The following is a 469,801-nucleotide window of genomic DNA, read 5'->3' on the forward strand; positions in this document are numbered from 1 at the left end:
GTGAAAAGGGGTACAGTGACTATTTTCCAAAATGTTGAAATTCAAAAAAGGATGGTGTAGAAAAAGGCAAAATATAATGATAGTATCATATGCCATTATACTCATCTTACGTTTCTCTGATACCTTTGGTATTGCTCAACAGGCACTGGTGAGGCATTTGTGCCACTGGAAAAATAGCTTCACAATGCTACCTTGCTTGGCACTTCCTTTTGAGGAGTAATTCTCATTATCTTCTAGGACTGGGAATTGTGAAACCTATAAGCCACAAAGTCCATTTTTGTGGCTCTTAAAATTCTCCTGAAAAAAATAAAAGCTGTCAAAAACCAAGAATCATACTTTTGGAATTTTTCAAGGAATGTAAGTTTCCAGGATGGATCTAGACCAGGCATGGGCAAATTTCAGCCCTCCAGGTGTTTTGAACTCCAGCTCCCACAATTCCTAACGGCCTACTGGGAAATGAAGGGGTGTAGTTTGTCCATGCCTGTGTTATATGTCCCATATTTGTACTAGGATCAATTTAGATGCAGACTTTGAGGAAGACAAACCTGAAAAGGCACAGCCTTCGTCAAAAGACATTCTCAGTTGTCCCCAACTGCCTTTTTGGAAACGTAACAAACTCTGTGCATCTTCTGCAAGTATTCCATGATCATAGTTCTCAAATGTGCTTCCAGATTTCAAATAATGCTAACAATGTTGGTATTTGTAATATTGTAGCAGAAATAATCGGATTTTATGTGCTTTCAGATCATACTACTAAATATAGCATTGTCAAGATACCACAAGCCAAAGAAGAATATAGTATTTTTTTCATACTGTATCTGCATATTCCATTCTGCTGATATCTAAATTCTTGTTGATCGAAGCTGTCATTTCATTTAAAGAAAGCTGGCTCAACACCTGAATCTTGATTCAATACAAATGTGATTGTGGAAAATGACAACATAAACAGTTCAAATTTTAAGCAATTTATTTCAGTAGGAAAATTCTATTTTTAAGTCTGTAGTTTAAGCCATGTTGAAATAGCTTATGCAAACACACAATTCAAACACGCACACATGGTAAAGTATTAAAAATTAGAAGGTGAAAAGAATGACAAAAAAACAGCAAACTGCACATCACTCATAGAGGTCATAGTGCATTCATCTCTTATCAAAATGGTGCATCGGGTCAACAGAGAAGAAATACATTAAAAATGGCTTGTGTTCAGCATAATGTAGACTTTGTATGCATGGAAACTGAAATATTTGAATGGCTGTATGGACGTTTTTTTAAACTATTAAACAGTAAAAAAGACAGTACGCGAAATCCTCTTTACACCTTCCACCGAACAAGCTGTAGTAGGCTTATGAGTAGCTCTGAGTAAGCAAACTTTTAATTTCAGAGCCAAAACAAGATAAATGTTTTGCTTCTAAGTTTTTCAATAATGCTTAAATAAACTCTTTGATGAAGCACTAGAAAGAAAATGATTCTGATTTTCTCATGAATGTTACTTAGCAATTGCCCTTCACAGAAAGCTAAAGAATGCAAATGTGGTAATATGGATTTTTTTTACTCTATAGGTATTACACTTCAGATTTCAGACATGACTTGAACCTTTTTTAAAGTGTTAGGTCACTAAAATAACAAGTGGCATTTTAAACTTTGAGTTTTATTAGAAGAAGTTCATAGTATCGATTTCTATGAACCAATTAATTCTACATAAACTGTATTTTTGCTAGTCTGAAAATCCAGATTGCCAAGAAAAAGTATACTTACAAATTATTTTTGTAGGTATTTTTAATGAACACGGTGGCTTCCTCAAGACATTTACTGTAGACATTCATGCAGGTCCCATGTGACATTTTCTATGTAGTGAAATATGAGCACAACCTTGACGCACAGCATATACACTGACTTAACTGTTAAGAGTAAAATTCTGAACTGGACTTTATATCAACTGTAAATAATTGCTTTAAAAAATAAAGAGTGGAATGAATTGGAACTTCCAGGTAAACCAGAAAATCTCTAGAACCACTTTTTAAAAGCAATTGTGACTTTCAAACCAAAAGGGAGGAGAAGACTGAGCTGCTCTGCTGGTTATAAAAAATCCATACATATAACTGAGGATTTGCATGAATGGGGAAATGCATAGAAACAGTACTTAGTGGATTGCCCCTTTGGTCTTCAGGCAGGCAATTAAGGCACTGACAAAATCTTATACAGATATAACGTCCATAACCCTTTTAAAGACAGGCAAGGATATTCACCTTTGGAGGATCTTATCATGCTTGTTTATATTTTAATAGCAGTGTTTTAAACTTAGACACAAACCATTTTTAATGGGGCAAAAAAGGAACTTGAAATACACGATCTCTAGAATGTCTGACTCTTCAGGGAAAAGAAAACTGGTCATTTAGTGTCAGTTATGGTATTTTCAAGCTTTCATAGCACACTAAGGAGATCAAGATTCATGACGTTTAGGAATAAAAAGGCAATATACTCCCCCCAAAATGAGAAAAAAAAAGATGCAATTGGAAGAGTCATAGGAAGAAAACTTATTTGGAAAAAAGATGTGTTGTATGAGTAATTTACACACACATACAGGAATGTGCTTTGAAATTAGGAAGTAAACTACAAGTTACACTAAATTAGACAGCATTCTTTCATATTGCTCTTTCTATCCAGAAGTGACGTGTTTGTAGGAACGCAACAGGAATATATGTTTTGAGTGAAATCCATACCAAATTTTCTCAGGGATGTGGTTCCTGATAATTTCCACCTAGTAAAATATGTACAAATCAAAACACATTTCTCTATGCCTGAAGTATACCTCGTATAAGAAAAAAATGTGTTTGTTACTTGCAGCTTCATTTCTTCTTGTCTACTACTTGGCTGGGTGAAGATATAAAAACTGTCTGATGGTATTAATGAACCCTACATCCTATTGGCTAGTTAAAAATCAACAGGATAAGAACAAAGAATAGAGGGGAAAAGTTATATATACTGAGCAAAATACATGCTCTCTGGAATATATAATATGAGAAATGAAGAAAACTGATACATGAATTTTGTGAAAACAGCCCAAAAATGAAGCATGTAACAAAAATTCAGCAATCCAAATATGTATGGTGAAAAGGCAGGACATGAATATGTAAGGAGGAAATTGGTGCAAGAGGAAGGCATTCTTCATTTCTTTCTACTTGAGTGTGATTTTTTGTGTGAATAGAGTTTGCTACTGGATTAAGCATTACGATAATCACAGAGTATTTCAAATAATATTCTTCATGTGCTGACTGAAAATGTACTATGGCTCAAAATTCATACTGAATCACAACACACAAGCAGAATTACCATATTCTGCTTTGTTTTGTAATCAGAGAATTCAGGCACGCAACTCGGTTTGTGAACTCCAACTGTGTGGATCACTGGATTAAAACAGGTCATTGGTATTAAAGATGCTGTTTTACTGGGTTTAGATGGAATCGGATAACAGATCATTAGACAAATATATCTATGTACTGAATAAATAGTTTTCGGATACAATAAACATTGGAACTCATATTCTCAGTTCATCAGTATCCAATGAATTTAAATTACAATTCCTGTAGGAATGAAGACTCACCCAGCTATCTCAGTAATTCTAAAAAAATATTAGTGCCAGTAATCTCAGAAGCTCATTTAGACTTAGACTGGTCTACTAATTTAAATATGTGGATCTGGTTCTGAAGTCATCCTTTCAAAATAAAGAATGTGTCTTCACACGATGTATAAAAAAGATCTTATAAGCAGGCATGAGATAACCTTATTTGTGGGGGTCACATTGGGAGCCAGGGCAGAACAGACGGGTCGGGATGGAGGGGAGCAGGAAGGAGGCTGAGGGCAGTTGCTGCGGGGGGGGGGGGGGGAGGCGGGGTGATTGATGGTTGGCGCAGGGGCGGTTGGCATGGGGGGAGGCCGGGGTGTGGTTGGTGCGGGGGGAGGTGGGAAGTCTGTGTAGTGGCCCGCTGCATCTCTAGGCTGAGAGGAGACATGCGGCTGGCGAGACTTTCAGAGGGCACTTGCTCGGCTCTCCTCTCAGCTTGGGGATGCAGCTTGAGAGAAGAAGGACTGAGAGAAGAAGGAAACACGTGGCTGGTGAGAGCTTCCCGAGAACTCTCGGCAGCTATATGTCGGCCTCAGTCCTCCTCTCAGCCTGGTGATGTGGCAGACCACCACATCGGCATACTGAGAGGAGGGCAGAGGCAAATGGGGACACAAGAAAGAGCTCAAAAGTCTGCATCTAACCCGTGGGCCTGGGTTTGCCCATGCATGTTATAAACTATGCCTTAATCTTGGATGGGGAAGTGAAATTTGGTGTAAGATTTAAGAGTTTTAACCTTGAAAGATGAACCACCATCAAAAAATAGAATGATTTAATATTGGAGTGATTGCCTCAGTTAGCCTAAATTAATGTGGAATAAACTATAAAATGAACATGATAGCTCACTCAATCTGCTTTTGAAATTTACCCAAATGACATACGGAAAGTACAGGGAAAAAAATAAGCTAGCCATCCACTTAGGCATTGAGTTAATCCACTGGAATACTCTGTGAGGTCTTCACTGAAACAGTGATATTCTTCTCTAAAGTGAGATGTAGTGAACAAATCTATGCTATGAAAGATTGTGTAGACTGAAGCAAATAATAGAATACAGTTAAACTGGATGGAGGAGGATGTGGATAGAGTATTCAAAAATTCACCACGTCCCATAGAACTTGTCAAAACCTAATGCAATTTCCACATGAAAAAATCTTGTGTAAATTATCATTAGCAAAACCAGCATCATATGCCTCCCAGTTGCATCTTTCTTGAAATAAAAAAACCATAACAAATAAATTCAACAAGCCTGTATCTAACACTAGTGTTTTTTCTCTCTTTTTATAATATATATATATATTTTAAAAAATCAAAATTCCACAGGGTTACTAACCACAAAACTAAAAAAAGGAAGGAGAAGGAAGGAGCACACACACGTATAGTGTTTTTTTTCTTTTAAAAAACGTACTTTGAAAAGAAACACACAGTAATTTTAAAAATTGGAAAAAAGTTGTGCAAACTCTGTACAGTAATACTGATGGCTATAAAGAGGTTTCCATGAAACACCCGATGGGTTACTGTGGAAGAAGCATACTAGAAGTGACTCAGAACAAGCAAGTTTCCCTTTTTGAAGCAAGCTTCTGCAAGATCAGAATTGAGCATTCATTCCCCAATAATAAAGAATCGAACAAATTACAGCTGTTTAATATCTTTTTCACAGGGGAAAAGGATCCAATTTAAACTTCTTTGAGGGCAATTTTTATGCTGCTTAAAACACAACAAAGTTTTCAAAAGGAAGTAACTCACGGAAGAGCTTGGGAAGAGAAATACACATCATGCTGATTGAAGAGTGTGCATCAGTTTAAATATATGGAGGAAGAAAGGCTCAGTTTTGATCCGCAGACATTTCCCAAAGCTGGCTTTACAAAATCATGAAAATCGTTTTCATCAGACAACAAAATGGAGAGTGTGATACTTAAATATCAAGCTGTTGTGCCACTTGCAAGAAACAAAAGCAATGTAGTGCTTTGTGAAAAGAAAAAGTAACTTGCATATAATACAGTTCTTACATCCTAATCTTAAACAAACTGAACTGCATCCCCAATTATCTGAACTTAACAAAAGTTGATGCAGACTGGAAGGATGCAGGTACCATTTGCACATTCTCTTAAGAACACACATGCTACATCCTCACAAACTTGCCCTCGACACAATCCCTTTTCTACAACAAGAAAAACTGCAAAGAAATATGGGCTTTAAATTAAAAGTTAACACAAATGCAAACTAGTTATAAACTATTTAACCTAAGCACAGCACCGCCAGAGGATTCACACACACATACTATTTGGTGTTTCATGTTGGTTTTCCTTTCATTCTTTAAGGCAGTGGTTTCCACAGGTCAGTTAAGAGAATTTTAAGTAGCAGTTCATGGCAGTTCATGTTACATTTTACACTTTCATCCCCTGAATTCTCAGTGCTTTTGTTGCTGTTGTTGTTCATCAGTACTCTAGAAACATGAAACTCTGATTGCAATCTTCATTCTGGCCCAGAAGTATAGCTGGTATGCGTTCACCAGGATTTTCCTCATCAAATTCATCTTGATTCAGGCTCTGTAGAGGCTTGTCACTCAAAGGTCATCAAGTTGGCAGGGACCTAAAAACGTAGGCAATGATTTTGCAGGATAAGTGAGTTCTTCAGCTTATATGGCGTGAGTTTAATCTGGTTTTATGCTATGTGAAAAATATACTCATGAGAAGCTTTGGACTTAAATGCTGTCAGATTCAAATCTGTGAAACTGTGGCTAGTTTCAAAGATGATTCAGAACAACCTGGTTCCAGAGCCCAGTTTAGTTATAGCCTGTCCTCCCTAAGCATGGCTTAAAGGGGTTAGGGAGGATACACAAACTTATTTATTTAGGGCTTTTATATCCCGTCTTTTCTCAACCTCCGCAGAGGGACTCAGGATGGCTAACAAAGTGGCACCCCATGGCGCCCACATCAAAACATAAATATACAATTAACAGCAATGCAGTAACAATATAAAATAGTATAAACAGTATTAAACAGTATTAAACCGTATAAACAATATAAAAACAATATATAAACAGACAACAAATAGTCATTGGTAACCAATTTAAATCATTATCAAAGGGCAGTCCATCAGTAGTCTTCTAGGTCCTTAGAAGCCTTTTGAATTTGAAATTAGAAACTTTTCATTTTTTGAAATTAATAAGTACATCATTGCTACATTTTTACAAAATAATGTACATTTGTAAGTACAGGAAATCCCCAAGTTATGAACAAGATAGGTTCTGCAGGTTTGTCCTTAAGTTGAATTTGTATGTAAGTTGGACCAGGTACATATTTTGAGTGTAACTCCAGCCAAAAAAATATATTTTTGAAGCTTTGGATAGCATAGGGAAGGGTTAACATCCCTGCAGTATTTGTTTTGCTGTCTGTATCCCTGATCAAAATATTTCACCTCACTTTGGCTTTTTGTGGAAACAAGGATTGGTGGTAAAGCTTCAGCAGAAACACTTTCCGCCATGCTAACTCTTTCAGGAGTGAATTTCCCTTCTTAGAGGTAGATTTCTCTCACTTCCTGTTGTCTCACCGCTGTTTGTAAGCTGGATGTTTGTAACTCGGAGACTGCCTGTATATCTAACTGAAGTTGGCCTTATTTGATTACAGCTAAATTAATGTGGTATTCCAACAAAAAAAGGTTCCATACCCCTGGTTTAAACTTATAAGAGTTACCAGAAAGAATATATGAAGAGATGGAAAGAAAATATTGGAAGAACGATAAGAAGAGAAGAATTAGAAGAAATTTGGATCAAAAAATTGAAATATTCATACACATCTGACTTAAAAGAAAATTGGATAAAGATATCACATAGATGGTATATGACCCCCTATAAATTAGTCAAGTGTTATAAAAATACCAACACAGAGTGTTGGAAGTGTAGAAAAAAGGAGGGCACATATTTCCACATGTGGTGGACATGCGAAAAAGCGAAGGTGTATTGGAAGAATATACAAGAAACAATACAAACAATGCTGGGGACAAATATTCATTTAAAACCAGAAATATTTCTGCTAGGAATTACGGAACAAAAATGGAATTTTTAAAGATAAAATCCTGTTTCTTCTAACCACTGCAGCCAGAATATGTTATGCAAGACTATGGAAAAAACAGGAGATACTGAGTATAGAAGATTGGCTAGAAAAAGTTATAGAAATTAGAAATATGGACAGACTTACATATTTGATATCAAAAAACAAAGGTAAACCGATAAAAGAGACAAATTGGATGAAAGTTACAGAATATCTAAAAGAAAAGAAATATAAGATGTTAATATAGAAATTAAAAATCAACCTCAAATGAATGAAAGGGAGATGGAACGACGAAGGAAGAAAAAAAGAGAAAAAGTAAGGAAGAAGGAAAAGGAGGACACCTCACAGAAGACACTCTGGAAGTCAAGAAGAAAATATACTTTTTTCTTTCTTTTAATTTAAGTTATATTTAACTAGTTATTTTTCTTCTTTTTTCTTTTATCTCTTCTTTTTCTTTTCTTTTCTTTACTTTTCTGAATTTTTTAAAATCATGTTTTAGAAAAATCGCAATAAAGATATATTTAAAAAAAAAGAGTTACCAGAAAGTTTTAAGAACAGAAGCAGATAGTTTTGGTATCCTTCATTTGGTGTGCAAAAGAAGAAAAGCAGAGGAACATATAAAGCTGAGGCTTCCAAGATCATAAAGTTGAAAACATAGTTCCATGCTAGTATCTCCATTTGGAAAAAAAATGAATACATTGTGGCCTTGGTATCTGCTGAGGTTTGGTTATAGGACCACCCAGGGATACCAAAATCCATAAATGCTCAAGTTCCTTTATACACTATCTAACAGTTAAATCACATCCCTTACATAAAATGGCAAAACCAAACATTTTGTTGGAATTGGTGACAGAGCTGGGGATATTTTAAAACTGGAAATGGTTAAATCTGAGGATTTACAGATGAGTGTGTGGTTGCTGATCAACTGTATTGCCCCTGGATGAAACTTGCTTTCTAAATCTGTTTCCATCTAGTTTTAGGCTGGGTTTAATCACCCTGTGGGGAACCTTTTCATGATGAGCTTTGGAAGTAAAGAGGTAAGGAGGAAGGAAGGGAGAGACAGAGACAAAGCAATATAGTTGGTCCTCTTGGCCTTCTTACTGCTTTTGATATTATGAAACATGGCACACTGGATTTGCTGTCAAAGTTAGATGTGCCATTTTACACTATTTCCATCCTGATTCAGTTGACCATTTCTAGAAGGCAGAACTGAGCAGCTCTTCAGAACAATTTAACATCTATGTAAAGCTATTGGGAAGGCATTATCAGGTAAAATTCAAGTGGGAGCAAGTCTAGGCAAAACATTCATGAATATGTAATCCAGTATCTGTTGTCTCTTTAAGACTGTCAATTTTTGGAACTCCTGCTAAATGCAGAATTACTAATCCTTAGGTATTTAATTCAGTTTCATAAAAAATAAATATTTAATGCTACACAGAAAGCATTTAAATTTCATATTAGGGCACAAAGTCAGGTGTTCTATTATGATATCTTCAGTTACAACCCACCCTTTTAGCATCAAAATATGTACAAGAAAGAATGAGCGCGGAGAGAAGTTATCCTAGCAAAAAATTAGATCTCATATTTATGGAAAAGTATATCCTACAACCTTTGGTCCTCCAGGTGTTTTAGACTTCAGTTCCCATAATTTTCTAACAGCTGGTATGATGGCTGGGATTTCTGGGAGTTGAAATCCAAAACAACTGGAGGACCACTATAACATTTTTGCATGGTAGATAGATCATCTTTGTTCAAATTAGTGGAGCATACATGGAGGGGATAAAAGGTCAAAAAGTGTATCTAAATATGAATGCAATTCCTAGAATTGTACAAAACCAAACAGAATTTTATTCAGTAACTAGCCGTCCCCTGCTGCATGCTGCTGTGGCCCAGTCTGTGTATATGTGTTTTGTGTGTGCATATATATATGTATATATGTGGTTTTGTGCATGTGTTGTAATGTATTTTTAATTTTTTTTTGCTTTTTAAGTCTCTTCTGCTGTGTTTTTCTGAGTAATGGTCACTTGTTGGCCTGATAGGTGTATTGTGTCCAAATTTGGTATCAATTCGCCCATTCATTTTTGAGTTATGTTAATCCCACAAACAAACATTACATTTTTATTTATATAGATATGAGATTACAAATATCAGAGGAGGGGGGAGGGGACAGTTCACAGAAACAATCGTCTGAAAAACTGGCTACATTGTGTCATGTAAGATATACGCAATGTTTGATTACAATTTACAAATTACAATTAAAATTATAGTATCTTATGTAATTCTCCTTGGAGAGTACTAATGTGTTGGTGGAATCCTTACATTCTTTTTCACAACTCTGTTGAAAGCTACAGACCAGACTGTTTTTCAAATACCCCCAATGAAGATTATTGTAACAGGTTATTTCATGGCTTACACATAAAAATCACTTTCTTGTTATTTTGATAATGTGCATTATAGGAATACTGTATAAAGATGGCACATTTTTGCATATACTAACAAATACCAAATACTATAAACTTAGAAAACGATTAAGAATTCTATCCTCTCGAGGACTTCCGGTGGGAATGGCGACGGGGAAGCCTTGCTGAGAGAAAGCTCTCTCAGGGAGGACCTGTTTTGAGTGGCGAGGTCGAGCTATAGCTCCCCACCTTTGACCGGATCGAAGGCGAAGGTGATCGTAAATCCCCTGGGTGCTTTGAAGACCCCAAGGCCCCCTTATTAAGGGGGAATTGAAGGATCTGAGAGCACCAAAAGAGGAGCGGGCTGCTCTACAGGATCAGGCTCGGCTGAGCTTGTCCAACTGCCTCCATCCCATTTTAAAGATAAGAATTCTAAAGAAGAACAAACCCCCACGTTAGGGGGCTAAAGGGACTGTGTTCCTGAAAGAAGAAATTTCATCTTCAAGGTAATATAAGAGGGGGAGGGACCTTCCCCTCGGAATCTAGGCAAAGAGGGATTAAATCAAGTACTTTTATAAGGAGAAAAGAAGAAGATAGTAAAGGAGAGAATCTATAATAAGAAAAGTGTTTTTATAAGTTGATTTTAAAATTGGATGAACTTTAAAGTCTAAAGGACTTGGTAGAAGTATTTTTAAAAGTATCAAAGAAAATAGAACTTTATAAATATCGGGACCCTTGTACTCTCCTTTAAACATTGGGCTACACCCCTGCACTGCTATCTAAATTAGAGACTTTAATGGGCACTACAAGAAATTGAATTAGCTTACAGTGTGAGGAGAAACGACCTTGGCTCCATTGTTGTTTGGTCTACGCTGGCCTTCTTTATAAACAATTGAAGAAAAGCAAGATAGGAACTGACGAAACGGAAGGCTGCTGTGGAACAACACAGGAAGAAGAGAGCAGTGCAGGCTGGGAGTGGTAGTCCAAAGGTCCAAAAAGGTTTTAAAGGGCAGAGAAGAGCATGAGAGCACAAGGACAGAAGTGAAGAAGATAGCAAAGCAAAGAAGGGCAGAAGAGGCAAACAGAGGCAGGAAGAGGTCTAATAATTAAGACACAGATCATTCTCTGAAGGCAATAAAGGAGGAATTTAAAGAATAAAGACGAGGAAGAGAAGCAGACGGGCGACAGACGAGGAGGAGAAGTAGACGATCGACGGACGAGGAGGAGAAGCAGACGGGCAGCAGACGAGGACGAGAAGCAGACGCAAAATAAGACCAGGCCGAGAAGCAGACGATAATAAAATTAATAAAATTAATTAGAGGCATTTAAAATCTTTAAAAGTATACTCAGATCTTACCCCAAAGTTGATTGATGAATTAATTGAAGGAAAATTAAGGAATAATTGATTAATTGATTAATGGATGGGAGGAAAAAAATTAAATTGTTCTCAAATTAATTGATTAATTTTAAATTAATTGATCAACTGAATAATTGACTAAATATATATTAATTTTGAATGAACTGGAATTTAATTAAGAATAAAATAAAAATTTATTCATATAGAAATTGCAACAGTAAGCGAAACAAGTTATAAGCAATTACAAGCAGTTAAAGAAAGTGAATTGGCTTTTAAATGTCAACAAAGGGGAAAGCAGAGAAAGAAAAGGATAAGGAATTACAGACACAGACACAGCTGAGAAGAGGATCTTTAGATAGAGGGGTGAATATGGAGAATATTCTAAAGGAGATTAAGAAGCTTTCTGAAAAACAAGATGCCATGAAGAAGGATATGACAGACAAACAAGAAGAATACTACAAAAAACAAGAAGAACATTACAAGAAATTAGATAAGGATCTTAAAGATATGAAAAAAGAAATGAAGGAAGAGTTTGGAGGGTTGAAGAAAGAACTAAATAATCTGGCAGGTGAGGTGGAAGTTTTAAAAGCGGGAAAAATCGAAACAGATGAGACACAGGCAAAAATTATGAAGAAAATTAAGTCACTGGAGAAACAAAAAGAAAGAATGGAATTAGAACAAGAAAAATTACTACAAAAACAAATGGATTATCAATTAAGGCTAAGAAATATGCAAGAAGATTCAAAGGAAGACATAAGGTCAACAGTGTTAAATCTCCTGGCCAGGGTCCTGGAGGTGGAGGAGGATGAGCTTGAGCAAGAGGTGGATCAAATATATCGAGTCTCCTCATTCTACTCTAGGAAACACAAAACACCAAGAGACGTGATAGTCCAATTCACAAAGAAGAAATTACGGGATGAGATATTGTGGAAGACAAATAAAGATCCATTACAATACAAAGGAGTGAAAATTCCAGTTCTTAAAGAATATCCACAAATGACACTTAATAGAAGGAAGAAATACTACTTTCTAACAGACGAATTGAAGAAGAGAGGAATCAGATATAGATGGGAGAGACACGAGGGTATAATGGTGACATATAAGGAGGAGCGTTACTGGTTAACAACGGAAGAGAAAGCAAAAGTCTTCTACGATAAACTGATGAGAGAAGAGGAGGAAGGAGGCAATGGAGAAAAAAGTGAGAAGGGGGAGAAAGGAGAGAAGAAACAATCGTCACCGAGAAATGGAAATGGAAATAGAAGTAAGAAGGCAAGATATGTTTCACCAGAAGAATATAAATTACTGTCGTCTAGAGAAAGAAAATTTGCGGCAATTAGTGCATCGGAAAGAGATTTAGCTGGAATTGAAGCAACGGCAACAGCGATTTCGGAAATGGATCTTGGCGTAGGCGGTTTGGACTTAGATAATAATGAGTAGCATGATGGAGCGGCAAATAAAATGTTTTTCGAACAACATTAATGGTTTGAACTCACCCCAGAAAAGGAAGAAAATCTTTAACAAGTTGAAAAGGCAGAAATATGACATAATAGCTCTCCAGGAAACACATATATGTCATAAGCATATATCCCATCTCGCTGAGAAAAAATTAGGGAAAATGTATCACTCTTCATTTGAAAAGAAAAAACGAGGAGTAGTATTATATATAAAAGATAATTTGGTATCAGAATTACTATTCAAGGATCAAGAAGGTAGATGCCTCGCAGTTAAAATTCTTATTGGAAACACAAAATTATTGATATGTAATATATATGCACCAAATGGACCTAAGTCATCCTTTGTTGAATTTTTGAAAAACAACCTGGAACAGGCTGAGTATGATGAACTTTTATTGCTTGGAGACTTTAATGGAGTGTTGCAACCTCAATTGGATAAGACTAAAGTAAAGAAAAAGGGGGGAGTAGAAACAAGCACTCTACCCCAAAAATTTTTGGACTTAAAAAAAGAGCTGGACTTGGAAGATATTTGGAGGATAAGAAATGAGGAAAAGAAGGATTATACATTTTATTCTCACAGGCATCAGTCTTGGTCGAGAATCGACATGATATGGATTACAAAAAAATTAATGACAAAAGTGCAGGATGCTCTCATCCTCCCTAGAGATCTATCGGACCATTGCCCAATGGAGTTAATTATATTTCAAAGAGAGGGAGTTAGAAGATGGAGACTGAATGAAAACTTGATAAAAACAGAAGTGGATAGATCTAATTACAGAAGAATAATTCAAAATTACTTGGAAATTAATGATACGAAGCTGACAAATGCACAAATAACATGGGATGCAATGAAAGCAGTCCTGAGAGGACATTTTATTCAACATAACTCCAAAAAGAATAGGGAAAGGAATAAAGAAATTAAAGACTTAACAAATGATATAATGAATATGGAGAAGGAATTAAAAAAGAAGCCTGAGAAGGCACAATTGGAAAAGAAACTGAAGATATTAAAACAAAAGAAGAATCATTTGGAATTGGAATCTCAAGCTAATCAAATTAAATTTTTGAAACAACAAACGTTTGAAAATGCAAATAAACCTGGAAAATGGCTAGCCAGACAAGTGCGAAAAAAACAACAATCTAGACAAATCATGAAGATTAAAGTGGAAAATAAAATCATCTCAACAGATAAAGAAATAATGGAGGAGTTCAGGAAATATTACAAACAATTATACTCAAAAGATTGTATAGATAAAGAAGAAATAATGGCCTATATAAATAAATTTAAGTTTCAGAAAGTGGATGAGGAAACAAGGGATCAATTGAATAAAGAGATATCAGAGGAGGAAATTGAGAAGGCAATTCAAAAGATGGACCCAGACAAAGCTCCGGGTCCAGATGGATATACAGCTGGATTTTATAGAACATTTAAACAAGAATTGATACCTTTATTAAAAAAGGTATTAAATGAAGTGATGACTGAACAGAAAATTCCAGAAACTTGGACGAAGGCAGAAATAGTACTGATTCATAAAGAAGGAACCTGTGAGACGGAGATTAAAAATTACAGACCAATTTCTTTATTAAATACGGATTATAAGATTTTGGCGAACATATTGGCAGAGAGAGTAAAAAATTTCTTAAGAAACTGGATTGAAGAAGACCAAACAGGATTTCTACCAAATAGATTTATGAAGGATAACATAAGGCTAGTATTGGATCTAATAGAATATTATGAACAGAATCATCAAAAAGAATTTGCCATACTAGCCTTGGACGCAGAGAAGGCTTTTGATAACCTAAATTGGGATTTCTTTAAGATATTAATACAAGAACTGGACATGGGAGATAAATTTACTAACGCAATAAAAGCGATATATGATTTACAAAAGGCTAAACTAAGAATAAATGGTCAAACGACAGAAGAGTTTGATATTCTGAAGGGAACTAGACAGGGATGTCCCCTGTCCCCACTTATATTTATAATGGCATTAGAACCATTAATGAAGGCAATAAGAGAAGACCAAATGATACAGGGATCCAAAGTTGGTAAATATGAATTCAAAATAAGAGCCTTTGCGGACGATGTACTTGGGATAATGGAAGAACCAAGTAAAAATATATTAAGATGGATGCAGAAGATAAAAGAGTTTGGGTCAGTTGCAGGATTTAAAATCAATATGTCAAAAACAAAGTTATTAACGAAAAATGTAGAAAAGAGAAAACAAGATATGATTAAAGAGCAAACAGGTCTGGAAATAGTCAAGAAATTTAAATATTTAGGAGTATGGATCACGACAAAAAATGGACAATTACTAAAGAATAACTATGAAGAAGTCTGGAAAAAAATACAAAAGGACTTACAAAAGTGGATACATCTGAAGTTGTCACTTTTAGGCCGTATATCTTTGATTAAGATGAATGTATTACCGAAATTGATGTTCCTTTTTCAAAACCTCCCGATAATTAGAAGCCAAACACTTTTTATAAAATGGAAAAAAGAAATATTGAAATTTATATGGGCCGGAGGAAGACCAAGAATAAAGTATGATAATTTGATTGATAAGAAGAATAGAGGGGGTCTGGGCCTCCCAGATTTTAAAGCATACCATGACGCATGTGCGTTGATATGGATAAAGGATTGGATATTGTTGAACAAAGAAGACTTCTTAAATATAGAAGGAAATGACTTAAGAGTAGGATGGCATGCTTATTTATGGTACGAAAGGGAAAAGAAAGAAAAGAGTTTTGGTAACCACTTTGTGAGAGCATCCCTATTAAGAGTATGGCAAAAATATAAAAGACATCTTTATTCTAAAACACCTTTATGGGTCTCTCCTATGGAGGCAAATCAGCGAAGACTTTTAGGATGGAGAAAATGGCCAACCTACAAAGATTTGTTAAATAAAGATACAAACACTGTTAAGACTTATGAGGAATTAAAACAAAAATTTTCTAATATTACTTGGTTACATTATATGCAAATTAAAGAATATTACAATCAAGATACAAAAATTGGCTTTTCTTGGGAAGAAACAGCATGGGATAAAATTTTAAAATTAGAAAAGAAAGTGATATCGAATATTTATAACATATTACTTACCTGGCTGACTGAAAAAGAACAGGTTAAAAACTGTATGATAAAGTGGGCTCAAAATTTAAGAAGACCAATTCAAATGAGGGAGTGGGAACAGATGTGGAACAAAAAATTAAAATATACATACGCAATGGATTTAAAAGAAAATTGGATAAAAATGTTCCACAGATGGTACACCACACCGAAACAATTGGCTAAAATGTACAAAACAGTTTCTGATAAGTGTTGGAAATGCCTGGAACAGGTTGGCTCCTTCTACCATATGTGGTGGACTTGCAAAGAAGCAGTAAAGTTTTGGAGGGTAATTCATGAAGAGACACAAAAGATTTTAAAAAGAACATTTATAAGAAAACCGGAGTATTATTTGTTAGGTTTTACAGATTTAAATCTACAACTGACGGAACAAGAGGATAAACTTTTTACATATATGACGACTGCCGCTAGAATTGTTTTTGCTAGAGAATGGAAGAAAGACTCAGCACCACCCGTACAGGAATGGGTGGAAAAAATCAGAGAAATAAAGGACATGGATGAATTGACTTTTTTGTTGAAGAAAAATACAGGTATGATACCAAGAAGAACGAATTGGGATAATCTCCATGAATATCTGGACAATTTGGGAAAATAAGAAACAAGAGAGACAATTTCTTTTTGAACTTATTTTATATTTTTGAATAATAAGAAGATATGATCCAAGAAGATGGAATGGAAGTCAGTTTTTTCTTCTTCTTTTTTTGTGTGTTTTTGGTGTAATATTGTAGATTTTTCTATTTTTTCCCCTTTTTATTTTTTTTATTTTTTTTTATTTTTTTTTAGGGGTTGTTTGGGATTTTAGTATATATTTTTTGTTTCTTCTTTTTTCTCCTTTTTTCTTTATTTCCTCACTTTCCTATACTTTATTGTTCTCACTCTTTCGTTGTAATCTATATAAAAATTAATAAAATTCTAATTAAAAAAAAAAAAAAAAAAGAATTCTATCCTCTCCTAGTAATGTCATCAACCTTTAGAGACTTTTAGAAGAACAGAACAATATTCAATGTAAACCTGGTTTCCATTGAGAGGACTTGCTTAATACTCTGTTCTCACAGTTAATTGCCAAAATAACTTACCTGTTGTCTGTTGCTTTGGCAGGCAGCGCTCAGATGCTTGAACCACAGCATTGCATTCATTCTATTACCAGCTTGAAATTTGTATGAGTTTCCTAAATAGCAGCAGAAGAAAGAACTGTCCACTATGAATGATGATAAAGCATGTATTCTGCAAGTCACACAAGGTTTATGGATCCTATCTATGGTATTACACAATGTTCACATAGTAATATAAGCCCAGCCAGTATAAAACCACTTTTTTTTGCTTGAATGCAATACATATTTTATGTTAAGAAAATCATAAACACAGGTCGAACACAGTGAAAACACACTTCTCCTCTAAGTTTGCCATTGCGAAATCATCACTAAGCTTGCCATTAAGAACTCACCAAAAACCAAACAAACAAACAAAAAAAACCCCCAAACAAACAGCTCCTCAATGTAATTTTGTAGTTAACTCAGGCTGTTAAACAACATGCTGTTTTGCAACTCCAAAACTATATTTAGGCCCTAAGCAAGCTGCTAAATTTTAGCAGTGCTGAGGCAGTGAAGTACAGCTACAAGGAGACGTGGGTAAGAAATAATAATAATAATAATAATAATAATAATAATAATAATAATAATAATTATATACACAACAAGATTGGTGCACAGCAAACAAGATAACTATGCTGGCTTTTGTATTTGATCACACATCAGACACTTCCCAAGTGTCTAGGACCGTGTGATGTATTGGTGAATAATGTGTGCAGATCCAAACAGGGTGGACTTTTGCAGCTGACATATGGTAGTTTTGTCAGCACCAATTGTTTTTAAGTGCAGGCCAAGGTCTTTAGGCACTGCACCCAGTGTACCGATCACCACTGGGACCACCTTTACTGGCTTGTGCCAGAGTCTTTGCAGTTCAAACTTTAAATCCTCATATCATGTAAGCTTTTCCAGTTGCTTCTTGTCCATTCTGCTATTATTATTATTATTATTATTATTATTATTATTATTATTATTATTATGTGCACAACCCACAGCAGATTCATTGGAGATAAAATGACCCTTGACTCAGAGAGGTTGTCCACTATGAGCTTTATAAACAATTGTTACTCGGAGCTGAAACATTCTCCCTCTATTAAATAAGAAAGTGTTTAGAATCTTGTGCAATATTGCATCTTTTACAAATTAATCTCTGAAAATATTAGGTCTTCATTCACAAAAAGCAAAAACAGATTATTGTTTTGAAAGAAGGGAATTCCGTGAAATGTTCTAGTGGCTTCTCAATATAGAAAAAAGATGAATTCGTTTTTACAGTTAGGGTTGAAATTGTCTTCAGATACACTGCTATCATAAAAGAAATGCTTCAAGTAAAACACTTTAAAATGTAATTTAAAAATAGAAACTCCAAAGGGAGCTCAAAAATAGAATGGGAGTCACACAAGTATCAGAGAACAGCTCTGTTTTGATTTGTTTCATGTATGTTTTGGATTTTACAATATTTTATTGCATGCTTTTGCCATTTGTATGCCTAATAAAAAGCACACACAGAATCCCTGTGAAATAAAAGATTAGGTATATTTTTTATAAATAAAAGGCCATAACCATTTTCCTCTAAGTATCTGCACAATATTTCAATAGTGTCAATATTATTCAATTACTGCTAGAACAATTCTCCCGAAACCACCAGAGTTGCTGTCACTGACCTTTCTCAGAATCTGTGAGCAGGAAGAGATCTGGATGGTCTGGATCATCAGCCATCATGACCATCCATCCCACCACTGACACATTCTTACTGGGTGTAGATTTGAACTGGAAAAATAACCAAGAAAACTTCAATATCACAGAATTAAAGGAGTGTAAAAGAGTTCAGCAGGAATGCATTAAACACTACCCCCCCTTGAAAAAAGTATACTTTGTTTGACACTGTGTTGCTACAATGTAAACAAATGGAGGGGAAAGTATTTGCCATTCCTTATTCAGCGACAGCTTTGGTTCAGATTCAGCTTCCACTGACAAGATTATCCATGTCCACAGATTTTATAAGCGTGAGATATGAAGCCTTGTAGATCGACTCCTTATTATGGACTTTCTAATTTTAATGTTATGATTTTTTAGTCTTAATGTTAATGCTTTTAAAAAAACCCTCAGTTTTTAATGTTTTTTGGGTTTTGTTTTTATTTTTTTTTATTACGCACTAGTTGTCCCCTGCCACACGTTGCTGTGGCCCAATCTGTGTATATGTTTTTTGTATGTGTAACTATGTGTATGTGTGTATATGAGATTTTGCACATGTGTTGTAATGTATTTTTTAATTCTGCTGTCTTTTCCAGTGTTTTTATGAGTGATGGTCACTCGTTGGCCTGATAGGTGTATCGTGTCCAAATTTGGTTTCAATTCGTCCAGTGGTTTTTGAGTTATGCTAATCCCACAAACGAACATTACATTTTTATTTATATAGACTAGCTGTACCCACCACGCATTGCTGTGGCCAACCTCCCCTCCCTCTTTCTCTCCTTTCCCTCCTTCCTTTGCTCCCTCTTTCCTTCCCTTTTCTTCTTTCCTTCTCCTTACTTTCTTCTCTACCTCTTTCCTTCCTTGCCCCCTTTCTTTTCCTTCCTTTTTCTCTCCTTTCTTCCTTCTCTACCTCTTTCCTTCCTTCGCTTTTTGTTTCCATCCTTCTCTCTTTCCCTCTCTCCCTCCCTCCTTTCCTTTGCTCCCTCTTTCCTTCCTTCCCCTTTTCTTTCCTTTTCTCCTTCTCTACCTCTTTCCTTCCTTCCTCCTTTTTCTTTTCTTTTCTTTTCTTTCTTTCTTTCCTTCTTTCACTCTTTGTTTCCATGCTTCCTTTCCCCCTTCTTTCTTTTCCTCCCTCCTTTCTTAATTTCTCTCTCTCTCTCTTCCCTTCCTTACCTTTTTTTTCTGTATCATCATTTAGCTTTTCATCATTCCGCTTTTTGGTTTTTTTTAGTCCTTTCTGCTATTTTTGGGGGGGTTTATGAGTGATGGTCACTCGTTGGTCTGTTAGGGGTATAGTGTCCAAATTTCCTGTCAATTCGTCCAGTGGTTGTTGAGTTATGTTAATCTCAGAAACGAACATTACATTTTTATTTATATAGATTTAATGTTTTAAAGTTTTACACTTCCGGTTCATTCTTTCAGTATATATTAGAACAAATTGATTTCTACTCTTGCTTTGGCTATTTGCATATGCATTCCTAGTATTTCTATTGTGACTGCAGCATAATTTCAGTTTTAGTGCCAACTACAGCAGATGGCTCTTCTAGGCTGGCCAAAATCTTTCGTGATGTCAATATGACATTCCTCCCATCCAGGTATATTTCTTGTGATTTTCCACTATGACTTGCAACTTTTAAAAATGTATTGCAAAGTGTAGAATTTTGTTTTCTGCTCTGGAAGTTTCAAGTACAGGTCAAGATAAAAGTCATTTGTATCTCATACCTTGGTGTTTACTGTTATATTTTCATGCAGTTCTCCAATGATATTTTAGAGCATGAGTATGACCTGACCTCCTTGAATTACATATCTGGTTACCGATTTACACTTCTTCTGCTTTCTTTTTTTTACCCTTATAGTGCTAAAGTGGTGTCATGTTTGCTGATACAAATAAGTTATATCAAAGAGACTTTTATCTCCCTTATTAAATCCTTAAAATAATATGAGGTACCACACATTTCTGAGATATAGTTATCTATTCTAGAACACTTTAAACGATGGGTCCAGACCTCAAATGGGATCCTCTTAGCTCAACGGTGGGGTGGTGAAAAAATTGGCCACCATTAAAGATTTCTGGACAACACCTATTTACACAAATCTGATAGCAACAATGTGCAGTGTTCCCAGTGGAAACAAAAAAGGAAATCAGCCTGTTTAGCATGCTTTGAAAATGCTGATTTATTATCAGTAAATGTTTGATATTTATACCTATTTTATATGCCTATAAACCTGGGATCACCTAAAATTTCTCAGTTGGAAAGAAGTCCCGGGAGGAAAAAGTCTAAGAAGCCCTAATCTTGTGAGAGACATTTAGTATACTGCAACCATTATGTGGAATACATTTCCATGATATTAGAAATTTCCCGGCAATTCTTATTTTATGAGCAAGGTCAAGTTTTTAATTTTTAATTTTAGGGACTGCATTATATTGTTGCCTAATTATTGTACATCTCTTTGAAATCTCCACATATAATTACTTTATACATCTAAAAGAAGTTTCAAATCTGCTTCCCCCCACCCCCTCCATCCATTTTGGACCAGGGCAGTTCTACTTTTTCCTATGAACTGGAAATTGTAAATATAACCAATTGCAAATATGACAAATGTTTGTGCTAGTCCATGGTGCTTGTGGAGTCCACCCATACCTGATTCAACTAGAGATGCTAGTGACTGAATCTAAGATCTTTTGGACACCAAGTAATCTATCTCTGAACCATGAATCCATTTCTTGGCAATGTAAAAAGCCACTGAATCTCGTGTGAACTAGCAAACATCAAGCAAGCAAAGGGAAACCTAATATTACACATGCATCTCTGTGGAAATATACTAATATAAAATGTCATATGAAGCTTTAACTACATATTTAGCCTGTGCAAGCATGAATTAATATGTGGTTTTGTTCACTGTAGTCTAAGCACGGAAAGCACTTCCATTATAGCACTTTCTTTAGATGCTAATTAGAAGCAGAACTTAAAAGTGACCCATACTTTACACAGCGGATATGATTTCCACAGTGAGATAAAATATTAAACAGAAATGCATAATTTATACCCTGTTGTGTGTTTCATATATATTTTGATAGAAAGGAAGTTGACTCTGAACCCCAAATGCTAAATATCATTCTGGATTTGGAAAAGCATTATAGTTGAATGACTATGGCTATAACATATTCAATGAGTGAATGAATGAGTGAAAACAGATGGCAAAAAGCATTTTTACATCTACTAATAATACTTGGTGGTACAAATTTGCTTCTCAGTTAATTTAAAACCATTTGAAAAAAATCTTTATTATTAGTCATGGTGACTCAAGGTTCTGCTTCAAATAAAAGTAATTAACCTCTGAAAGTCAGAAGAAACTAATATACTCAATTTATGGAGATCAGTTTCTACTTAAATTTTCATAAACCAGCTTTGTGTTTATGCTTTAAAGCTCAGAAAGTTCCAAACTGCTAATGCAATGTAGTTCTGCGGAGTAAAGCCTGGAGGGTCTACCAAGGCCACTTTTGTTCTGTTTAATAGCTACATTGTACTTTGGTGTGCACTTTTTGTTCACAAAACTGAACTCATGAGGCTACTTACATGACTGTTTAAATTTGGATTTTACAGTAGGAAGATTTTTTTTTGTCGTGTCAGGAGCGACTTGAGAAACTGCAAGTCGCTTCTGGTGTGAGAGAATTGGCCGTCTGCAAGTACGTTGCCTAGGGGATGCCTTGATGATTTGATGTTTTTATAATCCTTGTGGGAGGCTTCTCTCATGTCCCCACATGAGGAGCTGGAGCTGATAGAGGGAGCTCATCCTCCTCTCCCCGGATTCGAACCTGTGACCTGTCGGTCTTCAGTCCTGCCGGCTCAGGGGTTTAACCCACTGCGCCACCGGGGGCTCCAGTAGGAAGATTATAGGTTCAAAAATTGCTGTCAAGACTATTAGTGAGCAGCTGAAAAGCAGAAAATCAAAAAGGTCGGGCTAAGTTAGCAAAGACGAAAAAAAGAAGCAAAATATTCAGGAAATAACAGCAGCAAAAAAGTTGATTTTAGAACACACAGCACTCTTGATGAAAGGTGAGGTGTGAAAATGTGAAAAGGAGTGAAAATGTTCATACTGCTGCCAGAGGGAAAAAGGCAGAGTGCTGCCTGGAAAGAAGTAAGCAAGCCAAACAGTAAGGGGAGAAGAAGAAAAGGAAATTAGGACTCAAAAGACATCCTATGTATTTATTTCCAGAAAACCTGTTTTTGTTGGACTGTACCTGCGGACTAAGACTAAGCATGCTATTAAAAGATTATAATATACCATAAAATACAATACAATACATACATGCTTTCTCTCTGTTGCCTTCAAAGACTTTGCAGCATAGTAGAAAAGCTGGGTTCCACATAGTGCTGCCCAGTATTTTGTCCATGATGCTACCTGTAAAACAACCATCATATTAATACCTCTAAGGTCCCATTCCTGCCACCTAATTACTTTAAATGTTCAGCTCTACCTCCATCTCAAATTATCTGAGGAATGGGTTAGATAATTATAGCCAGCCCTCAATTTCACTGGGGTTAAGGGCACAAGACTGCCACAAAAGAGAAAAATCCACAAATAAAATACTACTTTTTAAAAATACCTGCGATAACGTATTACTAGGAATTTCTAAGTTCTCCAATGTGACTGCATGGTCAACTGCCATTGGAAGCTGACTACCACAGAGTTATTGTGAAGGACCTACAGATTTCTATACAGCTATTCCTTCTAGGAGTCTTTAGGTCCTCGAACATAACACTACCATCAATTTCAAGTGGAAATTCACCACAGTCACCCTGGAGCACCTACAGATTCCTAAAGAGACCATATTTACCAAATCTTCATAAGCAAAACCCGTAAATGTCCTCAGGTCTCTCACACTCTGGGCCATGGATTCCTTTATTGAGTTTACCCATATTTAATAGGGTATTTCTCTTTCTTTTCTACCTCTCCAAGCATTATTTTCTTTTTTAGAGTTTGAAACAGCGCTATTAGTACATCATTGGATTTTGGTGATCTAATTATTCCAAATGCCTTCAGGGCAGTTTCCACTTCATTTTTAAGGGATCTTATGGATGAGGTTTCTTTTTCATGCTTTTTGTTGTCATTTTCTATTTCTCTGCATTCATTATTATAATAGTTCTCTTTGGACCTCATCACACTAGAGCATGGATCCACTTTAAATCCATTTGCTGCCTCCTGCAGAATTCTGGGGCTTGCAGGGTTTTTTTTTGGGGGGGGGGGGCTTTAAACTGCTCGGCCAGGCAGGTCCTGGGCCTCACTTAACTACAAACCCCAGAATTCTGCAGGAGGCAGCAACCGGATTTAAAGTGGATCCATGCTCTTTCCGTATGATTTTCCAAATTAAATAAAATGGCTTAGTTTATCTAGGTACTCAACATCCAAATTTAGAGCAAATTTATCCAAATTTAGAGCAAATTTAGTGTGATGAGGTCCTTTGTCTCTGCATATAATTGCTCTTGCATTTTGGGAGCAATTATATGCTCCCAGAATGCAAGTCCACCCCCTTTGACTTTTGCTCCTCACCTGTTCTTAACTGTTTGAAGTTTCATCTGTCATCTCTTTCTTTCTGGCTAAAGATAGAGCCATTTGATATTTTAACCTCACAATGTCACTGGCTTCAGTCCAGAATTCTTCTGGTTCCCATTTAGGATGAGTAGTGCAAATCTATTTTTATATTATCTTTATATTCTACAAGGATGTTCTTCAGGTTGTATTTTGGCGCCACGGTTATATAATGTTCTTCTCTAGCTTTACTCTTATTTTTTAATATCAGCAGTTCATAGTTTGTTTCACAATCTACTACAGGTTTTAGTGTGTGAAGAAAGAATGAAACTTCGCCATAGTCTGCTTCTATTTATATAGTCTATTGGATTTCTATATTGATCATCAGATGATACACATGTATACATTCATCTCTTTATGTGGCTGAAAAATATGTGATGTACATGGATTGCTTTACAAATTCCACCAATCACTCCCCTTGCTTGCTTCATTTGTTGATTGAGGCCAAATTCTCCTGCAATGTTTGGTTCTGCTCTATTTAATTTTTTTGTTTTCTTATTCCCTATGATTACCAACATCTCTTGTTTTGGTGTGTGATTAATTTACTCCTGCATTCCAGCAAAAAAACCCCAACCTTTCACATTATTTTCTCTTTTGCCGATATAGTTGAATAATATATTTAGATTATACTTAAATTGATAAATGTTTCCTGAAGTCTAACCAATATTATTTGGTCAGACCTGACTGTTTGTGCCACATCTTACTATTAACACCATTCCATTTCTTCTTAGATTTTTATTTTTTGAGCAAAACACTGTAATCATTTGACTTCCAACCTGGGGGTCAAATCATTTTATTTATTTAGGATGATCTCAGCATAGTTTTTTTTCAAGGTAACAGACTTCAAGTGGGATTTACCATTGCCTTCTTCTGTGCAGTACTAGTAAACATTTGCTATAGTGCTACTGCCATTGTCCTGCACTACTACTGCTGTCCAGTAGCTGATAGCTCATTTAGTTTGGTTTCTCAGCAAAAGCTCGAATGACATGGGAGACCCTACCAGCAACACTGCTTATGTCAGCATTATTTAATTATTTATTTATCACATTTGTACCCCGCCCTTCACATCCCAAAGGGGATTCAGAGCGGCCTTACAAAAGGCAACTATTCGATCCCACACAGAGATATGTATAAAAAAATAAATAAAATCCAAGCAATGAAAAACATAGCCTCCTGCCTCACAAAAGCAGCAATCCCACCACCATGGAGACATAGTGTCATACTAGGTGCCTGCTTAATGGTCACACATTTCTTTTGCCTTGAGAACAGACAAATCACACACAAAAAAGTGCAAAAGGCACCAGATCCACAAAAAAGAAGAAAGCTTTCTCAAAAGAAGGGCTGTTTTTACTCCACCACCTTTGCACTAAAACCTCCACTTGGGAATATATGTACAAGCCGACATGTCCAGCTACTGTAGCCTTTAATTTAATTGTCCATCACCTTCTAACGCAGGGATGGAGATCATGTGGCTTTACCTTCCAGATACTGCTGAATTATCCCTCACCCATAAATTCACTCGTTAGGGCTGGTAGAACCTGCACTCTAGCAACATCTAGATAGCAACACAATCTCCTGCTCTAAACACATCAAATTGGCTTGGGCAAATATTATATCTGCATTCCTTCTGATAAGTCTGGACCTCATTAGTGACACTTGTCTCCCAATCTGTGAACCGCAAGAACAATCAGGTGTTTCTGTATGATTTTCCAAATTAAATAAAATGGCTTAGTTTATCTAGGTACTCAACATCCAAATTTAGAGCAAATTTAGATATACATTTTTAGTCCTTTCTTGGGTCACCTCTATTGTTGAAACTGCTATCTGAAGTGCAAACATTTTTGTATTTCATCAACAAAATGACAATAGTTTCAGTTTTCTCAGATGAGAGTAGATTCACTGGAGGCTGCTAAACATTCTTCTCCATGGTGGTCATTTCTTACATGACATGTAACATGTAATAGTCATTGCACAACTGGCTTGATTCAGAAAAAAAAATCTTCTGGACAGGTATCCTCATAATCCCTGACCACTGGCCATGTGGACTGGGGATAATGGGAGTTATGGTCCAAGGCATTAGTCCCTTTGGGGGAAGGGTGGGCTAGAAACAAACAAACAAACAAACAAACAAACCTGAAGATTCCGTCACTCATTGCTAGAAAATGCAACACTGGCAAGGAGAGTCTTATCATAAAACTATTATCATGCTATGACTTGGGTATAAGTATTATTGTCATCATTTATATCCTGATTGCATAACACCTTTTCAAAATGGGCTTTTAAAATAAACTTCATTCCTGCTTAAAGAGTAATGCTGCTCCATTTTTAAAAAGCCCCAGGGTACCTGTTGAAAAATGTAATTACTCAAATAATGAACACACAATTTACTAATTCTCTTACAGTAGGTTTTTTCCCTTCTTTCAGTAAAGTCTTCCGTCTGAGAACACCTTGAATAGTAACAGCTCCTGGATATAAATGAACGGCTAGATCTTCAGACTCTGCAGAACTATAAAAAAGGATAAATAAAGAATGGGAAAATAAAATAAATATCCCAGCAGCTATTAACATCTATGTTTCAGCTTGTGAAATACTGCCACACTCAAACATATGAATTCTAAATAATTATGATATTTTTAAAATCTAGTTCAAAGACTGGATTTGTTGAAATCATTTGAGTTACTGCAACAGAAAAAGCAGGTGTTCAATACATGCATATTACCATAACAAGATATGTTGAAAAAAAGCAACAGAAGCAGCAGGAAAGCAGAAAGCTTGACCTAGAGCAGTAAACTGAAGTTGTTTTAATGCAGCATGTGTTCTAACAAGTGAGAAGCTGAGCAGCTTTTAACAGGAAATATTTGACTGACGCAACTGTTATGTCACTGTATGCCAAGCAGCTTATGTAGACAGAGACATCAACACTTCAGAGACAGTCTGAAGGAGTAAGATTTTGGAAATGTCTTGGAAAAATGATTCCATTTCCAAGGAATTAAATAAATAACTCAATTTCGGATTATACTTTTTTTTTTTTTTTTACAGTTGGTCAAACTAGGTTTCCTGGGAGAAAACATTACAGAATGAGGTTGCTGTGTATGGAAGCTTCCAAGCAGTTCTGCATAAAATGCCAATAATTCATAAGCTCTTTCCATTTATATGGCTTCGAATAAGAAAAAAAAAGCACAATTCTTAATAAAGAAATTATGTTGAATACAGGTGGTTCAGATCCCAACACCATTTACACTATCATAATTACTCCTGTCATCATGTGTTACACTATGTTTTAGAAAGCACACTTATGCTTCTCTGGGTGACAGTGCACGATTTTAAGAAATTTGATTTGCAGAATAGAAGCCAGCCACAGTCCAAAAGATATGATTACGTCCCAAGAGAGGGAAGGCCTATTTTTCCAAGGAAAAGTTCACCAACATGATTTGGCAAAGCAATTAGAAACACCAGGTGTGTCAGATTATATCCACTTCAACCGCAAGCCAGTTACCAACACCAGAGGAAAAGGCTGACCCCCAACATGAGGGGTGAGTACCTGCTGCCCTTCATGTGGCCTCGATAGCCATTTCGTGCCATTCTTGTCACCGGACCAAGAGAATGGTATAATCTGGTCCTGTTGGATTCCATTGTAAATTGTATGCATTACAAATTTTGAATTCATAGCCATCATAACTTGTAAGAACACTGTAATACACTTCCTTTTTTCCATACTGTAGCTACCTCTCTTTCTGTGGGCAACAGCATATTTCATTAAGAAAATCTTTTTCTTATTTGGACACATGTTCCTATTGTGAGAAGACACAGCACAGGAATATTTTTCTTGGCGCCCCAGTGACTGGCTCAAGAAGAGGGGGAAAATTAGTTTAATCTGAAAGCGAACATTTCATTGCTAAATCTACTGTGTTAGGCTGCTGCTACTTTTTCCAAAAAACAATATAAGGAATAGAAGCTCCTGTATTTTAAGTACTCTTTCAAGGAAACAATGTTTACACTGGATAAATTTTTGAAGCAATAATAGCTATGATTTTATGATCATATAATGTTTAAAACACTGTTTCTTTGATTGAAGGATGTATTATTTTTCATACATAGCAAAATGAGATGGTCTGAAAATTATATCTTTTCAGTTTTCAATTTTTTTAAATGTTTGCAAAGAAAAGCACAATTTACAATGAGGTGCTGCTGAACATAAACCAAATACAGGCAGTCCCCAAGTTAAAAACATCTGATTTACAAATGACTCATAGTTAAGAATTGGGGCGAGACAACTGGAAGTGAGCAATCTACCCCTAGGAAAGAAAATTCACTTCTGGAAGAGTTATCAGAGGAAAAGAGTTTCCACTGAAGCTTTCTCAGTCATCCTTGTTTCCACAACAAATAAGCCAAATTTTTCAAAATCCAATTATCACAGGGACAGAAAGTGAGAGAAAATCTTCTGAACAGGGGCACAGGCAGCAAAACAAACACCACAGGGTGTGAATGTGAAATTCACTAGAGATTGTTGAGTAAGGTCATTTAAGAATACAAGAAAGTAGAGTGCATCTAATTGAAAATTTGCCCTGGCTCTATAGTCTACAAGATGGACAAGTAAGTGCACAATTCTTTAGTCTGATAAACCATATCATGTCTTCTTTTGAGATTAAGTGCCCCTGCAGCTGGATATTGTAATGTTGCATAAATATGGGTGGCTGTAGCCATGTAGTCCTATGCTGAAGAAGTTACTGACTTCATAGACTATACCCATAAGCAGCCATGGCCAAGTTCTTTGACCAACATCTTAAGATAGTACCACATTGACTCTGTCTCTAAGAGTATCCATTCTACTGACTCCCATGTGGGAGTCCAGTGTTGCCACTTGCTGGCTCCGACTTTGATGTCTTGGATTGACATTGAAATCTAGGTGTTGAAGAAAAGATATGGCTTAACATCTGCCTCTCTGGAAGTATGACACCAAAGGTCAATGGTCCAAGTATGGGTAAATCTGTATCCCTTGAAACCTGAGGAAGAAGATCCATTGCTATAAATCTGGCAAATACCAAAGGAGCCATAAAGAGCCCAAAAGGAAGCACCTTGTACTAAGAAAATGCTACAATGATGTACACAACTTTTTTTTGCTCCAACTTAGTTTTATAGAGATAATCTAGAGCAGAGGTTCCCAAATGTATTTGGCCTATCACCCCCTTTTCAGAAAAAAAACCTGCCCTAAATCCAACCCTAACCCTGGAAATCTATCTTTTTAAAGCAAACAAACAAAAAGATGTAGGTGATAAATTTATATTCTTTGATCTATCTATCTATCTATCTATCTATCTATCTATCTATCTATCTACCTACATCTTATTACATGGTAAAGAACAATATTGTTGCAGGAAAGACACTGCGAAGCTTGAAAATATAAAATTACTGATTAAGATCAACCACTGTAACATTATTATATACATGAAATTAAGATAATGAAGGGTAGTATTAAAATAAAAATTATGCGAGGAAAGAAAAAAACATTGATTTGGGAGGCCAAAAAAAAAGGTGCACCTATTATATGATGGTGACTATTATGCAGTGAAATATGCTATTTGAGCCTTGTCAGTCTTGGCATTAAATAAGCCTTCCCCTTTGGACTTCTGGACAATCCAAATATGAGAAATGAGGAGGGGAAAAGAATAATGTAACAATCTTTTTTTCTTCATACTTCCTAATCCACGTTATTTGCTGAATATTAAGTAAGTATGCAGAAAATGACAACGAAAATCAATAGCTTGAAAGCAACCAATGAATGACTGGGAAGAAGTCTCGATCTACACCTCAACAGTAGATCAACTCATTCAAAGGAATCATGAGAGTCTCATAGTAGCCTACTGGCTTCTTACATTACCTGCTCTCTGATGTGCTAACCATCTGCAAAAGTGGCACTCATATCTGGCTGAGATCAGGCTACAAATTCCCTTCACTTACAAACTGCTATTGTGGTATCAAAAGTGGTTTCCAGTTTAAAGACCTTCTTGGCCTTAGATGTTCCAAATGTTAGAATCCTGACCTTGAAGCATCAGCTTCACTGTCTTTCTTAAACCGAGGCCTGAGCTACGTTGGCAACAAAATAAAATTTAAAAACCTGGTTGTAGAAGAGGAAAAGCACATCTATGGAAATACAAAGAAGACTCAACATTGTTTTGTATTGGCAAAATCTCTCAGGGTAGATAATGTTCTTGGGGATGGGCCTGAAGCTCAGGCTATGAAAGAACGGGAGCTGCATTTCTTTATCACTGATTAGTGCAATAAGCCGATGATAGCTAGCATTCATATATGAGATAACTGAGACAAAGCAACAGATGTCATACAACTGAAATATGATGCCTTGAAGAAACTCCAATACATTATTTTGCTTGTTCTTTGGTCTTCCGGGTGTTTTGGACTTCAACTCCCAGAAATTTTAGCCATGTTACCAGCTTTTAGGAAAAGCTGGAGCTAAAGTCTAAAACACCTGGAAGACCAAAGGTTGGGAACCATTGGACTCTAATAGGCAGGTGACTTTTTTAAAAAGCAGGAAATGAACAACTACTGGTTATTCTCTTTACATTCAAGTGCAAAATAGTTAGAACAGTTTCACTTTTTTCCTAGCATATTTTCCCTGTGCTAGTGAAGAGCGACATGCCAACTTCCCTTTCAAAAAGCAATGACTCTGGGATGCATATGTCCATTGATTTTTTGCATGTTTTGTACATTTACTCCCTACATGGACATATAAAGCTATCATATGTGAAACAGCCCTCAAATATGAACAAAATGAAACTAGAGTGGAGCTTATCTTACCTTTCAAATGCTGGCCACGAAGTCTCTTCACTAAGCTCAGAGCCATCACTGCTACCTAAAAAATAGCAATTTGAATTAAAGAACTTTCTCATTCTATGACTTTTTGTCAATTATGATAGCTGTTGTTGTGGTGGTGTACCTTCAAGGTGTTTCCAAATTACAGCGACCCCAAGGCAAACCTGAGTTTTCTTGTCCAGATTTATTCAGAAGTCTTTGCCAAGATTCATTAAGTGGCTGTGACTTGCTCAATAGTAGGTTTCCATGGCTGAGCGGGGATTTGAACCCTAGTTTCAAGAGTCATAGTCTAATGCTCAAACCACTACACCAGCTTCACTCTCAATTATGACAGAATGTTTCTCCAAATCCACACTTGAGCACATTTCCTTTTACAAAACTGCAAATTAGAATTTATCCAAAGTTAAATGGCACAAAACCTCAAGATATAATCAAATTAAGTCCAAGGATCCAAACATTGAAAAAAAGAAACACAACGGTTTTGCAGTTGACTCAGTATCATATGACTAATATCGCACTGCTACAATTACTACTCTTTAAGGAATCATAGAAGCACAGAACTGGAGGAGACACAAGGCACATCTAATCAACCCCCGCCCCACCCCGACAGCTATGGCATGCTTGAGAGGTGGCCACCCAACCTGTTTTAAAAGACTTCCATCCATTCCAAGATGGCTATAATTAAATCTCTCAGTCTTTCTAAGACGTTTCTCATAAGCCGAAGTGACTTGCAGTTTCTCAAGTCGCTCCTGACATGATAAAAAAAAGAAGATCTTGAACTATGGTGCTCAGAACCGGACAGTCTTCCAGGTGGCATGTGACCATAGCTTGATTCTATTATTTCCCTGGAAATGAGCATTAGTTTTATGTTAATACAGCCTAGAACTACATTGACTATTTGGGTGACTGAATCACACTTTTTAGCTTGTTATCTAATCTTTTTTTTTTTTTTTTTAGCATTCTGCATTGGACTTTTCTGCCTATATAGAGTATAGGCAAAAATTCATCTTGTTAGTTTTAGTTCAGCTCTCCAATCTATTAAGGTCATTTTGAACCTTGGTTCTATCCTCTGGGGCATTGGCTGCCCCTTTTAATTCAGAGTCATCTGCAAATTTAATAAACATGCTTCTATAGACATTCTGTCAGACTCACACACCACCACCCATTTCCTTCAGGAGCAAACTGCCTACTACCACATGCCTCTTCTTTCTCTAGCAGCTAGCAGACTTTCCATCCATACAACCCTTCAAGACCACCTCCGTGTTCTCTGATGACTGAGACTGTTGTCCCTGTGCCACATCATTTCTGATTGAAGGGAGAGCTTGGAATCAGTTATGTAGCCCCATATGGTTTCAGACAGTTCTGCTCCTCTGTGTCACTTTCTTCCAAACAAGATATTATTCTGGTTTTTTTCAACAATCGCAGACAAGACACCTGTTTTCCTCTTCCTATTTCTCAAGCTCTTTTCCAACTTAAGAGAATTTAGAAAACTATAATGTTGGTCCCTGGACAGATTAACTCTCAGCTTGAAATCAGCAACAGACAGAAAACATGATCTCAGAGGACTAATGTATCTTATCGTATTCAAGAGGAGAAAAATGAATTCTCATAAATCTGGTGCTTCCTCCAAATGAATCATTTTTAAATAGTGGCCCACTGTCAATTTTACACAGGCTCTGGAATTTAAATGTTAGAGGAATGTCTCTACAATGTTTAAAAGATTAAAATGTAGGAATGAATTAACAAAAAATTAAGCTTTGAAACCTTGGATGTGAAGTAATGTATAGACCAGGATTTTTCTGAAATCCAGTAACAGCTATAAGCTAACTCGGTACATTATGGAGGGGAAATGATAGTGGGATACTTAGCAGTGATGACAAGCAAAAGGAGAAAAAAAAATAGTCACTATCCCCACTGGAAGAGAGAGTTTTCAGTTTATGAGCACTCTACAATGACAAGCTTCTAGGTAGGTCCTAAAGTCTAGGAAGTCTTGTTTTGCATATCCAAGCCATCTTCCTAATATGCTTCCGACTGATCATACTGGCTTCAAAGAGAACACTGGTACACACATATATAATGTCTTACAGAAGAATTCAACCATTCCCCATTGACCTTTCCCCATACATAAAATAAAACATCTGTAAACTGTTATGCCACTATACTACTACTTTTAATAACAACATTATGTTCAAGACTATTTTTGATTAACAATCAGCTTCTGAATTTGCCTACAAATGCAAGATTGTGTCATGCTTGATACTGTGAAGTGTTAACAATCCAGATCTGAAAGGCATTCTTACCACTTAATGTACAAGAAAGGTTTTATACCAATTCTTGTTAGTTACTCAGAACCATATACTGGACATTAGACTGCTGGTGTGTATGGCAAGAATATTGGTATTTTAAAATCTATGTAATAATCCTCAAATTTTCAAATTACTTAATTTCTTCAGAAATCAACATTTTAAAAGGTTTGTTTGTTGATGAAATGATTAAGATAGTGCTCTGTTAGATCTTTAGCATTTCCTACTGGAATATAGTATGACCTATTGGGGATTATGACTTGTTAGGATTATAACTTATTGGATAGCAGAGTTTCGGAAGTGTTCCTTTAGTTTATTGGGTAATGGATGATCACTGGGCATATAATTATCTTGCTTCTATTCAATGCTCTCAGCAGACAAAAAGTAAAAGTTTGATTTACTCACAACTTCATATATTTAATATATGGGCACATTTCTTGTCAGGTAATGTTTCTGTTTGTATCTTTAACTTATAGACTTTATCAATCTCTTCAAAACTATATTGCTCTGTACAGTTCTCTTTCATAACCGTCTACTTCCTAGGGACTCAAGCCTCAACAGTTTTCTAATTTCCTACGCTGACTTCTGTACACAAACTGACTCATTCCTCAACTGTCATCCTTTTAAACTGTATTCTAAACAGTGGGAGGGTCTGCAGCCCCTCCCACTGCCTCAAGTACATAGAGCTAAGAATACTGCAAAACAAAGAAGATATACACTTCAGGAAATAAATGACAAAACATTACATAGTGGAGGCTTGAGAAGGTTGCGATCTCCAACATTTCCATTACAGATGAAGGGTGCTATGAATATGGCTTAATAATTTGTGTACCTATTTATGCTTTTCGTTATTTAATTTTAAAATCTTGCAATCAAGTCAAGACAGATACGATTATATTATCTAAGACTTTATAAAGCTTAAAACAACACAATATTCCAGAAATATAACATACGCTGAATATTTTTGATATCTTGAAGCACTTTGTAATATTTGCCAAAATCTCTACATTTCTTATTTTAGTTCTAGAGTCTGAAAAAAATAACCCAAAGATATGAACATATTAATATATACTAAGAGGGAGTAACGTTGTTTTCTGCTGCCCTGGAGACTAGAATTCAAATTACAGGAAAGGAAATTCCACCTGAACATTAGGAAAAACTTCCTGACCATAAGACCTGTTCAAAAGTGGAACTCTCTACCTGGAGTATAGCGGAGTATAGCTGGAGTATTCAGTCTTTGGAGGTTTTTACACAGAGGCTAGGTGGCCACCTGTCTGGGATACTTTGATTATGCTTTTCCTGCATGGCAGGGGGTTGGACTAGATGGCCAATGCGGTCTCTTTCAACTCTATGATCCTACAACAGTTATGAATTTTATTATGATGCAGTTTTATGATCCATGACATGTTATAGAGCAACAAACAAAAGATAGGTTACTAAGCTCTTTCCTATCTAAAGTTTTATAAAATGAGAAGAAAATGTTAAGAAGATGGAGAGAAGAGTAACAGATGGAAAATATGGTTTCATGACAGCTGTATTTGTTCAAGCTTTATTTCAGCATAGGGTGGGAACTAGAGCTTTAAGCAAAAGGCATTGGCAAAATAGTGAAACAGAGAAGGTTTTGATTGGAAGGAAGGCATCAGCAGCAGCAATATCCTGCCTTTCTCCCAGCATGGGACTCAGGGTGACTTAAAACATATATATATAAAACATAAGGGAGTAAAAATTGTATTATTTAAGAGAGCGGGCAACCTTTGGAGAACTGAAAGTGAATAAAATAGATACATGGAAGTCATATGTATATTGGATTATGGCAGAGAAATATGTACGGCAGAATGTGCTCTCTCTCTTTCTTGAGAGAGAGAAATGTGGTACTAGATACAGGAATGCAAATGAAGTAAATGTGGTCTGAACAACAAGAGGAGTAAATTATTTTGAAATCTATTCCAGACCTATACGGGACAATGAAGTCCCTTTCCCTAAATCTTTTGAAAATATTTAATTCAGTACAAGTCAGCAGAAAGAGAACCTTCATTTTTGCATGCAATTTCTATGATGTATTTTAAAGGAAAGCTTTGCATGTAAAATCAGAGGCAAATAAAATCTGACACAACATTAATGTAGGCTGTGAACTGGAGGCATCCTGCTGAAGCCAAAAAGGTTTAAACATGGTTAATGATGGAATGAAAGACTGTCTAACTTAATATACTATTCTCCCTGCCCACAAGAGAGGAACCTTTTGCACTGATCAGTATTCTCTGGAAGAAAGGGAGCATGTACCATATACACTCATGTTTAAGTTGATTTCATGTAAAAGTCGAGGGCAGCGTTTGGGGCCCAAATTATGGATTTTTATATGATCAATGAATAACTTGAGGGTCATCCTGTGATTAGGACATCCAGCTGCCAGTGGCTGCCCCCTGCTATTTCCTCACCCAGACATTCAAAAGTTTCATGGTGAAGAGAGTAGAGTGGGAGGGTTTTTTTAGTTTCTTCCAGGAGTTCATGATTTTCACTATTCTATTCAGAGCTAACTCTTTTTTTTTTTTGTTGAAAGAGTTAATGTACAATACTCAAATCAACCCAAGGATAAGTCAGCTCAGTTTTTAAAGGAGGTTTTCAAACTAAAATTGCTAGACTTATACATGACTATATAAGGGATATACTGTACATCACTATCACTATGATTTTAAATTTACATATCCTTGTGGGTTTCCCTTTTTAATAAGAGAACTGTAAAGATTGACACAAAAAACCAGAAATACAGATTTTTAGATATATATCTAGAAACTTTTTTCCCTGGTTCAGTAAACTTGAAATCTCACCTATTGAAATCCCACTAGAAAGAGTAGAGCTTTCAGCCTGCCCCCGTGATGGGGCGTGTGGTTCCATGACACTGTCATCCAGTAAGTGTCTTGGTCCTGCATTTGGGAATGTTGCACTTTTAAATTCCACTGTGTTCATTTTATGAATAAAGCTAGAAAAAAGAACAAAGATGCAAAGACTAATCACATTATTTTATGGCATCAAAATATAATAATAATGCACCACTTTCTAGCACCTAGTTATTATATCTCCACAACCGGTTTGGAAAAGATTGTTGACGGGTGGATTCACACTGTTCATTTTGAACTTGGGAACAAGAACTTAGCTTTAACTGACTGCATACATGTGTGCTATCCCTTCAGCAGTGAGTATCTTACATACATAAATGGATCAAATTTTCCCACAACTAACAGTATCTGCAGACGCTAGTTGGTACATGTATCAATATCAACATTCAAGGTTGAATGTATATTTTACATGAATTAATTTTAGCACATTTAAGATTCAGGAACAAGCTCAAAAATAATGAGTTGGTTTCCTCTGTCCTCATAAAATATGCCCATCTTTTCTTTACAAGTTTTTGTGTGATTATTTATGTAAACCTAAATCAAAACTTCATTTGGATTATACTAATTAATGAGACATTAAAGATACCAAATAGTAGCAACCTTAAGAGATTGGAACCCACAAGAACAAATGAAATCATGACAAATACTTGACAGACACTGCTTTCATAGCCTTGAAGGGATAGCAAGAACATAAGACTTATTGAACCTCTATAGTCTTCCACATATGGGTGGTGGTGAGAGTTATATTTAGTTTAGTGAGAAAGACTAGTGGAGGTCAGCTACAGAGAAATCATTTTCTATGCAATTTCAGTTTAGAAGATTCAAGCTATCTCATGTTTTATCAAAGTAGTAAGATTTTCCTCTGACACATATTGACATTAGTTTATTTGGTACAAAAATGCTTTATCTAATTTTTAAAATTACAACTGTGCCAGGAAACACTTAAGCAACCTTATATTAATTCATTACTAAATTCAAATGGAAGGAAAATATAAAAAAGGTTACTACTGTGAGGTCTCGTGAAATGAAAATACAAGGTCTGAATGCTAATGCGCTGTGTCCAAAATAAATGAAAGACTGACTCGTATCCTAAACTGTGACATTTTCTATGCCCATGTGGCATGAGGTTCCGAGGTGATGGAGGAGTAGGTGGTAATAAGGCTCCTTCAGCTGCAGCATTTTTTCGTATACTTTGAGGAGAAACTCCAACTTCTGGTCCTGCAAAGGAAAAAGGAAAACACAGGTTCTAGCTGAGCACAACACATATGTATGACATTTATGACAACTTCGACTGGACTCATTCCTACTAGTCCCAGCTGACTAAAACAATAAGAAGTAAAGCTGAGCGTAACTGATATAGTGATGGCACCTAATCTCAAAACCTCTAATAACTTCCCCTGGCGGCTTCAACTAGATATGAAACAGCAAAAGACAGAGGATGAAACTGTGCTCTACCCAGTTTATTAGCCGCCATGCTGAACAAAAACCTTCAATTCCTCTCTCTGAAACTGATCCTGTAGACTGTAATGCAGGAATCCTAATCCCATTTGCCAGAGCTTTTCCAGTTACGATACCACAATCAATGTGTCAAAAACAAGTGAGACATCTAGGAAGATCAATTCTTATTTTTCTGGGTCTGATAGCAAGAAGCCCCTTACCATGTAGAAAAACTCTATTAGGCAGCATGTTGAGGTCTTGATATTGGAGGCAAAGGATTATTGTTGCTATATAATATGCAGACTGAAAGTTTTATTGTTGCTTGGTGAATTTAACTGATCTATTATTACTAAGTCTAGACCTAATGTAGCCTTCACAGATATCTACAGAATTAATTATATCAAAATAAAGGGACTTGGGAAGATTAAAAATGAATGTAAGATGACTTCTGTAAATCACATTTGCCTCCTTAACTCTAAATGTGACAACAGATGTGATTCTAGTTCCTTTTTTACAACATAGCAGAACTCTAGAATATTCATTGCTCTCAAAGGGCATCCAAATACTCCAAAATGACAAGAACTTCCATCGCAAAATAGTCAAAAACATAAGCAGTACCTGAACTATATTATTGTCAGTGCATTATTTTTAGTGACTGCAAAATGTTTTACTTTGTATTACATTAGTTGAGATTCTGCATCATTAAGCTTAGCTACAATGACATAGTTCCACTATCACTGCTACATGTTTAAATTTCCATCTTTATTCTTATCAAGAAAACAGTCAACTGGAAATCTTCCAAATCTAGTCCATTTTTTCTCTAGGCAAATACAGCTGAATCAACACAATCATGTTGGCAATGTTAAATTCTTATTTTATTTTATCTGATTTATTGGATTTATACCCTAACATTTCTCCCAAAATGGGGTGCATTCAGTTAAAAAAAGATAAATACAGGTATGAATGCCACAGAACATTCACATATAAGTTGTGGGTTGTGTTTTAGTTGCGAGGGGTTGCAATATTGTAAAAGCCCCACCATATATATACATATTTTTTTAAAGGAAGAAAAAAGAAAGAAAGAAAGAAAGAAAAGACAAAGAAACATTAAGACTAACTGGCATTTCTGCATGAGACTTCATGGATATAAACCCACTTCTTCGAATTCAGTACAGAGTGATAATAAACCATATCTATGCAGTTGTGAGAGTAGGATGGAATATCATAAGATCCAGAAAGTTGTAAACTATGTCCCTTGTCCTAAATTTTCAAAGATCTGTTTAATGTGATACAAGTCTTCAGATTTTTACAGTGGTTAGTTAGTAGAGGCTGAGCATCATTCCTTATTCAGAATTTCAAAACACAAAACAGCCCAAAATTGCCCACATGGGTGGCTGAAATACTGACTTCTGTATTCTGGTGGTTCAAAGTACACAAACTTTGTTTCATGCACAAAATTATTACAAACTAGCCATCCTCTGCCATACGTTGCTGTGGCCCAGTCTGTGTATATCTGTTTTTTGTTTACTGTAATGTTATTTTGTTATTGTATTCATATGTTTTTTCCATGTAATTTTGATGATGTTGCTTGTTGTTTATGTTTTGGTTTTATTTTAATGTAATATTTTGTTTGGGCTTGGCCCCATGTAAGCCGCTCCGAGTCCCCATCAGGGAGATGGTGGCAGGGTATAAATAATAATAATAATAATAATAATAATTATTATTATTATTATTTTGTGTATGTATATATGTGTGTATATATTTGTGTATATGTATATCTCTGTGTTTGTGTGTATATATATGTGGTTTTGCGCATGCGTTGTAATGTATTTTGTTTTTTTGGCTTTTACAGTCTCTTCCGCTGTGTTTTCCATTGTTTTTATGAGTGATGGTCACTTGTTGGACTGATAGCTGTATTGTGTCCAAATTTGGTGTCAATTCATCCAGTGGTTTTTGAGTTATGTTGATTCCACAAACGAACATTACGTTTTTATTTATATAGATATATGCGAACCATATATGAATGTTGTGTTTAGACTTGGGTCCCATCCCTACGATATCTCATACATCTATTCCACCCCCACCCCCCCAAATAAGTCAAAATAAAACAAACATCCAAAATGAAATCCAACCTGTATTCTTGTATAAAAACTACCATGCACTTACAAAAAATCAGTTTCCCTGTTCAAGGAAAGTACAAAGGAGGACTAGAAAACGCTAACTTGAATTATTTTCACCAATTCCAGTCCCTTACCAAGGATATGAAGAAAGACAATGGCTCCACAACACACTACATATATTTTAACACAAGAGTCCCCACTCCTGCATATATAACAAAAGGAATCTTCCCAGAGTTTTGGAATTTTCCTGAAACATTGCAATCCTCCTTCTTAAGTTTAAACAGCCTTCAAAACTATCTATAAATGTTCTGTTAAGGTGTTAAAAAGCGTTTAAATGTTCAAACATCATTATTCCTTAAAAGCATTTACCTACTAAGTCCTCACGAGATACAGCAGAACGGGGTGTAGTGGTCCCAGGTTCTATCTTTAGTGAAAGCCTGCATTTAGAAGAAAAAACAATCAAACAACAAGCTTGCTAAGGTTAAGGTAAATAGAAAATGTATTTTTGAGAAAGCTTTAGTATAAATTTATTATTCATTTTGGACTTTGAACAGAAGTACAACTGTATATCAAATGACTTTTGCCCTTAAATACTCAAACTGAGTTAACAATATTTCCAAATGTTCACTGATAATATCTGTAACAAAAGTATCAGGTTGTGATGTAGAAGTCAGGTCCAGTTTTTGAAAAATGAAACTTTGATCAGAGCTCTACTAAAAATCTCTCCACTTCATATTAAATTAGCAATACGTGGATTAGAAACCAAATGAATTTTATTCATGTTTTCTGTAAATGTGAGCAAAATGACATTGCCGAAGAGGATATTTTTGTCTCTTAGCTCTTGTACTCTGGACCTAAAAATTTGTGCCTGAACTCAAATTTCACCTTAGTAGCAGAACTGTAGCAGACCAGATATGATTTTTTTTACTTTGAAAAAGAAATCTTACTAGTTGCACATGAAGTTCTGAATTAGTATATTTACAGATTTCACAGTGCTTCTGTGACACTTTGAGAATTGGGAATGCACCACTTTAACTGCCATGGCTCAATGCTATGGAATCACAGGAATCATAGTTTTACAAAATCTTTTGTCTTCTCTGCCAAAGAGGGCTTCATAGCAATAAGCCATGGAAACTACAGTGGTGTCACACTGCATTAATCCTACAGTATAAATGCATCCTATGTTGATTTTAAAGGGAGAACATGCAATGGCAGCTATCATATCATTCTCAGAAGCAATAGCTGTATACTGCAGTAACTCCCAGTTACAGCCTAATAAGAGACAGTTCTCATGTGTAAAGTCAACGTGGCACAGTGGTTTGAGTGTTGGACTAGGTCTCACATAGATCAGAAGATAAATACTGGCTCAGAAATGCACTGAATGACCCTGGGAAAGCCACACCTTCTCAGCTTTAGATGAAGGCAATGGAAATTGCCAAGAAAGTTATAACAGAGTCACCATATGTCTCGTGAAGGTATATAACAATAACAGCAACACAACAACTAGTCAGTACTGGTGAGTATTACAATGAAAGCAGCCATTACAGAGGAACAACAGTTAACACTATGGAAAAAAGAAGCTAGAGTTCTACAAGCAACTAAGAACTGACTAATATCTCTACGGAAAAGCAAGGCTTTAATTACTACTGACTTATAACACTATGTAACAAAATCCCTGGTTTAAAAGTGTTATTTCCTGTTTAATTGTGTGGTACTTCCTTTGAAAGTAGTTGTTATACTCCAGAAACGTAGCTTTTGTGGCTGTCACGAACTATGTTGAATTGGTTGAAACTCTATGATATATTCATTGAAAAACTATAGCAAAATGTGTTGCAGGATGTCCAGGAAAAACCAAGTTTTTGCTGTTTAATAAACGTTTCCCATGTTTTTGATAGAACCAATTAGGAAATAACCCCGGAACAAAAATCATGTTACATAGTGTAATTCAATATAAACAAGAAAACAAAAATTCAGGGAGTTCCTAAAAATTCCAAGCAGTCACAAAACAAAAGGAGGCTTTAACTTCATTTATCTCCTCTATGAAATACCAATCAGGTTTACAAACAATTTACCATTAAGTGAACCAGTGTTCTTTATTTTCTGCTAGATTTTCTGCTTGAGAACCAGCATGGTATATTGGTTTGAGCACTGGGCTACGACTCTGGAGATCCTGGTTCGAATCTCTAAATGGTCATAGAAAGTCACTGGATGACTTTGGACAAGTCATACTTTCTCAGCCCCAAAGGAAGGAAATGGTATCATCCCCCCCCCCCCCCGCCCAAATCGTGGTAAGAAAACCCTGTGATAGATTTGTTTTAGAGTCTCAATAAGTTAGAAATGACTTGAAGGCACACAAAACCAACAGATCTTATACTTACTTGTAATTGTCATCTTCTACAAACTTTTGAAGCTCTTCTATATACTGAACAGAATTCAGGTATTTTTGAACATGAGGCAACACAGGAATGTCTAAGATAACAAGAAACACATCATATTGTATAGTTTATTGGCGTTCTGCTCCATCTTTAACATATCATTAATCAAAAAACAAGATACTATATTCTCATTTTGTTATTTTCATAGATTATAGTTATAAACTATTGTTGAGGAATACTAATGAGACAATGTGTGCACACACAACACGCCTGTGCATAAAAAAATATAAAACCATCCCACGAAACTAGAAAATAGTCACACTTCTCTCTTACAAACTACACAGATATGGTGTAGTAACCAGAAAACAACTGCCATTCTGCTCCCCAAAAGTTTACATCACCTTCCAAAAGGTTAAAATATGCAGCCAAGCAGAAACAATTGTAGATTAATGCAGAAATACACATTGTAGATATAGCAGAACAATATTCATTATAATAGACTTGGAATCCAGCTTGTTAAAGCAAATAAATATACAACAAAATCCCATCCTTGTCTACACAGGTGTTAGTTCCTTTAGATTCACTGGGAGTTATTTATAGCTGCACATATGTTTACACATGGAAATCTAAATGGGGTGAGAGGGCAGAACTGTTACTATAGTTTTATAACTGCTAGAATTCTTAGATCCTCAATTGCCGCAACTACACAGATGTCTTGATGGTTCTGATCCTTGTTGCCCAATAATGGGAGATGCGGGCTGTCTGCTGAGCTCTTCCCTCAAATTATCAGGCACCAAGGATAAGGCTCAACAAGGCTCCTGTATAGTTGAGCCCACTGAAGAACTACCAATCAGAAGTGTCCTACTTTATAACCATCTCTCAATTCGCTTAACAGGCTATTTCATTCAATATGTCTCCTCTTTTTTTGATATTTTCTTTACTGCATATGCCTGATACAATTTTATAATACTTCATTTTTTCTTTTGTTATTGTCTGCACATTAATCACATTTCAACTGTTTTAATTACTGGTCTGCTTTGCCTTCCTCTTCCTCTGCACTAAATTCTGTATATTGACAGTTCAGTAAAAGCAAACAAGGAAGTAGGAAACGATCACAATAACTTCACTGTCAGTCAAGAGATGCCTCCCCTAACTAAAAAAATAGCTCTGGCTTTCCTGTGGATGGTACTGCAGTCTAATACATTTATTCTATTACACTGCAGACTCTGGTACGGCTGGTTTGAGATGGTTTTAACAATTTGATTTTAAAGTGGACACAATTGATCTTAATGTTTGTGTATATTTATAGTTTGTTTAATGCCGGCACTGAATATTTGCCGTATATATGTTGTGCTCCGCCCTGAATCCCCTTTGGGGTGAGAAGGACAGAATATAAATGCTTTAAATAAACAAACAAACAAACAGGACTTCTAAAACGTTTCCACTCAGGATTTTTACGTATATAGGTATATAAAATAAGTATAAAATCAAATATTTACTAAAAATACTATACTAAATATTCATACTAAAAATGGCATAGGGCAACTAAAGTATGATTTAAATGGATTCAGTGCAATGCGTTTAGTGACAAACGCAAAAAGAAGAGATGACCATAAAATGTATCAATTATGCTTACATAATTACAGCTCAGACTAATTTGAAAAAAATTATAAGAAATTGTATTATTTAGCAGGAACTACTTATTTAGGTTGTTACTTTCTGAAAGGGATTAATTAACTAATTTGCATATAACTTTACATGTAAGTGATGGCAAGGCGCTGAACAGACTGTGCTCTGGTACCACGAGATGCAGAGCCAACCTTAGGAAATGGGGCTACAAAGTGGAATCCACGACATGCCAGTGTGGAGAAGAGCAAACTACAGACCACCTTCTGCAATGCAACTTGAGCCCTGCTACATGCACAATGGAGGACCTTTTTATAGTAACACCAGAGGCCAGCAAAGGTCAAAGGACATCTAATCAACTACCAAGCTTGCAAACTTTGTGGTTTGTTTGTTTGTTTAAAAATGCAATACAACTGTTTGGTTTGCTCCTGATACGATAAATAAATAAATAGTGATGGTAACTATCACAGTGGCACTTTCAGATAAGCCCATGATCAGTTGGTGGGATTTATTATTTCATAATCTAAAAAAGAGTATGATTGCATCCTTGTATCTCAAAACATTTTCAAAAACCATTCACTTAAAAAAAACCTAGCTTGCAATGTAATAGATGGGTTGAGGACCCAAAGCTCCCCAATTTGTGTGGAGATTTCTTTATTTGTTCTTTATTTTGGTACCTCAACCTAACCCTCTTTTTTAATCAAAGAGACAATCTGTATTACAAAATATTTATGTTAAATAAAAAACATAATTCAGTTGTTGAACAATCCTACACTTAACCTATGTAAAGTAACTTACCATATTCACAAGACTGTTGTAAATCTGATATTATTCTAAGTATGTTATTCATTAGGTTTGATCTCTGCTCATTTTCCAGAATACTTCCTGTTGATGGGTATGCTGAGTCAATGTATGTTAAGTCTGAGAGGTAAATACCTGAATGATATAAGATCACAGAGATATTTATTCATTTGGAGAATAAAATAAAAAAGCCTTCAACAATACAAAATAAAGAAAATTGAAAAAGTATGACCATGAAGTTGGAAGGGTCCCATACGTCATTGAATCCAACCTCCCACTCAATGCAGGAACTTCAATGAGAGCATCCAAAATATAAAATAGAATAACTTTGTTATTGTACATCGTACAACGAAATTATATGCCATCCCCAATCACATTATATATGTAGAATTACAAAACAAATTACTCATCCTTCCACATTCTAATTATGATTGCATAACCCTTAACACCACCTCAGTGTGAAACCATAGAGTTCAATATAGACATAGCTTTAGGATAAAACACCTTTCAAGGTTTGTTTATCCCAGAGAAGGCCTTTACATCAGTAAAATTTACATCAGTAAAATACTGTTGTAATTCAAAAATTACAACAGCAAAACAATAGAGAGTAAACAATCAGGCACATCAAATCACCTCTCAACAAAAGATTCCCCCAGGCACTTCCAAGCCATTAAATGCTAATCAAGGTGGTCAGTTGACACATTCACACCTAGCTCCAGCAGACAAAAGTCCTTTGTCCCACCCTGGTCATTCCACAGATATATAAACCCATTTTCCTACTTCCAACAGACCTCACTACCTCTGAGGATGCTTGCCATAGATGCAGGCAAAACGTCACTATGGCTAGATAGCCCGAAAAAACCTACAACAACCCAGTAAAATTTTAAATTCACAAAAGCCATAGCTCTGAGTTTGCAAGTTCCAAACATGACTGTTCAGGGTTTCTTAGATATTTCTCATTCAAAGAATCACCATACATCAAAGCCACCGTGATGGAAAAAAATTAACAGCAAAAATATAGAACTGATTTATACTTATCTTTATAAATATTGGAAATAAAATGAACTTTTTCCAGGTAAATCAGCAAACAGCAGAGATGGCATGTTTTATTCTTTTAAAATGGCTTAAGTTGTTAAAGTATTTTTTTCTGTAAGGTTAAAGAAAAGTCTCCTTTCCAACTCACAAACTTCTATCTCTTTGTTACACAAAGAGTTAACACTGACTTAGTACTTCTACAAAGTTTCTTTATGATTGTTTCAGTAAGAACTGTTTTTCATTAAGCATACCTGAAAGAACTGAATGTGACATTTAGTCTGCATTCTTCACCACTATAAATGGTTCATGTTACATGTGTGTATACATGTATTCATGCAGTCTCTTTAGTTCACTCTTGGTCATAAAAACTGAATATATCAGCTTGAAAAAAACTTTCCTCTACAAAGCTTACTACCGCACTATCATAAAAGGCATCTTAAAGTAGCACACAACAATGTTGTTCAATTGCCTGAACTCTTCTTATTAATTATTTCCCCATCTGCTGCCTTCCTTTAAACCAGCAAACAATCTCTCCTTGTTCTGGCACTCCTCCTTTCTCATAATTCCGTCCTTTCTCCCAAAGTTGTGGATAGGAAATCCTTCACACCCACACCCCCCAACTCTTCAGTGACATCATATGTAGGCTGACTATTTTAGGTCTGGGCATGCGTTTGTTTAAGAAACACTCCCAAGTGTGCTGTATAAGAAAGCAAGGTCAACTGTTGCTGGTTAGTGCATTTCAGTATGCAAGTGCAAAACAAAGACAGAGCAGCTTTAAAACATCTTCGTCTTTTCTGCAGTAGAAGAAAACGATTTTGGTAAATAGCTCTCTTATCAAATTAAATGGGGTGATACATACTTGGATCTAAAATATGGCACAACGAAACAGCAATACTCTCTAGAACTACACAAATGACCAGCTAAGGGTTTGAGTCAAGAATATACACAGAAGAAGCCTTTGGATTTTTAATCTACTTCAGAAGAAAACGGCATTGCAAGGTTAGTGTGTAATGTTTATAAATTTCCTTTGTTGTCAATCTGCAAACCATTTTTCTGTAGTTGTAATTTATGTTACATCCTGAGAGTTTTCTAAACATACATACATACATATGTGTGTGTGTGTCTTTTATATTTTTTATATTTCTGCACCCGTCATTTTTACAATCTTTTTTACAATCCCTTTTTACAAAAGGATCATGCCTACTAAAGTCTTCTTTCCCCACTTTCAATTTGATTTAGTAGGACAAAAATGATGCTCTCAGAATGATCTTAGAAGGCAATGATAAATGCTATAGCTTCCAGAGATTAAAAAAAGATTTTCAGAGTTTCTTAGAGCTAAAGTTACAAGTTAAACGTAAAAAAGAAAATAAAGGATTGCATCAGTATCTCTGAACTTCCATCACAGGCTTCTTCTTAATAATGTATTGCAAGAAAAATCTTCAGTTAAAGCATTCACTTGACTTTTCTTTATGTGAAATTAAACCATTTTTATCATATAACCAAGTAGTTTTTATACTCACTCACTAAACCTGATGCTTCACACACACAGTCTTAAATTTTCCACTGAAATTTAACACTTTTATTGTATGTGGAACAGTTCTGGCTTACGGCACATTTGCCCTAAGGAATGTTGTTTGTTGCCTGAAGAACTCAAATACTGTGAAAATAGATTCATGGGAGGAGGATCAGTTCAGAACAACTTGTTATTGAACCTGGGCTACAAGTATTCACTTTGAATGTTTTCAGCCCCAAATCACTCATATGTCCTCACTGTATGCCATAAAGAGTGATGTCTGACTATAAACACTGGTTTTCTTTGAAAACTGTAACTGGCACAGAAACAGCAACAACTAAATTTCATGTTACAGTGAAGTAGACACTTACATAATACTGTTTACACATGAAACAGTTTGGATGAAATAGCTGGCTCCCGAAACTGTCCTTGGCACTGTGCTACAGAAAGTATCAGAAGACGCAAGACTAATGCATGCAGTGGACAGTAGCCCACATTTTTATCAAAAATGTTTGCACAGCAAAATGTAATACAGTTCCTAAGCTCTGGGTTTATGCTCACTGATATTTATCTAGTACTAAGTAACAGCAAGAAATTAAGATAACAGCATTTCCATAAGAAGCAATCAAGAAAATTTTGAATGGCTGTACATTAAGATGTTCTAAAACGGATTCAAATCCAAACATTAATAATTAAAGGGAGTTAAAAGAATGTCTCTTTTAACTGTGCCAATGAGTCTATCAAATAATTCTTGGCATTTCGGAAAAATAAACTTTTAGCATAATTTTTATAGTTTCCTCCAGCTTTCACACTAGCTGTTCAATTTAGGTAATGACTTCACTGAAATCTGTGAAAGGCAAAAGATACAAAAGCAGGATATTTCATAGCTGATAATGGAAGATCTGTATTTGCACTTATGGTACTAAATTGTTGGATAGCTGCCATTGTGTTGGAAAAAAGCCCACTTTGTTTCAGCAGAATGTACTGTTAACAGAATAACCACAACAAAGAAGATAATCAGTGCAGGAATTGTCATTTTAGCAGCTTGCCTTTTTAAACATTTCTTAAATGTTAACTTTAATCCAACTATGAAGAGCTTTTTTTAAATTCAAGGGTTCTCCACAGCAGATGTTGAGGAGCTATGTGTCTAAATATAGAAGGATATAGCTATGAATTATGGACAATGGGGTCAAAGTGTTTTATAACATGAAGCACTACTGTGCCAAGTGGCTTAAAATCAATAGAGACAATCCATTAAAAACTGCTACTATATAGATTAAGTTTAATACTACAACATTGGTTTGTCATGCCAAAACAACAGTGTCCAGTTTTTAAAACAAATCTCCCAACCCAATGCATTTTTCAATCGACTATCTCCTTCTCTTTGTTATCAGTTTGTGATACTGCTTGTGGGTATACAAATGTTTCTGAGTGATTTCTTGTGAATAAACAGCACCAAGTAAATAAAAATAAAATTACAGTTCTGAAAATGCTCCTTCAAATGTTACTCCATCGAATGAACAATTTTTCAAATGTTATGAAAACACTCACCAATGGATGAAACTTTTTGATTTGATTAAATTAAGTTCTACTATAAACAGGTCACTATATTAAACAGTACAGGTTCTGTACTTAAACATGTGACAACTATAGATTATTTAGATCAGGACTCCTTAAACATTTCTGCCATTCAGCCCGAGAAATGTATACCTGACCCCAGGTATATAGGTATATAAAATAGGTGTAACAATAACATATTTACTGATAACAAATCAGCATTTGCAAGGCTTGCTACACACTGATTTACCTTTTTATGAAGTACAGCTGAAGCACCTTCTACAGCAGTGTTTATCAACCTTCCTAATGCTGTGACCCCTTAATACAGTTCTTCATGTTGTGATGACCCCCAGCCATAAAATTATTTTTGTTGCTACTTCATAACTGTAATGTTGCTACTGTTATGAATCATAATGTAAATATCTGATATGCATGATGTATTTTCATTCACTGGATCAAATTTGGCACAAATACAATATGCCCAAATTTAAATATTGGTGGGATTGGGGGGGGGGGTTGATTTTATCATTTGTGAGTTGTAATTGTTGGGATTTATAGTTCACTTACAATCAAAGAGCATTCTGAACTCCACCAATGATGGAATTGAATCAAACTTGGCACACAGAACTCCCATGACCAACAGAAAATCCTGGGTTTGATGGGCATTGACCTTGAGTTTGAAGTTGTAGTTCACCTACATCCAGAGAGCACTGAGAACTCAAACAATGATGGATCTGGACCAAAATTGGCACAGATACCACTGTTCTACAAATTTTCTGTTTTTCTCAGTTGCGGAAACGAAATGTGCCATTTCTTAATAAATTTAACATTCTGAATTCAAATATAATAATTAAATGCGTTAATTGGCTCTGGTTTTTATGCAACAGCTATTTCAATTTTCTTCACAATAGGTAATTCGTTAATATTATGATAATGCGCCTAACCTTACTGCATGTATATAAACCGTGAATATTTACTAAATTTTAGTCAAATTATATTGCCACTGGTTTATACATGAGAAATATTTATTTAATTAGTCTATTGTTTATGTTTGTGCAGCAAGAAACTATATAAGTAGGCCTAATGCAGTTGAAAAGTCTGAAAGTTTAAATGTCGCTTTAATCATGACTTTAGTTTATATCATGTTTGCTTCTCTTGACTTTTCTTTTGTATTCAAGGAAAGGATTGTCTCTTACAATGCTCCAGCAGTAGGCTGACAGCATTGACGGAGTCCATTTACCTTGATATCTTTTTTCCATAGTGCTTTATTTACACACGTGCGAGGCATAACTACAGTAAAAAGAACAATGTAAAACGATGTTTAACAATACTGTCTCAGTCTTCAACTGACTGACCCTCACCGTTCAAAAGTCTGGCCTTATATAGGGCTTTCTGGCTTTTGCACATGGCACTAATACTGTGTCATCAAACTTTCTAGAATCTTCCATAGTGTAAGTCGCAACATGCATTTTTTCAACTATACGTGATCACGTGATTGCTTATATCATAAAAACTAGAGCCAATATACATTTTTAAATGTCATTTTCATTTTCAGCACCCCAAAATAATAAAAGAACAACGATTTTCAGGCCTGCAACTTTTTCTCCGTTGAACAGTGTACTCAATATGCCCAAATGTGAACACTGGTGGAGTTTGGGGAAAATAGACATTGACATTTGGGAGTTGTAGTTGCTGGGATTTATAGTTCACCTACAACCAAAGAGCATTCCGAACTCCACCAACGATAGAATTGGGCCAAACTTTCCACACAGAACCCCCATGACCAACAGAAAATACTATGTTTCCTGATGGTTTTTGGCTCCCAACCCCAAATGAGATCCCCCTAGCTGAGTATTGGGATGATGAAATATTTGGCAAGGGTAAAAAAAATCTAAACATTACCTAAGTGGCTGTTTTAGACATTCACATGAATGAGTTGTGCAGTGTTTACAGTAGACTTTGTAGAACATTGTTTCTCAACCTGGGGGTCGGGACCCCCGGAGAGATCGTGAGGGGGTGTCATGATCTCATCCCGAAGGGGACTCGGAGCGGCTTACAAGATCTCTCTCTCTCTCTCTCTCTCTCTCTCTCTCTCTCTATATATATATATATATATATATCCACACACACAAACAATACCTTATACAATTAGCACAGTACAATATCAGCACTATACATCACTATATTGTACTGTGCAATTATATTGTAATATTAGTAATATTACATGTAATATAAAATATATAATTATAATGTCATATTATTATTAGTATTATTATACTGTATTACACTATATTATAAATATTATATGTATATACAATATATTATAGTATATTATATACTAGCATAGCACAGGAGACAAGGTGGAACTGTCCCCTGGCCTCCTCTCTCTTCACTCTGGCTTGAAGCGGCGGTTGTTGCTGGGGGGAGGGGTCTCCAATGATGACATATGCAGGAGACAAGATGAAAACTAAAATTTATGAAATAAAGGTCTTTGTGTGCATATGTTAAAACATTCTAAAATGCTATTGCCCTGAAAAGGTATTTTTCAAGGTACGATTTAAATAAAACATATACTTTCAATTAAACTTGATGCCTTTGTTACTTCGCATCAGTGTAGATAAGCTGGCTTTACTTTTTAAAGAGTTGTTTGTTACTAATTCAATCTTGGCTATAAAAACTTTAGTAGGAAATAGATTAAAAAAAATCAAAATTTATCAAAACAAATTGAAGAATGTGACCAGAAAACAAATGTCATGAGACTTGTTTCATTCACAGTGCCAGTGTATCAGAACACATTTAGAAAATGGATAAATATATTTACTGATTCCTGTGTTTTCACACTGATACTAAAATAAAAGTTAAAAGATATGCTGCAAAGAATAGATTTACCTTAGGTGGTATAAGTATAAAATAGAAAAAGAAATAGTGTATCATTAATTCTTCAAGATATTTGGAAAGGGGAAAACAAACACTATCAAACTATGCCTGAAATGGAAAAGGAAATAAATTTAATAGTGGCAAACTGGGTCTCTATTGAGGGGACCCTTTTCTTCTGGATTAATAGAGGTCTGAGGCCTCAGAAAAGAGCAAGAACATTTATCTCCTAGTATCTTTCCTTGAGGAAAAAACCCTCAAGCACTTTATTTATGTGACTCTGTTAATAATATGTGGAGCAATATGGCAACAAAACCTGTTTAGTAGTATTTATTTGTAAGACATAAGCTAGTTCTTAGCTGTAGTGAAAGCTGATTTATGCTTGAAGCTAGTTCTTTGTCTGGAAAAAGCAAAGCAATTCTTTTCTGTGTACTTAGCAGAAAACATCTCTACTATGGTACCATTCTCACATAAATCTATAAAGTCTTCAAGACAGACTAAGCTGAAAGTATTAACTAAATGGCATGCCAAAAAACTGATAACATTTGGATCCCTCCCTTCTAGATAGGAGCTAAAGATGGTATGTGAATTTTAGGGGTTTTTTTTTTTGCTAAACCAAGTACTGGAAGAAAAACTATATGTAGGAGTAAATGTAAATAGAATGGCAGGAAACCCAATTTATAATGAGGACATGATTTACCCTTTTGAAATGTTATCTCACACTTCACCCATTTACATACAAACCAAGGATGCTAGATTTAGACTTCATATTCAAATTTGGTTCTTGCAAAGGTTCCATAGCTCTACCACTTTAAACATCATGGAAGGCATTGGATGAATGGTGTAGTGCAGTCCCTACTTGTTAGGCTAGGAAAAGCCTAGAAAAGTAGGCCCAAGAAGTTCGGCAGCCATTTTGGAAAGGGTGCCGGGGAAATCCATTTTAGTTACTTGTTTGGCTAGCAGAGATAGCTAGTGAGAAGATTTCTACAGCTATTAGAGAGATAGCTGGTGGAGGAGTGTAGAGATAGATCCAGGGTAGGGACTATTTGTGGAGGAGTCTAGAAATTACTTTCAGAGAAGCAATCCTATTAGTAAATTCTGTGGAGGAGGAGGAGGTGTTCCTGTGTAACTAAGTCTGAACTGCTTAAAGTAACCACATGCTTTTAAGTCAATAGTTTGAAACAGCTAAGCTTTATACCTGAATTGTTCCAGTTCTCTTAAATAAACATCATTGTTTTGTTGTTCTCAACATCTGCCTCATGTATGCCTCTGTGGGTGAAGTTTTAAAAGCAGTTTCTTAAAGCAAACAAGAGTCTATGGTGGAGGCATCTAATTTTAAGAACCATCTTTTAGTGTTTCCACAGAACACAAGCTTGAGGGCTAATCTAACACACACTCTTGCCTAAGATATTTCCAGTAAGACAAGGGCTTATCAGTGCTTCTAAGTTGATGGTGGCCAGAGGGTTCTTTAAAAAGGTTTTCAGCCAGAAGAAAGTTTCAGCTTTCCTTACAGCTTTCAGTTTTGGGCTTTTAATTAGGAGAAGCCACATTCATATCTAAGTGGTGTTCTGCCTTCTTTTTTGGGATTTTTGTTCCCAAATAAAGCTCCATCCTTTATAAATGGACCATAATAGAATTATTGGTGAGGATCCCAACTCCAAAGCATCTGAGGCAGATGAGGCATACAAAGGGTGTGTATGAGGTGTGTATCATTCTTCCTCACACACAAGTATTTGTCAGAGATGAACTAAATCTATGATACAAAAATATGCATTCCCAAAGACCAGTCAACATTCAGTTCAAGGTTCTGCGTGACTTGGAATATTTATGCCTTTTGAACATGGATCAACAGCACTGATAGAATAATATATCTGCATTTCATCGAAAAACTTCATTAAATGCTTCAGAAAGCCCAGAATGAGTACATCATTCCAGAATACAGTAGTTCATTTTGTTCTGCATGTTTTGCAAAGACATGTCAATTAGAGTATGAGTAACAACTTGAAGGTGAAGTTATAATGCCATTCATGTTTATTCCTCAACTGTAGCAAGATGTGTTTGTTATATTAACCTTTAACTTACTAAAAACTTATTTGTGGATTAAAACTATTGCACTTTTTTTTTTAAAAAGTGTAACTCCTCCATATAAAAGTTCGCAGATTGTCACCATAAATTACAATGAAAACCCAATAACCAAACAAAATGTGATATAGTTAAGAGAACAGCAGTAAAGTAAGATGCCCTTCCCCTGGGATCAACCCATACCAATTGTTAACGTCAAGCATTAATAAAGGCTTTTCCAAACATAAAGTCCATTTCCTCTGCCCTTGAACATGAATTTGGAACAGAGGGAGGGTCTCTGGTGTTGATTTTAAGATGGGATTGGTACATATGAGACGTGGTCCTTCAGACATCGTGGTCCTAAACGATTTTAAAAGTTTGAACTGCTTTAAATTGAATCTGGAATCTAATGATAAACCAGTGCAACTGTTTCCAAACCATTTTCAATGAGCCCCATACATACTGTTCTCTATTCCATTCCACAGTATAATGAACACCTTGCCATTTCCATCCTTATTGCAAACAGCACCGAGGTTTCCAGTTTAAAAAAATGCACTGGGATGTGAAGATTTAGTATCCATTTAAACAGCTAAAGACTGATGCCAGTGAATGTGTTCATGTATACATAACATGTAGGTGTTTGGGTTGCTGTGAGTTTTTTGGGCTGCATGGCCATGTTCCAGAAGCATTCTTTCCTGATGTTTCACCCATCTATGGCAGGCATCCTCAGAAGTTTTGAGGTCTGTTGGAAACTAGGCAAGTGAGGTTTATATATCTGTGGAACGTCCAGGATGGAAGAAAGAACTCTTGTCTGTGAGGCAGGTGTGAATGTTGCAATTGGCCACCTTGGTTAGCTTTAAATGGCCTTGCAGCTTCAAAGACTGGCTGCTTCCTGCCTGGGGGAATCCTTTGTTGGGAGATGTTAGCTGGCCTTGATTGTTACATGTATGGAATTTCTCCTGTTTTTTGAGTGTTGCTCTTTATTTACTGTCCTGATTTTTAATATTGGTAGCCAGATTTTGTTCATTTTCATGGTTTCCTTCTTTCTGTTGGAATTGCCCACATGCTTGTGGATTTCAGTGGCTTCTCTGTGTAGTCTGACACGGTGGTTGTTAGAGTGGTCCAGCATTTCTATGTTCTCAAATAATATGCACCTTAATTTACCCAGGAGAAACAAAAAATTATGGCACACAGAAAGGGGTCGGCTCCACAGGGTAAGTGAAGTGACATGAAGGGCTGGCTCTTCCTCCTACCGCGTGCTGCAAGTGTCTGTTTCACCTGGGCAAAGGAAGGAAAGCACTTGGCAAAACAGAAACAGGTGGCACACCTGCTTCCCAAACACCTTCCCTACCCACATCCTCAGGATAGAGCTGTTGTGTGAAATTTCAGGAGACAGGGGTGACAACACAAGCTCATGGATAATTGACGTTTTTATTCCATACATTCTGTCACATAGACATATTTTATGTTTCTTGGCAGCTCTTTACTCTTTAAAGTAAGGGAATCACTTCCCTGCAGTGACATCTCACGCAGGAGAGAAACGAAGCAGAATGGACAGAGTTGATGAGTCTGTCCTATGGAATTATTTCATACATATGGTTAAGCTATACAAACATTTGCCCCTAAATCATACTGAAACAGTTCTCACACTGCAAGGGATGCAGAAAAAGGGGACTCCAACTAAGAAACCTGACATGTGAGACCTTTTCACACTACACAATTATACTGCTATATTTTACTTCAATTGCCATGGCTACATCTTATGAAACCTTGAGAATTATAGTTGGGTGAATCATTAAAGAGGCTCACTGGCTGAGAATACTAAATACATTACAACCCACATATTGGCTAGAGTGGTCAGCTTCATTTACCATGTTCAACAAATATGCCATCTAGGTACTTTCTAATTTGCTATTATCCACAATTTTGTGTATCCACATGAAGTCTGTGAATAGCTCCCCTATCCTTTGTCCTAGTATTCCATGGGACGTTGCCCTGGTTGTTGAAGTAGGATCACAGTACTATGATTGTGGGATATGAAATAGCCAAAGATCTCCTAAAGTGGCTAATAATAATAATAATAATAATAATAATAATAATAAGCCTTTATTTATACCCCGCTAACATCTCCCGAAGGACTTGGTGTGGCTTACAAGAGGCCGAGGCCCAACACATCAATAAAACAACAGCATAACAAATACAACAATAAATAAACTCATAAAACAAAGCAGTAAACTTAAAACAATAGCAATAAACATTAGACAATAACACCATGACGCATTTAAAAACTAAGGCCAAATGTAATGATTAAAATTTTTAAAAATGCTGGCAGGTGAAATGAATAGGTTTTTGGAGATTGGTGCGGTGTGCAGACTATCTTAAATCTCTAGTAAAGTGCATTTGGGACATGATGCTTGGAGTTTCCTATTCTGGGAAGGCACACTGGAACAACCACGTCTTCAAGCTCTTCCTAAAGACTGCCAACATTGGGGCTTGTCTGATGTCCTTGGGGATAGAGTTCCAGAGTCGGGGGGCCACCACAGAGGGGTCCCTCGTCCCCACCAATCGCGCTTGCGACGCAGGTGGGATCATGAGCAGGGCCTCTCCAGATAATCGGAGAGATTGTGCAGGTCCCAAACCGTTTAGGGCTTTGTAGGTAAACACCTGCACCTTGAATTGGGACCGGAAAATGAACGGCAGCGAATGGAGCTCCTTGAACAGGAGGGTTGACCTCTCCCTGTAAGGAGCACCAGTTAACAACCTGGCTAGATAAAATACTATTTACCAACCTGATTTGCATAGCACAAGATCACTGAAATTGCCAGTTTAAATTACACCAGTCTGGATGGACTCTAAATACTTTTGAAACATAATTTTCCAAGTTCACATTAATATTTCTGTCAACCTTTCATCACTTGTTTGACCATGACATGGAGAGAGGGAGGGAGCAAGACATTTTACACTATCAACATCTACACTTTCCAATCATTGTTGATTGCTGAATTTTGATAGTTTTATGTAAGGACAAATTAATTAATTTATTTTTTCTCATATAGATCACTTGAAAATGAAGACATTCCCATGGACTTTGAATTTACTGTTACTATTATTATTATCAAATGGATGCTACACAAAACAGTCTAACTTCAACAAAAGTTCCCCTAGAAGATACCCACGTTCTACAGAAGAAGGAGAGGAAGGGAAAAAGTGTGGCTACACATTTATTGTCCCTGAACAAAAAATAACTGGACCAATTTGTGTCAATACCAGAGGCCCAGAAAACAAAAAAGATGAAATTACTAGAATGGACATTGAGAATCTGAAGGATGTATTGTCCAAACAAAAGCGGGAGATTGATCTCTTACAGCTAGTGGTAGATGTGGATGGGAATATAGTAAATGAAGTAAAACTGCTAAGAAAAGAGAGCCGCAACATGAATTCTCGTGTTACTCAACTATATATGCAGCTCCTCCATGAGATAATCCGCAAACGAGACAACTCACTTGAGCTTTCCCAGCTGGAAAACAAGATACTCAATGTCACAACTGAAATGTTGAAGATGACATCAAGATACAGAGAGCTTGAAGTAAAATATGCAGCACTAACTGATCTTGTAAATAACCAGTCACTCACCATCTCATTGCTGGAAGAACAATGTATACGTATCTTTTCACGGCAGGACACACATGGTTCTCCACCTTTAGTTCCAGTGGTACCCCATCACATTCCTAATAGCCCACACTACACTCCAGGACTTCTGGGAAGTAATGAAATTCAGAGAGATCCAAGCTATCCCAGAGACAGAGATGTGAGACCACCCCCTGATCCAGCTACTACTCCTACAAAGAGTCCTTTCAGAATCCCACCATTAATGTTGATCAATGAAGGTAAGGCTTTTGCTTCATTTCTAGAATTATATCTGAATATTTAAAGACTATCTGAAAACATAGCTGGTGAACATGAAAACAAAATACAGAGTAAAAATAACTTGCTCCTGTCATCACATCCCATTTCCCTACAAAGCTGTCTTTCAATTACAGCTGACCCACCAATATTTCATAAAAGAGGCACTGAGCAACTTATATTGAAATCTGTAAATAGTGTTCTTATCCAAGAGCCTGACATTTTTGTCATGGTATTTGGCACTCTACTACTTTATCTGCTTTGTTTTTCCAGTAGCCCCAATCAATTACTTTTCAATTTTACCGCTTAGACAATGAAAATTAAACTCCAATATTTGAGGGCCCTTCTTCACATCTGTTTGCATTTGCATTACTAATCTGGTTCCTTTGGCTGCAAGCCGTTGTAATAATTCTGAAAAATTTGCTCAGGAAATGCCATATGATCATGATTTCAGAATTTTTTATTTTTAAATAATTGAGACTAAATTTATTAGTAAGAAAGAGTTGCCTAGTCAAACTGTCAGCCATTAGACAACCTAACATTTCTTTATGTTAAAGGTCCTTGTTTAATAATAACAACAACAACAACAACAACAACAACAACAACAAACAACTTTATTTATACCCCGCCACCATCTCCCCAAAGAGGACTCGGGGCAGCTTACATGAGGCCAAACCACCAATACAGTAAACACAATATAACATGAAAAACAACAAAAATCAAGAAATAAAATAACATAAAATACAGTATCAATGAAATAAGTAATTCAACAATAAAAATCAAAACATTAAACACTAAAAATGGTCACAGTGGGCAGGGCAAATTCAAGGATTAAAATTTAAAACACTGGGAGATAGGGCAGTGTAAAATATCGGGAAGGGGATCCGGGGGATGAGGTTTGACTGCACAAACCAGAATATAAGGTGCTTCTGAGGGCATTTTATACAGAGTTTGGTCAGGGATTATCATACATTCAATCATTGAAGGCACATTGGAACAGCCAGGTTTTCAGGCTCCTCCTGAAGACTGCCTGGGTGGGGGCTTGCCTAATATCTCTGGGGAGCGAATTCCAGAGCCAGGGGGCCACCACGGAGAAGGCCTTCTCCCTCGTCCCCACAAGTCGCGCTTAAGATGGAGGCGGGAGCAAGAAAAGGGCCTCCCCGGAAGACAGAAGCGATCGTGTGGGTGCGTAGATGGAAATGCGGTGACGCAGGTAGGCAGGTCCCAGACCGTTCAGGGCTTTATAGGTCAAAACCTGCACCTTGAATTGGGACCGGAAGATAAACGGCAGCCAATGGAGCTCCTTAAACAGGGAAGTTGACCGCTCCCTGTAACTTGCACCAGTTAGTAGTCTGGCTGCTGCTCTTTGGACCAGTTAAGAGTTTCTGGGCCGTCTTCAAGGGCAGCCCCACGTAGAGTGCATTGCAATAGTCCAATCTAGAGGTAACTAAGGCGTGGACCACCATGGCCAAATCAGATCTTGAAGTAAACTTATTTTAAGTCTCTTAAGGGCAGGGTGGGAACTATGTGGCCTTCCAAATGTTGTTGAGCTGCAATTGCCAGCATTCCTTACCATGGACCATATTGGCTATGACTGATTTGAAGGACATCCCTGTTTTCATATGTTGGTGGAATAAGAGTGGAATAAGGCTTGATGGTGAAGAAATAGTTTCTGTATTACTGGGAGCATAGGATAAATAAAAAGCAAGTTATCAATCCTGTTTTACCCAGTACATTTAGATGACAATTCACAAGTAATCATAAAGAATAACCTAAAGATTTCAAGTACCAGCATAATGCGCACCTCAGTTTTCAGTTTTCAAAACTCTGAAACCAAAACAAAAACAAAAACAAAAACAGGATTTGCTAGCAAATGTAATGTGCAGTGGTAAAAAATGCACTCTTTGTAATTTGGCAAAAAAGCTGTACATTACAGTGGCTGCATGCTTAGAATTCCTTCTTTAAAAACAAAAGTATTAGAACACCATAGCTTTCAGCAATGGAAGAAAACTTTAGGATACAGCTATGCTGTAGAATATTTCTGCTTTAACTGCCTTGGCTCAATGCTATGTGGTCAAAGGAGCTGTAGTTTGGGATCATGGGGGCTGCCAAAGAATACAAATCCCAGTATTGCATAGTGCTCAGCCATGACAATTAAATTAGAGATGATGTCTCTCAAATAAGAGCTCCAGGTATTCCTAAAGTAGATTCTCTTTTTTCTTTGGTTCATCACTAAGATTACTATATTACACAAAGTTAATGCACATCCTAATTTTGGGAAGGTGATTTAGCCAAACAATGTGAGCATTAGATTGGAGTAAATACGGTACTTCAGAACATTTCTACAAATGTTACAAAACATAATGCAACTAAAAGAAATTTCAAGTATTTTTTTAAAACACAAACCTACACTTAAACATAAACTAGCATTTTTCTATCTGCAAAGTCAATGCTTCTTCCATGTTATACTCTTGAATAGTGAAAACCTAGGATTATCTTTGTCAACCTGGTTTGTCTTCAAGTGAAACACTGATCAAAATAATAGGTATGAATACAAAGAACTAAATACAGGCTTAGAGAAAGGACAACAACAAAACAAAGTGTTAGATGATAACAAAATGTAATTGCTTTTATTCTATGCAGCACAAGAGGGAAAAACTAATGGGGAAAATATAATAAAGTTTAGACACACAGCAACACTTGTGCAGTATCATCATATTGTGATACCCTTCATAATTTGCAGATTAACCACAGTTAAGTTAATTGAATATGCCTGCTGTGTCAAGTGTGTGAATTAAAGCAACTACAAAAAGCCAAAGAGTCCAGAGTAATAGCACATTATATTTATTTACATTATGTTTGATAAGATTTAAGTTGACATACAGTACATGTGGAAAGAAATGAGGCCGTAATGAAACTACTTCTCCTTCTAGCAAAAGTGTGAATACGAAATCCATTATAAAACATTCTTTTAAGTTTATTGAAGTAAAGGGATGGTATGTGATATTGTTTCAAGATTAGAGACATCACCTTTATATACTTCGGTTAACACACTGTCATACAGCTAGAATAATGTTTCTCACATAGTAACACTAAGCTTTAGCCAGTAGATCAAAATAGCAACAAACCTTGCATTAGCAGCACTGTAGAATTGGGCCCATTTAAATGTAAGACAATGAATCTTTTATGGAACTGCATTTTAATATGTGTGTTTGTTACTCATTATTATTAATGAATCATTACATTAGACCCACTGAACGGTTAGTCAATATTAATGTAAATACCATTGGTTTGATAGGTTCACTCCAGCTATTTATTTATTTATTTTATTTTATTTTATTTTACTTTACTTCTATACCGCTGTTATCAGCCTGAAGGTGACTCACAGCGGTTCACAGCACATAGGAAACAGCAAAATTCAATGCACCAATAAAAAAACAATTAACAACCTAATACACAGTTAGTACACAATTACTATAATAATCATTCACTAACGTCTCATCACTAAAAACACGATCCAGATCCGTCATCCATTGTTCCATTTCTATGTCATTACCAATCATTGCACTAACTACTCGAACGCCTGCACAAACAACCAGGTCTTTACTTTTTTGCGGAATACCACCAGAGATGGTGCTAATCTAATGTCCGAATGGCGTTCCACAGCCGGGGAGCCACCACCGAGAAGGCCCTATCTCTCGTCCCCGCCAGCCGTGCTTGTGAAGCTGGCGGGATCGAGAGCAGGGCCTCCCCGGAAGATCTAAAAGTCCTGGTGGGTACATAGGCCGAGATGCGGTCGGATAGGTAGTTTGGGCCGGAACCGTTTAAGGCTTTAAAGGTCAACACCAGCTAGGTGTTTAAATTAAGATTTAAAATAAGGCTTGTTGTTTATAAATTGTTTATAAATCTGAAAACTCAGGAGCCCACCCACTCATTCCTATTTAAGTAAGAGTTTTCTGTTACATTCGAAATAGGAACATGAAGAATTTGGGGAATACATGATATAGTATTAAAAATTCAAACAATTAAGATAAGGAGGAAAAGAAAAGCATGACACATATGAATGTGGTTCCTATGGCTTACTAAGTCATGAGTATTCCATCCAAACAGTTCCGCTGTTCATTTAAAAACATTGAGAACAAATACAATTATATTGCATCAAAGTATTGTGTAAATTTCCATTAAAATTTAGTAACTCCTTTCTAAAAGCTGTTAGATGATAGTCTTAAGAAACAGGAGTCCATGCATAAATTATGCCGATTTCATATTTATTTTGTTAAATCAAGGTTTCTTAGACAATAGTGTGTAATTCACAGCAAAGAACTGAATTTTACAAGTATTGGGGATATGAACCATATGAATTGCTCCTACCTGTTAAATTCTTAATGATCACAGAAAGGTTTCAATATAACATAATTATTTCAATATACTGAATTGTCAGTTTAAAATAGGTGTTCACATCTATTTTACAAGTAATTCACACAAAATTACACTTTTTCTAAATTCTGCATCTGATCTTAACAAAATTACATGTTCTGTCCACTAGGCACTAAATCTGCTAAATGCCCAAAATAGGATGTTTTTCCAAGTCGATTAGTATTTCAGCTGACACATAAATATGCAGAATTATCAGAATGTTTAGGAAATGGTTGTAAAAACCACATCACTAAATTGATTCTAGAGCTTATCAACCGGTTTTCTCCTCTTTTCAGATTTCTAAGAATGCATCAGAATGAGAGGATGAGTTAAGACCAAACTATCAGAGGCTGGTGCAAAAGATGTACTCAGCCACATTAGTGTGGATTATCAGTATGCAAAGGGATCTTGCACCATCTTAGAGAATAACTGAGTGAATGAAATTGGTAGCATAAGCAAGGAAGTAGATTTAGTCTACAGATGTTTATACTACAAGTGTCTTTTCCCCCCTAAGGTACTACAAGATCCCTGAACAAAATAAAAAGATAATGAAAGAGTGCATTAAGAAACTGAGGTACACTGAGGAACACATAAATAGTGGCAGATTCCTTTACAGAAAGACAATTTGAAGATGAACCCAGAATTTGAGAAATATGGTGAAAAAGGCTCTGAAACCTTTTGGGAGAAATTAATCAAAAGGAACAGATGACATAACAATAGTTCTTTAAAGCTGTAGAAATGGAATGCATTTTAACTCTAACAGAAATCTTGCAACAAATATCAAAGATAAAACAATGGATCAAAAATTAAAAATGTTGAATATATATTCCCATCCCCCAAAAGGCAGCACCAGGGATTGTAGTAACCAGTAAAACATTGTACTGATCTCCCATACAAGCAAAGAGATGCTCCAATGTTACAAAAAAGGCTTTTACAATACATGAAGCACAAATACCACATTATAAAGCTGGATTCAGAAAAGGAAGATGAATGAGAGATCATCTTGTGGACAATGGAATGTGCCAAAAGAATTTCAGAAGACAATCAACCTGAAAAATCACAAACACAAAAACCTCTAACTATGTAGATCAGACTTGCACAACTTGTGGCCTTCCAGATGTATGGGCCTCTAACTCCAAGAAGCCTTAGCTAGCGTGGCCAAACAAAATACCTGGAGGGCCACAGATCGTGCAGGCCTGGTGTAGATAATGGAAAATCATGGTTTCTTCTAAAAGAAATGGACATCTGATTGTCTTGCTATATAACTTGTACTTTGGACAAGAGATCAAAGGATGCAATATGAGAAATATTTTCCCATTGCCAAGAGGTTCAAATAAGGCTACATGTGATTATCCTGCAAGTTTGATTTATATGCAAAACATATCATAAAGAAAGTAGTAGGTAAGCAACAATTTCAGATATGCAGGTGACACCATATTAACCACAGAAAATAGGAAAGCCTCAGAACTAGTACGGAGGAAAGTAACAAAAAAAAAAAGCAAAAGCGGAATACAACTAAATATTGACAAAACAAAAGTAATGACCATAGATTATTTCTATCACTTTAAAGTAGATAACAATGGCAGTGAAATAAAAATGTCTATACCTTGTCTCACTCTTTAATCTAAATGTAGACAGCAGATAAGAATTCAGAAGAAAACTAAGACCTAGAAAGATAGTCATGGAGGATCTAGATCTCAACTGTAAAGATATATAATTGAATACAAATCAGAACAATCCAGGCCACATGACTTCCAATTTCTATGTGAATACTGGTAAGTGAAGAAACCTGACAGGAAGGAAAATCAAGAAATTTGAAATGTGACGATGGAAAAGAGTTTTAATAGAGACCATGGGATGCCAAAAAAAACCCCAGAATCCCCCCCCCCCAAAAAAACCAGATGAATGGGCCCTAGAGCGAATTACGCCTGAACCTTTACTAGAAGCCAGGCTGACTAAACTGAAGGTATTGTGCCTTGGATGTACCATGAAATGAAAGAACTCATCAGAAAGCACAATAATGCTTGGTAGAGCGGAAGGCAATATGAAAGCAGACAGTTCATATTATTGGTGAATTGCGTTAATCAAGGAAACCACAAGTCTGAGTTTATATGATGTTATCAGGGCAGTTGACAATTAGAGGACTCTTAGAGATCTCTCATCCAGAGGGTTGTCACAAGTCAAAGTCAAGTTGATGGTAAACAAGAACAACAATTACTACCACTGTATATGCTAGTTTCTGGCTGACCTGAGTTGATGCGATAACAACTTTTATGATGTGCTTCCACTCCATTTTAGATCCATGAAAGAAATAATTTTCTCCATCCTACTTGTAGTCTGTACCTGAGCAGACCCACCACATAAATGGGATTTACCAATACACCCACAATTGATCTAATCTCAATGAGTCATTACAGGTTAATGTTTTCTTAATAAAAAACATAACAGTTTGGGTAGCTATAAAAAGTATGAGCCTGAACTGCTGAATGTTCAAAAATGAGCTACACTTATATTTTTTTCACAAAATAAAGCACAATGGTAGCTTATACCAGATCAACTTCACAGATGTTAATTAAACAGCATGAAAGAAACAGAAACCATCAATTATCACAAAACTCCCATATGTATGTTTTTAAAATGTCAAATTATTTTCAACAGGCCCATTCAAAGACTGTCAACAAGCCAAACAAGCTGGCTATTCCAGTAGTGGTATTTATATGATTAAACCTGAAAACAGCCATGGACCAATACAGCTATGGTGTGAGAATAGCCTTGATCTGGGTGGATGGACAGTTATTCAAAAAAGAATAGATGGTTCTGTGAACTTCTTCACAAACTGGGACAATTATAAGGTAATCCTTTTTAAAAAAAAATGTGTGGGAAGGACTAATTATAGTATAGTGTATACATTGCATGCACAGTATAAGAGTGAAATGATATGTAAAAATAGTTTAAAGGCTGTCTACAAAAGGTTTTGTGCCTTTTATATTAAAGCCATCAACATTTACAGTGATACTTTACTTTCTTGAAGGTTAAAGTTTGAATTTGATACTGAACATTGTTGCCTTCCTCTTTCATTTCGTTAGTATTTAAGCTGATGAGCCTTAGAGAAGAATCTTATTTTAAGCTTACATTAAGCACTTTACTGTAAATGCTATACAAATAATAGGATTGTCACTGAATAAAGTAGCACAGTACAACTTATTTCTGAGCGCATGTCTTCGTTGCTAAAAAATAATGCTTGACATTTGCACTGAACTATTGATTAATTTTAATATGTAGGTTTATTATTTCAGATAAACTACTGAATGTATGTTGCAGTAAACAAAGGCAACCCCCTTCTCTCACTCTACAAATACAGACTTTAAGCATGCACACATATTTAAAATGTTTTTTCCATCAATTAGAGCACCTTTTCAGCAGTATACTTTGTATACCATTAAGCAAATGTAGGCAGCCCTACAAATAATGATTCTTCTTTCCCTCTGTGTGTTTGTGTGTACACACATACACACATACATTTTAGATAGTATGCCATTTGCAGAACCCACTTATGATTGTTTTACTCGCCATGCACACTGATGAAACTATATAAATTGGTGATGATTATTATGATGGTTATAACAACACAAAACCATAATAATAATAATAATAATAATAATAATAATACTTTATTTGTACCCCGCTACCATCTCCCCAAGGGACTCGGTGCGGCTTACATGAGGCCGAGCCCGAATACAACAATACAAGCAAAACAACAACAGTACAAGCAATTAAAATAAAACATAGACAATAAAATATACAACATTATCAATAAGACAACATGCAATTAAAAACAGTGGGAAGGCCAAATGTAAAGTTAAAATGGAAATAATGCTGGGACATGGATGAAAGGTGATAGTGGCGTTTGTGGAAGGGCATACGAGCAGATCTAAAAAATGTAAAGTGCTTTGGAGGACAAAGTGCTATGGGATCATAATTCTGGGAAGGCACACTGGAACAACCACATCTTCAAGCTCCTCCTAAAGACTGCCAAGGTTGGGACCTGTCTGATGTCTTTAGGGAGTGAGTTCCAGAGTCGAGGGGCCACCTCCGAAAAGGCCCTCTCTCTCGTCCCCACCAACCACGCCTGCGATGCTGGTGGGATTGAGAGCAGGGCCTCCCCGGATGATCGAAGGGATTGCATGGGTTCGTATACAGAGATGCGGTCACGCAGGTAGGCGGGTCCCAAACCGTTCAGGGCTTTGTAGGTAAGAACCTGCACCTTGAATTGGGTCCAGTAGATGAATGGCAGTCAGTGGAGCTCCTTGAACAGGAGGGATGACCGCTCCCTGTAAGGAGCCCCAGTTAGCAACCTGGCTGCCGCCCGTTGGATCATCTGAAATTTCCAGGCTGTTTTCAAGGGCAGCCCCACGTAGAGTGCATTGCAGTAATCCAGTCTAGTAACTACAGTTTAGGAAAAATCTGGAAAGCTAAATTCCCGCTTTCATAGAATAAACTCTGGTTTCTTTGGAGAAACCTGTACTGGTATTGATTTTATAATTGGATTCTCCACATATAGGCAAGAGATTGAAGTGAATTAAATTAAAGGTAAATGCTGTTTGCAGGATGTTTAAAAGTATAAAGACTATTTTAGCAGTATTTTTATAAAGGTTTCTAATTGTCAAATGCAAGGCAATCTAATGAGAACTGTGTGTTTGTTTGTTTGTTTGTTTTTTTTAACAGAAAGGATTTGGAAATGTTGCTGGAGAATACTGGCTAGGATTGGAAAATATTTACTTGATTTCCAATCAGGACAATTACAGACTTTTGATTGAACTAGAAGACTGGAGTAATAAGAAAGTCTATGCAGAATATAGCAGTTTTCGACTGGAGCCAGAAAGTGAATTCTATCGATTGCGTCTAGGAACGTACCAGGGGAATGCTGGTGACTCGATGATATGGCACAATGGGAAGCAATTTACCACACTAGACAGAGACAGAGACATGTACACAGGTATGAAATGTCACAAGTTGTATCCCAGTTGTCTACTTTTAAAAGTAAAAAATGAGTATTCAAGCACTACAAAGTTTAGGGTTTTTTTTTTGGGGGGGGGGGTTCTGTTTCAACACTGCTAAGTTACTTTTGGCAATAACAAAATCATATGTAACATCTATCATATAACATACGAGGCACATACTAAGTCTTAAAGTCTGTTATACAAGATAACCATTCTCAGGACATGAGGGCACTTTCAAACACTGTACCTCATAAAACAATATAACAAATTCTGTGGAGATTTAGTGAATTATTTGGATTTTATAGAAAACTGCACAGGCTTTTGTTATTAAACAGTATACTAAACTATGTACTATTTGCGGCTGCTAGAAGTTTAAATCTTGAAATATAGCGCTATAAAATTATCAAGATTAGGCACACTACCATCAAACATGGACAACTTTAAAATGTTTCCACATACTCAAGACTACAACTGTTAACATATGCATATGGCTCCTTATACAACAATAACAAGCTACTGTGTGCTTCTGGGTTTATCATTCCTTTGCCTTAGAAATGGGATACAAGATTTGGAGAGCTCAAAATGTATATATGAACTGCTATCCTATACTAGATATTCATGTTGGAAAGTATGTGCAAAGTTTTGCCACATAATTTTTAGCTGGCAAATCTATAAATTATTTGTGTTAAAATGACTGTTGTCTGTTCCAATATGAAAGCTATTTATAGCTTTTAAATCCTATTGCCAAAGAAGACATGAACACAGAAATGGAGTATGATTATTTCCTCTTTTCTGTAAAAAGGCCCCCTAATGGCAATTGTCTCCCGAGTTGAGATGTTTTATAGCTTATGGAAATTTGAAAACATGAAGTTTGTCCAAAAAACAAAAACAAAACAAAAACCCTTAAGTCACAACTGAAAAAAGAGGGAAAAGTGGGGAACTGTGTTTTTCCAGAAAGCAAAGTATTCCTCACTAGGAGCCTGTTAGGCAAAATTAATAACACATTTTAAGCGCTCTATTTTATCATTGGACCACAAGAGAATATAAGCACAATGCTGGAAGAGAGATGGGAAGCTAAACATTAGGAAGACCTAAGTGCCATTGTAACCTCCTGCTTCTGTATACCAGCAACAATTTTTATTTATTTTTTATCAAAAACATTGCATAAATTAGTATATAAATTGATACTATGGAGCACATGTGGCTAACTATCTTTTGACCCAAAACGGGCAACAGCAACCGCATACCACTAACAGAGATTCATATAACCATGTACTGTCAAAAGCTTTCACAGCCGGAATCACTGGCATATTGTATGGTTTCTGGGTTGCATGGTCATGTTCTAGCAGCATTTTCTCCTGATGTTTTGCCTGCATCTGTGACTGCCATCCATCTTAGGATCCTCTGCAGATGTCAGCCACAAATGTAGGTGAAACATCAGGAAAAAAAATGCTGCTAAAACATACAACCCAGAAACCACAAACATACAATTTACAAAACAGTTATTTCTGATACTGAGGATATCTTAAAACCATCTTTATTAGCCACTGAACATTTTTTCTCTTTATGTATTTATTTAATCTTCTTTTAAAGCCTCAAGTACTTAGAGAATTAGTGTGCAGTAGGGTAACTAAATATTCATACTAAGAAGCAATGTCCAAAAACAAAATGTGCTTATGGAGGAGAAATAATAAAAGAGGGTTATGACAGCTCTGCTTCTAACCATGAATGCTGCATTTCCTGTTAAATTAACTTTCAAATTGTTCCAGGAACTTTCCACTGATATAATAGGATAAATCTTGTAAAGGTGAAGGAAAAGGCTAAGGTAACTGCCTGCAAGTATACATTATTGTCACATACTAGAAGTAGTGACCTGTAGAAGAATATAATACAGCTCCTTCAAGCACAGGCTATATTGATAGTTGAATACTGTCCATTCTCAAATGGAATAAGCCACTTTGGTGCCTTGAACAGTGTAGGAATGTTTAGTATCTACATTAAGCAGAGTGGAGCAGGGCTTGTGCAATGTGAGCTTCTGGTAGAAACAGGGGAAAGAACTCTAGAAGCTGTGTGGTCAAAGGTTTTCATGGTAGGAATCACTGGGTTGCTGTGAGTTTTTCAGGCTGTATGGTCAACTCTAGAAGCCGTTGTGAAATGAAGATAACACTTTGTTTATTGTCTCATAAATCCATCTTAGGATAGCAAAGGAGACAGACAAAAGAAGCTTGCCTGCTCTTGCCTACAAGAGCTATTATAGGCATGCTCCAATGTGTGGGTGCAAGCTAGCATCCATTGTTGGGGTTGGAGTCTCATAAAAGCTCCTTCCAAAGGAAAAAAAACACTCTTTTTGAGAGAAGGGGAAAATTATATATGTAGGTAAGAAGGAAGCAGCAGGTTTGTATACATAGACCAAAGAGAGGTACAGAGAGGTGAAAAAGAAAGGCGTACATTATCTAGACTCCTTTCTTTTGCCAATTACTTTATACAAGTGTTGATGTTCGTTTGCTTTCAACACCCCTTCTCAGCAATGCTTGTTTAAGTGCACAAGATACACTTTCTCTCTTACGAACTAGAAGTGGTCTCTTGGAAGAGATTTGGTGAGAATGTGGGTGTTTATTTCTTTTTAAGGACAATAATTACCAACCTAGCAGTGCTAAAACGTGCAAACGTGAGTAGATTAATAGGTACTGCTCCGGCAGGAAGGTAACGGCAATCCATTAAGTCATGCTGGCCATATGACCTTGGAGGTGTCTACGGACAATGCTGGCTTTTCGGCTTAGAAATGGAGATGAGCACCAATCCCCAGAGTCGGACACAACTGGATTTAACGTCATGGGAAAACTTTACCCTTAACTTTTTAAAGCTCCTTTTCCTGCAGATCTCTTCATAAATGATGTTTCACATCTATATACCTAGTGCATGAATTGACCATTTCAGTTTGAGAGTTTTGATTACTTTCAAGAGGCTCTATAGGCTTGGTTCGGTTATTCCAAGTTTCTCTTATAGCTATATAAATTCCTTGCATGCTTGAGCAGCTGATGCACATTCTGATTCAGTAGATAAGAATGCTGCAGTGTTTTGTTTCTTGCTTGTCCAGGTAATTGCTCTACCGCCATAGAAATACAAATTCCCACTGGTAGATTTGTGATCTATAGAATCTTCAGCATTTGTGTAAAAAATCGATCTGTTACTGCTGATGGCCTTTGGCTTTACTTTATATGTGCAATGCTTTGTAAGTATCTGCACATTCTTTTTGCTGCATTCCAGCCCTTTTAACTTGATGAGTTGTGTTTTCTACAAAGAATTCCAAGCCCTGAGACAATATTTGGCACCATGCTGGTGGCCAGATATAGCAGATTTCCTATGGTAGTTTTGTACTGATTACTACTTGGTAGAAACTTGCTTTTCTAGAGGTAATCTATGTTCATAGGTGTGGCCTCTGAGTTAGCCTTCTTGCGTCTTAAGTATCCCAATAGCTCATGAATCCTTTTTTTTTTGATGGAAGAGATAAGCTTCCATCTTCCTCTCTATTTGTATGCCAAGATAATAAGTGATGTCCCCCAACCGTTTAATACAATTTCTTTATTTACGTGGCTTTTAATTTCTTCACAATTTCTACTCTTGATAAGCCAAAATCAAACCACCAATCTAAATCTATATGTAAATATATTCATCATGTTTGTATTGTGTGTAAAGGCAAGGAACATCTTTGCTTTGTACCCAAGCACTCTGATATGGACAGTAGTTTTCTATTGTGCAAAAGATCAAATGGAGTTGTACTGGTTGTTTTGCTTGACAGTCTATTCTGTATGTGTGTGGCTATAATCACACCCTTTTTCCAGTACTGGTTGGGTATCCAGATGCATATCACCATTTTAATAGTGATCTATGTTGTGTATAATGTATAACGTCCTGCTTTCCCACGTTTGTTTGGACATGATATATTACCTAGTCACCACCATTGTTGGGGGACATGAGAGAAGACTCCCCACAAGACTACAACACATCTGGGCGTCTTCTGGGCAATGTCTTTGTAGAAGGCTGATTCTCTCACTTCAGAAACGACCAGAAGCGACTTGCAGCATGCAACCAACCAAACAAACCAACCAACTGACCTTTTCAGGACCAATTATGACAATCATCTCAATGAACATCAAAGGCATGTCAGCAGCCAAAGAACAGCTGCTCTATGAACTGTGTCGAGATAAGAAATGTGATGTGCGGTGTGTCCAAGAAACACACAGGGATAAACAACAGAAATGACCAAAAGTTCCAGGAATGATCTTAGTAGTGGAAAGACCACGTGCGCAGTATGGAATTACTGTCTTTGTAAAACCAGGCCTCCAAGTCAGCAGTGCCCATAATAATGAAGAAAACAACATAGAGGTTATAACAGTAGAGCTTAATAACATCATGATTACCTCTATGTACACGTCCCCAAAAGAAGAGTTTTGTTTCTCCTCTCCTTAGAGCTTTGTTAGGCACTAAAGGGCAGTAGTAACTGGTAACTTTCACAGCCATAGCCATGCATGCTCAAGAGGATAAAAATGGAGAGTTTGTCCTTTCCTGGGTTGAACTGCACAAACTATCACTTATTCATGATAATAAGCTCCCACCATCCTAAAACAGTGGGAGATGGCACCGAGGATACAACTCAGACCTCCTATTTGTGAGTGACAGCATTGTGCAGCAATGCACTAAATCAGTGGGACCACCAATACCAAACATACAGCACCGACCAATAGTATGCCAATTGTTCCCAACTATAAGGTCTCAGGAAGCTTGATTTAAATGAAGATTCAACTTCAGAAAAACAGATTGGATTAAATTCTTAGACATGTTAGATGACAAGATCATATCGGTCACCCCAGTCCTTGAAGAATACAAGCGCTTTACTGAAATAGTAAAAACTTGCTCACGGGTTAGGAATTGTGGGAGTTGAAGTCAAAAACACCTGGAGGGCCGAAGTTTGCCCATGGTTGGTTTAGAGCCATACATGGAAATTTTCTGGATGCTATGTGGAAATTAAAACACACCCATTTTTGCTTGTGTGAGCCATTTCTGCTCACTGAAATCTCTGCTGTAAGAGCCCAGGGAGAGAGGGAGATGTACTAGCAAAGTATATCGAGCAGACAATCTGTAGGAATAATTGAGATCTACATTAAGCAAAACTAGTGCAATATGAGCTTCTGGAAGAAACAGGAGAAATGACTCTAGATGGCCTTGTAAGGTGAAAAAAAGGATAATTTGTATTTAGTGTCTCTTGAAATCCTTGGGATTGTAAAAGAGACAGATAAAAGTAGTCAGCCTATGTTTGCTTATATCAGCCTCTAATAAGCTGGTTCTCATGTGTGGATATAAGCTAGCATCCACTGTTAGACCTTCATGGATGCTCTTTCTGTGGTACAGAAAAGCAATGAAGCTTATTGAGATAAAGGGGAAATGACCTCATAAGAAGGAAGCAAAAGTGTTGCGTGCATAGACAAAAGACACAGAGAGGCGAAAAACAAACGGCAGATATTATCTGGCCTCTCCTATCTCACTAATCAGTTTCTACAACTGCTTTTTTTTTTTTTTGGTCGTGTCAGGAGCAACTTGAGAAACTGCAAGTTGCTTCTGGTGTGAGAGAATTGGCTGTCTGCAAGGACGTTGCCCAGGGGATGCCCAGATGTTTTAATGTTTTATCATCCTTGCGGGAGGCTTCTCTCATATCCCTGCATGAGGAGCTGGAGCTGACAGAGGGAGCTCATCCGCGCTCTCCCCGGATTTGAACCTGTGACCTGTTGGTCTTCAGTCCTGCCGACACAAGGGTTTAACCCACTGCGACTGCTGATGCCCTTTTATTTCCAACAGGTGGTAGATAGGCTAGAAAACAATTATAACAGGGACTTTGAATGCTTTGAATTTCATTTAATATAGACTGGATATCCAGCATATATCCAGAATGTGCCATTCTTGTAGGCAAAACGCATATCCCCGTAAATGACCGAGCGGTGATACTTTCATAGGCAGAATTACAACCAGGAAAAGTTCCATTAGCAAAATAAAATTTAGCAAATCAGTATAGTTCCTCATTTTTAATATTTTGTAAATATTATATTTAAGATTTTGTAAGAGATTGAAAAAATGTTCCCCAGACTCTTTGCATAGAATTCCATACACACATCTGCTCTTATTAAAAGTGTATGAAACTTCCATAAGGGGGGGTAAGAAAATGAAAAAGGGCTACAGCATTGCTTAGAAATTATTTGAAATGAAATCTGAAAGAGGGGCATTCCCTAAAGAGATTGAGAACATCTGCAAGAATAGCTAATTTCCTGTGGGTAGAAAGAAAAATATTTTGTTGCAGATTAATATACAATAAGGTTGCATTTCTTGAATAGGAGTACAGAGCAGCAAAATTCTTCCAAGTAACTTTTCATACCATCTGAAAATGTCAGTTCTGCTGAAAGACATTGTCTAAGAGGCTGATGACATCTAAGTGATGTAGTACTTTGAACCGGTGATGATCTGAGCCTAAACCAGTGTAATGACCAAGGGTTCCTCTTTGCAAAAGCAATTGTGATAAATCTGTGTGCTATGAAGTTGCACTTAATTTTTGTTTGCTTGTTTCTTCCTGCAGGAAACTGTGCCCATTTTCATAAAGGAGGCTGGTGGTACAATGCCTGTGCACATTCTAACCTCAATGGAGTATGGTACAGAGGAGGACATTACAGAAGCAAACACCAGGATGGGATTTTTTGGGCTGAGTACAGAGGTGGCTCATATTCACTAAAAGCAGTTCAAATGATGGTCAGACCAATTGATTGAGACACTCAAAACATTTTTTTAAAACCGTCTTTTGAGTTTCATACAAATGTTACATTTCAAGTTGTTTTGCAAATTTCCTTATAACAAGAAATCCCTACAAAGTATTGTTTGAAAGATTTCTTATTGCAGTATTGGATATGTTGCTTATGCAAGTACTATCTGCTCAATAAGTAAGAAGGCAGGTGAGTTTAAAATAAATCTCTGTTGATTCAACTGTTTCTTATTGTAGTGTTGGACATTAATTGAAACAATTAAAACAACCACATTTGATAGAGTACAAAGAAAAGTATCAACAAATAATTGCTAAACTGTAGTAGGAGATTCTGCTGCCATGTGTTTTGTGTAAAAATGACTTGTTTTCAAAGGTTTGAAACTATTTAAATTTTTAATTTCAAAAAATAATTTCCAGTGGAAATCTTATTTTGAGTTACAAATGCACAATGAGTCATGAAAGACAAAGAATTGGAGGAAAGCTCTGGTTTTGCAAGCATATTTTTGAATTAAATAAAAGCATTAATGTTTCAGCATAGTGGATGTTCCCCATGTGTAGTACAGTTTTTGCAGGATACACAAACCCTGCTGATTTAGGGATGAAGGGCATTATTTGTACACTTTTCTTTTAAATCAGAGATGGGCAAAATGTAGTTCTCCAGAGGCTGTTGGACTGTTAACTCCCAGCTTTTATCATCACTGACTATGCTAGATACTAGGTGTGTGACAACACCTAGAGCAAGGGTCCTCAAACTTTTTACACAGAGGGCCAGGTCACTGTTGGAGGGCCGGATTATAATTTGAAAAAAATATGAATGAATTCCTATGCACACTGCACATATCGTATTTGTAGGGTCAAAAAACCCCCACCCCACTTTAAAATAATACAATAATTAAAATGAAGAACAATTTTAACAAATATAAACTTATTAGTATTTTAATAGAAAGTGTGGGCCTGCTTTTGGCTGATGAGATAGGATTGTTGTTGTTGTTGTTGTGTGCTTTCAAGTCATTTCAGACTTAACTTGACCCTGAGTGAGGGCTGGCTAAATGACCTTGGAGGGCCGTATCCGGCCCTCAGGCCTTAGTTTGAGTACCCTTGACCTAGAGTGTCACACTTTGCCTACCCCTGCCCTAAATACAAAAACAAGAACCGTTTTAATAGTATGCATTGTCTCAAAATAATCCATTACAACAACACAGAGATTAGAAAGTTACTTTTCAAAAGGATGGGATAATAATGATACGCCAAAATAATCTGTAATTAGGTTCCAGATTATAATTCTACCACTTTTCAATGATAAAATAACATTGTATTCATTCTTATAAAAACTAAACACACAAGGTAAGGCAGGGCAGTACTATTCTAAAGAGCCCATTGGATAAGTTGATGTACTTAGTCTACATTGCTCTAGGGATTTTTCAATGAATTAGTTCATGTTCTTAACCCATTACACTATGTTAAACATATTTGATGGTAATAAATCATGTTGATTTCAACAGTTTTTCTAACTGGGTAATTAATGTAGGCACTAGGGAAACGGATCTGTGTATTTTACCAATGCACACACTGATGTTGTATGTCTTTTAAAAGTGTAAATATTTAAGACTGCACTCATTATGGATGTGTAATACCTACAAATGAGTACTTTCAATATATGAAGCACTGCAGTTTAATCAAAACCTAAAATGCTCACTTGTGTATAGGTCTCAACCAGTACATTCCACCTACTAAATCTCATTTTATTACCCCATATTCTGGAAAATATTTCAACACAGAGGTGGAAAAACTGAGGAATCAAAATGTCACTTGTAGAGACATTTTGTTGTGAATTGTTTAGTGATGCTATAGGTTAACTTGCACTCACAGCTACGACTGCTGCAGAGAAATATTGTCCAGATATATATTTTACCAGAAACTTAAAAATTGAATATAATACAGTGAAACATCATCTTTTCCTGGTGATTATTTATTAGTCACCAATAATGAAATGAGCATTTTTCTGTTTTGTGGTCTACTGCAGAAAATCACAGATGTAAAGAAAACTTTTAAAAAGTAAATCATAGGTGTATAAAATGTGTGCTGTACTTTGTATGTTAACAATGGTTTATAGTATTAAGAGTTGTGGGGGTCACAACAGTAATAAGAGATATGTAAGAGTGCAGCCACTGAAAGCTACTGCTTGCATCCCACTGAACTGATCTTGAAGGATACTGTGTTGAACGATATGAGAAGTCTCAAACTCAGGCCTGAATTGAGACTAAAATCCATATGGAAAAATTGGCATAATCTAAAAATGGAATTGCAACTTTCTCCAAGAACCCTACTTAGATATGAGTAGTTTCTATAAAAATGGCTGCAACATTCCCATCTTACGAAATGCCTTTCTTCTGTGTAAAAAAGGATTCACCACATTCTAGATACCCATACACTTGGACAGTGTCACCATATTCTCAGTCTGAGCCAAATTAAGTGAGTGGAAAGAAGATATACTCTCACCAGGCCTTCCACGCCCTCAATGCCATTACGCTTCCACAGCCTTGATGCAGCAAAATAAAATAAAATCTTTATGCCTAGCAGTTTGAAGGGCTCTTAAGGAATGCAAACTTTCATTTACTAGCATAGATGTTAATCCTCAAATCACCGAGGATTTCTGATGGACCACTACTTCATAATGGGGACAGATGGGAGACTTTTTCCTGCCATTCTTGTCACATAATAGCTAACTTCACAGTCAGATGTGTGTCATTTATATTCCAACCATCATCTGGCTTATTCCATTGGTTGCAGCTTCCTGGAAGTACCACAAGGCCCAAAAGGACATGTATGTGTGGACAGGTACAGTGAATGTTTTCTCTTTTTTATATACATGCTAAGATTTGTTAACAATTTCTCTGTCTGCCATAAAAATAACCAGATTGTATTGTAAGATTTGTTACTTAGGACTTCATCTCACAAAGGGGGGGGGGGAGTAAGTGGAATAAACTACTTTGTGTGGTGTTTCATGGGGTCCTGTCTCTGAAGAAGACTGAGAATTTATTTACAACCATCACACAGGATCGTCTCCTCCCACTTCTAGTTCAACCATCCGTTTAAATCCCATCACATGGGCAGGCAATGCCTTGTCCCATTTCAAGGAAACCAGCACACTTCTTAAAACAGACATCCCTTTTGAGTCATTACTTTCGATGGGACTGTTTGCCTTCGAGCCCCTGACAGTTAAAGAGACAATGGCACTGTTCATTCTTGAGAAACCACTTTCCACCGGATCATTTGCCTTCATGCCTCTTACACCAAAGGAGACAAGGCACTGTTTGTTCTTGAGACACAACTTTCCATGAAATTGTTTGCCCTCAAGCACCTTACACTAAAGGAGACAAGCCATCCTTTAAAAAATACCTCTTTCAATTGGACCCACACCATCTTTAAACCACTAATGGAAACAGAAGGCGTATTAGCAGACTGTCCAGAAGAACGCCCTCACTTTCACATCACTAAAACGATCTAAAATGGAGAAATCTGATAACGGGAACATAAAATCAGCTTAACAGAAGCCTTAAAATAAGCAACTTTGGCCTTTTCTATGCGAATGAGGAGCTCTGAAATCCATTGCTCCCTGACTACAAAAGCCTCAGTTTCTACACACTTCAGAAACGGAGCCCCATGGGCAACTGATTGGATGTACTCTCACGTTGTATGTTGGGATCCGTGGGACTCCCGTCTTTAAAATCTCTTTAAAGTATTTAGAAATGTGGGAAAGCCAGCGTATGATGAAGTCCTTCATGGTTGCCAACCTTAAACTAAGCTATGGACCCCTTCCAATTGATTCTGTAGTTTTAAGATCAAATCTTCTTAGTAAAGACGGATTTATATCTAAGTAAACTAGTGGTGCCTAAGTATAAGAAAGCATTGATCCTGGAAAGGGTCAATGCTGTATGCCCTCTATGATGAGGGGAGGATATTTTCAAGAAATTGTTAGAGATTTTGTTTATGTGATTAAAGAATTGTTGAGACTATTGCAAGCATTCTTTTGGATCATAATTTCTACAGGGATATAACAGACAATTGTTCTACCCTATTTTGGTATAGTTATTTGGCAGATCTGATGGAGCCCCTTTGCAAGTGTGTTTATGTGGAAATGGCTCTCCTATTTCTATGTAAATTTTGTCAAAATCTTAAATATTGTGATTGATATTACTCTTAAAATGCTGAAAGAACGTTTGTCCTTGGAGAAACTGGATCCTGTAACAAGTGTGTTTTCTTTGTTATGGTTGACAGGTCAATAAACATTTAATGTGACTAGAAAGTGATTCCTACAGATTTACTACCTTCGTGTTAAGGAAACAGTTGCCAGGGCTGCCAATTCCCTCCACAGCAGTGCAGCAGACAACAAGGCGCTGGTGGGAGAGAAGTCTGGGGATCACAGCCTATTAATCTGAAGTTTTGAAGGCTGAATGGTTATAGGTTGCTGAAAAGGCCAAAATGTATCTGAGCTGCATTTTTAAAAGCTTGGGTGTTCTCCACTCATTAAATCTTATTTCCAGAAATCAACAGAATGAGCAAAATCTTTCAAGAAACAGGATGAATGCTGATTTTGTTTCTTTATTATTTTGACAGTGATATATGATATTTTTGGAGGTTTTTACTAGTTCTTTTTTTAAAATTGTCACCAACTACCTCCTCCTTCAATAAGAGATGCTGAAGAGCACTGTGTGACATTCTCTCAGTTATTTTCACTGAGAACTTCAAGTTTGTAATCAAATCTTACCTTCTGAAATATATTAAATTGTCTAAAAATGACAAGAAACACATGTGAGTGACTAACAGGTAGAATTTCCAACACTATCCTTATAAGGCCAGAAAACTCTTCTATTGCAGTCCCAAGGGATTACATATTTTAAAACTTTTTCCAGTCAGACCTCCTGGCCTAAATCCAATTATTAATTCCAACAAATAGCTCCCTGATTATGGTTCAGTTATTCTAAGAGACACCAACATTTCAGCAGAAATATGCCTACAATTGATCTCAGCTAAATATTAGTGAAATATATAGACTCAGAAGGAATATATCAATCAAGTTGCTTTTCTAACTAAAATCCTGTCTTGCTCTCATGTCATATGGGAAGTCTCCACTTGCACTCACATATTTGTTTTTCAGAAGTAGCTATGCAAAAGGATGCGCTCAACATCATATTACACTTTTATAACATAGGTTCCCATGGCTCCCTTTTCTCACTTGTGTAAGAAAGGGGGAAACCCTTGGACTACCAAATCCTAACCCCAATTGCTATGTTGCTCTCCCATGGCCGATTTTTTTAAAATTAGCTTGTGGGGAGTGAAGAGACAGGAATATCTGCTGTGGAGGGGGGAAAATTAAAAGGAACAAGAGTTGGAAAGGAGAATGCTAAAGGCTGCAGGATGGTAAAGAGGAAAAACTAGAACTAGAGACTTTTTGTCTTCATGGAAATTGTTTCTTAACTGTGTGCAATGCACAAACAAGGGATGCAGGCAGAATGCTGACTCTCTAAAGCAGTGGTTCCTAGCCTTTTTTTGATCGGGGATCACTTCACCAGGGACCACTTTGACCAGGGACCACTCTCCAACATTAGTACCAAAAGGGACGGGGCTAGTCAGCTCTGAAGAAAGGAGTGGAAATAAAATAAAATAAAATAAAGAGAAAGAAGGTTTGCGGACTTGATTTCCGTTCTTGCGGCTCACTGCTGGGCCCACAGATTGGGAACCACTGCCCTAAAGAGAGGTGTGGAGACTTCAGACATGTGTGAGAGCCACAGTATTTCTTCTTAAGCATTTTCTTTTACTTCAGTTTATTAAGAAGAGTTGCTCAACAGCAAAAAAATGCACTTAAATATTTTCTACTAGAAATAGTTGGTTACTTAGTTCAAACATTATTTTTGACCCCCTGATATTAAAAGACAAAAAAAATAAATCATGAAACACTGTAGGCCAGATAACTAACTAATCTTTATTAACTAGAATGCAAATCTTAGATGCTGTGATTTTTTTTAAAAAAGCACCCTGCAAAATATTCAAGGTGTGTGTGCGCGTGAGCTTCCTATTGATTTAAATAAGTAGCTCACAATTTACTTGTCTTACTGCAATATATAATTCTTCTGAATAGAAAGGGGCATAAAAGGTATCTTCGCTGCAATTGACAAAATCTTGTAATCAAAGGTACTAGATAAAAATCAATTCTTAAATATTGAAATATATCCAAGAAAGAGTATGATATCACAAATAACATGCATGTTCAAATGACTGATGCACACATCCCAAATTTCAAAAATTTTGTTAAGCGGGAGAAAACCAGTTATGTAATATGCACTCTTTTCTAGAGACACAAATAATGGCTAAGTCAAACTTACAATACTGTAGGCATTTACTGTGGAGGTCAGAATTATCTACAAATTTTGTGTGATGACTAAAATCCCTCTAGAATTCATCTTTTAGTTGCTGCAGCTTCCATTCCATGGTTGTTAGTGGCTAATGGAGAGTGAAAGGCATCAGAGATGTATCTACTGTTGTGTCTATAATCTGTCAAGATCTCTAGAAGATCTTGTGAGGTCTTTGCAAAATAGATTGTTTTGTGCCTGGTTCAGAACCAGAAGCTTCTCTGATGTCTCATGCTCTTCACTAGCCATTAGACAACTTTGGAGTCTGGGATGTGGCAACAAAAAGCCTTGAAAGGGGTGAGAGGGAAGATGTAGTGTAGGTTCCACTCCAGGGAACTTTTATGCTATGTCTCCTGAATGCAAAATCTTATTCCGTATTTAAAAAAAGGAGAGAACATGTGTCTTGGCATGATTCCACGCATTATGACAACTATTTACATATTTTTCAATAAACTTGCATATTTGCAAAAATTGTTTCCACACACATATGGCAAAAATAGTTTTTGTTGTAAATATGCTATATTTTGCACAGCATGAAAGTTTTAGAGCAAACTTTTTTTGTAATAAAGGCCAAAATACCCAAAAAATGATTGAAAAGTATAAATGTGTTCCCATATGTGAGAACAAAAGAAGGGTACAAATCTATTCTGCTCTACTCCTTTTATCTGAAATTTAAATACGCTTTGGAACTATCATTGGGAGAACATAAGACTTTTTTGTTCTATTAACCTTAAAAGCTTACATTCTCTTCCAGCTTCTTTCTTCTGTTTGAAACTGAAAAGTCATTGGTTTAGCATTGTCTTTGGATGAAAACATGTTTTAAAATAAATATTGGAGGGATTTTTTAATGCTAAAACTCATAGTGTAATAAATGTTAAGTCTTAATAACTAGTCAGGAGATTATTTCATGTAATTCGTAAGAAGCTTTTCAAATGAAGGTGACATCTTAAGTTTGTATCTGTGTAAAAGCATTACCAGATACTCAAAATAACAGTACAGAAATTAAGGAAGCAATTGACATTTCAGGCATAAATAAATATCTTCTGTCAATTTAAACATAATGCCATGCCCATTATGTTTAAAATTTGTCTAATATTCCGGACGATGAAACCACAGTGTTTAACAAAATACTCTAGTTAAACACCAAAATATTTTAATAAAAACATCCACTTTTTCAAAAGAAATGTAAGTTGTCCACATATGGTTCATAATAAAAGGTATTTTTATTTACACATCTGAAAAGATAAGTAGTTCATCTTACCTAAATAAGGAATACAAGGAGTCATCTTCAAGCTGCTAATATAATCTCTAAGCCTTTTATAATTATCTTCTTTGCTCATCACATATTCCAACTTTTCAAAGGTAGTTTTGTCCTTTCGGCTCAGTAACTTTTTGGCAGAGAAAGAATAAAGAAATAGTTACTGTGAAAGCTATTTTTTTTTCAATTAACAAAGCATTTTTACTTCAAATAAAATTAAAAAGTTCAGGTCTGTTAAACATTCTGCAATAAACCTATCAGAAAATTACCACAGCATTATTCTTGTATTATCTAATAGAGTAAAACAGTGCATCAGTATATAGTATAATATACGTAATAAATAACAATAAAATTAATACAACAATTACACTATGTTCCTGGGTTATAAATGTCATTTCCTAATTGGTTCTATCATAAAAATATGGAAAAAAGTTTATTAAACTGCAAAAAAAATGTTTTGGTGGGACATCCTGCAGAACATTTCACTATAGTTTTTTTTAATGAATATCTCATAATGTTTCAACCAATTTAACATAATTTGTAAAAAGGTAAAGATAAAGGTTTCCCCTGATATTGTCTAGTCATGTCCGAATCTGGGGGGTGGTGCTCATCTCCATTTCTGAGCTGAAGAGCTGGCATCAACAGACACCTCCAAGGTCATGTGGCCAGCAAGAATGCATGGAGCGCCATTAACATCTTGCAGATGTGGTACGTATTGATCTACTCACATTTGTATGTTTTCAAACTACTAGGCTGGCAGAAGCTGGGCCTAACAGCAGGAATGCACCCTGCTCCCTGGATTCGAACCACCAACCTTTCGGTCAGTAAGTTTAGCAGTTCAGCAGTTTAACCTGCTGCGCCACCAGGGGGCTACAAACATAGTTTGTAGCACCCACAAAAACTAAGTTTCCGGAATATAACAACTACTTTCAATGTAAGAACCATACAGTTAAACAGAAAATAACACTGTTACACCAGGAACAGATTTTTTTTTATTTTGTTACATAGTGTTATTAATAAAATAGTCTTAACTATTTTAATATAAAGCATTTATTTCCCTCACTAGCACTGTAGTTGATTAGATTATCTCTGAGGTCCCCTTTCAACCCTGGGATTCCAAGTACCAATAATACTTCAACAAAAGGCTACTCTCCAATTCAACTGGTTTTTTTTAAAGAGCATGACAGTTTCCAGTCATGCTGAAAGCATAAACTGCTGCAGTAAGATATAGGCTGAGTAGACTCTATATGTGGGTAAGACATAGAAAAACATACACACCTCTTTAGATGATTTCATGTTACAAATGAGACAGTCAGCGAAAGTGAGTTACAGTTTCATTTAGAACTCTAAATGAATAATGTTTATAGAAAGAGGCCAAATTAAAGAATGGTTGAATGATCATGTACAGAAGTACCACTGAATACTAACTGGGAGTCTATTTAACAGAAGAGCAAAGTAGGCAGATATGAAGAAAAATTAACTCCTCAAACTTTTTAAACAGAGGGCCAGTTCACGATCCCGCAGATTATTGGAAGGCTGGACTATAGTTTCTTAAAAAATGAATGCATTCCTATGCACACTGCACATATCTTAATTGCAGTGCAAAAAAACCCATGAAAGAACAATACAATATTTAAAATGAAGATCAATTTTAACCAACATAAACAAACTAGTGCTTCCAGGAGAAGTGTGGCCCTGCTTTTGGCTGACGAGATAGTCATGTTGATTAGGATTTTGTTGTTGTTGTTGTTGTTGTTGTTGTTGTTGTGTGACATCAAATCATTTTGACTTGGGACAACCTTAAGTCTAAAATTTAGGGGGTGGGCAAATGACCTCAGATGGCTGCATCCGCCCCTGGACCTTAGTTTGGGGACACCTTATTTAGAGCATATATTTTCTGACAAAGAATGTATCTATGGTTTCAGATTAGACAAGAGTGAAGATGAATAGTCACCTGCACAGATATATTTTATGTAGAATCTAAATTCTATCAGTTTAAGTCATTTTCCTTCTCTGCAGAGTATTAAAACAAAGCAAGGTTAAAAAGAAATCCTTCAACCATGTGTTATTTTTCATCCTGGGAAGAATTCAAACTGGATGAATGCAGTGTCTTAGATTACCAAAAATACCGAATTCAAAGTTTGATCCTTGTACATAGGTATATTTCATCAAGATATTAGGATAAAAAAGATACTAAAATCACTACTACCAAACTGTTATAATAAACATGATAGCACTTTGTATTGTCGAAGGCCTTCACGGCTGGAATCACTGGGTTGTTGTAGGTTTTTCGGGTTGTATGGCCATGTTCTAGAAGCATTGTCTCCTGACGTTTTGCCTGCATCTGTGGCAAACATCCTCTGAGGATGCTTGCCACAGATGCAGGCAAAAATTCAGGAGACAATGCTTCTAGCACATAGCCATACAACCCGAAAAACCTACAACAACCCAAGCACTTCATTGCACCTTCAGAACACACTGCTACAGAAACTAGAATCTCTTCATAATCTTATGGACTGAACTCAAAATTCTGAGACATATTTTGCAACAAGCTAAATCTTAACAGAAATAGTTTTTGTCCATGCGTATGTGTGCCATGGGTGCCATGTTATTTATTTGAACCACAAAGTGCCACAAATATTGTTGGGCTCAGTTAGCCAAGGATACTGCGAAACCACTAAATCATTGTTTGAGCTATTCTGTTTGATTTTACACTCTTTCTATCACCAAACTTTTAAATGCTGTTTAGCAATGAAACTCTCTGCCCTGGAGTGTGGTGGAAGCTCCTTCCTTGGAAGCTTTTAAATGGAAGCTGGATGGCCATCTGTCGGAGTACTTTGATGGTGTTTTTCCTGCATGGCAGAGGGATGGAGTAGATGGCCCATGTGAGCCCTTCCAACTCTATTATTCTATGCTTCTAAGTAGCTTTCTTGACCTGGCCAAAAGTAAGTAATTTAGGGAAGCCGTGATATTCAGGAATGTTGCTTTTTTGAGAAAAATAAGTTTAAAAACGAGTGGAAAATGAAATAGATTATAAATTATTTATGTTAATAAAATGGTTCAAAAGATTGGGTGTTTTAAATCATACGGTAGCAGGGAAAATCCCACATGTCTATTGTTGAGTTTCTCAGACCTCTGTGAGAAAGGAGTGGGACAATTCAAAATGAATCAACTTATTACTTATTATTAATGTATACATCTGAAAGTCAACTCCAAACCTGTGTTGACTTATTCACAGATCAATGCTGGAAACAGATGCTGATGGTACTCGATGAGCTTCCTGTGATTTTGAGCGCTTGAGGTGGAGCAAACCAACAGGGGCCATTTTTAACAGAGGCTTGCTGTAAAACCTCCACTCTACCTCAAGCTTTATCCTCGACTTATCCATAGGTCCTAACAAAATACATTTTGACTTATATATGAGATCAACTTATAAACAAGTATTTGTAATAAACTAATCTGTTTCAGTATTGTTGTCCTCTTTTTTTTCATGCTTAGTGCTGCCTCCTTGCTTGTTCGCAGCTGTTAATATTAGTTGTGGAAGATAGTAGTAATGCTTCGTTTGCAACATGAACAACCACCCCCAACACTGCTGCCACTTTTGCTACAATTTTCAATACCAATTTGTAGAAATGCAATTGGTTCATTAGTCTGTGCAATTTACTTACCGCCCACGTTTTCGTCAGCCTGAAGATGGGAGCACTTTGTAACCCAGATACCACAGCCATAAGAGCATGTAGATTATTTAACTCATAGAGTTTCTGAGAACAAGAATAAAACAGTTGTCAATACTGAGCAATGTGTTTACCAGAATTTAAATTTTATTCTGTTTTAAGGCTACACTATTTTAAAAAAACAAACATACAGTACCAATTTTAACAAACTATTTAGGCAAATAAAGCTCTTGCAAATCATTAGCAATCCTAAGGAAGGGCAAAGCTTTTTTTTTTTTTGGTGCATTTTGATATTCACCTAAATAGGAGACTGCAGAAAACTGGCTTTTCCATGTTCTTCCACCATCCCTAAGAGCCTATTTAAAACTTTCCCTTGAGAATCACAGACCCTGTTGGGTATAGCACATCATGATAATAAGACTGAATGGGAAAGGAGAGCTTATGCAAAACAGAGAGGCAACTTCTTTAAGTGCAGCAGAAGGACCTCTCCCTAGCTCTACCTTTTCAGCCTCCCACACTACAGCTTACTTCATATACCTTTTAGGCTGTTTTTGAGAAATAGCAGAGACAGAAATAAGTGAGAAATCAGCTCTTATGTGACGTATAAGTAGACATAATTTAATCCTTTGCCCTAGATCAAGATTACACATAAACATACTACTTCTCAATAGCTCAATCACAATTAAGAACAGGATCACATTCTTTTGTTTGCATTCATTTCAATGTTATATTTGGTTAGTTATGTTGAAAATCGAGAACACAGAACGATCTGAGAGTGAGTGAGAAGGCAAGATGGAGAAGCATAAATGCACCACAGAATACAACTTTCATGCTGCACCTAATAAATCCAATGACTGGGCTGTTGTGTATAACTGGGTGGCAATTTTGGGCTGGTGGAAAAACAGAAGAAATAAGCTGGTGCAGAAGGAGTGGTTTGAGACATTGGACTCTATAGGAACAGATTTAAAATTCAGTAGAGTCTTGCTTATCCAACATAAACGGGCCGGCAGAACATTGGATAAGCGAAAATGTTGGAAAATAAGGATGGATTAAGGAAAAGCCTACTAAACGTCAAATTACGTTATGATTTTACAAATTAAGCACTGAAACATCATGTTTTTCAACAAATCGACAGAAAAAGTAGATTAATACATGGTAACATTATGTAGTAATTACTGTATTTATAAATTTAGCACCAAAACATCACAATTTATTGAAACAGCTGTGGATCCAGGCGGGAGGCAGACTGTGTTGGATAATATAGACTGTTGGATGAGTGAAGGTTGGATAAGTGAGACTCCATTGCATTATTTCTTGTTAGTAAGGGAGGTGACAATGTTGACTGGGCAGGAGATGGAGAGGATACAATGGAGCAGAAGTTGGGGAAGGAGTGAGTAACTTGAAAAGTTGGCTTAGGCATCATGTTAGCAGGGACAGGCTACATGCATGTTGGGGGTGAGGGCTTTCTTTTCACATGGGTTTTCTTTTCACATTCACAGGGGTCTTGTGACTCAAATCCCTATGAAAGAGAAGGGTTAACTGTAGTACATTTCTAACTTGGATCTGAACATTAAGTCCCAAAAAGGATCATCTTACCTTCGCAGTTTTGATATAGTGGCTCAGAACTTCAGCTCTTATTTTTAATGTCTGTGCATGAAGGATCTCTCTAACAACCCAAAAACTTACCTAAAAACAAAAAGAATATGTAAAATGACACATAGAAAAGTCCAGGGAATAAAGTTGGGAGATGTTGATGCCATTACCCAATGTTTTCATATTATAAAGATTTTTAAATACTTCTTTTAATATACTGACAACAATGTATTTATTGATAACTAGCTAATGTATCCAGCATTGTCCGGGTATGCATTTTCTAATGCTATATATAAGAAATACCCATTGTTACTTTGATGGTTTTATGAATGGTCCAATGTATACCATGGCAATGCCAGCTACAAAGGTTAGTACATTATATGAAAGGGTTTGTAAGTAATTAGGACATAATTAATATGCTTCATAAAAATAACAGCATAACTTAGCTTCAAACATAGGAAGTCAGAGAGATTTTAAAAGTTGTGTGTCAAAGTTACAACAAGATTTCGCAAAGGAAAGAGATAGAATCTTAAAATCATACAAATCAAATGTTTTTAGGAATACAGTTGGAACAACACATGCAAAATAAAACCTTACATGGTTGAATCTTCTTGTAAAGGCAACTGCGTTTGGTGCAGAACTGTATTTCTCCTTTTTATTCCAACCACAGCTTGAGAGTTCCTAAATCATAAATAAGAAATAATTTTAGATCAATCTAACTGGTGATACAGATTTCAAAACAACATTTTTTTCCCTTTTATCAGTGAAGCAGAGCAGCATGTCAAACATAATTTTTTTTCCCTAGAGGTAAGAAGGAAGTCTGGATTTAATGTTTACAGATCAGATTCTTACTATTCCTTCTGCTTAGATTTTTATAGGCTCGGATTCAAACTTTTAATAGGTAGCTCTTTTGAGAACTGGAGGCAAACAGCAACATGCTGCATAATTCTTTTTGAGTTCTAATCTCTAATACCTTTAATATAGTTATAAAGAAATGATGGTAATAAATTTAACATGAATCCATTTCTTTGCTTCTGCATTTAAGCTTGCTCTTTAGTATTGTTAATATATTTTTTTTAGTTTACAAATTGCAGAAATTATTAGGGTAGTCTATTATGATTAGATATTACATGCTGGAAAGCACATATTGTCATTAGCTTGATTTGAACATAATGGAAAACTACAATCTGGCTATATGAGATTGAATCAGGGACTGAGAGCAGGCCCTCCCCAGTAGATTGTAGATGTCTCCCAGGTTCATAGAAAGAGATGCGGTCCTTCAGATAACCTGGACCGGAGCTATATAGAGCTTTGTAGGTCAAAACCAGCACTCTGAAGTAGCCAGAGGAGCTGTCACAACAGAGGAGTTGTATGCTCCCTGTAGACAGCTCCAATTAGCAGTCTGGTTGCCGCTCTTTGAACCAAATGAAGTTTCTGAGCACTTTTCATATAGACCGCATTGCAGTATTCCAACCAGGATGTAACCAAGGCATGTACCACCATGGCCAGATTGTACTTCTCCAGGAATGGGCGCAGTTGACACACTAGCTTTAACTGTGAAAAGCACTCTTGGTCACTGCTGATACCTGGGCCTCCAGGTTCAGAGCCGAATCCAGGAGTACTCCCAAACTGTGAATCTGTGTTTTCAGGGAGAGTTTAACCCCTTCTAACACAGGTTAACTCCCTATTCCTAGATCTGTCTTATGACTGACTAGGAACACCTCTGTCTTGTCTGGATTAAGCTTCAATTTGTTTGCCCTAATCTAGTCCATTATAGCTGCTACGTACCACTTCAACACAAGAACCACTTCCTTGGAATTTGACGAAAAGAAGTGATAGGGTCGGGTGTCATCTGCATATAGATGGCACTGCACTCCAAAACTTGGGGACTGTCTGCATTTTATTTTTAGTTAGGCCATGTCTATGGTATTAGGTACAGTAATTAAGTTTTCTGTCATTACTTAAGTTTTAACTCCACACAGGTATTATGGATAAATATACAATACTAGCTGTGCCCTGCCACGCGTTGCTGTGGCCTATAGTAAAACTTATCAAAGTTGAGGTAGATATCTGGACTATTATGAAAGAGAGGTACCTACCTATTCCTTCCCCCTTTTCCTCCCCCTTTCTCTCCTTTCTTCCTTCTCTACCTCTTTCTTTCTTTCACTACTTGGTTTCATCCTTCTCTCTTTCCTTCATTCCCTCCCCCTTTCTTCCTTTGCCAATCTTCCCTCTTTCTCTCCTTCTTTCCCTCCTTCCTTCCTTCCTTCCTTCCTTCCTTCCTTCCTTCCTTCCCTCCCATCTTTCCTTCTCCTCTTCTTTCTCTATCTCTTTCCTTCCTTCCCCCTTTTTCTTTCTTTTCTGCTGTCTCTCTTTTCTTTCCTTCCATCTTTCCTTTTCTTTCCTTTTCTTCTTCCTTCTTTCTCTAACTTTCCTTCCTTCCCCCTTTTTATTTACCTCCCTTTCTCTTTCTTCCTTCTTTCCTTCCTTCCTGTCTTTCCTAGATTTTGACAGGGCGGGAAGGGTGGGGTTTGGATGTGGCGTGAAGTAAAAGGAGGTAAGATTGGGGTGGGGGAGTGATGGAGCATGGGGTTGTGTGTGTGTGTGCAGCGGCGGGGGGAGTGATGGAGCGTGGGGTTGCGTGTGTGTGTGCGGCGGCGGGGGGAGTGGGGTTGCGTGTGTGCGTGCGGCGGCGGGGGGAGTGATGGAGCGTGGGGTTGCGTGGGGTTGCGTGTGTGTGTGCGGCGGCAGGGGGAGTGGGGTTGCGTGTGTGCGTGCGGCAGCGGGGGAAGTGATGGAGTGTGGGGTTGCGTGTGTGTGTGCGGTCTCGGGGGGAGTGGGGTTGCGTGTGTGTGTGCGGCGGCGGGGGGAGTGATGGAGTGTGGGGTTGTGTGTGTATGTGCGGCAGGGGTGTGTGTGTGTGCGGGAAGCGGCGCGGCGGGGCTTGGAGTGGGCATGGTTTCCACAGAGGGAACGTTGGCCGGAAGGGCATGTGCGCGCGCCAGGGAACTTGCGGCTGGGCGCCAATGCGCATGCTCAGTTGTTTTGCTGTTTTGTGAGTGTGTTGTTGTGTTGTTTTTCATTTTGAGTAGATACGTTTGTACCTTGTGGGTTGTGTTATGGGCATGGGAATTTTGGTTAAGTTTCGTTGGGGTTTTTTTGAGTTTTGTTTTTTTGCCGTTTTGAGTGTGTTGTTGTGTTGTTTTTCATTTTGAGTAATATGTTTGTACCTTGTGGGTTGTGTTATGAGCATGGGAATTTTGGTTAAGTTTCGTTGGGTTTTTTTAGAGTTTTATCCTTTTGCCGTTTTGTGAGTGTGTTGTTGTGTTGTTTTTCATTTTGAGTAGATATGTTTGTACCTTGTGGGTTGTGTTATGGGCATGGGAATTTTGGTTAAGTTTCATTGGGGGATTTTTGAGTTTTGTTGTTTTGCCGTTTTGTGAGTGTGTTGTTGTGTTGTTTTTCATTTTGAGTAGATATGTTTGTACCTTGTGGGTTGTGTTATGGGCATGGGAATTTTGGTTAAGTTTCGTTGGGGTTTTTTTGAGCTTTGTTTCCTCGTTGGATGCCCCTAACAAATTTATATATATAGATGTTTCCTTTTTTTTTCTTTGTCCCAGTTTTGTATGTTATTTGTTGTGATAAGATGGTGTGAACTAGTTTGTAGGTTTCAAAAGCTAATAAATATAAATCTCAGAATCAAGAAAAATTAGTTGTTCCCATACACCAGTGAAGATGAGCTTTTGTGTTAAAAAAAATCATTTTCTCCACAGTCTCTGACCACAAGTTACATCGGGTGAATTTCATGTGACTCAGATGGAAGGCATTAAGCTACCTACTTCCTTCTCTTTCTTTGTTCTTGGTATTGTAGATTGACATTGTAGAATCTCATAAACAATTCAATAGTAGACAGATAGTCATGTGTGTATGTGTGGAAATTATTCTCTTAAAGACAGTTTTAAAAAAAGTAAACTAGATAAGAAAGAGTGCTCTTATTTAACCTTTTGATTGTAAAAAGAAATGAATGATTACACAACATTAATTGTAAGTTAAGACTATTAAAAAGACTACATTTTTAAGTGGCAGCATTCATTCAGATAAATTAAAAGAACATTTGATATTTTACAAACCATCTCCTTGATAAATTTGCTTTTTCATGGGCTCTTACAATAATTTCCCTGTACTAGCATGAAAGCAGTATTTACGACACAGAGGCACAGTACTACCTTCTATAAGAAATTCCTTTTGGAAGAGATTTGTTTGCTTTGGGAGATTTTTGTGTTGAAAAGGTACACACACAATTAAGCATACCAAAAACATTGCAAATCCTCAGTATGAGGTAAATTAAGGACATATTCAGAGATAATAAATAAGTTCAGTCAAGATTGTGTTAAGCATCTGTTTATGTCACAGCAGTTGAAAGCCATCTTTTAAGGATATTGGCTAGAGAACTGAAATTGCATGATTAAACAGAATATTTATTAATGAAGCAACAGCTTTATCAAAATGAGAACTCCCCAAACCAAAGCTATTCACTTAGACTACTTGGGTATGTTTTTGTTCTTATGCCATAAGTAAAAGAGAACAACTCTAAAATCAAGCACACATGGAGGGAAATAGAATGTTCTCATTCCGTTTATAGAAAATACAAAAAGGAACAACATACTGTACACTTTTAAAAGTCTGACATTTTGGTCTCAATAATGTCTGATCTGAGGACAGTTTACCTTTAGATCCAATGTTTTCTAAGTGCAATACTTCTTCAGTTCTTGTCACCAAAGATTCCTACCATGCACTACCTGCTCTCCTACAGTCTTTCCCCCTACTTCTAAGAAGACTGGCCACTGCTTCCTTGGATGATGATGATAATAATAATAATCTTTATTTATACCCCACCACCATCTCCCAAAAGGGACTTTGGGGCACCTTACAAGGCACTACAAGTGTAGTACATAACATAAACAGTACATGAGTATAAAAACAATATCACATAAAAGTTATAAAAACAACCATTACTAACACATCAAATCAAATCAAATAAAACACACAGTTTAAAATGCAGACAATCTGTAGTTAAAACTAGCTACTAGTTACTACTAGCTAAACTGTTGTTTAACAGAGGCGCTATATACTAGCACAGAAGTACAGATGAGAAATTACAGCAAGCTAGGATCACAAAGGCCTTTGGAACATAGTTTTCGGCTTTGTTTTGTTAGCACAGAATATCTGTACATAACTCATTATTTTTTTCCTCCACAGTTGAACTCCTATGAGAAAAAATATAGCATTCTCTGTCCAGCTGCTAAGAGATTCTCAACAGTAAAAGAAATATTGAATTTCACCATTATTCTTACTGATATAGATGTGTATATGGGCTTTCAAGCCACATCTGGATATACTAATAGTCAACAATATGAATTCATAATAAATCACATTTCAAAAAATTGCCAGAGAACTGGAAACCAAATTCTTTCAATACCAAAATATGTGTATAGACTGGCATCACTAGGACATCTGTCCCTACTTTACATAATAATATAATAAAACTTTATTTATATACCGCTCTATTTCCCTGCGGGGACTCAGAGCGGTTCCCAGGTAAAAATAACAAAACATACAAAGGAAAAACAACATAACCATAAGATTAACAAAACAAAATATGATTTTGCATGTCGCACTTACCTCTGGTTGAATAGCTTTAAATACAGGTATATCCATTAGTGTTATCTGGCCCTTAAAAAAAGTTTTAGAAAAGTTAGAACTGTTTTTCTCTGAATTGTGTGCTTTAAGATTGGACTTTTTACTGTTTAATACTAGATAAAGATATATCAGAACTAGTGTCATAACTAATGCTGGAAGTAAAATTCAATGTCAAGTTTTGCTATTTTACTTTCATAAGAACTTAAGAAAACTTTCTTGTTCAGAAATTTTAATCAAGTAAATTTCATGTTATATTAATCTAAGTAGACTGGTGGGTCACTTGTTGGTGATGAAATGCTTTGTGCTGCCATTTTACTATAGTAAATTTGTTATTACCAGTTAATATACATTTTCCATTTATGAAGGAGTTGATGTCAGAGAGCAGAAAAATAAAGAAGTCAAAGCTTTGCCATACCAACCCCACAGCCCTGATTAGAATGTTGGTAAGTTCCATTTCTCCATGTTCTGGAAACTTGCTAGACTAGGGAAGAAAGCCTTGTCTCTTCGCTAAGAAACCGAAACAAAACTTTCAGCATCTGCTGTGCTCAAAGTGACAGACAATGGAAGATTAGCCGGAAATTGTAAAAAGGGAAGAGATAATCAATATTAATTTACCAAACATATACTTGTTAATAACTTACTGCATATTCCTCAGGTGTAACTTTCAGAATATCAAATACTACTGCATCAAAGCTTTTCTTCAGTTCAGCAGAACCCTTATCACTTAATGACTCTGAGCTGCTACTCTTCTGTGAAAAGGGAGAGAAATCCTTTTAGTACTAAGTTGAAAGATAAATGCACATTTGCCACCAAAAGAACAGGTTCTCTATAGGAACATCTTAATGCTATACAGAAACATGTAGCACTAGCAACCAGTAGATGGTAGTGTCTGATTCAAGGGTGATGAACCAAATATCTCATAGAATAAGTCCACTTCTCTCCCAAGATTTGTATATGTCAGTCTTCTTCAATGAAGGATACTAGACACATTCCTACTTCACATCTTTGCGACATATGGAATAAAGAATCTTTGTCATGAATGCGGGGATATGTCACAGAAATTGTTTTATCTTTGTGAAAAATATGTGATTGCATTAGAGGGTGTATCAACAAATAGCACCCTTAGTTTACAGACTTAGATGATTGCTATGGAAAACACAATCTTCAAAGTAATATTTATTAGATTTATATAAAATTGAAGAATTATGTTATAATTATTTAAATCACAGTCCAAATAACCAGTGAGAAAGTTACTATTTAAATATTTTTAGTAGAAATACATTTATTTGGAGATGTATGCTTCATTATTTATTTATTTCCCATATTTGTACCCCACCCTTCTCATCCCTTAGGGGACTCAGGGCGGACTTACAACAGGCAACATTTTGATGCCAACACATGAAAAATGTTCTTGTTGCTCGTCAAGGCAACTCTGACTTTTATTCAGCAGAGGTTGGCTATTGTCCTTCTTTTAAGTTGCAAGTGTGTAATTTGCCCAAGGTCACCCAGGCAGTTTTTATGACTGAGTTAAGATTTGAGTCCTATTCCAACAGTCAAACCACTATACCATGCTGGTGTTAATAATCAGAAGGTAAGTACACACTGAGCATTTATTTGGAATTGTTTGCAGGTTTATTTGAAGAACATAAAAAAAGAGAACTGACCAGTGGGGCATCACAGGGTTCTGTCATGGGCCAGGGGTTTCCATCATCTTTTATTAATGACTTGGATGATGGAATAGGAGGCAGTCTTATCAAATTCACAAAGGACAATACATCGGGAGAGATAGCTAATACTCTGGTGGACAGGATCAAGTATTGGAGAGGCATTTCCTGGGTCAAAACTAAAAAAATGAATTCCAATAGGGGAAAATGTAAGGTACAGAAAAAATGAAATGCAGATAAAAATGGAAAAAAGCAGAAAAATGAAATGCCCAGAAATAGGATGGGTGGTATCTGGCTGAAAACAGTACATGTGAAAGGGATTTAGAAGACTTTAGTAGATCAGAAGCTGAACATGAATCAAGAGTGTGATGCAGCAGATAAAACTGAACATTAAGAAGAACCTCTTGGTGATAAGAACTGTTCGATAGTGGAGCATGTTACCTTGGAGTGCAGCAGAATTTACTCCTTTTCAGGTTTTTAAACAGAGGTGAGATGGTTATCTGTCAGGAATGCTTTGTGTTTCGGCAGGGCAAGTGATAGACTGGACAGTACTTATGATCTTTTCCTGCCTGCTTTCCGTGGGTCACAGGGACACCCTTTGTAGGTCACATCCAGCAGGCCGTTTATTGTTTAGGCCTGCTGTAAAGGATACAACAAGCTCTGGCATATCTTCTGCCAGGACCTTTTGAAGCACTATGGCCTGTGGCAAGGTTAGAGTTATTTAACTTCTCAACTAGTTTGGTTTTAGCTAGGCTTCCAGCTGTACTGAAGGCTTACGTTACTAAAGGCATTGACAAAAAGCGTGGAAGTATGGGCTCTGATGTAATGCCAGCTTGGTTTGTGCTTCATCATTGACTGGTTGTTCTGGACTCACCACTTAACTAAAATATATAGAATTAAGTACAATGACACTGCATTAGAAGAATGTGACAATTTTCTACCTCTTCAGAGAGCTTTCCTTCTTCATTGTTGCTGACATGAGATGTGACATCAGGTCTTGCTAAGAGTACTATATATTTGTATTGGCAAGGGGAGCAGGAGAGAGTTTGGACTGAGCTCACAGATAAGCAAAGATTGTCAGACCTGTTTCCCTCCATAACTTGATAAGGCCTGGATCTCCTTCTGTGATCCTTTTTGTGTGTCTGCTCTGATTTACTTTCAGAGGGGTCTCATTCCTTTTTTTTCTGTTTTATTTTGAGATGGAAGATATAGTAATAGAGACTAATTCCCATGTTATGCCAGCTCCACTGGCTGCCTCTTTGATACCGGGCACAATTTAAAGTGCTGGCTTTGGCCTATAAAGCCCTAAATGGCCCCAGCCCAATTTACCTGTCCGAACACATCTCCCCCTATAAACCATCACGGAGATTAAGATCCTCCGGGGAGGACTTGCTTTCCATCCCACCATTGTCACAGGCGTGATTGGTGGGGAATATAAATGTTTTAAATAAATAAATAAATTCCATGCCTAGCCCTCAGCACATTCCAATGATTATACCTAGCTACACTGTTGAGCTGAAAGGTCTAGACCAGTGGTTCTCAACCTGTGAGTCCCCAGATGTTTTGGCCTTCAACTCTCAGAAATCCTAACAGCTGGTAAACTGGCTGGGATTTTTGGGAGTTGTAGGCCAAAACGCCACAGGTTGAAAGTCACTGGTCTAGACTCAATGGGATCCTCACTCTCTTTTTAAACTTATTTAATGCTACTCCAGGTTTAACACCAGGTCACTAGTAGCTCTATACTCAGTTCCAATGCCCCCTTGGACTGCTCTAATTTTAAAGTACCTCTGATCAAGTCGTTGCTCCATCACCCATTACACCATGATTTGAAAGGCAGTGTTGTGGAAAATAATCCTATTTTGATTCGTTACTGTTTGTTTACTAATTTTTTAATTATATGTTTATTATCATTTATTTTGTTTATACTGTTAGACTGTTGTAAGCCGCTCTGAGTCCCCTTGGGGAGAAGGGGTAGGATACAAATAAAGTTTTTTTTTATTTATTATATTTATATAGCTGTCTCTGTCCCTCTGTGTCCCTTTGGGCAAGACGGGGGCAATATTTAACAGATTTATGTTAATCTTGCATAAAGAGTTAAGAAGAAATAATAAGGCTGAAAGCAGCTTCCAGTGAACAAATTCATACTAGTGATGCATCTCTATTACTAGATCACTAAGATAGACTTCCATTCTACTGCTTATACATTCTTATCCAGCAACTGTCAAAGTACTTCATCTTCATTTCCAAATAGCCTCTTAAAAGTCTAAAAAGGATAGATTTTTTTCGTTGGTATTACTTGCTGTGGAGATCAGCTTATATTTTGACCAACAGACCTCACAATCTCTGAGGATGCATGCCATAGATGCAGGTGAAACGTCACGAGAGAATGTTTCTGGAACACGGCCATACAACCCAAAAAACTCACAACAACCCAGCAACAATAAAGTTTCCTCTTTGCATCCATCAGAAGGGAAGAATGGTCCTTTAAGAGCTCAGAATCCAAGCAAGTTTTGAAAGTACTGCCTGATTGTGTGGAGAAGATTCTTATTCACTTCAGTGACTTCTTGAATGGTTATTAACTGTGATAATTTTTAAAACGTAGTATTGTATCATTAAATCAACTTCAGCTTTTCTTTCAATATCTTTCTATTGGCCAAGAATAGCTGCAGTGATGCAGGCAAGAAACAACAGGACTTTCAGAAAAAGAAGAGATTCACAGAACAAGCACTTAATACTCACTGTAACATTTTTAGGTAGTATTTTACTTTCAAGCTGCATTGTTCTTTTTTACATCTATATTATGTCCCTGCTTTTTAAAAAGCTAACTAAAGAGACTCTTAACTGACTCCTTACCTCTGAAGCAGTAGCTGCAATATTAACACTGCTGGGATGTCCGTTCATTAGGTCCATACTGCCCACACCATTAGTCTTCTGCCCTACATTTGTAGCAGCTGTCTTTATTCATTCATCTTAAAAGATTCATAATGCCTAAAAAAAATGAAAAATCAGTGTTCCATAAATCATCCAATTCCTCATAACACAGAACAGAATCTTTGGCAATCTTTAGGATTACAAAATAATCTAAAGAAAAACACACTGGCATTGAAATTTCATAGTATGTGAAATGTAACTGTATTATCCCAATGCATTTCAGCTATTTATTCTGAAACAAAGCATCAAGAAAACACGCATAAACAAAGAGGACTCAACAAACCTGAATGCAATATGAAGCTCTATTCACCTTTTGGGTATAAAACTTACTGTTTTAAACTGTGGTTATATGTGTTTATATTTGTATTATGTCATTGCATCGAATGTTGTTGCCGGTTTGTAAGCCGCCCTGAGTCCCCCCTGGGGGTTGAGAAGGGTGGGATAGAAATGTTGGAAATAAGTAAATAAATTTCCTCTTTTCAAAATTAAATTGGACAAAAGAGGGTAACAGGAGAGCAATGTATCAATATATCTGAAATAGTTAAAATAGAAATAAATATTTGCAAGACAAAGTCGAACTTGAGTATTACTAGTTGTATAGTTATCTAGATCCTATTTATATTTGGAACCATTCATGGAAAGACAATGGCTCATGTTAAATACTTTACAGCATGCCTAATTGTTCTGATGTTTAGACACCACTTTACAAGGAGAATTTGATTTCAGATTAAAAAGAAAAGATTTTCATTGCTTTCCAATAGATGTTGCATTAGTGCCCCCTTCTGTTGAGAACAGATTTCTCACAAGTTTCAATTGATCTTATTTCATAATAATGATGGTGGTGATTTCTACATTTACCTTAATTAGGCTATTGATACAGATTATTATATTATTGTATTTTGGCTATTGAGATACTATGCACTGATGCTTTTTGTCCAAGTATATATTCCTTTCTCAGTCCAAAGCAACGAAGGAGAAAACATGCAACCAAAGTATCCCCTCCCCAAATGGAACATTATCAGTTACTATTTCAGAAACAAGTCAGAACAGTAAACCAAAATAAACCTATTATAAATGTCTTCAGATGTTTTGGTCTTCCAACTCATTTCTATCATCCTCAAATATATACATAATTATCCGTCCAATCAAAACCAATATATGGCAAATAGCTAGCAATACCATGTAGTTTGATTTCCAAGGAATAATAATAATAATAATAATAATAATAATAATAATAAACCTTTATTTGTACCCCGCTACCATCTCCGGAAGGACTCGGTGCGGCTTACAAGAGGCCGAGCCCAAATACAACAATAAAAACAGCAGCAGCAGCAACAACACAATAACTAAAAAAAAACAACAACAAAAACAAAGCAATGACAATTAACAACACCCAATGACACAATTAAAAACAATGGCCGGGCCAAATGTAATAATAAAAATTAAAAGTGCTGGGCATGACAAGGTGGGGTGTTTGGAGGGGGATGGGCATGCAGATATCCTGGATCTCTGATAAAGTGTGTTGGAATGCAGTAGGGTAGCCATAAGAAAGCAAAAATCTAAAAAAAAAGGAGCAAGAAGGTCCTGTTCTAAAATACAATCTAATCTTGTAATCATTCATCTGCCAAGTTTTAAAATGTTCTGGTTTATTAAAGATTTTTATTTGGATATCACTTTTTGTTTGATGTGCTTTTAATTTATTTAAATGAGTGATTCAAGCAAAAAAGTAACACCTATAATAACAACAACATATGAGAAAGAAGAACCACTGTTAACTTGAATTGTTTAGTACATCTCTTAATCTGCAGAAAAGGAATAGTGAAAATGAACCAACAAAAAGAATTGGCACAAAGATCGTAACCTATGCTCCATGGGCTCTGAGGAATTCTGCAATTAGTTATAAGAGAATCTTGAACAAAGTTAATTTCCCACCCGCCCACCCTCATTACATTGAGAATGTTGTGTTTAAGTCCATCTTGGTCAGCAAATACATAGCTTTCATCAGATTCTCAAATCTGTGCCTCCTTCCATTAACATTATAAATGTAAATGCTATAAACCTCTCTTAGTACAAACTATGTTTATTCCTTACTTCACTAGTAATTTTTCTACTAATTCTTTTTGATCCCAGAATAACCCTGTTGTAATTATTGGTGTTTTACTAAAGTCCCGTGAGTCTTGAAAGTTTGAGAATGTGGTTATGACTTGAATGTAAACAACAACAAGAACAAAATGAACAAATTGTGCAGTCATGGAAACAAGATGTAAGAACATTTCTGCTTGCTGCTTAATTACAATCTGCTCAAAAATCACCCTAGTTTTTTGGGAGGGACTTTTTTTTTTAATTCTGAAGAAGACAACTTATTTTTCTGAATTTTAATATGCATAAATATATAATGGCCTGATTGAATAGGACATCACACTATGTTTTATCACAGTGGTTCCCAACCTTTGGTCCTCTAGTTGTTTTGAATTTCAGCTCCCAGAAATCCCAGCCATTTTACCAGCTATTAGGAATTGTGGGAGTTGGAGTCCAAAACATCTGGAGCCACTGCTTTATCACTACACAATAGTATGCTTCCCATTCCGTGTTCTCCCCTGACTGCATTCCAACTAACAATTGATTACCATTATGTCCAAATCGGGAACTCTGGTTAGTTGTTACTGTGGCATGTTAGGGGAAGGGGAGAGGTTTCTTAGACTAATCCAGTTAACACTAACTATGGATCCAATTGGCTCAGACATAATGGTAAAATTACAGTGAAGTTGAAAAGAGAAATACCACTTTAACACCAGTTAATTTCCAAAGTTTAAGTGCAACTGCAGTCTATAAAGCATCACATAAAGGAGAAAAAACCCCAGATAAAAACCTCTGCTCCTTCATTCTATCTCATTTTCCTCTGCCCAAGTGAGAGTTCTTCCATACCACTATATAACCCAGAATATCGAGGCAGAAAAATCCACAGTATCAGATAATCCACACTGCCATATAATCCAGTTCAATATGGATTTTATACAGCTGTGTGGAAGGAGCCAGGGTGAGTGAGCAAGGTAATGTGTGAACCCTACCTCCTCCTGCTCCCCCCACCTCGCTTCCTTCCCTCTATTCAAGTGAGTGACAAAATGCATGTGCCTTCCTCTCGCACCCACCCAAGTGAGCAAGTGACTCAGCAGGCAAGCATACAGCTGTATCCAGCCTTCTCAACAGTTTGATTTCTTCCTAGCAACATAAGTGTCATTGAAGTCCCTGTTGAAAATGGGGTGGGGCAGAGACAGAGGAGGCAGCAAATTCAGGAATTCATGAATATTCAAAATCCACAAACAACCCAAAATATAGGACAATTGTAATTATAAATCTGCTTATATAATAATGAGATTGTATGGTAGAAATAGAAAAGCTTTTGAGGTAAGAAGTTAGTGGGATGATGACATTTTCATTGTATGTTTTAAAATAAGGAAGTGGAAAGAAAATTTTTGGCTTTTTCATTTGTTTCCCTCTCTTTTATTATTGAGGTTTTAAGGTGGAAAGTGAGTGGGAGGATTTAATTTAGATGGGGTATACTAGGAACACAATGTTTTAATAAAATCATTGAATTTGTAAGTTGTATAATAAGATTTTATATTGCTGGAATAATATTTTTAAAATTACAAATAAAGAAATAAACTGTTCATGTTCAACATCACTTCCTGAAAAGAAAACGCACAGGTAAATTTTTAAATGCTACTATACCAAGAATGGATAAATAAGTACTGTATGACACCTTTATCCACAGACATGATCTCCACAGACTCCAAAACTATTCACATGTTCCAGAAGTGTTTGTGCACCTCTTTAGACCCTCCAGTGTGATTCTATTGTATGCTACAGAGCCAAATATAGTAAAATATGTGGTTTGCTATTATCCAAGGTTACAGGAATCCATGTGAAGACTTGGATTGCATCACCCAACAGATAGAGGGGTCATACTATATAGCGGTTAGCTTAATTGGAGAATAAAATCTAAGTGTTTTTAATTCTCTAAAGGCAACATCTCTTAATAGATCAATAGCAACATTCAACATTTGTGTATTTCATTGGCATTTTATAAAAGGAAATATGAAATACTAATATTTATAACATTATGAAAGTAGCTTCTCAATTGCTTGTATTTTACAGCCATGTACTCTACTTGTTATATCTTGTGTTCTCCTATTCTAATTAATTTGCAGATAAATGATTAAAAAACTTTTACAAAACATCTATTGTTATAATACAAATATATAAAGGAAAATTTAGATATACATTTCTCTAAGTCAAACTTTTGCAATAGAGACCTGATGAGATCTTGTTATATGCCATTAATCAACACCCGATATCTTTGTAGTAATTTTCATCATCGGAAAGTACAAATTCTCACAAAGATTCAGAGTTGGAAGGAACTATAAGGGCCATCTATTTAATGTCCTTGCTGTGCAGTATTACAACCAAAGCACTGACTACCCAATCTTTGTTGAAAAACCCTCAAAGAAGGGGATTCCACCACCTCCCATGGTTGCCTCTTCCAGTCAAACAGTTCTTATTGTCAAGATGTTCCTCTTAATGTTTAAATGGAATCTTTTTATTGTGATTTGAAACCACAGTATTTTGTTATGGTTTCTGGAGCAGCAGAAAACAAGCTTACTCCACCTTCATTACAACCCTTCAAATATTTAACAATCACTATCATATTACTGAGCCAGTCTGGTGTAATGGTTTGAGCACAGGACTACAATTCTATAGAGCAAGATTTAAATTCCTGTTCAGAAACAGAAACCCACTGGGGCAAGTCACACTCTCTCGGCTCCATAGGGAAGCAAATACAAGCCCTCATCTGAACAAATATTGCCAAGAAAACCTTGTGTTAGGCTTACCTTAGGGTACACTATAAGTCAACAATGACTTAAAGGTACACAGAAATAACATCATATTACTTCTCTACCGTCTCTTCTCTAAGCTACATATATCAAGATCTCTAAGCCATTTCCTTCACAGTGTTTGGTTTCCAGACTTTCAATCATTTTGGTTTTGTCCCCTAGACATGTTCCAGCTTGTCGATACCCTTTGTGAATTGTGGTATCTAGAAATAGACAAAGCATTCCACATGAAGTTGAAGTAGAACAGAGTGGTACAAGTAAGTTCCCTCAAACAGGGTACTATATACCTGTCAGTACCATAGCCAGATGTGGGGGGGGGGGGGACGGGGGGGACGGACACGGACAAAAAAGCAAATCATGAAGAGTAGTTTCATAACAGAAAATAATTAAAATAGTATGGTTTATTCTATATTTTATATAGGCTTAATTAAATCACGTTAATGTTTGCTTCTCATAGACGTAGAATGGGGATTTGGTTAACCAGATTTTTTTTTAACTTGAAAAATTGGGGAGGGGGGGGGTTGAACACCTACCCACCCCCCAGGCTACAGCCCTGATATCTGTAGATGTCATCTTGAACTATACTGCCCTTTTTTGATTGCCACATAACACTATTGATTCATGCAGTCTACAAAGACCTCTAGATCCCATCCTATTTTTGTCCATTTATTTTTCCTGATAAATTTCATTTTATAATCTTGGCTCGTTTCTCAGATTTGTTATGGTCATTTGGAATTCTGAAGATGTCTCCTCAGACAGCAGGTAGCTTACTCCTTCTAATTTGATGCAATTTGCAAATTCCATACATATTCCTCCATTCCTCTTATACAAGTCATTTACAAAGATGTTAAATAACATGGTTCCCAGGACACAGCTCTGTGGCATTTGTTAGTCATTTCTCTTGACTGGTGAGCATTCTGGTGAACAATGCACCAAACAAGCAACACACATGGCCTAAATTTTACTAGCTTGTGTGCAGGAACATCATTGGAGGCCATGTTAAAGGCTTTAAAGAAATCAAGATATACTGTAACAATTTCCTTCATGTAATAAGTTTGTAATTCTGTTTGAAAGAGTTAAACTTAGCCTGGGATGTCTTGTTTTTGAGAAACCAAGGCTGCCTCTTAGTAATCACAGCATTTCTAAATATTACAAATTGTTTAATGATCTGTTTCAGAACCTTTCATAATTCTGATGTTGGCCTGAGAATAGTTGCTCAGGACCTCTTATCCCCCCTTTTTTGAAGATATGGAAATTTGATCTTCTTCAGTGTTTCTAGTTCTTCAAGAATTCTCAAAGATTATTTACAGTGGTTCTGAGATGTGGATCCTGTTCCATGAAGCCAAATCTTGTGGATATTGTGTTTGGTATTTGGTGGCGCCTTCAAAAACCATCCTCCACCAACAGCATAACATAGCTTAAAATCTCTTGATCAGGAAATACCTCCTCACCAACCATTGTAAGGTGCAAATCATCTCTTGTCAAAAGTTTTACTACATGTAACCATAGCCTATGGTTCAGGAAGCCAAATCTTTTTTATGAATTCATTTGCAGTGCCTATTGTTCACTTTAAGTATTTTTCTTCTTCTTCCTGGGTTCTGTCCTTCTATAAGAAGAAGTGATGGAATTAACAACCTATGCTCCAAGGTCCTTTAGCTTCTTGTAGCTTTATGAACTTTTAAAATATGTTGAAGACTATTTTTTTCCAGCATCATTTATTCCCATGTAGGTCAGAGAGAAAGGGTCAACCTCAGGGGGCTTGATGAGTCTTATTAACTTCTCTGTTACATCACAGATCTCTGCCCCAGAGAAACAGAACACCTCTCAAGATATTCTATCAGATTCCAAAACAACTCTCCCTGTTCCTCTCAGCAGTGAAGCATTGATTAACAGCATAGGTCTATTCTTCCTCTGTGAACTGGCAGGGGGGCTTTAATACACAGAAACCCCATGGCTACCTCCATCTTCTCTGAGTACTGAGGTTGTTGCCTCTGTTCTGTGCCTTGTAATTGTCGATTGATTGGAGAGCTTGAAATCAATTATGCAGCTCCAACAACATAACATGATTCTTGATTTTTCAGTGCCTGTTGATCACATTCTTCCATATATTTGCCTCCTGTGTTTAGGAATCATTTGCATCCCTAGAGGCATGTATCACTCCTACAGGAAAATCTGCTTTGCTCTTTCCCAAAAGTGCTGTGTTTCTGTATCACCTACTAAGTGATATAGCCACCTTAGTTACTTAGTTAAATACAGTCTTCTAGTCCGATACCTCCGAATCCTCATTAACAGGACAGCAGTCTCTGGTAACCAGGAAGCAGCTGAATGACATTTCCACCCCCTCCGGTGAGCAATCTCCAGTGTGACAGCCAGAAGCAAAGTTTCTGTCACAATTCACCCTCACACCAGGGTTTGCTAAGGGTGTGTGTGGAAACAGTAGTCAGTGGCTACCTGATCAAAAGAGGAAGAAACAGCTGTTGCTTGCTGCAGCAGCTGTCCAATAAGTGAAGACTGGAGCACCTTTATAATATCTATGTATTCTCTAAACTTGTAAATACTTGGGGATCATGAATATGAACCAGTATAAATGTGCAACTTTATATCTGACTTAGAGAATTCTGTTGTCCATCAATATACCCCACCTTCTCTTCCAGTAGTGTAGCAGTTTTCACCTGATGTAGATAGAGCGCTATCCATACTATCCAGTAGCAAGAAAACTAAAACGGCACAGATGTTAAAAGTCACTGTAATATCTCCCTCACCATCTAGTTTCAGTCATCTTATATAGCCACAGGCATAACATTCCAAATCTCCTCTCAAACTCCCCCACAAAACAGCTGTTTACCTCTTCCTGTTAGTTAAGCTCCAGATACGAAGAAAGCAGCACAGCAGAAGTTCTGCCTCTTTAACCATGCACTTAGAGCATACAGCCCAAAACATGTAAGTAAGCCTACAAACAGTACAGCCAAGCAATCAACCTTAACTCCTAAATCACAATTTTACCTTAAGCAAGGCAGAAGCTATATAATGCTAGTGACTGCTACCTCCACATTAGATTAAGTCAGTGACATACTTATTCTTAGCTAAAGCTATACCCCCACAGATCACATGCTCAGGGCAAGCACACAACCCAAAAAACACAAAAAGCACAAGCAAGCTTCCAAACAGCTCAGCCAATTAACCTTTACTCTCCAAACACAAGTTCATCTTATTCTGTCTCTCTATATACATGCATACATATGACATATGCATTAGAAAGTTACATCCGCTCTCATTACAAGAAAATGTTCAAATCCACCCAGTCACTAAATTTAGACACAACATGCTACATTTTATTATCGCTTATGATTTTTGTAAGCTAGGACAGGAACACTAACAAAATTAATAAAAATACAACGTCTGAAATGCCTGCGATAGATGCAGGCAAAACGTCAGGAGAGAATGTTTCTAGAACATAGTCATATAGCCCGAAACACCTTCAAAAACCCAATAAAATTACTGGCTGACATTTATTGCTGAACACCGTAACATGAGTGTATTTGTGCAGGAACAGCTGTGCCAGGAGCTCCAATTTTGTTTGCTTTGTATTGAATGTTTGTTGTAGTCCTAAGTTTCAGGGTCTCTGCAGATAGGTGGCTGCAATCATAGGGCAAGCCACCTGTCAATTATCGTTAGGTTCCCTGGTCCTGCCCCCCCCTTTTGGGTTTTGGTGGGAATAGGAACCATTTTGGGGGCAGTCCACACAGAGAAGGCTTTCATACAGGACATAAAACCAAGAGCTCCTGTAGAAAGCTTTCTCTTCTACAGCTTGGCTGGGGATATACAGCCCACAGCTTAGCCTGGGATATACAGCTTGGCCGGGGAGAAAGGTCCCATAGCTTGGCTGGGGAGATATACAGCCCTACAGCTTGGCCGGGGAGAAAGGTCCCATAGCTTGGCCGAGGATTATACAGCCTTACAGCTCCTTTGCTGAGGGACTTCAGCCAGCCATCACCGAAACCTGAACTCCTTTTCCCCTGGAAGTCTACAAAGCTCTGCTTGGTAAGGGTCACTCGCAGAAGCCAGAAGCAGTTGGTACTGGGTGCAGAGGCTCCACGCCAACAGAGGCAAAGACAGATTGCCCGGATTAGAAGTTAAGGATTTCCCCATTAGTTACAGTTATGAAGATAGTGCCTGTTCCCTGTGGACAAGATTGAGAGAGAGCCAATAGACTGTTAAGAAAGCCTTAAAGTACCTGTTTGTTTTCGATAATAAAGAACTGGGTTGAACCTTTAAGCAATCTAAAGACTCTGTTTTAAGGAAATCCAAAGGCCTTTAATCTGAGGCAGCCCCGGTGTCCCGTTGGGCACACAGAATTTATGTCCTGTCTACAGTTTTATGCACAGGCCCAGCGTGCGACAGCACAGTATTCTTGTTTTCCTGAACAATGGTATTTCTCTTAAAAAAAAAAAAGAAGCTTTGCTGAAATTCTAGCTCTGATCACAAATACTGTTTTTCCAATATATCAATACTACAGTACTATGCATTCCATATTTAACTATCATACCTCTCTTTACCTTTCTGATGGCAAATATATTTCATTTGCCAAAGTCCATTATAAATTCTCTGTGATAATGATTTCTAACGGAACAAATAGCAAACAAATAATTTACTTGATCCTATTTTTAGAAATCACATTGTATCACTGGACTAGAAAGTGGGTTGACCAGTTTAAAGAACACATTACAGCTTTCTGCCAGAAAAAGGCAGTTTAAAAAAAATAGTGTTAGAAGACATTTGTCATGGGCAGAATACAACAAAAGTCAAGATCCACAAAACAGTGATACTCTTATTGGGCCAACTAAAATGCACAAAATATATCATGCAAGCTTTTGAAGCTCCCCTAGTTTCTTCACCAGGTGAAGATTTTAAAAATCATAATTTAAAAAGTGGTGATGTTACAGAGAGGCCTACATTTTATTTATTTATTGAATCAATCAATCAATCTCATTTTATCTCAGATGTTGTTTGTGGTGTCAGTTAAGATGGTCTGACGGGATTTCAATGCAGGCAGAGGCCATTCCTCCTCTTGGTCATGTGGGGTAAATGGAAGGTTATAAGATTTCTGCTTCATTAGCAACAGAAAAATAACTTCACTTGAAACCAAGCTGTCCCTGTCCAGTGCAAAGTTAGCTGTCCTTTTTAGGGAGACAATAGTAATCTTCCCAAGTCTCTGGATTTCACTGTACAGTATTTCGCTGCATGGCTATAAATGAATATGTTACCACTGGCAGCAATCTTAAATCAGCCATAGTAAAACATTTTAGTCCCAAGAAGTAGCACAAAATTAAAAATATGTTTTCTATTTTTATTTTTGAGTCCCTGCCCTCCTGCAGATATTCAATGGCAAATGTTATAGAAACCCATCTTCCAGACTCAAACAGATCTATCTACTACAGATGTCATGGTGTTGATTTCCCAGCCATAAGGACTCACACAGTGCTTTATCCCTTCTTACTGAAATCCACCTCATCGTACATTTACATACATTAACTATAGCTCTGCATCAAATGTGAATAACTGCAAAACAGAGGTGACACATTAGATTTCTTCAAAATCAGCCTGATACATACAAGAATAATCTGGTCTCACTTCTGGTTGCTTAAATAAGCAGCAAATTCTGTCAAAACAAGACTTCCCAAAAGAAGTCTGCTTAAATACAGATATTCAATACCGGCAACTACAGCATTCAGTTCCCAAAGGAAAGGCCTTCCCATCCTTCTGCTCTTTTCAAGTTTCCTCCAATTTCTCTGCAGAAACAGCCTTTTAAATATCCCAGATTCTTTCTTTACATGCTATAGATTAAATCTAGCATCCCTCACGCCAAAAGACAAACCTTAAGTTCATTCTGCTTTTTTGCAAGTAATATTTCATACTTCATTCACTGAAACCCTAACTCAGACCATGGTTTCATAAAGAAAGTCATGATATGCACTACTCATGTGTAATGAAGACCACAGTAGTTCTGTGGAAGGGAAAAACATATTCCACTACTAATTTCTTTGTAACTTAAAAATCAGAAGTGTTCTGCTTCCAGGGAGAACAGCAAAAAGGTGACCTGCACACAACATCCAGGGATACAGAGATAATTATAAACACAGTGCCAGAATAAGTGAATGCAACACAAAACTCACTTATGATTCTGTTGCTTTAAAATTCATTGGTCGGCTTTAAAGTCCAAACATCAAAGTTTTGTGTGCAGCCTGAGATGAAGTGCATAGGTATCCCTGCAGCTTCTGCTTTTCTATAGCTTCATGATTTTAGCAACTGCTGGATGCAGCCTCCCACTGTATCAACTCTGTCGATACTTCCCCTCAAGATAGGAAAGAGATACTGGTGTAGGAACAGGTAAGGAGTTAGCTACAACAGTATTCTGACCAGTTAACTTTAAAGTTGCATTTAGTATGTTTTTCAGAGAGGTTTTGGAAAAGCATAATTCTGAAATGACTACAAAGTTATTATCTAGGATTTGATAATGAAATATTGTCTCCAAAAGCAACATGAACCCATTCACGACAGAAGTTTTAAAAAATCGTTGAAATCCAACTATTTTGTTTATATCAACACAATAAGACAATATGGACAGACATGATAAATCCAAGACATGTTTTGAAATGCATGCAACTGACAACAAATACCAAGAAGAGTTCAGAAAACCATTTTCAAACATGCTGGTAATATAAATTCCATTCCTTCACAACATGACTGTTCACTGGTAGCAAGTGATCTATAGAATAGACACCAGAACATAACAATTTAATTAGCATATACTGGATTCTTTTAAACTTTGACTCCAATCTATAACACCCTTCAGTCACACTAAGGCCCCTGATACACTGTACTATATTCCAGGATCTGATCCCAGATTATCTGCTTTAAACTGGATTATATGAGTCTCAACTGCCAAATAATCTGGGATCAGATCCTGGGATATAGGCACAGTGCGGAAGGGGCCTAAGTAGCTTCTTGATGCAGCTCCTTATGCTTAGTCTTACCAGTGCAGTGCATGCTAAGGAGCTGTTTTCAGAAATAAAATTTATCCTACCTGTACAGCTTTCTAGTCATTTTTTAAAAATCCTAATCATAGTCAGGAAGAAGATTTTGACAAAACAAGCTACAAAAGTGAAGATGAAATCTGCTCTTAGAGAAGTGAGAGAGAAACAGAACCTGGTTCTACAGCACACTTCAAATTGACTCTGACAAAGAGATCAGAAATGCAGGGGTGGCTGCTAGGCCAGAGGGCAGGGTAGTCTACCACATGTAGAGACTTGTAAGAGGAACAAGAGCCACAAGTATAGCCAGCCATCAAAACAAACAGAATAAATTCAAGAAGCAAATCATTCCAAAATCATGAGTACAATGCAGAAGGTTGAGAGGAGGTCATTTGATTTAAATGTTGGGTTAAAAAATAGCAATGAAGAAATAGGAAGAGATTCATATTAGCAAGGGAAGGAGGGATACAAAGGGGCTAAGGGAAGGGAGGAGCTTGGGTTACTTTGTGGCCACCTGGCTGGCTCTCTGGCAGCAGGGAAGAGGATTGGCTGACTGGTCTCCTCCGGACCTGCAGAGGCCAGGTGGAGTGGACCAGCCCAAGCCAAGCGGTTGGGCCAGGAATGTGTCTGTGTTGGGGGTTCAGGGGTCATGTTGAGTGGCCGGCTACGGGTTCTGAGGAGGCCCCAAGGAGACCGTTGAGATGGAGGCCATTTCCTGTTAATTAGGCCCTCTCTCCTTGGAAACCTATAAATTGTTGAGTCCAATTCATGTATTTTTTTTAATTAGGGGAGGGGTTAGGAGTCTTCGATAACTCCTAGACAAAGGAGATTGGCTGTGTGATTCTTAAAACTTTGGGACTTTACTGGAAAAAATAATCTGTATAACAATATACATAGTTTTTCTGCACATAAAATACATTTTGGAGCAGTAATTTTGTTTCTAACATACACAAAACACACTATTTTTGCACAAAATATACCAATTCCTAAACAACATTATTACTTTTTGTATAGGAATCAGTATATTTCTGCAATTTTCATACAATTCAAGTGATCAAGTACCAGGAGTTCTACAGCCAAAATTGGGGGGAATGACTGGCAAGATGCAATGTGAATTTTGAGGTGAAATTGATAAATCCTGATGATTAGGCATGATTATGTCTTGTGCTTCTCACAGAGGCAATCAGCAGGCACAACCTTTCCTCCACATAATGCATACCACTTAAATCCATGCACACACAGGGAATGTCTACACTGCATTATTGAATAAGAGAAAAAGAAGAACAATGGAAATTTTTAAAAAATCAGAAATTAAGAAATAGAAAATGTTACTTTATACCATTTTTTTCCTGGAAAAAGATTCTTGCACTGCTGCTTTTTGAGAAGAGGGAAGTCAAGAATGGGTTTTGACATGCCCTTAGCATTTATGCTAGAGATCTGGAGTAGGATTTCTGTATTAAAGCCTACAAGGTTTTGTGTAAGCCTTTATATGCAGGTACCAGGTGCATTTCTGTGAATCACAGAGACCAAAAGAAAAAGTGACTTGAACTTTGGGGGGGGGGGGGGGAGAGAATAAAAAGGAGTGCCAGGGTACCACCAATATTGCCCAATAAATCATAATTTGTACATAAAACTATATAAATATGCAACACACACTTTTTGTGTTAGGAGCGACTTGAGAAACTGCAAGTTAGGTTCTTGTGCGAAAGAATTGGCCATCTGCAGAGATGTTGCTCAGGGGATGCCTGGATGTTTTTTGATGTTTTTACCATCCTTGTGGGAGGCTTCTGTCATGTCCCCGCATGGAGCTGGAGCATCCGCGCTCTCCCCAGGTTGGATTCGAACCGGCAACCTACATGTCGGCAACCCAACCGTCAAGTCATCAGGGCTGCCGACACATGGGTTTAACCCACTGCGCCACTGGGAGCTCTTAACACTATCTGGTGACACTATCTCTTCTGCTCATTTGTAGACAGATATTATTATTACTATTATAGTTCAGGTAAGGCAATTTCAGGCATTAAATATATAAGTGTTCCTTTTCCATGTACACTTTTTACATGTAAAGTTAAGATGCTACATGAAAGCCAGGAAAAAAGATAAATTCTGTTCAGATTAAGTCAGTCCACATCAAACATGTTTCAACATGTGCCTTGAATGAATGTGTATAGTATCTTAAGTGTCAAAAGCTTCTCCAAGGCATTTTTAAAATTTATTTTAACTGCAAGTGAATACATGTAATATATGAAGTTTTTGCTACCAATACTGCATTTCAGTCTCATACTGAATTTATGTAAACAAATCAGACTACTAATTTAAATACATTATAATGAACATAGTAGCATCAATTCTTTGTGCACTGCACATGTTTAGAATTATGCAGAATTTTATCTGTAAACATACACTGTTTTCATGTAGCAATGTCTTTAATGTGTGTCTGAAAGATATTCTTCAGACATAAGAACCACATGCTGGGCAGCTCCACAGTATATTAACATTAATTAAGTACACAAAGTCACTACAGAGGCTTCAGGTCAAACAGGATGGGCTATTTAAGCCTTTTTAAAAAACAATTTGTCTATTAAAATATCACAGTGCCCAACTGCTTTGCACGTTTGGTTTTTACTTTCAAATTCAAATCTCCCTTTTGCCATTCGTTTCAATCTTTCATTTTTGCTGGCCAGATGTTTAATGTCCAGGACACAGACTAGACTGGCCAACTTGTGACCCTATGGGTATTCTTGAATTACAACTGCCATCAGCCCTAGCCAGCATAACCAGTAGTGAAAATATATGGAAATTGCAATATAGCAACATGCGGAGGGCCACGTTTCACCATCCCAGGGGCAAACTTTGACAGGGCTCAAGTACATAGAGGGAAGGGGGCTTGTAAAAGAGCCCCCCTTCCCAACACAAGTTGATTCCATCTGTGAAAACTGAGGGTGTCCTGATACAGAAATTTTAACTTTTTACTCTAAAATCACTACTTTTAAACATTTCTGAAGTTACACCATAGGTTACATCGATGCTTTTCTTACAAACTCAAGAATGTTTCCTATGCCTTTCATACTGTCATTTAACAAAACATCTTGCCTGAAGCAGAGTACAGTGGCCCTTGGTATCCACTAGGGTTGGTTCCAGTGGATTCTCTTGTGGATACCAAAATACATGAATGCTAAAAGTCCCAATATATGCAGTGGCATATATAAAATAATATACATTATATAAAATGGTAAAATCAAGGTTTTGAAAAATTACTGCATGTAATTTTCTGGCAAGTTCCATTATATGCAATGGCATATGTAAAATATTATAAATTATATAAAATGGCAAAATCAAGGTTTTGAAAAATTACTGCATCTAATTTTCTGGCAAGTTACATTATATGCAATGGCAAATGTAAAATATTATAAATTATATAAAATGGCAAAATCAAGGTTTTGAAAAATTACTGCATGTAATTTTCTGGCAAGTTCCATTATATGCAATGGCATATGTAAAATATTATAAATTATATAAAATGGCAAAATCGAGGTTTTGAAAAATTACTGCATGTAATTTTCTGGCAAGTTCCATTATATGCAATGGCATATGTAAAATATTATAAATTATATAAAATGGCAAAATCAAGGTTTTGAAAATTACTGCATCTAATTTTCTGGCAAGCTGTGTAACTTCTGTAGAAAAACTGTAGTTTCAAGTCATTACAGGAGGGGGATTCCCAAGTGCCTTGATGCTATGGGGAAAAGCTTATTAATTGTTCTCAACATCTGTTGGGACTCAGTAAACTGAGATTCATCATCACTAGGATTCCATCCAGGTCCAAGTGGGAGGCATGCTATGATGTAAAAATTTCAAGAAAGTACAGGGTGTCCCATATAATTCTGGAGGGAAGTGGACATACCCCTTAACAGGGTGAATTATTCCAATAGTACAAAAATGTTGTGATATTACAAGACAAATGTTAAGTGAGGCTTGCAACTGTGTTTCAACAATGACAGCAGTGCATTGCTGCACAGATAGTCAACAAATTGACTATCGTGCATCAAATTGTAACTTAGAATGGAATTTGTAACTCTGAATAAATCATTGTTATAATACATGTTATTTAATAAGATGTATTTACTTAGCAACTATTAGGATCTATGCATGGGGGAGGGAGGGGGAGAGCCTGTATACACTTTTTCCCAATGCTTACGCACTGCACTTTGATAACACGGCAATAATAATCTCAGTCTCTGCAAAGCCTCTGTAAAAGAAACAGGAGAATCCAATCCAACCCAATTCTCCCAGCTGTGACATAGAAAGGAAACAATCAGTTCTGTTTGTTAGATAAAGGCCTGCATTCCTACTAAGCTTTCCTTTCTGTCAACTATAGCTATAATTCACTAGACTCAAATTGAAATCTATAGTTCTGTGTACTCACTTAAATCATCAATTCAATAAAAAAAATAATGGGAATAAAAGTTAAACATTAAACATTCATCAAAACAGGAGCAGCTAGTTCTGAATTCCTGAATAAGTTACTATATTTTCATATTATGCCAAACATATTAGAACAGTGTCAAAACCAAGAATTTTGTTAGATACACCATCCTTTAAAGATTACACAATTCGGGAACTCCATTGCGGAATGCACTTGCAATCCTTCATAATAAAAGTAATCAACGTTTATTTGAGAAATGTGTTTACCACCAGTGTTCCTGTAATGATCAAACAGTGTTTTAGCATTTAAATAATGGCAGCACACGACTCACCTAACAATCACTACAAGCCTCTACACAAGAGAATCACAACTGCAGCTAAATGATGAAAAACATAGATTTGAATTTTTAAAAAGAAATACTGCTGGTAGTACATAAGTTAAATATAAACATCCTTAAGACAAAAAGTACTCAAAATCTAAACAAAAAGGAAATTCTCCAAATGATAAAACCTATTTTTCTTAAGTTTCACCCACAACTGGAAAATACTCTTGATTTGTTTCTCCCGATGTTTTGGAGATGAGACAAAATTATTATGGAGATCAAATCAGCATTGAAATGCAAAGACTGCTCATTTATCTAAGCACACCACAACTTAGAAACATTCAAGGAACCTCGCCAATTGTTATGGTGGAGATACAGGAGCTCCTGAGAGACAATACAAACACCCCTGGGAGATAACATATGAAATTTGACCTTTCCAAGCTCTCAAGTTCATATGGATAAAATGCCAACAATGCAGTTGTGAAGTATTAATAAGCTGTTCATAGTCTTGAGCTCTGGTATGTTTAGGGCAGAAGTAAGCAACAATATGGTTTTCTTGAAAGTTTGGATGGTTGTCCCACAAATAACTTTGCTAAAAATGCCCTATTGGGAGCCATTTACCACATTTCAGAGCCTTGTTAAAACCAGTAAATAAACTAGAATATGACTGTTGGTTTATTTCTCTGTTAGAAGGTCCAGGGTTTGGATGGAATAATTGCCTCCAACCATGTCTAGAAAAGTGAAGAGGGCATTTTTAGAAAACATTTTAAAAAATCAAGATTGCACTTTCACAAGGGAATAAAAGAAAGAGATCTACTTTATAAAAAGCACAATTATGTACCACTGTTCTGTATCTTTTTCTGAGATGATCACAAGATAGATTATGTGTGATCATGGTTGGACTGCCTGCTAGTTTGGATGGCTTTAAAAAGAAGAGAGGAGACGATATAGAAGAGATCTATTGTTCTGAAAACCAATTGTGATAGATTGAAGGTAAAAATGTTCAGTGATTGTATGCAACTAACAATTCTGTGTGGCATTTGGTAGGATCTCTGGGGAAAAAAGACTATTCAACTCAGAACTGCTAGGAAGCCCTGAGGTAAAATAATCAAAAAGCACTCTGCTCATACACAAAATATCCTCCCTGAATTTGGATCACATGCATACACACACACACACACACAAAAGGAATGAAGAAGCATTACATTAGACCAGTGCTGTCAAACATGTGACCCTCCAGGTATTTTGGTCTTCAGCTCCCAAAATCCTAACGAACTGGCAAGGGCTTCTGGGAGTTGGAGTTTGAAAGATTTGTAGGACCGCAAGTTTGATATTTCTGCATTAGACCCACAATGGGAACACTGTGCATTAAATATGCATGGCCATTTCATTCCCAACCATTTCAATATCACTCCATATAGAACATTATTACTGTATTATGTTTCAATTGTTACACAAGCTCTCTCACACACGCAAATCCTGCTTATTCCCTCTCCCCATTTGCACATCTTTATATTTCAAATCATGAGCTTTCCAACCATTTTGTCACATATCTCTCTGTCTCTATAGGGAATGTTTTGTCACTCACAACCTTCCTAAACTGAAGTGATAAAAGTAATTTTTCTTATATTCCTGGAAATTCCTGGAAAATGCAAATGTAAATATTTGTTAAGAGGTTCCCTGCACCAATATACAACAAAGTTTATGAGATCTTAGGATGGCATACAAATAAAATCAATTCAAACAAATGAAAAGTTAAAAAACCGAAATATAGTTCAAACAGACTAGAACATGGTGATCAATTTAATAAAATAAGGATTATGAGCAAAGGTTATGGATGAATGGTACCATGCAGTTTATGTTTTTAATCTGTTATTATTCTATGTATTTTACTTGCTTGACTGTTTAATTGTTTTAGTTGACGGGATATATTTTATGGTTATATTTAGACGGCATTGAATCTTGCTGGAGTTGTAAGCTGCCTTGAGTCCCCCCTTGGAGATGAGAAAGGCAGGATATAAATGAAGCAAATAAAATAAAAGATATGGTAAATGTCTAAAACCATTTAAAATGGCATACATGGTTTGGAAAAGAAACCAGATCCAAAGACATTAATAAAATGTAATGTATTAAAGTAGATGTCAGAATAAAGTCCTCTTGGCATGTATGACTCTCATTAGTGGGGCTGGGGTGGGGGAGGACCTCCAGCATGCCTTATTTCTCAGGCAAGCATAAACGGCGAGCGGAATTCAAGTATCAACATCCCAAGTCATTTAGGGATTTGAATGTAATCACCAGTATCGTGAGTTCAGACTGGAAGAAGATCCCACTGAGTATAGTGTAACTTACCCTCAAGTTAAATTGGAGATTCTGAATCACTTCAACGACTTGAATTAAATTTGCCTGTGAATCTCGAATGGTTTCATTTTAATTTGGTTGATTAATAAATCTTTTGGCTGTAGAAAGAGGACTGGTCCATCTATGACTATAATGCTCTTGTATAAACTTTCAGATATTCGTTCTTTCCATAATGATAACCTGGCAAAATGTCATTAGCTAGACAACTTAAGAAACTATTTTAAGTAAGAAGCATATTGTGGGTTCTCAAAGCTAAAACCTTTATTATAGGTCATTATGCCATTTTTCTATGGTATTCATAAAAATGCTATTATGACATAAGCATATGCTGAAACAGTCTGAACCCAATGATTGCTTATGCCATAATGTATGTCTTAGTTTTTAGTGTACCATAAGACTGGGCTATTTTCAACAGAATCCGCTGCAAACAGAATAATCTAGTCTTACAGATCTGATAAACATCAAGTATTTTCCCTGTTGTGTTGAGTTGCATAGGTCTGTTAGTTTTCAAACTATATTCATTAACTTACTAAAACCGCTTTGTTTTGATTTGTTTTGATTTAGGGGTAGAAGTAGAGAAACAGATAACAATAATGATAAGTTGTGATAAGTTGAGACATTTTAAATTAGTCAAATTACATCTATGTAACAATGTACAAATGAACAGTATAAAGACCAAGACTTCTACAAATAAACTCTAGCTGTAAGATCAAGTAATGTATTTCCAGCATAACAGTCACCACCACATAATCATCACAACCTGTTTACTGAATCCAAAAATATTTTTTTGGACTCAGAAACTCATTATTGCATAATCTTCACACGGGGGGGGGGGGGCAAGAGAAAGAGGAAAGATGAGGAAAGGTTTTGGGACTATTTGTTTACAGTAAGAGATGTTCAAAGAGAAGGGTGCATAGAGCGCACATCAAAGTGAAACTGGGGGGGGGGGGGGGAGGAATCGAGAGAGTTAGCTATTTGAATAAGCTCAAGCGGCTGCCCAATGAGAGAGAAAGAAGGCCTCCATTTCAGCCAATCCAAAAAAAAGGCAGATTTGTACATGCAGAAGACGAGGGGAGGATTCCTTGGCTTGCATTAGTTGAGGCATTGCACCTGAGTCTGGGAGTGAAGTGGGGTGGAGTTGCAAGTATAAGTACCTTCTAACTACTTCAACACACCAGAACAGTGGTTCTCAACCTGTGGGTCCCCCGATGTTTTGGCCTACAACTCCCAGAAATCCCAGTTTACCAGCTGTTAGGATTTCTGGGAGTTGAAGGCCAAAACATCTAGGGACCCACAAAATGAGAACCTCTACATTAGAGAAGGAATCCACTTTAAATCTGGTTGCTGCCTCCTGAAGAATTCTGGGGTTTGTAGTTGAGGGAAGGATCCTTTAACAGCCTCACTAAACTATAAACTCCAGAATTCTGCAGGAGGCAGAAACCGGATTTAAAGTGAATTTGTTCTTTATTGTGAAGAATCCATCCTCTGCTGTAACTGCATTCCTCAATATGCAGCATCTGCTGGCTGTAAGGCCAGACAGATTAAATAACTCCAAAGGAAACTCAGAAGCAGTAAATTTAAAGAGACATAATGCCTGACAGATTAAATTGCTAAAAGAAGAAAGCAGTAAATGTACAGATACATAGCTCCCTTAGTTACTATTCCTTCCTTCTTTTTAAAAACTGGAATATATGTTGCTTAATGAAAATGAAAAGATGTGAATGGTTTACAGCAGGGGTCCTCAAACTAAGGCCCGGGGGCCGGATGCGGCCCTCCAAGGTCATTTACCCGGCCCTCACTCAGGGTCAACTTAAGTCTGAAATGACTTGAAAGCACACAACAACAATAATCCTATCTCATCAGCCAAAAGCAGGCCCACACTTCCCACTGAAATACTAATAAGTTTATATTTGGTAAAATTGCTTTTCATATTAATTATTGTATTGTTTTAAAGTATTTTTTGCCCTACAAATAAGATATATGCAGTGTGTATAGGAATTCATTCATTTTTTTTCCAAATTATAATCCGGCCCTCCAACAGTTTGAGGGACTGTGACCTGGCCCTTGGTTGAAAAAGTTTGTGGACCCCTGATTTACAGAATACCCTGCCATCACAGCTGTAAAAACCAGCCACATGCAAAACCAAAAAAAGTTGTTTTTTTCAAATACACAAGTAGATGTAATCTATTATTCAAGCTTGCAGGAGCACACAAATTCAAAGTATAAATCCAAAATATTGCCCCGCCTCTCATTCTAGCACTTCCTAGAGACCTGCGTTGAAAAGGATGTACTGTATATGCTCGAGTATAAGCCGACCCGAATATAAGCCGAGACACCTATTTTTACCCCCCAAAACTGGGAAAACCTATTGATTCGAGTATAAGCCAAATGAGAAATGCAGCAGCTACTGGTAAATTTCAAAATAAAAATAGATGCCAATAAAATTACATTAATTCAGCCATCAGTAGGTTAAAAGTTTTTGATATTTACATAAAACTGTCATTTAAAATAAGACTGTCCAACTCTGACCAAACCATTATTCTAACCTTCCTCAATGTAATGTGCTTATGTATCCTTCCAATAATAATACAGAGAGTTAAATAATAAATGTAATAGTAATAATAAAAATAGAGTAAAATAATAAATGTAATAAAAATAATGATCAAGTAAAATAATGTAAATTTCAAAATAATAATAGAGTAAAATAATAAATGTAATAAAAATAATGATCAAGTAAAATAATGTAAATGTCAAAATAATAGAGTATAAGCCGACCCGATAATAATAAATGTAATAAAAATACTACTAGTAAGAGAGTAAAATAATAAATAACCTTGACTTGAGTATAAGCTGAGGGAAGCTTTTTCAGCCTTAAAAGGGGGCTGAAAAACTAGGCTTATACTCGAGTATATACAGTAATTCAATGTGCTCCAGGGCAAAAAAATATCTTAATACTGGGTTAAGAAAATATGGTGTTGAGATAATGGGTCTTGTAAAGTTTTATTCCAGATTTTACTCTCATGGTCAGTTATAAAATGTTTCAGTGTTCCTGCTGATGGTCCTGAATATTAGAGAATGGGCAAATGTTGACAAAAACAACAAAATCAGAAGAACAAATACAAGATCTTAAATATTATTTCTGCTTATTTATTTATTTATTTATTTATTTGCTTTATTTCTATACCGCATTTCTCAACCTATGTTAGGTGACTCAATGCGGTTTACACAATATTAATTACCACAACAATAACAATTAAAACACAGCATACCCAATAGCAAACACACAACCATTCATACAATGCCTCGATCACAAACAAGATCCAGTCTCATATCCTTATGCCGTTCCTATGTTCAGTTTACCGTCATTCTGTATACAATTGCGCTGATTAGCCAAACGCTTGCTCAAAGAGCCAGGTTTTGAGCTTCTTCCTAAATGCCAGCAACGAAGGGGCCTGTCTGATGTCGTTTGGTAGGGCATTCCATAACCGAGGGGCCACCACCGAGAAGGCCCTGTCTCTCGTTCCCGCCAGCCGTGCCTGTGACGCAGGCGGAACCGAGAGCAGGGCCTCCCCGGACGATCTTAATGTCCGTGTCGGTTCATAGGAGGAGATGCGTTCGGAGAGGTAGGTGGGGCCGGAACCGTTTAGGGCTTTGTAGGCTAGTGCCAGCACCTTGAATTGTGCCCGGTAGGGAATTGGCAGCCAGTGGAGCTGGCTCAACAGAGGAGTGGTATGCTCCCTGAGAGCTGCTCCTGTTAGCAACCTGGCTGCCGAGCGCTGGACCATCTGGAGCTTCCGGGCAGTCTTCAAGGGCAGCCCCACGTAGAGCGCGTTGCAGTAATCTATAGTGATCAGATTTATAATATTCTTAATATGCAAACTCTGTGGAAAGCAATAATATTTGACTACATTTAAGATGCCTTTTGATGACTGATTTTATGAAGAAGGAAATAAGTCTTGAAGACTCATTTGTCTTGAGGGTTTGATGAAAGATTAACAATGGAGATGTACCTATACTTGAATTGCCTTTTGTTTCTACCCAAGGAATGTTAGATCGTACTTGCAGAAGATGGATGTGAGCATATGCCGTACATACGTCAATGTGTACTTTGAACAGCATTGATATAGCAACATAACATACAGGAGGCTAGGTTTAATGAATTAACACTGAGAAAGAGATATGTTCATGAACAGTATGACACAACACTAAGAAAAAGCAGTTGAAGCATACCTAGTACAAGTATGTATTAACCCACTCTAATTCTTTAAAAAAACATTCAAGGTTTATATAGTCAAGCTTAAAATGCCTGGGACAAGATTGTGGAGGGGAAAGGGTGAAACTCTCAACTTTAGGTCACCAGTCTTGAGTTCGTGCATCTACGGACTGCATGTGTAATCTCTGGATTAGTTGTATGAGACAGTAGCACATTCTAAGTAATTTCCTGAACAAATCATGATTTAATGTACTCTATATCTTTACTTCCATAAAGTCGGGGGGGGGGGGGACGGGGGGGGGGACCAAAGCTTCTTAAGAAGTGAAACACTGGGACAATTAATAATCTTAAGCAGTGATTCCCAAACTCTTAATACTCCGGTTTACAGAAGTTCCTGGTCCCTTGATCAATGATTGTGGAAGCTGACATATAGAACACCTGGAAGACTAGAGTTTGAGAAATACTGATCTAGAGGAAGACTACAAAATTCAACCTGTGACACGAGGAAACTACGGCCAGTTCCCAAGTTATGAACAAGATATGCTTTGTAGGTTTGTTCTTAAATTGAATTTTTATGTAAATCCAAACAGATACATTTTTTACGTCTAACTCCAGCCACTTTGGATAGCATAGGGAAGGGTTAACAAGACTGTAATATTTGTTTTGCTGCTTGTGCCCCTGTTCAGATGATTTCACCTCACTTTCTGTCCCTGTGAGAATTGGATTTTGAAAAATTTGGCTTGTTGTAGAAGCAAAGATTAGCAATAAAACTTCAGTTGTGATACCCTTTTCCCCATGAAAACCTTTTGGGGGCGAATTTCCTTTCTCACAGGTAGATTTCTCTCACTTCCTATTGTCTCAACCCTGTTCTTTACTAGGAGTTGTTTGAAACTCGGGGACAACCTGTAAACAGCTCTCCAGGAAAACATATATATTGCCTTGCCTATGTTAGGAAACTTATAATGGTAACAAAAACTGAGCTATCACACAGCTCTCTAAATATCAAGCAATCATGAACATTCTCATTTGCAAAGAATTACTTTCTTTCATAACAAATGATTAGTGAATTAACTGATCCTTTAAAAAATCATAATTTTAGCATCAAGTTATGAATCTAATGTTATTACAGGATTTTGAAGTACCTTCACATTTCTGCACATGTGCACCCACCAGAGTACATTCCAGGAGCATGCTATACATAATGTGGTATTCTTTTCAACCCTGTACATCACGGCGTTATGTGTCACGACACATCTCTGAATGGATGTAATTACATGCATTTAGATCAACATGTAGTCTTAGACAGAGACAAGTAAGGAAGCAAAAGAAAAAAAAACACTGGGGGAGGGAGGAAACAGAACTGCATGCTCACTTATCATAGCACGATGCTTACAATAATAAGAAGGATATGATGGAGTCTAGCTGCTTAGTCATGCTGTCTACACAGGTAATGCAAATTAACACTGAATCACTCCCAGTTTTAAATTATTTAATTATTTATTAGAGTCATATTTGTTAGATCAAAACAAGAATTATTCATTTGAGAATTATAAACCTACCACATCTGATTTATTAATTTCAAGTTTTGGTGGCATCAATACTTACAACTGATTAAAAAATTAAAAACTGAATGGGAAAAGGACTCTGACTGACAGTAGCCCATTTCACACAGCTTGTATTGTCATCTCCACAAAAACCACTTTGTTCATTATCATCTTGCACAGTTAAGCTGCAGAACTTTTTCCTCTTTTACAAGCAGGAATAGTATCTTCCACATTTATGAATAAAATGAGTAGAATGACAAATACAGACACAAAATTCTAAAAAAATATATTCAAAAACCTATGTATCAAACTGTTCACAGAGACTTCTAATAGCACCTTATGGCATTTAATGTTTGCCAATTTGTTATAAACCATCCTGAGTCTCTACATGGAGATAGGGCGGTATATAAATAAGGTTGATTATTATTATTATTATTATTATTATTATTATTATTATTTCCATGTGTGTGTGTTAAATAACAAGGGTGATAAAATTCAACCAGGTGGGACCCTGTGGGCTAGTAGCCAAAGAGATGATTGAGAGAGCCTCAGTACAATCTTCAGTGTTTATACCTCTAGACATAATTGGAAATACTGTGAAACAGTGTTCCCTAAGTCACTTCAGCAATGCAGCCCAGAACAATGCCATATCTGATAGCATCAAATGTCATAATAACTAGCAGGGATACACTCTGCACCTAGTGCAGCAAGACAATCCAGGTCATTTCTGTCCCATAACTGTACCTGAACCCAAACTGTAATGTATCTAAAAATAATACGTCTCATCCAAGAGATCCAGCTCTTGTGGGCTAAGGTGTAAGAAACCTTAGCCGCTTGAAATTGCTCCAATGGATGGCTCTTGGTAAATACAATGGTGAAAAAGATAAAAAACGTTATACTGCCTGAACTTTCATGGTACAAGCCTGCAAACAGGCTCTAGCATGTGTTTAGTCGGACACAATCTAAGTTTCTGACAGCATCACTCTAGTCACCATCTTATTCATTTAACTACAACCAGTTTCCTACAAAACTGAGGAGCTTATTTAGAAAGGATCCTCAGGATCACTCCAGCTGTCACCCAGATCTTCAACAGAATCACCCGCCAAAGCAACAGAAAAATCCCCAGAGGCCATCAGGAAATCTATCAGCCTCCTAGGTTACATCATTTTTATTGTTTTTCTAACTCCTGAGGGGCTCCAAGGCTCAGTAACCAAGGAGTGCTCTGTCCATAACAATAGAACTACTGTAAAAAAATCCTTAACATCAAGATTATCATTATTCCTGATAATGCAGAACACAAAGTCTGTAGTATGCCAAGCAGAATAAGTGCAGCCACATGAGAAAGATCCATGTTTATCATGGCAGCTATGAAACCCAAACTATTTCTCAGAAGACAGCTTATGGATGGATGTTGGTCCCCCAGCACTTTCAATCAAGGGGATTCCACCATCAACTGTATAATAAGCTCACTTAACTCAGGAAGAGAAGGGCACCTGGAAAGGAGGGCAGAACCATGACAAGCCACTGTGATTACAGTCCCATCCCCTCAAGTCTTGTTTGCTGCTGCACCGAGTATCCTGGTGGACAAATTCATAGCCTCATACAATGCATGCTTATCCAGGATTATGTCAGGTCACCATACTCATCCAGGAACAAGCTGTTGTTTTGCCAGTTAGTGACTTTGTATTCACCAGAATTTTCAACTTGGAGGGAACTATCAGTAAAGCTATTCAAGACAATTTGAACGGGAGGACAGTTTGGCAACAATCAATATATTTTCACAAAATAATGTAACTGACCTACTTTGTCATATCTTATTTTTCCCTATACCACTGAAATGGCTCCTCTATACGTTTCACTAGTTTTTAAATCACGCGAGCATTAAGAAATACCATCCTTGTAGGCTAAAAACTATTTGAGCAGGTAGGTGTTAAAATGTAGTAAATCCTTCTCCTTTAGAAGAAGCAAGAGAACAGGCTGTCCTCTTCATGTTCCTCCAAAACTGGATCCTACCAAGGGGCAATCCCCACAAATGGTGAGCTCACCTCCACCAGAGTCCACTTCTCTTTCTCAGATTTAAGGAGATAGTATCCAGATGCATGGTAATGGTGGTTTCTGTTGAAACTGAAAACTCAAATTCACAGTCCTATGAAAAGGTAGCAAGTATTTACAGATTGTATTGTCAAAGGCTTTCATGACTGGAATCACTGGGTTGCTGTAGGTTTTTTCGGGCTATATGGCCATGTTCTAGAGGCATTCTCTCCTGATGTTTTGCCTGCATCTATGGCAAGTATCTTCAGACCTCACAACCTCTGAGGATGCTTGCCATAGATGCAGGCGAAATGTCAGGAGAGAATGCCTCTAGAACATGGCCATATAGCCCGAAAAACCTACAACAACCCAGTATTTACAGATTGTTTTGGGAAAGTCGGTGGCATCAAATATTCTCCATTTTATTTCTGTACTAGCTCAGCGATTCAACATATAAGCCAATTCTGTTATACTAAGCTAAAATGTTACTCTAGGAATTGTATCTCATGACACCCTCATATTTTGACATTATTCACACTATCCACAGCCACTCCCAGAGTTTCCACACAAACATTTCTGAGCTACACTGAAATACATATATACAATTTCTCTCTTTTGAGTGGTTGCCAGTACTTTCAGCGAAACTAGAATGCTCTGTACCTAGTATGAATAGATGCTATAGACTTCTACTTCTTGAAGCCTAAGCCAATATGTTTAGTGGTCAAGTATTGTAATTGTACAGCACAACAGGAAGGCCCAAAATTCCCATTGCCTGGAATGTTCTGCCTTTATCTCATTATCTCATATCCCAATTACAAAATCAAGTGCAACCCAACGGAATCTCCAATATTCCCATAAAAATATGCATTGTACTTCCCACTGATTAACTTTCTCCAGTGATAAAATTTCTGTCCATATTTTTATACTTGTTAATATGTCACAATCACTCCAGCCATAGGCCTGCTGCACGAAACTAGTGCACTTCTATTCCTTTTTTTACTCTGTATGAAAACAGTATAGACACAAGCACTTTAAGTAAGAGTGTTACACTATTCTCCATGACTCACAAACACATTCATGAAGTTTGAGAGAGTTAAAGGGTTAAAAGGTACTGAAATAAAACTACACTCCAGTGTTCTGCATTAATATAGAGCAGTCTTAGTAACTGCATTGGGTCACACTGTTTGCAAATTAATCAAACCACAAACATGTCACGCGCTTACACTGTGGACCCTAGCAGCATATTTTAGTGCACCCAAAGTGATGTGATGTCACTTCTGGAAAACACTTCACCATTTTAACACATTTTTATAGTAATAATAAAACTTTATTTCTATACCAATCTCTCTCCCCGAGGGGACTCAGAGCGGTTTACATATAAAAAAAAGGACAACATTCCATGCCCAAACAAATGCAAGAAAACAATACGGTAATGAAACATAATAAAGAATAATAACAATAAACTTAGTGCATAAAGGAACAATAACAACAATAAATGTATTGCATAAAGGAATTAACATCAAAGTAAAAAACAGGCTACAAATAATCATGTAAAACATCTTACACTGTTTGGGGATTTGGAAGAGCAAACTGATGCCTTCTTATGCAGTTTGGTGTGGTTGGAGGCAAAATGCCACCCCAAAATCAGATATTGTGTAGTTCTGTGGTATCAGGTTTCTAGAAACCTCTAGGGTTCCATGTGATGCATGTAGCCCACATTATGCCCACCCTTGATACAGTGATATGCATTTGGTCACTAATCCCCCCCTCCCCCCCCGGCTGACATACTGGGAATATTTTACTGAAATAAAAGCTAACGTTAGAAATCACCACTCTGTACATAAAAATACACTGAGAAGTGAAAAGGAGGAAATTTGGTCTTATCGGTTCAGTGCATTAGTACTGCATGCCTAGGGAGGAGTCTCCCTCTTCTCCTATTCTACTCATTGTGCCAAAGATAAAAGTCTAATGGGCTAATCTTGCGCCTACAGTTACTGTCAAATTATTCAGAATGTCCATTTCCCCATATTCAACTCTACCCCAGCCAGTAGCCAGCCTAGATGGATAAAAGGCCGGGTGATACTTATTTGCCCAGTTTTGAGAGAGGAAGAATTCTCTTGTGTTCGTTTTCATACTACCTAAATGACCAATCAGCCTGCTAATCATAAGCAGACAGCAGAGTAGAGCTTCCTTGTAAAAATGACTCTCCTGTTACTATCTATCTTGTTCCTTTGATTGTTTGTCCATACAGCTAAACTGCTCTGAATAAGCTTTTCCACAGGACAAGGTTTTGTTGTTGAAAAAACATATTGAACAAAGACTTTTTCTTTTTGTGACACTCACCTGCTTAAGTTTAGATTAACTGACCACAAGATGACACTTGTCTCTACAACTCCTTGAAAATCTAAATAGTAAATCTAATGAGTTAAAATTATATGGGACCCTTCCTTGAGCTGAAGAACACTTTAAATTCTGTGCAGCAGATTGTTTTTCATGCTGTTCCTTCCTGTATCTCCCGCAGTCTGCTAAGACACCAGATCAAGATCATGGGAAGCTACTGTAGAGAAAACCCTTAAAATTTTTAATGAAAAAAATGTAGCTCAAAATCTCTTAAACCAACAAAACTTATACAGTAAAACATACACTGAATACATTGTTAATACATTATTAACAGTTTTCTGTTAATGTAATGGAGGTAAAGCTCTGTATTGGATATCAACTATGGGTTTCTTCAGTGCATCCTGCCTCTGGGGGAGGGGTGCCATCTGCCCCCACTACAGCTGCCAAGCTAGTGACAAGAGAAATACTTGGCAGGAGTAGCAACTGAGCGAGGCTAGCCTAACAATCTTTCCAAGTTACATTCCAATGAAACTAACTATTGGTCTGCCTAACACATTTTGAGGGGGGGGGGGGAGCCACTGCTAACCCCAATAGTTATCTTGTAGTTGAATGACATGAAGCTTCATGAAGTTGTAAGTGCTCCTCCTTAAAGCACAGCAGCTGGAATCTTTAATAACAAAAATAGCAAGTCTTTCAGTACTGAGTTTAGTACTAAGGTGAGGATGAAGACACATTTTCAAGTGCAGAACCACCACTTTCACCAGTCTCAAATATGAGACCAACACTTCCAGTTGCTTCAAGTTTGGAAACAACAGGTGACAGTACTCCACCTTCTACATTGTCAAGGAAGAAAGAAAAAGGGGAGTGATCTAATTTGCCAACCTGTTAGGTCACGAAACATGAACAGGACTCCAGGCATGTCTGAATATTCATAAATATAAAACAAAGGGATGCTCTCCACCCAACCCAGAACAAGGCAAGAAGCAGGACAATGTCATAGGTGGAGCCCCATCAGTCTGCACTGACATGTAAAAGAATTCATAAAGGGTCCCCCTGCTTGACGCTGAACCTTGAGGCCAGGTGTCAGTGGCCGGGAGAGTCTTTGAATAATTAAAAAGTGTACATCAGGGGTCCTCAAACTTTTTAAACAGAGGGCCAGGTCACAGTCCCTCAAACTGTTGGAGGGCCGGATTATAATTTGCAAAAAGCATGAATGAATTCCTATGCACACTGCACATATCTTATTTGTAGTGCAAAAAACACTAAAAACAATACAATAATTAAAATGAAATTTTTTAAAAAATATATAAACTTAGTATTTCAATGGAAAGTGTGGGCATGCTTTTGGCTGATGAGATAGGATTGTTGTTGTTGTTTTTGTTGTGCTTTCAAGTCATTTCAGATTTAGGTTGACCCTGAGCGAGGGCCGTATCTGGCCCCAGGTAAATGACCTTGGAGGGCCGTATCTGGCCCCTGGGCCTTAGTTTGAGGAACCCTGGTGTACATCAACTGCACCTGTTCCTTGAGAAGCCAGATCTGGCCACGGTGGTTACATCCCATCCGGATGACTGTAATGTGCTCTACATGGGTCTGCCTCTGAACAGTGCTCAGAAACTTCAGCTGTTCGAAAGAGCTGCAGCCAGGTGGCTCACTGGGTCTAGTTACCCCCCACTTGAAGAGCTCCACTGGCTGTCAATCTGTTTCTAGGCACAATTCAAAGTGTTGGTTATGACCTTTAAAGCCCTAGATCAAGGGTCCTCAAACTAAGGCCCGAGGGCCAGATACGGCCCTCCAAGATCATTTACCCGGCTCAGGGTCAACCTAAGTCTGAAAGCACACAACAACAACAATCCTACCTCATCAGCCAAAAGCAGGCCCACTCTTCCCATTAAAATACTAGTAAGTTTATATTAAAATTGTTCTTCATTTTAATTATTGCATTGTTTTAAGTGTTTTTTGCACTACAAATAAGACATGTGTAGTGCGCATAGGAATTCATTCATGTGTTTTTCAAATTATAATCTGGCCCTCCAACAGTTTGAGGGACTGTGACCTGGTCCTCTGTTTAAAAGGTTTGTGGACTCCTGCCCTTGATTGTTCAGGTCCAGGCTATTTGGCCGACTGCATGCCCTTGTACGAACCTGCCCGAACTCTGAGATCCTCAGGAGAGGCCCTTCTTTCGGTCTCACCTCCATCTTAAGCTCAATTGTTGGGAACAAGAGTGCAGGCCTTCCTTCTCGGTGGCTGCCCCTCCACTCTGGAACTCCCTGCCCAGAGAAGCCATAATGGCTCCCTTCCTGCTCTTCTTCCAGTAGCAGGCTAAAACCTTTTTATTCAGGCAAGCTTTTAAAGAAGAAGATTTTAAAGATTGTCAGAGCATATATGATTATATATGCTTTTAATGATGTTCAATACTGTTTTAATACTTGTATATTTGTATATTTTAAGTTGTATTGCAATACTTTTAGTTGTAAGCCACTTTGAGTCTCCGTATGGAGAGAAAGCAGAATATAAACATAATAATAAACATAATAATAAACATAATAATAAACATAATAATAATAATAATAATAATAATAGGCATTTGTGGCCACAAGCCCACTTTTTCAAACAACTGGCTACCTAAATAGATGGATGGATAACTGCGCGCGCACACTCAAGGTAGGGACTAGACTATGTTTGTTTGGAAAACAAAGCAAGGCCAAAAAGTTGCCCAAGGCGAGAGATAACTGTGGGTGTGACACTAGTCTGTGTGTCCTGAATGAATACAGAACCCACTCTGATTTTCCTTGGACACTTTATCAAACAATAGGCTGCCCAGGTGAGTGGTAGGATAAAAATGCACTCACACTGTAGGGTCATCACATTGAGAGGGGAAAGCATGGGTGACTGTACCTTTAAGGGAGAGAATTGCCCGGTTTGGAGTGGAAATTTAAGAGCTGGCAATATATTCATTTTACATTCATCACAAGGTATGTATTACTTTTTTAAATCAGGAGAAACAACAGAATCCGAAAACCAAGAGATCTCCTACTCTGCCAAAAGCCCCTTACATTAAAGGAGACTAACATCAGTTTAAAACCAATTCTTTCCATGGGATCCTATTGTTCTGCATCAAACTCCATAGGATACAAGAGGAAGTGATCCAGGTTAAAACCATTGCTTTCCATGGGGTCCTAGTGTTCTTCACCAAACCCCATAGGACAAAATAATTGCTTTCTATAGGCTCCTATTGTTCTGCACCAAACCCCATAGGATAAAGAGACGTTGAACCAGGTTAAAACAATTGCTTTCTATGGGATCCTATCATTCTGCACCAACCCCATAGGATAAAGAGCTGGTCATCCAGGTTAAAACCATTGATTTCCATGGGATCCTATTGTTGTGCACCAAATCCCATAAGATACCAGAGATTGCTCAGAGTTGGACAATTAAACAAGATAGGAAACTTTTGATGGTTCCCATCCCACGTGTTTTTCAGTTGTAAAGGTGGGAGTAAAGTGAGATAAGAGATAGGAGTTCTGAACACAATTGCTAGCCCGTGTTCAAAGTTTCCTCCTTTCAGGACATTTCTACCTCTTTTCAAACCTGGAACATGTGATGAGCTCTGGGCCTCTCCATGCTTGAAAAGAGGCTGAAGTGTCTTACCAGGGGGAAATTTCTCAATGTGATGGAGTCAGATTCCCGGAGGGCCCTTCCACACAGCCATATAACCCAGAATATCAAGGCAGAAAATCCCACAATATCTTCTTTGTACTGAGCTATCTGAGTCCACAATGCCATATATTCCAGTTCAAAGCAGAAAATGTGGGATTGCATTTAGATGTGGAAGGAGCCTGTGTAAGCTCTATACCATTTTGTCATTGTTTTCTGTTGCATTTCCTTAATATTGAAAGGTTTTATTTTATTAATTGATTTTATCCAATTGTCAATTTCTCTCTCGGTGCAACTTAGTTCCTCCTTCCAGACTTCTGGCCCTGATTATCTGTCTGAACGTATCTCCCCTATGAGTCAACTAAGACATTAAGATCTGCTGGGGAGGCCCTGCTCTTGGTCCTATCCCCTTCGCAGGTGCAACTAGTGGGGACGAGGGACAGGGTCTTTTCAGTGGTGGTCCCTTGTCTATGGAACTCCCTCCCCAGTGATATTAGATCCTGCTTTTGAGAAAGTTAAAATTTGGGTGTGGAAACAAGTGTTTGTGTTGTTGTACAACCATAGTGCAATATAGAACCACAGAGTCAATATAAACGAATTGGCTTGGACTATGATTGCAGGATGAGGTCCTATGTTTTGAACAATTATCTAATTGTATTTATTTGTTTTATTTTCTGATTTTAATGTTTAACTAGCTGTACCTGCCACGCATTGCTGTGGACAATCTTCCCTCCCTTTTTCTCTCCTTCCTTCCCTCCCTCCCTCCCTCTTTCCTTCCTTCCCCCTCCCTTTTTCTTTCTCTACCTATTCTTGGACTGTAACTCCGAGCAGTCCTCCTGATTGATCTGTCTACCTACTATCTATCTATCTCTATCTAATCTATATATCTTATCTATCTGGAGGATCGCTGTAAGTTGCAGTCCAGGAATAGGAAATATATACAGATTGGGATGTTCTCAAAGAAATCCAAGGAGAAGCAGCTTGGAAGCAGTACATTTGGAGCATCCTCCTCCCCTAAAGGGCCTGGTCTAGGGGATGCTGGGAGCTGTCGTTTTTGCGAATGTGCTGTATCATTTAGCTTTTGGGGTTTTTAAAGTCCTTTTGACTGTTTTTTAGGAGGGGTTTATGAGTGATGGTCACTTGTTGGTCTGTTAGGGATGTAGTGTCCAAATATTGTGTCAATTTGTCCAGTGGTTTTTGAGTTATTTTAATCCCACAAACGAACATTACATTTTTTATTTATATAGATCAGGGGTCCTCAAACTTTGTAAACAGAGGGCCAGGTCACAGTCCCTCAAACTGTTGGAGGGCCAGATTATAATTTGAAAAAAAAAACCCCATAATTTGAACTCCTATGCACACTGCACATATCTTATTTTTAGTGCAAAAAAACACTCAAAAACAATACAATAATTTTTTTTAAAAATTGTCATGTCAGGAGCGACTTAAGAAACTGCAAGTCGCTTCTGGTGTGAGAGAATTGGCCGTCTGCAAGGACATTGCCCAGGGGACGGCTGGATGGTTTGATGTTTTTATCATCCTTGTGGGAGGCTTCTCTCATGTCCCCGCATGAGGAGCTGGAGTTGATAGAGGGAGCTCATCCGCCTCTCCCTGGATCCGAACCTGCGACCTGTCGGTCTTTAGTCCTGCCAGCACAGGGGTTTAACCCACTGTGCCACTGGGGGCTCCAATAATTAAAATGAAGCACAGTTTTTAACAAATATAAACTTATCAGTATTTCATTTTCTAAGATCTACAGAGACAGTCGCTGGAACACCTCAGCAAGCGAGAGCCCAAAAGTGGCAGGCTCAAACCCAGAATCTCGACCAATGGCTGATACCAGATGAGAGACTCCCCCCTGGGCACACAGAGGAATGGGTGACTTGGAAGGCGCTGAACAGACTGCGCTCTGGCACCAGGAGATGTAGAGCCAACCTTCAGAAATGGGGCTACAAAATGGAATGCGAGTGTGGAGAGGAGCAAACCACTCACCACCTGCTGCAATGCAACCTGAGCCCTGCCACATGCACAATGGAGGACCTTCTTGCAGCAACACCAGAAGCACTCCAAGTGGCCAGATACTGGTCAAAGGACATTTCACCAACTACCAAACTCACAAATTGTGTATTCTGTCTGTTTGCTTTGTTCTCTTAGAAATGTAATATAATATGACTGGTTGTCCTGACACGACAAATAAATAAATAAAACAGTATTTCATTCGGAAGTGTGGGCCTGCATTTGGCTGATGAGTTAGGATTGTTGTTGTTGAGTGCTTTCAAGTCTTTCAGACTTAGGTTGACCCTAAGTGAGGGCCGGGTAAATGACCTTGGGGGGCCTTATCCGGCCCCTGGGCCTTAGTTTGAGGACCCCTGATATAGATACATGTGTTGTGTAGTTATATGCTTTTATGTTGCAATGTGGCACTGAATTATTGCCAATTCGAACTGGAAGCTGCTTTGAGTCCCCATTGGGGTGAGATAGAGCGGGGCAAAAATGCAGTAAATCAATCAATAATTGCACTGTATTGTTTTCTCGTGGTTGTTTTGTGTATGAATCCCATGATTCCTTTCTCCTTCTCCACTTCCCATTGTATTATTTTGTCCAGCTTTGTTTCTGGGGTTTCCATTCAGTTAACTTTTTTAGACACCTAGTTTTTGTTGGACACTTTACTCCTGCCCACAGGTATGGTCCTTGGAGGCGGCAGTGAGCTGTCTCAGTGTGAAATGCAGCTGCTGAGGAGCGCAGGCACGCTCCAGGCCCTTGAGGAGGGTCCTCCCTCTGCTCCCCTCCCCTCCCGCGCATGCGCCCCTCGGCCAAAGAAGCGCGAGGCCACTGCGCCGGTTAAGCCGAGAAACCCTCCCGAGGGGCGACCCTATGAGGGCCTGGCGGGGTCGCTCCAAGCGGTGCCTCCGCCTTCCTCACTCACCTGAGGGACGCCAAGCGCTGCCAAGAAACCAACTCCTGCCTCCGCCGCTTTCGTGCCGCTTTCCCTCCGTCGGGAGGGGCAGAGGAGGGGAACGAGGAGGCGCCTCCTTCCTTCCTTCCCTCCCTCCCTCACAAACACACTCACACACAAACGCTTTCGAGATGAGAGGGGGAAGGAGGACGCAGGGCGCATGCGCACACGTCCTCCTTTGGCTTGGAATTCTGCGAGATGGGGAAAAAGAAGAACTGCGCAGGCGCGAAGCGAGGGAATCCCAAACGCCAGTCTGTGGAAGTGAACGGGCGCGAGGCGAGGGCGGGAGAGAGGAAAGGGCGGGAGTGGCACTGCCTCCAATGGGTTCCCCTCACACTGCGCTCTCGCATTCCACTTACACTGACATGCAGGGGCAGCTCAACCCATTACACAAAGTAAGCCTTTGCAGTATAGTTGATTTTGCCCAGGGGCGCTCTTGAGGCGCTCTTGGGGGAAAATAGACCTTGACATATGCGAGTTGTAGTTACTGGGATGTATAGTTCACCTACAATCAAAGAGCATTCTGAACTCCACCAATGATGGAATTGAACCAAATATGGCACACAGAACTCCCACGACGAACAGAATATATATATATCAGTGATTGGTTGGGTGTTGTTGTTCATTCGTTCAGTCGTCTCCGACGCTTCGTGACCTCATGGACCAGTCCACGCCAGAGCTCCCTGTCGGCCGTCACCACCCCCAGCTCCCTCAAGCTCAACCCATTACACAAAGTCACTTCAAGGATGCCATCCATCCATCTTGCCCTTGGTCGGCCCCTCTTCCTTTTGCCTTCCATTTTCCCCAGCATAATTGTCTTCTCTAGGCTTTGCTGTCTCCTCATGATGTGGCCAAAGTACTTCAACTTTGTCTCTAGTATCTTTCCCTCCAATGAGCAGTCGGGCTTTATTTCCTGGAGGATGGACTGGTTGGATCTTCTCGCAGTCCAAGGCACTCTCAGAACTTTCCTCCAACACCACAGCTCAAAAGCATCGATCTTCCTTCGCTCAGCCTTCCCTAAGGTCCAGCTCTCTCATCCGTAGGTTACTACAGGGAATACCATGGCTTTGACTAGGCGGATCTTTGTTGCCAGTCTGATGTCTCTACTCTTCACTATTTTATCGAGACTGGACATTGCTCTCCTCCCAAGAAGTAAGCATCTTCTGATTTCCTGGCTACAGTCTGCATCTGCAGTAATCTTTGCACCTAGAAATACAAAGTCTGTCACGGCCTCCACGGTTTCTCCCTCTATTTCCCAGTTGTCAATCATTCTTGCTGCCATAATCTTGGTTTTTTTGATGTTTAGCTGCAACTCGGCTTTTGCGCTTTCCTCTTTCACCTTGATTAGAAGGCTCCTCAGCTCCTCCTCGCTTTCGGCCATCAGAGTGGTATCATCTGCATATCTGAGGTTGTTAATGTTTCTTCCAGCAATTTTTACCCCAGCTTTGCATTCATCGAGCCCCGCACATCGCATGATGTGTTCTGCATACAAGTTAAAAAGGTTGGGTGAGAGGATGCAGCCTTGCCGTACGCCTTTCCCAATCTTGAACCAGTCTGTTGTTCCGTGGTCAGTTCTGACTGTTGCTAGTTGGTCCTTGTACAGATTCCTCGGGAGAGAGACAAGGTGGCTTGGGATGCCCATCCCACTAAGAACTTGCCACAATTTATTATGATCCACACAGTCAAAGGCTTTAGAATAGTCAATGAAGCAGAAGTAGATGTTTTTCTGAAACTCCCTGCCTTTCTTCATTATCCAGCGGATATTGGCAATCTGGTCTCTCGTTCCTCTGCCTTTTCTAAACCCAGCTTGAACGTCTGGCAACTCTCGCTCCATGTATTGCTGGAGCCTTCCTTGCAGGATCTTGAGCATTACCTTACTGGCATGAGAAATAAGGGCCACTGTACGGAAGTTGGAGCAGTCTTTCGCATTTCCCTTTTTTGGCATGGGGATATAAGTTGATTTTTTCCAGTCTGATGGCCATTCTTGTGTTTTCCATATTTGCTGGCAAATGGCATGCATCACCTTGACAGCATCATCTTTTAAGATTTTAAACAGTTCAGCTGGGATCCCATCGTCTCCTGCTGCCTTGTTGATTGGTTGGGTGGGGGTGCCAAAATACTGTTTGCTTACCGTTGAAAATTACCTAGGGCCGCCTCTGCTGACATGGGAGCATTCTCTGAATGCTATCACTATTATATTTATGTACTAGCCGTCCCCTGCCACGCTTTGCTGTGGCCCACATGGGGGTTCTGTGTAGGAGGTTTGGCCCAATTCTATCGGTGGGGTTCAGAATGCTCTGTGATTGTAGGTGAACTATTAATCCCAGCAACTACAACACCCAAATGTCAAGATTCTATTTTCCTCAAACTCCACCAGTGTTCACATTTGGGCATATTGAGTTTGATCCAGATTCATCATTGTTTGAGTCTACAGTGATCTCTGGATGTAGGTGAACTACAACTCCAAAACCAAAGGACACTGCCCACCAAACCCTTTCAGTATTTTCTGTTGATCATGGGAGTTCTGTGTGCCAAGATTGGTTCAATTCCATCGTTTGTGGGGTTCAGAATGCTCTTTGATTGTAGGTGAACCATAAATCCCAACAACTGCAATTCCCAAATCAGTTTTTTTAAGTGAAGGACATACATTGGGTTGTTAGGTGTCTTGTGTCCAAATTTGGTGTCAATTCGTCCAGTAGTTTTTGAGTTTAGTGAATACCACAAACAAACATTACATTTTTATTTATATAGAGTTCATAAATACAGAGGCGGCCCTAGGTAATTTTCAACGGTAAGCAAACAGTATTTTGGCAACCCCCCCCCCCCCCCAACCAATCACTGATATATATTTTCTGTTCGTCGTGGGAGTTCTGTGTGCCATATTTGGTTCAATTCCATCATTGGTGGAGTTCAGAATGCTCTTTGATTGTAGGTGAACTATACATCCCAGTAACTACAACTCACATATGTCAAGGTCTATTTTCACCCAAGAGCGCCTCAAGAACGCCTCTGGGCAAAATCAACTATACTGCAAAGGCTTCCTTTGCGCAATGGGTTGAGCCACCCCTGCAGAAATATAATAACATTATATTAATGATATCTATAATTTATACATTATTATATTTATTTTTGTATTTGGCCCAGTCTGTTGATCTGGAAAATAAAATAATGATAAAATGTTGGTTTCTAATAAATGTAATGTCTTGATGCTTGTGGGTAAACAGTATTTCTTGCTATTTCTTTGTCAGTGTTGGTGTGGAGAGTGTCTGTTTTGCCTACCCTGGAACATGCAAGATATCATTGTCCTTCTTTAAGGGTCCCTTTCAAATCTATGATATTCTATCTCTGTGTGTATGATTCATATCTATCTATATCTATGGCTGGATGGCTCTTTGTCAGGAAGGCTTTGATTACGTTTTCTTGCCCTGGTGAAGGGAGTTGGACTGGATGGCCTTGAGTATTTTCTGTTGGTCATGGGGGTTCTGTGTGGGAAGTTTGTCCCGATTCTGTTGTTGGTGCGGTTCAGAATGCTCTTTGATTGTAGGTGAACTGTGAATCCCAGTGACTACAACTCCCAAATGTCAAGGTCTATTTCCCCCAAACTCCCTCAGTGTTCATATTTGGGCATATTGAGTGCTTGTGCCAAGTTTGGTCCAGATCCATCATTGTTTGAGTCCATGGTAGTCTCTGGATGTAGGTGAACTACAATTCCCAAACTCAAGGTCAATGCCCACCAAACCCTTTTAGTGTTTTCTGTTGGTCATGAGAGCCCTGTATCCCTGGTTGATTCAATTCTATCATGCTATTTGATTGTAGGTGAACTATAAATCCCAACAACTACAACTCCCTATCTATTTATCTATATCTATTTGCTGGATGGCTCTTTGTCAGGAGGACTTTGATTATGTTTTCATGCCCTGATGAAGGAAGTTGGATTGGATGGCCTTAAGTATTTTCTGTTGGTCATGGGGGTTTTGTGTGGGAAGTTTGCCCTGATTCTGTCGTTCTGGGGTTCAGAATGCTCTTTGATTGTAGGTGAACTGTGAATCCCAGTGACTACAACTTCCAAATGTTAAGGTCTATTTCTCCCCAAACTCCATCTGTGTTCATATTTGGGCGTATTGAGTGCTTATGCCAAGTTTGGTCCAGATCCATCATTGTTTGAGTCCACCAAGGTCAATGCCCACCAAACCCTTCCAATATTTTCTGTTGGTCCTGGGAGTTCTATGTGCCAAGTTTGGTTCAATTCCATCATTGGTGGAGTTCTGAATGCTCTTTGATTGTAGGTGAACTATAAATCCCAGCAACTACAACTCCCAAATGACAAAATAATATATATATTTTTTTGAGTGATGGTCACTCCTTGTGTTGTGAGACGTTTTGTTGCCAAATTTGGTGTGATTTCATTCATTGGTTCTTTTGTTTTTAAGGTACTCATTATGCACGGAGCATTTATATGTATATAGATATTAAGGAGTAGGGCCGTAGTCAGAAAAAAAAATCGGGGAGGGTTGAAACTTTTTTTAGCAAATCATGAAGAGTAGCTCAATAACACAACAACAACATTTTTAATACAGTCTAAAGACCCTTATTGCTCCGTAAAAGGTATAAGATACAAGGTATTCTAGGTTAATAAGGCCAAAAATAGCCAAAACTGATTAAAACACACGATGTGGGTGGAATTAACAGCAGATAAAAGTGATAAAACAAGGATTAAAACTTATAACCAGCATTTAAGATAGCTATGACCTAGGTAAAAGACTACAAAGGGTAACATGCATGTTTCATCATGCCATAACATAAAATACTTTAAATTATATGGTTTCAAGTATATTTTATCTAGACTTCATTAAATCAAATTTCTATTTTAGTTAAAGTTTCAAGTCTTAAAATAACTGAAAATGATTGCTAATCGATAATTTATAGTTACAAAAGAATACCACAACGTTTGTTAGAAACACTTGAAAACTGTGTCAATACACTTTGACAGAAATCATTTTTTTCTCTTTTTGTTTCTTCCCAGGATTCCCCCAAGTAAACACCATTGAAAATCCAATACTTGAAAGCCAGCTCTGCCAGACAGCACAACTTGGTAATTTCTTATTATAATATATATATAAATATATGTGTCTTTGCTTATATATGTACGCAGCTGTCACTTTGGGTGCAGTTTTGAGGGACATACACTATTCAAAAGGGATGACTAAGAAAACAGAAACATCAAGAAATAGTGTTTTTTCTTATTTATCTAACTACTAGCTGTACCCGCCATGGGTTGCTATGGCCAACCTTCCCTTCCTCTTTCTCTCCTTCTTTCTTTCTCTCCTTCCGTTCCCCCCCCCCTTTTTTTCTTCTCCTTCCTTCCTTCCTTCCTGCCTTCTCTTCCTCTTCCCTTCCTTCCCTTTCTTCCCCTTCCCCTTTTTTCCTTCTCTACCTGTTCTTGGACTGCAACTCCCAAAGTCCACCTGATCAGTCTGTCTGTCTATCTATCTATCTATCTATCTATCTATCTATCTATCTATCTATCTATATCTACAAAGATTCTTCAACACTGAGCTATGGCATTCTCCTATATCTATAAGTTTATCAGTTACCTATCTATCTGGAGGATTGCTGGGAGTTGTAGTCCAGAAATAGGAAATTGGAAATATGCAAGGATTGGGATGCTCTCAGACAGGCATGTAGCCAGGGGGGGGGCTCGGGGGGCTTCAGCCCCCCCCCGAAATTTTCATGGTGGTTCGCGAAAAGGCCTTACTGGTGCATTATTTAAACTGTTATGTTTATTCATATCATGATCTGATCACCATACTCAATATATCCCATATGCATGGGGGTATTGGGGTAACGATACAAAAGGTTTGCTAGGCTAGCCCCTCTTTCACTCAGACTCAGCCCCCCCCTGAAACTCAGCCCCCCCCGAAACCCCCCCTGAAAAAAAATTCAGCCCCCCCGAAACGAAATCCTGGCTACGGGCCTGCTCTCAGAGAAATCCAAGGAGAAGAAAGCTTGCATCTTGGAATCAGTGCATTTGGATCATCCTCCTCTCCTAAAGGGCATGGTCTAGGAGGCTGTAGTCCAGAAGAGAGTGTGAATATGCTACTGTGTGTTTTATTTGCCAGGGGGAGTCATTTTTGCACATGCGCTGTAGCGTCTTTTTCCTTTTTTGGCTTCTAAAGTCCCTTCTGTTGTGTTTTTCAGTGTTTTTATGAGTGATGGTCACTCGTTAGCTGATAGGTGTATTGTGTCAAAATTTGGTGTCAATTCATCCGGTGGTTTTTGAGTTATGCTAATCCCACAAACGAACATTATATTTTTATTTATATAGATATGTTGTATTCCCAAAATAATATATGACACATCAGCATATTGGGGGGCGGGGAGGGTGAACTATGGTTTAATATTAATGTCACAAATACTTGATTTCTAATATCTTCAACTAATGGATGTACATGTATGTATCAGCTCCCAGTGAACTCAATAACTGGTCTATCCAGAATATCAAATACATGCCTAAACAACGTTTCACATGGCAGCTATGAATACAGTTCTGTTTAGAAGGCTTGACAGGCAGATTAGCCTTCTGTTATTTCTGTGTGAAGAATGTTCTGCAGATAAAACAACTGAGAGCTGTCAGGCAAATGTGTGTTGTGAAGTGCAGTTATTATATTTTAATGAAGCCTGCAGATATTGCATCTGTAAGGATACGTACCCTGTGGATAAGGGACTACTCTAATCACATATAATCGGATTTATTAAGTATGAAGTAAACTAAGGTCCCCAAGACAACAGCTCTTGCCATTGAGGCACAGTAAGTGCTCATCATTTAAGTAAACAAAGTGACGATTCTGTCTGCCACAAGAATTCTAGTGATTTATCCTCCAAGCTCTCTGATATGAATGCATCTGTCCTTTTGCTGAAATCCCTACCATCTGTTCTTACATACTCCTCCAGTCTCAGGCAGTGATTAACTAGCTATTGTGAAGAAGAAAAAACACCTGTTCCTTTAATTCACAATGAAGTGCATATTAAATTGATAAAAGTTGTACTTTTGAATGCTCAAAATCAGTTTCAAATTCTAAACAATACAACCGGCCCTCCACATTGATGGTATGTAGAAAAAACACCAGTATCTCTGGGCTCCCCAAAATCTTAATTCGGTTGACCATATTTAAAACATGGACATAATCATCAATTTTCTTCAGTAGCCAACAAAACTAAAAAAAAATCATATTTAAATATTGATGACTACACAGTTGATCAAGCATAAGGTTTTAAATCATGAATGACTGTTTCATAATTATTATATTCAGGCAGTTTCTATCTTATGCAGAAAACAGATTTAGAGGTGTCTTTAATGGACCAGTTGAGTGGTTTGATGTATTCAAAGCAGACAGTCCCTGGCAAAAATCTTCACTCCAGTTCTTCAATGTTCCTTGTGTCGTGGTCTTCTTCTTTTTACTTATTTGGTAGATTGTTCCATCTTCGAATTGTCAGTCTTTTTAAATATTTTCCTTCCTAGTAATTTCTTCTATTCTCTCCACTCATTACTTCCTTTCTTCTGGAAATTAATATTTTATTAATTTTAACACTTAATTAGGTTTAGGGAACATAAACACCTTTATTCTTGTGGTCTTGTTCTACAATTGTGTGGGTTTCAAACCATAAAACAAAGTATGCACATATTTGCTAAGAAATCAGGATACTGATTGCAGCAGACCGTGTTGGCATTTTATCACACTTTAGCTCTTAATGTGTGATAAAACTTTCCAGGTGCAAATACTCTGGTAGGAGGAGATTATTCCCATAGCAAGGATATTAGTATGGTCTGAGAGACTGACAAGTAAATAAATGAGCCATTTAAAACAATACTTTTTATTTTGGTTTTGGTAAGCTATTTGTAACAACAAACAGCAATAATTAAATGGACAGTTCCTCTAACAATGACTGTTCTCATCAAATAGTAATTTAGGTTAGAGTCCTCAATAATTTATAATTAATTGAAGAATGTTTGCCATTGGGAAGAGAGAGGAGGCAATCCCATGCGAAACCAACAGTGTTCAACTTTAGCATGTTACGAAACTGATGATGGCATGTTGCAGTTGCACAAATATACTTAACAATACATATAACCGGTTGCAATGTGTCACTTTAGCACAGAGTTCATGCAGTAAAAAGAAATAAAAGCATCTGGATCTTCTAATACTTTTTTAAAAAAATCTGCAAAGTAAACCTTTCATATTTTCTTGTCATGGAAGGTGCACAATCTGTACATATATTCATTTCCTTTGAAATGCCAAGGAAATCTAGCACAACGCCAAGTTTTTAAGTTTCTTCATGGTTTTTATACATTATAACTGAATTCTCCATTTGCATTTGACATGATAAAAATAAACAGTCTAACTTCAGGACATGCATCTTGAAAATTGTTGAAGATATCTCTTCCACTTTTGTGTTCTGTTGGCAAGAGGGTCAAAGAGAGTAACTTTTTGTATCAAACAGTATCTTCTATTATGACCCAAATGAAGTGTAAAACCTGTGCCCAGTCAGTAGTATCAGCTGATTCACCCAAAGCGATTGAATAATACAATATATATTTTCCTTTTCAAGTATTGCATGCAGTTGTTCTGTTAAGCTGAAGGCTAATTCATGCTGCTGATCAGTTCTGGTTCTCCTCAAAATAGGCAGTTGTTTGTCTTTTGAAATGTTATCGGGGTCTAAACATCCTACAACTTCAACAATGCATCCTTTCACGATTTCTACATCTCTGAATTGCTTCCCTTTTATCCTGAGTATTTATGCTACTTTATAAGTTGCTTCAATGGCATTATTTCCAGGTCTTTGTTTTTCATAGAATCATAGAATCAAAGAGTTGGAAGAGACCTCATGGGCCATCCAGTCCAATCGCCTGCCAAGAAGGAGGAATATTGCATTCAAATCACCCCTGACAGATGGCCATCCAGCCTCTGTTTAAAAACTTCCAAAGAAGGAGCCTCCACTCCGGAGCAGAGAGTTCCACTGCTGAACGGCTCTCACAGTCAGGAAGTTCTTCCTCCTGTTCAGATAGAATCTCCTTTCTTGTAGTTTGAAGCCATTGTTTTGCGTCCTAGTCTCCAGGGAAGCAGAAAACAAGTTTGCTCCCTCCTCCCTGTGGCTTCCTCTCACATATTTATACATGGCTATCATATCTCCTCTCAGCCTTCTCTTCTTCAGGCTAAACATGCCCAGCTCTTTAAGTCGCTCCTCATAGGGCTTGTTCTCCAGACCCTTGATCATTTTAGTCGCCCTCCTCTGAACACATTCCAGCTTGTCAATATCTCTCTTGAATTGTGGTGCCCAGAATTGGACACAATATTCCAGGTGTGGTCTAACCAAAGCGGAATAGAGGGGTAGCATGACTTCCCTGGATCTAAGCACTATGCTCCTATTGATGCAGGCCAAAATCCCATTGGCTTTTTTTGCCGCCACATGACATTGTTGGCTCATGTTTAACTTGTTGTCCACGAGGACTCCAAGATCTTTTTCACACGTACTGCTCTCGAGTGAGGCGTCCCCCATCTTTTAATTTCCTCAACATAGACTTTTGTGTCTCTTCTAATTTAAAATACTTGTGGTCCTTATAAGTGTTATAATGTTGATGGGCATTAAATTTCTTTAATGTTGATATTTCCGTATCACAAAGCAAGCAAATTATCTTATCTTTAGAAAAACAAGATAATATTACAATTCCCAATCCTCGTGTATTTTTCCTTCAGCGTTCTCTCGGTCTTCTTTGACACGATGGGCTTTTAAGCAGAATTAAAAAATACTGTTGAGCCATTCAACTGTTCATAAATTCCACTTCAAACATAAACACAGTGATAGCAGATTGGCATAGTTGGCCCCCATAAGCTATTCCCAACCAGCCTCGTGTGATAGTGATGCCAGTCAATTGGGAGGAAGTTAGAACTAAAACATAAGCGTAGTAGCCGTCAATTTAGAACTTATAGGTCACTAATTTTCTAATTGTGCAGTTTGTCTGGGAGGAATATTTCATTAAAACTTATTTTAGACTCTTAAAAATAAAATAATAATATAAAAGACGAACACAAACCTATTAATAAAAATAAAATTATTTGTTCCATAAAATTTGGATTCAATCCAAGGCCACACTTAAGGACCTAGAAGGCCACATCTCTGAGACAGTTATTGAAAGCAGGCCTCCAGTGCTACAACTTGAAAGAAAATGAGACATTTCTAAGCGGAAAGAGAAATTAAGTAAAAGGTACATAAAAGAGAATACATTTCCAGTTTTTTATATTCCCTCCCCAATCTACCCTGTCCTAGCCCAAAGCATACTCACAGTCAAGACTTTGGCTTAATTATGAGTCCCTCTACCATTCTTATTATGCGTTCTTAAAAAAATCCTTATTCCATTTATTTCTCTGGCTTTGTTCTGAATAATCATAGATGTCCTAGCCACAATGAAATAATGTGTTTGAAAGAAAGGGTTCTGCAGCAAATATTTTTGCAATACTGTGCTCTGAAAACATTTGTGTACTTGTGCTTTCGCAGATTATTCTTAAATTGCTTCCAGGCAAACAAAAGGTCCCTGTGTTTGCAGCCCCAGCTTCCTCTGAGCCATTAGTCTTACACCACTGGATTCAAAAAGGCATTCTTCAAGACATCTTCATTCTGAATTAATCTTGTTCCTCCAGTGTTTTCCTTCCCCCTGCTTTCCCTACTCTATTAGGCAATGACTACTCATGATTTGGAATAATGCTGCCCAGTGAGGCATGTGACAAGGAAGCAGAATATACTAGATGCTCAAGAGACTGGGGCTTTTCATGAGCTGAAAGACATCAAATGCTTTAATGTAGGAACATAGTACTGTTTTCATCAGCCAACTGCAACAAAATGCAATCTGAGCAGAGAAAAGCATACATGTAAGCTATGGATTAAAATATTAGTGTGAAATAACAAAGTGAGTGACATGGTAGAATGCCAGCTATATGCTCAGCAGTTCTTAAGAGTGTTTACGGAAACTTCTTTATTTACTTATTTAATGTATACCCCACCTTTCTCTCAAGGTGGGACTTCATCCTTGCTCCTTTACCTTCCATCACCCATGCTTAGTTAGTCCCCTATTTTCCTTTACCCAACGCATAGCTAATTTCCTATCTTTTATCATGGAATATGCACTTCTTGTGGGTCACATAGTACACTGAATAGGCTTTTCGTCTGTTACAGCATGGCTCTTCTTAGGTTTTTCTGTTAAGACTTGCCTTTGGCATATTTTTCTCCCTCAGTCCCTCATTTTCTTGCACAGAAGGGGGATGGATTGCCAAACAACATTGTTATACTTCAGAATAAGCAGTAATAAAGTAAGCCAGAACCGTTAACCCAGAACAATGTTATATAAAATGCCTTTATTTAATTTATTTTTGTTTTGAAATAAAAAACAAAGAACAGAATGTTTTCAGGGACAATTTTACTTAATATTTAGTATAGACTAAAATACAAACTGAACTCTGACCCGTCACCCTTTAACTCTACTTTTCACAATGAGCAATTTTATTAATAGTTTCCTTCCAACCAGAAAATAGCTGATCGCTCTAGTGATGTGGTGAATTTGCCCTGAACTTACTTTCTATAGGGATGAACTTTGTTTCTAAAATATGTTCAGTGGGTTGGATAACTTCTTTAAAGTTTGTACTAAAATCTGAAGAAGAGCCATTATCTCATGGACATCAAATCACCAATTGCGACTGCTGATGACATCAGCAGGATCCAGGGCAAGGTAGAAATCCATGGCACAATGATACTTTCACACCACAAGTTTGTATACAGTATAATGATGAAGTCCATACATCTCCCTTTCCTCCCCTACCCCATATTTTCAAATGAGAAATATATGTTAACATTCTTACAAAAAATATGAAGTCATTTATAATATAACTGATGCTGAATAGTCTACCAATTAGATATTTGGCAAATGATATTTATGGAGAAATATACACTCAGCTTTGCATTTAAAAGAGAAGACATTGGGAGAAGAGTATTTCTACAAAGATTTAAAATATGGCAAATAATTATTTACTAACAGCATTAAATAAAACTTACATAATATTAATTTCTATGAAATTGCATCTCATACCTGGATGGTATCTTTATTCAATAGAATCATAGAATAATATTGAGAACAGATTCTGCAGGTGAGATTTTACATACGATGAATCCCCCCCTCTCTCTATATATACATACACTCAACCATTACTTTTTCAAAATAACAATATCTAGGGATTTGGAGAGCAGTAGTCCAGGAAAAAAAAACCAATTTATCAGGCTCTACCTTAAGGAATATCTCTTTAATAACAGAAGGACTAGTCATACGGCCCTATTTGTGTGCAAGGGCCATGTGTTGTTTTGTTCAGCAGAGGGTTCCAGAGTCTTCAATAAAATGTCATTTGCTTGATTTACTTGATAAACCCAACTTTAACATTCATTTCATTCCAGCAAATTCCTCAAATGGATATTACCACACCTCAGTCATAACCAAAATCTTTTTGTTCTTTACTATTCAACATACTCAACAGGAGAGAGCTCCAGATTCCCAACTCATCTGTTGAACAAACCACTTATGTTTCTATGAGAACTACTTGCCTTAATGTACTCTTTATTCTCTCACCTGCCGTGTTCTGTCCATGTTTCTTGACATTAGTCTTGCTATGTTCTCGATTAGGCCTGGCCAACCTATGGCATTCCAAGTGTTTTGGATTTCAGTTCCCATGATTCCTAACAGCTGGTAAACTGGATAGGATTTCTAGGAGTTGGAGGCCCAAACACCTGAAATACCAGAGGTTGACCAGTCATATTCTAGATGTTCTAAGTCACACGTGTCAAACTCACGGACTGAATTTGGCCTCCATGTCATTTTATGTGGCCCTTCAGAAGCTGGACTACAACTCCTGTATTCCTCATCATCAGACTTCATAACTAGATCTGATGGGAATTGTGATGCAGTAATATCTGGAAGGCTGTGGTTTGTTCTATTTAGTCAGTAGTGTGAGGTTTGGATTTAGAACACAATAGGGCTGTCATGCAGATATGATAAGTTCAGTGAAAAACATACAGGTTTTTTCCCCCATATGTTATTGGAGTCTGGCAGCATCTCTGGATTCTTTTAGGTGATTGAAGTTTCTGTTGACAGGATCTAGGTTTTCCGGACAGCATTGTTTCTCCTTGATCACCTCTCAGTAGATGGGCAGATCGCAAAATCCCTCGAGTGCATACACAAACAGGATATTTGATTTACTCTTTCCTAGATGTACTGGATTTCGTGTATATAAATATGCTTCACCGTTCCAATGCATCTTTGTATTTTTAATTCAAATTTTAATACAAATTTCCCATTTCTAGGAGATTTACATCAATGCACCAGAGGCATATGGAGTGCGGGGGGGGGGGGGGGGGGCAGGAAGGAGGGGAGGTAGCCCAGGAGGCAATCATTCCCTTGGGGCGCTTTTTGGCAGCCCCTGTTCTGGAGTGTACCTTGCGCTTCAGCAGGGTCAGGTATCTACAATGCACTCTGCATTTTGCAGAGCTGATTTGGCGCTGGATCAGGGACATACCAGCATTTGCTGCAACACATTTTTTGACAGAACTCAGACTTTCTCTGGAATTTAAAAAATGTGTGGTATACCGTTAAATGTATGCTGCAGCATGTATTTGTGGTGTGTGTTTTGTGATCACTATGGCCTTGAATTAACTTTGAACTGCATTATTTGGTCAAAAATTAAAAATGTAGAATCAAATTTGGACTTTTAAAAAAATGGTGTGTATTACTTGGGAGTTACTCTCATAGAAGTGATCATAGATTCATCCTATGTGAGAAGGTTTGCATTCCCAGCTTCTTTCTTCTCTGAGTGATACTTTTGCTCTTGAATCATTGCTCCCTTCCCCTCCTTTCCCTTTGTGGAATGAAGCAATCAATCAGACCTTGATTTTTGAGAGATGAGCCCTGGCTACACTTTTTCCTGCACCAAAGAACATAAAGAGGGGACCCCAGTCTGAACCATGGAAGAGTTAGAGCCAGTGTCCTGGTCTAGATCCCAAGGTCTCCTTCCTGCTTACTAATTGCTAATTGATTGCGGTTGGAACCGTTGGACTTCATGGGGTTACAGAGAATAGCAAAGGGTGACCTTTAGGCCATCTTTAGGAACCTTCCCTGGGCAATGCTGGGTCAAAGGCCTGTCCTGTCCTGAGGGCTCTTGAGCAACTCCGTGCAGCTGCTGATATTCTGTTTTGCTTTGGCAGTAGTGCGTCATCAATTGGCTGGTGAAAAATCAATTTTTTTCTATTTTAATTAAACCTAGACGCAGTAGTCAGACAACAAACACCCACAAAAGTGTGTGAAGGAAAGCCCATAATGTGCACCAATGATAATAAAGATTTGGGCTTCAAACTGGTTCCAGGATTTCCTATGTAATCATCTACACAGTAAAACATTTTTTCCAATACTGATTTGAAACTAAATGGTCAGTATAGATGTGCCCTAAAAGGTGATGCAATAGCAATCTTTGAATATGTGAAGGGTTGTAATATAGAAAAGGGATCAAACTGTTTTATGCTTCTACAGAAGGCAGGACTAGAGTAGATGGATTCAAATTACAACAAAGGAGAATCCAAACTACACCTTAGAAAGAACTTATTGAAAATGAGAACTGTTAGATATGACAGTGTAGATGGGGCCTGAGTTTCTTGGCAGATAGAGTGAGCTGACCATTGTTGGAGGTTTTTGAACAGAGTTTGGATGACTATCTTCTGGAATGCTTGCAGTACAATTTTTCTGAATTTGAAGTGGATTTGGATCACTTCCTATTCTATAACTATGATTCTATGAGCTCAGAACATTGGAAATATTGTTCACATAAAGAAGGAAACATGTTCAATACAATAATAATTAATGCTTTGGCTCCATCCAGTGGAATGAGGGGGAAATACTAAACATCTGTAAATATCTTTACAACATATCTTTACAACACTAAGAAAGCAAAACAAAACAAACAAAAAAACACCCCAGCCTTGATTTTAACTAGATCTTTAACTAGATTCAGTTTATAAAAAAAAGAAATACAGACAGTCCCCAAGTTACGAACAAAATAGGTTCAGTAGGTTTAAGTCAGAACAGTTACATTTTAAAAGTGTAACTCAAGATATAGATAGATTGATTGATCGATTGATAGATAGATTGATCCTTGGATCACATAGGGAAGCATTAACATCCCTGTGCTGTTTGTTTTGCTGTCTGTGCCCCTGCTCAGAAATTTTCACCTCACTTTCTGTCCCTGTGATAGGAATTTGAAAGATTTGGCTTTTTGTGGAAACAAGTATTGGTGATAAAGCTTCAGTGGAGACACATTTTCTCCATGATAACTATTTCAGGAGTGAAATTCCCTTCTTAGGGGTAGATTTCTCTCACTTCCTATTGTCTCCCCAACGTTCTTAACTATGAGTCATTTGTAATTTGGATGTTTGTCACTTGGGGGCTGCCTGTACATAAAGAAAACAGTAGGAAAAACACATAAGGATATTATATTCCAAATTGTGGGCCCACTTTATCGTATGAGAATTATCTGTAAAGTAAGATTATAATATGTTTTTTAAATACAAAGAATTAATATATTTTAATAAAACTTACACGGATTGTAGGATAGGTATTACATTATTTTTCCACCTGAACACCAGTCGGTTCAATACATTTTGCCATCCATGCGACGAGTTTTTTGTACCTGTGTCGTAGAAGTTTCCCACCGCGTTTTTCAACCAGTTTATCACTTCGATTTTGACCTCGTTGTCATCAAAAGAGTGTTTTCCACTCAGGTGTTCCTTCACTGGATGCAAGATTTGAGAGGGCTTTGAGAGGGGTAGCTTAAAACATCCCAACCAAATGAAGTCAACAACTCTTGTGTTGCATGAGCGATGTGCGGACACACATTGTCATTAAGGAGACAAACTCCCGCCCACAGCATCCCACAATGTTTGTTTTGGATAGCTCTGTGAAGTTTCTTCATGGTCTCACAATGTATTCCATACCCATTCTGTCACAAGCTGTCTTGACATGTCCTCTCCATAAACCAAAACGATTTTGTGATGAATCGCAGTATCTTTCATACCCTTAGCATTTAGAAAGCGTATTATAGTGCGAACTTTGCCCTTGGAGAGAAACGGAATGAGGAGCTCATTTCTAACCTTCACCACAATGCCAGTTGATGAGCTACTGACGACTGGCACTGCCCGTTCACTTCCACTGGCTTCCCGCTATATGGCAGTGATATCAACTTTCCCCACGAAATTTCCCCACAAGAGCAATGTGCCTTGTAACCTTACTTTCCATATATCTTTTACAGGCTCAACTTCTGGGTCTAGGTCAGTGGTTCTCAACCTGGGGTCCCCAGATGTTTTTGGCCTCCAACTTCCAGAAATCCTAACAGCTGATAAACTGGCTGGGATTTCTGGGAGTTGTAGGCCAAAAACATCTGGGGACCCCAGGTTGAGAACCACTGGTCTAGGTTAAAAAGCCATGTGTATCCTTGTTTAATTACATGGTCATTGCCTTCACACAACTCTAAATTTAAACTCATGTTCTCTAATCTCTGTGGCTGCATTTCTTTTATCTTGATTAAATCAGTCCTGAATCTATTGAGATCTTTGCTTTTTTAAAGAATAATCTCTCTTGATTTACCCTAAACATCAAGCTATCTTGTTAAAAGTGCAGAAGATGCAAAATACACCAATTTCCAACTTTTAATCCATTTTTTTCATTTTAAAAAGGCCCTCAATAGTGAGGTGGCTAATATAATCTAAGAAAAAAAGTCTCTGTTTATACTTATCCCAAATTTTAGGAGATCCTTTGTAATATAATGTCATGTATGTCAATCATATAATGGCCTTCACATTCCAAAAATCTCTAAGCACTATGAATTTCTTCAATCGTTTGAAACAACAGGTCTCATAATGTTGTTGAGCCATGGCACCCCCCTCCTCAAAGATTTATTTATCTGTGTACACTTGTGAATCTTGTTGCGTGTGTATATCCTAACTATCAACAGTTTTACCAGAGGGACAATCCTAAATTTCTGATATCTGTCACTACTTTGTAAATCATTCTCATGTTTTTAACATTCTGAATTTGCCTTGGTCGCCTTAGTGGATGATCTGCGTCGGGAGCTCGACAGGGGGAGTGTGTCCCTGTTGGTGCTGCTGGACCTCTCAGCGGCCTTCGATACCGTCGACCACGGTATCCTTCTGGGACGCCTCGCAGGGATGGGTCTTGGAGGTACTGTTTTGCAGTGGCTCCGGTCATTCCTGGAGGGTCGATCTCAGAAGGTGTTGTTGGGGGACACCTGTTCAACCTCACAACCATTGTCTTGTGGGGTTCCTCAGGGCTCAATATTATCTCCCATGTTGTTTAACATCTACATGAAGCCGCTGGGGGAGATCATCCGGAGTTTCGGGGTACGGTGTCATCTGTACGCGGATGATGTCCAACTCTGTCACTCCTTCCCACCTGCTACTAAGGATGCTGTCCAGGTCCTGAACCGGTGCTTGGCCGCTGTGACGGTCTGGATGAGGGCGAACAAATTGAAATTGAATCCAGACAAGACAGAGGTACTCCTGGTCAGTCGCAAGGCCGAACAGGGCATAGGGTTACAGCCTGTGTTGGATGGGGCCGCACTCCCCCTGAAGACGCAGGTTCGCAGCTTGGGTGTGACCCTGGACTCATCGCTGAGCCTGGAACCCCAGGTTTCGGCGGTGACCAGGGGAGCATTTGCACAGCTAAAGCTTGTGCGCCAGCTGCGCCCGTACCTTGGGAAGTCTGACTTGGCCACGGTAGTCCACGCTCTGGTTACATCCCGTTTAGACTACTGCAACGCTCTCTACGTGGGGTTGCCTTTGAAGACAGCTCGGAAGCTCCAACTAGTCCAACGCTCGGCAGCCATGATTTTAACAGGAGCGGAGCGCAGGGAGCATACAACCCCCCTGTTGCGCCAACTCCACTGGCTACCGATCTGCTACCGGGCTGAATTCAAAGTGCTGGCGTTGGCCTTTAAAGCCCTAAACGGTTCCGGCCTAAACTACCTATCTGACCGCATCTCCGCCTATGAAACCACCAGGACTTTGAGATCTTCCGGGGAGACCCTGCTCTCGATCCCGCCTGCTTCTCAAGCTCGGCTGGCGGGGACGAGAGATAGGGCCTTCTCGGTGGTGGCTCCTCGGCTGTGGAACGCCCTTCCTGCGGACATTAGACTGGCACCATCTCTAATGGTATTCCGCAAAAAGGTGAAGACCTGGATGTTTGTGCAGGCGTTTGAGTAATTTAGTGCGATCTGGTAATGGAACATAGGAATGGAACAATGGACGACGAACCTGGACTACGCTTGGATGATGAGAAGATTGGGTACGGTTGTTTTTTGTAATAATTGTGCATTGTAATTGCTTATCGGTAATTTATGGATAATGTGTTAAGTCAATTGTTATATGTTGTATGGAACCACTGCTGTTTCTACTGTTTTTACTGTTTGTGAACCGCTGTGAGTCGCCTTCGGGCTTGAGATACAGCGGTATATAAGCAAAGTAAATAAATAAATAAATAAATAAATAAATTTTAATAATAATAATAATAATAATTATTATTATTATTTTATTTTATTTTTTACCCACCTCTCCTCTCCTCATACCTGGCTGCTCCAGGAATAATATCCCTCACAATTATATCCCAGCATCCATTAGGGGGCTGAAGAGGACAGATAGTATTGTGGGGGTCGGTGGGTATATGTGGGGGGTGGGTGGGTTGTAAAGCCTCAAAAGCTTCTGGCTACCAGAGACACTTGTTTAATTGTACTGTTTAATTGTGCATAAAAGGACTTAACTTTTCATTTATTTCATGGAAATTAAATTGCTTACGAGTGGATGTATAAAAATCCATCACTGAGTGCAAAATGCCATGAAATGCTGTTTCATTCTCTTCTGCAACAAGATGAATTTCAAGATTTCGTAGGCTTCACTTGATACTGTCAAAGCAATGTCAATCTCTTTCCAACAAATCAACAGGTTTTATTCAAAAGAGGAAGCTTGAGCCCCAGGCCTGCCTGGTTATCTCATTTATTTTTTAATAGAACAGGTGGAGTCTCAGTATTTACCATTTTGGCATTGCTGACTTTGGAGCTGCATACACAGAGTCAATCCAAGAAGCATACAGCTTGCTTTGAATATGTCCCTTGTCTACAGCTCACAGATGTTTGCTCTTGAGATATCCCCCACACACACAACCATGGACTTCCTCACATTATTCCCCCTTTGCTTTCCAGAGTTAAGTTTACCAATGCAAATTGGAACTCCAGAGGCGGTGTTTGCATTTTGCTTTGCCTGTAACATCCTTTGACTATTTTCTATGTAAGAACAAAAATCAATGTGTTTTACTAAACTATTTACACAAGTGACAGGACAGCAGATTAGAACAGGAACCTGTTTTCCATTGCAAATGCAAGGGGGCTTTTTAGTTTATTTTCCATAGGTGAGAGTGGGTGGTCATTTTCCTGTTTGAACTGACAAATAAGTTTGGCTGATATGAATTTGTGCTCAGATGCAGGAGCTAAATATGTAAGCTTTCACAGTCCTCCATATATAGATAACTAGCTGTACCCGCCACGTGTTGCTGTGGCCAACATTCCCTCCCTCTTTCTCTCCTCCCTTCCCTCTTTCCTTCCTTTCCTCTTTTTCTTTCCCTATCTCTCATCTTTCTTCCATCTCTACCTGTTTCTTTCCTCCCTTTCTTTGCTCTTTGGTTACATCCTTCCTTCCCTATCTTTCGTTCCTTCTCTCCTTCCTTGCCTCTCTTTTTCCTTTCACTTTTTTATTTCCTTCTTCCTTGCTTCTCTATCTTTCTTTCTTTCCTTCTTTCCCTCCCTCCTTCTCTCCTTCCTTCCTTTCCTCTTTCCCTCCCTCTCTCGTTATTTCTTGACTGTCCCTTCCATTTAATATTGTATTTATATCTTACATAGAAAGAAGGAAAGGAAGAAGGAAGGAAGGAGGGACAGGAAGGAAGGAAGGAAGGAAGGAAGGAAGGAAGGAAAAAGGGAGGGAGGGAAAGAAGGGAAGGAAGGAAAAGAAAGAAGGAGGGACAGGAAGGGAGGGAGGGAGGAAGGAAGGAGGGAAAGAAAGGAGGGGGATGAAGAAAGGAGGGAGGGAAGGAAATGAAGGGGAAGGAAAGGGAGGGAGGGAGGAAAAGAAGGAAAGGAAAAAGGAAGGAGGGACAGGAAGAAAGGGAAGGAGGGAAAGAAGGAAAGGAAGGAGAAGGAAAGAAGAAAAGGAAAGAAAGGAAAGGGAGGAAAGAAGGGAAGGGAGGTGTGTGTGTGTGTGTGTGGTTGTGCACGTGCAGCTGGCTTTAACGGCAGGCTGTTTCCCCGCAAGGAGGAGGGGGCGTGGCCATGGGTCTAGGTAGACATACAGCTTCTCCTTTGTGGACATGCAGTTTAGAAGTCTTTTCTGCTTTTTGTTTTCATTGTTTATTTGAGCGGAGAACATATATTGGGTTGTTAGGGACATAGTGTCCAAATTTGGTGTCAATTGCCCCAGTGGTTTCTGAGTTCTGTGAATAGCACAAATGAACACTACATTTTTATTTATATAGATTACATCTACCAAAGGACAAGTTTGGAATATATTAGGAAATATTTCTGAGTGCTGAATAAAGCCGCAAACCCTTGGCTCTCAAATGTATGTATTCCAAACAAAGACCCAGCCTTATATGAGGCCACTTCCTCTTGGATTCTTCTCTTCTGCCCTCTTAGATGTCAGAGCAGAGCTTGGAAAATTACTTTTAAAAAAAAAGACATTGTTCCATTCAGTTTTAACAGTCCTTGCTGTTATTCAACTCAATGAATAAATCAAGTAACCTAGGTTATATGTTGAATACCCATTATTTTCCCATGACTTGCTGTTCCGTTTTCAAGAGCAAGAATGATAGGCACCTTTAGGATTGATACAAGAATGGCATAAAACTTGAGAAATCCAGTGAAAATGCTCCTTCAAAGTATTTTTTTAAAAGTAATTATTTCAGTACAGCAACTTTGTTTTTTCACTGTAGCTTTGCTACCTCCATCATTATCTCCAAAATAATAATAATAATAATAATTGTACTCTACTATTATTGGAGGACATGTAAGCATATTTACATTTAAGAAAGTTTAAATAATGGTTTAATCAAAGTTGGACAGTCTTATCTTGAATTACAGTTTTAGGTAAATATTCAAAAACATTTAACCTACTGATGCCTAAATTAATATAATTTTATTGGTATCTATTTTTATTTTGAAATTTACCAGTAGCTGCTGCATTTCCCACCCTCAGCTTATATTCGAGTCAATCCATTTTCCCAGTTTTTTGTGGTAAAATTAGGTGCCTCGGCTTATATTCGGGTCGGCTTATACTTGAGTATATACGGTACTTACAGTTAAGTATTAATTGTGATGTGTTACTTCTAAGTTTGGAGGTTTGAGTTTGGAAATGTAATATTTAACACTTCAATCATGATATATATCGAAATTATGCCCTGAATTCTCTTGCTAGTCCTCCTAAGGTGGACCCATTGAATCAATGGGATTTTGCCCATTGTTGACAGTTCATTTGATAAGTCTGCTCTAGTCTACCGCTGAACAACTGGGGAAGTAAGTAGCAGCAGCCTCAATGGGGGATGGGAGCTGCTCTTCTTCTATGAGAGTTGCAAAGACGGCTAGATTTATAGCTGGATTCCCACTGCAATATATCTCTGGGTTCTCAATTGCAATTGGAGATGAAGTAGGGAAGTTTCCTCATCCCCGACTCATAAGGACGTTGGCAAATTTTGGTACTTAACCAGACTACAAGCTGAATCTTAACCAGCATTTGCACAACCTTTTACTAGCAAGGGATGGTCATTATCAGGATAACTTACACTTTTTAGAAAAAGTGAAAGAAAAGCTCAGCGCAGTTTGTTTGGTGGAATGATAAATATTTTGACTGGAGAACTGAATACACTAAGAACATTGAAAGTTGAGGATATAAAATAGAAGATAATCCTGGTCACGAATGATCGCACTAAAAGTCAGAATAGCATGCTTTGGTTTCTAAACCCTGTGAAAACTTGTCTGTCTCTGTTTCCAATAGGACACCTGTAGCAATGATAGTTATTATTTACATGCTTAAAACACTATACTTCATACTATACTTTTTACATTCCACCCTGACAGTGTCCCTGGCTTTTGTCCAGTCTGAGAAATCACTATATTTCACAAGGGTCCACAGCAAACTTAAACTGTCATAACACGTCATGGTGGATATTATCCTAGAGTAGCAAAGTTAGCTTGGATCTTGCCAAAAATGTGGGTGTATTTGACCTGATTCCAAAAATGGCACCCGTCCCCCTGTATCAGCTCTAGTCTTTGAGATACAGAACAAACATCATCTACCAGTCACCATCTGCTCACCCATGAAAAATCATGGTGGACATATCTAAGAAAATAGAGCTGATGTGGTCTATCCAATACAATATTTTGCATCATTGCCCCAAATAACTCAGGAAGAATCCTAAAAAACAAGACACAAACAGTTTTGTTTTGTGGAGTAGAATGATACATTTGGGGAAAGTACAAGTTGTTATTCACATTGTGTTCCTAATAGACTGGGCACAGTGTAGGACTTCATCATCCATTCAAGAAGTGTCAATGGTGGTGGGATCAGCAGCAAAGGGAGCATGAGGGAAAGAGGAGCAGAGATAGGGAAATAATTAACAAACAAGTGAGTGGATGAGACGCAAGAAATGAACCTGGGATGGGCACAAGTCAAAGAGAACCTGTGGGAGAATGACTTCATTAGTCAAATCCTCCTGGTCTTATTTGAACACGAAGATCAGATCCAGCCTTCCTGTTATCCATCTGACAGAACGAACATTTAGAAGGCACAATGCTGCGTTGGGAGATGCTGGCCACCTTGCTGTTTCTGGCAGGTATGACTGAGGGTGCATCTACACTGTCAAATTAATCCAGTTGGACATCTGCCATGACACAATGCTGTGGGCTCAGATGAGTTGTAGTTTTACAGGCTCTTTGACCTTCTCTGCCAAAGACTGCTGGTGCCTCATCAAACTGCAAAACATAGGATTCCATAGCATTAAACCATAGCAGTTAAAGTGATATCAAACTGCATTAATTTGACAGTACAGATTAGTATTGAATTGGGTCCTTTGGGAAGCAGATTTTCCCTCAAATTGTATTTGTAGAGAGGTTGAATGCAGGACTGTGTGTGTCTTTGGGGGAGGGGTTAGACAAGCTTTAATTAATGCTATCTGTATTAACGTTTGTCTTTTTTTTTGTTGTTGTTTTTATAAATGGTTGCAGCAGAATCCTGTACTTGTCTCCATAGAGGTGGATACCATTGGGCTCAGAGTTCTCCTGTTCATCATTTCACAGACCATTCCTTCACTACCAATGGCTGCCAAACAGCAAATTTGGTGTGGCAGGTGTGATACATTACTCAGGGTAGTGCTGAAAACTCATCATATTACTTATTGCATAGCTAGTGTGACCTCTTGTATCTATCATCCAGTGATGTGGAACAAAAATACTGTCTTCATACTACTTACCTGAAACTATTAGACAGGATTATAAATCAACTCACTTCCTTTTTCTTCCTCCTTTCCTCCTACAAGTATCTGCTGGCTTTGGTGGCAAATACAACTATCTCCAGCATTGTGGCCTTCTAGTTGGCACCAGGTTAAAAAAGAATGGAGTGGACTTGCTGAATCAGAAGAAATGACTCTGATCTGGTATCCTGTTTCTAATAGAGATCAGCCAGATGATTTTGAGAAGCCAAACTAAAGTGAAACTTCTAGGTTTTATGTAAAGTGTGAACATTGCTGATGACACATTTGCAAGGCCTTTCCCCTTTGTGGTCATGTTTAGACAACGTATTCTCCCATTTGTTCACTCTTTCTCCTCACTAGGTATCAGAAGTGGAGCCACGTTTGGACTTGGCGATATCCTTAATGCAGGAAGCGACCTTGCAAATAGTATCTTGGGTGGCAGCTCTGCAAAGCCAGGTATTTGGACCAGTTCCTTTTTCATATGTTAGCCCCATGCTGGAATTCAAATGCATGTGGACAATATAAATCTAATGTAAATCTAGTTTGCTACTGATCCCTTGAGGTGCTCCCTTGTTCATGGAGGAGGAGGAGGAATATAAAACATGAGGAGCAAACATGTTTTATATTATAGTCTGTAATTTTATGCAACAACTAAAGGATTCCTTGTTGCTCTCAATACAGAGCCCATGTATTTGATTCTGAAAGTCGACTTCAGTTCTTCTGGCACAACCGATATTTCTCAGATTCAGCCACTCATCTTGAAAGAGGTAAGATGCCACTGAGGCCATTGCAAACATTGGTTTACAGAAATTTCATTTTTCTATGTTTAGAACTAAGAAATACTAAAGATAACTATAGAATTTCTAAAAAGAGAAACTATAGGATGGTTTTAGAAGAGCCAGAGAAGACCACTGCTGGAATGTTTACCTTAGAATGTTTTGTGCACTGACCATGATGCCTTGGAATATAGTCTCATAGAATAATAGAGTTGGAAGATACAACATGGGTCACCTAGTCCAAGTACCCCGACAGATGACCAACATCTCTTTTGGAAAATGGTTTTCACCCAGGCTTCTTGTCCTGTCTATCAGTTATATTATCCTTGAGCCTATACTATGCAGGAACAGTACCTGTAGTTCAAAGCTTTGATATTTCCTGCTGATTCCATGTCCTAATGGCCTATTTCTGAGCCTTAGAAACTTTAGTGAAGGAAATTACTGAAACAGTTAAGATCATCCAGTTACTTTATTTGACTATTCTAGACTCATTCTGTTCCTTCAAGTTGTTTCTGACTTAATGTGATCCTAATGCTGTACGATCATGGAGTTCTCAGAGGAGGTTTGCCTTTGCCTATCTCTGAGGCTGAGAGAATGTGACTGATGCAACGTCACCAGTGGGCTCCCATGGCTGAGTGAAGATTCTCAGAATCAGTCCCAGCTTCCACCCTTCTTGATAACTGACCTGGCTAGATCTGATGGCAGCCTTTAATTATATTTGAAATAATGATCTAATTAGTAAGAAAAAGTTTTGTGTGAAATAGTTTTGTACATGGAAAAGGGGGGAGCAGGAAATGAAAAAACAAAACAAAACTATATAATTATCTACTTAAAAAAATTCTTTTTGTCTAAACACCATCCTTTGAATGTTGTTCTGAATGTGTCAGGTGACAAAGATGCTGGCCACAGGCTTTCCTTCAGGGTCCTTCCTGCTGAATTGGGTTGCCTATGAACAATAGCAAGAGCAGAGTGGAATGTCCCTAATAGATTCCCCTGATAGTCCACAGTGGTAGCTCTGATGTCACCTGCACAACCTTCCAAGAAGAGAAGAGGGAGAAAACCGGGCGGATGGCCAGAACCTCAAAAATAATCCTTCACTGCTCTTTTCAACGGAAAAGGCCACCCTCACCATCATCCTGGTTGGGAGGGTGGGGGAATATTATGTGTAATGAAATATTGCTCTGTCCCTGATGATCACATTTGTTACACAAGGAATGCACACACAGGTTGTCTTGCTATAACAGGCAGATTCCCACAAGATGTGTAATTTTTCCAGGAACTTCTTTCTCCTCTGAAAATTGCATTTTTGTTTGGCCCCAACTTTGTGTTGTCATTTTAAAAAGTTAATGTATACTGTAACTTTAAAGAAAACAGCTAAAATGGCATTCCTCTGCATTTCCACAAGGTGGCACCCCATTTCTCTGTCATATGCAGGCAGTCCCCAAGTTATGACCAAGATAGGTTCTGTAGGTTTGTTCTCAAGCTGAATTTATATGTAAGTCAGAACAGATACATTTTAAAGTGTAATTCTATCTATTTATCCATCCATCCATCTATCTATCTATCTATCTATCTATCTATCTATCTATCTATCGCTTTCGATAGAGTGGAATTCCCTTCCTAGAGTTAGATTTCTCTCACTTCCTGTGATCTCACCCCCGTTCTTAACTATGAGTTGTTTGTAACCTGCTCTTTGGCTAGTTGAAAACTCCTCTGTATGCCCTTATGTTTCCTCTGTCTGATCAAAAGTCATGGGGATTGGGAGGCTGTTGCTTTCCAGAAGTGTTGATGGGCTCCAGCTCCCATTATTCTGGCCTGGTTGGATAAGGTTGATGGAAAGCAGATGTGCAAAACATTGAAAAGTCACAAGTCTCATACCTCTCAAATACCTAGAATGCAGATAAATTTTCATAATCCTAATCTGGATTTCAGCTTCCACTCAACTCTATTTTCAGAACAGTCACTTAAGTCACGATGTATCCAATATTCTCAACATGGCTACTTTGGTCCTAAGGTTTCATCATCATTGATTTCTGGAATAATAAATTTGAAGGGGAGGGGGGAGTGTGTGTCGGATGCTATGGTTCATTTGTGTACTCTTAAGTCATTTCCGACTAATCACAACTCTTTTGTGGGGTTTTCTTGGCATGATTTCTGCAGAGTGTTTTTTGTCACCTTCCTCTGAGGCTGAGAGTGTGAAAATTGGGTTGTTGTAGTTTTTTTCAGGCTATATGGCCATGTTCTAGAGGCATTCTCTCCTAACGTTTCGCCTGCATCTATGGCAAGCATCCTCAGAGGTAGTGAGGAGAAGCATCCTCACTACCTCTGAGGATGCTTGCCATAGATGCAGGCAAAACGTTAGGAGAGAATGCCTCTAGAACATGGCCATATAGCCCGAAAAAACCTACAACAACCCAGTGATTCCGGCCATGAAAGCCTTCGACAATATAGTGTGAAAATTACCCAAGGTAATTTGACTGAGTGGAGATTCACACCCTGAACCCCAACCCTCTACCCCACATGATCTCTTCTATGTGCAGGATTTGTTTCCTCCATGTTTTTTTTGTTCTCTGTGTCCCACCTGTTCCATTTACACCAGTGGTTCTCAACCTGTGGGTCCCCAGGTGTTTTCACCTACAACTCCCAGAAATCCCAGCCAGTTTACCAGCTGTTAGGATTTCTGGGAGTTGAAGGCCAAAACATCTGAGAACCCACAGGTTGAGAACCACTGATTTACACCAGTAAAGGAGCTTGGCCAACATTGTATTATGGTCTCTTGCCTTATCTGAACTAATGAGTTCAAACAAAACTACCCTGCGTGTTTCACACTGGTTGTGTCAGTATTTTCAAATCACTGTTTTATATTCTTTCAGCAATAATGAACCAGATTTTTCTAGAAGAAAAAAAAACACACTTCACAAAATGATTTCTGATGAATTCTGCATTGATTGATATTTTCTATCTTGCCTTTTGATCTCAGACAGTTCTTTCAAAAATATATTAAGAACCAATGAAAAATTAATAAAACGTACAAGCAAAAGTACCTTGAATTTGCTTTCATGTCAGTACTGGTGGGAGAGTGTTTTATTTGCCCAAACCTTTTAAAGATTTCAGTCCCTTTACATCTATGTTGCAATGCTACCATTTGTAGAGACGAATTGACCTGTTGGTTTGATTGATTGCTCTTGCTGGTACTTGCTTAAGTTGGCTGGTCGGATCTTGACTCCATCCTGTGGGTCATGTAAATGCTAAATATGTGAAATAGGATATATTCTTTTAATAAATGACCGACCACAGGGGAAAAAACCAGCATCATCCCCTTCTTACCTACTTTCCAGGACTCTGGAGAATTGCAAAATCCTTGAACCCAGGTGGTAGGAACGTGAATATGTATAACAATTGGTGGAAGAGATGGATTCAAGGAGTCTGCAGGATGAGCCCATTGCTTAGAAAGGGAAAACTGACACTGCAAGTTTAACATTGGGAGTGCAAAGCAAATTCCAGGAGGACATGTCTGAATAACAATGTAGCATTAGGAGTAAACTAAAATGGCATTCCTTGCCATCATATTTGAGAGCTCTCAGAACATCAGATTGAAAATAAAGTTGTGGAAACTGATACATGAAAATATGGATGCCTTTGGAAATTTAATGTGGGCAGGCAGTTTAATATTGATGTGTTGTTGAAGGCTTTAATGGCCAGAATCACTGGGTTGGTGTGAGTCTTCAGGCTGTATGGCCATTTTCCAGTAGCATTCTCTTCTGGCGTTTTGCTGCATCTGTAGCTGGCATCTTCAGACATCTGGAATCCTACTGGAACATGGCCATACAGACTGAAAAAATCACAGCAACCCAGTCCGCTAATGCTTTGCCTGCATGAATCAACAAGCCATCTCTGCTCCTTGTACCATATACTATTTTTTATGATATTGTAAAGCACTGAGAGATGGTGTATCTATCTTTCAGCACATATCATCCACTAGGAGAAAGCAATTTTATATCCAAAGTCACGCTGAAAATCAAGCTCATATGGAAAAACATGAGTTGATTTTGTTTGGCTGTCATGCCCTAGTTATGAGAGTATCTTAGGCAGGCTTGAGTTGATATTCTGTGCCCAAGGCAGCATCCAATTGGCATACCTTCCCCACATTATGTAAAAAGGGGCAGACTGTACACAGACCTCCTTTATAATTCAAGTCTATTTCCTATTCTGCTGCCTTGAATGATGCCCCAAGCCTACTACTTATCCCAGCTTACTACTTCCCCCTTCCATTACAGCAAGATGGAAGAACAAGATTTCATGAAGTGTGCAGTGTTAAAATAAGCAGGAAATGCAAGCAATTAGTAGATTTGATGATGGATGAGTCTCCCAGGTTAGGAATAGAGAGAATTTATCCTGCTTTGAAGGTTTCTGTGCCAAGGGAAGAATGAAACCAACCAACCAACTGCACTTCATTCCACATCAACATGATACTTATTTCCCACTAGCCATCCCCTGCCCTGTGATGCTGTGGCCCAGTCTGGTGATCTGGAAAATAAAGTAATGAGAAAGTGTTGGTTTCTAATATATGTAATTTCTTTATGCTTGTGGGTAAACAATATTTCTTGCTGTTTCTTTGTTAGTGTTGATGTGGAGATTGTCTGGTTTGCCTACTCTGGAGCAGGCAACATATCATTGTCCTTCTTTAGGGATCCCTTTCAAATCTATGATACAATATATCTCTCTTTGTGAATCATATCTATCTATCTAAATCTATGACCGGATGGCTCTTTGTCAGGAGGGCTTTGATTATGTTTTCTTATCCTTGTGAAGGGAGTTGGACTGGATGGCCTTAAGTATTTTCTGTTGATCATGGGGTTCTGTGTGGGAAGTTTGGCCCAATTCTTTCATTGGTGGGGTTCAGAATTCTCTTTGATTGTAGGTGAACTATAAATCCCAGTAACTACGACTCCCAAATGTCAAGGTCTATTTCCCCCAAACTCCATTTGTGTTCATATATGGGCATATGGAATATTCGTGCCAAGTTAGGTCCAGATCCATATTTCTTGAAGATCCATACTTCAAGAAATAAAGCCTGACTGCTCATTGGATGGAAGAATAGTACAGGTCAAGATGAAGTACTTTGGCCACATCATGAGAAGAAAGGAAGACAAAGATGCTGGGGAAAATGGAAGGAAAAAGGAAGAGGGGCCGACCAAGGGCAAAATGGATGAATGGTATCCTTGAAGTGACTGGATTGACCTTGAAGGAGCTGGAGGTGGTGATGACCGACAGGGAGCTCTGGTGTGGACTGGTCTATGAAGTCACAAAGAGTCGGAAACGACTGAACAAATGAACAACAACAGGTCCAGATCCATCATTGTTTGTCCACAGTGCTCTCTGGATGTAAATGAACTACATCTCCCAAACTCAAGGTCAATGCCCGCCAAACTCTTCTAGTGTTTTCTGTTGGTCATGGGAGTCCTGTGTGCCAAGTTTGGTTCAATTACATCATTGGTGAAGTTCATTATGCTCTTTGATTGTAGGTGAACTATAAATCCCAGCAACTATAACTCCCTAATGACAAAATCAATTTTTTAATGATGGTCACTCATTGGGTTAGTAGTTGTCTTGTGGCCAAATTCGGCAGCAATTCGTCCAGTGGTTTTTGAGTTACGTTAATCCCACAAACTAACATTATATTTTTATTTATATGGATTCTCTCATGATCAAAATGGTAATACAGACTGAACACTATGTAATACAATTACATAATTATAAATGTTATTTTCTAATTGGTTCTTTCATAAAAACATAGAAAAAGTTTATTAAACTGCAAAAACTTTGTTTTTGAGGGACATCCTGCAGCATATTTTGCTTTACTTTTTCAAAGATTATCTCATAGAGTCGAAACCAATTCAACATAGTTTGTGGCAGCCACAAAGACAAAGTTTCTGGAGTATAACAACTACTTTCAAAGTAAGCACCACACAGTTAAACAGGAAATAACACTTTCAAACCAGGAACACAAAATGTTTCAAATTTTGTTACATAGTGTTCTTCATCACGGTCTGTCTCTCCTAGAATGTTGTCTATCTTTAAGATGTTGAAAACAAAGTGTTCACAGTGTGGCCTTGTCAATGAAGCCGTAAAGTGTCCAAGGTGTTGATGGTCTGGGGCTTTATGCCACTATACATCATTCCGGCTACTTCATCACACTAGAGAATGAATCCACTTTAAATTTGGTTTCTGCCTCCTGCAGAATTCTGGGATTTGTAGTTCAGTGAGGCTGTGAAAGGCTCCCCCCTAAACTACAAACACCAGAATTCTGCAGGAGGCAGCAACCAGATTTAAAGTGGATTCATTCTTTAGTGTGATGAGGTCTATAGTAAGAAAGATATGTCTGATCGCATGCACCCCAATCCACACTATTATTTTATTTTGTCTAAATTTTATTAATACAGACAAAAAGCTTGAGTCCAATTTTTTAAAGTAATAGTTTATTTTGTAATTCTTTGTAGGAATATCAATAAAAGACCTCAAATGTATCTATATCTGTACATATACAAGAAACTGTCCAAAAATATTCACAGAACAAAAATAAATCTTCTTTAGAACAAACCCAGACAATGAAATGCAGAAGTGGATCCTGAAGACTCAAAGAGTCCAGTACTACTGGCATAATAATACAGGCAGGAGGAGTATGTAGCAGGGTAAAAAGGTACTGTGTTAAAGGTAAAGCATATTGAAATAAATTATTCAAAGCTAGCAATGCAAAAAAGGCTGGTAAGATAACATTCTTATTAAGGCTCTGGAGACAGCAGATCTATTGTACAGGTAGAACTCTAAGGTCTCAGCACACACACACATATATATCCTTGTTCCGCATCTGCTTTCTCTTGTGGGAGGTTAGCTAAGAAAAGGACAGAAATTCCTCTATACAGAAGTCAAATTCCTCTATACATAAATCAAAGTGATTTTAGGGAGAGATTCGTAGAACGGTGACCAGGATGATCACAGAGCTGCTCACAGCTTTGCACTTATGGAAGCCCACCATGCTTTCTAATGGCTAAAATTGGAAGGAAGCTACAAATTGGCATGAACTTCTAGAGTTCAATCCCCCCTCACTTGGAGATGATGCTTACTGAGATATATAGGTCCCCTTCCCTTTATGGGTGCCACGAGGCTCCCAAAATATTGTACTCTTGAGTAGGAGCTTCAGGAAAATATGGAACGTGAGGAAGAAAGGACAATAACTGTTGTGCTGCCCCTAAGTTGCTGCTGCCACCATACAATGGTGCTTCCCAACAGGAGCTTCCCTTTAAAGTGCAATTGAAGGGTAAGAGTTGCCTCTCCCAAGGAGCAGGCTGTTAGCACCAGGCTGATCAACTGATAAGACAAGATTGAAATATTCAGTTGAAACCAAGGGTGTGGAATGTGCCTCCAGTTGCTGTTGCTGGACCACAACTTGCAACGTCCCTTGCCACCGGCTACATGGCTTAGGATTCTGGGATTCACAGCCTATAAAGATCTGGAGAGCTACCTTCCTCTCAAGTTTAGGCAAGCAAAGTTTTGTACAGCCTATATAAATATGGATAGGAATAAAAGTGAATGAGAATAAATGGGGTCTTACTCCTTGCTAGCAGTGTTGTAAGTCATACTTTCCCCTCTACAGCTAGAAGACTAAAATGGGAAAATTTTGAGATTTATGTATTAAGAAAAGGCTTTTGAGAATCAATGAAAAAAAGATTTTGCAGCGCAAAAGGGCAAAGAATGTTGATATAAACAACCTGAATCTGAATTTAAAGTTGTTGTTACCTTTTAGCCTCCAGAAAATTTGTATGAACTCAAACTATTGGATATGAGAACAGGATCTACAAATAAAGGAGATCAGAGTGGAGTGCCATTTGCAAAGCAGGCCACAACTTATTGTGGCAATCAAAGCAGAAAATACGAGTAGAAGATTCTCTTCCAGCAGAACTAATGAGGCTACAAGAAGTAACAAAAATGTATATTTTTGCCACTGGTAGATGAGGGAAGCATGAAGTAAATCAGGCTTAGTACTTGCCTATTTGGTGACTGAAAAATCACAAGATATTGTTGGAAGGAGATACAAAAGCTTACAAGAAATAATAGGTTGCCAGGCTTATTAAACTTTGAAGTGGGTGAACTAATACATATTATTAGCTGAAATGTGGGCAGGGAATGCTCTAAATCCAAATTCACAGTTACTAAGCACCCTACTTTTATCAGTTTGATGACTTGGGCTTGCTACTGAAAATCAAATTTGGCAAAAAAAGAAACACGAAGAATTAGTAGGGAAATTCTTAACAGCCGTCAAGCTTCTTAGTGTTAAAGAACAGAAAGCGCAACAAGCAGTAACACCACTTGAGGAATGATGCAGGGAGGTAGTAGTAAGCTTACTACTATTTACAAACATACTGAGCTTCTGTACCTATAGTTCTAGGAAACTGGTAGCTCTATTAATTTTTTGTGTGTGTGGAATAAAAACATGTCTGAAGAAAGGGTACATTAACAAATACTGCTTTAAAGCAGATTATTAATAAACTAGAACAACAGAGGGGTTTAGTTCATTTGGGGCATTAAAATTTACATATTACATTGCTAATTCTTTTAAAAATTCAATAAAATAACACACAAAAAGAGAAACAGCAGGAGGCAGATACTATGTAGTGCTAGATGGGAAGGGCTTGCTTTTGCTAATATGAAACAGTTTGAGTGAATGTCTTGGGGTGAGTTTTAAGAAAGATGGCAGGAATTTATGTTGACATCGCCTCCCCTTAGTCACGGAGAGCATACAGCTGTCCTCCCTTTGTGCTCTTCTCAAACACTCACAATGCCGTTCCGGGCCTGCATACTGTAGCGTTCCTTCACTTGCGCTAGGGCTTTCGTTAACCGTGTATTGGATCTATCCAGAGAGAAGATCCGTCGTTCCTGCAAGAAGACACAGACGACAACATTAGAGTAGGCTAGCTTTGCTGCATGGCCTTTGCTGCAACCTCATCAGCTGATCATAAAGGGTCCACCGATTCTCAAAGAGCTCTTTTTCTAGGATGCTCCAGCCTGGCCATGTTCTGCAGCAGGAAGGGATGGACCTGCCTCTTTCTGTTCTCCAGCATGTGTTCTGAGGATACTGCCAATTAACTGCAACTAATTTAGGGAGGAATCATGGAGGAGGTTTATGCTTGGCACACATTATAGGGAACTTCCTAGAAACTTAAGGGTTCGTTTTTGTTCACAGGAAAACAGAAAAAGGCAGCAGAAGCATATGAGATAATGGATTTCTTCTCGCACGAGGGCCGTGTGTACAGGGTAGGACCTCCATGGGAGATGGCTTGCTAGTACACTGAAAGGTATACTAACAAACAGATGCCAGGAGTGCGAGAAGGCAGCAACAACATGAGAGGTGGGGTAGGTTCAGGGTGGGAAGCAGTCAGAAACTGGAAATAAGGAGTTATGAGTGATGGGAGGAAGCAAGAGGAGAGAAATGAGCATTTGTGGGATTGGCGAGGGGGAAAGATGACATTGACGCGACACAAAAACAAACAGGGCACCTGGCTCCTTATACCCATTCCAGCTCATTTACTCCAAGACTACAAAGAATCAAAAAGCCCTTTCTGGTTTTGATTCAGAAACCGTAGCAGGGATTCGTGTTGAAGGAAGAATGAATGGCTAAGCACATGAACAAAAGACATGTAGTAAGCCACTGGCACTGTAAAAGGGAGGAACAAATCAAAGATGCACAATGGTCTGCTTTGGGTCAACCTAAATTTACAACAAAACTGGCAATAGTGTCCAACCAGTGGGATTTTTACCCTCAAATCAGAGCTGTGTGACAGCATTCCCCACTTCAGAAGCAAAGACACAACATGCAATGGCTCTGCATGGCACAGTGCAAATGAGAGAAAAAAGAATGTACAGCAAGCACAAATGTGAAGGAACAAAGTCATTTCCCCCAGAAGGCAAAGACACCGGCTGTTGCTGCACCACCTCTGCTAAAGGGAGTCTTGTCCAAGCGCTAAGGAACTGAAGAAAGCTGTCTAGCACCAGCACCAATGGCATTCCAGGGGCCAAGAAGTGGTCCTTTCAGCTGGCCAGGTGCAGTTTGGCCCATACTTATTCAGAAGCTTCCAGCACCTCACCCCATTGGATCTGTCATATATGATGCAATCAACATTTCTGAAAGTGGAGTGCTTCTCCTTAAGATAGTTGAGAAGCACAGAAAACAAACTTTGGCATAAATATTGATCGCTACTTTGTGCACACAGGCAGCAGCCCACAGCAAAGGTCTTCATGCAGCAGAAGTCTTCAGCAAATAAGTCCTCAGTTGGAGGGTAGCAAATCGGTTTTCTCCATGGCTCCCTCACTGGTTGTGTGGTGTGCTCTGGCACAAAGTTTGAGCGTGAACTGCTTTGGAGAAATACCACCAATGGAAGGAATTCTATTTTGTCTGACTACACTTCTAGCTTTTCCAAAGCTTGGAAAAACATGACAAAAAAGCATTAGCCTCTACAGCAGTGGTTCTCAAGCTGTGGGTCTCCAGGTGTTTTGGCCTACAACTCCCAGAAATCCCAGCCAGCTTACCAGTTGTTAGGATTTCTGGGAGTTGAAGGCCAAAACATCTGGGGACCCACAGGTTGAGAAACACTGCTCTACAGCTTCTTCCCTTGCTATTGCTTCTAGGCATCCAAAGAAGGTCCTGATCACAGATAAACATTTGTTATAATCCATACTTAGATGGCACACATCTGTGAAGAGACTCCTTTGCTACCTTAGGAAAATCTGATTTAAAAAGTGGTGACACTGTGTACGCGCAATTTCTTTACTTTGCTATTTGTCATGTCAAAGGAAGCCAGAAGACCAGTTCTGTTTCTGACTTGAATTCCTCCTCCTTCTCTCTGCCAAAACTGATCAAATTTGGCAGAGAGGAGAAGAACTCTCTCCAAAATATATATCTGCAAAGCAGAAGATTATAGTACCAATGAGAATGACCAGCACTACAAGTTCTGCTAAAATCTAGAATGCAAGAATACAAAGTGGATACGGTGCTGTGTGAGAGATTATAATAAGATCCATTGTATTTTTCTATTGTGATGAAGCCTCGGGATCTCATTTGGAAATAACAGGGAAACAACTGGATTTTGGGCAGTCCTGTGACCATTCACAAATAGCTCATCCAGTTTCTATAGACTATTTTCACATCATATTGAGGAGAACACTCCCAATATGCATTTTCATTACAGATTCAAGAGTACATCTGAAAGCACTGATTGTATGTTTCAGCTGAAAAGCTCTCCCTGATATGAGATACTGCCGCACATTTCCTCTTTATGCTGAACCTGCTTTTGTTGTCATACAAACATGGTTGTGTGCTTTTGCCACAATTCGGTGTGTGACAACAGAAATTTAAAAGTAGAGAAATTAATCCAGAACTTGGGGGTGAAGGGAGTGGGAGCCCTGATGACGCTGTTCAACTCAAAATGCAAGCGCAGAGCAGAGGTTTCAAGCAGCATCTGGACAAGGTTCAGGGAGTGGCAGGAGCTGGAATGTGTAGTGGGAGGCGAGTGTGCCAGGCCAGGGCAGGGTGGTGCTCAGCTAGAGAATTGATTGGGTGTACTTGCCTGCTTGAATTATCTCATCCCCATTTAAGACCTGTAATTTAACACAGTGGTGATGTCACTTGCAATTACAAATGGAAGCTCAGCCTGCACAGTGAAGCTCCGTTAATGTATGGGTTGGGGTGGGGGGACAACAGTGATATCTAGGCTTCCTCCTCCCCCAAAACAAGCAAAGACAGACTAACTGAAGAACAGAGACTGGCAAGGAAAAAACATGGGGAAGAGGCATTCTAATCACAGGATGAGAAAGCAAAGTCTTTGCTGTTCCTTCCAATTCCATCAGAGTTATAGCACCCTGTTCCTGAGCAACTGGATGGGATAAAGCATTGACCACAAGCTCCTTAGAAAGCCAGTGTTGGACCCTTCCAGTTTGCCTCCATCATATCTGCAGGGCCTTCAGACAAGTTTCTGACTGCTTTGCAGCTTTGGTATCACTGTTGCTGCACCTGGAAGATAGCCCATAATTTTCTTTAGTGCTTGCAGGTTGTGATAGAGCCTCAAACCAAGTTGTATGTTTCTATGGCTGACGTGGACTTGGAAGACTTGGCCTCAGTTTAAACACCAGCCTTGGGCACCAGTCCACAGTACTCTGCTGCTGAATTGCTGAGACCAAGCTGTTCTGGGAGATGATAATTCTCACTGTCCTCGAGGTGTTACATCTTTTGTGGAGGGGGGGGGGATAACAAAGCTCTATTTTTGCAGATCACACTTGCCACAGGAAGGTAGATACTCAAAAATCTGAGCTACACCCAGGCACCTATGGTTAGATTTAAACTGGGGAGCATCTGGGAAAAGCAGCTGGTGGTTAAGGTCCACGCTCTGGTCCTTTGTGCCTGGATAAAGCCAAGGAAATGTGGCTGGTGCTGAAAGTCTCTTTGAAAGGTTCTTTTCCAGCAATGAGAAATGCTAAAATAGCAGATAATTCCACGATTTGAGAGCAAGGGGTATTGCCCCACTAACAGTGCCTCATAAGCAGAGCTCATAAGAAAGAGATCAACGTGATTACTTTGTGTACTTCATGTGCATCTTTAATCCTCTTTCCTTTGAGATGAATAAATGAGAGCACTCGAATAGGGAGGCAAAGGAAGCTCAGATAGAGCCTCCAGGCTCAACTCCCAAAAGCAAAAAAAGAAGTGAGCATACTCGTGTCTGCATGCGTTTCTGCTTTCCTCTATGCCAACCAAGGCATGGGCTGACGAAGCACATTTTGCAATGGGTGTCATGGCAAGCTAAAACCGACTAAGGTCACAACACAAAGCCTTGTCTCCGCATCAGGTCACAGGTTACAGCAGCAGCTCAGCATTTAGCTCTGACCCTATAATACTTTGGTTTGTGCAGCAGCTTCGACTCTATTTGCTCCAGACTGTGTAAGGCATCAGCCATCTTGTGCTAAGCCCTGCCATTTCTCCAGTGAGACATTACCTTAATTGTCGCTTAAGTGTTTTAGGCACAGGACACAATGAGGAATTATTGCAGCAATACCTGTAAAGACAAAATCCTTACCTGTGCATCAATTATTCTCTGTTTAATCTCTATCACTGCCTCCATCTCTGCGTGGTCATTCTTCAGCTCCTCTTCTACAGCCATTAACCTGCCAAAGAGGCAGAAGACAAAAGAAAGAAACCCAACAATGTCTTTGGAGGTTTCCAGAAAAACAAAGCAGTCCAGCACTGTATAAAGACAGTTGAAGCCCCCCATTCTGTTCCTTGGCCAACAAGTTCAGCAGGGCAAGCTTCAAGTTATTCTAAGACACATTTACAGTTAAGTTTAAAACCTATACTCTGCAGCAAAGGTTCATTTACAAGAACTGAAGAATGTGAACTGCCATTTGAATTCCAGTCCCCCTATCCTTTTGAGGAGGAGTGTCTAGCTAAAACACACTCCGAATAAAATCACCAAACTCCTTGGCCCATTCTGGTTTCTACTGATTCTGCACCAGCCTCTTCTGAATAAGGCAACATAATTCTCCCTTTAGCAACTATCACTACACTTCATAAGAGAGGTGGTCATGGGTAATGATTTAAAGCCGGGGTATCAAGCTAATTTTCATTGAGTGTCACATCAGCCTTATGGTGGCCTCCAAAGGGCACTTGAATCCATGAATGAAAAATCCATGGACAAAGAGGGCTAACTATCAGTTTTTAAAAACATACTGGTTGATGCTTTTTTTAGCTTCTCCCCCAGCCCCCAAGCCAGCTAAGTGGAGAAAGGGGACTGAGGAGGAGACTTCGAGAACACCTCTTTCCTGGCTACATGTGCCTGCCACCTTAGGAGGAGAAGGAGGAAATCCTGCTGCTTCTCCCCCCCCCCCCCCCAAGTCATCTAAGAGGAGAAAGGGGACTAAGGATGTGACTTTGAGAACACCTGTCTCCTGGCTACATCTGCCTACCACCTTAGGAGGAGGTGGAGGAAATCCTGCTGCTTCTCTCCCCCCAAGTCATCTAAGAGGAGAAAGGGGACTAAGGAGGTGACTTTGAGAACACCTGTCTCCTAGCTACATCTGCCTGCCACCTCAGGAGGAAAGGAGGAAATCCTGCTGCTTCTCCCCCCCCCCCCTCAAGTCATCTAAGAGAAAGGGGACTAAGGAGGTGACTTTGAGAACACCTGTCTCCTAGCTACATCTGCCTACCACCTCAGGAGAAGAAGGAGGAAATCCTGCTGCTTCTCCCCCCCCCCCCCCAAGTCAGCTAAGAGGAAAAAGGAGACTGAGGAGGAGACTTTGAGAACACGTCTCGTGGCTACATCGGCCTGCCACCTCAGGAGGAGAAGGAGGAAATCCTGCTGCTTCTCTCCTCCTCCCCAGGTCAGCTAATAGAAAAAAGGGGACTGAGGAGGAGACTTTAAAAACACGTGTCTCCTGGCTGTTGCTTATTGTTTCTGTTGTGGTTTTATATTGTATTTAATGTTTTTATGTGCATTTTGATATTATGTGTATTGACTTGCTACCTGTAAAACGCCTTGAGTCGCCGAAAGGCCAAAAAAGACGGTATACAAATATAGTAAATAAATAAATAAATACATTTATTTACTGTATTTGTATACCACCTTTCTCAGCCAATTGGCAACTCAAGGCACTTTCCAACAAATCAGTATACATAAAACATAATATGGATAAAAAACATTAAACAGTATAAGACATCAAAAGCAATAAAAACAACATCATCAGCATCTCATTCTCAAGCATTGCCCAATTCTATTGTCAGGTCATTTGATTTCCTATATTACCTTCTCTGTATTTGTAAACGCTTGCTCGAATAGCCACGTTTTAACTTGTCTCTGAAACGTCAAGAGGGAGGGAGCAGATCTGATCTTCCTAGGGAGAGTGTTCCATAGCCGAGGGGCCACCACTGAGAAGGCCTTGTCTCTCGTCCCCGGCAAACGTGCTTCTGACAAAGGCGGGACCGAGAGCAGGGCCTCCCCAGATGATCTTAAAGTCCTCAGTGGTTCGTAGGGGGAGATATGTTCGAACGGGTTCGAACAGAACCGTTTAGGGTTTTATAGGCTAAAGCCAGAACTTTGAATTGGGCCCAGTAGCAAACTGGAAGTCAGTTTTTACCCATCACTTTTGATTATTCACCATGCAGACTGGGGATAATGGGAATTGCAACCCAACAGCACTTATGGCTCTGAGGTTGGGGAAAGGTTAAAGGATATTTTAAATGTCTAATATCCACAATCCTGGTATTTAAATTCAAAGCCCACTCTCCTGCCTAAAGAGAACAAATGGCAGCCTTCCAGATGTTACTGTAACACAATTCCCATCAGTTGTAGTCCTGATGTCTAATGAAAATCAATACAGGACTTGCAGTGCACCATCTGGAGGGCCACATAAAATGGCATGGCCAGTCAGCTTTGGCCCATGTGATTTAAAGTCAAGCTATGAATGCCATTTTCCTGCTTCTTGGTAGGGGCCCACGAGGTCTCTTCCAACTCTGTGATTCTATCCGTTCCTCCCTTATTCCCATGAAGCATCCTCCTCCTTACCTGCTGATGATGCTCTTCATCTGACTATCCTTTTCCTCCTGCTGCTTTCGCAGACGTTCCTCACTGTCTTCCAACCTTGTCTTGTACTCCATCAAGAGCTTTTGCATTTGCTGCTCTTGTACCAGGAGGCGCTGTTCATATTCCTCCAGCCGACGATTTGACACCTTCAGGCGATCCTTGAGCTTTGTTATCTCCTGCTCGTACTAAAGAGAAGAGGAGGAAGGTAACCACATGAAGTAAACCATTTATTTCTTGCCTTTTTTTGAGATCGAGGCAGAATAAAAGAAAAATAACTCCAACAAATAAGTTGCAAGGAACCTGGAGTCCCCTCCCAGAAAAGTACTTGATACAGGGCTATAAGCAACAGCCAGGTCTTGCCTGGATTCAGGTTCCACTATTACTAGTCTTCAACTACCTGACCACAACTTCCAGACACTAAAGGACAGCAAGGTCAGCAGTATCCAGGGGATTAGGATATGTAAACATGACAATGTCTTGAGCATCTCACTTCTAACTTACCTCTACATTTTTGAAATTTTAGAGTAAATGATGGCCATTACCTTTTCTGCATGCTTTATTCCATCTTGGTTCTGCTCACCATCTTCCTCCTCTTCTTCATATTGACCATTGTTTAGGACCCAGGCAGCTGTCCTTTCTACTGGCGACATTGTGGCGGAGTCTACAGGTGACTGATTTTGCAACCAGAGCACAAAAACAATAGAAAAATTCCTTTAGTTTGTCAGAGGGAGAAAAATCCCATCTATTAACACACCCCAACGATCACCATGTCACCAGAAGCACAACAGATTATTGTCGAATGCTTTCATGGCCGGAATCCATGGGTTGTTGTAGGTTTTTCCGGGCTATATGGCCATGTTCTGGAGGCAATTTTTCTCCTGACGTTTTGCCTGCATCTATGGCAAGCATCCTCAGAGGTAATGAGGTCTGTTGGAACTGGGAAAAATGGGTTTATATAGGAGAAAAATTGCCTCCAGAACATGGCCATATAGCCCGGAAAAACCTACAACAACCCACAACAGATTATTCTCCACAGCATGGGAACCTCCCAGTGAGAGGCACAAGAAGGAAGCAAATGGGCAAGGCCTATTAGCATAGGTGCTTCCCATGTGCATATTACTGAGGAATGTGGCAACAATAATACTTTTTTTAAAATTGGTGAATCGATGCATGCAAGATTATCACTTAATTTTTAATATTTCATTTCTGCTGTTTGGGGAGATAATGGGCAGTCCTTGCTAGCAGCTGGATATGTCTTGGAAAAATGCATTGCCCACAAAATGTATTGGTACGACTCGAAACTGGCATGGAATAATTAGAGCACTCATTAACTATTTTATCCAAGCACAGCATCCACCCCCCTCTATGTGTGTATGTGTATGCATATAATCACTAGAGATGGGAAGGCCTGGGGAAAAAAAGCAGAAAAATTGGGTGAAAAAACAGGAAAAAATGGAGGGAGAACAGGGGAAAAAGTTTTTTCCCAGTTTTTCCATTTTTCTCCAGGCCTTCCCATCTCTAGAAAGCACAACTTTAACTGCAAGAATGTAATTTGTTTCTGTCTCCTCACATTTCAGTCTAGCTATGAAAGGCAAAGGCTGGGGGTGAACCACCCCCGTTTTGCCACAGTGAGAATGTATACCTGCACAAGAGACATGGTGGCTTCGAGGCGTGCTTTCCCATAATTGCAGAGGTCATTACAGTAAAAGTTAAATATGGGTTTTCTTTGCTGTACAACACTTGCTACATCCATGAAACACAAATAACTCTTTCACACAAATTACTTTTTCTTATCTTGACGCCCCTTGAATCTGCTTTGGTGATGGCCCTGATCAAGCACCAAAGCATCATAGCAGAACAACACTGTACGTGCTACAACTGTTCTTTAGGCTACATTTGCAATTGCTGTGTCATCAAGTTGGCCTCAACTTGTGGTGACTTTGTAGATTTATGAAGAATGAGAGACCTCCCCCCCCACACCCGTTTGTTACAGCCTTGCTTAGGTTTTGCATATAAATGTATAATTCCAAAAAGGCCACTAAAATACGATTATTTTGTCTGCTGGAACAGAAATGGGAGAGGAATCGGTATTTAGGATCCATATACTTACTGAATTTTTTTGAACTACTTGTGTTCTATCGAATTGCAACTCTTTGGCATACAAAAATCTTCAGGCTTGGCTCTCAAATACATTTTAGTAAGTGATAGCTAACCTATCCTTCTGCAGACAAACAGATATCTTACTTTCATGGAACTATTGGGTAGCAACATTAGCATTAAGACACCGGTAGGTAGCAAAAAGCTCTCAACCAGCACTGTTTGATGGTGTGCTATTATTTATGTATTTATATACTGAAGTACTTATATACTGCACTGTTTCCAAGATCTCAGGGTGACACTACAATAAAATCCATTTAAAATAATGTAAAACTGTTATAGTAAGAAAACATAAAAATATGAAATCATTTATTAACTAGCCGTCTCCCTGCCATGCGTTGCTGTGGCCCAGTCTGGTGATCTGGAAAATGAAGTAATGGTTTCTAATCTATGTAATTTCTTTATGCTTGTGGGTAAACAGTATTTCTTGTTGTTTCTTTGTCAGTGTTGATGTGGAGAGTGTCTGGTTTGCCTACTCTGGAACATGCAACATAGAATTGTCCTTCTTTAGGGGTCCCTTTCAAATCTATGATATTATATCTGTGTGTGTGTGAATCATATATATCTATCTCTATTTATGGCTGGATGGCTGTTTGTCAGGAGGGCTTTGATTACGTTTTCTTGCACTGGTGAAGAGAGTTGGACTGGATGGCCTTAAGTATTTTCTGTTGGTCATGGGGGTTCTCTGTGGGAAATTTGCCCCAATTCTGTCATTTGTGGGGTTCAGAATGCTCTTTGATTGTAGGTGAACTATAAATCCCAGTAACTACAACTCCCAAATGTCAAGGTCTATTTTCCCCAAACTCCATATATGTTCATATTTGGGCATATGGAATATTTGTGCCAAGTTTGGTCCAGATCCATCATTGTTTGAGTCCACAGTGGTCTCTGGATGTAGGTCAACTACAACTTCCAAACTCAAGGTCAATGTCCACCAAACCCTTCTAGTGTTTTCTGATGGTCAAGGGAGTTCTGTGTGTCACCTTTGGTTCAATTCCATCATTGGTGGAATTCAGAATGCTCTTTGATTGTAGGTGAACTATAAATCCCAAGAACTACAACTCCCAAATAAGAACATCGAAAAATGTTGAGTGAACAACATACATTGGGTTGTTAGGTGTATGCTGTCCAAATTTGGTGTCAATTCATCCAGTGGTTTTTGAGTTCTGTTAATCCCACAAATGAACATTACATTTTTATTTATATAGATGAGTAACTACAACTTTACACACCATGCAAACATTAGTTACAGTTAAAGACTGTATTCTCTACTCCTGCAAGGATCGATACATGAAGGTGAAAGAAGTCTTGAACCAAGAGGAACTTAGATGTCCAGAAAACACAAAAATGCTGAAAGTGTAAGGCACTTGAACACGGGGAAAGTCACAACAGTAGTTTCCTGGGTCATGATTTTTAGGCTTCAGGAAGAGTGCCCAACAGGTTCTTTAACAGCAATATCCTTTATTTCTCCTCACTCCCTCTTTCTGTTTATTATCCAGCTTCAAAGGTTCCTATGGAACTTAAACACTTCCTGTTTTATCATTTGTAGCTGGTTCTAATGCTGTTGCTACTCTTCTACATTTGTTCCCCATTGACTTAGTCAACAGAAAAGCAGCACATAAATTGCCCTCTTAAACACCAGACTCCCCTTTGCTCTTTAAAACAGAAGACAATTAACAAGGGACGGAGAGTCTGACAACCCTCAACTCCAACAAAGAAACTTCCTCAAGCATGGTATGTGTGTGGGGGAGGTCTGGGACTTCATTAGCATAATTTGCAATTTAAAATATGTAATGATATTTATGGAAAAACCTATTTTCCATGAGATTGCTGACATCCAGTAGGCTTTGACAGCAAAATGGGGAGCAACAAATGGATTAGATATGGATTACAATCTGCCAATGTTTAAAGTGGAAGCCCAATGAGAAAATAATGACATTCTAATCTTGCATTTATTTGCAAGTCATTCTGTAGGCTTTGGAATATCAGGCCAATTACATTGACTGCAACCATGAGACAGAAATATAAAGGAGCCTCCCAGTAGGAGACAGCACTCCACATCACAGCAGCAACTGGAAGCAAACGCCTGTCATTTTTGAGCAACAGGGATAAGTGTTATGTCAGCTCCACTAGCTGCCGATCCAGTTCCGAGCACAATTCGAAGTGCTGGTTTTGACCTACAAAACCCTATACGGTTCCGGCCCAGTGTATCTGTCCGAACGCATCTCCTTCTATGTCCCGCCTCGGAGTTTAAGATCTTCTGGGAAGGCCCTGCTCTCGGCCCACCTCTATCACAAGTGAGGTTGGTGGGGACGAGGAGCAGGGCCTTCTCGGTGGTGGCCCCTCACCTGTGGAATTCACTCCCCGGGGAAATTAGCTCATCGACATCCCTCCTCTCTTTTAGATGGAAATTAAAAACATGGATTTGGGACCAGGCTTTCGGGTAATCAGGCAGATAGACAAAGGACAAGCGACGACTAGAATTGATGGATTTGACAATGTGGAATTGAATTTACAGACTCTGAGCGGGCAAACGTTGAACACTAGATTAGTTTTATGGATTGTGATGTATACTGGATTGTTTTAATTGTTTTAATTACTGTTTATATATGTTTTATTTTTACCTTGTTGTTGTGCTGGCATCGAATTGTGCCTTTTGTAAGCCGCCCTGCGTCCCCCCTCAGGGGTTGAGAAGGGCGGGTTAGAAGTGCGAGAAATAAATAAATAAATACTACATACATAAAACCTTGCATTTGGATTACCAGGCAGATCACATAAAGGAGAGCTTCTCTGAAGGTACATGGCTCTGCTTTTCACATGTAGATCAGGGAATAATCAGACAGGAAGGAGATACTGCTAAAAGACCCCACCATTCAGCACCAGTAGCCTGACTGCACAGTTCTCTCTGTGGTTCTGCTGGCTTCAGAAAGCACTGGTTTATTTTCCAGCCATTTCCAGGAACTCACCCCAAAGGAGATCAATACAACACCAGTGGCTTACTTCACCACAAAGATGATGTAGAGCAGGCATGGGCAAACTTGGGCTGTCGGAGTGTTTTGGACTTCAACTCCCACAGGCTGTTAGGAATTGTGGGAGCCGAAGTCCAAAACTCCTGGATGGCTCAAGTTTGCCCATGCCTGATGTAAAGGGTGTTACCAGGGGATCCATGCACTAGGATAATAAAAAAAAAAAACACCTTTCGGAGTCCTGGGAACTTGCATTCTTATGTTGTTGTACCTGACACACCAGTTCAAATGGCCAGGAAATTATGCACATGGTTAAAGGTAACATAAAGGGTAAATATGTAGTCAGTGAAGACATCTGCCCTTGCGCTATGCTACTCTGCTGCTGAGTACGCATGCCCAGTGTGGAACACATCTCACCACACTAAAACAGTGGATGTGGCTCTTAATGAGACATGCCGCATTATCCCAGGGTGTCTGTGCCCTACACCACTGGAGAAATTACACTTCTTAGCCGGTATTGCACCATCTGACATCCGCCGGGAAGTAGCAGCCAATAGTGAAAGGACCAAGGCAGAGACATCTCCAGCTCATCCCTTGTTTGGGTATCAGCCAGTACGTCAATGACTTAAATCAAGAAATATTTTTCTTAGATCTACAGAGACACTCTCTGGAACACCTCAGCAAGCAAGAGTCCAAAAATGGCAGGCTCAAACCCAGAACCTCAATCCGTGGGTGATACCAGATGAGAGACTCCCTCCTGGGCACACAGAAGACTGGGCGACTTGGAAGGCACTGAACACCACGAGATGCAGAGCCAATCTTAAGAAGTGGGGCTATAAAGTTGAATCTACGACATGCGAGTGTGGAGAAGAGCAAACCACAGACCACCTGCTGCGATGCAACCTGAGCCCTGATACATGCACAATGGAGGACCTTCTTGTGGCAACACCAGAGGCACTCCAAGTGGCCAGATACTGGTCAAAGGACATTTAATCAACTACCAAGTTTGCAAAATGTGTGGTTTTTTATCTGTTTGTTTGTTTTGTTCTGTAAGAAATGTAATACAATGGTATGGTTGCTGATGACATGATAAATAAATAGTCAGAGAGAAGGGCGATGGGGGTGGGGATGAGGGGTGTTAATAAAAAATGTCATTGAAGAGAAGGATGTATTAAAAAAAGAAGGTGCAGACAAAAGAAATGTTACCTGAAAATGAAGTGTGTATAAGTATGAGCGCCAACAGAAATCAAGCATAAGCAAGAAAGTTGGAATGTTGAAACAATAAAAATATTATGGGCAAAAAACCAAAACAAAACAAAACAGAATCACCAAAATTTCAATTGATAGTCTCCAAACCGATTCCTTTCCTTTTCAAGAGGAAGCTGACCTTATTACATAAATGTGCCACTAGACAGAAGACAAAGACATTCTTGTACATGCTAGGGCACATATAGATACCCATGCCCTACCCAGGCAAGGTCTGTAGATCCATGGCCACTGTGCTTCTTACACAACATGCCTTTGTCATAAGCTGACCCTCCATGTCTGATGCAAGGAATCCCCCTGCTTCTTCCACTATACATAACACAGAGGAACAGAGACAGAAGTACAAACAGAGTTGAGTGTCTTACCTGCTGCGTTTGTTGCTGCTGGATGGCCCGCACTTTGGGAACTGGGCTCTCCCGGGAGGAGGATGACTGTTGCCGGGACCGATTCCCATTCTGCATGGGCTCCGCTACCATTGTGGCAGAAGCTACTGACATGCTTCCTGTGCTTCGAAGAGAAGCACTGTGGGGAAGGGACTGGGGTGCTTTCACCCTTGCACCCAGTCCTGTTTGGTCCATTTTGCGGATCTGGGTCTGTCCAGTACTATTCTGGCGGGGTAAAGCAATGGGCATATGTTTGTCCAGCATGGCGCCCCGCCGGGAAAAGTCTTCACTGTGTGTGCTGCGTTTGGCAAAATCCTCCATGCTGCTGTTGCTTGGCCCACTGAGCTTAAGGTCTTCACTGTTCTGGCTTCGGGAACTGGTGATGCTCAGATTCTCCAAGCTGGAGTCCATGGACACCTTTGGCATTGGCTGAGGAGGGTTGTTAAGATGGTAAACAGGATTCCGAAAGGAAAGGGCCTGTAAGCTGCCCTGCTGGTTGGGTACTGCGTGCAGAGGTCTCCTAACCTGGGGAGCACTCTGAGGAGTATTGTGAAGCTGCTTGATGTTTGCCACCTGGGTGACTGAAAGCTGGCTTCCGGATAAACGTACGGGAACATCCTGCATCATGGAGCCGGGATCACACTGTGCGGCATTGGGATCCTGGAGATCCATCAGTGATATGCTTCGAACATTGGGCAGATTAGTCTCATCGTCCTTGTCTGAATAAGTCACACTCCGTGACGATGACTGCTGGATCAACAGCAAGTTGCCTTTGAAATATCCTTCATTTTCTTCCGGTGGAGACTTACACTTAATCTCACTGTAAGGAAAAAGTTATTAATTTTACATATATTACAACCTGGTATTGAGAATAATGCAGCTAACGTCCTTCTATTTTCTATGACACAGTTAGAAGGGGGGAAAAAATAACATAGGGCAGTGGTTCTCAATCTTTGGTCCTCTAGGTGTTTTGTACTTCACTTCCCACAATTCCTAACATCTGGCAAGCTGTCTGGGACTTCCGGGTGTTGAAGTCCAAAACACCAGGAGTTTAAACAATAGCAGAGATTATCAGTGCTTCCGTGGAGGCTCTTCTCTCATTCTCACCACAGTCACAAGTACGGCTGGTGGGGACGAGAGAGAGTGCCTTCTCAGTGGTGGCCCCCCGCCTCTAGAACACCCTTCCAAGGGAAATAAGACAGGCCCCACCCCTCTCCTCTTTGTGCCTGGTGGCAGATTAAGGACTTGACCTACTTGGTGAAGGCGAACTTTACTGATGATGTGTGGTTTCAAAATTTCAAGTGTGTTAAGGGATAAAAACCCCAGGTACAAAAATGGATATGGCCTACTCATGCATACCTATATTATTGTTTGGAGTCTAAAGAAAAAGACCTAGCTTTCATATATGATATAGCTTGCTCTTACATTTGTTAGAAGGCAATTCTTATGTGTCACAAGCAATTAGCTATTTACAATTTTGCATTGAAGAATCTTGAAAAGATGTAACAGAGAGTCCCTTAGTCTTTGTTCTTGGATAGGAAATATTGAATAGGAAATAGAATTAAAGCTAATGAAGCATAGAAGCTATGTGTCTTATCAATGATCCACAAGGCACTCTATTCAATAATATGAGTGCTCAACCTTACAACTCGGTTGTAATTAATACTGAGATGATGATGATGATGATTTATATCCCACCCACTCACACCCAAACAACTCGTTGTAGGTTACAACAGTTAAAGGAAACACAGTTATAATTCTCAGTATGCAAATATATTAGAAGTAATAGTATTGTATTGTCGAAGGCTTTCATGGCTGGAGTCACTGGGTTGTTGTAGGTTTTTCGGGCTATATGGCCATGTTCTAGAAGCATTCTCTTCTGACACTTTGCCTGCATCTATGGCAAGCATCCCCAGAGGTTGTATGGTCTCTGAGGATGCTTATAGAGTCATAGAATCAAAGAGTTGGAAGAGACCTCATGGGCCATCCAGTCCAACCCCCTGCGAAGAAGCAGGAATATTGCATTCAAATCACCCCTGACAGATGGCCATCCAGCTTGCCATAGATGCAGGCAAAACATCAGGAGAGAATGTTTCTAGAACATGGCCATATAGCCCAAAAAACCTACAACAACCCAGTAATAATATTATCAAATAATGTTAAAATCAATTTTAAAAAGTCATGAAAATCAACAAATAAAAACCCAGCATATTATACAAATCCATTTTTAAATCAATTCTTAAACTACTTTGGATTCTAGTGGGTTTTTTTTCCTGAGATGACTGATCATTTCAAGATGGACATGTCTAGTACTAAAAAGCCCTTGGGATATACCCAGGTGAAGCGTACCTGTCAGCAGGGTCCTCAAATATTTTTTGCAGCCCTGAGGAGAGACTGACATTAGGACTTGAGTTGTGATCTGCCAGACGTCTCAACTGCTGCTGAATCGGCGTAGGGTTTGTCGTTGCCTTCGCAATATCTGTGAGGATGCGTGGCAAGGGTCCCAGTTTTTCTACTGTTGCCTGTAGGAAGGAATTTTCACCCTGATTCGACAATAAGTACCGTGGCATCCACCATTTCAGGTTTTTTGGGGGTTTGAATTTCATCATAGTTTTTTTAAAAGCAACAATAACAATGGTGAACATGGGTGGAAGAGTGGAAGTTGGAAGGAAAAAAAGGCAGGCGTTTGTGTGTGGGGTGTATGTGGCAGGACCACAATGCATTGTTATGGAGCAGCAGGACCACGGCGACCAAACGGATGGAGGAGACGAAACAGGGTGCAGCAGACATTGAGGAAAGAAAAGGAAACAGAAATTAAAAACGGACCCCCAAAATAAAAACCAAACTAATGCCATGCCAATGCAAACTTGTCATGCGAAGCCAACTAAGTTCAAAAGATGGAGAAGACTACAATCACTACAAATGCAAACAAAGTCATACCACTGCAAGGAAACGCCTTCTGCCAAAAGGGGTCAGGGAAATGCATGCTGGCATTTGGGGGATTGTAGGAGCATTGGAAGTAAGCATGGGGAGGTGCAGTGTACAAGTGTGAAGTTCATCTATTTGAATTAGCTTTTGCCTCTTAATGAGCTTTGAGAATGACTATGATGTTCTTTTATCTTTTTAAAAAAGAAGTACAATGACAGAAATCTGTTAAAGCACTTCTTTGGTTGAATCCCATGTGATTCCCACCTATATGCCCTCATCACCACTGCTGGCGAGCCCCCGGTGGCGCAGTGGGTTAAACCCCTGTGCCGGTAGGACTGACAGGTCACAGGTTCGAATCCGGGGAGAGGCAGATGAGCTCCCTCTATCAGCTCCAGCTCCTCATGCAGGGACATGAGAGAAGCCTCCCACAAGGATGATAAAAATATCAAATCGTCCGGGTGTCCCCTGAGCAACGTCTTTGCAGATGGCCAATTCTCTCACACCAGAAGAGACTTGCAGTTTCTCAGGTCACTCCTGACACAACCCCCCCCCCCCCCCACAAAAAAACACCAAAAAACACTGCTGGCTATGAAGGAAAAGAGCAAAAAGTGTTTTTGCATCTTGCTTTAATTTTAGGTCATAATGTCACTTCACCAGAAAGTGAAACACAAATGTGTTGTGGGATTTTACCACTCTTCAAGTTCATACATCTGCCGTTGTGACTGAAAGAGCAGATCTTACCAACTTTTTTTTATCTGCAACTAAAACAAATCTTCAGCTATAAGTCACTTCATGCTGCCCGATCAGTTATATCAAGGCAGGCAGTCATTTCAGTGACTTTGGTGAGAGAGCCTATTTCAACTAAAAATCTGCCTGCAAATAAGTGGATACTGTGAGCATAAAATAAGGGATTATGGAGTGGTGGAGGAAAGGTACTAAGCTAAAATATGGAAAGATTATGTTCTTGCACAGAGTATTTGCACCAAAAAGACATTCAATTTTCAGTGAATTTTCATTTTCTCAAACACACAGTAATAACGATAACTCCCACCACCATCAAAAGAGTTCTGATTATCTGTCCTTTCAAAGGAAAAATCTAACCAGAATAGTTTAATTACATACAATAACTTTGGGCTTTAAAAAATGCAAGGGCAATGAAATAAGCCTCAGAAAGAAGCATAATTATGTACTAAGGGCAACAACATGCCCTTCTTTGCTGCATGCGTTAGGCAATATACAGACATAATGTTTCCTTTGTCTAATTCAGGGTCCCCAAACGAAGGCCTGAGGGCTGGATACAGCCCTCCAAGGTCATTTACTCGGCCCTCGCTCAGGGTCAACCTAAATCTGAAACAACTTGAAAGCACACAACAACACAACAATCCTATCTCATTAGCCAAAAGCAGGCCCACACTACCTATTTAAATACTAAGTTTATATTTGTTAAAATTCTTCTTCATTTTAATTATTGTATTGTTTTAAAGTGGATTTTGCACTACAAATAAGATCTGTGCAGTGTGTATAGGAATTCATTCATGCTTTTTTCAAATTATAATCCGGCCCTCCAACAATTTGAGGGACTGTGACTTGGCCCTCTGTTTAAAAAGTTTGAGGACCCTGCTCTAATGCACCTTCTACACTTCCATATAATCTAAATGATCAAAACAGATAATCTACACTATCTATTTCAAACTGGATTATATGAGTCTACACTGACATATAATCCAGTTCAAAGGAGAAAGTCTGGATTTTATATGGCAGTATAGAATGGGCTGTAGTTATGGATCATGCACACTCCTTCGTAACTCCCCCTCTTTTCCTTCTGCAACACTGAGCTTGATGCAAAGGATCATATAAAACTTATTAAAAGAATTCTTAAAGTGGGGAGGAAATAAAGACTAAAATTAGAAAGCAAAGCCCAAAATGGCTTTAAAGTATAATTCAAATGAAGGAGGTGATAGATACCAGAAGCTGTTTCAAGTAGAATTTGTGGAGGGAAGCATATGTATATATGCAGATGAACCCAAGACCAAAGTGGTTTATGGTCAACATCCATCAGGAGGCCTCTAAAATGGATGTTATGACCTATAAAGCCCTAAACGGTTTGGGTCCCGCCTATTTTCGCGATCGCATCTCCCTCTATGAGCTGGCACAAACTTTAAGATCTTCCAAGGAGGCCCTCCTTTCGCTCCCACCATCGTCACAAGCACGGTTGGTGGGGATGAGAGAGAGGGCCTTCTCGGTGGTGGCCCCCTGCCTCTGGAACACCCTTCCTGGAGAATTAAGACAGGTCCCATCCCTCCCCTCCTTTTGTAACAGCCTGAAGACCTACCTGGTGGTTTAAACAAACCTTTGAGAATGACTAGTTCGTGCTCTGCCCCAGATGAAATTGGCCATATCTTTTTCTACCAATTACCCAGGTCACTTTCTTCTATTAGGCCCTGAAAATGTACAGCCATAGACTCTATCTAATTTCCCGGACTCCCTAAAATCACATTAGCCCAGCCCGGCCTTTTAAACAGGCAGGATTATTTTAAATATATATGCTACTGTGGTTTTTAATGCTTATATTATCTTGTTAATTTTATGTTTATGCTCTTTACTTTGTTTGTATTGATTATGTTACTTGGAAACTGCTCTGAGTCCCCTTGGGGAGATAGAGCGGTATATAAATAAAGTTTTGTTGTTGTTATTGTTGTTGTTGTTGTTGTTGTTGTTGTTATATTTGTGTGAGCTTCTTTAGTGATTCTGCTGGACACTCCGATCAGTGACTATGTTTCCTCATGTGATGTTCCCATGTTGACATTTGTTCCTTTTTAATATTTTGGTGCTGGTTACTGATCTTCATAAGAAATATGTACTATGTATCTATGTACTCAGATCCGTGACAAAGTGATAACAAGAATGCAAATAGATTTGAAGGGCAAGTCCTCTTTGGGGAAAAAAGGAAGGCTAACCTTAGAAATTTTCTCACTCCTTTCATAATTATTGCTGTGTGCCCTCAATTCCTTTCCAACCCAAAGGCAAAGCTATTGTCCAGAGTGGGATTTGCCCTTGCCTCCCTCTGAGGCTGAGAGTGTGTGACTTGACTAAGGTTATTCAGTAGATTTCCAGGGCTGAGCAAAGATTCAAAGGTGAAAACACTACATCACACAGAATACCAAACAATGAAGTTGACTGTTAATAGGATACTGTCGGCAATCCAGCCACAGTCTCCGGGTGCCATTACCTTGTCCAGTTGACACACAACTTCCCACAGCAAAGAATGCAAGATAGCAATCTCTCTTCCCAGATCTATGTATCCTTCAAATCCTGGTGTGTTGGAGATTGTGTCCGCATTAGAAATTTCAACCAAGAAGCGTTTCATGCTTCCCCATTCGTGCTCTAGAAAATCATTCATAAATGTAATGTATTCTTCTTTGTTCCCAAATCTTCATTTTGGAGAGGAAAAAAAGGAAGAGGGAGAGAAAAAAGAGTGTTATAATTTAGATTAAAGTGAAAGAGAAATAGAGAGATCTTAAACTTTCTTCCATGGATTAAAGCTACTCTTCCTGCGATCAAATTGAAAGGTTTTTTTTTAACACTTCCTTCGAGTTAATGACTCCAAATAATCATTTATGAGTATGTTAAGACAGTACAATACAGCCCATGTTATCTAGTGTTTCTTGGTACTGTTTTCATTCAAGCAAGCTTTGTAAATACTCACAGCCTTCAAATCAATATCATCAGATATAGACTGAAAATAACTTAATGGGCAAGCAATCTCTTATGGCACTATATAAAACTCTCTTGAAAGATGTATTGTCGAAGGCTTTCATGGCTGGAATCACCGGGTTGTTGTAGGTTTTTTCGGGTTATATGGCCATGTTCTAGGGGCATTCTCTCCTGACGTTTCACCTGCATCTATGGCAAGCATCCTCAGAGGTTGTGAGGTCTGTTGGAACTAGGAAAATGGGTTTATATATCTGTGGAAAGACCAGGGTGGGACAAAGGACTCTCGTCTGCCGGAGCTAGGTGTGAATGTTTCAGCTGACCACCTTGATTAGCATTTGATAGCCTGGAAGTGCATCGAGCAATCTTTTGTTGAGAGGTGATTAGATGTCCCTGATTGTTTTCCCTCTGCTGTCCTGCTGTTTTAATGTTATAGTTTTTTAATACTGGTAGCCAGTAGTGCACTCATATTGCACTCATATTGCACGGATATTGCACATATATACCTTTACACCAGAATCTACAGTAGCAATTCTGTGCAAAGCTAGATATGATAGTAAAGGTTTCTTTGCATTTAAAGTATGAGATTAAGAAAATCAAAGTGCAACCTGCATCAGTAGGAGTGTGCATATATGTTATGGGATCAGAACAGGCATGGAAGGGGAATATAATCCCTTTTCTGTTGTTGAAACCCCTCTTCTGAAGTTAGTGTTTAAATTAAGAGGAAATTCCCGTTGGTGACAATTTTATTTTCTCTTTGCCTGCAAAGCAAATATCAGTTTCAAAAAGGGATTTTCCTCAGTTATCATAACAAGAGGCAAACAGTTGAATTCCTTCCGCTTGGTTGTCCTTCACCTTTTTGTCAACCTTGATACAATTTCAATTCAAAAAATGAACACAAAACTCATACACAGCAGATGCTAAAGTGCATTTAAAATCAGATGTAGTTTGGGCTTCCAAAAGCAAGATTAAAATAAAAAAAAACTAGTTTACAACCCATTAGCAGCAATAGTAAAATGGATCATGTTTGCATGGAATTGTTGTGTTATGTTTTCTATTGTATTGTGTTTTGAGGCTTCGGCCTGTGTAAGCCGCATCGAGTCCTTCGGGAGATGCTAGCGGGGTACAAATAAAGTTAATAATAATAATAATAATAATAATAATAATAATAATTAAAGTTGTTAATAGGTTAATAATACAAAATATATATCAACAACTGCAAACCTTTACAAAAGGAGGAAGTACATTTCTCGATGTGTTTTATTCACACACACACATGAAAAACAGTCTGAATTCTTTAAAAACTGCCACACCACACTTTTACCAAATATTAGAAATATGCTTCTGAGAAAATAACTATTAATGCCTTTTGTACTGTATGTTTGAAAGATCCAGATATTCTGGATCTTTCCTGTGCTAACTAGGGTGATCAATTTTCAGCCACGAATTTAAGAAATATTTAACTGAGACAAATTTTGTGCATTTTAGCAGCACTGCATCACTCCAGCAAATGTTCAAGGAATGGATGATTTTAAACAAAACAATTAATTGACACTATATATAATATTCAGGTCACAATAAGATAAAGGTAAAAGTTTCCCCTTGACATTAGGTCTAGTCGTGTCCGACTCTGGAGGGCAGTGTTCATCTCCATTTCTAAGCCGAAGAGCCAGTGTTGTTCACAGATGCCTCCTAGATGATATAGCCATCATGATTGCATGGAGCGACCTTACCTGATGTACTCACATGTGTATGTTTTTGAACTGCTAGGCTGGCAGAAGCTGGGGCTAACAATGGGGGCTCACCCCATTTCATGGATTCGAACCGCCGACCTTCTGGTCAGCAAGTTCTACAGCTTAACCCGCTGCGCCACCATGGCCCCCAAGTCACAATATAGGACAAAAATGTGTGAAAAGAAACAAAAATTACTGTATTGTCGAAGGGTTTCATGGCCAGAATCACTTGGGTGAGAAAAGTGGGATATAAATAAAGTTTTATTATTATATGGCCATGTTCTATCTGTGGCTGGCATCTTCAGAGGATCCTAGAACACAGCCACGCAGCCCAGAAACCACACCACACCCTAATAAAAAATACTGTCACCATAAGTAAACATTGAAAATCACTGATATTTTAACCTGAAATTTAATTACTTTCTGTTCCCAGAAATGACAATGAACACAAAGGCACTTTACTTCTGAATAAACTTGACTAAGTGCCTGCCTGCTGTGGCTGGACCCAGGAAAAGGGAGATGTGAATTTCCCAGAAAAGGGAAATTGGGTGTGTGTGTGTGTGGAGGAAATAGGGGCAAAATAGGATGGCAGGAAGCAAAGCAAAAGATGAGTGGGGAAGAGAGGAACTTGGTAGAGAGAGAAAATACTGCAGAAAATAAACTGAAGAATGAATGTTGTGTGTGTGCAGAGGTGTTAAAAGTAGTGGCAAAGAAAAGCCTGAAAGGAGCAGCAAAAGAGATGGTTGAGAAGAAAAGGTGCAAAGGGCAAATAGTGGGCAAAGAAAGGTGAGACCTGGGAGCTAGTCAGCTAGGACCCCGATCTCTTTGGTGGCACTCCAAGGATGCTCTCATCCCCTCCCTGCCTTCCTTTCTTACTGCTCCAGGGTCTGTCTGTCTCATTCTTTCTCTCTTATTGCAGCTGACTTGGTTGGGGCATCCAAGTTTGGAGATGACATTCTGGCCCCTCTAGTTCTAATATGGGAGTATCTGGGAAAAATGGGATAATTGGTCACTTTAGGCCAAACCGTTGGTGCTGCCAACATCTGCTGGTGAGACACATTAAGCCACAGTGACAATGAGAAAAGGTTAGTTCCATTCAGTGGTTTGGTCTGCACTCCCCCCATTGATTCCTGCCCCACTCCAAAGTCCATACTGACGTAACTGTATTCAAAATGCGAGAGCAGGAAATATCTCCAGACCATTTATTAGCTAACTACACTCCACTTATGTGTGGGTGTAGGAAGGGAAAAGGCATACTGCAGAGGATGGGACACTTCAGGCTTGTAGGACCAAGTTTGGGTTTTTGAAAAAACCTCAAGGACCACCAACAGGAATTATTATTATTATTATTATTATTATTATTATTATTACTACTACTACTACTACTACTAGCTGTACCCACCACGCGTTGCTGTGGCCAACCTTCCATCTTTCTCTTCTTCTTTCCCTCCCTCCTTCGCTCCCTCTTTCCTTCCTTCCTTCCTTCCCGTATTTCCTTCTCTTCTTTCTTCTTTCTCTGTCTCTTTCCTTCCTTCCCCCTTTTTGTTTCTTTTCTTCTCTTTCCTTCTTTCTTTCCCTCCCTCTTTCTCTACATCTCCCCCCTTCCTTCACTCTCTCTTTCCTTCCTTTTCTTTTTCTTCTCTCCTTCCTTCCTTCTGTAACTTTCCTTCCTTTCCCCTTTTTCTTTCCTTCCCTCTTTATCTCCTTTCTTCCTTCTCTACCTCTTTCCTTCCTTCTCTTTGTTTCCATGCTTCTTTCTCCCTTTCCTTCTTTCTTTCCTTCCCTCTTTCTTTTATTTATTTCTTTTTTTTCTCCCCTTCCTTCCCTCTTTCTTCCCTTTTTCTGTATTGTCATTTACCTTTTCGTCATTTTTGGGGGCTTTTAAAGTCCCTTCTGCGGTGTTTTTCAGTGTTTTTATGAGTGAAGGACATACACTGGGTTGTTAAGTGTCTTGTGTCCAAATTTGGTGTCAATTCCCCCAGTGGTTTTTGAGTTCTGTTAATCCCACAAACGAACATTACATTTTTATTCATATAGATTATTATTATTATTAACTTTATTTATACCCCACCTTTCCCCCCATGGGGACTCAAGGAAGCAGACACAATACATTTAAAAAGAGGAATTACTTCTAGTTTGCAATCCATGAACCACACATATATCGGGATGATCTGTGTGTGCAAAGGCAAGGAGCAGTTGAAACAGTAAAATTTACACCTAAATATTCCTGCTATTCAGCAACTGGGAAATAGAGGCCTTTGTTTATCTGATCTAACTTGTGCCCAGAGCTTGGAAGGTTACTTTCAAATAATAGGTAATTACATATACAATTTATCCCAAAGTAGTTGCTGTGACAGCAACAGTTTTAAAAAATAACTATTTGCCATTCTATCCCTGAAGCTTGACTGAAAATTGCTGATGCTTTAAACACTTAAATAGTACAAGCAAAACACACTTGAACATCATTATAGTGTTCCTGTAGTTTTACTCTCAGTGTGTGGCTGACTCTCCTGTGAGCCTTTTTCTGTAAGGCAGGGAGATTACAAAGTGCAAATATCATCTTCAAATATACATTTCCCCATAAGATTAAATGTGTTTGATGGGGAAGTGTTCATAATAATTGTTGTTATTTTCAAGTTGGCTTCAACTTGTGGTGACCTTTCAAATGAGTCTTCTAAGAAAGTTGGTAATTAATATCTCTGGGCCAAAACTAACAAAATGAAGTTCAATAGTGACAAATGCAAAATACTCCACTTAGGCAGAAAAAAGTGAAATGAAAGATACAGAATGGGGAACGCCTGGCTTGAGAGCAGTACGTGTGAAAAAGATCTTGGGGTCCTCGTGGACAACAAGTTAAGCATGAGCCAACAATGTGATGTGGCGTCAAAATAAACCAATGGGATTTTGGCCTGCATAAATAGGAGTATAGTGTCTAGATCCCGGGAAGTCATGCTACCGCTCTATTCTGCCTTGGTTAGACCACATCTGGAATATTGTGTCCAATTCTGGGCACCACAGTTGAAGGGAGATGTTGACAAGCTGGAATGTGTCCAGAGGAGGGCGACTAAAATGATCAAGGGGCTGGAGACCAAGCCCTATGAGGAGCGGCTTAAAGAGCTGGGCATGTTTAGCCTGAAGAAGAGAAGGCTGAGAGGAGACATATAGCCATGTATAAATATGTGAGGGAAGTCATAGGGAGGATGGAGCAAGCTTGTTTTCTGATGCCCGGGAGACTAGGATGCAGAACAATGGGAGACTAGGATGCGGATATTCCATCTGAACATTAGGAAGAACTTCCTGACTGTGAGAGCTGTTCAGCAGTGGAACTCTCTGCCCCAGAGTGTGGTGGAGGCTCCTTCTTTGGAGGCTTTTAAACAGAGGCTGGATGGCCATCTGTCGGGGGTGCTTTGAATGCAATTTTCCTGCTTCTAGGCAGGCGGTTGGACTAGATGGCCCATGAGGTCTCTTCCAACTCTAGGATTCTATGATTCTATGTTCAGGCCTTGCAAATTCAGGATTATGGCTTTTTTATTGAATCAATCAATCTGTAATATGGTCTTCTTCTTCACTACTACATTCCATTTGACTTCATAATATTTTTCTGTCTAGACCCAATGCGGTATATTCAAGAACACACCTGGGGTAATGTTTTTTCACTGACACAAGTATCTAGGGGTGATGAAGAGGAGAAGCTGCTTCTAAAGCATGGTCCAAGAATTCAACTCAACTGCCTTGGCACTTGGAAAGTAGTGAAGCTAATGACATTCAAGCCTTCTCTCTTTGTGTCAATCCAACCTAGGATCCAATGCTCAGTTTGAGTTTTTTTTCTTTCTAAATATATATTACTATATGGAGTTGAAGCAAAAGGACCTGTCCCCTAATCAGGTACTTTTAGAAGTATGTCATTTAGTACAGCAATCTATATACTTTGACAGAAATAAGATGACAGGTGATACAACTCATTTGCAAAACTACACATAATTCAGATATTACTCTTTTTTGATCCTATGTCATTTTTTACCTTGTGAAGTTTGCCAGGTTCTGGATAACCTTTGCAATCAATGTCAAAGTTCGAGAAGTACGATCATCAGGGTATTCTTGCATGAGGTTGAAGAGACTTGGCGACATGATGGCTGGGCAGAGGAAACGGAGAAAAAGCGAGGCACTGATCAGGCGCTCGCTGATATCTTGCTTCCCCCGGTTGAGGAACTGCTGCTTCCACGATGCAAAAACCTCTTTCAGCTCCCGAGGAAAGACACTGAAAATCAATAAAGTAGTAGACAAAAATGAAGCTGAACCAGCAATACTCTTGCAACAGGAAAAAAGGGGAAATTGTGCACGAGTTTAGCATTTTTAAAGAAATAGGATAGGGTGTTGATGGAAATCAAAGACTAAAAATGTAACTGGTTCCTTTCCCCATTACATCATCCAGTACACATGCTCTTCATAGTTGCAATTATGTCACTTATTGCATTCCACATGTTTAATATATTCATTTATTTATTATTTATTTACAGTATTTATATTCCGACTCAGGGCAGATTACAATGTACATATACATAGCAAACATTCAATGCCATAGACACACAACAAATATAGACAGACAAATAGCCTCTATGGGCCATTCCAGCTTTTTCATGAGGATATTCTGGCCACCAGGGGAGCTGTTGCTTCACCGTCCATTTGTGACACTGATGAAGTACTTCCTCATTCTTTGCATGCTTGCTGGAGATTTTTATGGCGTTGTAAATTAGCTTCCCCACATAAGCAGTACCTAAATTTCCTGACAGATGCAACTGTCTTTCAGGCTGCAAAGGTCGACAGCAAGCTACACAAATTGGTCGGAAGCTCACTCTGACCCCGACTAGCTTCGAACTCATGACCTTTTGGTCAGTAGTGATCTTAATGCTGCTGACTCCCAGCCAGCTGCGCCACAGTCCCAGTATGATATATAAACAAATATTTCTAAATTGTGATGTTAGAAAGACTTTCTCCTCCTAGAACCTATTAAGAGTCACAGGTGCTCACTTTCTTATTCTCCCTTCCCCAAACTGTCCTCTGCCAGTTTGCTTCCATTCAATTAAAGCCAAGCTGAACAGAAGCATCCTGGCAATACTCATGGTGTCATTTTCAGAAGTCCTTTAGATCATTGCTTCTTAAACTGTGGTTCCCAGGCCCAAATGAGGCTCCCTTGGCTCAATAATTGGGATCACAAAAATTGGCAACAACAAAAGATTTGGGTTGCTATGAGTTTTCTGGGCTGTATGGCCAAGTTCCAGAAGCATTCTGGAACGTGTTCCATGCTTCTGGAACATGGCCATACAGCCCGGAAAACTCACACCAACCCAGTGATTCTGGCCATGAAAGCCTTCGATGACACAATAAAACGTTTCTCAATGCCACCCATTTACACACACCTTTTAGCAACAACATGCAGCATTTACAGTGAACTCTGCAGAAAAAGCTTCACCTATTCTCCAAAAAATGAAAAATCAGCTTGGTTAGCAAGCCTTGCAAATACTTTATTATTATCATGTCAGAAGCGACTTGAGAAACTACAAGTTGCTTCTGGTGTGAGAGAATTGGCCATCTGCAGAGACATTGCCCAGGGGATGCCTGGATGTGTTACAATCCTGCGGGAGGCTCCTCTCATGTCCCCACTTGGAAAGCTGGAGCTGACAGATTGGAGCTCACCCCGTCTCACGGATTTGAACTGCTGATCTTCAAGTGTGAAATTTTCTCAGGTGTGAAAAAAAGCCTTGAGAGCAAGAGTGCCCGAGACCTCTAAGAGAGTATCTCAAATTTTCATTATTGGGGATTCTGGGAGTGTTGTTAGGCTTTCAGTGCATCCTGCCCTAATCCCATGTGGCTTGGACTGTGGTTAAGAGAAAGAAAACAAGGCATCAAGCATTCAGGGTTTTTGGGCTGTTGGGGTGGGGGCAGAGTTCTGCAATTAGGAATAGCCAAAACCCTATTCTTTTGAAAAAGGGAGAATGTTTCTGGGCTTCTGTTCACCTATTCAGAAAGGAAATGTAGAAGGCAGTTACTGCCAAGAAGAACAAGCTATGACTTGCACTGTAACTCATTACTTCTAAACTCTGGTTGAAATCCAATGTTTTCTTCCTTTTCTCATAAGTAGTGCACCAATATAATAAGCATCACAACACCCCTCCTCCACAAAAGCTATTATTCCGACTATATTTGGCTTGGTTTTATATCTGGGGAGACTCAAATATGCTTTTCCTTGTGGAAGTGAAGCTTGTAACTCCACTCTGCCCACTAAGAATCTCTCAGTTTTACAACCAAAGCGAAAATGTTAAAACTATATTACAAGTTCAAATATACTAATTCATAAAATTCCTCACATTTATTACTGGAGGGTAGAACTAAATGTAACGGAACATCCTATTCTGTTGGTTGTCATTTGATGAGACTGGGTGACTGGAATAATTTTATCTGGAAAAGTAATTCACTATGAGAAGAAATAAAGGAAACTGTTGATGGTGCCTCATTATTCTGGTCCAATTTCTTTCACTACAGTTCTCACTTGTTCTATAGGACTATATGAAAGCAACCAAGGGTTGTATAGGCCCGTCTTACTACCTGGATAGTCCTGCCTTAAGTTATGCTTGGTTAATGTGAGGCAAAGTGACAAGTGAGGAGTTTGTATATATTTCAAGGCTGGGCAACTCTCATCCCAAGAACCCACAAAGTGCTGCCTCAGTTCACCAATTCAGCAGGACTAGGAGGAATCTCCCAAATTCTACTCCGTATTCGCCTTGTGTTAAAGAAGAAACTGTTGTGATGAGCCAAATATTGTGGGATTAAGTCATCTGGGATAGGATCATTGGTGTAAAGTTGTTTATAAAAATTCAGGAATTTGGTCTGTATCTCTTTGTCTGTAGTGAACTTCTTTTCTCCTCTTATTATTTTCGTTATTTGTTGTGTTTGTCTCTTTTTCCTCACCAACCTTTTTCCTGTCTTATTGGCATTTTCAAAATATTGTTGCCTAACAAATTTATATTTGTTTTGACAGGGATTCCAATTCTTTTTCTTTGGCAGAGATATTTTCTTTCTATTTTTGAATTTTGTGGGGCTCTCTTGAGATACCTCTCCTTCTCCTCAATCTCTTTTTCTAATTCTTTAACTTCTTTCATCTTCATTTTGTTCTTCATACCTTTTTGCTGAATTAAATTGGGGGGGGGGGGAGTGTCTGTAAAAAGGGGTAACAAATAATCCCCACCCCCGTGGGCTATGTTCTGCTCACTCCTGCAATATCTGACGTGTTCATCTTGCTAGAAATAATTGCTGAGCTAACCTTTTTGTTCTGCACTCACCTCTGTAGGGGAAAATAATCTTGCTTCTTCCCACAAAATGAAAAAAAAATCCCTAAGACTCAGTTCAGTTTTCAGGTCAAAACCATCAAAAATAGATCACCCCTTTCATTTCCTCAGCCAGAGTTCCACTTGACCTCTAAAAGTTAGTTCGAATCAGCTAAAATGCCTGGTGCCGATGACTGACATGAGAGGAAATCACTGAAACCCTTCCTCCGATAGGCTTCATGCCTTTCAATGGCACACTGGATGGTTGATTATGGACCCAGAATCCTATTTCTTATCTCTCTTGCAGCATTACATTTCAGGTTTTCCCCTTTTTGCTTTTTTTCATGTCAGTAGTGACTTGAGAAATGACAAGTCTTTTTGCTGATCCTATACAGCAGGAATCTCTATGAAGAACTACTGTATATTCTGTATAAGACTACATTTTAACCCAAGAAAATCTTCTCAAAAGTCAGGGGTCATCTTATACGCAGGAGTCGTCTTATACATGGGAATCGTCTTATACATTGAAGTCATATTATATGCTGGAGTAGGCTTATGCATGGGAGTTGTCTTATATGCGAGAGTAGTCTTATACGCCGAGAGTCATCTTATAGAACGGGTGTTGAAACTTCAAATCCGGATTGGAGAATTTGCGGTTGCCGCATATGGTGGGGGAGCTCAAAAATGGCAGTGGCTGCACGCCTGCCGTATGCAGCGACTGTATGAAAGTATTAAGGGTGACGCTCTACAAGTACGGTAGAAGAAAATCCATTCATCAGGATTCGTGGACTCAGTGCGGTCCTGATGGTGAGGTGAAGGGGTGCCTCACCGGGAAGGTGCAAGTGAAAGGCGGAGAAAGCTGCAGGCGTCCGGGGTGCCCGGGGTATGGAAAAAAGAGATAGAGTTGCTCTGGGCCCAGAAAATCACACCTCTTTTACCTGTCTGGCCCGCCCTTATATTCTATTACCATACCTCCTCCTCTGCCTCTCAGATCTCACTCCTGAAGACTGCAGTGAAGTGGTACAGGTGCGTATGTGAGAGATCTGAGAGGCAGAGAAGGAGGTACAGTAATAGGAAAATTAGCATATTGAAATCAAATCTGATGCTTTTTAAATGTTTATTTGGTGTGCGTTGGAAGAGGGGTAGTCTTATAAGGTGAGTATATCCCAAACTCTATATTTTAACTGGAAAGGTTGGGGGTCGTCTTATACGCCCAATCGTCTTAACTGCCAGAATATATTGGTAACTGCGACACCCTCCTCCCTGTTTTGCACTCACCAGTAGGAGTTGATGATCTTGCAGAAGGCCAGCTCACAGCACATTTTGAGATTGGCCTGGTGCTCATGCAGTTCACTGGATGAACATTTGCTGGGATCAACTTCACAGTTCTCATCTGATTCGTAGAGCGCTTTGATAAATTCACCTAGCAATGAGGTAAGAAAACAGAGGAAATTAGGATAATATTTTATTGGCCTTACACTGCAAAGATGTCACTTTCCTTAAGAGGAACAATTCCCTGACGACACATGATGTAAACCGCTCCCTCTCTGAAGCAGAAGATGAAGGTCAATTACATGTAGCTAATATTCACAAAGAAAGCGGAAGCCTCATTCCATTTCCCTCATTCATAAGGAGGGCAGTCAGCTATAAAACATTCAACCTTGAAGGAGGTTAGAGAATAATGTTTGTCCTTCTCTAGCAATCAGGTGATCTTCCAAAAGGTGATATTCAGTTAATTTAAACCATTTGGTCTTAGCACAAATTATAAGCAACGATAACATTACGTGCCATTCTGAATTACAGTCATGTACTTTGCACCTATGTTTTTCTTGAAGCATTTTGTCCTTTAACTCCCCCCAAATATCTGAACATTGCCTGATTCCTTTGTGTAATTTGGATAACACATGCTGCTCTTTGATTTCATTAGGGTGTAATTTGATTCTGTTATTATTGAACAGAACAAATAATGATTAATTCAAAGTTCAATCTGCTCACGACATTTTTCGCACATTCAATTATTCAAGGTAGGTCAAAGAGCTTCAGTGTTTCTGCTCTCACAATCTTTGCTTCCCGTGATAGCTTAAGGATAGCTTAAGGATGATGAATGAAAGCGAACACTGACATTCAGGCATAAAATACTAGGATGATGGAGCTGGTGGTCATACCCTGTTTCCCCAAAAATAAGGCAGGGTCATTTTTGTTCCAAATGATGTGTTATGGGTTACTTTCAGTGGATGTCTCAAAATTGACTTTTTAATTAACTGTAATGAGGCCTTATTTTTGAAGCAGGGTTCATACTTCGAGCATCTTCAAAAATCCTGAAAAAAATGATGCTAGAGATTATTTTTGACGTAAGTCTTATTTACGGGGAAAACAGGGTAGTTGAGTATTGTGATATTACAGAACGCTATATTCTCATTGTTCTGGTACAGCTGTACCAGGAGCTCCAACTTTATTTGCTTTGTATTAAATGTTTGATTGCAGTCCTAGGTTTCAGGGACTCTGTAGATAGGTGGCAAGTCATCTGTCCATCATCGTTAAGTTTTGGTTCTGCCCCTTGCTCAGGAAGGGAGCCATTTTTTAGTTAGTCTCAGCAAGGTAAACTTATGTATAGGATGTGTGCAAGCTTCCCCTGTACAAAAGCTTCAACCTTTAAGAATTTCCAGGAAAACAGCCCTAAAGACCAAAGAACTCCAGCTGGAGAACATCTACTGCCTTGCTGGTAGGTCCACTCGGCGTTCGAGAAGCAGTTCAACCCAGTAGCGGAGCCCACATCAGTAAGGATTAGATTACAGTCAGCCTGGGAGAAGTTAAAAAGGGGATTTTCCTTTAAAGTAGGAGTTATTGAAGACAGTTGCCTGTCCTTCAAGGGCAAGATTAGGAATTCACCAGTTGCCTAAAAGCTTGGAATCATTTGCTTAACTTTACTGAAGACTAGAGAAGTTTCTGTTTGGTTGTTCATTAATAAAAGACTTTGTTGTACTTCTCAAGCCATCTAAAGACTATTTGTGGTGGAAACCTCTGAGAACTTCTCTTTAGGCCCCCTGGCTTCCCGCTGGGCAAAGGTATCACATCCTGTTCTAAAGACAATTATTTACAAGCCCAGCGCACGACAGAACACTCATGCATATTCCCCAAGTGTACAATGCACTTTATCTCTTTGTTTCTCTCAAAAGCAATACTGTTCCATACAAAAAAAATAAAATAAAAGCAAATTTCTTACTGTTACAGAAGCCAACGGGAAGAAATAGTTAACTAAGGAAGAAACTCTGAGGATACACAAATTCCTTGTTGGTCCACTGACCTTTTAGAAAAGTGGACTTTATCCCTTTATTACTGTGGTATCAATTTTTCAGAAGCTGTTTCTATCTTTTAAAATGTTTAAAATGCTGTTCTAATTTGTTTTCATTTTTATGGTTTTACACCAGAGATGAATTTTATAGTTTTCAGCCAGAAATGACTAGTATAAAGCTTCAAAAACTTCTAATAAAAAGAAAACAAAATAAAATCTCTCAACTGAATGTATTCATTATCCTGTTCCTAAAGGAAATTGGCTGAGTCTTATTCAAGGTGGTTTCCCGAGAGAGAAGAACCAAGAGTGCTGCTGCAGCTATGGAATATGGAAATAGCAGAGTTCCCTTGAGTGAGTGCTGCTTTCATCTCTGATTCTCTAGGCAGGTATCCTTGACCTGAGTCAAGAAATCAAAACTAGTATTTGAAACAAGAGCAAAGACATTTTGAACAACCCAGGGAAACAAACATTTACTTGCACTGCTCTTTGAAACTACTTCTGTTCAGCAGAGCATTTAACCACTAACTGCTGAAACTGGGCAATTAAAGGAACAGAGGAGCATTTTGAGGATATGGAAGAGGTCAATTGGGGGCATTACAGGAATAAGTATTGGCTGAAGGATCCTGTAAATGTTCAAAAGAAGCATTCAAGGTGTTTTCAACAGAGTTTCTTTTGAACTCTGTTCAAATTATGGAACAATACAAATGAACACATTTGGTCAGAATAAGAGAATATGTACTATGTGCCATCAGACCATTATTTGATGACAATTTCCATGTGTTTACACAATTTTTGAAGAGCCGAAATTAATATTTTGTGAGAGGAAGAGTAAAAAATATAGTAACAAGCAAAAGTTTAAAGTATTGTCGAAGGCTTTCATGGCCGGAATCACTCAGTTCTTGTGGGTTTTTTCGAGCTATATGGCCATGTTCTAGAGGCATTCTAGAACATGGCCATATAGTTCGAAAAAACCCACAAGAACTGAAAAGTTTAAAGTGTTTTGCCCTTATAAATTACCTGTTCGAACGCATCTCTCCTTATGAACCATCGCGGAGATTAAGATCCTCCGGGGAGGCCCCGCTTTCCGTCCCGCTATTGTCACAGGCACAATTGGTGGGGACGAGAGGCAGGGCCTTCTCAGTGATTGCTCCCCGGCTATGGAACTCCCTTCCTGGTGAGATCAGGTCAGCCCCCTCCCTCCTGTGCTTTAGAAGGATGGCAAAAACTTGGCTGTGGGACCAAGCTTTCGGGACAGGGCAATAAAGCAGCAATAGGAAAGATTACCAGGCCAATTAGATTTGATATGGATGACTAGGACAGTTTTAAATGGTGTATTTTAATATTTTGATCAATGTTTTTAATGTTTATGTATGTATATAAGAATTTGTGTCTCGGCATTGAATGTTTACCGTATATATACTGTGCTCCGCCCCAAGTCCCCTTTGGGGTGAGAAGGGCGGAATATAAATGTTTTAAATAAATAAATATAATCTGGAAATACAAGTGCAATGGATCTCTCAAGACACTCAGGCGTATAGTGGATTATATGTTTGGACGCCTCAAGCGAATCCAGTTTAAAAAAGAATTTTAGGCCTGTGTAGATGGAGCCTGAGTCTGAATGTCTTTTAAAAGCTGCTTGTTAAAACAGACTTAAATAGACATTTTCTCTGATCAAATAGACATTTTCTCTGGTCAAAGGACATTTAATCAACTACCAAGCTTGCAAACTTTTGTGTTTTGTCTGTCTGTCTGTTTGTTTTGTTAAAAATGTAATACAAATGTCTGGTTGCTCCTGACACGATAAATAAATAAATAAATAAATAATTTTTCTCTGATTATAGCAGAAATAACCCCACTATAGATTAGGGGTGTGCGAAACAGCAGAAATCTATTCTGCTTTTGTTTTGAATTTCAGGTGCCCCTCTATTGTGTTTTTGGGAAGATTCTTCTCTAAACAGAAACAGAACTCCAGATCCCAAATTACAAATCCGAATGCCCCTCCCCCCAAATGTTCTGGAATCTTCCCAAAAACAGAACGGGGCACCCAAAATATGAAGCGAAAGCAGAATGTATTTCTGCCAGTTCGCACACCCCTATATAGTTGTAATAAAGGGAACGAGAACTTCACACAGTCAAATACCTAGAAAGTTCTGTCAATTAAATGTAAATCAAACAGGAAGGCTGTGATGCTATTATGCATGTATAACCTATATTTCTGCAACTCAAAACAAGCAAATCAAGGGAAGAATTAAATTGATTGTACCAAGTGCATCTTGTAAATACTTCTGTCCCACCAACTTGAGGTATTCCTCAATGGCTTTGGTGGCGAGTGTATTCTCCCTGAAGATCAACACATCATGCTCCCCACAGCGATCAACTTCAGACATCACCAGATCAGTCAAGAAATCCTGAAGGAGAAAAGTTGGACAGGAAGAAGTTGTTTTCGTCAATGCCAGATTGTGCTGTGCTAGGCAAGAAGACGGTTAGATTGGAAGGATAAAGGAATTGCCCTACTTAGCAAAAGAGCACAAGGCTGGATTCTGAACTGCAATGCCTGCTGCAAGGCAAAGTATGGGATTCAGGGACAGAAAGGCACATTCAACTGAATGGGAACCTTACATTGATACTTTTGATATATGGCTTCATCTTACCTTCCATTTGATAACTGTAACTTTTTGTGGGTTTACTCTTTCTTGTATTTTTAATGCACGAGAATGACTTTTTATCTTTAATGTACGAGATCTATAGTTACTCAAAGAACAGCCTCAATCTTTTAATCAAAGTAGAAGCAAAAACATTTACATGTTATACAGATTATGTAATCCAGTATGGGCAGGCAGCTGATGAACTGTGCAAAATCAAGATGAGTTGTGTAAAATCAGAGGAAACTGGTCCAGTGTTAAGTTCTCACCCATTTATCATTTTACGGCAATCATGGTCATCACAGTGTATGCCTAAATTGTCATTTGAAATTTAGTTACCGATAGGCCATGTTTGAAAGCGTTATATCTGAATATAGCTCTACTTTGGGAGGGGAGATGGTGACACACACATTCCAGTCATGCTCCTACTACCCTCACATTGATGGAGAAGGTCCCAAATGAAACTACATTTGGCTGAATGTGAGTATAACTTTACTGACAACATACACTGGTTCAGTACTTAAATATCTTATTCAGAATTAAATTATGAAAGGAGAAATAAAACTGAGTGATATCTGTACACTGGCGTCCTTGCAAAAGTGGCGTCCTTGCAATATGTGTGTGTGTATATATATATAATGAAAATTAGGTGCAATTTTTAAAAAAAATTCTGAAGACTCCTCTTATTGAAAAATGCCTATGTAAGACATATTTACTCCTCTTATATTGTTTAAAAAACAATGTAGCACATAACTGGCACGTAAGACTATTCACAGAATGTCTCATCACTGTAATTCCTGGTCATGGTTTCGTTGTCTTAGCCCTTTTCATGGAAATTAATGCCTTATACTTGCAGATCACTACTGAGGACTAAAGAAGAAAAAACAATCTGCTTTGTTTTATTAAAGTGGGGTTCAATCTTGAAAGGGTTTAACAAAAGGTAAAGGTTTCCCCTTGACATTAAGTCTAGTCGTATCTGACTCTGGGGGATGGTGCTCATCTCCATTTCTAAGCCGAAGATCCAGTGTTGTCCACAGACGCCTCTAAGGTCATGTGGCCAGAATGACTGATGGAGCGCAGTTACCTTCCCGCAGAAGCGGTACCTATTGCTCTATTCACATTTGCATGTTTTCGAAGTGCCAGGTTGGCAGAAGCTGTGGCTAACAGAGGGAATTTTCCCTGCTCCTCAAATTTGAACCATTGACCTTTTAGTCAGCAAGTTCAGCAGCTCAGTAGTTTAAGCTGCTGCAGCACTGGAGGCTCCGTAAAGGGCTTATATAATATCATATTTTTTTCCTGGAAATTTCATTTTGCAGCATCTCCCACACAGAGAAAACAAACAAACAAACAAAAACGCTTTCCAAGCCTTCAAAATGTTTGGAAATTTTGCAAGTCTATTGAGAAAATCAAATGTGTAGATTCAAATCTTTAAAATCCAGGAAGCCAGTGGAACAAAATGCTAATAAATACAGGCAATTCAATTCTGTACCAAAGAATCTCAAGGTCGCTTCTCTGGTTATGTGAAGGCAATGTTACAGAAAAGCATCAGCTATGACTCAGGGTGGATCCGAAACATAATATTTCCTGTAATTCTTGTCTGATAAGAGAAAAAAATGAGATTGGCTGAAACAATGATAAAGTAATGTTTGTCTATCTCATGGCCTGATCTGAATGCTGATGAAGCTTAGGTTGGGTCCAGAGCCTAGACAGAAGATTGAGTGGGAGTCTTATGCTTCTCACCATGTGTTCCATGATGGAAGAAGCAGGATATGAAAATAAAAGTAAATAATATTTGTATTTAATAAATTACCAAAGCAGATTGTTGTATCCTAATTTAAAATGCAGGCAATTTTTGAATTACTTTCATTTCTAAGGAATTCACAAGCAGAAACTTTATGACAATGACTTTACTTCAACCAACTTCGATCTCTCAACAGCACTCAAAACCAGTACATTGTGCTCTGTCTGTTCTTACCTTTGCTCTGCCAGTGCTCTGAAGGATGTGCACCAAAGCACAGGCCATCTCTTCTTTGTTCCTGACACTGATCACTGGTTCCAGAACAGAGCATAGCACAGCGTAATTGTTAGTAATGAATTCAGCAAACTCTTTGTATTGCTCCATGGGGAGGATGGTGATAGTCTGGTATCGGGATTTGATCCGGATGGATGGGCCGCCAGACTTCCCTTTATTGGGAGTCGGAGTGCTGATGGGGTACCACTTCTCCACAAATTGCCGCCCAGTCACACTGGCTACGGGAATGTTTACCAGGCCAACATAGTTATTCTTGTCCTTTTTCTTTTTCTTTTCGACATCTTTGTAGATGTGGACAGTGATGCTGTGGATCGATGGAAGACTATAGAACTCAAAGTGCTCCCCCCAGAAAATATTGTCTGCTTTTGTTTTGCTTGTGGTGCGGGCAAATAAAGTATCGTCCAGGCATAATTCACAGAAATATTTCTTCTTGGGGGTCAAGTCCTTGGCTTCAATAATCCAAAGACGTAATACATTCTCTGCTCGCCGGCAGTTATCCTGGAGAGAAAATTATTTAGTCTTGATTAGTAAGGTTTTTGCAAAACGTTTCTCATGTACCATCTTTTAATGTAGCTTAGATCTTTTATCATCATGGTTGTTACATTTTAAAACTATCTTTCTACAGCGAACAACCACCCAGGCAGTTTACAACTTTCACAATATGTAACAAAGCGATTCTCAACTATGACTATAATAAAGTTAATCAATTATTAACTGATTAACTTTATTATACTTTATTACTGAACTACCAGGAAGATATAAAGAGTGAAATGAAGTGGGTCGAAGACATAAGATATCCAGGGATCATTAAAGGACTGCAGGAACAACTAGTTTGTTCAAATTGCTTAAACAGAACAGATGAAACCTCATTTATTTTGTTTCAAAGTTACCACAGAAATATTCTACATTGAGTTGAAGGAAAGCTCACTTTGTACAGTGGGAACACAAGCAAAAATATTTCTTTCAGATGAAACCATAAAGCAGGGGTCCTCAAACTTTTTAAACAGAGGGCCAGGTCACAGTCCCTCAAACTGTTGGAGGGCCGGATTATAATTTGAAAAAAAACATGAATGAATTCCTATGCACACTGCAGATATCTTATTTGTCGTGCAAAAAACATTTTAAAACAATACAATAATTAAAATGAAGAACAATTTTAACAAATATAAACTTATTAGTATTTCAGTGGGAAGTGTTTGCTTGTTTTTGGCTAATGAGATAGGGTTGTTGTTGTTGTTGTCTGCTTTCAAGTACTTTCAGACTTAGGTTGACCCTGAGCAAGGACCGGGTCAATGATCTTGGAGGGCCGTATCCGGCCCCCGGGCTGTAGTTTGAGGACCACTGCCATAAAGGATAAAGACTTTACAGGACTATATGAATCATGGCTATGATTTTGCCTGGATGCAGGCCATTCGTGATTGTATAGATCAAACTAGTTCCTTGAAGTTAACAGAGAAAGCAACAGGCAGCACTGCAGTCCACCATAAGCAGGAAAACACCAACAATATGATATGCAACCTGAAGTCTTTCTCAGCTTGGAGTTAGTTTGTTGAGCTAGCTGAATTTGCTGAACAGTTTTCAAGGGCAGCACCACATTGGTAATGCCTTTATTATCACTTCGATGTGGATGTTGGATATGTTTTTTGATGTGTGTAGCTTTGGTTGTTTTGGTTTTGTTAGCACCATATGGCATTGCATGTTTGTCATGGTTTGTTGTAAAACACCCTGAGTCCCCACAGGGATAGGGCAGGATATAAATAAAGATTATTATTATTATTATTATTATTATTATTATTATTACTATTGACGCAATTGACTGCATACATGACAATGGATTAGTCAATAATTTCTATAAAGAAAAGCCAAAAGAGGTAATTCTTAGGCGTGGTGGTTACTTATAATTTAAAAAGACTGCTAAATCCAGGAGCACCCTCATGTTTCTGGGCCTGATACTTAAGGCAGAAGGTGACCCTATCAAAACCAGGCATGCTTTTCATCAGGCCCAAACATTTGCACATGCTCACTCCCATACACACAGTCTGTCCAAGGTGTTCAAACTGGTGATGATAGCACACCAATGACACCATGCTTACAATTCTAGAACTACTGCACCTGGCACCATGCAGAAAATGGAAAAAAAATGCAGCAGAAAGCCCATAGGGCAAGAGTCAATGCCATCTTGATGCACTTTCTCTCGTCCCTTATTGAAGGTTAACCCCACTGTTTGCTTCTTCTGAATACCCCTTCAGATACACATTACTCCATTTACTTATCTCACCCAGGGTTTTATAAATTTTATCCTTTACATTTGGCCCACCCACTGTGTTTTAATTCCTTTACCATTTTATTTTGTGTTTGTTTATTGTATATTTTGTTATTTGATGTTATTATTTGTTGTCATATTATGCTTTGCTGTATTGTAATTGTTGGGCTTGGCTTTATGTTAGCCACCCTGAGTCCCATGGGGAGATGGTGGTGAGTTATAAACAAAATTTATTTTGTTCTGGAAATGTTTTTAGAGAGTACAACTGCAAAAATGGTACTCCCACCCACAGGCTACACAAACAGTGGGAATGGAATCATACTTCTCTTTTTCTCTTTGGGAAATCAAGGGAGTTTCTGTCCAAAACTCCAAGTTGGAAGCTGGATTTATATGGGTCTATAGAACAGGTAGTAAAAGTTACCATTAATATAATTATAACTGACCCCCTTTTTTTCTGGAAATGGCAAAAAGGGGTCATCACTCTAGAAACATTACATGACATGGTCTAACCCTAAGGAGCCCCTGGTGGCACAGTGGGTTCAACCCCTGTGCCGGCAGGACTGAAGACCGACAGGTCGCAGGTTCGAATCCGGAGAGAGGCGGATGAGCTCCCTCTATCAGCTCCAGCTCCTCATACGGGGACATGAGAGAAGCCTTCCACAAGGATGATAAAAACATCAAATCATCCGGGCGTCCCCTGGGCAATGTCCTTGCAGACAGCCAATTCTCTCACACCAGAAGCAACTTGCAGTTTCTCAAGTCGCTCCTGACATGACAAAAAAATGGTCTAACCCTGAGTAACCCTTCTTTTACATTTTAAACATAAAAACTCAGAATTGTTAGTACATGTCTTTTGGCTGTTTGGCTAAAATAAAAGGCAGTGAACACTAAACACAAGGACTTTTTCAATAAGTAAGGCAATGACAAGTCTCCTGGAAAAGAGAATCATTAGCAAGGGCGACAGAAGACAGTGTGCTAAAGACTTAATCTATTACATGTCTGTGTAAAACTCAGCAGGGTGCAATTTGGTGTTATTGAGCCATTCTAACTCCTGGGGCTGCTAGAAGGTTGCCATCAACCTAATTAAATGGGCACATTGTTTGGAGAAGAGATTGATATATCTCTTGACTGAGGAAAACAATTTCTTGGGGTGCATTTAACTCCATGTATACTACCTTGTTAGGTTGGATAGCCCTACGCAGGTTTTCCATCCACTTGTCTCTTTCGGCAGCAGAAGAACAGCTGAAGCATTTACTGCCACTGGAGTAGGTTACCTAAGATAGAATAACAACAATACTCAGGATCAGTCATGCTTACATATGAGGTAGAAATGTGTATGCCAGAATGCCTTACGAACAAAAAACTTGATTACCTTGAATACAAAAATCTGCAAATAAATTAACTGATTATGGACAAATCATTGTGATCATTATTGTCATACAAAGAATAGGAATGGGACAATGTATATTTCTCTTTCCAGCCCAATTCCCAAACTTTGTAGGTATCACTCGAAAAGTATGATGCTTCTCTTCAGTAGTAGATTTGGCTGAAACATGTCCAGAAAAACACAAGAGTGTTGACATTCTCAAGATACTAAATTTTATATTAGAGTGGCAATTCATGTGTCAAGTAGCAAAAATACTTCAACATAGCAAAATCCTAACCCACAGAACATTTTCTTAAATTATTCCACAGATATATAAATCCATTTCCTACTTCCAACGGACCTCACTACCTCTGAGGATGCTTGCCATAGATGCAGGCGAAACATCAGGAAAGAATGCCTCTAGACCATGGCCATACAGCCCGAAAAAACCTACAACAACCCAGTGATTCCGGCCATGAAAGCCTTCGGCAATATTTGAAAAACCTTGACACATCAGGAATCCCGTTTAGAATCTATTAAATGCAGCTAAAAACTTAATTTCCACTAATTGATGTGATTCTAATCCTCCAGCACTCAGAGAATGGCTTTCTTAGATTTGACATTTGGCCTCAAAACACAAAAATAATCAAATACATTTGTTCTATACCATAGTAAATAGGAATGTGGAAATGTGGAAAATGGATGCTGTTTATTGCTTGTATATATTTGATTTTCATTACTTTGACATTAATTCTTCAAAGCCACCTTTGCTGCCGCTGCTGTAAAATTAATCAGATTTTATCAATAGCTATGCAAGTCACTTCTGGTGTGAGAGAATTGGCCGTCTGCAAGGATGTTGCCCAGGGGACGCCCGGATGATTTGCTGTTTTTATCATCCTTGTGGGAGGCTTCTCTCATGTCCCCGCATGAGGAGCTGGAGCTGATAGAGGGAGCTCATCCAACTCTCCCCAGATTCGAACCTGTGACCTGTCGGACTTCAGTCCTGCCGGCACAGGGGTTTAACCCACTGCGCCACCGGGGAGAAACTTGCAGTTTCTCAAGTCACTCCTGACACGACAAAAAAATATCAATAGCTATAATTATATGTCTTTTCTGGTAGGTAAATTTGATTAATATGTGTATTTTTAAATACACAATGTGTAATATTAAAAGAAATTAGAATGTAGCATGGAAAACAAAAGAGAATGCCGGAAACGTTGAGAATTCAAGGCTGGACTGACTGTTCAAGTAAACATGTCACTGAGAAATCATGTAATTTAGACAAATAACATTTGGTGAATGTTATTCGGGAAGCACTACTGTGTGGAGATTAAGGCTATCTCCCTTCTCTGCTTGGCTTCTTTAAAGTTTCCTAAAGATTAGAAATTAGTTCTTGTTGTTTGCTTATCGTACAACACAAGATCGTTATAGTTCTGAAATGCTAAACGCCAAACCTAAAGGACCAAATTGCCATGTAAGTGTTTGCTTGTATTATTCTTTTCTTCCTCCATGAGCCACTTTATATAACAAGGGAAATAGACATAGTTTGTCATTGAGCTAATTATGTTGCATCACAAAAGCAAACCAGGACATGTTTCCCCATAAAGGAATACCAATATAAAAAGTATGTTGTAATATTTCTTTAGTGTTTCCTCACAAGAAACAAAAGTTGCCAGAGCAACCTCCAAGGCATGCTAGAACAAATCTTTAGTTTCTGGGTGGAAATATAAAACAGATTTTGGGGATAATATTTATACCCAAGAACTTCCAGATGATGAATGTCAACTGTGGGTCAGGGCTCTGTATTTTGTTTTTAGCAAGCATATCCTAGATCAATGACGGTGAACCTTCAAGAGACAAAGTGCCGCAACTGGGAGGGGGGTGGGAACTTGAGGGTAGGAAAGGTGGGGAGTGAGTGAGCAGGTGGGAGCAAGTGGCCGAGTGAGCAAGGGGGTGAGTAAACAAGCGGGGAGGGCAGACAACTGAGCAGGGGTGGAATTTTTTTTGTCATGTCAGGACAACCAGCAATTGTATTACATTTCTAACAGAACAAAACAAACAAACAAACAAACAAACAGACAGACAGACAGACAGACAAAACACAAAATTTGCAAGTTTGGTAGTTGATTAAATGTCCTTTGACCAGTATCTGGCCACTTGGAGTGCTTCTGATGTTGCTGCAAGAAAGTCTTCCATTGTGCATGTGGTGGGGCTCAGGGTGCATTGCAGCAGGTGGTCAGTGGTTTGCTCTTCACCACATTCGCATGTCGTGGATTCCACTTTGTGGCCCCATATCTTGAGGTTGGCTCTGCATCTCGTGGTGCCAGAGCGCAGTCTGTTCAGCGCCTTCCAAGTCGCCCAGTCCTCTGTGTGCCCAGGGGGGAGTCTTTCATTTGGTATCAGCCATTGGTTGAGGTTCTGGGTTTGAGCCTGCCACTTTTGGATTCTTGCTTGCTGAGGTGTTCCAGCAAGTGTCTCTGTAGATCTTAGAAAACTATTTCTAGATTTAAGTCGTTGACGTGCTGGCTGATACCCAAACAGGGGATGAGCTGGAGATATCTCTGCCTTGGTCCTTTCACTATTGGCTGCTACTTCCCGGTGGATGTCAGGTGGTGCAATACCGGCTAAGCAGTGTAATTTCTCCAGTGGTGTAGGGCGCAGACACCCCGTGATAATGCGGCATGTCTCATTAAGAGCCACATCCACTGTTTTAGTGTGGTGAGATGTGTTCCACACTGGGCATGCATACTTAGCAGCAGAGTAGCATAGCGCAAGGGCAGATGTCTTCACTGTGTCTGGTTGTGATCCCCAGGTTGTGCCAGTCAGCTTTTGTATGATATTGTTTCTAGCACCCACTTTTTGCTTGATGTTCAGGCAGTGCTTCTTGTAGGTCAGAGCATGGTCCAGAGTGACTCCCAGGTATTTGGGTGCGTTGCAATGCTCCAGTGGGATTCCTTCCCAGGTGATCCTCGAGCTTGGGATGCTTTGGGGTGGGATGGCAAGCAGGGCGTGAGCGATGGCACGCATGCCAGGAGAGAGGACACTGCGCGCCCCTTCTGGCACACGTGCCACAGGTTCATCCCCACTGCCTTACATTCAAGGAAATTTGCTACAATATATTTATTTTAAGTGGCCCATGCTGCTGATTCACCTCTTCTCCCCAGTTCCACTTTCCTCCACCACCTTGCTAACATTTACCAATTTCACCAAAGTGGCATTCTGCTTCAGTGCCTCATGTGCTGTTAAGCCAGGTGCTATTTCAACAGCAAGATGTTCTAAGTACATGCCAGAGTCACACATGCTCACAATAAACCCCAAGCCTGGGCATGTGTGTGTGTGTGGGGGGGGGGGGGGGGTACACCCTTTTAGATCAACTTGTGACCCTTTTCTACCTGGTGATTTTTTTCATGATCTTTCTGTTCAATAACTCTGTATACAACCTCAATTATGTGAGTATATAAAATAAGTAACCATACATTTACTGATAACAAATCAACATTTGCAAGGCTTGCTAAACAGGCTGATTTTGTTTTTTATGAAGGACTGCTGAAGCATCTTCTGCAGAGTCTACTGTAAATTCTGCATGTTGTTGTGGAAATGGGTGGCACTGTTTAAGAAACAGTGATCTAGAGGATTTCTGAAAACGACACCACTAATCTTTCTAAGAAAGCCAAGAACATTCTTTTTTTAAATATATTTTTATTAGAGTTTTGCTTACATATATTTAAAAAGAAGAAGGAAATCGGGGAGGTGTAGGGTAGTTGGGCAGGGTTGGCTTTGACTGAGTGGAAACAGGGGACAGTTTGGGGAGGGGAGAATAAGGAAGTGAGCACCCGTGGTTCTTAACAGGTTCCAGGAGGAGAAAGTTTTTCTAATATCACAATGTAGAAATATTTGTGTTAGCACACATAATTCCATGCACATGGATATATAAAAAGATTTAATAAAACAAACATTTACTTATAATAAAGCAGTATTTGGATGACTTCCTAAACAGGCTGATTTTACTTTTTGTGAATTACTGCTGAAGTATTATTATTTATTTTTTATTTATTTACAGTATTTATATTCCGTCCTTCTCACACCGCAGGGGACTCAGGGCAGATTACAATGTACACATATATGGCAAAGATTCAATGCCAATTTGACATACAACATATACAGACATACACAGAGGCTATTTAACGTTTTTTGGCTGCCAGGGGAGCTGTCGCTTTCATCGTCCATCTGTGACACTGATGAAGTACTTCTGCATTCCCCACATGCTTTTGCTGGAGTGCTTTGCTGGAGTCTTTTTTTTAATGGCCTCATAAATTAGTTAATTTAGCCTCCCTACACAAGGTGGTACCTAATTTTCCTACTTGACAGATGCAACTGTCTTTCGGGTTGCAAAGGTCGACAACAGGCTACACAATTGGTTGGAAGCCCACTCCAACTCGGGCTGGCTTCGAACTCATGACCTTTTGGTCAGAGTGATCTTAATGCAGCTGACACTCAGCCACCTGTGCCACAATCCCGGTGCTCTGCAGAGTCTGCTGTAAACAGACTTGTGTAAATGTGTAAAAGCCAGCTGTGCCACAATCCCGGTGCTCTGCAGTCTGCTGTAAACAGACTTGTGTAAATGTGTAAAACCACCATTAGGTGATGTCCAGAAACTTTTCACTGTTTCCAAATTCTTTATGACCCCAACATTGAGCTAAGGGGACCTGGGGTCAGGACCCACAGTTTAAGAAGCAGTGTTCTAGATCTTTCTTCACTACAGCTCCCATAATCCTTCACCACAATTTCAGCAAGGGCTGATGTGAGTTAAAATGCATGTGAATCGTCACAGTTGACCACCATGCCTAAACTGAATGATGATCCAGGATGTATGCAGTGAGGGAGATTAGCAATCTTCACAGGGAGACTGCATCTTCTCTAGATCATGTTTTCAAACATTCATTATACTGTTCACTGACATGGCACAATAATAGGAAATATTTTTTCCTACTCAATGTTGGCAGCCCCAAGGACTTCAGAGTCATCCGATTGCCAGTTAGTCCACACCCTTCCCATGGTAAATACAAAGCAACTAATTTGCTCACCCAATTATGAAATCCTCAAGGAGTAAGATAAGGAACTAAGTTAAGCAATCTATGTATTTTGCACACAACCCGATTTATTTATTTCTTTTTTGAAGAAAAGGGATAACTATCTGGGGTTATTTGTTTGCTGGTTTTTACCTCAAAGCAAAAATCTTGTCCGAGTATGCTACCGTGAAGTGACTTGACATGAACTCTATCTTCTGTCGCCAGATCGAGGGTCTCTACCGCACTGCCTGGACTCAGCAAGGATTCATGAGAACGAGATTCTTTCAGCTTAGGTAAGCCACGGGATCTGGGCAAAGGCAGAACAAACAGAAATAAGACACCAGTAAATGCAAGGTAAAACAGTAAAATATGGTTTCTTTTAAAATCCTAATTTCTGAGATCTTTCGCTCTGAATTTTTTGATCTTGAAAATATGATACCCCAGACAAATGCCAGATATGATTGGGCAAATATGTCAGTTCCAGAAACAAGAACAGTTGCTTATTGGCATTGCATACTCTTGACACCTGGCTTTGTAATCCTAAACAAAACAGATACATGTATGTACATCCCAAACAAATTCTCTCTGTCTGTTCCAGAGGGATCTGTCTGTTTTGCCCTTCCTTAGAATTTGCATGTAGCTTATCACTGGACATTTTGTATACCTCAATTTATGTACATGTCTAAGAAAAAGGCTCATCTGAGAATCATTAATCTGATTTATTTAGTTATCTAACAATTTTTCACCCAGCCAATCTCCAAAGACTCCAGAGTAATATACACAAGGAGTCTCCCCCACTGCATGTATCATAAAACTTTTATAAAGTAGGATTGGCCCAAAGGATTAATGCAGTTTAACCCCACTTTAACCGCCATGGAAGAATACTATGGAATCATGGGTGGGGTAGTTTTACAAGGTCTTTTGTCTTCTTTGCAAAGAGTGCTGGTGTCTTAGCAAACTACAGCTCCCAGGATTATTTAGCAATGAGCCCTGCCCGTTGAAGTGGCGTCAAACTGCCATAATTGCATAGTGTAGATGAGCCCAATGTCACTCAGTATTTATTTGTCGTGTCAGGGCAACCAGTCAACTGTATTACATTTCTAACAGAACAAAACAAACAAACAGAACAAAATACGAAAATTGTGAGTTTGGTAGTTGATTAAATGTCCTTTGACCAGTATCTGGCCACTTGGAGTGCTTCTGGTGCTGCTGCAAGAAGGTCCTCCATTGTGCATGTGGCAGGGCTCAGGTTGCATTGTAGCAGGTGTTCAGTGGTTTGCTCTTTTCCACACTCGCATGTCTACTCTGTGGTCCCATTTCTTGAGGTCGGCTCTGCTTCTCATGGTGCCAGAGCGCAGTATGTTCAGCGCCTTCCAAGTCGCCCAGTCTTCTGTGTGCCCAGGGGGTAGTCTTTCATTTGGTATCAGCCATTGGTTGAGGTCCTGGGTTTGAGCCTGCCACTTTTGGACTCTTGCTTGCTGAGGTGTTCCAGCGAGTGTCTCTGTAGATCTTAGAAAACTATTTCTAGATTTAAGTTGTTGACGTGCTGGCTGATACCCAAACAAGGGATGAGCTGGAGATGTCTCTGCCTTGGTCCTTTCACTATTGGCTGCTACTTCCCGGTGGATGTCAGGTGGTGCAATACCGGCTAAACAGTGTAATTTCTCCAGTGGTGTAGGGCGCAGACAACCTGTGATAATGCGGCATGTCTCATTAAGAGCCACATCTACTGTTTTAGTGTGGTGAGATGTGTTCCACACTGGGCATGCGTACTCAGCAGCAGAGTAGCATAGTAAAGAAAGGAGGAATTTCAGATCTCTCTTATTGAAACACACCCCACAGTCCCTTTCAATGAGGTCATAACCAACTTAGTAATTCATGTTAGACCATATCTGTTGAATGGTGCCATCACACAAGGACTGTCTGAATTTGAACTGCTATCTAGATCTTAAGCTTTCATTCCCTCTTCTTTGCTATTTAACGAATCATTCCAATAATAATCGCACTATAGTAATAATAATAACATCCCTGGAAAAAGGCAGGGTGAAAAGCCAATAAATAAATAAAATACAAAACAAAAAGGGCAACCAAAATATAGCATTCACAATAATAGTAGTGATTTTAACTATTTTTAAGTTTTTATTGTTAGGTTTTGAGTGGAATCACATTGGCGAAATCGAGCACACAAATGAAATAAATAAACATTTAGCAGTCATTTAAAAACAAATGAAAGGAAAGATGCTTTGAGTACTAGCCTACATGGCTATACAGGTATAGCGATCATAAAACCAATGAAAGAATGAGTCCTGTTGTCACAGCTGCTAATGTCAGAATTATTTCTGTCTACAAACTGATCCCTCATGGGAATATTTACCATTTACTGGAAAATACAAAAAACAAAACCCTTACACCTTTAAAAACACACACCCTTCTTAGAGCGGCTAAGGGAGCAAACAGAAGCAAAGTTGTTCCGATATAACCTGTAAGATGCATGCAGAGCATCATCACCGCTTTTTGGGCTATCTAGAGAGATTTTTAATAGGAAGTGACTTCTAGGTTAAGAAAACAAAAAATGAGTGTCGTTTTGTTCTCTTATGCAAGAAAGGAGGAGTCTCATGAAGTCAGTCAACTGTGTGGCAGTTGTTTTTTTTTAAATTTTGTTCAAGAGGAAAAAAATGATTATTTCTTTCCATCTCCTGAGTATGAATAGAACACACACACACACACACACACACACACCCGCCCCCGGCACCTATATCTCCTAACATTGGGATCCATGAATGCTTAAATAATTGGAAGATGTGTTTCTAGCATGTCTTGTTATTCTGCAAACAAGTTGACATACAAATGTCTTTTGAACAGTCTGAGCTTTTCAATCCCCCCCCCCCCCCACAAAGGTTGCAGCAAAAACAAAGCAGTTAAAAGCAAATTATGAGTTATCCTGATCTAGATGCTCCTGAAAGATAAATGCCACTCATGTGGCCTCATTAGAGCCATTATGAAATGTCAAACAGCCTTTGGGAACAATACTGCATTACCGGCATAGGTGAACAGCGCAAAAACTTCATCAGATTAGCAGACCTCATCTTATGTAAATACTTAGAATGTTCCAAAACCACACTTCTGCATTAGCAATAATTAGCATCTAAAACAAGCAAGCAACTTGCGGAGTACACATTTCATCTATAAAATAGCCTAAGACCAATATCTGCTGTCTTCACTTTAAAAGGACTTCTCTTGTTGTATGCCTTCATGTAATTTCTGAGTTATGGTGACTATAAGGTGTAACTACTTCAGAATTTTCTTGGCAAGACTTAATGTTTGCCTTTGCCTCTACAAAGGCTGAGAGAGAGGGAGTAGCCTTACCCAGGTCAGAAACAGCCTGGATCTCAAGGGAAGTTGCTTTTTTATTGCTATTTAACTTAGAAGATGACTTGTACTTAATTTACAGAATTATGTAGAAATGGCTTTATGAGGGGGTTTTTTTTGGAGGGGGGGAATTAATGTTTAATAGGCCACCCATCAACACATGAAATAGTTAAATATTTTCTATATCTTGGTTTTGTCATAAATCACTGTGAATATTATATCAAAGGAAATCTAGCACTTAGAAAAGCATCCATAAGAGAACGAACATTCTCGAATCGAAAGATCTATCTTTTGAGTAAAAGTTGGAACTATCATGACCATAATATTTACCACTTCTATGTTAATATGTGAAAGCAGGGCAATGAAGAACTCTGACAGGATCAAATTATGTGAAATGTGGTGCTGCAATCTTGTAAGATCAAATTGGGGATCTGCTGCTACTGTCCCTGAGGCTGTAGAGTATGTGATTTGACCAAGGAAACTAAGTGGGTTTCCAAGTGAGGATTAGAGCCCTTGGGAACTAGTGTGATATAGTGGCTCGAATGATGAACTGATTAGACCAGAATTCAAATCTCCACTCCTTGATGAAAACCCACTTGGGCAAGTCACATTCTCTCAGCCTCAGATGAAGGCAAATACAACCACACTCTGAACAAATATTGCCAAGAAAATCCCATGATAGTAATCAGAAATAACTTGAATGCATAAGACAAAAACAACTCTTAGAGTCCGAGTCCAACACTCAGACCAATACATCACATAGGCTATTAAGATAACATGACTTATTGGAAAAGATTACAATGCTGAGAAAGATGGAAGACAATAAGAAAACAAGACTACATAACAGATAAGTCGATAAAGGAAACAAAAGCCCTGGGCTACAAAGCAAGGCTTTTGATTAGCTGTGGCTCTAGATCTCTCATTCATAAACTGAAGTTGATAGTATGGTAAAAAGAAACAACAACAACAATTTTGATATTTCAATTCACATAGGTAATGTAAGACAAATTGTGTTAATCTAATAAAAACGAGCATACAGAATTTACAGTATACTGTAGATACAGGACCATTTGTAAAGCTCCACTACATAAAACATTCAAAGCCTTTAACATGCCCCAAGCCTATTCATTTCTCAATGTTTGCAGTCAACTCTTGTGCCATTATTTGATTATCTAATGCCTCATTTTCAAACAGATGGTTGAGCTACACTGTGTTTCAAAAAATGTGCTCTCCTGTTATATGGTACATAATAACAAGAGCTAAACAGAAATAGAGCCATTTGTTGACCATTTCCTACCATTAGCAACCTATTGATTCAGTTATTTGTATTTCTAGTATTTCATTCATTCATTTTATTAATAATTAGGAAACAGAAAGCCTTCTCAAAGCATTCTTCCCATTCTCTCCCGACTGTCACTTTTTTCTGTCATTGCTTCTGTATCTTTGAACAAGGCCATACGACTCTTTTTTTTCCATGCAGGTAAGTTGCTGCCTGCTTAAATATGAGATATCTTCAGGTACAAAAGCTGGAGCAGTTGAAGAAGAATGTACCTTAGATCACTGCCTCAAACCCTTTAGCTTTTTGTTTGTCAAGTCACATTTTAGAGAAAATCTGTAAGCATCTTGAAGAATTTGTTTTATTTAATTCTGGCCCAGACTAACAAACTGATTTTGAAATCCTTAGAAAGAAAAACAGCTAGAGTTTGGATTTACACAAAGTGTAGTAAAAAGCTGGGAGGAACTGTGAGATGGCTTTGCAAGGAAAAAACAAAAAGTTCTAATTCACAGAATCACAATTTCTGCCGAGATCTTGACTGCAATCTGCTTCATACAAATAGCATCCATGTATCAATGCAAATTTAAAACTTCACCAATATATATTTCATCACCAGTGTAAATGGACAAAGCATATCTAAAATACAACCCGGTTTGAAACATCTCCAGCCCAAGCACTGCAAAGACTTCCCCTTTCTGTTCAACTCTAGAATCTACATAAATAAAAATTTAATGTTCATTTGTGGGATTAACATAACTCAAAAACCACTGAGCGAATTGACATCAATTTGGACACAATACACCTATCAGGCCAACGAGAGACCATCACTCATAAAAACGCTGAAAAAAGTGGAAAAGACTTTAAAAGGTCAAAAAACACACAAAAAGATGCTACAGCGCATGTGCAAAAAAGACTCCCCCAGCAAACAAAACATACAATAGCAAATCCACACTCTCTTCCAGACTACAGCTCCCAGCATCCCCTAGACCAGGCCCTTTAGGAGAGGAGGATGATCTAAATGCACTGCTTCCAAGCTGCAAGCTTTCTTCTCCTTGGATTTCTTTGAGAGCATCCCAATTTCTGCATATTTCCAATTTCCTATTCCTGGACTGCAACTCCCAGATTAGATAGATTTAGATAGGTAGGTAGGTAAATCGATCAGGAGGTCTGCTGAGAATTAGAAGGAAGGAAGAGAAGGAAGAAATGGGAGAAAGAGGAAGGGAAAGAAAGGGAGGAAAGAGGATGAGAAGGAAGGAAGGAAGGAAAGAAGGAGAGAAGGAAAGAAAAAAGAGAAGGAAGGAAGGAATTGAGAGAAAGAGGAAGGGAAGGTTGGCCACAGCAACGTGTGGTGGGTACAGCTAGTCTCACGTAAAATAACAAACAGTGGGAACCAAAACCCAGGAACTTGTATCTCCTTCTGTCAGGTTTACCCCAGATGAGGATGAATATATGACTTATAATATAGGATTTTTTAAAAAAAATAATGCAACCCGCAGCATTATCCACATATACAGAAATAATCCTTAAAGTTGCACCTACATGAAGCAATTGTACAGCCACCTGACAGTGCAGCCCCAAAACATAGCGGTTCCATGTGTCCTGGACTTGGTATCCCTACACCTCCTTCTTCTCTTTGGCTACGTCACAGAAGAGGAATTCCTTAGTGCAAAGGCAGCAATGGCCACCTCTAGAGGTAGAATAGTTGCAGGTCCTTCTGTTATAAAGCTGCATAGATGGACTTCCAAGGCAGAGCAAAACTACTCTGCCTTACAGGTCAAGTCACCATCCCTTTCTCATCTTTCACACACTGCATCCTGTCCCTCAGGTGACACAAACAAGGCTCCTGGTATGTGCCTAGCTCACCCAGCCCTGGGCTTGTTGCCATGGCACTGCATCTATAAGGAGATTAGAGGTGGAAGACAGCAGGGAGAAGCAGCAGCCAGCAGTGCTCGGGGAGAACTCTATGCAAACACAGCAAAGGTGACCTTTCCAAGGAGAGGAATCAATCCTCTTCCATCCCCCTCTCTTCCCTTCAGCAAGTTAACACTGGATCTGGGTGAGAGAAGGAGGAATAGTGTCAGCCTTTAAGTCAACTTATGGGAACCAAACACAGGAAAGAACAGAAAACATCAGAAAAGCCCTATTTATTTTTCCTTTCGGTATAACCCTTGTACCCTTGGGGGCATTTATCACACTTAAGCATGCAAGCTCTCTGCTAACATCTGTTTGGCTTCCTATGTAGACATCACTAACACAGAATATTGTCTTCTAAGTTTTATAATCCCTAAAATGTGAATGAGTTCATCCAGTCACCAGACTGAGGTGAAACAATTCACCAGACTGAGGTGAATTGTTTTGGCAGTGGAAACAGGGGTGTGTGTATATATATATGTATGTGCGTGTGTGTATGTATGTATGTATATGTGTGTGTGTGTGTGTGTGTGTGTGTGTATGTGTATATATATATATATATATATATATATATATATATATGACATTTATATGCCACCCTTCTCACCCTGAAGGGGACTCAGAGTGACTTACAAGATATATATACACATACAATATATTATATTAATAGCATAGTACAGTATCAGTATTATATATTACTATAGTACAAATTGTAATATTATTAGTAATATTACCTGTAATATAAAATATATAATAATATTGTATTGTTATTAGTAGTATTATATTGTATTACATTATAATATTATACATATTATATGTATATACAATATATTATATTATTAGTAAAGCACAGGAGACAAGATGGAACTGTTTTTTTGCCCCCCCCCCCCCCCTTCATTCTTCAAATCTAGCTCGTTGTTGTTTATACGTTCAGTTGTTTCCATCTCTTCGTGACCTCATGGACCTGCCCATGCCAGAGCTCCCTGTCAGCATTGGCCACCCCCAGCTCCTTCAGGATCAAGTTGGTCACTTCAAGGATACCATCCATCCATCTTGCCTTTGGTTGGCCCCTCTTCTTTTTTCCTTCCATTTTCCCCAGCATCCGTGTCTTCTCCAAGCTTTCCTGTCTTCTCATTATGTGGCCATTTCATCTTTGCCTCTAATATTCTTCCCTTCAATGAACAGCCAGGCTTTATTTCCTGGAGGATGGACTGGTTGGATCTTCTTGCGGTCCAAGGCACTCTCTGAATTTTCCTCCAGCACCACAGTTCAAAAGCGTCTATCTTCCTTCGCTCTCAACCTTCCTTATGGTCTAGCTCTCACATCCATAAGATACTACGGGATAGACAATAGCTTTAATTAGCTCATGTACATGTTAAGCTGGTGCTTTTTCTTCTTAATAGATTTGAATTTATTATAAGGTAGGCTAAACTGCCCTGCTTTTGGGGAGGGTCAGCAAAGTGAGGCAGGTCTACAATACACACCTTAAAAGGTGCATAGAGAAAGTACCAATGAAAGAAGAGAATATGAATTGTTTAGAACATGATGGCAAAATAAAACATTCAGGTTGAGATGCAGAGTCAGAATGTAATGGACATGGACAGGCTAGCCAAGTGGTTGTGAATGAAAACCAGACCAGCATTTAGAGGAACAGAAGAGAGATTTACAAGGTGGTGCCTAAACAGCTGTGAAGAGGAAGAATAAGGAGATATTTCCATGTACAATGTGCTCTGCAAATCAAGAATTTAAAGCAAGAGGAAGCCAAACATGGAAAAAGTGGGGTGGAAAGAGAAGAATATAAAACTAATTGAACCAAGGAAACTTAGTAAGCTCAGAAGTGGCATCATTCCTCTAGAAACTGGATTTCCATTCAAAAACAATAGCACCTGAAACCAGTTTTTGCTGTTTTTTTTTTCTATATTGGTACTATTTTATAGTTTCAATTGTATAACATTTGACTTATTGTACTAACACTCCTTCATACATGTACACATATCCATTTATAGGTGAAAAAAACCAGTTTATCTGTTACAAAGAAATGCATCTTCCAGCCTCAATATTTGTCACCCAGAATAGAAGTAGTTTATTATAATTGTTTTTACTGCTATCAGAGACATTACACTGGCAACGAAGATCCGCACAAGAAAAGCAATAGTATTCCCCGTAGTAACCTACGGATGTGAGAGCTGGACCATAAGAAAGGCTGAGTGAAGGAAGATGGACCACTCCAACTGTGGTGTTGGAGGAAAATTCTGAGAGTGTCTTGGACTGCAAGAAGATCCAACCAGTCCATATGCCAGGAAATAAAGCCTGACTGCTCATTGGAGTGAAGGATATTAGAGGCAAAGATGAAGTACTTTGGCCATATCATGAGAAGATAGGAACACTTAGAGAAGACAATGATGCTGGAGAAAATGGAAGGAAAAAGCAAGATGGGCCGACCAAGAGCAAGGTGGATGGATGGTATCCTTGAAGTGACTGGCTTGAATCTGAAAGAGCTCGGGGTGGCCACGGCCGACAGGGAGCTTTGGCATGGGCTGGTCGATGGGGTCACAAAGAGTCGGAAGCAATTGAACAAATAAGTAACAAAACACTGGTATCATAATAAAATGTATTTGTACTCCCATTTCTCCCAAAACTGGAACTCAAGTGGGACGTTAATCAACAAACTCTTCAACTTCATAAAGTAATGGTTATGTGCAAAAAGCATTAGAATATTGAGAAAAATAGTAATTTCACTTCACTTTACAAAATGGAGAACTTATCTGACATCTTCATACTGCAATTAACATGGACGCATTTGCCCCACCTTTCTAGCTCTGAGCGCAGAGAAAATAACTCAAAGCCACTCCACTTGTTTTCTAATGACCAGCAATGATGGTAGATTAAAAGAGCCTTTCCCGTATTAGAGGGAAAAGTACTGGAAAAATGAGTGGCACTTAGTGTCTCAGTGAAGATGGCAGTTAATCACAGGGAAGCAGGATTACTGTAAACAGGAAGATCACGCCAGCATAGGCAGAATGGCAAAGAAAAGGGGGGGGGGGATGTTAAGATGCTTGCACAAAGCAGTTTCTTTTCAACAGCTCCATTAACCATCTAAATCTCTATTTCCATTACATATAACCTGGACAATTAACCCTCTCTGCTATCCAGTATGGAACATAATGCATTTCCTTCTAGGACAGAAGAAAGTCTATAGAAATTTACCAGTGAAATATGGTGGTGTCAAGGAACTTGAGCAGAGCTTTCCAAACTGTGTCTCATGACACACTGGTGTGTTGGCTGTTGTCTGTTGTCTGCCAGTGTGTCACATAAAAAAAAAAATGCTCCAACCCTATTCCTGCTCCCATAAGCCAAGGTGTGCATTGGCTGCCCCTGGAGGTGCCATCAGGAACAACAGTGGTGGATGTGTCCACTTGGGTAGCACCAAGCCCAAGTCCCCGCACTGGTCACTCCAGGAGGAGAAGGAGGAGAAGAAACAACAGTAGGAGCATCACTAGCGGGAGGAGAGAATAAGTTAAGACTATTTTCCCACTTCACTAACTTGTTTTTTCCTTCCATATGAGTGATATATGTAGGTGCCTCTTCCTCTTTGTTACATATCAGCTTCCTCTCACAATCAGGACACAGAGACCAGTTCAAGTATACCTTACAATCTGGCAAACATGGCTTTCTGTAAAAGTATTTCAACATTTCTCTTTCTTACATAGTGGTGATCACGAGACATACAGTTGATCCAACAGTCCCCTGAGTCTTTAATCCAAAAGTCTGACCCCATCACCATAGTGTAGTGTGCAATTTCTAACTCCTACGAAGTCTGACCCCATCGCCATAGTGTGGTGTGGAGATATTCCTGCTCTTGTGTTTCAGCTGCACATTTGCAGGATGGCCAAGTGCTCCAGACCTGGGAACTCAGAATTTTGATGTTAGCAGAGGCTACTACACACCTCATGACCATGTAGTTGCATCATGATGACTGCAGCAATCCCACAGATAATGGTGAAAATGCTCATTTGTCATATTTCTGCACAGAGGTTAATTGTTTCACCTAATATACTGACATATCAGCTATCATGGTTGCCAACATCCCTGGTCTCAATGGATGCTTCCTAATTTGTACATACTATGTACATACTATTTGACCTACCAAACCCTATTCGGCTCCGGCCCAGCATACCTGTCTGGACGCATCTCCTTCTACGTCCTGCCTCAGAGTTTAAGATCTTTTGGGGAGGCCCTGCTCTCGGCCCCACCTCTATCACAAGTGAGATTGGAGGGGATGAGGAGCAGGGCCTTCTCGGTGGTGGCCCCTCGCCTGTGGAATTCGCTTCCCGGGGAAATTAGGTCATCGACATCCCTCCTCTCATTTAGAAGGAAACTAAAAACATGGATATGGGACCAGGCCTTTGGGTAATCTGGCAGACAGACAAAGGACAATGACGACTAGAATTGGATAGGATTATGACAATGTGGAATAAACTTACGGATTCTGAGCTTGGCGAACGTTGATCATTAGATTGATTTTTTATTAATTGTGTTGTATAACTGGATTGTTTTAATTGTTTTAATTGTTGCTGATATATATATATATATTTCTTACTATTGTATTGCTGGCATCGAATTGCTGGCATCGAATTGTGCCTTTTGTAAGCCGCCCTGAGTCCCCACTCGGGGGTTGAGAAGAGCGGGGTAGAAATGCACGAAATAAATAAATAAATAACCTTGACATGTCACTATTGTGTCCCAGGAGGGGTTGCATTTGAGAAGATACCTAAAAAGGCATCACTGACTTTTTGAGTAGCCAGATAGGCAATAGCCAGTTATTCAAGAATACGGATAGAGAAGGGTTAACAATCAAATTACCCTCCGCTTCTGAAGCTCTCCTGCTGCTTTTGACCTATTTAAAAGCCAGACTCCAAAGTGCATGCTTCAATTTAGTGCCATTACTGTGGAGTGTGGGCAATTTGCTCTTAAAAATAATTTATAGGAGTTGGAAATTGCTCAGAAGCAAACATGACATAGTTACAATCACAGTATCAACAAAATCATAATCTGAATTATTTGCCATTTATTATACAGAAAAATTAAAGAACGTTAATGATAGGCTGTATTAGTTCATACAATTAGGTTCTTCTTGGATTTAATAATCTAATTAAAATTGCAAATCATGGCTCTTTTAGCTGTTCTCTTATGGGAGATGTAGCTATACTCTTAGGCCTCCTAAGACATTTTGGTCTAGCCCAGGTTAGCTACAGGAAGAAAATATGACACAATTAGATTAAAATCTCAGCTTGGTTTATGAACTCAGTAAACCATGGGCAAATTTATCTCCCATCCTTAGCTTATGTACTTGCAAATTGAGATATAAAAGTCCAATTTTGTGAAAACAAAAGACTTTTCCAAAGACTTTACTACAAAGTACAATTTTCATTTTTTATCTCTCTGTGTATGTGTGTAAAGTTGGCTCTACTATTAGAGAGACTGAGACAATCAGGTGAGCAGCAGATTTGAGGTATCATGAAAAAGAAGAACAACTGTTAGTTAGTTATTCGATTATAGTGGCATTTTTGCTGCTAGTGAGGGAGAAAAGTGTTTGTATGATTTCCTGACCCATATGCCCAAATACCTTGCAGTCTTTGAGTATCCATGCCCTCTGATATCCGTAGTGGTGGTTTCTGTTCTTTTCCACACACACACTTCCCAGGAAATAGCACCCCCTTCAAAATATTTCAGAAAGTGTACAAAAATCACTGTAACAAATTATACTTTTGTGGGCAGGCATGTAGCCGGGGGGGGGGGGGGTTTGAGGGTCTTCAGCCCCCCCCCCCCAAATTCTCAGGGTGGTCCATGAGAACGCCTTACTGGTACATTATTTAAACTGTTACGTTTATTCATATCATGATCTGATCACCATGCTCAATATATCCCACATGCATGGGGGTATTCGGATAACAATACAAAAGGTTTGCCAGGGTAGATCTTCAACCCCCCCCCCCCCCCCCGAATCAAAATCCTGGCTACGGGCCTGCTTGTGGGCAAAAGTATTTTCAAAATGATTTCTCCCAGTTCAGAGTCAATTTTCAAGCTTAAGCAGTATATAAAATAGCAGATACATCAATTATATATACGTTTATAGCACAGTAACTTCATATATTATATAGATATACAAGTTGTTCAGAGATGGAAGGGACTATTTTGTCCAACGACCTTAAAGCACTCTTGAGAGATGGCCATCCAACCTCTGTTTACCAACTTCTGAGTTAGTCTCCTCTGTTGTCAAACCATTACTCTTCCTGAATCACCTACCACAACCCACACTTCATCTTTCTCAAGGAACTGGCAAGAGCCCTTTCACAGAATTTTCCAAGGATGCCTCTGTGGTTTTTGAGGATGGAGACTGTTGTCCCTATTCTTGTATCCCGTCATTGCTAATCAAGGAAGAGCTTGGCATCGATCATGTAGCCCCAAACTCATAACATAGTTCTAATAACTCTATTTATATGTGCCATATTCTTCCAAACAATTACTCATGTGCTTGCGAATTTTCCCTAAAAGCATCCCTGTATTATTTATTTACAGTATTTATTTACAATACTTATATTCCACCCTTCTCACCCCACAGGGGGCACAAGGCAGATCACAATGAACACATACGTGGCAAACATTCGATGTCATAGACACACAACACATATAGACAGAGATGCAGAGGCTATTTAACTGTCCAGCTTCATGAGGGTATGTTTTCTGAATTCCGGCCACTGGGGGAGCTATTGCTTCACCATACACTTGTGACACCGATGGAGTACTTCCTCAGTCTTTTGCACACTGCTGGAGAGTTTTTTATGGTGTCGTAAATTAGTTAAATTAGCCTCCCCACATAAGTGGTATCTAAATTTCCTACTTGACAGATGCAACTGTCTTTCAGGCTGCAAAGATTGACAGCAAGCTAGACAAATGGCCGGAAGCTCACTCCAACCCGGGCTGGCTTCAAACTCATGACCTCTGGTCAGTAGTGATTTTAATGCAGCTGACTCCAAACCAGCTGTGCCACAACCCGGTTGCCTTGCTACGACAGCTTGTTCAGTTATGACCCACAAAAGCTACATTCTTCATGAAAAGATTTGCACAGAAAATCTTCATGAAAATCTTCATGAAAAGATTTGCACAGAAAGCTGCAGACTGTGTTTTCTAGCAGGGCTACTAGCTTGCTCTTGTTGCATGTATATCTCATCACGTTCTCAGGCATGACATTGCAGATCACTACAGCAGCTCCCTCACCATCCATGTTCAGTCATCTTATATAAGCATGTCACAATACTCCTGCTATCCTTCTCATACTCTTCACACAAAAGTGTTTTTCTCATTCTGTTTGCAAGAAGCTCTGTAGACCAGAGTTTCTCAAATTGTGCTCCTCCAAAATACCTAGAGGACCACAGTTTGAGAAACACTGCTGTACACAGTTAGTGGCTACTAGTTTTACCCCCCTCCCATGTCTTCTAATCATAACTGCCCAATTAGACCATGTGCTTAGATAAAACACATGTCCCAAAACACACAAGTGAGCCTTAAAAGAGCTCAGGCAAACAAAAGTTTTCTTCACAGGACACAAGCTCACCTTACTCTCTTTCCTCCATCAATCTGTTCCTGTTTGTAAGATGGAAACATTCAGGATGCTTATACTCAGAAATGCTAGTTGAAATTTTGGGACCACAGAGCTGAAATCTCAAGAGCCTATTTCTTTCAACAACCTATTTATTTTCAAATATTTGTGTAGGACTTACATCCAAAGACTTTAACCTGGTATACATTTAAAAATATACACAATATACAAATACAAAGAGCACAATACATGAATTCATTTGGAGTTTCACAGAATAGATATTAAATCGAACCATATGGGGAAGGTCTGCTCAAATAATTAGGTTTCTAACAAGTATTAAAAACTGAGAACAGTTGGATCACGTCAAAGTTCTGACGGAAAAACATTCTACAGAGTACATACTACTATGATGGAGCATATGGCTCTATCAGGAGAGCATCAAAGATGAAATGAGTCTATATAAAGGGGGAGATGGTCTCTTCGCTAACCAATTTTGGAATTATAAACAAAAAGAGCATCTAGACTATAGACTTAATACAGTTTGAAACTACTTTAACTGATATGGTTCAATGCTATGGAATCATGGGAGCTGTAGTTTTACAAGCTTATTAACCTTCTCTGACAAAGAGTACTGGAGCCTTGTCAAACTACAAATCCCATGATTCCACAGAATTGAGTCCTGACATTTAAAGTGATGTTAAACTGCAATAATTCTACAGTGTAGATGCACCCCAAAAATAAAATGCTAAACTTACCTATACCAAAAGTCAGAGAGAGAAACTCTTTTAGCATTTCTTATTCCTTTTATTTCGAAAGACATTATTAACCTGTTCAATCATATAAACACTACTTGATCAAACCAGGACCCACCAGAACACTGATCCTGGAAGACTATCCTACTCGGCCAACGAGGGATCGCCTAAGTAAGTAAGTACTTGATCAAATCTCTCTCTGTGCCAGGCTATGTTTATGTGAGACATGCCTAATTTAAAAACCAAGCTCTAGTTAAAGATCTCAGATTCATTGTTTATAACGGGCATGTTTCACTGCAGATGTCTTTCTAGTACAGTCTTAATGCAGGTTGCTATTCATTAAAAAGAGGTGTCATCTAAGACTTCAGTATCACACTGTCAGCCCTAGTTTCCGCTATCATGTTGCAGCTATTTATGGAAGGGTATTCCATAGGTTGGAATTCCCCACCCTGCCTGCCTAGAAACGTAGGAGATGTTATAGAAATGCTTTTGTGCAATCTGACCCAGTTATCAGCAAGGACCAACAGCTCTCGACAAGAAAATCACTATGGAGTTATGGAACTCCTCGGGAGCATATTTTTGTTTAGTAAAGCAGCCAGTAGTACCAAAAAAATACTTAAAAGCTGCTCCACATGGTTGTTTTCAAAGACAAAAATAAAAATAAGAATCGCAGTACCTACATTAGCTTTGCACCAAACACGCCACAGAAAGAAGACACATTAATTACATTATTATTATATAATTAATTACATGAAGAGAGAGGGGGCCAGGGGACAGTTCCATCTTGTCTCCTGTGCTATTGTAATAATATAATATAATATAATATAATATAATATATTGTATATACATATATTTATAATATTATAATGTAATGCAATATAATAATAATAACAATGTGATGTTATAATTATATAATTATATTACATGTAATATTACTAATATTATTACGATATAGTGGTATGGTGCAATATAGCAATGTTTAATGCTGATACTGTACTATGCTAATCTATATATATATAAATGCTCTGTGCATAATGAGTACCTTAAAAACGAAAGAACCAATGAATGAAATCACATCAAATTTAGCAACGAAATGTCTCACAACACAAGGAGTGACCATCACTCAAAAAACTATGATTTTGTCATTTGGGAGTTGTAGTTGCTGGGTTTTATAGTAAACCTACAATCAAAGAGCATTTTGAACTCCACCAATGATGGAATTGAACCAAATGTGGCACACTGAACTCCCATGAATAACAGAAAACACTAGAAGGGTTTTGCGGGCATTGACTTTGAGTTTGGGTGTTGTAGTTCACCTACATCCAGAGAGCACTGTGGACTCAAACAATGATGGGTATGGACCAAACTTGGCACAAATATTCCATGTGCCCAAATATGAACACAGATGGGGTTTGGGGGAAATAGACCATGACATTTAGGAGTTGTAGTTGCTGGGATTTATAGTTCACCTACAATCAAAGAGCATTCTGAACCCCATGAACGACAGAATCGGGGTAAACTTCCCACACTGAACCTCCATGACCAACAGAAAATCCTTAAGGCCATCCAGTCCAACTCCCTTCACCAGGGCAAGAAAACATAATCAAAGCCCTCCTGACAAAGAGCCATCCAGCAAGATAGATAGATAGATAGATAGATAGATAATGATTTACACACACACAGATATAGTAACATAGATTTGAAAGGGACCTTTAAAGAAGGACAATTATATGTTGCATGTTCCAGGGTGGGCAAACCAGACAATCTCCACATCAACACTGACAAAGAAACAAGATATACTGCTTACCCACAAGCACAAAGACATTACATATATTAGAAATCAACACTTTCTCATTACTTTATTTTCCAGATCAACAGACTGGTCCACAGCAACGCGTGGCAGGGGACAGCTAGTAATATAATAGATTGTATGTAATATATACCTTGTAAGCCGCTCTGAGTCCCCTTTGGGGTGAGAAGGGCGGCATATAAATGTCGTAAATAAATAAATAAATAAATAATCCCAGAAATCACAGTTATACTAAAAAGATACAGAAAAATGAGGTGCCAGAAACAGAATATGCTCATTTGCACTGCTGAAAGACTCATGTTCAAAGGTCTTCTCCAACACAGCAAAGCAGTACCACAACCCACACATTATAATTCTTTAAGCAATTTTATGAAGAGCTACGACCTGCAATCTGCCTCTGTGATAGAATATAAGAAGTATGCAGTAAATTGAGAAAACAACATTCTCCCTTGTGTGTACAAACACACACACAGGTGAGCAATAGCATATGTTTAATGGGAGGCAAATTCCAATATTAGACAAAGCACCAGCAGATGTCTAGGCTTTCCATGCAAATAGGATCAAATCAACTCAGTCCAATGTTACCATCTTCTGTAAACTAGGATTACAAATGGGAGAAGCAATCGAGAGAGATAAAATTGCTTTGTTTATTAAGCTGCCCTGATGCTGTTCTTTGCACTGCAAGAATGGCATTTGGAAAGAAAAGACCCACCTAAAGTAGAAGGAGCTGGCATGTGCACAGCGGTACCGCTTCACCACAAAACCCAAAGCCATGGCTACTTGATACCCGGGAGCACAGAAGAGGCCATTCTCAGGAGGCAGGGAGAGAATCCACTGACGCTTTACAGCTGTCTGATAATACTATAAAATGACTTTTACTAAATCAGGAGGATTCCCACGTGGCAGTAAATCCCAAGAGGGCAAAACCCTCCCAGCTGTCCAACAGGCTTTAACTGCAACTACTGACAACATATGCAAACCTGTCTTAACCTTCATCCCTTCTCCGCCTCTGAGACAAACAAAACTAAGGGGAAGCATTATGGCCTTGGTTAGAAAAGCAGTCGGTCTCTTGCTCCAAACTGATAATATCAAACTGTTCTCTCCTCAAGTACTAATTGCATATATTATGGAAGCTCTCCTGTTTTTCAGTTAATTATTCTATATATTTAAAGCTCAGGAGACAACCCCCCCCCCTCCAATATTTTAACACAAATTACAGCCATGTTGAAATGATAAAAAATTATGTATCAGAAACCGACCAACACAAGAAAAAATATTGAGACTAATTTAGTACAATGGGGCCTTATATATCCTCAGGCATCTCAGAAAAAACCTTCACCAAATAGAAGACAATGCAAAATATGCCCAAGGCGCAAGCTACAGCATGTCAGGTAGCATCAGACTTCAAGGCATAATGGAAAAGTAATTTACAGTAGACTCAACGGAGTGGCACTTCGAGTAGCAGAGGGATTTCTAACACACTGGAAACTGCACAGGAAAGTGTTTGCAATATGTAAATAACTGGGAGATGCTGCTCACAGCAAGTCAAACACAAAATAAAGACTTTAAAAAGGAGAGCACTTTTCTCTGTTTTTTTTCCATGTCAGGAGCGACTTGAGAAACTGCAAGTCGCTTCTGGTGTGAGAGAACTGGCTGTCTGCAAGGACGTTGCCCAGGGGATGCCAGAATGTTTTTGGTGTTTTACCATTCTTGTGGGAGGCTTCTCTCATGTCTCCATATGAGGAACTGGAGCTGACAGAGGGAGCTCATCCGTGCTCTCCCCGGATTCGAACCTGAAACCTGTCAGTCTTCAGTCCTAATGGCACAAGGGTTTAACCCACTGCGCCACTGGGGCCTTCTCAGTGAGATTGTATCAAGAAATATTTGGCAATTGAAACAACTACAGACCACTGCATCCCTTGGCCTCCTAGACACAGCATTGCATGAGGACCAAAAACGACATCACTGAAGTACTACAGTCCTCTACAACAGGGCTTCTTAAACTTTTCCATTTGGGACTCTTTTGGATTTGAATTTTTTATATGACCATCAATTAAAAAAAACAGGTATTAAAATCAAACTTTTACTGATAACTAATCAGATGAACAGGCTGATTGTCCTTTTTGTGGAGTAAAGATGAATCGTGTTCTGCAGAGTCCACTGTAAACACTGTATAAGAGATTCACGGAAATTTCTAAAACAGACACTAGTTGACTTCAGGAAAATATACTGTTGTTAACTTTTTTGGGACACCAATATTGAGTTAAGGGGACACCAACTTTCTGTTTGGAGCTGGGATCATCCATCCTCCTCCTCCTATCTCAGAGGTAAGCAATTAACCCCCCCCCCCCCCACACACACACACAGAAACCAGAGACTCAAAGGCAGGTTTTTTCATTGCATAATAGTAACAACACTCTTTTTTTCTGACAAAAAAAAAGCCAAAGCTGTGACTCTGATGTTCTGTTCAGAATACCAATTCTTACTTAGCCCACTGATTATAGCCATATCTATTCACATTCTCACATAACCATGTGTATAATGATCTGGTAGTTGGAGCAATATTCCCAATTTGATGAAGTGGGATGCGGTTCACAATTTTTTGTGGTCAAAACCTGTTACTCCTTGAAGTGCCAAAAGGAAATACGCCCACAAAAGTCATTTGCTAAGGCTGAGAGTGTAAGAATCAATTATTTTTCACTTTTAATTTTTTTAAAATTAAAAATAAAATTGTTTATATTCAGTAAATCTATGTTTTTTTAAAATGAGGATATTGACATTGTACGACTAAAATATAAATATGTCCAGCAAGTAAATTAGAATAGATTTGAGCAATTTGTACAGTATACATTTTTGTTTGTTTCCAGAAAGATCTAGCCAATCATTTTTTCAGATAGAAAAAAGTTAAAACCGTTCAAAACACTATGTAACAAAATTAGAAAAAAAATCTGTTCCTGGTTTGAAAGTGTCATTTCCTGTTTAATTGTGCAGTACGTACTTTGAAAGTAGTTGTTATACTCCAGAAACTTCGTTTTTGTGGTTACTACAAACTGTTGAACTGGTTGAGAGATATTAATTGAAAGACTATAGCAAAATGTCCAGAGGAGGGTGACTAAAATGCTCAATGGTCTAGAGAACAAGCCCTATGAGGAGCGGCTTAAAGAGGTGGGCATGTCTAGCCTGAAGAAAAGAAGGATGAGAAGAGACATGATAGCCATGTCTAAATATGTGAGAGGAAGTCATAGGGAGGAGGGAGCAAGCTTGTTTTCTGCGGCCCTGGAGACGAACAATGGCTTCAAACTACAAGAAAGGAGATTCCATCTGAACATTAGGAAGAACTTCCAGACTGTGAGAGCCGTTCAGCAATGGAACTCTCTGCCCCGGAGTGTGGTGGAGGCTCTTTCTTTGGAAGCTTTTAAACAGAGGCAGGATGGCCATCTGTGGGGGTGCTTTGAATGCGATTTTCCTGCTTCTTGGCAGAGGGTTGGACTGGATGGCCCATGAGGTCTCTTCCAACCCTATGATTCTATGATTCTATGCAGGATGTCCGACAAAAACAAAGTTGAATAAACCTTTTCCATGTTTCTATGATAGAACCAATCAAGAAATCATGTTACATAGTGCAATGGAACAAACTGCTACAAACTTGTCATTAACAAGTTTAGACAGAAAATTACTAGCAATTTTCTTAAGTATTAGGGATGTTCACTGAGGAACAATGTCTCTGAAACAGCCATCGGACCAAAGTCAGTCAAATATGTTCAAGGAAGTAATTATGAAGAATATTCTGTGATGTTAATCTGGTACTTCAGCTGAGGCTTGTAGGAAGGAAAGCAACAACAAAGGAGAAATATATTGTGTGTAAGCACAGAGGATTCTTGAATGGTAAGAGGAGTTAAACCAAGAACATTCAAATCCGACAACGGATGGTGGACAATTGAGTAAAGCATAGTCTCTTGTTCTCTGGGTCCAACATCGCAATAGATATATAAAACAAATGATCAGCAAGATCCATTTTACTGCCAGACACTGAGACACAAATGGTAACAACAATAGAAGCACCAGAGGCAGCTAAGGAATTGGCTTGATGGGTGCATTAAAGGAGATCAGACTATTAATGCCGCCAAGACTTCATTAAACATTCAGTCTTTTCAGCAAGAGGTGCTTCCCAAGTTGCACACCATTTCCACATATGCCCATCAATTTGTTTCCAATGTCAAGTCACTTTTTCAAGCAGCTAGAACAGCACTTTGCAAACTGAGCAGCAGACTGTCCACAAAACAAACAGCTGTGGACCAGACTTGCCTTGGATGGATAACACAGTTGTGGGGTTAAGAAAACTGGCTCATGGGTGCCACCAGAGAACCTGGAATAGTTGCTGATGGTGCTGGATAAGGACTCCACACATCTCTGCCTCTATCAAAATATTATCAGTCCTTATGGTTCTCTCTCCATGAACCAACTTGGGCCCTCCATTCTTCTGGGGAGGCCCTTCCTTCGCCCCTGCCAGTCTCACAAACTCGCCTGGTGAGTACAAGGGAGAGAGCTTTTTCCTCTGTGGCTCCCCAACTCTGGAACTCACTACCTGGAGAGATTAGGAAAGCTCCTTCCCTAGAAAACTTTAAAAAGAACCTCAAAACCTGGCTCTTCCGTTGCGCATTTGATGAATAGATTTACATCCTCACATTAGTGTTTAGTTTGGTTTTGTTACTGGTGTACATTCCTCCCTATGGGAAAGTTTTGCAGGGTACAAATAAAGATTATTATTATTATTATTATTATTATTATTATTATTATTATTATGGTTGAGATTCTACAATAGGTTGGTTTGGCAGTTTGGCAATTTGACCCAAAGGCTTGTAATACTGATGCCTTTGACTACATTACAAACTGTCCACAAATCTTTTTCAATATGAAGTCAAATACCCCTCCCTGCTTTAAATTTTTCTGTTATTTAACTCCACTATTCTACCACCAAAAATGATAAAATTTCCAGAAATTTTGAAGCCATGGCATCCTATTGTTTATTATTATTATTATTATTATTATTATTATTATTATTACAAAAATAAAAGTACTTCATAAAATGCTTCATTTACTACTTGGTGTGGGAGTATCATGCTGGCTACATTAAAAGTATATTCAGACAACCACTAAAAAAAACCTAATTTTTATTACAAATGAGCTAAGGAATACCTGAACAATATGGACACTTTTAGTAGAGGGGTTTTTTTTTGCAAGCTCTTCATCAACAAATAATAAAAATTGGAAAAAAGTAACCTAATAATATTATTTTGTCTCCTCTAATCTTCCCAAAAAGCAGCTTTTATCAGAAAAATGACTGAGAAAAGGAAACCAAGACCAGGAATCACAATCGTGAAGGACTCTACATTATTTTACATAAAATTTGCCTGCTACATGGTTTTCTGAGAAATAATATAGGTTAGTACACCTACGAACATTTTTGTCACAATTCCAAAATAAAATATTTTATGATTCTTTTCCCACAACTTTTTAAGAAAATAAAGCCTTTGTGGGGGGCAAAGAAAACTTAGGGTGTTTTCTTATTGTTGTTTTGTAGAATTCCCCATTTTCTTCAAGGGTTTCACATTTCTATTCTCTATTGCTACAACATTTTAATCAAACCTTCAGCATATACTTTTCCAGCCACAGTAAGTACTTTTCTTTCTCTATTTCAAATTCTAAAAGACCACTGATGTGAAATATCCAGGACTCATAAATGCAAAACCGGATAACTTTGCTTTGTTATGACAGTTATGGAGCCTCAAACAATGTTATCCTTATCTGGGAATGCCTATCAGAAGGTATGACTGACAGGAGAAAAGACCAAAGCTAGCAGAATGAAACAGAATAGCAAAGCACTGCAAAGGTATGTCTGTCATGTTTTGAAAAGGGAGAGGAAAACTTAACTGATTTTCCAAAAAATCATAACAGTTACAAAACTATAAAAATGGAAGAAAAAACGTTTCCAACATTAGAATGGAGTTTTGAAAGAAGGTATTAGGCTAAACACAATGTTCTGGGAAGGAATGTGCATTCCCTATGTCAAAACCCCAACCCTAATGACTTCTATAAAAGCTCCTATCCATCACATTACTCATCTCTATAAGCTAAAACCTTCCTGCTCGCTGCCATCACCAGCTGTTACACTACGAAAACATGAACTTAAATAGCCGGACTGTCTCATAGGATTAAGCTACTTGTAGTGGGCCATTCACATTATTCTTGTACCCTTTGATTTTCCCCACCCAACATTAATTTGTTTTTATAAGGCTCATGCCCTGAGTCTCTTCGGAGAGAGGGGGTGTGGTATAAATAAAGCTTCTTCTTCTTTAGTTTAGCGTTTACACCTTATTTTATTTTTCTGGTTATTTAATATTTAATGATTATTTTACTTAAGTGATATTTGTCTTTACTGTTCTAATGTAGCACAAATCCTGTGTAAAATCAGACTACGTATTTTTGACATTAATATTGAAATCTGAAATATATACAGAACAACTTCTTCTTCTTCTTCTTCTTCTTCTTGTTATTATTATTATTATTATTATTATGACGACGACGACTACTACTACTACTAGCCGTCCCCTGTCACACATTGCTGTGGCCTAGTCTGTGTGTATGTGTTTTGTGTGTATATGTTTGTGTATTTATGTATATATGTGTGTTTCTGTATATATGTGGTTTTGCGCATGCATTGTAATGTATTTTTTGTTTTTTGGCTGTTAAAGTCTCGTCTGCTGTGTTTTTCAGTGTTTTTATGAGTGATACTTACTCATTGGCCGATAGCTATGTTGTGTCCAAATTTGGTGTCAATTCATCCAGTGGTTTTTGAGTTATGTTAATCCCACAAATGAACATTACATTTTTATTTATATAGATTATTATCATCATCATCATGCAATGCTGGAAATAACTTTAAAAGTCATTCAGCTTCTCTAGTTCCAACATTGTGTATAATTGTGATGAACATCTGTTAGAGCTGGAACATGCCTAAATATGTGTTGGTACTTTATTTATATTTACCAAATAATTCTAAACACAATGACAAAATCATTTGAAACAAAGTTACCATCAATAATTATGTTCTTTGATGAATTACTACTATATTTGATTACAAAATTGACATGACTGAGTTTGATAGTGTTGGAAGAGACCTCATGGGCCATCCAGTCCAACCCCCTGCCAAGAAGCAGGGAAATTGCATTCAAAGCACCCCCAACAGATGGCCATCCAGCTTCTGCTTAAAAATCTCTGAAGAAGTACCCCCCACCACAGTTTCTTGTCAATTCTTTTTTACTTTTTAATGAATAGGGCAACAGTCTAGTTCCCAGTGGTGTGTTGTTGGCAGCTAAATAAGCCAGAAGCTGCTCTGCGTCTCATGTTCTCCAGCCCATCTTACAATAGAAGCAGTAATCCTTCTTCCTTTATTCACACTCTGTTCCCACTTGCTATTACAGTTCTCCCTTCTAGAAAACCTACTACAAACGTATGCAATTGGTGTAGAATAATGCCTGAAAAGTGAGCTGGATAATACAAAACAAGCATCCATTTATACATATTAATTCACATAGTGTTAATACAGCCTGTTCAGACATGACCTGAATGTTCAGATGCTACCTGAATCACTATCAACAACAGGTTTGGGGCTTCCAAGTTACCTCCCAACCTCTATTTTGGGTAATGAAGTCCACAATGAACCATTCAAATAAAGAGGAGGATCCCCAGTTCTTTCTTTTATGTTGCACACGTGATGCAAATAAAACAGAGATGACAGAGTATGAACTTTGAAGGCAGCTTGAGATATAATCCAGATTTCCAGCATTGTCCAAAACAAGCAGAGTTTATTTCAAACTCAATTACATCTTTTGTACACATTGTTACCATGTAGTGGCTATTGCAAGAGGCATATCAGCACATGAGACTAGTAACTCTCAAGATTCTGGGAGTGGGGAGGTGCATTGGAAAATTCTTTTGAAGGGTGAGGTATGCTGCATTCCTTAGAGAAGTGAATAAAAAGAGCCCTTGCCAGTGTTTCCTGACTGAGGTTCAGTTAACCAGGTTACTCCACCAAGTCCAGGCGGCAATATAAAGACATCTGCTCAAACTCTTCTCTCCTTTCTCTTGTTCTGAAGTGCTTTTGAATCAATCAGGTTATTGAACAGAATGGACAGCAACTTTGTCTTTAACTGTCCTGAAGACTAAGCAAGGTAAAGCTGTGGAAGTATTAAAAAACACCCCCTCCACGATAAGTTCATGAGAGGTTCCACAAGCAATAGGATTTTCTCTTTTTAAAAAGCAACTAGATTCAAGCCGTCTTACGTTGTCTATGTTACAGTAAGTCGTAGAAGGATCAAGTGTGTGTTAAAGAAAAAACATATGATGTTAATTATTATGTACAGCTGGTAATGTAGGTCAGCCAGCATGTTTGGGCCACACCCGGTGGGGTATAACTGTATGGATTTTAGAATACAGTTTGGAGAAGCAATACGCTGCAATGCTGCTATGTTCTAACAGCGATGCTCTTTGCTATGGTGAAATAGCTATTTACTCAAGGTTCATTTGAATGAAGATGAAGAAGCCTTATTCTGTGTTACTTACAAGGATTATGTAAGTTTGTTGCACTGTTTGATTTTGTATGCAACATTGCAAGTTTATGCCTCTGCTGATAAGAATAAAGTTTTTCTGTTCCTTTTTTTCCTCTTGTTTGTGTGTCTTTTGCATGGGACTTGGCTAAAACATGCTTTGCGCAACAGTCTAGACCAGGGGTCCTCAAACCTTTTAAACAGAGGGCCAGGTCACAGTTCCCCAAACTGTTGGAGGGCCAGATTATAATTTGAAAAAAAATGAATGAATTCCTATACACACAGCATATATCTCATTTGTCGTGCAAAAAACACTTAAAAACAATACAATAATTAAAATGAAGAACAATTTCAACAAATATAAAATTATTAGTATTTTAATGGGAATTGTGGGCCTACTTTTGGCTGACGAGATAGGATTGTTGTTGTTGTGTGCTTTCAAGTCATTTCAGACTTTGGTTAACCTTGAGCGAGGGCTGGGTAAATTACCTTGGAGGGCCGTATCCGCCCCCCGGATCTTAGTTTGAGGACCCCTGCTCTACATGGGAGGAAGGGAGTTTATTTATTTATTTATTTACAGCTTTTATATTCCGCCCTTCTCAACCCGAAGGGGACTCAGGGTGGATTACAGTGTACACTTATATGGCAAACATTAAATGCCAATTTTGACATACAAACATATACAGACATGTATACAGAGGCTTGTTGTTGTTGTTGTTGTTGTTGTTGCTGTTGTGTGCTTTCAAGTCATTTTAAACTTAGGTTGACCCTGAGCGAGGGCTGGGTAAATGACCTTGGAGGGCTGCATCCGGCCCCCGGGCCATAGTTTGAGGACCCCTGGTCTAGACCAGTGTTTCTTAAACTGTGTGGTCCCTCATAACTTAATGTTGGGCTCGCAAAAAAATTGGCAACAATAAAAAGCTTATGAATTCCACCTAGACATCTACACAAATCCGTTAGCAGCAATGTACAGTAGGTTGTTGTAGGTTTTTTCGGGCATTCTCTTCTGCCTCTAGAACATGGCCATATAGCCCGAAAAAACCTACAACAACCCAGTGATTCCGGCCATGAAAGCCTTTGACAATACAATGTACAGTAGATTTTGTAGAAAATGCAAGAGTGGTTCACAAGATTCCTTCTGTTAAAGCAATATACGTGACATTATACTGATCAGTTGTGTCACTCACAGAGACACGTTTTCCATAAATTACAGAAATAAACAAGACAGTTTGATATTTGTAAAGCTTTCCTGTCACCATGATTTTACTTTGCTTTTTTTGAAGCAAACAAATGTTATTGATTAAGGCAGCACACCATGACAATACCAAACAGTTTTTGATGGGACTGAAGCAGATGTATTTCCTTCACATATCAACGCTAACTGACCACAATAAAGATGTGAAAGACCTGTGTCACCTTACACAGCCCTTTGGAAATTTAGGGCAAAGGTCATGATTTGCATTTTCTGGATCCTGTTACATTCTACCCCTCTCCTACAAATGTGTAAACATGCTTTAAAGAAGAGCTATACAACAATATCCTTCCAATATCATATTAAGTCTGATGCTCCCTGACATGCCCAACCATAAGACATCTCCCTTTATCAACAGTCAGTATTCCTAGTATGTGGTGGACAGCTAGTCAATCCTTTGGCATTTTCTAGATTTTTTGTAAACAGTAACACCTGTGGCTTGAAAAGTGTTCATGAAATGAAAGTTCATGTCACAATAAATCAGTTATTCTAAGGTGCCATAAAGCTGCGTTATTTTTCTACTACAAACAAACAAAGCTGCATTTCTGGAAACTGTTCAAGCATATTGTTTCACTTGCATGGCACTGGCTTTGAAAGGCAGCAGATCACAGGAGCTGTCTTCATAGACCTGTCAGCAGCCTATCATACTGTGAACCACCGCCTCCTCCTGAGAAAAATGTATAATATCACAAAGGACTACCACCTCATGCGCCTCATAGGAAACCTGCTACAAAACAGGAGCTTTTTTGTTGAGTTCCAGGGCCAGAGAAGCAGATGGCGGAAACAGAAGAACGGCCTGCCTCAGGGGAGTGTGCTTGCTCCATCAATGTTCTACATCTACACAAATGACCAGCCACTGCCAGAAGGGACAGAGAGTTTCATCTATGCTGATGATCATGCCATTACCACTCAAGCAGGGAGCTTTGAGATGGTAGAACAGAAGCTTTCTGAAGCTCTAGGTGCTCTTACTGCCTATTACAGGGAAAACCAGCTGATTCCCAACCCATCTAAAGCACAGACATGTGCCTTTCATCTCAAGAACAGAGAAGCATCCCGAGCTCTGAAGATCACCTGGGAAGGAATCCCACTGGAGCATTGCAGCACACCCAAATACCTGGGAGTCACTCTGGACCATGCTCTGACCTACAAGAAGCACTGCCTGAACACCAAGCAAAAAGTGGGTGCCAGAAACAATATTATACGAAAGCTGACTGGCACAACCTGAGGATCACAACCAGATACAGTGAAGACATCTGCCCTTGCGATGTGCTACTCTGCTGCTGAGTATGCATGCCCAGTGTGGAACACATCTCACCACACTAAAACAGTGGATGTGGCTCTTAATGAGACATGCCGCATTATCACGGGGTGTCTGCGCCCTACACCACTGGAGAAATTACACTGCTTAGCCAGTATTGCACCACCTGATATCCACCAGGAAGTAGCAGCCAATAGTGAAAGGACCAAGGCAGAGACATCTCCAGCTCATTCCCTGTTTGGGTATCAGCCAGCATGTCAACGACTTAAATCTAGACATAGTTTTCTAAGATCTACAGAGACACTTGCTGGAACACCTCAGCAAGTGAGAGTCCAAAAGTGGCAGGCTCAAACCCAGAACCTCAACCAATGGCTGATACCAAATGAGAGACTCCTCCCTGGGCACACAGAGGACTGAGCGACTTGGAAGGCGCTGAACAGACTGCGCTCTGGCATCATGAGATGCAGAGCCAACCTTCAGAAATGGGGCTACAAAGTGGAATCCTCGACATGCGAATGTAGAGAGGAGCAAACCACAGACCACCTGCTGCAATGCAACCTGAGCCCTGCCACATGCACAATGGAGGACCTTCTTGCAGCAACACCAGAAGCACTCCAAGTGGCCAGCTACTGGTCAAAGGACATTTAATCAACTACCAAACTCACAAATTTTGTATTATGTCTGTTTGTTTGCTTTGTTCTGTTAGAAATGTAATATAATTGACTGGCTGCCCTGACACAACAAATAAATAAAAAATAAATGGCATTGAACAGGATATGCTATCCATAACATTAAGGGAAAGGGAAAGTTAATTTTTTAACTAAAATGTATACACTTATACATGAGTACATATAGTAATAGATTTCAGTGCATTTTCAAAGTGCCTGAAATTGCAAGTGGTTGGTAAATGGTATTCTATGTTTTAGACAACATTGCAAAATTAAGCTGAGTTGCAATGCAAATGTTTCCTGTCTTCTTATGAATTCCTTACTTAGATCAATATAACATGTCAAATATCTGGAAGTGAAAATGGGTGCCCTTCTTTGTTCTTCATGGAAACTCTTACCTGTCATCAGCAGGCTGTAGCGATGGAAGACGAAAGCTGGTGTTCCTGTCCAACTTCGACTGGCTCTTTGTTCTTTTGATTGAACCTTTAAGCCGTTTACTGAAGAAGCCCTAAAAATGGAAGACAACAGGATGAGAAATAATGCAATGTATCATTATTATTTCTAACTATACACTAGGTAATAATCAGCTTCACAGTCACTAAAGGGATCTTTTCTTTGTGACACAATGTTTTGGAAAGCAGAACCCAGGGAGGTTCCCCAAGACAAAACAAAACCACACTGACATGCAAGAATAGATATGTTAGGTGTAGAATTATGAAAGGTATAACATTCTTGAGCTCAGTTTAATGTGATGGTGAAGGTAGGAGAGAATCACTAGCAAGGGCTATATGGCCATGTTCTAGCAGCATTTTCTCCTGACATTTCACCTACATCTGTGGCTGGCATCTTCAGATCCTCTGAAGATGTCAGCCACATATGCAGGTGAAACATTGGGAGAACATATTTATTTATTTTATTTATTATTACTGGTGCTTTTACCCCGCCCTTCTCAACCCCTGGAGGGGGACTCTAGCATACTGCTAGAACATGGCCTTATAGCCCAGAAACCACACAACACCCCAGTGATTTTGGCAGTGAAAGCCTTCAACAAAACAATCACTGGCAAATTTACCTGTTAGTGTTCCTTCCCTAGCACAAACCTTTGTATTACTACAGTAACCTTGCTCAGGCATACAAAAAGGGCAACTGGGCAAACATACAGATTCTTTCTTTCTGAGCTTTAATCTAAAGGGGGCAACGGAACAAGGAGAGCTGGTAGTTTAAAGTCACCAAGGAGGAACCTAAGAGAATCACAAAGCCGATGTCTCTAGTTTTGGTGTTGTTGTTGTTCATTCGTTCAGTCGTTTCCGACTTTTCGTGACTTCATGGACCAGTCCACGCCAGAGCTCCCTGTCGGTCGTCACCACCCAGCTCCAACAAGATGTGTCTAGTAAGACCCAACAATTCCATAAAATATTCACATTAAAAAAAATCATGTCAGAAGCAACTTGAGATACTGTGAGTCACTCCTGGTGTGAGAGCATTGGCCGTCTGCAGAGATGTTGCCCAGGGGATGCCCAGATGGGTAACCATCCTGTGAGAGGCTTCTCTCATGTCCCTGCATGGGAAGCTGGAGCTGGCAGATGGGAGCTCACTCTGTCTTGCGGATTCGAACCACCAACCTTCAGGTCACCAGTTCAGCTAATAAATTAATGTAACGCATGAGGTCTATGCAACATTATTACATCATGAGAGCAACATGACAAAATATATCTACCTGCTTGCTATAATGTATTGATTCCATTGAAATAAATGTATATCTTGCCAAATTTATGCACAGGTGAATGAAACATAGGAAAATTTACAGTTCAACCCAAATTCTCACAAAGGAGGCCATCTTCAACTCCTCTTTTCATTCTTTCTATAATCCTATGTAAGGACCAAATTAGCACGCTTCCAGCATTCACCTCTCTTATTAAAAACTAGCCCCTCCTCATTAAGAAGTTACAACTTTAGTTATTTGGCTAATTAAAGAATGCAATCATAATTAAAAGGGGGGTACTGGAAGAAGATCGAAGAAGACTGGGGGGAACGCTCCCCTCTCCCCAACAACTGCTTTTCACTTCACAGAAAGAAACTGAAGCCATAAATGCCATGGTTTCAATCTAACAAACAGCAGAGTAGCTTGATTTTTAAGATGCAGTTGGGACTTGGGTGGTGGCATGCTCCTGCATTGAAAAAAAATCCCTTCTCAGAGAAGATTAGCATGTCTGAGACAAGGGTTTTAAGCTAGTCTGCTCATGAAGCACTGGTTTCCTATGTGTAGGGATATTTGAGAGAAGCATTCTATCATGTAAGTGTCAATGTGAAACAGCATAATCCAGACATGGAGCTGTTTCTTGGGAAAAGTAAGTCTTCTGGCTTTTCAGGACTTTTCCCAAACAGTGCCACTGGGTTCAGAGTGTGGGTGAGCCTCTGCTCTAAAAACAGCACAGTCACTCAGACTCAATTAGAAATACAACACAGGAAATACAGCCTAGAACGCACTCCATCAGACTCTATCGTGCCTAGATTTCCATCTAATCTATTAATTTTCTTCAAATATACCCCTGGCCTAATTTATTTGTCTTAAAGTGTACACAGCTGTAATAATAATAACTTTATTTTTATACCCTACCAACCATCTCCCCTAGAGGACTCGGGGCGGCTTACAAGGGACATGCCCAAGATTACAATTAAAACATACATGTAAAACACTTTAACCAATTAAAACATCAGATAAAACAAATAACACAATAAAAAGCAATATAAAAACAATACGGCTGAAAGAAACATAGCTGAGGTACAGATTCAATGAGTGCAACACATTTTTACAGGAGTCCAAAGTGAAGGGTCTGCACATCATAGCCAACAAGAGTTTTGCCAAAGAAAACCACATTAAAACAAATATCTCTGTAAGACATGCTTTATGGCAGGGGTCCTCAAACTCAGTTTGTACGCAAACACTCTTCAGTGACCAATGAATAACTTCTATCAACATATTAATACTTTTCTGCTTCTCCGATCTGTCTATACCAGGGATCCTCAAACTAAGGCCCGGGCTGGATATGGCCCTCCAAGGTCATTTACCTGGCCCTCGTTCAGGGTCAACCTACGTCTGAAATGACTTGAAAGCACACAAAAACAACAACAATCCTAACTCATCAGCCAAAAGCAGGCCCACACTTCCCATTTAAATACTAATAACTTTATATTTGTTAAAATTATTCTTCATTTTAATTATTGTATTATTTTAAGTGTTTTTTGCATTACAAATAAGATATGTGCAGTGTGCATAGGAATTTATTCATTTTTTTCACCCCCCCCCCCCAACAGTTTGAGGGACTGTGACCTGGCCCTCTGTTTCAAAAGTTTGAGGACCCTTCCTTTACGGCTTTGAAATCACATTGCCCAAAAGACTTCCAGTTTTTGAACACATTTACAAACATATGCACACAATCCCCTGATCCTAGTTAGGATTTTTAAAATACCCTTCAAATTTGTGCTCAAATAAGATAATAGTAATAATGCTCCCCTCTGAAGAAATGAAGAAATAAGAAGGGGAGTCCAATTATGCCAGTTCTCCACACACATATAACTTGTGCATGGGAATTGTCTCTGATGTTGCCCTAACACCTTGTCTCAAGAAACCATTTTGTTCTGGAAAGATAATTATGCCCTGGATTTTCATTGCAAGGCATTACATATGTGCTTCCTCCAAGCTAAGGATATTTTTTTTGTTGTGTCAGGAGCAACTTGAGAAACTGCAGGTCGCTTCTGGTGTGAGAGAATTGGCTGTCTGCAAGGACGTTGCCCAGGGGGTGCCCGGATGATTTGATGTTTTCTCATCCTTGTAGGAGGCTTCTCTCATGTCCCCGCATGAGGAGCTGGAGCTGATAGAGGGAGCTCATCTGCCTCTCCCGGGATTCGAATCTGCGACCTGTCAGTCTTCAGTCCTGCCAGCACAGGGGTTTAACCCATTGTGCCACCGGGGGCTAAGGAATGATGGCCTCTTATATTCTTTTTTAGTCTCTTTTCTTCCTCTAAACCTGCCTATTTCTTCCATCACTGTCACCAGCATTCCCAAGCCATAGTGTTTTTGTGATATAAAAATAATCTGCTCCAGATAATTTGTCACATCTCTAATCAAATTTATTTATTTACCACATTTATAATAATAATAATAATAATAATAATAATAATAATTTATATACTGCCCCTCTCAGCCCAGAGGCAACTCAAAGTTCCTTCAGTCTAGAATTTATTGTTACACAAGCCATATACGTGTAAATATATGAACAAGGATGTGCAGCAACAGAAGACACACCAAAATTTGCTGACAGTAATTTCTTGTCTAGCACAGTTCTTGTGCTAGGCTGGCACTACTGATAGCTTTGTGGGCTCAAAAACTATTGTTTACAGTTCATGGGGATAGTGTAGTACAGCAAGGAGGATTTCACTAATTCAATCATTCGTTGCTTATAGCTGGAGTTCCGTTTACTGATGCCTTAAGTATAACACTAATACTTTTTTCCAGCAGATGCCCATTTGCAGTCTATTCTACATAAGTGAAGAAAGCAGAAGCTTCACTTTCAACCAATTGTAAACTGAAGTACTCTGGCTATTGATGCCTGTTTGAATTTCATTTTGTTACCAGACTATTTTGCTTTGAAAATATATTACTGTAAGGAATCTTAAGAGGAAAAATGGAGAAATGAACTATTATTTATTTATTATATTTATATACCTTCCCTGTCAGCCCGCAGGCGACTCGGGGCGGTTCACAGTTAGTACCAAGACCATAAAATACAATTAAAAAGATTAAAATATTAGAAAACCATAGCAAAGTCAATAATAAACATATATCATTAGCATCTCCTTGCTGAAAAAATTGGCCAATCACATAGTCTAATTGTTCCGTTTTCCTATGTCAGTTACACTGTACTTGCAAATGCTTGGTCAAAAAGCCAAGTCTTGACTTTTCTCCAGAATGTTAAAAGGAAGGGGGCAAATCTGATATCCCTAGGGAGGGTGTTCCATAGCCGAGGGGTCACCACTGAGAAGGCCCTGTCTCTCGTCCCCGCGAGATATGCTTGTGAAAAGGGCGGGATCGAGAGCAGAGTCTCCCCAGACAATTTTAAAGTCCTGGAAGGTTCATAAGTGGAGATGCGTTTGGACAGGTAAGTTGGGCCAGAACTAAACAGAATGTCCTAATTAAATTAAATAATAACTCCCCCACAAGTCCAATGCCTTAAATGAATCTGAGAAGATAAAGTGCATCATGATTTGGGAAATTATCAAGTGTACTGAGGCGACACTTTCGCCAACACAGTCAGTAAAAGGATATGGAAATGATGGCATGCTGCTGAAAAAGAAAATGAAGAAAAAAATGGCAAAGAATGTGGATATTGGAAGAAGCATCTCTAAAGAAGAGATGCCACTTTGTTAAGAGCAGCAGATTTGTAGCCATGCACAGCAAAAAAATATAAGCCCTGTTTACAGCACATTTTTAGCAGAGCCTTTGAAAAGTGCCATTAAAAGGCAGATAATCAATACGTGCTTTGGGCTCTCTCTCGGGGCAAGTGTTGAAACTCAACTAGAATAACAAAGGTATTTATATCAGGGAAGGTCAAAGTACATAGGAGACTGCAGGAGCAAGGTGACAGGAAGGAATAATAACAGACCTAATTATCCTTAGCATTAAAATAGTGTTTTAGAGTATGTGATGCATTTCACATGTATTACTTTGTAATTCAGTGTTATTATTCCCTTGTTACAAAGGAGAGCGGCTGAGGCTAACCACTGAGAGACAAAATATAAGCTGGTTCATATCTCAGCCTTGGCCATAGTACCACTGTATTTTTTATTCCTATGAATAAACTTTATCATCTTGTAGAAGATGGTTCAAGGATGAAAACAAAAAGTACAACTGGGGATCATCAATGATTTGCAATGTGCATTTTAGCGATAATCAAGCAAATAAAATCAGCCCAAGTGAGGAAGAATATAATAAGCTTCACCCTGAAATTAACTAGGGTGGGAACTCTGGATATACTTACTCACAATTGGAATCTAGAGGAATTTATTGAGCAGACTGCACTGAAAAATTACAGGAATTTACAAATTCTCTATGTTCATTATTGACATTGGATTAAGGGGAAGCAGGTGCCTTATACATTTTTTCCCAAAAATGATTTTATTCTTCTAAATTTAGGAACGGAATTTGGTTTTATACAGGTAGGATTTGGTGATCTGATTGTAAGGTCTTATAAGGAACTAGCTGTGCCCTGCCACGCGTTGCTGTGGCCTTTAGTAAGAGTTTTGAAGTCTCTGCCTGGCCTCTCTTCCTTCCTTCACTCGCCCTCTTTCCCTCTTTCACACTCCTTCCTTCCCCCCCCCCCCCTCTCTCTCTCTGGCATCCCTTCTTCCTCCCCCTTCTTTATGCTTGTGTGTAAACTTGAGTATCTTCTGTTGGTCATGGGGGTTCAGTGTGGCATGTTTGCCCCAATTCTGTCGTTGGTGGGGTTCAGGATGCTCTTTGAGTGTTGGTGAACTCTGAATCCCAGTGACTACAACTCCCAAATGTCAAGGTCTATTTCCCTCAAACTCCATCTGTGTGGATATTTGGGCGTATTGAATGCTTTGGTCCGGATCCATCATTGTGTCTTCAAAGTCGCCCCCTCCCTTCTCCCCACCCCTTCCCTCCCTGAGTCACTCCTTCCCTCCTCCCACCCCTCTGGAAAGACACGCCCCCTCCCTTTGCCCCACCCCTTCCCTCCCTGAGACACTCCTGGAAGGAAAGGGGTGGGGCGAAGGGAGGGGGCGTGTCTTTCCGGAGGGGGTGGGAGGACGGAAGGAGTGACTCAGGGAGGGAAGGGGTGGGGAGAAGGGAGGGGGCGACTTTGAAGACACGCCCCCTCCCTTCGCCCCATCCCTTTCCTCCGTGACTCACTCCTTCCCTCCCCCCTCCCTCTCCGGATAGACATGCCCCCTCCCTTCGACCCACCCCTTTCCTTCCAGGAGTCAATCAGGGAGGGAAGGGGTGGGGCGAAGGGAGGGGGCATGTCTTTCCAGTGGGGATGCGGCGCGGCGAGGCTTGGAGTGTGCGGAGCGGGGCTTGGAGGCAGCGTGGGAAGAGTAAGATGAAGGAGGGGGTGGAGGGAAGGGGGCGGGGGGAAGTTGCGTTGTTTGTGTGTGTGTGTGTGCCATGTTTGGGGAAGTGCGGTGACGTGTTCGCGCTGGGCGGGGCGAGGGAGGGAGGGAAGTGCATTGGCTGTTCGGCCATGTGTGCGCGCGCGCCGGGGAGTTTGTGCCAGTGCGCATGCTCAGTTGTTTTGCCATTTTTTGTGGTTGCTGTTGTGTGGTTTTGATTTTGGAGTGGATTAGTTTATACCTAGTGGGTTGTCCTTGGGCCATGGCAATTTTGGTGGAGTTTTGTGGAGGGGTTTTAGAGTTTTGCTTCCCCATTGGATGCCAGTAGGAAATTTATAGATATAGATTGAATGAAATGTAACAATGATGCAGTAGTGTTGACTGTCTTGTGACTTGGTTGCCTGATATGAAGGTTGAAAGCTTCATATTAGTAAATAATTTGAGAGAAGACATGGTGGTCACATACCAAATTTGTAATAATAAAGTTGGAAAATGTGACCCTGTGGCTGTGGAAGAAGAGAACAAAAAAAAAATTGTATAGACCAGGGATCCACAAACATTTTAAACAGAGGGCCAGGTCACAAACTGTTGGAGGAGCAGATTATAATTTGAAAAAACAAGAATGAATTTCTACGCACACTGCACATATCTTATTTGTAGTCCAAAAAAAAACCCCACTTAAAAACAATACAATAATTAAAATGAAGAACAATTTTAAAATATATAAACTTATTAGTATTTCAATGGGAAGTGTGGGCTTGCTTTTGGCTGATGAGATAGGATTGTTGTGTGATTTCAAGTCGTTTCAGACTTAGGTTGATCCTGAGCAAGGGTAAATGACCTTGGAGGGCCATATCTGGGCCTTAGTTTGAGGACTCCTGGTATAGACAGATAGGAGAAGCAGAAAAGTCTTAATATGTAGATAGGAGTTATTCATTGGTCACTGAAGAGTGTTTGGTTACAAACTGAGTTTGTACCGATGACAGACTCTGATATTACTCCTACTATTAAAATAGCAATGGTAGCAACAGTAACAATATTGTACTTGTAAAGGATTAAATATTTCTCTAAGATAATTTTTCTTTATGTATATTTAAATATCAGATAGTCACTCCATCAGGCTCATAATCTAATAGACATGAAGAGAAATAGATACCAGGGATGGTGTTGCAGTTGAGTCTACTGGCAATGTTACAACTGATAGTAGGAGTAGGGAAGAGAGGTGCTCAGGTGTTGGTTGAAGAACAACAAATAAAGAGAATCAGGGAAATATTCATGTCACCTACAGATGAAGACTCTTTCTAAGGCTTCTCAGAAAGTGAAATGGAGGAGGAGGGAGATGGGAGTAGAGTTGTAAAAAGGATTACTCACGAGTAAGAGTCAGATGAGGAGTGTCAAAGGAAACGGATCCGTGACATACTTACTGCTCCAACGGAGGAGGAGGATTTTATGGGCTTTACTGGAAGTAATGGGTCTGGGAGTAGTGAGGACGAAGGGGAATCATTGGATTGGACTCAAGTACAAGAAGTCAGGAATGTGTGCATGCAACCCACATCCAGTGAAACTTTTGAAGGGTTCTCTGGGGATTGGCAGTCTGGTGATACTAGGGAATCATGGGGAGACCTAAGTCTTGACAAGAGGTGGAAGAGTTGGAGAGAGGGGTGTTGGCGCTCAGCTGTAATGGGTAAAACAGCTGACAGCAATGAGGAAAGGGCGGAGGGCAGCTCATCAACAGATGATGAGTTGTAGGATAAATGAAGGTACTGAAAGTTTGGAACTTTGCAGTAGGCAAAGTGTTGGATTCGTGCCTTGGCTTCTGTTGCTGCCGTTTCTCTTGTTGGGCTTGGGTCCTGGAACTGCAGGTTGCTGTTTTCTCCGTCTATCGACTGGCTTGGATTCTCGTAACTGCGGATTTCCCCTTCTCTTTGACCTTGGATTGTTTTGACGATGACACTGCCTTTTGGATTCTGAATACTTCTTCTGGAATTTCCTCGACCTTGGACTGCTTTTGGACAACAGCTTTTCTTCACAGCTCTTTGTTTGTTTGCCTACTTTCAACTGTGTGATTTTGGGGCGTTTTGCTGGAACTTTTGTTTATCCCAGATTATATGTCAGTTTAATCCGGATTATTTTCCAAGTTAAGTTTTTGAGCTGCAAACTGCTACAGACTTTAAGTTTGACCAGAGGCACTGAAGTAAGTGTCTCTGAGTCCTTTTGTTGCCTTAATAAACTGTTGTTTTGAGTTTACCCCTGTGTCTGGCTCTTTAAAGGTGTCTGGGTTCTGAAAGATGGGGAGAAAGGAGCAACGGAGAGGAAAGAAACAAGCAAATACTAGAACAACTATTTACTCTGTGTTTAACAGATGGGGTTGATGCTGCAACTTTTAATCTGTGAAAGCAAATGTCCACTTCAGGGGAAATTATTCTAAAAGCATGGTGTTAATTGAGATGGAGAATACGTGACTCTACAGATGTTCAAGTTCCATCACCACCATACAATATCAAGCCAATGTAAGAGCAAGGTGAACTGAAATCTAGCAATATCTGGAAAATCCAGAAGTATAGCCCAGAAGTATACACTGACTCTACAGCGAAATATTTATTTAGGAAAATACGGTGTTTTAGTATACTAACAGCATCTGAGAACTTTGTTGATCTGTGGAAGATGCCACTGAGGGCCCTTCTACACAGCTATATAACCCAGAATATCAAAGCAGATAATCCACAATATCTGCTTTGAACTGTGTTATCTGAGTCCACACTGTTATATAATCCAGTTCAATGTGGATTTTATACAGCTGTGTGGAAGGGGCCAGGGACTCCCCTCATTTATATCCTTTATTTCAGAACTTTCCAAACTGTGTGTTGTGTCATGACATGTTAGTGTGTTGGCTGCAGAGTGTAGGAGTGTTTATTCATTTTATTTACAGTATTTATATTCTGCCCTTCTCACCCCGCAGGGGACTCAGGGTGGATTACAATGTACATATACATGGCAAACATTCAGTGCCATAGACAAACAACATATATAGACAGACACACAGAAGCTATTTAATATTCCAGCTTTTTCATGAGGGTATTCTGGTCACCATGTGAGCTGTCGCTTCACCATCCATTTGTGACACTGATGAAGTACTTCCTCATTCTTTGCATGCTTGCTGGAGATTTTTATGGTGTTGTAAATTAGCCTCCCCACACATAACTGTCTTTCAGGCTGCAAATGTCAACAGCAAACTACACAAATTGGTCAGAAGATCACTCCGGGCTGGCTTCAAACTCATGACCTTTTGGTCAGTAGTGATCTTAATGCAGCTGACTTCCAGCCAGCTGTGCCACAGTCTCAGTGCAACATAGTTTCTTGCTATGTTGTGCCAACATAGCAAAAAACCTCTGAGTCTATGTAAAATGAGGAATAAATAATATATTTTTCAAAATATACATGAAAACTTTTCATAGATATGTTGTGTCCCCATGCATTACATCATTACAATGGATGTATGAGTCGATGTTTCTTATAAGAGATTGTTTAACCTCCAGTTTGCTAGTAAAGCTGAATTATGTTATCACGCAATTATGCATACTTAAAAAGTGTGTCACCAACATGAAATGTTTGGAAAACTCTGCTTGATCAGGTCCTTTCCACTGACTCCATCCCACTTTTGAACACCCTCTCTTTGGTTTTCCCCATCTGCCACTTTACGGTCTTCCCAACAGCTTGAATTTTTTGTCTCTATCCCAATGTTTCTCAACCTGGGGGTCAGGACCCCTGGAGGGGTCGTGAGGAGGTGTCAGAGGGGTCGCCAAAGACCACCAGAAAACACAGTATTTTATGTTGGTCATGGGGGTTGTGTGTGGGAAGTTTGGCCCAATTCTAACCTTGGTGGAGTTCAGAATGTTCTTTGACTGTAGGTGAATGATAAATCCCAGCAACTACAACTCCCAAATGTCTATTTTCCCTACACTCCACCAGAGTTCATATTTGGACATATTGATTTTCATGCCAAGTTTGGTTCAGATCTATCATTGTTTTGAGTCCACAGTGCTCTCAGGACATAGGTGAACTACAACTCTAAAACTCAAGGTCAATGCCCACCAAACCTTTCCAGTATTTTCTGTTGGTCATGGGAGTTCTGTGTACCACGTTTGGTTCAATTCCATCATTGGTGGAGTTCAGAATGCTAGTTGATTGCAGATGAACTATAAATCCCAACAACTACAACTCCCAAATGATGAAATCAATCCCCTCCAATCCCACCAGCATTCGAATTTGGGCGTATAGGGTCTTTGTGCCAAATTTGGTCTAGTGAATGAAAATATATCCTGCTCCTGCATATCAGATATTTACATTACAATTCATAACAGTAGCAAAATTACAGTTGTGAAGTAGTAATGAAAATAATTTTATGGTTGGGGGTCACCACAACATGAGGAACTGTATTAAGGGGTCACAGCATTAGGGAGGTTGAGAACCACTGCTCTATCCCATTCCAGGGGGATGAAGCAACTTCTTCATTCGTTTACATTGTAGAGGAGAAACTGCCTGCTGAAAAGGGAGGAAAAGGGGGACAATCCTTCTAACAGAGATCTTGTTACTTCTATGATGCTTAGCAGAGGGAAGGCCTTTTCCACCTCCAGGAGGTTTTCAGCTTGGCAGTTCTCCACATACAAATAAGTAAGTAGAGAAATCCATTTCTTTGCAAAGAGTGGGAAAATCAATGTGTATTTGGGGGGCGGGAGGCACAATAGCACATTGGGGGTCCTATAGATACAGAACAGAGCAGGGGAAACCAACACTAGTTCTCAAAGTGCAGGGAAACAAAACTGGGGGACTACCATATTAAGGAGGGGAGTAGCTTTCAAAGGCAAGCATTACAAACACAGACCTATATCCTGTTTTGTTGCAGCAACAAACAGAAAGGTTAAAGCAATAAGCCCAGTGACAACATTGAGGGAGTCTACAACAACACAGATATCAAGCAATATTAACTGATAAAGCAATTAAAAAGAGATGAAAACTCACCAGGTATACCTGTATGACAGCATATTTGAATAAAATGATATAAATTATGAATACATAAAATATATAGTAACTTAACTCTAAAACAGCTAAAATTAACAGAAGACACTATAAATTACTCCATAAAATTATTCCATCAATGCACAGTAGGATGGAGAGAAAAGGAAACTGAAATCTTATAGTGATAAGAGTTAAAATTTTATAGTCACTCCATTGCAGAATATATAAGCAAATGGGGAACCTAACATTTAAATGAACATATCCCGTTAATAGCCATGAATCACTCCAGATGATCATGGTTAGTTCTTTGCATTCCTGTTTTCCCTGCTTGTCTTAAAGAGCCATGAATTATTCCTCCTTCTGCTGCAAATGCCAATATTTCTTCAATTACTTTGCATTCAATTAACTCATCAGGAGAGAGCAGAGAGGAGATGGAGCCCTGCCCTTCCCAAGGAGCCAAGCAGTAAGAAAAGGAGGAATTATTGCCTTATGTGCCTCTAAAGAGGCCTTTCCGTCAAATTTCAGCACACCGAGAACGCTAAACAGGACTCTATTTCAATCTCTTATTTTCTCATAGACCAAGATTTCTCCTTGATCTCAGATTCTCCCTTCATTCCCATAAAGCTGATTCAATTTCATAGAAAAATGCTCCATTTTTAAAATTCTCCCAATATCCATTTGCTGTCTGGAAACCTATTTGTTATTTAATTTGCATAATGATTTGTTTTACTTTCTTCTCTACACTCTTCCCTTTGACTGACTAATTATTTGTTGTGTGTGTACCAGGACTACATAGGACTATGCAAAATAAAATAAAATTTAACTTGTAGAAATCCAACATCAGGTGAGATTTACTTAATCATTGGCACGGCAATATTCTATTTTCTTTAACAATGTGATCAAAATGTATATACTCAAACGTAAGCCCAAATGAGTTCAGTGGCACATACTACTATTGTTCTGTCGCCGCTGGACCTGAAATGAAGTGCCTTTAAGAGAGGATGTATGGCTTGAATCCAGCGGGAAGCCAGGGGGCCTGAAAAGGAGCCTTTAGAGAAATTTCCCTCATTAAACAGTCTTTAGGAGGCTTGAGCTTAAATATAACAGTCTTTTATTGATGAACAAACAGGAATTGTAAAGCTTTCTTGGTAAAGAAACCAGTTCTCTCAAACTTGTCCACAAAGAACAGGCACTATCTTCAATAACTTTGTTCAAAGGAAAATTCCCCTTTCTAGCTCCTCCCAGGCTATTTATTATTTATTTATTTGCTTTATTTCTATACCGCGTTTCTCAACCTATAATAGGTGACTCAATGCGGCTACTGTGAACCTAAACCTGAGTGATTTGAATCCACTACCGGCTGAACTGCGTCTCAGAACCGAGCAGACGTACCAGCAGGCCTGTAGTCACTTAGCTGGAGATCTTGATGATTAGAGCTGTTATTCCCTCCGAAATTCCTCAGGGCTGTAAGGCTGTTTCTTTAGAGGCTCTTAAGACTGTTCTCCCCCGGGAAGTCTTAAGGGACGAAGCCTTTGTACAGGAGGACGTCTGTATACATCCTCTGCATAGACTTCCTTTGCTGAGACTAACTGAAAAAATGGCCCCTTCCCTCCAAAAAACCAGAGAGGGGTGGGACCAGGGATCCTAACTATTATTGACAGGTGGCTTGCCCTATGAATGCAGCCAAAGGAGCCACCTATCTGCAAAGTCCCTGCAACTTAGGACTATGAACAAACACTTGGTGCAAAGCACAAAATTGGAGCCCCTGGAACAGCCATTCCAGAACAACTATGTAAACGTGTACAAAACAGTAGCCCTGATAAGACATTGGAAAAGGCTACTAATATGCATAGAGATGGCATAAAATGTATGCTAATCATGTTGCATGTGTACACTCATTGTTCAATGCATTTATTGGTATGAGCCTTTTTCAGATTTCCTTAAACTCGATATATAAATTACAAGATTTCTTTCCCTAAAATGGTAGTTCTCTGTGTTCACCTTTACAAATACATTTTGCCCTCTTGTTGTCAGGCCACACACTTTTGGCTATACTCTAATGTTGCTTGGTCACATGCATCCCTATTTTCAGTTGTGACATGCTGGATATACCTAGAAATCATATACACCCAATATTGCAAGATAATGATCAACCCAAAGAATTCAGGTTGATCATTATCTTGCACATAACTTCTCCAAAATTCTGAAATACTTCAAAATTCAAAATTGTCCATGTTGGTGATCGAGATAGAGACACCTTTATTTTATGACATTTCAATGTATACAACTTTGCTTCATGCACAAAACTATTTTTTGTATAAAATAATCCTCAGACTATAAGTATAAATTACAGTAAATATGAAATGAATTTATTCATTTATTATTTTATATTTATATACCGCTTTTCTCAACCCTCGGGTGACTCAAAGCGGTTTACAATAGCAAAATTCAATGCTCAAAACATCATAGAACAGTTAAAACAATTCAAACAATAGCATAATAAACAATTATTACAAAATCAATAAAACAATAAAACATCTCATTAGTGTTTCTTAGTTAAAATTAAAATCCAGTGTCATCATCCAGTTGTTCCATATTCCTATATTCGTTACACTGCCTTTTCAAACGCCTGCTCAAACAACCAGGTTTTCACTTTCCTCTGAAATGCTAACAAGGAAGGGGTCAATCGAATGTCTGTAGGAAGGGCATTCCATAGCCAAGGGGCCACCACTGAGAAGGCCCTGTCTCTTGTCCCCGCCAAACGTGTTTGTGACACAGGTGGGATCGAGAGAAGGGCCTCCCCAGATGATCTAAACAAACTAGCTGGTTCATAGGAGATGCGTTCGGACAGGTAGGTTGGGCCAGAAACATTTAGGGCTTTATAGACTAGCGGAAGCACTTTGAATTGTGCCTGGTGGCAAACTGGTAGGCAGTGGAGCTGGCACAACAGCAGATTTGTATGCTCCCTGAGCGCCGCTCCTGTTAGTAACCTGGCTGCCGCCCGTTGGACCATCTGAAGCTTCCAGACAGTCTTCAAAGGCTACCCCACGTAGAGAGCGTTGCAGTAGTCTATATGGGATGTAACCAGAGCGTGGACTACCATGGCCAAGTCAGACTTCCCAAGGTAAAGGCGCATCTGGCACACAAGTTTTAACTGTGCAAATGCTCCACTGGTCACAGCCAAAACCTAAGGTTCCAGGCTCAGCGAGAAATCCAAGATCACACCCAAGCTGCGAATTTAGACTTGAATCATCTCCAAGCTATGTCATCATGTATGCATATGCAAATACAAGTATTCCAAAATAACACAAAATCCAAAACACTTCTGGTTCCAAGCACTTTGGATAAGGGACACACACCCTGCATTATAACTAAGACTCAAACGTTCCATCATATATCTTCATCTACTGTATATACATATGAGAGTGAGAGAGATCACATAAATTCTGTAAACAGTAATGTTTGAAATTGCCATAGCCAGGTTCAATATAAGAAAACATAGAAAATCCAGTGTTTAATATAAGGAAGATTTAAACAAGATTATGTCTCCCTAGAGCAGGGGTACTCAAACAATGGCCTGTGGCCGGTTTGGCCTGCTGCCACCATTTGTCCAGTCCCCTACTCCTACTGCTGCCATTTGCACCCCCCCCCCCCCCCCGCTCCCACCACCATTTCCACCTGTCCCTCAATCCTGTCAATCCCAGACTTTTTGTTCTACTCACCCACCATTTAGAATTGCTATAGTTGGTCCTGGTGATCTAAAGAACAGTCTCTTCTTCCCAGTCCCACAATGTGGCTAAGTGCAAGGGAGGGGACAGCAGAAGCACCAGCTCTTCCTACAACTATTCCATGTCCCTGGACCCCTCTATCTCCCCCATGCAAAAAGAGGCAGCCATGAAGAGGCAGTCAAGCCTTCTTCCTCTCCTACAAAGTCTCTCTTGGTTGGGAGTCTCAGCAGGCAGTACTCTACAGTCCTGCTTCCATCAGGGAAAGTGGGCAGGGAAGGTGAATTCAATGAGGGCTGGGGTTTAGGTTGGAATTCATGTTTAGGTTCAAGTTGGGATTTGAGTAAGGACTGGAATTCAAGTTGGGATTTGGGTTGGAGGAAGGGTTACAATTTGGGTTTCTGCTGGTGTAAACATTTGGGTTTGGGTTGATGTTAGAGATGGGATTTGGATATGGTTTCTCTTCCTCTTTCTCTCCTTTTTCCTTCTCTCTTCTCTTCCTCTATCTCTCCCACACCCTTTCCTATTTTTATTTCTCCTTATCCTCTTCTCCTCTACCATCCCCTTTCTCCTCTACCTTCCCCTTTCTCTCCCACCCCTTTCTTTTCTCCTGCTGCCCTTTGTGCCTGTCAAATGATAGGATCAATCCAAAAAGTGTGCATTCCCCTTGAAAAAGAAAGAAAGGGAGGGATGGAGGGAGGGAAAAGGGAGAAAAAAAGGAACGAAGGAGGAAAAAGAGAGGGAAGGAGGGAGGGAGGAGAGAAAAAGGAATGAAGGAAAAAGAGAGGGAAGGATGAGAGATTGAGAAAGAAAGAAAGCAAGCAAGCAAGGTAGATAGAAAAAAGAGAGGGAAAGGAGGAGGGAGGAAAGGAAGAAAGAAAGGTAGCTAGGAAACAGAGAAGGAATAAATGTAAGAGAGAGAGAAAGAAAGATAGGTAGTGTTCTGTCGCCGCTGAGCCTGTATTTGGTTGGCTTTAAATATAGGATGTGTAACCTTTGCCCAGCGGGAAGCCAGGGGCCTAAGAAGAAGTTCTCAGAGGTTTCCACTACAAAAGAATCTTCATATGGTTTGAAAAATGCAACAAAGTCTTTTATTAATGAATCAAACAGGTACTTCAAAGCTTTCTTGATAAAAAATTAGTTCTCTCAATCTTGCCCACAGGGGACAGGCACTATCTTCAATAACTTTCTCTAAAGGAAAATTCCCCCTTTTAACTTCTCCCAAGGCTAACTAAAATCCAACCCTCACTGGTGTGAGTTCCGATGCCAGGCCGAACTACTTCTCAAGTGCTGAGAGGACCTACCAGCAAGGCAATGGATGTTCTCCAGTTGGAGTTCTTTAGACCTTAAGTCTGTCTTCCTGGAATCTCTCAAGGCTGTGGAAGGCTTCCCTGGAGTTCTTAGGAGACTCTTAAAGCTGTTCTCCCCATGAAATTCTTTCCCTGGAGATTCTGTTGTAACCCTGGAAATTCTTAAAGGTTGAAGCCTTTGTACAGGGGAAGCAACACACATCCTATACATTGGTTAACCTGGCTGAAACTAAACTCAAAATGGCTCACTTCCCTACCAAAGCCCAAAAAGTGGGCGGGACTAGGGAACCTAAGGATAATTGACAAGCAATTGACCCAATAACTGCAAAATGGGGAGAGCCATCTAACTGCAAAGGCATATAACTTCAAAATACATGCAGCATCAAACAGATAGCAAGATAAGCTGGAACTCCTGGTGCGGCTGTACCAAAACAGGTAGAAAACAGAGAGGGAAGGAATTCAGAATTCAGGAATTGTGGCGTAGTGGTCTGAACCTGGGTGACTTTAGGCAAGACACAATTTTTCAGCCTCCGAGGAAGACAAAATAAATCTCGACAAGAACATTCTGTGAGAGGATCGTCTTAGTCTAAAATGAGTGGTTTTTTGTTTTGTTTTGGGGTTTTTTTTGTCGTGTCAGGAGCGACCTGAGAAACTGCAAGTCACTTCTGGTGTAAGAGAATTGGCCATCTGCAAGGACACTGCTCAGGGGACACCTGGATGAATTGATGTTTTTATCATCCTTGTGGGAGGCTTCTCTCATGTCCCCGCATGAGGAGCTGGAGCTGATAGAGGGAGCTCATCCACCTCTCCCGGGATTCGAACCTGCGACCTGTTGGTCTTCAGTCCTGCCGGCACAGGGGTTTAACCCACTGCACTACCGGGGGCTCCTAGTGTTGTTAAGCCTGAAATGAGTGTGAAGGCACGCCACAACAGCGAACAATAGTCTCCTCCCACCACGCCAATAGTCTGAGGGACAATGAACTGGCCCCTATGTTTTAAAAGTTTGAGGACCCTTGCCCTAGAGTGTAAACTTGTTTGCAGTTTAAAATATTTGGACCTTGACATTTGGGGGGCTGCCCAATATTAGAGGGCACAGAGGTATACCAATTATGTCTTATTGCATCCCCTTATTCCTCCTGGGAAGACTCAGGATGAAGACTATTAGCTGAAGTAGCAGCAGAAGATTCAATACTTAAGTTAGGGGCTACAAAAGCTGCCTGCAAGTAAGCCAAGCTACTTAGTATTGATATACTTTTGTACTCAGGGATACATTTTTTACCCAGCTTGCAGGTGGAAAGAAGAAACTGCTCAGCACAAGGTGACATGGAATACTGGCTCTCTGCCACTGAACATGGATTGCTAAGGTGAGGTCTGGTTCCAGTTGCAAAATATACAACTGGTTTCATATTACAATATCATTAGAAAAATAGGTTTACAAAAGAGAAGCAAAATACAGGCAATTAACGCTGCATTTATGTGATACCTTAAATATACTAGAAATGGAGAAGGAAATTAAGTTCCTCATTATGTAGCTAGAAAGCAAACAAAAATTGTTTTAGGGAACTAGTGAGGTTATTGTTGGTACTCACCATCAACTGTTGTCCCAAGTTGTCAGTATAAATTGCACATTTCTGGTAAAACATTTAGTGTTGTTAAGCCTGTTGCTAAAAACTGTGGTTGGAGGTTGACTGATTTCAGCACCCCCCCCCCCTTGTTCCTTCCAATCTATTTTGCTCTTACCCATTTCCATGGGATAGGTTAATGAGATATCCTCTACATCAAGGGGTCCTCAAACTTATTAAACAGAGGGCCAGGTCACAGTCCCTCAAACTATTGGCGGGCCGGATTATAATTTGAAAAAAAAAATGAATGAATTCCTATGCACACTGGACATTCCACAGATATATAAAACCCATTTTCCTAGTTTCCATTAGACCTCACAACCTCTGAGGATGCCTGCCATAGATGCAGGTGAAACGTCAGGAGAGAATGCTTCTAGAACATGGCCATACAGCCCGAAAAACCTATAACAACCCTACACATATCTTATTTGTAGTGCAAAAAACACTTAAAAACAATACAATAATTAAAATGAAGAATAATGTTAACAAATATAAACTTATTAGTATTTCAATGGGAAGTGTGGGCCTGCTTTTGGCTGAGGAGATAGGATTGTTGTTGTTGTGTGCTTTCAAGTCGTTTCAGACTTAGGTTAACCTCGAGCGAGGGCTGGGTAAATTACCTTGGAGGGCCATATCCGGCCCCTGGGTCTTAGTTTGAGGACCCCTGCTCTACATGGGAGGAAGCGAGTTTATTTATTTATTTATTTACAGCTTTTATATTCCGCCCTTCTCACCCCGCAGGGGACTCAGGGCGGATTACAGTGTACACATACATGGCAAACATTCAATGCCAATTTTTGACATACAAACATACACAGAGGCTATTTAACTTTTTCTGGCCGCCAGGGGAGCTGTCGCTTTCATCGTCCATCTGCGACGCTGATGAAGCACTTCCACATTCCCCGCATGCTTCCCTGCTGGAATGCTTTGCTGGAGTCTTCTTTATGGCCTCATAAATCAGTTAATTTAGTCTCCCCACACTTTAAGGTGGTACCTAATTTTCCTACTTGACAGATGCAACTGTCTTTCGGGTTGCAAAGGTCGACAACAGGCTACACAATTGGTTGGAAACCCACTCCAACCCAGGCTGGCTTCGAACTCATGACCTTTTGGTCAGAGTGATCTTAATGCAGCTGACACTCAGCCAGCTGCGCCACAATCCCGGTGGCTTAATTCCATATTAAGGGCTGCTTCCAAATCTTGGGAAATCTTTGGTTCATTGTCTCCTGTTATGGGACAACATAGCAATGTTTCTGGAACTGGGATGATTGCCCAATGACATTTCATTCTCTTGAACCTTTACCTCTGGGTCTATTGAGCACTCCAATGAAGAAAATTATGAAAATCACACACACACAGAGGGAGTGTGTGGAATTTTGTAATTTCCTTTGTGTTTGGAGACATGAGGAAGATAACACATAAATGTACCTCTGAAGCACCCTTTGAACAGTCAAAAATACAATACAGGTACACTTTTTCCTTATATGAGGAGAGGCATATTGCACAGAAGGTGGGAAGTTTGTATCTATCTATAAGACAAAAAACATATTTCATGTATAACAGCCCCCATGCAGAGAAGATATGGAAGGTCAGTGAGCTGAAATAAATGCAGCAAGCAGCTTAACAAATAATTCAATAGCTGGAAAGATTCATTTGTGGGGGTTGCTTTGTGCTTAGTAAAGCTATGATTTGGAAAAAGAAGGCTATGACAAACTCTGCCATGGCATATATCTGAAAAGCGTGAAATCAAACCAACATCAAGATGCAAAGCTGAAACAAATTAGTAGCTCTGGCATAACAAAGAAGAATTTCGGCTTCATGTCAGAAAAGATTCCCTAATGCTATGGTCCATTAGATAGTGACAGTTGCTCTCACAAGAAACACTGAGAACTGCCCATTTTCTGGAGAATCACTTGCAAATTTACAGTCCTGAGAGAAGATGTACCCAAAAGGTGGCTTATTGTTTATTTTTTTGTTTTATTTATACCCTGCCTTTCTCCCCATGGGGACTCAAGGCGGCTAAGTACCACACAATTTGGTCACAGTTAAAATATAGTTGGAATATAATAAACACAACTAAAATTACATTTAAAACTCACCCTCCCCCCTCTAGAATCCCACTCACAATTTCCTTAGCAATGTGCCCCTTATTCTTTCCCAAATGCCTGCTGGTACATAATGGTCTTTACCTGCTTGCAGCAGCAAAGCAGGGATGAGGCCATCCTGGCCTCTCTTGGGAGGAAGTTCCAAAGTTTGGGAGGAGTGACCGAAAAGGCCTTCTCCTTTGTGAGCGAATGGTGGGCAGAAATAAGGCTCTCCCCAGGTGATCACAGATGCCTGGCAGGTTCACAGAAAGAGATACGGTCATTCAGATACCTGGACCAGAACCATATAGAACTTTGTAGATTGGAAACAGGTTGGCAGACAACGGAGGTGTTGCAACAAAGGGATTAGAATCATAGAATCCTAGAGTTGGAAGAGACCTCATAGGCCATCCAGTCCAACCCCCTGCCAAGAAGCAGGAAAATTGCATTCAAAGCACCCCCAACAAATGGCCATCCAGCCAAAGAAGTAGCCCCCACCAGTTTCTTGCCAATTCTTTTTACTTTTGAATGAATAGGGCAACAGTCTAGTTGCCTCTCATGTATTTATACATGGCTATCACATCTCCTCTCAGACTTCTTTTTTTTCAGGCTCTTTAAACCGCTCCTCATAGGGCTTGTTGTCTAGACCCTTGGTCATTTTACTTGCCTTCCTCTGGGGGCACATTCCAGCTTGTTAATATCTCTTTTCAATTGTGGTGCCCAGAATTGGACACAATATTCCAGGTGTGGTCTAACCAAGGTAGAATTGAGGGGTAGCATGACTTCCTTGGATCTAGACACTAGCCAAAATCCCACTGGCTTCTTTTTGACACCGCATCACATTGTTGGCTCATGTTTAACTTGTCCATGAGGACCCCAAGATCTTTTTCACACGTACTGCTCTCGAGCCAGGCATTGTCCCCCATTCTGTATCTTTGCATTTCATTTTTTCTGCCAAAGTGGAGTATCTTGCATTTGTCACTGCTGAACTTCATTTTGTTAGTTTTGGTCCATCTCTCTAAATTGTCAAGATCGTTTTGAATTCTGCTCCTGTCTTCTGGAGTATTGGCTATACCCCCCAATTTGGTATCGTCTGCAAACTTGATGATCATGCCTTTTAACCCTTCACCTAAGTCATTAATAAAGATGTTGAACAGGACCGGGCCCAAGACAGAACCCTGTGGCACTCCACTCGTCACTTCTTTCCAGGATGAAGAGGAAGCATTGGAGCACCCTCTGGGTTCGTCCGCTTACAGATCCATCTAACTGTAGTTTTGCCTAGCCCACATTGGACTAGTTTGTTTGCCAGAAGGTCATGGGTGAAAATCCAGGTACACTACATCCATGGCATTCCCCGCATCTATCCAGCTTGTAACTCTATCGAAAAAAGAGATCAGGTTAGTCTGGCATGACTTGTTTTTGATAAATCCGTGTTGACTATTAGCGATGACCGCATTCGTTTCTAAATGTTTGCAGACCACTTCCTTAACAATCTTTTCCAGAATCTTGCCTGGTATTGACGTGAGGCTGACCGGACGGTAGTTGTTTGGGTCATCCTTTTTTCCCTTCTTGAAGATTGGGACCACATTGGCCCTCCTCCAGTCTGCTGGAACTTCTCCCGTTCTCCAAGAACTCTCGAAGATGATTGCCAATGGTTCCGAGATTACTTCCGCTAGTTCCTTCAATACTCTTGGTGTAGCTGATCTGGCCCCGGGACTTGAACTCGTTTAGAGCAGCCAGGTATTGTTTGCTTCCTGTAGCCAATCACAGTTAGCCATTTGGCTCCTATTCTTTGGGCCAACAGAAGTTTCTGAGCACTTTTGAAAGACAACCCTATGTAGAGTGGATTACAGTAGTACAACCAGGATGCAACCAAGGCATGTACCAATGTGTTGCTGAAAGCTTTCATGGTTGGAATCACTGGGTTGCTGTGAATTTTCCGAGCTGTTTGGCCACGTTCCAGAAGCATCCTCTCCTGACATTTTGCCCAAATCTATGGCAGGCATCCTTAGAGGTTGTGAGGTCTGTTGGAAACTAGGCAAGTGGGGTTTATATATCTGTGAAATGTCCGGAGTGGGAGAAATAACTTTTGTCTGTTTGAGCCAAGTTTGAATGCTGCAGTTGATCAACTTGATTAGCATTGAAAAGCCTTGCAGTTTCAAGGCATGTAACACTGTGACCAAATTTAACTTCTCCAGAAATAGGCATAGTTTGTGCACTAGCTATGCAAATCTGTGCAAAAGCACTCTAAGTCACTGTTGATACCTGGACCTCTAAGTTCAGAGCCAAATTCAGGAGTATTCCCAAACTGTGAACCTGTGTTTTCAGGAGGAGTGAGACTCTATCTAACACAGGTTGAATCGTGATTCCTAGATCTGTCTTACAACTGATCAGGAGCACCTTTGTCTTGTCTGAACCAGCCTTCAATTTGTTTCCCTTCATCCAATCCATTACAACTGCCAGGCACCGGTTTAGAACACAGATTCCTTGGAATTAGGTGAAAAGGAATAGTAGAGCTGGGTGTCATCTGTGTATAGATGGCACAGCACTTCAAAACTCTGGATGACCTGTCACAGCAGGTTCATATTCATATATGTTGAACAGCATGGGGGACAAAACAGAACCCACAGACCAGTGGCCAAGGTGTCCAACAGGAACTCCCCAGTATCACCTTCTGAGACCATTCCTTCAGGAAGGAACAGAGGCGCTGAAGAGCAGTACCTCCAAGCCCCATTCCAGTAAAGTGACTCAGAAGGATACCATGGTCGATGGTATCAAAAGCTGCTTTAAGTCCTCTGTCCAGCCATCAATGCAACCAAAGCTGTCTTGTCCCATAACCAGGCCTGAAACTAGACTGAAATGCATCTAGATCAGGCACAGGCAAACTCCAGCCCTCCAGGTGTTTTGGACTTCAACTTTCACAATTCCAAACAGCTGGTAAGCTGGCTGGGATTTCTGGGAGTTGAAGCCCAAAGCACCTGGAGGGTTGAAGTTTGCCCATGCCTGATCTAGATAATCCGCTTCATCTAGGAACCCTTTGAGTTTTATGTGCTATGCCCTGTATTTTTCAGCACATGAACAAACAGGTGTGTGTGTTTAGACATTTCCAATTATGCTGTATGACCAAAGGCTCATAACTCCCTGCCACTATGAGGAAGATTGTAAAAGGCAAAAGATGTGCAAAACTTAGGACAGATTTGGAAGTTTTTTTATCACACAATTGTCATGCTCATCCATTGACTCATAGAAGTTTCACAAATCAGACCATGGGTTGGCTTCTCTGCCAATAAGATAATTATTTCTCTACTGCTTCAAGGTTCCAGCTTGTTAATATTTTCTTTGAGTTTTGGCGCCCAAAACTGGACACAGTATTCCAGATGTGGTCTGACAAGGCAGAATAGAGTAAGACTATTACTTCCCTTGATCTAGACGAGGGGTCTTCAAACTAAGGCCCGGGGGCCAAATACAGCCCTCCAAGGTCATTTACCTGGCCCTCGCTCATGGTCAACCTAAGTCTGAAATGACTTGAAAGCACACAACAACAACAACAACAACAACAACAACAACAACAATCATATCTCATCAGCCAAAAGCAGGCCGACACTTCCCATTGAAATACTAATGTTTATATTTGTTTAAATTGTTTTTAATTTTAATTATTGTAATTTTTGCACTACAAATAAGATATGTGCAGTGTGTGTAGGAAAAGCATGAATTCATTCATGCTTTTTTCAAATTATAATCCAGCCCTCCAACAGTTTGAGAGACTGTGACCTGGCCCTTTGTTTAAAAAGTTTTAGGACCCCTGATCTAGACACTATACTCCTGTAAGTCAGCTCTTTTATTCATCCAGCTCAGTATTTCATGTTGTATTGTGATTGAAGAATTTCTTCTTGGGAGGGGTAATGAGGGTCTTGGACTCAGAGTTGCTAACATGCAAACCAGAGATTTTCTATAAACAATACACAGGGTACAAGTTGATAATTCATCTCACATACTGCCAAGATACAAACTAACCTGAGGATCACAGAAGTTGACTTATCCAACACATGTCCACAAACATAAAGATGAGTATTGAATTAGAAGGCTATAACACAATTTTAACTTTGAGATTCTGAAAATATAAGAGATTCCCAAGTAGTTTATAGCCGGAGAGCTATTTGACAAACTTGCAAACAACCAGTCACCTTCAGTACATTCTGCAGCTACAAATCAAATTTCCAAGTTCTGGACAAAGGCCCATTAAGAGCTGTACAGTTGAGTAGCTTCTGCTGTATGGATGCCACTGTTTAGAGCCCAGATGGACAAAAGGGGAAAGTGTCCTGGGCGTGAATGTTCTATTCAGAAGTAAGTTGTTAAAATAGCCTGTATGTGAAGATGTTAAAAATGATATAAAGCGACAGCAGGACACCCTCTGAATACAAGATATTTTGAAGGCTTTATTTTTAGAGTGATGATCTGCTCCTGAAAATGATTTCATGCTTTACCCCGGAAGTGAGGGCAAGAGGAGGTCGTAATCCACTTTATTACAACTTCTGATTCTATTACTTATCTCCAAGGAATTAGTAATAAATTCCTCCAGATTAATTCCTCTTTCTCATAGATATAACTAAAAAAACTGGTTAAGAGATAGGAACTGCATTTGGACATTATAATAATGCCAAAGAGTAAACAAAAAAATCTGTTTTATGCAAATACACACTGCTTGACCTCTTCAAAATAAAACGGTCTTGGATTACAGAAATTAGGAAATATATTTTTCATTAGTAAATGCTGATTCGCTTTACAGAGGTTGAAATAGTGGGGGCAAGAAGACTCTGTAGCTGAGGTGTATCACATTTCAAAGAGGCAACATTTTAAAAGTTCCAAATAATCAAGAATATAGACCTATAACTACAGTTAGCTACAAATCACTCCTCTCAACATTTGAAACAGAACAGAGAAAGAGAAGGCAGAGCACATACAACTTGGAAAAGTAAGATGGGGCAAAGTGCTCATTTAATAGAAAATGCCCAGATTATGTGAACAAAAGATCTTTCCTCCAGTTTATTACAGGCCATTAAGTAGATCATAGAGCAATAGCCAAAAATATTGTAACCAAATGCTTCTTTTCTTAAAAGAAGGAACCCATTTGGTGCACTGTTTAAAAAGCACTTCAGCTTTAACTTGATTTGTGCTGTAACTGAGTCCCTTCCCTGAGTGAAAGCTACATAAAATTGAAAATTATCTCTATTGATAAAGTTGGTACACAAATTACTATACAAAACCCTGGAAAGAAAATCCAGATTCTTTGGATTGTAGTGTACAAATTTAAACAATTTCAACCAGTCAGGGCTCACTAAAGCAAACTGAAGGCTAGTGCACAAGGATACAGTAATAAATTTCCATGTCTATGAAAAAACGTATTGATCCACATTACTGGGTTTTTTAACCACCTGTGAACATAACCCTTCTTATTACACAGCCTCTAACCATAAAACTGAATGCCCCAATCCCAATACTGTATTACAAAGTAGTATAAAGTAGTATTCCTTTTGGCAAACTTGCCAAATTTGTGAAATTTGTGTCCATTTGCCATTACAGCCATAAAGAGAAACCTCATTTTTTTCATGTGTGGAACCTTACGATGTGAGAAATAAATAAATGAAATTTACCCAAAGTTGAACAGAAGCAGGGATATGTCATCTGACCTAATTTTGTGGATTTGCTCAGTAAAGAACTGAACCATGTACATATAGTCAACATGATGCCATCAAACATATTCTGACAGTACTGTAACCAGACTACAAATATCCTTATCATAAAATCTGAAGACATTTATAACACTGGTTCAGACCTCAAAAAGCCAAAATCATTTTGAGTTCACTTAAAGAAAAAAACATTTATCTGATAACTTACTGGTACTTTGAATGGAGAAGTGTTTGATGCATCCATGGGATTTGTTTTGTCTGATGTGCTTGTCCCTGAGATACTCCGTCTTCGAGGAGACCTCTCGGCTGGGACCTCTGGGAGAAGGGAGAAAAAAAATGAAATATGTTTTAAAAAACGAAAGAATATATTATTCAATCACTAGCACATTTCTCACAAGGTGTAAGTTCTGAAAACTTTACATTACTCCATCTTTGAATTCCAGGCAATTCAGAAGACTTTGGCCAGCACACACTTGGCAAAGTTACAACACATCTACTACCTGCAACACAAAATTCCCTGCTTTCAGTCAGGCATGAAGAGAGTTAAGACTCCGAAATACAATCTATGAAATGGAGAAGCTCCTAACAGATATTGCATTGAATACAGTTTAATTAAGTTCAGTTTCATGCAGATAATGATTTTGACTGATCATTCAGTCACTAACAACCTAGACATAATACAACCGTAATCATAAGGAGGTTCAGATGAGTTAAACTGTACTTACTCCAAATTATGCATGCTCAGTACTGCAAGGCCGTTGAAATAATCACACTCAAGACATCTTTGCAGATAAAGAAATAGGTCATTTTCTCTATGTCCTTATAACATGACCTAATCTATTACTTTTCATTCTGCCTAATAGAGGATAGGTTTCCTCCTGTTTTTAACCATGTATGTACACATTTCATACAAAACAACAACAGATAGATACCTTTATCACAACTGCTGCCCATTTCCAGTTCAAAAGCCTACGCTTAAAGGAATCCAGCTTAACCGAGTAGTACTCCACACAGAAAAGGAAAAACCACATCCTAAGAAAAAATCCATTGTTATCTTCTGGGATGAGAAAGAAGGCAGCAAACTATGACTCCGGAGGCTGGCATTTTCTATTCCCACACTTCTCCTTTAAGGGGACCAATGCTGCTTCAACTTCCATTCCTAGCCCCATCGGCCGTTGCAATCTGTGCGACTTCCACTTGAGAAAAAGCCGGTTTTCTCACACTCTTCCCCCTCCCCTCACTACAGCTTGCAGACAGCAAGAAGGAAATGCACGAGAGAAGACTGCAGCTATTCAATCAATCGCTCCAAACGCACATCCTCTTCATCAGTTACTTTCAGGCTCTTAACAGGCACCCAATGGCCCGCATTCCTCAGAATATTTCCCTATTCATTCTCATCCAGGGCATCAAAGGAGATCTACAATCAGTTGGTTCCACAGACCGTTTGCTTCATTAGAAAATAACCACGAAAAGTCTCCAACAAATCCTTCTGCAACGTTTTCCTGTGATGCTGTCGGATTACAGGTTTTAATAGTTTTACTGCACCGTGCATCAAAGAAGTCTTGAAGAAAACAAAATTTAACATGATGAAGGGATGGGAGGCAAAAACAACCCCTTTGAGTATGCAAAGCACTTCACCAGTGGAGGAGACTTCCCTTTTCATTTATATGTGAACCTTCAAGCTATCCAACAAACCGTAAAAAAAAAAAATCAAAACGAGGGAAGGCAACATTTGGGAGCGCTTCAAAATTACTTGTCTAGAGGACCAAAGAAGAGATGAGAAAGACTGTGAGGAAGCAGAAAAAAGAACTCAGGAACACAGTTGCTTGACTTGGAAACAGCTCTTGGCATAAACCAGTGATTAACACAACATAGTTATCTCCCCCCATTACCCCTCCTCAACAATCCATGAACAGTTTGTTATTTCCTTGTTTCAAGATTCGTATTTTTTTAAGTCTCTCAAAATCCTTTGCAGAGGTTCTTGATTTCATTCCAAATTGACGTCTTCATCTTTTGGAGCAAAAGAAGAAAGGAAAGAAAGAGATCGGCCCTCTTGTATAAAATGCTTTGTAGAACATTGTAAACATAATTTTCTTTCTTGGAAGAGAAGAACAAGTAAAACAAAAAGCAGTGCCCCTTGGGAGAGAAAGGGCCAAAATACGTTGCTCCACTCCGGTGGTGCAGGAGGCATAATGAAGTATTGCAGAGAGACTTGGCTGGTTCTGCTACATGCTCACTGGGGAAAAAACTGCTTGCCATCATCAAAGCATCTCTAATAATTCAGCACAGTCTGCTGGATTTTGCAGCGTCACACATGAAGATTTAGAAGCCTGCATCCTCCTACTAGTGTTAGCAATAGATTGACAGTTGTCGGCAAAAGAATGCTGGTGTAAACTAAGCCAAAAGCGCAGAGAAAAATCCACACTCGCTCAGTCAACTCCCGTCTACGAGAAATACATGACCTTCAGACAAGCCTCTTGGGTGGCTTGTGAGCTTCGGATTTCAGAAAAGCTTTCCATGCACATTAAAAAGAGGAGGACAGTGCTTACAAATAGATCAGATAAGACTTCAAGAGGTGAACTGATAGACCTGGCATAGCAAAATGAGAAATCAGCAATTAGCTGCCTTAGGAACTTTCAACTGTACACAGCCATACTTAAAACACCGCAGCTGCAGATGCTGCTTCTGTGCCCTTAAAACAGCTTTTCTGCTGAGTAGGGTGGAAAATCTATACTGTGGCGACTAGGCCAAAATTAGATTGCTGCCCTCCTCTCCCCATGTGTGCTACATAGTGCTTCTGCATTATTTTCACCTGCTGTAAAATCAATGCATCTCTCCATCTTAAAATATTAAATTACCACAATTCCCTGCATGAGTCAGTCATGGCACACTGCGTATGTCCAGGCTGAGGCATAGAACGCACCATCTCTTCAAGTCAAAAAGAAACCAATAACCTCTTCCTCCTCTGAAGAATGGGGCCATCATCACCCATGCACAAGCACAGCTGTAAGTGTATACATCTTCCAAACACATGTGTTGTGGCAGTGCATTAACTCAATGTTATGCTTACAAATGTTCTGCTTAGCCAAGTAAAATTAATAAACTGAAACAAGCTTTTCATAAAATGTAGAAGCCTTATAATACAAATTAAACAATAAATATATAGGAGCCCTTGGTGGCGCAGTGGGTTAAACCCCTGTGCCAGCAGGACTGAAGACCAACAGGTCGTAGGTTCGAATCTGGGGAGAGCGCAGATGAGCTCCCTCTATCAGCTCCAGCTCTTCATGCAGGGACATGAAAGAAGCCTCCCACAAAGGTGGTAAAACATCAAAACATCCAGGTGTCTCCTAGGCAACGTCCTTGCAAACAGCCAATTCTCTCACACCAGAAGTGACTTGCAGTTTCTCAAGTCGCTCCTGACATGATCAAAAAACTAGTATATACTGCCCAGTTTCTGGAGGGGCTTTTGCCCCCCCCCCCCTGCTTTCATCCCTGCTATCCCTTTATTTCACTATTGGCTGCTACTTCCCGGTGGATGTCAGGTGGTGCAATACCGGCTAAGCAGTGTAATGTCTCCAGTGGTGTAGGGCGCAGACACCCCGTGATAATGTGGCATGTCTCATTAAGAGCCACATCCACTGTTTTAGTTTGGTGAGTTGTATTCCACACTGGGCATGCGTACTCAGCAGCAGAGTAGCACAGCGCAAGGGCAGATGTCTTCACTGTGTCTGGTTGTGATCCCCAGGGTGTGCCAGTCAGCTTTCGTATGATATTGTTTATAGCACCCACTTTTTGCTTGATGTTCAGGCAGTGCTTCTTGTAGGTAAGAGCACGGTCCAGAGTGACTCCCAGGTATTTGGGTCCAGGTATTTGGGCAGCCAATAGTGAAAGGACCAAGGCAGAGACATCTCCAGCTCATCCCCTGTTTGGGTATTAGCCAGCACATCAACGACTTAAATCTAGAAATAGTTTTCTAAGATCTACAGAGACACTTGCTGGAACACCTCAGCAAGCGAGAGTCCAAAAGTGGCAGGCTCAAACCCAGAACCTCAACCAATGGCTGATACCAAATGAGAGACTCCCCGCTGGGCACACAGAAGACTGGGTGACTTGGAAGGCGCTGAACAGACTGCGCTCTGGCACCACGAGATGCAGAGCCAACCTCAAGAAATGGGGCTACAAAGTTGAGTCCACAACATGCGAGTGTGGAGAACAGCAAACCACTGACCACCTGCTGCAATGCAACCTGAGCCCTGCCGCATGCACAATGGAGGACCTTCTTGCAGCAACACTAGAAGCACTCCAAGTGGTCAGATACTGGTCAATGGACATTTAATCAACTACCAAACTCAGAAATTTTGTATTTTGTCTGTTTGTTTGCTTTGTTCTGTTAGAAATGTAATATAATTGACTGGTTGCCCTGAAACGACAAATAAATAAATCCCTTTATTTTACTTCTTCCCCTCATACCTTTTCCCTTCCTTCTTGCCACCCTTCCTTCCTCCTTTTCTCTCTTCTCTGGCTCTGAAAGGAGCCTACCTTACAATGTCTGCAACATGCCCTCTTTGTGGCTCTTTCCTCCATTCCTTTCCCCGTTCACCTCATTGACATACAATGGGTTAAACCCCTGTGCTAGCAGCACTGTTGACTGAAAGGTCAGCAGTTTGAATCTGGGGAGCAGGGTGAGCTCCCGTCTGTCAGCTCCAGCTTCTCATACAGGGACATGAGAGAAGCCTCTCACAGAATGGTAAAACATCCGGGCATCCCCTGGGCTGTTGCAGATGACCAATTCTCTCACACCAGAAATGACTTGCAGTTTCTCAAGTTGTTTCTAACACACACACACACACAATACACATGTCACCTTCTTTTCCAGTGAAATCAGAGGGTCACTTCCCCCAGCAACAGCCAATCCTTCACCTTGCAACGGCCAAACCAGTGACATCACAAAAGGCCACTTCACCAAGAATTCAATAAATCACTGGGAACAACAGGAAATGAGATTTCCTGAATTCAAAGTGTTAAGTGTTTTATATATTGTAGAACACTGTTCAGCAAGGCAGTGATAAAATATGAAAATCAAATTTAGCCCTTTTAAAATCCAGTCGCCAAGGGATCTATCAAATATCTAGCCAGCAGGGATATGAATTTCCTGTAAATAGGTATTTTGATTATAGACCATCTATCTTTTAAAAATACTTCTCCAGCCATCAGAGTCTCCGTACATGAGGAGCGTGATTTAAATTACAACTCCCCTGTTGTAATTCAAATCAACACTCAAGATCAGTGTTGTAGATCAGCAAAATGAAGGACATTAGCAGAGGTTGGTCTGACGGTGTTGCTGCAGAAGAGGGTGCTCCCCATCAGGGCATAGAAAGCTATAGAAGCAAGGAATTTTTGCATAAAGTCAAACTAGATGGAAATGTTTAATTCTCTTTAGAAAATTAAAAAAAAACTCTTGAAGCCATTCCAACATGAAGCCTAAGCATAAATCTACCTGATCATAAAGTCTTTTCACTTATGTAAGGATCATAATAAATCTACACTCATTTTAAAGAGGTATGGATATGTTGTAGTTAATTGTAGTCTGCAACAAAGTTAAACACATTTCAGGTGAAGAAAATGACAAGTTTTTTTCATAGTTCTGGACACTAGTAGAGAGGAATCTATTAACACACATGTTGAGTGCAAGGCCCATGGGCCACATCTGGCATGCCATGTCATTTTATGTGTCTCATGGGGCTTTCAATGCCAGGGCAACATAGTTACATTTACAAACAACCCCTTGAAGGCAACCATAAAGCTGATGTGGCTCTCACTGAAAATGAGTTTGATGCCCATGTGTGAGGATAACATCAACTCGATAACAGCTGTAAATGTGGAAACGTCTTCCACTCATCTGATTGGATCCACAGCATTATGTAACAAAATTCAATATTTTTTCTGTTCCTGGTTTGAAAGTGATATTTCCTGCTTAATTGTGTGGTACTTACTTTGAAAGTAGTTGTTACACTCCAGAAACTTTGTTTTTGTGGCTACCACAATTTGTAATTTTGTAATTTTCCTTCATGAAAACATGCCATTTTAAACCATTCATTGTGCATTTTTTCCAATTTCATGTTTTTATGACAGAACCAATTACACAATGGCATTTACAACCCAGAAACAAAATCATGTTACATAGTGTAATCAAGAGAAGGGCCCGAAGTCTTTTACCCATTTCCATTTTCTTGATGCAAACTATGTCTGAATTTGGTGTTTAATCTGTAGAGGAAATCTTCGATGTCACCACTACATTGCCGGCTGGCTTCCTCATATTCAAGCAGCTTTTAAAGTACTACAAAACATCAAGAGATCCGGTCACAGATCTCCAATTATCGCATTTAGCTTTGCCCTCAGTGTCTTCTCAGATGTCTTATTTCCCCATCTGCCAGATGAAAAATTACTACTGCTTCATTGCTCAGACCAGATATTAAGGCCTGAAAAAGAATCCATCCTAAAATTATATAACATACCTCAGATATTGAAAAATATAGTCTATGAATAAAACACCCATGTAAAATATGTTTAAAGGTACTAGCATTTTTATGATTTTGCTAGCTGTCCCTTGCTACGCGTTGCTGTGGCCCAGTCTGGTGATCTGGAAAATAAAGTAATGAGAAAGCGTTGTTTTCTAATATATGTAATGTCTTTATGCTTGTGGGTAAACAGTATTTCTTGCTGTTTCTTTGCCAGTGTTGATGTGGAGATTGTCTGGTTTGCCTACTCTGGAATATGCAACATAGAATTGTCCTTCTTTAGGGGTCCCTTTCAAATCTATGATACTATATATGTGTGTGTGTGTGTGTGTGTATGAATCATATATACCTATATTTATGACTGGATGGCTCTTTGTCAGGAGGGCTTTGATTACATTTTCCTGCCTTGGTGAAAAGAGTTGGACTGGGTGGCCTTAAGTATTTTCTGTTGGTCATGGGGGTTCAGTGTGGGAAGTTTGCCCCAATTCTGTCGTACATGGGGTTCAGAATGCTCTTTGATTGTAAGTGAACTATAAATCCCAGTAACTACAACTCCCAAATGTCAAGGTCTATTTTCCCCAAACTCCATCTGTGTTCATATTTGGCATATGGAATATTTGTGCCAAGTTTGGTCCAGATCCATCATTGCTTGAGTTCACAGTGCTATCTGGATGTAGGTGTACTACAACTCCCAAACTCAAGGTTAATGTCTATCAAGCCCTTCTAGTGTTTTCTGTTGGTCATGGGAGTCCTATCTGCCAAGATTGGTTCAATTCCATCATTGGTGGAGTTCAAAATGCTCTTTGATTGTAGGTGAACTATAAATCCCAGCAACTACAACTCCCAAATGACAAAAAAATTGAGTGAAGGACATACATTGAGTTGTTAGGTGTATGCTGCCCAAATTTGGCGTCAATTTTTCATGTGGTTTTTCAGTTATGTTAATCCCACAAACGAACATTACATTTTTATTTATATAGATAAATATGAGCGCCTTCTTCATATAATCATTTAGAGTTAAAAGGACCATTGAGTCCAGCCTCTGCTCAGTGCCAGATCTCCAGCTAAAGCAACCCCAGAAGGTATCTGTCCAGCCTCTTTTTGAAGAAGTCCAAAGAAGAAGACTCTGCCGCCTCTCTAGGCAATTGGTTCAATTGCCAAATTCTTTGTACTGTCCCTTTGAATGGTTCATCAAAATCTACTCTATGGTAGTTACAACCATTAGATCTAGTCCAACTGAAGAAGAAAAATGAATAAACTCAGCAGCAAAGAATAGGCTCGAGGGGCTCTTCTCTGTGCCAACCCTTGAGGTTTTTAAAGACTGCAATCATGTCACTTCTCAGTTTTCTCTTCATCAAGTTAAACAAGCCCAGCTCCTTCAACATTTCCTCCTAGGTTCTCTTATTGCCCTTCTCTGAACTTGCATCAACTTGTCTATATCATTCTTAAAACGAGATGCCTAGAACTGAATTTCGCACTCCAGATGATTACTGACCAGTGCAGAGGATATTATTTTCCTTGAAATAGAACAATGTTTGTTTTAACTCAGGCCAAAAAAAGCATTCACCTTCTTTGCTGTAGCATTACAACAATATTGCTTCCAACAATATTCAACAGCACTTTGTCTTGGCCCCATCAACCAGAGTTAATGGTATTAAGATGCACAAAATGTTCGGAGAGAACTGGACCTACTTATAAACTTCTAAAAGTAGGCTTATATTTATCTGAGTTTATTCTTTTTTCTTCTTTAGAAGCTTTTAGTAAGTGATTAATTATTCAGGTTAGATTTGCTGATTTGTAATACCAAATAAGAGCTGGACAAACATGTTTAAATAAATGGTAATGAAGTCACAGATATGTTAATCCGACGTATGTAATAACCTGCACACCTGCAGAGTCCTCTTATACATAATGCAACAAATTTGATCTTCCCTGAATAATTAACAGGAGGGAGGTGGACATAGATATATATTGACTAACAAAAGTAATAAAACAATGTCAAAAAGACAAAAAGGTATATTTCATACTTGTGAGTTTTTCTATTTAAACCAAGACCTATACCCATTAGAACTATATTTCATTAGGACACTTTTTGTCGGGACACAGATGCCTTAAAGGGCAAGAGTCAGGTTTAGTTCCAAAATAGAGTTTATTAAACAAAGCAAAAGGGCTCAGAGACACTTAACTCAGTGTCTCTGGTCAAAACACAAAAGGTAACAACCAGTCCTGGTTCAAAAAGGAAACTGAAGCAATAATCCGGATTATCCGGAGAAAAGAACCGGATTAAAACAAAGCGCTCTGAAAGCCACACAAAATAGCACAGCAAGTAAATGGTTAACAAACAGAAGAACCGCAGAGGAGGAAGCATAGTCAAACGAAGACTGAGGTCGTAGCAAGCCAAATCCAAGGTAGCGAAGTTCCAAAGTCCACGTAGACAGCGTCGTAGTCAAAACTGGTCTGAAGTCAAGGGAAGGGGAAATCCGCACTCATGAGAATCCAAGCCGAGTTGAAAGCACACAAACAGAAGCAGTAACCTGTAGATCCAGGATCCAATGCCAACACGAAACAGGCAGCGACAAGAACCCAATGCACGAACGTAAACCAACACCTTGCCTTCTGCAAAGATTCCCCATTTCAGAGCCTACTTTTATCTTACACATCATCATCAGAAGATGAGCTGACCTCCGCCCCATCATTATCTCTTACAGCTGTTCTTGACTCCTACTTCCAACCCTCCAACTTCTCCATCTTCTATCAAGGCTTAGATCCCCCCAAGACTCAGATGTATTTCCCGGTTGCCAATCCTCATTACCAGAGAACCCCACAAATGTGTCACTAGACGTCGGTTCCGCACATACATCTTGCACCTCTTGTACCTTAGTCCAGTCGAATGTGTCATCCTCATCTTCGTCACTCTCTAACCCATCACTCCCAGCGAAACCCATAAAAGATTCTTCATATGTGGGAGCAGTAAATATATCCCGGATCCCCTTCCTCTGACACTTTTCATCCGATTCCTGCTCCCAAGTAACCCTCTTTGTTCCTCTATTCCCATCCACTGTATCTCCTTCCTCTCCCTTACCCATTGACCCTTCATCTCCAGAAAACCCTTCGAATGAGTCTTCATCGGTAGGTGCCATAAGTATATCCCGGATCCTTTTCCTTTGTTGTTCCTCATCTGACTCCTGCTTATGAGTACCCCTTTTCCCCCTTCTGGCACCCATACGACTACTTCCAACGTTACTTACAGGCTACGCTACAACACTTTTTCCTAGACCTTCAGTGTAAGATCATTGCTTATCATGCTATTATCCTGTACTCATCTTGGGAAAAATGTCATTCAAGCTTATTTAAAATAATCTGTATCTAGAAGCAATGCTGCAGCAATGGGCCTAGACGAATTTTAGGTTTCCTCATTTACTAATCCTCAAGTCTGGTATGGCCATTAAAAGAGCGTGGAAATGCTAGCCACTTTGATTCTCAGTTCCTGAGATAAAAGAAGGCGGCAACAACAACAACAACAACAGCAGCAGCAGCAGCAGCAGCCTTCTTTAAGCCAGACCAGTCTGGATGTCATGATAAACAGTGGTGTATAATATGGGCACCGGGATTGTGGCGCAGCTGGCTGAGTGTCAGCTGCATTAAGATCACTCTGACCAAAAGGTCATGAGTTCGAAGCCAGCCCAGGTTGGAGTGGGTTTCCAACCAATTGTGTAGCCTGTTGTTGACCTTTGCAACCCGAAAGACAGTTGCATCTGTCAAGTAGGAAAATTAGGTACCACCTTAAAGTGTGGGGAGGCTAAATTAACTAATTTATGAGGCCATAAAAAAGACTCCAGCAAAGCACTCCAGCAAAAAAGCATGCGAGGAATGCGGAGGTACTTCATCAGTGTCGCAGATGGACTATGAAAGCGACAGCTCCCCTGGTGGCCAGAAGAAGTTAAATAGGCTCTGTGTATGTCTGTAAATGTTGTATGTTAAAATTGGCATTGAATGTTTGCTATATATGTGTACACTGTAATCCGCCCTGAGTCCCCTGCGGGGTGAGAAGGGCGGAATATAAAAGCTGTAAATAAATAAAATAAATAAAGGTTAAGCTCCAGCATTCTGCCTGCCTCCTCTCTGTATATAAATCAGAAGCTTTTGCTTCCATATTTCCAAACCCTGTGGTTAATCTCAACTATAATTTCTTGAAAAAGCTATGAAGCTGGGTATTCTTCTATACCCATATTTAACAACAATTGATATTAAATAATTCATTGTCTTTGGACAAAATGACAAGACACTGTCAACTAAGAATAGACATTCTTAGTTGACAGCGCTTTGTCATTTTGTCCAAAGACAACTGTGCCAGAGGAGAGAGAGAGAGGTATATGAGCCCAAGATTCAATACATTTCATTCAACTATATAGTCCCCACAACGAGTTACAAACACCTCATAGTTAAGAACCAAAGTGAGAGAAATCTACTCCTCAGAAGGAATCTCAGTCCTGGAAGCTTTCTCGGCAATCCTTGTTTCCACAACAAGCCAAATCTTTCAAAGTCCATTTATCACAGGGACAGAAAGTGCAGCAAAATCTTCTAAACTTGGGCAAAGACAGCAAAACAAACACCTTAGAGGTGTTAACCCTTCCCTATGCTATCCAAAGCTTGAATGTATGATGTGTATTGTCTGAAGTTACACTGTTCTGAACCACCATGTGTTTAATAGGGGTTCTGGAATGTCTTTCTGGCCTATATCTTAGATAATACCGACAGCAATTTTCTGTTCAAATGCAACAATCAAACATTATTTTTTCACAATTGCTCATGAAAAAAGCAAGGGGAGGGAGAAAGTAGGCTAACACTGAGTTTTAATATTAAGAGTTAGCAACTTTTGAATGCTAGCTTTCATTGTGCTAACTTCTATTTGCTTGTTTCAGCACATCCACACTCTTTCTGTATCATTAACTTGGAGCCATGCTTGTCTCTTCTTCATTAGTACATGTATTGGACTATGTACAAGTACCATATTTCATAGTGTAATAGTTGGACTTTTTGCCTGGGGGGGGGGGGCAAAAGAGGGGCGCATGACTATTATGAAAAATATGCCGTATTACATGGGTACATGCAAGCCTGGAGGTGATGGTAGCAAAGATTTTCTTTGCACCCTGAGGTCATGCTGGGGGAGTGCCACTGGGCCTCCTGCACCACAAGGAGATCCTTCCACCCACGCAGCACCTTCTGAACACCTTTCTCTGGCTGTGGAAGGCACCAGAAGAGGACCCACTCCAGATTCATTGCTTACACTGCATTGCTCCTTAATTAACATATTGTCAGCTTAGCTAGTCTACTTTTAGCTACTTGCATCCCTATAAAAAGCCAACCAAATCATTTATGGATGGGAGGAGTAGATGAAGGAAATGCCACTGCATCCATTACAAATCAACATCTTGTATAAACTTTCCAGTACTCAGAAATATCATCATCCCAGCTTAATAAATGATATTCTTAAAACTAACAGGAAGTAAACCATGACTGTTTTCAAATAGCTTACATATCTTTTGAATAATATATATATATATATACACACATAATTACCAAATACACACTTTAATCACACAATGAATGCACACAAGAATCCTGCAAGACTTTAGACGCTTAGCATCATTCCAGAAGAGCTGATTCATAATTACTAAGAGCACCACTGTAGTTGATAGTAAGTGCATCAATCTATTTGTCAGTGTGGTGACTGGGATTACCAATCCTGGGACTGGGAAGAACGCAGTTTAAATTCTTGATAATATGGTACTCACTGCCCTGAATCACTATATGCATGTGTAAGATATTACCTTATGAAGAGTCAACCTACTGGTGCATTATTCCTTGACTGGCAGAGATAATCTTTCCATTCCCTGCTGTTTACTGTGCTTTATTTATTGTTTATTTACTTTATTTATACCCCGCCTTTCTCCTGGTGGGGACCAGGCATGTAGCCGGGGGGGGGGGGGGGGGGCTTGAGGGGCTTGAGCCTCCCCCCGAAATTCTCATGCTGGTCCGCGAAAAGGCCTTACTGGTGCATTATTTAAACTGTTATGTTTATTCATATCATGATCTGATCATCATGCTCAATATATCCCATATGCTTGGGGGTACTGGGGTAACGATACAAAAGGTTTGCTAGGGTAGACCCTCTTTCACTCAGATTCACCCCCCCCCCCCCCGAATCGAAATCCTGGCTACAGGCCTGCTGGGGACTCTAGGCAGCTAACAAGCAATCTGGTCACAGTTTAAAACATAGCAAACACAAAATGTAAAATAAACCAATTAAATCCAAATAACATTTTAAACTTGCAATTCCCCCCAGAATCCCACCGACAACCTCCCCAGCAACATGCCCCTCATCTTTCCCCAAATGGTTGCTGGCACAGGCATTTCCTCAAGATGTCTGGAAGATAATCTGAAATCTTCAATCAAGTTTGAACTGAAATACATCCCAGGTGTCTTCATGGATTGTGCAGCTAACTTCCCTGTGTCCTCCCTTTTTCCCATGACTGCACTGATGCTTACAAGCGGAAAAACAACTTGGTCCTAACAACATAGGCAATAAGGTGGCACTGCCCTTTCTGCTGTACATCTCAGCTATCCGAAGAAGGGGGGACACAATGTTGTGCTTAGGATTATTCTTCTCTGCACTACAAAAAAAGCATAATTGAGGACACAACATTGCAACACAGCACTGATATACTTAGGATTAACACTTCTATCTCAATTCCCCTTTTTGTCTTGGTTTTATAATGAACAAGACAATTGCTTATTGTCGTTCAATATTTCTCCATGTGACACTCCCATAACTTTCCATAACTTTAGGTAAAAGACTTTCTTAGCTCTGAGGCCTATTAATCTTTTAACTGGGAATAGTGGGAACTGGTGCTGGCGCCTTTGCATTCAGCTACAGCTTTACTTTTATAGCTTTGCATTACACCAAAACTCTAAGGTCGATTAGGTTCTATAAGTGAGTAAACATCTGGGCATGATCTGTTTCAATATTTCAGTAGAGCAGTGGTTCTCAACCTAGGGTCTTGGCCTTCAACTCCCAGAAATCCTAACAGCTGGTAAACTGGCTGGGATTTCTGGGAGTTGTAGGCCAAAAACATCTGGGGACCCCAGGTTGAGAACCTCTGCAGTAGAGGCTTTTAAAATGAATGAAACTTCTCAAAAATGTGCATAACAAATGAAAAATTCTCAATAGTTCTCGTATTTTCATAGATTTTCATAATTTCAAGGTGTAGTCATAGAAGTGACATGACCTTCAGGAATATATCCAACATTAATAGCACATTTGTGTCTCTACAAGATGGTTCAATTGATGATAAGTCAACTACTGATGAAGGGACACAATCTACATACTATCTACAGGCCAACTAAGAAAATCCAACAAATGCTACGTTCAGCAAAGGACAAGAGGGATCCTCTCACCTCTGCAGGAGTCTACCGTATACCATGCAGCTGTGGACAAGTCTACATAGGGACCACCAAAAGCAGCACCTACACACGAGTCAAGGAACATGAGAGGCACTGCAGTCTAATTCAACAGAGAAGTCAGCCATAGCAGAGCATGTGATGAACCAACCTGGACACAGCATATTATTTGAGAACACAGAAATGCTGGACCACTCTAACAACCACCATGTCAGACTATACAAAGAAGCCATTGAAATCCACAAGCATGTGGACAATTTCAGCAGAAAGAAGGAAACTATAAAAATAAACAAAATATGGCTACCAGTATTTAAAAAACTCTAAAATCATGACAGTAAATAAAGAGTAACACTCAAAAAACAGAGGAAACAGAGGAAACAATCAGGGCCAGCTAACATCTCTCAACAAAGGATTCCCCCAGGCTGGAAGCAGCTAGGCTTTGAAGCTACAAGGCCATTCAGTGCTAATTAAGGTAGCCAATTGCAACATTTACCCCCACAAACAAGAGTTCTTTCTCTCCCACTGGACATTCCATAGATATATAAACCTCACTTGCCTGGTTTCCAACAAACCTCACTCTCTCTGAGGATGCCTGCCATAGATGTGGGCTAAACATCAGAAGAGAATGCTTCTGGAACATGGCCATACAGCCCGGAAAACTCACAGCAACCCAACTACTACTACTTAACTGCACAATAAACAATAGTTGAGTTAAACACTATCACCTGTATGCATCTGCAAGACTTGTACATCGAAGCCAAAGATGTAATAAAAATCACACACATTCACAGAAGGTAAGATGCAAGACACAGGGGGAAGTTCTGATGGTTCATGTAAAAAGTTAGATTAAGTCATGACGGAGTACTGTGTAGTTGCAGCGATTACCCATGATATCTAAATGTATTCTCACAAAATGAGAAGGTCATGTTCAGAACTTATTTCTAAATAAGGTTATGCTCAAAACTTATTTCTTCGCTCCCAACATTTCGGAAAAAACTCAAGACATGGCTTTTCGAGGAAGCATTTGCAAACATTGAGTAACGGACATAGGAAAACGGAATAACTATATGATGGGACTGGACAATGTTTTAATGAGGATTTATTGACTTATGTTTTATTGCTGTTGTTATTATTTTATTCATGTTAACGTTTTTAAAAATTGTATTTGTGTTTTTGTGGCATTGAATTTTGCCTTGTAAACCGCCTCGCGTCGCTGGAAGACTGAGAGGGGTGGTATACAAATGCATCAAATAAATAAATAAAATATCTCAAAGTATCTTATGGGCCACTGATAGAATGAACTTGATGGACTAGATGGATAGTACTCTGATCCAACAAATCTGCTTTTATATTTCTCAACAGACATAAATAGTGAATAATTTATCCACTTTTAAATTAGCTTAAAGTTTAACAAAAAAAGAGGCTATAAACCAATGGTTCTCAACCTGGGGTCCCCAGATATTTTTGGCCTTCAACTCCCAGAAATCCTAAAAGTTGGTAAACTGGCTGGGATTTCTGGGAGTTGTAGGCCAAAAACATCTGGGGACCCCAGGTTGAGAACCACTGCTATAAACCGTTGCCAGCTACTTAACTGTTTTATTTGTACACAAGTTCCATTTCTGGAGTTGCCATATTTGAGAAGATGAATGATTCTTATTCTAATGGTTCCTCTGGGATTTTGATGATGACAACAATGATGATGGAATTTTATATATCAGCATAGTACCCTCCATGTAACTGATACTTTACAATGAAAAGTCTAGTCACAAAGATATGTGCTTTATATAATATAACAGCTGAAAATAGAACTTTCTCAGATGAGTGAGTTGGTTATATTCCAGCAGGCTAGCACGTGTAGATATCAACAAACTAAAGAGAGTGATCAAATAATTAAGATACGCAGTTGTGGCAGCAATGGAACACATATTTCACTATCATACCTATCACTTCAATTCTTATCTATTTAAATAGAACCATTTTATAATGAAATCACATTTGACAGTCATGTTTCATGACATGATACTTCTAACTATATTCCTTTAGCTATTTCAAGCCAAAACAAGCCATCTAAATAAGTCTCTTCTAACAGTAAGTTTGAAAGAAGCACTACAAGCCTACCGTACCAAGAAATGACAGAAGGCTTCGCTCATCTTCTGTGCCGCTATCCAGCCACTCAGCTGAATCTCCAGGAGAGAGGAGACTCATTCTCCAGCCAGAAAACTTTTCCATCCAGGAGACAATGGCTGAACAAATGAGGGAAGACAGCGCAGGAAAGTGCAGATGGTCCTGGGAGTCCAGTACTTAAGTAATTCACCGGACTGACCAAAATGTAACTGAAAAACAGAAGGGCAACCTGGCCTGACTCCGACCTCCCTTAGCTGACAGATCTCATGGAGGAAGAGAGCAGCGATAGGAGCTGGGGAGACAATTTGGTGCCAGTTTCTCAGCTCCAGCAGCAAAAAGAAGCAGAGAGCAGTGATAACCTACAGCATAAGGTGGCAAAATTGCACTTGGAAATACAAAGGCACAGCAAGACAAAAGAACCCAGTCCCCACGCAGGAAGATCAGCAAGCCACGCAGCACAATAAAGTATAACATGTGACTGTCTTCCTTGGGCAAGGGGTGTGGATGGATAGGAGGAGTAAAATAAAAAATTCAGTTATTTTCCAGTCTTTGAAAGAAAGGTTAAAGAGCATTTAAAGCCCTGTTAAGCACCAGAGAGAATGGCACTGCCACAGTTCCTTTCCCGCTCCAGCGATTATTACAATAGCATCCCAGATTCTCTTACAAGGCATTTCCTCATGCAATGGCAGGTTGATCAATCTGTGAATAGGAAGAGCCCCTCCCCTCCCAGCCTTCCCTCCCGCCTGCATGGCGGCTGCATTGATCGACAATAATGGAATCTGTTTCTGACTGCCAACAGCAGCATTAAGGATATTAGAACATCTCCTCTTCATCAGCATGAGACGCAGCTGACGCGAGCCCAACCCAACTTCAGCCTCCTCAGTTAATAGGAGCCTCTCTCACCCTTTGGGGAGGACAAAGAAAAGGGGTCAGGAGAAATCAGCCCTGTTAGGAAGAATCAAAGAAGGCATAGCTACCAAAAGAGTCCGTTTAATTGACAAAAGAGGGAAACACAACAAGTCTGTCCAGTCTAATGAGCGTGTGCTTGCTCTGCAGCTGTGCAATGGGGGCTTAATCCGTCCCCTCGCAAGGCCGGGGTAGGAGGCCGATGGGTTTAGAATATATATATTTTATATGACCTAAAGGGTCACTTCACAAGTCTGTGCAAATGAAAGCAAGGATGAGCCCTGACAAATGAGGAACGCTTGGGCCTCACAAATCAAAAACGTCTTTGTCCTCAGGGACCAGGGCTGATGCTCTGAGGGGGGAATGAACCTGCTCTTTTTAAAGGAACAGGGCCTCATTTTACCATTTTAAAGCAGATGTACATTAAGAGAGAATGTGCGTGTGCATGTGGAGGGACAAATCCCTTTCTCTGGATGCTATGCTACCATCAGCCCCAATTAAAGATTGCTTTTTGGCAGCAAAATAGGTAGGAGAAGCAAAGCAGACCAATTTAATAGCAGGGAATTAAAAAACAAAACAAAAATGAGGATCAGCAAAGCAAAGAGTTAGATTAAAGCAGCAAATAGCAGGGCAGGGGAGATGGCATCAATTCCCAGCAGCGGAAAACTTCCAATTACTTCAACATCCTGCAGCCCATAACATTTGTGTACGGGGTTGAAATTTTCAAAAACCATCATCTTGGGTAGATTCTATGCAAACTCAACATTTAATGAGAAGAAGGGAGCATTGCTGAAGTGCGAATGCCACGGCTGAACTGAGGCTTAGTTAGAGGCTCTCTGGGGGCCCTTCCACACACCCTTATATCCCAGAATATCAAGGCAGAAAATCCCACAATATCTGCTTTGAAGTGGGTTATCTGAGTCCACACTCAGATAATGTGGGATTTGATATTCTGAGATATAGGGCTGTATGCAGGCTTCACCCCCCCCCCCCCCCGAAATTCTCATGGTGGTTCGCGAGAAGGCCTTACTGGTGCATTATTTAAACTGTTATGTTTATTCATATCATGATCTGATCACCATACTCAATATATCCCATATGCATGGGGGTATTGCGGTAACGATACAAAAGGTTTGCTAGGGCAGACCCTCTTTCACTCAGACTTAGCCCCCTCTGAAACAAACTCAGCCCCCCCCCCCCCCCCCCCCCGAATTGAAATCCTGGCTACGGGCCTGGCTGTATGGAAGGGCCCTAGCTCAGAGGAAACAGTTCTGATAGTGAAGTCATCAATGAAGTTTCTTTGCCTTGAGTCTTCCTGGAATTCTGGACAGTACTGTCCAAGTCAGTGGTTCTCAACCTGGGGTCCCCAGATGTTTTTGGCCTAGAACTCCCAGAAATCCCAGCCAGTTTACCAGCTGTTAGGATTTCTGGGAGTTGAAGGCCAAAAACATCTGGGGACCCCAGGTTGAGAACCACTGGTCCAAGTACATTTCTCACCATTTGAGGCAGAAATAACTGAATTCATGAGGCTGTTAGTGTCAGTTCAAATGTAGATTAAATCAACACAATTGAAAATCTTGATTGAATTGACTATAGTACTTGATGATCAACCAAGTGTTGATCTACTGGAGCTAATAATGGATTGAAACCTACTGGGTATCTACGAGAGTTGAATAAAAAGTAATGCCTCCACCTTCGTAACTCCTCAACAGATGGCAGTACTGGCATGCGGCAGGCACTGGCTTGTTCAGTAGACTCTCCTCTACAGTTCCATTTTGGTGGGAAGCCTTAGCATTCAACGGTTGTATTGTTAAAGTGCGAAGTAAGGAACCCTGTGTTGACGGTCAGTCAATGCGACTTAAGCAATGTGCAGTCATTGAATTCTTGACAGCAGAAGGTGTCACCTCAACATCTTTAAACTTACTCGCCCAACAACGCACAGTACTCACAATACAATCACCATAAACAGCTTGCATTATCTGATGAATCTCCTTTGGGGTGACACCTTCTGCTGTCAGAATTCAATGACTGCACGTTGCTTAAGTCGTACTGACCAACCGTCTGTGCAGGGTTCCATACCTCACACTTTAACAACACAACTCTTTGATGCTAAGGCTTCCCGCCAAAATGGAACTGTAGAGGAGAGTCTACCAAACAAGCCAGTACCTGCCGCATGCCAGTACTGCCATCTGTTGAGGAGTTACGAAGGTGGAGGCATTACTTTTCATTCAACCCTCGTAGTATAAAGAAGCAAGACCTAACCCCCCCCCCCCCCCCCGCCACCTAAAATTGATTCTCCTCCTCTCAATCCTTTCTAGTTTTTGATACATTTTGAAGTAGGAGACAGTTTTCTTTGCTTTTCAGTAAGCAAGCTGGATCAATTTTCAAAGGCAGCTTGTTTTCTCTTAAAGAAGCACACATTTTATTGCGAGCTATAAAAATAGTTTGTTTATAAACGCTTTCAGACAGAGATCGTATATTTAATAGGAAGGACGTCCCTCACTCTCATCACAGCTTAACAGAAGACTCAACTAAACAACTAAACTGTGCCAACACAATTGTTTGGGGACACTGTCTAATAAATGTCCCTTTAAACAGTTTCAGCCAGGATTGCCTAAAACAGCCTTTCAAGTCAATGAAGGGAGAAAGTGTTCATAGCACTATAAATTTCTTTTTGCCTCCTAACTACAGGAGTCAATTCTGCCCCTCCCAGCATCCTGTACCATTGGATATGCTGTCCTAGGGTAAGAAATGCGCTTTTCCCACACTTGCTTCATTCATTTCAGTACCTGAAGTGGGACAGGGACTTTCTCACAATATAGATGCAGTTATCTCACACTAGGTCCTGCCTGCAAATTCTGAAGACCAAAATCACAAATATACAAGAATCATAGAATCATAGAATCACAGAGTTGGAAGAGACCTCATTGGCCATCCAGTCCAACCCCCTGCCAAGAAGCAGGAAAATTGCATTCAAAGCACCCCCAAGAGATGGCCATACAGACTCTGTTTAAAAGCTTCCAAAGAAGGAGCCTCTACCACATTCTGGGACAGAGAGTTCCATTGCTGAACAACTCTCACAGCCAGGAAGTTTTTCCTAATGTTCAGATGGAATCTCCTTTCTTGTAGTTTGAAGCCATTGTTCCGCATCCTAGTCTACAAGGAAGCAGAAAACAAGCTTGCTCCCTCCTCTCTAAGAAATCTACAGTAAGCTATAGGGGGCTATTTTTTAAAAACTGAGGGTGCATCTACACTTGTAGAAATAATGTAGTTTGACGGCACTTTAAGTGCCATGGCTCAATGTTATGAAGTCTAGAGATTTGCAATTTGGTGAAACACCAGCACTCTTTGGCAAAGAAGGTGAAAAACCTTATTAAACTACAGCTCCCATGATTCAATCATATCCAGCCATGGCAGTACTTCTTGACAGATAAAGCTACAGACCTTGTTTTTTCTTCAGGTTTTAAAATTTATTCTTAAAGAAATTATACATAACCATAATTACCATGCTTCCCCCCCCCCTTTTCATTCTCTTCTCCCTCCCCACACCCACCCCTCTCTCTTCCCTGTTGACAAGGTAATCCTTTTGTTTCCTGTTACATGATCCTTCTTTCTATTCTATCCAATTTTTTCTTCCAACCTTCAACATATGGTTTAACAACCTGTAACCATCTCTTAAATGAGAGTCCATATTTCTTTAATTTTCTTGTTTGTCTGACCATGGTTTTTTTTTTTTTGCTTCTTATAAGGTCCATAATATCCAGTTATATTTGGTCCCATACATATTCATACCATTTTTCACGTCTCTATTTCTTTTTATCTTTCCATCTCCAAGTTATTACTGCATGTGCTGCTCTAAACAACAACATCATTAATTCTTGGTCTTGGGCCTTAATTCTTCTATCACCATTATATCCCTATTAACAAAATTTGCATATTTATATCAAATTTTATTTTAGTATGTAATTCTACCTGGTTTAGGACTTGATTCCAGAATTCTTGTATCTCTTCAAATTCCACCATAGATGTAAGCTACAGACCTTGTATAACTACAAGTCCCATGATTCCATAGCACTGAGCCATTGCCATTAAACTGGCGTCAAACTGCCTTAATTCTACAAACATGCACTTCATGTTGCTTTGCTGTGTTGCATTTTGCCTGGAAGACAGTTGTTAGACCCCTTTCCCTGCACCTTTTTCTCAGTCTAACTTACTCATCACAAATTGTTACTGGCACCAAAGGGTAAAAGTATAAGGACAACAGAGGTGCCTTCAATTCCAAGGCAGATACTCAAGCAAGAGTCTAACTCCTTTTGGCCTTGCACTACTTTTTGAATGTGCCCTCTAGGAAAATAAAATAGCAACACCAGTAAAAAATGTTGCAACATTCAACGAGGGATCTTCCACATCAGTTCAATTCTGAATCGGGGTTAAACTTCATAGAACCTTAAATTCCAATATATTTTTAGCAGTGGGCAACATATGAACATACTAGTTTATTATTTTATCTTTTTAAAAGGAAGCAGAAGAGGGCAAATGTAACATATGCCCAAATGGAAGAAGAATGTATAAAAACAAAATGCATAAGATGAAAACCTCAAAAATCTCCAACATGTTCTAAGTTTCGTGGACTGAACAAGCAGTTTTACAAGCCTTCTTTGCCTAAGAATGCTGATGCCTCACAAAACTACAATTCCCAGGATTCCATAGCATTCTGCCACGGCAATAAAAGTGGTGTCAAGCTGCATTAATTCTTCAGTAGAAATGCACCCTATTACTGGGCGCTCACTGTGCTAAGAGTCTCCCATTAATAGTGCTCCTGGGGACTGGTATGATGCATTGTTCTCCATATAAAAGAAAAGTATAGACTCCACAAAAGATTACCATGTCAAAGAGAAGAGCTCTATCCTAAGCTTTCCTAGGAAGCTGCAGTTCTGAAAAGACGAACTGCAAGCAGCAACACCTTCACTTACCATATGAATAGCTATATGACAATTTGCCATACACCAATAAGATTTACCCCTAGGGAAACAGATATCATTTTTTGTAAACTGATTGAAAATGGGCTCTTCCTAACTCACAACTAACCATGTGTATGAAATTATTTGCACCAATATGGACAAGTAGCCTTTTTGTAGGCTACTACCCTTTGATCTATATATCTGCCTTTTGTGTTTTTGTGCCTTCAAGTTAGCTGTCTATTAATAGTGACTTATAAATTCCATAGGTTTTCATAGGCAAGGTTTCTCTCCTTTGAACTACAGCTGAAAGCCTCTGCCATTTATTGATGGTTTCCTATCCAACTATTAACCAGGACTGACTCTGTTTAGCTTCCAAGATTCTGATATCTTTAGAGCAGGGGTCCTCAAACTATGGCCCGCCGGATACGGCCCTCCAAGGTCATTTACCCGGCTCTCGCTCAGGATTAACCTATGCCTGAAAGGACTTGAAAGCACACAACAACAGCAACAACAACAACAACAACAATCCTATCTCATCAGCCAAAAGCAGGCCCACACTTCCTATTTAAATATTAATAAGTTTAAATTTGTTTAAATTGTTCTTCATTTTAATTATTGTATTGTTTTAGAGTGTTTTTGCACTACAAATAAGATATGTGCAGTGTGCATAGGAATTCATTCTTTTTTTTTTCCAGATTATAATCTGGCCCTCCAACAGTTTGAGGAACTGTGACCTGGCCCTCTGTTTAAAAAGTTTGAGGACCCTTGCTTTAGAGTATGTATGCATCACAAACATAATAAATGACTACTGCTTGATCTCAGCGAAGTCAGAAGGAAAATTATGATGTACATATTTTAGCAAATAGCATTCACTTCATCATTTAGGAAGATGTTTTCGAGATCAGTCACCTTTTAAAGAAACACTTTTTTTCCCAACAGGAATGTATTTAGCCTCATGGTTCTTGAATTCTTTTTATTTTTATGTTAATTCTTAATTTTTTGTTTGTATATTTATTCTTGAGAAAATGCTAGCAAACTAGCCATTTAAAATATCTCACGCATTTATTACAGGGACACACTTAGAGACATTAATAGTATTAAGATTTTAAAGCTGGGGTTTTCATGCATGCAAAGGTTACTCACTTTGTATCTTGTTTGACTATTATAAAACAAATATTTCAGAGAGAAGAAAAGCAAGAAAATTTTGAAAAAATGGTAACCCTCTTTAGATGCCTAAAGACTCACCTTGAGCATTATTCTTGCTTTATACATGTGACAGAAAATTCTTCAATCCAGAGATTATGCAAAATACGAAATGACCTTTTCTCAGTCATAAATGGCTGTGAAAGGAAGCCAGCCAAAGCAGCTTTATATTTCTTAAGGTGTGTGTGGTTTTGTGTGTGTGTGTGTATGGGGGGGGGGGGGATTGCATAGAGGATCTTGACAGTTTTCATGCACCATGGAAATAATTTGAAATAAGTGAGGGAATATGATTCAAAACCTCTCCTTAAAGTAACTAATGCTCTTGCTCCCAAATGCTAAATCTTTTGTTTCTACCCAAATATATAACACATCTTATCCCCAAATATGAATAATGTGTACCATGTATGTCTGTACACACACATAAAAACACCAATTTCATGAATCATTGGATATGCTTGTGTCTGCCTATTTGTTAGGGAAGTGCTGTCACTTCATACATTTACAGCCTTGAAATCAGGGAAGCTAAGCAGCTTTTGCTACCTTATGGATTCAGAAGTCACATTACATTTTCACCAAAGTTTGGGGATGAGCATTTAAAAAGCAGTCTGGTAATCTGGTCATTCATAATGTATGCAAATGTTGCCCTTTCAACTATAGAGAGATGGTAAAAAACCCGAAGTGTGCTAAATGTGCTATGCATTAAGGACTTAAGAACCGGATACATGAATATGACTCAGAACAGTTCAAGCGGGTCTTCATTGACTAGCCTTACATAGCAATCACTCCTTTCATAGCAGTATGTGTAATCAATACTGGGACCTCATTGAAGGCATTCTTATTAAAATGTTTGAAGCTAATTGAGTGGAGGGAAGTGTGCATGTAGTGCATTTGGAACTGCCTGCTTCCTCCTCTTTGCTGTTGGTTAAAATACCCATAATAAGCTAAGCTTGTTGAATAAATCAGGTGCTCTCTGCCTTAAGGTGATGTCAGCGACCGACGCTGCTCCACCCTTCTCGTCCTTGCCTGCTCCTTTCTGGTGGTAAGGAAATCGCAAGCTTGCTGGAACCAGCTGAGTGCTAAGCTCCTCCTTGGAGATGCTGGACTGGCCCAGTTGCAATGATCAACAAGGCACAGGCTATGCCATGATTAGTGTCCTAAAGCATTGCAGCCTCAAAATAAAATCATGACCAAATGCCTTGTCTGCCTTAATGCCATCCACCAAAATGACATCATCAGCCATGAGGTATCAGCATCATAATACGGGGTGAGGAGAGCACTCACTTGTGCAATTACTCTTGAACAAATTGTCCTACTAACATTAGAATTAAATTAATTCACTTCCATGTCAGCCAGAAAAATATCCCTGTAAGAACTAGCCATTATTTTATTGTGTCAATCAATGGGGACTTTTGACCATGAAATGCTACCGCAGCCTTTTCCCCAGTCTCTGTTTCTGCATCTGTGCAAAGACCGGGGTACAGCGGTAAGAGATGGGGAGGCACCTCATTTTTTGTACAAACACAATTGGCTCCCGAACTGTCAGACTACTCATTACAAGGGGCACTTGGTTGTAACTCCATGCTGAGCATTTGTCTGGACTAATAGCTAGATTTGCATCAGTGCAAAGTCACCTTGGGAAGGTTGTGCATCTTGATTGAGCCAGTCAAATCAGATATACTTTTTAGTATGACACAGTGCAATAAGAGAATATTTTGACTGAATTCCTCACTCACCTTTTACCTAGTATGTGAAAGGTTCCCTCACTGCCCCGCGTGTGGACTTCTGAGTGGTTGCAGGAAATGCAGTTGCGCTTGGGTTACTGTTCCAAAAAAATTACTAGAGATCAGCACTCTTAAGAATGTTTGAGGGGGAATTCAGCAAGTGGGCAGTTTTAAAGCGTCCAAAACAGAGGAAGCAGCTGAGAGATTTCATTGCTTCTGAGGATCTTATAGGAGAATTTCTTCAACTCTGGATTCTAGAAGAGACAAGTGGATATTTCATAGTGTTTTCTGAATCAGTTTTTCTTCTTCCTGAGGAGGTGTCCCAAAAGCACTCTTTCAACTAGTCTTGTTCAGCAAGAAACAAGTTCAGGAGGAGGCGGTGGCAGAGAAGAAATACAGGGAGTGCCTTTATGTCATAACAGAAACTCCCATGGCTAATGAAGGACCAGCATTGTTAAAACTATGAAGAGAATCCACCCATAATGTTGTTCAAAACAACAAAAGTAGCATTATGTTGCCTGGTAGTGAGGGAGGCCTTTAAAGTCTGCACTGTGATTACATAGCCCAAGGTAAAAATCATTTGCCAAGAAGCCACATGACCAGCTTCAAAAGTACTGGCAAGGAAAATACACCATCACACAAGGAAAGAGATCTCCCACATTCTCTGACCCCCCTCTACACGGCCATAAATTCCAGATTATCAAATCAGATAATCCACATTATCAGGTCAGTAGCCAGGATTTTGATTCGGGGGGGGGGGGGGGTGAGTTTGATTCGGGGGGGGGGGGCTGAGTCTGAGTGAAAGAGGGTCTACCCTAGCAAACCTTTGTATCGTTACCCCAATACCCCCATGCATATGGGATATATTGAGTATGGTGGTCAGATCATGATATGAATAAACATAACAGTTTAAATAATGCACCAGTAAGGCCTTCTCCCAGACCATCATAAGAATTTGGGGAGGGGGGGGGCTGAAGCCCCTGAAGCCCCCCCCCCCCCCCTCCGGCTACATGCCTGCACATTATCATCTTTGAACTGGATTATGAGTCTACACTGACACATAATCCAGTTCAAAGCAAGTAATGTGGAAGGGGTCTCAGTCTTCTCTCTCTGTCTCCACTTCTCTATCAATGTTCCCATCTCTCCCTCACTTGTAACCCCCCCCCCCCCAGACTCTTCCTGTGCTCCCCACTAAGTAAAAACAACATTCTGCGTCCATTAATCTTTACAGGGCTGTTCTGGAAGGGTGGGAGGTGGCAACATTTTTCAAATAAAAATGCATTTCCTATTCTGCAAATTTAGGGGCTCCCTTGTGCATGCTAATTTTTTCATCTTGTTTCTCAGCAGCCTGAGAAACAAGGTTAGCAAATTAGCAAGTTCAAGAAGTTGCTATCATAGCCCAGTTCCCCGATCTTTGTGCACCATTTTGAGTGGTGGAGTTCACTCAAGGTGGATACAAAACCACCTTGAGGATACAAAACCATCATAACTCAACACCTGTGTCTATTTTAGTACTGATCATATGTATTTCTGTGTAAACCTAAGTTGTTAGGTCAGTTTTATGGAAGATTGTTTAAAAATGAAATAAGCACATTTCAAACTGAAAATGCAAACTATATGCAAAAGGTAGCTACATTCAAATCTAGATACCACTCTGGTGTGTAGAAAAATGGAATTTCAACAGCTGCGGGTTTAGTCGATTCTGAATGGCATGCTACAGTTGTTGATATCTCTTCTGTGTGCTTACTAAAAGTAAAGCTCTACTTTTCTGTTTCATGTATTGCCACTCTTAATTACACACATCAATATTACAAGAGTTGATTTTCCAATAGCTCTAGTTCTTACTCCTTTCACTGCTGTTGTTGCTATGATGTGCTTTCAAGTCAATACTGCTTATGGCAACCCTATCATATCTTGGCAAGATATTTTCAGAGGAGGTTTGCTGCCTTCTTCAGAGGTGGCGGATGTAATATGCTCAAGGTCACCAAGTTTCTGAGTTGACAGTCGAGCGCTGATCTCCTGACATCTTGGTCTCACACTCAAACCACTATATCATGCTGGCTTCTGTTAGTATTTTATGGTTGTGGAAATACAGATACTAGTTAAATTTACTGTTGAAAAATCAACAACAGCTCTTTTTTTTTTTACATGGCTTTTGAGAAAGGGATTATATTTTATTTTCTACAAGTTCCATTTCAAAAATCTTATCCCTGGGACAAAGAGAGTATTTTATAACACAATGCACCAAGAAAACAAACTAAAACATCAATTATAAAATGTGGTATAATGGCTTTCATCTGTTAAACCCCTACTTTAGATATCCCAACCAAGCAGATACGAGTTTACTCCACATCAAGATGTTGCTTCTAACCTATCATAAAATCCATTATACTGATCACTGAGATATTAACTGACAATAATTATTCCTAAGTACACATAACTTAATTTACTGCAAACTTTTTACAAGTTTATTCCTCCTTTGCTCACATCTCTTTCTCAACTGTAAACCCTGGAGGGCAGGGAACGATTTTCTCATTCCATGTTAAGACATGGCAATTTGTTCTAGATCACAAACTAGATCATTAGACTACTAAGGTGCAAAGTAAGTAAGGTGTGAAAAAGCCTTCCTAAGAAGGTGGCAATGGTGGAGGGGACATGAGCTAGTTTTCATGTATGCTCTGAGTAATTAAGGAGACTCATTGAACTGCTATTTCCTAATGTGTAGTTGTAGTAGGAATGCTGCATCCACTCAATATAATTATATTGATGTGTTGTATTTTGGGATAAAGACCATTCCTTTCCTTGTTCTCCTCATGGAACTTCATTGGCCATGGCCCTTCCTTCTCTTTGATACCTACAGGAGAACTATACATTCATTATTTGTTTTGTCTCAAGTATCTTGGGTATGGGACACTTAGGTGTTTCCTGAACTTGGGAGGCCATACCGGAGAACCTCTGGCCTATTGGAGGAGGCTGGAATTTATGGCCCTCTACTACAATACACCTGCAGTTAGAAAAACAGGGGAAACGATTAACTATAAAGAAGGAGTCATTGCCTTATTCAGTGACAACACCCAGCCACACCTCACATGGACATGTCTACATGGTGGACCTGTTTAGCAGGAACACACTTTTGCCAGATGGATGTGAGACCTATGATTGTTGTTGTTTATATAATATCATTATGTACTGAATTTTAAAAGCAATAAACAATAATGCCTGCCTCAAGGAATATTTAATCAAAATGTGTCATGGTGGCAATTTCTGATACAATAACAGGAAGACGTAACTGAGTGTATACAAGTGAAGAATGTGCCTTGTGTTGCATGTATATTGGCTTCACACATGTATATAGGCTTCCAAAAATCTGGAGGACCATAGTAATTGTAGTGGAAGTTCCAGATATATAGTGCAGGAAAGGAAAACAGGCAATGCATAACTATTGAAACCAGCCATCCAAGATTCATTGGGAAAAGAGATGAATATAGATGGAGGACAAGGCCACGGATGACTTTGGTGGTGAAGCTGAAATGTTTATATTTAATAGTGGTGCTAAAATAATCATAACAACAGCAATACTGAGTCTGAATACTCCTAACAACAACCACATCACCATCATAAGTGATGAGATACAGCGGTATATAAGCAAAGTAAATAATAAATAAATAAATAAATGGAAAACATTATTTAAGGACATAATTAAGGTGTGTAAAGTTGTGGGGGGTCTTTGAGAGTCATTAAACAGGAACGAACTCTGAATAGCATAGTTTTATCCCCTGAACACTTCCTTATTTTCCTGCTATTAAGAAGATATCAAGCATTCAATAAGGTATACATTAAGTTTTCAAAATCATGGAAGGAAATGTACTTGTTCCAGAGAACAGCACCAATTTGAAAAACCATATTGCTATTGCTTTTTTTGGAAAGCTGCAATTAGTGCTAGACTTTTGGAATGAAACAAGCTCTCTCTCTTTGTAGTCTGAAACACATTGGGAAAATGTATTTGACAGTGTTACTATGTTAAGTTACTGGCCTTGACAGTCAAAAAATGTTAAGACATTGAATATTTAAGTTTCAATTAAAGACCTGTGAGTTTCTGATACTGATTTCATTTCTTAATTTTCACAAAAAGATGAAGACTTCATCTGATAGTCACACCACAGTTGACTGTATATATTTTGAACACAACCGCACACTTTTGTATAAAAATCTAGCTTTTTATTGTTACATCTGAGTCTCTATAAGATTTTGCATTGGAATGCTATTTAATTGTCCTGCAACAATTAAATACATGTCCCATCCTGAGACGCTGTCTATAAATATAATAAATAATAAGTAAAATACCTGTGCTGGTTTGGGGGATGGGGACCTGTTACTATACTTTTCCTGTTTGTACCTCCCTCATTCAGTTTTTAGGTATGGTATAATGTACAAAGCTTACTGGAAGTAAGTCTTATTGAACTTAAAGATTTATTAGTAAACACGCAAGCATATGTCTGGGTTGTGTCACTTGACACTGAAAGTTGGTGCCAGGCAGCAAACACATAGAAAGGAAATTATGTAGCATGTTCTAATCTAGCAGACCAAAGTATGTTACTGTGAACACACAACCTTCTCCATAACTTTATTTCAGGGGTTTCCTTTGTTTCTGAAACACTGACACGTTTGCTTCAGCACAATTTAACTCAACACAAGGAGTACCAATTTTCCCTTCCAAGAATCCAGAATATTAAGAAAACAACCCCAACTTTTGAAAAACGGCAGTCTACTCTAACACCTTCCTTAAGATAAGAAACACACTGCTAGAAGAGAAACAGCTGCTTCGCACAAAGCAGGCAATAGATTAAAGCACTTATTTTTACAAATAAGAAACTGAACAAAAGAAACCAAATGTTCACCAGGTTGTTACACACATTTTCATGCACAGAACCCCATTCCTCTTAGTCTGTAGCTATCCAGATTCATACATCTTGCAGCACTTGCTGAAAAAGACCTTACCTGAAGCCTGCATGCTGGGATCTTGCCAGTACCCCAGTCATGGTCCTGCCAGCAGCTCCAGCCCAAGTGCGCCACACTTCCACCAGCCGCTCTCCTTTTTTATGTCCTCTGCCTTGGAATGCAGAAAAGCCAGCACAAAAAACTGGGGCCAAGCCTCTCTATTCAGTTCATTGGCTTGGGGCAGTTAAACAATAGCTGCCCTTTCTCGTGCTCCTTCTTTCTCTTTCAATGCACGGGAGTGTGCTGGATTCCCCAGCATACGAACAGAAGCAAACTAACAGGGACAGATGTCTCCTTTTCCTCTCTCAAAAGGGGTGTGTGCATATTAAGAGCAGGAGGCGGATTCATGCAGCCAAAACATGAGCTCAACTAATGAAAAAGCAACTTGCTTGAAACTGCCGCGCCATGAGTCATTTAACACCGTGTTTTTCTAAGCCACCACTGCAACCCATCAAATCTGAACGAAATGAGTGAGTACCAAAACAAGAAACACCAGGCATTGTTAACAGAAAGAAACTCAGTGACAAAAAGTTCCAGTGAAACTGAACTATTTCCATTTGTACACTTTCTCAGCAACTTATAGAAACAAATAACTCTCAAAAAGTAGCTGGAACATAAAGTCATTAACTACCTTGTTTTCAGGTTTTAAGCTGGAGCATTCTGAGGCAATCCGACAGCAAAGTGTTCATTCTCCCACTACCTCCCCCACTCCAAAATACATAATTTCTATGCATATTACAAAACACTTCCCAGTCTTTTGCTTCTGAGGCACAGCTTTAAAGACATGGTATCACTACACAAAGCAGAGGAAAATCACATTTAAAAACAACAAATTCAAAGTTTTTATCCTAACCTGCCCATCCAGAGCTGCAGAGAACAGACACAAGGTATTGTGCGAGGCTAAAGGTGAGAATATTCTTTGCCCAATCCTATAATTAAGAATGATGATCTGGAGACAAAATGATTCTGTGCTCTTCCTCCACCCTCCCTGGAGCTTCTGTGTTTTTCAAAGCTTGGATAACATTCCTATGCTCTTCCTTCCAATTCACCGGATCACGCATACACTTCTTCTCTGGGCTGATTCTCCCATTTAGTTCCCTTGTGAGTGCTTGTGTGCATGTGTGTCCACTCCGCCCCCACCCCTTAAGCTTCTGCTCTTTTACTTATTATGCAACAGCTCTCATGCCCTCAGATTCTCCCCTCCCCTCCCCTGCTTAGAAGGAGGAATAGCAGCTTTGATGATCCTGCCTTCTGCTTCTGCTCACAAGGGAGCTCTGAAAGGGAGCCTTGGGACAGGTCTTGGGATGCCAAGTATATGCTTGTACCAAGCTAACTAGGCAAACAAATTCAAAGTTATTCTCCCCTCCTCCAAGAATTCAGTATGTCAGAACTAAAATCAACCCTAAGTTTTCACTTCATGTTGAAATGATATATAACTTTGCAAACTAGTGAAAGCTGTTGTTCCGGCTCCCAAAGCAGATTCACTCTCAAGATGAGAGTGAGCTTCTAAAGTTTGGAATCCAAGGACCTTATCAGACAGCAGTATTGAGAAGCATCTTTAAGTTAAGTAAAGAGAGGAACTGGGAGCTGACCATACTTCCCAGTCCTCCCTCGCACATTTTCATTCATTCTTTTCTCATCAGACTTCCTCGTAGGCACCCACTATCTTCCTCATCACACACAGGCAATAAGTCTCCACCTCAGCTTTTTCTCTTCATGCAAATCTGCCAGACTCCCTTTCCATGGGATGCAATAGTTCTGCATCTAAACCCATTGGAGCCTTGAGACAGGGATGCTGTTTTAAAGCATTGTTTTCTATGGGAGCCAATTGTTCTGCATCAAAGCCCATCGGACTCTTGAGACAGGAAAGCTGTTTTAATACACTGCTTTCCATAGGAAGGATTAATCAAGCATTTCTATAGACAGGAATGACAGCTCTCTGTTAAGTACAATATTATATTTGAAGCAAACCAGCAAAACATGCAGAGTTATAATATCAAATAAAAAATAACAATACTTCAGCAGAAGCTTACTTTATTATAGCTTCATAGTGGAAACTCAGAAATCAGACATCAGACCCTAAACAAAAACCTTCAACCAAATCCAAGACCTAGACCAAGACCTAAAGACTGCAGGCAGATGCAAACCATTATAACAGCAGCAATGAGATCCACCTGCACCCAATTGACCAAACCCAAACCACAAGCATTTCAGCAATTAAAGGCACAAACTTACTTACACAAATATAACCAAATACATACAATGAACAATATAATTTTGCACATTTTACAATACTTCTAACACTCCTCCACAAAATTATATTAGTTCATATTTATACATTCATAAATTCAATTTTTCACAAAACTGGTTATGTTTTTCACAAGTAAGAGGTTTCGTCAAAATATCTGCAACATTTTCAACTGAAGGAACATAATTGAGAACAATTCTTTTGTCCTTAACAAATTGTTGCACATTTGAATATCTAACATTAATGTATCTAGACTTCGTTTTCATATTTTGACTTTTACCCAAAGCGATGCAGGTTTGAGAATCAACATAAACTTGTATTGGCAATTCTAAATCAATGTTCAGACTTTTAATCAAAGATTCTAGCCATTCTGCTGATGTCAAAGCATCAGACAACGCTGAGAATTCAGCTTCTCCAGTACTTAATGCCACAATGTTCTGTTTTCTGCTCTTCCAGCACACTGGTGTATTTGCGTATTTTATTACAAATCCAGTAACAGATTTATTTTCCTTTAGATTTGCGAAAGAACTATCGCAATGTATTTCTAAAGACTTTTTGTCATCTGGACAAATTCTGAAAACTTTTTCAGCAGTTTGTTTTAAATATCTCAGAACTCTTTTTACTCCAGCCCAGTCTGTATGTGAGGGATTTTGAATCCTTTGACTTAGGATACCAACAGAAAAAGAAATGTCAGGCCTTGTGTTGTTTGCAATGTACAATAAAGAGCCAATAACTGAACGATAAATGAAATTGTTATCAAACATTTCTCCATCTACATGTTGTAAAAACTGAAGAGCCATGGGTGTATTAACAGTGTTTGCATTTTCCATTCTGGTTCTTCTCAAAAGATCATAAATCTTGTCAGTTTGGTTTAATTCAAAACCACTTTCATTTCTGGCAATATTTATGCCAAGATATCTATTAACATCTCCAAGATTTTTGATTTTCAATACTTTGCTCAAATTCTGAAATACTTCCTGAATTTGTTCCTCAGATCCAATACATAACACATCATCCACATAAATTACAATAAACATTTGTGTGTCTCCACTTCCTTTTGAGTACAAACAAGGATCAAAACTATTGGCAACAAAATTCAACTTTGTCAACACTTTGTCTAAATGTAGGTTCCAATTACGTGCACTTTGTTTAAGACCATAAAGACTTTTCTTAAGAAGATAAGTCCCTTCAGGAAGGTCAGATTCAAAACCTGGGATAGCAGATATATAAACTTTCTCCTCCAAGTCTGCATGAAGATACGCAGTATTCACATCAAAATGTTTGACTTTTAAATTCCTATTACTGGCAATTGCAAGGGTTATTTTTAGTGCTTCCCCAGACACTGTGGGGCTAAATATCTCATTAAAATTTTCTCCATATATCTGTTCAAAACCTCTAGCAACTAACCTGGCTTTGTACAAAAAACCACCATCCTTTGTTTGTTTACGTCTATAAACCCAACGACAACTTAGAACCTTTACATTGTCAACTGTTTTAGACTTCTCCATGACTTGCAAATCTTTCAAAGAATCAAATTCACTTTGCATTGCTTTTAACCAAAGATTTCTCTCAGTCTCATCTCTTTTCAACATCTCTTTATAACTTTGAGGTTCAGACCAGTCATGTTCTTGTATTTTCACAACTTCACAATGGTATCTCTTTGGAGGAATACCCTTAGTTGTCCTAGAACTGCGCCTAGGAATGGTCCTAGTACTATCTCCTCCATCAGTCTCATCAGTTTCTGAATTACTAGAGCTAGTACTTTCTGAACTAGAAGATTCAGCTTCAGCTTTTCTCTTCTGAGGTTCTGTCCTTTTAATTACAGGACTACTGCCTTGTAACTGACTAGAAACAGATTCTTGCTTCACTTGCACTTGTGTTCCAAACTGTGTATCTTGAGATGTGCTTGGTTGTATATTTTGCTGTGCAGTCTGTTGTGAAACTGATTGCACTTGTGTAGCAGGCCGCTGTGAAACTTGCTGTGTAGTTGGCTGTGTGGTTAGTGGTGTGTGCATTTGAGTAGTATTGAAAGGCAGAAACACTTCCTTATTTGAATGAATCCTTTCCCAACCACTGTGTTGTTGGAACTTCACATTTTTAGAAACTAACACCCTATTATTACCACACCAAAATCTCCAACCTTTTGACTCAGAAGCAGGGCCTAGATATTTCAATTTCTTCCAAATAGAATCCTTTTTATGTCTTTGTTGAGAAGGAATTAAGACATATGAGTCACTTCCAAAAACTCTGATTGAACTCAAATCAGGAGTTTTTCCAAAAAACAACACATAAGGAATACTATTGACACTTTTGCAAAAAGAACGATTGAGCACAAAAGTGGCGTTTGCCACGGCTTCAGCCCACAATCCATCAGATAAACTAGCATCTCTTAACATTTTTCTAGCCACAACCTTTACAACACCTATCCACCTTTCTGCAACCCCATTTTCACTGGGTGAGTAAGGATTTGTTAACCTGTGAACTATGCCAAACTTTTCAAGCAAATTTTGCATTTGTTTGGACATAAACTCAGCACCACGATCACTCTGAAAAGCTTGTACTGGGTACTCAGGAAACTGTGTTTGCATTAGCTTCAGCCAAGCAGAAATTTTTTGAAAAACTTCACCTTTAGTTCTTAGAAAGAAGGTGAACTTCAACCGTGAAAAATCATCTACCAAAATCAAAAAATATTTTGACCCGCCTACAGAAGTAGGATGAGGACCAGATACATCAATATGGACAAGCTCTAAGACCCTTTTTGAAACTCTAGCACTGTATTTTGCTATAGGAGCTTTCTTAAGATTTTCTGCTGCACAAATTTCACAATCTAGAAAATTCTTACATCCTTGAATAGGAATCTCACACAACTCAGCTGTCTGTCTTAGATACTGCCATGACAAATGACCCATTTTCCTGTGAAATTCATGAATACATTTGTCGTGTAATGGCCTGGGATTATCAGGTATCTGCTTAATGCAAGCAGACACATTTGTAGCAGACTTTAAAACAAAAAATCCCTTTTCTTGTCTCAGTTGCACTTCATTACCTTGAAGATCAATTAGCATAGACTTTTCTTTCTTTAAAGACACCTCAAAACCTTCATCCAAAAGTTTGTTGACACTGAGAATATTATACATAATTTCTGGTACATAGTACACATTCTCAAGAGTACATTTCAGACTGTCAATATAAAGATCACCACAAGAAAATACTTTAACTTTTCTATCATCTGCCAAAGAAATAAAGTTTATATCAGAGTCTCTCACATTTGTCAACAGTTCTATAGTTTTTACCAAATGCTGAGAACAGCCTGAGTCAATAATGAAAGAGTTCATTGTATCCTTCTTAGAGGTCACCAGGAAAGCATGCTGTAAGTCCTTTGAAGAACTAGGTCTCTCCACTTGCTTGTTTCTCCGTTGTCCTGGATTCTGTTTGCAATTCTTAGCATAATGCCCTTTCTTTTTACATTTAAAGCACACAATTTGTGACTTTGGCTTAGCAACACAAGCAGTGTCATTAGAAGCAGTCCCAAAACTTGAACTCTTCTGCATAGGAGCAAAACTTCTCAATTTGCGTTGAGCTTCAAATTCCATAATTACCTTTGAGCCACTTGATTGTCGTTGAAACATATCTTTAAACAGATTCCACGCAGTTTGTGCATGAGGAATATTATGAAGGTGAACCAACAAAGAATCTGACACAGACAACTGAAGAAGCGCCAAAGCTCTTTCATCTTTTTGTTGATCCGCAGGAGTTAGTTGAGCTGGCAAATTCTCAATTATGTCCCATAAATTCTGGGAAACAAGATAAGCTTTAAATCTGATGCTCCAACTGAGCCAGTTACTATCAGATAGTTTATCAAAAGGGAGTGAACCAACTTGAAGAGGCGGCAAAGCCATTTTGGTATTTCACTTTAAAGTCCCAAAGTTCCAGAAACAAATACTTACTGCACCAAAAAAGAAAGGACCCCCAGTATACCCGGGTTTCAGCCCAGCCAATTTATATTCACTTCTTCAAGTAAAATTGGCTTCTAGCAGTCCAATATCTTTCAAAACTTTGCAGTAATTCTCTGGAATTCAAACACAGGGTCTGACTCACAAACTGTTTGCTTCTTCTTTTGGCTTCAGAAACATTTGCTGAAAAAACCTTTTGTGCAAGGCAAGACAGGAAAGCAACATAGTTGGCCCTTGCTGCTCAGGCACGTAGAAGGCAAATTCTCCAACATAGCAAGCCATAAATCTTCTTGATTTCTCTGAAGGCAAATCTTCCAAGGTTTAGTGTTCAGCAGCAAGCTATCACTTTAAACCTCGCTGCTCACCAAAGCAGCCAGGAGCAGAAGACTCAAAAATGCCTTCAAAAAACTTCTTAATGTTCCACCACATATTTCAAAAAACAAACATCACCTCAGACACATGGATTATGCAGCGTATCTGGGCCCATAACCTGTCAGCAGAGTTATAATATCAAATAAAAAATAACAATACTTCAGCAGAAGCTTACTTTATTATAGCTTCATAGTGGAAACTCAGAAATCAGACATCAGACCCTAAACAAAAACCTTCAACCAAATCCAAGACCTAGACCAAGACCTAAAGACTGCAGGCAGATGCAAACCATTATAACAGCAGCAATGAGATCCACCTGCACCCAATTGACCAAACCCAAACCACAAGCATTTCAGCAATTAAAGGCACAAACTTACTTACACAAATATAACCAAATACATACAATGAACAATATAATTTTGCACATTTTACAATACTTCTAACAAACTGAAATGTACCCCATCCACAAAAAACACTGCCCCATCTCCTTTCAAACCTTCCCAGCCGCCAATGGGAAAGCCACTGGTAATCATAATGTAAAATAGTACAATCTGGTTTAAATTGCTCTCTAGGTCCTACTCGCTTCATTAAAATTTTGACATTCAGTGTTAGCAATGCTGCAAAACAAACAAACAAACAATTTATTTATTTATTTATTTGCTTCATTTGTATACCGCTCTTCTCAGCTCTCAGGCGACTCAGAGTTTCAACAACACAATTTCAACACAACCAACACAAACAGTTTCAACAACACAATACAAAATCATTAATCAATTAAAACTAGTATCAATTAATTAACACCAAAATATCAATACAACAGTACAGCACTATAACAATCCATCACGTCTCATCAATAGAATCAGCATCCGAACTCATTGTCTATTATTTCATTCCAATAATCAATCAATTGCACTGCTTAGTTGAAAGCCTGTTCGAAAAGCCAGGTCTTCACACTCTTCCGGAATGCCAATAGAGAGGGGGCCGATCTGATGTCTGTAGGGAGGGCGTTCCACAGCCGAGGGGCCACCACTGAGAAGGCCCTGTCTCTCGTCCCCGCCAAACAAACAAAAAATAACAACAACCCCAAAATACCAAATCCATTTTGAAAAGTGTTATCTTTCATTGTCCAACAAAAACTCACAAAATAAACCACACAAGCTTTTGAAGCCTCACTGGCTTCTTCATTGGGCAAAATATGTTAAAAACCACATAAGGCCACTGGTATGATCTTTTCTGTAAGACCAATGCTGATAGATCACAGGCCTATATTTTCTATCAAATGTTGTTTCTATTGTTCTGCAATAATCACTGGTTTGATTTTTAAACATTTTTTGTCTGATGCAGAAGCCATATTAAGTTCAGAATGTATTTCATACATTTGGTTGGTTGGGGGGAATAAAGATATCAACCTTATGTATATTTTGTAAATTTTGGTTGGCCAATAAAGGTATCACTCTTTTATGTGTTTTGGAATTTATTGAACACACGGTTGCAATTTATTTTGGGCATTATTTGCTCAGTTATGCTTTGCACACTATCTCTTGGCTGGTCTCAGGCTGCTGTGGTGAACTGATTTAAAAAAACATATTGGCAGTGTAGCAGCTGAACACCATAAGGTATGTCTGGGGGGTAGGATAGAAGGGAAATGGAAGAGTGGAGGAACTAGCATTATTTCCCAGCGGTAAGTATCTGAAGCCTCAATTTGCACAGCCTGCCAGAAGACATATCACAACTTGTCTTCCAATATTTTTTTTAAAAAACCCATGAGAGATAGGGAGCTCACACATGCCACCTTCAAGCTCATTTCAAAGGGAGTTTGAAAGACAAAATACAATCCAGTGAGGTGTTGAGGATATCCCTTAAAGGACCTCCCATTCCACTTTACCTTGAACAATAGTACAATACCGAAGAATTCCACAATGCCCTGTCCATTTTCCAGTGGGGGTTGACAATTGTGGATATTTTCAGCACAAAACTGAACCTTGGCCCAGCAATCATTCCAAAGAATGGGAAAAGAAGTGGCTAGAAAGTAGGTAACAAAAGAGGAAGGAAGAGTGAATATACTTCACCAGGATCTGAGAAGAAGGGAAACAGAAGTTTTATTTATTTATTTATATTATTTTACCATATTTATATCCCATCTTTCTCACCCCGGAGGGGACACAATGCGGCCTTACAACAAGAAGCAATTTGATGCCATACACACATATCTATATAAATAAAAATGTAATATTTGTTTGTGGGATTAGCATAACTCAAAAACCATTGGACGGATTGACACCAAATTTGGACACAATACACATATCAGGCCAACAAGTGACCATCACTCATAAAAACACTGAAAAGCACAACAGAAGAGACTTGAAAGGCAACCCCCCCATTACAACATATGCACAAAACCACATATATATACGCAAACACACATATATTCACATATACCCAAAGCACATATACATAGACTGGGCCACAGTAACGCGTGGCAGGGGATGGCTAGTATGAAATAAAAAATTACAATTTAAACTCAACAATGAAAACCAGAATTATTAAATCAACAATTAAAATTATGCCAACCAAAACATAATCCCGGGCCGTTCCATTTGTCAATCACATTGTTTCATAGTCATTTATTGCACTGCTCCAATTACATGCCAAAAGCTTGGTCCCAAAGCCATGTCTTAAGCTTTTTCCTGAAGGTCAGGAGACAAGCGGCTGATCAGATCTTACTGGGGAGGGAGTTCCATAGCCAAGGGACCAACACTATAAAGGTCCTGTCTCTCGTCCCCACCAATTACACCTGCGAAGGAGGTGGGACTGAGAGCAGGGCCTCCCCAGATTATCTTAATTTCCTAGATGATTCATAGAGAGAGATACGTTCGGACAAGTTCGCAAGTAGATAAAAAAATACAGGAGGATTATTTGCCCCAGATCTTTTGAATTTTTCATTGTACCAATTTCTTAAGGGAAAAACAAAGTATATTAAACTCCAGATTGTGTCCACCATTCAAGTATGATTAAGCAGAAAACCTACAAGCATTATGATACACAAGATTTGAATTCACCCAGTCCACAATGTACTCTTTAAGCAATAATATTATTCCACTGAAAGGCTATACTTTCCTCGTCTTGTGTTTCTCAATCAGGGTCATATCACATAAGTAATAGCAGTTATTATCCCAGTACAACTTAGTTATTATTAGTGCTAAGTTATTATCCAGTACACCAAAAATTTACCTGACCATTTCAGGAATCCACCATGCTCCCGCCACAAAAAAATCTACATAAATAGAAGCAATTCTAATAACAAGACAAGTTCGTACAGAGATAACCTTCTCCTATAAATATTATTTCTATACATCCAATTACAATCTACTCTAAAGTATAAAACCCAATATAAATGTCTGAAAAATGTTGTTATTTGTGGTGGAATGTGAAATGGAAGACATAGACCATGTTTATATTAACAAGACCTTCCCCAAATGATATTGCTGTCCCTAGGCAAGATTGATTCCAGAGTCACCTACATTTTCAGTGTCAATGGAACAAATTTCCAGGAATCTGATAAGCTGAGATCTTCATTTGTCACCCCAATGGTTGTTTAACCTACAAAGAACATTGGAATATTTGAAATACCAATTCTCAAAGTGGAAGCTCATGGAAAGAGATTTCTAAAAAAAATCCAGCCCTGATAAAGAACAGGTCTGAAGTTGCAGAGAGGAAACAAAAGCTACTCAGCTTTTATTTCATCCATTGCAAAGTGAGCAAGCATGGAAAAGAAGAAAAGAAAATTCAACAACTATATTCAGTTCTCCATAATAAAAAACCCTCTTGCTCTGAACAATTGAATGTCAAAGCTCTCTTGCAAGTGAATCTCTGTTTAAAGAGAAATGTGTAACAGCAGTAACTATGCAAACTGCCAATGAGGTTGCTATTTACAGGTGTTTTCAAAAATAGCAAAGAAGAGGAATGTGGTGATGGGAGATATGTAACTGCCTGATGGATGAAAGGAAAGGAAGGTTTTAGATAGCATAACAACCCAGCTTGCTTCCAGGGAGTCCGCTGTTACTGTGACAAGAGCTACTGATAGTATCCCCAAGGCCTATTGTGTTGGAGACATAAGTGACAAATGAGACAAAGTCACCAGTTTGTGCTGCCTCAGAGGAAATCACTCAGGGCGCCTGGGCATCACTTCATACATTACACAGAAGCAAACTCAAGGTACTAACTGCCTTAATGGCCAAAGGAGAGATGCACCCCCCCCCAATACTTCATGGTGATTCAGAGCTTACACTTCCGAAATATATATTATTTACAGGTAGTCTATGTCTATACCAGGCATGGGCAAACTAAGGCCTAGTGGCCAGATGTGGCCCCCTGGGTGATTATCTCAGACCCCCCCTCATTTTCCTTGTACTCTTGGCATAAGGACACGGATGCCTGCTGTATCCTTATGCCAAAAAGATGAGGGAGGAATGTGGCGTAATATAAAATAAATCACGTGTAGTTCATGTTTGGTCAGCCCACACACTGTCTTGCCAGGGAAAGAAAATATGACATGCAGGTGAACAGTAAAGAACAAGTCGTTTACTCTTCTTATAGGCAAGCAAAGTTTATTGATTAGTCCATTGACCATATCAACATTAAAAACAAAAACAGAAATGTGCACAAATAGACAATAATCACTATCCTAAGACTTCCATAATAGTGAACTAACATACAGTTTACTCTTCTTAGTTCAGAACAACATATGTACAATATGATCAGTTGCATCAACTCACTAAATGTCCTTTTACGAGAGATTTAAAATGGCCTTTCTGTGTCCATATGAGAGACCTTCTTTCAGCAGCCAAGAAGCAAATCAGTTTGTCTCTCTCTGCTTGTTTCTTCATCTGTCTGACTTGCATAGCTCAAGCCTGAACAAAAATGCAACAGTATCCAAAAGTTCCAAGCTCAGCCATTATCCTGTGAATTGCCCGACCAATCAGCTTCATGCATTTTATTTTACAGTTGACACACACACACACACTGATTGCTTGCATGTGCCAACAAGGAAGGCACACAGCAGCTGAGAGCCCTCTGGAGCGCTCTCAATCACCGCACGTCTCACTCTCCTCCTGGTATACTGCCAAGAGGACAGCCTGAGGATCAGAGGAGGATTGAGAGGAGATCAGGAGGGAGAATTGGGGCAGATATTGCATATCTTGCCTTTCTCCCAGCAAAGGATGGGGTGAGCCGCCCCATCCTTATGCCAGGAGGACAACATGAATATGATCCAGACCCTGCTCTGCCATCTCCCAGGCCACCCCAGCCCACCTCACCTCGCCCAGCATGTGCCAGGCCCCCTTCCCTCCTGGCCCAGCCCTCCTGGCTCACAATGTGCCCCAAAGGCAAAAAGGTTTGCCCATGCTTGGTCTACACTCACTGAAATACTCTGAAGTACTCTGCCATAGATCTAGCATGGACACACGTCGAAGCCCTTTTGGAATTCTGCTGGAAGCTAGTTCTGACTGACAACATAGTTGTGGATCCTTTTCCCCCAATTAATTTTTATTAAACTTTTAAAATGTAACTTAAATTTAACAAATTAAAAAAAAACTCTAGGTGACTATTTATCCTTACAACTACCCTATCTGGTATTTTGGGCTGATGAATAAAATATCTTAATCAAGGCCACCCAGTACATTTAAAACCAGAGATATCATTTATAAATAAAACTTTTAAAATGTAATTTAAATTCAACAAATTAAAAATAAAAAAACCTCTAGGTGACTATTTACCCTTACAACTACCCTATCTGGTATGTTAGGCTGATGAATAAAATATCTTAACCAAGGCCACCCAGTACATTTAAAACCATAGATATCATTTATAAATAATGTCTGCAGGAGGGGAGAAATACTCTGTCTCAGTTCACGCCCTCTTCTAAGTATGCTAGGAAGAGAAAACTTGGCAAGGCTGTGGTTTACTGACAACCCTTGACAGATTCCTATACCTTGGTTTCACATCACTCCAGGTAGTGCTTTCAGTCACCAAGCCTAATTGGCCGTGCCTGGCATTTAAATTGCATTCCAACAACTAATGGCTAGCTACAAATGCCAATAACTTCTCCTGCTATTTCAGGGATGGGGATAATCAAATTTGGAGTATCTGTATTACATGTTCCAGAGGAGAAAGGCTGCCACTCATTCTCTTAGATTTGAAAGACTCCAGGGTTGCTGCTCTACATTATCAGCCTTTACAAATACTTAAAATCTGTAGCTACGTAACTTGATATTTTACACAAAACATTTACTCTTCTGATAGAGGAACTCAGCCTCAGCACGGAATACAAATATTTAAGATTGTAATTAATTTATTGCACTTGCATGCTGGTCGCTTCTGTGGTGAGAGAATCAGCTGTCTACGAAGACGTTGCCCAGGGGACGCCCGGAGACATCCCCAGCTCATCCCCTGTTTGGGTATCGGCCAGCACGTCAACGACTTAAATCTAGAAATAGTTTTCTAAGATCTACAGAGACACTCACTGGAACACGTCAGCAAGCGAGAGTCCAAAAATGGCAGGCTCAAACCGAGAAACTCAACCAATGGCTGATACCAGATGAGAGACTCCCCCCCTGGGCACACAGAGGACTTGGCGACTTGGAAGGTGCTGAACAGACTGCGCTCTGGCACCACAAGATGCAGAGCCAACCTTCAGAAATGGGGCTACAAAGTGGAATCCTTGACGTGCGAGTGTGGAGAAGAGCAAACCACTGACCACCTGCTGCAATGCAACCTGAGCCCTGCCACATGCACAATGGAGGACCTTCTTGCAGCAACACCAGAAGCACTCCAAGTGGCCAGATACTGGTCAAAGGACATTTAATCAACTACCAAACTCACAAATTTTGTCTGTTTGTTTGCTTTGTTCTGTTAGAAATGTAATATAATTGACTGGTTGCCCTGACACGGCAAATAAAATAAATAAATAAATAAATAAATTTATTGCACTTCTTCAAAGTTAGCTTCAAGACTGGGAGGCCCCTGCACCAAGTGCATTCTTGGTGAGAGTCTTCATTGTTCAGGAGCCTGAAGGGCTTACGTGGCATCTGAGATGGCCTATTACTGAGGTGGTTGCCCATGGCTGGTGGCAACCACCTCAATACCTCCCTGCACTCCCGAAGTGATGCTGCGACATGGGAATTATTGGAAATTAAAATGACTGTTAGGTCCAGATGCTGTTTAGAAGTGCGGGGGGGGGGGGGGAGTTGAGAGGTATAAGTGGTACAACCTGGCATATGTCCACACATGCTTCTACTAACCCCAAATATCTTTTTCCACATCAGCGAGGTAGTGTTTTCTTTCTACAGCCTGGAAAAGAAAAGACCAAATTCTTCTCCTATGATAGAGCTGTCTATGCATAAGGGTGAGTGCAGCGTTGTCAAAGCATCTTAACTTAATAGCTTGTTGGCATGCTGTGCCAATTAGGGGACTACTGGTATAATGTATGCAAAGTGCTATGAATATTCAGGATATGTTCTCCAGAAGTCCTTAATTATAACTAGGACCATAATTTATTATTCTTAGCAGCAACATAGAGATGCTTTTCATTACCATTACAGTCTCAGTTATCAGTTTTGTGCAGGGACTGGAGTACTATATTTTCCATTTTAACATATACAGAAAATATATCAACCTCTCAGTTAATGTTATAATTTTTCATTGAAAAGAAATCACCCCTACCACCACCACAGGCACCAGTAATTGGTGAAATCATTCTTTTTCCTAATAATGTACTCTGCCTTTTCTCTAAGGAAGTTAGGTATTCCATTAGGTTTCTACTGAAGCCCTGCAATATATAGTTTGCCCTTCATATCTATGGATTATGTATCCATGAGTTCAACCATCTTTAGCTTGAAAATATTAAAAATCCTAGCAAATCTTTCTGTTTGCCATTTTATATATGGGTAACTATTTTGCTGGAGGGAAGGATATTAGAGGCAAAGATGAAGTACTTTGGCCACATCATGAGAAGACAGGAAAGCTTAGAGAAGACTATGCTGGGGAAAATGGAAGGAAAAGGGAAGAGGGGCCGACCAAGGGCAAGATGGATGGATGGTATCCTTGAAGTGAGTGGCTTGACTCAGAAGGAGCTGGGGGTGGCCATGGTTGACAGGGAGCTCTGGCGTGGGCTGGTCCATGAGGTCACGAAGAGTCGGAAGCGACTGAACAAATAAACAACAACAAACCATTTTACTAGGCCATTGTGTATAATGGGATTTAGGCATTCATGGATTTTGGTATCTATGGGGTGTCCTAAAACCAAATCCCAATGGATACCAAGGGGCCACTGCATTAAGTTATAATGCTCAATAGAATGGATGGAATCTCAAGTTGATACCAATTGGTGGGAAAACCTACTGTGTGGAATATAACTTTCTCACTTCCATTAGTGGAAGAGACGGTTTTCAGCAGTTCATCTTCCTTCTTGAATCATCTTCTGTTCCTGAAAATCTACCCTAAAGGTCTGGAGAATGTGACAGAAGAGCAAAAGCTGTTGCCTTTCTTTCATTCTTTGAGTGTTTTCACTTTTTAATGGAAAACTATTATTTCATTTATTTATTTATTTCAGTTACTTCTACCCCGCCCTTCTCACCCCTGAGGGGGGGACTCAGGGCGGCTTACAAACGAAGGCACAATTCGATGCCTATGTCAATTATACAAACATATATAAAAGCAATTTAAACAATTAACAGATTAAAATCATCAGTACATAATATAATAGTAAACAATCTCATGCTCAGTGTTCAGAGTTCCGAACATCCATTCCGTTCCATCACTTCTGTTCATGGACATCTCAGTGAACCTCCCAGCCGCACAGAACTGAAACTCTCCAACACACTCTCTCACATCATGTTGGCTCACAATTAGTTCCCAGAAGCAGACCTATGTATTATTTAGTCAGCATGTGTGAGCTTTGCTTGTTCCTTGGGAAGTGGATCTGGCTAAAGTGATACATGATTAGATATTGTTTAGAATATGTGGGGCTGCTTTTGGAAACGTCAACAGGTCCAAAACCTAGCACCAAGCCATTGACCAAGGCTGGGTGCACGGATCATGTGATTCCTCTGTTGAAACAACTACAGTGCCTGCTGGTCCATTTCTGGGTGCAATTCAAAATGCTGCTTTGACAGTTAAATGTGATTTGGGTCCAAACTTTCTGAAAGATTGTATCTTCAAATATAAGCCAGCATGAGCGCAAAGATCTGCAGAGGAAGGTTCTCCCTCAACTCTAACACCTTTACAAGTGTCGTTTGTGAAGATTCAGGAAAGAGTTTCCTCTGTGGCTGATCCAGGCTGTGAGACTACCTTTCATGAGAGGACTCACTTGCACCCTCCCTGCTTTCTTCCTTCTGGCAGGTGAAACCATTTTTATTTAGGCAGACTTTTGTATTTTAATTATGGCGTTGAAGTGTAAATGGAGTGCTGAAATTTTAAAACTCTTCTATAGAATACATGTTTTACGTATTTTTGCTCTCTCTAACCATATTTTGAGCATACAACCCCTCTGCTAGGTCAGCTTCACTGGTTGCCAATCTGCTACCGAGCACAATTCAAAGTGCTGGGTTTAGTCTATAAAGCCATGAATGGTTCTGGCCCAGCTTACCTGTCTGAATGTATCTCCTGCTATGAACCATTGCAAAGTCTAAAATCGGCGGGAGAGGCCCTGCTCTCAGTCCAACCATCCTTGCAATCCTAGTGGAGATGTGAGACAGGGCCTTCTCAGTGATGGGTCTTAACTTTTCTAAATTAATTATTTAACCACCTCTGAGGGAAAAGGCAAGATATAAATTCAACAAATAAGACACTAAAGAAATAAATAAAGTTAAGGCCTGGTTGTTTGAGCAGGCGTTTGAAAAGGCAGTGTAACCAACATAGGAATATGGAACAATTGGATGAAGAGATTGGATCTTGTTTGAACTAAGAAATGCTAATGAGTTGTGTTTTATTGACTTTGTATTATTTATTTATTTATTTACTTATTTACTTTATTTATATACCGCTTTTCTCAGCCCTCAGGCGACTCAAAGCGGTGAACAACATCAATATAAAACATCACAAGACAAGTATAGGGCAATTAAAAACAATTGTAACATAAATCATTAACATCAGAATAACAATCATTAGCGCCTCAACAGTAAAATCAGAATCCAGTCTCATCATCCATTATTCCATTCCTGTGTTCAATTACACTGTTTAATCAAATGCTTCTTCGAACAGCCAGGTCTTCACTTTCCTGTAATGATCATATATTTACGTCATTGTTTTTAATTGTTTTTAATTTTTTATAATTGAACATTGAATTTTGCTGCTGTAAACCGCTTTGAGCTGCCTGTGGGCTGAGAAAAGCGGTATATAAATATAGTAAATAAGTAAATAAATTGGTGTGGTGAGGTAGTGCTCAAAAAACACCCTCAATATTTCCAAGGGGTACCGTGCCACTGTAATCTTTGCAAGGGCTTTGAAGGCACACACACCCAAAAATACATGCCAGTGACCTAGGACCAAGAGCCCTATATTACCGAAGTTCCATCTATTTCCCCATCAAAGACATTTCTTTTTGTTTTTTTCAGCGAGAAAGCAGCAGAGATTACAATTAATGCATTTCCCCTTCTGATCATTCCACTAGAAATAAAACAGAAGGAAAAGTCTCAAATGTGCATTAGTAAGTATAAGCCTTTAGCCAAATGCAGCAGTCTCTTGGACACTAAACCGGATCTTAATGGGCACTAATTGTTGCCAGGACCTGCAGACCTTTCAGTCTCACTGACTTCATTGGGTACAGGAGGATTTGATGCAGTTTGGAGATGTCTTTTATAAAAAAGCTGACACTGAACTCTAAAGAGGTGTAAGAAACTGGTTTCCCTCTGTAACTATTGTTTTTCTTTCATTAAGTCATCACTCAGTTGAGCTGTTGAGAGAACTTTCTCATCAAATCCTGATATTTTCCATAACAAGAAATTCTTTTCTCCTTGTAGAATGCAAACCATCTGCTAAGGTATAGGTGTGTGGTGTTTATAGCACCATGCTTCAATCATGTTATATTTCAGTTTGTTCATAACGAAGGGACTTGTTCAAGCTTTTATGTTTTCAAAGAGAAAATCCTCGAGAAAAATCCTAAGAGAGACACAAAATCCAATATAACCATGCTGCCTCAGTAACTTTTTAGAAACATGTATATTTCTAGTATCCATGTGAGACAGAGAATCACAAGAAAAGCACAATTTGACTGGAGATGCTGTGGTATTCAGAATAAATATGACTTGCTGAAACAATCCACAAAATAGTTGCAAGTTGATGCTCTAGATTCCACTTAAATACATTCAGACCTGTACAATTAAATGTTCTAACCCTACAAAAACCTCAGATAGTGCATGTTGTTTGTGAAGACTGAGGAAGAAAACATGAAAACATGTATAAGGCTGAATTAAGCTATGTGTTTTACTACAACTGTCTGCTGAAACCCTGATATCTAGAGCAGCAGGCAGTCAACTTGGGATATATCACTTCTGATTCTCTAGGTCAGGGGTCCTCAAACTTTTTAAAGGTCACAGTCTCTCATACTGTTGGAGGGTCGGATTATAATTAAAAAAAAAGTTTAGTTTAGTTTAGTTAGTTTAGTTAAAACACGTATATTCCGCCCTTCTCACCCCAAAGGGGACTCAGAGCAGAGCACAACAGATACATGGCAAATATTCAATGCCTGGGTACAATACATAAACATTAAAAACATTTATCTAAATATTAAAATACACCATTTAAAATAACACAATTTAAAACCGTCCTAGCCATCCGCATAAAATCCAATTGGCCCTGTCATCTTTCCCACTGCCACTTCATTGCCCTATCCCGAAAGCTTGGTCCCACAGCCAAGTTTTTACCATCCTTCTAAAGGACAGGAGGGAGGGGGGCAACCTGATCTCACAAGGAAGGGAGTTTCATAGCCGGGGAGCAATCACCGAGAAGGCCCTGTCTCTCGTCCCTACCAATCACATCTGTGACAATGGCGGGACGGAAAGCAGGGCCTCCCTGGAGGATCTTAATCTCCGCAATGGTACATAGAGGGAGATGCGTTTGGACAGGTAATTTGGGCCGGGGCCGTTTAGGGCTTTATAGGCCAAAGCCAGCACTTTGAATTGTGCCCGGTAGCAAACTGGCAGCCAGTGGAGCTGGCGTAACATGGGAGTTGTATGCTCCCTGTACGCCGCCCCAGTTATTAACCTGGCTGCCGCTCGTTGGACTATTTGAAGCTTCTGAGCAGTCTTCAAAGGCAACCCCACGTAGAGTGCGTTGCAGTAGTCTATTCTAGATGTAATGAGAGCGTGGACCACTGTGGCCAAGTCTGACTTCCCAAGGTACGGGCGCAGCTGGCGCACAAGTTTTAATTGTGCAAACGCTCCCCTGGCCACCGCTGCAACCTGGGATTCCAGGCTCAGTGATGAATCCAGGAGAACTCCCAAGCTGCGAACCTGTGCCTTCAAGGGGAGTGTGACCCCATTCAGCACAGGTTGCAACCCTATACCCTGTTCAGCCTTGTGACTGACCAGGAGGACCTCTGTCTTCTCTGGATTCGACTTCAATTTGCTCGCCCTCATCCAGACCGTCACAGCGGCCAGGCACCGGTTCAGGACTTGGACAGCCTCCTTAGCATCTGGTGGAAATGAGTGATAGAGTTGGACATCATCTGCGTACAGATGGCATCGAACTCCAAAACTCTGGATGATCTCACCCAGTGGCTTCATGTAGATGTTAAACAACTTCGGGGACAATACTGAGCCCTGCGGGACCCCACAGGACAATGGCTGTGGAGCCTGAATGAATTCCTATGCACAGTGCACATATCTTATTTGTAGTGCAAAAAAGAAAACCCACTTTAAAACAATACAATAATTAACATGAAGAACAATTTTAACAAATATAAACTTATTAGTATTTCAGTGGGAATAGTGGGCCTGCTTTTGGCTGATGAGATAGGATTGTTGTTGTTATTGTGTGCTTTCAAGTCGTTTCAGACTTAGGTTGACCCCGAACGAGGGCCAGGTAAATGACCTTGGAGGGCCGTATCTGGCCTCCGGGCCTTAGTTTGAGGACCCCTGCTCTAGGTAATAAAACTAAGAAAGATCTTTCTAGATAATTGGAAAATGCAACATTAATCATTTTCTCATACATCAATGCAGACAAAACAGCCACCTGTTCAAATGACATAAAACTTTAAAACCTTTTAAAGAGATTTCTTTGCAGAGGGATGGTAAATGCTCTTCTAAGAATAAAAATACACAGATTATGTACTCAATGCACTGAGAATTAAGATTATGTGTCCACACTCCAGTTAATCCTTGCTCTACAGAGATTTATGATTTAAAAAGATAAATTTGTCTCAAAATAAAACTTGGCATTAGGTACACAAGAACTGAAGGCAAGTTTTATTTTGCTATGGAGCTTTGTCAAATACGTAAACACACTCAGTCAAGATTCCAGACTTTATGCACTATACCAGTGTGGCAAGGATCTGTAACAATCCTTTAAAATACAGATTAAAAATAGGGCAATGCTTTTAATATCAAGTTTTCATACAAAGCACCTCTTCATGGATCCCCCTTTTTTCCTCCATTACTCAGTACTATAGCTCTGAAGAGCCTCTCATAACTACTGAACTACTGAAGAGCCTCTCATCAATTCATTTATAACAAAAAGAAAAAACCAGAAGCAGCCAATGAAATCTACAAAATAAAAAAGATCCAGAATGCTAAAAATATGGTTTTCTTTTTGCTAAAAAAAAGCACAATATGCTTCAGGCCTATAGAAATAAAGACCTTGTACAGGGGACCATATTAAAAATCATCAGGTGACAACACATAAATACATGGAATCTATTTCCATAACAATATTATTATAAGGCAAAAAAATACATGGGATTATACATACTCAATCTACAAATTAAAATGTAATGTTCGTTTGTGGGATTAACATAACTCAAAAACCACTGGACGATTTGACACCAAATTTGTCCACAAGACACCTACTAACTCAAGGAGTGACCATCACTCAAAATAAATGATTTTGTCATTTGGAATTTGTAGTTGCTGGGATTTATAGTTCACCTACATCCAGAGAGCACTGTGGACTCAAACAATGATGGATCTGGTCCAAACTCTACACGAATACTCAATATGTCCAAATGTGAACACTGGTGGAATTTGGGGAAAATAGAATCTTGACATTTGGGAGTTGTAGTTGCTGGGATTTATAGTTCACCTACAATCACAGAGCATTCTGAACCCCACCAACGATAGAATTGGGCCAAACCTCCCACACAGAACCCCCCATGACCACCAGAGTGGGCCACAGCAACGCGTGGCAGGGGACAGCTAGTCTATATAAATAAAAATGTAATGTTTGTTTCTGGTATTCACAGAACTCAAAAACCACTGGACGATTTGACATCAAATTTGTCCGCAAGACACCTACTAACTCAAGGAGTGACCATCACTCAAAAAAATTGATTTTGTCATTTCGGAATTGTAGTTGCTGGGATTTATAGTTCACCTACAATCAAAGAGCATTCTGAACTCCACCAATGATGGAATTGGACAAAATGTGGCATACAGGACTCCCATAACCAACAGAAAATACTGGAAGGGTTGGTGGGCATTGACCTTGAGTTTGGAGTTGTAGTTCACCTATATCCAGAGAGCACTGTGGACTCAAACAATGATGGATCTGGACCAAACTTGGCACGGATATTCCATATGCCCAAATACAGACACAGATTTAGTTTGGGGAAAACAGACCTTGACATTTGGGAGTTGTAGTTACTGGGATTTATAGTTCACCTAAAATCAAAGAGCATTACTTTATTTTCCACATCACCAGACTGGGCCACAGCAGCGCATGGCAAGGGACAGCTAGTTTTTAATAAATCCTTTTATCGTGAACCCTTTAAGAAACCACGTGAGCCTGGAGCCATTATGGGAGAATCCATGCCATCTGAGGAGCCTCGAGAAGTTGAATTGAAACAGAGAGGTTTTATGCATCTCTACATTGCAAGAGAGGGTTCTAGACCTAGGATTCATTTATTTGTGTCCATAAGAGAGAAGGAAGATTGTGAATGTATTTCAATATTTCACAGATGAAAACTTAGACGTGGCCTAGCAGCATCATAGTGAGGTCAAGGTGGCAAAAGTTATTAATGGGGGAAAACACAGCTAGGAGAGGCTGCTGCAGTGTGTGTTTATTTGCGCCTACTAGGAAGATACTGTCCCTTATCTCCATTCTTCTCTGTGCTTAATGAACAGATTGCAAACTACTTTAGCACTCTGAAATCAGTCTGCAGTAAGCTGAAAACAAGAAGGGAAAGTAGAAAGAGGAAAGAAATGGGAATTTTTTAAAAGCAAAGGAATTATTGTCTCTGTCTCTGACAAAATAGTACAGTGTGTGTATACATGAGAGAGTCTGTGTGAATGTAAGAACTCTCATGTAAGATTTAATACAACTTTTAGCTGCACAGCGGCCAACCAGTAGCAGGTTTTTTTTGGGGGGGGGGTTGGTACTTGAATTTTGGGGCCCCAGAAGAGTGGCCCATTAAAATTGCGCTCATTCTTTAAGATGCCAGATCTGGTCACAGTAGTATGTCTTAGTTACATCATGTTTGGATTACTGTAATGCAAATAATCTTTGGAAATTTCAAAAAGCTGTGCCCAGATTGCTAACTGGGGCTGGCTACATGGAGCGGACAACCTCCTGTTGTAGCAGCTCTAATAGCTGCCAGTTTGTTCCTGATTATGAACTTTAAAGTCCTATATGGCTCAGGTCCAGGCCATCTGGCAGATCGTATCTCTCGGGCCCTGAGGCCCCTTCCACACAGCTGTATAAAACCCCACATTGTCTGCTTTGAACTGGGTTATATGGCAGTGTGCATTCAGATAACCCAGTTCAGAGCAGATATTGTGGATTATCTGCTTTGATATTCTCTGTCATATGGTTGTATAGAAGCGCCCTGGGATTCTCAAGAGAGGCTTTTTCTCGATCCCACCTCCATTGCAAGCTCAGTTGGTCTTCCTTTTTGATGATTTTAATACTGTTAACATTTAATTCTATTTTAATGTTTGTATATTTTTAGATTTTAAATTATATTGTATTGGTTTTACTATGAGCCACTTTGAGTATCTTTTTTGGAGGGATAAAGCGGGATACAAACGCTAGTACTATGATGACTATTATTGTTGTTGTTCATTCATTCAGTCGTTTCTGACTCTTTGTGACCTCATGGACCAGCCCACACTAGAGCTCCCTGTCGGCCATCACCACCCCCAGCTCCTTCAAGGTCAAGCCAGTCACTTCAAGGATGCCATCCATCCATTTTGCCCTTGGTCGGCCCCTCTTCCTTTTTCCTTCCATTTTCCCCAGCATAATTGTCTTCTCTAAGCTTTCCTTTCTTCTCATGATGTGGCCAAAGTACTTCATCTTTGCCTTTACTATCCTTCCCTCCAGTGAGCAGCCGGGCTTTATTTCCTGAAGTATGGACTGGTTGGATCTTCTGGTGGTCCAAGGCACTCTCAGAACTTTCCTCCAACACCACAGTTCAAAAGCATCTATCTTCCTTCGCTCAGCCTTCCCTATGGTGCAGCTCTCACATCCGTACCAATTTTCTTCAGCTAGCTCATCAGCAGAATCGGAGTGCATCTGCCCCTTGATCTTGCACTCTCCAGAAGCTGAAGCACAAAGTATTGCAGCTTCTGACATTGAAGTTGGCATCTGCTCACCCTGTCTTCCATGAATTTATCCAATCATCCCATCTTGTCAGCTGAGCCATTGTGGTGTAGAGGTTTGAATGTTGCACTAGGACACCAAGAGACCAGGATTGAAATCCCTGTTCAGCTATGGGAACGAGCTGGGTGATCTTCTCTCAGCCCGAGGGAAAGTCAGTGGCACACACCTTGTGAACAAGTATTTCCAAGAAAACCTTAGGGCCCTTCCACACAGCCATACAACCCAGAATATCAAAACAGAATAACCCACAATATCTGTTTTGAACTGGGTTATCTGAGTCCACACTGCCATATATCCCAGTTCAAGGGAGATAATGTGGGATTTTATTTAGCTGTGTGGAAGGGGCCTTAGAAGCACAGAACAAGAACAGTTGTTTTCAGCCATCACACCATCTTGTGGTAGTAAATTGTGAATTTACTTCATATTTACTTTGATTTGTCTTGAACCTTAACCACTCAGAATTAGTGTGTGATCCTCAGATCTAGTATTATGAGAACACTGTACTCCAATTTATACATCACTATCATGTTACTCCTATCTTATTCCCCTTAGCGAAAGAGTCATATATAATGTAGTCTGCCATTAAAAATGTGTTGGTCCAGACCTCATAATCATTTTGGTTGTTCTTTTCTATTTTTATAATGTCTTTTCAAAGTGCAATGACCAGGACTGAACACAGTATTCCACATGTGGTCACACCATGGATATGTCTACAGTCAAGGTAATACTGGCAGTGTTATTTATTGTCTGTATTGCTGTGTTGTTTTATTGATGTATTTGGGCTCGGCCTCTTGTAAACCGCACCGAGTCCTCCGGGAGATGGTAGAGGGGTATAAATAAAGGATTATTATTATTATTATTATTATTATTATTATTATTATTATTTCCCTTTTCCTATCATGCCCTACTTGGAATTTGACTTTTCTAAAAGACCTGTCTACACATCAAGTTTGTATTTTCACAGAGATGTCAGCCATGATCTCAGATCTTTTGATCTGTCAATGTCAGCTCATACTTCACTACAGTACAGTTGACACTGGAGTCTGGTTCAGGTGGTGGTGGTGGTGGACTATGCATCCCTTTATGCTCATTTTTTTGTGAATTTCAATTTACCATTTTATTACTAATAGATCCTTTTAGAACTTGTCACCATTATTTTTTGCTCTCACTCCCCTAAATAATTTAATGAACCATTATTTTTATAAATATCTCCACAACCATTGTTCCTAATATCCTATGTTAGGGGGTTAGAGGTATTAAGAGACTTGACAGGCATGTCTTCATTTATGCAACAGAGTATTACATATATGTATCCTCTCATACCAGTTTATTCAGTTGTACCATTGTCTAATGTAAACTTCTGCCTAAATTTCTAACAGACCATTGATGTGAAACAATGTGGAAAGCAGTCTTCAATTTAAGAATTTTGTGCATAAAACTTATTGCTAAGTCCTCCTTCTGCTATCATAATCCAACTGGTGCATTGCAGATGCTTTAATCGGCCAAGGTCCACAGCTGGTATCTCTTCAGATGAAAGAAGATTGATTTAACTCAAGGAGAAGTTGCATCCTTATATCAACCAGTCATTTAAAACTTAATTGCATCGCACAGCTGAAGCTCACGGGATCCTGGTGCACCCACATAGTAAAACTATTGCTTTGCAAGCTGATTCATCCCATTATGTTAACTAGGAAGTATTACCGTCTGCTGAAATGGATGAAGAGCAGTAACTCAATTGAAAGTATACCAAGTATATGGAATCGTTCAGGTCAGTTCAGAAATGTCTAAATTACTGCTAAATATCCTTTCAGTTAGTCTTGACTTTTGTGTCTGTTTTTTCTCAGAAGAAGAGCTCTTGGCTCTGTTGACATCATTGGTGAAATCATGCATCCAACCAATAGACTTTGGTGGCAGCTTACTAATATATTAGATGCACATTACAAGATGTGTATCAATCACTATTTCTCCATTGCTGTGCATTCTCTCCAAGATGTTATATTCATTTTGTCCTTCCTCAGCCAAATAGGATTTCTATGTAGCTCACTAATGGCAAAACAATATGGATTAGATCTGGCACTACCACATCCCTATGGACTGGCTTTGTCCTCTCTTGTGCAGCAAAATTCTGAGAAGTGGGACATGCACTCCTTAAGTGAGGACACAAAAAAGCAATTTAGTAGTTTAACATGACCCATTTCCACCCGATATTTTATGTGACCCCCCAGGTACAAAAATAAAATAAAATAAAAAGTCTTGCTAACGAGGCTGAACTTCGTATTTTTATGAAGTTCAACTGAAGCATTTTCTACACTGTGCACTCTGCATATTGTTGCTAGCAGTACTGTGTAAAGGTCTAAAATAGGCACTAAGTGGCATTCAGAAACGTTTTAATGTTGCCAAATTTTCATGACTCCAACATTGAACCCCATTTGAGGTCAGAACTCGCAGTTTAAGAAGCAGTACTTTAAAGAGTGTAGGTTACATGGTGCATTGTAAGGACCAGAAACAGCATGTCAATGGATGAAGTATTACAAGGTTATGGAACAATCCTTCCCAAATCTTTCGCCACATGTTCCTGTAACCCCTCAAGATGTGACATCCCAAAAAGATATGACAACCCTAAAATAACTTAAATATGTCTCTAATCATTCTGGATCAATGTTTGCACATTAATGTGTAACCTTGAGAACATTGTCTGTGATATGATGAGGAAAAATAACCATCAGAGTGAAACTTATCCTTATGCTTCCATTCAATCTTGGATCAGTTAACAGATTTATGAAACCACAAAAGGGGGTTTTCTGCACAGAAACATTTCTCTCTCTTTGATTATAAGCTAGGAGTTGGCAAATTGCAGTTCTCAAACAAAGCAGGCAAACTCCCATCTGCCCTTGCCAGCACAGCCAAATGCGAAGAATTTTGAGCGGTGCAATCCAACCATTTCTGACAGTTTGCACTTTGCACTGTCCTCTAATCAAGCTTTATAGGGTTGGTCTAGTCTGGAAGAGATTCTTCAGCAAATCAGAAGTAAATATTCCATTATCAAATTGCAGATCATTCAAGAAGTGAATATCCAAATGCTATCTGTGCCATGAACTCACACAGTATAATTCACAGCGAAAATCTACAGCACAAGCCCAACAGAAGTGAAAGGGAGCCACAAGCAAAAATAATTGAAAATGGTAACAAATATCGAAAATCATCCCCATACTGCCCACAGAATTACTTAAGAAAAATCACTGTCTGGAGTTGGAAAAGATGTTTAAAAACCATTCCTATGACAATAATATCCTGGCTGTGGAACTCCCACCCGAGTGAAATTAGATCTGCTGCATCCTTCTTGACCTTCCGGAAACAAGTAAAATCCTGGCTTTGGGATCAGGCCTTTGGAGAATAGGCTGACCTACTGACGTGTTGACTTATTTAGAACTGATGGACTGCCCTTGGATAATGATTAAAATTGGTGACCACTGACTATTTGTTGTCCTTTTTTATATTGTTTTTATATTGTTTATACGGTTTTATACTGTTTTATATTGTTATTATTACATTGCTGTTAATTTTATATTTATGTTTTGATGTGGGTGCCATGGGGTGCCACTTTGTTAGCCGCCCTGAGTCCCTCTGCGGAGGTTGAGAAAGGACGGGATATAAAAGCCCTAAATAAATAATAAATAAATAATAAAACAAGTAGCACAGCGCAATTGTCAAGACCCAGAAGCCTCAAGAATGCCAAACATAGTGTAAAAGATCCAAACACAGATTTATTATATACAAAAAAAGGCTTAGAGACACTTACTTCAGAGTCTTAAGCATGAACCAAGAGTTTGTAGCAAACACAAAGTGAAAAAAGCAATTTAAATATAATCCGGATTATCCTGGCATATAATCCGGTATAACAGAAACATGTAGCAATCTGCTTGAAATTCACAGAGTCCAAAGAACGTACAAAACCAAGTTGGGTTGAAGCAAAAACAGTGTCCAAAGGCAGTCCGTAGTTCAAGCACGTTCCAAACAAGATGAAATAGTCCAAAAAGTGTAATCGTTGTCAAACACGGCCCGGAGTCAAAACAGGAGAGTAGAAGTCATCACTTACGGAGTTTCAAGAAGGAAACACGGAAATCTGTAGTCCAAGGACCCAAGCTCAAGAATAATAGCAGGAACAAAGATTCACAACCAAAAAGACACTTTCCCTTCTGCAAAGACCCATTGAAACCCAATCAACTTATATCCTAAAGTTCCTCATCAGAAGATGAGCTGCTCCCCACCCTTTCATCATCACTCTCAGCTGCCCCATTCCCTGCAGCTGAACCCAGCCTCCCATCTCTCCACCATTGCCAGCGTCTGCCAAGATTTAGAACTTGCCAAGTGTTCCCAGATTGCTACTCTTCTGTAAACCCCTCAAAGTTATCACTGGAGGTAGGTTGGGTACAGATATCCCTAATCTCCTGTACATGGGTCCAGTCAAGATCATCCTCCTCCCCCATGTCACCCTCAGACCCATCACTCCTTTCAAAACCCATAATGTTTTCATCCTCTGTTGGAGTGCTAAGTATATCACGGATACGCTTCCTTTGAATCTCCTCAGATTCCTGTTCATGAGTAGCCCGCTTGATTCCCCTGCTTTCCTCTCCTTCCCCCATTTCGCAGTCTGAGAAACCCTCAAAGCAGGCATGTAGCCGGGGGGGGGGGGGGGGGGGGGCTTGAGGGGCTTCAGCCCCCCCCCCCCCGAAATTCTCATGGTGGTTCGCGAAAAGGCCTTACTGGTGCATTATTTAAACTGTTATGTTCATTCATATCATGATCTGATTACCATACTCAATATACCCCATATGCATGGGGGTATTGGGGTAATGATACAAAAGGTTTGCTAGGGTAGACCCTCTTTCACTCAGACTCAGCCCCCCCCCGAAACTCACCCCCCCGAAACTCAGCCCCCCCCCCCCGAAAAAACTCAGCCCCCCCCCAAATCGAAATCCTGGCTACGGGCCTGCCTCAAAGGATTCGGAATCAGTTGGGGCCATGAAGATATCTCTAATCCGCTTTCGCTGCTGCTGCTGCTCCTCCAACACCTGCGCAGCCCTTTTCTCCCTTCTACCAGTAGTAGTAACATTACTATCACGCTGTACTACAACAGCAATGGAGTCAAAAATTACAATATACTTTGCTAACCCTAATGAGAAAAGCATAAAAGTCACAGAGAAACAAAACTACGTGGCATACCATGTTCTAGGAGTATTTGACAGCCAGCTATTGAAAAAGCAGAGTTAGTAGGATGTTCTGCTGTGGTATGGGTTGGGTTAATAAATCTTAATATACTTGAAAATGTTGAGCAGAAGATTCGCATTGCGTGTTCTCACTCCCCTTGCCTCCAGCAAGAGCTGCTAATCCCCAATGAATCAAGAATGAATTCTGGCATACACAAGGATGAAGAAAAGGTAAACTCCTTCAGCAGGCTAGAATCATTAATTTCTCTTCCTAAGGTCTCATCTTGGGTCTGGTTCTCCCTCATTTGCAACAATTACAGCTTTCCAAAACACAGGGGAATCCCAGAACCTTTGTTTGTCTTCTTTCTAATTAGAGGGAGAATGTGAGGCAGGCTACGCTGTTACTAATTATGGCTTCACTACGGTACAATATTTCTTAGCAACTGACACCCTGATTAGGGAGAGGTTTGCCTGAACAGCTCCCATCCTTCAAAACTGTACTTTTAATGAATTCTGGGAAAATAAAACACATGCATCGCTAAAACTCTAAGGATTTTTAAAAATATAAGTACTGAATATCTAATATGAAGGGATGATTTTATTCTTACTCCAGGGCTTACTTTCCAAGTCACAGGCTATATGAGCCTCATGAAAGGCTTCTTATGTTGGCGATGGAAATAAAGAATGTGAAAAATAAACGAGAAGTGAAGCATTTGGGAATTCCTTCAAAAGTCTGATTTCTAAGGCTGGATCTACACTGCCCTATATTCCAGGATCTGACCCCAGATTATCTGATTTCAACTGGATTATATGAGTCTACACTGCCAAATAATACAAGGCAATGAAGATCCAGTCTTAGTGGATTCCCTAGAAGGCAGATTTGTTATTGTTCTAGTATAAAAATTACTGAGTTGGAAGGTACTATTTATTTGGATTATTTTACAGCATATTTTGTATTTTAAGACATTCAAAGCAGTTCATGTTCTTCAATAAATGCAAACCAACCCCGCTATAAAAAGAGAAAGTTTATAAAACCAAAATAATATTTCCAAATGGGTGGGAAACAATGACACAATATAGAACAACTTCGGGTTAAGGGTCAGTGAAATGTATGGGTTACCACCATATATATCATCGTATCCTTTCCCTTGATGTTAGAAATGTAACTAAAATAATGAGGAACAGCTGCACAAGAACATAGATACCAGGATCCTATTTGCAATTTATTATTCCTTTAAAAAACATTTCATTAAAAAAGGGAACGTATATAAGACAGCACTATCTTAGAATTGGTAAATTTAAAACAGACATCAAAAGAGCTGCAAGACCAAGACGAAGCCACAAGAGTAAAGACAAAGATCCACTAGAGCAGTGGTTCCCAACCTTTGGTCCTCCAGGTGTTTTGGACTTCAGCTGGTAAACTGGCTGGGATTTCTAGGAGTTGAAGTCCAAAATACCTAGAAGAGCAAAGTTTGGGAAACCCTAGTGTAGCGGAAAATTGTTCTTACCATAATCAAGCAAACCTCTGACTGCCTAGGGAAACTGACGAAGAAACATAACCTACAAACAATCTACAGATCCACCAAGAAAACTCAACAAATGCTACAATTAGCAAAGGATAAACTGGATCCGCTAACCCAGGGGTCCCCAAACTACGGCCTGTGGGCCACTTCCAGCCCGCCAAGGGCACATATCTGGCCCGCGGAGGAGGAGTGCCCCCCCCACAGCGCCCCTCCCTTGGCTGCCTCACGCTGCCCATCGGGCCTGATGGATAGCATGAGCCAGCCAAGGGCAGCTGTTTACGCGTGATGTGCTTTACGCACAAATAGGCTGCGCAGGGCTGCTCCTCCCTTGGCAGGCTCACGCTATCCGTCAAGCCCAATGGGCAGCATGAGCCAGCCAAGGGAGGCTGCCCCGGCGCTCCATGCAGTCATGCCGGCTACATGACCTTGGAGGTGTCTACGGACAACGCTGGCTCTTCCACTTAGAAATGCAGATGAGCACCACACCTCAGAGTCAGACACGACTGGACTTCATGTCAGAGGAAAACCTTTAACTAGGAAAATTGTGGAAGATCCAGGGTGGGAGAAAGAACTCTTGTCTGTTGGAGGTAGGTATGAATGTTTCAATTGGCCACCTTGATTACCATTTCATAGCCTGACAGTTTTTAGGGAGAATCCTTTGTTGAGAGGTGATTAGCTGGCCCTGATTGTTTCTTGTCTGGAGTTCCCCTGTGTTTGAGTGTTGTTCTTTATTTACAGTTATAATTTTAGAGTTTTTTTTAATACTGGTAGCCAGATTTTGTTCAGACTAGAAATAGGAAGATTTCCCATTCTCTGCTCCTGGAATTACTGCCTAAAGAGGGCTAGAAAGAACCCCCTCTAAGGGCCCTTCCACACAGCAAAATAAGATATGTGCAATGTGCATAGGAATTTTTTTATTGATGTTTTTTTTTAAAAAAAACTATAGTCCGGCCCTCCAACGGTTTGAGGGACAGTGAATTGGCTCCCGGTTTAAAAAGTTTGAGGACCCCTGCTCTAACCACTGCAGGAGTCTATCATATATTCCGCACCTATGGATAAGGCTACATAGAGACCACCAAATGCAGCGCCCAGACTTGAATCAAAGAACATGAAACGCACTGCAGACTAATTTAATAGAGAAGTCAGCTATAGCAGAGCACTCGAGGAACCAATCTGGGCACAGAATATTATTGAGAACACAGAAATGCTGGACCACTCTGACAAACATCATGTTGGACTACACAGAGAAGCCATTGAAATCCACAAGCATGTGGACAATTTCAACAGAAAGGAGGAAACCATGAAAATGAACAAAACCTGGCTACCAGTATTAAAAACACCAGAATCAAGACAGTAAATACTAATAAACACCACACAAAACCAGGGGAATTCCAGATAGCAGTTGATCAAGTGCCAGTTAAACAAATGATGCCTCCAGGCAAACAACAACAGTCAGATTGACCTTGTAGCTGCAAGGCTACTCAATGCTAATAGCAACATTCACACTTGATTCAAACAGACATGGGTTCTCCCACCTTGGATATTTCAGATAGATATAGCTATAGATACACACACACACACATTCCACTGGCCTCATTTCCAACAGACCTCTGAGGATGCCAGCCACAGATGCAGGCAAAACATCAAGAGAGAATGCTACTGGAACATGGCCATACAGCCCGAAAAACTCACAGAAGCCCAAATCCAAAACTATTTGGAATTTGATAACTTTCTCAGTTATGTATTCAGGATGGGGCTGAAAGTATACATTTGCTACATGGCTTTAAACACCATATTGAACTATGTAGAATCTAAATAATGCTGGCTTCAAGATAAATCTTTGTAGCTAAGAAGAGAAATAAACCCTCAACTCTTAAGGCGCTAAGAAACAGTGTGTCAATTGTAAATCACAAGCTAATTTAATCAAGACTAGCCATCCCCTGCCACGTGTAGCTGTAGCCCAGTCTGTGTATATGTGTTTTGTGTGTGTATATATGTGTTTATTGTGTTTGTGTATATATATGTGGCTTTGCGTATGCATTGCAATGTACTTTTTGTTTTTTAGCTTTTTTAGTCTCTTCTGCTGTGTTTTTATGAGTGACTAGCCATCTCCTGCCACGCGTTGCTGTGGACCAGTCTGTGTATATGTGTTTTGCGTGTGTATATATTTGTGTATATGTGTGTTTGCATATGTGTGTATGTGTGTGTTTGTGTGGTTTTGCGCATGAGTTGTAATTTTTGATTTTTGGCTTTTTAAACCTCTTCTGCTATGTTTTTCAGTGTTTTTATGAGTGATGGTCACTCGTTAGCCTGATAGATGTATTGTGTCCAAATTTGGTGTCAATTCGTCCAGTGATTTTTGAGTTATGTTAATCCCACAAATGAACATTCAATTTTTATTTATATAGATTGTCACTTGTTGGCCTGATAGGTGTATTGTGTCCAAATTTGGTGTCAATTGGTCCAGTGGTTTTTGAGTTATGTCAATCCCACAAACGAACATTACATTTTTATTTATATAGATAATATCTGATCAATAGGTACATCTTTCATAAACAATGTTTGCATATGAAGTCAAGTCAGATTGTATCTATTTGCATGTGTGCATGAATTTGTGTGAACAGATTTGGGGAGGTGGCAGGAAAAGCTTTACCCTGGGGTTTCTGTTCTGGCTATTTTATCTATCCTCTTGTACTTTCCAGCATTTGGTGTCCATTCCAAAGCTATTTTGGGGGCAGCTGTTGCCTGGACTGCTGGAAACACATGCTGCTGGCTGCCATCTGTTCTCTCTTTTCTGTTCAGTCATGTCCAGTGCTCTCCTTCACAAAATCAACTTGCATTATATTTTTAAAGAGTCAGGTAAGTATGCAGTTCACTTCAGAGCATGACTTTCAAGAAATGAGATTCTCAGTGCTTGAAAGGTGTAAATGTAGAACTTTTAGTAAAAAGAACAAAACAAAACAAAAAACTTGGGTTGACTTATCCACAGGTCAATGCGATCAAAAAGGAGACACCTCGTTCTTAGAGCACAGTGGCAAAAGGCAAGAGCTCAGTCCATCCTTAAAAGAAGCAACAGCTCCCTCTACTCTTTCTGCTGTGGCACTGCTTGTGGCCTTTTTGAATGCTTTGATAAGGAGATGACCGTGGTGGTTAGGGCCTGATAGTCCCCTGAATTGCCATTACTTTTTTTCTCCTTTTTGCAGAATGACCTTGATTTTCCATGGGTCAAACCAAAATCCATGATTTTGGCTGCCAAACCTGCCCTTGAATGATACATGAGCATATACAATAATTAAAAATGAAACAAAACTAATGGGGGGAAAACCTGTGATTTAATGAAAGTCTTAATCCATGTTACCATCCTATTCCAGATATTTTTTCAACTCTATCCGCCCTTGCACTATCATAGTGCTACTAAACCTGTACTCCAGTGATACCTGATGTACAGGTGGCATTCAGATGCATTGCACAATCCACATGAAATCATGAATGGCTCTGTCATTTCAGGAGAGCTTCCCTCCCACTGAAATTATTATTATTATTATTATTATTATTAATAATAATAATAATAATAATAATCTTTATTTATACCCCACCACCATCTCCCCAGTGGGGACTTGGAGCGGCTTACATGAGGCCAAGCCTGAACAACAAAACCAAAACACAACCGAAAACACAAACAGTAAACAGGAACATCATAATAAAATAAAACATGTAAATACATAACAATATAAAATAACAATAGACGCAATCACAATGACAATGGGCGGGCTACATGTAATGATTAACAGAGAGACTAACTAAAACTAATTAAAACTCGGGTGAGATAAAAAAGAGACAGATTATTTGCGGAGGATTCACATTATTAAGACGCACGTGGAGTCACTCACTCTTTCTTAGAGCAGGAATGGCCAAAGTGCCATGCTTGATTTATTGGATTGTTTAGTAGCAAGCAGCTTCCTGTCAAACAAACTCAAGAACAATCTTTTTCGCAAGTTCATTTCTTCCCCTTAGGATCACAGATTTGGAGTGAACACAAAGAACATCAAGTCCAATCCTCTGCTGTACAGAAATAAAAACACTCCTGAAAGATGGCTATCCAGCTTCTGTTTAAACAAGTTTAAAAAGTTTAAGATGTTTAAAAAGCCACGAGAGTAAAGACAAAGATCTACCTTGAGGAAAAGAGTTCCAATCCAATCCAATAAGCCTTTATTGGCATATACATAGCAAAAAATATATAAAACACAGTACATGCCATAAAAAAGGGAACTTCACATTTGCTACACATTCAGTTTACAGACTTCGTTCCGGAATTGTCCCACTGAAAGGCAGCAGTTGAAATCTGGACAGTTTAAAAGCATTGTGCTTAGTCTGGAGGAAAAGAGTTCTTACCATACATCAAAAGAACCACTGGCCGCATAGGGAAGCTGGTAACGAAACACAACCTACAGACCCACTAAGAAAATTCAACAAATGCTACATTCAGCAGAAGACAAGAGGGATCTTTGAACCACTGTAGAAGCCTATTGTATACTGTGCTGCTATGGACAAGTCTACACAGGGACCACCAAACACAGTGCCCAAATACAAATCATGAAAGGCACTGCAGACTACTACATCTAGAAAAGTCAGCCGTAGCAGAGCACTTGATGAACCAACCTGGACACAGCATATTATTTGAGAACACAGAAATGCTGGATGACTCTTGACAACCATTATGTCTGACCACGCAGAGAAACCATTGAAATCCACAAGAACATGGACAATTTCAACAGAAAGAACAAAACAATGAAAATTAACAAAATCTGGTTAGCAGTATTTAAAAAAACACCAGTAAATAAAGAGCAACATCCAGAAACATGGTAATTCCAGACAGCTAACAACCAAGTACCAGTTGACACCTCTCAAAAAAAGGATGCCTCCAGGCAACACAGCCAGGCTACCTATATGCAAATATCCTAACAGATTAATTTTACAGATGCAAGGCTACTCAATGTTAATCAAGTTGGCTAACTGCAACACTCGCACTTGCTTCAAACAGACAAGGGTTCTTTCTTCCACCTTGGCTGTCAAAGGCTTTCATGGCCGGAGGTACTGGGGTGTTGTGTGGTTTTCAGTCTGTATGGCCATGTTCCAGCAGCATTTTCTCCTGACGTTTTGCCTGCATCTGTGGCTGGCATCTTCAGATTCTCTTCAGAATGTTACTGGAACATGGCCATACAGCCCAAAAACCTCACAGAAATCCAAATTTCAGGTTGTTCACCCTCATCTAGTCCATTAGTGACAATAAACCCTGGTTTAACACAGAGAGAGCTTCCCTGGAATCAGATGGAAAGGAAAGATACAACAGGGAGCTATTAAAATATTTATTTATTTATTTACGACATTTATATGCCGCCCTTCTCACCCCAAAGGGGACTCAGAGTGGCTTACAAGTAATATGAGTAATATGTACATAAAACATACTATATTATTAGCATAGTGCTAATACATCATTCATAATATTAATCTTATATACTATTATATTGTTGCTGGGGAAGGGCTCTGATGTCATAGGAGACAAGATGGAACTGTGACACTAAACCCCCCAAATTGCGGGTGACCTCTCCCAAGAATTTAATGAAAGTATTAGTCATCATCATGGGGGACAGAACCAAGTCCTGAGTGACAGCACAAGCCAATGTCAGGGTATTAAAGAGGCATATCCAGGCCCGTAGCCAGGATTTTGTTTCGGGGAGAGCTGAGTTTGATTCCGGGGGGGGGGGGGGGGGGGGGGGGGGGCTGAGTCTGAGCGAAAGAGGGTCTACCCTAGCAAACCTTTTGTATCGTTACCCCAATACCCCCATGCATATGGGATATATTGAGCATGGTGATCAGATCATGATATGAATAAACATAACAGTTTAAATAATATACTAGTAAGGCCTTCTCGCGGAACACCATGAGAATTTCGGGGGGGGGGGGGGCTGAAGCCCCCCAAGCCCCCCGCCCCTCGGCTACATGCCTGGGCATATCCCAGCACCACATTGAGTACAGGCCTGCAAAAACCACAACCCCTACAGACCAGTGCTCCCAAGTCTCATCCCAGATGGTGACCCAGAAGGATACCATGGTTGGTGGTGCTGAAAGCCACTGAGACATCCAGAAGAAATAAAAGGATATACTCCCTGCCTCTAGTTACCCATGTACTTTATATACCACAGTAAGAAAAGCTGTGTTTGTCCCTAAGCTAGATTGAAATGAATCTAGATAATCTAGCTCATTCAGGAACCCTGTTTGTCCTTGCAAACAACAGCCTAACTCTTGCACAGGCCAATAATTTAGGAGACTCGTGAAGATAAAATCATAACTAAGCAAGCAGTTCAAACAAGGAGTAGGAGCCCTTTAAACAGCCTTAAAACAATACCGCGCTATTCACACACACTGGGATCAATGGCTATAAATTCCAGGGTTGCTCAGTAACCTCAAAAGTACACAGTTGTCTCAATGCTATAAAACTTCCCCCTAGCTGGGAATGAAACAGAAAACACACCCATTCAAATGAATCTAAGTACTTCAAAGCTGTTGAGCGGTCCAGCATTCCTTGACAATGTCATTGCTAAAGGGCCTTAATGGAAATAACGTAAAAGGCTATCTGATCAGACAAAATATTGCAGACCTGTCGGATGTAAACTCTTGGACAAGGAATGTTATCTTAGAGAAAGTAGCCCCGCGGGTTCTGGTACAACTTACCAAGCTTAGCAGCCCCCTCTGGTGGATAGTCAGGAAATTGACCCTCCGAAGGAACACTGACAGTCCTGCGAAGGCATCGCCCTTTGGTAGGAGGCTCAGTTGTCGGTTCCTGTCCTCCTTCAACCACCATCTGCACATTAAAAGGACATGGGCATATTACCATTTATTTTTCATCATGAAAAGTTGGAAACTATAACAAGATTTTCTTGTCCAGAAGATCTTTTACTGCCCTAACTAGATTATTGAAACAGAACTTTATATAGATGGTACATGAACCTATCTGTAACCTAATATTTACAACCAATCATAAGAAAGCATTTGAGTTATACAGACTGTATGAAAAAAGGCATAACATATATCAAATATGAAGTGTATGTTGATCTTTAATATTTTCTGCATCGATATACTGTATGTGTTTGCACCCAGTACATCTTCACCTTTTCTCAAGTCAAGCCTTTCTACTTGTTGTTCGTATTTCCATACATCCTGGAGGCCACAACATCTTATAAAAATTCTCATAGATTATAATGTAAGTTTTAAATCCTCTGACTACATTTCGTCCCGTTCTTCCATTTGTATTTAATTTCCAAAATCCGGAGCCCATTTTATTTTATTGCTCTTCTTCAATGTCAAATTTTAAAGAAAGGATTTATGCATTTGTACAGGGTGAGGCAGCATCACTTCCTTTTTTCAAAACTTAATAAAACCCATTGTATGAATCAGAATTAATTTTTTTATAATGTAGGCGCATACCTAAAGTTTCGTTTTACATAGTTTTGAAGATCAAATTAGGTAGGTGATGTCCCCCATTCTCCATACACTGAGAAAACCGATATCTGGCGTTTGTCATGACTCTTGCCAGCATAGTAGGCGTTACGTTGGCAATTTCATCCTGGATGTTGGTCTTCAAATCTTGTAGGGTCCTTGGACGGTTCACATAAACATGGGATTTAAAAAAAAACCCATAGAAAAAAATCACAATCTGGAGAGCAGGCCGATCACTCCAAATCTGCTTGAAAAGTAGGCCTCAACGGCAAAAGCACGCTCCTCACTGTTCCAATGCATGATGGCAACTGAACTGTGTCAGGACAAAACTTTATACTCCCGCCTCTCGAACGAGACCACTAGTGCTCCGCTACGTCTTCAAACGACTGAATGGGGCACATTTTAAAAAAGGAAGTTATGCTGCCTCACCCTGTACATAACTGCAAGGAGCCCCCGGTGGTGCAGTGAGTTAAATCGCTGAGCTGCTGAACTTGCTGACCGAAAGGTTGGCGGTTCAAATCTGGGGAGCGGGGTGAGCTCCTGCTGTTATACTCAGCTCCTGCCAACCTAGCAGTTTGAAAATATACAAATGTGAGTAGATCAATACGTGCCGCTTTTGCGGGAAGGTAAAGGCGCTCCATGCAGTCATGCTGACCACATGACCTTGAAGGCATCTAAGGACAACGCCGGCTCAGAGGAGATGAACACCTCCCCCCCCCCCCCCCGAATCAGACACCACTAGACTTAATGTGAAAGGGAAACCTTTACCTTTACATAACTGTAAATTCAAACTGATATATTTTGTTCAAAAATATTTTGCTCATTTTAAACTTTTTGAATTGTAAGAGAACCTTTGAAAACCGTAACCATCAACAACTGCACTTTTGCTTTCATTATATAGTTTCCTCAATAGTCCTCCAATATCTTGATATTTTAAGTCTTTTTCTTTTCATGTTGTTTCTCTTCTACCAAAAGTGTCTTGTTCTGAAACCCCTTAAGTCATTTTCTGATACAGCCTGGCTTGATATCTGTTCCATAATCCCAGTAAAGCACATCTCATATAATGTTTATTAAACCGTATATCCTTAGGGCATAATCTTCTGACTCTAGTAATCTTTTATTTCTTAGCAACTTCCATTCTTTCAACTAAACCAAATAACAGGTGACAAAATGTATTTTCAAATTTTGTAAACTCAACCCCCCCTTGTTGATTTGCATCTTGCAATATTTAAATTTCACTCCTGTCATTTTTTCCTTTGCCAAATAAACTTAGATAAATCTGCCTTGATTTAAGTGGTAAATCTTTCGTCAACACCAGTATCATCTGAAATAAAAACAACAGTCTAGGTAACAAATTCATTTTATCTCTTTTAATTTCCCTAACACAGACAGATTTCATTTCTCCCATTTCTGCAAATCCTTTCTAATTTAATTCCACATTTTAGCCCATTTTCAAAAAGCATAGATTTTGTATTTTGTCATTGTGCTATGCAAATATTTCATCCTTTTCTCAATTTTATGAACAATTTCTCTATCCATTCTGTTAGATCTATCATCTTCATATTATTAGTCAGCACCACCATGCTTTACTTGTTGATTTTAAACCCTGACAGGTTCCAAAATTCTTTTAATTTTCCTATTAATTTGTTAATGGAAAGCGTGGTGGCCTCACAACTCCAGGTATTCTTGAGAGACACGGATTATCTGGATCCGGCACAGTCTGGTTTCAGACCGGGACATGGTACCGAGACGGTCTTGGTCGCCTTAGTGGATGATCTGCGCCGGGAGCTAGACAGGGGGAGTGTGTCCCTGTTGGTGCTCCTGGACCTCTCAGCGGCCTTCGATACCGTCGACCACGGTATTCTTCTGGGGCGCCTTGCAGGGATGGGTCTTGGGGGCACTGCTCTGCAGTGGCTCCGGTCATTTCTGGAGGGTCGTACTCAGAAGGTGTTACTGGGGGACTCCTGTTCAACGCCACAGCCGTTGACCTGTGGCGTTCCTCAGGGTTCCATCTTGTCCCCCTTGCTGTTTAACATCTACATGAAGCCGCTGGGTGAGATCATCCGGAGTTTCGGGGTGCGGTGTCACCTGTACGCAGATGACGTCCAACTCTGTCACTCCTTCCCACCTGCTACTAAGGAGGCCGTCGAAGTCCTGAACCGGTGCCTGGCCGCTGTAATGGTCTGGATGAGGGCGAACAAACTGAAACTAAATCCAGACAAGACAGAGGTACTCCTGGTCAGTCGCAAGGCCGAACAGGGTATAGGGTTACAGCCTGTGCTGGACGGGGTCGCACTCCCCTTGAAGGCACAGGTTCGCAGCTTGGGTGTGACCCTGGACTCATCGCTGAGCCTGGAGCCCCAGGTTTCAGCGGTGACCAGGGGAGCATTTGCACAGCTCAGGCTCGTGCGCCAGCTGCGCCCGTATCTTGGGAAGTCTGACTTGGCCACGGTGGTACACGCTTTGGTCACATCCCGCCTCGACTACTGCAACGCTCTCTACATGGGGCTGCCCTTGAAGACGGCCCGGAAGCTTCAACTAGTCCAGCGCGCGGCAGCCATGTTGTTAACGGGAGCAGGACGCAGAGAGCACACAACGCCCCTGCTGTCCCAGCTCCATTGGCTGCCGATTTGCTACCGGGCCCAATTTAAGGTGCTGGTGTTATCCTACAAACCCCTAAACGGTTCCGGCCCAAAATACCTTGCAGACCGCATCTCGGCCTACGAGCCCACGAGGGTCTTGAGATCATCCGGGGAGGCCCTTCTCTCGGTCCCGCCTGCCTCACAGGCACGCCTGGCGGGGACGAGGGAGCGGGCCTTCTCGGTGGTGGCCCCCCGGCTGTGGAACACCCTCCCTGCTGAAGTTAGACAGGCGCCCTCCTTGATGGCCTTTCGTAGGGGCCTGAAAACATGGCTCTTCGAGCAGGCCTTCAACTGAGTGTATCTTGGAATGACACTGGAATGAACTAGGATTACGAAATTCGGCTATGACCCCAGGACTTGACGAAGCGGATTTTTAGTATAAGTATATGTTATGTTGTATTTGTCTGGTTTGTTTTGTCGTGTTTCACTGTACACTGTCTTTCTTTGTTGCTGTTCACCGCCCCGAGTCGCCCTCGGGCTGAGAGGGGCGGTCAATAAATGCAAGAAATAAATAATAAATAAACACATTTCAATGAATTTTCTAAGGCAATCACCAAGTCATCAGCAAATATCTTTAATCAGTATAGTTCTTTTTTTAGCTTTATACTTTTGATCTTCAGATTTTACCTTACATCTCTGTTCCAGAGGGCAAGTATTAAATGAACAAAAGTGACAACTGACATTTTTGTCTTGTTTTTGTATCTCACAAGTGCTAGATAATTCTCTGCTCTTATTTGTGCATGTGCATTGAATATATCGACCTAACCCATAAAGTTGTCTCCAAAAGCCATCACTCCTGAAACTCTAAATAGAAAGATCTAATTCAGTTTTTATACTGATTGATATAGTGTTGGTATCTAACATAGTTTTTTTTTTCTAGACTCATTTCATGCTGGCTCTCCATGTTTGCCATCCATGTTTGGTATGTTTGGCAACGATACTCAATGTTTTTTGGGAGTGGAAAACAGAGGAGCAAAGAAAGGACTTCTGACCTGATATTGAACATTACAAGCTGTCAGTCAAAACATGGATATGAATGTGGAGGTTAAGGCATTAAATTATGAAGACACACAAAATGAATAACATTGGACCATACATTTATGAACCAGATTACTTAAGACATATCTCTTTCTCTCTCCCTCTTTCCTATGTGCTTTAAGGTCACCTGTCAACTTATGACAACCTATAAGAATTTCATAGGATTATCACAGGCAAGAAATACTCAGAAGTGATTTTGCAGTTCTTTCATCTGAAATACAGCCTACAATACCTGGTATTGATTGGCATACAGTATCATAAACCAGAGGGTTTAAATTATATGGCAACCCTTATTGACCATCTTCAATATCAGTCTTCTGCTGTCAAAAAGACAGCCTTCAATCTTCACCTTTCTATTTTCAAGAAGTGAAACTTCATTCTCGAAGAAGTTCTAAATTTGCTGATAAATGAGTTCTCAATGCCCAGTGTAGAAACTGAAGCTGAACATTTAAATTATTCATTCCCTTCCTCTGGAATTATAGCTGATATTTCTGTTTCCAGCTGAACAATATAAAGAGAGTGGCTATAACACTATGTAACTACATTTGAAAAAAATATGACTCTGGTTTGAAAGTGTTATTTCCTGTTTGCATATGTAGTACTTATGCTGAAAGCAGTTGTTAAACTCCAGAAACTTAATTTTTTGTGGCTGACACAAATTATGTTGAATTGGTTGAGAAATGATATTTATAAACCAGGAACAAAAATTGTTTTACATAGTGAAATTCAAGTTATGGCTAGAGTGATGTATACATCCAACTACACTAGCACAAAGGCAGTATTCAAGACTGCAATCCAGTAAACAAGTATTATAGTATTCAAGACTGCAATCCCATTCCTGCATTATTTGAGACATTTTCAAAACACTAAGTCAACCATACTACATGCAGGAAATACCACATCTGCGTCAACTCACATGTGATGGGGTGTACATTGGCCGTATATGCATTTCCCACACCATTTTTTAATTTATATATCTTTTCAGGAGCAAACCAATGTATTTGAGAAAACACAAACTTGGCATTCTATTAAATGTCCTTTGACCAGTATCTGGCCACTTGGAGTGCCTCTGGTGTTGCTGCAAGAAGGTCCTCCTTTGTGCATGTGGCAGGGCTCAGGCTGCATTGTAATAGGTGGTCTGTGGTTTGCTCTTCTCCACACTCGCATCTTGTGGACTCCACTTTGTAGCCCCATTTCTTAAGGTTGGCTCTGCATCTAGTGGTGCCAGGGCGCAGTCTGTTCAGTGCCTTCCTATGACAAATGGCCTGTATTATGACTTGAATTGTCATTCAATCTGATGTCCTATATTATATTAACTGATCCTGTTAATTTGTTCTGTTTCCATGATTTTTCCTATGCCTTAATACATTGTCATTTACCTTACTAAACCACTTTATCCTTTAATTAGTTCACGTAGTGGTTTTCCTCTCCCTCCAAAATTATTGTTACTGTTATTGTTGTTGCTAGCTATTTTTGTTATGTTGTTTTTGTGTTGTTTTAATTGTTATTGCTTTATTTTAATTGTATTCTGCCTGTGCTTGGGCCCCATATAAGCCACCCTGAATCTCTTCGGGGAGATGGGGGGGGTGTAGAAAAGTAAAGTTCTTCTTCTTCTTCTTCTTCTTCTTCTTCTTCTTCTTCTTCTTCTTCTTCTTCTTCCAAGTTGCCCAGTATTCTGCATGCCAAGGAGGAAGTCTCTCATTTGTTATCAGCCATGGATTGAGTTGCTGGGTTTTAGCCTGCCACTTTTGGGCTCTCGCTTTCTGAGGTGTTCCTGCAAGTATCTCTGTAGATCTTAGAAACAATTTCTTAATTTAAGGCGTTGGCATGCTGGCAGATATCCAAACAGGGGATGGGCCGGAGATGTCACTGCCTTGGTCCTTTCATTATTGGCTGCTACTTCCCGGCAGATGTCAGGTGGTGCAATACCGGCTAGATAGTGTAATTTCTCCAGTGGTGTAGGGCGCAGACAGCCACATCAATAAGACACTGTTGCTTTTTTTGCAACAGATATGCAAAAAAACTCTCATTCCAAAATTAAGTACATATAATGAGCCTCTTGCCTGAAAAGTTCCGCACAGCTGTATTTCCTTTTTAAAAATCTGGAGACAGCATCATATACTAGCCATACCTTCAACTCATAGTAACTTCTCATATTTCAGTATTTCTATTCAAAGAACTAATATTATTCATATCCTTCTGGCATTGCAAATGAATCAAATCCTCAGATAATTATGTGACCCAGATTTTATAGAAACCTCCAGATAAATATTCTGAATGTAATTATAACCATCATTTTGCCTATTCAGAAATGAATTTTCCCTTCTGCTGCATAGAGGAGAGATGAACACCTTTGCAGTCAAAACTCTGATCACAAATAATTGGTCATTATAGAGAACTCAAAGCCAGAATGTACATAATCATGTTTCATCCTTTCTGTCCTGTAGGCATACATTACTGCTTTATGTTTGAAGCAGCTGTGTGTGTTTGATCAAGGGGCAAAGAAATCATTACAGACCTTTAGAGAGAAATTAGGTTTGTGTGTGTGTGTGTGTACATATACACATACACAGAATGAGAGAGAAAGATACAATAGTCATATGTTCCTATGCCTTTTTTACAACTACTAAAACAAAAACAACCCACAATCATATATACATCTCTCAGAGAGAAAGAGAGAGAGAGAGAGAGAGAGAGAGAGTATTTATGTGTGTGTATAATATCAGTCATTGACCAGCATTAGAACATGAAGTTAAAGATGAGTAAAACATAACTTTAGGTTTTTAAATACAATTTGTTAAAGCAGTGTTAAGACACAATGTGGAGTAAGAGATTTAAAAATAGTATTAGAAACGTGTTCAGTGATAGAAGAAGAGATAAAATAATACATTTTTAAAGACCGTGACAGTTCACTTCTGAAGCACTTCACCCATATTTTTGCTGTAATAAGGCATGTGAATACTGTCATAATTTTCTCATTATAAGGAAAGTTGGGCTTGAAGCTGATGGACAAGGCTCAAAACTCACACTTCAAGTCATTATACTATGCAAGTTGCACAATAAGAACGACCTGGCAAATGAGGAAATGGGTAATTCCACTGTTATAAAGCCCGACCTTCTTCAACTAGGGTTTAATTACAGTTTTCCTTAAGTCAACCAAAATATGTGAAAGGATCCAGATGGAGAGATGAATGTTCCAGCCCTTGAAGAATAAATATGCCATACAACACAGAATGTGCAGGTATAATTTTGGCCAATTCACAGGCTTGCAAAATTCAGGGTCATAAACATTTTATTGACCTTTTATAGGAATTTGGAATTCTAAATCAAAAAATGACCTCTGATTTGCTCCACCACACACAGTTTTTTCACAACTTGCTTTGCCATTTCCATGTTGTAATGTATAATTTGATTAAATTAGCATTGAAATCAGGAATGAAATTTGTAAAAGAAGTGACAGTGGTACTGTTTTCTTAATTCAGCACTTCCAAATACATTCAAACAGTTAAAATAAAAAAATAGTTTTCTTTTATTGCAAGCTTGTGTGCAAGCAGTGATCTTCTCTATCGCTGCTTTTAGTCAATAAAGCCATAGCAATGACTGATGCGAACTGGAGAATAAGTTTCCTCATTCAGTCTTAGTCTTCAGTCTGAGGTTTGAACTGTTTAACCACATCTTGCACCAGAAGGACATTTTTGTCATGAAACATTTATATCCAATTCCTTAAAGCAAGAGATATGAAATAGCTTTAAGCATAACAGTGTAGAACGACCATTTATACATCTAGTAATGTTTATGCTACAATAAGTAGTGTTTAGAGCCACAAGACTCATGTTTTAGCTGCAGCAGACTAAGGGCCCTTCCATATAGCCATATAACCCAGAATATCAAGGCAGAAAATCCCACAATATTTGTTTTGAACTGGGTTATTGGAATGCACACTGCCACACATTCCAGTTCAAAGCAGAAAAAGTGGGATTTTATTCGGTTGCGTGGAAGGGACCTAATATGGCTCCTAGCCTTCTGGAACTAAGGCACTGAAGATTCCCACTAGGAAAAGGGCAGGATAGACATACTACACCAGAGGCAGCCCTAGGTAATTTTCAATGGTAAGCAAGCAGTATTTTGGCGCCCCCCCCCCCCTTCACTGATGTATATTTTCTGTTCGTCGTGGGAGTTCTGTGTGCCATATTTGGTTCAATTCCATCATTGGTGGAGTTCAGAATGCTCTTTGATTTTAGGTGAACTATACATCCCAGTAACTACAACTCGCATATGTCAAGGTCTATTTTCCCCCAAAGCGCCTCAAGAGCGCCCCTGGGCAAAATCAACTATACTGCAAATGCGTAATGGGTTGGGCCGCCCCTGTACTACACTCACTTACTTGAATGTAACCTCCTAATAATGTATCAGTACACCCTATGCTGAGTAACCTTGGTGAAGAAGTTATAGTGGAGTGCCTTTCCACTTTGTCTCTGAGCATACAATGGATTTATAATTAGACTAACAGCATTTGCTAAAGTTCCAAGCAATTATTGTTAGTGGCACCTCATCTCAAGTGCAGAATTAGCAAACAGCTGTTGTAAACTGTCTGGTTAACGTCTTCAAACGGCCCCAAAGAGAACAACATTTAGACTACTTCTCCATTTAATGACAAACAAACACATGTAGCCATCAAGACAAAGTTTCCTTTCATTTGTTAGATCGTACTGTAGTCATTCAGGTGGCATACAGTTATGAATACTGAGTGGCTGAAAATTCCAGTTTATGCTGTGCACTGCAGCTTATTTTTTTGAAGTGCAAGCACCCATGGAGGAAACTAAGGAGTTGAGCCAGTATTTTCTCTCTAGCAGTCAAGGCACTGCTGATGGAGTGGGAACAAGGACCTTTGTACAGAGCAATCAAATGTATGTGCAATGTCTCCAGTTTTGGGAGCAATAAAAGGAGGACCTTAACTCTGGTTATGCTAATAGTTAACTTCAAAAACACTCCATTTTCCATACTTTCTTGTGCAGCTGCACTGTGCTACAGCAGCATTGATCTTTTCTGACTGCTTCTACCAGTCTCTCTCTCTCCTGTTCAAAAATATCAAGAAACTGAAAAAGAGATTTTTTTCCTATCTTCTCCCACCTCTCTCACCTCTTTCTTTCTTTCTTTCTTTCTTTCTTTCTTTCGTTCGTTCGTTCGTTCGTTCGTTCTCCATCCCCCCCCCCACACACACATACCCAATTTCCACAGGAGGCAAGGCACTGCATACAAAATTAATAAAAAGTGTTTGAAGAACTATGAAAAAGATATACTCATTTCAGCACAGGAGATCTTTTGGAGTTTGGTTTCCTATTAATCACCACAGAACAGTTGATTTCTGTAACTTGTATGCATATATACATAATGTATCATATTTTGCATTATTTATTCCAGCTGAGCAAGGCCTGACAAAGTATAAGAAGCTATTTAATCAATGTACTCCAGCCATCAGAAATTTTATCCAGTCACTTCCCTGCCTGTGCAACTCGATCAGCATGGGTGAATAGTCTGAATGTTGGACTATGACTCTTCTTTGAATCTCTGTCCAGCTATGGAAGTGCACTGGGGGACCTATGAGGAATGACTGAGAGAGCTGGGTATGTTTAGCTTGGAGAAAAGAACAATGAGAGGGGGCTTGATAGCCATGTTTACACATCTGAAAGGATATCCCATTGAGGAGGGAACACTCTGGAGAGATCATCCACTAGTGTCCATACTACTGTTTCACCAAACTCATTTAGGTTTTTTGAAGGGTAGCCATGGTAATGCCACTCTGGAGGCTAGGATATGGAGCAATTGATTAAAATTGGAGGAAAAGTGACGCCAACGGAATATTAGCAAGAATGCCCTGATGATAAGAGCTGTTTGGGAGTGGAATATCCTACCTCAGAGTGTGGTGGAGTCTCCTTCTTTAGAGATTTTAAAACAGAGGCTAGATGGCCATTTACTGTGTGTGGTGTGTGTGTGTGCTTTAGTTCTGTGTTCCTGCAACGAAGGGAGTTGGACTGGATGGCTCATGTGGTCTCTTCCAACTCTATGATTCTATGTCCTTGGGCTAATTGCATTCTCTCAGCCTTGTCAAGAAAACATACACTAGGGTTGCCATCAATTACAAACAACTTTTACACTTTCTTTTCCAAACTATCAAATTGAAATTTAAAAAATAACTATACGAATAGATATATTATTAAATATGTATGGATAAATAAATATTAAAAAGTTGAAATCAGCCCAAAAAACACAGTCACTGGTGTGCCACACAGACTGGAAATGATACCTAGAAACTACAGAGCAAGATAAATGGATGTGGAAGATGCTTGAAAGGAGGCAAGTGTGAAGGTTTAGGTAGAAAGAATGTCTAACAAGAGAAAGAGGCATCACATGAGCATAGGTTTAGTATTTGCGGTCAGTGAAACTGTTGTAGTGAACACAGAACCCAGAACCTAAAATAGCTAACTATGGGAACACTTTGAATGCTCCAGTCGTCACACTGGTTGAGGGTTTCTGAGAGCTGTTGTCATATTTTCCAGTCTCTTGCAGAGAGATAAACCAGGGTATGCGTGACCATACGCACATTAATTCTGTGTACTTGCCTGCTGAAAGAGGTGGGTGGTTATTGTTGAGCCAATGCAAATGAAGAGGTTAAGTTTGGAAGTTGGGCAAACGATATGTGTGAGATCACCTGTGCTACATGCATGAGCTATTAAAATCTGAAAGGTTTCAGGGATTATTTAATACACCTCACAAAGAATATTCATTTTACCAAATGATTTCATTTTATGAAAACAAAAAAAGACTTTTTGAACTTTTATGTGCATCACAAAGTTCTTGAAACACTAATGTACTTTTTCTAACAACTTAGTTTCTTACCTCCTTCTCCTTGTTGAGCATCACCAGTTGGCTGTCCGTCAAAATAGTGTATTTGGTTTCCCATATTACAGTTTCTGAATCAGGTGACTGGCCACAAGAGAGTCTGTGAGTTGGAGGTCCTGTCACATCTAAAAAAAATAGAGATGGCATAGTTAAAGGTTTTCGCAATTGCATTCGAGAGGTTCTTGTGATAAAACTTCTTCTTCTTCTTCTTGAATTGAAAAATTGCATGTTATCAGACCGCCACAACAACCTCTTTGAACCTGGGACCAAAATCCCACTAAATTCAGTGAACTTTATTGGTTTGCTACTGCAGCTTTTAACCCTAAATGCGACACAGTGTTGATCACTTATTGAAATATTTGCAAATGAAAACATGCACATCCAAAAGCCTGAATTTTTGTAAACTGCCCTAATAGAAAGCCTGCATCCCTCATTAGTTTTCTGTTAGACAAAAAGCATATTAACATGATATACATAGTGTCTGTAGCAGCATCTAAGCATTATGCATAAAATAAAGTTTAGTCAATAATACAAGTTTATGATCCAAAAGCAAATATCATCCTGTCAAGTAAAAAAAAAAAAGGGTCACACCACTGATCGTCTCTAAATTGGAAAAAGCAGCTTTTTTGAACTGTTTTTTTTTAGCTGCAAGCTTATTTTGACAGGCATTGACATTAAAAAATCAAACCTATAAATGCTCCCTTTTCATGTGTCCCTGAACTGCCTTCTTTCTATGTGGATTTTTTTTAAAAAGCAAACATTGTGATATTTAGTTACATTTTACCACTAGAGGGTGGTGAATCCATAGCTGGACTCCTTCCAGGAAGATGAACTGGAAAAGCTCAAAAATAGGGACAAACATTCAAATACCTAAACACAAACAACTAAATACAAAGGTATGGCAAATCAAGCCCTTCTTCCTTGTTAGGCATCTTTTCCTATCAGTTCAACTCCTTATGGATACAATGTCTTTGTTTTATTGTCAAACGCTCTCATGGTCTGAATCACTGGGATGTTGTGTGGTTTCCAGTATATATGGCAGTGTTCTAGCAGCATTTTCTCCTGATGTTTTGCCAGCACCTATGGCTGGCATTTTCAGACGATCTAAAGATACCAGTCACAGATGCAGGTGAAACGTCAGAAGAAAATGCTGCTAAAACACGGCCATACAGACCGGAAACCATACAACCTCTCAATGGCTTTGTTGTCTCTTCACTGGCTTCCTATCACTCTCCACATCGCTCCCAAGGATTTAGACAAGGACAGGTAACAGGCTATTAGCTTCCATTGGTCTTTACTATTGCTAGAACCAAAGAGATCTGCCCTCCCAAACTATCTCATTATCCATTTTTTACTTTAAAATTCTCATCTTCAGAGCCTTTTGATTTATCTTCCAGCTCCAATTAGTATTGATTGACCTCATAAGTCATCTCACTTATCTCAATTCACCTCCCTTATTTCTATGCTTTTTTATTAGGCTTGCTTCTCTCTTTTTTATTGTGTCAGAAGCAACTTGAGAAACTGCAGATTGCTTCTGGACTTGGCCGTCTGCAGAGATGTTGCCCAGGCACATTTAAATGAAACCTTCCTGATCCATCCTAGATCCATATTATTGGTATCACCATCTGACATCTCTCTGCCTGCCAATCTTTAACCTTTCCTCTCATTAACATTTCTAATGAAGATTGCAAGATCTCTAGGGCAGTGATTCTCAACCTGGGGGTCACGAGAGCTTGTCAGAGGGGTTGCCAAAGAGCATCAGAAAACACAATATTTTCTGTTGGTCATGGGGGCTTTGTGTGGGAAGTTTGGCTCAATCCTATCGTTGGTGGGGTTCAGAATGCTCTTTGATTGTAGGTCAACTATAAATCCCAGCAACTACTACTCCCAAATGTCAAGGTCTATTTTCCCCAAACTCCACCAGTTCTCATATTTGGGCATATTGAGTATTTGTGCCAAGTTTGGTACAGATCCATCATTGTTTGAGTCCACAGTGCTCTCTGGATGGAGGTGAACTACAACTCCAAACCCACCAAACCCTTCCACTATTTTCTGTTGGTCATGGGAGTTCTGTGTGCCAAGTTTGGCTCAATTCCATCATTGGTGGAGTTCAGAATGATCTTTGATTGTAGGTGAACTATAAATCCCAGAAACTACAACTCCCAAATGACAAAATCACTCCCCAGCTCCACCAATATTCAAATTTGGGCATAATGGGTATTTGTACCAAATTTGCTTAAGAAAATAAATATACATCCTGCCTATCAGATATCTATATATCTATTCATATCGTTAACAAAATTACAATTAACAAAAATAATTTTATGGTTGAGGGTCACCACAACATGAGGAACTGTATGAAGAGGTTGCGGCATCACGAAGCTTGAGAACCACTGCTCTAGGGCAATGCTCTCTGAATATACCACATATGCCACTTAGTAATACTGACATGGTATAGAAGCTCAGTGTACAGTTGGTGGTCATGGGGGATTTGGGAATCAAACCCCACTGATACCAAAGGTCCACTGTAATCAACATTACCAAGCAGAGGGATTCTCTACCTGCCTTATCTTGTAGACTGTTGCTCTATATGCTACTACTGAAAGGATCTTCTGGTTTACTTTAGTTTGCTTGCCTGGCTTATTGTTGCTCTTGGTGGATTCCACTATCAATGCCAAGTTTTAAGATAAAAGTCCACAATAAAAAGAAAGGGATTATCCTATTATTACCAATATACAAGTTACTGTGGTATCCTTTCTGAATAAAAATATTGTATAAAAAGTTTATTGATTAATTTATTGGTTGGGTTGTTGTGAGTTTTCTGGGCTGTATGGTCATGTTCCAGAAGCATTCTCTAATGACGTTTCACCTGCATCTATGGCAGGCATCCTCAGAGGTAGTAAGGTCTGTTGGAAACTATGAAAATGGGGCGTATATATCTGTGGAATGTCCAGGATGGGAGAAAGAACTCTTGTCTGTTGGAGCGAAGTGTGAATGTTTCAATTGGCCACCTTGATTAGCATTTGATGGTCTGACAGTTTTTAGGTGTGGCATGTTACTGCCTGGGGGAATCCTTTGTTGGGGGTGATGAGCTGGCCTTGATTGTTTCTTGTCTGGACTTTCCCTGTTTCTTGAGTGTTATTCTTTATTTAATGTTATGATTTTTTTAAATACTGGTAGCCAGATTTTGTTCATTTTCATGGTTTCTTCCTTTCTGTTGAAATTGTCCACATGCTTGTGGATTTCAATGGCTTCTCTTCCACTCCATGAAACCATTTCAATAAAAGTGCTAGGGCATCTTTCATTGCATTAATTTTGAAACATCCCAGCAGTCCATAAGACATTTGACTTCCCACAATAGCTTTCCTCTCCTGTCCTTGCAGAGTAAAGGGCGGGTGCTGGGCTGAGATAAGTATGAGCAGCCAGCCTGGATCTTTCTGGCTGAGTAAAGGGACTAAAAAGGCTAAGAAGGACCTTGGTCAGCAACAGTGGCCAAAGATCATGGGTAATTGGAACTGCAGGTACAGGTGCCACAGATATGGGATCATACTGTATATGATTTTGAAAAAAATTAAGGTATTTTAATCTTTAAAATGAATCTGTCACATATTATCAAGTACTGGTTTCATTGTTTGAGAGTATTCTGATCATATGGCATTTCTGTATTATATTTTTATAATACTATTTAGATATAAAAAGCATTCTGCGGGCTGCTACACTGAGTAATTGTTCTTGGCTGCATTTTGTTATTTATTTTGACAGAAAAGACTTTTGTTTTGATAAAATGATAGCACGAATCTAAACATGTTGGCATAGAGCATCTGTGCAACAGTATACTTTCTGTTTTATGTAGAATAATATATTTTGAATTTGGCATGGGAATCGTGCAACTCTTCCAAAAGTTATTAAGCTGCAAAACCCAGTTTTCCTGACTCGCTGTATTGGATAGGTATGCTGGAAGAAGTAGTCCAACACATCCTGAGGGAGGGCTGTCCTACATCCTATTAAGACACAGTTTAAAATGAAATACTGATAAGCTAATTTGCAACTATCCACAGAGGTTTAAAGATCAACATTCACAATAGTTTGAGGAAGAATTTCTGAATGATAGAGTTTCTGGCTTCCTCTACTAAATTACAGATTCATCATTATTTTAGATTGCTGAATATGTCACGGTTAAATCCATATGGCTTGTTATTCTCTATTTTGGGGACTGTGACTTAAATTAACCATATCTGTAAAGATAAATATCTCTAAGGATATTTTTTTCTCTCCACTAGATGGCAACTTATCATTCCCCTTTCTTAAACTGTGAAGCTAGCTTTAGTATTCTATCTGGATTCCTTCACGTTATCATTTTTAGAACTGATAAATGAGCCTATGTGAAATCAGTTCAGAAGAAATGGAGTGGATTGTTGAAGGCTTTCATGGCCGGAATCACTGGGTTGTTATAGGTTTTTTTCGGGCTATATGGCCATGTTCTAGAGCTATTCTCTCGTGACGTTTCGCCTGTATCTATGGCAAGCATCCTCAGAGGTAGTGAGGTCTGTTGGAACTAGGAAAATAGTTTGCTGTCATCATCCAACTACATAGCAAATGTGAGCATCATATCTGTGGAATGACCAGGGTGGGGCAAAGAACTCTTGTCTGTTGGAGGTAGGTGTGAATGTTTCAACTGACCACCTCGATTAGCATTTGATGGCCTGGCAGTTGTTTGGTATGGCTTGTTAGTGCCTGGGGCAATCTTTTGTTGAGAGGTGATTAGATGTCCCTGATTGTTTCCTCTCTGTGGTTTTGCTGTTGTAATTTTAGAGTTTTTTTTTAATACAACTGCCAGGCCATCAAATGCTAATCAAGGTAGTCAAACATTCACACCTAGCTCCAGCAGACAAGAGTTCTTTGTCCCACCCTGGTCATTCCACAGATATATAAACCCATTTTCCTAGTTCCAACAGACCTCATAACCTCTGAGGATGCCTGCCATAGATGCAGGTGAAACGTCAGGAGAGAATGCCTCTAGAACATGGTCATATAGTCCGAAAAAACCTACAGCCCAGAAATGAAGTGGTTTTGTGGAAGGGCATTCCAATAGTTTCTTTTTTAAATCAAAAGTACTTCAACATTGCTGGGTCTAATACCACCACTTATATATTTTTGACCTTCTTCATACACCAGATCATTGTACACGTTGGTTTGTACAAATTAAAAAGCCTGCCATGATTATGTTATAGTAACTTTTTTTCAGCCACATATCTTCTTATAAGGAGCTTCACAAAGAAAACAGACAGAATCCCAGGGTTTTAATCTGACTTTTAAAACCATATTAGAGAGAAGTATTAGCTTGCCAATGTGGATATTCCAACACCATACCAGTTCGTATCAGTGTGTATGTGTTGGGGCAGGTCAACAAATAGAGTATTTTGTTAGCCTGAGAAGGAATTTTTTGCTTTAGCCAGAATTGCATCAATTCCTTACTTAGTTTCCTTTAGTAAAAAAGTGAGGAAGCACTTAATAGTAGTTCAAATGGGAGTAATTAGAATATTGCTGAGTACTGTAAGCCTCTTATAACATAGCACTGCCAACTGCTAAACTCAATGTGTAACTGATCTCCACTTAACGTCAGGCTCCCTCCAAGCTCCTGTTCTTGTAAAAATGTGCATGCATAAGCAGAAACAAATTCAGAAAACAGAGAAATACTCAATTTTGAGGATATAAGATAAACCCGAATTCTGACTGAGAATATACGCTTGCTTACATATAATAGTAGTTACTTTAGAAGCCATCAGTATATTCACTCATATACGTTCTGTGTTTTTGCACTACTTTAGCATGATTTGAATCCCAAAGTTTCTAACAGAAATATCATCCCCTCCCAGTATACATGTTCCTGAATGTAGCTTTTGCCTTTGTCCAGATCTCCAGACCTTCACTGGAACCAGTGTGGAAAGTGTAGATACACTTGTGCAGGGGCAGAAGGTAAGTTATGAGGATGCTTGCAGAGCACCTCTGGTTGGATAAGAAGCCAGTCTATGTCCAGAAAGAGAAGTCCAGAGACTACTTTGATGATAATGCCCACTATAGATTCCCTCATAATGAAATGACAAGAAACAAAATAAGTAAGAATTGTAATCTGTATGCTGAACTCAATAAATGATAAGAAAGAGTTCCATTTTAAGTCAATTTTTATTCTTTAGTTTTTTGTCGTGTCAGGAGCATCCTGTTGTGAGAGAATTGGCCGTCTGCAAGGACGTTGCCCAGGGGACGCCCGAATGATTTTGATGTTCTATCATCCTTGTGGGAGGCTTCTCTCATGTCCCCGCGTGAGGAGCTGGAGCTGATAGAGGGAGCTCATCCGCCTCTCCCCGGATAAGAACCTGCGACCTGTCAGTCTTCAGTCCTGCCGGCACAGGGGTTTAACCCACTGCGCCACCGGGGGCTCCATTTTAAGTCAATGACTGTAAACCATAAGAGATATAGGATTCAGACAGTATTTTATTTATTTCGTACACTTCTATCCCGCCCTTCTCCCCACAAGGGGGGCTCAGGGCGGCCTCACAAAGGCATCAACGATGCTCACAACATATACATCATATGAATACAATAAAATAGTAAAACAGTAAAAAACATCTTAAAACATTGTACACATTAGTCAATAATTTCATTTACCAATGATATTAAAATGCCAGTAAAACCAAAAATCAAGAATCAAGCCGGGAAATCCAATGTCACAAATGCAAATTCGTTTCCTATTGTCACTTTCATCTAATCAAACGCCTGGCCACAGAGCCAGGTCTTCAGTTGTCTTCTAAAGGACAGGAGGGAGGTGGCCAACCTGATGACCTTAGGGAGGGAGTTCCATAGTCCGGGGGGCCACTGCCGAGAAGGCCCTGTCTCTCGTCCCCACCACCTGCGTTTGTTAGAGTGGTGGGATCAAGAGCAGGGCCTCTCCTGATGATCTTAAGCTTCGTGATGGTTCATAGCAGGAGATATGTTCGGACAAGTAATCTGGAACCATTCAGGGCTTCAGAGGTTAAAACCAGCACTTTGAATTGTGCCCAGAAACCAATCAGCAACCAGTGGAGCTGGCACAACAAAGGAGTAGTGCACTCCCTGTACGCTGCTCCAGTTAACAACCTGGCTGCCGACCGCTGGACTAATTGAATCATCCGAGAAGTTTTCAAAGGCAGCCCCATGTAGAGAGCGTTGCAGTAGTCTATTCTGGATGTAACCAGTGTGGACCACTGTGGCCAAGTAGTGACAGTTAAAATCCCCTTAGTGTTTTTTTAAATTTAATCATTCCCCCTAATTAATGATGTAATTATAATATTTCACAGTAATTCTAATTATTAAATAAGTCACTTATAAATACCATATTTATACTATATCAATACATGTACCCATCAATGTATTATTATATTATTTCTATATTGCAGAAGCAAAACTCAGATTTGCAGATCCATCTTCAGCACTCAGTTCTTGAAACTAGATTTAAAAATTCATCTCCTATCATCAAGCAGAAATGGATGGTAATTTTTCTTTTAAGTGCAATGGACTATATTGTACTTTTTCAAACCATTTACTTTTTCTTTTTTATTTCTTTCTTTGTAAATCTCTTTACTGTTATATACCACTTCAATTCTCTGGGCCCCCTTCTACTCTGCCATATAATACAGGTTATCAAAGCATTATCGGAATTGAACTGGATTATCTTAGTCTATATTGCCATATAATTCAGTTTAAATCAGATAATCTGGATTGTATACAGATGGGAGAAAAGAATGCAGCTGTCATCAACCAACTACATAGCAAATGTGAGTATCTTGAATGCAACCCAACTTCTTCTGTTCTGCTTTGCCCCACATCCATTATTCCCTGCTGGAAAACAAACTCTATTTGATGGTAGAGACTGGGAGATGATATGTGAATGAGATGAAAGATTTTCCAGTTTGATCATCTTCTCTCATGGGTAATACACTGAGCTGTTGCAGCTAGGAAAAAATGGCAAAGTTATCTTAAAAAATATAATTGACAAGGGAGGAGTTTGGAGATTCACCAAGTTAACTTCTTAGGCAGAGCCTTTTCTATGCACTGTTTGCTAGACACAAAGTGGTAGAACTGATGCATGTGATACAGAAGGTAGCTTGGCAATCTTGAGTGGAAGTTGTCTGCTTACCAAAGGAAGTATCTACCAAAGGTACTTCCACATTTGAAAGTTTGATGCCAGGTGCAAGATAACCACTAGCAGGTGATAGGAGTTATTTTTATGCTTCCAAAAGCATCATGTCTATGTTTAGAAATGCAATACTAGACTAGACAGATCTGCTGTGGTTTGATGAAGCAGATGTTCTTTACCACCATTTCCCTTAACCCTGCATACAAGTATTGCATTATACAACTTCCAGATTTACCCATTCTATCAACACAAAGCCAAAGATCCTTCACCATCTAGGAATGGCCAAATGTCACTGTGGGCCCTACCATAAAGCCATATTATCCAGAATATCAAGGCAGAATAACCCACAATATCTGCTTTGAATTGCATTATCTGAGTCCACACTGTCATATTGTCTCCTGCATATGTCATCAGTTAGGGACCTGCTGCTCTAGGCCAGAGTGAAGAGGGGGGGAGCAGGCAGGGGACAGTTCCACCTTGTCTCCTGTGCTATGCTAATATAATGTAATGTATTGTATATACATATAATATTTATAATATTATAATGTAATCAATATAATAATATGATATTATAATTATATATTTATATTACATGTAACATTACTAATAATATTACAATATAATGGTATAATACAATATAGTAATATTTAATACTGATATTGCACTATGCTAGTAACATAATACATTGTATTTATATATATTTATATCTTGTAAGCCGTTCTGAGTCCCCTTCCGGGTGAGAAGGGCGGTATTTTTCCGGTTCCGGTCATGGCGGGCAGCAGCAACAACACGGAGCTGCGCCCCAAAGAAAAGTAATCCAGGGGAATCCCTGGAGTACTCACCCCCTACGACCACCAAAACAGGGGGAGCGTGAAGGCCAGCACATCCTTAAGCCAAGAAGATCGGAGGTCTGGAGATCGGAGCACAAGGGAAGGCAGACCAGGAAGCGGAGGCGGGGGCGGGCGGGCGAGCGCTGTGAACGCCGCCGCCGCCATTATAACACCCGAGACGCGGAGCCGCGGAACTCAACAGCTTGGCTGGGAGCTCTGGCCGCTGGGGAGCGGCGAGTGTCGTTGCTCGGCCGTTGCTGCCTCCGGCTGCCTCCGGGCTGAGCTGCCGCTTCGCCGCTTTTACCGCTGCCGCCCTCCTTGCTGCTGCGGCCGCCATCTTGGAGTCCACTGTCGGGCCGCTCGCCGCCGCTGCGGAGGCCGCCAGAGGAGCAGGATAGCTTCCTTGGGCCCACCGCCGTTGCTGTGGAGCAGAGGAGAGGTCAGCTTCCTTACAGAAGGAGCAGAGGAGAGGACAGCTTCCTTGGACCACCTTCCTTGGGCCCACCGCTGTTGCCGCCGCCGCCGCCGCCGCCGCGGCCATCTGGCTCGTGCCACCACTGCGGCCACTGCTGGAGGCTCTCCGGGCTGTCTGCCGGCTCGCCGCCCACCGCCCGTCGCCGTTGTCGCCACCTTCGCGATTGACCCCGTGGTGAGTTGTCCAGCTGCCTGGTCGTTTGAGGCGCTGAATCGCGGCTGAACTGCCGGGCCGGGGCTGCCTGGTGTCCGGCTTGGCGGGCTTGCTGCTGCGGCCTTGTTGACCGGGTCGCCTCTTCGGCCTAGGCGTGGTCCGTTGCGGCTGCTGCTGCTGCCAGGCCTCGTGGGGCCTTGTCGGGCTTGGGCGTTCGCCTCTCCCTCACCATTGCCCTCCTGCAGCCGGGCCATCCCTCACCATTGCCCTTCTGCAACCGGACCATCGCAGTGCTGCTGGACTGAGCCACCTGCTGCAGCTCCCCAGACGCCTTGCCTCTCCATCGCGACTGTCGCCTTATTACCATCCCTGCAGCGACCGGGGTGACCTCGCCAGTGCGGCCGCCCTCCATCGCGGCTATTGCCAACTGACTTGCCGCCTGCCACAACTTTGTGGCCTATTATTGTGCAGACCTTTGTGCGAAGATTGTGTAGTTCTAATTTTGTGTAGACCTGTGTAACCACCTAGACCTTTTGTGCTAAGATTGTATAGCCCTAATATTGTGTAGACCTATGTAAACACCTGGCGCTGGCCTAATATTGTGGTCCTTGCGCTAATATTGTGTAGACCTAATACTGTGTAGACCTCGAGTTGGCCCCTGTAGGTTTTTGGGCCCAGCCTCCTCCGCATTAGTACCAACTAACTGGTCGGAAGGAGAGACCGAGGGCTCTACTGAGCAAGTGTGAATAACCACCTATGCTGCCCACTCCCGAGATATCAACTCCGGAAGCGTATCCGCTGATTTTCCAACCGTCTAAGTCCTTGGGGTCATAGCAATTTTAGTTAATTACCACCATTATCGCAGACGGGTAGTTATATAATTATCAACTAATACTGTCCGGTAGTCCTGTTGTCACTGCTATCATTGTAATAAGAACGATTTAGAACATCTAGGCGCCGGCTCCCTGCTGCTAGATTGCATTAGCACTTTCACCCCTTCCCGATCCCTCTGTGCCGCACTTTACCGTTAAGTAGAGCACTTTAGATCTAGCACTCATCACGTGTGTTGAACGTTGAATGTGTGTTGCTGCTAAGAACTTACGATCATTCTTGATTACTGACGGACTGCTCCCGGAATTTTTGCACTTTAAGAACTTTAAGAACTGGCACTTTAAGACCTGGCGATATCTTGCACTTTAAGAACTAACTATACCGATACCACCATCCGAATCGCCGCTACTCATGTGGCCCCCTGCCCCCTTTTGGATACTGCTTACGCTGCTCTGGTGTGGTGGTGGGGGCGGAAGAAGAGGTGGCCTGGAGCCTGGGATTGAGAGTGTGGTGGGGAGGGGGGAGGAGGGGGAGAGGGGATGCTGGCAAGAACTAATAAGGTCAACAACAAGCATAGGAGAAAATACTCTTATGGCTCAGAACTGCGGCATGGAGGGGGGGAGATGTTCCACTAGCCGAGGGGCCCCCATAGAGGTCGTGGTGGGAAGGAGGAGATGCGGGAGAAGGAGACCACGAATTCGGCCTAATTCGGACCGCTTTCCCAAATTCACTATTCCAAATAGGTCTCCTAAGGGAATTTGGTGTAACCAGGTGAGCGGGCCCTCTGGCTTGAAGGTGGTGTTGTTGAACGCCAGGTCTGTCAACGGAAAAACAACTTGGATTCAGGACTTAATCCTGGAGGAGCGGGCAGATCTGGCGTGCATCACGGAGACCTGGCTGGATGAAGCGGGGGGCGTAAATCTCTCCCAGCTTTGTCCTCCAGGCTTCTCCGTGCAACACCAACCTAGAGCCGGAGGACGGGGAGGCGGGGTCGCAGTGGTCTACAGAGATTCCATCCATCTAACCAGGAACCCCATCCCGCAGACCACAAATTTCGAATGCGTCCACCTGAGGGTGGGTGACCGGGACAGAATAGGGATTCTGCTAGTGTACCGTCCACCTCGCTGCACTACAGTCTCCCTTCCTGAGCTAGCGGGGGTGGTCTCGAGCCTGGCTGTGGAGTCCCAACGGCTCCTTGTGCTGGGGGACTTCAACATCCATGCCGAGGCAACCCTCACAGGTGCGGCTCAGGACTTCATGTCTGCCATGGCAACCATGGGGCTGTCCCAACAAATAACTGGCCCCACCCACTGCGCTGGACATACATTGGACTTGGTTTTCTGTCAGGGATGGGAGCAGGGTGGCGGTGTGGAGGAGCTGTCCATCTCTCCGTTGCCATGGACCGACCACTTCCTGATTAGATTTAGGCTCACTGCGCCCCCTACCCTCCGCAAGGGTGGAGGACCCATTAAGATGGTCCGCCCCAGGAGGCTTATGGATCCGGACGGATTCCTGACGGCTCTTGGGGAGTTTCCCGCCACCGCGGTAGGTGATAATGTCGAGGCCTTGGTCGCTCTCTGGAATGGGGAGATGACCAGGGCTATTGACATGATCGCTCCGGAACGTCCCCTCTCAAGTAACCGAGCTAAACCAGCTCCTTGGTTCACTGAGGAGCTGGCAGCGATGAAGCGAAAGAAGAGGGTTCTAGAGAGCGTGTGGCGATCGGTCCCAAACGAGTCAAACCGAACACGGTTTGTGTCCTTCCTGAGGGCATATGCCGCGGCAATAAAGGCCGCAAAGAAAACTTTCTTTGCGGCCACTATTGCGTCTGCAAAAAACCGTCCGGCGGAGTTGTTCCGGGTTGTCAGAGGTCTTTTAACTCCTCCCACGGGTGGGAGCCCTGACAACTCGGCAGCGCGCTGTGAAGCATTTGCTCGGTTCTTTGCAGACAAAGTCGCTTTGATCCGCTCTGAGCTGGACGCCACATTAGATGCAGTCTCTGTGGATGTGACACAAGCACCTGCTTGTCAGTTTTTGTTGGATTCTTTTCAGTTTGTGAAACCCGAGGATGTGGACAAGATACTTGGAGGGATGAAGCCCACCACGTCCATCCTAGACCCCTGCCCATCCTGGCTTCTTAAGGAGGCCAGAGGGGGATTGGCCGAGTGGGTAACGGTGGTGGTTAATGCCTCCCTTCGGGAGGGCAAGATTCCAGCGAGCCTAAAACAGGCTATTATAAAGCCGCTGTTGAAGAAACCATCACTTGACCCCACTAAATTGGACAACTTTCGGCCTGTTTCCAATCTTCCCTTTTTGGGCAAAGTCATGGAAAGCGTGGTGGCCTCACAACTCCAGGTATTCTTGGGAGACACGGATTATCTGGATCCGGCACAGTCTGGTTTCAGACCGGGACATGGTACCGAGACGGTCTTGGTCGCCTTAGTGGATGATCTGCGCCGGGAGCTAGACAGGGGGAGTGTGTCCCTGTTGGTGCTCCTGGACCTCTCAGCGGCCTTCGATACCGTCGACCACGGTATTCTTCTGGGGCGCCTTGCAGGGATGGGCCTTGGGGGCACTGCTCTGCAGTGGCTCCGGTCATTCCTGGAGGGTCGTACTCAGAAGGTGTTGTTGGGGGACTCCTGTTCAACGCCACAGCCGTTGACGTGTGGCGTTCCTCAGGGCTCCATCTTGTCCCCCTTGTTGTTTAACATCTACATGAAGCCGCTGGGTGAGATCATCCGGAGTTTCGGGGTGCGGTGTCACCTGTACGCAGATGACGTCCAACTCTGTCACTCCTTCCCACCTGCTACTAAGGAGGCTGTCGAAGTCCTGAACCGGTGCCTGGCCGCTGTAATGGTCTGGATGAGGGCGAACAAACTGAAATTAAATCCAGACAAGACAGAGGTACTCCTGGTCAGTCGCAAGGCCGAACAGGGTATAGGGTTACAGCCTGTGCTGGACGGGGTCGCACTCCCCTTGAAGGCGCAGGTTCGCAGCTTGGGTGTGACCCTGGACTCATCGCTGAGCCTGGAGCCCCAGGTTTCAGCGGTGACCAGGGGAGCATTTGCACAGCTCAGGCTCGTGCGCCAGCTGCGCCCGTATCTTGGGAAGTCTGACTTGGCCACGGTGGTACACGCTTTGGTCACATCCCGCCTTGACTACTGCAACGCTCTCTACGTGGGGCTGCCCTTGAAGACGGCCCGGAAGCTTCAGCTAGTCCAGCGCGCGGCAGCCATGTTGTTAACGGGAGCTGGACGCAGAGAGCACACAACGCCTCTGCTGTCCCAGCTCCACTGGCTGCCGATCTGCTACCGGGCCCAATTTAAGGTGCTGGTGCTTTCCTACAAAGCCCTAAACGGTTCCGGCCCAAAATACCTTGCAGACCGCATCTCGGCCTACGAGCCCACGAGGGCCTTGAGATCATCCGGGGAGGCCCTTCTCTCGGTCCCGCCTGCCTCACAGGCACGTCTGGCGGGGACGAGGGAGCGGGCCTTCTCGGTGGTGGCCCCCCGGCTATGGAACACTCTCCCGATTGAGGTTAGACAGGCGCCCTCCTTGATGGCCTTCCGTAGGGGCCTAAAAACATGGCTCTTTGAGCAGGCCTTCAACTAAGTATAGTTAATTGACACTGGAATGGATTAGGACTGCGATTTTTGGCTATGACCCCAGGACCTGACGAAGCGGATTTTTAGTATAAGTGTATGTCGTGCTATATCTGTCTGTTTTGTATGTCTAGACCCGCTGTACACTGTCTTTTTGTGTTGTTCACCGCCCCGAGTCGCCTCCGGGCTGAGAGGGGCGGTCAATAAATGAAATAAATAAATAAATAAATAAATAAATATATAAATGCTGTAAATAAATAAATAAATAAATCCCAGTTTAAAGGAGAAAATGTGCAATTATCCGGCCCAGTTTTATTGTGTCTTGGTATATTGTTTATTGCTTGTTGTTTAATATTGCTTTAATTGTTTTTAATTTGCTTTAGGTTTTGTATTGTTATGTTGTGTTTTGAGGCCTTGGCCTTTGTAAGCCGCATTGAGTCCTTTGGGAGATGCTAGCGGGGTACAAATAAAGTTAATAATAATAATAATAATAATAATAATAAAAACAACAACAACAAGAATAATAATAATGTTGTGTGGAAGGGGTCTCCAATAGTAAGGATTACCTCTTTTCTTTCTTACTGCAGTTGAGTGCAACATCTGAAAGAACAGCTCCTGTTTTGAAGGTCAGAGTTAGTGGTGTATGTACAACATACTGTTGCCGATTGGCTGAGAAAGGCGGTATACAAATACAGTAAATAAATAATAATACTGTCTAAATTTGTGCTATATGTAAACTGCTTCACAGCTTCCAGTATTTTGATATTATCTAAAATTCTTTTCCCATAATACCAATTTGACACTCACTGCTCTATGTGGTCAAATTTAAGTGGGTTTCGATGCAGGATTAAATCACTGTGTTTTGTGCTGATTACTTCAAAAGTAATAGTCACTGACCTTGAAAACCTACTCTGATATGGTGACTCCTTGGCAATCTTAGCACCTTGAGGTCATTTTTCAAGAAGGCGCACCAACACACACTCAAAACCAGAGAGGAGTAAAAAAGTTTGCCAGCTCAAAAATGGCTACAAAAATTGGCCGTTACTCAGTAATCAATCAGCTGTAGCTTGAAGGACTCTGTTAAATGCCCTCATCTGTTAAGTTGCAAAATACATATGACAGAATGGATTCTCAAAGCAGAGATTATTATTAAACTCACAAAAGGCTTAAAAGATTATGTGTCCCAATCAGAAGGCAAGCTCAAAGGAGCTCACTGCGCATCACTTTTGGATGGGTTGAGTCAAGGAAAGACATTTTCATCCAGAGCTTAAAGGATAGGTGTAATAAGCTTTGCTTTGGAGATTCCAATTTCACTCTTCTAGCAAATACACAAGAGTTTCTGGCAGCGGTCTCCTTCTGCCTATGAGGATTCACAATCTTTTTTGATTGTCAATTTATTTGAAAGAAAATAGATGGATGATTTGATTTGTCACACCAATTTGTTGCCCAAACAAATGAGAAACTGAAGAAGAAACAGAAGTATACAATTGCTTATGAACTCTAATTGGGAAGTAGAAATGAAACTGAGGGCAGGAGCTGAATATATGGATTCCCTTCCAAGGAATTCCCACTGGTGTATCTTAAACAACAAAGCTAAAAGACAAAAAGGAATTTAAAATAATATCAATCTAAAATTTAAACAAGAGCTAGTCTGTGAAATGGCAGATTCAGAAGGAGTAAGACTTGGGTTCCCAGTTCCTATTTATCCCTGAAACACAGAAGGCAACCTGGTATCATTAACTGTGAAGTAGCCCAGCCTGAAACAGGGGTCCATCTCTTAGGTGGATTACAAAATATGATATGCAACAATATTTGATAGACATTAAGCTCTAGTTCAATCTAGAAGCAATTATTTTCTCTAGAACCCTATGCAAAAGCTCAAAGAGGCAGAACATCGCAACCATTTTCTTCTCTTCACCACAGAATCACAGGCCTAATTCACAAATATATTTCAAATGTTTGTTAGAATAAGTCGTAGCAGGATCAAGTGTGTGCATTAAAGAAAAACCTTATGATGTTAATTATTGTGTGCAGCTGGTAATGTAGGTCAGCCAGCATGTTTGGGCCACAGCCAGTAGGGTATAACTGTATGGATTTTAGAATACAGTTTGGAGAAGCAATATGCTGTAATGCTGCTATGCTCTAACAGCGATGCTCTTTGCTATGGCGGAATAGCTATTTACTCAAGGTTTATGTTTTGCTCTCCCATTTGAATGAAGATGAAGAAGCCTTATTCTGTGTTACTTACAAGGACTATCTAAGTTTGTTGCACTGTTTGATTTTGTATGCAACATTGCAAGTTTATGCCTCTGCTGATAAGGGTAAAGTTTTTCTGTTCTTTTTTCCTCTTGTCTGTGTGTCTATTGCATTGGACCTGGCTAAAATCTGCTTCTGCGCAACAATGTTTATATTCAAACACTGAACCGAAGCAGCTCTCTCTAATTTTACTGTATCATTTAGAGACTGTACAATGTGAGGAATTGACTTTTTTAGCGCAGGCCCACCATTCCTTCATGTGAATGTGTGAAATCTATTTTATTCCCATTAGCTTCAACATCTCTCAGCTCTCTCTCTCAAGTATGGAAAACTACTTCTACTTGAATAGATAATTAGATGACATTTAAAACACTTTCCTCATTTATCTTCATAAATAGTTTGACATTTTGTTCATTTGTTTCTAACTAAAAGGCAGATGCAGTGGCCATGCATACATGTGCATGCAAATTATATGGTTGTACTTCACAGGGATATTTGGATTTAGTTTCCACAGAAACCGTAATTTGGCAACGCAAATATAGACCTTATAATAAAATATGTTAATTAGTAAGCCAGGCGTGTAAGTGTGCATAATATGTATGTGCATGTATGCATGAGAATCCACCCATCATTTATTTGCACTGTCCAGGGTGTGATCCTGGACTCATCGTTGAGCCTGGAACCCCAGGTTTCAGCGGTGACCAGGGGAGCATTCGCACAGTTAAAACTTGTGCGCCAACTGCGCCCGTACCTTGGGAAGTCTGACTTGGCCACGGTAGTCCACGCTCTGGTTACATCTTGTTTAGACTACTGCAACGCTCTCTACGTGGGGTTGCCTTTGAAGACGGTCCGGAAGCTCCAATTAGTCCAACGCTCGGCAGCCATGATACTAACTGGAGCGGAGCGCAGGGAGCATACAACTCCTCTGCTGCACCAGCTCCACTGGCTGCCGATCTGCTACCAGGCTCAATTCAAAGTGCTGGCGCTGGCCTTTAAAGCCCTAAACGGTTCTGGCCCAACTTACCTATCCGAACGTATCTCAGCCTATCAGCCCACCAGGACCCTAAGATCTTCTGGGGGGGGGGGCTGCTCTCTATCCCGCCTGCTTCACAGGTGCGGCTGGCGGGGACAAGAGACAGGGCCTTTTCTGTGGTGGCCCCGCGGCTATGGAACGCCCTCCCCATGGAGGTAAGATCAGCCCCCTCATTGATGGTTTTCCGGAAAAGACTAAAAACCTGTATGTTCAAGCAGGCGTTCGATTAACTCAGTGCAATAAGTGTAATGATTGAAGGACTGGCAATTTGGACGACGAAACTGGATCGCGATTTTAGTCAAGAGATGAATTGGATTGTTTATTGATATATGTATTGTGGATCGTGTTTTTATGCTTTTAAACTGTATACTGTTGTTATAAGTTGTTATAAACCGCGTTGAGTCGCCGGCTAGGCTGAGAAACGGCGGTATACAAGTATAGCAAATAAATAAATAAAATAAAATAAATAAAATCTTCTGAGGCTGGATCTATGCTGCTATATAATCCAGATTATCAAATTAGATAATTCAGATTATCAAATCAGATAATCCAGATAATCTGCTTTGAACGGGATTATATGAGTCTACACTGCCATATAATCCAGTTCAAAGCAGATAATCTGGATTTCATATTACAGTGTAGATGGGGCCTTAGCTAGTACAAGTCAATCTGGAGATTTGCCCTGATTTGGACCAGGGGAATAGGGATCACTCACTTATAGAACTATATGTTAAGTAAATGTTTTTCTCATGATCAATTTAAAAACAATTATTTTAGAATATGCAGTTTTGCTTCAAAAACATGTACTTCTTCAAGTGAAGGAAACTGATAACATTAAAAACTGTACCTAAGTTAGGTCCACTAAATATATTACTATGAACAGCAATTTGAAACTACTGGGGGCAATGAGTGATTGTCACTTGCTTTTTGGTTTCAGGAACATAAAGGTTGAAGAACTGAATTATTCACATATAAATGTATATGAACACTAGGCTCAAATTATGAGCAACATGCTTTTATTTTTAACCTAAACAACTTGACTTCACATCTGTCACTTAAACCTTACATTCTTTTCCACACATTGTACTCAAAACAGAAATGTGACCCTCTACACTATGTTAAAATTAATCCAAAATTGGCTAATGTCATAATGCGGATAAAATCATGTACTGCTTGAAAGCTCAATTAATTTCTGCCTGCCTCCAGGCCCAAAACAAAGGCGTCTAAATATATTTTTGTCAAGGGGCTGGTAGCATGGGTTGTCTTTTTGTCATTTCTCAATACACCCCTCAGTGTTTGCAGTATCAAAATTGCCAGCTATTTCACTGCTACACTTTAAGTGCTTTTGCTCATTATAAATGGCAGAAAGCAGGAGCCCACGGTGGCACGGTTAAACCCTTATGCCGGCAGGACTAAAGATCGACAGGTCAGAGATTTGAATCTGGAGAGAGCATGGATGAGCTCCCTCTGTCAGCTCCAGCTCCCCATGCGGGGACATGAGAGAAGCCTCCCGCAAGGATGGTAAAAAATCAAAACATCCAGCCATTCCCTGGGCAACGTCCTTACATACTGCCAATTCTCTCACAGCAGAAACTACCTGCAGTTTTTCAAGTCGCTTCTGACACAGAGAAAAAAAAATGGCAGAAAGCTATGTTTGCCTATTCTTCCATTTCGTGAGTATTTAATTTCCAAAAGAGATTTGGGAACACAGGGTCCTCTATTAATAAAATACCTTAAACCAGCTGGAAACTAGAATACCTTAACTGAACATAATTTTAAACTGTACTTCATACTTAATTATTTTCAACTGTTCATGCACAGCCACACTTCATCCCTAAACTATAGCAAAGTGATAAATTACTTTTAATTCCATTTTAAAAGACTTACCCATTTATGTTTCTAAATACAGGAAATAAACCCTGTAATTGATGAGAAATTACAATTCCAGCACAAGGTTGGGAATGTTCTTATACATATTAAGCACACAATCACAGACAAAAATACAATTGGAAAAAGTGTTCAAAACTGAGCACATCATGGGCCTGATTTTAAGTACATTGTGTGATGGGAGCGAGAATTCTCTCTGTGCAGAACCTCTCTTGGCAGACAATGAAAAAGATAATGCTGCAGGGTTTCTTATTAATGTGTGCGGCCTGTGGATATAGACAAGATACGTGAAAGACTGCAGATTACATGTACTCTGGACTATGGCTGTTGAAATCTTATCATGGATTATGGATGGCAAAGATAGTTAATACTTTTCTAGGAGTGGGAATAATTCCTGCTGCCCTTGAGGGGATAATGAGATCTCTCTGAAGAAAAATCCAAGCTTGGAGCATGATTTACAAAAACTACAATGAGCATTTTGTTCTTGAGAAAGGTGTTAGAACTGGTGGTCCCCATTTAAATCAGGAAGTGTTTGGGGATGTGTATTATTCAGATCTATTCCATTCAAGACTCAGATCCAATTTGATTGCAGAATTGTTGTTGGCCATCCCAAAGAATGGCCGATGATGGCGAACCTATGACACGTGTGTCAGCACTGACATGCGTAGCCATTTTCGATGACACTTGGTCGCATGCGGCCGCATACAAAGAAGATGGGGCCGCATCCCAAGAAGGACATTTCATCTTCGGCTCCTACACTAGCATTTTTCTATAATGCTGAGATATATGGCATTATAGAAAAAGCAGGTAAGTTAAATAATTAGCTTTTGGTTTATTAAATACAATTATATATTACAATAATATATTTTTGTTATTAAACTATAAATATCATGAAATTATGATTTTTTCTCGAAGTGACACCCCACCCGAGTTATGCTCATTTTTTGGGCAAGTATTGACACACCAAGCTCAAAAGATTGCCCATCATTGGCCTATGCATAGAAAACTGTGATCCTACTAGTTCTTCTTGACCCTGTATGGCTTCAACTATGACATCCCTCTGGGTCACTGTTCAGTACTGGGTTAAAGAGCAATCTGTCGGGGTGCTTTGAATGTGCTTTCCCTGCTTCTTGGCAGGGAGTTGGGCTGGATGGCCCATGAGGTCTCTTCTAACTCTGTGATTCTATGAGCCATGATACAATGCTGGGTCCTCTTTTTCATAAAACAAAGACTTTAGAAAATGATACCAGAAGAATTCTGCTTTATCCTGTGGTCTTTGGCGCAAAACCTTGCATATGATTTTTTTTTTTTACAAAGTCTATATAATATTCTTGGCAGGTAAATCATATAGAACTTTGGGCTGTGGTATCAATAGTATGTTGGAAAGACATAGGTCCTATGCTTTACTATTCAGTAAAGCATATCTGTGTTTTGAGAATTTCTGGGAAAGACATTTTTTCGGTCCCACCAACCTCACATGCATATTTGGGATAAACACGGGAGAGGGTTTCCCTGAGGCTGATTCCAAGCTCTAGAACTCTTTTCCTAGAGAAGTTAGACTAGCGTCATCGTTCCTTCTTGTCCATAGGCACGTAAAGACATTTTGTTGTTATTGTGGTGGTTGGTTTGGCAAGACTTTAAAGGTTGACTTCCATAACATTTGACATTGGCTATTTGTTATTTTCTTTTTAATTGGCATGTTTTAACTTATTTAGGTTTATTGATAGTGTAATCACATTTTAATTTTTATATGATGTATTTATTTATTTCCTATATTTATACCCCGCCCTTCTCACCCCTGAGGGGGGACTCAGGGCAGCTTCACAAACACCATATAGTGTCATCAACAATAACATTAAAATGTTAAAAATATTAAAACAATAATTAAAACAATTAATTAACACATGCCTATTAAAATCAAAGTCTAAAATCCAGTCCGAAACAAATCAAATCTTCTTTTACTTGCTGCTCACGAATCGAACGCTTGATCCCAAAACCAGGTCTTGATTTTTCTTCTAAAAGACAGGAGGGAGGTTGCTCTTCTGATGTCTCTGGGGAGAGCGTTCCACAGGCAGGGGGCCACTGATGAGAAGGCCCTGTCCCTCATCCCCATCAATCATGTTTGCAATGTTGGTAGGGTCGAGAGCAGGGCCTCTCCAGATGATCTTAAGTTTTGTGATGGTTCGTACCAGGAGATACGTTCAGACAGGTAGTCTGGGCCAGAACTGTTTAGGGCTTTAAAGGTTAAACCAGCACTTTGACTAATTAAAGTTTCTGGACTGTCTTCAAAGGCAGCCCCATATAGAATGTGTTGAAGTAGTCTATTCGGGATGTAACAAGAGTGTGAATCACCATGGCCACATCAGACTTACCAAGGTACGGGAAACTTTTAGTTATGTTTGTTTTAACTGTTCTAAGCAGGCTTGAGTTCCAGATGGGAAAATTATGACGGTATCATCATAATGATGATGTTTTCTACCTACAAATACAAATTCCTTGATAAGTCTGCACTTGGTCTTAGCCAAAAATCCAAGAAGTGATAAGTCAGTTTTGAAATGGATAAAGGTGAACCAAACTACTATTTAATCAAGACAAGGTGGAGGTAATCTAGATAGAGAAGATACAGATAAATATACTGAACATGATTTATTTTCACATTGGTCAATTTTTGACCCATCTCTGGTTCTAAAAACATTTACATTTTCATTAATATTGTTCTTAATGAGACCACATCTAAGTAAAGGAAAAGTTATAAGCACAGAGAAGGCATTGATTCCCATATAAAAGATAAATAAAGTCAGGTTTGAACAACTGAGCAAAAAATGGTTGCAGTTACAATTAGATGATACCCATCAATGTTGAACCATGTTGTTGTTGTTGTTGTTGTTGTTGTTGTTGTTGTGTACCTTCAAAGTCATCTCTGAATTCTGGCAAGCCTAAGGTGAAGATATCATAGGGTTTCCTTGCAAGATTTTTTCAGGGGAGGTTTGCCTTTGCCTCTCTCTTAGGCTTAGAGAGTGTTTTCATGGCTGAACAGGAACTTGAACCCTGATGTTCCAGGGTTTTAGTCCAACATTCAGACCACTACATCATTGTGAATCTCTATTTAACAATGAACTGAGAATTAAAAATGAAGTCTTAGGCACAAATATTTTGGTGTTCAAACAGCTAGTTATTTTAGAAGAATTGTGGAAAGAACAAAATTATACATTAAATCTACTTTTACAATAAATACGCAAGATCTAAAATAATGTACATGTAGTCTTATCACACATTTATTTTAACTATTCTGTACTGGAAACATGTATTTTATGTGCCGGTGGTGACAAGCAGAGAGCACAGTTGCTGGAGTGCTCTAAAAATAGCACATTCATTTTATAAAAAATTGGATCGCCTTTCTGGAGAGGAAAAGTGGAGTGTAATAAGAATAAGAAAAATGTAACTTCAGGAAAACAGTATTCCCCTGGGAGCACTCTTCCCACCGAAGGCCAAGCGACAGTGCACACTGTTGAAATGACATTGCTGACTTTAAAATCAGCCTCCTGCTTCCTTTGTCCTGAGGAAGCAGGAGAAGGAAAACATTGTTCAGGAAATGCCATCATCATATTACTGCTGGAGAAACCACTCTATTACAACGAAGAGGATTGCTAGATGACATAGTCTCATCTGATGTCCACTTTTCGTTCAGCTTTGGGGAATTACTTTCTATTGACAAAAACTGAAAGGTTTACCTGGAACTCAAAACAGAATCAAGTGTTTTTGCAAAGAAGAAAAATACCTCTGTTGAGGTACTTTACTCCACTTTCACTGGCCTTCTTAAAAGAGTCAAGAAATTGAACAGAGTGGAAAGTTCCCCTGCCTATTTCCTCATCCTGTCCTACTGACGTGACTTCAGCTTCATTCAGGGATTGTGGCTTCAGCATTTGTTTGTTGAAATAGGCTTCTTCCTGATCTAATGCCTTTACAAAGAATTTCAGGAGCAATTTGAAAAGTAGCAATAATCAGTAACTTTCTAATTCCCTTTAAACCGAACATAACAGAATATGCCTAAATCACATTTAGGGGGGAAATCACCAAGAATGTTCTAAACTGTATTTATTTTAATAGGTCTTGTGAATGTATCCACTACTTCTTGGGAAAGGATAAGAATCATAACAGAATCATAGAGTTGGAAGTGAGCACACAAGCTTATCCTTTCCCAAGAAGTAGTGGATACATTCACAAGGCCTATTAAAATCCAATCCAACTCCCTGCCATGTAGGAAAAGCGCAATCAAAGCACCCCTGTCAGATGATCATCCAAATCCAACCTCTGTTGAAAAGCTTCAACAGAATGAGCCTCCATCACATTCGAAGACAGAGAGTCCCACTGTTGAACTGCTCATACGGTCAGGAAGTTCTTCCCAATGTTTAGGTGGAATCTCCTTTGAACCCTGTCTCCAAGTCCCTGTCTCCAAGACAGTAGAAAACAAGTCTGCTACCTCTTCTTTATGACATCCTTTCACATAGGTATACATGGCTATCATGTCTCCTCTCAACTTTTCTTTTGTAGGATAAACATGCCCAGCTCTTAAAGTGTCTCCTCATAGATTATGGTTTCCAGGCCTTTGATAGTTTTAGTCAACCTCCTCTGGACACATTCCACCTTGTCAATATCCCTGTTGAATTGTGGTGCCCAGACTTGGACACAATATTATTCCAGTGAAGTCTGACCAAAGCTGAATAGAGGGGCACAATTACTCCTTTTGATGCACTCCTAAATCCTATTGGTTTTTTTAGCTGCTGCATCACATTGGTGGCTCATATTCAACTTGTGATCTGCTAAGACTCCAGAATGTCTTTGATGTGCACTGTTATCGAGCCACTTGTCACTCATCTTGTGCATTTCATTTTTTCTGCTAAGTGTAGTATCCCACATTTCTCCTTGTTGAAATTCATTTTGTTAGTTTTGGCCCAGCTCTCTACTCTGTTGATGTCATTTTAAATTCTGATCTTGTCTTCTGGAATATTAGCGATCTCCCCCATTTTGGTGTCATCTGTAAATCTGATAAACATGTCCTCTAAACCTTCACTCAAGTCATTTAAGAAGATGCTGTACAGCATTAGGCCTAGGAAGAGAACCCTGCAGCACTCCACTACTCACTTCTTTCCAAGATGAAGATGAACAATTGGTAAGCATTTTTTGGATTCAATTGCTCAACAAATTACAAATCAACCTAACAGTAGCATTGTCTAGCTCAAATAAAATTATCTAGCACCAAATAAACAACAGAGATATTTATTTCTAACTAGTTGAAGTGACTAACTAGAATGGCTTAGAATACCGTCCTACCACTTTCCCTCCACACTATATGAGTATTCTTTTTCTCCCACTCCATCCACCTGAGGCCATGCACTTTAGAGAACCGAGCGCTCTTCCTCTTCCCTTACCCACACAGTTTCTCCTTTTTCTCCAATGACAACTCAACCATGTTCCCTTTTTACCTCCACTACTTTGGTGCCCTCTTTCTCCTAATCACTCCCAGAGGCCAATTTAAGACTAACCTCTCAAGCACTGCTTGAGAGGTCTCCTATTACTATCTCTCCGAAGGCATGAAGCTCTGCACTTATAGTACCCAGCCAGCAGGATCTTGAGCCATTCCTACACTCTTTCCAACACTCCTCCTTACTTGCTCTGCGGTTCAGGAGGCACTTGGGATAAAAATGTTTATGGGAGGAGAATGCCACCAACAGGGCCCTCAGAAATCTAGGGAAATCATGCCAAGCAACTGACTCTTCTGAAGTGGGTTGGCCAAATTTATATATTAGGACTCAAACATTGCCAGAATGGGAAGAAAACATGCTTATGCTTTCAGTGTAATTTTGTTCAACCTACTACACAGCAAAAGTCACTGTATCATTTCTCCACTTTGGGAGAGTGAGATTACGATCCCTTTCTCGACCAAACCATCTGAAGTTCTTGTAACTTATCTCCTATACAAGGGAATAAATTCCGAAATAATTTTGAATGTTCTACATCAGTGGTTCTCAACCTGTGGGTCCCTAGATATTTTGGCCTTCAACTCCCAGAAATCCTAACAGCTGGTAAACTGGCTGGGATTTCTGGGAGTTGTAGGCCAAAACACCTGGGGACCCACAGGTTGAAAACCACTGTTCTACATGGAAAGTCATTAGAATTATATTCTAAAATGGTATGTGAGGAAGTACAGCAAATGTATTTAATCATTTTCTGAAGTATTTTCAATTTAATTAAATTGTTTGTGTTCTTATATTGACCCATTCAACAGGTTCCCATAGCTACTTACAGAAAATGAAAATTCAATAGAAACAAATTGAAACAAGCATTAACAACACACAAGGGTCCTTGCTGGTCCGTCTTTATTACTATCTTCTCTACTGGTGAATATTGGCTTGTATGTTGTAATATTGAACATTAATTAAATAATGAGTATAATTTTAAATACCCAGAAAAGTTTCAGAAATATTCAGAAAAGTTTAGAATTTCTAACAATATGTACAGCTCTTTGTAGAGGACTTCGTTGTTCTCTTAAAACAAATAATAATGGTTTTATATCTACTCTCAAGTGCAAATAAAGTATCTAGTTCTGATAGTTGCTGTTTTGGGTCTAGTAATTATAGGGTTATCTACTACAACAGCACACTAGACTGTGATTAAGAGGTTATAGATGCCCATGTCAGCAAAGCTCACTCATAATAATAAGAGGGATTTTGATTGCAGAGGAGCAATCCAGCAACAGGCTCAATAGCTTCCACATGTTTCCAACTGTTTAGTGTAATAATAAGAGAAATTCAAGGGAGTTTTTACATATAGGGTTTAAAGGACTTTTTCACAGCTGAATTAGTAATTTGGACCAAATTACATAATCCTCTGAGAATCCAAATGGGAGAAGAAATTCCAAACATACAACCTCTATGATATTTGTAACAGCTGACACATGAGAAGATCTACTTAAAATCTTAATATCTGGTGTTAGCATATCTGTTGACTTCAGTAGTAATTGGCCAAACCTTAGCAACTTTCCTCTTCTGCAGTGCTGGAATTATTTTGAAGCCACAAGTATCAGAAGATAAAATGGTTCTGTTTCACTGCTCAGGGTACAATTTAAAGACAGCTTTATTTTTCCCTGAACTTACTTGGCTTCCCGGGAGCAACCTTTAAATGTCATCATGCCATTACAAACGTCTGGCATCTGTTCTCCTTTAACAGTGTGTTCCAATACTTTACTTGTGCAAAGAGATCTCATCTAGGGCTTCAGTGTTTAAGGGTTTCCAATAAACCTTCAGTCAACTATAACCTGTCTCCTGGTTTTGCATAAAAAGAGCACTAAATTGAATGTTTGGAGAGCAAATGAAAGAGAGGAGTATCAAAACTTATTCCAACCAGTTCAAGTACTTCATGCTTTTGAACAGACAGATACCTTATCGGGCATAGTTGTTCAAAACAGAACAACGTTAGCTATGTTTGAAGTATCTACCCTACTTTATTAATGAACCACCAAGAACCAAATGGCTCTACTGGTCTACAGACTACTCCTTCATCCTGATATACTCTGAGGTGGCTCTCAACAAAAATATAAGGAAGCAAGGAAGAGTTTATTTCTTTGAGCTTTGCACTTCCTGCTGTGACACAATCTTTTTTATTGGTTTAAAAATTGAAGGTGAAAAGAAATTTGTTTCTTTAACATGTACATGTAAGCAATATATGTGCACACTGCAAAAGATATACCTAATTTCAATGTGCACATGTATTACAGAATCATAAAATCATAGAATCATAGAGTTGGAAGAGACCTTGTGGGCCATCCAGTCTAACTTGCTGACAAAAAGCAGGAAAATCACATTCAAAGCACCACATGTTAAATTAATAATAATAAGATGCTCATTATGCATATCATTATTATTTATATTATTTATATTATGTAATGCCGAGTCATAATCTTATGTCCAAATCGTTTTCCAAAATCCATAGTCAAGCTGTTAAAGTCTCGTTCCGTAGTTTCCTATTCACCATATATATTGTCTTTTCCCCAAGACTGGGGCCCCATTTACTCTGCCATAAAATACAGTTTCAGAATGTAGTGTAACTGCACTATATGGCAGTGTAGATTCATATAATCTGGTTCAATGCAGCTAAATTGCATTCTGAACAGGATTATATGGCAGTATAGACAGGGCCTGGAACTCAAGGTAGGCTTATGTGCATAAAATATTACACTAAAAAACATATACATTAAATTAAACTATTAGTCACACAGCTTTTATGCACTGCAGTAGAAACCTTTCAACTAATGCTGTTCCGTAAAGTGAGAAGAGCAAAGCAGGCTGGTCCAAAAAATCAACATGACATAAATTAAAGCCAACTGTTTAAAAGTACACCGCTTTCACTTTTGTCCTAACAACATATAGAGGACTAAAGTGCAAATAATCAAGGGCCTGCGATACATTTTTTTCAGGACACTGATCTAGAGTGCAATATTTAAGAGTTAAAATGTCCATTAAACAATTATAATCAAGAAATAATGTATCTGACAACAAATACTGAACTACTACAATATATTTCTGGAAAAAGTCTAATTGCAAAAGATGCACTGGGAATACAATGACAGCTTCTACAACCACCAGATATCCCATGTGACCAGTGAAGACAAGTTTGGGAGAGAAAGAAATTCAACTGCCACTGTTCCTATGAAAGAAGTAGTTCGGCTCAAGCTTAAAACGTTACCAAGATTAAATGCAAAATAATGATACCTGTAGTCACGTTCATCTGATCATGCTCAGGCACATCTATCTCCACTGCACTTTGTTCCCCTTTCCGATTCAGTGCCTTAGAAAAGCTGCTGGAGATCGTAGAGAAGAAACCACGGGTAAAGTAACTATCCTGGTCGCCACATTCTGGTTGCAGAGGTGACTTTAGACTTCTCTCTCTCCAGTGTGGTGTCGGTTCTGATATAGACCTGTAAAATGGGGCACGAAACGGCCGAGTTGCAGGCATGTTGAGCTTCTCTTCTGAATATTCCTGGTGATTATCAGCAATTGAAGTCTGTGCCTTAAAAGCCTGTGCAGCAGTCTTGGGTACATCTGTTCTCTTGGTCACCATCCAGCGAAGTCGAGGGGGAGTCTGCCATCGGTAAGCTCCAAGCAGCTTTCCTAAATCTGAACCTGCTCCTTCATACATTCCCTTGCTTGTAACATGATGGTACCAATGATAGTCCTTCAAGCTAGCTCCGACTTTTCTAGAGTCATCATCCTGCTCTGACATAGACCTCTGGAAGATTGCAGGAGAAGGGCTCAGCCGCTTTTTAAATACATTCATTTTTCATTTCTCACTTTCAGTTACCTAAACTTAAACTTACTTAGATGCACTTGTTATGATATTGCCATTTGAGCTACTTCCTTCTGAGGAATACTAGCAGGTATTCTTCAATGTTTAAGGATTTGCAATAAACCTCCAATCATCTGTAACCAGATGAAGACTAGCTACTTAATAGGTATAATCCAAATTCAATATCACACCATTTTCAATTATCTGTATGCAACTGTGAAGCCGAATCAGTATCTACACAAGATCTTCCAGTCTTCAAATTAAAAGACAGCATGTGAAGTCAAATTTCGGTTCCTTGGTTTCATATCGCTGCAACATATTTTCAGGAAGTGACCAAAAGGAAAAAGAAATTGTAATAAAGTCCCACGGAGTAAGTGCCTGGCCAATTATATTTCTTCTTCTCATTTTGTAACAGTGAATCAACAATAGAATGTGAAAGTACCTGTAATTTCCATATAGCCACATCAAGAAGTGATAACCACAAGTTTCTTGAGTTTAAAAATAGTTTGCATCAAGATGAGATCTTTGTGGCAAAACTTGTAGAGATGTTTCAGTTCCTGAACAAGTCAATATATACATTGCTGTTCTCATAGCTGCCTTCAAATCCAGAACAGAATTAAAGCCAAATCCAGAACAGAAATAAAGCCAAATCCATTAACTTCAGTGCAGCAGCCCCAACAGAGATGCATATGAATGGAGTGCAGGAAAGGAGAAGAAGCCACAGCCAGAAGGAGTAATGCTGCAAACACACTAAAGGAAAATATGCAAATAGGAGGAGTAAAGAGAGGGGTGGTAGCTGGTGTTTAGTCAATCACTGACCAAAGCAAAGAAGCAGACCGTTTTGAGGCAAGAACTTGTGGCAAAAGAAACATGGTAATGTGCATACTTTTCAAGTGAGCCGGGTTTTTGTTTTCATAACTCTAACTGGAGTCAGCAGACTGGGAAACAAAATTTCTATCCAGTTAAGTAAAAAAAATAGCCACTACGACAACTTCAGGAACAGCTGACTATATTAAATTTGCTAAAGAAAACATATCTCCCAATGACACAAGCCAAGTTTCAGATTAGATTGAAACAATGTGCTCACAAACTTCAGAAAATATGGGTTTTAAAGTGAAAATGCTGATGGGCCTCTGGCAAACACTGCCGTGCTGGCACACAAAATGACTTTTAACTATTTGAAACAATTACCTAGTTTGGCAGACTAATAAAAACAGATCAAAGGACCACAGATTACTTAGTTATGGTCTTTTTATCAGCAGCACAGCATAGGTGCAGAACTAGAAATGAGGCTTCTAAGATACTCATTTCAAGCTAGATCACACACGTTATATTGACAGACTCTAGATTATACCTTTTTTTTCTATCAAAAAGAGAGCCTGATCTTTTTAACAAAAATGACCCAAATCGTCTGCATTAACAAGTGAACATAGGACACTGCAATACACAGGGTCAGACCCACTGACCTATATAGCCCTGCGTGCAGTCAGTTGGTTTGTATCTGCTCTCCAAGGTTTCAGGTAACAAGAGCTTTCAACACCTTACCATCTGTGATCCATTTTAACTGGAGAAGCCAAGGACTTAATCTGGGATTTTGTATGAGCAAAACATACAGTCCACCACTGAGATGTAGCATACTCCAGGAGGGAGGGACAAACCTTAAATATGTTGGACAGGAATGGACAGGACAAAATAACATTGCAAGGGGCTCTACATGCTCACTAATCTTTCTACATGCACATACTCCGTGTCCTTAAAATCATTATTTTAAAGTGCATATGCTTTCCCACTCAAAGCAAGAGGGGTTTATTTAAAAAGATCTATGTAGAAGTCTAAGATGAAAGAGTTTCATAGCCCTATCCTAAGAAATCTGGGGTGGGACTGAGAAGAAAGAAAATCACAATTCCTAACTGAAGAAACCTAGTTAATGAGGTTTTAAATATAATTCTAACAGTTTTCCCATTAAAACATAGTTTACAGCTGAAAAATACACCATTATAATATGCAGACAGAGAGTGGGTTTCGCTTCCATAGTGCTCTCTTGAATAACCTGGCATGACATGTAAGCAGAAGTACATGTATCAATGGCAGATCCAACATCAACAGAGTACGGATTCCACTCTGGGTTTTCATTTGTGTTTTAAAGGACCTACCCAGGATGCTAGCTAAGAAAGATGAATGGAAGAAAAAAGCGACTTCAGAATAATTGACTTTTATTTTGTCCATCTAACTAAACAAGGGAGCAAGCTTGTTTTCTGCTTCCCTGGAGACTAGGACATGGAACAATGGCTTCAAACTACAAGAAAGGAGATTCCATCTGAACATTAGGAAAAACTTCCTGACTGTGAGAGCCGTTCAGCAGTGGAACTCTCTATTTCGGAGTGTGGTGGAGGCTCCTTCTTTGGAGGCTTTTAACAGAGGCTGGATGGCCATCTGTCAGGGGTGCTTCTTGGCAGGGGGTTGGACGGGATGGCCCATGAGGTCTCTTCGAGCTCTATGATTCTATTATTTGACATATTACATTATCCTCCCGTTATACCATTTTTTTTGTTTCATCTTTGAGATTTATCACAATCAAGACAGTGTTCCCTCAATTATCGTGGGTGGTACGTTCCAGGACCACATGCAGTAAGTGAAAATCCGTGATGTAGGAAAGCTCCTCCACGCCTCTCTCACTCTCCCCCCTCTCTCTCATTCACTCACTGCTGCTCCTACACTGACTGGCAGGCAAGGGAGGGCCCTCACCGGGGAGGACAGGCTCCCGGCCTCCTCCTCTTCTTCTTCTTGTTCTTCAGAGGAGGAGGAGGACATGGTGAGCTCTTCCCGGCCCAGTAGCACCTCAGCCAAGGCCTGTGGTCGACCTCTTCCTCCTCCGCCTCCTCCTCCTCCTCCTCCTGGCCCGAAGGGAGGAAGGCCCTGCTACATGGCTCCACAATAAGCGAACTGCGAATTAGCGGGGGAACACTATACTCTTATTTATGCCAATGGACAACATGGTCTTGTTTTGAAACATTTAAAAAGAGAACCAATTGCTTTTTGATTTAAAGTCCAAATTTATCGATGCTTTAAAGACAAGATTTGAAGCAACAGATGCCATATGTTAGTTATTCACACCCATTTTGAACTTCCAGAACATAGACAATGACCAACTAACTGCAAAAGCAGCAAAACTTGTAAATACATATGAGAAAAAACTCTCAGAAGGCTTACTGCATAAAATCCATCACCTTAGAAGTATTCACAAGATTGGTTTTGGCTCCAGTCAAGAGCAACTTAATCATCTAACAATTGAAACTGATTTATTTTACCCTAAATCGTGTAGCATCATGCTGCCCTTAGCACTAAGTAAAGGGCCCCACTAAAGATGGATGAGGGGGACATGATGTCCTACATTAGGGTAAACTGTTACAGATAACAGCTTTTGTAAAAGAAGCAGTCTAGAGGTGAGAAACAGGTAAAAAGCCTCTTTAGCAGAGGGGGTCTGCTTTGAATGTTACAAATGAATAGCTCAAAGGAGAAATTGCTATTATTATCTGTTTCGATACAAAATAAAGATGGCACAATTTTTGTTCAAACTACAGGTAAACCTGACCACTTTAAAAGTGCATGGTTAACTTCTGAAATTGTTTCCACCATAGAGAATTTTCAGCTCTGCTCAATGTGTGGACTTGTACAAGCAGACAAAGGGAACTATTAGACAAAAAATGTGAAATTGTACAACATTCATGCAATCCTGACTTTAAAACCAGACACACACACACAAATCTTTTGTCTGGTTGCCAGATTAGTTAAGTAGAAAAAACCCTAGCTAGCAAATGCAGAAGTCAATTGAGGAAGAAATGCATCAGAAACATTAAATAAGAAAGATGAAAAATTGTACTTTGAATATCTGGGAAATTCTGCTTCCCAGTATTCTGAAAGTGATTCACTAATATCTCATGACAGGGGACTAATCTAGGTTACTCAGTACCAAAAAAATAATCAGTGTGACTTTGTAAAACAAGCTTGGCAGGAAAACAACAATGGATGCCAATACATCTCCTGTTGGAACAACCTTATTAAATTAAATGATATGTGCTTATTCTGGCCAAAGTACAATTGCAGCACTTCCAATCAATTAAACTTGCATACATGCTGACTTGCTAAGTTTTGAATAATTCAATGGGTTTTATTTGGATGGGACTAAGCATTTAGTTCACTGAAAGGGCGATACACTTCCATGGATGCTTTGGCTCATCTGATTTAAGGAGCAAACTGAAAATTGTCAGAAACTGTTCTCAATATTTTTTAAGTCAACCAAATTCCATCTCTCTGTCACTTTGCACTTAAGAATAACAGAAGCAGATTGTTTTGGAAAAGGCATTTTCTTTTACTGACATAGCCACATAAATACAACACAATATTACTTTCAGTTATTGCAGATCATTCCAAAGCAATTCTGAGAATGGCAAAGTCATCTATGGCACTGCTCCTCAATGTGATGGTCTATACACTGGTGATGATCAATGGATCACTGGCTGCAAGTAAGTCTCAACACCCTGAAAGAAATAATTGCCAATATCTCACATCAAACACAGAAAACTGTAAATTGTAGATCACAATATCTATATTACAGGAAATTCTACATTAAACATAACATAGGAACAATAATTGATTAGTAGTTATCTATACATGAATGGTTGCTTATCAATATACTAGAAGCACCAAGATACTTTAGCTTCCAGAATGACAATTTCTATATTCCAGGAGATTCTTCATTATTAGTTCATGAGGTCAGGAATAATAACACAATTATTGTGTTACTATTCCTGACGTCATGAACTAATGAAAAATCTCCTGGAATATAGAAATTGTCATTCTGGAAGCTCAAGTCTTATGGTGCTTTTAGTATATTGATAAGCAACCTTTCATGTATAGATAACTATTAATCAGTTTAGTTACTGTTCCCATGTTACGTTTAATGTAGAATTGCCTGTAATATAGATATTGTGATCTGCAATTTACTGTTTTCTGTGTTTGTTGCTATAGATATCTGTACATGTTACACAATATCCCACATCACACAACATAGAACGCTCTTGTTTCTAATAGTGTGAAACTGTGCCTCTATGACTGAGCTTGATTTAATATCCAATAAAGCATTAAATGGTAACACATGCTACTTAGTTTGGAACATGCTGATCATCAACATGATCAGTTTTTCTTGTCATATTTTCTCCTGCTCCAGAAGCAGTATTACAATCTCTATCAGGATCAAGTGCCTAATAGTTCTAAACTGAATATTGGCCAAGTTATATCAACCAAGGAATACCAGTGACTCACCTGGGTTTAGCATATAGTTTTACTTTGTCAATTTGGGACTCAAAGAATTAAAATCATAGAGCTGGAAGAGACCATTCAGACCATCCAGTTCAACCCCCTCCCATACAGGAAAAGCACATCTAGCCTCTTGTTTAAAAGTCTCCAAAGAATACTTCAAGGCATCTGGTAAGAGGGCTGTCTCTGGTCAAATTCAACTCCTGTTGAGTCTTGTAGTAGAGTTAATTCACACAGAAAAGCTTTCACGTTTTCATTTCATAATGTGTAATCAAGATTTTCAGATACAAAATCTCACTACTTGCATTTTTCCTCCCAAATCTCTATATTCTTGTGCTCCATTTTGTCATGTAAACTGCAAGAGAAATTATCATTCAAGAGCAGGTAATTTTGCTGTGTCTCTAAATCAAATGTAATTTGAGTGTTCATGTTCACACTTGATGTAAAAAAAGTGGCCAAATTACTATATCTCTAGCTGAGGCAAAGTATATAAGATCAAACCAGAATGATAAATTGTATAGAAGCAGGTAGCTCTTTTACTCAATGAAGCATACCAGAACTTATATATGTGTGTTCTCTTGTAGTATAAACTTGGTAAATTACTGAGATCTCTAGTCTTGCTAACTAGTTAATTTTTTTCTCAAAACATGTGTGAATAAGACGTAGCTTTCATCACTTTCAGCTACAGAGGATTCAGATCAATAGTTGAAAAAGGACTGATGGCATTCAACTTGTTTTAGTAGTTCCTAGACATCATGCTATTTTCAGCTCACAATTCACGTGGTTTATGAGTGTTTCAAAACTGGGGGCCAAAATGTTTATCATCATGGATGGAATCTACCTCCTGTTTCTTCAGTTCCCAAGAGTGTCTGCTGTATGGCTCACTGTCCCTATTGCTTTCCAGGCATCCTATAACAATGGAAATAAATACTAGCTACCAGTTTCCAGTAAAAAGAATGATGTCATTATTTTTGTAGCAGAAGAGGCTGAATGCCCTTTCTAACTATGTTCTACAAAGCAGAGATCTGAAGGCTAGTGGTTAATTAAGAACCAGTCTTCATAGGAAGACTTGAACCAAGAAAAGTGTGGTGATTGGTACGTTCATCAGTTCATAAGGCAACTTCTTGCTTTTTAGACATGTTTTTGCTTAGCGCATATAACAAAATACAATAATGGGATTAAATGATAGAGATGCAAACCTAGGTGTCTCTAATGAGAGAATAGAAGTTGGGAACCAAGGAAATAGAAGAACCAAGAGTGATTTAAATGGTTTCAGGCCATAAAAAGTCAAAAGCCACAGCAAGTTTGACACCTGATGGTGAAACTAAGTACTGACTTTTTGTTGTAACTGTCCCTGCTTTGTGTGTATGTATGTCATCCCTCCATGTTGCCTGTCAACATTGCAATCCCAATTGATCCTGTTTGCTTTCCAACATCAGATGGGATCTGGTTCCATTCCTACTTGGCTCAAAAGGCTTTTGTGGCAAAGCATTTTCAAGATTTATTGTCAAAGGCTTTCATGGCTGGAATCACTGGGTTGTTGTAGGTTTTTCGGGCTATATGGCCATGTTCTAGAAGCATTCTCTCCTGACGTTTTGCCTGCATCTATGGCAAGCATCCTCAGAGGTTGTGAGTTCAGACCTCACAACCTCTGAGGATACTTGCCATAGATGCAGGCAAAATGTCAGGAGAGAATGCTTCTAGAACATGGCCATATAGCCCAAAAAACCTACAACAACCCATTTTCAAGATTGCATTCACTCATTTTTCCTCATCAGTTAAGAATTCACAAAGACAGAATTAATACACAAACCCAAACCAACTTAGATTTAGCATTGTGATGCTGCTAGAATTATAGAGTCCAAATCCACAAAATTTCCTGAACTTTAAATATCTTTAAGCTTCTGTTTTATTTAATTATCACATTCAGAATATTGTGTGTATGTATACAGGTAAGCATTTTACATGCATTACATATTTTATGCTGTTTTTACATTTTTGTAAAAAAAAAAACCAAACCCTACCCCAATAATATATTTGAAAGGTGATGAATAACTACGTATGAAAAGCCCCCTGCAGATCTAGTCCTACTGTTAGAAAGATATAGTATACCCTAACATCAACTTTCCATGTTTTGTCTGTTGAGCCATACTTGTTTCTTACTGTGAAATTTACTGTGGATGAGTTTGTTTTCTCTTGAAGCAGTCTACATTCTGGAGTCCACAAACGTCATGCCTGACAAGTTCCTGCCATCACTTTATGATCAATGGAGACAAGTAAAACAGTAATGGTTTAGACCAACTTCTCTCTGGTGTCCATATTTAAGGTCATTTCAAGAAAAACGGGACACATTTCGGAACTGCTATACAGGAGGAAGGATTCTTGAATAAATATATACAGAAAATAAGTGCCTTTGGCATTTAGCGCTAAAGAAGACCTTGTTCACAGACTGGATCAATTTGTAACCAGTCACAGATGTAACTCAGCATTTTCTGCCCAAGTCAGGAAGCTATGTAGATTTCCAGGAAGACAAACACTGCAGAACAGTTGAGTATCTTTAATGAGACAGATGGTGGAATAAGTCTAGTTCAAAGCATAATGTTATTATTTTGTTCCCTGTTATCTCATAGCCAAACATTCTCAGTGTTCCATTTTCTTTTGCTTTACTTCAGTATGGTCATACAAGAACAATACATTGGTTCATTGAAAGAAAGAAAAAATTAAAACTTTTATTTCCAAGCCTTTTTTCTGGCATTGATACAAGATTGGTTACGAGATTAATCCAATGTGTTTCCAATGGCTAGTGCACTTCAGAATGCCCCTGATCACCTAGTGACTATCATCAGTTCACTAAACTGAAGGAACAACTTGATGGAAAACACTTTTCCAACGGCGACGAGGTGAAAATCAAAACGATGAACTGGTGGAAAAAGGGGGCAGGAGACTTCTACGACACAGGAATCAAAAAACTTGTTGCGTGGATGACAAGATATATTGAACTGAAGGGTGATTATGTGGAAAATAATACCTATGCTATAATCCATGTAAGTTTTATTAAAATACATTCATTTTGTATTAAAATTGTAACCTTACTTTCCGGATATCTCTCATATTTGGCCTACATGAAATTTCTACATTTCCCCTGGGCTTTCTGCATTTTCAGCTATTTCTTCACTGCTTCACATCACAATCCAGGGAAACTGTTGATGATAATCTGATACTAGTTATGGACTAAATGAGGAAAAACAGACTGAAATTAATTACAGTTAGGAAATAAGTTGTTACAATTCTGACTGGAATAAGGCTGGTCAGAAATCTGGAAAGCTGTTTGGATAATGTCACACTCTACCTAGTTCAATCATAATTATTTTATTGTAAAACATTTAGAAAATAAATTGATTATTTATGAATGTCTCTATATCTATGCTTAGATCAGATGTTGTTGTTCATTCGTTAAGTCGTCTCCGACTCTTTGTGACCTCATGGACCAGCCCACGCCAGAGCACCCTGTCGGCCGTCACCATCCCCAGCTCCTTCAAGGTCAGTCCAGTCACTTCAAGGATGCCATCCATCCATCTTACCCTTGGTCGGCCCCTCTTCCTTTTGCCTTCCACTTTCCCCAGCATAATTGTCTTTTCTAAGCTTTGCTGTCTCCTCATGATGTGGCCAAAGTACTTCAGCTTTGTCTCTAGTAGCCTTCCCTCCAACGAGCAGTCGGGCTTTATTTCCTGGAGGATGGACTGGTTGGATCTTCTCGCAGTCCAAGGCACTCTCAGAACTTTCCTCCAACACCACAGCTCAAAAGCAACTATCTTCCTTCGCTCAGCCTTCCCTAAGGTCCAGCTCTCACATCCGTAGGTTACTACAGGGATACCATGGCTTTGACTATGCGGATCTTTGTTGCCAGTGTGATGTCTCTACTCTTTACTATTTTATCGAGACTGGACATTGCTCTCCTCCCAAGAGGTAAGCGTCTTCTGATTTCCTGGCCACAGTCTGCATCTGCAGTAATCTTTGCACCTAGAAATACAAAGTCTGTCATGGCCTCCCCATTTTCTCCCTCTATTTCCCAGTTGTCAATCATTCTTGTTGCCATAATCTTGGTTTTTTTGATGTTTAGCTGCAACCCAGCTTTTGCGCTTTCTTCTTTCACCTTGATTAGAAGGCTCCTCAGCTCCTCCTCGCTTTCGGCCATCAGAGTGGTGTCAGATATCCGGGTTTAAAGATTTAGTTTGTCAATATTCTTCTTGAGTTGTAATGCCCAGAACTGGAGAAAGTATTTCAGATTAGGTCTGACCAAAGCAGAATAGCGTTGGACCATGACTCGACCCTATACCTCTATTGATGCAGCCAGGAAAGCATTGGATTTTTTATCTGCCACATCACTCAGTATGAGGACTGTTATAAAGAGGTCTAACTTGGAATGGCTAACACATTAGTTTAATCTATACTTGCTAAAACAGGACTTCGTTTTGGTGCATTTGGCATAGTCATGTTCTAGCCAGCTCTATTATTTATTATTTATTTATTTCTTGCATTTGTTAACCGCCGCTCTCAGCCCTAGGGCGACTCGCGGCGGTGTACAGTACAAAAAGACACTTTACAAAAGAATCAGACAACAATTAACATCACTAATACATACATCTAACTTACACTAAAAATCCGCTCCGTCATATTTATGGAATCATAGTCAATCTCGTCGTCATAGTTCAATCCGGTTGTCATTACCCGTGGCATAGCATTTAGTTGAAAGCCTGCTCGAAGAGCCAAGTCTTCAGGCCCTTACGAAAGGCCATGAGGGAGGGGGCCTGTCTGACATCAGCAGGGAGGGAGTTCCACAGCCGGGGGGCCACCACCGAGAAGGCCCTCCCTCTCGTCCCCGCCAGACGTGCCTGTGAGGCAGGCGGGATCGAGAGAAGGGCCTCCCCAGATGATCTCAAGGTCCTCGTGGGCTCGTAGGCCGAGATGCGGTCCGCAAGGTATTTTGGGCCGGAACCGTTTAGGGCTTTGTAGGTTAACACCAGCACCTTAAATTGGGCCCGGTAGCAAATCGGCAGCCAGTGGAGCTGGAACAGCAAGGGCGTTGTATGCTCCCTGCGTCCTGCTCCTGTTAACAACATGGCTGCCGCGCGCTGGACTAGCTGCAGCTTCCGGGCCGTCTTCAAGGGCAGCCCCACGTAGAGAGCGTTGCAGTAGTCAAGACGGGATGTGACCAGAGCATGTACCACCGTGGCCAAGTCAGACTTCCCAAGGTACGGGCGCAGCTGGCGCACAAGCCGAAGCTGTGCAAATGCTCCCCTGGTCACCGCTGAAACCTGGGGGTCCAGGCTCAACGATGAATCCAGGGTCACACCCAAGCTGCGAACCTGCGCCTTCAAGGGGAGTGCGACCCCGTCCAGCACAGGCTGTAACCCTATACCCTGCTCGGCCTTTCGACTGACCAGGAGTACCTCTGTCTTGTCTGGATTTAATTTCAGTTTGTTCGCCCTCATCCAGACCATTACAGCGGCCAGGCACCGGTTCAGGACTTCGACAGCCTCCTTAGTAGCAGGTGGAAAGGAGTGACAGAGCTGGACATCATCTGCGTACAGATGACACCGCACCCCGAAACTCCGGATGATCTCACCCAGCGGCTTCATGTAGATATTAAACAGCATGGGGGACAGAATAGAACCCTGAGGAACCCCACAGGTCAAAGGCTGTGGAGTTGAACAGGAGTCCCCCAATAACACCTTCTGGGTACGGCCCTCCAGAAATGACTGGAGCCACTGCAGAGCAGTGCCCCCAAGACCCACTTCCGCAAGGCGCCCCAGAAGGATACCGTGGTCGACGGTATCGAAGGCCGCTGAGAGGTCCAGGAGCACCAACAGGGACACACTCCCCCTGTCTAGCTCCCGGCGCAGATCATCCACTAAGGCGACCAAGACCGTCTCGGTACCATGTCCCGGTCTGAAACCAGACTGTGCCGGATCCAGATAATCCGTGTCTCTCAAGAGTACCTGGAGTTGTGAAGCCACCACGCTTTCCATGACTTTGCCCAAAAAGGGAAGATTGGAAACAGGCCGAAAGTTGTCGAATTTAGTGGGGTCCAGTGATGGTTTCTTCAACAGCGGCTTTATAATAGCCTGTTTTAGGCTCGCTGGAATCTTGCCTTCCCGAAGGGAGGCATTAACCACCACCGTTACCCACTCAGCCAATCCCCCTCTGGCCTCCCTCAGAAGCCAGGATGGGCAGGGGTCTAGGATGGACGTGGTGGGCCTCATTCCTCCAAGTATCTTGTCCACATCCTCGGGCTTCACAAACTGAAAAGAATCCATCAAAATAGGACAAGCAGGCGCTCGTGTCACATCCACAGAGACTGCATTTAATGTGGTGTCCAGCCCAGAACGGATCAAAGCGACTTTGTCTGCAAAGAACCGAGCAAATGCTTCACAGCGCGTGGCCGAATTGTCAGGGCTCCCACCTGAGGTGGTGGGAGTCAAAAGACCTCTGACAATCCGAAACAACTCCGCCGGACGGTTTTTTGCAGACGCAATAGTAGCCGCAAAGAAAGTCTTCTTTGCAGCTTTTATTGCCACGGCGTATGCCCTCAAAAAGGACACAAACCGTGCTCGATTTGGCTCGCTTGGGTCTGAGCGCCACACGCTCTCTAGTTCCCTCTTCCTTCGCTTCATCGCTGCCAACTCCTCAGTGAACCAAGGAGATGGTTTAGCTCGGTTACTTGAGAGGGGACGTTCCGGAGCGATCGTGTCAATTGCCCTGGCCATCTCCCCATTCCAGAGAGCGACCAAGGCCTCGACATGGTCACCTGCCGAAGTGGCGGGAAAATCCCCAAGAGCCGTCAGGAATCCATTCGGATCCATAAGCCTCCTGGGGCGGACCATCTTAATGGGTCCTCCACCTTTGCGGAGGTTAGGGGGCGCAGTGAGTCTAAATCTGATCAGGAAGTGGTCAGTCCACGGCAACGGAGAGATGGACAACTCCTCCACACCGCCACCCTGCTCCCATCCCTGGCAGAAAACCAAGTCCAATGTGTGTCCAGCACAGTGGGTGGGGCCAGTTATTTGTTGGGACAGCCCCATGGTTGCCATGGTGGACATGAAGTCCTGAGCCGCTCCTGTGGGGGCCGCCTCGGCATGGATGTTGAAGTCCCCCAGCACAAGAAGCCGTTGGGACTCCAACGCCAGGCTCGAGACCACCCCCGCTAGCTCAGGCAGGGAGACTGTAGTGCAGCGAGGTGGACGGTACACTAACAGAATCCCTATTCTGTCCCGGTCACCCACCCTCAGGTGGACGCATTCAAAATTTGTGGTCTGCGGGATGGGGCTCCTGGTCAGATGGATGGAATCTCTATAGATCACTGCGACCCCGCCTCCCCGTCCTCCGGATCTAGGTTGGTGCTGTACGGAGAAGCCTGGAGGGCAAAGCTGGGTCAGGTTTACCCCTCCAGCTTCATCCAACCAGGTCTCCGTAATGCACGCCAGATCTGCCCGCTCCTCCAGGATTAGGTCCTGGATCCAGGTCGTTTTTCCGTTGACAGATCTGGCGTTCAGCAGCACCACCTTCAATCCCGAGGGCCCGCTCACCTGGCTACACCAATTTACCTTAGGAGACCGGTTGGGAATTGTTAATTTAGATAAGCGGTCCGAATTAGGCCGAATTCGAGGTCTCCTTCTTCCGCATCTCCTCCTTCCCACCACGACCTCTATGGGGGCCCCTCGGCTAGTGGAACTCCTCCCCCCTCTCCATGCCGCGATCTTATATCAAGGACTTAATTCCTGCTTCATCAGCTGTATGCTTTGTTGGATCCTGCCAACATCCTTTCTCCCCTTTATGCAGCTCTAACTGCATATAAGACAAAGCAGGTGGGTAGGAAAGGGCTACTCCCCTTCTCTTTCAATTCTTCCCTTCCTTGTACAAATGTCAGTGTTGGTATCAGTCATAGCTATCAGCATACCTCACACAGCCAAAGACACAGCCAACATTGACCCACTACAAACACTATCAGAGTGGATGAATTCACAAGTCTTGTCCAAGAAAATAAGGAAATGAAACATCTTCTTTTTCAAATACTATCATCAGAAACTTTAATATAAAGGGAATAGTTACTGGAAATATTTTTCTCTCTACTGGTTTGTGTCATATTAAAGCTAGCAAAAAGTGTATAATAATGCTTTTAGCATTTTGCAGATTAATGGAATTTTTTTCCAATGAAGGTCTACCAAATACATTTTTTATTAAAAAAATACATAATATAGTCTCAGGTTTTTCCTCCCTTTCCACTTTATTTTGAAACAAAGAAAAGAGGAAAGAGAAAACAAACTTCAATTTCTTTCATTAAATTGCTGTCTTGGTGCAATCACTGTCACTCCCAGCTTCAATACTTCCCTGAAGTCTGTCCTTAGTGACCTTTTGCCTCAAGTAACTTCAGTCCCTGGACTGTGCCTTCACTCATCTTTCAGCTGTTTGCCTCCTTCTCCTCTGGGCTTTCTTCAGGTTTCTCTCAGCTATTCTATCTTCTCCTATGTCCCTTGCTGTTTTGATTCGTAGTCTGCCCAACAGGGTTGCCTGGTTCTGATCACTTTATCTTTATATTCCCTTCCAACCATTACTCTTCAGTCAATTCCACACTCATAACAGACAAATATATTTAAATAGAAAGTTCTCAGACGAACCAAATGGAAACTCTCTATTTTAGGATAACAGTATTCCTGTTTCAAAAGGGAACATCTTGACATAGCTCCTTTTATGACAATAAGCAAAGGAGCAGTTCTACTATCACCTGGCAGACTGGTAGTTTATCATTTATCTTTGTGACCTTTCTCTGGCTACAGCCAAGAGTAGAAGACATAGTTGTTCTTTACTTTTTACACATGGTCATTTATATTTAGTTACCACAAATTAACACAAAAATATCAATACTCTCCAAGTTCACTGAGGTTAGGGGAAGAGGATCCCAATGAAAGTTAAAAAACCATGAATAAAAACATTTTTACCTGAGAAAACACATCTCTACGAATCTTTAGGTCAGTGGTTCTCAACCTGTGGGTCCCCAGATGTTTTGGCCTTCCACTCCCAGAAATCCTAACAGATGGTAAACTGGCTGGGATTTCTAGGAGTTGTAGGCCAAAACACCTGGGGACTCACAGGTTGAGAACCACTGCTCTAGGTCCTACCTTTGGCTGAAGGACTGCACTGGAGGACCAACAAATGCCTAAAAGAGAGCATTTAATCAAATCTGCAAAATAACATTGCAATCCACAAAAATCAACTTATAAATATGGAGGGCCAAGTGTAACTTTTATTTCAAATATATATGTTTTCTTTACATCTCCCTATGGTATTACAGAATATTGTATTCTCCAGCTCAAAAAGAGACTAGCTTAAAGACTACTGAAGTCATATAAAAGCCACATTTTTTCCTCCTCCTTTCTTTATAACCTGACTTTTCCTAAGTGTAGGACTCAAGATGACTCACAAATTAAACGGATTACAACATACAATACAACTGATGATAGTTCACAAAAAAGAAAAACCACTTGTCAATGTGTCTGACCTCATGCTAATTGCAAAAACAAATTATTTGACTTGAACAATTGACTTTTTAAAGATAATTAACTTTTAACAAAATGTGAACTATTGACTTAAGTGTTACTTTCTTTGGCTTTTAGCCCAGAACAGTAGGGTTGGTCTACAGTTAATAAAAAATCAACATTGAAATAAAGGAAGCAAATAGCAGCAACAATTTTAAAATTACATGAGTTTTAAAGGCAGTTCAAAGTGATCTTCAATGTGCAATTCTTCATTTTGTGACATATTCAGGCATTTGACTATAGATTAAATTTGCCTTTAGGTCAAATAGGTGGTTAAACAACAATACCTGATATTTCAAATGAGTTTGACTAGCATAGTAATGCTGAATTATTTCAGCCTGCACACTCACAAGTACTAATTTGCGTGGAGAAGGGGCATGGAATTACGTCTGGGGGTAAACAAGGGTACAACCAACCTCTCCTTGAAATGAGAAAATCCCATGCAGTCAAAGAGCTAGAGGACAAAATTCATAACCAGGGATGTAGACTTTTTTAATGTGACAAATTGTTAATTTCACATATTGGGGTTCATGATAGTATTTTATGTAATGTAATCTGTTTTTGTTATGTTGTATGCTGCTTTGAGCCCTCCTCTGGGAGAAATGTGGGATAGAAACAAACAAACAAACAAATAATAACCAGAGCAAAGCCAACTCCTTGACCAGGGTGCTAGCTAGAGAGGAAAGGCACAGGAGAAGTAAAACAAATTTCAAGGCAGCTCGTCGGTCACTTTCTTTCTACATTTTCCTTCTGAGAATATATAGCTTCTGGGGAAAGCAAAGAGACCTCGTTCTGTGGCCTCATGCACTATATGGCCCTTATATGGCCTAATATGACCTCAGGCTGGAAATTCATTATTCTTTACTCAGGAGAACTGTCATGCATGAAGCCAGCCTGAAGGCAAGGCTTTTGCTATGCTCCTATAAACCAACAAACAGATCTTCTCTTTTCCCTGCTTCCTGCTCTCTCTTTATAGTTATGACCAACCACATCCTCCATACATAGTCAACCCAAATGCAAGCAGCCTTCATTTCAAGCATGTGCTATTAAAAGATAGACACAGCAGGCTAACAGGACGTTATACATCTGACATCAAACACATTGTAGGCTGCAAGTAGGAAGGGGAAGGCTAAACTTCCTGTCCTGAACTTCTTTAGAGTCTTCTCCAGATGTGTATCTATAAAAGTAAGGAAGTTAAAGCCTCCAAATGATGTTTATTAAGCTGCCATGTACAGTTGTGTATTTATCCTTCTGAAAAATAAAAACCCTGTGTAACCTCAAAATACAGCAGCCTGATCTATGCCTATCTGCACAATGTTCATACATGCACATGCTGCTTACACGTGAAAACTGATCTAGGATGTTCACCATGGGTGCTGCTGTAATACCTTATGCTATTTCTGAAAATATATTTTATTCAATAAAATTTCAAAACAGATATTGTTTCCAATATGGCCAGAAAATCGAAAAACAATTAATTATGTTTACAATTTTGGGCCACACTGAGAAAGGTATGATCAGTTTAAAAATGGAAATACGTTTTGCCTATGTAATTTTGAGAAATCTTTCAAGAAAAATATCCTTTAAGATTTTATGCCCAGTTTTCAAAATGTCTGCATTTCTGCTACTAAGTGTGCATTTACTACTGAATATGAGTATAACCTTCCATCTCAGTCATATGACAAATGGCAATAATTTTTACAAAGGAGATTTTCCAAACTGTTTCCATGATGAATAAGTTTTGCAAGTTAAAGACAGGTTTTGGGCTAATATGATAAATTGTGCTATGATTTGTGGACAGGTTAAGGATAAACTTAGGGGCATGCAGCAAACAAATATTTTCTCCTTCTTTTAAAAATGCAAAGAGGGGAAAAAAGAGGAGAGGATTGGGTTATTTGAAGGTGTGCAATGGAGGGAGAGGAAAAGAATATAAATGAGGAAAAACAATGAATGTCACCTGGAAAAAAGAAAGGGGAGAAGAGCAAGGAGAACAACCCGACTCTATTAGGGGTCCAGCATGAAAACAGTTACAATTTGGCAAGCCACTATTAAAAATTCTGTCACCATTTTTCTCCACCTCAAGCACCCAAAATGATGGTACACCACATTCTTCATGTTCCTTTGCATTGCTGCTAAATGCTATTTGAACAGGGGGGAAAGTGAAGAAAGAGGGAGAGCTGCCTTTTGTTCTCTGCTTTGAACAAGCGAGGAGTAATGAGATGGGAACTCCTTGCCTCTACCCCTTGTCTTTGCCTTAATGCTGGGTTCATTTCACAGCATTGACTGCATAGGTCAACCTAAGTTATTGTGTTGATTTTCTTGTAAAACAAAATCAATTTATACACCAGTATACACTACAATTATAATCACCTCCACAACTTATTCTTTTCCTAGTTTTTTTTTTTTTTTGGTCATGGGATTTGAAACCTGTTGCTTCTCATTTCTGACCCACAGGGTGCAAAATGAAAATAACTTGATTATTCTGCAGCTCTGTCACCGGATGTTTCATTACTTCTACCACTTGAGCATAGTGGTTTAAAGGACATGCCAAGCAAGTCATTTTAGTTTTTCCTACTTAATGAAACTGGCTTCTCCTCCATGACACATGTGCCTGCACTTTGTATTTTGCTCAACATCAGTAAATCCCCAAATTCAAATCCACAGGGACTTTTGACTTTATTAAGAGGCCGGATTTTAGCAAATGCCTTGAGGCAAGAGGTCAACAGTGACAGATAAATTTGCTCACTTCAGATTATGAAATGCTATCCCTATATTCTTCTCATATTATAATTTCAGCAGCTTCTAAAAATGCAGACAAAATGGTAAATTAGAAGTTAGAGATAGAAGACGCAAGACAACACCCAGAGCATTTATGAAAGCAAAAACAAGGTAATGGATAATGCTGAGCAGAACATATTCAGGCACATGTCTAAGAAGACAGCATGTGGACAAAAACACCAAGCCAGATGGGGAGGATGCATATTTGAAGTAGGCCGATGATCGTTTGTGTAGGAGGAAATTTGAAGACTTGTACATAAGAGCCATGCTGAACAATACCAAATGTTCATCAAATCAGCACTCTGCTCTCCAAGTTGCAAGCCAGATAAGAAGCTCACAATCAGGTCATGGGCCCTATTCTGGGAGAAAGGTGGGATGTCAATTAAATAAAAACTAAAACTAAATTCTCCTGTCTTGTGCTTCTAAAAACTGTTATAGACAGGTATGTTTCCTCTGGGACTGGAGAGAAGCAACATACCTGTGGAGGTGAATGATCAGGATAGTATTCATGATCATGCTCCAATTCCACCACACAATGAACATGTGGGGGTGAAGACATCGACCTCCGGTAACCATACAGTGAAGCTTGATGCAGTAGAGGAGCTTTTGAAACAGAACTCAAAACCAAAACTGCTCCATCATTGTCCCAAAATGGTTGATAGCATGAGGAGGAACAGGAGGCAGATCTTGCCAGTGTCCAGCCACGTATAATCTTCCACCATGGGAAAAGAGAATGGCATAATGAGACTTGTGATCATCTAGATCTCAACCAGTTAAGTCACCAATGTAACAAATTCTGCTCTTCTGGGAATGAGGCAGGGTAGCCACCATGAATCTGGGTCAGTTATTTCTCTCTTGAATTGATATACAGCTCCAATCCAGAGTATCTGTCCAAACGTATCTCCTTCTATATTCCACCTCAGAGTTTAAGATCTTCTGGGGAGGACCTGCTCTCAGCCCTGCCTCTGTCTCAAACACTACTCCTGAAAAATTCCTGGTGCTGCCATTGCAAGAATCCAGCAAGTGTCCACAAATCAGCAAGCCAATTAGAGAGAAACCACCAAAGCTAAGGCAAAAAAATAAATAAAAGCAAATGCTTTCTAACAATCCACGAAGCGGCTACACCAACTATCAGGAAGAAGAACAAAACTCAGAGCTGAATAAGAATTATTTACTCTAGGAATACATTCTGGACACAAATTGAAAAACTACATGCCTCTAGTCAGAAAGAATAAAAATCTTTCAATGTTGGAAATAGAAAGGAGACAGAAAAAATACTAATGATTTCACATGGCAAACAGTAGGATGTAAGCACATCATTTTATAAGAGTTGCTCAGAAGAAAACGAAGTTTTAATCCACCATTAACACCAACTAGGCTTAAACAAGCGAGGCTCTAGCTGATCTTGTGTCACCATATCCACCACAACCGAACTGCTGGGATCTCCAATAACCCAAATGTTGATTGTGCAGCCTTACACACAAGATGATGATGATGATGATTACTTTTATTATTATTATTTATGCCCCGCTTTAACTCCCCAAAGGAGACTCAAGGTAGCTTGACATAAAAGCATTGATATCCCAATTAGAATATACAAATATATAAACATTAAAACAGAATTAAACATACACAGCATTAAACCTTTCAGTTAAAAACCATCAAAACATATTCAAAGTTAAAAACCATAGCATCCCCTGACTAGATCTTAAACACCTTTATCTTTAAATGCCCGTTTGCTCTGCAGACCGTATTCTTGTTAACAAGGTTCACCCATTAGTGTATTGAGTTTATATCAGTAAAACCATCTGATGATCTATCCAAAATAATTTTTTTTAAAAAAAATCTCTACCAGAAAGATATTTGTTGCTTCACTGGCTCCTTCACCAAGCATGGTTACAAATCTCACAGAAGGCAAGTGACAATGCTGGAATATTTACTGTTGGTTGCTAATGAAGGGATCTCAGTGCAGGAAGACTACTTCTTTTTCTGATGATGGGGATGGGACAAAAGACAGGAAATGACAGGCAATAAAATTTCAAATCTTTCAGCAGCAGCAAAGTAACTTTCAGTATCTTCAAATGCAAAAAATGTATTTAGGGATAGCCTTTTTGGCTTTGCAAATAGAAAGATTTTCTTTCAATTTGAAAGAAAAGCTCCATATTTACAATTGTTCTGAAACTACTAGCATGTTAGGGTCACTTTAGAGCTGTCATAAGTTAAAATTACTTCAAGACACATAACAACAACCACAGCAACAACAACAACTATTTACTCTTTATTCTTCAAGGTTGGAATGGTACTTTCAGCATCTATGTTTAAACAGTTCTTACTGCTTTAGCTACACATAAAATTATATTTTGTAGACATCAACTTCAATAAAATATACTTTGGGAAATACGGCTAATTTAGGTCAGCGTATTTAGCCCTTGTTCATATCCTATATACCCCCTTCATTTTTGCTGTTTTGTCACTCTTTTTTAAAAGAATCTTTTGTATTTTATTTGCATATTTGAAATACCAAATAAAAATACACAGAACTTAGAGAAGGCCACAAGCATTTAAATAACCCTCTCCTTTATATTTCTGGAATGTATGGGTTTTTTTGCTTAAGCTCAACAAGGGTGCTACAGTGTTTCTGTACTTTTCATTTTCATTCTTCAGCCTAAAATCCAACTGTGCAACTATTACTTTTCTTGGCCTCTAACGTTTTCCCTCTTCTATTGTTCTGTTTCAGGTCTCAATTCCCTTCCAGTTCCAAGTCTTCAGACTATAAATACATTAAAAGGAAATATCCAAGGTCTATATCCAGCCCTCTTTCTTTCAGAGATTTCTTCCTTCAAGCCAAAAGTTTTGTCTGAATCCAGTACTTTTTAATATGACAAATTCCAAAAGAGTAATTCCCAAATAACTACCCCATTTACTTGAATCTAATGCTTACAATTTTTAACTAAATGACCTTACCAAAATTAATGTGCACATTAGATTTGTGTCATATGGTAATCTTAGCACTGAGTCAAAGCAAAAGAGGAAGCTGCTTCAGGAGCTGCACCTGGAGCTCCTATTTGAGGGATACAATCTCTAATTTAATTGCTCAGTGCTGTGCAACCCTAGGATTTGTAGTTTGGTGAGGCATCAACATTCTTTGGCAGAGAAGCTCAAGGCCTTGTAAAACTACAGCCCCAGTGATTCCATAGCATCGAACCTATGCAATTGAAGTGCATTCATTCTAAAGCATTCTGCCTATTACAGGGAAAACCAGCTGATCCCTAACCCATCTAAAACACAGACATGTGCTTTTCATCTCAAGAACAGACAAGCATCCCGAGCTCTGAGGATCACCTGGGAAGGAATCCCATTGGAGCATTGCAGCGCACCCAAATACCTGGGAGTCACTCTGGACCGTGCTCTTACCTACAAGAAGCACTGCCTGAACATCAAGCAAAAAGTGGGTGCTAGAAACAATATCATACGAAAGCTGACTGGCACAACCTGGGGATCACAAAGCAGAGACAATGAAGACATCTGCCCTTGTGCTATGCTACTCTGCTGCTGAGTATGCATGCCCAGTGTGGAACACATCTCACCATGCTAAAACAGTGGATGTGGCTCTTAATCAGACATGCCGCATTATCACAGGGTGTCTGCGCCCTACACCACTGGAGAAATTAAACTGTTTAGCCGGTATTGCACCACCTGACATCCGCTGGGAAGTAGCAGCCAATAGTGAAAGGACCAAGGCAGAGACATCTCCAGCTCATCTCTTGTTTGGGTATCAGCCATCATGTCAACGACTTAAATCAAGAAATAGTTTTCTAAGATCTACAGAGACTCGCTGGAACACCTCAGCAAGCGAGAGTCCAAAAGTGGCACTCAAACCCAGAACCTCAACCAATGGCTGATACCATTGGTATGAGAGACTACCTGGACACACAGAAAACTGGGCGACTTGGAAGGCGCCGAACAGACTGCGCTCTGGCACCATGAGATGCAGAGCCAACCTCAAGAAATGGGGCTACAAAGTGGAATCCACAACATGCGAGTGTGGAGAAGAGCAAACCACAGACCACCTGCTGCAATGCAACCTGAGCCCTGCTACATGCACAATGGAGGACCTTCTTGTAGCAAAACCAGAGGCACTCCAAATGGCCAGATACTGGTCAAAGGACATTTAATCAACTACCAAGCTTGCAAACTCTCTTTTGTCTGTTTGTTAAAAATTTGTTTAAAATGTAATACAATTGTCTGGTTGATACTGAAAGATAAAAAAACAACAACCCAAGGTTTTCTTTTTCATTTCTGGAAGCTTTGGTGTCCTAACACTTTTGTTTTTAAAGCAAGAATTCTAAGCAGGCAACAAATGTAATGCACACTTTACTTTTTTTAACCAAATTACAAAGAGTGCACTTTTGCCCCTCAGCAAATGCCCCCCCTTTTTTTGTTTTAGGGCTTTGACAATTGGAGGTGTGCATTAGATTTTCACCTCAATAGTCTTGATCACATCCTGGACACTCACGGTTGTGGTTTCCATGATTATCTATCTAAAATACAGTCTTCCTCCTTTTCTGCTGCCCTACACATTACCAAGCAATACTGTCTGTTTTAGTGAGTCATCTCTTCTCATGATATAGCCAAAGTATTATGTCTTGGTTTTCTTCAACAGTCCTTCCAAGTCTTTGCTCTTTGTCCTAATAGTGTGGGTCATCTGCATACCCCCAAATTATTGATGTTCCTTCTCCAATGAAATCGACTCCTCTAAATATAACATGTTTTAGAATCCAGGAAGGCATCCATATGATACAATTACAACTATTTGTATCACTTGACTTGTCATAGTTGCATCCTATGGAAACCAGAGATCTGTAGTTTCATGAATTACAGTAAATCCTCAAGTTACAAACATCCAACTTATATCCGATTTTTAGTTACAAATTTGTGTGTGTGTGGGGAGGGGGGGGGCGATGGTAGGTGGGCTTGGAAAAAGGTGTACTAGCTAGCAGTGCATGTCAGACCTTTTTGCAGTATTTCACAACAATTAAGCACTGGTAAAAATAAATAACACGTTAAGATTCGGCATTGAATTGCTGCCAAAATGTAAGCCGTCCTGAGTCCCCCTTCAGGGGTGGAGAAGTGATGGGGTAGAAATACCAGAAATAATAATAAGTTGCATTTAAAGTAGAACTCCATGCACATTTTTAAAGTTTTGATACGAGATTTTTGCTGCTATCTTTATCTTCATGAGAAGAATTCAGTTTCACTTCCTGTCCCTGAGACAACAGGAAGTGAGAGGAACTCTGCTCCTAGGAAGGGAAATTCACTCCTGTAAGAGTTATCATGGGAACAGGGTGTCTTTGTTGAAACTTTCTCACCAATTCTTGTTTCCCCCACAACTCAAAATTTTTGAAATCTAATTGTCACAGGGACAGACAATGGGGAGCAAAATAAAATGGCATGCAAACAAATGCTAACCCTTCCCTGTGCTATCCATAACAAAAAAAAATGGGCTAGAATTACACTTAAAAATGTCTGTTCCAACTCACAGCCAAATTCGGCAATAAATCAACAGAACCTGTCTTGTTTATAACCCAGGGACTTCCTGTACCTAGACTCCTCTGCCAGAGGAATCTAATACTGTCGTTCAAAGCAAAAAAAAGCGAGGTACATCTTTAAACTATTTACTCCTGTAGGGTGAACCAATTATTTAATTAGTTCCTCTATTCCTACTGCAGGCTGGTTTTTGAATAGTGTACAGTACTTGAAGCAACTTGAAGTACTTGCATCCTTGAAGTGACTGGACTGCCCTTGAAGGAGCTGGGGGTGGTGACGGCTGACAGGGAGCTCTGGCGTGGGCTGGTCCATGAGGTCACGAAGAGTCGGAGACGACTGAACGAATGAACAACAACAACACTTGAAGCAAATTGCAGCAGCAAATCCCCTCTCCACTCAGAGCGGTGGCAAACAAGAGGGGAAGCAGCCAAGTGAGGAAAATTGTTGCCTCCGTTCTTCTAACCCAGGTAGTAACCATGTCCTCCCAACACTGCTGCCTTTCACCCAGCACCTTTGCTCAGTGACCTCCTCATCTCACTGCACAGCCAATTTAGTACTGAGTAGAAAGCAGCTTCAAAAGTAAATAACCACCACTTTCAGTGTTCTTCTAATATTGGACAGCTCCAGTGATCCTCACTCATGACTGTTGTAAGAGGATGGTATGCCAGCTAAATGAGAAGGATTTCTATTGGTGCCAATGGCAAAATATCAGAGGGAATAATTTACTTGGCTGCATCTCATCTCATGGCACAACCATGTAATGGCTAGTGGGAGGACAGGGGGTTGCCAATTGGGAAGATCATTGCCAGCTGTATTCTCATAGCTTGATGCCTGATGTGGATATTCTCTAAGACCTCCCAGCAGTTCTCCAGATAGATGATGTCATCATCATCATCATGTGCCAGCTATATGAATAGCTGGAAAGGATTGTCCTTGCTCAGCAACCCCTTGGCCTGCTACCAGCCACTACAGACTGGGGGGGGGGGGGACAAGAAATAGATCTGCACTGGGAGGAAAAGAATAATCTATTTAAAGAATTGAGGGGAGAAGGGGGTTTCTTGAAGGCTTCTCCTTTCTTGGGGTCACTCAACACTCGATAAGAAGTCTCTTACTCAGTCTATGAATATTCTTTTCATGACTATTTAACTGGCCAACACGCATTTTGGTGCCTCAAATGCTAGCCTTGTTTCAAGGTTTATTTGAACTGGTGATTTCAAAAATGACACCAGTTTCCCCCAGTCAACTCTAGTTTTTGAGATACAGAACATACACCATTGCCTCCTGTTTGCCAATAGGAAACCAGGATGACCAGATCTAAGAAACTAGAGCTGATGCAGTCTATCCAATAAAATTTTATGAATCACCCTCCCTAAATAACTTTAAGAACGGGGGGGAGGGGGGAGTTGTGTTATCCTCACAAACTATAATGCAGTGTACTATCCACTAAGCCACCAACAGCCAAAAGGAATTTGAGGCAACTACCTATTTGACAATAACCCAAGATGGTCGAGCAAAATCCAAAGAAGAAGTGTGTTTCTTCAGGCTGAAAAGAAATCTAACAGACAGAATAGCCGTTTTTAGAATATCCTGGAAAAATGTAGTCTGGGGATGCACAAATGGAGTCAGGATTCACAATGGTGCATGTTTAAATCCATGTCTGGAACATAATTATGTGCACCTTGTGAAGGAGCAGAGAAGAAAGAGCAAGCTTCCATCACCATAGCCCTTACTACTACAAACATGTTGGTAAATATTTAGGTTCCACAAACCTACTAATTTACCCAGGATAAAACAATGCAATGATCTACAAGCACTTAGAATGAAAACCTGTTGCCAAAATGTCTGTGATAATACTAGAGCATTATGTAATTCACTGATTACCAGAACAATGAACAAAATGGGTTGGATCCAGGATCTCCATCATACAGCAAGAGAACTCCACTCATGGAAGGTTTCATACTTCATACTTCCCTCTCTTTACAGCATTTTTTTTACAGAGCTAAAAGAGTTGTCTTGGCAAGGAAGGGGCAGGAAAATGACTTTAAATAGCCCAGTTCCACATTCCCATATTTGCATTCAAATAACAAAACAGCTGATAATACAATTGGTAATACAATTAGAATATTATACAGTGGTAATTTTTAGACATTATAATCTGTTTATATTATTATATTATCCAGACATTTTTTCTAAGTTATGGATCCATGTTAACTATTAAAACATTTTAAGGGAAAAAAGCAGTCCAATACCAAACTGTATTTTTTTTTGCACAATTACATGACAAATATAAACAGATGTATATAGGATATTTTGCAAGCTAGGCAAAATTCTTATCATTAGAAAAGCACTGAGAAAGGCACGGATATACATAAGCATGCTACAAGCCAGTAACCTTGTTTAATGAGGTGCAAAACCATAGCTACCTAGCTTAAAATTATAACCTCAGAAAATAAAAATGGGTTTTCAGCAGGCTTCTGAGTTGTTGCATGTACTTTTGTCTCTAATTACTTTGCCACAGTTTCCAGCCTCTCCTTTGGAGGCTACAGTGGCAGTTTTTACACTCCTGCCCAAGAGATGCAGACCACAGGAATCCTAACTGACCTGCAAATGCAGTGGGAAGCCTTGGAACTGGAGTCGGCCAATGTATCTGGAAGAGTTTCAAACTGTGTATCACTTCTTGGGTATGCATGCACTGGTAATTCCCAAGACAGACCAAAGGCAAAAAGACACCACAGAAACCCTGAGTCAACTTTTAAAAGAAAACCTTGTCATGGCTCCAAATATGGTCATTAGTAGTATACAGATTTCTGGCATCAAGATAGGAAACTGGAAGGGAAAGGGAGAGGAGTCTTCTCTTAACTAGGATCCTACTCTTCAACTGTAAGTAGAAATAGTTTTTCAGTTAACAAAGATATGCCCACAACGCTTAAATCTCTGTTAATCATTTGGAAAGTGGACAGATTATATTATAACATTCTCCATGGGAAAAAGTATAAAAGCAAAGTTTAAAAATGGGCATGTCCAGAAAAACTATACATAAAAATAGGCCCTACCAATTATATTTGTGAATATAAAGAACTGAACTGAGCTACATTTTGCCTGATGTATATGGAGTTAGTTCTAAGAAAACTGCATTAAATTGAATTGTGATTAGCACGCTCAATTGTACAATTTCGTAAGAATTACATTTACGCATGTATACTGTGCCTCTACTGGGGGATGGAGGGGAAAAACTGCACTCCTGACCTAAACACTCTCAAAAACCGATGAGCATTTTAGAGTAAAAAGGATCTAAATATGAATAAATCAAAGAAGAGAAATACTAAGAAATAGTTCCTTGGATTGTCCTGCTTGCCCAGCAGGGTCAGTTCTTAAGTTTTAAAAAACTCTTGGTAAAATATTCCTTGGTGAGCTCCTTCTTCTATGAGTTTGCAATGGACTGAGGACTAGTTTTTCTTCACATTATTGCCTAGCTATCTGACATCGCTCAGAGCTTCATCTAATTTCTTTTAAATAAAAGAACGAAACAGAGCTAGATCACACAAATAAGGCAGAATGCCAGACATTTGTGTTGGCCCTGGCCCCCAGATACTTTTACTATTGGGAAAGTGTCCTCTATTTTGATTGATACTACGCGGTGGGTCTCATATCACAGTGAACTTTGGAGAGGAACTTTGTCCAGACTGATTTTAAAGTGGACCCTTGGTATCTCTACTGAGGTTTGGTTCCAGTATCTGTTGTGAATACCAAAATCCAGGGATGCTCATGTCCCATTCTATACAAGAATGTACTAAAATTGTATTCACTTTTTTTAAGAGGTCACAAAAAGTGTACTAATTTTAGGCATAAAAGGATTCATAAAAATGAACATATTGAGGAAGGGGTATGTCTAAAATATTTTGGATATACTCATGTGTAATTAAATGTGGAAATATTTCTGAAACATTTATTTTACTTGTGTTTCAAAATTCTGATTTTTAATTATTTTTTCCTATTTATATCTACATAGTTTGTTCTATTTACATCTCACTCCATATGTCACATTTCTGGAGTCAGAAACCAGAAGAATTTAAATAGGCTATGATCTGAATTCTGTCATTGGGTCTAGATTTAGTTATACTTAGAAGCCATCAGTTGAAAATAAATGGAGTTAAGCCACTCATGACCAACTTCAGTCAGATTGATTTTAGCACTTCCATTTGAATAACTGATTTGGGATCTGACCGACTGACTTATAAAAAAAATGCTTGGGAGCATTTCAAAGTCCTTTTAAATTCCTTTTTTCACATCATTTTGAAAAATGGTCACACACACATGTCTTGTATTGGTATATATTTTTTTTAAAAAAAAGAAAGTCAAGCAGTCAATGCTGTTTACATATTTAATTGGACATCTGGGAAATACTGCAAGCAATAACTTGATAGCTCCTACTGTTCTATTCTGATTGATGCTTTTTAAAATAAAGCATGCCCAGTAGGCATTCATGAGATGGAAAGGAATTATGAGAGATAAAAAAGCATGATGGCATGTGCAATTATGTTGCCATTAAATTCAGAAAGGGAAAGATGTTACACATGACAACACGGTAGTCAAGGTCAAATTCAATACTATATCAATGAAACGCAAGCTCACAGAACAGACCCTTCCATTCCCCTCTTCCGCTCCCATTTCTATGTACCAAAGTCTCTCCTGAAGACTGGAGGAACTGCCAAACATGGTCTGTACCTTAATCTGCAATGAATCATTATACAATGTTATTCTTTCAGACAATCCCAGTATTCAGCAGGACCCTTATTATCCTTTGGAGGAGCTTTTGAGGGATATAGGAGACCACGCAGAGAAGATTATTGTAGGAGTTTGCCTTCCTCCAGCAGAGTACTGGATTCTACCCACTATGTTTAAAGAAGTGAATTACAGCAGTGAAAACATATGAATGTACTGTAAAAAATAAAGTCATACTAGTGCTCTCTCCAGATAAATGGGCCCAATAAGTGGGATCTAAACCAAAGGATGCATTCCACTAGTGGACCTTGAGTTCTCTGTAGGATAATGATTTTAAATCTTCTCTTTTAGGCTAGGAATAGTTACAAATCAAAGGTTGCTCATCCTGAAATTCTATGCCTACAATTCAACTTGGGATCTTCAACTGTAAAGCATGTGTTCTATCACTTTGCTATGCCCAACCTTTTTCTGTAGCACTCAAAGCCATTCTCTGTTATTTTGTATGAGACATAATAACACATACACACAAAGATGTATTAAACATTGAACAAACAAATGCCCAGACCATACAGTCATCAGTTTTAAAACAGGCTTTCACATACTCCTTCAAAGTGCTCACCACAGATAACTGGCTATTGTTCTGGAATTACATGTGAAATAGAGGAGGACTGGGGGATAATGCAGGTTTCTATTAAAACTTAAAGTTTCCAATAGAATTTGTTTCCACTAAAAAATCCCTAAAGTAATCCTTAACAAATAATCTTAAAGGTTTAACAAGATTTTCCCCAGAGTATTAATGTTTCAAAGCTGATTTTAAAACCTAATCTTCATTTACTAAAATACTTGGTAGGGAAGCAGGGAAGAAATTGTTCTCAGAAGGGAAATCTGTCTCTGAGACTTCAAATGCATTTCGACATAATAACAGATGCCCAAAATGAATTTTATTCTCAACAATAGTTTCAGAAGGACTCAACACTGTCTATGAAATAATTAATAATCATAGAACCACAGAGTTGGAAAAGACCACATGGGTCATCCAGTCCAACCCCCCACCATGCAGGGAAAGCACAGTCCAAACCCCTGCCATGAAGGAAAAACATAAGCTAAGTCCCCCTAACAGATGGCCATCCAGTCTCTGTTTACAAGCCTCAAAGGAAGGCTTATTGAACAGCTCTTATACTTAGGAAGTTCTTCCTAATGTTCAGGTGCAATCCACTTTCCTGTAATTTGAACCCATTGCTCCTAATCTCTAGGGCTGCAAGTAATGTGGGATGATGGAGGAAAAAATGTAACATAAAGAGCAAGTAGATACTGTAAACATTTAGGAGTACTCTGGACAATATAAACCATTCCCACCCCACCCAACACCCAGTGATCACATACCCCAAAGGTTTGTGTCTTCTTGCCTGAGAAGCACATATGCAACTCTCCTTCTTCTTGCAAAGAGCTCCAAGACCACAGGTCTATAAGCACACCTTATCAATAAGACAAGTGCAAAGAATCCAGAACTTCTAACTGGGCTAAGACTCAAAAGAGACATGCACAAGAAGTAGAAAAGGGGAGAAATCACCAAAGTTGAATTCAAATTAATAACCAACTCCTGTAGGGAAACGGTTCGCAAGGCTAAGGCACAAAACGAGGTCAGGCTTGTCAAGGACATTAAAAACAATAAAAGGGCTTCTTTGCTGACATCAGTAGAAAAATGAAGAACAAAGAGGTGATAGGGCTCTGCGAGGAGAAAATGGGGTAATGCTGACAGGAGAGAGGGAAAAGGCAGAACTACTCAATGCCTTCTTTGCCTCAATCTTCTCACAAAAAGAAAGCTGTCCTCAACCTCAGCAACATGGATTGGACGAAAGATTAGGGGAAATCCAAATAGGGAAACAAGTCATCCTGGAATACCTGGCCACTCTAAATGAATTCAAGTCCCCAGGGCCAGATCAACTACACCCAAGAGTATTGAAGGAACTAGCGAAAGTTATTTCAGAACCACTGGCAATCATCTTTCAGAGTTCTTGGAGAATGGGATATATCAACATGGATTTATCAAAAACAAGTCATGCCAAACTAATATGATCTCTTTTTTCAAGAGTTACAAGCTGGGTACATGCTTGTAACTCTTTCATGTGCATTACAAGCAGGCCCGTAGCCAGGATTTCATTTCGGGGGGGGGGGGGGCTGATTTTTTTCAGGGGGGCTGAATTTCGGGGGGGGGGGCTGAGTCTGAGTGAAAGAGGGTCTAGCCTAGCAAACCCTTTGTATCATTACCCCAATACCCCCATGCATATGGGATATATTGAGTATGGTGATCAGATCATGATATGAATAAACATAACAGTTTAAATAATGCACCAGTAAGGCCTTTTCGCGAACCACCATGAGAATTTGGGGGGGGGGGGGGCAGAAGCCCCTCAAGCCCCCCCCCCCCCCCCCCCCGGCTACATGCCTGATTACAAGTTATGTTATGGTAGAAAATGTGGCAGATATGGTAGGAGCAGGTGAGATGTTACAGAAATAATAACTGATGTACTAATGTTAAATAAATATTGTAGACTCAATTCAAAAATTGTACAAATGTTCTCCTCATATATAAATATTCCAGTATATATGTATAAATGCTTATTGATCCTGAAAGGTAGAAATCACATTCCCAGGTGTTTCAAACATGTTGATGTTTTGTGAAGTTCTCAGTTATATTGAAATTGATGACAACAGTGTTGTAGATTCAATGGCCACCAGAGACTATAAACTTAGGCATCTTAGAATTCAGAAAGCAAAATGGTATTTGGGGGGAGTGAGATTACTTAGCAAATGTTACCAGCATTAAGAAATTTCAATTCCATTAAGGAATGGAAAGTAGATAGAGAAAACATGAGGGGACAAGTAGTATATGAAATTCCATTTATGGAGATCTTACAGTTTACCAGAATTGCAGATCCTTGCAGAGCCTCCACATTTCCAGAACCAGGACAAAAAGGTAGAAACATTATTGAAAAAAAAACCCCTCATACTTTCTTCAAAGGCTTTTAAGGTAAAAAAAGGTTCTATACTAACTTTAAGCAAGTTATTTCACTGATAAATTTCCTTCGAACTTTTCCAATGAAAATTCCAGAAACGTTATGGCTTATTAGTTAGTCCCCTGCCTCTGGTCATAATCAGAAATCCTGTTCTTTTTCTTCCACAATTTTTTCCTCCTAAAACACAGTAGCTTCCAATTTGTAGTAAGGATGGAATAAGTTGCTTCTTCTGTCCCTTATCTATACATCCATGAAAGCAAAATTAAATCTTGAGTTCTCTGATAGGAGAGGAGGACTCAAAAAAGAGAGGGTTTAACTTATGCCTACTGGTTTTGGATGATGATAGAGAGATGGAAAAGCTTCTTGGTGTTTCTTACCTCCTACAATTTATCAAGCACTTGGGAGAAAAATTGCAGCTCAGCTAGTGGAGCAGATCCATCATCCCTGTTTCTAATTTCCTCTTCTGCTGCAATTTCCTCTTCTACAGATATAGGTGTAAGAGTTTTCTCTAGTTTTCAGTCTAATGCTAAGCATGCAATTCTGCCCGTTCTCTGATTTACTATTAAAACTGGGTCAAAAGATCTAGCTCTTTGAGCCTTTTCCCATGGAACATGTTCACTGGGGCATTTATCTTTCACATGTAGCCCTTGTGAATCACAGGTCAAGATCAGCCTTGAATTGCAGCAATCACTGTACTTATTTATTGCACAAATGGAGCACATCATTACTAACCATCGTCTGGGCCCATGTCAAAATTCTTCAGAAAGGCTCTTGAGAAATGAAAGCTAAAACCGTACAAAAGACAGCTATTTTAAGAATATGCCCTCTACCAAATACACTTCCTGGAACTGTCAACACTAATACAGTTTAGCACTTATAAACAAGTCACGAGAAAAATGCGTCCACTCCAGGGAAAGAAACTTCACTTCCTTCATAACATTACCTGCTGTTCTGTCACCACCTTGACATGTTTTTCCACTTGCATTTAAACAACACAATTTGACCAATGCATCCTAGGGCTTAACTCCACTGTCTTACTAGCTGATGTCTGCTAACACAATTGAGTCTTCCAGTTTCACCACAGCCTTGTTTAAGTAAGTTTTGAGCAGCTTTTAGCAGCACAATCCTCAAGGGCAAGTTTTGAAGGCCACTGACAACTGCAGTTGAATAATCCCCCCCCCCCCCCGAAAAAAAAGTTACAGCAAACAAGTAATTAAAATATGCAAGGAAAAAAACACATTTGTTAGACTGGCGTCCTAACTCCAAATGTCAGAACAAGTGGCAGGGCAACCTCTTTAAATACATGTAAGGCCTGCCTTTGCAGCTTTAAAGAAGCAAAATTATAATCATTTCACAAATTCCAGTTAAAATAAGCAACAGTACCAACCATTCCTAAAAATAATTTTCTGTAAGTACACATGGAAGGAATTGAGGAGCATTTTGCTCAACTTACTCTTGTCTCATGTTGCCATGTCTAACCATAGCCTATATTACCATCCCTCTTCACCAAGGAGCCATTGTACAGTAACTATTTATATTTTACTTTACTTTATTCATATGTACTAGTATTTCTGAAATGGTCCAACAGCCATTAAAGCCAGGGCTGCGCTACATACATTTAAACATATTAAAAACAAGAGCAGTTCCAACAATCTCGCTTATGCTATAAGCAAGTACTAAAAATCTATTTTAAAAAAAACTGGGGAGGCAACAGAAGCATTCCCCGCAAGCATATATTACATCATAAGTATAGGCAACTGAAAGTTAATTCGGTCTCTTATTGCACCCTTGGATTTACATATTCCCAAGGTACATTATATCTTCAAGCACATCAGTCCACCCATTTAGCATATATACATGAAAAAACATTAAATATAGTAAATGTACTAGACACAGCATAAAAGAAACCCCAAAGCCTTCTATCTAACCTTAAAAAGGCTCTTGAAACTTCCATTTGACACCTTGGGTGCTATGGCTCAAAGATATAGAAGCATGGAAGGTGTTGCTGACAAATAGTGCTGGATGTCTTACCAAACTGCAAACTCCGGAATGCCATAGTCTTGAGCCATGTCAGTTATAGGTGTGTCAAACTGCATTAATAATACAGTGTAGATGTACCCTCAGTCAGCATTTATTCAACTGAGACATGACCCTGTGATATCCGCCCCCCCTTAACTTTCCAATAGATTTTAGTAGCGTGAGAAATCACTGAAGAGCTAACTTACTGAAGGGGAACAGCAAAATAACTTAATGGGAAACATCTACAGAGCCTTTTTCTTTGTGTTTCAGATCATGTGTTTATTTATTTATTATTTATTTTAATGGATATTGACCATAGTGGAACTTACTCCACATAGAAACATTTCTTCCTACCAGGCAGCAATTGACAATACCTTTCAAAATTTAATTCCAATACTGAATTTGTTAAAGAACAGATATAGGCTTACCCAAGCAGCATTGAACACTACCAATTAGTTTTCTAAACTATTGCCGTATTTTCTGGCATATAAGACTACTTTTTAACCCAAGAAAATCTTTGCAGAAGTCAGGGGTCATCTTATATGCGGGGGTCATCTTATATGCGGGGGTTGTCTTATACGCGGGGGTAGCATTATACATAGGACTAGTCTTATACGCTGGGAGTCATCTTATGTGCCGGGAGTCATCTTATAGAGCAGGTGCTGAAACTTCCAATCTAGATTGGAGAATCTGTGGTTGCTGCATATGGTGGAGGGAGCTAAAAAATGGTAGTGGCCATGTCCCTGCTGTATGCAGCGACTGTATGAAAGCATTAAGGGTGACACTGTACAAGTATGGTAGAATAAAATCCATTCATCAGGATCTGTGGACTTAATGCGGTCCTGATGGTGAGGTGAAGGGGTGCCTCACCGGGAAGGTGTAAGTGAAGGGTTAGGGTTAGGTGCAAGCTGCAGGCGTCCGGGGCGCCCGGGGTATGGTAAAAAGAGATACAGTGGCTTTGGGCCCAGAAAACACAGCTCTTTTACCTGTCTGGCCCGCCCTTGTATTCTATTACCGTACCTCCTCCTCTACCTCTCAGATTTTGCTCTTGAAGACTGCAGTGAAGTGGTGCAGGTGCGCATGTGCGAGATCTGAGAGGTAGAGAAGGAGGTACAGTAATAAGAAAATTTCCATATTGAAATCAAATCTGATGCTTTTAAAAATTTTATTTGGTGTGTGTTGGAAGAGGAGTAGTCTTATAAGGCAAGTATATCCAAAAATGTATATTTTAACTGGAAAAGTTGGGAGTCATCTTATATGCCCGGTCATCTTATATGCTGGAAAATACGGTACTTATAAGTAACAGTGGTGTTTGTCTTGAATTATTTTGAGGATCCGAGAAAGAGAGAAGGAGGGGGGGGGATGCAGATCGATGTTGTATTTTGGTTATGTGAAAACAAATTCCTCATAATTCATAAAAGTGGTGGATAAAAAGATGGTTATAGATGGGACTGTTTTTAAAAAGATGAAAAACATTAGCTAACTGGAAAAGGATTTGTGGAAACCTAATTTAAGGGACTTATAAACATGGTAATTATGAACACATTTTTTACTCTTGTTGGAGACAAAGTTTGCCCAAATGGGCAATGAAAGGGAAGGCTGATCTCTTTAAACGATAATGAAAAAATGGGTGATACTATAATGTAACAGCTTGCAGTGTGTCTGAACATTTGGGCAGTTCTAAAATGATTGAAGTCTATGGGTACACTGAAGCGAAGGGAACGTTCTTAAAGAACAGGAAGGATGCCTGATTTTTTTTTAATGTAAGCAGAAACCTTCTGTAGGCTACAGGCTAGCCAAAAAACAGCACACTAATAATGGAGGACAGAACAAGTAACAGGATCTTAGTCACCTAAAAGATGAGATGCTGGCACCCAAGAATCATCCACCCTCCACAGGATGGTACCTTTTTAAAAGGTTTCTGTCGTTCTGATCCAATCCTCTGCACTGCCAAATTCCCATACAAGCATAATTAACATGTCTCATTTAAAATTGCCATGTTAAAAATTGTACACAGGAAGGCAGTTGTTCAATATTCTGATGGAACTTATTCAGACATCTGAAATTAAATAGGCAGTATCAAATCAAATCATTATTCATAGTCAGCAACCAGTATAGAATCCTCCCTTACAATCATCCATCCACCTCAGTACAGTGTTTACATTAAGTTAGGATACGTATAAAACCATACTCTAAATTTTTTGAAAAGATAACCTAGACTTTTAAACTATACAATGTTAAAAACATTTTGTCCCATACTATCTGACTGCAGGATGTCATTTTTTAATTTTACAAATTGATGCACAGAAGAGGGCCATTAATATTGTAATTCTGATATCACTATCCATTAATGTATAGTCCAATATATCTTTAGTGATCGAGCCAGCCATTCTTACCACTATTTGACTGAGGATACCTTTATGGAGCTTTTCATAGATAGGGCATCTACAAAGCATATGTTCTCTAGAGAATCTATTTCAGCAAGTGGGAAAGGGCAAAGCTGATGGGTATCCTTGAGAGAATTATGGCATCATCAGCATACAGTAATACGGAGATGTGCTGGTTTGTTTGTTTGGGGGAATGAAACCTTAGAAGCTTAGATCTTCCAGATAAGAAGCTAAGTCATTTAAATAAAAGATGAATAACTTTGGAGCAAGTAAACAACCCCCTCTCACTCTCATGAAGGTTTTAATGGGATCAGTTAAAAATCCATTTTGGTTATATCTCTAAAAGGTATTATTGTACATAAGTTGGATAAGAGCCAATAGTCTCCTGTCTACAATAATGCCCTGCAATTTGTGCCAGAGTTTTTCCCTATATAATGAATCAAAAGTCACTTTCAGGAGTCTACTGTATACCATGATGATGATGACAATGATGATAATAATAATAATTTATATTCCGCTCTATCTTCCCGAGGGGACTCAGAGCGGATTCCAACATAACAATGGCAAACATTCAATGTCTACATAAAACAGAAAATCCCAGAAAAACCCTGCATATGAAAGTAACATCAAAACCTAACATTGAATTAAAGCCTAAGATGAGTAAATTAAACCTAGCATCAATAAATTAAACTACACATAGACAAAATTCTATAACAACATAAATCTAAACAAAACATCCACGTAAGAACATACAAACACTGTTCATGTTGAGGATGATCCTTGGACTGATGCTAGTCCAAGGGCTATTGGACAATAGTTTGGGAAAGAAAGAGACACTTGTAGTTAATGAGCACAAATATGGCATACAGAGGACCGGTGAGGGGTAGGTAGGTGGGGGGGGGGGCAGACCTGGTCTCCAACAGCATATATCTCAAGAACTAGAAAGTGCTGCAACAAATCAAAGCAGCTACTTACGCACCACTCACATGGAACTTCTAACTGCTTTCATTTGTTTCAGCACTTTTTAGCACTTGTGCATCAAACCATATTTACAGAGAGACGAATTAACACAAATGGCATTTCTCAGAGAACACAGCTGGCTGTGAACGAATAAACGCTGTGTGCTCCAAGCCAGGCAGGCTACATAGAGACTATGCTTGTGCCTTTGAGTAACATTCTTACTGAATGACGCATCGTTATTTCAGATGTACAGAAAGTGTTTGAATGTCATCCATCAATTGTTTTGATGCAGCTGAATGTTCAACCTACACCAAAAAGTAGCAATTTATTTTGTGCTCTCAACAGCTCCTATGACACTGCTGCCTGAGATACTTTGTGAATTCACAGCAGAGGAGAAATCTGAATCACAGGTCTGCTTCTTAGCCCTGTGTGATACCTGCCCTCAGTCAAAGTAATAACCAACAACAGAGCTGAGAAAAAGGCAATTTATAAAAGCATGCAGAGCCGACACTTAAAAAGAATTAGATGTTTGTTGTCTCAGAGGAATCTGATTTTTTTTTTTACTCCTCTATATTAAGTTGCATTTATACTGAAATTCTTTGAGACAGGAACTTATCTTTCACCATACACCACACACAGAAGACAATGCACATTGTAAGGACACTAAGTAATTCAGCATCTTATGCAGTCGATTAAATATCATTTAGCAGAAAGCGAAATGAAGGCCCCTGAGCCTTACCACCATAACATACCACCCAGTCCTTCCTAGGCACTGGCAAATGGACATTTCGGAGCAGAAGGTGGAGGCATTTTGGATGTGTTAGAGCAGTGGTTCTCAACCTGGGGTCCCCAGATGTTTTTGGCCTTCAACTCCCAGAAATCCTAACAGCTGATAAACTGGCTGGGATTTCTGGGAGTTGTAGACCAAAAATATCTGGGGACCCCAGGTTGAGAACCACTGTGTTAGAGAAACTAGCCAACTGTTTGGTTTGGTAGAACTAGAGAAAGCTTGGGCTTACCACCCGCCATTCTTTTCTCAAAAGGAACTCATCCATAAAACCTTTTCCTGTCCAAAGCAACATATCAAGTATACCATAGTTCAAGTTAAAACTATGTAGTATGTGGAAATAGTGGTTTATTTTTAAATTACCTACATGCTAGTATTTCAGTTGAAGATAGGATAGGTCCCCTTAGGGCAACTTAGAGTGAAGGGCCTATCCTGTCTCCAATATTCCCAAACTTGTCTAAACACCCAAAACCTAGTGTTATGACCTGATGCTTTCCATATCCTTGTATTAAAACTATCAAGTCATTTTTGTCAGTTATGTTTTCTCTATTAATCTTTCTGCATACAGCCTAAGAAAGAGAATCTAGTGCACTACGTAATGCTATTAAATATGTAAGTAATACAACTAAAATTGCCTTCTGAAGTCTTGATTTAATTTCAACTTTTCCAAGAGAGATTTTAAGGGTCAGATATCACCTCTGACTATACAAATACCCACTATTACCTTTCTGATAATTTGCATTTAATTAAGAAAATTAAATAACTTTAGTAATTATTTAAATTATTATTTCAGACTCTGAATTCAAAAAGCGCTCTTTCTAAAATAATTTATTACAAAAAACATGGGCAATTAAATGCATGGACAGTCAAATACTTATAAGCCAGAAAGTCAAACAGAAGCATATTTTAACTTTTAAATCCATTAAGGGGTTAGTAGTACAGTATTTCACAAGCTTTTGGTAGTCATGGAAAACTTTAGTTCCCCCACCCCTGAATTAACTTTGAAAACATAATTGATTTTTGTAAGTGAGAAGATATAGATTTAGACCAAGAAATAATAAGAATTACTCAAGGTCCAAAACCCATCCTGTTGCTCTCCACAAGTCACAATGAAAATCAATGTGTGTGCCCAATCTGAAAGAACCACAAACAATGACCCAGAAGGGAAAAAAATCCTTTTAGGGAAGAATGTGTTGGTACACATTCTTCCCTAAATAAGGAATAATAGAAGGCAGACATAAAGTGGAGCCACTCTCCCCAAACTGATGCTATGGATAGGTAAGAACCATGGGCAAACAGTACTGGGTTTCCAATATACATTTTAGGTATTACTGTATTGGAGAGAGGAAGCAGCATATCTATATAGACGGGTAACAAATTCCATGATGATCAAATTAAATTACAGTAAAACGTTCATCTGGAAGGTTGAATTAATTCAAAATGTTTACAAGCCAAAGAATTACTGAAGGAATCATTACCTCCAACTAATATGAAGTGACACAGAACAAACATATCCAACTGAATTTGAAGAAGTAAATAATCAGCCAAATAAGAGTAAATGAGAGGAAGCAACATTCAAAAGAGAAAAGAACTATAAGTGACTGCTTTTAGAAATAGAAGTTTGAGAAATGTAGTTTAGGGCAGGGCCTTTGAATTCTCTGGCACGGGGCTCCTCACTTTCCCAAACTACATTTCTCAGAATTCTGTGCTTTCTCAGTTTCTTTTCTAGTGAACTCTGTTTTCTCCCTGCTTGCTTCCCAATCCTGATGGCAAGAGGCCATTAATTTAAAGAGGAATGACAGCTTTTTTGGCTTTGCTTTGCTTGCTTGTGCTAAAAATGAAACTGACTTTGGGAAGCTTCCGAGGTTTACAAAATTCAAACAAAAAACTATTGGCTACATTTTGCTTCTTAAGTTTTTGGCATGGGCCATGCTCACATGTTGGATATTGTGTTGTAAGTACGAATTTAATTCCACTTATGAGGACTAACAATATTTTTGCACAGACTTAATACACACTACACAGGCAGCAGTGCTATAAATTCTCCTTAAACACATTCCCATGTTAAATAAATACAGAGTTAACAGCTAGACAGATGTTTTATCCCTAATTCACTTTCTTATAGTAATGCCTACCACCAAAGAGGAAAAAATTGAAATATTTTCTGAAGCACTCTGTTTAAAAACCTCCAGAGAAGAAGACCCCATCATGCTCCGAGACAGCATATTCCACTGGGTTGTTGGACAATAAGCCTTCAACAATACATTGAGCATATTCCACTGTTTAGGAATAGTTTCCTAATAAAATAATAGAATCATAGAGCTGGAAGAGATCACATGGGTCATCCAGTCAAATTCAACGAAAAACCACAGTCATATTTAGGTGGAATCTATTTTCTTCCATTTTGAATCCATTGTTATGTGCCCTAGTTTCCAGAGAAACAGAAAATAAGTTTGCTTCCTCCTCAATGTAATATACTTTGAAACTTTTAAACATGACTATCATGTCCCCTTTCAGTTCTCCAACTAAACAAATCCAGCTGTCTCAGTCACTTCTCATAGGGCTTGGCTTTCAAACCTTTGATAACTTTGGTTGTCCTTCTCTGGAGACATTCTAGCTTGTCAAAATACTTCTGGAAACATGATGCCCAGAACTGGACACAGTATTCCAAGTGAGGTCTGACCAATACAATAAAATAATTAAAAAATATGACAAATAGCTTCTAATTAATCACTAACACCTCTAGAGAAGAAGTGAGTTTGTTGCTATGTAACTTGAAGTCATTTTTGACTTATAGCAAATAAACTCAACTCACTTTAAGGTCACTTTAAGGTTGCCATACATTAAAAATGACTTCAAGGCACACACCAATAACAGTGTTCATGTTTAACTGACCAATTCAATTCTGTATAGGACACTATATCGGCCTTTGGAAAAGCAAAAGGAAAACAAATACATAATCGCTAGAAATCATTTTTAAAGAAAATATTTGCCTTATCTTTATATTTTTGTAAAAAAATTATGGATAGTTTCTCCACAAGGTTATGAAAAGAAAGGCAGTTTACGGAAGTATACCGAAGCTTCGAATGCCAGCTATAGCAAATGAATACTAAATACTAAAGTTAGAAATAGGAAAACCTCAGAAGGTACTCTTGAAGCAGAAAGAAGGAGGAAGGAGAAGAGGAAAATTGAACTGGTAAAGGAAAGAAAGGAGAGTTATTGGGATTCATCATAGGAAAGAAAGCTGAAAAGAATCTGCAGCGGGCAGAGGGCAGTATGTGCCAGCTTCTCATTTCCCAAGTTGAGACTACAAGGACTTTTCACTGTGTTAATTGCTACTATTAAATATTGGAGAAGAAAATCAAAGAGAAGGCAAATCAAAAGCTACAGACTTAGCTTTCACGTTAAAAAGAACAATGAAAAGACCTTTTTAAAAATTTAGTTTATTCCACAGTAACACAATGAAACAGGAGAATAGGTGAACAGGTTCCATATCTAACAATGAATGTAAAAGGCTTTCTCAGATGGAAGGGAAGCTGAAAAGTTTTAAAATATAAGAAAGAAAAAGTTATGAAGGCTTCAGACTTGTCACTGAAATCTTCACTAAGATTGAAAAAAAAGAATGAAATAAAAGGAATGTTTCGAGTGGTTAAAAATGAAGAACAAAGAATCTTTAAAGCTGGAACTTTTACTCCTCATCCAAGGGGAAGGCATATATGCTTCTAGATATTCTGAAAATGGAGGTGTGATTTGAAAAAGAGATTCCACCTCTCAGCGATGAAGTAACCATCAAGCCTTCACACAACTAGGAATGTATTTCATACCAGTCACATATAGTAGTTCTACGTGGCTTTAACAATACAATTAGTTAATTATACAGCAGAGGCAATAAATATAGAATTTAACAAACATACAAGAGCCAATATGACAAAAGTTATATGTTAAAATACTTGCTCAGCATAGGGCTCATTGTGTGACTTTAAAGCAATCACTACCACTCATCCTGACCCACATCGAATAGCTGTTAGAGGACAAAATGGGGTTAGGCATTCAAAGTGTTCCTTGAAGAAACAACGAGGATAACAAGGAAGCTCAAATGCTGAGCAAACAAAAAGAACATTGTAATAAAATCCTTTATATGCACATTGGACTTCTAGGTCAACTTAAGTATGAAAATAACAACAACTTTTTTCTAACAACACATGTGATAACTCCCAACTTTTTTTCAATGAGTTCAGGATTTGTTGTCAAAGGCTTTCATGGCTGAAATCACTGGGTTGCTGTGAGTTTTCCAGGCTCTATGACTATGTTCCAGACTGGAAAACTCACAGCAACCCAGTTCAGGATTTAACACATTGAGTAGGAAAGCAGTTTACAAAACAAAAGAGATGTGGATGCAACACAAATTGTGTTTTTGCAGTTAATTCATTTTAAAAGATCCTCGTACAGAAAATATTCCAGGTCAGTTGTGCTTGTGCCTGCTTTTGACAGATCCATGTTTTTCCACTGAATAAAGCAAACCTAGTTTCCAAATGACTATACAGGAAGTCCCCAAGTTATGAACATGATAAGTTCTGTAGGTTTGTTCCTAAGCTGAATTTGTTTGTAAGTTGGAACAGTACATTTTAAGTGTAAATCCAGCCATAGGGTAGCATAGGGAAGGGTTAACACCGCCGTAGTGTTTGTTTTGCTTTCTGTGCCCCTGTTCAGAAAGGTTCACCTCACTTTATGTCCTTGTGATAATGGGATTTTGAAAAAATTGATGTTGTGGAAACAAGGATTGATGATAAAGTTCCAGATGAGAACTTCTTCCCCATGATAACTCTTCCTGGAGTGAATGGATACATGTCTCTCACTTTCTGTTGTCTCACCCCCATTCTTAACTATGAGTCATTTGTAAGTCAGATGTTTTGTAACTCGGGGACTGCTGGTACTTGTATATTATGCACATCGTATCTATATACATTACATTTTAGGTAACTGATCACCATACAAAAACTGATGCATGTCGTTTTTGTATATGTGTGCATGTGTGTATTGTAAAATAAGAGACCACCACAGATCTCACTGAAGAGTTGAAGTTGCAGACAGATGGAGGCACCAGGCAAACAAAGGATGTCATACAACTATACTCAGGTAAAGTCAGTATTTTTATCAATGAAATACACTGACTGGACTGAATAAATACATGACAGATATTTCCTGGTTCATGGTTCAGTTTCACACCTTTTGCGCATTTACAGCTATCACTTTATACTTAAAATTCCATATGTACATTAACACGCTAACAACAACCTGGTACAAGTGTTACCAAAGCAACAGAGGCAAATGCTGAACCTCAGCTTGTTGCATAATGCATTTCCACAACAGTTCCCCAATTACATGAATTAACTAATCCATTAACATTATAGCTGCAGAATGCCTTCAGGCTGCTATTGAGTCAATGGCATTTAATGATGATACTGCTATAGAAAAACTCGAGGACAAAGTGTTGACAAATGGTAATCACTAATAAGAAGTCATCTGTTGAAGGAATTCACATAAAGCAAGATATGTGACAATCTGCTTTCAGACCTGGTTATGGGACAGAGACAGCTTTGGTTGCCTTGGTGCTGACAGGTGTGTCCTTTCTGGTTCTATTGGACCTTTCAGCAGCTTTTGATATCATCTACCATGGTCCACCTTGCTAAAATGGGACATAGAGGAATAGAGCTACTGTTTTGCAGTAGCTCTGTTCCTTCCTGGGCGAACAAACACAGAAGGTGGTGCTGAGGGATTCCTGTTCAAGCTCCTGAGATATTGCTGGATTGACCTACAAGCTGGCCCTTCCCCATACATGACTGCTCATAACTGATCTAGAAGGCTATATGATCCCCATTCCTGGCTTATTTCAACAAACCATCATTAGGATTTCATCTGGGTTCAAATGTCATGACAGGCTCCAATTAATTTAAAATATAGAAGGAAATGCCTTCACACAGCTATATAGTGAAGCTTCTGAAACAGTAGGGCATGGTTTAACATTTGTGTCCAATTGAGGCCATTACTGGCTAAGAATAGTTTGACCTTACCATTTTAAAATGCTACCCAATCTGTAACACACATTCTAAGCTAGATTAAAGTGAATGAAATCAAATCTTTATATTCTTTCTGTGTGGTTGGTTATTTTAACAAGAATGAAAAAGGAGAGAGAAGAGTTTTCAGGATGATAGAAATGTTTAGTACATCTCTCATCCTCTAAATTAGAAACTCTGGCATGGAAGAATTTCAGCCAGCTGTACGTGACTTCAATTACTGGAGCATCTGCTGGATTTTAACTACGGACAGCAGAGATCTTAGCAAGCAAAGAAAGCTGCAAATCTGCTTCAGAAATACATGCCTCATAATGTACTGAAGCCATCTGATCTTGGAATCTCAGCAGGGTCAGCTCGGTTTATAGCTTGGATGGACTGCCAATGACTACCAAGTGCTGAAGGACAGAACTCTGAAATACACCTCTGAGTATTCCTTGTCTATGAAATCCCTTTTGAAAGACGACTTAAGGACATATGTAATGCACACACAGTTTGAGTATGGTCTAAGAAAAACAAACTGTTCACAATTTGTTACAATTCTTGATTATTATTATTAGCACAATCAGTAGAGAAATCCATGAAGGAGATTCTACAGTACATTAATAAAACTCATTATTCTTTACCTTGTGCAAGGGACGTTTACTTGCAGATACTACCCTTATAAGAAACCATAACGAATGATTACAATTAAAGAAGAGAGATAATATATATAAGTAACACCACTTTATAGGAAATAGACTAAGAAAAAACTGAATGAGAACACAGGACGAGGTAATTTAACAAGCAATAAGGCCAGAGTTATATTTGCAATAACCCTACAGATAAATGTACACATGCTTGAGAATGCTAGGGTCTACATACTAACTTTACCGCTCATTTATTTCACAAAACTCTGGTGGAAAGCTTATATTAAAACAGGACTGGTATTCATAAGGAGAAAAAATGCTAGTCCAACAAAACTTGCATTGAACTCTTGAAATGCAAATATTTCAGTGTCAAATATTCTAATAAACATTTGAAAAGAGAGCCAATGTACGTATCATGTTTCTGGCATTGGCTTAGTCTTGCAGTCTAGAAGAAACACCTCCTTTCATTTGTCACAGCTTAACAATCCCCTTGCCTCCTCCACATTACAAATACAGAGCAATGAAGAAAACAGGCAGACTTCCTCTACTGCCTATTTCTCCAGGATCTCTCAACTACAGTGAGAAAAGACATATGTATTTTCTGGTAACTTTGAAGTTTCCCAAAGGTAGCATGATGGGAGATAGTGCAAAATACTTCCTTGCTTCTGAAAATGAAATTTCAATATTAAAGATAAGGAGTCTCCTGTGGACCTGAACAGAAATGATATAAGACGAGAATCAGGGAATAATAGTGTATTCATAGCTGCAGAAGATTTTATTAGTAGTCTCTTTAACAAACCTAAGATATCACAAGGGAATTGTTCCCAATTAACAACAGACACAAGTAGCTATAAAAGAAAAAAACGTGACGTTTATCTGCAACCAGATTGCTGGTAAATCAGCTTATCTATTATTCTTTTAATTATTAGTGGCACAAAAAGTCACTGCATACATTGTTGCAAATACTTTATATGTTTTAATAACTGTTTTGGTATTTGGTAATGTGCTGTTTTTAATATGATTTATGTTTAAAGTGTGGTTTTACTATTGTAGTTGTAAGGCATTGAATTTTTGCCATTATCTATGTGTAAACCGCTTTGAGTCCCCCTAGAGGTGAGAAAAGCGGTATATAAATACTGTAAATCTATATAAATAAAAATGTAATGTTCGTTTGTGGGATTAACAGAACTCAAAAACCACTGGACGAATTGACACCAAATTTGGACACAAGACACCTAACAGCCCAATGTATGTCCTTCACTCAAAAAAATTGATTTTGTCATTTGGGAGTTGTAGTTGCTGGGATTTATAGTTCCCCTACAATCAAAGAGCATTCTGAACCCCACCGACAATAGAATTGGACCAAACTTGGCACACAGTTTTCTCATGAACAACAGAAAATACTGGAAGGGTTTGCTGGGCAGTGTCCTTTGGTTTTGGAGTTGTAGTTCACCTACATCCAGAGATTACTATGGACTCAAACAATGATGGATCTGGACCACACTCTACACAAATACTCAATATGCCCAAATGTGAACACTGGTAAAGTTTGGGGAAAATAGAAACTTGACATTTGGGAGTTTTAGTTGCTGGGATTTATAGTTCACCTACAATCACAGAGCATTCTGAACCCCCCTAACGATAGAATTGGGCCAGACCTCCAACACAGAACCCCCATGTGGGCCACAGCAACGCGTGGCAGGGGATGGCTAGTAAATAATAAATAATATGTCCCTACTCTGAGCTTATTTCGTTTAAATGTTATTAGACTTGCCATGGGCATTTTTGAAACTATTTTAGCCCAACGTATATTATTCAGAAATGTTTACTTTGCAACCTAATACAAACCCCTGCCTATCTAGTTGTATCTGAACATTGTTGAATAGTAAATAAAAGTTCCTATTCAGTGGTTTAGTCACATGAGAGAAGAATGTTTTCATCAGACACAAACAATGACTGAGGCACAGAGAAGATGAGCTTCTGTAAGGGAATTCTTCCATTGTTCATTAATGCTGAAGAAGTGCCCGAGGTCTGCACCCAATTACAAAACATGTTTCAAATTCTTTCTTTTTTAAAAAGGCAAAGAGAATACCCTGATGTGAAATGTCAGGCAATGCTATATGGAATAGTGGGGACATGACCATAATGACTTGTGTAATGAATAGATCACGGCTTTCCAAACATTTCATGTAGGTGACATACTTTTTAGACATGCATCATTTCACAACACAGTATTTCAGTTTTACTAGCAAGCCAGAAGTTAAACCAACCCCTTACAAGAGATATGGTTGTGTGTGTGTGTTTGTGTGTATTGTAATAATAAAATGAATGGGAACAGAACATATCTTATGAAAATCTTTAATTTGCATTTAAAAATATATGATTTATTGCTTATTTCACATAGACTCATTACATTCGTGCAACACAACTGCACACTGCAGCTGTCCCACTAATATGTAGTGAGATACAGTATGGAAATCTCTGGAATAAAAGAGTTCTCTGTCATAAAGCTCAATAGGCATTCCAAGGTAAATCACTATTTCCAAACGTCATCTACCACCATATTTGATTAGATCATAGTTGAAACTTTTATTTACCATAACCACACTAGTAAATGGACAACTGGTAATTAGGCATTTCCTCAAAAGATTCAAAATGTTTCAATAAAAAAGCAGAGAAAGTTAAACAAATGAATTGATCAATGTACCAAGAAAAAAGGGTTTTCTCCTACCAAACTGTTGTTAAAAATTGCACAGCTCTCGTGAAAGAAGCTATTGGCATTCAATTTTCACAAAGAGCTTTAATTTTTAATAGATAACTATTAACATGTTGTTTTGTTTTTTCCATCAGAAGTAGATTAGAAAGAGCCTATTATATCACTCAGTTTCAAAGGAATGGTTCCCCATTCATTCTCCTATTTAATTAACTCTGTTTTAGACAGCAGCTCCTGCACTTTGCTCTAAGACTTTGTTTACTGTATATCAAAAGAAAAATGAGGTTTCCCCCCTCCCTTTTTCAACTGTTACTCCCTCCAAAAGTATGGCATGTAGATGTTGTCTTCTCTAAAGTGCTCTAGCTTGTCAACAGCTCCTAGCTTGTAAAAAGAATTATTTCATACCAAGATAGATTAGTGTGACAAAGCAAAAGGGAAAGGGACTGATTCTACAGGAACCTTTTCCACATGATGAAAATATACTGAAAGTTGACAACTACAGCAATTCATTGATTTGTTTTTGTGGTATGCCTGAAGCAGACTTTCAACCAGTTGGACATAATCTGGTGCTTTATAATTGCCTAGAAAGTTACAAACAACATTCTTAAAGGCTGTCCACACACCATGTTCTGCCCCCTGTAGAAGACCATCAAAGTGGATGTCCTTCATCACATATCGGATTTCTGGGCCAATGAAAACACCCTCTTTTATCTCTGCATCACTAATGCAGGAAAAGTCTGCCACAAATAAATCAAGGCTTCACTTGGCTTGTTCATTGCCTTAACAAAAAATTCATTAGCCTGAATTTAATGAGTAAAGACAGAAGAAATATCTTATTTGGATCAACCCATGGGTCACGTACAACATTCTTCTGCCCTGGAACCAATTTATTGTGGAGAGCCCATTTTCCCCCAATATAATCCATATGTCTTGCTCAACTATTCAACATGCAAAGGAAACAGGAATACTTCATGTAACCAAGCTGCAGGCCCAGTAGAATTGCAACTACCTTAAGATCATCATACAAATTCCAGTTGTGCTTCAATTACTGAAGGCGATTCAGCAGAAGTTGCATGTTTTCATCTTTTCTTTCATATGAACAGAATGTATGGCAGGTATAGAAGGGTAGACATTACTGTTGTGCAGCAAGACAGCCTTCAAACTTAAGAATCTGTCGGGGATACTTTGTGCTTTTCCTGTAGGTTGGATTATATGGCCCAAGTGGTCTCTTCCAGCTTGATGATTCTATGACTGATGAGTCAATAAACAATAACCATTCTGTTGGGTCGTGGTTATATCTGAGAGTACACAACAATCAATTGATATCACAGCGAAAGATAACCATGTTCGCTTGGCTAAAATATTTTGTCAAATCTTCATCACAGTGGAGAAATTTTGAGATTTTCAGACCGGATGGCAAAAGATTCCATCCTTGCAACCTTGATCCAAGAAGCTCTGCCTGACTCTTTGATCAACCCAAATCTCTTACCAGATTGTTCAGCTCTGCCTGGGATATAAAATGAGGATCACTAGATGTTGATGGCACAAAGTCTGGACGAGCATCAGCTTCCATCTGCATCTGATCGCCATCAACACCTTTCTTCTCATCCTCTAGTATCCATGCCTCTGGCATGCTGAAGCAAGTTTTTACATGATCTGAAATGTGTTTTTGTGGTATTTTAACAGACTGAGTCTCTGTTACATGTTACATAATGTTGGTTATGGCTGTCAAAGATATGAACAATCTAAAAAATCATGTAAATTACTGCCGAGAAAGAAAATGTTTCATAATTTCATAATAATTTTAAAACAAAATTGGCAATTTCTCAAAAAAACTTACATGGCTTGATAATTTTGACATTATTTATGTCATCTGTATCAGAAAATCTATTTTGTACACAAAAAATTGTAAAGTAAACAAAATACCCTGTTGTACTCCGACAAATTCAAAGGGTCACTGGTTGTCTATTCTTGTTTTCACGTAGGTTAGAAATTAAAGTTCACTTCAAACTGATATACACTACCAGCACCTGTAGTCCACATAACCAGAATACCAGTTTGAGAAATATCACCATAACTATGGATGCTACAGAATATAAAGTCATAATTTATCAGATAAGAACCAAAAGTAAACAAAAACTATACACTAACCTATAAGTAAAAACACACATAAAAACAGCATCCTTCCCCTCCCCTCCCCTCCCCTCCCCTCCCGAAATTAGGCTTATGGTAGCAGTGCAAGACCATAAGGTTTAAGCTGTAACAGAAGATGAAATGCCAGATGTTCAGACTTGTGATGACTTAAACATTTTTTCAAGGACAAAACCTGCTTTGTTTACATAAATAAGGAATCCTGGAAGATGGCCCAAAATTTTGTATTTTTTCCTTTGATAAGTTCCCAAAGTTTCTATTATGGTATATTAACAGACTGGATGATGGCCAATAAATTGAGATTCTGTTAAAGAAAACTATTAGTTGGTGATGTAGTTTCCTATCTAAATGGCTTTTAGGCTTTTTAACAACTTAAATCAGTCACATTTTCCATCACACAGGAATGGGAATCACTGGTCCTCCAGATGTTGTTGGACTAAAACGGAGGGCATCCTTCCTTGCATTGCAGATGCTTTTACTTAATATCAAGTCAGCTTCAGCTTATAAAGTCCCTATGAATGAGAGACCTCTGAAAGTCTTAGCCACCAATAGCTCTGTTCACATCTTGCAAACTTTGGGCTGTTTTTTTATTGAATCAATCTACCTATAACACGGTCTTCCTTGTTTCCTGCTACCTTCCATTTGGTTGAGTATTATTATCTTTTCCAATGAATCACGGTATCTCATAATATGCTGAAAGCACAACGGGCTCAATTTAATTATCTGTACTTTCAGAGAGAGCTTGATTTGCTCTAAGATCCATTCATTTATATTTTTAGCTGTCCATGGTATCTATACAACTCTCCTGCAGCTCCACATTTCCAATGAGTTGACTTTGACATTTAATTATGTCTCTTTACACTTGAAGATCTTATCTAGATCCTTCCAAGTGTTAGTTTTCTTCTTGACAACAGACTCAATTTTGATTAATGACTTAGTACAGAAAGCATTTGCCTATTTCTAGGTCTTTGATTATTTCTATTTAAAGTAATGGAAATCATATGTGGATATTACTTTTGTTTCTCAATATAGTATTCAACTGTGGCCTTGAATTTGCACTTTTCCCTCTTTACTTTCATCATTATTTTTCTATTTCTGATAGTAATAATCTGGTGCCGCAAAATGATAAAGCTTCTTCCCCTGATTTTCATTTTTTTGAATCTAATCCTGCTTTTTGTTTCATGTGTGATATCTATAAATTAAACAGATAGGGTGATAAATTACTCCCAGCATCAGAATAAAAGTTTGGACACCTCCGCCCCCAGGTGCCTTTCCAACCCATAAATACTATGCTAAATAAAAGCCAATGCTCAGCTTGTGTCCATCAGAAATGGCCTGCTCCAAGTAACCACAGCAGGAGATCTGTGGTTGAATCTTGGGTGAGGTTTCTGGTGGTGGCAACATCAACATCTAAATCTAGTGCCATCTTAGAGTAATGCTAAAAACTATCCTGCCGGATGTTGTAATTGATTTGCCTTTAGATTCGTTTTTATTCTTTGCTCTTGGGATGTCCTTGTCTGCTTGGTGTTCTGGATTTGGATTGGTTAGATCTGCAACATAATTTGGCTTTGGGTTTTGGCTTTTTTCCTTCACACATAATTTTGATCTTTGTTCCTTTTCCTGCAATTTAGATTGGATTACTCTTACCCACTTTCTTCAGTAACTGTAATTACTGATTCTCACATTAGACTGTTTGACCCTATTATTAGAGAGGAAAATTCTAAATTCAGTTTTGTATAAATGAGTTTGCAATCAAAATAATCTATATTCTCTTGTGGTTATCAAACCTTTCATTGCCTGATTACAAAGCAGTCAGAATGCTCCAAGGAAACTGTCAAGAACAGCAGCTCCTACTAATTAAAGCCTTTCACAATGATGTTGTGTGTGAACTATCAATATTTTGTAATGCATGTTATATTCTTTTTAGCATCTCCAGTGCACATTAAATAGGCAGATTATGATGTACCAAGAGGATATATATTGATAGCTGTTGTGTTTTTATGACAAGTTAGAAAACAGAAAGAGCAAAGCATTTTTTATAAAAGAAGGAGCAAAGGTATCCTTATCCAGGGCTTGTTTTAATGATTTTTCATATTGCTTACCAAAGTGTTGGGAGGGAAAGAATAGTTTTGAAGAACTGAATCCTGCTCCCACACTGATGATCTTTCACCTTGCTGTCATGGAATTAATATTTATCAAGTGAAACACAGATCGAAGACCCACTGAAGATCACAGCTTTTAAGTAATTGACTGGAAGAAATGAGACTGCTCCAAACCTTTAAAATACTACCAGAACTGAGAGTCTGAAGAGTTCAGACATTGTACTAAGACTCTAGGAGTCCAGGATTCAAACCCCAGTCACCTATGGAAACCCATTAGGGCTGTGGCTCCTAATCCTTTTCAGGTTGCGACCCCATTTTATAGAGGCAAAGTGACCTGTGATCCTGATACATTAAAATAGGCTGTTTAACAGGGTAAGCGAAAACACATTGAAAATAGATATTCAGCATAATATAATCCAAAATAACTTACAACATATTTAATGTGATGATTGAAACTGTAACTTATTAACAAACTTTAAAAATCACAGTTGAGTTTTTGTTCATGCCAATGTCATGTCATTCTGAACTTATCTGTTTCTTGTTTTTCAATGGAAGAAGCTTTGAAAATCCTCTCTCACAGAGATATGTAGAAACATAGGGGAGTAAAACTCAAAACACAAGCACGATGACATTTGGATATGACTGACACATGACACATCAGAATGGATTTAGCAGTTTTTCATCAAATAGGTGTCGTGTCAGTCTGTAGATCCATGAATTCATCTTGTACTTCATTAGGGATGCTGGCAACAGCAAGGGAAGCAGAGAAGGGACATAATGTGATGTGCTGGGCATTAGATTCCAGGAATTGGAATAATTTGATTTGTGTCAACACACAATTGGTTATATTTTGCAGAATCCATTGGTATTGAAGAAAAACTGTTGCTGCCTGTAAGAAACAAGGCTGGACACTAGGCGTGTGTGTATCACTCAGAATCGACCAATCACAAGCTGAGCAGCATCCGCATTTCATGGAGCCAATTTACAAATTGCGCATGAACCTGGACCTCACAACAAGTTAACCCAACAAATGAAAGATTGTTACATGTTTAGGTAAGAAAATCTAAGTGCAGGATGCAATGATGTGGCCACCCTGAGTCCCCTTGTGGGGAGAAGGACGGAATAGAAATGTATGTAATAAATGTGATTTTTTTTGTTTTCTCTTTTTAAAATTTTCATAGTTCACCACTGCCCAGTGACCCTAAGAAACCACTATTGGTTAGGAACCACTGCATTAGGGCAATGCATATTATCTTTTTCAGAGGATGGCAATCCTGTCAATAAAATCCTATGATGGGGTGGCCATAAACTGGAGTCAGCTTGAAGGCATGAAGCAATAAATCTAGAAGTAAGTAACAAATGAAATTAAGTAGAAATCAAATAACACAGTACATTTCTACATGGATACAGCCTGGTTTCAGTAGAGGTCATGTTCAGATAAGTGACCATGGGATTACAGACAAAATTATCAACTACACTCTGGAAATACCCACTCACCCTCTTGCAACCAGATCTTCTATCACCTTATCTTGCTGCACTCATTACAATCTCTTCCCAGCAATGAAAACGATTATAGTAGCAACAGGCTTATTGTGCCATGTCTACAACATTTCTTGGTTTGCATGAGCAAGGAAGGCAAATTCTGAATGTTGGACTAGGGAAGGGAATTATAGCAAACAGCTTTAATTGGTAGCAAACAGTTTGTGCCACTTCCAAACCGGGGGGGGGGGGGGGGGAGGGGGAGTTTATTTGTTAAATGTATATCCCCCCATCTTTCTTTAAATGAGTTCAAGCAGGGTGCATGACTCTTTTCCTGCTTTGACTCTATGACCCTGTGGGGTAGGTCAAACAGATGGAGTGACTAAATGTAGAACTTCAGAAATATAGGAAAACTACTCTCCACGGGCTTTTGCTAAAACTCTAAGGGCAAAATCCTTTGTGTGTTATGAAGCATGGCTTCATTTTAGACCAATATTCAATTCACAAAACTCAAGTGGTGTGACAGACTGCAAAACATTGATAGAAAAAAATTGACAGGGAAGAATAAATCTTAGGAATTACCAATTCTCATTTCATAACCTGCAATGCATTCTTAAGTAAGCATCCATTCTTGAAGTTATACTTATTCAGAAATTCTTCAGTGTAATCAGATAAGAGACAGAATTTACCAAAATATGCAATCTAGCAAAATGAATTAATAAACTCCAATTTTCCCAGAAACAACAGTTGGGCTTTTCATCAGTGTGTCAGTTGCACCATAAATTTACCCATTAGTACCAGTTTAACAAACAAGAATGGACTCCTTAATTTATAGTAAAGGAGAGGCAAACAGTAGCTGAATATGCTTGTTTTGCAAGGCCCAATGCAACCAAAAAAGAGTAGAAACTAACTCCCTTAGTGTCTAGACTGTCCTCAGACAGTCAAGATAATATTTAGAATTGAAAACACATTCTTGCCAATAGTATCCAAAGACTTCACACATTTGTTCCCAAATACCTTGTAAAGACATCCCTTCTGTTTGCTACTATTCCCCTTTGTTAAAGACTCTGAAAGGCATAAGGACATTTGCTCTAAGACAAAAGGACTTTAAAAGCCCGAAAGCCTCCATGCAGACCCCCATACAATGCACATTATGTTCCTAACTGAAAACTGCTTCCATCCACAACTCTCACAAAGGAGGCCGGTGGGCACTCTAACACTTTGTGTGTAAGACCACAAGTGCAGATAGGCTTTCTGATAAAGCTTACTGATATCTGGAAAAAATAAAAAACAGACATTATTTAGAAACAGACCTGTATTTTGGCTGTATATATGATTTTTAAATCTCATAAATTTCTTAGGCCAAAATCAGAATTTTTGTAGAACTGTACTTACTGTGTTGCTAAATCTAGAATTTCAAATAGCTTAACAAGTCCAAATAGACTAGGTATAATATCTGAACAGAGTTATTAGGTCATAGCACCACCTTTTGGTTCGATTAATATACCATTTCATGTATGTTTAGAGTGTTAAGGTTGCATTATGTCTGTAAAATAAAATCAGCTACTTTGCTACTTTTCTCTCTGTTTCTTCAAATCACTTCTTGATTTATGGTAACTCCATAAATCTCAGAGAATACTAAATTTTGCTGGTTCTTCTGAAATATAACCTACATTATCTGATATTCACTGGCGGTCTCCCATACAAGTACTAACCACGCCTGATCTTCTAAGGCAGGCATCCTCAAACTGTGGCCCTCCAGCTGTTTGGGCCTCCAACTCCCAGAAGCCCTAACGAGCTTGTTCAGTTGTCAGGAATTCTGGGAGTTGAAGGCCCAAACAGCTGGAGGGCCGCAGGTTGAGGATGCCTGTTCTAAGGTCAGACAGGATCTGTTACGTTAGTTAGGCACAGGTTTTAGAGTGTGCAAAATATATGTAGCAAAATATGTGACATCTTAATGTATTTCTATTACAATTTTCAAATGCAATCGACACTAGAAATGTGGATCTCATTACATTCCAAGTTTACTGAGATTGGGAAAGGAAATTTAACCTTGTCTACAAGATTGAAAATACATAGTGTGTATATTTAATATGGCAGAGTATAGGATTACTAGTATTCAGCTCACCAATACCCCATTATAGTTGTATACTGTTTACAAATAAAGTATAGGACAGTGTAGGTTTTTCATTACTTGCCATGAAACCTCCCCTATCTTGATGCACAAAACAGCTGCCGAAAGCTTTAAAATAGCTAATATGTATCTCCTGAATAGATGCCTCTCACCCGGGGTTCTCCTTAATTCCTGTATTCATTTGCCATAGCAACACACTGTGTTACCAGTAGTAGAATCCTGTTCAGTGTTTGTTTCTTTGTTTTGGTTTTAAGTACAAAAGTCTTGAAGACATATTGCAGAAAGCAGTATGCTTGATCCTGCAGAAGAAAGTCCTGCTTTTTTATAAATTGCAAACAAGTAGTCCTGATAACATCACAGTTCTGTTAATGAACTTTGAGGTTACTACACTCCCACATCAGACTTCCTTAAGACCTTCCAAAAGGCAACTGAAAAATTTGCCCATTTTATTTTTTAACAGAGGCAAGCTTTTAAAGATGTTGAGTATACAACACAGGGGATAACTATGTGAACTACCACGTAATATAGCAAATTTATTTTGAAAGGAATGGGTCTCTGGTGGGTTGGGCAGCTGAAAGCAACACAGGCAGCCTCCAAATATGTGTGTGAGGTTACCTATAACAAATTATATACCTCCCACAACTGCACTGTAATGGCTATCTTCCATTAAGCATCCAGTTGTAGTAAATACTGCCTTAGAGGAAAAGAATCATCCTGTGTGCTTTACAAATCACACCAGTTAATAGTGACTTGCAGTATAGGGAAGAACTTACCATTATGAACTTCATAATCATAAAGCTGATTCTGTTCTATTCAATAATGTTTAAATTATTTTTACGAGACCACTACTAGTCTGTAGTACCACCCAATGGAAAGCGGGAGAGAGGGAATACAGCAGACCTTTAAGACTGACTTCTTTAGCATGAGGTCTCGTGGATTTCAACCAACTTCTTCAGAAGCACGCATGGAGTCAATATCAAATCACAGCTACGTTAGTAGTTACAAAGTTGTAGAAATAAGATCAGAGCAAAACAGGATACAGACAGTTACAGTCTGTCACACTGGCCATAATCATTCAAGCACACAAAGGACATCTCTACACCTTAGCACGTTATATAGAAAGATCACGACAGACTGCCTTCCTTCCTCATATCCTTTATGTTTCTCATGTTTCCAGGAATTGGTCAGTGCAAGAAATAACAGGGTTTCTTTTTTGTTTTTGTTTTCCTTCCTCTTCATAAGCATGGATAGTTGGAAGATGACAAGAGCCAAATACCGACTGTGGATGTCGTTCTTTTGAATATTTCATCCCCAAATGCATGAATTAGTAACTACACGGAGTTTCTGCCTACCCTACAAAAGGCAAAAGTGTCTGCAAGATTTTTAAGCACCATAAGAATACAAACTGAGAAATGCATTTGAAGAAAAGTAAAATTTGCTTTTCCTAGTTTTCTGCTCTTAAAAGCATTTTTTTTGCTAAAAAATCAATGCATTTGAAGCTTAATTATATATAAAAATCTGACACAGGTTTACACAATTCAACATGCTCTTTTGACAGAAAATGTGCTTCTGGGTAAAAATTAATATTTATTTGCACAGCAGTGTATTTTGCACATGAACTGTCTCCTACCCCTTTTTCACAGAAAATACACAATCTCTGCAGAAAAAAAGCATGTGGATTTTTTTAGAAAATTAATTTTCTTGAAAACTCCCAAAGTGCAAAAAAAAAAAAAAATCTCAAGGGTCTCCTTTTCTTCAGTGTAGCATCTCACAAACTGGGACATCTTTGTCCACATTGAAATTGAAAATTAAAATATTATTATTTGCCAAACCCCTAATCTTAACCTCAAACCAAGGGCACTTCAACATAGCCATATAACCCAGGATATCAAGGCAGAAAATCCCACAATATCTGCTTGGAACTGGGTTATCTGAGTCCACGCTGCCGTATATTCCAGTTCAAGGCAAAAAATGTGGGATTTTACTCAGCTGTGTGGAAGGGTTCCAAATTGGAGTTGCTGTAGTAACTGAACCAAATCAAGACTTCATGTAATCAAGATGGCAACATGATGTTTGGTATATTTTTCTTCAAATCCCAAAATACTGTAAACATATGATCTCAGCCTAGGTCTTAAACCCGTTTGTCAGCTCTAATAGCCTGATATAACTACCAATGATAATTAGTTCCTAGCTGCTTAGATCTCAAATAGTGCTTCAGGTTTTGTGAATGTATAGTCAAATTATATGTGTGTGTGTATCCTTCAAAAGATTGAAAAAAACATTAACTGGAGAATGATTTAGATATATATTTTAAAAGGATCTATCTAATGACAGTCAGGAATTTAAACCAGCTCTCTTCAATCAAAAGCAGAATGTATAATTTGGATGGAAGAGAGTGCCTTACACAGCAGAACTGCCACTCGGACATCAAGTCTGAACACAGATTCTCAAAAATAATTTTAATGTCTCACCTTTTTCTCAGTTTGGATTGTATTACTTTGACAGCTTTCAAGAGACTAAAAAATAGGTTCGAGTTAAAAACACAGATAGATTTCTAAGGGAGAATTCAGTTCTCAAAATAATCTGGCCCTGACTTGTATGTGCACTTGACAGTTCATTTCAAGTGCAGCAGAGGAATGCTGTTACAACTACTTCCAAATAAAAATAACTATGTTTCCTTCTTATTAGACATAAAGAGTTTCTAGAAGTACTGAAACCTGGTGGAAATTTTTAAGGAAAGAACAGAAAAAACAATAGTCCCTTCTCATTTTTTCCTGTTTTTCCCTTGGATATTTATATCTATATATCTTACCCTTCATAATAAAGTTTTTGCAACTGAACATCACTAGTGTTCTCAGACATCATTTAATCCTGGAAGAGGGGGACAAAGATCAAGCCTCACAATCTTGCCATGTGGTCACACACAAAAAAGCTCTCATCTAAAACATAAAACTCACACTGTAAGATTAGTTCGGAAATTATATACAGGTTGGACATCTGAAACCCAGCACCTCAATCAATGGCTGATATCAAATGAGGGACTCCCTCCTGGGCACACAGAAAACTGGGCAACTTGGAAGGTGCTGAACAGACTGCGCTCTGGCACCACAAGATGCAGAGCAACCTTACGAAATGGGGCTACAAAGTGGAATCCATGATATGCGAGTGTGGAGAAGAGCAAACCACCTGCTCCAATGCAACCTGAGCCCTGCCACATGCACAATGGAGGACCTTCTTATGGCAACACTAGAGGCACTCCAAGTGGCCAGCTACTGGACAAAGGACATTTAATCAACTATCAAGTTTTGCAGACTTTGTGCTTTGTTTTTTTGTTTTTAATGCAATACAACTGTTTGGTTCGCTCCTGACACGATAAATAAATAATCTAAAATGTTTGGGACTAGACCTGTTTGCATACATGTGTGGAATAAGATATCTTGGATATGGGACCCATGTCTAAACCAAAAAAAAATCATTTATGTTTCTATCTACATTATACACATAGACTGACAGTAATTTCATACACAATGTTTTTAATAATTTTGTGCACGAAACAAAACTTGGGTACAATGATCTATTGGAAAGAAAAGGCATCACTGTCTCAGGAACCCATGTGGACAATTTTGGATTTTGGAGTATTCTGGATTTCCAGGTAAGGAATATTAAACATCTACTGCGCAAAGATGAATAAGGTAAAGGTAAAAGGTAGTCCCCTGACATTAAGTCCAGTCATGTCTGACTCTGGGGTGTGGTGCTCATCTCCATTTCTAAGCCGAAGAGCCAGCGTTGTCCGTAGACACCTCCAAGGTCATGTGGCCGGCATGACTGCATGGAGTGCCGTTACCTTCCCGACCTATTGATCTACTCACATTTGCATGTTTTCGAACTGCTAGGTTGGCAGAAGCTAGGGCTGACAGCGGAAGCTCACGCAATCACACAATTTCTAAATGTTTCAGAAAAATACAAGATCCTAAAATAAAGGGAATCTCAGTAAGTTCATATTATCATGACTTAGTGTTCAGCTAAATCACTAACCAAAGAACAAGTTAAAAAGTGAGCTAGAGGTGGGGGAACACAGTAGGAAACTAACCAGGAATTCAGAGCTAAGATTTACCATTTAAGTGACCTTTCTCCAGTCAAGCTGTTTGCCGTAACCAGAGAAGTGAAAAGCCAGAGAGCAAAGAGGTCTGCATTCTATCTTGATGACACCAGCACAGCACAAGGAGTAAGTCAGACACTTCCAGTGTTCCCAATTACAAAGTCTTCCCTTCACCCCACAGAACTTAATGGATTGATTCTGCTCTGGGCTGGGTTTTTTTAAATTCTACTATTGCTCTGTCTCTTAGCAACATACTAGAGTGTAAGAAGTTCCTGGAAATCAGGAACTGGCTTTTATGTATGAATAATTACTAGTGTTACCTAACCTCTCCAAAGATAGCTGCCTGATTGCTAATACAGAACAAAATAATATATCCTAGGGAAGTCAGTGTAAAGCAGGTTCTTATCAGTCTGTGCCTCAAAATAAAAACGGATATATCCCCCTGTATGATTAAATGGCTATTATCACTGCAAGGTCAAAGAATTAATGGATAGTTTCCTGAAGATCCTTCTTCCCTTCAGAGTTGGGACTGCGGGGTTTTCTACCATTACACAGTAAGAATTTTGTTTTAAAGTGCCCATTTATAAATTGATTCCCAGCTCTGCAAAAGAGCAAAGAAGAAAAAGGAGAATAAAAGCAGGAGAATAAAAACTGTCATTAGGGTGGGAAAAAGTAAGATGGAGGTTAATCAACAAGATTATCTTTACCGACTTGCTAAAAAAATCCTAAAGAAATTTTAAAAGCTACGCTCAGATCTTTCAATTCATGAAGGTTGGGTAAGCAATGTTGCTAACGTTGCTAATTGTTGCAAATATATATTCCCTTCAGTACCAGAAGTAGTATGTTATGTCAGCTGTTGAAAAGCATCAGTGGGAGAGTGCTACTACTGAATCCAAAAGGAACTAACTGGTCACCATGGGAATGAAACCTACGATCAGATTCAATCTGGCTCTTCTCATTTTCTTACCCTCTCTATCATACCTCTATATACAGCTATCTCAGCTGGGGTGTTGCCGTAGTTATTTTCATGAACTGTAATGCATTTATTTATTGCCCCCCTCCCACACACCAACCAATCCAGGTTCTTAAGATTATATACTACTGAGATAACACTTTAAAACATTAAATAAATAACTGGACCAAATTAAATTCAATTTTTTTAAAAAAGTAAAACCATTCAAACAGTTTTAAAAACAGCAAAAGTGTACATCCTAGGTTGTTGTAGGGTTTTCTGGCTGTATGGCCATGCTCTAGAAGCATTCTCTCCTGACGTTTTGCCTGCATCTGAGGCAGGTATCCTCAGAGGTTGTGACGTCTGTTGGAAACTAGGAAAATTTGGTTTATCTATCTGTGGAAGGTCCAGGGTGGGAGAAAGAACTCTTGTCTGTTGGAGCTAGGTGTGAATGTTTCAATTGGCCACCTTGAAAAACCTACAACCCAGTTATTCTTGTCATGAAAGCCTTCAACAATACATTGTACATCCTAGTTTTAAAAGTCAAAGGCCAAGTGAAAGAAAATGGTTAAAAACTCAAAAGAAGTGAAGTCAGCCTGATTTCCCTTGGGCTAGAGTTCTAGAGCCAAGTTGCTCCTTCAGAAAAAGCAATGCCATATGAATCTACCATCCTAATCCCACTAAGTAGGATGTGTCATAGCAGGTGTCTCCAAACGAAGACCAGTGGGCCAGATGCAGCCCTCCAAGGTAATTTACCTGGCACCTGTCCTAAACTTTAGACTTAGGGTTTCCCTAAGTCTGAAACTACTTGAAGGCATACAACAACAGCAATTTTAATTAATGTGACTATCTCATCAGCCCACACTTTCCATTGAAATAATGGTACGTTTATGATAGTTAAAACTGTTATTTGCTTTAAATATTGTATTGTTGTTTCATCTTTTGGACAACAAATATGATATGCACAGTGTTATAGGAATTTCTTCATGTTTTTTTAAACTATAGTCCCCCCAACAGTCGGAGGGACTGAGAGTTGGTCCCCTACTTAAAAAGTTTGAGGACCCCGGCCAGAGAATCTCTGCTGATGATCTTAGATTTGGACAGGTTCTTATGGGAGAAGATAGAATATATGATCATCTAAACTGGTCCTACAACTCAATTTCAATGTAGGGTAAAACTGGTCAAAACTATGGAGAAACTCTATGCTCTGGCATAATGTGGATACATGGATTGGCTCTAATTCAAATGGGTTTATTGTCCACACAGACAACACTGCCATCCCTTTTCTCTGCACTCTACAGCGCAGAAAAAAAGTGAACAGTTTAGCGCTCCTAGCTATTGTTAGGTGCTTTTGCTGACATCAGCAAAGGTACCCATGTGACATGGAAAAAGGAGAGGGAACAATCTATTCTCCTGCTGCAGCAACAAAATCCAAATAAGGGTGAATGTCTAGCAGGACCGAACCAGATTCAACCCAGTTGGATGGTCTGGACTCTATCCCACTTCCACTACAGAATGGAGATGAATAGTGTAGTTGCCAGCAGGGCCAATCTGGGCTATTGCTACTCAGTCCTAGATTTAGGCTGTATTTAGATACACCCTTAGTTGAGGAAGTCACAGTTCTGAGTTTGTATGACCCAAACAAAGCTATTGATAAATGAAAACTCATCTGGTGACAATTAGCAAACAATAAAAATAATGGAATCCTGGCACTCACAATTTAAAAACAAAGTACATAGAACTATCAGTCAGAGAGCTCTAGTACCTCACAGAAATAAAGTAATGAGAAAGTGTTGGTTTCTAATATATGTAATTTCTTTATGCTTGTGGGTAAACAGTATTTCTTGCTGTTTCTTTGTCAGTGTTGATGTGGAGAGTGTCTGGTTTGCCCACCCTGGAACATGCAACATACAATTGCCCGCCTTTAAGGGTCCCTTTCAAATCTATGATACTATACCTGTGTGTATGTGAATCATATCTATCTATCTATCTATCTATCTATCATCTATCTATCATCTATCTATCTTTCTATCTATATCTATGATTGGATGGCTCTTTGTCAGGAGGACTTTGATTACGTTTTCTTGCCCTGATGAAGGGAGTTGGATTGGATGGCCTTAAGTATTTTCTGTTGGCCATGGGGGTTCTGTGTGGGAAGTTTGCCCCGATACTGTCGTTTGTGGGGTTTGGAATGTTCTTTGATTGTAGGTGAACTGTGAATCCCAGTGACTCCAAATGTCAAGGTCTATTTCCCTCCCAAACTCCATCTGTGTTCATATATGGGCGTATTGAGTGCTTGTGCCAAGTTTGGTCCAGATCCATCATTGTTTGAGTCCACAGTGCTCTCTGGATATAGGTGAACTACAACTCCCAAACTCAAGGTCAATGCCCACCAAACCCTTCCAATATTTTCTGTTGGTCATGGGAGTTCTGTGTGACAAGTTTGGTTCAATTCGATGGTTGATGGCGTTCAGAATGCTCTTTGATTGTAGGTGAACTATAAATCCAAGCAAGTACAACTCCCAAATGACAAAATCATAATTTTTGACTGATGGTCACTCCTTGTGTTGTGAGACGTTTTGTTGTCAAATCAGGTGTGATTTCGTTCCTTGGTTATTTTGTTTTTAAGGTACTCATTATGCACAGAGCATTTATAGATAGATAGATAGATAGATAGATAGATGATAGATAGATAGATAGATAGATGATAGATAGATAGATAGATAGATGATAGTGTAAGCCTTCCAGAAGAGATGAGTCTTCAGTTGCATTTTTAATTCCAATAGTTGAAGTTGTCAGATCTCTTCTACTAAGTCATTCCATAGTCTTGGAATTATATCCGGAATGTGAAAGCAAGAAAATTAGAAGAAGGAACATCAACAATCTAAGATATGAAATGATACTTCACTTCTAGCAGAAAATAGCAGATACTTAGAACAATAATTGAAGACAAAAAGTGCAAATGTTTACAGATAAACATTAAAAATAAAAATACCACAGGTAATTTACATAACTTGAAAATAAATAATAAATAATGAAGACATAGAAAATAGTTCAATATAATATAATCCAATCCAAAGAGACAAAATTGTCCCACAAGGAAGAGGAGTGAAAAAGGAGAAGCATACTATAAAAAGAAAAAAAGGCTAAAGACAACAAGTAAACCACAATGAAAAAGATTGGAAGGCCACAATTCCCCCTTTTCCCTCTTTCTTCCCCATTTTCCCCCTTTCACTACACCCTCCTTTCCCAAATGTCAATAAAAATATTTTTTAAAAATAGTTCAAGATTTTCTACACCATGGCTCAATCATTAATCGGAACTGAAAGTACAGTCAAGAAATCAAAACAATACTGGGGGTATTGTAGATTGCTCAAAAAAACCCCATAAATAAATGGGTCTTAGAGAAAATGAGGCCTGAACTCTGCCAAGAAGCTAAGATGATTAAACAGACATTGTTGTGCTGTGGCATATCATGGGATGGCTCAATAGAAAAGACAGCAATGCTTTGTAAAGTAGAGGGCAGTAGGAAAAGAGGAAGACTGCATTCCAGATGGATAGTCAGGGAATCGTTGGCTCTGACGTGAACAGGGATGCTGAGGTGACTTGGAAGCCTCTCACTCACAGGGTCGCCATGAGTCTAATGCACCTCCCCCCTGCTATTACATAGTTTTACTTAGTTATAAATATAGTTCAGTCGGTGACAGGAAAAATAAGGTTCCACCCAGGACCTTTTGCCATTAGTTGTGGATAAAATAGATGCTAACATAGTACAAGAACTCTGTTAGTGAATGTTCTGTAAATATGTATAGAGATGAAAAATGTTTTACATAGAACATAATGTTCAGTGTTTCCATGAGACGCCTGTGATTTCTCTTCAAAAAGATAAACACAAGCACAGAACACAGAAATGAAAATCTTTCTTTGGAGATACTCATAGTAGCTGCAAGGCAACTAATGAAATGTGAACAATTGTAAGTTTTTTAAAATATATGATTTGTATGTTTTGACAAAACTCTTGTTTTGTGTGCCTTCAAGTCATTTCTGACCTATGGTGATCATAAAGAAACCCTATCACAGAGTTTCCTTTGCAAGATTTGTTTAGAGAGTGTTTGCCATTGCCTTCCTCTGAGGCGGAGATAATGTAACTTGTCTAAGGTCACCCAGTGGGTTTCCATGGCCAATCAGGTATTCAAACTCTGGCCTCCAGATTTCCAGTCTATTGCTTTGTTGTTCCATGTAGGACTCTACAACATTTGCACTACCTTCCACAAATGCTGGCAATAAATCCACAGATTGCTGCTTTGTTTGGATGAAATGCTGTGTAAACTTATATAACCTTATACATAAAAGCTTAAAAGGAGAAGTAACTTTGGACTGGTCAGGAAGAGGTTACAGTGTATGAAACCATTTAACTGTAAGGCTATTTGTCATCAACATCCTGTCTTGATTTAGTGAGAAGTTGCTAGGCAGCATGTGGATATCCCTGCCTTCTCTTTTAATGAAAATTCACACACACACACAAACACATGCAAACAATTGCCATGTATTTGCTGATTTCTATGCAAACATCTTGAGAAAGAAATATATTTGCAATTCCCAGATACAATTCTTAGAGTAAAGTCTTTTAAAAGCAACAAAGTATGTACTCACATAAAACCCAGTGTGGCACAGTAGTTTGAGTATTTGGCTATGACGCCGAAGACCATTCAAAACCCCATTTAGCCATGGAAACCCACTGGATGAGCAAGAGCAAGTTGGAAATGATTTCAAAGCAAGCAACAACAACATGTACTGACAGCAAGTTGGAAAAAGGGATTTCTACCTACTACATCTATTTTCTGTAATAAGTTTCATCATTGTGACCAAAGAAACCACCTTATTTCAAAATGCAGAGCCATTCCTGAATACCACCTAGTAAATCTTCCATTTTCTATTAACCAATTTTCATTTTTCTACCTCTGCCTCAGCATCATAACAGGATGGCACAGAATCCCAACAAGTGAAATAAACTGTTCTCAGTGACTCCTCATGGCAACTGAATTCAATCTGAATGTGCTACCTACAGGCACAAAACCTTAAATACTTATGAAGAGATGCCAGGCATGTATGAAGTACCTCTGTCTGCATAATCTCTGCCCGAGGGTGCTTCCATTTCACTCTCACATGCAGTAGAGGAACTAATATTAAATGAAACTCCAGTGCAACAGAGATGGAAAAAAACACACCAATATTAAATTTAAGCAGAGTATTTTCTCATTAAGCATTCATTTTCTATGTATTATCTTGGGACTGAGGACAAATTAGTTGTACTTTACCCTGGGAGTGAGAATTGTCTTCAGGAGCTCAATCTAAACCAAATTCAGGTGGAAATTTAAGCATATGATCTCTTTTATATGCTATCTATTCCCTAACAGCCATACCACCAATTCATAGATATCAGAAATGTGGCATGGCGAGAGGGTTTTTTAATATCTTCCCCATATTGTTCTCTCGCCAGAAAGTATGCATATTGATACTTTAATTTGTCCAAAGGGACCATGTTAAAAAAACTGTCTCTGGGCTTTCAGGAATAAGTCAAATCCTAAGGAGTTGTGGAAACACGCATTCCCTTAAAAAGAGACGAAAAATGAATACAAGACCAGGAATGGAAATGATATGATACAATACATAGTTTTATATTAAAGTCTTTCTGTTATATCACCTTTAGAAGTAATTTTGAACAGTAAACATATGAGTATCGTATTTTAAACATTTTCATTTATCTGTTTAAGATACAATGGACCCTCGGTATCTCATAGGGTTTTGTTCCAGGGTAGGAAAAAAAATCCATAGATACGCAAATCCCATTGTGTACAATGACACAATTAAATAGTGCCCCTTATATAAAATGGCAAAATCATTTTTTGCTTTTTGAAATGTTTCCTTTTTGGGAATATTTTCAAGCCATGGATAGTTCAATTTGTGGATACGGAGGCCAGTTGTATTTCTATATCACTTGCCAGGCCACAAGGGCTCTTAAGGTGCCGAACATATAAAAGCAATAGAAATAATACAATGGCAAAACATTCACATCACGTTAAAGTACTATTTAGACATTGTAAAAATTGCCTAAAACAATCCTTTGTTTAGAACATTTTTTTCAAAAATTTAGCTATTATTCTTAAAGAAAATATTTCATTTTCCTAGTTTTTTGGGAGGGGGAATGACTTTGAGGGAAAGCAGAGAAAAACATTTTTTCCCCTGATATCACTCTCTCCCCCGGAGTTTACATCTCTGATCCTGGCTATGTTAGAACTATAGCTCATAGAAATTACACTCCAATAGCATCTGGAGGGCCACATTTCGACCACCCCTAATTCATTTGAATCTCAGTTCATCTTCAATCTAAATGCTTCCTCAAATGGGAATAATGTTGACTCATTTCACAGCAGTTTTTGGAAGAAACAAACTCCTTGCGAACTCAGTGTCATTCAGTTGTCTGGAACAAAGATGCCAGTTACTAACACTGACTAATTATTAGGTCATCTACAAAGATCAAGCATCAGAGATTTGATTGATATTGCCCATTTTGTGGAGAACATTAATAGCTGTTCACCACTCAATGAAACACCCATTCCCAGCACAAGGATCATTTCCTTTTCTCCATTTTGATTAAATCAAGCTCAATAGTTTGTCAGTGACATAACTGTATGTTTAATCAAAACACAGGAAAAAGTTAGCTAGATGCAAGATGATGAATCCTGTGCATGTCTAATATGTGCTCCTTTTTAGCCCTTCTCCAGATATGTTTCACTCAAATGATCACAATTCCTGGATACAAGAAAAAAATACTGAGGGGGGAAAGTCGTGGTTTTGTTCCCTTTCCTCATGTACCTCTTTTGCTGTAAGTAACCACGGTGCAGACTCCAATCACCTCCTTGTACACCAGAGGCATGGGCCCCTTGGACGATTACCTCAGCCCCTCCACTTTTTCCCTTTCTTCTCATCATAAGGATGTGGTGGCCCGCTGCGTCTTTATGCCAAAAGGATGTAGGAGGCAGTCACGTGGCTGCCGAGAGCACTCCAGAGGGCTCCAGACCCCACGGTGGTAAGGGCACCAGCCTCTGGCAAGAGCCCACATTACCAGGCAGTTAGCCATCACTTCCTTGTGCTGAAAGAATGGGCTAGGGCCAAGGGGGCATTCAGAAGAATCTCAGCAGCCATGTGTCTTCCCTTCCTCTTGGCAGGAGGACACAACAGGCTGTCATGTCCTGCTACCAAGAGGAGTGCCCTGCAGGACATGCGGCTGTGCGGGGCCCTCCCCCCTTTCTCCCCAATTGCCAACTGCCCTCAGTCTCCCTCCCCCCACGTCAACCATCCCCTGGCCTCCCCATGCGCCACCCCTCGGCCTCTCCCACCCCCTCGCCCCACCAAGCATGTGGCCCTCTTTCAACCCACGCCTGTTCTACACCATACATTAAATACACTGATCTGCAACAATCAAATCTAAATTTGGACCCAGAAGAGCATAAGTGCTTTGTACTAATTCTCCCATATGTTCTGAAGGCAGAAGTATCCAAATACAAAGTAAAATCAAAATAAAAAAAGCTTTCCAAGCAAGTTGTAGAAATTAAAAGGTAGATAAATTCAGTTCTTAATATTTTGCACCAGACAGAAACAGGAATAAAAAAAATCAAGCCGAACCACAGTTTCATCAACATGTCAAAGACAAAGAAATATTCACCAAGTCTGTAAGCTTTAGAAGGAAGTAGATCATGGTCAGATGCCTCATCATGTGGAAGCTTTCATCAATGAACGAAAAATAAAATCAAAGAGGAAATGAAAATCAGATTTCCAGGATTAGGACAGTTTACAGCTGCAACATACTTAATTGTGCTGTGCACATGTTAATTATTCTATCAAACAAAATGCTGTGGCAGAAATTGCCTCATGTACACAGAGAATAAAAGGAAGAAAGAGCTGTTGTAACATGGCAGCTAGGAGCATGACTTGGAAAGTCCTCAGTCATTAAATCATGGTGATCAAGTCACTACTTCCACTATTTTTATCACCAATAATGGCATAATACTTAAAATGTTTTTATAAGGGTGGGTATGTTCACAATAAACAACTGAGAATTCTGCAGAGTCCTAGCAGATATGCAACCAAGGATACAGTCCAATCATTCCTATTTGACTCCTCCTTCAGGAGGCTCAATAACTAGGAAGTCTTAAGTTTGTTGTTATTGAGCAAGAACACATAAAACAGCACTTTAGACATTTTATTTAAACAACCAGCATGTGAATATTACTGCAATATTCTCTACATGGAACTGCCTTTGGAGATATTTTAGAGCTTATATCATTTTAGAAGTTTTCTAAAACTTCTAAAACGGAGAATAGAAAGTGGGGTCATATCTCACTTCTAAAAATGTGTCATCCTTGCTTGTTTTCAAGCTTGATTCAAATATTAAAACTTTATAAGAAAGGCTCTATACAAAATCTGGTACAAGAATAGGAAATAAGAAGGAGGAAGAGGAGGAGGAGGACCCGTTATGGCTATCAACTCAAGAAACTTTTAGAATGATTGGTAAGGAGGAAGAGAAAGAATAGTTGAGATATAAAGATATCATAAAATTTGAAAATAATATGCCCAAACCTATAACAGTGGAAGAACTGAGGGGAGAAGATATTCAAACAGGGTGATTACATATAGTCAGTCAACTGAGAAATACAGAAATGACTTTAAAGAAAACAAGAAAATGCACCATCAGAATTAGAACAAATACTATGATCAGGAAAAAGCAAGTATATTCAGAGGACACCAAATATTATGAAACTATGGAACAGAAAATAAACAAATTAAAAGATGCTTAATAAAATGGGGCCAAGATATTGGTTATAACATACATTTAGCTTTTTGGGGAAAATGTGGATTAGAGGCTGAAAATTCAGTCAAGCAAATGAGATTATTGAGAACTTTTACAAAACAATTTTCAGATGGCATATCACCCCATCAAAACTGGCAAAAATGTACAAAAATTGTGATAATAAGTGCTGAAAATGCAAGAAGCAGAAAGGTATATTTTACCATACATGGTGGACCTGCAAACCTAAAAGCTTCCTGGGTTACAGTTAAAGAAGTGCTGCAAACTATGTTTTTAAAATACCTTACGATTTCAACCAGAGGTATTTATACTGCATTTAGCAGATAGAAGTGTGCAATTTTCCAAAATGCAGTAACAGTGGCTCATATTATTTATGCAAAAAAATGGAAATGAGAAAAGATTCCTTCAGTGGTTATTGGTTATTAAAATTGTTTGAATTGACAGAGACGGATAAACTTTCTTGTATATTGAAAGACAAATCTATACAGAACTTCCAGAACAATTCAACACCATTTTTATTGCATTTGAAAAAAATCAAATCTTTGAAATCAAAATCAGCTAGATTTAGTCAACAGTTTTAGAAATACATAAATGTAAACATCTGATTATTTTAGTGCAAAACTCAATAAATGCACCTTGTTTTATATTGCTCTGTGCAAGATATCTCTTTCCCCTCAACCAATCATTCCATGTCATGTCATTTCAGATTTTGTCTACAAAAGAAGTCAAGTATCTATTAACATGCTGCAATTCCGGAAAAAAATAATATATGTCTTCTCCTTAGACAATGTATCTAAAAATCTTCAATCAAGCTGCTACTATACTGCTAAAGGATATATATACAAATGAGTACTCCTCCTCCACTAATGAAGGTAGAAATCTGGAAGTACACTTATATTCTTATGCAAATTTCAATCAGAACAGAAGACATCTGCTCAACAAAATGCTATTTTCCCACAGTATGCTGAATGAGTATTAGCTAAGTATCTGACAGTGCCTGTTGAACAAAGGCCAGATTTTTTAAGGGCATTCAGCCAAAACATTCCGTCTCAATAATGAGTCCTCAATAATCCTGTGTGAACTCTCTATCCTTATTTGACAGTGTACTAGTTAACAAATAAGGAATAATAGACCGTTTTCAAGAAATGATATTTTATATCAATGTTATTATGCTACAAACTTGCAGTCACAATAATCTATATAACATTTGGAACAGCATGTGCTTGATAATCTGTACCGTATTAAAAAATAGGAGAATTGCTCTTTGCTTTTGAAGGAAAGATATTGTGAATTCTTACCCAGGATACCCACTTTGCCTTCAAAACACACTTATTAAAATGGGCAAGCAATGTGTGGATCCAGCATTCATTGGTATAACATTCACTGGATCTAGCCACCAAAATCAATTTTTGAGAGGTATGTGAGCTTCAGTACGAAATACCTGGTTATCTACCATGGCTAAACATAAAATCTAATTCTAAAAGAACAAAAAGTCTATCTCCTCTCTGCCTGAAAGCAAGTGTACAGACACAATAGTTGCATCAAGCATATCTCATGCTCCCCAGATATTTTAAACAAATACATCCATAATGACTATTGCCTGTGCTATCTGAATGGCACCAGGCTGCTTTTGCTTCTCGGTGTACACGCACTCCATAACTGCAGCAACTGCACTGACTGGAGGTGTCATTCACAAATGCTGTACCAAGCAAGAAAACACAGTTTCTCAATTTATTCTGGGAACATGTATTTTAACGATTCCCTGTTGAATTAGAGAAAAAGATTGAGCATTGATCTAGGATTTCACACTGTGGTTGAACATAAGATACTGCACTACCACAGGCCAAAGGTTACGAACAGCCAGTAGACAAGCCATACAGAAGGCCAACTTTTACCAGGCTGCATCCCTCACCACAACTTGAATGACACCATGTCTAATAGTTATGTTATTATTACAGGCATGTCTCAGTCAACAAAGTCTCCGACAAACAAGCTCCTTTTTATAAAGTCTTATCATGCCTACACAGCCCTTAATGTCACCCTGCTAGAAAATTTCTAACAACAGAAGCATGGAAATCGAGTCCTTCGGGAGATGCTAGCGGGGTACAAATAAAGATAATAATAATAATAATAATAATAATAATAATAATAATAATGGAAAGGGTGGTAAAAGAGGGCCAACATTTGTTGTCAGGTCCCAGCAATGTGTCTACAGTAAATAGTGCAATAATGTTTTAGACTGATTCTACTGTATCTACTTGTGTACATGTATCTTTAAGTCACCTGTCGACTTATGTCAACACTATGAATTTCGTAGGGTTTTCTTAGGCAAAGAATACTTGCCTAAGAAAGTTTATTCTGTTGAAATACAGCACACAACACCTAGTATTTGATGGTGGTCTCCCATCTAAGTACTAACCAGAGCTGACCCTACTCAGCTTTCGGATCAGAAGGGATCTAGTGCCTTTAGGCTTGAATTAAAAATCTTCAATTAAAAATATGGAAATCATTCTCATTACTTTTTGGGATAGGCCATGTAAATAATCTGTGGGTGTGATTTTTATTTTTTCAATGTCGAAATGCCTTTGCACTATTTCTTGACTTTCTTCAGTAGGCATTCCTAGTATTGGCTATTTTCTGACAGTATTATGGTGTCCTCTGAATATCCCAAATTCTTGGTGTTTCTTACTCCAATTTTCACAACTCTTTTTTCCAAGTCTATTCATGTTCTATGGATTATATATTCGATATAAGAGCTAAATAGATAGGATGATAAAATGCAGCCTTCTGTGACATCCCCCACCCCCGCCCCTCGCTAACTGGAAAGTGATCCTCCTGGTTTCCTATGCCAGCCTCAAGCTTCATTCTGGCTCACTAAATGATCTCCCAAAAATTTACCGTAATACAAAATGTAATGTGAAGATCTCCGGCCCCGGAAAACAATAAACTGGAAACAAGGAAAATCCAGGTAGTTTTTCAGGTGCTGGAAATTGTGATAATATATAAGACCTACTGTCCCTATTTTCTATTTACCCTCTTTGACAATGTGAACTTATACAGGAAGCAGCTCCTGGCCTCTCTTCAGTCCGAGTCCAGTCAAACTACTCCAAACTTGCTTTAGAAATTACTCCTTTTTAAACTCCTCCCCCCATGATCTTTTCCCCAGAAACTCAACACTTGACTTGTCTAACATAAGTATTGTAGCTTCAGCCTATTTCAGCTGTGCATGTCTATGGCCTATTTTCTAAGCCACACAGCCTCTGTTTTAAACCACAAGGGTCTTCTTAAAACTAATTTCTCAATATTAAAATCTGCTGTGTGAATTTTTAATATGTTCATGTAATCCCGTGCGTTATATATTTGGTTTGGATTACATTGTTCATATTACCATACTGCATATTAGTTAATTTATTATACAGGTTGATTATCCCTTATCCAGAAATCTGAAATGCTCTATGGAAGGTTGCAATAGCGACGCCTTGCTTATTGATGGTTCAGTGCACACAAACTTTGTTTAATTTACAAGATTATTACAAATACTGTGTATAAAATTATCTTCAGGCTATAGGTATAAGATCTATATGAAACAAATTAATTTTGTGTGTATCTAATTGTGTATGTGCAAAATTTCCAAAATCCAAACCAATTAACTAATCCAAAATACTTCTGGTCCCAAACATTTCAGATAAAAAATAATAAACCTGTCATTCATGTAGTATTATTTCTTCATTCTCAACAGTGAATGATGTTGTGAAAGAAAAACACTATATATTAAATCACTGGAATAGTATGGAGAAAGTAATTAAGGCACACCACTACCAAAATAAAATACTTCCTGTGTGTGTCCTACACGCGTCTGTGGAACATACTTGTTAACTTTGTGACAGATTTGGGGGAATTGGAGGAGCTGGAAAAATCGGGTGATCCTGAGTTCTGTCTAGCCGAAGGATCACATTCATCTCACCTGGCTGTTATTTATTTATTTATTTCGCATATTTGTATCCCGTCCTTCTCACCCCCGGAGGGGGACTCATGGCGGCTTCACAACAGGCATTCATTCAATGCCAACAACAGTAATAAGTGATAAAAGCAATGTTTGCCCTCATCTAGACTGTCACAGCTACCAAGCAGAGGGATTGCATGCTCTCTGTATGCCGATCTGGGGAGCAACCTGGCTGCTGAGCATTGGACTAGTTGGAGCTTCTGAGCAGTCTTCAAAGGCAGCCCCATGTAGACTGCGTTGGGATGTAATGAGAGCGTGGGCCGCTGTGGCCAAGTCTGACTTCCCAAGGTACGGGCGCACCTGGTTTTAATTGTGCAAAAGCTCCCCTGGCCATTGTCAAGACCTGGGGTTCCAGGCTCAGCTATGAGTCTAGGAGAACTCCCAAACTGTGAACCTGTGTCTTCAGTGGGAGCGTGACTCCATCCAGCACAGGCTGTAACCCTATGCCCTGTTCAGCCTTGCGACTGACCAGAAGGACCTCTGTCTTGCCTGGATTCAATTTCAATTTGTTTTCCCTCATCCAGACTGTCACAGCTGCCAAGCACCGGTTCAGGACCTGAACAGCTTCCTTAGTAAGCCTCCCTCCTTAGGTGGGAAGGAGTGAAAGAGCTGAACATCATCTGCATACAAATCACATCTCACTCCAAAACTCTGAATATTCTCTCCCAGCAGCTTCATGTAAATGTTAAACATCATAGAGGACAATACTGATCCCTGCGGAACCCCACAAGTCAATGGTTGTGAGGTCAAGCAGGTGTTGACCTCATCAAAACCTTCTGGGAACGGTCCTCAAGAAAGGATTGGAGCCACTGCAAAACAGTACCTCCAAGTCCCATATCTGCGAGGAGTTCCAGAAGGATACTGTGGTCAATGGTGTCAAAGGCTGCTGAGAGGTCCAGCAGAACCAACAGGGACATACTCCCCATGTCCAGCTCCCAGGGTAGATTATCTACTAAGGTGACCAAGGCTTTTTCGGTACCATGTCCCGGTCTAAAGCCAGACTGCGCTGGGTCTAGATAATCAGCGTCTTCCAAGAACTCCTGCAGTTGTGAGGCAACCACACATTCTAGGACTTATGAGGTACTTCCCTAGGTTACCAGATGTTTTGTAGAGTGGGCTATGAGCACATGTGACAGGAGTAAATCCTCTAGTTTGAACACAAGCCTGATTACATAAAAACCAAGGGAATAGAAGTTACATTGTTAGAGGAAAGCAATCAGGCATATGCAAACTTCAGCCCTCCAGGTGTTTTGGACTTCAATTCCTACAATTGAAGTGGCTGGGATTTCTGGGAGCTGAAGTTCAAAACATCTGGAGGGCCGACGTTTGACCATGCCTGAAAGCAATGCACAGATCCAAAGAGCTGAAGCCCCCACAAACACACAACACATTGCTTACTTCCTAGTAGTCTCTTTCAGCAGTCTTTTACTAGTTAAATTGGGATTCGGTCTGCAATGAGATAATTTTCAGGCAAGGGGTAGATTTAGTACCAGTCATTCACTCAGTACTCATCATTAAAAGTGTGTTGTTGATTTATTATTCCACAATGAATGCAGCAACCCTACTCTAGTTGGTCCTAAAATTGGATTAAGGCCATCCAATTTTAAGAAGCTCCTTAATATGGAGCTTCTTAACTACAAATAAAAAAAAAACCTGAAGTGCAATTTCAGGACTTTTCAAAAATATTTAGAAAGAAGTTAAGAGAATAAATCCCAGTGGCCTTATGATTAATTAACCATGAGTACAAAAAAGATAATAAAATTCCAGCTAATTCACGTTGAATCTTAATTATATTATCTGAAAGGGCCTCATGGTATCAAAACTGTGTCACTGGGCCATGGTCCTTTTTCTTCTCTTAGCAAACAGTAAATGAGACTACTGAAAACATTTGGAACAACAGAATAGAAAGCTTCCTTTACAGAATCTTTACAGGCTAGGCAGTCATACTATGTAACCCAACAAAAAGTTGTGCTTTCAGCATGTAGCACAGACATACAAGTAAAAATTCAATGTTAAAGCTAAACTTTAGCTCTTGTGTCTTATATGGATTAAGCTTAATGTTACTTGCATGTTCCCTGAAGTTCATCCTCTTAAAGACACAAGACTAATTACTTCTATACTTAGTGGAACAAGCAAAGAACAGCAATAAGAAGGAAATCCAGTTCCAGTCATGGGCTATCGTGTCACAGTTCTCAAAATAGGAGGAAGATTTTCTAAGGCAATGAAGTCGTTTTCTTTGACTTCAAGAGTCTCACCATTACTAAGCATTCAAATAACTGTTCTTTTAAAACTCTATAGCTTCAAAGTTATAGGGACTTGCCCAAGAACTGAACTTGACTTAAAAAGCATCCATAATCATATCCTAAATGCCCGGGATTAATTGTGAATAGCCTCTCCTATCTGATATTTGGTCTACTGTGAAGTTCTCTTTAGACTAAATGAGAAATTGTTGTAAACTGGACGAATGGGTCTGTGACAGCAAATAGTGATCACTGGCAGATTTGTAGCTTAAATATTGGAGGATTTTTTAAACAAATAAAAATGCTTAAGAATTCTTTTAAATTAGCTGAAATACCCGAAAGACAACAAATCCTGTCTGGTCTTGGAAGCTAAGCAAGGTCAGCCTTGGTTAGTAGTAGTTGAATGTGAGGCCATTAACACCAAGTTCTGTAGAATAGAGTTCAGAGGAAGGAACTGGCAAAACCATAACTAAGTACTAGCCATCCCCTACCACGTATTGCTGTGGCCCAGTCTGTGTATATGTGTTTTGTGTGTGTATATGTGTGTACATATGTGTGTATATATTTGTGTATATGTGTATATATGTGGTTTTGCGCATGCATTGTAATGTATTTTTTATTTCTTGGCTTTTTAAGTCTTTTCCACTGTGTTTTCTGTGTTTTTATGTGTGATGGTCACTCGGTGGTCTGATAGGTGTATTGTGTCCAAATTTGGTGTCAATTCATCCAGTGGTTTTTAAGTTATGTTAATCCCACAAATGAACTCTACATTTTTATTTATATAGAAATAAAAAGAAACTATCAAAATTCATGAAATTTCTAAAAATTCCTTTAAATTAGCAAGTATGATTTACACTTTGGATGAGATTTAATGAAATGTTGATTAAGAAGTTTCTGTTTCAGGACTATCTTTTGTAAAATCTACATGTCCTTTCTACTCTGTGACTACATTGTATCCTGCTTTTGGAATACAATTTTTTTTAAAAAAAATATCCTAAGTCATACTATCCAGATTTTAAGCACTGAAACAGGTAACTATTACAATGTAACAAAAACTGTACCACAGAACTGCCAAAATCAGTCAATTTTGTGTTTGCAGATGTGACATGCAAAGGGTTTATTCATAAATAACTACAATAAATATGGATTTTTTCCTGTTTTTTAGCACAACCCAATTGTGGACACACACACACCTTAAGCAGATCTGCTAGCACTCTTGCCAATAAAACCTTTTCACAGACATTTCAAAAATTATTTAAACCCTGAAAATACACCTAATTGTGGTTGAACCCCTCTTCAATAAAAGTAAATGATTACCAAAGACTGTAATTATATAGACAGTAAAAAACATAAAAATAAATATTGTGGATTATTATTATTATTAGAAACATAAATGTGTCCACAGTTTTGAGATAAGCAAGATATCTGCATTTGGCAACAAAGAGATCTAACAACCTTGAAAGCCTGCACACACAGTGCATCTTTTTTATTGGCCAAATTAAGACTATATGCAACATGGATTCTGGAAATTTACATTACTTCTGAAATTATACTTTGTACTGTGGGCTACAAAATAAAGCCAGGTAGTTATGCTCCTCAAAATCATTTCCATTTTGCTATTGTTAGTGAGATACTGGACAATGAATCTGCTGCAAAGCAAAAAAAACTGAATCAAAATAATAAGTATATTTACAAATGTTATCCTAGCTAGACATTTAAACTCAAGAATCTGGAGTCTTCCAATAGACATTCAAGTGTTGTCATATCTTATAGCCAATATGTAGTGGGTTTCCTTAACAGGAATCAAATAGAAATGTAAACTAGACACATTTACATCACTTAATGTTTCATTCCATTTTCAGGAACCACAACATTCATCACTCTTTTTTAAAATCCCAGTTGAATAAATTTCTAGAACTAATTACTCATTGTTATTGAAAACTACAAAAAATTCAGATTAGCCCTCATTAATTACTGTAAACTGCCACAAATGGAATCATGTACAAAATATAGGAAGAGAATGAGCAACTTTGTTTTGTGATTTAGGAATCCCACAGAATCCAGGTCAGGCCAAGATCCCACCATCACACTTAAAGCACATCGCCTAGGGGGTCTATCATAATAAAGCATTGCTAACTCCAGTCTTGGTACCCACCAACACAAGCTATGTATTCTCTGGACTATGGTGGTTTTCTGTCATATTTTGAACAAGTTCTCTGTTCAGATGTAAACTGAATGGCATACAGCTCCTAGAACACCAACAGGCAAGGTTAATCAGATCTGAGAAGTGGCCAACATTTTTTTTTCAAATTAAGTAACTGTTTCCTCTAATGTATCTCTCAGCTAAGTGCCTTTTAATTTCCATGCTATCCTAATTCCCCTACACACATGGGGGAAGATTGAACTATGGGTGGTTGTTATATTGATAGCTCTCTTGGCTGCCATGCTAAAAGAATGGTATATAGTTCTCACTCATACCAGCCTTTCCTTCAAGAGTAATGGCAAAACCCGGATTAAACATTCCCAATTTTTATTGAGCAACACAGACCATAGTACCAGAGAACAACCCCTATTGTGTGTGAGTATGTTTATGAGTGTGCCTTCAAGCAGCCTGCCAACATATGGCAACTCCATGGATTTCGTAGGGGTTTCTTAGACAAGGGATTATCAGGGGTGGTTATGCCAGTTCCTTTTTCCGAAATACAGATTACAGCACCTGGTATTCATTAGTAATCTCTGACTCAAGCATTAGCCAGGGCTGTCCCTCTTTAGCTTTCAAGATAAGCCTGGTGCCTTTAGGGTATTTAGACCCACAATGCCTATTATCCTTTGTTAAATTAACATTCTTCTTTGACAGCTATAAAAAGCTCCTCGTTGCTATAAATATCTACAGCATAACAACAGCTAGAAACTACATTTACTTCTGCACTGGCAAGGCATTATTTTAATTTGATTAAATGAAGAACAACATATCCGGGTCAATATATGCAAGTCAAGTATAGGATTAAAACAAATTGAAAATATACTGTATTTAGTTCAGCCCAACTACTACTTAAATAAAATAGGATCCCACAAAATACATTCTGGCTGAAAAGTTTTATTTCTCAAAGCAGAAATTTGTCACTTGAGGGATTCAAAATTACTTCTGCTGTCCAAGTATGCTTTAAAAGTAAAAAAATCAATGGTTTTTCCCCCCAAATAAAATAAATAAATAAATTTTTAGCCAATAAGCAGTACAAGTAACAAAACTGCACTGGCAGCATTTCAAAATTTCTGTTTTCAGCAGCAATCCATGCCTGAATAAGGAACCTATAATTTCAACAATGTTTTACATTACAACAAACTAACTGATGAGTGATTTCAGCTCCACTACTGCCAATGAGCCAGATTTAATACATGAACCTGATTTGAAGGCAACAGGAACAGAGTTTTATGTCTTTCAGGCCTGAAAGGATATTAGATACAGAGTCTACACTCTCAAAAGGTCCAACATAAAGCAAGTAGCAAAGTACAGAACATTTTAATCACTCTGACAGCCATTCAAAATACCCATATCCTCCCAATTGGCTGAAAAGCCATCCTAGTTAGGATTCGGGAATTCGTTGTCTGGGGATTCCTCCTGATGTCACCAGTGATTGGGGTTTACTCTGTATTTAGAAAAATGAACAATTGTCATGTGTGGATATGAAGTTGGGAGTCATCTAGAAGGTCCACCCTGATAAAGGTGTAAACTGGTAGAATGAAGTGTGGCAATATGCAATGCAATCCATGATGAGTTCAATTGCCCAGTACAGTTTATACAAAGTGTGAGCTCCAAAGAGCACAATGGGTTTTTATGTAGAAACACACAATTCAATGAAAAGTATACAGAGTTAATCTGTGCACTAATATTTGGCAGAGACTCATCTCCGGACCCCCACAGGAAATTGAAAAACTACTTTACATGATGGCATTAACTTCACATGTTGGCATTGTCCTTTTCTAATGGCCCCAAATTCACAGTAAGTGGGAAGCCAGAAAAACCCCTCAGGTATACACACAGGCACATCATATTTTAGTTTCCCAAGAGATAAGCACTGGAGCGTATAAGCACAGATATGGTTCCTCGCTTCAGCGCATCCAGTTACCTTTATTAATAAACATGTGTGTAGAGATCACAAAGAATTATGAAGTGGACAGTGTGAGTTTAATAAATGATTTCTAAAGGATGATAAATGTGCAGCTCTGTGACTGTGAGCTAAACCCCTTTTGTTAAAGGGCTTACAGATAGGTTCTAGCCTGGGGTTAGTGGGTGCACATTTCCTGTTTAGTTCCCCTGAGGCAATCTGTTTATGAAAAGAGGGTTTACCTTTTCTGGAATATGTAGTCTTCCTGCCCCTCCTGGCAGTTACTGGAAATGAGGCAACAGGTAGGGAGGGTAAATGCCACTATTTCAAGATTGCGGGAATATAATATGTAAAAATAAAATAAAATTCATATTTGACTTTGGAATTTATGTTGAATCCATCTTTTGGGAATAGACTCTGATTTTTCAATAGCAGTATTCCTTATATAAGTTTTTACTGATACATTTTATTGTAGGTAGCTTTGTGCAACCCTATAATGACATATTATATAGTAGTTACATGTTCTTTAAGAAAGCAGGAATGCTCCCTGTGTAGATTCCCAAAGGAAATGAAAAAAAAAAAACCATTTCCTCAAGAATAATTAGAAAACTGCTTAATATTAAATCTTGTTCAAAGCAAGGATGCTTACATCCATATCATAAAGGTCAATGGGAAAAAGAATGCCCAAGTAAACCTAGCATTTTCTATGGTCTCTGATATAAAAATCCCTATCAATGGTTACACAAGGGATAAGGATACAGTCTCTTGCTGAGCACTACTGGTTTTAGAGGAATAGGAAGAAAGCACAATTTTATCTGCAAATCCAACATCATGATGAGGAAGGCAACCATGTACCCATTCTGACACGTCTATAACTCTTAAGAGGACAAACTTCACTTGATAATTTTGTTGAACATCTCACCCCTTTTTCATGTGACTCATTCTTATATACCAGAAGACACTGTACTGGACCTCTTGTCCAGTGGCCATTCTTCTGGGGCGGGATACATCTCTTGGTGAGGCATGCAATATGACAATTATCCACAAAGAAGGGCATATGTGTTTGCAAATAGAAAGATACATGCCCCTGGTAGAAACCCCTCAGAATTTTCACTGACCATTTCATTTCAGATGACACCAATCAACTTTTGTAGGCAATATATATACACACTTAGGTACAGCTATAAAAATTATGTAAATGAAAGCAGTGCTCGCTCCTGGTCCTTAGACAGTGTAGACATCAAAGCCTTGGAGGGACAATGAGCGTTAACCTCTCTATTATTATTATTATTATTATTATTATTATTATTATTAACACAGGAGCCCCCAGTGGCGCAGTGGGTTAAACCCCTGTGCCGGCAGGACTGAAGACCGACAGGTCGCAGGTTCGAATTTGGGGAGAGGTGGATGAGCTCCCTCTATCAACTCCAGCTCACCATGCGGGGACATGAGAAAAGCCTCCCACAAGGATGATAAACACATCAAATCATCCGGGCGTCCCCTGAGCAACGTCCTTGCAGACGGCCAATTCTCTCACACCAGAAGCAACTTGCAGTTTCTCAAGTTGCTCCTGACACGTCAAAAAAAATTATTAACATTATTTATATGTCTAGTTTTTTCAAATATATAGATTCATTGTGGCTAACAACAAATATGGCATAAGAGCAACTTTATTTTCAGAATTGTTTTTTGTGACTTACAGGGGTCACTGGGAACCTTTCAAGTAGAAAAGAGCATAGGGATCACAAGGCCTACAGTGATGACATAGCGCAGAACCTAAGTATTGTCTCAAGGTGCATTAACACTGTAGAATTTACTTTAACTGCCATGGCTCATTGGTATGAAAGCCTGGAAATTCTAGTTTGGTGAGACACCAGCACTATTTGGCAGAGAAGGTTAAAGGCCATCTAAAACTACTACTTCCATGATTCCATAGCATTGAGTCACCTAAATGAATTCTCAGACATTTGGTCAGCCTAACAACTGATGTTACTGATTCCAATCATTTAACTTTTACAAATTACTAGGGTCATTCCTGTGTGTGTGTATATATATATACAATCTGTTACAGTGACAAGGATCTTACTGATGTCTTTACAATAGTGTGCCCAGCCAAATTAATAGTATTAGTACACTGTCTCTTATAGTAACAGAAGGTAGTCCAATAAAAGTTATCAGCTTACCCTTTGTCTAAGACTGACTTAGTAACACCTGTCCATGCTTAAGTTTCAACTGTGTCCGAAGTCCACTAAAGTTTAAGTGCTCAGCAATGATCTGCATCAGCAAACTACTTACTTCACAGGGAAAATAATAAGAGTATTCTTCTTCTAAAGCAAAGTACTACACAGTATGAAATCGTGTAGAACAAAATAATAACAACACATTTATTCATTACCTGTAGAACAAAATAATAATAATAATACGTTTATTTATTACCCATAGAACAAAATAATAAAAAATGTATTTATTACCTGTAGAACAAAATAATAGTAATAATAATCATAATAATACATGTATTTATTACCTGCCACTTCTGATGGCTCAGGACGGGTACAACACATTCAAAAACATATTAATATAAAATATATAAAATAAATTATATAGATAAAAACACAAAAATATAAAAACTTGCAACAAGCACTGATACAGAATTCACATATTATAGCAATAGAATGTAAATCGAAATTCATGATTGAAAGTTGACTGCGTAGGCCTGCCGGAAGAGATGGGTCTTCAAGTAAAAAAGATTTAGCAAAACCTTATTTCTGAGAATTGCTGCTTTTAAGATTGAGTCATGATATTTTTCTATAATACAGCACACACTGTGAGAGGGAAAAAAGCCTATGAATAGGCAGGGCTGATACAGATTTATTTTAAGAGCTTACATACCAGGGAGGGTTTCAAAAAGAAATAGGAAATAACAGTGAGTCTTGAACATCAGCCAGATCACTACAGAATTTGACATCCTTTTTCCAAGCTCTCATCAACCTTTACTATAAATAAGGATGCCATTTGAGTGCAAGTACAAAACCACAAGACGAACAAATATCAGTATCTTCTGGCAGCTCATTAATGGAGCTTTAACCATACTGTGACTCTCCTTGCCTTCTCACAAACACAAAAGACTGAAATACAGAGTAGAGAATTATGCATCATCCCAATTGTTAAATGCTGGGGTACAGCTGACGTATTCAAGCTCAGCACAAAAGGTTGATATTTCCAAACTTGACATTTAGGAAATATGACTAATCATAGGGCAAGACACCCTTTCAGCCCATTTCTTTGAACTGTGGGATGAAGACTCTTACTCCCATTTGGAGCAATCAATGGAACGAAAGCTTTCAAGACCTACATAAAAATGAGCCACTGTTGGGACTACAATCCTCTCAACATATACCTGAGAGTAAGTCCCCCATGACAGAAATGCACAGTTGAACAGATATTCATTACAAATCTTTTTCAATTAAGGATTTAACTGTGGTTGCAATTTTCCTAAACCTAAGCGTGAAACATTTCTGCCTGTTCATCAGTATTTCAACCTGATGTCCAATCTGCTGGAAAAGCTATCCAGAGATTGGACAATAGGGCTGTAAACAACAGAACATTCTCAAATCTAATCTGCAGAGCCTTTTATATGAAAATGATTCTGAACTAAACAGAGCTGTTCTTTTTAATGGGTGGGGAGGAAGCTAGGAAGAAGCTGTGCCAGGAGGTGCACATCACATACACCATAACAAGTTATTTTGTATTTATATTTTGCTTAAAAAAAAAAAACAACAGTCCAACTGGGAGGGAGTCTCTTAACCCTTGGGTGAGTAGTCCATATTCCAGGGCAAATAAATCTATTCCAAGCCACCACCTGGAAAAAGGAAATTTTTCAGGGACACCAAGACAGGAATACACCATTATGAAAATACTCTGGAAAGGATGAGGACAGGAAATTCCTCCTGTGTTAGCTTCCCCAGCAGAAGGGAAAGGAGGCTTCATAAGGAGGAAATCGCTTAATGTCAAACTAAGCCCAAACCCAAGACGAACATGGAAAGAAACATCAAAGGTGAAGGCCACTCAGTTTATAAGGACAGTGCAGACTAGAGGAACTATAATTACAATTATTCAAAGAATACTGCCCTTAAACTGCGATAAATGCTATGTACAGGGACATTGTGTGATTATAAATAAGGTGCCTGAAATTGGGATGGGAAAGCAGGAGGAAGATCTTGTGCCAGGCAACAGCAGATGTGGGGAAATGGGGGGGGGGGGCACACAGAGGCAATCACTGGGGCCCCTTCTACTACATTATATGGTCAGTGTACACTCACATGGCCAGTGTTGACCACATGTGTCAAAAATCAAAGCCTGTGAGCCGAATGCAACTTGCCATGACATTTTATGTGGCCCTCCAGATGCTGGACTACAACTCCTGTATCCCTCATCATTAGGCATTATGATTAGAGCTGATGGGAGCTGGGATACAGTGACATCTGGAAGGTTGCAGTTTGTTCTGTTGAGTCAGGAGAGTGGGTTTTGCCTTTGAGGCAAGGCTTGTGGAAAGGATGACATTGTTCCGGTACCAATGAAGTTCCTTACCAGTAATTTTCAGGACTACAGACCAGTGGCATTCACTTCCATCATCATGAAGTGTCTTGAAAAGCGGGTCTGTAGGCATATCATGTATTGCCTTACACATACATTGGGCAAACATCAGTTTGCCTATGGAGCCAGCAGATTGACAGAGGACGCCATAGCCATCATGCTCCACACTGCTCTGACCCACCTGGAATGATGGGGGAACTATATATGGATGCTTTTTGCTGACTTTGGCTCCGCATTTAACACAATATTCCCACATAGACTGGTGTCTAAACTCATGGATATTTGATTATCATGTTCAATCTGTTCCTGGGTTATGGAATTCTTGTCAGGATGTTCCTAGAGGTTTAGACTAGGTAATCATACCTCATCAGCTCCCACTCTCAACACTGGGACGCCACAGGGCTGTGTGTTGAGTCCTCTGCTTTTCACTTATTTATTTATTATTTATTTCGGGCTTTTATAACCCATCCTATCTCAACCTCCGCAGAGGGACTCAGGACGACTAACAAATCAGCACCCCATGGCACCCACATCAAAACATAAATACACAATTTAACGGCAATATAATAATACAATATAAAACAGTATAAACAGTATAAAACAATATAAAACAGTATAAAAACAACAATCAATCAGTCAGCGGACACATAGGATTGCACCTCCATCCACCATAGCAATATCATTACCAAATTTGCAGATGATACAACTGTGGTGGGGCTTATCTCTAATGGGGATGAGTTTGCTTATCAGGATGAGGTGGAAGGGCTACTCCCATGGTGCAGGGACGATAATCTGGTTCTTAACATCAACAAGACCAAGAAGCTCATAGTGGATTATAGGAAGAACGGACCAGAAATGCAGCCCTTGGTCATAAATGGAGACCAAGTGGAGAAAGTGGCCAGTTTTAGGGTGTCACTGTTAAGGAGGATCTGACCTGGGGCACCCAGACAACAGCCTTGGTGAAGAGATCCCAGCAGAGACTGTACTACCTGAGTCTTCTAAGGAACCAACAACTAAATGAAAAACTGCTGGTAACTTTCTAATGCTGTGCTGTAGAGAATGTCCTAAGTTACTGCATCTGCGCATGGTTTGGTAACTGCACAGTGGCAGAGAGGAAGGCACTCCAAAGGATCACCACTACTGCACAGAGAATCCCTGGTTGCCCCCTTTCTTTAGAAGAACTTTATAGGTCCAGCTTCAAAAAAACTCAGAGCATTCTTGGGGATCCATCTCACACAGAATAGTGTTGTTGTTGTTGTTGTTGTTTAATTATTACCATCTGGCAGATGGTATAGGGTGACAAAGACAAGGACAAACAGACTGAGAAGTAGCTTTTATCCTAGAGCTGTGGCTATGTTGAACTCAATAGTTTCACATTGATGTGGCACTGGGGGCTGTGCGATGGTGGTGGAAGTGTGGAGGGGTGGGTGTGTTGTTTTCGTGATGTGTGCTGGGGAAGGCATTTGATTTCAATGTGCAATAGCACAAAGACAATAAAGCTATTCTAAGGGCCCTTCCACACAGCTATATAACCCAGAATATCAAGGCAGAAAATCCCACAATACCTGCTTTGAACTGGGTTTTCTGAGCCCACACTAAGGTAATATGTGATTTTCTGCCTTGATATTCTGGGATATTAGACTGTGTGGGACCCTAATTCAAAGCAGATATTGTGGGATTTCATGCCTGGATATTCTGGGTTATATGGATGTGTGGAAGGGCCCCTAGACTATCAAGGCAGGAAATCCCACATTATCTGAGTGTGGACTCAGATAACGCAGTTCAAAGCAGATATTGTGAGATTTTTTGCCTTCTGGGATATAGGCTGTGGGGAAGGGCCCTAAAATGTCCTTCCTCAACCTCAAAGCCACAAGTGCTCTCCATAGCAGACAACCAAGGGTGATGAGACACTGTCATTCAATAACATCTGGGTAAAAACAGAACACTGGTGATGGTGTAAAAGAAATGATGGTTGGCCCTCTGTATCTTGGATTCTCCAATGCCCTTTGAAGGCTACCATAAAGTGCATGTGGCCCTGCAGGAAAATGAGTCTGGCACCCTCATACAATGCAGTGAGTCTACAGTGAACAACATGTAATGCAGTTTGGAACAGTATTACAGCAGTGTTGCTGCTAAGGGGGGCAGGGCTTCTCTGACTGGAGAAGAGGAAGGACCCTTCCCCACTGCCCTATATTCCAGAATATCAAGACAGAAAATCCCACAATATCTGCAATGAACTGAGTTATCTGGGGGGCCTTTCCCACAGCCCTATATCCCAGAAAATCAAGACAGGAAATCCCACATTATCTGAGTGTGGACTCAGATAACTCAATTCAAAGCAGATACTGTAGGATTTTCTGTCTTGATATTCTGGGATATAGGGCTACGTGAAAGGGCCCCTAGCATCTAAAGTTCAACTACCACTCCAGAGGAGGTAGATTCCAAGCAAGGACACTTTCATGGTATTTATTACTTGCACCATGATCTTGAAATGCACAAAATGTTCACATGTACTATTCTGTTGCATCCATTACTAGAACCAACAAACAAGATAATCAGTATGTTTTTATCAGTGAAAGTGAGAGATTGGAGCTCCTCACAAGGCACAAAATAAGCTCATGACAGAGGGCCCTTCCACACAGCCCTAAATCGCAGAATATCAAGGCAGAAAATCCCACATTATCTGCTTTGAACTGGCATATATGGCAGCGTGAACTCAGATAACTCAGTTCAAAGCAGATATTGTGGGATTTTCTGCCTTGATATTCTGGGATATAGGGCTGTGTGGAAGGGCCCTTAGACAACTTTCATACCAGAGGTTTCTTCACTAGTATAAGCTCAGACTCCTTCTACATTGTCATACAAAATTCGGATTATCTCATTTGAACTGGATTATATGAGTCTGCACTACCATATAATCCAGTTCAAAGCAGATAATCTGGATTTTATATAGCAGTTAGAAGGGGCCTCGGGGCCCTTCCACACAGCCCTATATCTCAGAATATCAAGGCAGAAAATCCCACATTATCTGCTTTGAACTGGTATATATGGCAGTGTGGACTCAGATAACTCAGTCCAAAGCAGATATTGTGAGATTTTCTGCCTTGATATTCTGGGATATAGGGCTGTGTGGAAAGACCCTGTGTCCACACTGCCATATATTCCAGTTCAAAACAGGAAATGTGGGATGTTATTCAGCTGTGGAAGGGACCCAGAAGAGCAAGGCAGCTGATCCACAATATCAGCTTTGGACTGAGTTATCTGAGTCCACACTGCCATATATTCCAGTTCAAAGCAGGAAATGTGGGATTTCATTCAGCTGTGGAAGGGACCCCAGAACAGCAAGGCAGCTGATCCACAATATGGGCTTTGGACTGAGATATCTGAGTCCACACTGCCATATATTCCAGTTCAAAGCAGGAAATGTGGGATTTTGGGTTGTTGTAGGTTTTTTCGGGCTGTATGGCCATGGTCTAGAGGAATTCTCTCCTGACGTTTCGCCTGCACTTTGGCAAGCATCCTCAGAGGTAGCACGGCAGCTGATCCACAATATCGGCTTTGGACTGAGTTATCTGAGTCCACACTGCCATATATTCCAGTTCAACGCAGGAAATGTGGGATTTTATTCAGCTGGGGAATAGCAAGGCTGCTGATCCATAATATCGGCTTTGTACTGAGTTATCGGAGTCCATACTGCCATATATTCCAGTTCAAAGCAGGAAATGTGGGATTTTGGGTTGTTGTAGATTTTTTCGGGCTATATGACCATGGTCTAGAGGTATTCTCTCCTAATGTTTCGCCTGCACTTTGGCAAGCATCCTCAGAGGTAGCATGGCAGCTGATCCACAATATCAGCTTTGGACTGAGTTATCTGAGTCCACACTGCCATATATTCCAGTTCAAAGCAGGAAATGTGGGATTTTATTCAGCTGTGGAAGGGACCCCAGAATAGCAATGCAGCTGATCCACAATATGGGCTTTGGACTGAGTTATCTGAGTCCACACTGCCATATATTCCAGTTCAAAGCAGGAAATGTGGGGTTTTATTCAGCTGGGGAAGGGACCCCAGAATAGCAATGCAGCTGATCCATAATATGGGCTTTGGACTGAGTTATCTGAATCCACACTGCCATATATTCCAGTTCAAAGCAGAAAATGGGGGGTTTTATTCAGCTGTGGAAGGGACCCCAGAATAGCAAGGCAGCTGATCCACAATATTGGCTTTGGACTGAGTTATCTGAGTCCACACTGCCATATAATTCTGTTCAATGTGGTTTTATACAGCTGTGTGGAAGAGGATGAAGAGTGACTTTCAAGCTGTGGGGAAGGACACCCAGGAGCTGCCAGCGCCCTCACCTGCTTCCCAAACCGCAGAGATAGCAACGTCTGAAGGGAAAGAGGGAGATGGGAAAGGTACCCCAGTGTTGCACCGTCTGGGCTTTCCCACCCCCCACCCCAAGAGAGAGGGGTGGGGCCAATGAGGGGCATGCATCCTGGAAAGGGGGGGTGGGCTGTTCAAGGGGCGCGTGGGCTGGAGAGGATGGGGGCGGGGCTACACCTGAGGCAACTGGATGGTCGGGAAGGAGGGGCTGCAGGGAGGGCGCGAGGATGGACTGAAAAGGCGGGAGCTTTGTCTCCTGAGGAGCCCCCCGCCCCCTCCCCTTTGCTCACCATAGACGCGCAGCCAGCCCTGCAGCTGGCACACCGACTCCCTCAGGATCCGCTCCAGCGTGCCGGCGGCCGCAGCCAGGTCGGCGGGTCCTGGAAGGGAGTTCCTGAGGCGCTCCAGGCCGGTCTCCAGGCTGGCTTCCCCGGCTGAGGGGCCGCCCTCCATCCTCGCCGAAAGAGAGAGAGAGCGCGAGCTCCGCAGCCCCTCGCGCTCTCGCCTCCTCGCGCGCACCCTCCGGACTGAGAGGGAGAGGGAGGGGGAGGAGGGCCCGCCCCCCTCCGGCCTCACTGCCCGCGCGCCCTCTCAGCCGGCCCCATGCCGTCCCTTTGCGCCGCTGCTGCCCTGGCTGCTCCCTCAGCATCCCAGGCACATAGGCAGGAGCAATGGAACGCCAGGCAGGCAGCGAGGAAGGGAGGGAGGGACGGACAGCGCCTGGCCGGGAAGCCAGGCCCCCTCAATCGCCCATCGACGCGCACAGGCTCACACCCCTCGCGCCGTGAGTTGCCGCCCTCGCCGGCCGCTGATTGGCTGCATGCAAATGAGCTCGAGACCCCGACGGGGCGGCTCTGCCCGGCGTTACTCCTGGGCCGCCGAAAGGAGAGCCTTAGCTCCGCCCACCAGAGGAGAGCACCAGGAAGAAGGGGGCGGGGCTTGATAGACCGGCAGGGAAGGCGATCCCTCTGCAGCTCAGGATTGCCTTCCCAAGACTCATCACTCGTGTCCCAATGGGATTGCCTTCCATACGTAGGGTCTTGGCGGTGGGTCTGTAGGTAATATAGCCCCCTCCACACAGCTGAATAAAATCCCACATTTTCTGCTTTGAACTGGAATATAGGGCAGTGTGGACTCAGATAACCCAGTTCAAAGCAGATATTGTGAGATTTTCTGCCTTGATGTTCTGGATTACATGGCTGTGTGGTAAGGGCCCTGGGTCTCCAAGAGATTTGCCTCTAAATAAATATCTATATAAATAAAAATGTAATGTTCATTTGTGAGACGTCAACGACTTAAATCTAGAAATAGTTTTCTAAGATCTACAGAGACACTCGCTGGAACACCTCAGCAAGCGAGAGTCCAAAAGTAGCAGGCTCAAACCCAGAACCTCAACCAATGGCTGATACCAAATGAGAGACTCCCCCCTGGGTACACAGAGGACTGGGCGACTTGGAAGGTGCTGAACAGACTGCGCTCTGGCACCATGAGATGCAGAGCCAACCTCAAGAAATGGGGCTACAAAGTGGAATCCACGACATACGAGTGTGGAGAGGAGCAAACCACTGACCACCTGCTGCAATGCAACCTGAGCCCTGCCACATGCACAATGGAGGACCTCCTCGCGGCAACACCAGAAGCACTCCAAGTGGCCAGATACTGGTCAAAGGACATTTAATCAACTACCAAACTCACAAATGTTGTGTTTTGTCTGTTTGTTTGCTTTGTTCTGTTAGAAATGTAATATAATTTGACTGGTTGTCCTGACACGACAAATATAAAATACATTTGTGGGATTAACAGAACTCAAAAACCACTGGATGAATTGACACCAAATTTGGACACAAGACACCTAACAACCCAATGTACGTCCTTCACTCAAAAAAACACTGAAAAACGCCGCAGAAGGGACTTAAAAAGCCCCAAAAGCTAAATGACAATACAGAAAAAAGGGAAGAAAGAAGGAGGGAAGGGGAAAAAAGAAAGAGGGAGGGAAAGAAAGAAGGAAGGGGAGAAGGAAGCATGGAAGCAAAGAGAGAAGGATGGAAGGAGAGAAAGAGGGAGGGAAAGAAAAAGGGGGGAGGAAGGAAAGTTAGAGAAGGAAAGAAAAAAGGGAAAGAAGGAAGGAAAGTTAGAGAAGGAAAGAAAAAGGGAAAGAAGGAAGGGGGGAAGATGTAGAGAAAGAGGACGGGAAGGAAAGAGAAGGAAGAAAAGAGACAGCAGAAGAGAAAGAAAAGGGGGAAATGAAGGAAAGAGATAGAGAAGGAAGGAAGAAGAGAAGGAAAGATGGGAAGGAAGGAAAGAAGGAGTGAAGGAAGGAGAGAAAGAGGGTTGGCCACAGCATTGTGATCTCATGAAGCTCGTAAGAGATAAAACATTGCCGTGCCTTCCACATTATCTTTGTCCTATGAAATGTGTACAAGAATTAAAATGGGTTTGAACTTGAAACTAAAATTGTGTTCTTAACATGAACATCATAATTCTTCACTCAATATTAGCATCTTCAAAGGAAGCATCACATCAATAAATGTTTTACATTCTGCTCTTCCCCGCTTCAGAAATAAATGTGTGAATTGGTGTAAGTACTTGAAACATGAAATTATATCCTGTGGGTATGGATATAAAATTTCAGGTTGAGCTCTTGACCTTCCAGGGGGAAAAGAGGGCCAATCTGTGGAATTTTAAACAGGCATATTAATATGTAAATTAGCAACAAGCTTATTATAGCTTTCTAAGGCTGGTAGTGGAAACCTTTCTTCCTCTTCCATGCCAGTTGCTTCTCTTACAGGTAGCTTCAGAAAAAGATTCGAAGGCCCCCTTCCACACGGGAATAAAATCCTACATTTTCTGCTTTGAACTGGGATATATGACAGTGTGGAATATCAGTTCAAAGCAGATATTTTGGGATTATCTACCTTGATATTCTGGGTTATATGGCTGTGTGGAAGGGCCCTGAGACAGGGCAAGTTGGAAGAAGCAAGTTGAAGGAAGGATACAGACTATGCTGAGCAGCTCTCAAAAGAGAGGACAAGCTGAGTTTTGAAACACCTCTAATTTCTGGCACAGTCCTGGGCTTCTGCCAGGACACTTAATTATACAAGATTAGATTCTCAGAGCTGCCCTGTCTTGCTGAATCAATATGGCTGACTGCACACTAGAGAATGAATCCACTTTAAATTTGGTTTCTGCCTCCTGCAGAATTCTGGGGTTTGTAGTTTAGGAAGGCTGTTAAAGGCTCCTCCCTAAACTACAAACCCCAGAATTCTTCAGGAGGCAGCAACCAGATTTGAAATGGATTCATTTACTAGTGTGATGAGGTGATTAGTGGATACATAAGTAGCACAATGACTACACAGCCATTGCCAAGACTTTGGAAGATATCTGAGTGGTTGCTGTGTCAGGATATTTCTTAGCCATGGTGAGAAATATTGCATGACTAGAAAGCCTTCCTAATAGTGCCAGCTGACATGGTCAGTAGGAATTAGATCTATTGAGTTGGGATCAGAGTTGTAGCCCACCATATCTGGAGAGCATTGGCTTACTGAAGCCAGCTAACACTGGAACATCTAGATTCTTTGCCTGTTCAACATGCTCTTCTTGCTTCTGATTTTATTCCTGCCTACCCCAAGGTGCTTGTTTATAAAGGTATGGTCCTCCCAACCTGCTATACGCCCGCGAGACGTGGACTGTCTACAGACGTCACATGCAACTCATGGAACGATTCCATCAGTGTTGCCTCTGGATAATCCTGCAAATCTCTTGGGAAGACAAGTGGACAAATGTCAGCATGCTGGAAGAAGCAAAGACCACCAGCATTGAAGTGATGATCCTCCACCATCAACTTCTCTGGACCGGTCACGTTGTCTGGATGCCCGACTGCCATCTCTCAAAGCAATTGCTCTACTTTGAACTCAAGAATGGAAAACGGAATGTTGGTGGACAGGAGAAGAGATCTAAAGATGGGCTCAAAGCCAACCTTAAAAACTCTGGAATAGACACTGAGAACTGGGAAGCCCTGGCCCTTGACCGCTTCAGCTGGAGGTAAGCTGTGACTAGCAGTGCTGTAGAATTTGAAGAGACATGAACGGAGAGTGAAAGAGAGAACCGTGCCAAGAAGAAGGCACGTCAAGCCAACCCCGACCGGGACCGCCTTCTACCTGGAAACCAATGCCCTCTCTGTGGGAGAAGATGCAGGTCAAAAATAGGGCTGCAAAGTCACCTATGGACCCACTGCCAGGCAGGCATGTAGCCGGGGGGGGGGGGGGGGGGCTCGGGGGGCTTCAGCCCCCCCCCCCGAAATTTTCATGGTGGTTCGCGAAAAGGCCTTAATGGTGCATTATTTAAACTGTTATGTTTATTCATATCATGATCTGATCACCATACTCAATCTATCCCATATGCATGGGGGTATTGGGGTAATGATACAAAAGGTTTGCTAGGCTAGACCCTCTTTCACTCAGACTCAGCCCCCCCCCCGAAACTCAGCCCCCCTGAAACCCCCCCTGAAAAAAATTCAGCCCCCCCCCCCCCCCCAAAACGAAATCCTGGCTACGGGCCTGCCGCCAGGACACTGATCTTGGAAGACTATCCTACTTGGACAATGAGGGATCGCCTAAGTAAGTAAGTAAGTAAGAATGTGTCTGTCTATCTGTCTTCCCCTAAGTGGCATTGTGGAATTCATTTCATGAAGGAACCCTTTAGGTATTGTCGAAGGCTTTCATGGCCGGAATCACTGGGTTGTTGTAGGTTTAAGAAAGGAAACTAATGAAAACTTTCTTATTGTGCATAGCCTATGATTGTGCTCACATTTCACAACACTACATTAGTACCCAAATAAGTACCTACACAGATGGATCAGGCACAGCCAGGAAAAAGTAGAGACTTCCTGATCACTTTATTTCAGAACACAGAACGAAGTTTGAAGTGGCTCTATTCTCCCACTAAGTTCCAGCATAACTGTTCCACACCTGGTAGGAAAACTTGTTTCCAAGCTGCACATCTTTAATGAAGCAACATTTGTGGCCAACAGGAAAAGAGAAAGCAGGACACATTATACAATGGCTAGATAACCTTGAGATTTTTTTCTGAATGACCACACACCTTTCTTCCCCTCTTTTCCTGTCTTCTTCATTTAGCAACGTCCCTTGATCCTTCCCTATTCTCTTTCTTGGCTTCTTGGGTTATTTCTTCCTTCCATCCATGGGCAGATACCACAGAGCCAGGTAAATGGGATCTATTGAAGTTGCCAATATATTAAAAATAACAATTTCTTACAGAGAACATTTGGAGGCACTGAATTGACAAGTTCTCTGTAGAGACAAATCAATGCAGGGTCGAACTCTACACCCACAATAGGACCATGTATATGTTCCAGCACTGGATAAAATCCCACTCCCACTTTTTGCCATGACTCATATTTGGGCACAGTATACACTTAGTGGTAAGGTACCATATACAAAATGTATGTGTGCGCCTATATATATATAGATAAAGATAAATAAATGTAATGTTCGTTTGTGGGATTAACAGAACTCAAAAACCACTGGGGGAATTGACACCAAATTTGGACAGCATACACCTAACAACCCAATGTATGTCCTTCACTCATTTTTTTATTTTGTCATTTGGGAGTTGTAGTTCTTGGGATTTATAGTTCACCTACAATCAAAGAGCATTCTGAACTCCACCAATGATGGAATTGAACCAAAGATGACACACAGGACCCCCATGACCAGCAGAAAACACTAGAAGGGTTTGGTGGGCATTGACCTTGAGTTTAGGAGTTGTAGTTCACCTACATCCAGAGACCACTGTGGACTCAAACAATTATGGATCTAGACCAAACTTGGCACAAATATTCCATGTGCCCAAATATGAACACAGATGGAGTTTGGGGGAAATAGACCCTGACATTTGGAAGTTGTAGTTACTGGGATTTATAGTTCACCTACAATCAAAGAGCATTCTGAACCCCACAAACGACAGAATTGGGGCAAGTTTCCCACACAGAACCCCTATGACCAGCAGAAAATACTTAAGGTCATCAAGTTCAACTCCCTTCACCAGGCTAAGAAAACCTAATCAAAGCCCTCCTGACAAAGAGCCATCCAGCCATAGATATAGATAGATATATATGATTCACACACACAGATATAATATCATAGATTTGAAAGGGACCCCTAAAGAAGGATAATGATATGTTGTGTATTCCAGAGTAGGCAAACCAGACACTCTCCACATCAACACTGACAAAGAAACAACAAGAAGTACTCTTTACCCACAAGCATAAAGAAATTACGTAGATTAGAAACCATTACTTTATTTTCCCAATCACCAGACTGGGCAACAGCAATGCGTGGCAGGGGATGGCTTGTGTGTGTGTGTGTGTGTGTGTGTGTGTGTGTGTGTGTCTGTCTGTCTGTCTGTCTGTCTGTCTATCTATCTATCTATCTATCTATCTATCTATCTATCTCAGTCTGTTGTGGTAAAACTGTAGCCAAGAGGGAGGACAGTGAGAAGCCCATGAAAACTTAAGATGATAGTGTGTTATGAAAGTTTGTATGTGTGTTACCCTTTATTAGAATTCTGTTGTGTAGCGTGGAGAACCTGACCTCTCAAGTCAGGAAGGAAAACATTGAGTCTTTCCCCCTAAGTGTTTGGAGAGGAAGCTGGAAAAAGCAAACTGCTATGAGTTTCAAAGTCCCACTGCAGCCTCCTTTCTGAGGTAGAAATTCAATGTTAGTGAATATATCCTGCAGACAATTGGCAAGAGATGAAGGTGCAGAGCAGCAACTAAGGCAGTGACTCCGCTTTTAAATATTTAACCCTCTCTGTCACCAAGGGGGTTACACATTGGTCTCTGTCCCAGTTCAAAGAAGTTATTTATTTCTCCTTGGAAGTGGCAGGTCTTGGCATCCTAATCTCCAAGTCCTGCTGTGTCTGTAAATGTCTTGTTGAATGAGTAATATTCGCAACTGACTTCTTAGCAGACTAATGAGTTAAAGGGTTCCAGAAATGGCTCTGCTCTTCCATGACCTTTCTAAATATTACTCTTCTGATCTTTCTGATATTCTAAAGAACCAAAACAGCAGCCAGTGGGCCCGTTCACACTTGCTTCCTGATTAGCTGAAAAATACAGCACTGTGTATGAGAGTATTCCCTTAAGCTAGGCAGTATGCACATGCTGATGTGGGTCAATGAAGTATTTTGGCCACATAGTGAGAAGACGGGAAAGCTTAGAGAAGACAATTATGCTGGGGAAAATGTAAGGGAAAAGGAAGAGGGGTTGACCAACGGCAAGATGGATGGATGGCATCCTTGAAGTGACTGGCTTGATCTTGAAGGAGCTGGGGGTGGTGACGGCCGATAGGGAGCTCTGGCGTGGGCTGGTTCATGAGGTCACAAAGAATCAGAAGCAACTGAACGAATGAACAGCAACATACTAAGGACATCATCACAAAGACCCAATGATTTTGCCATTGATGAGCACTTCTGCATTTAATCTGTCAGTAAAGGATTTTTGGAGATGAGCACCACACCCCAGAGTCAGACATGATGGACTTAATGTCAGGGGACTACCTTACCTACCTTACCTTACCTTAAAGGATTTTTGATGGATAAAAGGTAAAAGTAAAGATTTCCCCTTGACATTAAGTTTAGTCGAGTCCGACTCTGGGGGTGGTGCTCATCTCAATTTCTAAACTAAAGAGCCGGCGTTGTCCGTAGACACCTCCAAGGTCATGTGGCTGGCATGACTGCATGGAGCGCCGTTACCTTCCTGCCGGAGTGGTACCTATTGATCTACTCACATTTGCATGTTTTTGAACTGCTAGGTTGGCAGAAGCTGGGGCTATCAGCGAGAGCTCACCCCACTCCCCAGATTTGAACCACCAACCTTTTGGTCATCAAGTTCAACTGCTCAGTGGTTTGACCCACTGCACCACCACGTTATATGTACTTCCAACTGATATCAGCTGAGTAGATGAGTAAAAATCAGCTAATAGATGAGTAAAATATTATATTTACAATGTATTAATGTCAATCATTGCCCATTGGCATTTCACATTCCAGGGATAGTTCCATTTGAAGTTATTGAGGTACTTTTCTCAATGTGCTTCCTGATAGAGTTAGAGACATGCTTATAGGACAGAGGCACCTTTTAGTGTGGCAACTGTCATATGTTCCCAGATACCCTTGTCCAATTTTGACATTTTTCTCCTGGTCTTTGCGTTTGCCCAATCATTTCCGCATATATTAGCAGATTTTCTTCTGTTGCGTTTATGGTCTTGCTATGTTTAGTTTCTTTTAATGTT

At 39.5% G+C, this 469,801-nt stretch overlaps 3 protein-coding genes and 1 long non-coding RNA gene across 16 annotated transcripts; 2 read left to right on the top strand and 2 right to left on the bottom strand.

Moving 5' to 3' along the window:
• Positions 1 to 949: 949 nt before the first annotated feature.
• On the bottom strand, positions 950 to 133,092 carry RALGPS2 (Ral GEF with PH domain and SH3 binding motif 2). 2 transcript variants are annotated; one of them, XM_067467648.1, is made up of 20 exons: positions 132,890 to 133,092; positions 97,075 to 97,209; positions 93,199 to 93,306; positions 92,540 to 92,590; positions 87,450 to 87,538; positions 86,861 to 86,945; positions 85,259 to 85,351; positions 81,594 to 81,720; positions 44,759 to 44,896; positions 42,338 to 42,428; positions 40,329 to 40,396; positions 37,485 to 37,620; positions 36,334 to 36,485; positions 31,191 to 31,245; positions 27,919 to 27,996; positions 26,778 to 26,883; positions 23,097 to 23,189; positions 18,755 to 18,860; positions 17,085 to 17,176; positions 950 to 6,208 (listed from the first exon to the last, which is right to left on the bottom strand). In XM_067467648.1, exons 2-20 carry the CDS (start codon positions 97,129 to 97,131, stop codon positions 6,179 to 6,181), a joined length of 1,755 nt encoding a protein of 584 aa, XP_067323749.1. In that variant the 5' UTR covers positions 97,132 to 97,209; positions 132,890 to 133,092; the 3' UTR covers positions 950 to 6,178. The 2 variants fall into 2 exon arrangements, with proteins under 2 accessions (XP_067323749.1, XP_067323750.1); XM_067467649.1 differs by lacking the exon at positions 27,919 to 27,996 and having other exon boundaries at positions 132,890 to 133,091.
• ANGPTL1 (angiopoietin like 1) lies at positions 46,396 to 75,421 on the top strand. The gene is made up of 5 exons (XM_060774429.2): positions 46,396 to 46,795; positions 56,858 to 57,688; positions 64,779 to 64,972; positions 66,846 to 67,116; positions 73,743 to 75,421. The coding sequence occupies exons 2-5, from the start codon at positions 56,869 to 56,871 to the stop codon at positions 73,928 to 73,930; spliced, it is 1,473 nt and encodes a 490-aa protein (XP_060630412.1). The 5' UTR covers positions 46,396 to 46,795; positions 56,858 to 56,868; the 3' UTR covers positions 73,931 to 75,421.
• A 30,716-nt stretch (positions 133,093 to 163,808) lies between the features above and the next one.
• On the bottom strand, positions 163,809 to 462,208 carry RASAL2 (RAS protein activator like 2). 11 transcript variants are annotated; one of them, XM_060774419.2, is made up of 19 exons: positions 373,268 to 374,449; positions 345,257 to 345,384; positions 333,915 to 334,044; positions 267,390 to 267,496; positions 241,002 to 241,111; positions 212,255 to 212,408; positions 206,842 to 206,940; positions 203,347 to 203,901; positions 200,993 to 201,137; positions 196,716 to 196,860; positions 192,137 to 192,373; positions 185,901 to 186,102; positions 182,093 to 182,286; positions 179,726 to 180,563; positions 173,514 to 173,642; positions 172,954 to 173,156; positions 170,473 to 170,560; positions 168,973 to 169,003; positions 166,175 to 166,285 (listed from the first exon to the last, which is right to left on the bottom strand). In XM_060774419.2, the coding sequence occupies exons 1-19, from the start codon at positions 373,830 to 373,832 to the stop codon at positions 166,260 to 166,262; spliced, it is 4,086 nt and encodes a 1,361-aa protein (XP_060630402.2). In that variant the 5' UTR covers positions 373,833 to 374,449; the 3' UTR covers positions 166,175 to 166,259. The 11 variants fall into 11 exon arrangements, with proteins under 11 accessions (XP_060630403.2, XP_060630400.2, XP_060630401.2 ...); XM_060774420.2 differs by lacking the exons at positions 168,973 to 169,003; positions 373,268 to 374,449 and adding an exon at positions 461,780 to 462,208 and having other exon boundaries at positions 163,809 to 166,285; XM_060774417.2 differs by lacking the exon at positions 168,973 to 169,003 and having other exon boundaries at positions 163,809 to 166,285; positions 373,268 to 374,448.
• Positions 399,897 to 430,284, top strand: LOC137096819 (uncharacterized). 2 transcript variants are annotated; one of them, XR_010909745.1, is made up of 4 exons: positions 399,897 to 399,955; positions 425,490 to 425,686; positions 425,896 to 425,981; positions 429,489 to 430,284. It is a non-coding gene; the product is annotated as an uncharacterized lncRNA (long non-coding RNA). The 2 variants fall into 2 exon arrangements; XR_010909746.1 differs by lacking the exon at positions 399,897 to 399,955 and adding an exon at positions 416,017 to 416,103.
• Positions 462,209 to 469,801: the final 7,593 nt, after the last annotated feature.

The sequence above is a fragment of the Anolis sagrei genome, chromosome 4 (genome assembly GCF_037176765.1).
Source record: "Anolis sagrei isolate rAnoSag1 chromosome 4, rAnoSag1.mat, whole genome shotgun sequence".
Classification (NCBI taxonomy): Eukaryota; Metazoa; Chordata; class Lepidosauria; order Squamata; family Dactyloidae; genus Anolis; species Anolis sagrei.

Excerpts from the sequence above, each read along its gene's own strand:
- ANGPTL1 (XM_060774429.2), top strand. The coding sequence starts at position 56,869 with ATGAAGACATTCCCATGGACTTTGAATTTACTGTTACTATTATTATTA. Across the intron at positions 57,689-64,778 it reads ATTAATGTTGATCAATGAAG|GCCCATTCAAAGACTGTCAA; the intron begins GTAAGGCTTTTG and ends TATTTTCAACAG. Across the intron at positions 67,117-73,742 it reads AGACAGAGACATGTACACAG|GAAACTGTGCCCATTTTCAT; the intron begins GTATGAAATGTC and ends TTCTTCCTGCAG.
- RASAL2 (XM_060774417.2), bottom strand. The coding sequence starts at position 373,832 with ATGAATGTATTTAAAAAGCGGCTGAGCCCTTCTCCTGCAATCTTCCAG. Across the intron at positions 345,385-373,267 it reads TCAGATGAACGTGACTACAG|ATGTGACAGGACCTCCAACT; the intron begins GTATCATTATTT and ends TATTTTTTTTAG. Across the intron at positions 186,103-192,136 it reads AACCTGGCAAACTTCACAAG|ATTTGGGAACAAAGAAGAAT; the intron begins GTAAAAAATGAC and ends TCCAAAATGAAG.
- RALGPS2 (XM_067467648.1), bottom strand. The coding sequence starts at position 97,131 with ATGGACCTAATGAACGGACATCCCAGCAGTGTTAATATTGCAGCTACT. Across the intron at positions 87,539-92,539 it reads TTAAAGCTATTCAACCAGAG|GAACTCTCAAGCTGTGGTTG; the intron begins GTAAGTGCGACA and ends TTTATGATTTAG. Across the intron at positions 40,397-42,337 it reads GTAGAAGATGACAATTACAA|GCTTTCACTAAAGATAGAAC; the intron begins GTAAGTATAAGA and ends TTCTAAATGCAG.